This window comes from Prionailurus viverrinus, chromosome A2 (assembly GCF_022837055.1).
Source record: "Prionailurus viverrinus isolate Anna chromosome A2, UM_Priviv_1.0, whole genome shotgun sequence".
Taxonomy (NCBI): Eukaryota; Metazoa; Chordata; class Mammalia; order Carnivora; family Felidae; genus Prionailurus; species Prionailurus viverrinus.
The window spans coordinates 101577100-102153815 of NC_062562.1; the positions used below are offsets into that span (position 1 = coordinate 101577100).

At 38.0% G+C, this 576716-nt stretch overlaps 5 protein-coding genes, 2 long non-coding RNA genes, 1 other non-coding gene and 1 pseudogene across 30 annotated transcripts in view; 5 read left to right on the top strand and 4 right to left on the bottom strand.

The window, feature by feature from the left end:
- The first annotated feature begins 17068 nt into the window (after positions 1 to 17068).
- MIOS (meiosis regulator for oocyte development) lies at positions 17069 to 77914 on the top strand. 6 transcript variants are annotated; one of them, XR_007150187.1, is made up of 13 exons: positions 17070 to 17261; positions 23686 to 25027; positions 25350 to 25448; positions 50570 to 50824; positions 53023 to 53192; positions 56137 to 56202; positions 57039 to 57197; positions 61204 to 61356; positions 62335 to 62539; positions 68940 to 69069; positions 69809 to 70792; positions 72547 to 72648; positions 77611 to 77914. XR_007150187.1 is itself a non-coding variant. In XM_047849085.1 (11 exons), exons 2-11 carry the CDS (start codon positions 23734 to 23736, stop codon positions 69903 to 69905), a joined length of 2628 nt encoding a protein of 875 aa, XP_047705041.1. In that variant the 5' UTR covers positions 17070 to 17261; positions 23686 to 23733; the 3' UTR covers positions 69906 to 71853. The 6 variants fall into 6 exon arrangements, 4 of the variants coding, with proteins under 4 accessions (XP_047705044.1, XP_047705041.1, XP_047705042.1 ...); XR_007150186.1 differs by lacking the exon at positions 77611 to 77914 and having other exon boundaries at positions 72547 to 73096; XM_047849085.1 differs by lacking the exons at positions 72547 to 72648; positions 77611 to 77914 and having other exon boundaries at positions 69809 to 71853.
- A 13657-nt stretch (positions 77915 to 91571) lies between these two features.
- RPA3 (replication protein A3) lies at positions 91572 to 95626 on the bottom strand. Its single transcript, XM_047843257.1, has 4 exons — positions 95341 to 95626; positions 93957 to 94031; positions 92718 to 92826; positions 91572 to 91930 (listed from the first exon to the last, which is right to left on the bottom strand). Exons 1-4 carry the CDS (start codon positions 95437 to 95439, stop codon positions 91848 to 91850), a joined length of 366 nt encoding a protein of 121 aa, XP_047699213.1. The 5' UTR covers positions 95440 to 95626; the 3' UTR covers positions 91572 to 91847.
- Positions 95627 to 95703: 77 nt separating this feature from the next.
- On the top strand, positions 95704 to 316848 carry UMAD1 (UBAP1-MVB12-associated (UMA) domain containing 1). Its single transcript, XM_047843253.1, has 4 exons — positions 95704 to 95831; positions 118254 to 118344; positions 239380 to 239453; positions 314947 to 316848. The coding sequence occupies exons 2-4, from the start codon at positions 118263 to 118265 to the stop codon at positions 315202 to 315204; spliced, it is 414 nt and encodes a 137-aa protein (XP_047699209.1). The 5' UTR covers positions 95704 to 95831; positions 118254 to 118262; the 3' UTR covers positions 315205 to 316848.
- On the bottom strand, positions 172801 to 173585 carry LOC125161122 (5-azacytidine-induced protein 2-like; annotated as a pseudogene).
- Positions 198942 to 312198, bottom strand: LOC125157007 (uncharacterized). Its single transcript, XR_007148854.1, has 5 exons — positions 312128 to 312198; positions 257838 to 257926; positions 252577 to 252723; positions 203119 to 203172; positions 198942 to 198996 (listed from the first exon to the last, which is right to left on the bottom strand). It is a non-coding gene; the product is annotated as an uncharacterized LOC125157007 (long non-coding RNA).
- Positions 316849 to 325939: 9091 nt separating the features above from the next.
- LOC125161373 (U6 spliceosomal RNA) lies at positions 325940 to 326044 on the top strand. The gene has a single exon (XR_007150585.1). It is a non-coding gene; the product is annotated as a U6 spliceosomal RNA (small nuclear RNA).
- Positions 326045 to 391690: 65646 nt separating this feature from the next.
- Positions 391691 to 515015, top strand: GLCCI1 (glucocorticoid induced 1). Its single transcript, XM_047837007.1, has 9 exons — positions 391691 to 391730; positions 408177 to 409259; positions 442025 to 442176; positions 464116 to 464202; positions 485817 to 485933; positions 490840 to 490992; positions 496198 to 496408; positions 510825 to 510945; positions 512103 to 515015. The coding sequence occupies exons 1-9, from the start codon at positions 391691 to 391693 to the stop codon at positions 512443 to 512445; spliced, it is 2307 nt and encodes a 768-aa protein (XP_047692963.1). The 3' UTR covers positions 512446 to 515015.
- A 583-nt stretch (positions 515016 to 515598) lies between these two features.
- On the top strand, positions 515599 to 530650 carry LOC125156998 (uncharacterized). 2 transcript variants are annotated; one of them, XR_007148852.1, is made up of 7 exons: positions 515599 to 515844; positions 515953 to 516107; positions 518717 to 518821; positions 520352 to 520577; positions 525404 to 525443; positions 528707 to 528978; positions 529552 to 530650. It is a non-coding gene; the product is annotated as an uncharacterized LOC125156998 (long non-coding RNA). The 2 variants fall into 2 exon arrangements; XR_007148853.1 differs by lacking the exon at positions 518717 to 518821.
- Positions 530651 to 530757: 107 nt separating this feature from the next.
- Positions 530758 to 576716, bottom strand: part of ICA1 (islet cell autoantigen 1) — a 193181-nt gene continuing 147222 nt past the window's right edge. For 13 of the 17 annotated variants that reach the window (XM_047843141.1, XM_047843160.1, XM_047843176.1 and 10 more), the window contains 9 exons: positions 572243 to 572368; positions 571139 to 571237; positions 558715 to 558812; positions 556651 to 556703; positions 553344 to 553406; positions 553201 to 553233; positions 543088 to 543357; positions 533213 to 533302; positions 530758 to 531023 (listed from right to left, as the gene is read on the bottom strand). In XM_047843141.1, coding sequence (XP_047699097.1) covers positions 530899 to 531023; positions 533213 to 533302; positions 543088 to 543357; positions 553201 to 553233; positions 553344 to 553406; positions 556651 to 556703; positions 558715 to 558812; positions 571139 to 571237; positions 572243 to 572368 — 957 coding nt within the window. In that variant the 3' untranslated portion in view covers positions 530758 to 530898. Of the gene's footprint in view, positions 531024 to 533212; positions 533303 to 540511; positions 540558 to 543087; positions 543358 to 553200; positions 553234 to 553343; positions 553407 to 556650; positions 556704 to 558714; positions 558813 to 571138; positions 571238 to 572242; positions 572369 to 576716 lie in introns of all 17 variants that reach the window. The other 4 variants (XM_047843113.1, XM_047843235.1, XM_047843123.1 and 1 more) reach the window with 3 other exon arrangements.

The following is a 576716-nucleotide window of genomic DNA, read 5'->3' on the forward strand; positions in this document are numbered from 1 at the left end:
CTAGGTTTACAGTGGTCATATTCTGAGCTCTCTGTTCCAGAAAGGTAGTCACTGAAGTGGCTCCGTTCTCTTTTTTCCTGTTTTCTACCTTCTGGTTACAACCCATATTAAGATGTTTATCGGTGCAAAACATACTGCCACGAAGCCCCTTGACTCCTAGACAAGTAACAGACAGGCTTCTCAAGGAACTGTCTCACAGAGAGTAGCAAGATGATCAGAGATAGCAACACAAATCTTCACGTTATAATTATTTAAAAGTAGCCTTCTTAGGAAAGCATTTTGACATTTACAGATACACTTATTGTAACATAATAGCTTCTACTTCATGAACATTTTACCAGGTGTGAGGCACTGCGCTAAATGCTTCATTCACATTATGGCATTTAGCCCTCCCAAAGCATCACCACCGACGGTACAGTAAGTGTTGTAAGAATTCATTTTGCAGATGAGGATGTTGAGGCAGAGAAGAGTGTGGTAAGACTTTCTCACTGTCATACTAATGCTAGAGGATGCCAGAACAGGATCTTAACTCAGATGTATCTGAACCCTGAGCCTCACTTACAACAACTAACGCATTATTAAATTACGTGTCTGGGTAAACGTTCATGTTTTCATGGTTTCTGCACCACAAAGCAGTTTTTGAGGAACCGAGGAAATTTTGTGAGGCTTTGGTAATAGAAAAACAGTGGGTAACTGTGCAGAAGTACAAATGGAATTTCCCAGGAAGCAACCATGTATATACCTTAAATAACCTGTGGATGTTTGCCACACTTATCACTTTTGTGAGATGAGAATCGTGGGACAAGGAAGTGGCTTTTTTTCAGGTCAACTCCTTTTTTTCTGGGGTAAAGTACCAACTTGCGTAATAATAATAATACCTCTAAGAAGCAACCAGGCAACTCCTGGAGGGGAGAAATGGACTAAAGCCCTCCTGCTTCGGAACTGTTCTGACTGAAGTTGGTGACAGGTTGGAGTCCTGCCTGCTCATCGTTTTCCTTTCATCCCCCAAGGTCAAATAAGGTAACCCACACCCAGGGTTTGCCACCTTTCATTCCCAGGTGTGGCAATCAGCACTACATTGGTTGATTGGGTAGATGACTCTGAAGAAAATCTTCTGTCCATTTACATGAAAAGGCTAGTTACATAAGGCAATTGGTTTTACGTATGGAGAAACAAAATGTCGTGGGTGAAGAACGCATTCTTAATCCTAATGGGTGGTCTTCAATTAGTGTGCAATTGGACATACACAGTCCAAATAAGGGAACATGGAGAATGATGATGACTAGAAAAGACAACTTGGAGTCCATGACCTTCTGACAGTTGTTCTGTAGCAAAGACCTTTTATTTTTTAATTTTCATTATGCTTTTATTATTGCTTATAGGGGCGCTACCTCCTTTATACCCCCACTAGACAACATCTACCTTAATATCTCTAATTTTTCCATTACAGTGCACAGTGCTGGCTGTAGCAAAGTCTTCATAGAAGAAAGAAGCACACTATTTTTACTATTATTACTGTAATGGCCTAGAATAAGCACTCAAGAAATATTTATTGAGTGATTACTCAAACTAATTTTTTCGTATTTATCAATCACTTGAGAACTGTGATACAATAGCTTGTTCTCTTCCAGAAATTTACTAGACAAGGAATCTTTTTGCATCTTTTTCAAAAATGTTTAATACTCTACCACAGTAGAATCTATGTTGGCTTTATTTGTTTTGGTACCAGTGCCGAGATGTCCGTTTCAGTAATGATGGTATTTGGGGTCCTAGAAACATTTAAAAGGAATCAAAGTCTGGGATGACTTGTGTATATTGGAAGGTTTTATCTGCTTGAGGTTACAGAAATAATGAAAAGGCTAAGTAACATATCAGATCAAACTTGTATTGAAGTTATACATCTGGACCAAGACCAAGCTATAGCATAATGTGTCACAATCTTCTCCCAATTTCCCTGACCTTTCACAGTGCTGATCTAGAATAGAAAAGAACATTATCAACTGAGAATGGAGAAGCCAAAGACTTTTTTGCCCAATTTGGAGTTATCTGTAATTATCTGAGGTCCCCTTCTATTATTTTTCCGTATAAAATCTTGAGATAGTAGAGTTGGGTTTTTTTGGTTTTTGTTGTTGTTGTTGTTGTTGTTGTTTTGGGGTTTTTTTTTGTTTGTTTCTTTTTGCCCCAAAGCTCTGGAGTTTCTGGGATTCACCATCTTTCTTGGCTCTAAGGGTATGACTTGAACATTCTCTCATGTCATTCATCCGTAAATTAGAGGGACACCAAAATGGATTTGGTTCTGTTTATCAACTAAGGAAAGGATTAAAAATATTCAAAGACAACAAGGAAGTGAAAATTATCATTGGTAATAAAACATAGGCAATGTGTCATTGCTTCAGTATGGAGCAGTGTGACTACAGCGCACCTCCCCTCACCAAATGCTGATTGAGTTGACTCTTCTGCATTCTCTTTACTCACGGTTTGTATTGTTTGTTCCCTGATATATCTGGATTGTTTGTCATTTGGTCTTCAGCTTGAGTAATCGTGTCACAAATGTAACACACAGTGCCCTAGACCACCGTGACAGCATAAATTCCCACTGTCCCAATTTCAATTGCTAAAATCTTTCTTTAAAATTTTCCTTCAATATTTATATTTCCTCTTTGCATTTATTCTTTACTACGATCAAATTAATTCATGCCAAAAAACCAGAGTGCTCTCTGGAAAAATTTAAAATTTTCCTGTCTGATAAATGTCTCAAAGTGCTTAGGTCTTGTGGTACCATAGGTTTGAATGTTAAGGTTTTTTTTATTTTTGTTTGTTTTTTCAAAATTATTCCCTTCAGTTAGTGGATAGGGCAGTATTAACTTTTTCATGCAGAGTCCACTAAAAAAGAAAGATCAGATCTATTTAAGCCTTGCCCAAACTCTTGTTTTAATGGAGAAAATATTTTCTATTTTTCGTTTAGTTGATTTTACTTTCAGGTATTAGAAAATATTATACTAGGATGCCTGGGTGGCTTAGTCAGGTAAGTGTCTGACTTCGACTCAGGTCATGATCTCGTGGTTCATGAGTTCAAGCCCTGCGTCAGGCTCTGTGCTGACAGCTCAGAGCCTGGAACCTGCTTTGGATTCTGTCTCTCTCGCTCTCTCTCGCTCTCTCAAAAATAAATAAACATTAAAAATTTTTTTAACGTTGTACTGTATTGGGGTGAATTATTTAATTTCCCACTAGATGGTATTGGAGCTTTTCTTGTATGAGGGGCAAAAAAGAGCATCAAATATCAGAACTGAAAGGAAACTTAGACACAACTTCTATTTGATTTTTCCATTTCACAGATGATAAACTAGAGGTAGGTGTTGTGACCCACCCAAAGGTCCTAGCATGAGTCGGTGAGGGAATAGAGTTTAGATCTTTGTGTGGTAGCTGGCCATCTTTCTTTAATCCTGGAGCCCTCAGGATTGCTTGGCCTTTGTACCGTCCAGGTTTGTGCCACAGCAGGAGAAAAAGGATGCTGGTCTATGGCCAACAATATATGTTTGAAAAATATGGATTTGCTTTAGGGGCCAATGGCTCAGGACAAATTACCATGAGCTAAATTCCTGCATGTAATGAGTCTCACATCTCACTATGTATGCCTGGACTATCAAAGGCAATGAACACCAGTCCTTGAAGAACTGTCTCCTCTGGGTTTGGGTAGGTTCGCCTGAGAAGCTGGGGATTATTACAAAGATTTCAGTGACCAACTGTGCATATTATTGATACCTAATCAAAATACATCCAGAAATATAAGAAGACATCATCATCTGTATGTGTAAGTTTCAGAAACTCAACACCCATCTGGATGTTGTGGTCAGTCCTTTTGTGATTTAATAAGAATATCCCCCAAAAGGAAGTTTGTAAAATAATTCAAATTTCTGGAACTAAAATGCTTTAAGAACATTAAGTAACATTATGCCACATTATACCAACCCATGACAACTCTGGTTTACAGAACATTGTCCCTATTTGAAGTAATAGAGTCAACTGTTTGCATTACATCTAAATTATGTAGTTTCTCCTATATAGTTTCTGTCCTTTTAAATTCTGCAATAAGAATAGATTATTCATGGACAAAGTTTACAGCAAAAGAGACCTGAGGTGAGTTAATATTTTTACTATTTTAGGATATGAAAAATATTTTAATAAAATAACACTCTACACAAGTATAAGGTGTATATTATAGTCATTATTTATTATTTATATCCAGAACTATAGACTCTGAAATTACACATGTAAATTTTTTTAGGGAGAAAGCTTTTTTACTTAAAAAATTTAGAAGCCAGTACACTAAGTGTCAGGACTTAAATAATGAAGCGCTTTAAGTGTAAGGATTCTTTGATTTGAAGGTGTTCAGAGCAGATGGGCCAATGTGGAAAACAGATCACCAAGATTTGGGGATTTAGTGAGGCTTGAGAGGAATTTGCAGGGAGGGGAAAACTTAGTAACCAGAGAAGTGAGAAGAGAGTCTTTTGAGTAGATGAAGCACCATGATGAGCAATGGTAGGGAGATGGGGTTCCGCCCAGCAGGCCAAGGGATTGCTGTGGAAATTGGCAGCACACGTGTGTTCCTGGAGCAGCACAATTTCCAAGAACTGGCTACAGAGTGGGGACAAGCAGTCTGGAGAGCAGAAGCCAAGAAGGTGTTCCTGGCAAGTTGTCTAGCTGAGTGCTGCAAGTGTCAGCCCTGTTGAACCACCCTGGGAGGTTAGTACTATTTTATCATTCTCATTTTACAGATGGGGAAATTGAGGGACAAAGGCATCTTGCAACTAGCTCAAGATCACATATGCAATTTCTAGAGTCCAGAATTAAAAACCAGGTGTGAGAGTCCACACAGAAAATCACAATGCAATGCTTCCTCCTACTTCCACAATGTGGCCTCTTTTCTCCCTCTCCTTGTGCAGTTTGGTCTCTCAGACCTCAGGTCGATTTCTTGGCTGTTCAGAATAATTTGATAATTATCCATCTGTGTTCCAGGGATCAGGAAATCATAGGGTCCCCCTACTACTCTGCCATCTTAACTTCTCTCTTTATATAATTTTTAATGTAATTTTTACTTAATTATATATTTTCCATTATGTTAATTGACCAAATTCGGAAATGCCAAATACACAAATTAGAACTGACCCTGGGTCTTGAGGGACTATTGATTGAAAAAAGATATTTGGGCACCACCTTGTGGGGCTTTGTGGAAAGACACAGTGTGAGAGTCCGCTTGCCTACTATCATCAACAGATTAAAATTCTTAATTGCTTACGATGCTGAATGGGTAGAATGTAAATTGCTTTCTATAAAATTTTCTGGGTAAGGAAATAAGAGAGTAAGTCAAAGAGATGGCAAAATTACTTTTATGTATGAATCAAGAAACTAACATCTGATGAAATTCCAAACGTATTTATTTAACAAACATTAACTCACATACAGTTCCTAGTATATGTGAGGCATTGGGTAAAAAATAAATAAGACCTAGTCACTTCAGGTCAGTGAAAGAGATAAGGAAGTAAAAGGCAGTGGCAAATTTTACCAAAAAAATATTTTTTAAGTAATCGAAAGACAAATGCTAGTTAATGATACCATGTTGATGTGTTTGGAAGCAAAATACACTGTTACCCACAACTTAGTCTGAAATGCATCAGATAAAAAGAAGATGGATAAAGCCATGTGTATATGGATAGATATATGATGGAGCAAATATGTCCGTTATTGATCACATGTTAATCATGGAATCTATGATGGTGGGTAGTGAGTTTACTGTGTAATTCTGTCAACTTTTCTGTATGTTTGAAAATTTTCATTAAAAAATATTTAGTGAAAAAAAACAGGTAATGACAATACAGTACGATAATATCTATAAAAGAGACCTGAGAAGAAGGCACCCGGTCCACACTGTGACACAGAAGTTGGAAGTCCAGGGAGCAGAAGATAAATAGACATTTCTCTGGTGCCATGTTAAAGGGTTTAGACTTTATCTTGAAAGCAACAAGGAGCCACTGAATAGTTTTAAGCAGAGGAGAGACATGATCACATTTTCATTTTAGGAAAATCACTCTACTGGCTATGTGAAGAATTAATTGGAGGGAAGCAAACCTGGAGACTGAGAGACCTATAAGGAAACTTAGCAAAATACCAATGAAAGATAAGACTCTCAAATACCAGCAGCAGAGATGGAAAGAAGTGAACAATTCTGAGAAATACTTAGGAAACAGAACCAAAGAGCTTACTACCTAATTGGCTTAGGAAAGGAAAGGAAATGAAAAAGCACAGCATCCAGTAGTTTGCTGAAGAGGATTTAGCAACTGGCTCTCTGAAAAAAAGTGTGTATACATATGTACACAAGTTTATGTAAGCTTATTATAAATGTTACTGATATAAGGAGTATATAGTGTATTTATAGGTGTTATTTACAAATAATAACAAGATATACAAATTTCTGCATTATGAATTCCATATAGCAAATTGATTCTCATAGAATGCTTTCATTTATTTTTGCCAAATTCTTGTATCCTTAGTCAACCTCTGGTTGCAATTGATGCCTGACTATAGTTCTAACAGGGATGTTGACTGATATTTCCATTTTCTTTAGCAAATATTCCCCTTCTTTCATTTTTCTATGGTACTTATGTTAGTGTATAACTGTTGGTATCTCTTTCTCCCACTATTCACACCTCCCATAGGAGAAGGAGTTAGATTTATCCTGAATGATGGGCACGATAGTCTAACACACATTCGTCCAAGTTTCCTGTATCAACATCCATCATCACAATATAATGTTCTAATAGCCTGAGCATTTGCCTAATTTATACACCATGTGTGAATGCTTCTAATGATACATAGTCCATTCCTTTTACAGTATTACACATGTAATATAGAGGATCATACCCCATACTAGAAAAGTGTATTTTTCTCAAGACTTTTACTGCCCGACAACTGTCAGAATAACCACAATGCAAATGGCCCTTCTAGAGTCATGTAATGCATAACCTGCAGAACTATAGGTTTCAGCCCTGTGTAACAACACACTTTTCATGCAATTAATATTTTGGTATAAAAAGTATAAATTTGTTTGCAATTTATTATATATTTTTTTCAATTTTATTATTTTATTATTTATTTTTTTTTTTTTTGAGAGAGAGACAGACAGACAGACAGAGAGCACATGTGGATGAGTGGGGCGAGGGGCAGAGAGAGAGAATCTCAAGCAGGCTCCAAACTTAGAGCAGAGACCAATGCAGAGCTTGATCCTACAACCCTGGGATTATGACCTGAGCCAAAGTCATGAGTCAGATGCTCAACTGACTGAGCCACCCGGGTGCCCTTATTATATTTTATCATTTGTATTAACTTATTAAAAACTTGAAATTTTGGATGCATACTGTTTTTTTGCTCATTTGATTCCATTTGAGTATCATCAATCTGTTGAATATGCAGGACTCCATAGGATGCATTATAGAATAACTTTATTTTACTTCCCACCGTCCTTTTGTTTCTATTTTTGAGGCCAGGATATATATCGTATATATATCACATATATATATCATATATATATATATGTGATATATATACGATATATATATTTTTTTCCCTTTTTGCCACTTGGATCACAGGTTGGTGCCCTAAGTCTTTGGGTCAGTCTTTTATATAAAAATCATTTCTTTCACATTTAATTATAAACACTATCTTCTTTCCATAATTAAAATATCTATTCCCATATAGTAGTCCAAACTCTGAGCTTGAAGATTCTCCTCTCCTCAGCTGGGATTCACTTCAAGCTGGAAGCCTGCAATAGGAAAAGGGGCATAGTCAACTCTCCCACTTCCCCACTTTGTGTCTGTCTGTCTTTCACACACTCACGAAGACCAGGTAGACCAGCAGGAAAGAGCTACTTCACTGCCTTGCGGTGGTTTTGGAAGGTATTAAAGTGATCTCTTTCTCCACTGTGGAGTTCTCCCTCATTCTTTGGGAGACTGCGTCACTGGGGATCTCTCATCCCAAGTTATTTTAAAGCCAGCTAGGTCTCTTCTGTGGGGGTGGGGGTGGGGGTGGAACTCCCCCTCCTCTCACCCAGCCTATTCCCAAAGGAACACCTCCAGTGTCTCTCAGCTGAGGTCACCTTACTCCCACCAGAAAGCCCTCTTATTGACTGGGTTATGCTGCCTCTCTTGCCCTTGTGGCCCTCATCCTGTCCACAGGGTACACTCAGGCATCGTTTATCCTGAAAAACTCCAGGAATGAAAGTTCTTTCCAACAGTTGCTCCTCTCACCTCTCAGCCTTCAGAACAACCAAGCTGGCCTTTAGAGTTTTCAGGCATGGCTCAGACAACAGACCATCATGTTCTCTACCTGTGTCTCTGTTCCAGCTTGCACAGATCAATCCCTCCATGGACAACAGCACTCTCAGATCTCTCCTAGGGAATTAGGAGTAAGATTTTCTGGACATGAATTTCTTCAAAGAAATCTCTCTCAGATTCTTCAGTTTCAAGCCCCTTTCAGGAGGGCTTGGGGTCTTTAGTCTACAAAATCTATTCTAGCCCTGCACGGTGGTAGCATCTCACTTTGGAATGTGGGAGTAATCATCACCTATTATTCTGTCCCAGTCTAGCGGAGATTTAGCTAGTTACTAGAAATGACAAATTCATTTTTGACATCTTATTACTCAAACAAACTTGTTGTATGAGCATGGATAAATCCTGAAACAGAAACAGAGAAATGAAAACAGTTGTGCATGGTGGGAATATATGAATTTCAAGACATTTCCTTCAATACTGTTTTCACAATAATATTTTTAAATTTTTGAGTTGGAATGGAAGCATTCATATAGTTGTGTAACTTTTCATCATGCATTCCTTTCATCTCGATTTAATAAATAATGAGGGGAACAATGATGACTGTAACATATCCCACCCCCAAGGAATTCATAAACTATATAAATATATTGCAATATAATAGGTAATAGCATTATTACAGTATATAATTATGTGTGTGTGTGTGTGTGTGTGTGTGTGTGTGTGTGTGAAGAGTCAAAGGATCTAACCTAGGCACAGTAGACAAGGTGCTAAGGAGTTTGGGAAGATAGACATTACTTCCAGCTATGGGAGACTTCAAAGAGGAACTGAGTGATATATTTTGTGGGATGAATAGAATTTAATTTTTCTAATTCTTGGAGAAGGACATTCGAGAAAAAAAAGGAACAAAGGTGTATTCCTGGGCGGTGGATTGTGGAATTCCTCAGTTCTTGTCTTCTCAAAGAAAAGAATTCGGTGGAGAGACCCGATAGAGAGATAGAGAGTTAAAGTAGCAAAGGTCTTCTATGTAGCAGAAGTACACTCCAAAGACAGGAGAGGGCTGACCCAAAGGTAGGGGTGCAGCATGCTGAGTTTCTCATTGTGTTCTTTTATGGGGTTTATTTGGTCTCCTCCCTCTCATCTTATGATTATCACTCCATCTTGGGTCTGCCTTGGTTTCCTCCCCTCCAACCTTTCTGGTAAGTCTGTGTTAGTCATCTTCCCATGCGTGTAGGCGTAACCCATGTTGGGGGCCCAAACCGCATTGCACATGGTATTATAATGATATCATTACAGCCTCAGAATTACTAGTGCACATGGTCTTTCATAAGTGTGCATGCTCCAAAGTTGGGGAAGTCCCTGTAGCCAGTATCTTCTGCTTATCAGTCTGTGCTAGGCCAAAAAAGGGGTTGGTCTAAGGGAACTGGGGCAGCCTCTTGGCAGAGATGGGGTAGTCCCTGGCATTTGTCCCTCTGTTATCTTCCTTTCTCCCCTTCTGCTCATGTGTATCTAACTGCTTACGCTAGCAGGCATGTTACAGGAAAAGTGCTATATAAAAATAATTAGGCACAATTCAGTAGGGCTAGAGCTACTAGCTCTAAGAGATCAAATGGGAAAAACATATTGGGCCAGAATGGGGACAACTTCATGGTGATAACATTCCTTTTAATATCCCAGAAGCTTTCATGCATGTTACATGGAGAGGAGTAGCCACTATTACATGTAATTTGTTAACCTTTAAATCATTAGTACATATTTTACTTCATTTATACAACTAACATATTGAAAATACATGAATTTAATAAGCTATATTTCCTCAAACTCGTAAACATTGCAAACTGAATACTTCTTCTCAAGTATACAGTAGCAGATATTTCTTTAATGTTTTTCACAATAAGAAAAAATACACTCCACTCTTCAATGACTATAAAACTGACTGATAACAAAAGTTACAAAAGGGTTAGACCTTAGGAAGTAGATTTTTTTCATCATTTCTATCCTGATTCTAATTCTGATTCTCTTTATGCTTTTGGTTTCCTACCTCTTGTATTTCTTCCTGGAGTTGCAATTATACTTAATAAGAAAGTCAGGCTTAGCTTCTCAAATAAGCTGCTGATGGTCCAAGATTTTGAACATGAGAATCAAATTAATCATCCACTTAAATGTTTTATAGTCACTCATCATACATTACATCAGAAACATTCCCAATTATTGGCTTAGACCTATCAGATATGCTTTGGTTTTTCTGTGACCTGGTCTTTTGCTCAAAATTACACTGGTTCTGAATGCATCATCTTCATAATTAGATATATGTCTAACTTTCAGTGATGGTTCTGGGAATCTTTTTCTTATCTTACTACCAAGAGAAGTGTGCCTTTACGACTGCTTTGGGCTTTGTCTGGTTTAGGTAATTCTAAAATTAATTTGATCCATTTAAAACACAAATGTTCTTTCTCATCGACAGTTAAGACTTACAGTATTGATGTCTTAACTGTGGGCTGAGGAGTTTGGATGTTGGTCTGCAGGGAACATGAACCAATGAAGAGTTCCACATAAGAGTCACTTGAGATGTGCTTCAAGAAGATCAATCTAGCTACACAGAGGACAGGGTTTAAAGGAAAAAGGTAGGGACAGAGGCCAGTTGGGAGACTACTGTCTGGGTGAGCAGTAATTAAGACCAAAACTAGGGCAATGGCTGTGGGAGCAGAGAGACGAGCAGAATTTAGCCTAATCATCTGTTTCAAAAGCCCAAATGTGATTTTCTCAAATCCCATCCAAGGAGGGGAAGAGACCAGGCAGTGAGGTGGCCTGTGTTTCACTAGAATTAACAGTGCTGCTCTGATAGTATTTTGCTGGCTACTGCTTTCGTGCTTCCATGCTCATCAGAAGGGACAAGCCAAGTTTCTTGGCAGACAAGACAAGTTCTGTCTCCTGTAACAAATTACCATAGGTTGCATGGCTTACAAACAACAGAAATGTATTTCTCACAGTTCGGGAGGCTGGAAGTCTGAGATCAGAGTACCAGTGTGGTCAAGTTCTGATGAGGACCCTCTTCTAGATTTGAGTGCTGACTTCATTGTGTCCACACATGGCAGAAAAGGAGTGTGAGAGCTCTCTGGGGTCCCTTTTGTAAGGGCATTACTTCCATTCATGAGGGCTCCGCTCTCATGACCTTATCTCACAAAGGCCCCATCTCCTATTGTCACCACATAGGTGTTAGGATTCCACTATATCGACTTTAGGGGGGACACACACATTCATTCCTTAATACCAAGTTACCCACAAATGAAACAGAGACCCTGTGAAGAATCAGTTAGCCAAGCAGGAAATGTTAGCACCACTCATGTTGCAGTAAATGTCCTAGAATGGCTTCAGTTCCTGAAGCATTTAGTATGCTGCTTAAACTTTATTATTTCTGCCTTAATCCCATGGGTACAGGATTATGATGTATCTGCCTATCATTATGGAATTTAGCATCCTAATTCCTCCAACTACATTCTTTAAAATAATATTCATTGGGTGTTTTTCTCATTAAAAAATCTTTACATTTTTATTTCAGAAAATATAGAAAAGTATATAATAAAGAAAATAATGATCACTTTTAAGCCTATCACACAGAGAAATCTACCAATGAAATGTTGGCATAATTCCTTCCAGCCTTCAAAAAATAAGGTTAGAATTATTGTGTTTACTCCATTCGGTACTATTTTATTCCTATAATAGTACACCGTGAGTGTTTCCTCTGTCTTTAATGTTTTTCTAAAACAGGGTTTAACAGACTAATCCAAACTGCCACCTGTTTCTATAAATAATGTTTTCTTGTAACATAGCCACACCCCTTTGTTTATGTACTATCACAGCTATTTTTGCCCTGCAATGACAGAATGGAGTAGTTGTGATAGAGACAGAGTAACCTAAAAAGCTGAAAATATTTATTGTCTTGCCCTTTACAAAAAAAAAAAAATTGCCAAGTCCTGTTTTCAAAGATTATTTTAATAACACTTAGAATTAGGTTAAGTGGCTTTTCCATTTGATAAGTGCTTGGGCCAATAGTTAGAAGCACAATGCTGGGGCCAGCTTGTCCGGGTTCATATCCTCGAGGACTCCACCACTTAAGAGATATCTTGGGGCAATTTATTTAACATTTCCATGCCTCCATTGTCTCATTTGTAACAGGGAAAAAAATAACAGTATCATCCTCATTATGAGGAAGATGTGATAGAGTCCATGGTGCACCTCCTAGATGTCCTCCTTCAGTAATAAATGACTTAGTCCTTGGGCTGCTGGGAGAGTTGCCAGGAGATGTCCTTCAGCAGCCAGCTGTGTTTGGGGACTGTTTGCTGGAGAAAATTGCCTCATTCAAAGCCACACTTCCTTCAAGGGACAGGTCACATCAATGACATATCCACATCAGTGAGGTGGTATAAAGTCCTGAGTCCCTTGTCCCAATTCAAGACAACTCCTGAGGGCCAATCCAGTTTCAAAGTTTCTCATGGATTGGCTGAGGCTTTTGTTGGTATTGAATCACAGCTCAGCTTTTCCCTCTGCCCAGTCCTGCATCTTCTTTCTTCCTTCCATGGGTGCAGATCCCAACACTTCTTCACAAGTATCCTACGTCCTACTCCATCTTGAAATATGGTTCCAGAGCACCTAACCCGAGACAGTGGTAAATGAGCCTTGTGTTGTAGAGCATCTGGCACGTGGTATATGCCATATAGTTGTTTGTTATCAAAGAATTCTGGAAGAAAGTAAAAGGGAAGTACAAGATCAAGAAGTAAAAAATAGAATAATATAAAGTTTCCCACAATTAAAGAATAGCTTAGTCACAAAAATTTTAAATGAATGATTGTAAGAAACTCTAACATATTTAAATTTCATCAAATACATTTAAAGTGTGGTGTAACAATTTTATTTATAATTTAAGTATTAAAAATGTACTATAAATAATATCCTTGAAGCTATGTAAGTTTATTATGACATTGTTAGATATAACCCCCCAAAATATACAAATAAGTATACTGATTTACACACTGATTTGGGAGTATACTTGAATACTTTTTGAAGACCACTAGTTTAAGATCTCTCACATTGGGACACCTGGGTGGGTTTGTCGGTTGAGCCTCCGGCTCTTGATCAAGGCTCAAGTCATGATCTCACAGTTCAAGAGATGGAGGTGGCTGGGTGCTGACAGTACACAGCCTGCTTGAGGTCCTCTCAGGTACAGACTGATTTTGTGCATGTGCAAATAAAGGGAGCTGGGATTAGCCAGTCACAGACTCCACAGCATGTTCCAATAGTAACTGAATTCCTTCTAAGGGCAGCCGTAAATAAGAAGGAAATCTGAGGCACCTGGGTGGCTCACTCGGTTAAGCCTCCAACTTCGGCTCAGGTCTTGATCTCACAGGCCATGAGTTCAAGCCCCACATTGAGCTCTGTCCTGACAGCTCAGAGCCTGGAGCCTGCTTCAGATTTTGTGTCTCCTTCTCTCTCTGCCCCTCTCCCATTCATTCCCGTCTCTCTCTCTCTCTCTCTCAAAAATAAATAAATATTAAAAAAAAATTTTTTAAAAGAAGGAAATCAGCAGTTCTTCAGCTGTTGTCCTTTGTTGGTTTAAAACCACAACAAATCCTATCCTGGATCGCCACACCATATGTAAAGGAACTTAGAAGGATATCTTGTTAATGACACAGAAGTTCAAATTAAAAAAGAAAACAAAAAACCATGAGACTGAACTATAGCAACTCTGGCATCCATTACAAAATGCACGTTTGATAGAAACAACTAGTGTAACCTCAGAGCAGTCTGTTAAGTTCTCTGACACATTATAATCTTCAAAAAATACAATGCACTCTCCCACTCAGTAAATATTTTTGAACGCATATTATATAGCAGGAGCTATAGGAAATCCAAAGTTCTACACTACTCACAAGGAAATGTCATCTGCCATTTTCCAGATGGCAGGAAGGGAGAAGAGGAAGTGAATGGCAAGAAGCTTCTCTTCCAAGGGACTCAGTCCAGTTTTACTAACAAGGAACACCGTTTGGTGAAAAAGGAGAATTGACTTCCAAGTAGAATGCGAAAAGTGTCACTTATTCCTAATGGGATTTTAGAGTGCAAGAAACTGGTGGCAACACACTTTCACAAAAGCTTAGATGGAGAAGGAAGGAGAGAAAAATATATTAGCTGGAGGAGAGTGTAGAGAAAGGTATTGTTTTAGGATGTATTCAACAAATTTTTATTGAGCACATGCCCTATGTTTTAGGCTCTAGAGATTAAGTAGAAAATAAAATAGATAGTGTCCCTGGGTATCAGGAAATAGGCTAAGCCACTATAACAAAACAGGTCTAAACAAACAGTAATTTTTAAGAGAACACAGTTTATTTTCTCTTGTGTAATGGTCCAGAAATCTATGGTTGATCCAAGGGAGGGGGTACCTCTGCTTTCCGAGTTAGGCTGGAACCTAGAGGAAGGGGACAGTTTTGTCTTCCTTAATACATGGCCTCCATTTCTATAGCATGTTTATTTTTTCCTTTTTTCCAGACAGCTGGAAGGGAGAAAAGGAATGTAGATGTCAAGCAGCTTCTCTTTTAAGGGACATAATCCATTTCTACTTACATCGCTTTGGTCACAAATTTTTTTTTTTAGTGTTTATTATTCATTTTTGAGAGAGACAGAGTGTGAGGGGAGAGAGGGACACAGAATCCAAAGCACGCTCCAGGCTCCAAGCTGTCAGCACATGAGATCATGATCTGAGCTGAAGCTGGAGGACCAACCAACTGAGCCACCCAGGTGCCCCCACCATTTTTGATATAACCACACTTAGCTGAAAGGGAGGCCAAGGAATTCTTCTCTTTAATTAGGTCACCGAGTGCCTTGCTAACATTTGGCGGCGGGGGGGGGGGGGGGGGGGGGAGGTATAACAGAATGAAAACTGGTGATGTCGAGCATATATTCTGGAAGCAGAAGAGAACTATAGGCAAATAATGAGCAGTTTTGGTGGTGCGGTGACATGAAGGCCTGAGAGGAGTGAATTCAGGGGAAAACAGGAAAATATAGGATTAGAGAGAGCCAGTATGGCCTTCTCCTTTCAGTGAAAAATGGGAGTGACTTGAACACATGTTGAAAGTAAAAACAACAACAACAACAACAACAACAACAAAAACAGTAGAAATAGGGACACACAGAAAAGAAGAAAATTGTCCCAGAAGAGGAGAAACATCTAGTCCCTCCTCTTCCTTTGTGTCAACTAGAAGAAGGAAAGAATGGGAGTGAATGATGATGTTGGGGGAAGGAGAGAGAAAATAGTAGAAGGCTGTGGGAAATTCCTACCAAATACCTTAAATTCTGTTTCTGAAGTAGGAAGCAACATCATCTCCTGACCATGAGGGGAGATATTTTCCTTGGCTATGAATATGGTAGGAGTGGATAAGGAAGAGACTTGTATTGATCTGGTGTTTTGGGTCCAGGGCCTAAACCATTGAGAAGATTGGCAAGGTAGTGTTTGAGGTGATGAATCTTGTGGTATCTCCCCACAGCAGTACAGTACTTTCTCCAGCCTCCACTTCTCCAACAGCAGGAATGAAAAGGAGCCTCAGACCACTTCAGGCAATGCTCCTCCCAAACTCATCCTCTTGCCAAAACGATCTGCCTTGAAGATCATGGGGATGAAGCTCATTTTGCTATCTGTGCCAATCACTACAAGCCCCAAACCACCCATTTTTAAGCATGGTTGCCAGATATCTCAAGGAAGCCTGTGTCAGATTTGTGACACTTGTGGCTGCACCATTCACTCAGTTATGGGAACCAGAAACCTAGAACCCTCTCTGTCCCTCACTCATTTTAGTCAACCCTCAAGCTCTGTTCATTCCATCTTCTAAATATTCCCCACACTTCTCTCCATTCCCACTCTCCATATCACTGGTAGTATGGATTACCATAATCTCTCGTGGGGATACTTACCCTATCCTTTCCTTTTCTCCTGGAAAAACCATCATACCACTTGCCTAGTTAAAAACATTCAATACTGCATCATTGTCTTTAGGACAAACCCACTACCGTGGTTTCCAAATGCCTTTCTGACACAGCATCTTAATCTCTCCCCACTTCCTCTGCTCATCCATCCATACTTGACTGCTTCCCCATTGAGATGCCATCCCTCCTCAACTTTCACTCTTTTTCTGCCCTAAAAGGCTCTTCTCTTCCAACCCCCTCCTGTCCGTTCCCTTCCGCATCTAATTCCTCCAGTCTCACCCTAGGGGTCCTCAAGGAAGCTTTCCTGACCTCCCTACACTAAGGAGGCGCCCCTTCGATGGAGCACGGTATTAGCCTTACAAGGCATCCCTGTTTTCTTCCAGGACCACTTCTTTTTTGTTCACTTCGGTTCCCGAGCATTCCAGGACGGTGCTAGGTACACAAGGTCACTCAAGAGGTGTTTGTAGAATGAGTAAATTAATGAATAAATCGTGAACCAAACACCCTGGAGTTTCCACTACATGTATGGCCTGCATAAACTGTTAATGTAAATTTAACTGATCAAATGAGCTAAAGTGTGTGTAGTACTTGGGAAAATTCGTCTCGGAGAGTCGGTCCAGGTAAGCTTGCCCGCTTTACCTCTCGCAGGCCGCAGGGGCGGCACCTCCGGGGGCGCAGGGGAGCGCTCGAGCGGAAGGCGGGGCCTCCTGGGCAGTGGCCCCGCCCCAGGGCGGGGCTATTCCGGGGCGACGAAGGGCGGGGCTCACGGGCGGGGAACTATCCTTCCGAGGCCGAGGCACGTCCGCGTGTGCCGGCGGAACGGTGGTGGGGTCGTGGGTCCCAGCCGGGTGGCCTAGGTTACTGACCGCGCCGCCGCGGCCGCCATCTTGCCCGCGCCCGGACTCCCGCGGCGGGAGGGGCGGTGACCAAGCCGGAAGTGGCTGTGCGGTGGCCGCGCTGCCTCATCAGGTCAGTGAGCGCGGCTTGGGCCGCGCGTCTCAGCACCTCCGACGGAGGCCCGGGTAGTGGGCTCGGGAGTGCCGGGGCCGCCGCGAGGGGCCCGGGAAAGCCCGGTTGAAAGGCCCGGGCGGGGGCGGACCCGGGGGCCATCTCGGAGCCGAGGCTCAGGGCGTCGCGTTCCGCGCTGCGGGATAACCGCGCCGGGCGGCCGGCAGGGCCTAGCTGGGAGCCTCGGAGCTGCAGGAGGCCTCGGGGCGCGCTCGGACCTCGTCGGGGCCGCGCGGCAAGTTCTTGCGGAACCGCGTCCTCGCGTTGGACGGGCGGCTCAGCCAGGTGTCTAGAGCGTGGGAGTGGCCCTCAGATTCCTGATTTACCCGGAATAGCAAGAGCCTCGCTTTGGTTGTACTTTATTAAATACTTCCTAAAGGGCCTGTCACCCGGTTGGTTAGCTGTGTTCTGTGCTTGTATGAGTAGTGAAAATTCCGTAAGAGGATGAATAAAGCCTTTCACGTGTGCCACGAGCAGTGCTAAAATGATTTGCAGATGCCTGCATTACAGGCCTTTTGTATAACTATATTTGTTACGGTAAGAAAAGTAGAAGACAACAAAAGGATGTGAGAGGGTAGTTGGATACTTTGTACACTTTAGTATTGTGGATCTTCACTGTCCAGTAGCCACACAGAGTTGAGATGTGCTCTAAGTGTAAGATAAAATACCCATTGGATTTACAGGACTTGACACCCCCCTCCCAAACAGACAAAAAAAAATTGAATAGTTTTTTACTTTGATTGCATGTTGGAAAGGGATTTTTTTTTTTATATGTTGGGGAGAATAAAATATATTAATTTCATCTCTTTATACTTTTTCAGTGTGGCTACTAGAAACTTAAATCCTGTGGCTAACACTGTATTTCTGTCGGATAGTGCTGTTTACAGATGTTATGGTGAAGAATACAGGATCAGCATGGCTTTCCTGTGCTTCAAAACCATTGAGGGGAAGTGAACGCTTGTAAAACTTGAAGGTGAAGATGTTAACATAAGCTGTAATTATTGCAGATTTCACCCCTTCCACTCCCACTTTTCAGTGTTTCCAACACTTGAAAACATTAACTTCAGGGTTGTTGAAGAAAATCATAGTGATACTAACAGCTGTGTGATATGAAGAACTCAGTTTGTCACAACTTTGTGACATGAAGGTAGGGTGTATTCTATCTCTTACAGTCTTGGTGTATTAACAGACTTGTTAGTGTTTAGCCAGTGCGTGGCTGGAGGTCCCCTGACTCCAGGTTCAGTTTTCTTTGCTCTTCACCTTATTCCTAGTTATCTACATTCATGAGCCAGGATCCATCTATACCATGTGTTGGATTGTAAAAAAAACATATTTCTTAAAAGGGTGCTTATGGATATATCTCTAGGTTGTTAATACAACCTATGCAGTCACATATGACCCGTTGTTTAGAAGGGCTGGCACTTGGTTTAATGTTCTTTGTCACCACCTTGAAATTCTTAATAATTTTTCAGTGCGAGGGCCTTGTTATTTTCATTTTGCACTAGGCCCTGCACATGATGTAGTTGATTTTTTTCTTATACAGTAATCTGGGATGGCAGTTGGGAGGTTTTGGACAAGAACCAAAACGCCTGGTCTTCACTTTACTCCAGTGTGAAATGAAAGGGGTTTGCCAGTCTAACTCTCAAGTTTTGTACAAAAATTACTGTAATCAGATTTTTTGGATATGAAACATTTTATGAGTATAAACGTTGTACAGGCATACTTACATCAGAAGAAATGCTGATGGTCCTCCCTTGAGAGTCATGCAAATCAGAGTTTTTTAAATTATAGTAATGCTTTCTATTTTGTGTGTTTCTTTTAATTTTTTTTTTTTAATGTTTACTTATTTTTGAGAGAGACAGAGTGCGAGTGGGGGAGGGGCAGAGAGAGAGGGAGACACAGAATCCAAAGCAGGCTTCAGGCTCTGAGCTGTCAACATGGAGTCTGATGTGGGGCTGGAACTCATAAACTGCTAGTTCATGAACTGAGCCAAAGTTGGATGCTTAAGTAACTGAGCCACCCAGGCACCCTCTGTGTTTTTTAAGGTGGATTTTTCAGTTTGCCACCAAGTTTTCTTACAGCTCATCCATGTAAAGAATATGATTATGGGATGGAAGCCCAGATTGAAAGTGTGCTTAATAGAAGCACACTTTGAAAGTCCTATTGATAAGATAGGAAGATAGGCTAGATCCCCAGATACCTCCAGTTAAGAGGTTTCCTCTGTCCGTACAGGCATGAGTGTGAACCCTTACTTGGTAGTATCTGTTCCTGCTTTCTGTTGTCTTACCTACGTCCTACTGCAGCTACGTCCTACTACATCCTAACTTCAGCTCTAGAACGCAGGCATTGTTAGACCTTTATTAGTCTGCTTGGGCTGCCATAACAAAAGCCCCTAGACTAGATGGCTTAAACAACAGAAATTTATTTTCTTACAGTGCTCACAGGTTGGAGTCTGAAATCAGGGTGCCAGGTCTAGTTTTGGTGAGAGTTCTTTTCTTGGCTCACAGATAGCTGCCTTCTCACTGTGTCCTTCTTACTGTGTCCTCACTGTGTCTTCACATGGTAGGGAGAGAGCTCTATCGCTCTCTCTCTCTTCTTGTAAGGGCACCAGTTCTATCAGTTTAGCACTCTACCCTTATGACCTCATTTCACTCTGATCACCCCCCTTAAAGGCTCTCTCTAATACTATCATATTGGGGATTAGGGCTTCAGTATGAATTTGGGGGAGAGGGCACAATTTAGTCCATAGCAATCAGAGAGTTTATCTGTCCCTGTTTACTACCATGTTAGCATTTAAAACAGTGTCTAGCACATACACTATGCCCAATAAATATTTATAGAATAAATGAAAGGTATTAGAATGATCCTTTCTTAGGATCATTGTGGCTCACTGTGGGCTCTTGCCCATCATTGGAACCAGTTATGACAGTGGGCACTTTGCTCTTGCCTGGAGCCAGTCTCTACTAGGAAGAGTATAGGTAGAAACATGAGGAGATTGGTAAAACTTGGATATAACAGTATGGGAAATGTCAGATGGAGCATTTAACAAATGCATTCATTTAACAAATAATTGTTAAGTATCTACTAAGTGCCTGGCACTGGGCTGGGTATCAGAGGTACAAATAGAAAGCAAAAGGTACTTTTCCTGCTCTTATGGAGCTTATAATTTAGTAGGAGAGACAGGGTGATTTATTTAAAGGGAAGGAATACTATTCACTGAGAGTACATAACTAAGTAACCTGACAGGCTAGGGAGGGGATAGAGGATGTTTGATGTCAACCATGATGGTTGAGAGATGGTCAAGCAGGTGTTAACTTGACCAAGAAGGGAGGGAAGAATGTTCTAACAAGAGGGAACGGCATTTGCAAGAGTGGTGATGGGGGGGTGATGAGGGGAGGGGACAGAGGGAGGTTATAATCTAGGAACTGAAAAGAAGACCGTGTCGCCAGAACACAGCAAGGAGGAAAATGGTGTGCCTTGAGGCCAAAGCAGTAGGTAGAGGCCAAAAGATTTAGGACTTTATAGGTTATATTGAAGATTTTGGAACTCTGTACTGAGAACAATTGGAAACCATTAGAGGGTTTTAAGCAGAGATTGTATAACCTGGTTAAGTTTGCATTTTAGAAAGGTCCCTGTGATATTACATAAAGATGAATTTCATAAAGGCCTGAGTATACAGATAAGTAAAAGAATTGCAGAATCAGCACCATAGGCCAGACATGTTGTATACCTTAATTTCTGTGGAAACTGTCCTTAAGCTGTGAAACTTGGCAGCCTGAGTGGAGGAGAGAAGAATAAGGGTTGATCAAGGTTAGGAGAAGACAAGCCTAAAGTGGCAAGGAAATGAAGAAATTGAGGGTCTGTCTAGTAAGAATATAATTGAAATGATTGATATTGAGCTTCAGAACCCAAAGAAAGGAAATAAGCCAGTATAAGTATTCTTAGTGGATTTTCCATTTAAATTGTATGAGTCTGTTGAATTCTGGACTAATAGTTCCTGACTAAAAGTTTTACAAGATCAAAAAGTAAAGCCAAGTATGTTTGAGCTGAATTTATTTAGTTTATCTATATTAGGAGTCTGTGCCAGGTTCTCTATCTGGTATAGGGGATGAATGAACGAACCATAGCTTTACCTTTTAAGAACTGACACTATAGGGGCACCTGGGTGGCTCAGTTGGTTAAGCATTGGACTCTTGGTTTCAGCTCAGGTCATGATCTCATGGTTTGTGAGTTGGAACCCCAGAGCTCTGCGCTAACAGCACGAAGCTTGCTTGGGATTCTCTGTCTCCCTCTCTCTGCTCCTCCCCCTCCAAAAATAAGTAAAAGTTAAAAACAAAACAAAACAAAACCTATTAAAAAAAAACTGAGAACATGGTTGTGCAGATACCATTTGCCATAAAGGTACTAAATGTCTTTGTTCCTTTTTTTTTAATTTTTTTTTAATGTTTATTCATTTTTGAAAGAGACAGAGCACAAGCAGGGGTGGGGTGGACCCAGAATCTGAAGGGGGACACAGAATCTGAAGCAGGCTCCAGGCTCTGAGCTGTCAGCACAGAGCCCGATGCAGGGCTCGAACTCATGAACCGGGAGATCGTGACCTGAGCCAAAGTAGGATGCTCATCCGACTGAGCCACCCAGGTGCCCCATGTTCCTTTTTAATCCACACTATAGTCTCTAGCGAGAATTGGTTAAAAACAGACATTTACATTTTTGTTAAGTAGCTTTTGTTTTTATTTAAAAAAAAAATTTTTTTTTAACGTTTTTATTTATTTTTGGGACAGAGAGAGGCAGAGCATGAACGGGGGAGGGGCAGAGAGAGAGGGAGACACAGAATCGGAAGCAGGCTCCAGGCTCCGAGCCATCAGCCCAGAGCCTGATGCGGGGCTCGAACTCCCGGACCGTGAGATCGTGACCTGGCTGAAGTCGGACGCTTAACCGACTGCGCCACCCAGGCGCCCCAAGTAGCTTTTGTTTTTAAAATAACATTTTAACATAGTTATTTTTAGTTTGTGCTTACATGACTGTCATATTTATCTTTTCAAAATCCCAAGTCAATATTAATCAAAATGTGTAGAATTGAAATCTGAAAGAGCCTTTAATGATCACTTAATTCAGTTTTTCTCAAATGCAGTGTGTACTGCTGGTTGTAAACAGGATGATTTTAGGTAAAACATAAGCATTTTTAAAAAATTCCAGTATAGTTAACATATTAAGCATTTTAATAGTTATACATTTCAATGTATATTAGAAAAATACATTTAGCATACCATGCCCATGATCCATGGATTTTATGATAGGTTAAAATAGATTTTCTGATTTTAAAAATAGTCAATGTAAATAAAAATATTAAATAAAAATAGATGGTATGTGAATGAAATTTGGCAAACACTAAACCAACTCTTTGGTTGTATAGACGAAAAAACAAAAGAACCCCCAGTCACAAAGGCCTTTCCCAGGCGTATAGCTAATATACGTCAGGGGTGGGAATAAAAGTCAGCTCTGCTCAATACATGCTGCTATTTATTCTGCCATATAGAGCTGCTTGTTATTGTTGAACCTTGAGAAAGAGACCTCTGTCTTTGTAGTGGCATTGTATTTTAAATCTTCATTATCTATTATGCTGGCAACCTGTGGCTATTTATTAAAAATTAGTTAAAGGTAAATAAGATTTAAAAATTGTACTAGTCACATTTTTAGTGCTTGGTAGCCACATGTTGCTAGTAGCTACCCTATTGGACAGCAGTATAGCTAGAGAACATTTCTGTCACTGCGGAAAGTTCTGTTGGATAGTGTTGCTCTAAACTGTTGCTTAAGAACATGATTCATAATTCTTTAAAGTTTTACCCCCTTCAAAGGGATGATGCTTATTAATTTGCTCACCATGCTGAAGTTATATTAATTCTGAGGTTAATGACATTAGTAGTCACAGTGCAATTAAAATACTTGATCATGGGAAAAAGGCCAAAATGTAGTTTTCAGAATCTTACCACCTCATTTTATTGGGAGAAGTTTTTTTTCCTTATTTCTTCCTTCCTTCTTTCATCCCCTTCCCCTTCCCTTCAAGCAGGGGAGAAGGGCAGGGGGACAGAGAGAATCCCAAGCAGGCTCCACACCCAGCACGGAGCCCAACCTGGGGCTCAAGCCCACGATCCTGGGATCATGACCTGAGCCTAGATTAAGAGTCAGACATTCAACTGACTGAGTCACCCAGGCACCCTTCTTTTTCCCTCTTTAATTAATAAATATGGTCATGAATTCCTAGCAGTTGGAAGAAATATATTGAGAAACAGAGTACCTATATAGAGAATTTCCTGACTTTCCAAATAGCTTATTCATCTTAGATTTGTATTTTGTTAACATTTTAAAACTTTTTATTTTTAAACAGATTTTCAGTGAATGGACCTGACTGGACTACTTGAGCACATCACTAAACATGAGCGGTACCAAACCTGATATATTGTGGGCACCACACCAAGTTGATAGATTTGTTGTGTGTGACTCAGAACTGAGCCTATATCACGTGGAATCTACTGTGAATTCAGAACTCAAAGCTGGATCTTTACGTTTATCTGAAGACTCTGCAGCTACATTACTATCAATAAATTCAGATACACCATATATGAAATGTGTTGCCTGGTATCTCAATTATGATCCTGAATGCCTCCTAGCAGTTGGACAAGCAAATGGTCGAGTTGTACTTACAAGTCTTGGTCAGGATCATAACTCAAAATTCAAAGATTTGATAGGAAAAGAATTTGTCCCAAAACATGCCCGACAATGCAATACCCTTGCATGGAATCCATTGGATAGTAACTGGCTTGCTGCTGGGCTAGATAAACATAGAGCTGATTTTTCGGTGCTGATTTGGGATATTTGCAGCAAATATACACCTGACATAGTTCCCATGGAGAAAGTGAGACTTTCAGCAGGTGAAACTGAAACAACATTATTGGTAACAAAACCTCTTTATGAATTGGGACAGAATGATGCTTGTCTGTCTCTTTGTTGGCTTCCACGAGACCAGAAACTTCTCCTTGCTGGTATGCATCGTAACCTAGCCATATTTGATCTTCGGAATACGAGCCAAAAGATGTTTGTAAATACAAAAGCTGTTCAGGGGGTGACAGTAGACCCATACTTCCACGATCGTGTTGCTTCCTTCTATGAAGGTCAGGTTGCAATATGGGATCTAAGGAAATTTGAGAAGCCAGTTTTGACTTTGACTGAGCAGCCAAAGCCCTTAACAAAAGTAGCATGGTGTCCAACTAGGACTGGTCTGCTTGCTACTTTGACAAGGGATAGTAATATTATTAGATTATATGATATGCAGCACACACCCACTCCCATTGGAGATGAAACTGAGCCCACAATAATTGAAAGAAGTGTGCAACCTTGTGACAATTACATTGCTTCCTTTGCTTGGCATCCAACGAGTCAAAATCGAATGATAGTTGTAACTCCCAACCGAACAATGTCTGATTTCACTGTTTTTGAAAGGATATCTCTTGCCTGGAGCCCAATAACATCTTTAATGTGGGCTTGTGGCCGTCATTTGTATGAATGTGCAGAAGAAGAAAATGATAATTCTTTAGAAAAAGATATAGCAACGAAGATGCGCCTTCGGGCTTTATCCAGGTATGGACTTGATACAGAACAGGTGTGGAGAAACCATATTTTAGCTGGAAATGAAGATCCACAGCTCAAGTCACTCTGGTATACTCTGCACTATATCCTTTTCATTGTGAATTTCATGAGCTGAATCAGGTAGAAATGTTCTGAAAGTTTGCTGAAAAGTCAGCCTTTAAATTTTATTCTGAATGTTTTATATGCAAATAAGAGTTACATAATGCTAAAATTACAGAGTAAAATTATTTAAAACTTGAGCTTGAAATACTGCTTTATAGATTGTAGAGAAAGAAGAAAAGTATATCTACGATAAAGTAGAACTATCACTGATGCCTATTATGAATTGGCTCCGTATCAAAATAAATTCAGCTCTGACGTATTTTATTATACATCATCATTAGTATTTCCTATGCGTTTAAATACTTATGAAGCAGTATACAGAAGATATGGATCAGAAATCTCCAGGAAACAAAGGATCATTGGTTTATGCAGGAATTAAATCAATTGTAAAATCCTCTTTGGGTAAGAAAATTCAATTTTATTTTTTAAAGTTTTATAATTTTTGTACTCTATTTTCTACTTTTTCCTCATTAGTTACTTCAGAATAGTATGCATACATACTTTGTTTTTTATTTTTTGTTGGGGGGGGTTCTGATTAGATATTTTAGTTGAGTTAAATGCATAATTGTTTTTATATCCAGAATTCTTTTTGGAGGGAGTCTTATTTCTTTCAAGTGATACTGTCTTTCTAAATCTATTCATTTATCCCATGTTATTTTTTGAAGATCCTGAGAGGTATTACATCCGATGACTTACAGGGTCATGGTGGTTGGTTTGGATTTTATCACAGTATTTTACTTCTATAAAAACTAAATAAAAAGATGTATAATCGAAGGAGTTCCCTTTTAATTCCGCTGTCCAAACACTGTCTTAGCTATCTATGGCAAGATCTAAGTAACTATGTCAGGAAGTGTGGCCTTGCCTGAAGGAGCCTTACCTGAAAGAATCCTTGATAATTAAATTAATGTATGAATTAATACAGGGTTGAAATTGATCAGCTATTTAAGAATAAGATAAAGATGACAAAAGAGCCAAACTTATCTTTTCATTGAACCGTTGTTCTTTCTGTTTTTATTGGAATTGAATTGTGCATTTTACTATGATACTTCCCCCGACCTAGTATTCAGTATCTAGCTTTCGATGGCAGTCAAATTTGGGCCACAAAGTCAGGCTGCCCGAAAAGTAGTTTATATTATTAGTCAAAGAGTGGCAGTTCAAATAATAAGTTCAACTTGGTCTTTAATAGGGTTTTCATGGGGTGCCTGGGTGGCTCAGTCGGTTGGGCGTCCGACTTCAGCCAGGTCACGATCTCGCGGTCCGGGAGTTCGAGCCCCGCGTCAGGCTCTGGGCTGATGGCTCAGAGCCTGGAGCCAGTTTCCGATTCTGTGTCTCCCTCTCTCTCTGCCCCTCCCCCGTTCATGCTCTGTCTCTCTCTGTCGCAGAAATGAATAAACGTTGAAAAAAAAAATTAAAAAAAAAATAGGGTTTTCATAAATACTGTACAAATAATACCAAATAAAATATTATTTTTTAATAAGAATAGGTTAAGCATTTTAACTAAACTGTTATATTATTAAAAAGAAGCTTAAAGGACTTTCACGTTACTTTGTTCCACATTGCTGAACATGCAATAGACTATTATCTGATCAGTTCCGTTTTGGTATTTTCTTACTAGCTTTCCACCAAAAAACTAACTTTTTAAATTTCTTTTTTTATTTAAAAAAAAATTTTTTTTAAATGTTTATTTTTTGAGAGGGAGATTGACAGAGTGTGAGCAGGGGAGGGGCAAAGAGAGAAGGAGACACAGAATCAGAAGGAGGCTGCAGGCTCTGAGCTGTCAGCACAGAGCCTGACATGGGACTTGAACCCACAAAATGTGAGATCATGACCTGAGCCCAAGTTGGACGTTCAACCGACTGAGCCACCCATGCACCCCAAAAGTAACTTTTATTATAAATAAATTTATTACCAGGTGCCCCCAAAGTAACTTTTATTATAAATAAATTTATTACCAGGTGCCCCAAAAGTAACTTTTATTATAAATAAATTTATTATTGGGGTGCTGGGGTGGCTCAGTCAGTTGGGCATCTGACTTCAGCTCACTGGTCATGATCTCACAGTTCGTGGATTCGAGCCCTGTGTCAGGCTCTGTGCTGACAGCTCAGAGCCTGGAGCCTGCTTTCGATTCTGTGTCTCCTTCTCTCTCTGCCCCTCCCCACTTGTGCTCTGTCTCTCAAAAATAAATGTAAACAAATAAGTAAATTTATTATAAATAAAATGAGTCTACTTAGAAACTTCCATTTTTATTAATATAAATAAAAGGGCAGATAATACTATCATATCCCTGTACATGAACCTGCGTACCATGGTTCATGACTTTAGAACTGCTGCTGCAAAGACTTAAACACCGAGCTTATAGAATTTTTAGTATTTTTGGCATATGGTAGGTGAGGGCACATTGCATTCTTAGTTATTCTGAGGTTTATTATTGTTGTTGTTGTATTTTGACATATTTTAGGGAAAAAACTTACAAACTATCTCTGAGGAAAAGCAAGGGGAAAAATAGACCATCATTATATATTTCTGGTGAAGTAGAAACCGAATGTCTTGAATCAAAAATAGTCTTTACCCACATTAAAAAAACTATATGGGAGAGAGTTCCTCATTGTTAGACTTTTAGCTTTTTCTTTGTTTTGGTTTTGATATTTTTGTTTTTACAGCCCCAAAGTAAAAAGTAGAGAAATAACTGTCAAAGATGGCACTTGTGGACTTCAGTTTTTTTATCTGGCCGTACTCCTTTCTCTAATTGTATCCCTAATCATTCAACACATAGTAAGTCAACACACTGAACCTTCTTGCTCACAGTAATCTCATATACAAGTTTATTAGACCACACAGTGAAATTTTAACTTTGGTCACAAATAATAGATACTGAGTGCTCTATGAATTAGGCATCATGCTAACTGCTTTCCCCATGTTACTTTATGTCATTCTTACAATTACAGTATGAGGTAAATTTGTTTATTCAGCAAATGCTTATTATTTGCTTGTTATATGCCAAGAATTGTCCTTGGAATAATAAAGGCATAACTGTCAACAAGATAAGTCTCTTCCTTTGTAGAGACTGAACAAAGTAGATATTACCCCTATTCCTGGGAAGTTTACATTCTAATTCAGAATATGGACAAGTACATAGGCAATTTAACATAAGGAAGAACAAACAGTTATGTATAGAAGAATGCTAGCCTGGCTGTTAAGGATTGGAGAGGGTTCCCTGGAGGAGGTAACAGTGAAGACAAGGTCTAGACATGGAGCAGCATATGCAATTAACCCAGAGGAGAGGGACTGTAGCACATTTTAGTATTGCTGGAACAGAGTGTGAGAGAAAAAAAATGAGGAAAGAGTGCTGACTAGAAAGGTAAGCAGTGGGGCAGCTCAGGACTTAGAAATCATGGTAAGAATTTAGGGAGACTTACCCTGTAACAAGGGGAAGCAAGGAAAGATTTCAGAGTATTGACAAAATTAGATTTGTGTTTTAGAGCTGTCGCTATGTGTGGAATGAATTGGAAAGGATCAAACAGGAACCTCAGATAAAAGCTACAGTTATTAGGCAAGATATGAGGGTGTTCCTACCAAAATTAGTGGCAGAGGAGTGAGAGAAATGTGGGTAAATTAGAAAGTGACAAAATTTAATGATTGAGTAAAGGAGACGGACGGGAAGGAAAAATGAAAGCACACATATTTACCTTAGGAGACTAAGATAATACTGGTACTAGTTGATAGGAATAACCTAAGAGTGCATTTGAGAAGAAAAAGTTCATTTTAGAGAAAGTTGAATTTGAGATAGCTAGGTGGAGCTGTGCAGTGGGCAAGAAATTTAGGGTAGGTTGAAGAAGTAAAGTCATCCATTTTAAATAATTCTTCCAAGGAATTTGACCATATGAAGGAGGATAAAAAGGGATACAATAAAAGCACAGCAGGTGAATCCAGAGTCATAGGAAGGTTTTTGTGTTGCTTTGTTTTTAACGTGGGATTGATTTAAGCAAGTTTAAATGCTAATGTGAGGAAACCCATGCAAAGAAGTGATGATGCAGAGAGAAGGGAGTGAAGAGCAAAATTCCTAGGAATATGAAGGAATAGGATCCAGAGCACAGGTGAAAGATTAGCTTTAGACAGGATGTACACTTTCTCCATACTGCCAGAGGGAAAGGGAAAGGTATGTAGGTTGTATAAGGTTGAATGGCTGGAGGCTGATGAGTTTACCACGCAATGGCTCTCTTTTCTCAGTGTGGTAGGTTTGCTTGTTGAAAAGGAGCAGGAAGGTGGTAGAAGACCTGGAGAAAAGGAGCCAGGGTTGTTTTGAGAAACATGAGAGGATTGTGGGGCAATTGTTTTAATCAGAAGATAAAGGACAGTATGGTGAGAGAATTAAGGGTACTGGCAAGAGAATGATTCATTTGTTGGTTTTGGGGAGGGAAATGACAGGAGACTGGTAAGTAAAAATAAGAGGGGCCAAGAGATTGTAAGGTTGAAAAATTTAGAAGAGAGATTTCTGAAAGGCGATGAGGTTGTGGTAAGAAAGTGGCTCTTTTTTTTTTTTTTTTTTGTAACTTTCCTTTTAATGTTTATGAGAGAGAGAGAGAGAGAAAAAACGTGAGGGGGGGTGGGCAGAGAGAGAGGGAGACACAGAATCTGAAGCTGAAGCAGGTTCCGGGCTCTGAGCTGTCAGCATAGAGCCTGATGTGGAGCACGAACTCACAAACTATGAGATCATGACCTGAGCTGAAGTCAGACACTTAACTGACTGAGCCACCCTGGCGCCCAAGAAAGTGGCTCTTTTGAAGGAGGATCAGTTTGGATGTGTTCATTAAAGGAGTGGGTAAAATCTTGGAGGCGTGAACCACTGGATATAAGGAAGCAAAGAGACAGACTGATTTATTGGACAGACTGAGTGTTGAAGTCAACCAGGATGAGAAGGCATGCTCTAAGGGAATGTGTTGTAAGTCTTGTGGAGCAGTGTTCATAATATTAATTATAATTTCTTCCTTTTAAGATGGCAGAGAATTGTGTAATAAATACTGGTCAGCCTTCTATCCAATATGATGAAAATATTTTTCTTTTTTTTTTTCTTTTTTTTTTAATTTATTTTATTTTATTTTTATTTATTTATTTATTTTTTTTATGAAATTTATTGACAAATTGGTTTCCATACAACACCCAGTGCTCATCCCAAAAGGTGCCCTCCTCAATACCTATCACCCACCCTCTCCTCCCTGCCACCCCCCATCAACCCTCAGTTTGTTCTCAGTTTTTAACAGTCTCTTATGCTTTGGCTCTCTCCCATTCTAACCTCTTTTTTTTTTTTTTTCCTTCCCCTCCCCCATGGGTTCCTGTTAAGTTTCTCAGGATCCACACAAGAGTGAAACCATATGGTATCTGTCTTTCTCTGTATGGCTTATTTCACTTAGCATCACACTCTCCAGTTCCATCCACGTTGCTACAAAAGACCATATTTCATTTTTTCTCATTGCCACGTAATATTCCATTGTGTATATAAACCACAATTTCTTTATCCATTCATCAGTTGATGGACATTTAGGCTCTTTCCATAATTTGGCTATTGTTGAGAGTGCTGCTATGAACATTGGGGTACACGTGGCCCTATGCATCAGTGCTCCTGTATCCCTTGGATAAATTCCTAGCAGTGCTATTGCTGGGTCATAGGGTAGGTCTATTTTTAATTTTCTGAGGAACCTCCACACTGCTTTCCAGAGCGGCTGCACCAATTAGCATTCCCACCAACAGTGCAAGAGGGTTCCCGTTTCTCCACATCCTCTCCAGCATCTATAGTCTCCTGATTTGTTCATTTTGGCCACTCTGACTGGTGTGAGGTGATACCTGAGTGTGGTTTTGATTTGTATTTCCCTGATGAGGAGCGACGCTGAACATCTTTTCATGTGCCTGTTGGCCATCCGGGTGTCTTCTTTAGAGAAGTGTCTATTCATGTTTTCTGCCCATTTCTTCACTGGGTTATTTGTTTTTCGGGTGTGGAGTTTGGTGAGCTCTTTATAGATTTTGGATACTAGCCCTTTGTCCGATATGTCATTTGCGAATATCTTTTCCCATTCCGTTGGTTGCCTTTTAGTTTTGTTGGTTGTTTCCTTTGCTGTGCAGAAGCTTTTTATCTTCATAAGGTCCCAGTAATTCACTTTTGCTTTAAATTCCCTTGCCTTTGGGGATGTGTCGAGTAAGAGATTGCTACGGCTGAGCTCAGAGAGGTCTTTTCCTGCTTTCTCCTCTAAGGTTTTGATGGTTTCCTGTCTCACATTTAGGTCCTTTATCCATTTTGAGTTTATTTTTGTGAATGGTGTGAGAAAGTGGTCTAGTTTCAACCTTCTGCATGTTGCTGTCCAGTTCTCCCAGCACCATTTGTTAAAGAGGCTGTCTTTTTTCCATTGGATATTCTTTCCTGCTTTGTCAAAGATGAGTTGGCCATACGTTTGTGGGTCTAGTTCTGGGGTTTCTATTCTATTCCATTGGTCTATGTGTCTGTTTTTGTGCCAATACCATGCTGTCTTGATGATGACAGCTTTGTAGTAGAGGCTAAAGTCTGGGATTGTGATGCCTCCTGCTTTGGTCTTCTTCTTCAGAATTCCTTTGGCTATTCGGGGCCTTTTGTGGTTCCATATGAATTTTAGGATTGCTTGTTCTAGCTTCGAGAAGAATGCTGGTGCAATTTTGATTGGGATTGCATTGAATGTGTAGATAGCTTTGGGTAATATTGACATTTTGACAATATTTATTTTTCCAATCCATGAGCAGGGAATGTCTTTCCATTTCTTTAAATCTTCTTCAATTTCCTTCATAAGCTTTCTATAGTTTTCAGCATACAGATCCTTTACATCTTTGGTTAGATTTATTCCTAGGTATTTTATGCTTCTTGGTGCAATTGTGAATGGGATCAGTTTCTTTATTTGTCTTTCTGTTGCTTCATTGTTAGTGTATAAGAATGCAACTGATTTCTGTACATTGATTTTGTATCCTGCAACTTTGCTGAATTCATGTATCAGTTCTAGCAGACTTTTGGTGGAGTCTATCGGATTTTCCATGTATAATATCATGTCATCTGCAAAAAGCGAAAGCTTGACTTCATCTTTGCCAATTTTGATGCCTTTGATTTCCTTTTGTTGTCTGATTGCTGATGCTAGAACTTCCAGCACTATGTTAAACAGCAGCGGTGAGAGTGGGCATCCTTGTCGTGTTCCTGATCTCAGGGAAAAAGCTCTCAGTTTTTCCCTGTTGAGGATGATGTTAGCTGTGGGCTTTTCATAAATGGCTTTTATGATCTTTAAGTATGTTCCTTCTATCCCGACTTTCTCAAGGGTTTTTATTAAGAAAGGGTGCTGGATCTTGTCAAAGGCCTTTTCTGCATCGATTGACAGGATCATATGGTTCTTCTCCTTTTTTTTGTTAATGTGATGTATCACGTTGATTGATTTGCGAATGTTGAACCAGCCCTGCATCCCAGGAATGAATCCCACTTGATCATGGTGAATAATTCTTTTTATATGCCATTGAATTCGATTTGCTAGTATCTTGAGAATTTTTGCATCCATATTCATCAGGGATATTGGCCTGTAGTTCTCTTTTTTTACTGGGTCTCTGTCTGGTTTAGGAATCAAAGTAATACTGGCTTCATAGAATGAGTCTGGAAGTTTTCCTTCCCTTTCTATTTCTTGGAATAGCTTGAGAAGGATAGGTATTATCTCTGCTTTAAACGTCTGGTAGAACTCCCCTGGGAAGCCATCTGGTCCTGGACTCTTATTTGTTGGGAGATTTTTGATAACCGATTCAATTTCTTCGCTGGTTATGGGTCTGTTCAAGCTTTCTATTTCCTCCTGATTGAGTTTTGGAAGAGTGTGGGTGTTCAGGAATTTGTCCATTTCTTCCAGGTTGTCCAATTTGTTGGCATATAATTTTTCATAGTATTCCCTGATAATTGTTTGTATCTCTGAGGGATTGGTTGTAATAATTCCATTTTCATTCATGATTTTATCTATTTGGGTCATCTCCCTTTTCTTTTTGAGAAGCCTGGCTAGAGGTTTGTCAATTTTGTTTATTTTTTCAAAAAACCAACTCTTGGTTTCGTTGATCTGCTCTACAGTTTTTTTAGATTCTATATTGTTTATTTCTGCTCTGATCTTTATGATTTCTCTTCTTCTGCTGGGTTTAGGCTGCCTTTGCTGTTCTGCTTCTAGTTCCTTTAGGTGTGCTGTTAGATTTTGTATTTGGGATTTTTCTTGTTTCTTGAGATAGGCCTGGATTGCAATGTATTTTCCTCTCAGGACTGCCTTTGCTGCGTCCCAAAGTGTTTGGATTGTTGTATTTTCATTTTCGTTTGTTTCCATATATTTTTTAATTTCTTCTCTAATTGCCTGGTTGACCCACTTATTCGTTAGTAGGGTGTTCTTTAACCTCCATGCTTTTGGAGGTTTTCCAGACTTTTTTCTGTGGTTGATTTCAAGCTTCATAGCATTGTGGTCTGAAAGTAAGCATGGTATAATTTCAATTCTTGTAAACTTATGAAGGGCTGTTTTGTGACCCAGTATGTGATCTATCTTGGAGAATGTTCCATGTGCACTCGAGAAGAAAGTATATTCTGTTGCTTTGGGATGCAGAGTTCTAAATATATCTGTCAAGTCCATCTGATCCAATGTCTCATTCAGGGCCCTTGTTTCTTTATTGACCGTGTGTCTAGATGATCTATCCATTTCTGTAAGTGGGGTGTTAAAGTCCCCTGCAATTACCACATTCTTATCAATAAGGTTGCTTATGTTTATGAGTAATTGTTTTATATATTTGGGGGCTCCGGTATTCGGCGCATAGACATTTATAATTGTTAGCTCTTCCTGATGGATAGACCCTGTAACTATTATATAATGTCCTTCTTCATCTCTTGTTACAGCCTTTAATTTAAAGTCTAGTTTGTCTGATATAAGTATGGCTACTCCAGCTTTCTTTTGGCTTCCAGTCGCATGATAAATAGTTCTCCATCCCCTCACTCTCAATCTAAAGGTGTCCTCAGGTCTAAAATGAGTCTCTTGTAGACAGCAAATAGATGGGTCTTGTTTTTTTATCCATTCTGATACCCTATGTCTTTTGGTTGGCGCATTTAATCCATTTACATTCAGTGTTATTATAGAAAGATACGGGTTTAGAGTCATTGTGATGTCTGTATGTTTTATGCTTGTAGTGATGTCTCTGGGACTTTGTCTCACAGGGTCCCCCTTAGGACCTCTTGTAGGGCTGGTTTAGTGGTGACAAATTCCTTCAGTTTTTGTTTGTTTGGGAAGACCTTTATCTCTCCTTCTATTCTAAATGACAGACTTGCTGGATAAAGGATTCTTGGCTGCATATTTTTTCTGTCTAGCACCCTGAAAATCTCGTGCCAATTCTTTCTGGCCTACCAAGTTTCAAAAGAGAGATCAGTCACGAGTCTTATAGGTCTCCCTTTATATGTGAGGGCACGTTTACCCCTTGCTGCTTTCAGAATTTTCTCTTTATCCTTGTATTTTGCCAGTTTCACTATGATATGCCGTGCAGAAGATCGATTCAAGTTACGTCTGAAGGGAGTTCTCTGTGCCTCTTGGATTTCAATGCCTTTTTCCTTCCCCAGTTCAGGGAAGTTCTCAGCTATGATTTCTTCAAGTACCCCTTCAGCACCTTTCCCTCTCTCTTCCTCCTCTGGGATACCAATTATGCGTATATTATTTCTTTTTAGTGTATCACTTAGTTCTTTAATTTTCCCCTCATACTCCTGGATTTTTTTATCTCTCTTTTTCTCAGCTTCCTCTTTTTCCATAACTTTATCTTCTAGTTCACCTATTCTCTCCTCTGCCTCTTCAAGCCGAGCTGTGGTGGTTTCCATTTTGTTATGCATTTCGTTTAAAGCGTTTTTCAGCTCCTCGTGACTGTTCCTTAGTCCCTTGATCTCTGTAGCAAGAGATTCTCTGCTGTCCTGTATACTGTTTTCAAGCCCAGCGATTAATTTTATGACTATTATTCTAAATTCACTTTCTGTTATATTATTTAAGTCCTTTTTGATCAGCTCATTAGCTGTTGTTATTTCCTGGAGATTCTTCTGAGGGGAGTTCTTCCGCTTGGTCATTTTGGATAGTCCCTGGCGTGGTGAGGACCTGCAGGGCTCTTCCCCTGTGCTGTGGTGTATAACTGGAGTTGGTGGGCGGGGCCGCAGTCAGACCTGATGTCTGCCCCCAGCCCACCGCTGGGGCCACAGTCAGGCTGGTGTGTGCCTTCTCTTCCCCTCTCCTAGGGGCGGGATTCACTGTGGGGTGGTGTGGCTCGTCTGGGCTACTTGCACCCTGTCAGGCTTGTGATGCTGGGGATCTGGCGTATTAGCTGGGGTGGGTAGGCAAGGTGCACGGGGGCAGGAGGGGCAGGCTTAGATGGCTTCTCCTTAGGTGATCCACTTCAGGAGGGGCCCTGTGGCAGCGGGAGGGAGTCAGATCCGCTGCCGGAGGTTTGGCTCCGCAGAAGCGCAGAGTTGGGTGTTTGCGCGGAGCGAGCAAGTTCCCTGGCAGGAACTGGTTCACTTTGGGATTTTGGCTGGGGGATGGGCGGGGGAGATGGCGCTGGCGAGAGCCTTTGTTTCCCACCAAACTGAGCTCTGTTGTCAGGGGGCTCAGCAGCTCTCCCTCCCTTTGTCCTCCAGCCTTCCCGCTTTCCGAGCAGAGCTGTTAACTTATGACCTCCCAGACGCTAAGTCGCGCTTGTTGTGGGAACACAGTCCGTCAGGCCCCTCCGCTTTTGCAAGCCAGACTCGGGGGCTCTGCTTGGCCGGCGAGCCGCCCTCCGCCCCGGCTCCCTCCCGCCAGTCCGTGGAGCGCGCACCGCCTCGCCGCCCTTCCTACCCTCTTCCGTGGGCCTCTCGTCTGCGTTTGGTTCCGGTGACTCCGTTCTGCTAATCCTCTGGCGGTTTTCTGGGTTATTTAGGCAGGTGTAGATGGAATCTAAGTGATCAGCAGGACGTGCGGTGAGCCCAGCGTCCTCCTAAGCCGCCATCTTGCCTCTCTTTTCCGAAAATATTTTTCATACTTAAAGGGTAAATTCTGATCTATAGAACTTGTCTATTCAGAATTATTTTAACAGACAGAATAGCTAGGACTTAATGTTTTTAACAAAATGTTCTTATAAACACTTGATACTTTTACTGCTTTGTTATACAGATGTATAAATGCAACAAATTACTATCTGCAAATAGCATAGTGTCTGATTGCTTGGTGTAGTATTTGAAACCAATTTTTTAAAAGTGTTTTTTTTTCTTCCAAGATTTTATTTAAATTCAAGTTAGTTAACATAGTGTAATATTGGCTTCAGGAGTACAGTTTAGTGATTCATCACTTACATATAGCACCAAGTGACCTCCTTAATGCCTATCACCGATTTAGCCCATCCCCCCCACTCATCTCCCCTCTAGCAACCCCTAATTGTTTTCTATAGTTAAGAGTCTCTTATGGTTTGCTTCCCTCTTGTTTTTTTGTTTGCATTTTTTTGAGAGCAAGAGAGAGCATACGTGTGAGCAGTGTAAGGGCAAAAGGAGAGAGAGAGAGAGAGAGAGAGAGAGAGAGAGAGAATATCCCAAGCAGGCTCCACAGCCAGCATGGACCTCAATGCAAGGTTGGATCTCATGACCCTGAGACCATGACCTGAGCCAAAATTAACAGTCAGATGCTCAACTGACTGAGCTGTTCAGGTGCCCTCTCCCTCTCTGTGTTTATCTTATTTTATTCTCCCTTCTCTTCCCCATGTTGATCTGTTTTGTTTCTTAAATTCCACATATGAATGGAATCATACAGTATATGTGTGTGTGTGTGTGTGTGTGTGTGTGTGTGTGTGTGTGTGTGTGTGTGTGTGTGTTTTCCACGTCTTCTTTACCCATTCATCAGTCAAAGGACTTTGGGCTCTTTCTATAATTTGGCTTGCTGTTGATGGTACTGCTATGAACATTGGGGTGCTTGTGCCTCTTCAGATCAGTATTTTTGTATCCTTTGGATAAATACCTACTAGTGCAATTGCTGAGTTGTAGGGTAGCTCTATCTTTAACTTTCTGAGGAACCTTCACACTGTTTTTTAGAGTGGCCCCACCAGTTTGCATTCCCACCAACAGTGTAAGGTGAATCCTTGCCAACATCTCTTGTTTCCTGGGTTTTTATTTTAGCCATTCTGACAGGTGTGAGGTGGTATCTCATTGTGGTTTTGATATGTATTTCTCTGATGGTGAGTGATGGTGAGCATCTTTTCATGTGTCTGTTAGCCATTTGTATGTAGTCTTTAGAGAAACATCTCTTTGTGTCTTCTGCCCATTTCTGTTTTTTTTCTTAAATTTTTTTTTAATGTTTATTTTTGAGAGAGAGAGAGACAGAGCATGAGTGGGAGAAGGGCAGAGAGAGACGGAGACATAGAATCTGAACCAGGTTCCAGGCTCTGAGCTATTAGCACAGAGCCTGATGCAGGGCTTGAACCCATGAACTGTGAGATCATGACCTGAACTGAAGTCAGATGCTTACCCAACTGAGCCACCCAGGTGCCCCATCTTCTGCCTGTTTCTTAACTGTATTATTTATTTTTTGGATGTTGAGTTTGATACGTTCTTTATAGTTTGGATACTAACCCTTAATCAGATATGTTAGTTCAATATATCTTCTCCCATTCCATAGGCTGCCTTTCAGTTTTGTTGAATGTTTCCTTCACTGTGCAGGTTTTTTTCTTGACGAAATTCACATAAGTCATGTTTGCTTTTGTTAACCTTGCCTCCAGAGATGTGTCTAGTAAGAAGTGCTACGGCTGAGGTCAAAGAGGTTGCTGCCTGTGTTCTTCTCTAGGATTTTGATGGTTTCCTGTCTCACATTGAGGTCTTTCATACATTTTGAGTTTATTTTTGTATATGGTGTAAGAAAGTGGTCCAGGTTCATTCTTCTGCGTGTTGCTGTCTAGTTTTCCCAACACCATTTGTTGAAGAGACTGTCTTTTCTCGATTGGGTATTCTTTCTACTTTGTTGAAGATGAATTGACTATATAGTTGTGGGTCCATTTCTGGGTGCTCTATTTTCTCCCATTGACCTTTGTGTCTGTTTTTGTGCCAGTACCATACTGTCTTGATGATTACAGCTTTGTAATATAGCTTGAAGTCTGGAATTGTGAGGCGTCTCGCTTTGCTTTTCTTTTTCTACATTACTTTGGCTATTTGGGGTCTTTTCTGGTTCCATACAAATTTTAGAATTGTTTGTTCTAGCTCTGTGAAGAATGCTGGCATTGTTTTGATAGGGATTGCATTGAATGTATAGATTGCTTTGGGTAGTATAAACATATTAACAATATGTATGTATTTTATGTATAATTTATTGTCAAATTGGCTAATACACAGTGTGTAAAGTGTGCTCTTGGTTTTTGGGGTAGATTCCCATGGTTCATACAACACCCAGTGCTCATCCCAACAAGTGTCCTCCTCAATGCCCATCACCTATTTTCCCCTCTCCCCCACTCCCCTACTCCCCCATCAACTCTCAGATTGTTCTCTGTGTTTAAGAGTCTCTTATGGTTTGCCTCCCTTCCTATCTGTTTGTGACTACTTTTTTCCCCTTCCCTTCCCCCATGGTCTTCTGTTAAGTTTCTCAAGATCCACATATGAGTGAAAACATATGATAACTGTCTTTCTCTGACTTACTTCACTCAACATAACACCTTCCAGCTCTATCCACATTGCTGAAAGTGGCATGATTTCATTCTTTCTCGTTGCCAAGTAATATTCCACTGTATATATAAACCACATCTTCTTTATCCATTCATCAATTGATGGACATTAGGCTCTTTCTGTAATTTGACTGTTGTTGAAAGCACTGCTATAAACATTGGGGTACTTGTGCCCCTATCAGTGTGCACTCCTGTATCTTTGGATAAATTCCTAGTATTGCTATTGCTGAGTTGTAGGATAGTTCTGTTTTTATTTTTTTAAAAAAAATTTTTTTTTCAACGTTTTTTATTTATTTTTGGGACAGAGAGAGACAGAGCATGAACACGGGAGGGGCAGAGAGAGAGGGAGACACAGAATCGGAAGCAGGCTCCAGGCTCTGAGCCATCAGCCCAGAGCCCGACACGGGGCTAGAACTCACGGACCGCAAGATCGTGACCTGGCTGAAGTCGGACGCTTAACCGACTGCGCCACCCAGGCGCCCCGGTAGTTCTGTTTTTAATTTTTGAGGAACCTCACATTGTTTTCCATAGCGACTGCACTAGTTCTCATTCCCACCAACAGTGCAAGAGGGTTCCCGTTTTTCCACATCCTCACCAACATCTGTTGTTTCCTGAGTTGTTAATTTTAGCCACTCTGACAGGTATGAGATGGTTGTCAGTGTGGTTTTGATTTGTATTTCCCTGATGATGAGTGATATTGAGCATCTTGTCATGTGTCTGTTGGCCATCTGGATGTCTTTGGAAAAATGTCTGTTCATGTCTTCTGCCTATTTCTTCACTGGATTGTTTGTTTTTTGGGTGTTAAGTTCTTTATAGATTTTGGATACTAACCATTTATCCGATATGTCATTTGCAAATATCTGTTCTTCTAACCCATGAGCGTGTTTTTCTATTTCTTTGTATCATCTTCAATTTTTAAAAATATTGTTCTATAGTTTTTGGAGTACACATTTTTTACCTCTTTGGTTAGGTTTGTTCCCAGGTATCTTGTGGGTTTTAGTGCAATTATAAATGGGATTGATTCCTTGATTTCTCTTTCTGCTGCTTTATTATTGGTGTATAGAAAGGCAACTGATTTCTGTATGTTGATTTTATATCCTGTGACTTTGCTGAATTCATGGATCAGTTCTAGGAATTTTTTGGTGAAGTCTTTTGAGTTTTCTACATAGAGTATCAGGTTGTCTGTAAAGAGTGAAAGTTTGACTTCTTCCTTGCCAATTTGGATGCCTTTTATTTCTTGTTGCCTGATTGCTGAAGCTAGGACTTTCAGTACCAGTGGTGAGAGCAGACATCCCTGTTGTGTTCCTGACCTGAGGGGAAAAGCTCTCAGTTTTCCTCCATTGAGGATAATATTAGTTATGGGTCTTTCGTTTATGTCCTTTACGATGTTGAGGTATGTTCCTTCTATCCTTACTTTCTTGAGGGTTTTTAACAAAAAAGGATGTGCTTTTCCTGCATCTATTGAGGGAATCATATGGTTCTTATCCTTTCTTTTATTAATGTGGTATATCATGTTGATTGGTTTGTGGTTATTGAACCAGCCCTGCAGCACAGGAATAAATCCCACTTGATCATAGAAAATAATTCTTTTAATGTACTGTTGGATTTTATTTGCTAGTATCTTGTTGGAAATTTTTGCATCAGTGTTCATCATGGGTATTGGTCTGTAATTCTCATTTTTAGTGGGGTCTTTGTATGGTTTTTGAATCGAGGTAATGTTGGCTTCATAGAATCAGTTTGGAAGTTTTCCTTCCTTTTTGTTTTTTTTGAATAGGTTCAAAAGAATAGGTATTAACTCTTCTTTAAATGTTTGGTAGAATTCCCCTGGAAAGCCATCTAGCCCTGGACCCTGGATTCAGTTTCTTTACTGATTATGGGTTTGTTCAAATTTTCTATTTCTTCCTGTTTCAATTTTGGTAGTTTATAGGTTTCTAGGAATTTATCTGTTTCTTCCATATTGCCCACTTTGTTGGCATATAATTTTTCATAATATTCTCTTACAATTGTTTGTATTTTTGCAGTGTTGTTTGTGATACCTCTTCTTTCATTTGTGATTATATTTATTTGAGTCCTTTTTTTAATTAAAAATTTTTTTTAATGTTTTTATTTATTTTTGAGAGAGAGACAGAGACAGAGTGTGAGCTGGGGAGGGGCAGAGGGAGAAGGAGACACAGAATCTGAAGCAGGCTCCAGGCTCTGAGCTGTCAGCACAGAGCCCAATGCAAGGCTCAAACTTGTGAACCACAAGATCATGACCTGGGCCGAAGTCAGACACTCAACCAACTGAGCCACCCAGGTGCTCTCTTTTTGATAAGTCTGGGTAGAGGGTTATCAGTTTGGTTAATTCTTCCAAAGATCCAGCTCCTAGTTTCATTGATCTATTTTGTTGTTGTTGTTGTTGTTGTTGTTGTTGTTTCTGTATCATGTGTTTTTGCTCTAATCTTTATTATTTCCCTTCTGCTGGTTCTGGGCTTTATTTGCTGTTCTTTTTCCAACTTCTTTAGGTGTAAGGTTAGGTTTGTATTTGAGACCTCCTTCTTGAGGAAGGCCTGTATTGTATTCCCTCTTATGTCACCTTTGCTCCCTCCCAAAGGTTTTGGACTATTGTGTTTTTATTTTCATTGGCTTCCGTGTATTTTTTAATTTCTTCTTTAATTTCCTGCTTAATCCATTCATTATCTAGTAGGATGTTATTTAACCTTCATATATTTGTGGTCTTTTCAAATTTCTTCTTGTGGTTGACTTTAAGTTTCATAGTGTTGTGGTCTGAAAATATGCACGGTATGATCTCTGTCTTTTTGTACTGGCTGAGGCCTGATTTATGACCCAGTATGTGATCAATTCTGGAGAACGTTCCATGTGCATTTTGCTGCTTTAGGGTGAAATGCTCTGAACGTATCCGTTAAGCCCATCTGGTCTAGTGTGTCATTCAAAGCCATTGTTTCCTTGTTGATTTTCTGCTTAGATAATCTCTCATTTTGGTAAGAGGAGTATAAAAGTCCCCTACTATTATTGTATTATTATCAATGAGTTTCTTTATGTTTGTTATTAAATGATTTGTATATTTGGCTGCTTCCAGTTTGGGGACATAAATATTTAAAATTTTTAGATCTTCTTGTTGGATAGGCCCTGTTATTATGATATAGTTCTCTTTTTCATCTTTTATTATATAGTCTTTGGTTTAAAATATAGTTTATCTGATATATATATGGCTACTCCAGCTTACTTTTGATGTCCATTAGCATGATAGATGGTTCTTCACCCCCTCACTTTCAATCTGGAGGTGTCTTTGGGTCTAAAATGAAATCTCTTGTAAGCAGCATATAAATGGGTCTTTTATATGTATGTGTGTATGTGTGTGTGTATACATACATACATACATACACATTTTGGTACCCTATGTCTTTTGATTGGAGCATTTAGTCCATTTACATTCAGAAGTAATTATTTATAGATATGAATTTAGTGCCATTTGTATTACCTGTAAAGTCACTGTTCCTGTATATTGTTCCTTTATCTTTATTGTTTTTGGTCTCTCTTTCCTGCTCAAAGGGTCCTCTTTAACAGTTCTTGCATAGCTGGTTTAGTGTTCACAAACTCTTTTAGTTGTTGCTTGTTTTGGAAACTATTTCTCCTTTCTGACTGACACCCTTGCTGTATATTCTCAGTTGATGGGGCGGCTGAGTGGCTCATTTGGTTAAGCATCTGATTCTTGATTGGTTGAGATCCTGATCTCATGGTCGTGAGATTGAGCCCCATGTTAGGCTCAGTGCTGACAGCATGGAGCCTGCTTGGGATTGTCTCTCTCCATATCTCTCTCTCTCTCTCTCTCTCTCTCTCTCTCTCTCTCAAAATAAATAAACATTTCTGGAAAATGTGAAGTTAAAAAAAAAAAATTCTTGGCTGCATTTTTTTCCTGACTAGCATGTTGAACATATGCCACTCTGTTCTGGCCTGCCAAGTTTCTGTGGACAGGTCTCCTGGTACTCTTATGTGTCTACCCTTGTAGGTTAAGGACCTTTTGTCCCTAGTTGCTTTCAGAATTCTCTCTTTTTTTGCAAATTTCACTATGATATGTCTTGGTGTTGACCTGTTTTTTTGTTGTGTGTGTGTGTGTGTGTGTGTGTGTGTGTGTGTGTGTTTGACGGGAATTCAGCATGCCTCTTGGACTTGAATGCCTGTTTTCCTTCCCCAGATTAGGGAATTTCTCAGCTGTATTTATTCAGATAAACCTTCTGTCTTTTTTCCTACTCTTCTTCTGGGACTCCTATGATATGATATTATTGCACTTTATAGAATTGTTGCATTCCCTAGGTCTGTATTCATGATCTAATAGTTTTCTTTCCTCCTTTTCAGCTTCATTATTTTCCATAGTTTTATCTTCTATATCACCTATTTGGTCCTCTGTTTCATCCATCCTGATGATTATATCCAGTCAGTTTTGCGTCTCAGTTATAGCATTTTTTATTTCAGCCTGAGTAGTTTTTAGGTCTTTGATTTTTGTAGCAAGTGTTTCTCTGGTGTCTTCTATGCTTTTTTCAAGCCCAGCTAGTATTCTTATGACTCTTGTTCTAAATTCTTGTTCAGATAAATTACTTATATCTGTTTTGAGCAAATCCTGGCTGTGGTTTCTTCTTGATTTTTGTTTGGGGGACAATTCTTCCATCTTGTCATTTTGTCTAGGTTCCTGTCGTTTGCATGTTACGAAAGCTTGTTATATTTCCTGGTCCTGAGAGTAATGGGTATATCAAGAAGGGGTCATAAACTGTCCAGGGCCTGGCATTTCAGGAAGTGTTTCAGGTATATGCTGTATGTATGCACTGTGCTGTTGTGATATAGCTGCTTTTTCCCCCTGGTCAGTCCTTGGCAGAGTTCTTCCTTGCTTGTAGTGGGGAGTATTTGACCTTTAACTGGGTGTGCTTTGATCTATTAAAATAAGCCTACTGAAAAAAAAAAAGGCCTGATCAAAAAAAAGAGAAAAGAAATAAAACAAAAAACTATAAGCCTGATTTCAAAGGAATAGAAAACAAAAAAGAAGAAAAAGAAAGAGAAGCCTGATCCAAAAAACAAGAAAAGGAAACAAAAAACCAAAAGCAAACAAATGAACAAAAAACTAAGCCTGATTTAAAAAAAAAAAAAAAAAAAAAAAAAAAAAAGTCGGGTCCTGTTTCCACCAGAATTGAAGCTGATGCTTTGGAGCACTCTATGATCAGTGGACTTGTGCACTTGGGGGTGGGGGAGGGGGGAGCTGTGTTGGTCCTTGGGGAAGAGGCCCACTGCACTGGCTCACAATCAGACCTGCCCTTGTAAAGATGTCCCTGCAGGGTGTAGGGGGGCGGGGTTTGGTGTAAACAGCTTCTGCCTTGACTGGGGGAGCTGTGTTATTTGCTGAAGTCAGACCCTGTTGATGGGTGGGGGAAGATGGTGCCACCCTGCTCTCTCCTCTATTCCTGGGTAGGAGAGCTGGCGCCCACCTCTGTTATGGTAGTCCTCACAGACAAGTGAACAACTTCTCCTCCTGTGTCCCAGGCTTCTGTCAGATCCGTGCCCTCAACCCTTCTGTTCCCTGGGCCATAGACATGCTGGGCACCATAGCTTTCCAGTGTTATTGTTTGTTTGTTTTAATATTTCCCATTTATTTTTATATATTTTTTAAGTTTATTTATTTCTTTTGAGAGAGGAGAGAGAGGGAGAAGAGAGAGAGAGAGAGAGAGAATGTAAGTGAGGAGGGGCCGAGAGAGAGAGGGGAGAGAGAGAATCCCAAGCCAGCTCTGCACTGGCAGGCTGGAGCCCAGTGCAGGGCTCAAACCCACAAACCACAAGAGTATGACCTGGGCCAAAATCAAGAGTCAAACACTTAACCAACTGAGCAACCCAGGTGTCCCTTCAGTGTTTTCATCTTTGGTGCAGGACTGAGATTCAAAACTCTGAATCTTAAAGGGCTCACCACAATGTGGACCTGCTCCCCTCTGAAGGAGAGGCTCGCCGTGCTGTGCCTTCTGTCCCAGTAAAGCAATTGCAGGGCCGTACAGGTGCCTGGAGTTTATGATGATGCACAGTGAAAAGCTGTGACCACTTTACCCACCACAGTGCACACCTCTGTCTCCTATTGAACATTCAAAGGCGCCAGCCTCAGCTTTTGTCCTTGGAGAAGCAATATATCCTTGTCCAAATGCACTCCAGGAAAGGAACATTCTCTCCTAGTGCGACCCAGGGGATCCCCACATCGCACTGTCTATTCCGGGGTCTCCCCTCCATCTCCCTAGGAGCACCACCACCCTCTTGGATCTACTGCAGCAAATGGCACAGACTGTCAAAAACCCAGAATTTCAGCTCCACTGTTTGCAAAAAGTTGGGATAGTCCGTTCCTCAAGATTCCCCCATCAGTGGTTTTGGAGGAGTGCTTTTCTTGTGCGAACCCAACACACTTCTTTCTCTCCCCTTCTCTTTATCCTCTTCGCGAAAAAGGCTCCCACCCCTGTGCAGCACCATGGCTTTCCTGTCCCCCAGTTTGCCTCCCTGCACCAAGTACCTGCCACGTTCTATCAGATTATGCAGATTGTTCTCTTAATCCCCAGATCGATTTCCTGGGTGTTCGTATGATTTGATGTTGATCTGTGTTTAAGGGACGAGATCCCCAAGCCTGGGGTCCCCTTACTACTTACTCCACCATCTTAATTCCTCCCTCACAAACTAAAAATGTTTTTTAATGTTTAAGTGAACTTGTTTCTCTTGTGCCTGTCAATAAAACATCGATTCTATTTATATATATAGGTTAGTCTTAAATTTAAGGGATATAGTTTTGTTCTTTTAGTATTGAAAGACATGTGTAAATACATTTTAATTCTTTTTCAGAGATAAATTAAAATCATAAATTTTAAAATTTATATGTGTTAAAAAGAATGACTATATACTTAAAAATGCACAATAATATCACACTGCTTATTTGATAATCCTAATTACCAGTTGCATAGTTATCAAGCCATAAGAAGGCCAAAAGATCAGGCAAAATACATGACGCGGTATCCATGCACTTGACTTACAGGACATATTTCCACTTTGTAGTACTGAACTCTTTGGAGTTGTACGTATTCATCTTTATTTATTCCATGGCACAATTTCTGTAAAATAAAAACTCTAAGAAAAATATTATTAAACTGTGAGAATTTGTTTGAAAAATAAATTGCTGCTTTTTGTTCACCTGTTTAAAATAATCCTTTTTTGGGGGGTGCCTGGGTGGCTCAGTTCATTAAGTGTCTGACTTCGGCTCAAGGCATGATCTCACAGTTTGTGAGTTCAAGCCCACATTAGGCTCTGTGCTAACAGCTCAGAGCCTAGAGCCTGCCTGCCTCAAATTCTGAGTCTCCCTCTCTGTCTCTCTGCCTTTCCCCTGCTCACACTGTGTCTGTCTGTCTCTCTTTCTCTTTGTCAAAAATAAATAAACATTAAACAATTTTTAAATAGTCTTTTTTATGTTTGTTTATTTTTGAGAGAGAGAAGAGAGAGTGTGAGTTGGGGAGGGGCAGAGAGAGTGATGGAGACACAGAATCTGAAATAGGCACCTGGCTCTGAGCTGTCAGCACAAAGCCTGACTGGGCTCAAGCTTGGGAATGGTGAGATCATCACCTGAGGCAAAGTCAGATACTTAACCAACTCATGTGGTTGGTTACCCATGTGCCCCTAAAATAGTTTTTATTTATTTTTTTTTTAGAAAAAGTTTATTTTTATTTATTTTGAGAGAGACATAGCAAGCAAGGGAGGGGCAGAGAGAGAGGTAGACAAAATCCCAAGTAGGTTCTGCACTGTCTATGCAGAGCCTGATGCAGGGCTCGAACTCAGAAACCGTGAGATCATGACCTGAGCCGAAGTCAAGAGTTAGATGCGTAACCGACTGAGCCACCCAGGTGCCCCTGAAATAGTCATTTTTACCTTTTAATATCCTCAGCATTCAATCCAAAATTTACAGGAGAGATACAAAAATAAATACCAAATGGTACATCTACAGCTTATTCTTAAAATTTAATAGCTACATTTTATCTAAATGTAAATTTGTTATTCAGAAAAATGTTGTGTTTAGCTTTTTTTTAAGTTTTTATTTATTTATTTTGAGAGAGAGCATGGGAAGAGCAGAGGCAGAGGGAGGGAGAGAGAGAATCCCCAAGCAGGCTCCGCACCATCAGTGCAGAGTCTCACGTGTAGCTCAAATTCATGAACTGAGAGATCATGTCCCAAGCCAAACTCAAGAGTCGGATGCCTAAGTGACTGACCCACCCAGGTGTCCCTGTTGTATTTAATTTTTAACGTGTTTTAACCTTATTATTCAGAATTTTATAACAGTTCTTAAAAGTTCACTTTCATAAGCTAAAAGTGATTTTGTCATGACTAACTTTCTTCATGGTTGCAAATAGAGCAGCATGCTTCCTCTTTTCAATGGGCAGGTGGTTCTCTTAAGGGAAGAAAACTTTTCAGAAGTTTCCTCCTGACCCCTTGACTTAACGGCAACAGTTTTCAGCAGTAAGGTTAAAAATAAATAATTTCACGTGTAGATATTTAACTGTTTTTTTTAATTTCCAGATTTTACAAATAACTCATCTTGAAACTTTTTTATAAAGCAATGATATGTAGCTTAAAATATGTCCTACCATGAATAATATTATGAGCTTTTGCCACGGCCTAACATCATATAATGAAGGAAGTTATTTAAAAGTGTGAATTAGGGGCGCCTGGGTGGCGCAGTCGGTTAAGCGTCCGACTTCAGCCAGGTCACGATCTCCCGGTCCGGGAGTTCGAGCCCCGCGTCGGGCTCTGGCCTGATGGCTCAGAGCCTGGAGCCTGTTTCCGATTCTGTGTCTCCCTCTCTCTCTGCCCCTCCCCCATTCATGCTCTGTCTCTCTCTGTCCCAAAAATAAATAAACGTTGAAAAAAAAAAATTAAAAAAAATAAAAGTGTGAATTAGGTTTGGAGAGTTTAGACTTTTGCTGTTATACTAATTTTACTCTTTACTCATGTATTTAGACATTCACTATATACTAATTTTACTCTACCCATGTATTTAGATTAAATGGACTTTAAGAAATAATGCTTTGAATTATTTATATATGTATTTGATTTGCAAATGGCAATTGATTCAGTTTTTAATATTTTCCCAATTTTGCTTGTGTTCATTTCTTTAATTCTTTTCTCAGAAGAGTATAAAGTCAACTTTGGACAGTATATTAGTTTTTATATTATGCAAATATCATCATTTCCATGGTCTAAAGTCTTGGCATGGCTTCACTGGGTCCTCTGCTCTTGGTTTCACAAGGCTAAAATGAAGATGTTAGCCAGGCTTTTGTCGTTTCTGGAGGTTGGAGTATTGTTCCAAGCTCATATGGTTATTGACAGAATTGTTTCCTTGAACTTGTAGGGCGGAATTGTCCTTGCTGGCTGTCGCCAGGGGCTGTCTTCAGCTCCTAGAGGCTACCCACGCTTCCTTGCCACACAGCCTTCTCACAACAAAGCAGCTCTTACTTCTAGTATAGCTGGAGAACCTCTCTCATTTTCTCTGGACTCTTTTGAAGGTAGTATTAACGTGGTTAAGTCAGGCCCACACATGATAATTTCCCTTTCATTGACTCAGAGTCAACTAAGTAATGACCTTTTATTACATCTGCAAAATGCTTTCACTTGTACTATATTGTGTAATTGAGAAGCAAGTCACAGATTTCACCTGTACACAAGGGGAGGGGATTATACAAGGGTATACTAGGGGGCAAGAATCATGGAGCCCAATTTACAATTCTGCCTACCACAGACAAATGGAATTATTTCTTAAAACCTATTGATCTGGTTATTTACAAAGGTATAGTTATGTATTATATGTAAGTATAAACGTTATAATAAAAGATGTTTATAGTGTTAAACATTCTTGCTGCCTAACTCATAATTGAGTTTATTCTGAAAATCCTTTTTGTTAAAATAACAGATAATTCTATAATGACAATTTTGATGGTACAACTTTCTAGAACATTTAAGGATTTGATATGCAATAGGAGTCAGGTTTTATTTCTATTTGTTTCACCTTTATTTAGTGCCATTAGGATCATCTGCCTTGATTACAATCTAATACTCGAAGAATTAGATTCCTTCTGAAAAGAGAATGAGAATGTATAAAATCTTTTGATTTAGTGAAGGGGAAGAAACCTTCAGATAATTCCCATTCTGTTTTAGCTTTAGTATTTTTATTTATTTATTTATTTATTTATTTATTTATAATTTTTTTTTTCAACGTTTATTTATTTTTGGGACAGAGAGAGACAGAGCATGAACGGGGGAGGGGCAGGGAGAGAGGGAGACACAGAATCGGAAACAGGCTCCAGGCTCTGAGCCATCAGCCCAGAGCCTGACGCGGGGCTCGAACTCCCGGACCGCGAGATCGTGACCTGGCTGAAGTCGGACGCTTAACCGACTGCGCCACCCAGGCGCCCCTTAGCTTTAGTATTTACTTCAAACTTTCAGAGTACTTTGGTATTTACGATCTCATTTTTTCATATATATGTATATAATTTTTTTAATGTTTATTTTTGAGAGAGAGAGAGAGAGAGAGAGAGTCAGAGCATGAGTGGGGAAGGGACAGAGAGAGAGAGAGACACAGAATCTGAAACAGGCTCCAGGCTCTGAGCGGTCAGCACAGAGTCCAACGTGGGGCTCGAACCCACGAACCATGAAAATATGACCTGAGCCGAAGTCAGACACCTAACAACTGAGCCACCTAGGTGCCCTTGTATATATATATATACCTGTGTGTGTATATATATATATATATATATATATATATATACACACACACACACACACACATACATACATACATACATACATACATACAAAGAGAGAAAGTCGGAGAGGGAGAGTCAGTCTATTGGTTTCTAAGCACTGGAGATAATCTTTCAAGTAGAAACAAGACACCTGCCCTTTTGAAGCATATATTCTAGTAGGAGAAGAGATAAGACTGAAAACTAATAAAATATGGGAGCTTACATTAGGTCTAAGGGAAATCGAAGAAACAGTGTTACATTAGATAATAGCAGGTGACACTCTTAGATTAGGTGGTTAGGGAAGCTTCTCTGAAGCAGCAGCTCAGTCCATCAAGCATTAATTGTTCTTCCAGTAGCTCTTTTGGTATCTCAAGGAACTGTTGTAGTTAACAACATGTAATGTATGTTTTGTTTGTGGCATATTTCACATTTATGCTGTCATGAATTTGTGGTTAAGAAGTCAAATATCCAGGGGCACCTGGGTGGCTCATTTGTTAAGGGTTCCACTCTTGATTTCGGCTCAGGTCATGATCTCATGGTTCATGAGTTTGAGCCCTGTCAGGTTCTGCACTGACAGCACTGGAGCCTGCTTGGGATTCTCTCTCCCTCTCTTTCTGCTCCTTTCTGCGTTCGTGCTCTCTCTCTCTCTCTTTCTCTCAAAATAAGTTTAAAAAATACACTTAAAAAAGTCAAATATCCAGAGTGTAATATTGAAATATTTCTGTGTAAAATGGACTTTTTTTTTTTACTGTTTGTTTTTGAGAGAGAGAGACAGAGTGTGAGCAGGGGAGGGGCAGAGAGAGAGGGAGACACAGAATTCAAAGCAGGCTCCAGGCTCTGAGCTGTCAGCACAGAGCCTGATGTGGGATGCAAACTCACAAGCCATGAGATTAGGACCTGAACTGAAGTCGGATGCTTAACTGCCTGAGCCACCCAGGCATCCCCGGACTTACTTCCTAAATATATTTCAAAATATAGTAATAAAGCAACTAATATAAAAATACTTATCTTTTTTAGGAATGGTGGAAAGTAGCAGACATAATTGGAGCGGTTTGGATAAGCAAACTGATACTCAGAATTTAAATGAAGAGAGAATTTTAGCTTTACAGCTTTGCGGGTGGATAAAGAAAGGAACGGATGTAGATGTGGGGCCATTTTTGAACTCCCTTGTACAAGAAGGGGAATGGGAGAGAGCTGCTGCTGTGGCATTGTTCAACTTGGATATTCGACGAGCAATCCAAATCCTGAATGAAGGAGCATCTTCAGAAAAAGGTATTAGGTTATATTCTAAGATGACTGCAGTTCATAGAATCCTTTAAAGTAAAGATGCTTATAACTTTAAAATATTTAATCAGTATTTTTAGATAATTTTTTTTTGAAAGAGTAATGAGCACAGAACTGTATCTATGAAAGTAGATATCCCATCTCTTTTGTTTATGCTTTGGTTTATGTCTAAAAAAGAAAATGTGTCTTAAGTACCATTTTAATGATGTTACAGTAAATGCTCAAATGTGTCCCTTTTAATGTTTTTTTTTTCTTTTAAAGATGGTTCACATACATTTTTAAAAATGTATTGGAGATTGGGCTACTTCAGTTTGCAGGCATTCTTATGGCAAACATTTGCATTTTATACATCATTTTTCGGATGGTTATTGGTTGACTTTTAGGAAACTAAGTGACACTTTAGTTAGACTAATACAGATTCTTATAAAAATCATACTTTGATCTGCAAAAATGCTTCTACTGGAGTCTGGTGATTTAAACATAGTTTTATAGTAATAGTATAAATAGTATACTATTTATACTATACTATAGTATAAAAAGCATAAATAGTATAGTAAAAAATAGTAATATTTTTTAAAAGGAAGAAACAGTGAAATGTAAAGTTTTTACTCTGACATTTTGCAAGAGAATACGTGGGCAAATAAATTTCAGTCTAGACATGCAGTTTTTTCCTTATCAGGAATATTTCAGTTGAAAGTAACTAAGATTATATATAGCTTTTGATTTTTAATACACCTAGCAAATTATTTCTGAATATTCAGAATGTGTAATTCTTATTTGATGGTCCATTTTGAAAACATTACATTTCTGTTGTACCACAGAGAAAAACATGCAAATAATTGTAATGTATTTGCTTGCAGTAAAAAAAAGTTTGAAAAACTAATGTTTTGCCCAGATTGGCCTCTTTTCCTTCACTTTTGCTCCAGTGTAAGTCTTCCCCATTTGGGAGAGCAATAGAAGATAATGTGGAGATTAAAAAAAGAATCGATATTTAAGCCATTTGTAATTATAATTTTCGTATAACCTGAGAGCTTGATGCCTCCCTATCATGTGTGCCTGGAGAATTTGGTGTTAGATTTAAACACCCATACTATCAATAGGGAAAGTATATTTCCTGTGATTTTAATAACTTGGTTAAGGACTAAAGAAAAGATTTTCTGAGTCAAATACTCCTTTCCACTTGGAAATAAATTGTTTTAAGCAGGATTCACAAAGATATTCTTTGGTTGTGAGGGTGGTTGTTTTAATCTCAAAAGACTTTAAATCTAATTTAATAGAGTAGGCAGAGGAAGCAAGCACAAAGTAACTTGGGGAAAGTGTTCATAGGAATGAAGAGCAAGGCTATTTAAGAACATAAAGTGGGAAATGCTGTTTTATTTGGAAAAGAAAGAAAATGATCAGTCTCAAGGAACAGAATAAGAAAATTGCTATAATAAATGTAGAAAATATTCAAAAGTTAAAGGTGAATTTAGTTTTCTTTTCTGAAGCTGAACTTAGATGGCCAAGCAGTCATAGGGCTAACTGCCAGTTTAGCAGCTTATCCATGGCTGTATGAACTGCTAAAAACTGCAATTTAGAAGACTATTGGTAACAAATGCTTTGTTGCAAATGTGTCTAAATACAATGTTACTCTGTTAATTTTGATAGTTAATTTTGCCCTAGAAAAATTAAAAGTATAATACTATAATAAGAATGCTAAAATAATGGCTTTCAGAACATATACTTAAGTATGTGCATTCTGTATTTAGGAATAGGAAAACAACATTATTTTGAAAATTGTAGTCCTGAGGTACAGTAATGTTTATTATCAGTGTTCTGAAATATCTGTATGTAAATGAACATGATAAGGCTGGCAATGATTCTGGTAGTATGGCTTCACTTCTCTTCATTTAGACCCTACACAATAACACGGTATAGGAACCTGCCTGGAATGAGAACTTGAAAATTTAATGATGTGTTTGTCCTGCACAGGGTTAGTAATATTAGCAACAGTTTTATAAGAATAGAAATTTTTGCTCGTGGTCCTTGCCAAATTTTCCAGTCTGGACCAAAACCCCTATTCTAGTGGGCTTATTTTTCTGTAGGTAAATGTTGTCTTCCAGTCTATTGGTTTATGGTTTAAGAACTGGAAGAGGAGATATTAAGCTTTTGATTACTTTGATTAGCTGACTGTTTTTAACATGCAGGCGATCTGAATCTCAATGTGGTAGCAATGGCTTTATCGGGTTACACAGATGAGAAAAACTCCCTTTGGAGAGAAATGTGCAGCACTCTACGACTACAGTTAAATAACCCATATCTGTGTGTCATGTTTGCATTTCTGACAAGTGAAACAGGATCTTATGATGGAGTATTGGTAAGCTAATTTCTGTTTGACAAGGTTCCTTTTAAAATAAAAGTTTTTATCTAGCCTTGTTAAAATGTTCAAATGTCTGTTGCATGAAATATTGTTATATTTTGATGTATTTTGTATTAGTTAAAATAAGGTATCTTAAATATCTTTGGGCGGCTCTTGAATGTCATTCTACAGTTAAATACCTGATAACAAACTTGATTTTTTAAATAGTTTTAACAATATAATTTGCAGATATAGAGGGAATAGGATTTTATTCTTTAGCTTAAGAACAGCTCTAGAATTATACAACTATATATAAATATAAATTTCCTATTGAAGTGCATTTTTTAAAGTTTATTTATTTTGAGAGAGAGAGAGGGAGAAAATCTCAAGCAGGCTGTGCACTGTCAGCACGGAGCCCGGCACGGGCTCAAACCCATGAGCCATGAGATTATGACCTGAGCTGAAGTCAAGAGTTGGATGCTTAATGGACTGAACCGCCCAGGCACCCAAAAATGCAAATTTTTAAAAGTGTGTGTTTTTGTTTTTAGTTAAGTAAACAAACACATGATCAGTTATGATTAGAATAACCATGTAACTTATCTGAGTTAGTATTTGCATTCTCAGACATACAGACAGTTTGGAAGATCTATGATCACATTACTTATACTGAACTGTTTCATTTTTTTCATTATTTGGTCTTCTCTATCATTTTTTCTCCTGCTTTACCCACATATGTATCTAACCATATCACCAAATAAGTTCTTTACACAAAGTGGGGACAGAAGAGTGAAATGAGATGTACTTATCAGTTTCAGTTATAGTGTTTTAAGCTTCACATTAGTACTATAACTTTTTTTTGCATTGTTGGATACTTTTCTACCACTGAGAAGAGCTTTCTAACATGAAACTTATTTCTGTGTTTGCTATTATAGCACTTCATATAAAAGACACATTGCTTGGATGATTGATTAAAGGGTCAGGCCCTAAGAATTTAAAAAAACATGTATTTTATTGAGGTATCTTAATGAAAAATTTAATAAATGTTGTTAATGTCCACTTTGGCAATTCCTTAGTTTATGGATTTTGTCCATTAACTTCTAATAAAAGAACTACTGAACTTTTCTAACCTCTTCAAATTAATATCCAAGAGTGTTTTTTTTTTATTTGTTTTTACTGTAATTACTCTTTTTTGTTAAACAGAAGACTTTAAAATGTTGTATTTTGGAGAAATAATACTTTCAGGAAGTAGTAAAGTATGGTAAAGACAAGAAGAAGAAGTGGATTGTTCAATTTTATGTTTATTTTTGAGAGTGATAGAGACAGAGCATGAGTCGGGGAGGGGCAGAGAGAGGGAGACACAGAATCTGAAGCAGGCTCCCAGCTCTGAGCTGTCAGCGCAGAGCCCGATGTAGGGCTCAAACTCACCAACTGTGACATCGTGACCTGAGCCAAAGTTAGATGCTTAACTGACGGAGCCATCCAGGTGCCCCAGATTGTTCATATTTTAAATTGATAGAGAAGTATTGTTTAAATACTCAATTTCTGTATTTTAAATTAAGTGATCTATTACAAATACCCTTATTTTCTTATATCTAAATTTGGGTTATTAAGTAAGATATATCTTGCCTTAAGTAGAAACTTCATATTTCCAAACTCTTTTGAGAGTGTGCCTAATTATTCTTTATGTATTAATAATTATAATTAATGTGTCCTTTGTTAAAAATTGTTAAGTTGCAGTAATCTAATGAAAAGTGCTGAATTGGGAAATCGAACATAAAGTCCTTGCTCCAGCACAGTTACTTCAGCTAGTCAGTTTACTTTTGGGGTTTTCATTTTCTGAGCTGTAAAATGGGACAGATAATATTTATAATTCTTTTCCAATCAAAATTATACACATGCGCTGAATCTAAAGAGTTAAATCTAGTTTGCATGAGACATGTTCCATCTTAAATGCAGCACCGTATTTTATACTTGGAAGTGCATGTTAGGATAGGTATCAGTTGAAATGGTCTTATGTTTAAAGCAGGAAAACTATATCTCATAGGATGAAATCAATGGAAGTCACTTTTAAACTTTTATATTTAGCACAAAGTTAATTACCTTCCTACATTTATAGAAATTCAAAATAGTATTTTACAATATTGACAAGTCTACAAAAATTTAAGTATCACAGTACCCCTGAAATTTTTGCCACAAACCACCAATATAGCAGTATTTTACTATGGCCAAAAAAAAGTGTATCTATTTATTTATAAGGGTATGTTTAAAACTTTCTACTTTGTATTTAGAAACATGTATTGATAGTCTTTTTAAATTCTGTATTGGTATATTCACTGGTAATTCACAGATTTCCTAGACTTATTGATTAACTTAGCATCCCAGAAAAGATTTCCTCAGTTTCCCCCAGATGTATTTCTATAATGGAAGGATTACATGGCATCTTAAATTTGATAAACCATATTTTATTGCTTGCATTTTATGTTAGAATTATGTAAAACTGAACTGGAATATTTTTAACCTGAATTGGTCAGTATTTTAGACATAAATTTTTACTTTGCAAGAATAATAACCTTAGCATGGAGTTTCCTGAGGGCTACATGAAGAAAGACATCTTAGGGGCACCTGGGTGGCTCATTCAGATAAGTGTCTGACTCTTTACCTCAGCTCAGGTTATCATCTTATGGTTCGTGGGTTCGAACCCCGTGTTGGGCTTTGCGCTGATAGTGCAGAACTTGCTTGAGATTCTCTCTCTCTCCTCTCTCTCTGTTCACCCCCTCTGTCTTTCAAAATAAATAAATTAAAAAAAAAAAGGCATCTTAGGCAGTCAGTGGCTCTCCCAGTATATACTCAATAACTTACTAATACATTTGAAAATTAAATTGCATATTAGATATGTAAAATAGTTTGCAAAAATATAAAACTCATAGCACCTACAAGTAACTCCTTGCTCTTTCCTTTTCAGTATGAAAACAAAGTTGCTGTACGTGACAGAGTGGCATTTGCTTGTAAATTCCTTAGCGATAGTCAGGTAAAAACTGATACAATTCTATGTTTGAAGTTATTAATATTTACTCTTACTGCATTAGGAAATTAATCTTTTTGTATAGATATGTATATGTGACATTTATATATGAATTATTCTAAAAAAGTAAACTAATAATTCTTTGTTGGGTCAAGATATTGTAAACCTGTGTATCATAACCAAAATTGCTTGTGTAAGAATGCTGACTTAATATTTTAGTTTATTTCTGCTTTTGGCCTATAGATAAAGATGTTAAACTCACCCCTTAGGGATGTCATAAGAGAATTCCTTCATTTCCTAATACAGTAAACAAGTATTAAATGCATATGCTATGTGTATAGTGAGAGAGAAATGCACAGAAACAATGAGTAACATAATGTGCTAAGTGCTACAATAATGAGAAAGTGCTGAGGGAGAACGGAGGAATCTTGGCTACAGGTTGGGGTGGGATGAGGCCAGGGAACACCTTACCAAGAGATGTTATTTTTGATAATCTTAAAGTTCCCTTTCAACTCCAATTCTGTTACAGCAAGAATTTGGCAGAATAATGAGGACAGTTCTCTTTAAGTTTAAAATAGTAAATTCTGTAGTTCTTTTGTAGAATAATTATTAAAACAATAAATGTCTTGCTGTTTTGAAAAAGTGTTTTAAATGATCATGGATTCTGCATTGTAGTTTATGATAGATGCAGACTTCTTAGAGATCATATCTAGATTTTTGCAAGGGCTTTGGTTTTAAAATGTTTTTCATAAATATAGCACTATTTTAAAAGTACAAGTTTTGAAGGTACAAAGTATATAGTGAAACATATTAATTCAGAAAAATCACTTTGAATTTTCCAGTTAAATAGGTATATTGAAAAGTTGACCAACGAAATGAAAGAGGCTGGAAATTTGGAAGGAATACTGCTTACAGGCCTTACTAAAGATGGAGTGGACTTAATGGAGAGTTATGTCGATAGAACTGGAGATGTCCAAACAGCGAGTTACTGCATGTTACAGGTTAGTGCAGTGTGGTGGCAGCTTAAAGAAAAATAGTGCTTAACCACCTTCCTCAGTCATCGAATGGTTATGCCTTTTGCTTGCTTAGGATCTTTAGGAGGCATTTCACTTTAACCCAATCTCTTGATCTATAGAGGACTTCTTCGTGTCCCTCACCCTCCTGCTTTGGGTTATCCAGTTATTCCTTTCATTTTGGGAAGTTTCAGTGTTGAATTTATATAAAGTTCAAATGGAGCAGAGAAACCTCTCTCCAGTTTCTCCAGTTGACAGAATTATACCTTTTGTGAAAGAGATGGTCTTTCCCTGATCTGAACTGTAGTCTCCCTTGAAGTCCTGAAGGCAAGTTATATCACAACTCTCTTAACTCGTCATTTTCGCTCTTTGTTATCAGTGGGCATGATTTGGAGTAACAAGTTCATCACTTTACTTTCAGTTTTTACTGTTAGTAGTTTACTGTTAGCTGTTAAAAACAGATTTCTGGCAAAGGTTTCCTTCTGCTTTACTTTTGATAGACATACCATGAAAATTTAGAGCATTTCCCTGAGATTTCCTATAGCTCTCCAACTCTTCTTACCCTTTCATGGTGTCCTTTTTCCTGTCCCCATCCCTTCATACAATATGATAGCATGCTGTGTACTGGGCAAACGTAGTAGAATGCTCCCTTCCCCACCCCTACCATCTCAGGAACAAATACAGATACTGGCCCACAAACCACACTATGATATACTTACCAACATATCAGGCCACTGTCCATGGAAGAAAAGGTGTCTTTCTGTAACATAATGCATAATTTTGTCTGACTGAAATGAGATTACATCTGTTAAACTACACTGGAGAAGTATGACTACCAAGTACAAATGAGTTGATAGCTTCTTAACAAGATTTATAAAATATAGTTAATATGCAGACAGTGTATAAGAAAAGACAGTGGATCTTGCTTTTAGAAAATCCATTCTGATGTTTCCCCCATTTGTATTTATATGATCAAGGTTAAGTCTACCATCATGCTGTTTGTTCTCTATCTTATTTTTCCTTCTTCCTTTTGTTCTTCTGTCCCTTTCCTCCCTTCTTTTGATCTAATTGGAACATTTCATTGTTTCACTTCACCCACTGGGTTTTTAACTATTAACCTGTCGTTATCTTTTTTATTTATTTATTTATTTTGAAGTAGTTGTTCTTGGTCTAACAAAAATGCATCCCTACCTCATCAGTTAACATTTTTACCTCCTCATACTTCACATTTCACACCTAACACATCATGTTTCCTACTTTTTCTCTTTTATCTCACACCTGACATTTCCACTTTTTATCTTCATACTTCACACTTTTCAGATGTTACAACAGTGTAATTCCATTTACACATCTCCTTCCTTTGTCCTATTATTTTACTTCTATATACCTTATAAACTTCAACTAACAGTGTTACTGTATTTGTTTTGAACAGTCACTTGTCTTTTATGTAAATTATGTGAAAAATGAAAACATGGACTTTTACATTTATTTATTTATTTATCATTCTTGGGACTGTTTACTTCCTCCAATAGACACAATTTTCACGTTGTATTATTTCTCTTTGGTCTTTCTCTCTAGCATTTCTTGTAGTACAGTTTCATGGATGACAGATCCTCTCAGCTTAATTTTAACTGAAAATGTCTATTTCACTCTTGCTTTGGTTCAGCACTTTAAAGGTGTCGTTTCGTACTTTTCTGGCCTCCATTGTTTATGAAGAAAAGTCAACCATTATTATTAATGTCTCCCCTGTGTAATGTTTCATTTTTCCTTGGGCTGCTTTTGGTTTTCAGCAGTTTACCCTTGATGTTTAGTTGTAGTTCTTTTTGTCCTGCTTGTGGTTCACTGATCTGCAAGTCAGTGTTTCTCATTCGATTGTGAAGTTCTTCAAATTGTTTAAATGCTGTGATTTGTTCATTGACTCTTAACGTCACCTGAGGAGAAGATTTTCAGCTCTTGTACTGTTTAGTTCTAGAGCCTTAATTTTTATATAGTTTACATTTTTCAGTCAGATCCCTATCTGTACGCTGATTAAAACATTTTTCCTGGGGCTTCTGAGTGGCTCCATCAGTTAAGTGCCTGGCTCTTGATTTTGACTCAGGTTATGATCTCACGGTTCTGAGATTGAGCCCTGCATTGGGCTCTGTGTTGAGCGAGGAGCCTGGTTGGGATTCTCTATCTCCCTCTCTCTCTCTGCCCTTCCCCCACTCACGCACACGCATGTGCTCTCTCCTTCTCTCTCAAAATAAATAAACATTAAAAAAAAAAAAAAGAAAACACAAAAAACAAAAACTCTACTTTTCCTTTAAGTCTTTGAACATATATTTAATGGTTGCATTTATGATTTTTCCTGCTAACTCTCTTAATGTGGGGTATTTTAGATTTGGTTTTTGTTGACTGCCTTTTTCCTTGACTTTGAACTATACTTACCTGTTTATGTCTGGTGGTTTTTCATTTGAATACTGGATGTTGTGTATAGTACATTATAGAGATCTGGGTTCTTTTACCTTTTCCTGAAGAATGTTGGTTAATGCTTTTGGAAGTTCAGTTACTAGCTGCTCACTTTGGTCTTAGATTTTCTTACTATGGATTTTTGGAAAGCCCGGGGTATTTCTCAAGCCTTTCCAGTCATAATCTCTGAACTGTTTACATTGCACATTTTGTTGGAGATTAAATTTAGATTTTTGGGGGGAGATCTAGAGAAGACTTATCAAATATGAATTGACCAAATTGGGGAAGCGTGGGATATGAAGATTTATTTTTCTGTGAATTTTCTTTTTAAACTAGGGATTATACTCTACTTTAGCACTTAGTTTTGGCTAGTTGGTCATTATTAGGACTAGAGGAGATGTTTACTTTTTTAAGAAATGAAATTGTCAGCCAAGAGTTTTTCACATATTTTTTTGCTGAATTTAACCCTGAATTTAATTGAAATTAATACCTAATTAATAGGTGAAAGGGTGAAAGATAAGCTTCTTCTGTTTTGATAGAATGTTAAAAGATAGATTATCTATTAGCTGTTACAGGTTTCTTCCCTTTTTCCATTAGTAAGATGCTAAGTTCTCTCTAACATTTTACTTTTCTATCTGGCTCCCTAAAACTGGGAAACCTGGGCTTCATTACTGATGCCCATGGCGTCATTGGAGGCTGAGACTTTCTCTACTTTCTTCATCATGTGAACTTAAGGAAGATATCCTGGACAGGGCTAAAAGCATTCTGTGCAAACCCAAAATAAGCACAGGTGAAATGTGAAATGTCACAGCTGCCAGGGAGAATACAGCTTTAGGAAGAGCCTTACTGGCAAGAAATTGAAGTTCGTAATGAGAAGAAATCTAAGTTTAAGGTAAAGAAACTGTTGCTTTTCACTGTGGCCTAGGGGCAAAAGAATGAAGAACATTTTTGGTTTGGGTTTTTTTGGGTTTTTTTTTTTTATTTTGAAGGTAGTAAATGTATGTTTTGATTGAGGGCAAGAGAGAGAATAGACAGGTTTAACTTTCAGGTAAATAGGTATACAAAAAATAGCATCTGCATTCACAGTACACTGCTAGATCCAAAGGACAAGGCTCAGTATTATTTTATATGTGATGGAGCTATTTTGGTATGCTTTTAGATTAAACAGTAAACAGATTTTGTGAAGGCAGAGGTTTTAATTTTGGGGACAGAGTATTCACATCACTTTGTACTGTATTCAAAGTAGGAAAGTGAATTGTTTCCTCTTGGATCCTTCAACCTAAGTAAGAGATACAGAATTATACTTTCCTGGCCAGGTATAATGATAATATATATAGTACATATTTATGTCATTAGTAGAGGCCAGCTTAAAGTAAATTAAAGAAGCTTCCACCAATTATTTTGTCCGTATCCTCATTAGGAATCAGCTTTTGGCAAAAAGGGAGCCTATTTCATCTGTGCGACTCATACTCACATGTTACCTGCAATTTTCTGACTTAGCCAGGAAGTTTTTAAACAATTGTATTAATTCATGTTTTCATTTTAGGGTTCTCCTTTAGATGTTCTTAAAGATGAAAGAGTCCAGTACTGGATTGAGAATTATAGAAATTTATTAGATGCCTGGAGGTTTTGGCACAAACGAGCTGAGTTTGATATTCACAGGAGTAAGTTGGATCCCAGTTCTAAACCTTTAGCACAGGTAAGTACAGTATTTTGGAGAGAATCAAATTGTAACATGTACTTAATAACCCAGCCCAAAATAGAAGTGTTTACGGCATGTTATATTGGGTAAATTTAGAGTTCAATTTAATAAATTATTATTAGCTCACCCTTTTGCTTATATTAAGTTCCTATTGATATATGTGTAATAAGGCAGGATTTCCTTTTTTCTCTAACAGTATATACATATGTCTAATTAGACATGGACATTTTTTTCTTTTAGCATTAGTTTAAAAATCCTTAGCTCAGTTATCACAGAAAGCATATTCCATGAGATCACTGTATCTAAATTCAGACATTAGATATCAGGTATATCCTCAATGTGAGCACTGGATGGTGCTATTTTCTTATTTTAGAAAGTTGAGAAATTAGTGATTATATTAAAACAACCAAAGTGTTGTAAAATAACATTGCATGGTAATATTTGTTACTAAGCTGTGTCAGTGTTTAAGAGCTTAGGAATTTAACGTAATGGCAAAATGAACACTTTCTGTTGCTATTATTCTAAAATGCTAACTATTTGACATTTTAGGATCCTTAACTCCTTTTGTCTTAGGAAATGAGTGCTTTCTTTATAAGAAAATTTTGTTCAGGAGATCAAATCATTGAACTGTGGATCAGAAGTTAAAATGGGTTATTTTGTAATGTTCAAAGTGAATTCTAAAGTCTTTGTTATTTCTAAAATGTTATTATCTAATATTTCTAGGTTTTTCTACAGATACTAGTAGTATTAGGAGAAATATAACTAAATAGAGGTAACAGAAGAAGTATTCATATAACATAACTGCTAAGTGGAAATCTCAAATGGGAGCTGGTTAAACTTAGCAGATAACAAATTATTTTATAATATAAAATAAAGTTTAACAGTTATTTAAGAGTAATTTGTTAGGATCAAACTTTGAATTTATTTTATTTGTAAAATTTGCATGATATTTATCCCTCCTTTCGTTTTGTATAGGTGTTTGTGAGTTGCAATTTCTGTGGCAAGTCAATCTCCTACAGCTGTTCAACTGTGCCTCATCAGGGCAGAGGTTTTAGTCAGTACGGTGTCAGCGGTTCACCAACAAAATCTAAAGTCACAAGCTGCCCTGGCTGTCGAAAACCCCTTCCTCGATGTGCGCTTTGCCTCATTAATATGGGAACACCTGTTTCTAGCTGTCCTGGTATGACATAATTCTATAATTTTCTGAGCTGAAATTGTTCCTACGTAATTGATTTAATGTTGTAAATAGAAGACATACTAGATTGAGTTTATATTATTTCTAGGAGAAAGCCACTTTGCTGGCTTAAAGGTTTTGTATTTCCTGTAATTTATAAAGTCTATACATTAAAAGTAAAATCTGTATTCATGATATCACAAGTAATCTCACAAATGCTGGCCAATTTAAAGTTCATGAAAAGGGCTTAACTATTAAGTAGCCCTATAATTATACTATTTTTTTAATCACTTTTCTAAGAGGATTTCCCTCAAATTTTATATTTAAAAGTCAGTATGCCCTCATCTAGTAATAAGTACCTTGTATGCATAAAGAGCTTTTGATAGTCCCAAAGCACTTTTACATTCTATCTTACATAATCTTCAAAATCTACCTGTGAAATACATAGAGGAAGTGTTAGTCTAGAAGTCAGATCCCTTTACTTCCAGGTTTTGGTGCTGCTTCTGCTAGATTTGTCAGTTACCTAGTAAAAACATGTGTTTTTTAATGGTTAGAAGTATTAGGATTATTGTTTACTGCTTATAGTAAACATATAGAAAAACTTTTTGAGAACATTAGATAATTGAATATAATGTATCCAATGACTGGAAATATTCAAGCTGTTTATGTAACTTGAAAATTATACTATGGCAAAAACTTTAATTAAAAACATTTGAGTATTTAGCACGCTGGTATAATAAAGAACTGGATATGGTGACAGAATGCCTGTTTTATTCTCCCTCTGTGACAGTCTGACATTCAGTTGCTCTAGCCCTCTTTCATGTAAGGTGTTAGACAGAGATCCTTTCTAGTTAAGAAATTTTATAATTCAGCTGTGCAATTGGTTCATGTAAATAGTTCATTTGTTACATTAACATTTGTGAAAGAGATGTGCTGGTATCATTGGCTGAGTAATTATTTTTCAAGTTTGATACCTTTTTTTTAAGCAAATAAAGGCAATACATAATATTTTCAAATTTACATATTAGTTTTGATTGAAATTTCAAATTTTGATTTTCATTTTATACATTGCATGCTGACCATTTTTATGGTCCTGATACGGTAAATATAAAATAGTTTGGACTAAAAATCTACAGTGAAAGAACAAGGAGGCAAAATATTGCATAAAGAAGTTCTATATGAACTGGGATACATAAAAATAGTTAAATTTAGGGGTGCCTGTGTGGCTCAGCCGGTGAAGTATCCAACTTGGGCTCAGGTCATGATCTCCTGGTCCGTGAGTTCAAGCCCTATGTCGGGTTCTGTGCTGACAGCTCAGAGCCTGGAGCCTGCTTTGGATTCTGTGTTCCCTCTCTGCCCCTCCCCACTCTGCGCCTCACGCTCTCTCTGCCCCCTCACGCTCTCTCTCTGTCTCTCAAAAAATGAATAACATTAAAAAAAAATTTTTTTTAAGTAAATTTAATACATCTTTCACAACATAGCCTCAGGAAGCCATAATGGCCTGTTATTTTTTGCTAGATATTTGCTTTTCAATCTTTTTAATTTTTGAAATAGGTAAGAAAAGATAAAATCAATTTTCTAAAATTTGAAGGAAGCTCAAAACATTTCACCCTGTTATAGAGATTGTTAATTTAATGAATATTCTACACTCGGGTTTATAAAATCTTAACATTTTTCCATATTTGCGTCAGAATTTTTTTTTTTGTATTTTGCTTCAGTAATATTTTTTTTTTTATATAATATATATTTGAACAGTTGAAGGCTGTATATGCTGAGTTGAATCAAAGATCCTTGTGGAGCTTATAGTGTACAATGAGCATGGATAAAATAAGAAATGATATGTTTAAGAAAAGAAATACTGGTCCAGAATCCCTTATCTATCATTCCAGAATCTCTAAAAAGATCTGAAAATCCAAGTTTTGTAAATGAATTTACAGTAATCTCATGTAAACAAACCTGTTCAGAACTGGCAGAAGGCTGTTAAGGTCTTTGATTACAGGATGCTGCCTCTGACTTTCCTGGAGTTGTTATATAGTGTTTGCTCACTATTTTCCAAAAATCCCAAGCATTCTGTATTCTGAAACACATTAGGATTTCTGAGTTAGATAAGGAATATTGTATAAAGAAAGTGTTATACTTCTGTTTGAAGGACATCTGGAAATTTTCAGAAAGAAGATGCCATTTAAGGTGGTTGTTTAAAAAAGTTGGGGAGATTTAAATATGGGAAGATCTTAGAGAGGCCTTCCAGGTTGGAGACAAGTGTAAAAAGCATAAACAAGGGTAAAGAGATTAGTGATTGTTAGTACAGAGAGTGTATGGGAACTAGCAGTTGCATCTGTATGACAAGAGCCTCAGAAGTATATTAATAGGAAATAGTGTGGGGAACTTAGGGAAACCTGGTCTTTAAGTGATTGTTGTGCTAATTACAAAATACAGTTGACCTTTGAAAAACATGGGGGCAGGGGGTTAGTGGAACCAACCTCCAGACAGTCAAAAATCCAGGTATAACTTATGACTCCCCCAAAATTGAACAATTGGTAGCTTATATTGACTGGAAACCTCACAGATAAGCTAAACCATTGATTAACATACAGTGTATGCTTTGTGTATTATATACTGTATACTATATAATACTAGGGAAAATAAAATGTTAAGAAAATCATAAAGAAAATATATTTACCATACCGTAAAAAATCCACATGTAAGCAGATCCATATAGTTCAATCTCATGTTTTCCAAGGGTCAGCTATAATAAGCATATTCTTTTTTAGTATGTAAAATCAGAAGACTCTGAGTTCCAAAATAAGACAGGACCTAATAGAAATAAAATGCTAGCTCAAGGTAGTTTAAAGATTGAGGTGTACACATCCCTCTGTTGCTTTGCCTACAGTTAGAGATACCATCCATCCATCATGCTTTGTGATCAAGTGGCCAGGATTTCCATAAGCTTATTTAACGGAGGGTTGCATATCTTTACACTCAGTTGTGCTTTAAAGATTGGACTCTGTTGAAACTCAATAGAGTTTATAATTATAAACACAATTATTTATAAATGTTTATAATTTTATAACTATAATGTTTAATTATAAACATATTTAGCAGTATGAATTGTAACCGTTATTTAGTCAACAAATGTCTAATTAGCACTTATTCTTCTAAGTGCTGGGAATAGTACAGTGAACAAAACAGAAAAATCCCTGCCTTTATAGATGTTAATGTACAGATGTGATACCTTTTTTAAAATTAGGTTACATACTAGTTTCTCTCTTACTCTTCTTTTAGTAGTAGCAGTAGTAGTAGTAGTTAGTGACTATGTGAAACTCTAGTTTCCCTTGACTATTCTGTAGCACTTATCTTTGTACTTCACTATGAATATTATAAAAGTTACGACTATTTGATCTTTTTTTGAGTATAGTTGACACACAACATTACTTAAGTTTCAGGTAGGTGTACAGTTTAGTGATGTGACAAGTTTATATGTTATACTATGTTCACCACAAGTGTATCTACCTGTTACATCACTATTACAGTATCACTGACTGTATTCCTACATTCTTCCTCTTATTCTTGTAACTTAATCATTTCGTTACTGGGAGCCTGTATCTCCCTCCCCCCTTCCCATTTTGCCCAACCCTTCCCATCCCTCCCTCTGGCAACCATCAGGTTTATTCTCTGTATTTATATGTCTGATTCTGCCTTTTTTTCTAATTTTTTAAAAATTTATTTATTTTGAGAGCAGGGGAGGAACACACACACACACACACACACACACACACACACAGAGAGAGAGAGAGAGAGAGAGAGAGAGAGAGAGAGAGAGAGAGATATTGAGAATCCCAAGCAGGCTATACACGGTCAGCACAGAGCCTACATGGGGCTTGAACTCATGAAACTTGTGAGATCATGACCTGAGCTGAAATCCAGAGTCAGACACTTAACTGACTGGTCCACCCAGGTGCCCTGATTCTGCTTTTTGTTTGTTTATTCATGTTTTTTAGATTCCATTTACAAGTGGAGTTGTATGATATTTGTCTTTCTCAGTCTGACTTGTTTCACTTAGCCTGATACCCTCTAGGTCTATCCATGTTGTCTCAAGTGGCACAATTTCATCCTTTTTTATGGTTTTGTAATATTCCATTGTATATGTACACCACACTTTGCTTATCCATTTGTCTATTGATGGACACTTAGGTTGCTTCCATGTCTTGGCTATTGTAAATAATCCTGCAATAAACATAGGAGTGCATGTATCTTTTTGAGTTAGTGTTTTCATTTTCTATGGGTAAATGCCCAATACTGGAATTACTGGAATTACTGGATTTTTAATTTCTTGAGGAACCTCCATATTGCTTTCCACAGTGGCTGTTTCATTTGCATTCCCACCAACAGTGCATGAGAGTTCCCTTTTCTCTACATCCTCACCAGCACGTGTTATTTTTATATTTTTGTTGCTAGCCATTTTGAGAGGGGCCAGATTTCATTGTGGTTTTAACTTATATTTCCCTGATCTTTCCATGTGTCTGTGAGCCACCTGTATGTCTTCTTTGGAAAAACAACTGTTCAGGTTCTCTGCCTATTTTTTTAATAGGACTGTTTGTTTTCTGGCTCAGTTATAGAAGTTTCTTTTGTATTTTGGTTATTAACCCTTTATCAGCTATATCATTTGCTAAAGCTATTTGATCTTTCAAAAGCCTTTTCACATGGCATTGAGGTAGATCTTAATATTTTCAGCTTCATCAGAGGAACATAAGGAATAAACTGTTCTGGATTCAGTCTGTTTTCTGCATCTTAGAAGTTACAAAAATAAAGTGAAAATCACTAATGAGCTATTACACAATATAAAATGGTTATCTTTAAAAGGTCTATATTAAAAAAAATAAAGGTCTGTATTTTCCTTCTTTTTGCCTTCCTCTCCCCTTTCATTGTTAATCATTTTTATGAAGCTTTTAGGAAGAATTTCAGTGTATTTACATCCTAAATTCTTCAACCACCTGTACATCCTTTCACCTTTATATCATTAGCAAAAACAGATGGATATTTTAAAAAACTATTTGTAAGACTATCCCTTTGGTCATTAAAGTGTTACTAGCACAGCATCATATGTTAATAGCACAATTGCTCGATTAAACTTAATATTTTTACTTAATCATTTTTCCTATTGCCTCTAATCATATGCAATCTTAAAGTATTTTAATTTGATCTGTTTTAGAACAACAACAATAAAAATATTAAGGTGGCCAGGATTAATAGAATGAACATTTTTTGAGTACTAAAAGTTATGTAAATATGTGTGTGACGATATACATGTATAAACATGCATGTGTAATAAAACATTTTTCTTAAACTTTTTTGTGAACCGTAACAAAAAGCGAACATCCCCGAGACCTCTAGCCTGCTTAAGATAACATTGTCTATACCAGTGCCTTTGCTCATTATTCCCTGCCTAGTCCTACCTCTTTCCTCTTCCCCAGAAGTAACTACTGCCATAAACTGTGTGTTACTTGGTTTCTTGCTTATCTGTATGTTCTATCACATGTTTGCTTTTGTCTGTATTTTAAATTCCATATGAATGAATCTTCAGGAATATATCCTTTGACTTACCTTTTTTTGTTCAACACTTTTTTGGGGGGGGGGTTCTTTTTTTTTTTAGTTTTAATTGTGCTAATGAATATAGCTGTAGTTTATTCACATTTCGTTAATATTTGATATTCCATTCATGACTCTTAACACAGTTTTTCCATTCTATTATTGATGGATGCTTTGGTTGTTTCTAGATTTTTACTATTACAAACAATACTGTTACGAACATTACTGCATATGACTCCTTTGTGCATGTACATAAGTTTCTCTATGTACCTAGAAATAGAATTGCTAATTAGTACTGTTTGCTAATGTTTTCCTTTGGATTTTTATGTCTGTTCAGGAGAGAGATTGTCCTATAATCTTCCTTTCATACATTATCTTGGTCTGCTGCTTTTAGCAAAGTTATACCAGCATCAGGAAGTACATTGAGAAATTTTCTCTCTTTTCCTGTTCTTTGGAAGAGTTTGTATAGATGAAAATTACCTGTTCCTTCAGGGTTTAGTAGAACTCACTTGTAAACTGGGCTTGGTATTTTCTCTGTGGGAAGATTTTAAACTGATTGCTTTTCTGAGGTTAATTCAGATTGCTTCTTAGTGGGTTTGGTAATTTATATTTTTCCTTTTTTTTGGACTATTAAAAATGTAAGGAAACTTTTGTTATTCAGTAGTTTTTCAGTCTAAACTGGGTCGTAGCATTAAAATAGCTATTTCAATATGATGTATGATTTGTATTTTAGCATAGTTTTAGAAATAACTTTCAAGTTAAAGCTTTAAATAAAATTTTGTGATAATAGTTAATGAAGATGATTTTCTTTAACCCATAGGAGGATCCAAATCAGATGAAAAAGTAGACTTGAGCAAGGATAAAAAATTAGCTCAATTTAACAACTGGTTCACATGGTGTCACAATTGCAGGCATGGTGGACATGCTGGCCATATGCTTAGTTGGTTCAGGTAATCAGCACATTTCTTCTTTAATAGGCTTGGAGTTAGAGGTGATAGCGCAGATGGCCTTTTAAATAGTTCAGGTTTATGTAGCCGAAGGATAAATTTCTTTTTCGCTGTCATTGGAGTTAACAAAGGTGGTGTCAACATTTCTATCGTTAGATATCCTATGTAATTTTAAACTTTAAGATGAATACTTATATAAGAAATAGTTTAAATATTATGTATGGGTTAAATGTGTGAATTTACAGTTTTTACAGCTAACCTAATGTCCAATCTTAGTGTGTAACTGAAATTAGGAATTAAATGACAGAGTATATATATCAAACTACCGCATCAGTTATCTTCTAAATAAACTTGTTATATAGTAAGTATGCATTCGATGCACTGGAGACTCAAGCCATGTTTAACTTCTGCTTTGAATAGTGCCAGTGGCCTTTTGTCCTCATTGCTGTAACTTTTGTACCCAGTTTGTCACATTGGCTTTAATTACAACTCTGAGCACATCCCTGTCAACTTCATAACTATAAGTAAGGTGTCTATTGTATATTTAAAATGTAAAGCTATTCACTTTTTAGTAACTTTTCTTCCCAGTTCAGCTTGTCAGTCATTTTTTGTTTAATTCTTTGGGTTTTAATTCCTGTATTTTTTCAAATACCATTCTACATACAGATAGGTATATAGATAAATGTATGTATGTATATGCTTAATTTAGATTTTTAATTTTTACTTGGCCTATTTTTTTTAGGGACCATGCAGAGTGTCCCGTTTCTGCATGCACATGTAAATGTATGCAGTTGGATACAACAGGAAATCTGGTACCTGCAGAGACTGTCCAGCCATAAAATGTTACCATCTAAAGAGAAACCTTCAAGTGTGGAGCTTTCTAATCGATGTCCTTCATAGCTCAAAAACGTACCTCAGAACAAGTCACTCGTGACTTTCCTGTAATGGGAAAATAAATCATTCTATCAAATCAGCAATTTGATGTTTGAGTGATTTTGATGTGCTTCACAGAGACAAACGCTGCTCAAGTGAACAGAGTGTGGGCATGAATTCTGTACAGTAGGTTGAAAAAGTTCATTGTGGAAGAGTTTTATAGGGTTTGTCAAAATTATGAACACTTTGCAAGCAGAGTTTTTGGAATAACCAAGAACAGACTTTGAACCTGTATCTTCTATGCTGAGATTGGATCTGTATATCTTTTAAAATAGAATAAAGTGACCAATTTTTACCTGTAGAACTGGAGAGCCCTTACTCCACACTGGAGAATAAATTTCATCAAGGTATGGTTGGTATATATGTTTTAAAGAGTCCATTCCCTTGTACACTTTCATTTCAAGATAAGAAATCTTCTGGCTCAGATCATTATTGTCTTCCTAAGAAAAGCCAGAATTGAAAATGCATCTTACAACTTTTTCTCATCTGAAGAGAAAAATATGTACCATTTCAGGGGAACATGTTCTGAAATTTTCAGTTTTTCAGCCTTTTGTTTTCCAGTGTTCTCATTTGTCTTCAAAGATCCTCTCCATGTTAATTCATCATCTTATGCCCATGATCTGCAAACATTTTGCTGAACACAAAGTCTATGCAAGATTATTATATGTGACCAACCATTCAGCTTCACCTACTTCAGTATGTCCTACTGTCAAATCCCTCCTATTTTGGAATACCCGGTTTTTTCTAAGGTTGTGGAAAGCAGAGTCACTTTGGAGATGATTATACTTTAAATGTAAGTTTCTAAAAGTATATTTGGGCAAATTCAGGAGCTTTATTTAAAAATTTTATTCTTTCCCTTTTCATAGCTAGATAGTTGGGAGAGAAATAGCAAAGGGTTTGTAGCATGCTTCTCTGTTATCTGACTTATGCAGAGTATTGAACTGAATTTCGTAGTTGAAGTTGTATTCATAGATAAAATAAGCATAAATCTTAATTATTATATAGATTTTGTATAAAAATGTCTTAAGCTAAAGAATTTTCAGAGCTTTCATGCTAGCAGTTTTACTTGGTAGAATTAATATATTTATTTTGAGGTATGACCTAAATACTGAACAAAAGTGGATTCAATTTATTTTTTACTTTGAGATCTGATACAAAAGACCCTTTTTAGGGAAAATATTGTATATCTATTGCATATCTACTGTAAACATCTCACCTAGATGACAGTCTTCTTTTAAATTGAAAGAATATATATATATATTTTTTTTCAAAGATTTCTATAAAGGGGACTTTTTCCAGTCTTCTTTTAAGTAAATCTTCCTGACTTTATTTTACTTAAATATAACCTTTATCTTTACCTTTAAAATTGCTTCAGTTGAAGTGTTCCTTTCAAATTTACTATGCCAAATCAGCTTTAAGTAATGTCAAACTATCGTAATACATTTTCATTTCTCCTTAACTAAAGTTAAGATAGAATTACTGAATTTATATTTATAATAGGGTTATACCTAAAATATTTATAATTTTGGGAAGTACAGTATAATAAAACAAAATCTAGTATATAAATCTGCTTGTAATCATATAGGATGACATTTTTAAGATTCCTTATGCCTGTGTCAGTCTCCTGATATTTTCTCTGAAGCCCAAATATTCATATGTCTATTATATTTGTTTTGCATTTCAATGTATGTGGACCATGAAAATAGATTCAAATTATTTTTCCATTTTTATTCTTAGTCACTGGTGTTTGGGATTATAAACTCAAGGTATTTTACCTAAACATGTTCAATAGAAGTGTTTAATAAAAATGTTTTTATTACTTTTTAAAAAATTGAATAAATTTGGGTTGAAGTCAGCATGTCTGATCTAGAATTTATCTTTGACTCCTTTACACATAATCCAATAAAATAATATTCATACTTACTTTGATGGCAAACTTGATAACTAATCTTGGAAGTAACATTTCTTTAGGCTCTTTTTCAGTTTAGTATGCTTTCCAGGATTGTTATTCTGTAAAATGGTATATTTTAAAGGTACCTTTCCATTGTCAGTGGGAGGTATTAGAGTTAAAAGAAAAACGATTCTGAATGCAATTATATGGCCAAATTTAATTTCACCTATTCATTTGACTGCAAATATTGAAAAGGATGGGCTTTGAAACTTAGATTATAATCCTAGCCCCAGTATAGTGGCCAAATGACTTACCCTTTGTGAGCCTGAATTTCCTCCTATGTTAAAAAGTAAAGAAATACTTCATAGGGTGATTAGGAGTGTTAAGTGATGAAATAAACATGAAGTACTGTATCCCTGTCACATACTAAGTGCTCTGTAAAAGGTGATTAATACTTATTTTCATCTTTATTAGTTACTTGTCTTTTTAATTGAATATGGTATAATTTAAATGAGGTATAATTTTACTCTTAAGTAAAAATTTCCCAAGAGCTTATTTTCTGAAATCTGGATAAATTATGACTTTTTTTTTTTTGAGGTAGGACTTACCTACTTTTGTTTATACTGTATTTAGAATAATACTTTTTGCTTTTTGAGGAGAGGAAATCCTTCAAACAACCATCTAGGAGTTTGATGTAATACAGGAGTGAACCCAAGGATTGAAATTAAGTTTTCGGTACCTCTGGACACACCTGACTGGTAATTCTTGAAAACTTGAGGTTTTTGTATTCATATTCAACTCTTAAATCCCGGTCTTTATTTGTCTAGGAGAACATATTTCTGTGTAATCCTTCCTTTTCTGCTGTTTCATTACACTTAATACTCATTTCAGTTAAAATGTTGGGGTGGGTAGTATTAATAAAACAGAAGTATACTGTGAGGTTTTTTTCTCCCTTGGGATAAATGTAATTAAAACAAGTTGGGGGAACTAATTAGTTGTATATGTCAGACATCTGCTCAGAGGCATCACAGAGGTAGGAGAGACGTGTTAGGTGTTAGTTCAGCATCCTCACTGTGTCCTTGAGATCCACATGGCCATGGCAGAGATGGGGCTACCCAGACATCTGATCTCCTATCTGCTACTCCGACTCCTTCCATGACATCGTTTGCCTGTTTTCCCTCTTGCCTGAAAATTTTGTAGGTTATTTGGCTGATATACAAAGCAGCATTTTACAAAAATACTTCTGTAAACTGTTAATTTTTCCTGAGTATGGAGACCGAAGGAAGGCTTCCCAAATATTTTTAAAGCTAATGTAATCCAGAGATCAAATAACATGGATTGCCAAAACAAAGAACTGATTTCACTTAGGAATATAACATGATAAATTCATAATAAGTAAAGTGAACATCAAGTCCAACAGTGTATTAATAAGAATAATAGATACTGTTGGTACTTATTATGTGCCGTGTTCCATGCACGTTACCCTATTTGATCCACACAGTATCCCTATAAGGCAGGTGTACTATTACTGTTCCCATACTGTACATGAGGCAGTTGAGGTATAGGGACACGATGTCACTATGGTAGGTTACACAGCTAGTAAATAGCAGAGCCACGATTGAGGTAGCAGCAATCTGACTTCCTAGTCCTTTTAATTATTATTTTATACTTCTATGTACTACTTTATGAACTGAACAAGAAAGGTTTTATTTAATATTAGTACATCAAACCACACCAAAAAATGTCAATAGCTCATTCAGTGTAAAAGGCATTTGATAAAATTCAAAAATTTATTTCCAATTTGTTTTTTAGATTTAGTTATTATCATGCAAAGGAACTGTTTTTCCTCCCTTGTTTCCCTTCTATTTTGCTGTCTCAAACAGCTGGCCTCATGCCTAGTGGAGAACTACTGAAATCCTTCCCATAAAACAAGGATCCTAATGTTACCACCAGTTTTGTACATAGCAGCACAGAAGAGGAAAGCACAAGGAGGCACATCTTGTTTCTTTTCCAAGTCCTTAAAGTTTGGTGTGGCAAAAATGCCATAAATAGTTAAAAGGCAAGCAAACTGGTAAACTACAACATGCATGACAAATACCCTTAATTCATAAGGAGCATTCTCAAATTCATAAAAGACCCAACCAATAGATAATCTTGATCAAGAACTTGTATAGGCAAAATAAAATGGCCAGTAAATATACATAAATGTTGAATCAGAAACTAATACTAATTAAAACAATAGGATACTGCTCACCTGCCTGCATAGATTAAAAAGAATAATATGCATTTTCATGGATGTGGAAAAGGAATATTCTCAGATAACAGTTTGTGAGAGTATATATCAGTACAAGTGTTCTTGAGGACATTAGAGCAATATGAATCAAAAGCCTTAAGGTTCACACCCTTCGACATAGATATAGCGAATATATGGGAATATTTCTGAGGGATAGATAAGGGCACAAAGATGTATGTTTCTAGGAAGTGGTTCATAACAGTATTGTTTATAATAAAAAAAACAAAATAATAAAATTAAGAGTGAAGAAATTGTTATGTCCAGGGAATACTAACAAATTATTCAAATAGTATAGATACTGTTATTGACAAAGGAAGATTCATGAGGTATTAGCAAAGAGAAAGGCAAGTTACAGTATGTATAAGTATATTTGCATGGAACATGAATATTTACAAAAATTTTAACAGTGGTCATTACTCAAGAGTGGGATTTTAAGTGTCATTTTTTCTTCTTGCTTATCTGTCCTCTAGTTTTTCTATAATAATGATAAATGTACAAATGAATGAATGTGCATATCACACACTTTTATAAAAGTTACCCATGATATGGTATCTTACTATGATAATGAACAATCAAATATGGGGGATCATTCTGAGAATTATTCTGAGAATAACACCTTGCTGCAAGGTGTTATGAAAATTAGTATTGAAAGCATTTTTTTAGATTTCATATTTTATGGTAATATATAGGAATAAAATGAAGATGTGGATTTTTCTCTTAATCTTATCTCTCTTATCATATTTGGAAATAGTGCATTTTGCCCTCCATTTAGCACATTGGGAAATAGATCCACAAAATAATTCTGATTTCCCTGAGATTAGTGGTACGTAGTTAGTGACTTTCAGTATTTTCTCTTCTAGATCTTTCTCATGAGATTTCCTAACTCCTCTGTTTTGGCTGTAGGCCTGTGGCAGGAAACCAGTCCTTTATGCTTTTTGTGTGCCTCCGTGTACCGGACACTGTTAAAGGTTATGATTTCAAAGGGTTGATGGGCACCATGGGTTGCCTTGGAGGAGCTCTGTGTCTAATGGAAAATGGTAGACATAAGCATAATTTTCTACAGACTCAAATCTATTCAGGTTAATATTGTTGCTGTGAAGTATCATTTTAGCATCTTATCTCTTCCTACAGGCCAAAAAAAAAAAAAGGTCAATTTATTTTGTTTTCTAATTTGGACTTTCAAAAATGGTTTTCTAATTAGAAATAATTTAATGAAGTAGAGTTGGTCTATACCATTTTTCAAAAATGTAGTTTTCGTACTGATCTATTAACAGTCCAGTGTTTTGAAATGCTTTGCTAAAAACAACCTTAGGATTAAAGTTATAGACAAGAATAAAACAAGGATCCTGTTGTTGTGCTGATTCTGCACATAGCTGTGCAGAAGAGGAAAGTGGAAGGAACCACCCAAGTCCTTGAAGTTTGGTGATGTATGTAAGTTATGTAATGTCAGAAGTCACAGCAACAATAGTAATTCAGTATATGTGGACTTTCATCATTCAATTTATGAAAAGCATGTTGCCTTAACATAATTTCATAACTGGAAATTCAGATGTAGGAATCTAATTAGGTGGGCTCTTAAAATATAAAGTCATAAAGATAAGGTAGTCTGGAGCATTTGAAGAAATTAATGTCTCAGAAACTTGAAATAGGCACTTGTGTAAGAATTCATGCAAACTGTCAGTCTTACATTTTTTTATTTAGAGAATAGCTAAATTATTAGCTTTTATTTACATAGCTCCATTTATATATGCAAACATATGTGTGGGGGGCTGGTGGTGTGCATGGGTGTATTTGCAAGAAAGTCAAGTTTGAAATAGCAAATGTCAGAAATCAGGCTTAATTAGATTTATATCACATTGCAGCTACATATTTTGCTGATGATGGTTTAAGAAGTTGCACTATTAAACGTGGTGAAACTATCTTTTTAGTAGCAAGTAATTTGGTAACTATTTCATAGTAAACATTTGAATGGTGCAAAGTTCTTGTATTACATATAATTAGTTATGTCAAAAAATTATTTTCTTGGGATGCTTGGGTGGCTCAGTCGGTTAAGCGTCCGATTTCAGCTTAGGTCGTGATCTCACAGTTCGTGAGTTCAAACCTCGTGTGGGGGTCTGTGCTGATAGCTCAGAGCCTGGACCCTGCTTCGGATTCTCTGTCTCCCTCCCTTTCTGCCCCTCCCCTGCTTGTGCTCTGTCTCTCTCTCTTAAAAAATAAATAAACATTAAAAAAACTATTTTCTTTATCAAGGTGGAAATTTGTATTCTGTATTAAGCGGGCATACTTAATATTTGTTAGTTGAACAATGGGTATGTATCTTTATGATAAATAAAATGTTCCCAAAATAGATGAAGATGTATAATTAATGGAGCAAAACCTTCAGCAGCTTGATGTGAGAGAAGTATCTCTTGCAAAAGTAATACATTTTCTCATCTTAAATCTTACCTTTCCCTTCCATTCTTCAAAAACGGAATGTAAGATCAGTTGTGACTCTTAGAATAAATTGCCATTTTTTTTTAAATTTTTTTTCAACGTTTATTTATTTTTGGGACAGAGAGACACAGAGCATGAACGGGGGAGGGGCAGAGAGAGAGGGAGACACAGAATCGGAAGCAGGCTCCAGGCTCTGAGCCATCAGCCCAGAGCCTGACACGGGGCTCAAACTCACGGACCGCGAGATCGTGACCTGGCTGAAGTCGGACGCTTAACTGACTGTGCCACCCAGGCGCCCCGCCATTTTTTAAGATATATAGATTTCTGAAATACATGAAATTCCTTTTGGAAAAGTGAGTATGACTGAGAGACTGCTGGCTTCTAAAAAAGAATACTCCTCTAGGCAGGGAACATTATTTTCTACTGGAAGGATTAGACACAAATTGGAGATTTGTGGGGGGAGATCCTTGAGGTCATTTGCTACAACTGTTGTTTTGGTAACATCCTTCACCTAACTTAGTGAACAAATACTTTTTTAAGTCTATTTTATTGAATTCTGTTATCTCTGTTTCAGAAACTGTTCTGTCAGTTATCGAATATGTTCTTTCTGGGGTCCTGAGAAATTAAAATCATGTATCATCCTTGCTGATAAAACACATCCTATGGGAAAAAAGTAGCCAAGAAGTTACTCAGTACCTCTCCTGGTTTCCCTCTTGTAATTCTTTGTTCTTTTAGAGTTCATTCCCAATATGTGGAATTCTACAGATTTCTAAATAACTTCGAATATCTCATGCTAGATTTTGAGTGGTGTATATTTTCTTAAGCAGAGACATCTGAACGCAGTGAAAATGAATTCTCATAGAACAAAATTGCCAAGCATATGTGACAGAACTGTAGGGAAAAAGAGCATAACTTTAATCTTCAAAGAAGCTTAAAAATAGCTCCACTGTTATTATGCATGAGGCCTGACAATTGACATTTCTCATTTTGGCAGCATTCACCCACAGCCCCGTATCAGCAACTGAACACATTCATCTCTGGGATAAATGATTAATGAGCTGCCTATCATCTCCACTTCTTTTGTACCAAGTGGCAGAGGCTTCAGTTGATCATATTGCAGCCATCAGCATCATTATTGAAATTGATTCTGCCACTAGAAGGTTGTGCTTGGACAATCGATTAGCATTTAAGTAAAATAATTAAGTTACGGCATTAAAAATAACACAAAATCATCCCTTCTCAGTCACTCTGTCACACCTGGTAAGGTTGTTTTGTTTTGTTTTTGCTTGTAAGCTAGTATCATACAACTTTAGATTGAGGAAGGAAACATGGTAGGCATCAAAATTCAGTTCTTGTTTTGAGTCGAACCCACTAAGAGAATAAACCCATTCTCTTTATTAATCACTGTTGCATTGTGTGAAATGTAAACTTACAAAATTGTGTAACTTGTATGCAATGGTGAGCAATGATTTTGCCAAGTTACTGATGTTAGAGAAAAAGTAAAAGGGTAGAGTTAAGACATTTTTGAAAGGCCAGAATTAATCAGAAAGGAGAGAAGATGAAGGATATAGATTGACAAATGGTATTCTGATACAGTGAAATGAAACTTATTTTTCAGCAAGCAGATGTGAGAATGGGGAAAAAAAACATCATTTAGATGTTTTGGTGATGTGGTCTGCATGTCTAAAACAGATGGCAGAGAGTGATGGTCAGCACAGGCCTACAGAAAAGTGATGGACTGCAGTTTGGGTGAAGTGTGATACACCCAAGGGAAAGGACTTGACACTGTAGGAGCTCAGTAAATGTTAGTGGGGTTTTAGTTACTCCTCTTTCCTCCTCATTTCTAGTCTTAGGCAAGACAACTCAATCTGGCTGCTGGAGTGGGGACCTACCTGTGTATTTCAGTGATAGGGAAAAATACCATGTGATAAAGATAATTTGATTGTACATCATGGTGTCCAAAGCATAGTCTTTTTGTGCATGGAGTGATTTCTATGAAGATACATGGTTAGACTGCCATTAGGTACCTTCTGGAATCAATTATTAGTGCCATCAGAACTGTTCATCATACAAGGGAATCCCAAGACTCGTTTTGTATAATTGGAACATTATTCTCATGTAAAAACATCCTGAGGAGGGAGTTGAGTGGTGGTCAGATTGGTGGAGTGATGGATGTGAGGGTCTTCTGAATTTCATAAGACCAACTGTTTAATCTACCTCAAAATTAAGACAGCTACCTGAACTACATTATATGTGTCACCCAGTCAAAACACATGCACATTTTCTTCAGAGTTAGGACTTGTTATACAAAGAAACAGAGCCATCACAGCTCTTTCTCATTCCAGCTCCTTCTGCTCTATATTTAAGATTCCAGATTTTAGAAGTTAGGCTGTTGGTGATGGTATTGTGAGTTTCAGTCTTTTTCTGGTTTGTGTATATTTTAAGAAACTAGAAAAGGCTGCTTTGAGGACTAAGTAGAGGACATTTTTACCCAAAAATTGTTGGTGTAAATAACTGAGACCTGTATTTTGTTTTTTGTGTTGTTTTTTTTTTAATTCAAGTTTAATTAACATACAGTGTTGTATTAGTTTCAGGTGTACAATATCGTGATTCAACACTTCTATACATTACTCAGTGCTCATAAGTGTACTCTTAATGTCCTTTATCTATTTCCCCCATCCCCCTACCCACCTCCTCTCTGTCAACCACCAGTTTATTCTCTGTATTTAAGAGTCTTTGTTTTGTCTCTTTTTTCTTTTTTTTTTTCCTTAAATTCCACATATGACTGAAATCATATCCTATTTGTCTTTCTCTGCCTGACTTATTTCACTTATCATAATATCCTTTAGGTTCATCCATGTTGTGGAAAATGGCAAGATTTCATTTTTTTTATGACAATAATATTCTGGCATATGTGTGTGTGTGTGTGTGTGTGTGTGTACCACATCTTCTTTATGCATTCATCTATCAATAAACACTTGGGTTCTTTCCAGATCTTGGCTATTGTAAATAACGCTGCAGTAAACATAAGGGTGCACATCTTTTCAAATTACTGTTTTCATTTTCTTTAGGTAAATGCCTAGTGGTAGAATTACTAAAGCATATCGTAATTCTGTTTTTAATTTTTTGAGGAACCTGTTTTCCACAGTGGCTGCACCAATTTGCATTCCCACAAACAGTGTACAAGGGTTCCTTTTTCTCCACATCCTCGCTATTGTTATTTGTTGTGTTTCTTTATTTTAGTCATTCTGAAAGGTGCAAAGTGATATTGTTTTAATTTGCATTTCCCTGATGATTAGTGATGTTGAGCATCTTTTTATGTGTCTGTTCGCCATCTGTATGTGTCTTCTTTGGATAAATGTCTATTCAGGTCCTCTGCCCATTTTTAGTGTGATTTTTTTTTTTTTGGTGTTGTGTAAGTTCTTTATATATTTTGTATACTAACTCCTTATTGGATATATCATTTGCAAACATCTCCTATTCAGTAGGTTGCATTTTTGGTTTTTTGGTGATTTTCTTTGTGGTTCAAAAGCTTTTTATTTCAGTGTGGTCCCAATAGTTTAATTTTGCTTTTGTTTCCTTTGCCAGAAGAGACATATCTAGAAAACTGCTTTTAATGGCTGAAATCAAAGAAATTATTACTGATGTTTTCTTCTAAGACTTTTCTGGTTTCAGGTCTCACATTTAGGTCTTTAATCCACTTTGCGTTTAATCTTGTGTATGGTGTAAGAAAGTGGTCCAGTTTCATTCTTTTGCAAGTAGCTGTCCAGTTTTCCCAACACATTTGTTGAAGAAATCATCTTTTTCCCATTGTATATTCTTGCCTCCTTTGTTGTAGATTAATTGACCATAAAAGCATGGGTTTATTTCTGGACTTTCTATTCTGTTCCATTGATCCATGTGTCTGTTTTTTGTGTCAGTACCAAACTGTTTTGATTACTACAGCTTTGAAGTAACTCTTGAAATCTGGGATTGTGATACCTCTAGCTTTGTTCTTCTTTTCCAAGAGTGCTTTGGCTATTTGGGGTCTTTTGTGCTTCCATATAAATTTTAGGATTATCTATTATACTTCTGTGAAAAATATTTTTGGTATTTTGAGAGGGATTGTATTAAATGTGGATTGCTTTGGGTAGTATGGACCTTTTAACAATATTGGTTCTTCCAATACATGAGTATGGAATGTTTCTCCATTTTTTTGTGTCAACTTCAGTGTCTTCCATCAATGTTCTGAATTTATCTGTTAGTTCCATCTGGTCCAGTGTGTCATTCAAAGCCCTTGTTTCCTTGTTGATTTTCTGTCTGGATGATCTATCTGTTGATGTAAGTGTGTGTTAATGTCCCCTACTATTATTGTGTTGCTGTTAATTTTTTCCTTTATGTCTGTTAATAGTTGCTTTATGTGTTTGGGTGTTCCCATGTTGCATGCATTAATATTTACAATTGTTATAACTTCTTCTTGGATTGGTCCCCTTATTATGTAGTGTCCTTCTTTGTCTTTTGTTACAGACTTTGTTTTAAAGTCTGTTTTGTCTGGGGCGCCTGAGTGGCTCAGTTGGTTAAGCAGCCAACTTCAGCTCAGGTCATGTTCTCATGGTTTGTGAGTTCAAGCCCTGCATTGGGCTATGTGCTGACACCTTGGAGCCTGGAGCCTGCTTCAGATTCTGTGTCTCCCTGGCTCTCTGCCCCTCCCCTGCTTGTGCTCTGTCTCTGTCTCTCAAAAAGTGAATAAAAACGTTAAAAAAAATAGTCTATTTTGTCCAATTTGAATTGCTACCCTAACTTTCTTTTCACTTCCATCTGCATGGTAAATGTTTTCCTATCTCTTCATTCTCAGTCTGCATGTGTCTTTAAGTCTGAAGTGAGTCTCTTGTAGGCAGCACATAGATGGGATGAGACCTGTATTTTGGAAAGTGGGCAGAATATGGTTAAAGTAAGAGGAAGGACTGCAGTGATACGAAAAAAAAAAAAAAAAAAACAAAACACATGGAAACAAGAGTTCCATAAGTGGACCGTTAACAAACTTACTTTTTATGTTAAAATTCTTCATTGACAAATAATTCTCTTCACTCACCATGAGATGAGCAGGTTAGGCCAAGTTGTGCTTGATCTGCTGTGAGTGAACAACCCCACCCTTCTTTAAGACCCTTGACACAGATTGCTATCAATCACCTGCTTTTCCTCCAAACCTTTTCCAGCATAGTAATATTCAAGGCAGCAGCTATCAGCCGGTCAACATTCATGTTTCCCATTTTTTGCCTCACCATTGATTTGGAAAATTACTTATAAACCAAAATCATGAATGGTTAGAACGGGGAGAAAACTACAGGGTCATTCAGGGAGGTGCTGGAACTAGCTCTCAGATCTCTTGAGTGAAGTCTAGTGTTTTTCTGTTTCATAGATGAACTAGACCAGATGAACTGTTCCTTGTTAGTACAATGTATATTATATGAGCTTTCAGTGATTTTTTTTTAAAGCTAAGTTTTGTTACAAAAATAATGCAGGCTCATGAAAAAAAAATATCAAAAATTACAAAACGTACAATATGGAAGTAAATATCTCAGCCCTTTGCTCCATTATCCCTGTTATCTACATGCTGCCTTCCAAAATTCCAACTTTTACTTTCCAGAGGAAGCTGCTTTAAAGTTCATATACACGTATGGAAATGTTCTTTACATAGACTGTATCTCTCTGTGTCTGTGTCAGTCGTTGCCTCTCTTCATGTGGATAAAATCATGCTATGTAAATTTTCCTTCAAATTACTTTTTTTAACCTAAAAGTGTATTTTGCAGACTTTCCTTAGCCCATATATACCTACTTTTTTTTCTTTAGCTGAATGGTATGCAATTATATGGATATATCCTCCTTTCAATGGCAATTTGAGGTATTTCCAATTGCCGTTTTTACAAATAATGTTGCAGGGAACATCCGTGCTAGTATATCTTTGGGTATTTGTAGGTAAGCGTAACTGTCAGATACAATATAGAGCTTGAAATTATTGAGCCAAAAGTTATGTGCATTTTACATTTTGATAGCTATTATCAAATAGTTCTGTTATAAACCATTTTCCTCTAAATCATTGGTATAGAAAATGCTTATTTTCCCCCAACATCTTCAATAGCTGGCATTAAAAAAATTTCTAATTATGGCCATCTGGAAGGTAGAAATCTTAAAAATGTGTTAATTTATGTATGCTCCATTCTGAGTGAGGTAAGTACAGAGTTTGTCCACTGTTTATTTACAGTGCACTTATTGACATGCACTGCCTGCTCATTTCCATGCTCAAACTTATTGATCTTTACTTTTGAGAAAAAAATAATGTTGGAAAGCTCTGATTTCGATACAATTCTCTCCTTATTCATCTTTTCTAAAATTTCAAAATTACCTTTGATGCATTTCTCCATTTTCAGGATTTTAATATTTTTCCTCTACATTGGTCCACCCCGTCTGCCCCCTCACCCAAAAGGGGAAAATAATAACCTTCTCCTTCCTTTTATCTTCTTCAATTGAGAATGGTCCAGCATTGATCACATTAAAGCAGTTGTTTAAACTAAATCCCTTTATCAAGGGATGCAGTTAGTATGTAACCATAGAGATCATATTTTGAAGTCAAATAGAGGTGGTGGTTTTGACTATCATCTAGTAGCTATACAACCTTAGCCAAATTAGGAAATACCTCCTACCCCAAAGAAGGGGATGAGGCTTATATGTTAAATAAAAAGGGGTGGGACTTATATGTTAAAATAAAGGGCAAACACAGCTCACATACACACACACAAAAAAAAAACCTTCAAAAATGGTATCTATTGTTATTACTGTTAAGAAATTTGGAGAATATGTTTTGGGTAATTTACTTAGTTCAAAATAAGAAACAATATATCTAGAGTGTTAATTCATGTTTAAGTGTTTGGTTGCAGTTAGGGTGAGGAGGACTACCAGTACTGTCAAAAGTCTCTGATGCTCTGGGTTCAGAGATAATTTTTGTTATAATGTTGCTTAGTATATTGTACTCCATTGTCTTGTTGCCACCTAGTGTGGGTTCTTCCTATTCATCTTGTGTCTCAGTGGTACCCACTGTAGGTCAAGTCATGTGTTTAGGGATAGGGATATATATAACGGGCCAAAGTGACCAAACTTGGCTGATTTGTTTAGAATGAATCGTACTGAAAATTTTACCTCCTGTTTACCTGAGGGCTATTCAGGAACACATTTCTACTGTGAAGACTTTTTCACTTAATTTTTGAATGGGGAATTTATTCACATGATTGAGGTAGTTTATTTCACCCTCATCCACTATCTTTTGAGTTTTCTGCATCCTATTCCTACCCTTGTGGAGTTAGAAATATTTTAGAGAGGCAGACAAGAGATTGCAACAAAGTCTGACAGCACACTTAAGGTCTTCTCATTACTGGTGATTCTTGGTGGGGTTGTTGGGTTTTGGGAGGGAGGGCATTCCAGAATCCTGACTGAGAAGCTTCAGCCATGAAATTTTCATATATATCAGATTAAGACTTTAAAAGATTGACAAACAGTTAAAGGAATAAACTGCCATAGATGAAATAAAATGGTTCCTTGGTCTATTTATTGAAATCTCTATTGCAGTAATCACCCCTGTATGTGGCAGCCTCTAGAGGTTAGTTATATGAAAATGCTTCCTGAAGTAGTTTAAATTGGGTACTCTTGGCCTCTTCTTACCAAAATGCATGGGTGAAAACTAACATATGTGACACTTTCATCTGTGTACTTTAGCTAAGTAGAAATGAGCTATTTCCAGGTCGTAATAACATATTGTATAAAATGGTAATGTTATTACATTTATAATATATAAATGGAATTAATTGTATAATGTTATACCATATCATTGTGAAATGCATATTGTAATATGTTGTAATATATGCAAGCCCAGTATGAGTAAAACTCTTATTTGCATGCCTGCATTCTTATGAATATTATGGAAATGAGTAAGTTCGTTTCTTAGTAACAAGTTTCCATAGCTCACAATCACTTAAATATGTGTATCTAAAGTTTCTCATCAGTGCTTTAGAAGTTTTCCCCTAAACAAAGCAATCTGTCTTTTTATTTTTCATGAAATCGTTTTTCTATTTTAGCGTACATTCCTTTTTCATTTTTAAGTCTGTAATCTTCGTTATATAAACTGCGGGCTATCTGAGTGAGGTAATCTGCTCTCCCCTCTGCTGGAAGGGGGAATGTTTTCCTGTGCCACCATGTAATTTGCTTTGCAACAATTATTGCTATTTGTAACCAGATATAGTGATCACAGGACACATGTAGCTGAATTTAGAATCTGTTGAAAACAGGGAAGGCAGTATGACTGTTTCTAAATGTCATTGACTTAATGATTTTAATTCATTAAAAATTTTAAAGTTCAAATGCATCAATCCAAACCATTCATTTCTGAAATGTACTTCAGATAAATCCCTCCATGTTCTGATGTTGCAAATGGCTGTCAGTATATTATTTTATTTCCCCGAGTCCCTGCAGTTTCTTAGGCTCATTTCCAATGATATAGTTTATCAGATAACTTATCTTTAGTCCTATTTTTAAAACTACAGAAGCCAAATATAATGTATTCTAGGCAATTTAGGGAGTCATACCGACAGGTATATGGTACATATGGTGTCTTATAATCCTTTCCAGGCTTTCTATCAAGGAATCCTAGATGTGTATGTAACTGGTGTCTTTTACCAGTTGTACATGAAATTTACAAATGTTTCTTTGGCCTTCTTCTTTTTTTTCTTTTTGTCTTGTTCTTCCTTTAAATGCTCAAAGAATCAACTGTAAATCAGGTTAAACAGGAAGCATTATTTTTGTTTAAGCTTTATAGTTTTTGAGTTCATATATACTGATAATGTGTATACTTTGTATTGCTTAAAAATGTTATTAAATTTGTATACCAAATACATTTAGGTTATAAGATAGATGATAAAGGAAGAAAAGCAACATAGAACATATTTTATTCATTTTGGAATGTTATTTTTAAGTTTTCCTTAAGAAGGTCTAAAGCAGGATATTAGTGCCAGTTTTAGCAGATTAATGTTCCTGTGACAAATGACAGCAATCAATTGTCTGACTGTCTTATTCTATTTCCACTGGTAACTCAAGTTCACATTTGGGGAAGTCATATTGTATGAATTTATGATGGGGAAACAGGGAAAGGATAGAAACCTTTGCATCTGTCTTAAATTCTTTTTTTAGAAACAAGTGGGATAGAAATAAATATCATATCTCATCTTGAGTTGTTTTCATGACTTAATCATACTGCTGAGGGTGAAGGAAATTGCTCAGTGGGTCAATTCCTCCAGGTCACCAGCTTCCAAAAGAAAAAAGAAGTCTACAAATTCCCCTGATTTTGAGGCAATGGTTTCTAATTCCTAGTTCCTCCCTTGGTCCACAGTATGTTCATCTGGAAAACATTTAGTCATTTCTGAGGAGATTCCAAAAGGAGGGAGCCCCTGGTCCACTGTCTGCCTCTTATAAAAGGTCAAATACATGACTAAGGCATAACATTTCTGAGCCATATGAAAGAAATAACTGACTCAGTGGGACCCTGATCACTGAAAAAGAATAGTGTATGTCTTAAAAAGATGTATTCTCTCGTCAAGCCCAATGCTTGCATAATACTTAGTTTCTCAAAAGCTACACAAAATATTAAGATGTTTAAGTGAAATGAGACACTGATTTTGATTTTCTTAGGGTTATGCTAAATTTATTTGACACAATTTGGCTTTATATGATCATTGTGTATTAAGTGGAGTTAATGAAAATCAATACTAAGGTCTAAATAATATTTAGTTCTTAAATAAATACCTAAGCTAAGAATATTAAATGTCTTGCTTTTGAATTAGTAATTATTCAACAGAAGAATTTCTCTTTGTTGATTATACTTCAAGATTTAGAGTGACAAGATACCAAGATCTTTAAATGAAACCATTCATTTAAGCCTATTCTTACTAAATAAACTTTACCTTACCATAACATTTTATGGTAAGAGATTCTTAGCCAAAATTATTTTCCTGGGTAATATTTCAAACTCCTGTGAAAAATGAATAGAATCTTTAAAATGGAGGGTAATTAAGTCACAGTGTCATCTATGGTATTGCCAAAACTATTACACTTACAGTTCATATATTTTCTTTTCAACTTATGGCACTCACTGTTGGAGAACTGTCTCAAAATTTTCTCAACTTTGCATCTTCAATAATGCATTATATAAAGTCCACAGCTATGGTTGTCCTTTAACTCCCCATCTACAGAAATAATTATGTAGAAAAAAAAAATTTCTCATATGTGAAAGCCACTATTTTTTCAGTCCAAGTCTTTTTTTAAAAAAAAGATGAGGAAATGCAACAGAACATAGCACTTTGCTTCTGGCATTTTGTAATACACAAAGAAGAACCAATGGCATGCTAATGACAAATTTAATCCTTGCAGTGAAGATGAATGCATTACACTATAAATTGTTCATCGTCTACACCTCTGGTCTTAATTAGCCATCTCAAACCCTATGCTGTAGGTCAGATTGGGGTCATAAAGACCATAGGTGGCTTCCCTCAAACCAACATCGCAATTAAAAAGTAACTTAAAACATATGCTTTGTTATTACTCTGGATTTAGCATCATCTTTTTCAGATAACCTGTGGTATCAGATTATTAATCTTCTTTCAGCAGTAGATCAGAATCAAATTCCATGTGAATTATGTAAGGGAGGAAACTGAGTTGTAGTTTTACTAAATAGAACCTAAAGAATCATGGTGGATTTCTTTGAAACCTTAGACCAATTAAATATTAAATAGCTCTGAGTCAAGACACCGTTAGAGATTATGCTGTGCTGTTATAGATTGACATTTCAGAGGACAGGGACATTATTTATGTGTATCTCTAGCCCAGGACTTGACACAAAATGTTTATTGAGTAACAATATATATATTAAATGAATATCTTAAAAGACAATAATTCTATGAATTTAGTAATAATACTAGTTTATCACTCAAACCATTTAACTCACCCTATTAAGAGATGCTTTCTGAGTTGTTTTAATTTTGCCTTTCTCAAATGAGTAAAAAAAAGATCATTTGGAGAACATCTGTAAAATTATGACTGAAGACAATGATTTTATAGTTCATCACACTTCACATTAGATTATGTGTGATATATTCCTTTTAGAATTTTACGGAAAGGTTTGATTGTTCTAATGGATTTAAGGATATGAAAATTGTATGGCTTGTTGTTCCTTCCTTTTCTTAGGTTTCCTGCGCAGCTGGAGCTAAATTTAATGCCTACTTGTATTCCCTATTGAGTGCTTTCATACTTGTTATGTCCTTTTTTGATATTTTTCCCTTTTTACTTTCATAGCTTAAGTCTTCTTAGAAATAAGTGTGATACATGTTAGTGATGCCAGTGTTTTATCTTCAGTCCTTATCTTCACTTGTTCATTGAGCTTTGAACATTCTTGACGACTCTTTGAAGCTCTGCTTCCTTGCCTTTCATGGTATTCTTTCAGTGAGTAAATATTGAGTGCTAAGTGTCAGGCATTGTTGGGGCCTTTTTCTTGACCCAGTCACTCTCCCACTGCTGTTCTGTAAGTGCACAGTCCCCCCCAGGTTGTATCACTTGTTCTGTGGTTCTCTCAATTGGTGCGCTGTTCTTTGATTTAGAAACGATACCTTACTTGGAACTCCTGGGGCAGATTAACTCAATTTTTGGATTTTAGGTAAAGTCATAGGATGCATCTGCCATATGTTATGTAACACCCTCTCACCCCGAAGGCAGCACCCTCTAACCAAACATATTAATATTTCTGCAGCGAAGCATATGAGTATTTACAGTAAGTGGAATAAAGACTACGAGGAACCTGACTAATTTTCTTAATGGGTTTTATTGCCAAATGAGTTTTGTCCCAAAACAAGGGAAAAGATTTGGGGTTTCAAACCATGTTGGATTTTGAAATTTCAGGTAAGAGGTGGGAAGATCCCTTAAACTCAACTTTAAATATTTTAGACTGTCTCGCAAATCTCTGATCCTACATTTCCAAGTAATCTTCTGGACATCGTCACTAAAAGATCCTATCGGTCTCTTAATTTGTGTTAAACTTTTTGCCTGCTTGCCAACGGACCTCATCTGTGTTTCTTACTCTGTTTAATTCCTAGCATAATCACTGAGTCCTGCGGAATCCATTATAATATATTCTGAACTTCTTGTCTCTTGTCCTTTGTCACCTCACCTATTATGATTTCAGTCTTCATTGGCTGTCTCCTTGGCCTTGTTGACTCTCAGACCAGGCTGGATGGACTAATTTATTAATACACTATGTTAGGCATTAAAAAATACCAGTAAAACAGTTTTGTTTTGTTTTGTTTTGGTTTTTTTTCATCTATAAACACCTCTCCTTAGTGGGGAAGCCTAGAGCACTGGTTCAATAAATGAGGGAACACTTGGCACAATGGATATTTTGCAACCATTATTTTTAAAAAGGTTGAGATAGCTCTGTATGTCAATTGCCAAGACGTATTATAGGAGAAATGCATGTTGCAGAACAGTATATTGAGGCCCTATACAGACAGTTACATAGTCAAAATTCTGGAAAGCTATCAGTCCATAGCACTGTCTCTGGAGAGACACTAGGAACTTGACTTTCTGATTTTTGAAATGTTTAAATATATGTGCAGAAGTCCCTTCTTTATCCATGGCTTCACTTTTCTATAGTTTCAGTTACCTGCGGTCCAGAAGCAGATGACCCTCCTTCTGATATATCCTCAGGTCAATAGTAGCTCAAGGCTATGTCACAGTGTCTATGTTATTCACTTGATTTCGTCTCACCACATAAGCGTTTTATCATCTCACATCATCACAAGAAGGGTGAGTACAGTATAGTAGATATTTTGAGCGAGATGACATTCACATAACTTGTATTACAGTATATTCTAATTGTTCTAATTTATCATTAGCTATTATTAATCTCTTAATGTGCCTACTTTAGAAATTAAACTTTATCATAGGTATGTATGTATGTGTGTATAAGAAGGAACAGTAGAGTTAGGGATGATACTATCTGACACATCCACTGGAGGTCTTGGAAACATATTTCCCATGGATAAGATTGGGGAACTACTGTATGTGTACATGTATTTAATACATGTATTTACATTATATAAAATATATTAACAATTAAGCATCATATAAATTATATATTAAATATATTTTTATAATAGATAAGCATAATAAATTTATCTGAAAATTAAAAAGGTTATCCGCAAGTTAAGTGTGATAAGAGGTATAAAGAAAGAAATATAACATGAGTAACTAACTCTGCTTGTCTGTTAGGGAAGCGTAGAGAATGTTTTCCTTTCTAGACATTGCATTCAGAGTAGAGACCAAGTTCAGTGGCACCAGGTCTTAAAGGGTCTAATGTGTTCCAGGAACAGCATATCAGTGCTGGATGGACAGTAGTTTCAAGGGAGAGTAGGTTTCAGAACTCAGGTGAGTCGTGGTCAGATTGTGAAGGGCAGCTGTTAATTGGAAATGTGGACCTCGGGCCGTCAGTGGAGAGCCTCTGGAGACTGTTCATCTTTTTTTAAATATACGGTTTATTGTGGAGTAATTTTAGATTTACAGAGAAGTTGTGAGAGAGAGTTCTTGTCTAACACCTCACCCAGAGTCCTTCCCCCTTAGTGCTACCTTACATTACCATTGTACCTATGTCAAAACTAAGAAACCAACTGTGGTATATATTATATTAACTAAACTCCAGACTTTATTCAGATTTCACTGGTTTTTCCTTTGATGTCTTTTTCTGTTCCAGGAACCAATCCAGGCTTAGTCTTCTCTGCTGAGTTTCTCTTTTCTTGTTTATCATGACCTTGACAGTTTTGAAGGCTACTGATCAGTTTATAGAATGTTCTTCAATTTGGGTCTGATATTTTCTGAGGAATAGACTGGTGTTAAGGGTTTTTGAAAAAAATGCCAGAGTTGTGAAGTGCCTTTTTAATCACATTATAGAGGGCATGTGATTTCTGCCATGTCATTACTGGTGATGTCAATCTTGATCACTTCGCTAAGGTAACATTGGCCATATTTCTCCACTGTAAACTTCCCAGGAGGTTTTCCCTTTTCTAAACTTATCTGGTTTGTGAACTTTATAGTGATGATTATGACTGTGTTTAATGCAATTGGATTGGTTGGGAGACACAAAGAGCCAGGAAACTGGAAGGCCAGGTACACTTAGGGCTGTTGCAATAGTTCAAGTGAGAAATGACAATTGTCTGAACTTACAGGGGCAGTGGCAGTGAAAAGGACTGGAGATAAGTTCTGGGCAATGGAGTGGCTTACGGTAGTTTTAAAGATAACAGAGCAAATCAAAACCACAATAAGATACCACTTCACATCCATTAGGATGGCTATAATAAAAAAGTCAGATTATAGTAACTGTTGGGGAGGATGTGGGGAAATTAGAATTCTTAAACACTGCTGCTAGGAATATAAAATGCTACAGCTGCTTTGCAGAAATTTGGCAGTTCCTCAGAAATTTAAGTATATTTACCACTTGATGCAGTAATTCCACTTATAGGTATATACCCAAAAGAAATAAAAAATATGTATACACAGAAACTTATCCATGAATGCTCATGATAGCATTATTCATTATATTCAAATGGTAGAAACCACCCAAATTTCCAAATGATGAATGGATAAAAGGGGTATATCCATACAATAGTTTTGGTATATATTTTATTTGGTTCTGGTTCTCTGGAGAACCCAGATATAGGTACTCACAAATATAAAAGATGTAGGATTCTGATTGCCTTTAATAAATGAAAATCATTACACAGTTGGCCCAGAGTTTTACTTGGCAGTTTGAAGCCTGACCTTATAGCTATGAAATTCCAAGTTTGTGAATGAATACATGACTAAAAGAGTAAGAATGAAATGATCAACAGCATGTACCATTTCAGCTTTTATTAATAAAACAGAAAACTAAACTCAAGGCAACTGCATTTGACCTGACCACACATAACCAGAGAAGTGAGTCTTTACGAGGACTTAAAGGAGAACTGTCAATATACAGATAGGTTCCGTCAAAAGTCAGATATTGCAATATCTAAATACAGTTAGGTAAGTGAAATTAAAAAGAGAACAAATTAACTATTAAAAATCACAGAAATCTCATCCTCAGATATCAGGGGCTTCTTTTAACAGTCGTCAGTGTGTTCATCAAGATCAATCATACTCCACAACTCCCAAAGGAAAAAACTGAGGGAATTCCTGGGTAATTTTCACAGCTTCATTGTAAAGTCCAAGATCTAAAACAAAACGAAACAAAACCAAACAAAAACATTTTAGCAAACACAATCTACAATGGAAAGATGTAACATCATTTATTATCTAAAAGATTTCTACTCATTTCTCTTTTCTTTCCCTTTTAGAGGTCAACTTATTTTCACAATCTGTCTTCTTAAACAGATACAGATCGTCATATTTATTTACCTATGGCTCTAAAAAATAAGACACAGGGTATAGGCGACTATTCATCTTGATATCCAATGTACAGGCACAGTTCTTGCCTGGTTGTGTTTAAGGCATTATGCATTATTTAATGCTTTCAATCCATATGTTAAAACAAAAAGCCTGATGACGTTATTTTTGTTTGCCATGTTCTTTAAGTTTCTCTTCCCATAAATATTAATCTTTACTGAGTTTACTTAAGTATTGCTTAGTGGGGTTCCTGGGTGGCTCAGTCAGTTAAGCATCCAATTCTTGATTTTGGCTCAGGTCATAATCTCACGGTTCGTGGGTTCAAGCCCTGAATTGGGCTCTACACTGTCCTGCTTGGTATTCTCTCTCACCCTCTCTTTCTCTGCCCCTTCCTCACTCACTTGCATGTGCGTGTGTGCACTCTCAAAATAAATAAACTTAAAAAAAAAAAAAGTGTGCCAAAATGTTCTCCTATTTTCCTTTGGGATGAGAAAATTCTATAGAAATTGAAAGATGGCAGGATTGAGACTGAAGACCAAGACATCTCCAATTAAGAATAAAATTGTTTTCCTCCTAATTACATGAAATATCTAAATACTAGAATGCTTTATTTACCAAAAGGATGGTTATCTTCTTTAAACTGGACATAAGATGCACACAGAATGGTTGCTTTGGCTGTTACTCTTCCAACTACTTCCACAATTCCAGAGATTTCTTCATCAAGCTGACACAAAAGAACAAATTGTCAACTTGGGGTGTCAAGGTGATAACTTGGAAATAGTGCTACAGTTTACTCATCTTTCATTCTATGTAACATAATCATTTTAAAATTTACCAACATAAAAACTGAATTGTAATTTGTTAAAAATGTTTGAGTACTTAATGTCAGCATGTCATAATTCAATTACCTGTAGCAGTAGCTTCTGGTCCAAAGATCCAGTTAAATGTTCAAGTTGAAGACAAAATCACTTAAAGATACTGAGAATGTCCCGCTTTCTACAAGGAGTACTTGTTTAAAAGGACACATTGAAAGGAATTTTCTAGTTTCTATATCTTGTGCAGTGTGTCCTGTACACATTAACTAAACAGCACATGTATTTGTCTTCATAAAAAAACAAGAAAATTGAGTACAATAAACAAAACATAAAAACAGGGGTGCCTGGGTGGCACAGTGAGTAAAGCGACCACCTTCAGCTCAGGTCATGATATTGCGGTTCATGAGTTCTAGCCCCGCATCAGGCTCTGTGCTGACAGCTCAGAGCCTGGAGCCTGCTTTGGATTCTGTGTCTCCCTCTCTCTCTGCCCCTTCCCCACTCATGCCTTGTCTCTCTCTCTCTCCCCAAAATAAGTAAACATTTAAAAATTTTTTTTAAATGTAAGAACAGTAAGTGATAACTAAAAGTACATGTAAACAAAAATAGAAAATAGAATTTAAAAAATGTAAAACTCTTGAGAAAGGAAAAAATGACTTAAGAGATTTTTTTAATGTGATTTTATGGTCTTTGATAGGAATGGGAATTGTCACCTAGTTAAGGTGATACTTTAAAAATTAGAAAATCATGGAGCCCAAAGAATCATTGGTTAGAAACGTAAAGGTATCTATAATGTAAGAAGAGGACAAAAGTTTAACTTTAGAGCAGGGAGGTTTTATAAACTCATCAAGCTATTTTGTTTCAGATAAACAATACTTTTTAGTACAAATATACCCTGTATTTTTATCTGCTAAATCTGGTAACCCTGCACTAACAACAAATTAAATAGGGTCCATGCTTTATACATCCACTGCAAGACTCAGAAACATCAGCAAGATGAAGAATTAACTATAAGATACATAGAATTAATACTTAAACATACAGGCTCCATCAACTCAATGGTTCCATTTTTTCCTTCTCCATCTGAAAGAATAAACATTTTTCCAGTGGGATGAATCTAAAAAAGAAACACGAAATTAAAAAAAACAACAACAACCACATAAACAAAACCATTAAAATCTCATTAAAAATGTTAAAAGTTTGATAAAAGATCAGCAGATTGACCCAAACACTCTTGGAACGGTTTATTTGGTTCAAATTATAATCTTGTGTTACTGTATCTGGTGAAAGGACACATAAATTTGAATTTCAGATAATACTTTTTAGTACAAATATACCCTGTATTTTTATTTGCTAAATCTGGTAACCCTGCACTAACAACAAATTAAATAGGGTGCATACTGTCTAAAAGTGAGATCTACTAGCACCCATGATTTAAATAGTATGTATCCCACCGGAGGGTCTATTTTAAAAATTAAGCATGATGCCTGCGCCTGGCTGGCTCGGTCCGTAGAGAGTGGCCACTCTTGATCTCAGGGTTGTGAGTTCCAGACCTACCTTGGGTGTATAGATTACTTAAAATCTTAAACCAAAAAATTAAGCATGATTAAGTAAAGCGAGAACTGTTTGTTAGAAGTATTAGAACTACTGTTAGATGTAAAGAGTGAAGTCAGATCTGGTTTGAATGCCAGCTTTGCTACTTGCTGTGGCAGTGAGCGTTTTAACCATACATCACTCCTACCCAGTTTCCCTACCTGTGAAGTCGGAACACCACCTATTTCACGGAGAGGATGTGGGGCTGAAATGAACTACTAAGCCCTTCTAGCAGTTTTCTTTTCCTCAGCTTTCTCGGTTCACTGATTGGGAAGCTTTGGGTCTGCTTTTCATCAGTAGGATGAAAGCTCTGTATGTACTCTTAACACTGGAGTAAGAAAACATACTGATACAGGATCTGGAAGGGACATAGATGTGCTGTAAAACATTGGAAGAATGTTTTATGGCGACGTGACCTAAATGAGAAAACGAGGATTGAGAAGAGACGAAATTGCATGAGAAGGAAACTAGAAAAATAGAGAAGTCAAGACTAGCTAAATTAAGACGTCAGAAGGTAGATGTGTGAGTCAGGTCTATAATTTTCTTTATGTAAATACAAAAAGAACCAGAGTGGAGGAAGCTAGAATTAGAACGGAGCGCATACTAAAAGGTCGCGATCCCGCGCCATGAATGTGGCGCCAAAATGGGGCTGCAGTAGCTAAAAGCGTGCCAACAGTCGCCTTGTGCAAAATGAAGCAATCGGGAGCGCAGTAATGTTCTAAGGCCTGTCTTCCTTCACCCTCCCTCACCACCCAGAGGCTGCCACCCGGGCGGTCACGGGGTCCTTCCTCTCGGCTACCAAGCGGGGAGCCGAGGGCGGCGAGCGCGCGCACCTTTTCCAGCCTCCCTACGAAGCAGACCGGCTGGTCGATGAACCGAGCCAGCATGCTGGCGTTGATGCGCGACCTGGGCAACTCCATGACGTCCACCATGATTGCGGTGCGAGACCTACGGCCGGCGGGAAACAGACGACAGAAATTGTGAGCCCCGCGGCGTCTATGGGACGCCGGCACCAATCAGCGGAGACCAACACTCTCACTCCACCAATCAAACGTGCAGAAATCTCGATCAAACTCGAGCTGTACAGTAGAGGGACCCAGCACGGAAGGCTGCTTCCGGAAATGGGGATCGGCTGCTTAGTGACGCGCAGCGTCCCGGAAGTTGCCCGGGTCCTCCGCAGAGTGGGCAGTGGAGGCGGGGCTTGGGTGGGGAGGGGCTTGAGGCTCCCTACCGCGATCTCGGGCCTCCCTGCCGGATTTGACCCCGGAAGCAGGGTGTTGGGCTCCGGTGCGGTAGCGACGGGGGACTGCGGCGCTAGCCTCAGGTACCTCTTCTCGCGGGAGGCGCCGCAACCTTAGTGTTTCTCTTTCTCCCCTATCGACGGATGCAGATGAGAGAGGCGGGACTCGGTGCTTGCCCTGCCGCGGCGTTCTTGGTGCTGCGCACAGACAGTTCGCGTTTCCCCGCCTCCCCTCTTCCCGGTTCTGCGTGGGAAGCGCGGGATTCTTTGCTGAAATGGGGGGATCGGGTGTTTTTGACACCTGCCCTCCTGGAGACGGGAAGTGGGGTCTCCAGTGATCTTACATTGTTTTTGTCTGGCTCTTGCTGCTAGGTGCTGACGGTCGGTGATTTAACCGCTTAAGCTGCGTCACTTACCATTCGGTTTCCCACCTGTTAGAAGAAGGGCTGACCTGATACTCGACTCTTTCTAGCCCTTGCAACCTGGCCACACTAAGGAAGTGCGAGTTTTCTCGCCTCCTGCGTGTTAGCAACAAATTGATGCTTTTCAGAATGGGTGGGGGTAAGGATCACGGAGCTAGGAGAGGAGACGAATTTAAATGTTAGATCCTGAGCAGGTGCGCTTCTCCCTGAGACATAGTTTACTTATCACGAAGTGAAAGGGTTAGATAATATGAATGTTTTGCAAGATCCCAGCTAAGTTTTGTCCATGTGATTCACGGACTCAACTCCCCGGCAATCTTCCCCCCCCACATTGCCCTCTACGCACCAGGACGTTGGAGGCTTCGAAGATAAAATGTTTGTTTCAACGAGATTCGGGGGTGGGGGGTTTCTTAAAACTTTAGCTGGTTCATGTGAATGTTGATTTCAGAGCTTTATCTCCTGGGATTGGTACTGCCTTGCCAGGGATATTCTAGAATGAGCGCTCATAAAAATACCTGCCAACGCTACTGCGGAAATGGGGGGGGGGGGACAACAACTTTTTTCATTGGAGTATTATCACTTTTTGGAAACTGAGTCCATGAATTTGCTTGAAGATCCTGAGTTGTCACCATTCAAATTCAGGCACTAGACGGAGACTCCTAATTTAGTCTCCTAGTTGCCTTAAGCAAAGAAGATTCTTTTTGAGATTTCATGTGGCAGTTTAAGATAGATGTGCCATAATTAGATGATACCCTCCCTCAGTGTTTATTTAGCTGAATATATTTGTCTTTTAATTTAGCTGTCACGAAAACAAATTTAAAGGATTTCTTTAGCCAGATGCAGGGTGCATGTGAGTTAGTGTATACAAGAATGGTGGTTGTACTGGCTCAAGTGCATAAAGTTTATATTTTTGTGCAAAACCTTGACTTATTTTGCACACTGTTGTTTTGGGAAACAAGTTGATGTGCGTTATAAAGGGTAAGGTAGGCATGAATATCTTTAATAGCAGTTTTTATTTAAAAAAAATTTTTTTTAACGTTTATTTATTTTTGAGACAGAGAGAGACAGAGCATGAACGGGGGAGGGTCAGAGAGAGGGAGACACAGAATCTGAAACAGGCTCCAGGCTCTGAGCTGTCAGCACAGAGGACGACGCGGGGCTCGAACTCACGGACCGCGAGATCATGACCTGAGCCCAAGTCGGCCGCTCAACCGACTGAGCCACCCAGGCACCCCTAATAGCAGTTTTTTAAAAAAGCAGCCCTTAATGTACCAGATGCTAATATCATTGTTTTATTATAATTAAAAGACCACTTTCACATACCAATGGCCTTTAAAAAAACAACAGAAAGATGAACAAGAAAATAATTTAAAACATATTTTTGGATATTTTTGGAGTCATTTAAATGTATTGTGTAATACATAATGCACAGAGAAGAGTATATATGGCTGTTATGCATAGTTTCCAGAGAAATTAAATGAACTCATTAAGCTGAAGAAATGGAATTTAGCCAATTAGTAGTTTGTGCTTCCTCAGTTATATTCCCCTCTAGAGGAGCCACAAATAAACACTATCTTGAAATTTGTGTTCAGCACTCTAAGCTTTTCTATATAGTTTATCACACATGTTGGCATTCTTACATGGTATGTTTGATTTTGCTGGTTTTGACCTTTCTATAAATGGAATCATAGGATATATATCCTTTGACTTGTTTATTTTGGTTGTTTTTGAGATTAATCCATGTTGACATATGTAGGTGAGTTCATTCTTTTCATTCAGCTGTTTTGCTGTGTTACTGACATTTTGATTGCATACAGGGCTGCTATGCATGCATATTTTTGTACCTATTAGTTGGTATACTTGTGCAGAGGTATATCAGTAGAACTTAGGATGTGTGTCTCCAACTTTACTAGTAAAACCAAATACAGTTGACCCTTGAGCAACACAGGTTTGAATTGCATAGGTCCACTTGTTTCCAATTTTTTTTTATAAATATAGTACAGTACTGTAAATGTATTTATTCAAGATTTTCTTAATAATACTTTCTTTTTTAGGGGAGCCTGAGTGGCTCAGTCGGTTAAGCATCCAACTTTGACTCAGGTCATTATCTCATGGTTGGTGAGTTCCAGCCCCTCATCAGTCTCTGTGCTGACAGCTTAGAGCCTGGAACCTGCTTTGAATTCTGTGTCTCCCTCTCTCTCTGCCCCTGCCTAGCTTAAGCTCTGTCTCTCTCTCTCAAAAATAAACAAACACTAAAAATTAAAAAAAAAAAAAAAAAAAAAAAACCTTTCTTTTTTGGGGGATGCCTGGCTGGCTTAGTTGGGTAAGCATCCGACTTCAGCTCAGGTCATGATCTCATGGTGAGTTTGTGAGTTCCAGCCCTTCATGGGTCTCTATGCTCACAGCTTGGAGCCTGGAGCCAGCCTCGGATTCTGTGTCTCCCTCTTCTCTCTGCCTGTCTCCTGCTTGCACTCTCTCTCTCTCAAAAATAAATAAACATTAAAAAAGTTTTTTTAATTAATATTTTCTTTTTTGTAGTATATTGGAAGAATACCGTATATAATACATATAACATATAAAATATGTTTTAATCAGTTGTTTATGGCTTCTGGTAAGGCTTCCTGTCAATAGTAGACTATTAGTAGTTAAGTTTTGGAGGGAGTCAAAAATTATATTCATTTTTCCACCACTATAGGGGTGGGTAGGGTGTGCACCCCATCCCCACATTGTTCAAAGGTCAACTATACTGAACTCCAACTAGTCATACCAATTTATTGTTTTATCAGAAGTATAGGAGAATTTCAGTTGATGCACATTTTTGGCAACTCTGAAAGTTTTTTACCCCTAATCTGATGGAGATAAAATAGTTTCTTGTGGTCATAATTTGCTCTCCCTGATTACTAATAAGATTGAACAGCTTTTCAAATATTTTTTGGACATTTGTGTGTGTCAGTGTTTTGTTCTTTTATGCTGATTTTTAATTTTTTTTAGTGCTTATTTTTGAGACAGAGAAAGAGTGCGCACGCATGCACACATGAGCAGGGGAGAGGCTGAGAGAGAGAGGAAGACACAGAACCCCAAGCAGGCTCCAGGCTCTGAGCTGTCAGTGCAGAGCCCAGTGAAGGGTTTGAGTTGAGCCTTGAGATCAGGACCTGAGCCCAAGTCGGATGCTTAATGGACTGAACCACCCAGGTGCCCCATTCTTACTAATTTTGGGGAGCTTTCTGTATTAGTGTGGATAGCAATACTGCGTTTCCAAGTTTTTGACTTATCAATTTTTTTCTTTCTTTCCTTTTTTCCCCCTTTCTTTTATTGGAAGGAACTCTTTTAATATATTTAAAATGTTTCCCCCTTTTGTTTAATATAGTTGAAAAAGTCAATTAAAAATTCTCATTTAAGAATCTTTTCTTAAAACAAGCTCTTAAAGATATTATATATTTAAAAACATAGTTTGTCTTTCATATTTAAAAATAATCCATCATTTAGAATTGAGTTATGTATGTTGTCAGATAGGTATCCAATTTCTTTTGTTTTTGTATTTTTTTTCAGTAGGCTCCATGCCCAGTGTGGAGACCAATCCAGGGCTTGAACTCACTACCCTGAGATCAAGAATGGGATGCTTTGGGGAGCCTGGGTGGCTTAGTAGGTCAAGCATCCCACTCTTGTTTTCAGCACAGATCATGATCTCACAGGTTCATGAGTTTGAGCCCTATGTTGGGCCGTGTACTGGCAGTGCAGAGCCTGCTTGGGATTCTCTCTGCCTCTCCCCTGCTCATTTGTGTGCTCTCTCTCTCTTTCTCTCTAAATAGATTAAAAAAAGGTGGGGGGGGGGATGTTTAACCGACTGAGCTACCCATTGTTGTGAGTTTTTTGTTTTCATTTCAGTCCCAGCATCATTTATTGACTACATCACCATCAACAACAAACCTTCAGCATCACCTAGGTTTTCCTATATGTATGGGTCTGTTCCTGAGCTTTGGTTCTGTTCTGTTGGTCTGTTTCTCCCTGTACCAGCGGTACCAGGCTCCTCAATACTCTGGCCCTATATTAATTTTTGATGTCTGGGGGGCAAGTTTTTCTATCTTGTGTTATTCAGGAATGTCTTCATAATTCTCGCCTCTTTGTGGCTGTCTACGAATTTAGCTTGTTGAGTTCCATGAAAGATCATATTGAGATTTGATCACGATTGCATTGACTCTTTGGATTGATTTCAGGAGAAGTAACATATAAGGACAACTTTTACTTTTTTTGACCTACTTTGGTCTTATTAACATCTTTCCAAAAAGTTTCATCATTTTCTATAGAAAAGTTTTGATTTTTAGATTAGATTTATTTCTAGCTACCTTGTTTTGGTTGCTATCATGAATGGTATATATATTTTTACTTTTAATTTTAATTTATTTTGAGAGCTAGAATCCAAAGCCTGTAGCTGGAGGTTCAGTTTTCCTATCTTTTGTTCATTTACATTGATTGTGGTTATTGATATTTTTGGATTCATTTTTATAGTCATTTTGTGCATCCTGTGTTCTGCTTTTTTGTTGTTTATTTTTTCCCCTCTCTTGCCTTCTTTTGAATTGACCTTTCAAGTTTTTTTCCTTAATTTCATTTTATTCGTTTGTATTACTTAGCAGTTTGTTTGTTTTATTTTAATTAGGCTCTATGCCCAGTACAGAGCCCAACATGGCTCTGATGAACCATGATGAACTCATGATGCTGAGATCAAGATCTGAGCTGAGATCAAGAGTCAGATGCTTAACTGACTGAGCCACCCAGACACCCCTCCTGTCTATTAGTTTAAATGTTATGTATCGTTTTTACAATTTTTGTGATCACCCTTTAACATGCATATTGAACTTAAAGTCTAAAGTTACTGTACTCTGTGTCACGACAAGAACCTGTATCTCTATTTACCTTTCTCCCTATTTTTATGCTGCTGTCTAGAGTTTTAGTTCTTTTTTTTTAAAAAATTTTTTAACGTTTATTTATTGTTGAGAGACAGAGAGAGCATGAGCATGGGAAGGGCAGAGAGAGGAGGAGACAGAGAATCTGAAGCAGGCTCCAGGCTCTGAGCTGTCAGCACAGAGCCCAATGCGGGGCTCGAACTCACAAACCACAAGATCATGACCTGAGCCAAAGTTGGACACTTAACTAACTGAGCTACCCAGGCGCCCCTAGTTCTATCTTGATTTCTTGTAACCCCACAAATTTAGCATTATTATTGCTTTATGCAGTTGGTACCGACTTAGAATTATTTACTTATCATATTTACATCTCATATTTACATATTTACATATTTACATGTCAACCTTTTCTTTGGTATCATTTCCCCTCTTTTTGAGGTTCTTTTAGTGAGAATCTTTGATAATAAACTCCATGGGTATATATTTTTCTGAATATGTTTATTTTATCCTTGTTCTCAAAGGATGGGTTTACCCCTCTTTCTGTGGTGTAGAATTCTAAATGGACAAGTTCCTGTCTTTCAAAACTACCTTGATACTACTTTGCTCTTATAATACTTACTTTTCTTTGAAACTGTGATTATGTTGTAAGTTTTCATGTCTCTATCTGCTTGATCCTCAGTTTGTCTTTGGTGTTCTGCAGTTTTACTGTATAATATATCCTGATGTGGATTTCTCTCATTTAGTTTGCTGGAAGATACATTGTGCTTCGTGAATCTGATAATTCTTGTTTTATTAGCATCGGGACATTTTCAACCATCATCCCTTTGAATAGTGCCTCTCTCTTATTATCTAACTCCTTCTAGAACTCTGATTAGAAATAAGACGTTCTCGTGTGCTCTTGACCTCTGTCTTATAATTCATTGGTTTTGATTCTTTGAATTCTGGATAATTTCTTTCATATCTTCCAGTTTACTAATTCTTTATGAAGTTGTGACTTATTTGCTGTATCTCATTTCAGTACTATTTTTTATTTGCTTGTTTCTGGAAACCTTGTTGTTTTTTTTTTGTTTGTTTGTTTGTTTGTTTTTTTGTTTTTTTTATCAACTCCTAGATCTTAGGAGTTGATATTCTCTTGTCATAGTTTCTGGTCTCCTTTATTTCTTCAAATATTACAGGATATAAAGTATATCTGTTTATAACCTAGTTTTGACACCCGCAGTCCTAATGGGTCTCATTCTGTAGAGTTTTTTGATTCTGTTGACTTACCCTTGCTGTGGCTTGTTTGTTCATTTGTATAGTCATTTTTGATCATGAATTCATATTTCTTGGAAGTTTTGGGTGATTTCTTTGATATTTAGTCTGAGGGTGTGTTTCTTCAGAGAAGATTCGTGTTTCCTACCTCCCAAGGTGTTTGAGCCCCAGACTTTGTCTTTGTCCCTATGGGGCACAGATCATTAAAACCCAGACTTTTAGCCATTAGAACTCAGCAGTGGCCATAGGGAAAACATTAGCTTCAGTACTTGCATATACTCCTGCGGATTTGTAGACCCATGTCCTTTCTGGTTTCTAATGGGGTTTCTTTATTCTTTTGTTAGCTTGGGCGTACATAAAACCTATTTATATTTAAGACATTACCATAAATACTCTTCATCCTTTCACACGATCAGTCAGTCAAAAACAAATTTAAGCTGTTTTACAATGGTCATTCAGTGGCTAGGATTTCAGAAGATATAAAAGTGGCAGAGAGTATAGTAATGAATTCTGGCTCCATTGTCCTTCTTGGTCAGACCCCTGTGATTGTGCACTGATGGGAATTTGAGTCAGACTTTGACATATGGTTGACAGAGCTGTTGCCAGGTTTTGTATTCTTTATGTGCATTTTGATGAAAACTTGGGAAGGAGGTAAAACAGCCAGCTTTTTACCTCCTTGGGAGTCTGAAGCAAGTCTTCAGACAGATAGCAATACCTCTTGACTAGACTGTTAGCGACTTGTTAGCTACTTGCTGTGCTAGTGCTGTTTTTACCCAGGTCTCAGCACCATGCTTAGTACCCACCTGCACAGAGGAGGTGGTAGAGAAGCAGGCCAGAAGGCAGCAAATAGACTGGGGACTCCCTTGAATTTGGAGAAAGGGCCTTGTCTGGTTTTGTTTCTCTAGGGCATAACACTGTGCCTGGCTGGTATGTTGGTTGAATGAATTAAAAAGTGAACAAGTGAACAAATGACTAGATTTTAGCAGTTTATTTAGTTAGTTTTTTAAGTGGGCTTCATGCCCATCACAGGGCTTGAACTCATGAACCTGAGATCAAGAGTCTCATGCTCTACCGACTGAGCCAGGCAAGTAACCCCATAGCAGTGTGCTTTTATTTGGAGAGCAGGTAGAGACTTTTGATGATACATTTAGGTTGTTTTGAAAGTCAAATGACCCCTTCCACTATGTGAGGGGACAGGGGGAGGACAGCTGTGTATGGACCAGGCAGCAAGTTCTCACCAGACAGTGAATCTGCTGACATCTTGATCTTGAACTTCCAAGCCTCCAGAATTATATAAATCTGTTGTTTATGAGTTAAAAAAAAGAAAAGAAAAGAAAAGAAAAAAGTCAAATAATGGAGACTTTTATAGGCAATTTTGGGAGTGAGTCCTTTTGGAAGCTGAATGTGATGGTTCCTGTTATGTGTTAAATGTATTTAAGTGAGCAGCTAGAGCAATTTGAAGACTTGCACTGAATGTTTTATTATTCCTATTTCTATTCATTCTAGGTTTCTCTGTGCTGTAGAGAGTTGTAAAGAGGTGTGACCGTACATCATTCTCCCTTAGGACTGCATTCTCCCATAGAACATTGTTTAAATATGCCCCAAGATATTTGTTTTATGTGAACAGATGCTTTTTGATAGAGTTGTCTGGAGTCTTTTTCAGGATTTTTTTTTATTTCAGAGTAGCAACATTGAATGCAGTGGGTAGAAGTTAGTATTGTATTCGTTGGAATCTGTGTTATTTAAAGCAAAACTTAAATGGTTTTGGGATGCCTGGCTAGTTCAGTTGGTAGAGCATGTGACTCTTAACCTTGATGCTATGAGTTTGAACCCCACGTCAGGGGTAGAGTTTATTTAAAACAATTTTATTTTACTTAATAGAAAAAACTTAAATGGCTTTTTGATGGCATTTAGGTAGAATTATGTTTGTAGCTTTTTTTTTTTTAAATTTTTTTTTTCAACATTTATTTATTTTTGGGACAGAGAGAGACAGAGCATGAACGGGGGAGGGGCAGAGAGAGAGGGAGACACAGAATCGGAAACAGGCTCCAGGCTCTGAGCCATCAGCCCAGAGCCCGATGCGGGGCTCGAACTCACGGACCGCGAGATCGTGACCTGGCTGAAGTCGGACGCTTAACCGACTGCGCCACGCAGGCGCCCCTTCTCTTTCTTTTTTTTTTTTTTTCTTTTTAAATTTTTTTTTTTTTTTTTTTTGTAGCTTTTCTAAAACATAAAAACATATCATTGTATCATTACTTTACAGTCAGGGTGACATTAAAATTTGACTCTAAATTACCTTCTTGGTGAATGAATGAGACCCAAATGATATAAATCATAAGGAAAATTTGGTTGCAAGCTCTTAAAAGGCAACAGCTTTATCTTCTAAATTTCTATATCTCTTCACACTATTTAGCATCTTTCTTTATTTTTTTTTATTTTAATTTGTTTTATTTTTTATCTTTTTTTTTTAACTTACATCCAAATTAGCATATAGTGCAACAATGATTTCGGGAGTAGATTCCTTAGTGCCCTTACCCATTTAGCCCATCCCCCCTCCCAGGAACCCTCCTGTAACCCTCAGTTTGTTCTCCATATTTATGAGTCTCTTCTGTTTTGTCCCCCTCCCTGTTTTTATATTATTTTTGTTTCCCTTCCCTTATGTTCATCTGTTTTGTCTCTTAAAGTCCTTATATGAGTGAATTCATATGATCTTTGTCTTTCTCTGACTAATTTCACTTAGCATAATACCCTTGAGTTCCTTCCACGTATTTGTAAATGGCAAGATTTCATTCTTTTTAATTGCCGAGTAATACTCCATTGTATGTATATACCACATCCATTCATCCATCGATGGACATTTGGGCTCTTTCCATACTTTAGCTATTGTTGATAGTGCTGCTATAAACATGGGGGTGCATGTGTCCCTTCGAAACAGCACACCTGTATCCCTTGGATAAATGCCTAGTAGTGCAATTGCTGGGTCGCAGGGTAGTTCTATTTTTGGATTTTTGAGGAACCTCCATACTGTTTTCCAGAGTGGCTGCACCAGCTTGCATTCCCATAGCATCTTTCTTTAGAAAAAAAAAAAATCTATGGTTTTCACATGTACTGCATTAAAAAGGGATTTTTTTTTTTTTTTTTAAGAAGGTAAAACCTCTTGAAATTAAGATATCTGCTGACTGGAGTGCAACACATATTAGGTGATCGCACCCATCCCTAGAGGAACAATTTACAGGTTACAACGAGGAATTATCCCAATGCTTAGAGTGAAGAGATGGAGAAACCCTGGTTTAATGTAATGGGAGATTTTACCTTCCTAAATTAGTAGAATCAGGGGAGACATTACTATGCTGTTCTGTTTTTTTATTTTGTTTTATAAATAAGGGGCAGTAAAGGAAGAAAACAGTCAATTCTTACCACTTATCAGGATACCAGTCTTGATCCCGAAAATAAAAGGACAGCTAATTAAAAGGAAAACAAACCAACGAAAATCCCCGAATCCAACAACAACAACAACAAAACTACACAAAGCTTCCCTGATGATTCTAACAGAGACTTTGGGGGTCATATTTATTTACAAAGTAATGGAGGAGAGTAAAATTGCATCAGGTCCATTTTACCCTTGGTGAAACCATCTGTATGCAATGATGGAAAAAGGATCTGAGAAGAAAGGTTCTATCCTAAAATTTTCTTGGGCCAACTGTGACTTTCCAAGATGATTTTTATCATACGCTTGAAAAACAGTTCTGCTAGAGAAAATTCCAGAAAATTAGTAATTCCGGATTATATAATGCTTCCATGATAGCAGGATCTTATTATTATGGCAACAGCTCTGAGTGGTATGTGTCTTCCATATTCGTGAGAAGCTGGCAGTTGAGATTATCAGCTGCAGCCTCTGTGGCAAATAAAGCCAGCCGTTAAAAGTCATCAAGTTGTGGTGATCAACTGGAAACACCCCCCGACCCAGATCCAGGAAAAAAACTACAAAATGAAGAAAAAAAGTGCCAGCCTGGGCCCTGTTGGAATCTGCACTGTGAAGTCCTCTGGAGCTCCTTTCCACTCTTCCAGAATCCTGCCTTGCCCGATGCTATATAATTATCAATTCGTAGCTTGAGATCTTCCAACTTTATAAGTATTTTAGGTATTCTGTTTTGGTTAAAAATCATACCTGTTTAATTTATCAATTTGCTAAAAGCAACGATAGAATCATGTTAGGGAAGTGAGTTTTATTAAATCCTATACCTTCAATTTTTAACAGCTATTAGATAACGCACATGATGTCACTTTCCGGTTAGGTAACAAGTGAAAAGGTTCAAAGTGTTATATTAGAGGGCAGGCAGTCTTCACAGTGAGGTCACCACCACCACTCTGTATTCATCTGGGTACGTCGTAAAAGCTGCGCTGGTGCGTGCTGAGGGCATCTGTGAGCTACTCCAGACCAGCAGAAATGGAATGAAAATACTACTACAAGAAGAAAAAAAGAACAACGTAAAATTTCTTACTGTTCTAAAAGAGCTTGTTCACCTATTTTTTAAATGGTTGATGGTGGATATTAAAATGCTCTGGTTTTTAGATTTCATTGGATGTTTATTTTTTAAAAGTGTTTATTCATTTTGTGCACTCAAGAGAACACTCAGGGGAGGGGCATAGAGAGAGACAGAGAGAGAGAATCCCAAGCAGGCTCTGTGCTGACAGGGCTCTATCCCACGAACCATGAGATCATGACCTGAGCAGAAATCAAGAGTCAGATGCTCAACTGACTGAGCCACCCAGGTGCCCCCTCCATTGGATAAATTATTTATTTATTTATTATTTTTATTTTTAGTATTTTTTAACATTTATTTATTTTTGAGAGAGAGAGAGAGAGAGAGAGAGACAGAGTGTGATCAGGGGAGGGGCAGAGAGAGAGAGGGAGACACAGAATCCGAAGCAGGTTCCAGGCTCTGAGCTGTCAGCACAGAACCTGATGCAGGGCTCAAACTTAGGAACCATGAGATCATGACCTGAGCCGAAGTCAGATGCTTAACCACTGAGCCACCCAGGAGCCCCTCCATTGGATAAGTTTAAAAGAATGTTACAACATTTTTTTTTCAACATGTGGATATTTATAATGTGCTAGAAACTACATCCTTTATAATTTTCAATGGAAAATTTTAGATATTACCTTAAAAAATGCAGGGATGCATAATTTTTCACAATTCTTTTAGGGGGTATGTGAGCACTAAAGTATGATTAGTGGCTTTGAGACTCTTTCGCCTGTAACCTGAACTAAGAAATACATTTCATATCATGACCTAGCACATGCACCCAAAAGCAAAAGTTCGTAAAACATTTTTTACCATATATGATGCTCTCTTGATAATCTTTTTTGCTTCCTTTTCTTCTTTGTTTTTATTTTAGAGAAAAGAGAGAGCATGCAGGGGAGAGGGGCAGAGAAAGAGAGATGCAGGGGCACGCTCCACAATCAGCACAAAGCCTGACATGGGGCTCGATCCCACGATGCTGAGATCATGACCTGAGCTGAAATCAAGAGTCACGTGCTCTGTGTCACACAGGCACCTTTTTTTCTATTTCATTCTATTTAAAAATGTGGTCATGACCCACTAAATTGAGTTTTTTTCTACTGAAAGGTCGGGACCTGCAGTTTGAAACACAGCTATAGATCCAAGATTCAGTTCTTTGTTTTTTTCCTTTCCTGAGTGCTTTTTTTCTTTTTGGGGGGTGGAGCAGTTAAAAAATGTGAGAGTTGGAAATAAAATTTATGTTAATGCTTCAGTTTAATTAATTGGCTTTCACACTTCCGGGGAGCTCGTCTGTGACATCAGTTTCTTTCCTTGCTCCCCTCTTGCTTATCCTCCCAGATGTCTACACCTTTCCCCTATTATATCAGTGTCACAAACCTTCAACAATAAAACACCAATGTGGGATGGCTAAACAGAGGAGAATCTTTGGGTAATCCTAATTGGTAGTCCAGAGTTAATGGATAAATTTAAAAAGAGCTTAGAGTCCTCTTATACAGATACAAAATCTGCCAGAGACTTTACTGAGTCCATTAAGCAGGGAACTAGTAAGATATAACTACTGCAAAAGAGAACTCAAAGTATCACCGCACATTTATAGTCAAAGGGGGAATGTTGAATTTATAAATGGTGTAAAACTGGTCACTCCCACAAAGCCGTAATTGATGCCTTCTACCAGATACATTTCTGTGGACAGGAATTATTTGCATGACTATCCATTTTCTACAGGTTACCTCCTACAGAGTTGTAATATAACCTAGTCAAAGATAAACAAAGGTTACAATAACCCAGATGGATAAGCTAGCCAGAATATTCACTGAATTCCAAATCCTTTCACAATTTTTCTTTATACTGATCAGATGCAAGCTATTAAGCCCATTCCTGGCCTAGGTTTAAAATTTTGCACCTGAAGGCCACATCCAGTTTGTGGAAGATTTATTCAGTCTCTGGAGTATTTTTACATATTTTGAGTTTCTTGCTATCAGCTAAAGAGTAGATTTTTTTCCAAAATAATCTGATTTCTGCTTTCTCTTGAAATATCAGACTCGGTGATACTGGGCCCACATTCCTACATGGAACTGTGATTGGAAATGCCAAAGGTGCCTTCTGTTGTGGTTTTTTAAATTTTTTATTTATTTTTGAATGAAAGAGAGAGCCTGAGTGGGGGAAGGGGCAGAGAGAAAGGGAGACACAGAAGCCCAAACGGGCTCCAGGCTCTTGAGCTATCCGCACAAAGCCTGACGCGGGGCTCAAACCCACGAACCGCAAGATCATGACCCTGAGCCAAAGTGGATGCTCAACCAACTGAGCCACCCAGGCGCCCCATGTGTTTTATTTTGTTTTGTTTTTTAATAGAAAATAGAAAAATGCAATTACCACAAAAGAACTATAAAGTGAATATAAACTGGCCATGCATCCTGGTAGCAACAACGATTAGGTTTGGTATATATTTTTCGGTATTTTTGTTTTCTAAGAATAAACATGCCTGTCTCCTCTCTGCACACAAAATAGAAATTACTTTCATAATTAACAAGCCTGTTCTTTTTTTTTAAGAAACAAAACTACAGAAAGGATATAAGTAGTATAAAACAAATACAGTAAAGAGACATACTGTAAAGAATATACAAAAAAGATGCTAAAACAGATTATTAAAGAACTACAAGTAAATCGTATCAGCTAAAATGACATTAAAAAGCTGCTTGAGGTCTATTCAGCTAGAAGGTTCTCTAAGGACTGGGCCAGATGGAGCAGCAGTAGGTAACCCCAGCCTCCTGGGCCCATTCACAGGTGTTAACAGGGGCCCTTCAGACTGAGGTGGCTTTAGATCTTCAGGAGAGAGCTTTCTAGATGCTTTGAGATCCTCTCCATGGGGGAGAGATGAGCCAGCCACAGCTTCAGCCTGGTCCTGTGTTTGTTTGTAGTGGTTACTGTTGTTATTGTTGTTTTAGCCTTGCCCATAACAGCCAGTGCAAATTGGACTCCAGGCTTTCCTAGTTCAAAACCTTCAAAAGCTTTTTCCCCTGGTTCCTGACTCAAGCCCTCACAAGCCTTGTTTTGGTGAAGGGCTCCTCCTCGCGGCTCCCTGGGCATCTCTCCCCTTCCCTCCCTCCTTTTCTCAAGGCGCCTGTGGGAGCCCGGGCCCACGCTCTCTTCAAACTCCTTCTGTCTCACAGGAGGCTGGCTTCATGCGTACTTAGCTGCTTGGCATTTGAATTTACCACCCCCGGGTTGTGCTGAAGAGGTCAGTCATTTCTGCAGTTTTGAAACGTGAAACAATACAGTCGAGTTAACATCTAAGTCCTGATAAGACAGCCAAGTATGTTTTTGAAAATTTGAAGAAAAGGGAGGGTACACATCACTTTGGTGATAATTAAGGGGATGCGTTTTCATAGTATAATTTGAGATCTTACAGATCATGATCTTAGTCCCTGAACTTTTACATTTTTCTGTTTGTAATAACACTGATGTTCCTGATTTTAGCTACCACTTACATGCTTAAGTGCTACATGCTCCCTTTCTCTGGGGCACTAGGTCCTGTTTTCCCGACTGCATTTTACATATTTACATTTGTACCAGTCGCTGGTTCCCTACATCTGACTTGTCTGAAATGGAATTTCAGAAAACATTGTTTTCTTCTTTTAAAAGGAGCTTCCCTTTCCTACTTTTCTTATTCTATCACTTTTTTCAGTCTGTCAGGCTTGAACTTTCAGTCCCCTTGTATTAATTCCTTTCCTCTGTGTTTTGTAGAGTCCAGAGTCCCTAGGCCCTGCTCCATAGTTCTGCACATCCCTTCTTTTTCATTCAGATGTCTCCTGTCCTAATCCATTCCCTTCTTGCTACAACTTTCTAGCTTTTTAACTCCATGCTCTCAATCAGCCTCTTCAGCATATCATTTTAAACTTAATCTTTCTGAAACACTAATTTCCTCAAGATCCTAGACTGTAACAGTAACATTAAACAAACACTGATATGCCACTCCGGATAGTCTAACATTTTCTTAACTTTTCAGCCCTTTCAGTCATTTGTCTCTACCTTTCTTTTGCAGTCTTGATTTCTTGATGTCTTTTTTTTTTTTGCAGTCTTGATTTCTGCTGCTTTTCTACATGCCTCTGTTGAGGTCACTCCCTTTGCTGTCCTCTAAACACACTGTGCTCTTTGTTCATCATGACCCTTCTTACAGGAAAGGCCTTCCTTCTTGTTTGTGTCTGTATCGTACCCAGCAGGTAAAGTTGGGAGTCAAGGCTACCTATTTGTGAAGTCCAGCAGGGTTCTTGTAATTCTCACTGATCCTTTTGGAATCCTTCCGGAGCAAATATGAAGAAAAAACAGAGTGTGTGTGTGTGTGTGTGTGTGTGTGCGCGTGTGTGCGCGCGCGGGCTTCCATACAGGTATCCCCTGCGTTTTGAAAGTTCATATTATGCATGCTGCTGTTGCTCTTGCGAAAGACCTACCTTAGTACTCGTTTTCGCTAACTTGAAACAAATCTGAAGAGGATTTTTCACTTCTATGAGAAAAAGAGAAAAGTGAAAATATGTTCAGTGTTTGTTTACTATGGGCTATTCTAGAGGCAGTGTGCACTCTAAGCAGCGAGAGTGACCCTGCCGAGCTCCTTGCCTGGGCACTACACTCAGAATCTCAGCATCAAGCCCACCAGAGCTCTGAACTGAGTCCGTGAGCATCTGGGTTTCATCTGCATTTATTCTGTGTGTGCCTTAGCAAGATGTATCCTAAGGTATCCAAAAAAAGCCCAAGAGAGGTTATCTTAGGGTCTGGGAATGTGGAAAAAAATTTTCCATGTAAATTAATGGCACTGGCTTCTTCACTTTATGCCATTTTGGCTTATGAAAGGTTTCATAGAAACACTCTACTTTCAGATAGCAGGGGAAACTTGTATGTTATTATTATTACAGTTAAATGGCTGTTGTTGATCAGTCACAGATAGGAACTGTAGTCTATTTGATGTATTTACATTATTTAGAAGTCTGTTGAAATGGAAAGAAGATCATCAGATTGAGAAGACCATGTTGCCTTAATCTTTTGTCATGGGTAATATTACTTAAAAGGTAAGACTTAAAATAATAGGAAAAAATAAATACATTACCTACCCTGCCCTGTGCCCCTTCAGAACAATAGGGTCTGCCTTGCCTAGTGATCAGGCTAGCCCTTTTATATGCAGTCTCTGTATACCATTAGAAGTGAAGACACTGTCCTTTTATTTTTCAGTCCTGTGTGAATGCACAGAGAAAAGAAGCATTTTGCTTTTTACACAAAGCCTATCTGTAACACACACACACACACACACACACACACACACACACACAGTGGTTTAAGTGATTTGAGATGATTTTCCAAATCATTGTGAACTGAACGTTTATATGACATCTAGAATATTGTGCTAATAATGAATTTTTAAAATAGTATTATTGAGGTATTTTATAAACATACAATAAATTGCACATATTGAGAGTGTCCAGTGTGATGAGTTTTGAGTTCTGTTGGTACCCCTCAGACCATCCCTGTGATCACCATAATGGACATATTCATCACCCCCAGAGTTTCCTTATGCTTCTTTATAACCCCTCCTTCCTCTCCCCCTCCCCTGTATGTCCCCATTCCCCAGGAAATCACTGATCTGCTTTCCATCACTACACATTAGTTTGCACTTTCTAGAAGTTCATATAAATAGAATCATACAATATGAACTCTTTTTTTCTGGCTTATTTCACTCAGCTTATCATTATTATTATGATTATGTTGAGATTTATGCATGTTGGAGCATATCTTAGGACTTCATTCCATTTTATTGCTAAACAGTAATAGGGATATGCCACCATTCAGCCATTTATCTGGTTTTGGACATTTGTGTTGTTTCCAGGTTTGGGCTATTACTAAAAATGCTGTATGACTTTTGTGGACATGTGTGGACATATGTTTCCAGCTCTCTTAGGTAAATACCTGGAAGTAGAGAATCTGGGTCATATGCTAGGTGTGTGTTTATGTTAGCACGGCAAGCCTTTTAAAAAGTTTTAAATATTTGAATAGGTACATAGTGGTATTTCGCTGAGATTTTAACTTGCATTTGTCTAATGACTAAGGATGTTGAACATCTTTTCGTGTGATTGTGTGCCATCTTTGGTGAAGTGTCTGTTCATATCTTTTGCCCACTTTCTACTGAGTTGTTTTCTCGTCACTAAGTTTTAAGAATTCTATATGTTTTCCAGATGCACATTCTTTAACTGATATGTGACTTGCAAGTATTTTCTCCCAGTCTGTGACTTGGGCAAGTGAATTCTTTGTCCCCCATCTCTATCAAGTAGCTCCAGGGTTCCCCTGTTTGAGAACTAGGAGACATTCACTCTGGCGTGGATCCCAACTCAGCCAGGTAACAATGCTGCTGCTGGCTCCTGAGGGATTTTTAATTATAAATGTTGGTATTTTTCCTGTTTATGAGTGTAAAGTTCACTTATTATAGACAATTCTTAAAATATTCAAAATTGTAAGGAAGGAAATGAGACCAGAATATACTTGGGAAATCTGAGCAGAAGCCCAACTGTGAAGGCCACATCCATCAGAAGCATGAGTGCTTAGGGTTTACCATAAACTCCGCTTGGGGCAACAGGACCGTTATCAGCTTCCTCCGCTTGGGGATTAGGGCTCTTAAATTACTCTCATTTTTGCTGTGGATGGCCTCAGAAATGTGGTGCGCTGAGGCTGCAGTGTTTGTTCATCCGGGATAGAAGTTGAATGCTTGTGTCTGCAATGCTCAGTCAGTATCTGGCCTAAGCACTTAATAAATGTTTATAAAATAGAAAGTAAATGAAGTTCTTGAAGTTAGATGTTGTGGAACTAGTAAATGTCTTTTGAACCTAGAGCTGAGCAAGGCTTGGGAAAGAAGAGATGGATAAAGATAGAAATGGAATTAATGAAATGGATGTGACTAATATTGGGAGCCGTTATATTAAAGTCCAACACAAGCCTCCTAAGTGTGAAGGGCTTCTTGTCCGTGGGGCTTTGTTGATGAAAAACTTTTAAGTGTTGGTTCCGAGAGGACTTGGTTTAAAATTCTAGTTGTGCTGTTTAGCGGCCACATAAACTTGGACCAATGCTTAATCTACTTCAATTCTTCTGCTTACACGTTGTGAATACTTGGGTGTGCATGGCGAGATGTCTCTGAGTTATGGGATAGCATACGTAAGACATTCTGGTATAGTGACTGACACTGTAGGAGCTCAGTAAATGTTAGTAGGGTTTTAGTTACTCCTCTTTTCCTCCCTCGTTTCTAGTCTTAAGCAAGACAACTCAATCTGGCTGCTGGAGTGGGGACCTACCTGTGTATTTCAGTGATAGGAAAAAATATCATGTGATAAAGATAATTTGATTGTATATCATGGTGTCCAGGGGCATAGTCTTTTCGTGCATGGAGTGATTTCTGTAAAGATACATGGATGGACTGACTTTAGATACTTGTGGAATGAAGAATTATTAGTGCCAGCAGTACTATTCATCATAAAAGGGAATCCCAAGACTCGTATTGTAAAATTGGAACGTGATTTTCACGTGAAAACATCCTGAGGAGGGAGTTGAGTGGTGGTCACATTGGTGGAGTGATGGGTGTGAGGGTAATTGGTACTTTTGTAAGAATTTTAGAGCTGTTTCAGATGAATATTTGTAACAAACTATTCTTTGCTGCCATTCTGAGCTCTTTCATACTGTCTCTGCTTCCTTTTTCTTACTGATTCTTCTGTTTCTTCCCTGCCTGGAAGTTTCTTGACTCTTGGAACCTAAGTCATCCCTCCTTTTCTGATGTTTATAATGTTCTAAAAGAAGGGGGTATAATATTATGATCGCCAATCAGTCATACTAACAACAAACTGATGCAGCCTGTATATAGTTTAAATTCATTGTTTTGGGTCATGAAAAACTTAAATGCTTCACTTAAGTTGTAACGGCTGTACAAAATACTTTAATTAAAAAAAGATTCTTCGGGCTCCTGGGTGGCTCAGTCGGTTAAGCATTTGACTTCGGCTCAGGTCATGATCTCACGGTTTGTAAGTCCTGCATCGGGCTCTGTGCTGACAGCTCGGAGCCTAGACCCTGCTTCCGTGTCTCCCTCTCTCTCTGCCCCTCCCCTGCTTGCGCTCTCTCTCCCTCTGAAAAATAAATAAACATTAAAAAAACATTAAAAAAATAAAAGAGAGATTCTTGCACTACCGGAGTTTGGTCTGGGTTTTGTAATAAAATAGTTAAACTTTTGGGGGTTGAGACTGACTTACCAGAACCACTTTTGTAATTTCCATGTTCGTTCCATTTCTGTTTTGTGGCCAGACACGAAAAAGTGTTGGAAATTTGAGTCCTTCTGTTAGAAGGCTTATCTTTATATGTTAGAACAGGAACCACTTTTTAAAGGGCTTCTCTTTCTCTGTGTTCGCAAAGCTCCTTGCTGTAGCACCCCAGTGATGCAGTGAACTAAGCAAGCCACATGGCCATACCTACCTCCGAGGAGGGAAGTAAACTGTAGTCTTAGGGCTCCGTAAGGCAGAGAGCCAGTGAACAACCCTAATGATTCCGTGGTTCTCACTTGTGGTCATCACATATAACAGCTCTTCTCATTGTAGGCAAAATAACTCACCCCTCCCCAAGGGCAGTAACCCAAATTGCCCCATTCAGTCACAGCAGAGCTTGAAGTCCCTTATCGTCCCATCAGGCCCTCTTGTGCCATCTCTTGGTCTGGAGAATTCCTGAATTAAGAAGACCTGTCCCTTATGTCCCCTCCCACTCTGGTGGAACTGGGAAACACCCTGCCCAAACCACTCCCATTCAGAAAGGGGAGGAACTGGAGATACGCAACCGTCATGGAGTGGTAGCAATTCTGAAATCCCACTGAGCAGGCTTTGGGGGGGAACCCCACCTTGGTTTGGAGGATGTTCATTAATTATGCCCACATTCTGCTTCCCGGGAGAGGCTCCCAATCTGCTGTTCTCTTTTTTTTTTTTTTTTCCTTTTCCATTAACTTCCTTGGCTCCCACTCAAGTGGGCCCTAGAGAATAGGCTGTCTTTGGGGGTTGAGCAGTTTTCTCTGGCAGCTTCCTGTCTATAGGGTTGTCCTAAATATCCAGTAGTCATAGTCCTGTTTTAATCCAGACTAGTAGTAGTCATTTTGGCCACACAGCTCTCAAAAATTTTGTTGGCTTCCCAGCTTGATTCCAATCAGCTTCATGTGTCAATAGCCAGACCTACAATTTTTGCTAGAGATCTCTCAGATTTGCTACATTTCTCATCTTTTTCTCCCCACATGTGCCTCCTCCCTTTAATTATTTGAGGGTACCTTTTTTCTGCCAACCGTCAGCTGAAGACTTATCCTCTTCGTCTGTTTTTCCTGAAACATTTTATCCCAAGTGAAGGAATTTACTATGTGCCACATTGATCCACATTGAGGTTTAATATCAGGTGTAGCCGTTGTGTCCTCTGGATTTGATCCTGACCCAATGTTGAGTTTTAATCAGCTGTTCTTTCAGAGGCCTTCTCCGCTTCATTTTCAACTGCTTGGGGTTGGGAAGTCAGTTGCCTTTTCCAGTCTGTCAAGCTTTGAATCTGAGCTCTCTTTTCTTACATTCCTGCTTGTAAACCAACCAGTTCTCTTCTGATCCCGTTTCTTCCTCGCACAGGTTTGTCTTGATCTTACTCAGTTGTTCTTAGCATGTCACTCTGTCTTTTCATCTTCTGCATTTGCTTTGCATCTAACCTCGTTTTTTCACCAGTTCCACACGAGCTGTATCTCCTTGTCCTCTGCTGAGGGTGCCAAACTATCTCCAGACCTTTCTTTTGGACCCATCATTATATCCAGTAAGCATTTTCTTTGAGGATTTCAGAGGCTGTTCCTTTTCTTTTACTGAACTGTTTTCTTTATCACATGCCTTGTCTTTTACTTCTCCAGTTTTTTTTTAATTTTTATTTTTGTCCTTTTTAATTAAAAAAAATTCTTTTTAATCTTTATTTGTGAGAGAGTGAGAGAGAGAGACAGAATGAGGGCAGGGGAGGAACAGAGAGAGAGGGAGACACAGAATTCGAAGCAGGCTCCAGGCTCCAAGCTGTCAGCACAGAGCCCGACGCGGGGCTCGAACCCATGAACCGTGAGATCATGACCTGAGCCAAAGTCAGACGCTTAACCGACTGAGCCACCCAGGAACCCCTTTCTTCTCCAGTTTTTATTCCTGTAAGATTTTTTTTTATGTTTATTTTTGAGACAGAGAGAAACAGAGCATGAGTTGGCGCAGGGGCATAGTGAGAGGGAAACACAGAATCTCAAGCAGTCTCCAGGCTCTAAGCTGTCAGCACAGAGCCTGAAGCGGGGCTTGAACCCACCAACCGTGAGATCATGACCTGAGCCGAAGTCAGATGCTTAACCGACTGAGCCACCCAGGAGCCCCAGTTTTTATTTCTTTAAAAGTTAACTCAGCCAAATATGTTTTCTGTCAACAAATCGGCTCCTTTACCGTCCATCCAGGTCTGCAGCTAAGGGTGTGTCGACCTCCACAAACCCCAGTACACTTCTCAGTTTCTAGAAGGCCTTTGCTCAGATAGGATCTTTATTTGCCCTCCCTGCTTGATTTTCTGGAATGGGTGGAATATTTGAAAACTAAAGTGTGGAGCACTTACTGCCAGCAGGACTTCCTTTCTTTGCTGTTACGTTGCTTTGCTTATAGGGACTGTCCTCAGAATGTGATGTGTCCTCCTGTGTTCCCTTCAGCTTCTTTCCCAGTTGTTTTCTAGGAGTCGGTGTCCTCCTCCCTGAGTGTAAAGAGGAAAGACGAGCGCGCGCGCGTGTGTGTGTGTGTGTGTGTGTGTGTGTGTGTGTGTGTGTGTTGGGGGCAGCACACAGTCTTGCCAACACAAAGATCTGCATTGATGGGAACTTAAAGTTGGTTGCAGTGCATACAATCCTGAGTGTCTGAATCAAGTAACTAACTGTAGATGATGTTTGAAGTGCCTTCCTTTCTTTTTTTAGGTGGCCTCAGTTTTATGACCCTGGCATGACAAGAAGCCTGGACAAGTTTTTGTTTCGTTTACTTTTTCTTTTCCCATTCCAGTGTCTGATTTATAGTTAGTGAGATCGTTCCATATCCTAGGGTTACCTGTTGATTTTAGTTTTACGTATAATAATTTCTTGGGTTATTTCCTGCATGTTCAGAAATTGAGAGAGGTTGCATGATTCAAGGCACTTGTGGTTTGGAACTGGAAGTCTGTGCCCCTTAATTTCTCTTTTTGTCTTCTGACACCAAGAGAGGGCTTATGTTTTTAAGTCTGGTAATGGAATTCCTTAAAGTAATCATTGTGATATATTTATGTTTGGCATTTTACTAAGACTTTTACAGTTTGCTCTGAATCTGACATTGCGTGGTGTTTCTGTTTCAGATAGCAGCAATGTTTCACTTCTTCAGAAAGTCTCCGGAATCTAAAAAGCCCACAGTACCAGAGACAGAAGCCGATGGATTTGTCCTTTTAGGTGAGCCTTTTACAGAAACAAAATCATAATTGGATGACTTATTGTTCCTTTAAAAGTTTACTTTAAAATTATGTGATTGATTTTTAATTCTCACTAATACCTGAATTAATTTATGTATATGAAATCTATAAAAATAAAGCTCCCCAGTCACTTAGAATATTTTTGTCAAGTCACACTCTTCTTATATATTACTTTGGCTGCATCCTTCAAATTATATGTGTAAAAATCGTCTCTTTTTTTTCTATCTGATAAGCTGGTCAACCTTTTTAATTGCAAAAAACCAAAAGTCTTGAAGGATCCTTGATAAAGTCAAGTTCTGTTTTATAAATAGCAGCAAACCTCGCCTCTTAAATTAGCATCTGAAATTAAATTAGGCATCCAATAAATCATTTGCTGAATGAAGTATACTTTTTAAATCGAAATATGTTACATAGTGTCTCCTAAATGTTTGTTAACATTGGTTTATTTTCTATTATAAAATTGATACCTGCAGTTATTACTATTTTGGAGGCTTTAAAAAAATTTCTTTCAAACAAATACTATGCTCTTTCCAAGGCGAATTCTGAAAAATAACATTTCCTTCATGTGTCGTGTGTCTTTCCCCTGAGGAAGAGACTTGCAGTCTTTGTATAGTTCTTCCCAGAAGTTCTGTCCCCAGGGGTGATGAGCTAAAACCCAGTGTTCCCACGTAACTCACATCCTCTCCCACTCTGGACTTCCTGCCGCCAAATTCTGCCTTTTCCCTGAGAGGAGTTGCATGAACTCATAGGGTATTTGCTCCCTGGGATGTTTCTCAGGTATCTCTCTTTCCAGATTCTGGTAGCAAATATACCACCAGATTCTGGTTTCCTTCCTCTTAGGATCTCTATCTTGGCCCAGTCAGACCAGGGTCCCCTTGCATGGACAAATGCTTCACATGTCTTGAAAAGTGGAGATTGGTGCCTTGGATTTAAAGGTGATCTTGAATTTTCAGCTTCGGCCCCCTCAGAGCTGGGTTCATGCCATGACTCTTTCTCCACACTTTTACAAGTTTGGGTGGGTAGGTCTCTGCCTCTTCAGCCCTTCTCTTTAGGATCTGGTCTCTCACAGAAAGGACACGAGCATTTCACCCATCTGGCCCTCTCCCATTTCTAGGCCTTAATCTCTGGAAGACCAGATTACAGTTTTTCTTGCGGCTAAATGTTACCTGTGAATGTCCCATCTTTGACACAGTCAAGTTCTGTCAGGCCAGGATCTGCAGTGCTGGCAGATTCCCCTTCCCTTCTGGCAGTTTTTCTGAATCTGCTGCCTATGTACTAGGACAGGGGCAATAATTTGGGTGCTCAGCATTGTTTTCTCTCTGTCCACATCCCCTGTGCCTGAGGCAAAATAGTGAGGCATTGTTTGACCAGGGCCAGTGGTTTTTCTGGGGAACTTTCTGATGGGTACAAACTGGGGTGCCATGCACATGACCGCTCGTCTGGCCCTTCTTATCGCATCAAGAATTTATGCCTCAGCTTCCAGGTCCGAACTGGCTCCATCAGTCCCAACTTCTGTTCCTTGAAAGCTGCCAGTGTTGCTTCCCTCTTACCTCCTGAATTAACCTCACTAACTAAACCTCAGGGATGCCTCTGGTCTGCTTCTTTAAGCATTTCACACAAAACTCTTCTCTCAGAAATGTGCTTCAACAAAGCCTGGTTTTCCAAACTCTGTTCTGTGTTTCTCTGTAGTCTTAACACATGTGTAGAGAGCTTTGCTGTTTTCTCTTGTATCATGTTTAGAAATCAACATTACTCTTTTTGTAATCAAATAGTCATTTAAAGGATGTGAGTGTAGTACACAGACATCTTTGTGAGCAGGTGCAACTTTTAATGCTCTTCATATATCTTCTTCACCTGTCTGGTGAAGCACCTGAAATTGCTGTGTGGCCTGCGACATTGCAGCATTTCAGAGGTAAGTTTTAACCACAGCTGAAAACCCCCTGCTGCTGGTCCTTCTAAAATCTGCACTGTCTGGTAGCTCAAAGCATATGGATGCTTCAGCTGTAGCTAGCCCAACACGGGCCTAGTTTCCAGTGTCTTCTGCCTCAGCGGCTGAAGCTTATCTGCTGTGGACCTTTCCTCTTCTAGAAGAGATGCTGGTTTATGAAGTAGTTTTTAGCCGAGCCTTGGAAGACACAGAAACTTTCAGATTTGCTAATTCATGAGGGAATTTCCAGCATTTTATTACCCTCATCTGCTCTCATGTTCTAGCTGCTCCCTCTGATACACCTAAGCTCTGAGGGGGCACTTTTCCAAAAGCTGACATGCTGTGTTTGGAGGGTGCTTTCCCAGGACCATCTTGGACTGAGTTGGGTGGGTTTTGTCCCTGCACCGTACCTCACCTGTAACGTTAGTGTCCCTGGCAGTCATGGTGAGGAATCACTTCCGTCATCGTTCCAGGACAGTGATGTAATTTGAAGTCAGCTGGTGGTCACCGTCTTTCAAATGACCCAAGCCAGACGAGTCCCCTAGATGTCTGCTGAGGCTTTCTTCTCCTTCAGTGTCCATGAGTGCTGAGCCCGTCTCTAGGTGCAAAGCTCTACCCCTTCACCACCCTCCATGAAAAATCCCTGCGTGCCTACTATCTTGTGAGCTTAGTTACTCTCCTGAAGTTGTGAGGATGTCAGCCAGCATAAGCCTTGGCTCTCTCTTCCTGTGTCTTCTTTCTCTTCTCATTGATCACACCACCTCCCTTCTTTCTCAGGAACACCTCAGAGACACTGCAGTGAAGGGCAGATGAGATCCTGACTCGAGCCAGACTTGTTGGCTCTGTATCCTGGCTCTACAGTTTGCCAGAGTCTCCATTACAGGGGAGGCAGAAATTCTCCTCTCTCCTCTCAGGGTCTGCGCCTGAGTCTGAGACATAAATACACAAAGGGCAGATGAACAGGAGAGAAGCATACAGGCTTTTATGTGTACACAGGAGCCCCTCCCCTCCCCCCCCCCAAGAAAATGAAGACCTAAAGAAATGGCAAAACCCATGTGCTCATGTACCAGGTTGAACAAAGAGGCCACTGTGGAAAAGTAGCTTGTGTGGGGAGACTCAAGGAAGATAAGAGTTATTTTAACAGGGTCTGTTTGTACAGAGTTCTCTTGGCCTTGACTCTCCACCTCTGGTGATAAGAATGCTTCTTTCCCCCTGGCATCTTCTAGAGGGGGGCTTTATCTCCTGCTTTCGGGAAGGAAAGGAGAGGTCAGAGCGCCCTCCTTGCACCTGCTATTTTTCAAGTGCCTTTAGCTCAAAATAATCCTTATGCTCAAGCACCATATTTTGGGGTGGTATATTTGCTACCCTCCGCTGTTTGGGGCAAGTTATATAACTTCTGGAGGTGAGAGGGTATTGAGAAAATGAGCGTGATACCGGTATGAACCCCATAGGGTTATTGAGAGGATTAATGGGTTAATATGTATAAAATACTTAGAACAAGTCTCTGGATGAAATGATAGTATTATATCCACATACAGGTGAGGACTGAACTTTTCTGGGTTCTTCCAGCTAACGTAGAGCAGATCTGGGATTAGTCCAGGCAACCTTACTTTAGAACCTAATCCTCTTAACCACCAAGCTATCCGTCTTTTTTTTTTTTTTTTTATGTCATATTATCATTTTAAATTTTAAGACATTAATGACGTTTTAAGCTCTTTAAAAAATTTTTTACATTGTATTCCTTCGTGTTTCAAAGAGAAAGTGTTCTGTTTCTTTGTTTTTGCTTTTTTTTTTAATGTTTGTTTATTTTTGAGACAGAGAGACGGTGTGTGTGTGGGAGGAGCAGAGAGAGAGGGAGACACGGAATCTGAAGCAGACTCCAGGCTCCCAGCTGTGAGCCCAGAGCCTGACGTGGGGCTCGAAATTACCAACTACGAGATCACGACCCGAGTCAAAGTCGAACGCTTAACTGACTGAGCTAACCCGGTGCCCCATCTTTGTTTTTGCTTTTTAAGTAAAAGAGGGTTGGTATATCATAAAATTTGGCTAATTTTGCTACCCCAAACTTTTCACTTTAAACTATTTAAAATATTGCAGAAAACTGTAATCTCTTTAATGAGGTTGAGGTTGGAGGATGGTATACATTATGCAGTTAATAAAAAAATACATCAGCAGTTAGGGACCTAGTTGATTTGACTGGTAAAGGTTAGGACAGATTATTAGGAATACAGTAGGTTGTCTTTGCTAAAATTTTTTTTTATTATTTTTGAGAGAGAGAGAAAGCACATAAGTAGGGAAGGGGCAGAGGGAGAGAAGGAGATAGAGGGTCTGAAGCAGGCTCCATGCTGACAGCAGAGTGCGTGATGTGGGGCTTGAACTTACAGACCGTGAGATCATGACCTGGGCCAAAGCTGGACTCTTAACCAACTGAGCCACTCAGGTGCCCCTAGTAGGTTGTCTTTAAAAACAGAGTGGTGAGGGGCATCTGGGTGGTTCAGTTGGTTGAGCATCCGACTTCGGCTCAGGTCATGATCTCACAGTTTGTGGGTTCGAGCTCCACGTTTGGCTCTGTGCTGACAGCTCAGAGCTTGGAGCCTGCTTCAGATTCTGTGTCTCCTTCTCTCTCTGTCTCTCCTCTGCTCATGCTGTCTCTATCTCTCAAGAATAAATAAACATTAAAAAACAAAACAAAACAAAAAACACAGTGGTGAGGGGCACCTAGGTGGCTCAGTTGGGTAAGTGGGTTAAGCATCCAACTCTTGATTGGCTCAGGTCATGATCTCACAGTCACGACATTGGGTCCCCTTAATAGGCTCTGTGCTGGGCACAGGGCCTGCTTAAGATTCTTTCTCTCCCTCTTCCTTTGCCCCTACCTCATGCACTGGCTCTCTCTCAAAAAAAAAAAAAAGAGTGGTAACCTCTTTTTTTTTTTAAGCTGATTTGTTCCACTAAGTTGCACTTTTTTATCATGCGATTATACACTGACAAATGTAATACCTACTTTAGTTTCAGTGCATACTGTGTGAAATATTTTGGAAAACGTCAAATAGGTCAAATGGTAGATATGAAATTCTGTTATTAACATGTTTCAGATTTGGCACACATATATTTTGGTTATTTCTTGGTCCTCATGTGCAGTAGACACATTGCAGGAAAATAAATATATACGATGGGTTTTGTTGTATTTGGGAAGTGATAAGACTAAGTGAAGACTGAGAAACAGTTATATTTATGGCAACAACTTACCAATATGGAGTCTACAGAATTTTTTAGATTATCATTGTATGTAGTCTTTATACATTTTTCTAAAACGGTCAGAGTAAATTATGTTGTTAGAGGTGTCAATTATCTCTCTTTTCCCACTTGAGAGGACCTTTTACCCTGGGAAGGTCTTCCTGCTTAACACAAATAGGTTTCAGGTGACAATTACTAGATGGCATTGCTGAAGTCAGTACCCCATGACTTGAAATTTTGGGTCCAAGCAGAGCCTAGGCACTTTGTTGATAATAGGAATATCTGGGTTGTTCGTATACAATTAGCTCACTTTTGGACAGAAAGAAAGCTTTCTCCCTGTTAAGGTTTCCAAAGCGTTTAGCCTTTGTAAAATGTCGAGTGTGCTGAATAAGAAAAAGGGGAGAAAAAAGCCTCATAGAAAAACATCCTTTCCCTTGTAACCAGTTCCTATTCACATAAGAAGGTGATAGCTATTCGTTCATTCAGTGATGAAGTTGAAGTAATCCTCCAGGGTACTCATTTTACACAAAAACAAATTGCAGTTTTCATTTGCATCACTGGGTGGCGATTTTTCTTAGTTTTATACTACTGTTTAAAACCCTAGCAAGCGTGGTACTATTTGTAATTACCAGGGTTTTCTTGTGTTATGACATGTTTAATTGTAATTTTAAGACATTATCTTTAAGTTGATTACAAATTTACTACTGTAGTGTGCAACCTCATAGTTATTTTAAATTAAGGAAAAGGGTATCTGTTGCCTAGATGTTGGCATATAATTCCTTCTGAAACTAAGACAAAGGCATGAATTGGCTTATTATGTTATAGCAAAAAGAAGGAAAAAGAACAGCAATTAAAAAAAAACCCACGGAATCGGAGATGAAAAGGAATAATTTAGATTATTGTTGTTATGTTCACTGACATTGTTGACCAGTATTGAGTAGAACTTTGGAGCAGGCAGAATGAAACGGGGCAAATACTACCATAGAGATTGAAGAAACTGGGTTATAGTACAAGTGACATTCAGCATATGCAGGTGCTTCTGAAAGTAGGGCATAAGGACCTGTGGTCTCCTTTAAACTAATTATTTTGTAAAACTGAATTGAGAATCAGAGTTTAGTAATTTAGCAGCTTGGATTTCATCCTTTCAATTTTGATATTGCAATGTGTAACTGAGTCTCACCTAGTGTTTTCCAGTTGAAATGATAAATCAGAATTTGAAACATGTGGGTTATTTTTAAGATTGACCCCTACTGAATTCCTCGTTCTCAGAATCATTCAAACCATGCATACATGCTAAAGCTAAACTATTCCGTTTTTATATGGAATGTTTAGATGATCTCTTTGCTTCAATGTTCCTTCCTTTATTCAAAAGTGGAAATATAGCTGTGTATGATAAAAATTTACATTCCAAGGAATGAGGGACAGTAAGTCACTTTGCTTTGTCTAGGCCTGAAGGCTTTAATTAAAACAACAAAGACAAAAACTAAACAGATTTTTAGAGTGTGCTTCCTATTTTTATTCTCTGTTCTTCAAACAGAAGTATACCAAATCTTAAAAAAAAAGAGTGTTTATGGATTAAAAAAGCAACTGATCATATTAATACCTCTTTACCCATGTATCATGATATCCAGAAAAACTCAGATGACACACAACTCTGTGTGTCTAGTGGTAGAATTGACAGAATTGTCACATTCCCTGGTTCCTAATTCTGGTTCATCTGTTCATCTGGTGGCACTTGAGAGCTGAAAGTGTTCAGGCAAGGCTATCCTGTGTGGGGTGTACTGCCCCGCCTTGTCTCCTTGACTGTGCAGATTAGAAGGAACTTTTTAGGGCAACGGAGAGGAGTTGACCATACTGAGAAGCAGAACTGAGCCCTCTGTTTCATTACAATTAATTGAGAGAAAGTCATTCACATACTCGGGCTCAGCAATGTCAATTGGATGACCTGTCTCTCTAACTCCATGCTGACCCTCCTGTGCATCAGGGGGCACTTTGAAAATATACTGGTGCTGGGGCCTCCAGAATCCCTGCATTCTGGTTAGATAGGCCTGGGGTTTGGCCCAGACATGAGGTGTTTTTTTTTTTTTTTTTTTTAGAGTTTCCCAGACAGTTCCACCATACACACAGGGCTGAGAACCACCGCAGTTCACTCTCTGTAATTTAGTAATTGTATGCCATGAAACACTTTGAAAAAGACCTCATAAAAATATAGAGTTACAGCTTCTCTTCCACCGTACTTGAGCCATAAACAAACAAACAAAAAGCAAATAAAACCACAAAGTCTGGGTTAAACACACTTCCTTTCAAACATCAAATGATAAAGAAACAGAAAGCTTTGAGTTTCTTAAAGCAATATATCTGGAACCTTAATTTTTTTTTTTTTAATCAGTGAAACAATTGGGAAGCGTTTTATTAACTTAATTATACAAATGTCAATTCCAGGTGGCCTCTCTTTTTGTCTTCAGCCATAAGGTATATCTGTTTGACAGATTAACACCTATACACTCACCAGAGCAACTCCAAGGTACTTTTTCTTTGAACTAAACACTTCAGGTAGTCATATTTTTAGTATAGCTATTCGGGGGTCATTGCCTGCTTTACTATGGTGCTGTTTCCTGGAGGGCACTTACTTAGTACGATACCAGTAGGGAGAAAATGTAAGTGTGCACACCATATTCCATAAATGAGTTTCCTCTCGTGTTTCCTTCCAGGCTTTCCTAGTGCTATATCTTCCACATATGAGACTAACTGAAAAATTGTGATGAGTACTTTTATATTTTAACTTAAAAGTTTATTTTTATTTCATCCTGCTAAGGAAATAAAGTACAAGGATGAGAGTTGAAGTAGAATGTACGGTGTGAACATTGCACTTCATACTGGTAATAATTCAGATGGGGTTGGAAGACCTAAATATTGTCTTTCTGGTAATCTTAATAATAAGGCAGTATTCTTTTGTGTTTTAGTGGTTATCGTACTCAGCGTCAGTTTTTTCCCTTTGAATGTGACCAAAGCCTATTATGAAGGAGAGGGTTCTTACTTAGGATTATACATTAATCTTCATAAATGTGAATTTTTGAAAAATGTATCTTCTTCCTTTATTATATCATGACAGAATTATGGTGTTATCTCAGAATACCGTTATCAAATAAACTAAGCCAGAAGTGAAACATCTTAAATTTGTGTGATGGAGTCTTATTGTAGTGATCACTAAGTCAACATGCTTGAGGACTTTGTCTGTCGCAGGTGCTATGCTCTTTGTTTAAAATGCTACAGGGGCGCCTGGGTGGTGCAGTCGGTTAAGCGTCCGACTTCAGCCAGGTCACGATCTCACAGTCCGTGAGTTCGAGCCCCGCGTCGGGCTCTGGGCTGATGGCTCAGAGCCTGGAGCCTGTTTCTGATTCTGTGTCTCCCTCTCTCTCTGCCCCTCCTCCGTTCATGCTCTGTCTCTCTCTGTCCCAAAAATAAATAAACGTTAAAAAAAAAAATTAAAAAAAAATAAAATAAAATGCTACAGATTCCTGGGCCTGACCCATACTTAGTGAAACACAATCTTTGGAGCCATAGCCCAAGAATCCGCATTTAAAAAAGCAATGCACATGGCATTTCTATGACAAAAGAGACAAGAATATACAATGGGGGAAAAGACAAATGATGCTGGGAAAACTGGACAGCTACGTGCAAAAGAATGAAACTGAACTACTTTCTGACACCATACACAGAAATGAACTCAAAATAAATCAAAGACCTAAATGTGATACCTGAAACTATAAAACTTCTGGAAGAGAATATAGGAAGTAATTTCTCTGGCATCGGCTGTAGAAACATCTTTCTAGATGTCTCCTGAGGCAAGGGAAACAAAAGCGAAAATAAACTGTTAGGACTACACCAAAATAAAAAGGCAAACTAATGAATGGGAGAAAATGTTTCCAAATGAGATATCTGGTAAGGGGTTAATATTCAAAACATATAAAGAACTTATACAATTCAACACCAAAAAAACCCCAAATAATCCAATTAAAAAATGGACAGAGGACTTAAATAGACATTTTTTCCAAAGAAGACATACACATGGCCAACGGACACATAAAAAGATGCTCCTAAAAATAAGGGGTCAGAATGGCTAAAATAAAAAAGACAAGAAATAACAAGTGTTGGCAAGGATGTGGAAGAAAAGGAACCCTCATGCACCGGTGGTGGGAATGCAAACTGGTGCAGCCACTGTGGAAAACAATATGGAGGTTTTCCACAAAAAATCAAAAATAGAATTACCATTTGATCCAATAATTCCACCACTGGGTATTTATCCAGAGAGTATGAGAGCACTAATTCGAAGGGATATATATTCCCCTATGGTTACTGCAGCATTATTTACAATATGCAAATTATGGAGGCAGCCCAAGTATCCATTGACAAAGAAGGGAATGTGTATGCACACACACAATGGAATATTATTCAGCTGTAAAAACGAATCTTGCCATCTGCAACAGTGGATGGATGTAGAGAGTGTAATGCTAAGTGAAATAAGTCAGAGAAAGACAACTAACACTATATGATCTCATTCATGTGGAATTTAAGAAACAAAGCAAATTGGGGTACCTGAGTGGCACAGTTGGTTACAGCATCTGACTTTAGGTCATGATCTCACAGTTTGTGGGATTGAGCCCCATGATGAACCCCATGGTGACAGCATGGAACCTGCTTGGGATTCTCTCCCTCTCTCTCTGCTTCTTCTCCACTTGCACTGTCTCTTAAAATAAATAAACTTGAAAGAAAGAAAGAAAGAAAGAAAGAAAGAAAGAAAGAAAGAAAGAAAACTCCAACTCTTAATTGTAGAGGACAAACTGATGATTGCCAGAGGGAAGGTGGGTGGGGAGTTGGCTGAAGTACAGAAAGCGGATTAAGAGTACACTTGATGACCTGAGTAATATATGGAATTTTTTGAATCAGTATATTGTATACTTGAAACTAATACAGTACTGTATGTCAACTATACTGGAATTTTAAAAAATTTCTGCTACGCTGTGGTCATCAGTTAGGTTATAAACTGATCAATAGCTTACAATCGTTATTTTCATTAGAAAGTCATACTTTTATGATTAATTTTACATGTATTTTATATATACATACAAACACGTACATGCATTAATTGTATTTTTAGTGAGAAGTATTAAGTATACTAAAACCTTACGTTATAGTATTAGTGACTTAAAGGAGTCATTGTTCTGAAAATTTTCAGTATTCTAAGTCACATAACTCAGTTCTCAACTTATGGAATGATTTATTTTTATTTCTGGCATCTATTATTCCTGATGTACAAGGCGAAAATATGCTTGGCAGCACCAGAGGAAAACTGTAACCCTTAAAATAGTTTGTTGATGGATCGGTTGAAAGAGTTGATAACTGTGATAACCAGCCATTGTCTGTTGGTCTCACTATGTTAGGGGTTCTTAGCCATGATGACTTTAGGGGGCTGAGCGGAGTGGTCTGTAAACCTCCTGAACTTATAGGCAAAATTTTGTATTTACATTTTTCTGAGAAGGGTCTTTGCATTTCGTCAGAATCTCAAAGGTCTGTGACCCTTCAAAGGTTAAGAATCATCTTTGTAGATGTTGCTATGTATACCCATGTTTACAAGCCCCTTGGGTTGTGTGATCTTAGGGTATTTTTATTTTTATTTTCTTTCTTTAATGTTTATTTATTTTTGAGAGAGAGACACAGAGTGCAAGCAGGGGAGGGGCAGAGAGAGAAGGAGACACAGAATCCAAAGCAGGCTTCAGGCCCTGAGTTGTCAGCACAGAGCCCGATGCAGGTCTCGAGCCCACAAACCAGGAGATCAACCTGAACCGAAGTCTGACTCTTAACTGACTGAGACTTAGCCCAGACTCCCCAGGTTATTTTTATTTTAATGTCAGAAGTAGTATAGTCATTGTCAGAGATGCATCATATCTCATTGGCCACTTTTACTAGTTTGGCTTCAGAAAATAGAATGACTTTTGAGCTAAAAGAAAATCAGGGAATAATTACTGTAATGTAAGATACATAGTACATGGGATATCTGTAAGGAAGTTACAACCTAAGTGGCAAGACGTACAAAAATAAAAATTAAATAACATTACACACAATAATGTCAGACACCAGGTGTGTGGTAGAATGACTTGTACCATATGCATGGTCCCATACAGTTCATTAGTTTGTTGGTGTTTCTCTGTCTTGTCAGTCTGGTGTGAATAAATGTGTATACTTTTCCACTGATGCATTTGGGACATGATACTGCAATTAGTTTTTTTCATTCAAAAAACTAAAAGCAGGGAAATGATAATAGAGATGAACAGATCCTAAGTTGTGACTGGAGAACTGTTTCACTAGTTGTAGTAAACATCTAATTAGTGATTAGTAACGATAGTTTATTCTTGGTTTGCTTTTGCATGGAGCTCTCACTGTTCTAACTAGGATGTTTTCTGCTCCCAGGCCTGCAGGCCTGTATTTCCTTATGCAGAATGCCCAGCCTGTTTCACTTTGTATCCTGTTCAGTCTCCAGATCTCAGATGAAATTCTGTCTCGAGGTCTCTACTGTTTCTGGATAGCTTGTCCTTCATCTCATAGTACACCTTTTCTCATCATTTATTTGCTCCTTAATCACATAGTATCTTTTAGTACCTCCTATATCATTGTTTTGTAATGTTATTTAAACTTGCATTTTTCTGAATTTTACCACTTGTATTATAACCTCCTTACAGACATCTTGTCTGCCGTGTATCTTCCCTAAATAGCACAGTGACTTCTATAAAATTTATCTGCAATCTACATATTGTCAACAGGTTTTGGAATGACTTCTAGATCATTTAGTATTTGGTTAGAAAACTTGGTAATGTCTTCTATTAAGGTGTTTTTCCAGTGAAAATGCATCTTTGTTGAACTTATGTCACCTGTCACCTGGACTTAAATTATACTAATTTTAGTTATTAATGCAAACTGAATAAGCATTCAGAACAGGTTTGCCTATTCCAAATTTGTTCCCTTTTCTTCCACACTTCTGAGTATTCACTTCCTCTTTGTGGCCCTGTGTTTCAGGAGAGAATGCCTTCATTTTTAGCCCTGGGAGGTCAGTTCTAATGTGTGTAAGCGAGTAAGGGTGGCCCGATCAGCCTTGCCAGCAGTTAGTTTCAGAATGGAGACCTATGACATTTCTGCCTGATTGGATGTGAAGGAAAGCCGGCTGAGGGGCTCACAGGCAGTTACTGGAGAGATCTCCAGGCTCTTCCCCTGGCAGCGGTTTCATCTGGACGAAATGTCTGATGAGGTTGCATACATGGGTGCCACCTTTGCTGAGGGGAGGTAGCTCGGGACAGAGATAACATGTTGAAGATGGCAGAATAAAATGAGGAAGTAATTTGGTCCATGATGACATTTTTGAACTGATACATTTACTAGCCTGGGATCTGTCAACCTCTGGACTTCTTCCTAGGTGAGATAGTAGATTCCCTCATTAAAGTTTAAGCCACTTTTAGATACACTTCTATTATGTGCAGCTGAAAATGGCTAGACTGATGTTTGACAGGTATGTTTGTAGTGTCCAGACTTAATAGAGTTTATATATATATAATTTATATTTCTTCATTTGATGTGTATAAAGGAAAAGTTTGCATTTATGCCTTCCAAAACTCAATTTAACAAAACAGTGTATGGGAATAGCCTTGAATTACATTGCAAATGAAATGAATAGGTTGTCAGGGTCACATGTAAACATTTTGAAAGATGTCCCTAGTGGCATCAGAAAGGCTGTGTGCATCCTGGATGTTGCTGGTGCCCAGGGAGGGCTCTGTTGCTGCTACAAAGCAACTGATTGGTGAACAATCATATTAACCATTTGGTGATCAGGAAGCAAGTTTAACATACTAACATAATAGTTTGCTACTTATGTATAGGCAATTTACCATATCTTAGTTATATTTGAAGAAATTGGTTGGTAGGTTTATTTTTATTTTTTTAATAAGATTATCATTTTTTTTCAAGTTTTATTTATTTAAGTAATCTCTACACCCAATGTGGGGCTTGAACCTGTGACTCCCAGATCAAGAGTTGCATGCTCTTCTGATTGAGCCAGTCAGGTGTCCCTGGTTTGTAAGTTCAGATTGATGTGCAACACATTATAATTTTTCCCACCCAGAGTAATGGGAAATGGGATCCCTGATGCATTTTCTTACAAGTCCAATTCTCAGGAACGGATTACTGATATTAAGCAGGAGATACCTGTGCGAATCTGGACCAAGAATTTTACAAAGTCAGCAATCCTGCTAATGATATGTTCTTACACTTAATACAGTCTTAAAGCAGCTCACCTATGTGACTCACATATCTTCATGTGTTATATATTTAGAAACGTACCATTTCCAAAAATGCTGAAGGCGATAAATGAAATTGTCATCCTTTTTTTAAATGTGGAAATTTGGGGGAAAAATTGAAATGTATATGTTTCTTTTTATCATCCCAAATTTATAGTTTTAAAGTCACTATTTAAAGTTTAAAACCAATTATATGTTATATTTATACTTGAACTGCATGTCAATCATGCTCAGTGTGTCAAATTTTAAGGAAGAGTTTTTAAAGTTAATCTTATTTTTAAACATTTGCATTTTTTAATTATAAATCCAGCTACAGTTTATTACATTCTGCTGTTGAAGGGTGGGAATGATGCCATATATAATTACTAGCTGTTGAAGGAGATTTTAGGGATAATTCTCAACAGCCTCATATGTAAATATTTCCTGATTGAGAGTTATATATTCAAAGTACTTTATGTAAATTCTTTTGTTTGCTAAGGAGAGAAAGGAAGGTAAATATAGTATAGAAGCTATTTCAGATAAAATACCAAATTACTGTATGAGCCAATTAGAGTAAAAGGATTCCCTTCCTGGTGAGACAGAAATGCCTTTCCAGCCTGTGGGCATCTTTGTATTGCCAAAGGTGGTTTAAATTTACCACCACAAAAATTCAATTATGATTTCTACCTGTTACTAAAATATGCTAATGAATCTAAGTATATTTTAATATTCTCAGTTCAGATAGACTTAAATGTTTTCTATTCCCTGAAAGAATGCATTTTCTTTCAGCTTCTTTAGGTCTCCAAGTTTACAGGACCTTGAAGCGCATAGGGCTCAGTATGGTACAAACCCATATTTCTCAAGTTGTGTTCTGTGTGCAACTTCCTGGAACAGGGCAGGGATGTTACACAGACAAAATTGAATAATGGTGGTCTTTTTACAGTTTGTAGGAAAAAAATAACCTGATGGAATTTAAAGTTTTCATTCTGAAATTTTCCTTAACTTCTAGAGAAAACCAGCATTAATTTTACAAGCAGGTATTAGGCCATTAACATGTATGAATAGGAGCAAATGGTAATTAGAGGAATAACTTGCAAACAGACAATTATATTTACTTCTGTGACTGCTTTGCTGTTTGAACATTTGTTAGTCATAGTCATGGTTTTATGTTTTATTTGATAACCTATAAAATAAAATAAATTGAATATTAATAGCAATTTAAACTTCTAACTAAACGTAAAATTTTGTCTGAAACTGTAGTTTGTGTGATAGAATTTTAAGTATCAGTATTTCATAATGTTGTGCAAAGAGCATTTTTTAAACATATGTATTTATTTTAGAGTGAAAGTGTGAGTGGGGGAGAGGCAGAAAGAGAGAGAGAAAGAGAGAAAATCCCCAGCAGTCTCCATGCTGAGTCCCAACTTGGAGCTTGAACCATATGAGCCCAAATCAAGTCACTTAACTGACTGAGCCACCCAGGCGCCCCCGCAGGAGCATTTTGACTTTCAGAGGCTTCATGACATTAACTGTGGCAAGAGATTACATTTCAAAGCTTATTTATTTTTGAGACAGAGAGAGGCAGAGTGAGAGCAGGGGAGGGGCAGAGAGAGAGGGAGGCACAGAATCCAAAGCAGGCTCCAGGCTCTGAGCTGTCAGCACAGAGCCCGACGCGGGTCTTGAACTCGTGAACTGAGATATTATGACCTGAGCCGAAGTCTGATGCTTAACTGACTGAACCACCCAGGCACCCCGAGATTACATTTCAAAGAAAATGGCAGTTTTTATCTTACACAGTTCAGATCACTTTACTGGGACACAGATTCCTCATCTAGTAAATGAGAGAGGAAATTAGATTTTTATCTCCAAAGTTTTGGTTTGTTTTTAATAGCTTAACATTTCAGTAATACTTTTTTTGATTTATGTATTTAAAGAGATTCACAAATCCCTCAATTTATTCTTATCTTTGTTGGAATAAATCGATGGTAGTAAAGCATGTTCTGATACATTGAGCTCTTCTTCAAGAGGGCAAGAAATCAGTGTACCAACTGTGAAACAAAAGTCAGTATGAAGGTTTTTTAAAAATTTTATCTAGCTAGTAGACCCAGTGTATCCCTGACAAATCTTTTATTAAATATTTAGGGAAACATTTTATAACCATGCTAAAACCTAAGGGTGACAGGTAGCTTAATGGCAGAGTCTGGGCTACAGTCAGACTAGGAAGGAACCAACTAATCTGCACATGGTACAGTGTGTTGAGCCTTACCTCTCAAACACCTAGGATGTCACAGTTACCCCTCTCTACCACTGGGGTTCCATCCAGAGAAGGAAGCAGAGTACTCTGTTCCCTGTTCTTGTACTGCAGGCACACACATCACCATCTTTCTTCATTCTGGAAAACAGGTGGTCTGCAGATAGAGGAGGGACTGGTGGTAATGGAGGCAAATGGGGAGGCAGAGTTCCCATCAGCGAAACAACATAGGCAGCCACAGCGATAACTTTGGTGTTGGTAGCAGTGATGCTGGAAATTGAAAATGTTTAAAAAAATTTAATTATTTAGGGGAGAGTGCAAGTGGGGGAGGGGCAGTGATGGGGGAGGTAGAAGATCTGAAGAAGGCTTTGCGCTGACAGGCTGACAGCAGTGAACACGACGTGGGGCTCAAACTCAACGAACCACGAGATCCTGACCTGAGCCGAGGTTGGGCATTCAACGGACTGAACCACCCAGGCACCCCAGAAATTGAAATTTTTTAAATGTACTCCTGAGGTGGTAGCAACAGGAGCAAAAAGACTTCCCAGGAGAGAAGAGTTACTCTGGGTGAAAGTGTAAGAGAAACCAGCAAATGAATTGAGTGCTGTGTGTACCAGCCTGCCTCCAGCTGGTGGGAATTTATATTTACATACTCCTCCTGGGAGAAAAATTGACAGTGTGGATCAGAAGCTTTAAAGAAGTAGACCTTTTGCCTTAGAAATTCTACTTTTGGTAGTTTGTAATGAAAACATAAACAGATGCAGTTTATAGGATGGTATGTTTAGCACAAACCTTTAAGCTTTTATTCATTCTGGTGTAGTTAATATATAGTGTTATATTAGTTTCAGATATACAAAATCGTGATTTGACACTTCTATGCACCACCCAGTACTCGTTGCAACAAGTCCACTCCTTAGCCCCCATCACCTATTTTCCCCATCACCCCTCCCCCACCTCCCCTCTGGTAACCATCAGTTTGTTCTCTATACTTGTCTGTTTCTTGGCTTCTCTCTCTCTTTGCTCATTTGTTTCTTAAATCCCACGTATCATTGAAATCATACAGGTCTTTCTCTGACTTATTTTGCTTGGCTTATTCTCTTGAGCTCCATCCATGTCATTGCAAATGGCAAGATTTCATTCTTTTTTTATGGCTGAGTAATATCCCATTGTATAGCATGAACCTTTCTCTTATACATATTTTATATGCTAAAAATCTCTGGAAGGAAAAACATTTATTTACCTATGGACCTTATGAATTCAGGTGATTTAATTTTTTTCTCCTTTTTATTACTTATATGTACCCAATTTGATTAGTTCTATTTATTGTAATGAACATATAGTACTTATCTAAACCCAAAGTCTAAAGGATCCCCAAAGAGATAGGCCTCTGAATCCCGATTCTCCCATAGTTCTCCCAAAAGTAGATGTACATTTTACTTTACTACTGAAATTTCATTGTGCTTCCTGTTTTCAGGATATAATTCAGTTCACTGAACATTTATAGAGTAGATATAAATACTGTTAGCTTCTCTTAAAATATTTATATTAGTAATTATATATATTATTTTGGTAGATTTAAGGCTAGAGTTATAATAATACAAGAAAATCTCATCCTAAACTTTTCATTCATCTTGCAATAACTTAATAATTTATAGCATTTCTAGGAGGAAAATATATCTTGGGGAAAGAAGTTAAGGAACTTTTTATTTGAGTCTCTCTCATGTTTTCCAGGATGTTGATGATCCTTTTATTCTTGTGTGTATCAGGAACTTCTAGTGAATTAGGAGACATCCTTTAAACATTAAGGTCACTTTTAAGGTGAAATTTTATTTTATTTAAAACATTTTTATGTAAGCTGTATCATTTTTAATGGATTGCATAAACTTATAACCTATGTAGTTTATTATAGTCTACTCAGTAATTTTAGTAACATGAATATGAAGTTTTATGTCCTCTTATTAAATTATTTTGCACAATTGTTTCTCTGGAATTTTAAGTTTAAACTTTTAAATTCTAATTATACTGTGAATATATATATAATAATTTTTCCTCTGCATTGGTTTTTTGTATTGATTGTTTAGTTAATAAAGTTAAAAGCACGTGTTATTTTTACATGTTGGTTATTTAATAAAGGTCTCTCTGAGGACGGCGATCTCTCTTCACTGCCGTTATTGTCAGTTGATCTGGAATGTCTGTTAATGATGTCTTGGCTGAAGGCTGAGTTTTTATTTCAATCAAATCATTAGGCACATGTAGCAAATATATCAGAAAGTTTAATTTTAAAAGAAAACAAGCCTTTGGTTTTTTTTTCCACACTTACAGAAGAGCACTGTTAAGTAGTTGGGAGTTTATCTCTGGGTGACATTTAAACATTTTGAAGAAGGAACTTAGCATGTTCTCCAGGTAGAGAAGAGCACTATTGCTCCCAAGCAGGTAAGCGTTCAATCGTTTGTTTACTTGTCAACATTTTCCCCATCATAGTTGATCTCAGACAGAATTTTCAAGCTCAGCCAACTTTAGGATTGATTTATAGCAAAGAATGGTTATGTTCTATTAAGAAAGTATGTGCAGAGAAAAAAATCTGCTAACTTTGTCCTCCTAACTTTTTCTAGACCTAGTAAATTGATTTTTACTCTGATTCTGTCCATTTAATTTTTGTTACCTGCTCCTCAACCATGCTCTTTCCTTGTTACTTGTAGCCATAGAACTTCCTAAATATTTAGTCTCAGAGCAAGAACAGTCAGGCTTTTCATGTTCTTTGGCATTAGCAGCTGTAACACACTGAATTTCTGGCAGTGGAATTTTATGGACAGAATCTGACCCCTACCCCCACCCCCTTGTACCATGGCCCTGAATGAAGAAACCTTGCTTCTGAGCATGTGCACCTCGACATGGATATGTCCACTCTTGTTCTTAGTAGACTCAGCATCTTTTATATCTTTGTATGTTGCTAATTATCAGTCAGGTATCATCTTTAGGTTCTTTATTTTTCTACACCTGTCTTCTCACTTGATCATAAATGTTGATTATAAATTAAGCAGCATTATTCACATTATTACATTTTATGCACTCATAGTTGGGTTTAGTAATGCAAGGGTGTGGAAGAGAGATGGATTGTCAACCTTTCTTTATATGAGGTTCTTTTAACCTACTGTATCTCTGTGTGTTTCTGTTCATACTATTATCAGTGTGGTTTGTTTTCTTCTTGAGTTCATATGAAACTCTTTCAGAGTTGAAATTGCTAAGAATGATTAGATTTAAAAAATCGGGGCGCCTGGGTGGCGCAGTCGGTTAAGCGTCCGACTTCAGCCAGGTCACGATCTCGCGGTCCAGGAGTTCGAGCCCCGAGTCAGGCTCTGGGCTGATGCCTCAGAGCCTGGAGCCTGTTTCCGATTCTGTGTCTCCCTCTCTCTCTGCCCCTCCCCCATTCATGCTCTGTCTCTCTCTGTCCCAAAAATAAATAAACGTTGAAAAAAAAAAATTTAAAAAATCATAAAACCAAATATGGCCTGGTTTGTGAATTTTCATGATAAAGATAATTTGTAAAAATTGTATCATATATTAATAGATGTGTCTTAGCATAAAATAATAATTTTCTAGAAAAAAAACACTTCTTAGAAGACCTGAGTGTAGCCACTGGAATTGGCCATGAGGCCTGATTTGAGAATAGAATAATTTGTGGTATGAATTTGGTAAGTAAAGTTGGGGAAATTCAGATCCCATTTGATCGTGGAGAAGCATATTTTTCCCCAGCTATTAACTGATGTCAACTGCCTGAAATTTATCGATCTCAAGGCTCTTCCTTATTTGTTGCCAGTAACTCTCCCTTGTACAGGGAGAGTACAAATGACTCACAAGCTCAAGCTAAATAAAGTACTCTGTAAAGATTTTCTGCCTCTAGAACTGCTCAAAGTCAGATTTGATTAGCGGGCACTGATCCTTGCCAACTGGTTTGCCCTTAATAACTCCATGGGTAGGGCCTGTCAGACCAGACTCAGATGTAGACTCTCCCATTTTTGTTTTGTTTTGTTTTGTTTTGTTTTGTTTTGTTTTGTTGACTTTCCTTTTCAGACATCCCATCTGAAACCTGTTAAGAACAACATAAAACTGGTCCCAGATTTATTGATTTTTCCTGGGCATTTGACTATGTGAAATGGAACCAGCGATGACCTAAACTCGGCATGCTCAGTAGACACCTTCTCTCCTTGCTCCAAGTTCTATAGAACTTCAGTCTTAGTGTGTGTTCTAAGCAGACTCTAGGAATATTCTTGTGGCAGATCAGGTAATTTTCAGCAAGGGTAAATCAGGTTGTTTTGCACTTCTTTTTATTTTTCATTATTTTATTATTTTATTTTTATGTTTTGAGTAGACTTCAGGCCCAGCAAGGAGCCCAGTGTGGGGCTTGAACTCACGATGGTGAGATCAAGACCTGAGCTGAGATCAAGAGTTTGATGCTTAACTGACTGAGACACGCAGGTGCCCCTGCACTTTTTAATTTTTTTAAATTCTTATTTTTTTCACCTATTAAAATCTTGATGAGCACATACCACTTCTTGATGAACTGTGCACCTGACCCTTTGCTGGACTGAAGGGGGAGATTACAATCTTCTACAACGGTGCTGATTGTGTAGATTTTGTTTTTTCTTTTGGACACGTCCCTCACTGCCTGCTACTTCTGCTATCTAATTTTCATCCAAAAAAAAACTGCGTAGTATTTATTGCTCTAACATCAGAATCATCGTGTTTGCCAGACAAGTTGCAATATTCAATTTGCTTATCTCTAAAAGACCGATGAAACAGATAACTTACCCATTTCATCTTGAAGGGTTTCCTTGAATGTATCTGCTTTAAAACAGATAACATGTAGGTATCCTTCAGAGACTTTAAAAAATGGCTAATGTAAAATCCAATGTGAACAATTATTGTGTCTCTCTGTGGCAGTTCTGCTTGAACTTATCTTCCAAAGCACCCCAATGGTGAAGGAGCGTGAATATGCACCCCCTAAAGCCTTTGGGGTGGACACTTTGTCTGAAGGATTTTTTTCCCCCACAGAGCTGGTGTTATCTTCAACTCATGTGAAATTTGCACTCAGTGCATAATATAGCTGTGATTGTTTTAACATGAAATGCTTTTTTTCTGGGAGTGCCTGGGTGACATAGTCGATTAAACATCCGACTCTTGATCTCGGCTCTGGTCATGATCTCATTGTTTATGAGTTCAGGCCCCACATCAGGCACTGATGGTGTGGAGCCTGCTTGGGATTCTGTCTCTCCTTCTCTCTGTCCCTACCCCTCTTGTGTTCTTTCTCTCTCAAAGTGAATAAGTAAACTTAAAAAAAATTAAATGCTTTATTATTTTTTTAAGTTTATTTATTTGAGAGAGACAGAGACAGCATGAGTGGGGAATGGGCAGAGACAGAGGGAGAGAGAATCCCAAGCAGGCTCCATGCTGCCAGCACAGAGCCTGATGTGCTCAAACTCATGAAACCATCAGATCATGACCTGAGCCGAAACCAAGAGTCCCATGCTTAACCAACTGAGCCACCCAGGTGCCCCTTAACATAAAATGCTTTTATTTGTGTAACATCAAACAGTAAATGAGATGCTAAAAGATTTGCAGTGTTTTTCCTTTGTCATTGTGTATCTTCTCACATGCCACATATACTCCTGGAGGTATTCATCCTCCAGTTTGAGAAGCATAAATCAGAATTCCTTGGTTGCTTAAGTAACTGTGTTTAATGAGACCAGAAGTGTTTTGTAGGAAAATTTTGGTATTCCCTCAGCCCACTTCGTAAGGGCTGTTAAATGGCCTTGTCTTTGGGGGAGTTGCCGTTGCTTGGAGTGGATTCCTTATCAGTCTGACCCTCTACTTGTTTGATTGTCCAAGCATTTAGTTCTGCTTTTAATTAGAAATAGAGAATTTCTGGACTTCAGGTTCTACCCAGAAAGTGTGTTATCTGAATCTTTTGGTTGTCAAGTTCTTATCAGAATCTCAGTAGCAAGCAATATTAATAGTGGACTGCCTGAAAGATAAATAATTCATCCATTACTCAAAGTAAGCTGTATCCTTTTTTGGATATGGACTGTATGAGGATCTGTTGAAAAAATGCCCATGTACCCATGGGCCCAATATTTCACCTACAAGTTCACGAGACTCACAGAATCCTTGTAAACCATTCCTGAATTTCCAGTAAGTTAATCATTTATTCAATAAATATTTATCAAGTGCCTACTCAAATACTTATTGAGTGCCCATTGGCTAAACACTGTGCTGGTGAAGGGATTTTATTTATTGTGAATTGCTATAAGCTTCATCAAATCTTTTTTTTTTTTTTGATGAAATTAATGAAGATATAGATAGGTCAAATTTCTATGAGAAGGTTGCAATATGTAGCAATTCTCACTTTAAAAACTAACTATAGAAACTTATTCCTTTAGTGTTTTTTTTAATAAATATATGTGACTGCAATTTCCCCCTCCCTCTTTGCCATCAGTTTCAACCAAATTGGTAGAAGTTTCAAGTGAGAAATGTTTGTTGACTTTCAGTGTTTTTAGAACTTAGCCTTTTCCTTAGAAGTTGCTTCTCGAACCAGACCCATGTGACTTAACAAAGTCACATGTTTGAGATTGAATCATTGCAGCAGACGTTAGCCTGTCTGAATATTTTTCCTTTTTTTGTGGTAGATCATATAGTTGGAGATCCTGTTTGGGCAGTTCAGTCCAGGCTTTTGAACTGTCCGATAGCCAGGTTTTCCTGTGGGGACTACAGCTTTGCTTCTTGGGTTCTGTTTGTAGCTACCTCTTTCCCTCCTGGCCTCTTCAGCCCCTGTTATCGTGACCCACCTCTCTTCCTTAGCAAGTATTTAACTGTGAGGTGGATGAGAATCTTGTCTTAAAATGAACACCTCTCAAAGTGATTTGCATCCCCAAAAGTAGACCTTGAATTTTTCTGCAAAATATAAGTAATGAATTTTGTGGATGTTGGTTTCCCCTGACTGGATGGGGTGCTGATGTCACTGATTAGGGGGAATGTCAGACCTTTCTTAATTTTGTGCTTTTCCTTCTTTTTGGACTCATTTTTTTTTAAGGTAATATAGAATGAGTTTTTTAAGTCCCTTAGATTCTTTTTTTAACTGACGATTTGAAAGTTAAATATGTTTATGCTTTAACCAACCATTCATAAACTTGGGCCTGAAGTTGAGATTTTAATTTCCTTTGAATTTTATAAGAATTTATGAATTCAAAGTGCAGATTTGTTTTATTTTTACTTACATTAAAATAGGAAAATCTTAAACTGTTTAAAAATAGTGGCACCAGACTGACCTAAACCAGGAGCACTGGAAATTTTCACTTCAGAAACTCCCTGCATCCCTAGGGTGGTCTGTGGATGTGATGTTCCAATCTGGAAGGTCATCTTGGAAATAGATTTAGTTCTAAGTTTAGGACCAGAAAGACTATTTCCTTCCTCCAAGCTTTTCACATTTTCCCCTAAAGCTTCACTGACGAAGGGCAGATAGATTTTTCAGTTTCACAACTGCCAGGGAACCACAACTTGTGAGGGTCTACAATCTTAGTGCTCATATAATGCCATATAAATATTAGGTGTTCAGTAAATATTTGAGTTGAGTGAGAGAGAGTAGATGAATTTGTATTGTAAAACCTCTAAACTAGGCTCTGAGTAATAAATAATACTATTTATATAAGTGGAAATAAATTTCCTGCTTACTTCTAGTCAGATTATATCCAGAAAACTATATTTAAAGAGAGGGAAAGTTCTGAATTAAAGTCAAAGTAAAAATACTTTCTTCTCATGAAGGGTGGTGATGTTTTACCCACTTATAAGCCTTTCAAATATTTAGAGATGCTCACTGAAGGAAGTAATTCTTTGTGGGGGGAGGGGGGAGATCCTCTAAACCTAAACATTTATGGAAAGAAATAATCATATAATTGACACCTGGACCTCTGCAGAGATTTGGTTAATATTTCACTTGTGTGTCAGCGTTTAATTAGCATGTTCTGTTCCGCATAGAGAAAAATGTGTGAGGCAGAATGGAACCCATCTTACCTTTTAAATATATACATATAGCTTTAGAGGAGTGAACCATATAGTTTCCTCCCTCACTGTGGAGCCTAGGGCCCAGAAAATTCTTATAAGGACGAAGTTGTAGCCTATAACTTAAAACCTTAAGGGGAAACTAAGGTTGGGGGCCTTCAGTTGGAGCTGTGTCTGTGACAGTTTCCGCATTTGCTGAACGAAAGCAGTAAAGCGCACTAACGACAATTCACATGACACTTCACACCTTCAAAAAATGATACTGGAAGCTGTACTGCTTGGTTCTGCTTCCTATCCCTTGTTTGTTAAGAATGCTTCCAGATTTCTCTCTCTCTCCCAGGCTTGTAAATTTGTGTTGCTTTGTGGAGGATGAAATATTTATAAAGTAGCCTTTTTTTTCTGATCCCCTCACCTCCTTCACTTAAATGTTCTGCGTCTCTCTGCTTTTCTGATTGAGAGTTGACCTTACTCTCCTGCCTTGCAGGGTCCTGGCCTTAGACTAGTGTGATTAGGATGATTAACAGAACAGGTACAGGGGCTCGCCTGCCTGTTTATTAGCCTCCCCTTTGCATATCCAAGATCTTGCCGGTGTAGGTCCCACTGTGGTTAGTTCACGGGAGACGCTCCTTCTTACGTGTGCCTCCAATCCCTTGCTACTGAGGACACCCGGATGTCTTCACTTTCTGCCATTTTTCTTTATCTTTTCTAAGATTTCACTGTAACCATTTTTGCTATTTCTGTGCTCTCAGCTGTACTTCTCTCTTCTATTTCTGACCTCTCTTGTCTTCTTTTATGAATTTCCTCAACAAGAGGAGGTCATGATTAATAAAGAGTGGAGCTGAAATTCAGATTGAAACTCAGGCAGAAAAGGTATATGGAAATATATTCACATGTAGTTGAATTCTGCAGAAGGGATTCCCAAGGTAGAGAAGTGATCGCTACATAGATGTCTAATTATCTTGCTTTTCCATTACTTCCATTATTATGATTGAAAGCTAAGTTTTATGGGATAAATTATTTGTAGCTTGGCTTTAAAAAATATGGCATTTGAGAATATCGGTACAGAAATGACAGGCTATTTCACATTTTAGAACTCGAAATTTCTATTAACTCACTCTTTCACAAGTTGGTAATATAATTGATATTCTTGTTCAGGGCCTGGAGGTCCTGCACTTCTAAAGAAATACTTCAGTACAGTGTTAATGTTACATATTTTATTAAGTCTAATTTTTAAAATATGATATTTTATGAAGTAGGAGAATTCTGGTCTGGAAGGCAGGAAACCTGGGTTTCAGTCACACTCAAATTGCTTTTTCTTTTTTTTTTTAAGGTTATTTATTTATTATTTATTTTATTTTTTAAATTTTTTTTAATGTTTATTTTTGAGAGACAGAGAGACAGCATGAGTGGGGGAGGGGTAGAGAGAGACACACACAGAACATGAAGCAGGCTTCAGGCTCTGAGCTGTCAGCACAGAGCCCGACACGGGGCTTGAACTCACAAGCCATGAGATCATGACCTGAGCCGATGTCAGACGCCCAACCAACTGAGCCACCCAGGTGCTCCTATTTATTTATTTAAAAATTTTTTTTTAATGTTTATTTTTGAGAGAGTGAGCGAGAGAGAGACAGAGTAGGAGCAGGGGAAGGGCAGAGAGGGAGGGAGACACAGAATCCAAAGCAGGCTCCAGGCTCAGAGCTGTCAGCACAGAGCCCAGTGCAGGTCTCAAACCCATGAACCTGAGCTGAAGTTGGACACTTAAGTGACTGAGCCACCCAGGTGCCCCTTTTTAATCATTTCTTAAAATTTCCAAATGAACAGCCCTCAAGGAAGAAAATGAAAGGCACCTGTTTTCTTTTATTTGTTTGTTTGTTTATTTATTTATGTATTTTTTTTTACTGTTTATTTTTGAGAGAGAGAGAGACAGAGTGCAAATGGGAGAGGGGCAGAGAGAGAGGGAGACACAGAATTTGAAGCAGGGTCCAGGGTCTGAGCTGTTAGTACAGAGCCCAACGTGGAGCTTGAATCCATGAGCTGTGAGATCATGACCTGAGCTGAAGTCTGACAATCAACTGAGCCACCCAGGCTCCCTGAGAGGCACCTATTAATGCATTAGACAGATATTTTAAAAATAACCTGTAAAGTGATTTTCTTTAAATTGAATCTTATTTTTCCACTGACCTCTGTTATAATCTTTGAAATATATTACTGTGAGTAAAATTTGATCCTAATTCGAGCTGTGAGACTACCCACCCTACCTGACCATGAGTACCCCGTTTTCTTTTCTGTAAAAAATGCTCACAAAGCAAATAGTTTGTGTTGATGAACAGTTGCTATGCCCACCTGTACAACTTCCCTTTTCTAGATGCAGGGGAAAGGCACTTGGTTTTTGCTTATATTTATTCTTCAGTTCTGTTGGAATATAAATTTATTATGTGTTCTTTGAAGCCATAAGACTAGCCACAGCAGAATTTCAGGAGAATGCCATCAGCCAGTCTTCTGGTAGCACTACACTAAATTTACTGCCTGCTTTTGAAATTCTTCCTTGCCAAACTTTGAGTGAATGACTCTTCATATAATTGGGCACAGATGTAGTTTATTTTATTTGCCAAAAATAATTACTGTGGCTCACTAAAATGGCGATTAAAACCCACTCAGTGTTTGTAACTCTTTTTTTCTAAGAGTTTGAAAATGTGCCTAAAATGAGGGTTCTCCAGTAAGAATCATGTCAGTTCCTTGAATTACTGAATTACAAATTCCTGTTCTTATGTAAGGTTGCCGCTTAAACCAGTCTTTCATCAACATTTAGAATGAAGAACCAATTTCACTCCAATTTATTTCACCTGTAGAAATTGTAACTTTTTAAAAAGTGAAGCACCACTTTGTTAGGACTCTTAATTTTTCATTTATTAAATACAAAGAACAATAAACTTTGTCCATCGTATGGATGTAACCACATACGTGGCAAGAAATAGCCTATTAATTTAAAAAGCATCTTTTCTAACCTGCAGTGAATTCCAGAGGTCCTGACCCAGGTCTTTTTTTTTTTTTTTAATATTTATTTATTTTTGAGAGAGAGACACAGTGTGAGCGGGTGAGGGGCAGAGAGAGGGAGACAGAATTCTCGAAGCAGGCTCCAGGCTCTGAGCTGTCAGCACAGAGCCTGACGTGGGGCTCTAACCCACGAGATGTGAGATCATGACCTGAGCTGAAGTTGGTTGCTCAACTGACTGAGCCACCCAGGCCTTAAACCATCCCAGAGTACAGCTGCCTACAGTGCAGATGATTCCAAGAATTTGTCTTAACCAATTCAGAGGCGGAGGGTGAGCCCCTGAGAGATTGTTCTTTTTTTGTTTGTTTGTTTTTACTTATTTCTTGTTTGGCCAGTGAGATGTTTGATTATGTTTTAATATAATTACACACACCTACTTTAGAACGGCAGTTCTCAAGGAGATACTTCCATGGACTCCATGAAGCCTTCCTTCTTCCAAGTGCATTATCTGTGTGACCCTGGGTTTTAACATACTTCAGCCAAACAGTGGATCACAACAGCCTGAATGCAGAGGCAGATAGGAGAATCTAGCTGTCCACTCTTAAGCCAAAAATTAAAAAAGATTTTAGGGACCCCTGGGTGGCTCAGTCAGTTAAGCGTCTGACTTCAGCTCAGGTTGTGATCTCACAGCTTGTGAGTTTGAGCCCCGCGTTGGGTTCTGTGCCGACAGCTCAGAGCCTGGAGCCCGCTTCTGATTCTGTGTCTCCCTCTCTCCACCCCTCCCCTGCTCACACTCTATCTCTCTGTCTGTCTCCAAAATTAATAAACATTAAAAAAAGTTTAAAAACACCCAAAAATTAAAGATTTTCACAAATATAAGATGCCTGTCTTTCCACTACATTTGTGTATTTTAATATAGTCATTTTTCATAAAAACATGCTATTTATGTTAACATGCAAAATGTAATTTTAAGTGAATTAATAAATATATTTAAAATTTCTGTTTTGATTTCTAATATGATAAAATATCAATAGATATAGCTGACACAAATAAAAGCTCTTTGACGTCCTCAATATTTTTGAGAGCATAACACTGGTCTTGAGATCACAAAGTTTAAGAACTGATGCCTTGGTTGGGGGGTCGGGGTGGGGGTGGCGCCCCGGTGGCTCAGTGAGTTAAGTGTCTGACTCTTGGTTTTGGCACAGTTCGTGGGATTGAGCGCCGTGGCAGGCTCTGTGCTGACAGCATGGAGCCTGCTTGGGATTCTCTTTCTCCTCTCTCTGCCCTTCCCTACCCTCTCTCTCATAATAAATAAATATTAAATTTTTTTAAAATTAGTTAGTTAATTAAAAATAAATTTTAAAAAGTACCGTTGCCTTAGAGAATGCTTCTATACCAAAATGTCAGTTTAATTTACCGTTTTTAATCATAAAATGGTCATCAATTGAAAAAAATAGTGCTGTGTTTTATTTGGGTAGGAGTAAAATAGGGAAGATGAGACTGATCCTGAACAGTGTTCATTTTCTGGATGGAAAGAGAGTGTGGCCTGAGCCAGCATGCAGGTCCACATGCAGAAGAGAAATGATACCACAGGAGCCACATAACTCAGCACTGCTGACGTTCTCTCTGACCTTTTTATTATTCTGAATTGAAGGGAGCTCCTATTCTCACATCTTGCAAACCAGTCTTTCTTTTTATTTTTTTTTTTTTTTTTAAATTTTTTTTTTCAACGTTTATTTATTTTTGGGACAGAGAGAGACAGAGCATGAACGGGGGAGGGGCAGAGAGAGAGGGAGACACAGAATCAGAAACAGGCTCCAGGCTCTGAGCCATCAGCCCAGAGCCCGACGCGGGGCTCGAACTCACGGAGTGCAAGATCGTGACCTGGCTGAAGTCGGACGCTTAACCGACTGCGCCACCCAGGCGCCCCCAGTCTTTCTTTTTAAAACCTTTATGCAATGGTCAGAAGAGATCTCTGCTTAGACCAGCTCCAACCGAACTGCATAAAATAAGAAATGAGCATATAGGGCCGTCTGGGTGGCTCAGTCGGTTAAGCGTCTGACTTCGGCTCAGGTCATGATCTCCTGGTTCATGGGTTCGAGCCCCGCGTCTGGCTTTGTGCTGACAGCTCGGAGCCTGGAGCCTGCTTCAGATTCTGTGTGTGTGTGTGTGTGTGTGTGTGTGTGTGTGTGTGTGTCTCAAAATAAATAAAAAAAGGGAAAAAAAGAAATGAGCACATGCACTTTCAGGAGGATTGTAATGAAGTTTATATAAATGATGCACTACAATTTTTTTTTCAGGAAAATTAAGATTGTGTTTTGGAAACATAACTGGCTGATAAAAAGTAGGATCTTTGCAGTTTTTAATCATAATAACCACCTACATTATTAGAGTGCTTTGAAGTCCTCCAATGAATGAAATCAATAAAAGTAACTTCAAGTGTTCCAAGAAGGTACTCACTCAAGTTATGTTGTAAACATAATAAAATGTGTAGGGTAAAGTAAATATGATTGGATTGGGTCACATGCTTTGTGCAGTGTTCACGTTCAGTGTGTTCATCACAGAATGCTTAATAGGTGTTTTATATAATCATCTGACTCTAAGTACTGTACTTATCTAATGCATTACTTTGATAATCATTTGAGTATTTCCATTTTAAGGCAATGAATTAAAATTCAGGCTTAAACTGTTGAACATATTTAAAAACAAAAAGTATCTGTGCCCTGTAATCTATTATTAAAAATCTGTGTTGCTATTTTGCATGGAACAAAACTAGATGAAATCAGTGTTCCCTAGAATAAGCTGTGAAAGTCAGCATTCGAAGTTCTCATGGAGTCTAGGTGTTCAAAAGAGTAGACGATGCCCAGTAGTGTTTGCGTGTGGTGTGTGATTTTGGGAAGAGAGTGAGTAGGGATTAATAAAAATATGTAAAAGCCATGTTGAATCAGACCAAAAATCAGATGATCTTTTTGAAAAGAAAAAAAAATCATCAAAAAAGCCTACAAAATGAATGATTGATGTAGTGTTGAGGAAAGGCTAGAAGAGGTGGAGACAGTGGGGCCTGTCATGTTAGCACACTTGTCAGCATTGCTGGTTAGAGGCCATGCGATGGGAAGAGAGAAGGACAAGTTCAAGAAGTATCAGCAGAACATAGGAATTGCACAAGGTTTAGTGATTCTAATAAGAAAAATTAAAACTAATATAACAATGGTAACAGTATGTGTATGATTTTTTTTTTAAATAGTCTTCATGTCCAATGCAAAGCCCAATGCAGGGCTTGGTTGGACTCACAACACTGAGATCAAGACCGTGAGATCAGTACCTGAGCTGAGATCAAGAGTCGGATGCTTAAATGACTCAGCCACCCAGGCACACTGACTGTTTTTGGTCTTTTTAAGCACTTTCCGAAGCTTCAATTAAATTGTAGCTAAAAACATTAGGTATTGTTATTTTTTAGAGTTGGGGAAAATGAGGTACACGAAGCTTAAGTAACTCATCTAAAGACACACACTGAAAATAACCATGATGACACATGATATTAACTCATTTTATCTTCATAGCAGCTCTAAGAACTTAGTACTGTTATCCCCAACTCACAGATGGGGAAGCTAATTGTGAGAGAAGTTGAATAACTTGCCCAAGATTGCACAGTTAATAAGTGCCAGAGCTGGGATTCTAAACTAGATTGCCTGAGTCTGTGCTCTTAACCAGTATGTTCTCCATCCTGTGTGTTGTTTCTGTTATTTTTGGATAGACCATCTTAACTTAGATTTAAAAAATAATCCAATACAGTACAAACATTTGCAGTGGTGCCTAAGATCTTAGCAGTGGCCCAGGGAGATGACAGCAAATCGTTCTTATTGCCAGGCTTATGTTTTTGTCTCATTCTTATCTTTGAAGTTAAATCATTTTTAGTCGGTCCCTAGAAACTGTAACGTGACTGTGTCAGGGCACTTATTAATTAGTATTGAGGAGTTTTTTTCTCGTTAGAAATACGTAATGATAAATGCTAGCATTCTTTGGATAGGAGGATTATTATTTCTACACATATTTGAGGAGTTGGGATAAATAGGCAAAAATCAATTTTTGTGGCCCTTTGTGAATATCAGTCTGTACAGCAAAAAGTATATCCACCATGTTTGTTGGCCTGCCTATAAAATTAATATGGAATGGATTTGGTCATTAAATTATTGTTACTTAGAAGACGAGAAAATACCCTTCTGGGAATCAAATTAAATCTGTAACTATGGCACTTTTCACTTGCCTTGAATGACTTCCCTGGAAATCAGAAGCCTTGTGTTCCGCTTCTAGCACCATCATCAATGTTACCTTTGGTAAATCATTTAAACATGCTAAACGTATGTTCCATTTGGCACTGGGAATGCCATATGCTCTCATGTTGCCTAAATGCGATTTTACAAAAAGTGAAATTGATTTTAAAAGAGGAATATGCACAGCAATTCTATCACCTGTTAAGAAGAATGCATTGTGTGCTTCATAAATCTAATAAGAGAATAGATGATAGTTTGGAACTTAAAAAGAAAAAGACCTCTTTAGTTTTATAGGTTTCAGAATTCAGCTTAATTTTGCCTTAAAACTATTCTTACTGTTAACATCTAGTGCTTTTAAAAAATCAGCCAAGATATCTTTGGACATTTACATTCTTTTTCTGTTCACAAATGTCATTAACTTGAAATATAAAGATGCTTTCTAAGGAAACTGGTCTGCCTAGCCAGATCTTTTAATGTAGTTATTTTGCGATCTGAGCTGCAAAACCCAAACACGGAGGCTGCCTTCCACAATGCCTTGTTGCCCAGACAGTGATGTCATGTTTTAAGCATGTTTAGTTTGCAAAGGTCCTGCTTTTGATCCGTTAGTTGTCACTTTTTTTATGCAGCTCCTCCTGAATTACAAAGGTACTGAGAGTAATTTGCTTCATTAAGGTCTGTTGCTGACACTGTTGTATTTCATTCCTCATTCTTCTCCTCGCCTCCTTCATTAAGACCTTATTCAAATTTGGATCCTGGTTCTACTGCGACATCCACGCCATTATCATCTAAATAGCAATTACATATTCAAAAACAACAGCTTCTCCTTAACTGTCTGTAACTTAACATTTTACATAGATTCAAGTGGGAATTAAGAGTAAAATGAATCTTTTCTTCGTGATTTACAACCCTCCCTTTCACCCTTGATTTACTAGTTAATGTTGAATAAGCTGCTTGTAGACGAAGGAAGACAAAATTATTGATTGCTCAGCTTGAGTTTGTAGAGGTATATGTATTATAAATTGTTTCTATACTAAACAGGCACCCAAAGGACAGAGACCCTGATTTAATCACCCACATATTTGCTAGACAGCATTTACCATTTTGGATATAATGGGACCAGGTTTAATGCTCTATTAAGGAATTAATAGTTATCTTTTACAAACTGCATGCTTTATAACTTGAAACATTTAAAGGAAACCTTTTAAAATGAGTCAATATATTTGTCCTTTGTAGGATAGAACTCAAAAGTAGATGCAAATTCTACTACTAATATAACAATATGCTTTCCTATGTTTTGGCCGTCTTAAAATTTTATAGTCAGTACACGCTAAGCTGATTTGACTGAAATGAGTACCCATGGAGACAAAGTGTTTCAACAGATACAGTGGGCATAAATATTAGGATTTTTTTTTTTTTGCCATTAAATGTGGTTAAAAGAAAGAATGCAAAATACCAAATACACATGTGTATATTGTGTAATACAAATATAGGCAGTTATGGATCTCTTTTATGAATTTCTTAACCAGCAGAGAGAGAGACTGTGTGTGGGTTTGGGAGGGAGGGAGGGAGAGAGAAGTGAGGTGAAGGTAAGAGAAGGGGAGGAGAAACAGAGCCCTAACCTTAAAAATGCTAATTAACTTGGGGTGCCTGAGTGGCTCAGTTGGTTAAGCTTCCAACTTTGGCTCAGGTCATGACCTACAGTTTGTGAGTTGGAGCCTCGGGCCCTGGGCTGACAGCTCAGAGCCTGGGGCCGGCTTCAGATTCTGTGTCTCCCTCTGTCTGCCCTTCCGCTGCTTGCATGCTGTCTCTCACATTGTCTCAAAAATAAATAAACATTTAAAAAAAATGCTAATTAACTATTCAATACCCTGTCTTTTGGCACCTTGCATAATAATTCCTCACCTATTTTACAAATTTCTTATCAGTTAAGGAATGTTCTTTCCTATTTGTCTGAAATGAACCTCTATTTTTTTGTTTCTCTATCCATATTCTCAAATTTATCAGAATTATATATGTGTGAATACTGATATCATGCTTGAGGTTACTTGCAACGTAGATTTAAGTGATACTAACTTGTGTGGATGTGAACAGTGGAAACTGGCTCAGTTGTGGTCTTAACCAATGAGAGTCCGGAAGACTTACCCTTTGTTTACCTCACCATCTTTTGTGAAGATAAGCCCTGAGGGTAAGCTGGATTGGCCAGAGGTCAGTGTTCATTTCAAAAATCACCAACCAAGTTGGGTAGAATGCTGTAAAACAAAGCAGAAGAAGCTCTAGAGAGAAGGTGAATGAACCATTGGGAGACTTAGAGCTGACAGGTCAGGCACTGAGTCTGCAGGGACAAAGCTAGGTGTGTAGGTTAACTAGAGTTTGCTTAGAAATCGTTTGTCCCAAACAAGGGTCTGTTGATGTGTCCCTGTATTACATTTTGTAATGCTGTCTTGTGACCAGCTGGAGTTAAGGTCATTAAAGTGATAGATCTGACCAGATATTATTGTTGCCGCTTGCTTATGCTGTCTTAGTCCCTTTGGGCTGCTATCGCAAAAATACCATAAACCCGGCGGTCTGTTTTGAGTACTTTTTGTATAAAGTGTTAGACCTAAGTCAAGGTTCTTTCTTCTTTTCCTTTTTTTTTTTTTTGTTTTCTTTTTGTTTTCTTTTTGTTTTTGTTTTTTTGGGGGGGGGGGTGTTGGCTACAAATATCCAATAACAATGTTGCTTTTAATGGTAAAACAAAGTAAAGCACATGTTTATCATCAGAATAGATCTATAATCTGTGGTTTATTTGTACAATGCACTTTCATATAAAAACAAAGCAACTCAAGGTACATGCAGCAATATGGATAAATCCCAGATAAATAAATGATGTGGAATGAGAAATGCTAATTGCTAAAGAGTATTATATATACATTGTCATTGTGATTCCATTTATATGGTTCTGAAACACTAAACTAGGGATATAAACAAATATGGTAGCACTAGTAAAACAGAGAATAAGAAACACAGAATTTAGAGAGAATTTACCTCTGAAGTGGAGGGAAGGGAGAGTGAGATAGGGCGACTTCATGGTTCACCATAAATTCCATTTCTTAAATTGAGTGGTGGGTATGTGGGTGTTCACTTTGTTGTCATTCTGAAAATGTTTTCTTTTTAAAGATTGTATGTTCTGTTTGTTGCCAGTATAAAAACATGTAGATTTTTGTGGCAAACATGTTGATGAAAGTTTTAATTCTAATAATTTAGGTTCTTCTGGATTTTCTAAGTAGGTAATCATAAACATTAAATAATTTCAGAGTTTTGTTTCTTTCCAATCATTAAGGCTTTTATTTTTTATCTCATTGAGTTATTTAGGATCTCTGTCAAGTATGTTGAAATGTGAAAGCAAGCATCTTTTTTCCATTTTTGATTGTGAAGAGAATGCTTATAATGTTTACGGTGTTCAACTAGTAAATACAGTATATACTGTTTATCAGGTTACTCTTAATTTGTTTTTTTTTTATTATAAATTGGCAGTGTTATCAAATGCCTTTTTTTAGATCCCTTGATCAAGTAACTTTTTGCTTTAATCCTTAATGTATAAACAACTTTGCATTCCTCAAGTAAAGTCAAAGTATATTTTATTTTTGATATTTTTAAAAATGAATTATTGGATTCGCATAGCTTATATTTGGCTTGAGATTTTTGCAACACATTTTTATGAGTGAGATTTGTAATTTTCCATTCTTATGCTGTCTTTGAAAAGTTTGGTTAAGGGTTACATTAGACTCATTAAATGGAGTGGGAAGTGTTCCTTATTTCTAAACAATTTGTTGGAAAAATTTGTATAACATTTGATTTTATTAGAATTCACTTGCAAAATTTTCTGGGCCTGGTGTTTCCTTAGTGGGTAGCTTTTTATCTACTGAATGAATTTATTAATAATTATTGACTAGTCTACGGAGTCAATATGGTTAAGTTATAGTTTCAATGGAGATTGCTCATTTAAAAAAAAAATTCACAATTTATTGCCAGAGAGATTTTAAAATAACATCTTTTTTTTTTTAATCTCCGGGATTTTTGTTGTTATGTTGGATTTCTCTCCCGAATATTGTTTGCTTGCTCCTTTGCTATTTGCTTAGTCTTTTCAAAGATTGACTTTAGAATTTATCGTCCTCTTTATTGCATTGTTATATCCTATTTCATTGTTCTTTTGTTTCTAACTAAAATTTTTTTCATTTTCTTTGGGATTTATTTTGTTAGTCTCATTCTGACTTCTTAGGCTGGTTGCTTACTTTAGGCTCATCAATTTTTAGCTTTTTAATATTCTAATATATTCATTAAAATGCTCTGTATTTCCCTTCAAATGCAAATTAGCAGCCTCCAAATTTAATTTGTATTATTTCCATTAGTTTTCAGTTTTATATATTTTTCACTGTCTATACTTCATTGCTGAGTTGTTTAAAAATATTTTAAGATTTCCAAGTATATGAGATGTTTTGTTTTGGTTTTATTTTTGGTGAAGGTTTTTAATTTAATGCATTGTGGTCAGAGAATGTGGGCCAAATGATAATCTTTAAATGTGTTGAGATTTAATTCACAGCCTAGTACATGACATTTATAGAATATTTTGGGAGGAAAGGGATAATTTTTAACTTTTGTGAGGATAAATTCTATTTTGATGGATTTTATATTCCACTTACCTTTTTAGTACTTTAGAGTATGAAGAGCTTGGAAGAAATTTCTGTTGTTACAAAAGCTTTTTTTAACAGCTCAAGCTCGTAAGCCCTGGCCATAGCCTGTTTATTGTCCTCTATACTTCCATTTCAAGGTCAGAATTATTATTACTTAAAAGAAGAACAAGGAAATTCTCTATAATTTTTTGTCTCAACTTTATAACTTCCTGCTGATGTGACGGACCTTAAATGTTTGTTTTTGTGAAAAAACTATTGTTTTATTGTTATGAATGCTATTAATTTTGACATTTGATTTTTTATTTTTTATGCGTTATTACCTTCTTGCATTTATTTAATTGGATTTTAGATGACTTTATTGCTGTTTTTCTTTTTTTAATTAATTTATTTTAAGAGAGAGCATGTGTGAGTGCAAGAGCATGGGGCGGGGGGGGGGGGCAGAGAAAGAGGAAGAGAGAGCATCCCAAGCAGACTCCTCCCTATCAGTGCAGAGCCCATCAAAGGGCTCCATCCCTGAACCGTGAGATCATGACCTGAGCCAAAATCAAGAGTCAGATGCTTAACCAACTGAGCCATCCATGTGTCCCCTTTTTTTAATATAAATTTTTAAATGTTTACTTATTTTGAGAGAGCATGTGTGGACAGGAGAGGGGCAGAGAGAGAGGGAGACAGAGAAAGAATCTTTTTTTTTTTTTTTTTTTTTAAGAAAGAGAATGTGAGCAGGGGAGGGTGGGGGGAGAATTCTAAGCAGGCTCTGTGCTGTCAACACTGAGCCTGACTCGGGGCTCAGTCCCATGAATCGTGAGATCATGACCTGAATTGAAATCAAGAGTCAAGATGCTCAACTAACTGAGCCATTCAGGTGCCCTTATTGCTGGTTTTTCAACATGTAGTTTAATATAGATATATATTTCACATAGAATTAGTGGTGAAAACATGTCATGTATAACAGATGACAAAAGGTAAATTACCAATGTAAATTGATCTCAAATCTTTCATACTTGGACAGAGTAAGAGAAGAATTCATAATATTTGAGTTAAATTAGAAACATTAACATTTACTAGTTTTTTGGAATGTTAATAGTTGATGTAAAAAAGGAGTCTTGTGTGTAAATTAAGTTTGGGAAATTAGCTTAAAATGGTAAAAGATGTTTTGCAAGAACTTTTTAGTGTTTATTACTGTCCTGAAAATATCTTCTTGGGTTTATAGTGTTCAGCATTTCCATACTGGCCTAAAACTCCTTTTTTCATGGAAGATTTTATAAAACTGAATATCCTATTGAACCCACATTTATTAGAGGACTACTTAGAATCTAACTTTCAGAGAGTTATTAACTGTTGAAAATTTCAAAAGTCCTGAAATATAAATTTTGAGATCTTTATTCAAGAAGTTTTACATCATAATAAGTTTATTTTTGAGAGAGAGAGAGAGTGCGTATGAGCTCATGAGTGGGGAAGGGGCACAGAGAGAGAGAAAAGGAGAGAATTCCAAGCAGGCTCTGCATTGTCTGCGTGGAGCCCAGTGTGGGGCTAGTCTCACCAACTATGAGATCATGACCTGAGCTGAAACCAAGAGTCCGATGCTTAACTGACTGAGCCACCCAGACACCCTGAGTCAACTAATACATATTAATTAGTAAGAATGCCTAATATTTCCTAGTGCTTTAAACATTTCAGGGCACAATGACATATCTGATTTCATTTGGTCTTCCAAACAACTGTGTATTGTTGTGAGCTGGGCTTTTTGTTTTTTTCTGGAGTCATTAAAGCCTCAAGTTAAATGCGTTTATTCTGCAAATATTGTTAGAAATTCCATTCAGGAAATCTTTTTTTTTTTCCATGTTTATTTATTTTTGAGAGAGAGAGAGATGGAGCGTGAGCAGGGGAGGGGTAGAGAGAGAGGAAGACACAGGATCTGAAGCAGCTCCAGGCTCCGAGCTGTCAGCACAGAGCCCGTTGCGGGTCTCGAATCCATTGATGGTGAGATCATGACCTGATCTGAAGTCGGACGCTTAACCAACTGAGCCACCCAGCCACCCCTCCATTCAGGAATTCTTAATTTTTGTGGCTGAAATTCTTTCCGTCTTCATTGCTGATTCATTGAAGTAATTACATTAGAGGAAGCTTTGTGTTGTTGCCAAAGAGAGTAACCCAGTTAAATACAAATGGAAAATTTTTTATCTGTTCATGTTAGCATTTTTAGGTTCTTCTATGCTGCTCACAGCTTTGTGGATAGTCAGCATCAGCTATTTTAAGTTTGACTGGTAGAGTTCTGATTGTCAGATTTCATCATTAATTAAGATACAATATTGTCTGTATCAAGATGGAAATGTTGCTTTTTTTGTGTAATTTTTTGAAATAGGAGTTTTGTTTCACTACGTAAACATTTCTATTGAAAAATTCTGTGATTGACTTCTGTTATTTAATTATATATGCACCAATCCTCCCCACACAACCTTTATTTACAAATATAATAATAACAAGTGTATCTTTGACATAAGAATTGGAAGTATAGGACTGGCCCTTGACAAAGACTCGGGAAGTCAAATGTTATTTTTCTTTAATTTCTTCCAAAGTACCTTTGCTTCCATTTCAGGGCCTCTTTTGTCCATTACTTTGGAAAAGAGGGGTCCCATGTTTTCCCCAAAGAATAGTATAGAAGGGAAGTCTTAAATGACCTCCACTTAGGTGAGTTTGCAAAATGATCAGTGTTCACCTTTTCCGCGAAGCCCTGAATGTTGGCAGTGTACCGGCTCTTCTTTACTGAGCGGACATGCTTCTGCTCCTCCAGCAGACTGGTGATCTGTTCATATGTCACACTCTTTGCTCCTACACATGCGTGTTTGTTTCTGTAATTGCACAATGCAATTAAAAAATATGTAAGTATAACAAAGAAGTAATTATTTCTACAAAAACATAGTTAAGTGCTGTGGAAATAATCCATCATTTAATTGCTAAAATAAAAAAGAGCTGTCAGTTTAGGTGTGGCTGCGATAACTTATAAAACCATCAGACTGATTTGCAAATGTCTTTAAATTCTCATCTGCTTCAAAACAATCATAAGTTGTATACAACAAATTAGGTGGTGGGCTTACTAAGAAGAAAGGCTCAGAAATCTCATCAGGTGGCTCTTCTACAAATACAGCCCCTCCCCACAAATCTTTCCTATGTGAGAATGCTAAAGCAAGCAACAGATGGGTGGAAAGTTGGGGGAAAGTCAGATGTGGGGTGTTGGCCACTTGTAGGGAGAAATTGTCTTCTGAGCAACCCATTCAAAAACTTACAAAGAACTTGTCTTTTTATCTATAATGACAATTTTATTGCAGGCCAATTATGCCATGTAGTTGAAACTGTTCTCCAAATGTTGACATAGAAAAGCAGAGCATGTGGCAGCAAAACAAAAATTCAGAGAGACTAACTGTTGTCATAGGCAGCAATGCAACTCAAACTAACAAACTATAGTTTTTGCTATAGGCAAATTCACAAATCCTAGAACTCAAGAATAACATACTTTATATGGTTCTTCATGTTTTACCTAATGGACTTTCTAAATTATTTCTAGAGTTCTCTCCTATTCATATGTACCTTCAGCACAGAAACACTTGAAAATAAACTTAACTGAAATGACAGTGTTGTTCCCTGTACTTTAAGTTTCTTCCCATCCCTGCCCGTAGGATCTTCGAGAAAGTGACCTAAATGCCATAGATTGCCATTGAATGTAATGTCTTTGCTGTAACCTTCAAATCAGAAGATTTTGGAGTGTTTAAAGAGGAGATATGAAGAAAAGAGTTTTGAATTACAAAAAAACCTTTTTTTAACGTTTATTCATATTTGAAAGACAGAGACAGAGGGCAAGTGGGGTTCGAGCAGAGAGAGAGGGAGACACAGAATCCGAAGCAGGCTCCAGGCTCTGAGCTCTCAGCACAGAGCCCGACGCAGGGCTCAAACCCATGATCCGTGAGATGATGACCTGACCCGAAGTTGGATGCTTAACCAACTGAGCCACCCAGGTGCCTCAAGAGCTTTGAATTTTAATTTGGAAAAAACAGTATGAGACAAAACTGGCAGTCATATAAAATAGATAACATCAAACATTTTAAAAACAGTGGGTATAGTGAGAGCACATAGCAAAATCCACTGAAGCATTTACTAAACTTTGGTGAAAACTATGATGTAAGAACATTCCGAATTACAGGAGTTACTGAACAACATAGTTTGTTGTTGTTGTTGTTCCACCTCAAATGGAAGACTTCTGTCAATGAGTAAGAGCCTCAAGATGGTAAGCTAATAGTCACGGTTTTTTGTTTGTTTTAAATGCAATTATGGATGATGCAGAAACTGTACAGGCTGTGACAGAAAAGGATGGATCTAAATATGAAGAGAAGGAGAAGATAAGAGCAATCTAGCACCAAAAATTACTCACGTCATATAATATAGATGCCCTAGAAACATTTTTATGTTGTACGGAATAACGGCCTGAATCAGCGTTCAACAATATAATATGGGAAAAGACAATGCCAGGAAAAATTGTATTTCTTCTAAGGAACTTCAAAATATTTACTTTATTAAATGCATATAATCCACTTGTTTTGAATTAAAATGTAATGTTGACGGCATGCATTTGTAAATAATTTCCCACTTAACTGAATGTTTATTAAATAAAGAAGTAGTTACGGTCATATTGGAGAAGATGGCCTCTGCCTCATTGAATCCATCTATTTTGCCCTCTCTAGGGCATCAACAATATTGAGTGTTGTAAGACAACTTGTGTTAGATTTTGAACATATAAAACAAATATTAAATAACAGAGAAATTAATTTGTAACAGTATGGGTCAGGAACTGGGGTCAGGATGAGAGAGTCAGTTGAAATTTGACCTTCAGATTTTGTTTGAATCTCATCACTGCTGTTTACGTTTATAACTGGCCATAAATAATTGTCAGATTAACATATTCTGTCGTAGGAAAGTCTGTCTGGGCAAGTTGGCTATCAGCTAAGCTGGGTGTTTACTAGTTATTTAAAAATACTCAACAGAGTACCTGAAAGTACTGTAGATTCTATTTATCATTGTTGTGTAGCTTTTAGCCTTTAGGGAAATCCAGTTTTTAAGACTGACACAGTGATTCATTATTTTAGCAGTGTATCGAGTAACCTGTTACAGCAGAATGCTTAACTTCATATTTGTATATAATAAATTTTAAATTTTAGATCAGACGATAGAGTAAAACTGACATTATTCATTTGGTAAGGAGAGATATTGCAGAACTTGAGTGATTTTTTTTTTCAGATGTTTTCACTGTAACTTTAATGCGTTGTCTTTATCCCCAGGGGTATTCTGAACTATGTTGATGTGAATTTCTTATAATATACTTTATTTTACTCATAGAACTATCTTTAGTATATTAATTTTTTAATACCATACAGGATATGGTATGTGTGGCGAAGGCATGGATTGCCTATTCTTGTTTACCACTTAATGTGGCATGAATGCATTATTAAGAAACAAGAGAGTAGAAATGCATAAAGCTTAAAATGTATACTGTCAAAATCATAAGGAAATCATGTTATCTTCGAGAAAAAACTATAATGCATCCAGCAAATTGAAACAGATGCCTAAAAAATAATGACTATATGAAAATACGTGTTTTACCCCTCGCCTTTATTGTTCACACCCACAAATATCCTCTTGCAGCCTCTTCTCTGATTATCTTCTATGGATTTGTGGTGCTAGGATTTTATTTCTTTTTTTTTAAGAGTTCTAATTTACCCCACTTCCTTGTATAGACCTCATACCTGACACAAGGGCATTTATTACAAATAGGAATAGGCAACAAAGAGACCTGCCTGAGATAGGCAGAAACCTGTTCTTTCTTTCTTCCTTTCTTCCTTTTCTTTCTTTCTTTCTTTCTTTCTTTCTTTCTTTCTTTCTTTCTTTCTTTCTTTCTTTCTTCTCTTTCTTTCTTTCTTCCTTCCTTCCTTCCTTTTCTTTCTTTCTCTTTCTTTCTTTCTTTCTTTCTCAGAAGCAGTACCATCATAAACTTTATTTATAGGTTAATTTTAAAAGAAACCTCTAAATTATGACTCAGTAGGTCCTAGATAAAGCTAGGGAAATCTGTGGGTCTTTTTAAAAGCCTCTGGGGTGATTTTGATCATCATTCAAATTTAGAAACCACCGACTAAGATTAATTTCCTTAGGATTTGCTAGTATGTTGAATTCCAAGCAGGGAGAAAATGGAAATTCTTGTAAATAAATATTAAAAAGTAACTTTGGAGCTGACAAAACTTTTATTTCAAAAGTGGTTTTTTTAAGAACAGCTTTTCCTGCCTTTTTTGTTAATGAGATTCCATGATGGCTGAGGTAGGTAAAGACACCTTTGGGATGGATTCAGAAGACCCCAGTGGTACAGTGATGAAATAGGATTAGCAGGCTGTTGGGGAGGGTCACGAGTGTGTGAGTTTGAAGTCTCTTCTGTTTGAAACCAATTTTCAGAGTCTTGCATTCGATCCAGTATATAGTATGCTACAAGTGGAAAGATTAAACTGGAGCAGTATAATTAGGGTAAGCCACTGCATCTGCACTGGTATCGCAGCAACTGAATTTGAAACCAGCTGCAAACTGGTGACTAATCTCTCTGGCAAGCCCACATGAGAGCGTAGTACAATAAGGCAGCCTCAGCTTCATGAGCACATGTTTCTTCAACTTGCCTCTGAGCAGGTGATGGCGATGATGCAATCTGATTATACTTTTGAACGTATTCTAACCACAGTCAACAGTTGGGTCTCGCAAGGGATTTCACAAAAGACTTCAAACCAACTAAATAATTTTTCACATACTTTCAACTATAGAAACCCGTGGAAACCAATATATATATTTTTCGCCTTAGTGACAATAGTTCTTTGTGGTACTTGATAGCCTTAAATTTGAGAGGTTTTAATTAATTTTTACATGTGAAATGAAGATGAGAAAAATAGCATGGCAAGAAGAAAGTACTTGGCGCTCTTATGCCGAATTGTTCATGACTGCTTATACTGATCAATTAAGATAATTCCCCTGTTCAGACTGTGCAATTCTGTGCACGCAGAAGCTGGTGAATCAGGGGCCAGGGGAGTGTTTCAGTGCAACACTAACCTTCCATATTCAGAGAGTTACCTCCCTAGCAGTATAACCTCTCCTGATGAGGTGATATTTAACAGTGTCTTGAACATTAAAGGTGTTTAATAAATACTCAGTTTGAGTTGGGCTTGAACATTTATTTTTCATCTTTGAAGAGAATAATATTTTCTTGCAGCGTACTCCTGAATGGTGAGGATGAATAGAGCCATCTGTTTGAGAATGTATGTCATCTTTGGGAAAAAAATGCATTAGGACTTAAAATACAGTCACAGGTATTATTTCAAATGAGTATCTCAGAGGTAGAATGCTTAGAAACTGCCTATTAATGTTAAATTTAAATAGAAAAATGTATAGCTTTCAATAAAAGACATGAACTCCATAAGATCATTGAAATATAACTTGCAAACTACACACCCCTGAGAATAAAGGGTTGCAAAGGGGGTGAAAAAATTGTCAAACCGTCACCTGGTAGTACTCACACTTTGTGTACATCAGAATCACTTTGGATGCTTGTCAGAAGTTCATATGCTGGGGCGCCTGGGTGGCTCAGTCAATTAAGCGTCCAACTTTGGCTCAGGTCATGATCTCACAGTTCATGGGTTCAAGCCCTAAGTCGGGCTCTGTGCTGATAACTCAGAGCCTGGAGCCTGCTTTGGATTCTGGGTCTCCCTCTCTCTGCCCCTTCCTTGCTTGCGCGCTCTCTCTCTCTCTCTCTCTCAAAAATATATATATATATAAAAAAAAAGGAGTGCATATGTCTGGGCCTCATCCCCATTAATTCTGATTTTGTGGGTTAGGTGTGGGTCCTAGACACGCATTTTCATCATCTTCCTCCCTACCCTCCTACGCAGTGATTCTGATACAACCAAGACTACTATAGTATTATAGTATAGACGATTAAGTGTAAGTATACTACTATAGTGTAGACTACCAGGCGTAAGTATGCTACTATAGTATAAACTACCTAGCTTCCTAATTTGCAAAGAAAACTTTTCATTATCATCAGGACAGGTAAACTTTTCTTATGGTAATTATAAAAAGGCCTTTTGAAAAGACATAATGATTATTGTATTCAATTGTGCTTTTGTAGAAGAAACCAGCGTATTTTTTCACATGTTTTTATTTAAACTTTTTTAAAAAGGGCATTTTACTGAAGAACGCACTCATGAAGTGAATTGAATGCAGGTGTGCCACGTTCTGGTAATCTGAATTTGTAGAAAGGTAGCATTTGGACTACCTGGAGGAATGAGGGGTTAGCGTGTGTTGCAGTTTGACTTGAGTCTCCTGTGATGGTAACTGAACTTATTGTGGTAATCCTTTTGTGATATGGACATGTATCAAATCACTATGTTGTGTACCTTAAACTAATACAATTTTGTTGGTCGATTATATCTCAGTAAAACCGGGGAGTAGAGCAGGGAACAAAAAGGCTTGCAGGAGTTAAGCGGAAGGTGTGGAGGTAGAGATTTTTATATGCCTTAATTGTTAAGGATTTTTTCCCCCTTACATCCTATTAGCTGGCTAAATTTCCAATTGATTATAGTGATTTTCCTCAGAGATACAAGTGTTTATTTTTATTTTTTATTTCTTATTTTATTCTAGAATAGTTAACATGTTTATTTTTTTAATTATTATTATTTTTTAAGTTTATTTGTGCGTGAGAGAGACTGCTCAAGCGAGGGAGGGGCAGAGAGAGAGGAAGACACAAAATCCAAAGAGAGAACAGGGGAGCGGCAGAGAAAGGGAGAGAGGGAATCCCAAGCAGGCTCCATGCTGTCAGTGTAGAGCCCGATGCAGGGCTCGATCTCACAACCCTGAGATCGTGACCTGAGCCAAAATCAAGAGTAGACACTTAACTGACTGAGCCACCGATGGGCCCCAATGTTTATTTTTAATATATAAATTAATAAATTCTTAATAATAGTCTCATATTAGGATACTTTCTTTAGATCTTCCTGTGCTAATTAGGATTTTGTGCTTCTAAGCAAAAAATTGAATATTAACTAATGTAAAAAACAAATAAATGAAGGTATTCATTTACTCAAAAAAAAAAAAAAAGACCCACTAACCTCTAGTACCTATGAATGTAACCTTATCTGGAAATAAAGTCTTTGCAGTTGTAATCAGATTCAGATGAGGTCATATTCATTAGAGTGAATCTTTAATGACTGGTGTCTTTATAAGAAGAGTGACATTCGGACCCAGAGATACACACACATACACACACACGCACACGCACACACAAGGCCGTGTAGTGATGGAGGCAGAGACTGGAGTGAGGAAGCTACAAACCAAAGAACACCAAGGATTGCCAGCAACCTAGGCAATTCTTGGAAGAAGCAAGGAAGCATCCTCCCCTAGAGACTTCAGAGAGAACATGGCTCTGCTGACCCCTGCTTTCAGACTTCTAGGCTCCAGAATTGTGAGAGAATAAATTTCTATCATTTTAATCCACCAAGTTTGTGGTACTTAATATGGCAGCCCTAGGAAACTAATACAGCATGTGAATGTCTCTTATTTGGATTTTGACCAAAACTAGATTAAAAGAAAAACCGTGAAATTTCTTTCCTCACATACTCTATTTGTGTCTAAAGGTTCATGTGCTTTGGACCTGGCACCGTGGGCAAGTTGGAATTGTGTTTGCAATGTCAAGGAGCCAGTTTAGTACTGTTCCCAACCGAAAACCACTCTACTTCTGCGTGAGCACAAGCCATTGGGGTTCCTGCCATTAGAACCCGGTTTTGCTTTAAAAGAAGCTCAGGTATTTGAGTTAGTACTAAATGGGGATTTCAGAGTTTTGCCCCATAAAATATGGAAGAGCTTCCATATGAGCAGGAACTGGTTGCCCTTCCTGATGCTTCACTTGAATGAAAACTCCCTTCCATCTCAGGGAAGATCTCTGTGAGTCAGTGAGTCAACTTCTTATTCTGCCTCCTCCTCCTCTCTCTCATCGTTTGTGACTGCCCATGAGGATTTGGCTACCTGTCCTCTCAGTGATTTTTTTTTGAGCTCCCCACCCAATTGTATTCTCCACTGACCCAGTTTGCACCCTTGGGACCTCCATTCTATTGTAAAATATCATGGTGAAGAGTACCAGCTTGAAGCCAGGCACACTGATCCAAGTCCAGATATGTGTAAACATCTAGAGTTGCTGTTTTGCGCAATAATTTGGCTTTCACTGTAGGTACCCCTGTTGCCAGCTGTATATAGAGATAGAGTACCTCTACCTGGGAGAATCCTGGCTCGGGGGTGGGGGGGCGGGCGGTGACAGGCAAGTCATTTCATCTGAGCACCAATTCCCTTATTTATAAAATTGGGATGGTAAAACCTATTATAGAGGTTGATGTGTCGATTCAGTGAGTAGCCATATCTCACATATAGGAAGAAGTACTCGAGGAATGTTATCTCTTGCTGCTATGAGAATAGTATCAAGAATCCAGCTAGTGCCTTTTCACTGTTCATTTGCATATCCATTCATGTATTCATTCATTCAATAGCATTTGTGGTGGGTCTACCATATGCCATTCTACAGTCTGTGCCCTCCTGGAACTGACAGTCCAGTTGGAGAGACAGACTTTAATTATATGATCACCTAAACAAGTGTAAAACTACAGCATTGATAAGTGCTGTGAGAGCAGATGACCATGTGTGGAAGTTTGAGGAAGTCTTCCCTAAGTAAAATTTGAGCTGAGAGCAGAAGCATGTATAAGTTAACTGAATGGAGAGAGGAAGGAAGGGAGAGGGTTCCGGACTGAGGCAACAAGAAATCATAATGGCTTTTTGGTGGTTGGGCAAATGGCACTTTTGGTGAATCGGAATAAAGGCCTATAGGCTGATGTGCAGAGAGCCAGGAGGGAGTCAGGCAGACCTTCACACTAGACCTCATGGGCTCTGCTAATATGTTTATCTTTAAGTGGAAACTGCTGATGAACATGAAGCTGTGAGTGAGGGTGACATGAACAAATATGGTTTGAAAAGATGCTCCTCCATGGTCTTCCTTTGGTTGAGAGGATTCAGCCCTTTCAGATGGATGCTGCTCGTTCTCACACACTTAGGACTTGGCTTCTGAGATCAGTTGTCGTTCTGCTTCCACCCTGCCACCTCAGTCCATTTCTCTTCTACATCATTCATAAGGACACCATCTTCTCGCTCTAGGTTATGCTCCAGACTTCCCAGGCCCTTGGACTTGGCTGTCTCCCTTTCCCAGGTCCTGTAATCAGCCTGGGTATCTCTAACATCCATGATGGTGCCCCAGCTAGCACTGTAACCTCAATCCCTTGTTCTGCAAAGACTTTCCCAGCCAATGATTTTACCTTTTCTACTCTACCAGTTCTCTGCTGTGGCCTTGCTTTACATTATCTAATCACTTAGATTGGGGCCTCACCTGAAATCTTAAATCTTAAACCTTAAACCCAGAAATCCTCTTCTCTGAAGTCAAGATGTCCCTCTTGCATGCCACCGTTGGCTTATCTAATTGATAGTTGTCATTTGCTCAATCTCTCACCGCTTCCTGACTCCTTATCCAGTCTGGAGCCTGTGGTCAGTCACTGCAGTGCTGTGAGATGGGACCCCTCAGTTATTTTGATCCCTTTGGATCCATTTTGGATCCCCTTTGGATAAACCCAGCCTTTCCTTTTATCTGCCTCTGTTCCCAGGCTACTAAACATTCCCAGAAAATCATAACTGTGCTTGTGGACACTAGAATATATGGTTGCTCTCTAGTTATCTGTGCCATCAGCACTCTTCTTTGGTCCTTGTTCATCAGCTGTGTCTTTGAACAGAGTGAATGTCAGCCTTGACTGCATATTAGAATCACCTGAATGTGCTTGATTCCACCCCTGGAGACTTGATTCCACCCCTGGAGGTTCTGATGTAATAGGCCTGGAGCATATTCAAGGGTTCCACATCCCCAGATGATTCTAATGTGCAGCCAAGTTGAGAACTACTGTGCTAACCTGCCCACAGAGGTTGATGACGTGTTCACTTGAGCTTTCTGCTAGCCCTCACTTTAAGCAGATGATGGTGTCTCATCCAATGTCGCTTCCTTTTTCTAGTGTTAGACCTCCCTACTTTTAATTGCATCCATAGTTGCCTAGTTCATTCTTTTTTTAGAGGAAAAAAAAATATGCCCACATCCTCATGTTTAACTCCTTCAGAGGTGTACTGGGTATCACTTTCTCCTCCACTCCTGATTGAGCCAGATGATCCGAATGGTTAGGCTTAAGAAGTGGGTATATGATGATAAGAATGCATTTTCCATAAAAACAAAACTTGGGAGAACTCAAACTTGAGTTTTTAAAATCATAAGCAGGATATTGAAAAATGATGATTTTCAAAGCAAATAATACCTGATGAAATACAATGAGAAGTGATACCTGAAAGATGGCTGAGACTGGAGAGGGCAGCAGTGGGAGTGGGGGGTTTGCATTTCAAACTGGTGAACTTTGATTTTCAAATCAAACTTTGAAAGTTTTTTTTCTTCTGAATGGAAGGAGTAAAATAATCAAATATTTGTTTAAAAAACAGAACTATGGTAGCCGTATGGGCCATGGTCTGTAGAGGAAACAGGTCTGAGACACAGAAGACCTTTGGGAGCCATTTGTAATGGTCTAGGCAAGAAATGATGAAGCTCTGAACTAGTAGGGAAGTTCAATAAAGGGGAAAAATACCTTCCAGAGAGATTTTTAGAGGTAAAGATCAAGAGGATTGGGTCACTTTTCATTTTAGAGGATAATGTTCAAGACTCCCAGGTATTTGATTTGCTCATAGTAATTAAATAACCCAAAAGACTTTTTGCTAAATTGTCTATTTATAAGCTACCTGTCTTACTCTCCTTGGGTGCTGTAAGAAAATTTCCATCAACTAGGTGGCTTATAAACAACACAAATTTATTTCTTACAGTTTTGGAGACAAGGAAGTCCATGATCAAGGCACTGGTAGATTTGGTGTCTAGTGATGGACCACTTACTGGTTCAAAGATGGCTGACTTTTAGCCATGTCCTCACATGGTGGAAGGGGTAAGGGATCTGTCTGGGGTCGCTTTCATAAAGGCACTAAACCCATTCATGAAGCTCCACTGTCATGACCCAATCACCCCACCTCCCAAAGGTGGGACCCAAAAGCCCCACCTCCAAAACCATCCCCTTGGGGGTTAGGATTTTAACATATGAATTTGATGGGGTTTGGGGGCAGGGCACAAACATTTTTTTCTATAGCACTGGCCCAGTAAAAAAAGATATTTTAGAAAAAAATTTTTGAAATAATTTAAGTCTCTTTTTTGGAATGTAATTTTAGACCAAGTTTGAAATAAGCTATTTGATTAGTTGTTTGGAATGATTTTTTTAGTGGTCTATTAAAATGGATAAAAGATGCCTTAGGTATAAAAGTATAACCTGAAATGTAGTGAAAGGGCTCACATGGTGGATGCAAATTGGATTTGAAGCTTAGCTCCTACCCTAACTGACCTGGTGACCTTGGCAAGTTGCTTAACATTGCTAAGCTTCATTTTCCTGATCTATAAATGGAGAAAGTAAGAGGATCCACCTCATGGGACTGTGAGGGATATCTGATATAAATGTTAGCTATTATTCTTTGGGTTATATATATATTAACTTTATATAATTATATATCTTTATATAGAGATATATATAGATTTTTTTTTAGATAAACATTCTTATAGCTTCTGCTTGGAATTCTTGCTCCAGCCATTGAGATTCATGATAGTATTCTTGTTATTTAGTAAGCAAATGCAGTTGAGTATTTCTTGTCCCTTTTAAGAAAATATTCATTGACATTAGTGAACTGATAAGTTTTACTTTGGGTAAATATAAAAAAGTTGATTCTTCTGTTCCAGTTGAGTGTTTTTTTTTCTGAAATTTGCTTATCATCCTCAACTGCTATAATCAATAAATTCTGTGAGGAGAAATAAGTAGGCAGAAAAGAGAAAAGAGAAACAAATTTTTTTTTTCAGATCTTCTGTGTCAGACCTTCTGTTTCTGACACCTCCATGAATACATCTGGGCATAAACTTCCTTTTTGTTAATTGCCAGTGTCCCAGTTATCTTTTGCTGTTTAACAAGCTACCAAGACTTAGTGGCACAAAAATGGCAATTTGTTATTATCATAGTTCTGTGGGTTGACTGAATGTAGCTGGGCTGCTCTTAGTTGAGCTCTTTCATGTGGTTGTAATCAGGTGTTGGCTGGGGTTGCCATCATTAGAAAGCTGGACTGGGCTTGATAACCAGAGTGTCTTACTCATATGACTATCGGTAGATGCTAGGTCAAGCTAAGGCTGAGAAAAAGATTACCTGTACATAGCTTCTCCATATCACTTGGGTTTCTCATAAAATGGTGGCTGGGTTCTAAGAATCACTAATCCAGACACATAGTAAGTAGAAGCTAGCAGGCCGGCTAAGAGCTACCCCCAGAACTGATACAGCATCATTTCCACCATGTTGTTTTGGTCAAAGAGCCTCAAGGTGTTCCCAGATTCAAGGCATAGAGAAATAAATACCATCTCTTGATGGGAAAATCTTGCTAAGGAACACATGTGATGGGAGATGTTTTGGCCGACTTTGGAATATAAAATTTGTCCCAGTCAGTGATTATAGGTAAGGTAGAGAAAAAAGTAATTACGGAAGGTACCAATATTCTAATCACATTTAAAAAAATAATAAAATTTGGGGGTACCTGGGTGGCTCAGTCTGTTAAGCCTGTGACTCTTGATCTTGGCTCAGGTCATGATCTCATGGTTCATGCAATTGAGCCCTGCGTCTGGCTCTATGCTGACAGCTCAGAGCCTGCTTGGGATTCTCTCTCTCTGACCCTCCCCTACTCATGTGCATGTGCTCACTCTCTTGCTCTCTCTCTCTTTCTCAAAATAAATAAACTTTAAGAAAAAAAGCTAAAAATTTATTTTGGAATAATTTTAGGTTTATAGAAAAGTTGCACAGATACTATAGAGCATTTTGGAAATATATTTTTCGTCCACATCTTACACAGCCAAAGTAGATTTGTTAGAACAAAGAAATAAACATTAGTACAATAGTGTTAACTAAACCACAGAGTTTGTCTGGATTTTACCAGTTTCTCCATATATGTTTTGTTGCTGTTGTTGTTCTGGGATTAAATCCAGGGTACTACATCGCATTTAGCCATGTTCTCTTTTTACATGTGAATGAAACTCTCTCCTGCTGATTTTTGTCTTTTAACAACCCATTAGGAGATGGTTTACTTACAAATATGCATCTTTATAAATAGTAGAATTGTTTTAATGTGGTTTAAGTCAATTGGAGAATCAGTGATCTATAAAATATATGTTAGCCTTTTTAGGATACTGTAAAACATTTTCTAATGGGTTGCTTTTAGTCTTCTAACATGGGAAAATAATAAAATTTCTAACAGAAATTTATAACATCATGGCCATTTTGGGTGTTTTAAAAATTTCCATGTTAACTTTAAACCTTAATCTTTGTTGTATTTGTGACAGAAAAAAATTAAAAATGACTTAAATCAGTGTGAGTAAGACTTTAACATTGCAGTTTAAATTTATAGACTTCAACATAACCACCATTTTTTGGTGATCCAACATTCAGTCTGATTTTCCACCTCATTGAAAACATTCTCCAGCTGCTGCCGAGTGATTTCATAAATTGCATTCATGATCCTGGCTTGAAGTTCCTTTAAAGAATGTGGTCTGGATGAATACACAGCAGTTTTAACAGAGTCCCATAAAATATAGTTCAGTGGGATAGGTCAAGTTTAAAGTTGCACAAGGATTTCATAAACACCCTGAGTAGATGTGCACTAAAACTTCGAATGTGTTATATGGAAAAACCTTATAAAGGATGGCAGTGTTCCAAACGTAGATTGAGTTGGTCATCTATGAAACAATTCCTACTACTGATGGCTCTTAATAGTACCACCTGCTAGTTCTTTCATAGTAAATTGTGTGAAATAACACATTCTGTAAACTGATGAACTACTTATTTATTTAATAAATCCATCAATGAAAGAAACCTCTGTCATAAGAAATGGAGCTATTTATTAGACTCAAAAGGTCTTAAGCCAGAAATGTCAGACATTTTTGTCAACAAAGAGTGTTGCAATCTGGCATTGTTTTTTTAAAACAGCAGCAAGTAACGCACCAGACCCAGTTGGTATATTTGTCCTTTATCTGGCAGGAAACTCCAGAATCTCTGGGTCGTCGGATGGATGCCAAGTTAAACCTCAGAAAGACATCAGTGGTCTTGGCATATAGTTCTGAAGATATTACTAGGCTATAAGTGTGCACTGAAGGCTGACATTTTTGGGTCCTTCACTGATGCGTTTCCTTTGTTGATTATATTTATTGGTTTAGTGGGAATATCTTTTCCCCAGCCATATGATTATTATCCGAGAGAACAAAGCAAACCAGTATAAATTTCATATTCCTAAATTAGAATTGTGGTCCTCTTGTTAGAATAGACGTTGCTCATGTTTTGAAATTAATATGATTACATGACATGGATGGTACACAGAAAACATAGCAATTTGTGGTAATTATGTCTACACAGGCTAGTATGTTGGCCAGACACCGTGTAGAATTAATCCCAGGGCAGTGTTTCCTACTAGCCAGTCCCATGTCAATTGAAGTTAGGAATTTCAATATTCCTGTAAAAATATCTTATTAATTTTCAACTTGTCACTGAACCTTTCTTTAAATGTTTATGAAAACATATGGGTTATTTATACTTACCTATTTTATGTGCTTAACCTACTCTATTTGTATTAGTAACATGGAACTATCTTGAATCCAGCTACCACACACCAAGACAAATTTGCCCCTTGCTGATAAAATTTTTTATTTCTATAATACATAGTACTAGTATCTCTCTTTAGAGAAGAAAATATGAGTGCAATTTCTGGCTCTTTTAGATAATTCTGAATTTGTAATTTTCTTGTATCTTCAAATGATTGTGATCAACATTTTCTTTATTTTTTTGTGGTTATTGTTAAGAATTAGCAGTGTATGCCTTAGTTGCATAGTTTTTATCCTTCCCCACCTTATAAAAAAAAAACCTTTTGATCCACATTATTATGATCAAAGTTATTATGAAGTTAGGAGCACCTGGGTGGCTCAGTCAGTTAAGCATCCAACTTCCGCTCAGGTCAAGATCTCATGTTCATAAGTTTGAGCCCCATGTTGGGTTCCATGCTGTCAGTGCAGAGCGTGCTTGGGATTCTTGCCCTCTCCTCACTCTCTGCCCCTCCTCAGCTTGCGATTTCTCTCTCTCAGAATAGATAAACTTAAAAATAAAGTTATTATAAAGTTAGTGTAGAACTATAAGCTTAGTTAAAGCATTCCTTTTCAGATATTGTACCCAGTTCTGTAATCCTGGAGAGACTGCTGTTTGCCCATGGAGTCTCAGAGGTGACTCTACTGTAGAAAGCTAGGTGAAATTAAACCATTAGATTTACCCTGGTGTAGATGTGAATCCCATCAGTTCCCAGAAATTCTCTGGGTTCTGTACTTCGGTGTGGTAGCTAACTTTTACTTATTAAGACTTTTCATTTTAACTAAGGCTTTTACATTTGAACCCTTAAGTTCATGAATGTAGGATGCTTATGCTTTTGAAATTATCTGATCTATTTAATTTAGCTGTATTTTGGTGCTTTTACTTTTCAGAGTTAAATCTCTCTTCTTATTTTGGCTTTCACCGAAGTTAAATAGAAAGATTCATTATTCTCTATTTTATGGAAAAGTATGAAGAAACCATTACTATTTTCATCATAAGTACTTAAGATCTTGAGGAACATGGTTAAAAGGAAGCCATATACCACACCATAGTCAAAGTAAATGCCTAGCCTTCGAGAGGCTTTTGTGATCTTTCACTTTCCATTCATCCCCTTAAAATGAAATAGTTACCTATAATTTCCATTAATTTTCATTATCACCTTATATCTTTTTGTTTCTGAAGTGAAATGGTATGCCAACTAATTTTATTTTTCATTAAAAAAAACATTTTTAATCCCAAATGCATTAATTAAAAATGCTTTGCAATCTCCCACAATACTCACAAAATATCTAAGACCTAAAACTCTGATACTAAAAACATTTTCATTCAATTTGAATTGTATTATATAATAAATATAAGATTAGAAAGTGTTTTATTTATACTCCTTAAAGTATACTTAATGATCTATTGTGAACAGGGCGGTGTTATTTTAGTGGTTTCAACCATGGAACACTTGGGTTTCATAAAACCAATGGTGTAAAAAAATGTTCAGGAACACATCATATAAATTACTGTTTAATAGACAATGATTTGTCTGCGAAGAGTGATTATGCCTTAAATGAATATTGTTGCAAGGTCAGTCAAAGAGAAAAGTTGACGTTGGCTGATTGATAGCATAGCACTCTGGAGGGCACAGATATTATAGCTAGAAATAACCCATAATGGTATCAGATTTGAAGGAAAAATAGTATAATTTAAAGGTAATTTTTAAGGTATAAGAGTGTGGACTTTCCAAGTCCACTTTTAGTTTGTTACACACATTTCTTGGAGAAACACTGGGACAGATCTCACGTCTTCATCTTCAGAATTAATTTCTATAAAGTCAGTTTTGATTATGTGGATCCTAAAGTTTTAGCTTCCCCAAAGGCCACCTTACTCAGTTTTGGAGGATCTGGGAACACCCACGAGTTCCTTCCCATACAATTTTTGCAGTAGTAGTTGTGTTCCTGAAATCTTGTGCCACCATTAAGAATGGACCTTTCATTGTGTGCCCATTACTGGAGAATTGCTTTTTCGGATAAAATGTTTGTATCTCCTGATAAAGGAGAAGTGGTGATATTTATTACAAAGAGCTTTGCCATTTGGTATTGTCTTTTGAGAGATAGTATTGTCTTTTGAATATTCTGGTAAAATACATCAAATAGATTTCTCTGTTATCCTTCCCGATGACTTCAGTGCATTCTTTTGGGCTTTCCAGATTGCAGTTGGGGTTTTCAGTGTTATTAGTTCAGGCTGCACTTAAGTCACTGATATAAATTAGTCATTTCTCTCCTTGGTTCCCAGTACGAATGTTGCATAGTATGACTTGAGAAGCATAGTCTTTGGAGATGCCTGCTAGTCAGACCGTCTTCCTGAGAATGATCCCTTTTTTTAGTGTTTTAGATTTTTGTAGTTCAGTTTTGAGATCACTGCATTTCTTCCTCCTGAGTCCCAGCACTTGTGCTCAACCATTGGTCTTCAGGTACAGCTCCATTTTTCCACTCTCCAGTTTGATGAAGGTAGATGTATGTGCCTCTTTGCCTGTGAGTTTCTACTTCTGTCTTTATCTGGAAGAGTTCTGTTTATTTAGATTGTATCTGTTCACTCAATACTTTCAGGTTTAGTTGTCTTTATTCATTTTATTCTAATGTGCTCTTCAAATGATCTTATCCATGCAGGCCTTCTGATGTGCACAGAACCCTTATTTATTTGTTTTTTTTTTCACAGAACATATTTTTCTTCATCTAATCAAGTTCCTATAAATGTTTCTTCCAGAAGTCTTATTCTTTAAGAATCAGTTCTGTCTCTTTGAATCCTAAAGTTATTTCTTAATGTCTTCATATTAAATGACAGGGCAAAATAAGAAGTGACAGACTTGTTCCTCGGTGGGTTGAGATGAGAGTCACTGTGTCACTCAGAGCTTTTCCACAATTTGGAGGGCAGGTGTCATCCCCTAACAAGTAATCCAGCATGGCTGGAGCCTGGCTTCCAATGGCTGCCTAAAGAGATGGTCACTTCTCCTCCCCTTGTGTTAGAAAACAAACTGAAAACAACTGGGGTGGCCAGAGGTCACAGGGCCTCTGGTTTCCCCAAAGACCCCTCTGCTTCTCCTGAAGTGATGGCTGCCTTGCTCCGTGAGGGTGTGCCTTGTCTTGGCTTGGTCTGCACCCCTGCCCCACAGGTTCTGGAAACCTACATTTTGAGAGTCCTGGTGTCTTCTGGAGAAAAAGGAGTTAAGCTCACAAAAATGTATAATTTTTACATATTAATTTAGGAGAAACTCATTGTCTACTGAATCAGACATCTGGGTCTGAATCTCTGCTCTGCTGCTTGCCGGCTGGGACTTTGGTGAGTTAACTAACCTCTCTGGGCTTCAGTTTCCTCAGTTTTGAAAGGAGGATGATGACATGGTCTCAGTAGGGCTGCCGTGATGTTTATATCTGATAATTGATGTGAACTGTGCAGCCCACCGCAGGGCACAGAATGGGTGCTCACTCAACAGCAGTTTCTCCTCTGACCAGCAGAAAGCCGAGGTTTCTGCCTAAGCCTGTCTCCAGTTCTTAAGTTTGGGTTTTGTATGGTCCATTATTTAATCTCCAGAGCAGATCATCTAGGTCATGTTGGAGGATCAAAAGCCTGAACAAAGACTACCGCCACAGTAGAAGTAAAAAACAAAATTAGTAGGAAACACTCAGTATTACTTGATTTATTTAACCTATGACAGTTTTATTCGTCTTGATGACACATCAATGGTTGTACCATTATTTTGATGTATATACTGAGATTTACACAGTTTTAGTGACCCTTACACTTTCATCTAACAGAAAATGATTGTTTTTGCTTTGTTTATCTGCACATTTTTGCTAAATTGGTCTCCTTGAAGCTTGGCATATTATCTTTTTATGTATAGTAATAGAAGAAAGAGTGTCGAATGTGGGAAGGTTGCATAATTTTATAGTAGCCAGGTTTTATGATAAAATGTAGAAGCACCATAATATAAAGTTGGTGTATTCATTTCTTTTGAACTAATCCTGAGTATTTTCTTTTTCTTGAAGTGTGTTTCTTTCTTTGCCTCTCCTCTCTTTTGCATGTTCTCAATAAGCGTCTATAGATTTGACTTACAGAACTCATCCTGAGATTTAATTTAGGTTTTCCTTACTAAGTGGTCCTTCATCATTGGTAGGAAGCTAGCCTGAGTAATTCTCATGGCTTATTGGACCAAATCATTTCCTGCATGTTATCTGTATTGAATTACAGTAGGAGATTCCAGTGAGAGACCGTGTACCCTACTGTCCGGGGGCTCGGCTTCTGAAGCTCATTAGACCAGAGTTCAAATCTGGTATATCTAACATTAATTAGCCATTGGTCTTTGGGCAGGACACTTACTATCTTTTTGCCTCAGTTTCCACATGTTTAAAATGGAATAATAATGCCTAATTTATCAGATTGTTATAAAGATTAAATGAGGGGCACTTGGGTGGCTCAGTAGGTTGAGCGTCTGACTTCGGCTCAGGTCATGATCTCACGGTCTGTGAGTTCGAGCCCCGTGTCGGGCTCTGTGCTGACAGCTTGGAGCCTGGAGCCTGTTTCAGATTGTGTCTACCTCTCTCTCTGCCCCTCCCCCATTCATGCCCTGTCTCTCTCTCTCTGTCAGAAATAAATAAACATTAAAAAAATTTTTTTAAAAATTAGTTAAAAAAAAAAAAGATTAAATGAGATGATGTATACCAAAGGCTTAGCCCAGCATGTGTATACACTAAGTCCAAAGTAAACATTAGCCATTATTATGTAATGGAAGATACAGTGTTATTAAAACGTTGTTTTACTAATCACCTTAAACCAAGCAACAACATAATCCAATTTTTCACGTTATCAATTGAAAACATGGATTCTAAAATCCAAACTAATAGAAAGCCAAACTAATAGAAAAATGTCATTTTGATATGTATAGGATTATAATTATTTTGAATTGATAAAAGTGTCTACAGAATAGTAAACAGTAGTTAGCTATTAAAAGAATTAGTGCACTTTCTTAAAGATGTTCAGCATGTGACCAAGACATAGAGTAGGCATTGGAAGGATTTACTATACTTTATGAAATTTTTCCAGTATGGGATCTGACTCGCTGAACTTGAAAATGAAACAAACAAAACAGAAGCTTGTTCTCCCTGTGCCCATGGTGCCAGAAAATAAATCACTGCTGTATTCGTCAAGTCATAAAATTTAAATCATCTCTATTTGAGTTGGATACCTTAGGGTAGTATTTGATGCTAACCACTGGTTCAGGCAGGATCTGGTGACATTTAATGAACTATTGTTCAAGGTCAGTTGACACTAGGTCGTTGCCTCAATATTAAAGCATTACGAAATAATATGAATGTAAAAAAAAAACTTACATTAAGCACTGGATATAAATGAACTTTATATGTCCTTCTAACCAAATATACTATGGTTTATGGTTATGTGACAAATGCTATGCATTAAGAACATTTTCTTGCTTTAGCTTTACCAATAATTTGCTCCTTTTTTGAGGTCTCAAGGCTGTGGCTACTTAACAACAACACATGTAGGCATTTCTTTATGTGCTTCTCCTGCTTTTGTGTTTTTATAGGCCAGAAGCCCCAGCCTTCCTCTTCTGTGGAATGCTGCCGATTCTCGAAAGTGGTACTGTCTTTGCCCTGGACAGTACAGTGCCAGTGTTTCATTTTGTTTTTTGTTCTTTGTTTTTTTTTTTTTTTTACACCTGCCATATTCAGTTGCCTTGACACAGCTGCATTTAGAATTAGCTGGTAGCCTGAGTTTCAAGGTCAATGTTCACAGGTGAGATAGAGTTCCCAGGTGAGACAGAGAATGGGAAAAGGAAATAAAAAGGAGAGACGGGCTACGGAATGGAATCCTGTTGTTCGAATTCCTTAGCGAGCTGGCAGAAATTTTAGGAGAAAGGGTAAGAAACTAGTTTTACTTCTCGGCCCCATTATTCAGGCCTAATATCTGAATGAGTTATAAACTTTTAAAATGAAGTCTTTCAGATGTTGGTTAATTATTACACAAGTATACCTTAAGTAGCTTAGGCTATGTATTTTTAAACTAAGAGCTTAGCCTAGTTTGTGAAATTAACAACTTTTTAATTTGACAGAGCGCAGATGAGACCATACACATACTTAGTAATGAACTGTATCAGCAGGCATTCGAGGTCTCACCGAGCAGTTAGTCTCTGTCTCACTGTCATTATTTTGCTTGTCCTCTGTGAAATTCACCATATTTGCAGTAGGTTGCTGTAACGTCAGGTGAGATCTGGCATTTCTCCCCATTCCTAACATCTGCCCTTTCCATGTTGTGCTCAACAAACTAAAACAGTTCTTTGCAGCAAGCGTCAGTAGCTCAGCCAGTGTTTCTTTGAAATGATTATTTACTCTTGTGTAGTAAGGTTTAACCTCAGTATCTTTGCTGTCTAAAAACGGTCAGAAATATCAAAGCTTAAATTCTTCAAGATCCATTTTTCTCAAGGAAGCTGACTGGTGTTTCTAATGACACAGCAGGTTGAGCAAAACCTTCAGAAACTTGGGATATTTATATTAGAGTCAAAAGCAGTTGGTATTTCTTGAAATATATACATAAAAATGGAAACTAAGTTTATACTAATCAAGGTATTTCATGATCTTCTGAGAAATTATAGGATTTTCCAGTTGCCACTTTGGAAAGATGATGAATTTATGAACAGTAGAAGAAATGACCCCACTTGTCATTGATTGGTTCGAGAAACCTATAAAGATGTTCAGATTGTACGTCTTTGTACCAAGGGGAGCACAGGAAGGTTAGCCAGGGCTTGCCTGTAGAGAAATCTGAGTAAAGCTTTGCAGTTCCTGTGTCAATGGGGAAAATAGGAAGGCAGCTTAAACAAGTTAAGACTGCTAAGTATCTAATTACTATGTGGTGAGCCCCCTTTATTTCCCTCTAATAGGAGCATAATTTTTAAAAGTTCTTGAAACCCTGGAATCACTACTACTTTCAAGGCATGAGGCATATTTGAAATTCTGAACAGCAGGCTAAAACTTTCATTTGAAAACTGGTCAGTAGCAAATTTTAATACGAGGCAAAAGAGTTCCGTTATTTCGTCCAAACCTGTATATTTTTTACATCCACCTGAAAGATGTTGTGTGAGAATTCACGACTACCCTGTGTGTCACATATCAACTAAAAGTGTCCCGTTAATCCTCCTTCAAACTGTTGTAAATTTAGTTTTACACCAGTTCGTATAAGATTGATGTTTTCTCTTCACAGCTTAAGATAATACTTTATTTGACCTAAATTGTTTCAGATTTTAAGTTGGGATTGCCTTTGGTATAGAAATCTGAAGGATTTTGAAATTTGGTGAGCAAATTCAAGTAGGACATTCCTTGTGTAACCGTTCATAACACTGTCCACTCTTATAATCTGCCTTTTGTATTACTCTTCCCATTCTGAAGCTTCATAACCCTTTTTATAGCTTGCTACCTATAGCAATCAATAGATTTCGTAATCGTTTCTGTTTCTCTGGACTTCATCCAGAGTCCATTTATGTCTTGACATGTAGCTATGAGAATTAAAGACAGTTTGCGAGCAGAAATAAATTTAAAGTCTTCCTCAGCTGAATACTGAAATCAGGAATTCACTGTTTCTCTAAATCCTTGTTAAACCCTGATTTTTAGGCATGCTTTTTTTTTCCTGCACTCCATTCATTTGATGGAAACATTAATTAAGTTAATAGCATGGCAGCGTCTCCCACTGCCACTGTGAGTCCCTGAGCAGTAGTGCACGTTACATTAACTTCTTCAGGTTATAAAGCCCCCATTTTGCGTGGTGAAGCAATAATTTCAGGGAATAGTGCTTAATGAAGTTTCCCCAGGTGTTTAACTTATTAGAAGTTTGAATCCTTTTAAGTGCAAGGAAAAAAAAATAAAGAAGTAGTTTTTTTTAAACAATTTTTAATACAGTGAATGAAAACAATTACAATGATAGCTGAGATTCTCCCCGCTTATTAAACCAACATTAACTTGAATACACATGACACCACTGGCTTTCTGAGAAAGAACTGTGAACTTTTCAGTTAACTACAATTAATATGATAAGGACCGAGCACAACCTGCATTTCTTTTTCCTCGAATATGGGACTATTAAATCAACGGACTAAAAATCCAATACATTTATAAACTGACAAAATAAAGTGGGTGGCTCTGTGTCTCCCTCTCTCTGCCTCTCCCCTGCTCATGCTCATGCTCTTTCTCTCTCTCCCTCTCTTAAAAAAAAAATTAAACTTAAAAAATAACAAAATAAAGTTATTTTTCTACTGCTAACTAAAATATTTAATTTTTTTGATGTAATGAAACTAACCACTTTGTAATTAGAATTCTTTGGAAAAAGCTTTCTTACCAACTGACTCTTAAAACTTGCCATAGTGATAAAGCTGTTGGTTAATTAGTTACTGACGTGAGCCACCTGTCTTGTGTAGCATAGAGCCTAGTATGTAATAGATGCTCAGCAGAGGTTTGTTGACATGTTGACGATTCACATGGTAATGGCTTCTTTCTGTGTAACAGTTCCTTTTTATAGTCAACAGGTGTTTTTACTACATTTTAATTATCTAGGGTCTAGCACTATTTAATTATCTTTCTAAAAATTTTTATTAGATTTAAATGCAATGTGAACATTTGTACTAGGAAAACATACTAAAATAGGTTTATGTTTGAGCTCTTTCCCCTCTTTAAATTGCTAAAACGTAGTTGACATACAATATTACATTACTTTGAGATGTACAACACAGTGATCTGACAATTCTGTACATTACTCGGTGCTCACCACACTAAATGTAGTTCACCATCTGCTAACCATACAATTTTATTACAATGTTATTGACTATATTCCCTGTGCTGTACTATTCATCTCCATGGCCTATTTACTTTATAACTGGAAGTTTGTACCTCTTAATCCCCTTTACCTGTTTCACCCATCCTCCTCCCAACCTCCCCTCTGGTAACCTCCAGGTTTTTTTCTCTATGTTAGAGTGTGTTTTGTTTTGTTTTTTGGATTCCACATGTAAGTGAAATCATATGGCATTGGTCTTTCTCAGACTTAATTCACTTAGCATACTACCACCTAGGTCTATCCATGTTGTTGCAAATGGCAAGACTTCATTCTTTGTTATGGCTGAGTAATGTTCTATTGTGTGTGTGTGTGTGTGTGTGTGTGTGTGTGTGTGTGTGTATCATATCTTCTTTATCCATTCATCTGTCAGTGGACACGTGGCTTGCTTCCATATCTTGGCTATTGTGAATGCTTTCCCTTTTAAACATGTTTCCATATCTGGGAAGATAAAAAGGAAATTGTTACAATGGTTGCTTTCAGGGCCTGGGAATGGGGTGTTGGTAGAGAAGGGAACTCTTCACCAGTAATTCAGGAAATATTTATAAAGCACCCATTAGATGTCAGATACTTTGCAAAGTGTTCATTATGTTGGGAGTATCAAGATATAGTCCCTGTCATCATGAATTTTACAGTTTCATAGCCTGGTAGAAGAGCCAGGCATTTAACACACACACACACACACACACACACACACACACACACATACACACGTATGTGTGTATGCATATATATATATATCCAATATATATATATATCCAATATATATATCCAATATATATATCCAATATATATATATATCCTATATATATATTTTTATATATATATATATATATATATATATATATATTTGCAACAACATGGATAGACCTAGGTGGTAGTAGAGGAACCAGCATGTGCAAAAGCCCAGAGGCAGTGGGGATTCTGACTGCCTGAAAGAACTGAAAGAAGACCAGTAACACTGAGTATGGAGAGGGAAGCAAAGAACACTGAATGAAGATGGAGAAGAAACAGGTCACAGTATACAAGGCTTGGTAGTTTGAATTTTGTTCTAAAGTACAAGGGGATATTATTGAAAGGTTTTTAAGCAGAGGAGTAATGGTATCTGTTTTGTTTTGTTTTAATGTTTATTTACTTTTGAGAGAGAGACAGAGACAGAATGCGAGCCAGGGAGGGGCAGAGAGAAAGGGAGACAGAATCTGAAACGGGCTCCAGGCTCCGATCTATCAGCACAGAGCCCGATGCGGGGCTCAAACCCACGAACCGTGAGATCATGACCTGAGCCAGAGTCGAATGCTTAACTGACTGAGCCACCCAGGCACCCCTGTTTGTTTGTTTTAACTTGAAGACCTCACTCGTTGTTGTTAAAGAGAATGGATAGGAAGTGGCCTAAAGCAATAATAAATAGTCTAGGCGAGAGATGGTGATAACTTGGAGTAGGATGGTGACCATAGAAATGGAGAAAAGTGGATGCGTTGCATATGTATTTGGGGACTTGGTGATGGCTTAAATTTGGGGACAAGGAGGTACCCTAGAACGAATCTCCATGTCTGCTCTCATGAGCCGCAGGGTAGAGGTTACCGAAGTCCAGAGAAGGAGAAGGTTTGGGGGTGGGGGGGAAGATCAAGAGTTCAGTTCTTAGACAAAGTAACTTTTATGTAGTAATGGAGGTTTATAGCAGAGGTTTGGGCTTCTAGTGTAAATTTCAGGATTTACATCTCTGTGAATGGATGTGATTACATAGGGAAGGCATGTTGAGAAAGAGAGCTGGGGAACTCTAAAACTTAGAGCTTGAGTAGTGTAGGAAAAAACTCACAAGGGGCTGAGAAGGAACAGCTGGAATCAAGAGGAATATTGAAGAGAATGGGTTATGAAAGCCAGGGTGGAAGTGCTTTGGTAAGAATTAGGCCCATCCTTGTGTATAAATTTGTAGAATTGTAGTAAGTCTTATAATTTATGTGCATGTACGTACCTATGTTTTTCCTAGAAAATGCCTTTTTATTTATTGGTATCCAAAAAACAAACCACAGTGTAACTAAAAATGAAGTTAACCAATGAGATGATCTTGGGTAGACTCTATTTTAGACTACTTTTTCTGAATGTACAGTTACCAAAGACGTGTTCAAACACGTGTCCAAAATACAGAGTGGGGAATATACAACAATGCAGAATGCAAGTAGACAAGATTTTTATAAAACCTGCATCCTGTGTTCCATGTATTATCACTAACTTGTCTCTGCTGGTTGGATTCATAGAGCTTTAAGATACATAAGTGTTAAGGTTGAATTTAGTTTTGGTTCTTTCCTTGTTCGTTCTCATGTGCCAAAACTTGGCAAAGTAAGTAGGGATTGCCATGCATACGTGTTCAATTGCTCCTTCTTATCTGGGTAATATAGCTGAACCAATCAGACTCAGGAATGTGTCTGGTATTCCCTGAGCCCTTTTGTAGTTGCAGTAGCTGATGCTACTGAATTATCTTGCTAAATGATAGGCTGTTTGCTGCCGGAAGGAAGAATGGTCTAATGGAAAGACCATGGACTTGGCTCCAATCCCAGCTCTAATTCTTACTCCTGCAGATTTGCACAGGCTACTTAATCTCCTCATCCTCCGTTTTCTCATGTGTGAAATGCCTATTCATAATGAATACCTACCTCACAAAATTTTTGTGAGGGTTTACTTAATAAAGCTAAGTGTGTAAAATGCTGAAGAAAATATCTTTAACAAAGCGTGTACTTCATAAATGTACTGGTTTTTAAAGGATTTTATAAAAAATATAGTTTCTGGTGTCTCCTAGCCCTTGCATTTATGTTTGTCAGTAAATATTTCTCGAATTTAAAAAGATTACAGTTCTTTTTCATCACAGAAACTGAGATTTCACCATACACCATAGTGTCTACATGATCATAATTTGTTAAGACATAATTTATGCCTGTATTTGTTGCTCTGTTCCTCAAGGTGCCTCTTCCAAGTCACAGCTTCTTAGAAGGATTAATTCTTTTAATTCATGAACTTAATACAACCAAAATTTTCAGATAGTGATTTTCAAGATTGTCAGTTGAAAAGCAAATATATACGAATAATCAGAGATTTGAAATTCTGTGTTCATTCATTTAAAAGAAGCTTGATGGATGAGAAAGTTACTATTTGGCATTTAAATTTTTCTGGCTTCTGATGTTAATGCTTTATTTGGTCTAAAATGGCACTCTGATGGAATATTGATTCCTGTCTCTGTTACAGTAGACTTGCTGTATACTAAGCCCATCAAAGTGATAAACATGCAAGTATAATCATGTTAAATAATAATTCTCAGTATATTAGGGAAGACTTGCAGAGAAATATTTATGGTAAAGCACATAGGTTACGGAGTAGGTTGTTTTTGCTTGGTCTGTATGTGTATATGTACATTTACATTCCTGTTGAAACCTGAAAGAGGCACTACATTTTTAAATGTTATTTTTAGTTTTTCACATCAGTGTGCATTTCTGTTTAAGTATCTGTCTAGAATTGGTCCAGAAGCAACATAATCAGATTTAGTCTGGTGAGTCAAAATGAAATGTATACAAATTCACATTCTTAGAAATAAGTTGCTCTAAAATCAAAGCAAGAGAAAAAATGTGGTGTGAAATGTTACACAGAATCCACCACAGCATAATTGGCAAAGGATAGTAGAAATGCTATTTGTTAAAACTTGAATTACAACAGTTGGTTAATTTTCTCACAATAGGATATAGCAAAGCAGTTAAGAAACATCATCTGTCAAAAACAGCATTAAGGCAGGTTAAAGAACCACAAATACAAAGTATATAAATTATAAAATTGAAAACAGAATGTTCAGTAATAATTGATTTTTGATGTCCTTTATAGATTTTTTTCTTGTTACACTGATGGGTTTATTTGAATAAATTTTCCAAGATCATGTTAATATTTTTCCTCTGTACATGTATGGGCTTATAAAATCGTATAGATTTGGGATTTTCCTACCTTGGATAATATGAATGTACTAGAGAAGTACTTTACTAATAATTAAGTTGGATTTTTCTGTTTCGCACTGTTGGCAAAAAATTATTTTATTGTGGTAAAATATATATAACATAAAGTTTTCCACTTTAACCATTTTAGTGATACTAACGACATTTACAATAATGTGGTATCATCACCACTATTTCCAAAATTTTTCATCATTCGAAACAAACTGTATTTTTAAAAAAGAAATCTTTATTAAGATATAATTCACATACCATGACAATAACTTACTTAAAGTGTACAATTCAGTGGCTTTTCATACAATCATAGAGGTGTGCAGCCATCACCACAGTCAATTCTAGAACATTTTCATCATCCCCAAAGAAACTCTACCCTTGAGCAGTTATGCTTCATTTCTCCCCAGGTTTCTATCTGAATGGGTTTGCCTATTCTAGACATTTCATATTAATGAAATGATAGAATATCTGATTTTTTGTGACTGGCTTCTTTGAGTTGTGTATTTTCAGGGCTCCTCCACGTTGGAACATGTGTCAGTACTCCATTCTTTTTTATTGCTGAATACTATTTCATTGTGTGGCTCCACCACATTTTATTTGTTCCTTAGTTGATGGACATTTGGGTTGTTTCTACTTTTTGGACATGAAGAATGTTGCTGCTATGAAATTTGCATACAGGTTTTGTGTAGGCATGTTTTCATTTCTCGTGGTTTGTGCATAGGAGTGGAATTGCTAAATCAAATGGTAATTTTATGTTTAACCATTTGAGGAATTTCCAGCCTGTTTTTGCAAAGCGAGTGGCCCATTTTACTATCCTAGTAAAAGTGTGTGGGGGTTCCAGTTTCTCCACATCCTGGCCAGTCGCTACTGTCTTTTTGATGATAGTCATCCTAGTGATTGTGAAGTGATACCCACAGTGGTTTTGATTTACATTTACCTGGTGGCTTAATTATGTTGAGCATCTTTTCATGTGCTTATTGGCCATTGATATGTCTATTGAACAAATGTCTATTCAGATCTTTTGCTCGTTTTTTAAATTTTTTTAAATGTTTATTTTGTGTGTGTGTGTGTGCGCGCGCACGCACACGCGCACACACGCGTGTGTGGGAGTCGGCTGAGGAGCACAGAGAGAGGGAGACAGAGAATCTGAAGCAGGATCCCACAAATCAGTAGGCTCATGACCTGAGCCGAAGTCGGGCACTTAACTGACTCTCACCCAGGCACCCCTGCTCATTTTTTAAGTTGAGTATTTGTTTTTCAATTACTAAGTTGCAGAAGTTCTTTATATATTCTAGATACAGGTCTCTTACCAAATCTGACTTAGAATTTTTTTTTCCTATTCTGCAGGTTGTCTTTTTTGAGATTTGATGGTTTCTTCTCTCCTATTCCTAATGACATTTCTCTGGGCCAGCAAAGTCCTGTGTTCTGTGCTGTAGCATTTGGGAGGCATTTATTTTGGTACTTGCTACTGTGTTGGACACTGGGACCAAGTTCTGGGTGTAGGAGATGGAACTCACTCTCTGTAAGCTTACCATCTAGCGAAAAGGTCACAAAAAGTTATGTTGTCAGGAAAATCACTCTAGCTTTACAAACCAGGGAGGGTTTATTTGATTAGATTAATGACAGAAACTTGCAAGTAGCTGAAGGAGATCAGCTTGACTATCATTGAGTATATGTTACTTCGTGGTGTGTAAAAACTAACCTAGTACAGTGATTTCCAACAAATGGTCTGTTGCACCATGTTTTCCACTGCTCCTCATCAGAGCCCTGGGCCCTGGAAGCTCGTCACGTTGGGTCATTATTTTTGTCATTGACTAGGTGGTTTCTTCTCTCCATTTACTCAAGTCTTATCTGATTTCCAAGGCCTATCTTAAGATACCTCATGACAGGCATCTTTCTGATAAATGATGATCTTTTGTTTCCTCAGTGTGCTTTTGAACCTTAAATGTGTCTTTTTTTTTTTTTAACGTTTATTTATTTTTGAGACAGAGAGAGACAGAGCATGAACGGGGGAGGGTCAGAGAGAGGGAGACAGAATCTGAAACAGGCTCCAGGCTCTGAGCTGTCAGCACAGAGCCCGACGCGGGGCTCGAACTCACGGACCGCAAGATCATGACCCGAGCCGAAGTCGGCCGCTTAACCTACTGAGCCACCCAGGCGCCCCGAACCTTAAATGTGTCTTAACTAATAGCCTCCTATATGAATGTTTGGTTGTCCTCATAGCTTGCACATATTCCATTTCAGACCATTGACTTCTTTGGGACGCTACCCATGGGGCTGAATGGAAGAAACATGGTAAAACCAAGGGTTTCTGTTCTAATTTTGCAAAATCATTTGGAAAAGTGATAAAGGAAAACAAAATCTGGGAAAAATCAGATAGCAGTGGGTTAGCAGACGCTGACTTGATATACTTCATTAAAAAGCTATTATGTTGAGTTAATGGAAATTAAAATATACAAATTTAGATATTGTTTAGCCTGTTGAGCATGTCCCCTCCTTAAACCCCCATATTTTTCATGGGATATGCACTTTTAGTAGGCTGACATAGAACTCTCATATGTTTAAAGTTTTCCATTTCACACATGTTGTCTAAATATGTGCATGTAGTTTTTCCTTTAGCTACCGGCCTAATAAAAGCCTCTTGTGAATGCTTATCACCTTGTAAAGTAGTTACCAGAGCTACAGTAAAATTTGCCTGCAAGTGAAAAGGCTTTGACTTCCCTAGAGGGAGAATAAAAAACATATGAGACAAACAGCAGCAACCGAAATTATCTGGTGTAGAAAGTGGCAGGATGCCAGCCAAATGCTCTGTCCCTAAAATGGTTTAAACCTTTATCTCAACTCACTAAAAAGGCCACCTTGTTTAAGGAACTTCAAACACAAACTTGGAAATGTCTCATTATTTTGGTACAGTTTACACAAATGATCTCCCCTTTTATTGCTATCTTCAGGTATGAAGGCCCTAAAGGGTTAGAAGAATTTTTTAAACATTCCTATTTCTTTTTAAAAATGGTGTTGTATGGGGCGCCTGGGTGGCGCAGTCGGTTAAGCGTCCGACTTCAGCCAGGTCACGATCTTGCGGTCCGTGAGTTCGAGCCCCGTGTCAGGCTCTGGGCTGATGGCTCGGAGCCTGGAGCCTGTTTCCGATTCTGTGTCTCCCTCTCTCTCTGCCCCTCCCCCATTCATGCTCTGTCTCTCTCTGTCCCAAAAATAAATAAACGTTGAAAAAAAAATAAAATAAAAATGGTGTTGTATAGTTGTTACTGAAAGTTGTTGCAGTGTTTATTTTAGATACTTCAATATATCTAATTAGAAATGATGTCAGTTTGTTAAGTAGGCAAAGTGGACTTCAAGTGCAGGGTGAAAAATGAGTAATGAGAAGCCTTCATTAGCCATTAGGCTTAGGAGGACTTTTTTCTAAATAATAGAGATGGAAGGGGTTCATAAATCTTACTGTTTTGGAGTGACCAGGGGAGAACAGACCATGCTATGTAGAGATATTTTGATGTCTGTCCTAGGGCAGGGGACTACTCTAGCCTTGTTTTGCTCAGAAGTATTGGTACTTTTTCAAAGTTACTTTTTAGAAAGTTCACTCGGCTTTTTGCTTTATAAATTTTAAATTATTATTTTTTTAATGTTTACTTACTTTTGAGAGAGCACGAGAGGGGAAGGAGCAGAGAGGGAGGGAGACAGAAGATCTGAAGCAGTCTCTGTGCTGACAGCAGTGAGTCTGATGCGGGGGCTCGAACCTACAAGCTTTGAGATCATGACCTGAGCCAAAGTCAGATGCTTAATGGACTGAGCCACCCAGGTGCCCCCAATTCTTTAAATTCTTAAACCCAGAGAGTCCTAGTCTTAGAAAACCCGATTATAGTTAAATGCTCTATTTCCTGAGTACTCACTATGATTTTTTGCTGTAATTATTAATACCACTCCATTTGAACACTTTGTGTCTTACAGAGTGTTTCATACATGCTACTTAATTTTGATTCTTTGAGAAATCCTTGGAATAAGGCAAGACAAACACTTCTCTACGGTTTAGGGATGTGGGAAGCTGAGGTTGAAACACACCAAGTGACTTGGTAGGGGCCACAGGGTAGCAGAGGATGGTTTTCTCTCCACCACTCTACAGTGCCACCCACAAAGCTCCAAATCTTAGGGGTGCCTGGCTGGCTCAGTCAGTAGAGCACGTGGCTCTTGAGCTTGGGTTTGTGAGTTTGAGCCTCTCATTGGGTGTAGAGATTACTTAAAAATAAAATCCTTAAAAAAAAAAACAAGAAAGCTTGAAATCTTAGGTTATTGTGATACTTCACAGTTATGTAATATATTTTTGCCAAGAAATAATGAACCTTTGAACCAGTCAAAACTGCCAGATGGGCTGCTGCCATTGTAGTAACTCAAAAGCAGAGATGGATGTTTTGGGTTCTTTGACCTCTATGACTGAGCCCACTAGGTCAAGATTTCTGGAAATGGGTAGTCTTCATTGTTGTTTGCCAAATTACCCTATTTCTCTATACAACTGAAAATCTGGCCTTCATTATTTTCAATTTAACAGATAATTTTCCTAAAAAGGAAGAGTTTGCTTGTGTTCTTGGAAGAAAGTATAGTAATTAAATATAAACCATTAAGTTATCAGAGAATATGCTGTTTCTGGGCCGAAAAATAGGAAAACAAAATGTAATCACCTAACAAAGCATATGTTTAAAGCATATGTTGTATTGTATTCATTATATGTTATCTTTTATATACAAATATTTTATTATTGGTCATATATTTATGTAATAAAGTTACATGATATAATAATTCCTGAAACCAAATTCTGTTCCATCGATTAGAACATAGTATAATTCAGTACCAATTCATAAATAAATACTTATAAAACTATTATGGAACAATGATAATTTGAAATTGCTGCTATAAAACAAATGACCAATCCTGGAATTGGAATATAAATGAATCAATCAATCTTGTTAGAGCTGGCAGAATTTTTTAAATGTTTATTTCTTTGAGAGAGAGAGAGAGAGAGAATACATGTGCACTCAAGCAGGAAACGGGGAGAGAGAGAGGGGGAGAGAGAGAATCCCAAGCAGGCTCTGTGTGGTTAGCCCAGAGCCCAACATGGGGCTCCATCCCATGAATCATGAGATCATGACCTGAGCCACAATCAAGACCTGGCTTGATTGAGCCAACCAGGTGCCCCTAGAATTTTCATTTTTTAATTAATTAATTTATTTATTTAAAAAAAAATTTTTTTAACGTTTATTTATTTTTGAGACAGAGAGAGACAGAGCATGAACAGGGGAGGAGCAGAGAGAGAGGGAGACACAGAATCGGAACCAGGCTCCAGGCTCTGGGCCATCAGCCCAGAGCCCGACGCGGGGCTCGAACTCACGGACCGTGAGATCGTGACCTGGCTGAAGTCGGACGCTCAACCGACTGAGCCACCCAGGCGCCCCTTTAATTTTTTTATTTTTATGGGAGCTGGTAAGGTGAGCTTTATTTTTGCCTTGGACTTACATTTACAGTAAAGTAATCCACATTGTGCTGTGGTGGGGCATTGATAATATAATAATGCTGATTCAAACATTTACCAAATTTTATGTAATAGCTATTGCCTTTTTATACCTGTTTAAATGCTATGTATCATGTTTTCTTTTGAGAATAATAGTACATTTTAATATGTTTTCTATTTTTAGAAAACTTTGGGGAAAAAGAATATTTTTCACAATAATACTTTGGGATTAGCTCTGTCATTCTAGAACCAGTCATGGTTATCAATAAATCTAGAAACCACCAAGGTTCCCAGATTCCTAATACCTCTTTGCATCCCCTTTTATTGCTGTGCTACAGATCTCCCATCACACAAGATTTTCTTATACTCTGGACTTTGCTTAAATCGATGTGATTGCACTGATTTCTGTATTTGCTATTTGGATTTTTTCCCCTTTTTTTTTTTTTTCAAAACTTTTCCCTTGTTAGTGCTTTTAAAAGTTCTAGCCTGTAGCCTTTCCATTCTTGGTGTTGGTATTTTACAATAGATGTGAAGAAAAATTGTATGAGATTCCAAGGCAAATATTATCAGTTATTTTTTTAAGTTAAAATGAATGCTGTAACAATTCCATAGTATATACCATGAAATTTAATGTGCTAAATTAATTTAAACAGTTTTAACATTTATTCCTTGAAGGACTCTTTTCTGGGTTTTTATAATCTCTCTTAAGTGAGGATACAAGGTGGTTTAATTACTTTCCAGCAATGCACACTCTTAACAGCCAACATTCCAAGTTAAAGCTATGTGTCTTCTTGGGGTTTGAACTGTTTCCACCTAATCCAAGGAAAAATATTTGAGGGACATTAGTTAATGCATTTTCCAGGAATGGGAGTGGGTAAGTATTTTTTTCATAGCTTATAGAATATTTAGCAATTTGAGCCTCTAATATTTAATTTTATAGCGTTCTCAGTACTGGTGGCAAAGGCTTCCTCTAGAAATAGTGAGAAATTATGTGAATTCCCTTCTTGGTATGTTTAGGAGGGCAGGTCATAAATCTTAGTTTCATATTTTTCTAAAATGAAACCAGGCATTGATATTTGCTGTGATCTAATATGCAGATACAATGAAAAGATTCATAAAGTATAAAGATTTTTGAAAGTTGTCACAAAAGGTCACATAAACTGAAACTGTTGTGCAGAAAACATCTAAGATTTAATTACTCTTTTCTGTGATATTTAAGTTCTGTTAAAACTTTAATAACATTAAATACTAATGAAAGGACCTTATGTGTCTCATTTGCATTCATAAATATCCATGAAGGATCTCTTTCACCAGAGTTATTCAATCTTAGTCCAGGACGAGGTCAGACATTGATTATGTTTGACAGTCTTAACAAAAGTGAATGGGAAAGATAGATTTTCCTGTATTTTCCAGCTAGAATGGTGAGGGCACTGATCTTGAATATATAGTTTGATATATGGAGAGGAATATTAACACAATAGAATGATAACGGTCAAGTACAACCGTAATGATTACTAGTTATTGAGCATCTGGTAGATACACCAGGCCACATAACAACTCTTTATGTGTTTCATGTGAAGTAATTGAAGCAAACATCTCAAGTTCAGATGGTATTACACCCATTTGACCGAATATGGAAACTGAAGTTGCAAGAAATGAAAAGACATGTCTAAAGTTTCCCAGCTGGAGGCCATTTTGCATACATTGGACCTCCCTGAGCCAAGCTGCTTGTCCATGTTTGACTACCTTGTGTTCAGAGACAGAAAAGGTATTGATAATATGTAATTTATTTGGCTCAGAAATGTTTGTGCTTTTAAATTTGAATTAGCTGTCTTTTGGCAGTTTGCGATTTGTAACGTGATGGAAGATAGTAAAACTCCACTCAAATTAGTATGACTATTTTGATTTAATCTTCTCTGATCACTCTCCATTTCATACTACACATGGATGCCTATTTTTCTTATATTTAACAAACATGTATATAGCCCAGGTGTGCATCAGGTGCTGCCCTGAGTATTTATGAAAATGAATTCATTTAATGCTTGCAGTATCTCCATGAGGATGTAGGTATTAATTTATCCCCATTTTACAGATAAGATAACCGAGGCACAGAGACATTAAGTGACTTGCTCAATTACAGGTAGAAAGTGGCCAAGCTGGGATTTGAACCCAGTCACTTTGGCTTCAGAGTTTGTGCTCTTCACTGTCTGTTTTTCAGATTTTATAGAATATGGTGAAAGCAATAATTGTTTGAAACTTCTTGCTGGACTGAGAAGTGTAAAAGGGTAAATAGAGATAATAAATAATGTAACTAAAATATTTAGTAAGAATAATAACCCCCAATAAGACCTTGGAATTCTTTGTTAAAAATGGAAGAAGAGGGGCTCTTAGATGTCTCACTCTGTTAAGTGTCTGACTCTAGATTTCAGCTGAGGTCATGATCTCATGGTTCATGGGATGGAGCCCCACATAGGGCTCTGCACTCACAGCGTGGAGCCTGCTTGGGATTCTCTCTCTCCCTGTCTCTCTGCCCCTCCTCAGCTGGCATGCATGCTCTCTCTCAAAATAAATAAACTTTAAAAAAAATCGGAGATGAATTTTGAAAACAGCTATAATTGTGTTAAAATTCAGTTGAGCCTCCTACTTTGTAGGGTCTGTTTGATGTTGTACCAGCTTTTCTTTATGGATATAGCTGACCAGTGTGCACATAGTGTCATCATTGTTTCCTGTGTTGTACCGCTAGTTACGTTACTTCCACTAATGAACAAGTATTGAACTCTGTGACGACTATTTCATGTCATGTCCACTTACATGTATCATGGCCTTAGCGTGTTTGTTATAAATGAGAGACATTTCCTTTGGACATACGGGACAAATGAGGCTTTTAGAGTTGTTAGGTTAAAATAGGACTGATGTTTCTATAGCTTTAGAGAGAGAGAGGCTGGATGCATCAATTGAAACAATGGATTGGTAACACTACAACCGAAGAAGTTTCTGAAGAAGACTTAGAAGTTTTTGATTAATTAAGATTTCAACTTAGATGAATTTCAGTTTTGGCAAACACAAAGACTAAGCGATCCGAGCTGTGCAGTGTGGGAAAGTCCAGGAATGTAAATTAGACTTTGCTATGAGACATTCTAGAAGTGTACTCAGTCTAAAATTGAATATTTATGTGGGAGTGGAGTGACTGGTGGTCACTACCCCAGCTCCTCTGGGGGTGGATTAAGGACCTTTGGTTTAAGCTGGATCTTCTAACTACTCTGTTTACCTGTAATCAGTCAAGTTTAGCAGGAGCTAATTTATTGGATTTAGGTTTCAGGGCCCCTTCCTTACACCAGCCGCTTCCAAGGATTTGGGAGGGTCTCTGGTTCTGTGTTCACATGGCCATATTATTTTGCAAAATTTTCAAAAATTCTTCAGAATTTGAGGATATTTAAACCACACGGTTAAAACTGCTGTCTCTACCCCGACCCTCCTTCCATCACCTTGCTCACCTGCTGCATTGCTTTGGCATGATCACAGGCATTGTTGCAATCTGGCTAGAGGGAAGTTGAACTGGGAATAAATAGGTAACTTTAACTTCAGCTTGAAAGATGGTTTGGAATGTTTCTTTTTTTTTTATTTTTTTTTCAACGTTTATTTATTTTTGGGACAGAGAGAGACAGAGCATGAACGGGGGAGGGGCAGAGAGAGAGGGAGACACAGAATCAGAAACAGGCTCCAGGCTCTGAGCCATCAGCCCAGAGCCTGACACGGGGCTCGAACTCACGGACCGCGAGATCGTGACCTGGCTGAAGTCAGATGCTTAACCGACTGTGCCACCCAGGCGCCCCTGGAATGTTTCAATCAGACAACTGAGAAATCACAGATTCCTAATTTAGACAAATATGAAGAGTTACTTTATTTTTTACCTTAACCTTTATTTATTAAAGAACTGAGAACATTCAGATAATAGAACATAAAATTAAAGCAATAAAAGTGAATGATGAAATAGAAATTATTCTGATGGCAAAAAGTATATTATACCCCCCCAAAAAAATCAGATTCTCCCCAAAGCAGTAATTCAAAAAGAGCTAACTTTTGAACAGAAGTAGCAAGTAGGCTCGATGAATTGTCTGAAAATGCAGTTAATGAAGAAGAATGAATCCTATGAATCCCTTGGGGAAAGAGCTGTGTTGCTTGGCTGACTTGACCACAAAATACAAACACAGAAAAAGATAACATAAAACTTGATAATATGTGTCTATAATGAGCTTTATAAAAGTTCACCAATGTCTTCAATTCAAAGAGTATTTAGGAGTACTCCCCACATAAGAAACTTTGAAAGTTTGCAGTTTATATATGAAAAGAAATTGTATGGAAGTTTCTCCAAACTTGACAATGGTCCTAAAAATTTACCTGACAGGAGTTGTGAAGTTAGAAGCTTTCTTAAACATATATTTGTAAACAAGAAGATTTCTATACCCAAAGTAGAAGAAACCCCAAATTCTTCCTTTTATCGTGTGGAACGTTATATCACAAAATTGGTATTTGCCAAAATGTGCAGAGTCAGAAGTTTAAGGAAGGAAGTGTTAGAAAAGTGTGCCAGATGATTGATTAATAAAAAAGAGGATAGTATTCCTCTGGATTTTGTGAAGTTTGTGGTATTTTCAGTTGTTTACAATTTAACTTTTGGTCATTTTTCTTATTCTGCGTGTGTTACCATTTGTATCTAATTTTGTGTTCCTAACTTTGTATTCTTCATCTTTAAAAGGGCTCTAAAACTGTAAGCTTCAGACCCCACACCACCTGTCTGTAGTTGATAGTTTGTAATGTGAAAAAATATCATGCAGCACACGTATTCCCAAATGCCTAGCATGAGACGTAGAAGCTCCCTCCCCCACCCCCCATTTCTCAGCTCAGAAGAAAACCTGTAAGAAGGGTTTAACTTTTCCTGTGTATTTTCTTCAGATGTTTAGATCTGTTTTGTCCAATAAAGTAGACACTAGGCACACGTGGCTATGGAGCCCTTTAAGTGTGACTAAGGTACTGAAGTTTTAACTTAATTTAAATTCCATTTAATTTCATTAAAATTTAATTTAATGAATTTAAATTGAAATGTGAAACCACTACCCAATTCACTGATTAAAAATACTGCTAAATATGTTTAGAACAACTTGGGTATGTTAATTTACTTCAGCCATGAATTTTGTGAAATCTGTATGACACTGGTGTGCACCTTTATGTGTGTGCACGTGCACGTGCACGTGTGTGCACATGTGTGATGCGTATACACTTTTTTCCACAAAGGATAATACTCTGCATACACTATTCTACATCTTAGTTTTTTAACTTAATTATATGTTTTGCTCACTAACTTACAGATATCTCATTTATTAGCTGCATAATATTCTTTTCTATTTGTATGATCTTTTTTTCCCACATAGATGCTGGAGTGATTTTTTAAATAATTTTTCTAAGTTTACTTATTTATTTTGAGAGAGACAGAGAAGAGAGCTCGAGCAGGGGATGGTAAGAGAGAGAGAAGGAGAGAGGAATCCCAAGCAGGCTCTGTACAGAGCCCGATGTGGGGCTGGAACTCACAAAACTATGAGATCCTCACTTGAGCCAAACTCAAGAGTCAGATGCTTAAGCGACTGAGCCACCCAGGTGGCCCTGGAGTGATTTTTTTTTTTAATCTAAGTGAGATCATGTCACTCCTGTGTTTAAAACCCTTCCATGGCTTCAGATCACTCTCAAAATAAAATCCCAAGTCTTTAGTATGTCTCTAAGGCCTGACCTGCTGTGTCCTCTCTCTGTTCTTCTGCTAAGTTCAGGGTAGCATGTGCATCTGTTAATGTGTAGATGGGGATTAAACACAGGTACTTGAGTCTTTTTTTAAAAAACTCTGTCAGGAATGTCACCAGTAAAACAAAGTCTCTTTATTAATCAAATGTAAAGTCTTACTTAGTTCCTCACTTATCTGACCACCACCAGCTCCTCTTAAAGCAAAGAAATCCGGTGTTTTCCTCCCCAATAGCACTCACTGGAGGAAAAATAAACCTTGTTAACCAGAGTAAAAAATGTTGCAGGCACTCTGTAATCAAGAGCACATTTGAGGGAGGAAATGGTGTTATGGCAGATAGTTGAAGTACACTGTGTCTTAAGAACTTGGTGCTTCTTTATTGCTAGATTAAATTTCAGAATTGAGAGTCTAAATTTTCCTTTTCACATCTGGTGACACTTTTTTTAATCAGTGTGCAAAAGGAGAAAAATCTGTCTGCCTTCTCTCCATGCCTCTAACTGCCGTCCAGCCTATGCCAGACTTAAGGAAAAGCCTTTTACGTTGGCAAGCAAACTCCAAAATGGTTTCCAAGCCTATTAAAAGTAAAGGAAGAGTTTTGCAGAAAAACTTTAGGAAAAAAAATTTTTTTATTGGAGCGGTACAAAATAAGAAGCAACTTTTAAAATTAAACAATGAAAAATAAAAATGTGTTGGCTCACAGTGCGTGTAATGTTGCTGTTCTGGTGCCACCAGAGTAAGGCAGACTCCTGTGACCTATTAAAACTTAAAATTTAGGAATGTAGAATTTTGGAGGATTTATGATTATTGACAGCTAAAGGGATTATGGTGCAAGGTACGGTGATAGTTAGAAACACATGGACTGGAGCACATTTATCACTGAATGAATGTGCTGGATGAACAAATGAATAAACAAGGGAACCATGTTGCTTTCAGTAAGTAGCGTGTGTTAAGAGCATCGTGGGCTGGGAGCAGGGGACTGAAGAAATCAGGAATGAGTGAAGCAGAGAGAAAAGAATATGAAGTGATTGCAGAGAAGCAGTGAGCTCTAAACTGAGGGTGGTATGAAATAGGATGCCAAGGGGTGAAGACAATGATTGAAAAATGAAAAGATAGCCATTTATGTGTGAGTCTGGGCAAGTGGCCACTTCATTTTGAAGTTACTAGAACTTTTCAGACTCTGGTTTTAATGAAATCAGGAGTGAGGGCATGTGGAGGACTGACCGAAAACAAGCTCGTCAAGGTGTTCAGAGAAGTTGAGAATTAAAATGTAAGTAGGTCTGGTTGGAATGTGTTTAACACTGTTCATGAAGAAAGTGACAGAAAATCCAGCTGATCCTGGCTTAGCTGAAAAGGGGCATTCATTGTCTCTCATCAAACAGCCCATGGCTTGGGCTGACTTGAGGCTTGTCCTGATGCATGTTCTGACAATGGTCCTCGTTGTGGAGGGCTGATACTCCTCTGGCGGATGGATGGCTGTAGCTGTTACATAGTTCTTTGGTGTATGTGCTAGTCCCTATTGCGTCCCACACTATGGGAGTGTCTTGATCAACAAATTTTTAATTTTAATGTTGAATTATACATTTCCATATAGTGTTGAATTTTAACCTTTTGGTTAAGCATTTTGTGGGTCCTGTGCAAGTAATCCTTGCCAACCGAAGATGGAGAAAATATTCCCTTATTTATCTTAACTAAAGAAGACCCAGCTGTTGGACCAATGACATTTAGAGTTCTAGTCTGCTCAGAATTCCTTGTAGGTTTCTGGGTGATGCTGTGTAGTGCAAGTTGGGGACCACTGGCTTACATGCTGCTGAAAGTCTACCCAGGATTGCTGGGTACTGCCACATCGCGGGGTACCTGCTCACCCCAGAAGAAATGATGAGTTTGACTGAACACCTGCATATTGACAGGTTTTGTGGCAAAGTAATATGCATTAAAAGTTTTTGTTTTAAATGAGTAAAACTTTGCCTTTCTTTGAGAGAGGAGTTATTACTTGTATTAAGAGAGAATGATAAGAATGTATTAGTGGTTAGTTAAAAAAAAGGAAGTTAGGAAGAAAGGGAAGTAGAAAGGGAGGGAGGAAGGTAGGAAGGAAGGTAGATAGGAAGGTAAGTAGGAAGGAAGGAAGGGAAGTGGGAAGGAAGGTGGGAAGGTAGGAAGGTAGGAAAGAAGGTAGGAAGGAAGGTAGGAAGGAAGGTAGGAAGGATGGTAGGAAGGAAGGTAGGAAGGAAGGTAGGAAGGAAGGTAGGAAGGAAGGAAGGAAGGAAGGAAGGTAGGAAGGAAGGTAGGAAGGAAGGTAGGAAGGAAGGTAGGAAGGAAGGTAGGAAGGAAGGTAGGAAGGATGGTAGGAAGGATGGTAGGAAGGAAGGTAGGAAGGATGGTAGGAAGGAAGGTAGGAAGGAAGGTAGGAAGGTAGGAAGGAAGGTAGGAAGGAAGGTAGGAAGGAAGGTAGGAAGGAAGGTAGGAAGGATGGTAGGAAGGATGGTAGGAAGGATGGTAGGAAGGATGGTAGGAAGGAAGGTAGGAAGGAAGGTAGGAAGGAAGGTAGGAAGGAAGGTAGGAAGGAAGGTAGGAAGGAAGGTAGGAAGGAAGGTAGGAAGGAAGGAAGGAAGGTAGGAAGGAAGGTAGGAAGGAAGGTAGGAAGGATGGTAGGAAGGATGGTAGGAAGGAAGGTAGGAAGGATGGTAGGAAGGATGGTAGGAAGGAAGGTAGGAAGGAAGGTAGGAAGGAAGGTAGGAAGGAAGGTAGGAAGGATGGTAGGAAGGAAGGTAGGAAGGAAGGTAGGAAGGAAGGTAGGAAGGATGGTAGGAAGGAAGGTAGGAAGGAAGGAAGGCAAGAAGGTAGGAAGGAAACTCCAGAGAGGTGTCTCTTCATAAGCAATGATCAATTATATTGGGTAGTCAAGGTGTCTTCTTAGATTCTGAGATTTTGAAACTCCTTAACTTCAGGACTCTTGATCCTTTATTTTTGACATTGTTGCACACTATGAGGTATCCAAGATGTGAGAAAATAAAATTATTCCAGATGGTGCCTCTTTTTCATTTTTTAGAATGTTTCCATTTAATCCTCTCCCACAAAAGAAAAATTCCCCTTGGAATTGCTTCTGTTATTATTTGTATTCGTTTTTAACCTTGACAACCATGTGGACATAGTACAGGTGGTTTTGTAGGAGAGCGATCTATAAAGTTCTTTGTGCTGTGCTGCAGAAGGGGAAATACTTCAATCACCACAGCAAAGCTGCTTTAAAGTAATTGAACATGTTTTGCAGCCAGATGTAAATGAAGTAACTTTTTTTGAAGATGGGTTAATTTACAGATATCTGATCATTATACTTTTGGGTAGACAGAAAGGCAGAGTAACACTGATTACGTGTCGGGGTCTGGCTAGGTTCCCAGCTCCACCACTTGCTAGCTGTGTGGCCTTGGCAAGCCCTTTCGCCTCTCTGAAATGAACATGATAGGAGTCCCCACCTTGTAGGGGCGTTCTGCGGATTGAAAAGAGAATGCGGAGAATGCAGATAGCTCCAGGCTATCCGTGCCTGCTACACAGTACGTTCTCCTTGAATCCTAGTTATGTTGTTGATTCTGCTGCTGCCATCATCCCAGGAGGTGCAGCAGGGTCTTGGTGGTGTTTGATCTTACCTCCTTTTGGTCCATCCAGAGTGAAGGCTTTGGGGTTGTGAGGCACTCTTAGAAATTAACATGCGGGGTGCCTGGGTGGCTTCATTGGTTAAGCATCGACTTTGGCTCAGGTCATGATCTCACCGCTCTTGAGTTGGAGCCTGACATGGGGCTCTTTGCTGACAGCTCAGAGCCTGGAGCCCTCTTCGGATTCTGTGTCTCCCTCTCTCTGCCCCTCCCCTGCTCATGCTCTGTCTCTGAAAAATAAAGAAACATTAAAATTTTTTTTTAAAAATTAACATGCAAAAATTGAGGGAAGGGGCTGGAGTGTGATTTATTTAAAATTGTTTTAAAAATGTGTTTGCTTATGTGGGTTTTTTGTTTGTTTTTGTTATGTTATTTTGAGAACCAGAAACTTCTTTGCTTCCTGTCTCTCATATCATAGCCTATCCCAGTGGTTTTGAACCCCTCAGCTGTGGGGTTGACTTTACAACTGTTATTTCTCTGTTTTATGCAGAATTTTTATAGTGACTATCTCAAAAGACAAAAGTGGAAGAGAAGTATTTATGGGTCTCTTGCTCTTTTTTTTTTTACCTTGTAATATTCTTTTGTTTAAAAAAATTTTTTTTTTACATTAATTTTATTTTTGAGAGACAGAGACGGAGCACAAGCGGGGCAGGGGCAGAGAGAGAGAGAGGGAGACACAGAAACAAGCAGGCTCCAGGCTCTGAGCGGTCAGCACAGAGCCCGATGCGGGGCTCGAACTCAAGAATGGTGAGATCATGATCTAGGCTGAAGTTGGATGCTTAACCAACTAAGCCACCCAGGTGCCTTACCTTGGAATATTCTTATAAGATAATAAAGCTTTACAGTTATAAAGTAGAATACAACATACATCCATGTCCCCGCCACTAGGTTCAGGAACAGCATTATGGATGGATACCACAGAAGCTGCTTGTATACACCTTCAACCCCTAGAGAGGTAGCCACTCATCCACATGCCATTTTCTTATACCGCATACTATGTATAATTCCAAACTGTATATAGTATTGTTTTCCTAATTTTAAAAGTTTATATAAGTGCTGTCATTTTTGTTGCCTTCTGCTGCAATTTGCTTTCTTTACATAGTGTTGTGTTTGTCAAATTCCTCTATGTTGATGGTAACTCTCAGTCATTTAAGCTGTTGTAAGGTATTTCTGTGCATGAAGATAGCATAGTTTATTTATCCCTTCTCGTGGCAGTAGACATTTACACACTCTGTCTCTTACAGACCATGTTGCCATCAGTGTTTCTATACATGTTTTACTTCACAGATCTATGTAGCTTAGGTTTTGTTTTGTTTGTTTTTCTACAGGGAGTGAATTCTTTTTAGTCTGGTCACATTTTGTGGGCCTCATTATTTTCTTCATCAAAATAAGTCTGAACTACATCTTTTCTGTCTTTTCTAGCTCAAAATTACACTTTTTATATGGGTTATTTAAACTGGATAGTTTGAATCATTGGATTTTAATTAGTATAATTTCCCAGTCCCATTAGTGTGTCTCTGCAGTATTTTCTGTAGGATATAAATTTTACTGATGGAAGGGAAAGTTCCATTTTTAACATTCTTGAGGACAAAATATATGCAGTATTAGAAATTATCATTAAGCATGATGACACAAGACACTCAATTTTTCTGCCCAGTTTTGTTTCTTTCCTGGAATCCAGAGTAATTACAAAAGCTAATAATTTAGAGTAAACATGACTCTACACATATGTAAAATATGTTGTCTACACGTAGATCAGTCCCTGTACTTGATTCCTCCAGAGTTCGAGTCACATTGAATATTTTGTTTCCTCTTTAAACTTGAATGAGAATTCATATGGCCAAATCATTCTACTATTCCCTTGGCCTTTTTCTCTCTTCTTCTTACATAAATGAAAACCTAGTGTAAGGTGACGAATAGGCAAAGTCCTATAACAAAGAAAAGGGTACTAGAGAATCTGAAGCAATGAGAGATTAAACCTGACTCAAGGGTGTGGAAAGGATTCTTGGGAGAAGGGGAATTTCAGCTGGGCCCTAAAGAATGAAGACCTTGTAGGTCTGTGACAAGCAGGAGAAGTGGGGACCCTCCAGATAGCCCATCTGCCAGCTGACTACCAATATCTGAGAGACTATTCGCACTACTACAGAGAACAGAAGTGCTCAGCTCTTTCCAAATTTCAGGCCCACAGATTTGTGAGGTCTGATAAAAATTGTCCTTGTTTTAAGAGCTAAGTTTGGAGTAGTTTGTTATGTACCAATACTTCACAGGAATACCTGCAAAAACCGAGGAGGGGAATACTTTCTTTTTTGCTTTTGTTTGGTTTGTTTTGATGCTTGCTGAAGACAGTATTTAGTCATCCAAAACCTCTTCCCAAAATATACTACTGAATGTAATTTAGAACTTCTAGCAGGAAGACAGGGTTTGGAGAAAATTCCAGGCAGAGGAAATGGCATGGACAAAGATAGCAAAATAGGAAAGGACAGGATATATGGAAGGCAGACAGTAATTAGTTGTGACTGGGAGTAGGGTGTCTCTTGGTTAGTAGTGAATGACTAGACTGGAAAGGAAGATTAAGGACATAGTATGAAGGGCCTTGAGCGTGAGGTTGAAGAGACTATGACATAGAGCCACTGAAGGCTTCTGGGAAAGTAACGTTATACTAGTGGAACTTTTCTTTGGGAAACTTTTCAGATACTTATGGGACAGACTCAGGTGTGGAGAAATTAAGGGATCAGGGTGGAAGCCGTTGAAAGATGTCATAGGAGTCGGATCTGTCATGGCTGGAGCCAGAATGAATACTAGAATACAGGTGGGAAGCATTGTGAACAGAGCTACCACTGACCCGCTCAGTGCATTCTGGGAATTAAAAAGATGCCCTGTCTTTAAGACATTTTACTTCCATCTGTTAGAAAATTGTTGTAATATATTTACTTAATTACAATAAGACACTTGACTGCCATCTACTGGAAAATTAAACCTATGCATCTATAATGTGAACACTCCTCCCTGTAGATGTGGCACTCTTGTGCAGTACACAACCTATACTACCATATCTGCAACCATAATCATGTGGGTATGAGTGATAGGACGTGGTAACTGGTCACATTAGTTATCAGAGGGAAAAGGAAGAAATTTCAAGTCTGAATGGTAGGGAAATTGGTAGTAACATTAGTATAACTGGAACTTATTCTTGGGGAATAGGTTCATAAAACAATTATTCTAAACATGGAAGATTCCACAAGTTCTTCATTTTGTTCATTGATCCCAGTATTTTGCATTTGCACAGAATTCTGTCTTTTCTTCTGGAGTCTCAGCTTTCCACCCTTTGTGACATCTGAGAATGCTTACCAATCACCTCGCTCTTTTGGGTTCCGTTCACCCCCTCTCTCCCCTGTATCTTTTCCTTCTTTCCTGATCATTGCTTCTCAGTCTCCTTTGCAGGCCCTTTTTTCCCTCAGATTTTCATTCTTACTGCCTTTGCATACAGTGGATGCACAATAAATGTTTGTTGAATTACATTGCCTTTGAAAGATTAGTTTCAGGTTTACTGAGAGACTGACTCTTTGGTGCTAGGGACTAAGGGTGTGCCAGAATTCAGAAAGTAGGAACATACACTAAATACAGTTCCTTGTTTTAGGATCTGTTTTCTACACAATGCGTCACTCTTTGTTGGGGAATTCCGGTACTGTTGACTATTCATCATTGTTCAGTAGTGGCAACACCGGGAGAACAAATTCTTAATATTGGCTGTGTCATATGGGCATGTATAATTCAGAAAATACTTTCAAACCAAATAATGAAGCTTCCCTGTCTTCTAATTTGGGAAGGATGAAAACTTACCTTTCTTTTTTCTTTTTTTTTTTTTTAAATCTCGACTTTTGTACAAGTAGATTAGTGATGAGTTAATAAGCAAGATCACATTTAAATATTTTCATTTGAGGTTGCTTATTAACATTCTTAACCCTACCACCTGCACCTGCCCCCCAACCCATTCACCTAGGTTACTTTTGCTTTCATTTTTCATGGGGCTTGTATGTCAAGGGAGATCCAAGAACTTTGCTCTTCTGACACAGCTTTGCAAACATGTGTTGTGTGTCTGCTTTGTGCAAAGTGCTGTGGGAGGCTTCACTGAAGATACAAAGGTTTCAGATTGCTTCTGCCCTTCAGGAGAGACTGGCTTAATGGGAGAAGTAGACACATATGTAACTGCTCCAGGGCAGGCGATGACAAGGGTCATAATATAGTGCAGACAGAGCCAGGACCCCCTGTGTAAACATCACTCTAAGACTGAGCCACATACGTGACTTGCCATATTTCTTTTCTGAATTGTACACGTTTAACTCGTAACTTACCTGAGTTGGATTAGAATGTGTTTCCTTGAAAGATTCTGAAGTCAGAAACATACTCTGAAAATTAAGATTTAACAGAATTTAACTAAAAATACATTGAATAACATCGACTTGATTCTTAGAAATTTTATTTGATTAAGTTGCTTTTAAGTTGGTACTATCCAAAGAAATTAGAGAAAACTAGAGTGATATTAAATAAGCAAGGATATAAAACCGGTCTTATGTTTATGTGAGCCCAGTATTTAGGAAATAAATACCCTGAAATTCCCTAGCCAAATTATATTTTAAAATATGTTTTGAGTATAGGCAAAAGAAAATTACAAACAGCACAGTAGGAAAAAATGTAACTCTCATAAATACAGTGAGGTAGAATGTAAAATACTTGAATGGGTTATTGCTGTTTAGTTAAGGTGCCTTACAGTTAAGTAAAACCAATGACAGTTTTACAATTACTGGAGAACCAAAGCCATGTGAATTTAAAAATGTTAAATGTACTTAAGGTTTGAAATTTAAACAAAAAGTTACTTTTGCTTTTTAAAAAGAGTCCTTTCTTCTACATTAACTCAATCCCGCAGAAAAGAATGAGTGAAAATGAACCAAGTATACATATTAAATGAAATACAAGCCGCTGAAGAATCATTTTAACTTTTGTTTAAAGCTAGTCACAAAACGGAGCGTACGATTTGTGTCCTAAGTAAACAGTGCAGCTTTACTGGCAACGTGATGGCTTGCAACTTTTATTTAAATTCGTTCTTCTGACGATGAAAAATGTAGCTTCATGGAGGCATATCCCCTAGTTTTCCTTGGCATCTTCCTTAAAAACCTAAAATCGGAAACGAACAGTATGCCCACCAGTTTTATAGGTGATAGTAAATTGGGAAGTATCTCAAATAGTGAAATAAGAGAAGTACCTCAAAGATGCTTAAAAAGATTTGAAAGTATCACAGGAAACAGTAAGATAATACATCTAAGGGCAAGTAATCTGAAAGAGATATTCAATGGGAGAAAATGCTTAGTAATGCTGAAAGGGAGCCAACGTGCTATCAGACAGCAAAGCAGGTATAAGGTTGCAATGGGATATGGCAGGCACAAAGACCTGTTGCCACTTGGGGAGCCATCTTGCAAACTCATTACAGTAAAAAGAAAGGAAGCAGAAATCTCTTACAAACTGACAGTGTCAAGAACACATTTGTCCTATATTAACCTCCAAACTTCCAGAAACAGTAGCCACTGATGTTGTGAGTCATTTGGAAAACAGAAATTACAGTGTTTGGAATAGGGAAGAATTGACCTCAAAAAAAAAAAAAAGGTTTTAAAAATAAAAGGTCTTACCTTTTGTTTAAGTAATAAAACAATATGAAGTTACATGATGGATATAAGCAACTTGTTGAAAGACAAAATTGTTGAGATTAAATTGAGACCATAGAAGCTGGGATTAGCGTGAACACTTTTATAGGCAATTCTCAACATCTAGGCCAATTGTGTAGATTACAAAAGAGCATCATAGGGCAGTGATGGGAGCTGGGTCTCTTGAAGTAAGTTTGGAGTTCATGAAGAACTTCACTAAGTAACAGTGCCAGAATGGTTTAGAAACAGCATGTTCTAGCAATGAGGTAGTATTTCTACTGTTGTCTATACTGGTCAGATTACTCTGCCTAATTGTTTACAATCTTTGGTTCAGTGTTTATAGTCTAGGACCATTTAGATGTCTTTGCCAGGGTACCCTGCCCTTTCTCTTAGCACCTTTTTTGATCTTGGCTTCTAGAATTTCTTTGACTGGCTTAACTTCTTACCTCTGCAATTGGCCCTCTGCTTTCAGAGCACTTCCTTCCCTGTATACACCTGCTATTTTGTCTCCACACTGATATTTGTCTCCACCTGTCACTGTTTGCTAGTGCTGACCCATCTTTGCTGTAATTCTTATTATCACTACTTTTCTTAAGGACACGTCAAATCAGATGTTTCATTGGCTTCTTAAATTTAAATACTCAATTTATTGAGGCTCTGTTCTCAGTCTTCCCATTCCCAATCTAACCAATCCACAGCCTTCCACCTATGCTGGTGAGGACAGCATCTCACTGATCAAAAGGCTGAACTCCTAACCGTCACTATATCCTATCTTTCACCACTTTGCCTTTTATGTCCCTTCTTTTCTGTCCCTTTCTTCTGGTAGCCAAATTCTTAATCTGGTCTTGAGATCTTTCTCTCAAAATATTCCTTCTGTTTCTTGCAACAGTGCTTGATTATGATGATGATGATATTTAATAAAGCAATACCATTGTCTCAAACTACTAGTGACTTACGAAACTTCTAACTTAGATTAAAATGGTTTTGATATTTTCTTTTTTAAGCTCAAAAACAGAAATTAGATACATTAAGCAAATTTAATAATATTTTTAGCTTAATATTAAAGCCCTAAAAGTTACTTTTTAAAATAAAAAATTGTTTAGGTCAATGAATTGTTATCTTTTATTGAACTATCAGTCATTTCTTGAGTTCCATCTCTATGCCAGGGGTAGAGCCAGGCCTGCACCAAGTATTAGGTAGTCTCTGGCCTTGAAAGTTTACGTTCTGGTTATGGGCAATAATTTTGGCTGAGCAACCGAGAAATCTTTCATACATTCAATAAATATTCCCTGAGCTTCCGGCTCTACACTAGGCACTGTGCCAGGGAGTGGGGATACACTACGGTAAGCAAGACACGTAAGATCATTGGCCACATGACTTTCAATCAGCCAGGGAGAGCGATCATTAAACAGTTAATAAAGTGGCAGGTCCAGAGGTGTTGTTTACTTAGGGGCACTTACCCTAGTAGATGAGCAAGCAGGAACTGTAGGAGGAGGGAAGATGGGGCTGACCTTGGTGTTGTGTACTGAGAGCCCAGTGTGCTTGTAGAACTGAAAGAAGGTTGATAGGAATTTACTGTAGATTCAGTTGGGGAATGGTGACTTGAACTATTCAAGACAGGAGGGAGGAGGGCTGGTAGCTGGAGGGAGACCTGGGGTTCTTACAGGCTCATTTAATAGGCATAGATATCTATCTCAAGTTTTAGAAATAAAATATGGTCCTAGCCAAAATCTTGGAAGTAATTCTCTTGCCCCGATTTAGTGTCTTTGGGATATTTTTCTGAACACTTATTAAATTTGTAGCCAAGAAAGTATTGTGTGTGTGTGTGTGTGTATACACATAAAAGTATTATATATAAATGGTAGAACAGTTCTTCTCAGTCACAACTCATTTTTGTAGTGAAATAATAGTTTTAATCAGAATTGCCCTTCTGGTCATTTGTTTGGCACAGGCTCTTTTGTTAGGATCCAAACATGGCACTTAGAACTGAACTGTAGCAATTTTCTCATCTTAATAAAATTGTGATTGTGCCATGGCATCAGATTATTCTAGAGCAACCTTGCCAAGAAGCAGCAAAATTTACTTGTCTTTTTTTTTTCTTCCCGGGTATATATGTAGTTAAACTCAATTTTTAAAAATATATTTTACTACAAGTTCTTGCTTATTGCAGGCAAACCCAGTGACCTATTATTTGTTACTTGTATCTGCAGGCCAACAATTTATATTAGGAAGTAAAACTTTTACTGAATAGCATTAAAGTTCATCTGATGAATAAACTGATACTGCCTCAGGTTTCAAACGTTGTTGTGAGTAAAATAAGTCCTCATGCAGTTTAGAAGTAGTACAGCAGCTGCAGACCCAGAAGAACGCGTGCTGTTACTCACATAATAAAGGAACCCCCAAAGCCTTATAATTTATAGATTCATAACCACTTCTCGTTGAATTTATTCTTCTAAATGGTGCAGGTGCTACTTTGGTGTAAAAACATACAACCCTCTTTAGACAATCTAGAAGAACTCCAAGGTGCTTAATTTTTCTTTCCCCCCTTCCTTCCATTGTGAGCTGGTTAGCGTTAAGGATAAACTCGGCACTCCTTTAAAGCTCAAAGGTGCGATTGTTTAAAAACTTACCTAAAACTCCTTTTAATCATTTAAATATATATGTAATTTCCTACAGATGTGTAATGGATCATTTATTTAAGATTTGGACAGTTCATTTGAAGCCCTATTGTTCACTTATTAGAAAATATTATGATCTTGCCATGTTCTGTACGGGTCTAGATGTTGCTGGTATGTTGATGAGGGCCACAGAAGTCCCTGCCCTCATGGAAACTCAGAGTCTGGTGCAGTTTATATTTTGGTGGATTTTGTAAGCGCTCTTGCCTATTCGGCTTTCATGGAACCTCTTGTCTGATGAAATCTAGGCGGCTCTTTCAAGTTCTGTCTTTTAAAGTCTGCTCCCTTTAAAATGATGGCATGAGTGTATTGCTTCAGAGATGGCGGTGACTATTTATCGTGAAAAGCGAGCATTCCAAGAAATTAAGCTGGTAACCAAAAGTAGGATTAAATAGTGTGCATTGTTAAGCACGTTTATTTTAGATTTCAACTTCAGGGTATTAGTAGCTGGCATTATTTCATTAATAAAGCAGCATTTTCACCAAGTTTTGTAAGAGGATAAACAATTTTCCAGGAGATCATCAGGGGCTAATATGAATTCTACAGTAAAGTACTCTGCTCCAGATCATAATAACAATTACCCCCCCCCCCCCAATAATAACAGTTTATACTTCGGTGCCAAGTACTATTTTAAGAGCTTTACATAAATTGACTAGTCTAATCCTCAAATAATGCTTTGAGGTAGATACTATTATTATACCTCTGTATTACATACATGGAGCTCAGAGTAAGTAACTTGCCTAAGGTTACAAAGCTAGCAGGAGGCAAGGCTGAGATGAGATCCCAGGCAGTCTGGTTCTCCGCCTCTGTGCTCTACACTTCTCAGACTTAAATATATGCTTTCTCATTACCCTTCTTGCTTTTTTGTGTCCTAGTAATTTGCTTTCTCTCAGATAGGTAAATATTGACTGTGTAACATACACACCTTACTCTGAAAGTGAACCTACTGGCTTTTTAATTAGGGTTTTTTTCCATGTTCATAACTCTCTTATCTTACAAAGGCTTTTTTCAAATTCTAAGTCCAGCAGGTAGTAATTTGGAAGTTCATTTGTTTTGGTTCTTTATGGTTTTGCTTGCTTATTTGTTATTTAATGTGTTTTTTTTTATACCTAGTACCCTGGCAGATTTATCACATTTTAAAATGAAAATTTAGTCAAATTCATTGCACACAAAATTTTATTTCTCTGTGCCTCTGGAGAGCAGTGGAGATAGAAAAGCAGTCCTTGTTTTCCCATAAAGAGGAGCACAGTTTTGCTGACCTCATGTTCAGCCCACTGCAATATTTTGGGTTACTTTTCATCCCTTTGGGTTTCCTGCTGGAGCAAGTATTTCTGCTGTTGTGACTCTACACCGTATTGAACGCGCCTGTGTTGTTTGGCTCCTGGCCTCCTCTCCTGCCTAGTGTTTCCGCTCCTCCTCCCAGGTCAGCTGATGGCAGCTTCTGTGACAGGGCCTGTGCCCTCCTCCCAGTCTTGAGGATTTGCTGCCTTCAGTGCATCTGCTTGACTTTGCTGTGTTGTTAACTAATTACACTCCTTGAGACCAAGGTTGTGTGTGTGTGTGTGTGTGTGTGTGTGTGTGTGTGTGTTTCTTGTTGGTTACACTGCTCAATCCTGAGGCTTAAGATCCTGCCAGATATATACTAGGGGTTTGATATTTGCTGAATGAAGACACATCTATATTATAACACTCACTTTATTGTATTTAATAGTTGGTACATGAATTTGTCCTTCCCCTTCTTCTCTCACTCATGTTTGCATTTTCCCTGCTGTCTATAATGCATTAGGTAGGTCGGTAAATATTTACTGAATTAGTGAATGAGCGAGTAAATAATACTCGTCCATCTCTGTGGCACTAGATAGGGATGATTAAAGGGAGGAGAGATAATGGATAGAAATGAAAGGGCCAGTGAATTAGAAATTTTAGAACTCTGAATTTAGAAAAGAGCAGAAGCACCAAGACCAGATGTCCCCTTTTGTTCATCTGTCCAGAAATTTAGCTTTTGCATGTCTGCAGTTTGCACAAATACTCATTTGTCTTTGAGGGTAACATGGTAAGGGAGTAGTTCTAGAGATAGGACCCTCAGTGAAAACTGCATAAATCTTCTTCTGTCAATTAGGGAGACTTCAATGGCGTTAACTTACGCAAAAAAAAAAAAATCTCAAAAAAAAAAAAATAAGGTGTCTGCTTATTAAGATATAGTGAACTTTATCATATTTTAAGTTCTAAATTGAATCATCAAAACAAGAACCTCAGAAATAATATACAAGTTTATTCCGTACTGTGGGAGGCCAGAGGACTCGAAGATACTTACTCTCTTCTCTTCACATGCCTCAGAAAACCTGTCTCACTCACCGGCCGGTTTTCCCTACAAATCACATGATGTCTTCACTCATCAAATGCTTGCAGAGTGTGTACTCTGTACCCAGGTAGTTGTCTTGGTGGCCTGCTGACCTTGGGCAATCAAATTTATTTTGGACCATTCTTTTTTGTTTCCATAAAGAATGGAGGGAGGTGGAGAGGGACAGAGGGAAACACATATATATGGAAGAAGCAGCATGTCCTAAGACAGAGTTCTGACAGCACAGCATGTTCTAGAAATGGTACAGCATGGTCATGGTGGTCAGAACACAGGGTCCAGGAGAAAAGAGGAAAGAAGTCGCCACAGGCCTTGGGGAAACAGAGCTACATGGATGAAAGTGGGTATTGAGAGCTGTTGGGGACTTGAAACCCATCAGCACAGTAAACATACTTTCCCCTGGTCTCCTGCCCACCGCCTTTTCAACCAGCGTTCCTCTTACTGTGCTGGTTGACTCTGGTACAGATTTTCGATTTCTACCCTTAGCTCAGAGCTCAGGAGGACTCTCTTCTCTTTAAAAAAAAAATTTTTTTTCTTAAAATCTATTCATTTTTGAGAGACAGAGAGGATGAGCGGGGGAGGGACAAAGAGAGAAAGGGAGACACAGAATCGGGAGCCAGCTCCAAGCTCTGAGCTGTCAGCACAGAGCCCAACACAGGGCTCCAATCCATGAACCGTGAGATCATGACCTGAGCCAAAGGCAAGCACTTAACTGACTGAGCCACCTGGGCGCCCCTCTTCTCTTTTTTAAAAAAAGTTTTTCCAACCTGTTTCTAATGAGCTGCATTTTTTAATTACCATAGTGAGTATTCTAAACTGCAGCAACTTTTCTCAGGAACCTCAGCTCTCATGACCCCTCCCCCCCCTTTTAAAATAATGACTAATTGCCCTTGTCATTTTTCTGAGGAAATGGGTAGGATCTGGCATGTGCTGCCTCAGTCTGCCTCCCCTCCACATCCAGACTTTCCTTTGCCTCCCGCCATCCTTACAGTCTTTCTGCCTCAGAGGGAAGTATGTGTTCACTTTTTTCAGCACTGACTCCTCCTCCAGTGCTCTTGAGCTTGCTTTGGGCTGTGGGACCTTCCTGTGTTGATCATCTGTGCTCTTATTTCTTCCTTATTACAGGCTCTTTCCTTTTAGCTCCTTAACCTTCTCAGATCTCTCCTAGCCTTGAAACTGCATTCTTTGACTTTTCTTTTTTTCTCAAGAAGTCCTGTGTTTCTTCTTACTTAAGCAAGGAAGGTGGTCTGAGGATTTAGAAAGATTACCTGGCCATGAGGTGGAGAAGGAAGTGAAGGAAAGCAGAAATTTGAGGGAAAGATCAGCTACGAGGGTGTTGAAGATAAAATGGTGACTGTGGGGAGGAGCTGACAAATCTGAGAGGTATACAGGAGGTAGAACTGATCAGACTTCAAATGGATAGGAGATTAGAAGGAGATGGAGAAATCCCTGATGACCCCCAGAATTGAGGGAGCGAATACAGAAGGAGGAGCAAGTTTTAGGGAGAAGACAGTGTGTTCCCTTTTGGAAGTGTTGGGGTGAACTGCCCTTAGGGCATCCAGTTGGAGAAATTGAGTAGGCAATTGGAAGTATGATCTGTAGCTCAAGAAAAATGTTGGTTCTTTAGAAACAACATTGGTAGTCAAAAGACACTGGTATATCTTGAGGTATAGTGTTGGGTGAGATCTCCAAGTGATGGAGTAAGAAGAAAATGGCCTTGGGGAATAACAGAGGAGGTAGAATAAGAGGAACCTATGAAGGAAACAGAGAACAAATAGCCAGAGAGAAAGAAGGATAAAGAGTGGGGTGTATGTGTGTGTGTGTGTGTGTGTGTGTGTGCACGCGCGCGCATGCCCACATGCATGCATGGGTGCCTTGTGTAATTTTTGTTAGATTTGTTTTAGCTCCTTGAAGAAAAGGCTGATATGTATTTCCTTATTAAAATTGTGTAGACTCAATCAATATCTAATATATGCCATTATTGATAGAACCCGCTGAAAACAGAGTCAACCCTTGGGAAGAAGTTCCTTTGCCTGAAATCACATGTTGCTAGGGTTTCTGGAAAGAATGCATTTGTTAATCAGATAGTTTGGGATGTCAATAGGAGACACATGGAAAAGTTGGGTGACTAGTGTGCTCAGGGAACAATCACTGCAGCAGCCACAGGATTTTATTTTCAATAGCAACTTGTTTATTGATGTAGGCGATCTTGATGGCTGACTTGTTAGAGAGAAATCGTTGGTAGCTTCATGCCAGCGGTTTTGCCACCATAGTGGAAGTTCGCAAATCTGAACATTTTGTTTTTATCTCCATGATGTTTGGTCACATTTACATTCCACTGCAACACTCCAGTCGTGAGTCAAAATTAAACACTGTTATAAACTAGATTATATCCTTATGTTTGTGCAAAAAATCTTTTTCGGGGTAGGGGTAGAAATTTATAGCAATCCAAGAATTCATCCAAAAGCCACTAACAACTTAAGTTGGCCTCATATTAGCCGGATCCCACTTTGGGCCTCCATGGGAGGTGGTAGGAGGTGGGCAGTGCCTCAGGAGCTGTGCAGGAGGGCCCCCTGGAGGTGTGCAAAGAAAGCCATAAAACTTCCATTTACAAATTATTTCTATCTCACCCTAAGAAAAAACTGAGGCTCCTGGGTGGTTCAGCCGGTTAAGTGTCGAACTTCGGTTCAGGTCATGATCTCACAGTTAAGTGAGTTTGAGCTCCCCCATCGTCCTCAGTGCTGACAGCTCAGAGCCTAGAGCCTGCTTCAGATTCTGTTGATTGTGTGTCTCCATTTCTCTCTCAGCCCCTCCCCTGTTTGTGTGCTCTCTCGCTCCCTCTCTCTCTGAAATAATAAATGAATAAACGTAAAAAAAAAAACAAAACCTGCCAATTTGTGTGTGTTTTCGAACATTCATTAGAGATCAATTCAGTGCTCCATGTTTACAAATAAGTCAATTATATATTGATATAAATATAGAGGAGGCATGCTCAACTATTTTTAATTTGGTGTTTGTTCGGGAATAGACTCTGGAGACCTCAACTTTAAATGTTTGAATGCTGTGGGTAAGTCAGGAACATTTAGAAGTTTCTTAACAAAACTCTGTCAATAATTTTAGCTATTATCAGAGTCCAAGTGTTCTACTTGCAAATGCAGATGTGTGTGACCTGACCTTAATTCCACAGGATGGATTTTGACGGAGAGCATCAAAAGGCAAGTTCAAACCCATTTGCTGCCCTTTCTGTAAGCATGCCGCAGTTTCTCATGAACTACCTAGTGTCCCTCTGCACACGGTGTGTTCTTTACAGCCATGCTTTAGTCACAGGCAGTTTAAACTGTTCAATAGTATCTCGCTTTAAAAGGTAGGCTGATGGCGTTTCTATCTTCTGGTACATCTGGTAAGTTAATATATACAGTCTCTGTGAGTATCCTGCAGGGACCTGTTTTTACATGCATACAGGGACGTTTATGCAGAAATCAAAGGCCATGAATCAGAAGAACACAACTCTTGTTTCCAGTGTACTGGAGGCTTAAAAAAAATTGGCTTTGAAAAATTGAAAGTAGTGTGGTTTGTTTTTATTGTGGAACCGATCAGGAAGAACAATTTACAGTCATTGCCATTCTTCACAGCTGAATGGAGTAGAGGTGCCCGCCTCGTGAAATGGAGCAGCTGTGCCCGTTTTCTCTGGGCTCACAAAAACATTTGCTTTTTAATCGAGAACTTTGGATGGTGGGGTACAGTTTGTTTTCATGATGGCAGTGGTCAGTTGTGCCTTACCAGACAGCTGTAGTGTAATTAAGAAAAACTGTGTGAAAGTGGATTAAATATAACAGAAGAAGCCTTGAAAAAGGGGGAGCATTCACCTTAAATTTATTCATTTTTCTTTAATCCTTAAAAAGCAGAAATATCACTACAATTCTGATCTACAAGATTTTACTATTTCACAGTATCACTTAGCTCTAACAGATATAAGAGACCCTACGACAGAAAAATTGTTTGCTTTTGTGACAGTTTCAAACTAAAAAGTAGGGGTTTTAAGATGATTTGGCTTGTGAGAGATCTGCTTTCCAAATAACGTTTAAAATCAGGAACTGCACAATTATGTTTATGTTGACTTTAGTGCATTATGGAAGTTAGTGATCTACTTTTGTAGAGAAAGTGTCTTGAGGCTGCTTTTAAGATTCACTTTGTATACAAATTGAACATGAGAATTAACTGTTTTTGATGATGAGAAACTATGAGATGAAAATCACAGTTTTCTTGATAAATTTTTAACTGAATTAGTGAAATGAGAATGAAGTAATCTGGTGAAGTGTTGATTTGTTGTAGTTAAATGTGGAACATTAGGCTGTCAATTGGCTTTGAAAAGCATATACTTATTTTATGCAGCAGACTTTGAAATAAGAATAGAAATGCCTTAATTTGCATCATAGTCTACAGTAGCAAAATAACTGTTACAAGGTCAGAGGAAGCTGAATTAAAAAAAAAAAACCAAAAACTATTGTGCTCATAAATAACCAAGATTCGTACTAGATGTTCATTGATCATAAGTTTTTATATGGATTGCTCAACACATTAAAAAACAAAATTTTCACCCTAGGCAAAATAAAAGTTTCAGGTTTGCTCTAAGAGTTTATCGTGTAGTAATGACTGTGTATGGAAGACTCGGGTTTTATGTCTGAGAGGATTCTGGAAAGCCATAGGAAGGGAGCGGAGTGGGCAGGGAGTTCCAGCCCATAAGTTGTAAGCTGTTTCCAGTCTTCAAGCCCTTATCCTGGCAATTCTCAGAGGAGGACTCTACACTGGCTGTTTTGAGAAGAATCCCAACTGTCCCTTCCCTACTCTTTGGTGGCCATTCTCGCTTGATTCCTTATGTCTTTCCTCACCAGAAGCCCTAAGAAAACTCAGAGTCAGACCTGAGTTTATTCTAAATGTCAAACCGTGGCTGCAGCTTGATAGTTGGCTTTTCTGTTTGTAAATCGAGCCCTCACGTGGACCAAACTCTTCTTCAGACTCCTGCATCTACAGAGCCTGGGCAAAGTTGAGTTCAGGAAGGTGAATCAAGAAGAGTGTGGGGTGGATTGGGAAAGTAGAATAACAATAAAGAAATTCTCTGAGGCCAAGTTTTAAAGTAAGAATGGCAACGGAGAGCATTGAAGGGAGCAGTGTGTTGCAATGAAGAAATTACTGGAAATTCTGATCACTGGAATTAAAATCAAAAGATCTGAATTTAAGTCCCAGCTAGCCGAGCGTTTTGGGGAAGTCCTTTCCAGCCTCTGTTTCTCCATGTATAAGGTGGAAATGCAGTATGTGCTCTACATACCAAACAGGTTATGAGTCTTAGGAAAGAAAGAAGGGGAGAGAGAGAGAAAGACAGTTGTGGGGCAGTAAAGTCCTATGGTGTAGTTATGGAACCAGTTGGCCCATCTGTATCTTTTTTGGAGGGGTGGGAATGGGGAGGAACTCTTGGCAGCAAGGAGAGAATGCAGCAGACATTAAATTTGACAAACATTGAGTGTTATTAGAGCTCTTAAGAATGGCATTATTTATCTCTGTTGGACCCCCGACACACCACTTCCCCCACAACACCAATTCCAAACCCTTTCACCCTCCTCAAGTCCCTGCCCAGCCCCCACTTTTCAGTGTGCACAGAAAAATACCTCCCCTACTTTGCCAGGAGGGCTAAGCAAGGCCCTTGAGCTTCCCTGGCCTACCATCTTGAAGTATCCCTGTCTTTATCCATTTCCTTCTCTCCTTCTGTCGCCTCCATGCAAAAGGTAGACTGTGTTCTTGACACATTCACATCTTACTTCATCCCAAACTTTGCTTCACCGATGATCTCCTTTCTCTTGTTCTTTTCACCTGGTTCTCCTTCATAGTCAAGAGACTCTGCGTTCAGTGTCCTATGTGTTGTTGTTTTTTTTTTTTTATTTGCATGAATGAAATTTTTAGGAGTGATTTGAATACTTCTATCTTTGCCATCCATGCTTTATTTTGGTCCCATTTAGTCTGGCTTCTGTCTGTTTCATATTGAAACTTGTGTCTCAAAGGCAGCTGGTGATCTCATGCTGAAGTCCCGTGACCATTACTCTGTGTTTGCTTCCACTGGTCTCCATGTGAAGTTCCATGCCCACCTTCACAGCCTCACCTCTCCTAATTACATCCCTCACCCTTTGGCTTCTCTGTGTCAGTACATTCCTTGTTCTCTTTACTGACTGCTTTTCTCTCTTCCTCAGCCTCTAAGGGTAGGTGTTCCCTAAAACACTGTACAAAGCTCACACAATTTAGAAAAATTAATTCAAATTGGGTAGCAGACCTAAATATAAGATAAAAATCTATAAAACTGGTAACAACATAGGTGGAAATCTTTGTGACATTTGCATAAATATTTTTCAGATATAACACAAAAAATGTGATCCAGAAAAGAGAAAATATTGATGAATTAGACTTCTTCAAAGTAAATATTCTTTTAGAGAGGCATTGTCAAGAAGATGAAAAAAGCCTCAGATTGGGAAACAATATTTAAACTTATCTCGTAAAAGACTTGTATCCAGAATACAAAGAACTTTCAAAACTGCATAATAAGAAGCAAACAGCCTCATTTTTAAAAATGGGCAAAAGATTTGAATAGATCTATTAATGGTAAATAAGCCCATGAAAAGATGTTTAACATCATCAGTTCTTAGGGAAATGTAAATTAACCACAGTGAGCTACCACTACACCCACTGGAATGGCTAAGATCACAATTACTGACCCTACCAAATGTTGGGAGGTTGTGGAGGAATGGGAACTTGCATATATTATTGCTGGTAGGAAGGTGAAATGGTACAGTCATTTTGGATGTTCGACAGGTTTTTAAAAAGCTAAAGAGAGACCTACCGTGTGACCCAGCCATTCCACGCCAAGGTTTTTACTGCATGCTGTATGAGTCCCGTTGTATAAAAATCTAGAAAATCCAGTGATGGAAAGCAGAGTTGTTGCTTGTGAATGGGAATATGGTGTAGGACGAATGGATTGCAAAGGAGCATGGGGAAATTTTTGGGAGTGATGGATATATTCATTAGGTTGATTGTGATGATGCTTTCACAAATGTATACACATGTCAAAACTGATCAAGTTTGACACTTGAAAATGTGCAGTCTGTTATACATTAATTATACCACAATAAAACTGTAAAAAAATTCATAGAACTACACACTGAAAAGGATGAATATTACAGAATGTAAATTATCCCTCAACAACTCTGGCTTTAAAAAAAGCATATAGGAAAATGAAATATGGGGATTGAGATTGTTAAAATAATTAAAAGCGAATCTGAAAAGATTACATACCATATGATTCCACTTTTACAATATTCTCCAATGACAAAGTTATAGAGATGGAGAACAGATTAGTGGTTGGTTGCCAGGTGTTAGGGATAGTAACAATGGGGGGGGGGGAAGTGAGGTGAAGGATAAATGGAAATTTTCAATACTATTTATGCAACTATGTAATGCATAACTAATGAATCTATAATTATCTCAAAATAAAAAGTTGCTCTTTTAAAAAAGGTCTGGATATTTTTGTCTTCTCTGATGGGAAACCATCAATTTTTTATATGTTAAATCTATAATGTTTACCATACAAACACTAGAAATGGGTTTCATTGAGATGATTACAACTTAATGTTGCATTGTTGTATACAGAAACCATAGCTAGAATCATCTTCCAATTTCTGGTTCCCCATCTAAACATGGAATACCTTAATTTTTTTTTTCTCAGACAGTCTTAGTTAAATTGTTCTGACTAGATAATACATACAAATGGTTCAAAACACATAAAGAGAGATGCAGTGAAAAGTCTACTGCAAAATCTGTCTTATATTATACAATTCATATAATTCCCCAATAGTAAACAACTATTAACTTCTTGTGTTTTCTTCCAGAATTTATATGTATACAAGCAAATGCAAACATATTTTTTTACTCTCCTCCCTGCTTTTACCCAAAAGATAGTTTACTATATTGAATATTTTACATTTTTCACTTAACAATGTATCTTAAATTTATAAGGCGATAGAGAGCCTCTTAATTCTTTTTCTTTTGACAGTTGCATAATATTCCATTATGTATTTAAATGTATGTCTTCCATACATATATATACAGAGGCAGTTGTGTAATATTATATACATATTACATAGATTATATATATAATGCACACACATCTATACATAATATGTAGATACTAGGTTATTTCCAGACTCCCACTTTTGTAAACAGTATTGCAGGGAATATCCTTATACATACGACATTTCCTACTTGAACAAATATATGTGAATACATGAAATTGCCCATACTGACTTTTTAATCTAGAAAAAAATTTACATGGTTCAACCTAGTATCTATAGAATGCATTTTCAGATGTGTAATTATTGGAGACAAAGTCTTTAGTGTCCTTTGGATTTTCTGCTCAACTATCAGACGTGCATGATAATTTAGATGCCTAAAAAGGGTGTGGAGATGCATTGTGTAAATGTTCTATTCAGTATAGCTAAGGGGAAAAATGCCCATGCACACACAGGGATATTTCTCAAAGTCCTTTGCCAGTGACTTTATTCAGTGACATGTCTAACTCTTAGCCTGGTCCAGCTCTGTCAGGCTTCTTTGCCTGTTTATGAAAGTCTTTGCTTTCTCCATATTGACAGACCTAAGACTAGAGCTCTGAGCCCTTTGTCTTTCCAAAGGGGAGTTGTCCAAAATATCTTCTTACCTACTCTCAGTGCATAATCCTCCATTGGTTCTCCCAATTATTGCAGCTTTAGTATTAATTAGGTCTTATGTGATAAATTAGATTCTCTGAAAAAGGCTGACATTTTTTGTACACAAGACAGATAGATGGGGCATGCCCTTCTACATAACAAGCCAACCAATTGAAGTCTTGGCTTCTGCAATACTGGTTGTATATGTGTGTTTGTATGAGAGAGAGAGAGAAAGTAAATACAGGAAAATTTAACAATTGGTTAATATAGGTGAAGGGGAATAATATAGGATGTTTATTGTACTATTCTTTCAAATTTTCTATGGATTTAACATTTTTTTAAATAAAAATTTGACAGAAAGCATATTCTTTGCTGAAATTATTTGCTGTGAATTAGGGGCAGCTTCATTACCTACTTATGTTCTTGGTTTTTGTTTTGCTGTTTCTAAATTTGAAGACATCTTAGAAACTTTGCCCCCAGATTAAAAAAAATAAGTGATGGTAACAATTCATAATTGTTGAGGGTTTCTTCTCTGCCCCATGTTGGGCTCAGCATTTTATGTGGATGATCTCATTTAAGCCTCTTATCAACCTATTATTGTCTTCATCATTTTTCAGATGTAGCCACTCAGACACAGCAAGGTTAAGTAACTTGCCTCAAATCACAGAGCTAACAGGTGGTAGAAATGCTACTTGCTGCCAGATCTGCTGTCATTATACTTGACCTGGTCTTTATTTTGGCCTGAAGTCTTCTGAAGTGAGAGATATTATCATTTGGCTAAAACTCTTATAACAATTTCCTAATCTGGATAATATGATGATCTGAAGTCTTCATGAAAGAATACAAGTGGAGTACACAGGAAAACTGTCAAGTTTCTTGACATGTTAATAATTTGCAAAGCTCTGTGAAAAAGAACTGTTGTGTGTACCTATCGCAGTCAAGCCCTTTTTACCCCTTTTCTGAGTTTGCTTCCTATGTATAAAATTACCAGCCTGCAAAGAGGCCTTAATTGGCTCTTTTTCAGTGTATTTCTTGTACCTTTCCCTCTCTATTGACTCTTTTCCATCAGAATTTAAGCAAGTTCTCCCTTTATTCCACACAGCCTCTGGCCATCACCATCTCTTGTCCAAGCCAAGCTTTCCTAATAAATGACTCTTATAAAGATACCATAGGGCTCTTTTCCTGTTTTGTACCAGCTCCTCTGATCCTCCGCAACCCCATCTTATGCCCCCAACTGCCGGTTTCCTTCGGGCAATTTTTCTATGCTGTTCTTTTATTCACGCAACTGAGACTCTGTTTCATGTACAGTTTTGTAGCCTCATTTTCTTCTTACTTTTAATATTGGGGAAATTTTTTCATGTCATTAATTTTGAGACCCTTTTTATTGATGAATAGCATGCATACAGAAATGTACACGTTTTAATTTCAATGATTTCTCATACAATGTCATTAGCCTCTAGATTATGAAATAGAAATTACAGAATCCTAGAATCTCCCCCCAAAGCCCCCTTCAGCTACTTTATCCAGCCCCCCAAAGCTACCCTGAATTCTTAAAGCGGAGATTGTTTTTGTGTATGAAATGCATATTAAATACACTCATATTTGTATACTTTTTGTGTCTTGCTCTTCCACTAAAAAATATTATGTTTGTGAGATTCACTCACATTATATGTGGGTGTAGTTGATTATTTTCATTGTTATATATTATTCTGTTGTGTGAACATATATTAATATGTCTTTAAACATAATGGCTATATATTATCCCATTGTACAGATATACCATAATTCATTTATTAATTCTCCTATTATTTTTGCCAGGTTTTTACTTTTGCAAACATCTTTGCTTACTTAAACTAATGCCTGACCACTCCTCAGAATATGTTCTAGAAATGCATTTACAGACTAAAAGGATATAAACTCTTTAAAAATTCTTAATACACATTGCCATGTTGCTTTCTGGAAAGATAATACCAGTTGACTTTTCTGTTGACACAGTACCCGACACCTAGGTATTCAGTAAAATTTCATTGACGTGAACTGAATGTACTAAAGTCTTCTATATCCTAGGATCCATTTCTGAATTTTCTGTGTCACTGATCTGTCTTCTTTCTAGTTCATTAGTTTTTTAATCAATTTAGATTTTTGCAAGTGTAATAGTGTATAGAGCACAAATTCTTTTTCTGAATCTCTTAAAAAAACTATCTGATTGTTCTTGTGTTTTAAATTTTTGCAAGTATAGTCTTAAAATATATAGACTTATATAGATTTATATATATATATATATTAAATATATATATTATTAAATATATATATATTAAATATATAGACTTATATAGATTATATATAGATTTCTTCAGGCAGAAAAAATGAGGATTTCATTGGAATTACCTTACTGGTATTTCTAAAATTTATGTAATAGGAATTGACATATTTCTATGTATATAATCCTATCCAGGGATGATTCTCCATTTATTCAAGTATTTTTATTAAGCACTCCTTAGTAAAGTTTTATAAGTTTTTCACAAGGGACCTAGCTTTCAAAATTTTTTTTATTTCCACACATATTTTGTGGCTCTTGGGAATTGGATAATTTCTTTCCATTTGATAACTAGTTATTGGAAATCTACAGAGTTTTATATATTTATTTTGTATTTATTCTCCTTATTGAGCTTTTATTAATGCTAACAGTTTTTGGTTTCAGTTTGCTACCATTTATGCTTTGGGGTTTGTGACCATTTAGTTTCTAAATTCAGAAAGAGAGAAATTGATATCTGGGATAAAGATAGAGAAAAACAGTAACCTGGAAAACTGTTTTAAAAATAGAATTGTAGAATTTTGATCATTTGTAAACTCCATTTTTTCATGCATTGCAGTGCTGTCTCAGCCAAATCCAAACCATTTTCTCTAGACTTATATTTTGAATTAAGAAGCAAGTCACAGAGTTAAACATAAAATTAATGAAATGTTTAAATGTGAAAATAGTCTATCACATTAGGTAAATCGCTCCTACAAAGAAAACCATGTCACTTACCATTTGTGTTGCTCTAAATGTACTTTTTTCGTTCTCTCATTTTTTAAACTTCTCTTTTCTTACTTGTTGTCTATTTTGCTTCTCCGTTTCTTTTTAGGAATACAGTAATTTGGGAAGAAATTTTTTTAAATACTAATGGAAAACAAACTTCAGAGTAAATAAGGGAAAAAATGAAAATCTTTCAGTTTTGATCTCTAAATTTTCCCCCTACATTCTCCTATATCTTTCTGTTCTTCTGGATATTTCCCATAATTCTCTGTCTCCTTAGATACCATTTATTTATTTGAAAGCTTTACACATATGCACATGTGAGATATACATGTTGGTGTCACATTTTTTGTATCACCTTCTCAGAGGTAAGAAAATATGTCTAGGTCATATATATACATGTTGCTGCATATATAATAAAAATAATTTTTTCTTAGTTTTAATAGTTTACTTCTGATTTTTTAAACATTTAAATTTGTTGCCTTATGACTTTTATTCATTTTAAATTGTAGGGTTTTTTTATTGCTTAATCTTAAGAATAGTTTTAAATACCTAGAAAGTTGAAGCATAAATGTAATCAGAAAATAATACTTTAATCCTGGTTAATCCACATTATTGACCTTCTGTGCCTACATCAGCAACAATAGCAGAATGTCTGGTACATAATCTCTTGTGTGGACACCCATATCCACTGGCCAAGTCTGATCTAGAAATGAGATCCTCTTTTGGGATGATGGTTTTGCTGATTTTTAGGAAAATAACAACTAGGATCTCATTTAATCCTCATAAGAGACAGGATGGTTGCACTGTCTTATCTAATTTGTAAAGTGAAACTAGGTCAGATCAACTACAGATAGTTGTAACTTGCCCTATGTGGTCTGTAAGCCAAGGCTGGTGTTAGTAAAATATATATGTACTTTGTCAAAATAAAAAGAATTCACTATCTCTATAATGGCAGTAGAATTAGAGTATGAGACCATAAGAATCCTATCTTTTGTAGAATAGAAATTATATTTTTAAAAAGGCAAAGGCTGTAGCGAGTGTTTCTGTGGATGTTTGTTACGCTGGGAGGAGAGAACTAGAATGAGCAACGAGGCCACCTTGTTCCCGATATCGCTTGTAAAGTGGATTCATGAGCAAGGATGGAGGGCAGCAGTCAAGATTAGCTCAAAGGTTGCTTCCGAGTCTTAGCTCCCAATGAACTATTGGAAACTGTAGAGGTAAAGTGATGTGCTTTCATTAGAGAGATGTAAAACTGGTTCCAAATCCTTAAGAGAAAATAGAAATGAAACATAAGAGCCAGAAATGATTACACCACCAGCGTAGTTAAAAACCAACAACAAAACTGCTTCAACAGGCACCTTGTTCCACGTGGTATTTGTTTTGTTTTTGCACAGTTGTTTTCTTTTTTTTAATTTTGATAAATTTGTTTATTTTGGAGAGAAAGAGCATGCATGCAAGCAAGGGAGGGGCAGGGAGGGAGGGAGATAGAGGATCTGAAGCAGGCTCTGTGCGGAACCCGATGCGGGGCTCAAACTCAGGAACTGTGAGAGCGTGACCTGAGCCAAAGTTGGATGCTTAACTGACTGAGCCACCCAGGCACCCCTTGCACAATGTTATAAAAGTACATGGTGAGTGTACTTCTGGTTAAGTGAAATAAAACCAGAAATAAGACACTGTGCTCAGTCTACTCTAATTCAATACGTTCACAAAAAGGCAAAATGAAGAGGAAAATGAAGACAATACATGGATGCAGTTTGTGCATGACAGTATGCCATTCTGAAGGCAGATATTATTCATGGAGAGAATTCAGAGTAAATGGTTTCCTTTTATAATTATGTTAGAAAGAACATGGGCCTTAAACCCAGACAGAGTTTAATTTGAATACCGACTCTACCACTTAGGCATTTTGTGATGCTGGGAACTTTAAATCTCTTTTTCAGTATTTTCTTTACCTGTTAAATAAGCAAAAGTATTCCTTCTTAATGTTGTTGTGAAGAGATTATCCCCTTTCATGAAGTTGTCACAATTTCCTTAGAAAGTAGGGGAAAAAAATGCTTAAAATCTCTTAAAGACGAGTGCTGGGGGCGCCTGGGTGGCGCAGTCGGTTAAGCGTCTGACTTCAGCCAGGTCACGATCTCGCGGTCCGTGAGTTCGAGCCCCGCGTCGGGCTCTGGGCTGATGGCTCAGAGTCTGGAGCCTGTTTCCGATTCTGTGTCTCCCTCTCTCTCTGCCCCTCCCTCATTCATGCTCTGTCTCTCTCTGTCCCAAAAATAAATAAACATTGAAAAAAAAAATTTCCAGCTTAATTAAAAAAAAAACAAAAGACGAGTGCTGTATAAGAAAATAAACAAGACTAGCCTGGTTACAGGTTATTGTATAATCTGATTCTATTGTTGAGTTAGTTTCTGCCTCTCCTTAGAAAGAGGTTGCTCAATGGTCTGACCTATGTTAGAGTTTTTGTTGTCTATGAAACATACCTGAGTGGTTGTGCATACTACTTTTCTGTGGAGTCATTTACGAGTGAAAATGGTAAAAAGGTGGAAAGAGTAAAGGATTACTTCTGTTTGAGTTGGTGAGTTAATGGGTTAATGGAGCCATTGAGATCCTTATCTCCACCTCCACCTATATTTCTGTCTGGTATCTATCTTTGTATCATATCTATGCATTCTAACCATCCTAATTACTCTTCTCATTTATTTTCTGTTTATTTTGAAATAATTTTTGAACTGACAGAAAAGTTGCAAAAAACAAAGAGCTTTTTGTTTTACCATTTGAGAGTAAATTAGTAAGATGACCTGTCATTACTTCCAAAGAGTTTAGTATGTAGTTGGTAAAAGCAGACCTATCTCCTACATCAGTCATCAAAATCAGGAAATTAACCATCGAAGCCATAGACCACCATTTAGGTTTTGTTCAAATGATGTACTTCATAGCAAAAGGATCCTCTTCATACTCATATGTTGCACTGCGTTGTCCTGTCCCTTTAGTCTCCTTCAGTCTGGATCGGTTCTTCAGTCTCTCCTTGACTTTTCAATCCCTAGATACTTTTGAAGATTGCAAACTATTTATTTTACTAAACATCCTTTGGTTTGGGTTTATCTGATCCATCCTCAAAATTGGATTTAGGTGATGCATTTCTGTTAGGAATATCATGGAATCATTTGTTCTTCTCACTGCATCCTATAAGGGAGTGCACAATTCCTATTTGTTACATTCCATGATCACTTACTTAGTTATGTCTACCAGATTTCTCTATTGTAAAATTACTCATTCTCTCTTTATGATCTGTATGTGGGGAGTGGTGCTTTCAGACTGTGTAATATCCTGTTTCTTATCAACCTCCCACCCACTAGTTTTAGCATCTATCTAGGCTTCTTGGCTGAATTAATTATTACTGTGACAGTTGCCAAATGGTGATCTTCTAATTCCTTCATTCCTTCTGCATTCATCAGTTGGCATTCCACTGCAAGGAATAGCTTCCTTCACTTCTTTTTTTATTAATTCTTTTATTTATATGAGCATGGGTACATGGATTTTGAAAATTATTTTCTGATTTATGGATATATTTTCTCATTTATTTATTTTGAGAGAGAGAGAGAGAGAGAGAGAGGAGGGACAAAGAAAAGAGGAAGAGAGAGAATGCCAAGCAGGCTCTGTGCTGTCAGCATAGAGCCCAATGTGGGGCTCCATCTCATGACATGGGAGATCATGACCTGAGCTGAAACCAAGAGTCAAATGCTTAAACGACTGAGCCACCCAGGCAACCCTGGATATTTTTAATGGATTATAGTCTTTTGTTGTCATTACTTATTTTGATGCTTAAAATGTCCCAGACTTGGCCAATGGGAGCCCCTTCAAATTGTCCTCCTCATTGTTTGAGCCCTTTATGGCAGAGATGTTCTAGATCCATCTTCACCCTGCTTGGACTCCAGCAGTCTGAACCACACCATTGCTGCCACAGTCTCCCCAACATCCTCCTCTCCTCACCTGGGCTCTGAAATCCTGCCACTGCCTACCTGCTGGGACTTGATTCTTCAGGAAGGGAGAGAAGGAGCAAGAGTGACCTGGATGGATGGATGGATGGACAGATGGATAGACACATAGGCTGACTGACTTTCAAAAAAATGTTCTTCCCATAAAAATTGGGAAGTAAAAGACTATCTCACCAATCTTACAGGGAAACAGATATTTGGATAATCAGAAATGATGGATATGCCCCACATAATTTACTTATTTTAATTTTGGAATGTGTCTTAGTCCATTTGAACTGCTATAACAAAATGTCAGAGACTAGGTAGTTTATAAACAATGGAAATTAATTTTTCACAATACAGAAGGCTGGAGAGTCCAAGATCAAGGCACCAGCACGGTTGCTTTCTGGTGAGGGCTCTCCTCATGGTTCAGAGCAGGTATCTGCTCCCCATGTCCTCACCAGGTAAGAGGGGCTAGGGAGCTCTGTGGGGTCTCTTATATAAGGCACTAATCCTATTCATGAAACCTCTATCATCATGACTTATGTACCTCCCAAAGGCCCCACCTCCTAATACCATCATCTTTGGGGGGTTAGGATTGCAACATGAATTTTGAGAGGACACATTGAGACCATAGTAGAATGATTCTGTTGTCTACTCATGTTTGAAAATGGGTCCACTTACTATTTTGAGAACTCAGGGCCTAAACCAACCTAAATTCTCCAGTTCTTTTAATCCCACTTCTGTTATATGGTCTCCCAGTCTGAGAAACGTCTTCCTAAGTCCACTATTTGGTATAATTTTAGAGTCAGGCTTAACAAGAAACCATATTCTTTATGCTTTTCCTGCCAGCGTCTTCTGTCCTATGATGTGTAAGTAGATGCATGGTCTATAGATCATCTGGCCCTATACAGAGAAGTAAGTTTATAGTAGTTTCCTCCTCAGGAAGCCTTGTTGGGAGAGCTGGGGTTTTTTTGTTTTTTGTTTTTTGCTTTTTTTTTTTTTTTTTTTTTTTTGCTTTTTTTCTTTGATTGTTAGGCTCTCCCTATTGCCTTGTTCTCACTGGGGCTGATGTGCCTTCCGGTAAGGTGAGGAGAGAGAATCTTGATAGCAACAGGTAGGAGGTTTGCTTTATTAAGTGTGGAGGTGGGTGAGGTAGGGAAGTTCAGAAGACAAGGAATCAGATTGAGACAGGTTGATTGGAATGAGGCAGCTCCTCTGAGACGACTTTGCATAACAGAGCTGGTTGGTTAATATGTTTGTCTTTCTGTCCTAGTCTTTTAAGCCTTAAAAAAAAAAAAAGGAGCTGCTTGAGATTGGAACTTTTTTTTAATGTGTTGCAATTAGGCACATGTCCAAATGAATCCTAGTTTCACTAAGCCTGCCCGTAGAAACTACTGAGTTTATTTGAAATCACTGAGTCATGAAGGTATAAATATATAGTGAGGGTTTACTAAACAAACCCTGATTTCAAGAATATCAAATTTATGAAACTGAGCAATACTGTGGAATTAGGAAGTAATAAATTAGAAATATAAGTTTAAAGCACATAAACCATCTTCAATTTTCCTAACTTTAAGATGGCAAATAGTTATACTGTTTAACCAGTCATGAAATGAGCGAATCCTTCTTTACAAACTGAAAGAATTGTAGATTCTTTTGAACATTACAACTATTTTTAGAGACATTTTGTATCACAAATATATTAGTATATATTCTAATGTGGTACTATGTTTTTTTAAAGAAGATATTGTAAAATTTATTAAATACACACCAGTGAACTTACAAATACAGCAATGAATACCATAAGATAAATAAAAATATTTTATCAGAAGTCCTTTGGAATCCCAACTACCATTCCTATTTCATGCCATTATCTTAAACTCACTGTAACTACATAGAACCCAGTAAAAATCTCTTCTCTGATTTCAAAGTCACTATTGACTCTTTGTCCTTTTGGTTCTACCCTTAACAAACTGCTCAGAAGTGTTTCCAAGTATTTTACAGCTGGTCTACCTCTTGCTTCCTTGTTACAGAAATCTTGTCCAAACTTGACATCAGAGCTGTGCTTATTGATCTCTCCTTAAGCCTTTTGTTCAACCTCTTTCACCCAGTCCTAAGCGCTATGAATAAATTTATTTCCTTTGACCAATCATGGTGCATCCTCTTCAGCTTCCTTTACAATGTCCTTTTGACAATGCCACGTTTGCAGTAATGCATCAGTCAGAAAATAGCTATTTCCTAAGGGCCTACCATGTCCATTCTTGGTACCGGTCACCATACTAAATGCTGGGAGTATTGTGACAAATAAAATAAACACATCACTGCCTTGGTGGAACTGTCAGTCTAGTGGGAACAACAGCTAATTAAACAAGCGAGTGTGTACAGTTAAATGATTGCAAATGTGTGAGGTGCTTTGGAGAGGAACAAGAACATACGGGAGTGTGGAAAGGGGGCATGGGTTAGGGAGGTGGAAGCTGAGATGTGAAGACTGAATAAATATTAGCTGATTGAGGTGTGGGTTGAGAAACATTTCAGGCAAGTAATGGTCTTTGCCCTTTTCATCATCACTTTTCACCCTCTAATGAAGCAAATTCTCTTACTGTTATCCATGCCACTCATGGTCATGAATGCTTCTTCCTTCTTAATAGGCTTTTCCTTTTCACCTTTCTGGTTTTGTGCTATTAGCCTGTTTTGGAGCTCCTGAGGTCCTAGTCTCGGGCTTTTAAAGTCTCATTTGCCCATTGCCTCCTCCCCTGTTACTCTCTTTTTTCCTTCCATTAACTCCGTTAATCTCATAGGTGGGATTTCTGTGGGAAAGCACAAGCCAGCAGTGAGCACCTTAGAAGTGATTTGTTAAAAAAAATTTTTTTTTAAATAATTTAAAGGGGCGCCTGGGTGGCTCAGTCGGTCAAGTGTCTGACTTCAGCTCAGGTCACGATCTCGCGGTCCGTGAGTTCGAGCCCCACATCGGGCTCTGGGCTGATGGCTCAGAGCCTGGAGCCTGCTTCCAATTCTGTGTCTCCCTCTCTCTCTGCCCCTCTCCTGTTCATGCTCTGTCTCTCTCTGTCTCAAAAATAAATAAACGTTAAAAAAAATTAAAAAAGAAAAGAAGTGATTTGTTGACATTGAACCCCTTCCCCTGAACACCTGGATTTCATTGTCTACAACCTCCCCTCCTCATCCTAGTGACATCAGAGCTTAAGGTGATGGAAAAATGTCTGTTCCCTAAAGGAAGTTTCGGGCTTTTTGTTTTGTTTTGTTTTGTTTTTGCTTTAGAGCATTAAAGGGTATGCACGTTAACTGTGAGGTTGTATAATCTATAATTGTGTTCTATCTCTATATCTGGTACTTTATATTTTAGGTTTCTTGATTCAAGTTACTCAGAAGTTTCTATTTTTATAACCAGCAGTTGAGATGTTTAAGGACAGCATATTGGTATTCCCCATCACTAACACTGTGTTGTTTACTGTGAGGACAGATAAGCTTGCAGGTACATGTCGACAGAAACAACTTCGTTGTACTAGTGCAGAGAGGCCAAAATGTGCTCTCCTGACATTGGTTCTTAGTTTTTACTGCAGTGCATTGGAATTGGACAGCTACTCAAACTGTTGCTTACAGCCAGGCCCTTTATTGAGCCATAACCAATTCTGTGGCAGAGAGACAGAAAACACAACTTCCTTCACTTGATTTTCCTTTTTTCTTTAAATGTGTGAATTTATTAAAATAAAAAGAATATGGAATAAAGATTAATATATATGAGAACACTTATTAAAATGAAACTAGAATAAATTATAAAATAGAGTATTAACCGGTAGTAGACATATCTTTAACTTCTATCACTTTATCGTTCTAAGAGGATAATCTATCTTATTTTTAAAATGTTTTATATTTAGGGGCACGTGGGTGGCTCAGTCAGTGAAGCGTCTTGATTTCGGCTCAGGTCATGATATCATTGTTTGTGGGATCGAGCCCCGTGTCGGACTGTGCGCTGGGCTGGACTCTGTGCTGAGCTCAGCGTGGAGCCTGCTTGCAATTCTCTCTCTGCCCCTTTCCTGCTTGCAGGTGCGCGTGCGCTCGCTCTCTCTCTCTCAAAATAAACATTTTTTTAAGTGCCTTATATTTAATTGTGGTAAAATACACATAATTTTACCATCTTAACCATTTTTAAACATACAGTTCAGTAAAGTACATTCAGAGTGTTGTTACTCTTTCTTTGCAAAACTCATACTCTCGTGCCTATTAAAACATCTTTCCATTCCTCCCTCCCTCCTGCCCTAACAACCACCATTCTACTTTCTGCCTCTATGAATTTGACTATTCTAGGCACCTCATATAAATGCAATCATACAGTATTTGTCTTTTTATGACTGATTTATTTCACTTAGCATAATGTCTTGAAGGTTCATTCATGTTGCAGCATGTGTCAGAATTTCCTTCCTTCTGAGGCTCGATAATGTTCCATTGTGTGCATGTATCATATTTTGTTTATCCATTCATCTGTTGATGGATGCTTGGGCTACGTCCACCTTTTGGCTCCAGTGAATGCTGCTGTTCTCAACATGAGTGTACAGATACTTCTTCAAGACCCTGCTTTCAGTTCTTTTGAGAACTTACCTTATTGAGCCCCAACCTTAACACAGAGACACGTACTCTCTACATATTCAAACAATGTGGGAAGGAAGGAGAGGAGGAGGGAGGGGACAGTCATTCCAAAAATTAGGCAGATGGTAATCTGTCAGCCATCTAAGGTTATCTAAGTCTGTTTCAGTGTTTCTCCAAGTGTTATTCATGAACTACCTGCATTAGAATCTTCTGGAACGCTTGCTAAAACTTTTGACTCTTAAGTAAGTGTTTCACCAGAGTTCACAAGTCTAAATGTCTTGTGAGACTCAGGAATTTGCACCCCTGGTGATCCTTACACACACTGAAATGTGAGACGTACTGCCCCACTGGGAGGGAGATGTCTCAGAATTTACCTGTGTTAATGCACGTCAAGGCTCTGCTCTCTGCCTGACTGTGGGGCACATTCATCCCCGGCTATCCCATGATGCACTTTCTTTTCCACTCTGTTTATATATTTAAATAAATAAATGCACTTTCTTTTCCAATATATATATATATATATATATATATATATATATATATATATACATATACACACACATATACACACACACACACACACTATATAAGTTTCATAAATATAGCAAAAGGATGGCCAGGCCTGAGCTGGCAACCCTGAACTTTGATCTGGGCCCTTTTTCATTCAAGGCCCTTCTTCTTCAGGATGCTAAGTGGTGATTCACTGTGGCTGTCTGCCTGCTTCAGTAAGGGGCCAGTAAACAGGTTAGGACTTCCTCAGGCCTTGTGGTGTCTAGGTTTACCTGTTTCTTAAAGGGACCACTTCTTTTTTTTTCTTATGTGAATATTTTAAAGATAACACAGTGTATTGTGATCCTCAGGATAGTGATTTCACACATTTATGTTGTATAACCAAATGACAAGTGTGACATCTTCAATAAAACCAACCAGGTTCTTCTGCATTTTGAAATCAAACTCTTGGTCTTTATCCAGTTACCACATCATGCCACCTCATCCTATCTGCCATGTATAGCTTTGCTTCTAATTGTGATCTGTGATTTGCAAGTGATTCTTTTAATACCAGCTTTTCTTCAAATAATGTTGATGTATTTTCAGAAATATTGTCTTCAGACTTTTGTGTGATATAAGACCATGTTTAATATTTGACTTCCATTAAAAGTAATGATACTGATGGATATATACATATACACACACATATATGTATATATACATATATATGTGTGTGTGTGCATATGTATGTATATGTGTGTGTATATATATGTATATATATATGTATATATGTATATATATATATATACATATATATACACACACATATATATATAATGAAAGGCACGGTCACTGTAGTGGGGGCAAAGCCCTATTAATGAAATTTGGTTTTGTTACAGCTGGCCACCTTTTTCACAGGGTGCTCCATAAAACTTTCTATTCCTTAACAACTGGGGACTCCCATAATTTTTAGTTTTTGGCTTGTTTCTACAGCCAGTTTTTGTGATTTGCATTTGCTGGAGTTGTAATCCCTTCCAGAATGTAAATGCTGTGAGCCTGGGGACAGGACTGCACTAGTTCACATGGTGGCCAGCATGATATATGTACACAGCACGTGTTTAACAAATATTTCTTGATTGAATGAAACTTGAAGCTGATTAGATTTCATATACCGCTCTTATTGTTTCTGCTAGGTAGTTTCTTTGCAGTTTTCTATTAGACTAAAACCCTTCTATCAGTCTGAGAACTCCATTTCAAGAGATTGAAAAGCTTACCAATCTAATATCTCTGATTGGGCCAATTGATGCTACGTTTGAAACATACATTGGATCTCATGGGATCACTTATTTTTCTATGTTGAAAACGGACTGTAGAGAACCCCTGACACCCACCAGTAATTTCACAAATTTATTCTGTTGGTTGGTAAGGAGACTGAACACTCTGACTGTGAGTGACATGATGTCAATACGTCTCCTACCTAGGGTGCATTATTAGTGATAGATCAATGCCATCATTTTACCTACAACAGGCATCGCATTTGAGTCTGTGTCTCAGGATACCAGATAACCTAGTAGAGTGAGCCTACCCTTTTCTATTTACAAATTTTGGCCTCAGGCCATACACACTGAAAATCCTTTTTGTGTCAGTCCTGTTTGTTTTCACAGAGCCTATAGAACCTGTTGTCAGTGGAAGGCTCAGAGCAGCCCTTTGTAGAGCTTTCTTTCAACAACATTTTGCCATCCAGAGTCAGGAATGGTCAACCGAACTTACTCTTGTAGTATATAAGTATATTCACATTGAGGAAAGAGAGTAATAAAAATCCTTTGAAGGCAGATTTGTACAGCATAATGCAATACTGTACAAAATTAATTGGGGGTGGGATGGGGTGGGGCTTTTGCATCTCTAGTCTTCGAGTCCAAAAGTAAGAATACATGGGTTTAACTGTTGAACATAGTGTTACAGCTTAATTGATGTTTCTGGTTGTTTTGAGATCTTCCAGAAAAATTATTACCCATAGCTACAACGTAACAAGACTCAGACCTAAAGATATCTGTGAAATCCCAGGAAAAGTTAATTAAGAGCAGGCCAGTAGGACTGATCAGTGGGTCCAACCTCAGATTTGCTGATATTTTTACTTCCCTGAGTAAATGTATTTCAGTACTCAGTGTGACCTTAAGTTCTTAAAGTAGTAAGCAAGATTTTAGCTGTGTGATTTTAATGGCAGCCAGAAGATTAAAATCTAACATGATGCCTAAAAGTAGTGTACAAATATATATTAAGATCCACACTAATGTTGTGAAAAGTAGATTGTTCTGTTGAACCCTTAATTTTTTTTCATATTTTAACAAGCATTCGGGGGTGCCTGGGTGGCTGAGTCAGTTAAGCATCTGACTTCAGCCCAGTCATGATCTCACAGTTGGTGGGTTCGAGCCCTGCTTAGGGTCCTGTGCTGACAGCTCTGAGCCTGAAGCCTGCTTTGGATTCTGTGTCTCCCTGTCCCTCCCTTGCTCATGCTCTGTCTGTCTCTCCCAAATAAATAAACATTTTTTAAAAATTTAAGTATTTTAACAAGCATTTAGAATTCATTCTTTTTATCAGCCATTACTGTGTGTGTAGAACTGTCTTTCTTATCTGTTCCCCTCACCAAACCCTCCACAGTCAAATAAACAGATGTTTATTGACTTCTGTTATCAGAATGATGACACTGTATCAGTTGTATCCTGTCCTTAGTGAATTTGGGGCATAATAATTTTGGTAAGATGTTCTTGGTGTCCTCTTAATTTGCTCTTCTTTAATTTCTAGTCAGCTTGAACCCTTTGCCATTTTGGTTTGCTAACTTCGTTCTTCCTTCTGTGGCTTAGCCGATTGCTCTTCTTGATTCTTCCCCCCCCCCCCCCCCCACCTTGGGGTTAGAACAGTTGTCATCAGAATCCTGACCTAACAGCAGTGGGCTCCTGGGCAGGGCATGTCTTGAGCAATTAGTACTTGTGCTTTCATCCATTCTTCATTATAGTGGAAAATAAGGAGCAAAAGGATAGTGTTGGAAAACATGGAAGGGAAAACTAATCCAAACTGGAGGAGACTCCAGTGTGAAGTGTATTAGGCAGAGTTGGAGAACTCAAGTTTTGATAAGTAATGGGAGGCAGCGTGAGATTATGTAATGATCTGGCATTGTCAGCGGACTTGGATTCCAACACTGGGCCTGCCATTCTTACGTGGATATAATAAAGCCTACCTCACAACACTGCCAAGAGCACTAAATGAGATTACACATGAGGCTTCTCCTATCCTCTCTCCTCTGGGGCGGGTAACGACAACAGCTATGTGACAAGGGCAGAAGCACAGAGGACTATGCTTAAGATGAAACCTTTATCTTCCCCAACTCTACTCCCCGCCCCGGCTTCTTTGCAGTTAGCATTTAACATGTTCTCTCGTTTTCATCTTTGTAGCAGCCTTATTATGTATCATTCCCATTTTTCTGATGAGGAAATTGAGGCTCTGAGAAGTTAAGTACCTTGCACAAGGTCATGGATTTGGTAAAGGATTAGGGTCGAGTTCTGTCAGATTCCAAAGCCATTCCCTTGACACACCGGGCTGCCTTGTATAATGAGTGTGTGACTGAAGAATGAAAAGGAGCTAATGGAGTGGCCATTCCACTGTTCTTTCCACTACTTCACTTGGTGAATGACTAATAAGCAAACACTCCCAGAGGGTATTTGCATTTTAAAAGAGGAGCTCATTAACCCTAATGAATCTCTAATTGGCGGAATATGTGGGGGAGATATTTCTGATCACTGGGGCTTTCTCCTGTGTCTTCAAGGTGCCTGGCTCTCCTGTTCTCCTCTATGGATTATCAACTCTTCTGGAATCAGAAGTATGTAGTAGAATGCAGACACGTCCTGCTAGTCCGCCCCAAATGCCATTGGATAAACTGACAAGGGGGTTGTGAAAAGATAGCGAAAAGAAAATAAGTGTAGGTTAGCACTGTGGAAAATGACTCTTTGAAAGCTGAATAACAAGTTTGGCAATTTTGAGTCTACTGAAGAGTCAGGTAAGAATGATATATTCCCTAACCAATTTTAACTTTAGAAATGTTCTATCAGCATTTCCCATGGTGTGTTCATAGACCCCTGTGAAATGTTTAATAGGTATCAGTGAATACAATGCTCCATAGTCAAATACATTGTGAAAAAAAGTTGTAAAGTTCTTTACTGAAGAATTTCTCACAGGCTTTAATATGTTAAAGTGCATTGGAAATCAACTGGAAGGGAACGCATTCTGCAGATTTTTCTCATACTTTTGACCATAGAAATATTTCTTCCATGTGAACCCCTCGAAACTAGTGTTTTGTAGACTGCATTCTCAGATAAGCAGTTCTAGATAATTCTTTTCTGGTTAAAAGAAAGAAAATAGTTTTCTGTATTCACAGCTTTTCATATTTAGGTAGGCTCCAGCCCTGTCCTCATCAGCCCATTCCCAGTCCTGTTAGACCCTAGGGTCTTCCAGCAGGTACACCTCTCTTCTTCAGATAAGATCTTACCAATTGAGGGGGGCAAACCCCAACAAGTAGAGACCAAATTCTCACTTTTATTGCCTACTGAGCTGATGTTAAAGATCTGTCAAGGACCAGATAGGTTTCTGAACCCCAAAATTAGCTTGAGCCCATCTAGTTGCAGGAAATGCTGGGCTGGAGCAGGCTTCCCCAGGTGGGAGGAGGTCCCTGTGGAGGGTCAGAGCAGACAGAACCACATGCTGCCTGGATTCCTCTCATTCTCAACAGAAGGGGAAGAGGAATGGGCAGAATCACATGCACAAGGTCCCCAAATTACCAAGCAATGGATGGGATGGTGGAGGGAGGCCTGGGGTTAATGTTACTAGATTTTCTTCCACATTCAAGGAGGCCTAAGAGTAAGGATACTCCCCCACCCCCTGTCCTGCCAAAACAAGTGTCCTCTGGGTAACCCAAATAGGCATTGGGGTTCCCCTTCCGTCACTGGGGATTTCTCTCCTTTTATCCTGCTCTTTATACCTAGTGCTCACTCTTGACCACCATTTCTCGTCTCCTTTGACCCAATTCACCCAGTAGAATAGGAACATGATGATACCCTAATGACCATCCCCTGTCTCCTCCTATAACTAAAACCTAATTCAGCCTTTTATCCTAGAAAAGGTAGAATACATATAGTCTCTAAAATAGGGATCTGGAGGGACACCTGGCTGACTCAGTTGGTAGAGCCTGCGACTCTTGAGCTCAGGGTCATGAGTTCGAGCCCCATGTTGGGCATTGAGATTATTTAATTAAAAAATAAATAAAAATAATAAATCCCCAGAGATTAGGAAACTACAGCTTGAAACTTGTTTTTGTAAATAAAATTTTATTGGAACATAGCCACATTTGTTACTTGATATATTGTCTCTGACAGTTCTCAGCCACAAGGGTAGAGTTGAGAATTTTGTGACAGAAACAGTAGGGCCCACAAAGTCTAAAATGTTTGCTGTCTAGGACTTTAAGTGGAAAAACTTGCCAATATCTAATCTAAAATATGAATGATTTTCACTTCAGCCCTTTGAGTTCCAAAAGGGCTTCCTTAGTGTGTATATTTAGGCTTTATTATTTATTCTAAATAACAACTACATTTTAAACCAAGAAAATTGCACGGTTGTAGTATAAGAGGGATTTTGCCTTTTGTGAAAGTGTTTCCAGCCTTAGAAACTTCTGGAAAAACATCAGGGGGACTGTGTTTGCTTTGAAGGATGGGAAGGAAGGAGAGAGGCATCATCAATGGAAAGGGAAGAGAACAGATAATCTATGGGGCTTATGGAAGAAGAAAAGAGTAGAGAGAAGTGTTTAGGGGCCCAGCGGGTTAGACCAGCACAAGATCCTGTGTTCAAAGCTCCCTTTCACATCCTTGGGCTCTTCTCTTCACTGTTCTCTAACTCAGATTTGATTCCTCCCACCTTGGCCCACATTCATTAGAACCTTCCACCAGACCACAGAAACCCTAGAGGTGTCAGAAGGATTCTAGGTCCAACTGTGACTGCCTTCTACTTGGGAGACTTTGGGCAAGTCACTGAGTGCCTCTGCCCCTTAGGGTTCATTCTCCCTAAACTGGGGAGACAGAGGGTAGATGGGGAGGATGTCTTACCTCACCATAGTGAGAATCAAATGTGGTGCTGTAAAAAAACAAAACAAAACAAAACAAAAAAAAACTTGGAAATGTAAAGTTCTGTGAACATGTTGGTTGTTTGTTCTTTTTAAACAGCTGACTCGCAAATGAAAACTTGTAATCTATCCAGTGTATAAATTAGAGTTAACTGACAATTTGAAAACTAAAATACCTTATATCCCATTTGTCACATGCATCTTTATTTATTGTTGAAGTATCTAACTTTCATGTAGGTTATAAAAAATTAGAGAAAATAACTGAATTTTTCTCATGATAAAATAATTCTTCAATGAGAAGAAAAAAACCTTCAAAAATCATATTTCATTGTGACCTGTTCTTTTCCATTTGTTTGTGTAGTTTTCATTCTGTGCCTTTGTTTATAGAGAATAATCTCGCAGATGGCATTTTTCCTTGTAATCAGTTATTGTCCTATCTGAGTCATCGCCAGACATGGCATTTCAGTAAATAGTGATTCTACAATCGCTTCCAGGCAGATGTGTTGTGTGATGTCAGGAACACTGACTGATAACCTTTCTGGTTATTCAAGCAGTAGGGAGAAATGGAGAAAGCTTTGTGCAGATACCCAGCTTGAAGTCAGAAAATGGCAAAGGAAGTACAGACTTTGTGTCAAATGATTTTAGCCAAAAAGTGTTTGTGTGGCTATGGGATAGAGCAGTAATCATTTTAAAAGGGAAAAACTCTTGCATAAATGACCTTTAATATTGGACGATGCATATAATAAGCATCAGGCATGTGAGTTATTAAACATACTTTGACCTCAATGTGCAGACCTTTGCATTACCTTTGCTGCTTCACGCCGCTAGCCAAGGAAATGAAACTCCCCATGCATTGGTTTTGCCACCTGTAAACTGGAGGTTGATTATCTTGTCCCTAACTTTCAGAGAGAAGATAGATTTCTGAAAAAAAAAGCTCTTCGAGATAAATGGTCAGTTTAAACAATCACTTGAAAAATCAATCAAAATGGTTTGATATGCTAGGTCACAAAAGTAGGTTGATGTAATTGGTCACTTAATAGCTATTATCTTTATTATCCAATAGATTCAACCCAAAAGTTCCTAATGCTTTGGTTTCAGTAGTATTTTTTATTTATAAATCGTTGTTTTTAAAATCTAATAAGTTATACCACAATTATAGATCCCTAGAAGCAATACACTGTAGTGGTATTTAATACAGTTGTCTTTGAGGTGAGCATCTGACTCCCAATTTTGGCTCCAGTCATGATCTCACAGTTGAGGAGATCAAGCCCCACATCAGGCTCTGTGCTGACAGGGTGGAGCCTGCTTGGGATTCTCTCTCTCCCTCTCTGTCTGCCTCCCCAGCTCTGCTCAAGTGCTTGGGATCTGTCTCTCAAAATACATAAACTTTTTAAAAAATGTTTAAAAAAATACAGTTGCCTTTTAAGTTTCACAAATATGTGTAGAAGGACCTTAACTGTATGCTCAAATATAGCTTTTATCACATGCCACCTAATATTTTATCTCAGTTTTATGGACTAGAAACTATAAGGAGAAGTTCACTAATTTATTCAGCTAGTATTTATTGAATACCTATTATGTGCTAGGTCTTGCCCAATGATAATGTTGCACATAGCTGAGAACGGAGCTTATAAACTGGAATATGCATCGATATGCTTGCATTTTAAACATTTGGTGGGGAGGACAGTTACTTTATCTTAAGTAAATAAAATACCAATTTAATGCTTCACAATGTTAGAATTTGACAGGCTAATTCTTTAAAATTTCAGTGAGGCTCTTCCCTGATTATCGCCATTGGTATGCTAAACTTTTGTGTTTCATAAAAAAAAAAAAAAAAAAAAAAAAAAAAAAAACTTAAGCTCAGCCAGGACTTGCATACTTTGTTATCTCCAATCAAGACTTGTGACCTTCCTTGTTAACAAATTCTTAACCTTTAATGTTGGCCACATCATCATCTATGAATCTTACAATCTTCCTTGTTGTGGGCATTCCTGAGCTGGCTTAATTTTACAGGAAGAGCAGTTTACAAATTACTAAACCAACCTCTCACTTTGCATTAAATAAGTAGGCTAATTGTTTCTTTCCCTACCATATTTTAATCATAGATCATTAGATATAGTTAATATATTAAAATAAGTCATTAATAAATTAAATTATGCTTATACTTAACCTATGTTTGTGTCTGTCCTATGTCCTTGGAGCCAGCCTATTACCAACTTCATTTTGTAATAGAAGCCACCCAGGCATCAGCCTTAGGAATCAAAGTATTAACTGAAGGCTAATTTATGAATTCGTTCATTGTTCTTTCCTTCTGTGAAGATTGTGTGACATTTGGTTAATTGTTACATGCAAACATCCATATCTACTTGGAGGCAAATCTACAGACACACAAGTAAACACTTATAAATAGTTAACCTTATTAAAAAAAAATAATATGGAGGACAGTTCCTATTATAGAGACTTTTAATTTGAAAGTAACTTGCCTTATTTTCCTTAAGTCATAAACTCTCCTCACTTATTTGAAATATGACTTGATTTACAAAATACGAATTCACTTGATTTTTCCAGAGTAAACCTATATCAAAGCAGGATACATCTCTGGATCTCTGGTTTACATTGTTTATATATATATATATGTGTGTGTATATGTATATATATATATACATATACACACACATATATATATATATATATGGATGGATGATTTCTGAAACCTCTATAAAATTACTGTGCTTAAAAATTAAATTACTTTGAAACAAAGGAAACAGTGGTTGCTTCCATAGTGTGAAACATATGGCAACAAAAGATATTTTAAATAAATTGAAGACACTTGGCCTCAATGGTATGGTAAAGGTGTTTTGTTTTTTTTCTTTTTTTCTTTTCACTTCATAGGAGATACGGCACATGAGCAAAGAATGGCAGCAAGAGGTAAAACTTCAGAAGAAGAAGGCAACCAACCTTTGGAGGTAAGTGAAACTCAGTAAGCCCTTTTGGGGCAAAACTCAACAAGTCACTATGATTATATATTCCTCTGAGGATAAATAGTAACTTCTACTCTTGCTACATAGGTGCCAAGTACAAAGAAGACAGGTGATTTCACCAGTGCTAAGCTTTTCCTAGTGCTGGATATGGAATCTTTCAGTTGAAAAAAGAGGAAGAGAGCACTTAAGTTAGAACATTTGAACTATTTTTGAGTGATTATTTTCTAATACATTCGAATGAATAGGTAATACCTGAACCTATACAGGTTTGCAAATAACCTATTTAGAATTTTTTTTTTTTTTAACATTTTTAATTTATTTTTGGGACAGAGAGAGACAGAGCATGAACGGGGGAGGGGCAGAGAGAGAGGGAGACACAGAATCGGAAACAGGCTCCAGGCTCTGAGCCATCAGCCCAGAGCCTGACGCGGGGCTCGAACTCACGGACCGCGAGATCGTGACCTGGCTGAAGTCGGACGCTTAACCAACTGCGCCACCCAGGCGCCCCACAAATAACCTATTTAGAACTGTACTACATTACCATTTCCAGCATCAAAGTATATTCCTTGACAGTGTTCAGTAAAAAGACTAGGGTATTGGTTCTTTTCCACATGAGAAAATTATTTTTTCCTTGTGGGTACTTCAAAATGTAATTCAGATCCTTTTCTTTTTTTTTTTTTTTAATTTTTTTTCAACGTTTTTTATTTTATTTTTGGGACAGAGAGAGACAGAGCATGAACGGGGGAGGGGCAGAGAGAGAGGGAGACACAGAATCGGAAACAGGCTCCAGGCTCTGAGCCATCAGCCCAGAGCCCGACGCGGGGCTCGAACTCCCGGACCGCGAGATCGTGACCTGGCTGAAGTCGGACGCTTAACCGACTGCGCCACCCAGGCGCCCCTCAGATCCTTTTCATATACTGTGTAGAAACATCCTAACATTCTTTAATCACTAACATAATCATTTTTAAGATTTAGGGGGAATGTTAATTATTCGGGTAGAAGATATAACCATGAATTTTGGAACTTTCTACATGGTGACATACCCCTACTTAATTCTTCCTGTGGTACAGGAGGGTGTTGCTGCATACAGCTGGAGGGAGGTCGGGGACCTGGCCTGTTTGGTTCATCACCGTAGTCCCAAAGCCTAGCACAGGATAGGTAGTCAAAAAGATTTGTTAAATGAATGCATGAATAAAATCTTGATCAGTCAACATGAATCTTACCCAGTCTCGTGGTTTTAACTTACGTGAAGAGACTGATGACTCCCCAAGTAAATCTCCATGATACCTCTCCCATGAGCTCCAGACTATATCCAACTGCCTATGTACCATTTCACTTACAAGTTTCTAGACAGTTCAGGCTTTACGTGACCAAAGAAGAAATACTGATTCCTGATGTGGGTTCAAGCCCTGCATCAAGCTCTATGGTGACAGCTCAGAACCTGGGCCTGCTTTGGATTCCGTGTCTCCCTCTCTCTGTGCCCCTCCCCAGCTCCTGCTCTCTGTCTCTCAAAAAATAAACGTTAAAAAACATTACAATCAAAGCCCCTAATGTACCCCTGCCTCTCTTCCTCACGCTCCACATGCAGCCCATCAATAAGCCTGGTCATCTCTCCCTCTACCTGTGGAATCTGACTCCTTCTCAGCACCGACACCGTTAGAACTCGGGTGTGAGTCACCACTCTCACCAGGACTCTCCTTAAGTCCATTCTCCACACAGCAGATGGAAATATGAATGAGATCACATCACTCTTTGGCTTAAAACCTGCTGTGTGCCCACTGTAACTAGAACACATGCTGCATATTATGGCGGGCTACCAGGAGCAACACGTGCTCTCTCATCCCCATTCTCTCCACACCCCCAAACACCAACCCCACCTACCAGCTGCTGTTCTGTCTCCTGGTCATGTTAAGCTCCTTCCCACCTCAGCCTCTGCAATTTGCTATCCCTTTGTTAAGGTCATTCAGGTCTTAGTTCCAGTGTCATTTTTCAGGACTACCTCAGCTAAAGTATCTTTTTCCCTCCATCACTGTCACATAGCCCCATCTTATTTCCTGCACAAACTTTATTAATTCTCAGATTATTCATTTATTTACTGTCTGCCTCCTCTGACTAGGATGAAAACAGACTCTCTGGGCCTAGAATAGTGTCTGGTACATGGAAGGTGCTCAGTAAATACCTGTTAATTGTAATCTAGATTTCCTGTAATGTCATCATCTGCCTGCCAAGTTAAAGGCCTAAAAATGTCATCTTGACTCACTGTCGCCAACATTCTTATCAAGTCTATCAATTCTTACTGATTCTACCTCACAAATACCCTTCCAAGTCTGGTTCCTCACTCTTCAGCTAGGCCTTTGTCTGTTCACTAGACTGTTATTAGATGAGCAGTGTCTTTTCCAAATCCCTTTCTGAAAAAAACAGCAGGTTTTATTACTTCAGGCCCCCCAAATGCCCTGAAACCTGCTAAATAAAGCTTAAGAACAAAACGCTGTTCATACGGCACCTCCTTTGTGAACTCTCCCTACATTCCCAGCCAGAGATGGCCTCAGTGTCCTTGTACTGCTTGTGCTGTCTTTTATGACTTCACTATCATGCCAGTTCCTGGACGATGGAGCCTATACCTTTAGTTAACCAGCTTTAAAGCTTCAGCCACTAACCTAGTGTCAAACACATGTGGTGTGACAGAGAAGCCCTGTCATTGATTCTGGGGTGGATAAATGAACAAATCAGTTAACAAAGGGAAAAAAGACAGCAAATGCTGTCTTGTGAGTCTCTTCATTAAATCCTGTTTTTCTCCTTACACTATAAACACATGGGCTATATTTTTTTTTCATCACTGTAAAGTTTTCTTATTTCTTATAAGTTACCCATAAAAATCTATTAATTTACACTATTGACACTCTTACTACATTAGAAAGGAAAAGTATGATTTCAGTTAAAAAAAAAAAAAAAAAGGCCCCTGGGTGGCTCAGTCAGTTGAGTGTCCAACTTTGGCGCGAGTCATGATCTCACAGTTTGAGTTCAAGCCCTACATCAGACTCTGTGCTGACAGCTCAGAGCCTGGAGCCTGCTTCAGATTCTGTGTCTCCCTCTCTCTCTGCCCCTCCCTGCTCATGCTGTCTCTCTCTCAAAAATAAATAAGCATTAAAAAAAAAAGATAAACGTCTGATTAAGAAATTGTTACTATTGTACCTTCACAGGAAGGATTCTCATTATTTTAATTTTTAGTTTTTAATGGCTATATAAGAAATGTTGAAATATTATTTATAACGAGAATGTTTGGTAAATTAGTATGGGTTCCATAATGTCTAAAAATAAGACTTATAGTTGCCAAAATAGAACTCCCTTTCCTAAGGACCTTTTGGAGAGGGTGGCTTTTAGTATATCAAAATAGGTTTTCTGGTGAGTTCAGATAAACATCGAGATTGCCTGCTATTCTCAAGGAATTGTTGGGCCTGGGGTGGAGAGACTATAAAGATAAATACAACTATGACTCTCAGCTATAGAAGCAGAAATTCTCAATCTATTCATGGAAAATTAGAAAACCCCAACAATTACTATAATATAAAATGGAATAAATAAATTTCATAAATTCTGTAACTACAAAGGTAAGTGAGATTTCAGTGAAGGAAGAAATATTAGGGAGGCCTAATGCACTAGATGAGCATTGAACCATGAACTAATTTTTCTTACTATTTATACAGTTAATTCCTATATGATAAATTCCTGTGATATTCCTTGATAAAATCCTTCATTAAGAACATTTTAGTAAAAACTTGAAAAAAAAAAAGTCTCAGAAATCTAGAAGCAAACATAGTATGAAATGACTTTCTACACAGGCATTTCAATGATAGATGATAAAGGGTTAAAAAAGAATGTAACTTGGCCTACGCTGTACTGTAGCTTTAATGGTAGTTAAAATATTTTGTTAAGTAGTGTGTGCTATTTTTCCTTACACTTCATAGCCCAAGTATACTTAAAAAATGTGTTCCCTCTCCAAATACAGCTCTCTCCCGACATCAGGACTCTAGCATCTAGGCGGAATATAATTTGCAAAAAGGGGGTGTGGTTTGGACATCAATAAGTGAATTTTTACAGATTTGGATTATGAGCTATGTTGATACATTTACACAAAAGACTATGAAAGGCAGCATATTTATTTGCATTAGTTAGTGGGACTTTTTACTTTGTGAACTGAAAATAATAAGGCATTCATTTCAGAAAAACATTAATTTCTCAGTATACTTGTCTTATTCAGTCCCCTTCCCTTAATATTTTAGGTTCCTTTTACTGATGACTTTAGTTACTACTGTTTCTACCTTGGCATACTCTCTATATGATCCCAAAGTATCATCACCTAAAATAGCGTAACTTAAAGAGATATCAAACCATGTAGTCACCAAACGTGGTTACTCTCAAGTTGTGCTTTAGTCTCTGTTTTTAAGAACCACTGGTAACTTTTAACAGAATTCATCATGTTTTTGGTGTGTAGAGCTTGAGCTCCTATAAACCCAGGTTTGGGTTCATTAAAATTAAAGTAATTAGACTCTAGCACTTGGGGAAAGAGTTATAATTTGGAACTAATTATCCAATTGGAGGATTATCCACCTCCTTCTGTTCCTTTTTTTTTTTTTTTTTTTTTTTCCTTTTTTTTATCTTGTTGCCTTTCTGGGTAAAATTTGGTTACGAGTTGTAATGATATTATGGCTACTTATTACCTTCTGCCAGTCTAGGAGCCTATTACTTACAGCTCAGGGGTATAAATCCACAGATTCATGGAGGGAGGGGGTGCTGTTTTGAGTTTTTGTCATTCTGATCTTTTCAGGGAATAAACATTACAAGTAAGGAAGTAATTAGTCATTATTTTCTCATCTTCAGTCATGGAAAGTGTTCTGTGTTGTGAAAACTGGAACCATATTAGCTACTTATTTTTCTAGTGGGCCTATTCTTTTTTGGTTTTGTAGGTATATTTTGAGAGCTATGAGTATGTAAGTTTCAGTTTCTTTAATCATCTCCAGTTTTGGTGACTCTTAATTTCAACCTAGTTTTAATAGATTCTTTTAGATTAAGTGTGTATTGAACTTAAATTTATTTGTACTGTAAAAATTATTTTAAAATTTGAATTTAGTTTTGGTTTCCAAGACTGAGGAATATGTTTATTTAGTGCACTGGCCTAAAGATAACAAAACACAAAAACAAGCCGATAAAAATCTCCCCACAAAACCGCAATTCTATTTATATATTTGTCTTGAGTGACAACTAATTCACATATGCATATGGAAACACATATAAAATAATAACTAACAGATGGCATAGCTGCAAAGTAGGATTTATAAAGATTATTATCAGCTGGTGGTACTGAGATACTACTGTGGTTATGCTGACAGAAGACACAAAAATTATTTATTATAATAAACTGTGACACTAATATCCCCCCAACTTCTGTTTAACCGAAGTAGCTTATTGCATATTTAATATAAATTTCTTAATGACGACCTAAAACAATCTTACAGCCAATTTGTGCTAGGAAATTTAATAGGCAGCACTTGCAAAACAGTAATTGAGGTAGCAACAACAAAATGCTTGCTAAAATTGTTGAGTGCATAATACTAGAATCCCTGGAAAGTAAAGATTTGGGGTACTTTGTTCAGCCCATTTCCACTGTAGTACAGTAGATTTGTGTTTTGTTTTTTTTTAATTTGTGTATTTGAAAATAGTTGAGTTACATCTGGAATTCACCGTTCAGTAATTTAGGAAACATAAGTTTTGTTGTTGTTGAAATAGGCATGGAATGCACATATTAATGAAACATGTCCACTTTTCTTCTGATGTGTTTTTGTGCTTCCCTTAAGTCTTTTAACAGAACTGGAGGAGCCTTCTGATTCTATAGGGACTAATTTTCTTGTTTTTTATTTCAGATAGTCATTAAAATGAATGAAAATAGCCTTGAGCTTTGTAGATTCCATATGATGTAGACTTTGGCTATCATTTCTTAAAAGGGGAGTAAGATTATCCCATTGAAAACTGGATTCTGTGTAGAAAAGAATCGGGGTCGTGTGGTACAGGAAAATGGAGACAGACTGGGGCGAGTGATTCTCAAAAAGAGTTTTACATACTTTTCTCTACCAGATGTCAGCATTTCAGCCTTAAGAATTTTCTAGTATAACATAGTATCTAACTTTATTAATTTAAAGTACTGGGGTTATAAAGATGATTATGAAAGTGTTTATTCTTGCAAGACATACATAGTCCAAATACGGATATAATGAGTATTGATATTGAAGGCAGTTTAAACTGGTACAACCATTTTTGGAAAGCATTTTGGCAATAAGTATCTAGAGCCATAAAGACATTAATATCCTTTGACAGTAATTCCACTTCCAGGATTCTATTCTAAGAAAATAGTCATTTTAATCCACAAGAAGGTCTATGTGTAAAAAAAGATGGCAATTCATTCAATGGACTATTTTTCAGTTTTCATACATGCAATTGATGGTTATTCTTCAATAAAAAATAGAGACTCTTGGTTTCATTATTTCAGTTAAATATATGAAGTACAAAATTGTATATACAGTATTATTGCTGCTATGTAAAAGCTGTGCAGAAAAAGATGATGTGGGACATAAAAGCATTAAGAGGAGTTGCCTTTGGGATGACAGATACAGGAGATAAATCATTCTTTCCAATGTTCTTATTTTCCAATTGTCTATAATGAGTGTATCTTCTGTTTTAAATGATAGTGAGGTCGGTGATGAGGAAACAATGTATTTACTCAAGGGCAGTTTTTGCTTAATAGAAGAACTATTCTATACGGCAATAAAAACAATGGAGTAGGCTACTGAGGATGATCTTCAGGAGATATGTTGGTACTTTTCTGCCTTGGCTCATTTAGGTTTAAGATCCCTTAATTAGTTGATCACAGAGCACCACATCTGATCACGATTTGTCAAAACATCTGTCCTCTCACTCAGGGGCCTTTCCAGCAGGGAGAAAAGTGAGGTGACTTGGAGGTTATTCTTCACATCTCATTGGAAGTCACACGACCCCAACTTTTCTCATTGATCAACCTGTCAGTGTCATTGTATTGGTTATAAAGTCGTATTTCCCCCTAAAACATGTTGCGGGCTCTTCATTTAAAGATGTATTTGTCTAAAAACCTTGTTTCTTTGTTTCTATGATGTCAACACTCTTAGTCGAAGATTTTAATTTCTCCCTTTATAATAGTTTTTGAGAATATAATTTTATCAGATGAGTGCAAGGATCTTTGTTTTTCGTTTCCCCTAATATAAAACCCTTCCAAATATCTGATTGACGGGGAAGGGAAGCACAGTTGGATTACCAGTCACTTAACTGGTAAAATTAATTCTTCAGTGTGTTCATCCCCCATGTGTTCATCCCCCTATACAGAACATCTTTTGGGAAGAAGATTTTGTAGAGTGAATTTTTCTCTTTATTTTCATTTGAATTACTGTATTGCAATAATATAGTAGAAAGTACATTTTGGGGAGCCTCTTCTGCTCACCAAATGTCTGATCGAGGACAAGTTAAGGTTCTATTCAACTTCAGTTCTTAGTCAATGAAGTAGGTGAATTAGATATGGTATGTGAGGTTCCCACCCCTCCCCCCCGCCCCCGGAAGTCCTGGCTCTTGACCTCTTTGGAAAGTGAATTGGAATTTTGCCACCAAATGCCAATCTTTGTATTACTGCTATGATGATGGTGTGTGGGTGTGTGGACGGGAAGGTAGGGATCTGCTGCATTATGAAGATTTTAGGCATTGATTGATTAAGCTTTTATACTTGTTAGAAAGGAATAGTCCAATAGTCCTTGTTGGTAAATTATCAAACTGAAAAACGACTTCCAAAATCCTTGCTCTTGCTTCTAAGATCTGTTTTGGGGCACTGGTAAAGAACAATTGAAGCCCTGTATTATTTCTTAAAATCTATAAACTTTTTATATTAGATGATCAGATTAGCATAGGTTGTTGACTGCCCAGAACACTGGCAAGATGAATTAACTTGAGGCATGTTTATCAGAGTTTGTAAAGATCTTTTCCAGAACCTCAAATTTGTATATTTTTTTCCCACTACCTCTTTGTCCTAATTTCAGTTTCACTGGAAAAAATTATAACTGAAAGGTCTCAATTCTGATGTTTTCTGGTTTCCATTGGGGTTAACTAACACACTGCAACATAATGTTCATTCATCCTAGTCAGTAAGGCCAAACTATGTGAGGTGTATGAGAGCTGCCCCTGTTTCCATCCAAAATGCACATATGGTGTGGGTAAGCCAGTAATGGGAGTTTTACGCAATGTTTCTGCTCATGTACACAGTGTGTTGCTCAGCACCAATTATTCCTTGCCAGAAACCCGCTAACCTGCTGCTTTTGTAGCTCTGCTTGATGAGGCTAGGTAGCTTAAAGTGACCACAATGGTATTATTTAACTTCACCGATCTTAGTTTGTTAAAGTTGTAGAACTTTAACCGCCTGCCTCCTCTGCTGATTTATTGCAATTGATTGCAATTAGAATCAGAGAACTGGAACCTTGTCATTGCATTGCATGGAGCCACGTCCGATCCAATGTATGTTTATTAGATATGTGGAGGAGGAAGAGGCAAAATGTGGAAATACTTCTTTGCTTAGCGAATCTAGTTGTTCATCTCCAAATTAGAAAATATTATTTTTAAAAAGCAGATAAGATATTCTGTTGATATTTTGGTAGTTATTTTGTTGTCATTTTTCCAGTTTTCCCACTTTTATAGTTTTAAAAACCACAAAATCAGCAGGGTGAGAGGTCCATGTTGGGAGAACAACTGTTCCCTATTTCCCATAGCCATCTTTTTTCTAATCCCCTGTTTTTTAATTAGGAACAAATGGTCCTTATTTTTTCCTCCTTCGGTTCATGTTACAGTTGTAACTTCTTGTGACTATATAGGGAGTTTAAATTAAAGCCCAGCCATATTTATGTGGTCTTTACACAACCAGAGATTCTTTTTTGAAAGACAAATTTCATCTGGCTCTTTTGCATTGGAAAAGGAGCATGCAGATACGTATTTGGTCTAGTTGGCATTTTCTGAATATTCTCCTTTGTACCTTACTGAGGATTCTTGTAAATACACTTAACTGAGGACGGACCAATATGAAGACACAGAAAAAATTTACACTTTAGTGAAGCTCAGCTAAGTTTATGTCAATTTTTACATTTCTTTCCAGACCTAGCAGGCACTGCTCCTTACATGTCTTTTTTTTCTTTTCTTTTCTTTTTTTTTTTTTTTAATGAATTTCTGTGTTCTTCTACCCTGGTCAATAATTAACATGAATTTCCACCCATTCAAGGACTGTTTAATGTCCACTTTGGGGATGTCATATCCTTAGGAACATACCTTTTACACATTGCTTTTAAATTAAGAAATCATTATGGGTGTGAATTCATAAATTTTCTCTAACACCAGTTATATAATAGAAAGTCTATGTACTAGAAACTCCTAATGTAAAAGCCAAAAGCCATAATTTTTTTTTTTTAATAAAAACAACCCACATTTTCTCTGCCTTGTTATGCCACTTGGAGAAGGAGAGAAGACTGGCATAAACTATACCTGAGAGCACAGTGATAATGGACTGAAGTGCCCACTCCATAGTAATAAAAAGCCTATGAAAACTTTCTCAGACCTTTTGAACTGAAAAGAGTGTGCAAACTGTTGCATAATCCTACTTATTAAGCTGGTTTTGGTTGGAGACTAATTGTGAGAACATGCTATTTGTTCATCTAGCTATTCTGGGTCTATCATCACTAGATCCAGCCGGTCCATCAGAGTATATTTCTATCTCATTGCCTTAGTCCTGCAAAGATTGCCTTCCCTGAATGGTTTTACAGCTTGACTGAATAACTCTGTGAGAAACTTGAGTGGAATACACTATAACATTTATTATGAAGGAATTACTAAGACATTGTCCACTACGTCACATAGTCTCCCCTGCGTCAAGCCCCACTTAGGTTTTCTGGTTTCTTACTGCTTTTATATCCGTAGAAAATATTTTGCTTTTCCTGAGGTGGTAATATTCCCTTTTCTCAGGGCCATTGTGAAGTCTGTACCTCATCATTTTTTTCTGTTTTTCTTTGGCAGGGGGAAGCTCAGACCTAAATTTACAGCTTAGTTTTAGTAATTATTTAGGACCCTAGAGGATATGATCTGCATACTTTATTTTCCTCTTCTCTAGGCTCCTGTATTTTTCCTGGACATGATCTTTGAATTTATTTTGAATCTTTTTGGCTGTTTCAGATTCCTTGGGTGGAGAAAAGGGTTAAAATTTGCACACATATATTTATGCAACACTTATATAAGTCTGTCTCTTCTGCGTGGTTTTTATTTTTCTAGGTTATAAGAGATATATATGCACACATACACAATTTCAATTTTCTTTTAAAAAAATTTTTTTTCAACGTTTATTTATTTTTGGGACAGAGAGAGACAGAGCATGAGCAGTGAGGGGCAGAGAGAGAGGGAGACACAGAATCAGAAACAGGCTCCAGGCTCTGAGCCATCAGTCCAGAGCCTGACGCGGGGCTCGAACTCACGGACCGTGAGATCGTGACCTGGCTGAAGTCGGACGCTTAACCGACTGCGCCACCCAGGCGCCCCTCAATTTTCTTTTTATTCTTTTTTAAAATATGTGATAAAATTATACATGAGCTTTTTACTGTGAGGATATATGGACACAGGGCACTTATTTAACGTCTCTTCCATGCCTCGGGCTCACACACTGATCTCCAGTCAGTGTGATTTCTTCAGGATTGTTGTTGACTGGAGGATAAAGGTAAAAAGAGCCTCCTTGCCAGATCAGTAACTTTGTCCAGCTGCTTCCAGGCAGAGGGTACCTTAGGCACCTGCAACCTGCTTGCCCCATCAACCACTCTATGGCCTCCTTCTACACACACTTTTTCTTCATGCTCTAGACATACTTTTTAGATGGTTTACCAGATTTTAGATAAAAGTATGGAAGACCTAGGAAGAGTGACTACCTGACTTAGAGATCTTGTCTTTGGGGTCATTCTTACAGTAGCAGATTCACAGGACCCCTGCAGTAGCATGGAGAGCTGCCAGAACATGAGCTGTATCACCAGACCTCGAGCTTAGATCTTGGCTTTGCCATATACCAGTACCTTTGATAATACTTAGCCTCTTTGATCTTCATGTCCCTTTGCTGTAAAATGGGAGTGGAGACACTTACCTTGCAGGGTTTTGTAAGAATTAGATGAGTCAATATGTAATTTTTATTTATATGTCTATATGCACCGTGTCTGACATATACTGGGCCCTCTAAATGTTTCAATTGGAAGGAAATTATGGCTAATGCCTTGAAAATCATGCCAAAGTAAGGTTAAAGGGATTAAATCAGGAATTGTGCCCAGATGAAAGTTACAGACACCTAAAAGGCAGCAGCTTAAATTTAGGGCTTTATTTGTCCCATGTAATGACAAGGCTCTTGGAAGGTGGTGGAGGCACTGTTTTAGGAACTCAAGCATATCAAGGCCAATGTCCTATGAATCTTGATCTTTTTCTCATGGTTTGCAAGATAGCTATCGCAGCTCCATCCATTATATCCAGTTTCCAGGAAGTTGGGGAAAGGAAGGATGGTGAAGGGAGAATAAAAGTGCCTGTGGCTCAATCAGTTAAGCATCCACTCTTGATTTCGGTCTAGTTCATGATTTTGGTCTAGTTCCTGATTTCATGGTGCTTGAGATGGAGCCCTGAGTTGGACTCCCCACTGACAGTGTGGAGCCTATTTGGGATCCTCATTCATTCTCATTCTCATTCTCATTCTCTCTCTCTCTCTCTCTCTCTCAAAAAAGTGAAAAAATAAATAAACATTAAGAAAAAAAGTGCCTGTGACCAGAAACTTTCCAAAACCTCTCTAGCAAGATTTATTGGCCCTAATGTGTCACATGGCTACCCCTAATGGCAATGGAGCCTGGAACATGTTTTTAGCTTGGTACTTTGCTATCCCCAGCAAAATCAGCACTCATTAATGAGGAGGAAAGGAAAGGTGAATATTGGATGGACTGCAACACTCTCTGATATAGATATCATCCTATTTTGCTTTTAGTAGCTTCATTTTTCTAACAATAGACATCGGTGCAGATGGGAGTGAGGGAGGTAGAGAGAAATACCCATTGGTGATAACTAGACTCTATTGGAGGCTAGAGGTCTTTGAGTAGTCAAAGGGGATGGGAAATAAAGAAGGATATTTACTTTATTATTACCTTTTGAACCTATGATAAGTTACGCATTGGTGCTGGTAGGAATTTTACATATATATCTCATTAATTGTTACAGATGAGGTGGGCTATATTATCTATATATTTTACTGAGGAGGCAATCAAGTGTCAAGGATATCAGTTTCCCAAGGTCACACAACCAGTGACACTAATGGAGCCAGAAGTCAGACTTGCACCTGACTAACCACAAAATCTTTGCTTTGTACTGCATGGCTTTCCTGTATAACTCTCAAGAAACCTGCTCTTGCACTTGGCTTTTATTTTCCATAGTGCCTTGTACTACTGGGGTCCAAAATAACTACATTTGACCTAATTATTTGTGTACAGAATTAAACTGAACATCATGTAAAGAACTGCTGGTTGCTGAAGGTTATATAGATGAGGCTGGTGCTTCCCTCTCATCATCACCACTCAGCTGGTGGTTGCTGCCTCTGTGTTTCTGCCTCTAGAGTCAGTAGCCCCTAGGGACATTCCTTAGGACAAAGGGAATATGGCAAAGCCCCAGTGACCATTCTCAGGAAGCCAGAATTCAAAATTGGAAGCTGATAGGATGATGTGACATGGAGACAGGTATCTTCTCAAGTCAGTAGCCAGGGAATTATCCTTGACTTTTTCTACCTCTCCCTCTACTCTAAACCCAGTTGGTCACCAAGTCATTTTGTTTCTACCTCACCTGCCATTTCCACTACCTCCCCACCATAGCTGCAGTCATTCAGACTTGATTATCTCCCACACAGACTGCAGAGAAGAGTTTCTGAAATGGCCTCCTTATCTTCAGATTTTGCCATCATTCAGTCCATTTGCCCACAGATCTGACCACGGAGCTGCCTTACCTGATGACATCAGGGGCTCTTCAGCTGCTCACAGAACCAAATCCAATGACTTTGAGGCACGTGTCCGATCATTACCTGGCCTTGCCCCGTTGTGGTTTACAGTTTCTTCCCATGCTGGGCAGAAATCACACTTGTGCAGAAGGGCCACTGAAGCAGATAAGAAAGAGGTGTACCATTTTTAGCTGGATAAATTTCCATGGGTGTTACTTTTTTTTGTTTTTTAAACCTTCACCTCATGCCTGTCGACACTGAGAACCAAAACCAGTATTGTGTGCTTTCAACTTAGTTGCAGTTTTGCTCTGAAAGAAAAATGGGTTCAGATTCTAGCCTAAGGTTATTTAGTCACCAAAACATCCTATTAGTAACTTGGGATTGGTATCTTTATCATTGCCTAAATAAAACCTGATTAGGCTGGTTAATAAGTTATAATTCCCTAGCTTCTTACCAAAGAGCATATTTGAAATATCAGACCATTTCATTTATTTCAATAAATACTTCATGAACACCTATTTTGAACAAAACTCTGTTAAACATTGCTCTCCATGTCTGAAAATTTCTGGATAATTACTATGTTGAAGATTTGTGGTTAAAAAAAATCATATTGCACTTCTAAAAGCTCATCGTTGCAAAATCATGTAAGACAGTTGACCATAACTGAAGCCCAGGATTAGAGGCTATAACTGTTTTCAGCGGTAATTGTCACTCAAGCCAATTTTAGGACCAACCATCAATTAACCAAATGAATCAGTTAACCACTGCTTTCCTTAACAAGTTAAGTGTTAAGGAGTTTTACTAATGCAGAAAGGTGGTACCCCAGGAGAGTATGAGATTGGAAAATGATTTATTATGAGAAGTATAAGGTTAAATTACATATAAATTACAGATGAAAGCATAATGTGAGAATGTTTTCTTTTTCTGAGGTATTACTTAATCTCATAAGTGATTTAAAGGTGTATTCTGTGTGCATCTCATTTTTTTAAGGTGTTGATTATGAAATTTATAATTCTATTAACCTTTGGGTTTTGGTTCCTAATATATTGCCTGCAATTGTCAGTCAAATCAAAACCCAAACTTGAAATTAAAATTGTCTAACAACAAATGAGAGACCAAAAAAAAACTCAACTGGCATTTAAAAAAAATATTACACCTTGTAAATTTTGAATGTTCAGATTTGAGGATTAAATACTGGCACCTCTCTGTCACTTATTTTTCTACTAATGATCATCCCTGCCTCAGCTTTTTAAAATGGTCTGTTGGGTTTCAGTTTAGCATGCAAGCCCTTAAGCTGTCTTTTGTAGTTTCATAAGGGCCAAGAGCTTGTTAGCCTGGAATTTAGTGTATTTTGATAGTCATTTGTTTTTAGTTATTCTTTTCTTGATTTTTTGGAACTCTTTTCATGAGGAAACTCCATGATTCTTACCAATTAGTCATAACCAGTTCGGATTTAGAAATTACATAATTTACTACTTTGGAACACTACTTTGTTCAAAGACCAAATGGTAAAGATGTGGATATTTCACTGAATATAGGGTGATGTGGCTAATAATTAGATCCTCAGAGAAAAAAATAAAACTCCTGAAATTTGTGGCAGGATCAGAAATGCGGCCAGGGAAAACAAGTAGTTTAATAAATAAATACTTGTTATTAGTGAAAATTGAGCATGACCTTCTTAGGATTCAATCCTTGTTTTTAGTGGTATAGTTTGTGTTTTCACTGTGTTCATTAACACAAAGAACAAGTAACTTCTCTAGTGGCTTGAGATTGGACTCACAGGAAAACATTAGGTAGTAATTAAGAGCAAGGCTTTTTTTTTTTCCTTAGTTTGTGAAATTTTAAGTATACTTCCTAATGCGGTCACTACTTGCCACATGTAGCTATTGGGCACTTGCAATGTGACTATTCTGAATTCTAATGTGCTAGAAGTGTAAAGTATATACTGGGTTTCAAAGGCTTGGCATGAAAAAAAGATCGCAAGTATCTCAATAATATTTTATGTTGAGCACATGTTGCTATGATAATCTGGATATACTGGGCTGAAAAAAGAATATTAAAATTAATTTCACATTTTTCTTTTAACTTTCTTACTATGGTTACCAAAAAACTGAAAATCACATATATGGTTCACCTTAAATTTGACTGGACTATGCTCATCTACTAGGCTAAAAAAAAAATCTTTAATATGTATAGTTAATATTGGTTATTAGCAACATATTTGATTCAGATTTTTAACATCTTGAAGAGACCATTTTGGGGGCAGTTTGGGAAGCCCATTTATTCTTTTGCTCCGTGCAAGGGTTGCAGGTTGAAGCAGCTGTTCTTTGGAATTGCCAACCCTGTTCAGTTGACTGATAGCAATCGATAGATAGTTATGGAAGGAATAAATGCCTCTTTGTTGTCACACAGCCTAAGTGAATGAACTGCACCTACTGTTTCTCTCCTTTCCACCTTTCTTCCCCTGAGGGCTTTGACGTCATTAATAATTGGTTGATATTTATAGTAACATAAATCTAAACGCAGGTTTTCAAAGACCCAATTCATATATTACCATATACTATAAATGATGGTATGTCATAAGTTATCATGGCTTATCATCTTATTTACAACCCTTGGCTAATATTCTGTCACTTATTATATCATTACATATTATTACTGATGATAATATCTATAACCAAAAATGAATTTTTCATACTGTGCTTTTATAAGAAACCAGCCGAAGCAGAGTCTGCATGTAGTAAGAGCTGAGACACAGGCACTTATTAATAATCAGCCTCTTTTCCAGTGAGATTTAACTATTTCCTTTGTGGGGGAAAAAATCATAGAAGAGCTGTGTGTATTTTATTTTAAAATCTTTAATTTATGAACTGTTTGACACCACCCTAAAACGTTTTGGAGCACTGAGATTAGTAGAATGAGGTCACATTATGTTAGGCAGAGAGGCCATTGAATAGGCGTTGATAATAATAAAACTTATAAAGGTCATTCTGTGAAGATAAATGTAATATTTGAATTAGTCAGTCATTTGATTTCTCTAAAAACGTAGTAAGTTAATCTTGTTCCAAAAAAAAAAAAAAAACCCTCCAATACTGGTAGTTTTCTTTTTAATGCCTTTCCTCTTAGGCAATCTTTTGTACATCATGCAAAGGACCATACAATTAGCATGAAATGAGAGAGTGCTTTTTAAATTTGATGAATAAAGGCTCTTTTTTCTCCAGCTGATATGCATGCAAGGTGGAGGTCTGTATCTCACCAGCAGACTATTTGGTATCTATCCTATAAGTAGCTCCCAGTTTATATGTATGCCTTAATGAGGACAGAGGTGTGGAAGTAATAAAAAAAAGAGCTGAAAGTGCATAAAAAATAGCTCAACGCTTTAGTGTAAATGCTGCAAGATTCCCAGATTTGGACAGCTGGGCTTTCCACCTTGCCCTGGATTCCAAAGATGGCCGTGTCATCCTTTTTTTTTTTTTTTTTTTGGCAGTCAATTGAGGACATATTAGTAAGACCTCCGTGAGCATGAAAAACTGTTTTTGGTGCTGGTGGGGTTGTCTTTTCTGTCATTTATCACGAAAAGTATTATTTGTTAATTTTTTTTTCTAAGTGTTACTCCTTTAGAAAAGTTTTTATGCCTCTATATTATTATGGGCTGTTGGCTCTACAGAAATACTTGTCTTTGAAGTTGGAGTATTTGCAATATGTTAATGAACGTTATTCTTTTTTTTTTAATGTTAATATACTGTTTCATTAGGTAGGAGTGGATGCTCTGCTCCTTGCTGTTTTAAATGGCACAGTGTTTAAGAGATTCCTGGTATTGCTGGGAAAGTTTTTATAACTTACCAGTCATTTTTGTTTTGGGCTTCATTATTCCCTCATATGTAGCTAAAGCATTTCCAATTGCATAAAAGAAGGCAAAATGCCACAAATCAGATAAATCGGTCATTAATTGAGCCAACTCTTTCCTCTTAAGGTACTACCATAACTAGGACTTCCAGATGTAGCAAATAAAAAACAAAAAAAAAACAAGATGCCCAGTTAAGTTTGAATTTCAGATATACAACAGATTTTTTTTTAGCATAAGTTTGTCCCGTGCAATATTTGGGTCATACTTAGACTACAAAAGTCATCTATATTTGATCTGGCAACCATAACCATAGTTCAGCTTTCTTATTAATTCAGAGAACTCCAGAGCTATGTTAATTCTATGCTTGGATGTTCTGCACAATGCTGATTGCTGACCATCCCACCACAACCCAGTTCTTAGGGATATCATAATATAGTTACAATTCTTGGAAGCTCAAAGTGCTTCCAGTATGTTTTCTCATTTATCCACACATTGGAGGAAGATAGAAAAGGGCACACTCTATTCTCATCTTGCCTGCTTTTCATTTTAATAAAAAGGAGAAAGTAGTCTCTTACAAAGTGATAAGGCTTATTCTGAAAGCTAAGAGACCACCTATAGCAGAATTTGGATTATCCTCTTTACCCGTGTTTTTGGTTCATTTAGTAGGAACTCTCTAGCAGATTTTTAAAACTTCAAAACAAGTGAATTCAGAGAGAAAATGCATATTCAGTGTATTTTATAAATGAGGAGGGCAGGTGAAAAGTGACTTTTCCAAAGTGAAAGATTTTAAACTTCCCTATGCTCTCCCTTCTCCTCCTACCTTGCCCTCCACATAACAGATGCTGAGAAGAGCCACTCAAAATGCACGTCCTCATCCCTTGTCATCTGCATTATTACTGAGGTTTCCTAGGTGATATTTCTTCCTCCATCCTCACTCCCTACCAAACTGACAGCTAACAGCAATTTTTCTAAAACATAAATCTCACCACACCACAATCTTACACAGTCTGTTTCAGTGACTACTTATCAGAGAAAGTCCATGCTGCTTAGCATGGCATTCAGTGCCCTTCCTGATCTGGGCTCTACTCAATTCCCTTTCTTTTACTTCTTCCTCAGCACTTGATGCTACAGAAATAGCAAAATATTTGAAATGCTTCAAACATGCCACTTTATTATCTCCAGCTTCTTCATTATCTCCAGCTTTTTGTGCATTGTTCCCTCTGACCGGAATGTATATCTCCTTGTATCTTCCTAGAAAAATCCTGTTCATCTTTGAAAACACCATATAGGCATCATTTGCTCTGGGAGGCTTTCCCTGATCACACTTCCCGTATCCTTACAGTGAATTCTGTTCTCCTACTTCAACTTTTGCATACACTTGTGGTATCACATACACCACAGTGTATTGCAGTGGTTTACTCACATGCCTTTGTGCTGTAGAAGTTTGCTAAGTTTTCTGAGGACAAGACATTATCATCATCATTGCCAAATCTCTGGTTTCTAGCGCAGAGCCTGGAAAACAACAAGCATTTGGAGATGTGTTTGAGTTCCTGAAATGATCGGTTGTCCACTAGATCAAACTTTAGGTAAATCCAGTCCCCTTGAACTGGTCCCATGCTTTAGCTGCTCCCTGACACAAGTTTTGTCCTTTCTTTCACACACAGCAGTTGGTAGATAGAGAAGTGACTCAATTATCAGCTGAATGACTAATTTACCAGTGCTGTTTATTAGTTAACTGTGGAGTTTTTTATAGGGTAAAGTACTCACATACAGAGGGGTGGTTGTGGCAGCCTTACATAATAGAGTAATAGAAGTTTGCCTTCAGGTTCTGTATCTCCTTTTGTTTCTTGTGCTTTCTACCTCTAAGGCTGCCCATCAGTCTTTTTGGGGTGGGAACTGTGTCATGGGATGGAGGTCAGGAGGTGGGGGGCAGGGCACTAGATAAGGGAGTAGTGATTCTTACTATAGTAGCCTGACATTGCTCCTTTTCTGGACTAGTCTTCAAACTTATCTGTCTTTATGTTCCATCCCCTTGGCACCTACCCAATCATGGAAATTAATTAATAAATTAATTCACAACAAGATATTCAATTATATTGAGAGCTTAAAGTGTAACTCCTCTCAGATAACACTTGCATTTTAACAAATGCTTTTAATCCCTATTTCCAAAGAATGAATACTGGCATGATACACTTTATAGTAAATATATACTTCATAATACCAAGGAAAAAAGTGTGTTTGAAAAAACTGGGGATCTTTTCATCTCCCCTCAAATAGTATTACCTAGGTGCTATCTGTAAAGTGTATATACATGGATGAATCAGGAATTGCATTTGACTGCCTATAATGGACAATCATAAACTGGTGGTTTCAACGAATCAGGGTTTGTTTGTTTTTTCCATTGAAAAATGTCCTGGGTTCAGCAATTGAGGGCCAGTATAATGGCTCATGATACCATCAATGTACTAGACTTCTGTCTTTCTGCCCCACCACCCTTAACGTGTGGCTTTAAAACACCAGTTGCCTCCTGATTACCAGATGGCTGCTGCATCTCCAGCCATTAAAGGAGGAGATTGAAGCAAAAGCAAGCCCCCTTTAAATAGCTTTTCCAAAAGCCCAATTCAATAGGTTTCACTTGGCTGTCTTTACTAGTAGGGATGGTTGGGAAATGTTGTTAGCTACGTATATTGCCGAGATACTTACCTATAACTAAGAAGGAAGGGAAACAGCCCACTGATAGACAACTAATAATCTTACAACCAAATTAGGGCAAATAATGTGTTATCTTGTCTTTATGGGATCAATTCAAATAAAAAATGCTTAGAAAAAACAGCTTATTGTAGTTAATATTATAATAGATTTTCCTATAAGATGCAGTTTTTAAAATTTTTTTATTTAAAAAAATTTATTTTACAAATTTTTTAAAGTAGGCCCCACACCCAACCCTAACATCGAGAGTCACATGCTGTGCCTACTGAACCAGCCAGGCAGCCCAAGGCACTCAGCTACTATGTGACTCAAACTTGAATTCGGATATATCAGACTCAACCCAAACACTTACTGCCAAGTCAGTGAATCAGAATTGGGAGCTCCAGTTCTGCCACAGGCTTGCAGAGCCCCTAGTTCTGAAGTAACTGCAGCTAGGTCAGTCCTCAGGGACACCATCCCAGCCAGCCTCTGTCTGTGTGCACACTGTCATGCTTGCACGTGCCAGGGCTTAGCTGCTACCAAAGCCTGGGATTTGGAAAAGAAAGGAGATAACCCCAACCTATCTTGCCCCCTACTCTGCCTGCCTTATTGCCCATGAAGTCCTCCTGAAACCCAGCTTCCCAATGACCCTTCTCCTCAGCATCTACATAACCGGTGGTACAAACCCTCACTCTTCAGGAATCACTGACCAAGTTAGAGGGAAGTACGTTTCAAAGTCAGTTGACCCAGATCATCAAGGCCTTTAAAGGCCAGATCTCAAAGTTCGACTTGTATTTTGTATGTGATTAGCAGGTCACTCGCTAACAAGAAGTAGACGAAAGAATCAGTGGTTTTCCATCAAAACACAAAGAAGGAACATTATTATAAGGTAAAATTTCTATATATAATGACCGTATAGTCATGTCACTTTTGAAGGAAACGTTGTAAGTGCATTGCAATATCTACCAAATATTTTCTTGTTCTATCTATGGCAATTCTTAGCACTAATGCTAATAAGGACTTGGCTTTGGATATAGCAGCTAGCAATTTTTTAGAAAACCAAATTTGGTGAGGAGGGTAAATTATATAGGAAATAGATTTTGGATGAAAATTTTAAATTGTCATATAATGAACAGTAGCAATGACATACCTACATTTAACAGGCAGTCTAATTCTATCAGTAAAAGCTGGTTACAGGTTTGGGGAACAGGTGATTTCTATTTGACTTCAAATTTTAAATATAGTCATTCAGCAAATGATTTTTAAGCATCAGCATTGATCGTACTTCTGCATTATCCATGGCAATGTGGGAGAGGTATACAAATACACTCAGTGAGTGCAGGTCATTTGACTCTCTGGATAAAAAATTAAAGCTCATTTTACTTTTTATAAATGTAAATGAACAGAAAAAAAAGGCTGAAGCCTGAGCTAGAAATAAAACCATAGTGCTTTAGGTCCATATCATGGGTCTCGCTGAAATAGCACATTTCATTTTTATTCTAAAGAAAGATACAGTTAATAATCTGATATCCTTTTGAAAATCAATTCCCTATACTTCATATCAGTGATGAAAAATATTTACGATGTAAAGGTATATGTTAATTTTACACCAGTCCTAATAAAAGCTAAGAAAAAGATGCAGTATCAGCCTTCTGGATGTCCTTGGTCAGGTAGAATTTAAGGGCTTGAGTCATGGACGACTCATCCTTTTTCCTTGCATTTAATTATTTACTAAGTCCTGTCAGAGAGTGTCTTGTTTGTCCTTTCCTTTACCTCTCCTATGCCAGGACCAGAGATCAGACCCTATCATCCCTCATCTGATTTATTACAGAGCCTCCTGACAGATCTTTCTCATGGCTTTTGCCTTTCTGGTATATTCTTTACATGGTGTCAGAATTTTGTACTTAAGTTAAAAAAGGAAAAAGAAAGAAAAAAGTTGTATTCCCACCTCCCCCCATCCCCTGTCAAACATCTAGTGTCACCTGTTACTTAACAGAACCATATAAAACTGAGCTTGGCATTTACCAGTGGGTCTGCAGCTCCTGCCAGGCCCCTCCAGGGCTGCGTTCTATTACTTCCACTTCCCAGACATGCCTCCTGCTTGCATAGCTCTTTGCCTTGCTTGCTGGGCACTTGGTGGAATACCCTTTCTGCAGTAGCTACAGTGGAGGTCAGCCCTGACCTTCAAGCCTAGCCCAGAATGTAACTGTTTTCCATGGTCCCCCCATCAGAAGCCAGGTCTCTGTTTTAGGCACTCCCACACTAAGTTGGTCTTTACTTCTATAAGGCATTTAAAAAATTTTGTTCTGTGTCCTAGTGTCTTTGTCCCTTTGTGTGTGTGTCTCTCTCCTTCTCCCTCCTTCCACCCCCTTTCTTCTTCCCTCCCTCCCGACACCACACCCTCTGTCTCTACTCTCCCTAGTCCTTCCTTTCTCTCTCTCTCTCTCTCTCTCTCTTTTTTTTTTTTTTTTTTTTTTGCTCTGGGTACCCAGTAACTTTGGACCAACTTTGAAATATAGAAAAACAGTCATACTGATTCTTCCTTTTAGCATGTTTTCTACTTTTCCTTGTCCCTATATACTTCAGTATTTTCTTTAATCTTCTATCAGGTATTGCCTCAAAACCTTTGTAGGAAGGGCTATACTAACGCTTGAGTAAATATAAACAAATGCATAGACCATGTGTCTGTGGAATCAGGAACTGTGTCTTGCTCATCTTTGTATCTTCTAGCACTGTCTCCACCAGATAAGTGAATTGAATTGGAGCATATTTCCATCCCTACATCTTTATATAAGTATCTGCATACAGAATTTCTCATCAATTTTCTGAAGTGGCTACAAGAATTTTTCTTAATTATAAAAAATAAACCGGGGGCACCTCGGTGACTCAGTCAGTTAAGTGTCCCCCTCTTGATTTCGGCTCAGGTCATGATCTCATGATCTGTGAGATCGAGCCCCAGGTTGGGCTCTGCACGATCAGTGGGGATTCTCTCTCTCCTTTCTCTCTGCCCCTCTCCCTCTCATACATGTGTGCACATGCTCTCTGAAAAATAAACAGTTCTTAAAATGTATATTTTGTTGTTAAAAATGAACCCTCCTATATCTCTCATTCTTAGATAAAATATTAAGATTATATAAATAATGATACACTTATTCATTTATAAGGAAATTTATTTGTATTGTTTGTATTAAGTTAGATATTCTGGGCTTGTGTAAATTGAGTGCTCATGACTAGTAATCTGATGTAAATTCAGAACAGTTAGAATTAAGGTACCATTACTTTTACTGGTTTAGCCCCTCACCTCCTATCTTTATGCCCACCATGTCCTCAACTCACAGCTGCCACAGCCAGACTTTATCTTGCAGAAATTTATTCCTCTTACATGTTTTTTAGATGTTTACTTGTTAAGAGAGAGAGAGAGAGAGAGGAGGGGAGGGTCAGAGGAAGAGGGGGACAGAGAATCCGAAGCAGGCTCTGCTGTCAGCCCAGAGCCCAATGCAGGACTTGAACCCACAAACCGTGAGATCATGACCTGAGCTGAAATCAAGAGTCAGATGTTTAACTGACTGAGCCACCCAGGTGCCCCGTCCCTTTACATATTTTTCAAAGTTCCATTCATTGGGGGTACATTATATGATTCTATATACTTTTTTTTTTATTATCTGTCATATTTGATCATAAAATCAAACCCAGGAACAAAAAGTTCTACTTGTTAGTTCCATTCATTTTTTTTTATTTGAAGTATAGTTGTCACATGTTACATTAGTTTCAGGGGTACAACATAGTAATTCAACAAGGTTATATGTGATACTATGCAAACCATAAGAGCAACTACCATCTGTCACCACACAGGGCTATTGGAATACAATTCACTACTTCCCGTATGGTGTACCTTTTATTCTTGTGACTTATTCATTCTATAACTAGAAGCCTGTATTTCTCCCTCCTTCTGGCAACTGTCAGTTTGTTCTCTGTAGTTTTGGATCAGTTTCTGCCTTTTGTTTATTTATTTTCTATATGTAAGTGTAATTATACAGTATTTGTCTTTCTCGAACTTATTTCACTTAGCATAATACCCTCTAGGTCCATCTATGTTGTCACAGATAGCAAGATCTCATTCTTTTTGATGATGGCTGAGTAATATTCCATTGTGTGTATGTATGTGTGTATATATGTATACATATGTATGTATACATACATGTATACATACATATGTACATACATATATGTACATATGTATACATACATTTTTACACACATACCACATCTTCTTTATTCATCCCTTTATCAGTGGACACTTGGGTTGCTTCCATGTCTTGACTATTGTAAGTAATGCTACAATAAACATAGAGGTACATATATCTTTTCAAATCAGTGTTTTTGTTTTCTTTGGGGAAATACCCAGTAGTGGAATTACTAGATCGTACGGTACTTCCATTTTTAATTTTTTGAGCCCCTCCCCCGCCCCACCAATGCTGTTTTCCAGTGGTTGCAGCAGTTAGCATTCCCACCAGTGGTACAAGAAATTTTGTTTTTCTCCACATCCTTGCCAACACCTGTTATTTCTTGTCTTTTTGATTCTAGCCATTCTACAGGGGTCAGGCGATAGCTTATTGAGGTTTTGACTTGCATTTCCCTGATGATGAGTGATGTTGTACATCTTTCCATGTGTCTCTGGGCCATCTGTAGGTCTTCTTTGGAAAAATGGCCATTCAGAGCCTCTGCCGGGTTTTTTTTTCCCAAGTAATCTTAAGCCCAATGTGGGGCTCGAACTCATGACCCTGAGATCAAGAGTCATGTGCTCTGCTGACTGGACCAGCCAGATGCCCCTTTTTGTCCATTTTTTAATCAGAGTATTTTTGGGGTGTTGAGTTGGATAAGTTACTCATATATTTTGGCTATTAACCCCTTATTGGATATGTCTTTTATAAATACCTGCTTCTCTTTAGTAGGTTGTCTTTTTGTTTTGTTGGTTTCCTTCACCGTGTAGAAGCTTCTTATATTGATGCAGTCCCAATAGTTTCTTTTTGCTTTTGTTTCCCTTTCCTAAGGATACATAGCTGTAGTTGATGTCAGAGAAATTATTGCCTCTGTTTTCCTCTAGGAATTCTATGGTTTAGGTATTTAGGTTTTTAATCCATTTTGAGTTTATTTTTGTGTATGGTGTAAGAAAGTCGTCCAGGTTTCTTCTTCCTCATGTAACTGTCCAGCTTCCCCAGCACCATTTATTGAAAAGACTGTCTTTTCCTCGTTGTATATTCTTACCTTTCTTTGTCCATACAAGCATGGATTTATCTCCGGGCTCTTTGTTCTGTTGATCTATGTGTCTATTTTTGTGCCAGTATTTGATCACTACAGCTTTGTACTATTACTTGAAATCTGATATTCTGATACCTCCAGCTTTGTTCTTCTCTCTCAAGACTGCTTTGGCTATTCGAGGTCCTTTTGTGGTTCCATACAAATTTTAGGATTATTTGTTCTAGTTGTATTACAAATGCTATTGGTATTTTGATAGCAATTGCACTGAATCTGTAGACTGCTTTGGGTCTGAGATATTTTCATATTTTTCCATTTGTTGGTGTTCACTTTGATTTCCTTCATCAGTGTTTTATAGTTTTCAGTGTCTAAGTCTTCCACCTCCTTGGCAGGTTATTGTTTTGGTGCAACTGGAAATGAAATTGTCTACTTAATTTCTCTTTTTACCACTTCATTATTATCATGTAAAACACAACCAACTTCTGTGTATCAATTTTGTATCCTGCACCTTGACTCAATACTGAAATTTAATGAATTTATTATTTGTCATAGTTTTTTTGGTTTTTTTGGTGGGGTTTTTAGGATTTTCTATGTATGGTATCATGTCATCTGGAAGTAGTGAAAGTTTAACTTCACTTTACTGATATGGATGCCTTTTAGTAGCTCCATTCTGGATAGTTTGTGTTCTTTTGAGTAAAAGAAGTCAAAATAGTCTCCAAATCAGAGGTCAGTTTTCACTGTTCTGAAGTTTGATTACTTAGTTTTGCACTGGGTTTAGCCTCATTTTTACTGATTATCTGAACCAGACTCCCCATTGAACCTCCCTGGTGACCTGGTCCTGTGTTCAGAGCCAGGGGCTAGGAACTCCAATTCCCTTTGTGGCTTTTTGACAATTACCTAACTTTCCTGTATTTCCTCATTGACACCATTGGGATAATTGTCTTTTCATACCTCATAGGAGTATTGTAGGATTAATTAATGTTTGTAAAGTGTTTTCAGGATCATGATGAAAGGTATTAATTTGTAAGCATGTGGTATTATTATAATTATTAGTAGTAATAGGGATGGTTGTTTAATGCAAATTTTCATCTAAGTGTAGTGTCATATTTTCAAAGGACAGCCTCTTTCTTTGTGGCCAGATGTGGATACAATTAACCCTTTACCCTTTATTTTGAAGATACAATTAGCCAATTGTGTGTGCAATTAGACGTGTATGCAGTTTTTGCCAGAACAACTAATTACAGCCTTGGTAAAAGTCCTTTGAAAATGCTGGCCCTTTGAATCTTAACTGTCCCTATCTGTGTAATATGCAATTTGTGCTACGCATATTTTGAGGCTGCGGAGGCTCCTGAATGTTGAAGAGTTGCTCTTGCAGTTACTGGAGAAAGATTTTATTTTCTTGAAGCCCTAGCATTGTATTTTGCCATCAAGCCTAAAAACCCTTTCACGTAGTTCTGGTTTCAAAAGTTTTATTGATTTTTCTTAATCTTGACATTCAGCTGAAAGATTTTCCACAGGCTGCATTTTGTGAAACAGGTTTTTCTTTTGTAATTTTTTTCTCCCTTGAAAACTCCATTTCTTTTCTGTCTCTAATCCAAACATATCATCTCTTATTAACCTTACTCACTAAATAGCAAGTGAGAAACAGATTAGTACTGATCCTCTCTTCCCAGATGTGGCTTTGTGACACCGTTTTACACGGGATTTTTAATCACTATAATGTAAATTCTATATATACAGAAGAGTAGAAAGAATACTGAAGAGACCAGGAAGGTACTGTTGTACCCACTGCTCTCCTGTTATTGAGGGAAGGGGGGATGTTCATGGCTTTTAATGAGAAGTTTAAAACAGACTCTTTTAAGATATTTACACTTTGACACTTCTCACTGATCATCCTTGAACTTGACTTTGTGCAGAACACTATCCTACACCATGGGAGATTCAGAGCTGAGTAAAGCACACTTGTCACCTTCTAGGAGCTTAGTATCAAGAGTTGACGATGAGAAAGGTGTTCAGGTCTGCACACTCCAGTAAGTGTTGTACAAACAAAGTGCTGGGGTAGGGTGTTTGGTAGAAATGGGGATTACACTGATCCAGGGACATGAGCAGAAGCTTCTCTGAAGCTGCATTTGAGATAGGACCTGAAGGACAGGTCAACATTTTGGTAGACAAAATGGAAAGTTTGATAGAGAAGAGGGAACGTTTTTGGGTGAGTGAAGGCAGCAAGATACTAAAATGGGGGCAGGTTCAGGGAAGGGTGGTTGGTTTTGCTAGAGTTGTAGTGACCTTGTGAAGGAAGTGGTAGGAGGTAGAAAGGCAGCCTGGGACCACACTGTGGAGAGCCTTCAAGGGAGGGAGCAAAATTCATACTTATCTCAGCTGTCAGATTGAAGCAATGATAGGGGTTTTGATAGAACGATATGACCAGTGCCAGGCCTAAAAGGGAAGCAGGCTCGCTGCATCCCGGATGAAGTGCAGTGTGATGGAGTAGAAGAGGAGAGGTGCCTTTGGAGATGGTGCCAGAATGAAGACCAGTCATCTCTGTGGACTGTTAGCATTGAGAGTGAAAAGGGAGTCGTCAGACACACAAGGCATGCTGAGGACTTAGTATTTCTTGATATTGGCAACTCTCCTGACGTGGAGGTGAAGGACAGGAAGGAGCTAGGTCAAGATGCCTGGGAAGAAAGAGGAGAAGTACCTTTCACTGAAATAGAGATGTCAGGAGGGGGGCAGATTTAATAGCACTAACTCTTGGGAATTACCACACTGTGGCATGTTTATACAAACAGACAACGATAGCAGGATAGAAGAAGATTAATTCTAGATAGCAAATGTAATGTTTCCAATAAGAATGGTAGAAGGGAAGTATATTTTATCTCAACAACAGCAAAATCAGCTGGTATTGCTGGGGAGCCTTGTTAACATGACAAATGAGAGCATATAAACAGAAAGCTTGAAGAAATTAAATACATTTCTTAGAGCCTATTAACCTTTATACTATGAAAAACTAATTGGAGTGCTTTTATATATATGCTAAGTGTCCAAAACACAACTCTGTGTGTGCTTTAAAAACATTTTTTTTAGTCACTGAAAAGTAGCTACAATATTGGTGGTTACTTTTAAAAGTTTCTTTTTAAAATAATTGAAATAAAGAAGCCAGAGCAAAATAGTACTCTCATGTCTAATCTTAGGAAAGTCTGTTCCCCATCTCATTCTGTCAAACACTGGTTTGTAAGGAGGTTCTATGGGTAATTTATCATGCCAGCAGCCCCAAGAATGTGGAGATCTACCCAGGTATCCCTAAAACCCCCAGATAACCTCATATAATTCTGTCATCCATAAATTTCCTAGCCTCTTTCCAGCCTTTTTACATTTTCATGCTTCACCGTGTCACTAAACAATAAATCTCATGATTCAGGGACTTATTACCAATTATTGAGGAAAAAAGAAGTCTTCTCAACCATCACTGGTAAAATGAAAAGTCCATAATCCATATGGTAGATGCTCTGTACACATAATTTCTGTCACCTTTTTCTTAAGTAATGGGGCATTGTGGAAAGACTATGAGCTTTGGAATATATCTAGTTACCTTCTCTATAAAGTGCAAATAATGAAACATTATCCTTCTGGTTGCTCAGGCTGAATCTTTGGCGTTCTGCTGACTCCTCCTATCTCTCATACGTACAGCCAATGTACCAGCAAATTCTATCAGCTATACCTTCAGCTACTTCCAGATCCATCACTTCTTGCCCCCTTCACTGCCACCTCAGTTCAAGCAAATATTATCTACTGTCTGGATTATTATAGTAGCTTCTTAACTCCTTTCTTCCACCTTTGTTGTTCAGCAGTCTATTCTCAACTACAGAAAGGACACAGTGATTCTTTTCAAACACAAGGCAGTTGACTTTCAAGTACAAGCCAAAGTCTTTGACTGCAACCTCAAGGCCCTATACAATCTGGTTTCCTAGTGGCTTCTTCTCCTACTGCCATTTCCTTTATTTATGCTCTTCCAGTCTCACTGCCTCCTGGTTGTTCAAATTCCTGCTTAGAGCCCTTGCATTGGTTGTTCTGGCCTGGAACACCCTTCTTGCATCTCCTACAAGTGTTTTTTCAGTTACCCTCTGATAAAATGGTAACTCCCCACTCCATCATGCTCCATGCCTCCTTTCTGCTTTATTTTTCTTCATAGTACCTGTCACCATCTACTATTACACAATGTATTTCGCCTAATTGTATTATATGTCCTTCCCAGGGCTTGTAACAATACAAACTTTTTGGCAATGATTATACATCAGAACAACACATATCATTCCTGAAGGCATAGCACATAGAAGTACACACAGCATCCTGATATCAAATTCAACATCATTTTTGTGCAGAAAATTGATCATTTAACTGTTGAACGATATTGCCTTCAAAAAGCATTCTTCCATTGTTCTGTTCACTCATTCGTGCTTATGAGATCTTCCTGTGATTTGTCTGATATTGTGTTCCTTAAAAGGTACAGATAAATCTGACATTTACAAAAATGTTAGGTCAGTCTTAGTAATGGTTTCCAGATACTTAGATGTAAATTTTTTTCTCATCTAGATAAATTTATGTCTATTCAAAATTTTTATTTCAGTTCCATGAATAATTTTTCTAGTAGCTTTGGGGGAATAAAGTTTGTCAAGCTCCCCCCCTCCCCAGTGGAATCTAGTAAGAACTTTTTCGTAATGACTGAGTCAACAATATATGTCTACTTAGAAAATACTCCGTTGAGTACCAAGTAATTTATATACATATACAGAACAAATATACACATCAAAAAGGTAAATTATTCAAATATTCTGTTCTTATTAGATTATTAGAAGTGTGTTAGCTGCTCATCATCGTTGTAATTCTAGGTCTGTCTGTATTTCTGTTTTTGTTTTCTTTTCTATATGTTGGTCCTGTTTTTGGATGGAATAGTATTTGTGACTCTTAAATTATGGATTCTGTCCTTATCAACAACAAAATATGGTCTATATGTTTTTAAAAGCATTTTCCTGTTACTTTTTACATGACATTTTATTCTAATCCTGGTTTTTGGTTTGCCTTTTTTATTTTTAATCTTGGTTATTTCTAGTCATTCATTCATTTGCTGATTAGTACAACACATTTATTGAGGTTCTAGCCATACAGGCATGAAGGAGACAGCCATATTCCTCTCTTATGAGGTTTATATTCTAGTGCAGAGAATTGGGCAATAAACAAAACAATTCTAAGAGTAGCATGTTCTATGAAGAAAATAAAATAGAATTGTGTGCCAGCATGACAGGCAGCACAATAAGATGAAAGTTTTAAGTAACAAAAGGAGATTATTTGTCCTTTATTGAAGGGCTTTAAAACACATTTCTTGAAATAACTGATTTAAGATCACACATCTCAGCTATCTTATTTTAGGTTTTCTGGTGTTTCTTTGTTTCCTTTTATTCTTTTCATTCCTCTGGATAATATCTTTTTTTTTTTCTCCAGTGATATGGAAGATGTTAACACTTTTGTTTACATAAGTGGCTCTTTTTACTTTCTCTAAAAACACTCTCTGATCTAAATTTTGACTGTCAAATCTGAGAATTACATCTTTTGTTTGCCCCTTTGTAACATATAAAATATAATTTCCATACTCCTTACTTATAGTCTTTATTAATGTAATCCTAAGTGTCAGATTTAATCAATTGTATTAAGTACCTATTCATAATTGGGTTTCATATCCACAATTAAATTGATTTACCTCTATATTTAACTTTTAATGGTTACCATCAGTCTTTATAATTTTATCTTCCTGAATTTCCTAATTTTGATGCTAAACTTTATATAATTACTTTTAAAATGGCTTGAATAATTATCTTAAGCTCTTATATATTTAAAACTTGTTTTTTGTTTTCTTTACAAATGGACAGTTTTACTGGCTATAAAATTCTCATGTTACAATCTTTGGTTGCCCCCAAATTATACATATTACTTCATTGTCTTATAAGTAGGTAGCTTGTTTTGTCTTTTCTGTTACATTCTATAGTTTATCTTTGAAATTTACAAATTTACCATATATAGCAAATTATGTGGGACTCAAGTTTGGTTTCTTCCTCAAAATATTCATTAGTAGCTTAGATCTCACTTGTTTTCCTTCTGTTCTCTATTTGTCATTTTATCTTTTTAAATTTTGCTATTACATTTTTCAGTTACTTGGTGATACGTTTTAAAGGTTCAAAGAAACCTGAAGTCAAGAACTTAAATTTGTCTGGATTGATAGCTTCCCCAGTTTCTGGCAGATGCAAACTTAAATCCCTCTAGATGAACTCCTTTTAATCAGACCTAAAATATTTTCACAGAATTCAAAGCAATATTGATTCTTCAGTAAAAACTTACAAAATCCATAAATAAATAGGGTTGTACACATGCTAAATTAATAGACACAGCAGAATCAAATCTGCATATTGCTCAGATATTGGTTAGTATGTCTCATATAATACAAGATAAGTGTGCTTGTTATATTTAAAGGATTAAAAACAAACTTGAAATATGTTAAGGATTACGAGACTTTTAAAAAATATCAAGCATATGTGGAAAAGGACAAAACAGAACATTAGGAATTAAAAGTAGTAATTCAATGCATAGGTTGACATTTAGCATATTAGACATAGATGAAGAGAGATTTTATGGGCTAGAAGACTGATCTTAAGGAGCTACTTAGAATGTAACAAATAAACAGAAATGCAAAATCATAGCATGGAGAGTGCTAATTTTATATATTGCATTATAATAAAATAATGGTTAATAGAATAGCTAATATTATAATGTAATATATAATAATGAATGAGGAGGTCTAAAGTGCATCTTAACGGAATCCCAGAAGCAGAAAGGTCCAACTCAGAGAATGGGGCAGAGACAGTATTTTAAAAGGTAGGAGCTAATAACTTTCCAAAACTGGTGAAAGATATCAATCTTAAGATTTAGGAAGCCCAAAAAATTAAAACACACACACACACACACACACACACACACACACCCCAGAAATCCACATTAGACATATGATACTGAAGCTACACAACACCAAAGACAAATAAAATATCTTAAAAGATTATCTCCAAGAAATAAGAGACTTACAGCTGACTTGCCAAAAACAATGGAACCTGAAGGCAATGAATTAGTATCTTCAAAATGATGAGAAAGTATTATTGTAAACCGAGAATTCCACATTCAGCATCATTTTAAAGAATAAGGGCAAATAAACTTCTTTTTAGATATATAAAACCTGGGAGAATTTGCACCAACAGACCTTCTTCTAAAGGAAATTCTAAATGATACACTTCAAGCGGAAGAAAAATGATCCCAGATGGAGCACCTAAACTGTATAAAGGAATGATAAACTAAGAAAGTGACCCATATGAAACAAATATCAGCTAAAATCAATTTAGAAAACAAAAACAGTAATGGATTATAGCAAATAACCTAAGAGAGAAGTAGTTGAAATTAAAGCATTTTAAAGTCTTTGTTTTACGTAGGAGGATGATAAAATCATGAACTTATTTGCTCGTTAAGTGTGCATCCTAATATTTCTAGGGTAATTACTAAAATAAAGGAAATAATACAACTTTGAAATTAGTGGATATTTCAGGGGCGCCTGGGTGGTTCAGTCAATTAAACATCCAGCGTCAGCTCAGGTCATGATCTCATGGTTTGTGGGTTCGGGCCCTGTGTTGGGCTCTGTGCTGAGAGCTCAGACCTGGAGCCTGCTTCTGATTCCGTGTCTCCCTCTCTCTCTCTGCCCCTCTCCCACTCTGCTCTCTCTCTCCCCAAAAAAATAAACATTAAAAAAGTGTTTAATTAGTGAATATTTACAAAGACAAGCATTCAGTCAACCTAAAAGAAAGTAAAAAAGGAGAAAACGGGAGACAAAAAGTACACATAGGATGATAGAATAAATGCAAACGTATCAGTCATTATAATATCAGTAAATTAACAAAAGCCTCTGTTAAAAAAGCAAAATTTATTAGATTGATTGGAAAACATTAGATTAAAAGAAATCTAAATACAGTATTGTAATTTACACAAAATCCATGTAAATCCTAAGGGTAGAGAAAGGATGAAGAAAAAAGGATGACATAACTAAAAATAAAGTCAGAGTGGCCTTGAAAGCAAAGGTATTACTAGAGACAGAAGGTCACTAGATCTTAGTAAAAGGTTCATTTCACCAGGACAACATAACAATTCCAAAGCTGTATGCCCCAGTAACATGGACTAAAATTATATAAAGTAAAAATGGACAAAAACACAAGGATAAAAGGAAAAATCTAACACCAGAGTTGGAGACTGGACTATGCCTCTCTTAGTGATTGATTTATCAAATAGCTGAGGGATCAGCAAACTTTTTCTGAGCCCTATAGTAAATGCTAGGCTTTGTAGGACGTATATGGTCTCTGTCACATACTTCTTTTTGCACCATTTTTAGCAACAGGCTACAGGCCAGATTTGGCCCAGTGTGCTGACCACTGAGATATACAGTAATCAGGAAGGATGTGAATGATTTGAACATCAGACATAACAAGGTTGATATGACCACATACCTATACAGAATAAACATTATTTTCAGGGATGCATGGAACATTTATAAAAATAAGTCACATACTGGGCCATGGAGCAAACATAAAAAACAATTCTTTAAATTGTTATCTTATAATCAACCAACCTCCAATCAACTAATAAAATTTGTAAAACCACTTTTAACAATAATTTGGTAATTTGGCATTTTTCATAAATTGAATATGTGATTCCTTAATGACCAAGCAGTTCCACTCCTAGATATATATCCTAGAAGAACTCTTGCACACCAATGGATGTGCATAAGAATGATCACTGTAGCACTATTAATGATAGTAGCAACTGGAAACAATACAAATATTCATCATCCATAGAATAATAAATAATACTTATTCACAAATGAATAATGAAATGAATTCATGTCTGAGGATGTGTATATGGATTTAGAACTACTTCACCTGACAGTATGAATGAATCTTAAAAAAGTGATAAGAGAATAAAGCAACCACAGAAGGATAAATACACTGATAAGAAGTTCAAAACATTTAAAACTAAACTATTGTTTAGAACTATAAATATTTGTTATGCAGCTATTAAAAAAAAAAAAGCAAAGACCTACACAGAATTCAAAATAGCATTATGTAGAAAACCCTAAAGACTGCACCAAAGAAAACTATTAGCAGTAAGAACCAAATTCAGTGAAGTTGCTGGATACAAAATCAACATACAGAAATCATTTGTGTTTCCATACACTAACAAAAAAATTTCATTCTCACTTATAATAGCATCAAACAATAACATACTTAGGAAAAATTTAACCAAGCAGATGGAAGTTCTGTACACTGAAAACAATAAGACATTGATGAAAGAAATGGAAGAAGACATAAGTTAATGGAAAGGTATACCCTGTCCATGGATTAGGAAGACTTAATGTTGTTAAAATGTCTATACTATCCAAATCTATCTATAGAGTTAATGCAGTCTCTCTCTAAATTTCAATTACATTTTTCACAGAAATAGAATAAACAATCCTAAAATTTGTATGGAACCCAAAAGACCCCAAATAGCCAAAGCACTGTTGAGAAAGATAAAGCTGAAGGTATCACACTCCCTAACTTCAAACTATATTATGAAGTTATAGTAATCAAAACAGTATAGTACTGGCGTAAAACAGACACATAGACTAGTGTAACAGAATTGATAACTCAGAAGTGAACTCACACTAATATCTGACAACTAATATTTGACAAGGGAGCTAAGAATAGTGAATGAGGAAAGGTCTCTTCAATAAACAGTGTTGAGAAAACTGGATATTCACATGCAAAGAAAGAATGAAATTGTACCTTATCTTATAGTACTTACAAAGATTAAATCCAAGACTTAAATGTAAGACCTGAAACAAAACAACTAGAAGTAAACATGTGGTAAGCTCCTTGGCATCAGTATTGGCAATGATTTTTTTCTTATACCGTCAGAAGCACAAGCAACAAAAACAAGTGGGACTACATCAAACTTTAAAAAGCTTATGAACAACAAAAGAAACCATCAACAAAATGAAAAAGTAACCTATAGAGTGGGAGAAAATATTTGCAAATCATACATCTGATAAGGGGTTAATGTCCAAAATATATAAAGAAATCATACAAGTTGGTAGCAAAGAATAAAAAAAAAATAATAAACCAATTAAAATATGGGCAAAGGACTTGAGCAGACATTTTTCCAAAGAAGACAAACCAAGTGCCAACAGGTACTGGAAAAGGGGAATCAGCATCACTAATGATCAGGGAAGTGCAGATCAAAACCACAATGAGATATCACCTGATTTCTAGAATCTGAGAAAGGAGATAACGAGCATTGGTGACGATAGGGAAAAAAGGGAACTCTTGTGCCCTCTTGGTAGGAATGTAAATTGGTACAGCCACTATGGAAAACAGTTTGGAAGTTCCTTAAAAAACTAAAAATAGAACTCCCATATGATCCAGCAATTCCATTTCTGGGTATATGCTTGAAGGAAATGAAATGTTCTCTTCGATATCTGCACACAAATATTATCGCAACATTAGTTATAATAGCCAAGATTTGGAAACCTCCTAAGTGGTTCTACTGACAGAAGAATGGAGAAAGAAAATGTGGTATATATAGATTGACTTATCTATAGAGAGATATCTAGGTATATCTGTATATAGATCTGTATATCCACCTGTATATATTAGTTGACCTTATATCTGTATATATCAATAGATTTATCTATATAGATACAAATCAATAGATAGGCCTATCTATCTATCTATCTATCTATAAAGGAATATTAGCCATAAAAAGGAAGGAAATCCTGCCACTTGTGGCAACAGTAAACAACCTTGAGGGCATTAGTGTTAAATGAAATAAGTCAAAGTAAGACAAATAACGTATGATCTCACTTATAGGTGGAATCTAAAAGACTAAACTCAGAAACAGAGCAGATTGGTGGTTGCTAGAGGCGAGAAAATGGGGAGACTCTGGCCAATGGCACAAATGTCCAGTTAGAAAATGATTAAGTTCTGGGGAACTAATGTATAGAATGGTGACTAAAGTTAATAATACTATATTAAATACTTGAAAGTTGCAAAGAGAGTAGATCTTAAATACTCTTACTACACACACACAAAAGGTTACCATGTGAGGTTGACTGCGGTGTAACTTTCCTGTGCTAATTATTTCACTTTATATATGTATACGAAATCATCCCATTCGACACCTTAAACTTACACAATGTTACATGTTTGGGACAACACCGTATACATACATATATGTATATATATGTACCAAATCATCCCACTGTACACCTTGAACTTATACAATGTTGTATGTCAATTACATTTCAATAAAGCTGAGGGAAAGAAAAGAATAGCATTTACTTTCTAGTCAAGGAGGCAAAGGAATAGATGGGGATGGAAGGACACAGAGTAAACTTCACAGTTTCTCATAATGTTCTATTCCTTAAACTGAGTGGTAAAGTACCAGTGTTTGTCGTATTTTATTCTTTATACCTTAGACATATTTTAAGATATTTATGTCCCCATTGTTTAAGAAATAAAGGAAAATACATGGTGCACACGGGGTAAGGAAGTGTGGAAACAGCAAAGATGGACACCTTTTTGTTGGAGGTATTTTATACAGAAGAACAGAGTGATAGAGCACTAGGAGGGAGATAGGAATACTAAGATTTTTTTTAATAGTAGATGTTCTACTATATTGGATGCTAATGTAAGTGATCTCATAGAGGAGTGGAAAGTCAGAATTACCAGTTTCAAGAACAAAGTTCTCAAGAAGCGATGCAGTGCACAAATAAATGGTTTGGCCTTAAGGACAATTCAACCAATTTAATGGAGATTGGAGGAGTGCCATAGGTTGGTAGATTTTTTGGTGGGAAGTTGAAGATGATCTCTAGAGGTTTGGGGCCATAAATTTGAAATGAAAGGAGTCATCAGGACTCTGTGCTTTCCTCCAACCCACATCCAGCTGTTCAAGTGCATGCAGGTTTGCATTGACATAAAATTGGGTTTAGCTGGGGTTGACATTTTACCAGATGAAAACCATGTGCGAACAAACATGGCAATGGAATTGAAGGTATATGCAGTGAGACAGTTACAGTGATGAAACACACAATCCAAGCTGGATGAAGAAGGAAAAGACATGAGGACATTCTGGACCAAAAAAAAAAAAAAAAAAAAAAAAAAAGGATTTGCCATTTTTGTGGGGTCACTGAGTTACCAGAGTATGACGTCTAGAGTGTGTGAGACAGACTGTTAGGTGATGGTGGGAAAACAGAGTGCTGGGGCTAGGATTTTTATTACTAATCTCAAAGTCTAAGTTGACCCTGGAAGTACATGGCTGTTGTAGGCTGAACAGAAACAAGTCTGGAGTACATGGATCTGTAAGGAAGGAGTGTTGGATGGGTTGTATATTCATGGTTTTCAACCCTAGCTGTGCATAACCTGAGGAGCTTTCAAAGAACATCAATGCTGACCCTGCCCCAAACCAATTAAATCAGGATCTCTGTGTGTGGTTTCTGGGGAATTGCTATTTTGAAGAGCTCCCCATGTAATTATGATGTTCATTCTGGATGGGGAACCATGAGTCTACGTGAACATGGGCACTGTTGAGAATGGTCATAAGAGACATGGTAGAGAAAAGTATGGTGAGCTGGAGGAGTATGGAAGGAAGAAGGGATGATTCATAGGATCAGTGTCTCCTTGAAAGACACTTAAGTTGCTACAGTGTGTGCACTCAATAAATAGTAGCTTTTATTTTGTGTTACCATCATTATTATTGACAGTGGCATTATCCGTCAGAAGAGAGTCCAATTCTTTTATTAAATTCTCAAAGCGGCCTTACAAGAGGTTAAAACCCACTAATTTTAGATGACCACTAAGGAAGGTTCCTAATGGAAATTTGGAGGGGGGAAAAACCCTAGAAATTCTTCCTTGACCTTCCAGAGAAATACTAAAACAAGGAGGAGCTTCAGGCCATCATTGCCTCACATGGCAGTCTGCAAGCATCAATGGTCAGCTGGTCAGGAGTTGGATGCCACTCCCTTTCCTTGAGAGCCAAACAGTCACCCATTAGACCCATTTTCTCTGGTCTAACCTGAAGGCTAGGCAACTGCTGGGTGTTTCCCTACCATAAAGCGTCTAAAAGCCTTTTAATTGTGTTTCAGCATTCCCATGGCAGGATTGAGAATGGGGAGCAAAATCAGACATCAAACATATAACACTCTAATATTTTATATTTTCCAGTTACCTTGTATCTTTCACATTCTTGCCCCTCCCCTACAAAAAGAACTGTATTAATCAGGATCAACAGTACTATTTAAAGCTAATGTGTAGTTACAGGCATTACAGTGACTTCTCAAGACATGGTCTCACTAAAGAATGCAAGAAATTCTAGGTACAAACTGCAAATGTAACAATCTTATTTTTGTGTAATTGCATACAAAAGCATGTTTTCATACAGATTCACTGGATCACTGAGAAAGCTGGCAGGCACATCTTAGAAAAGATAATGTCAAAGAGATAATTGGAAAATATTCCCATCTGGAACATTCCAGATTAGTTCTATTTTAGTTTGAAGAAGAATGAGATACATCTTTCTCTTTATATCCAACCAAATTTTAGTTTGCTATAAAGAGACCTAACCTCCTATGCTTTTCCCCAATCCTATCTGTCCTCTATAATAGTTCTCATCAGCTTGTATTAAATGAATAGAAGAGCTAATTTAAAAACCGATCATCTGATATAGGAAGGCATATACTTTTCTCCTACCCGACAAAAATAGTGATGACAAGGCTGAAAAATGATCCTTTACAGTATAGAGTGTGATTTCTGTAGTGTCTCTGTTAAGTAAGCAGAGGCAATAAACTAAAGTTTGTTTTATAAACCAGTCATCTTTTATATACCTTCAGCTGTGTTTCTGTCCTTATTTCACACTTGAAATTTCCCAACTATTCACTTACTCTGTGCATGACATGGAGTGATTTTAGCTCTGTGTACTCCACTTCTGCCTTTGCAATGTGAGGGTATCTCTCCCTCTTCCCCCCACCTCCACTGCCACCATCTTTACAGGTGTGTTATTAAAAGCAAAGGAGGTTATAGATGTGGAGACACTTTGTAAACTAGAAATTGCTACATGTAATGGTTTTTGTTGCCATTTTCATTCATTTTGTTGTTGTCATCATAGCTATATTTCTGATTTAAAAGGTGGATTTTAACTCATTTTGGTAAATATCACCAAGACTAGACAGGTTTAACACTTGATTTGGTTGGGGGGCACCTACGTGTCTCAGTCGGTTAGGCGTCTAACTCTTGCTTTAGACTCAGGTCATGATCTCACAGTTGTAAGATGGAGCCCCATGTTGGGCTCCAGATTCCAGGTGTGGAATCTGCTTAAGATCTCTCTCTCTCTCTCTCTCTCTCTCTCTCTCTCTCTCTCTCACTCACTCTGCCCCTCCCCCACTTATGTGTACAGGCGCTCTCTCTTTCTCTCTCTCTCTCTCTCTCTCTCTCTCTCCAAAAGAAATAGATAAAAATAAATAAATAAATAGGTAAAACTTGATTTGGTATTGCCAATACGAGCATAGGAACTTAGGACATTTAAAACGTTTTACCGTGGGGGCACTTGGGTGGCTCAGTCGGTTAAGGGTCCAAATTAGGCTCAGGTCATGATCTTGTGGTTCGTGGGTTTGAGCCCACGCTGGGCTCTGTGCTGACAGCTCGGAGCCTGGAACCTACTTTGGATTCTGTGTCTCCCTCTCTCCCTCTCTCTCTTTGTCCCTCCCCTGCTCTGTCTCTCCCTCTAAAAAATAAGCAAACATTAAAAAAACCTTCTAGGGGCTCCTGGGTGGCGCAGTCGGTTAAGCGTCCGACTTCAGCCAGGTCACGATCTCGCGGTCCGTGAGTTCAAGCCCCGCGTCGGGCTCTGGGCTGATGGCTCAGAGCCTGGAGCCTGTTTCCGATTCTGTGTCTCCCTCTCTCTCTGCCGCTCCCCCGTTCATGCTCTGTCTCTCTCTGTCCCAAAAATAAATAAACGTTGAAAAAAAAAAATTAAAAAAAAAAAAAACCTTCTAAACATTTTACTGTGATCAAAAATGTAGGATACTTTATTGAGGTCTAAAAGAAAAACAGCATTATATTTTCTGATAATCTGTGGGCATTTCCCTGTGATGGTGTTGAGTAGAATACAGCAAGGTAAATGAAGTTATTAACCTTTTTTATTTTATGGACTGCTGTGTGTGACTGTTTCACTGAGAATAAGTTCACTAGCTGAAGACAGCTATTATTACCCTAGGGAAAAAATCAAGAGCACATCTCTTATTCAATATCTATCTTTCAGAAATCTTGGTAGCTGGAGGTCCATTTTCTTTCAGCGCTTCCTCAGAAAATTCTTTTCTTTTACCATTCAACAAATATTTCCTATGCATCTGTTCTATGCCAGGCATGCTTCTCAGGAATGGAGATAGAGTATAATTATGAACAAGATAGACATGGTCTGTGCCTTCCCAGAGTTTTCAGTCTGTGGGGGAATAGTTATAAAAACCTTAAACACCCTGTCCTGTGTCCATGAAGAGGGGTACCATGGACCATAATCTGCCAAGTAGAGAATCTTGCATTTCTTAAATATAATTCTGTTTAAGATGGTCCATCCCATACAGCCAGCCCTTCAAACAGCAGTCTGGATGCACAGATTTTAAAATCTATTATGTGAATCTAGTTGGCATAAACTAAAGTCTCCTTGCCACTTTAAGAAACATACAGAATACTGTTTTTGCCCCCTGTTTTTTTTTTAAGTTTATTTATTTATTTTTTTGAGAAAGAGAAAGACAGCATGAGCAGGGGAGGAGCAGAGAGAGAGAGGGAGAGAGAGAATCCCAAGCAGGCTCTGCCCTGTTGGTATGGAGCCGGATGCAGGGCTGAAACCCAAGAACCATGAGATCATGACCTGAGCTGAAACCAAGAGTCAGATGCTTAACTGACTGAACCACCCAGGTACCCCAAGCCTCCTGTTTTTATTTTTTATTTTTTTTGAATTTAATTTCGATTTGCACATATTCTGGTTAACACAATCTACCTTCTGCTTTCTGATGAGGAAGGAAAAGTTTTTTATTTTATTTTATTTTTTATTTTTTAAAATTTACATCCAAATTAGTTAAGATATAGTGCAACAATGATTTCAGGAGTAGATTCCTTAATACCCCTTACCCATTTAGCCCATCCCCCCTCCCACAACCCCTCCAGCAACCCTCAGTTTGTTCTCCATATTTAATAGTCTCTTCTCTTTTGTCCCCCTCCCTGTTTTTATATTATTTTTGTTTCCCTTCCCTTATGTTCATCTGTTTTGTCTCTTAAAGTCCTCATATGAGTGAAGTCATAGGATACTTGTCTTTCTCTGACAGACTAATTTCACTTAGCATACCCTCCAGTTCCATCCACGTAGTTGCAAATGGCAAGATTTCATTCTTTTTGATTGCTGAGTAATACTGCATTGTGTGTGTATGTATATATATATATGTATATATATATATATATACATATATATATATACACATATATATATGTGTGTGTGTGTATATATATATATATATATATATATATATATGTATATATACACATACATACACACGTACACCATACCTTCTTTATCCATTTATCCATCGATGGACATTTGGGCTCTTTCCATACTTTGGCTATTGTTGATGGTGTTGCTATAAACATTGGGGTGCATGTGCCCCTTCAAAACAGCACACCTGTATCCCGTGGCTAAATGCCTAGTAGTGCAATTGCTGAGTTGTAGGGTAGTTCTATTTTTAGTTTTTTGAGGAACCTCCATACTGTTTTCCAGAGTGGCTGCACCAGGTTGCATTCCCACCAAGCCTCCTGTTTTTAAAGTTGAGCACTTGAGTACAAAGTTTGTGAAAGGCCATTTGCTTTGGCCTGCAGATGTCTCTGTCATGGCCCCCACTTGTATATTCTCCAGATTCACTGCCAAAACGAAACTCTTTCTTGGCCCCATCAATTGCTCCTTGGGTGGTTCTAGTACTAAAATGATTATTAAAGACTTGCAAATTATTTAATGAGGAATGGTAAACCTAATTTTAAAATGAAAGATCTTCAGAACTTAGCGTACTTTTCTTCTGATTACTTCTAGAGCTTTATGTAAACCTGCATTTCTTTTAATCAGCCTCTGCAGGGATTGGCAGAGAAGAATACTATTCTTATTTTTACACACAGAAAGTAAATGAAGATCAAGTGTACTGCCTATAGTTATGGCATTTAATATCATCTAAAATTTTATTGAGCTCTGTGTTTGAAGTGAATTCAAACTTGTTCATATTACACAAATAGTAGGCTGGAGATAACCTGAAGAACCCATAGAAAAGAAGACTTAGTAAAAGGGTTACCGTATTTTCTGTAATGGGGAATCCTTACCGCTGCATGATTCGCAGGTAACATTCTTTTCATCCAGGAAAAAAAAAGTTCTGGCTCTGGAGCCAGATGATCTACTTTACAATTCCACCACTTACAGAATTTCCTGAATTGACATTACTTGTTCCAGGGCCAGTAATGTCAATTGTGTAACCCCCAAACCTTTCAAAAGGTTTGACTCGCCCAACTCAAAAACGATCAGGAAGAGCACGCGCGCACGCCCGCGCGCGCGCGCGCGCACACACACACACACACACACACACACACACGTTATCTAAAATTGAGGTTTGCTTATAAAAATAAACTGAGCAAGATACTAAATTCTTGGTTTATGACACAGTGGTCCTTTCTGGCTCGCCAATGGGAAGGAACACTTCCTAAATTCATCCATCTGATGGTAAAAATTCACAGCTAATGTTGCTTTGGTGACACTCTGGTTCCCTTTCCTCCTTCCTCTTAATAAGAGGCTGGCACAGCCTTCCCACATGCCATTATGTAGTCACCTGCAGGTACAATTACTGCAGAACTTTCATCTGAATCTCAAAGTGAGAACTGGTTGATAAGAGGGCACAAATTATGCACAGTCCATGCCATACTCTTAGCCATTTCTCTTCTCAAGGTGCTGCTCAAGGTTTGAATTTCATTTATCATTTAGGTTGTTATAAAGTAGCTTGTCTGACTGTGCTTCTTCTACTTACATACTATGTTAATACTCCTCAGAGGAGCTTGGGGTGCATTATACAACAGTGATGCTGGTGTTAATTCCTTCCCAACATTGCTGTGTCACTGTTGCCATTAATCAATGTGCAGGTCAAAAGGACAGCCCTTCTTTTGGCATGACTTCACCTAGCATGTGATTAGCTGGATTTTTTTTTCCTTTCTTCCCATTTTACTTAGACTTTAAGAATAAAAGGCTGAATCATAAGCGGGTAATCTTTTTCTTCTGTCTACTTTCCATAGGCTTCATCCCTACTTTCCCTAAGTCATGGGAGATGCTAGTGATCCAAGTAATAGGATAAACTCAAACACGTACACATCATGTGTTAAGGACCCTTTACTATTTACAGCCCATATGCTTCTAAAAAGATTTTCACTTTGCACTAAGAGCTTCATTTGTCAATATGTTATCTTCTGCAATCTATATTGTATAATAATTGTATATTATATTGAAAAACATGGATGACTTCTGTTTTCTGTAAAAGAAATGCCCATCAAAGGTGAATATTCAGACTTCTGCAGTTGGGGACCTTCACAGTGCTGCTATTAAACCACACTGTGTGAACAGCCACTTTTATTAAGCCTAACTTCTGCTGGTGTGCCTTACTTTTATAATGGAGTATTCCTGAAACATTTTATATAAATTATTGGAGAACAGACTGTACTGTCCATAGACTTCTTTTTATTTTTTTAATTTTTTAAATGTTTATTTATTGTGAGACAGAGACAGACAGAGAGACAGAGCAGGAGCAGGAGAGGGGCAGAGAGAGAGGGAGACACAGAATCCGAAGCAGGCTTCAGGCTGTGAGCTGTCAGCACAGAGCCCGACACGGGGCTTGAACTCACAAACTGTGAGATCATGACCTGAGACGAAGTCAGATGCCTAACCAACTGAGCCACCCAGGCACCCCTGCACTGTCCATAGACTTCTAAAACTATACTCAGGTGGCTACTGGGCACTTGAATATGGGTAGTCTGAATTGAAATGTGCTGAATTGAAATGTGCGTATAAAATACACACTGGATTTCAAAACCTAGTATGAAAAAAATTTAAAATGTCTATTTTTTATATCGATTATTCGTTGGACTGAGATCTTAGATATGTTGGGTTAAGTAAAATATATTGTTAAAAATTAATTCCAGCTGTTTCCTTTTCTTTTTACTGTGGCTAGTGAAAAATTTTAAATTATGTACGTGGCTCTTATTAATTTCTATTTAACAGAACTGACCTGTAGAGTTAAAGATCTTCTAATCCAACCTCTTCATTTTATGGATGAATAAAAACAAAGAGAATTCAGAAAAATTAAGTGACTTGCTTTATACCACATAGCATCTTAGTAAAGTTTGAGAGTAGAAATTCCACTCAAATATTAAGACCAATGCCCTTTTCAGTAACACCAGCTTTTTGTGACTCTGATACTTTTATTATAAGATGAAATGTCTCCCCTTAAGAATTGTTCACTCAGTCCTTTAGTCAGAGCAAAGATTCTTTCTGTAGTGAGTATAAAATTTTTAGTTTGTTTTATAAGTTTGAAATTTTAGTTATTAGCTATTCTTAATATGGAGGTAATTTTCCTTATGAAAACCTTAAAACTGGACACTGTGGCATTGGAAATATTTTTTAAACAGATCTAGTGAATACTGCACTAAAGTTGCAATCTCATTGTACTCTTACAATATATCATAAATTTCAAATTTTTATTGTGTATGCTCAAGTCACACTATCATTACAGTGTGTAACCTGGAAATGATGCTAGTAAAAAGTAAGGCCTCCTGGCTATAGATTTCCTTGGTGAATTGCTAGGCAACTGGTTATTTTCTCTTGCTAAGCTTTAACACTCTCAGTGTTGGTATTGTGAGAACAGCCTTTATTTGAGCTAAAGAATTACCCATGTGTAGAAAAGTCATTCAGAGTTCAGTTCTTAAGAGCAATATAGTGTTCTGGGGTGTACAGACTGTGACCTGGGACCAATTATTTAATATCTGTGTCTCATTTTCCTTGTCTGTAAATTAGGGATAATACCACTTATCTGTAGGGTGGCTGTGCAGATTTGAATGACACCTATGTAAAGCGTATAGAGATGGCATAATAGTCCATGATACCTCATAGTACCAATTTTATCTTGGTAAAGAAAAAATAAAAGAGCAAGTGTTGGCCCTTATCTTTAAAATACTTTTCGCCTCTTTATTCCCCCTCTTTCCCAGAAATCCTCTATCATTGAAGTAAAAGTTCTTGGTCCTATCTGGTTATGAGGATACCGTGTTTTCCATAAAGAGATAAAAATTCTTAATAACTATCTGAGAGCTATCACAATCCTTACCGTACTTATAGCTGGATATACTCTCATTGCAAACATAATATCCATAAAATATCGCATTTATAAAACAAAATACAAATAGATGAGACTGTGTTAAAAAGCTCATCTAGGGGCGCCTGGGTGGCTCAGTCAGTTAAGCGTCCGACTTCAGCTCAGGTCATGATCTCACAGTCCGTGAGTTCGAGCCCCGCGTCAGGCTCTGGGCTGATGGCTCGGAGCCTGGAGCCTGCTTCCGATTCTGTGTCTCCCTCTCTCTCTGCCCCTCCCCCGTTCATGCTCTGTCTCTCTCTGTCTCAAAAATAAACATTAAAAAAAAAATAAAATGCTCATCTAAAAACTAGTATTATTTTTCCAATTGCACTAAAAAGAATAAAATACCCAGGAATAAACTTAACCAAGAAAGCATTCTGTTCCCTGATTTCAAACTATACTGTAAAGCTACAGTAGTCAAAATAGTTTGTTATTGCAATTAAAACAGATACATAGCTCAATGGAACAGAATACACAGCCCAATACACAGCCCAGAAGTAAACTCACACATATATGGTCAATTAATTTATGACAAAAGAGCTAAAGTGTACAATGGGGAAAGGACAGTCTTCAGTAGGTGGCACTGGGAAGATTGGACAGCCACATGCAAAAGAATGAAGCTGGACCACTATCTTACATTATACACAAAAATCAATTCAAAATGGATAAAGGACTTGAATGTAAGACCTTCAACCATAAAACTACTAAAAACACAAGTGGTAAGCTCCTTGACATTGGTTTTTGGCAACAAGTTTTTGGATATGACACGAAAAGCACAAGTGACAAAAGCAAAAATAAACAAGTGGGTCTATATCAAACAAGCTTCTGCACAGTAAAGAAAAGAAGCAACAAAATTAAAAGGCAACTTATGGCATAGGAGAAGATATTTTCAAATCCTATACCTGATCATGGGTTAATATCCAAAATACAGACAGAACTCATACAACCCAATAGCAACCCCCCTCCAAAAAATTCAGTTAACAAATAGGCAGAAAGAGTATTTTTTTAATTAAATGTAGGCAGAAGATCTGAATTGACATTCTTCCAGGAAGACCTACAGATTGCCAACAGGTGCTTGAAAAAGTGCTCATTGTCACTAATCAAGAGAATGCACATTAAAATATGAGATAAACCTTCACACTGAGATAAACCTTCACACTAGTCAGAATGGCTATTATCAAAAAAGATGAGAAATAGCAAGTGTTGGCAAGGATGTGGGGAAAAGGGAACTCTTGTGCATTGTTCGTGGGGATGTAAATTGGTACAGCCACTGTGGAAAACAATATGGAGGCTCCTCAGAAAATTAAAAATAAAATTACCATATGATCCGGCAATTCTATTTCTGGGTATTTATCTGACAAAAAGAAAACACAAACTGGAAAAGGTATATGCACCCCCATGTTTATTGCAGCATTTTTTGCATTAGCCAAAGAAATGGGTGCAACCTATATGTCCATCAGTGGATGATGCATAAGGAAAATGTTTTGTGTGTGTGTGTGTGCATGTGTATAATTCAGCCATAAAAAAGAATGAAATCTTGTCATTTGTAACAACATGGATGGACCTAGAGGACATTATGCTAAGTGAAATAATTCAGAGAATGACAAATATCATATGATCTCACTTATATGTGGAATCTAAAAAAGAAAAAATAAGGCTCAAATTTCACTTGGGTTTTCTAACTCATGGTAGAATAGTGATGATCTTTGGTTATGCTTTGGTTATTGTACCAGATACTGTTAAAACAGAATTAGATTTTAAAACTTGATGTGCATTGAGAATTAGATTATTGATGGGGTGCCTGGGTGGCACAGTCGGTTAAGCGTCCGACTTCAGTCAGGTCACGATCTTGCAGTCCGTGAGTTTGAGCCCCGCGTCAGGCTCTGGGCTGATGGCTCGGAGCCTGGAGCCTGTTTCCGATTCTGTGTCTCCCTCTCTCTCTGCCCCTCCCCCGTTCATGCTCTGTCTCTCTCTGTCTCAAAAATAAATAAAAACGTTGAAAAAAAATTAAAAAAAAAGAATTAGATTATTGAAACAAACAATTTTCAATAATAATTGTTCCCAGATTTCAAATATTTTAAGTATGGCAGTTGAGTCCCATAAGTATACTTTTAAAGGGTTTTCACCTTTAAAAAGAAATTACTTGATCATATGTGCAAATCAGAATTGATTTCTTTTTGCCTACCCACCCGATTTCTTCTTATTGCTTGCTGTTCCTTACTTATAACACTTCCCAGTTGTTTTCCTTGAGTTTTGTCAAATTTTTCCTCTGTGCTAGAATCCTGACCAAAGTAGCACCATGACAGTTTATTTCCCACTCTGCCCACTGCCAAGCATTGTGCCAGACACATTATAGGGACTCAAATATTTTTTGAAAAGATGAATGCAGTTGACCTTCTGATTCCTAATTCATTTCTCTCCTCTATATTATACTGCCTTAGCCATTTTTTATAATTAGGATGCACATTTTTTAACTGTAGAACGAAGGTCATTATTTATATCTGTTTGGCTGAATTTCTTAAAGCCATTTGGTTTCTTTACATGTACTTACAAAATTCTTAAAATATTTTTAGTAGACAATCATCTCTTGATGTATTCAAGCCAATATGAATTAAGCCCATGAGGAATTTTTTAACTTATTACTAAATGAGGAAAGGAATTCTTGAAAGTTTCAGATACCAGTGGAAGTGAACCACTGATACATTATCTGGCATATCATTTTTTAAATGATAATTTTTAACATTTGTTAATATTAATTGGCTAAATTGTTGAGGCCTCTTTCAACTAGTCATTTATTTTTCTATAGTAACTTTAAATTTAACAGAATCTGTTATGCTACTAAATATATCAAAATGCACCTTATGGTCAATCTGCATTTTGTTTGCCATCTCAATATAAAATGACATACAATTAATGTTTTCCAAAAGAGATGACATTTTAGCAATTTTTAATGCATTCCGGTGCATTTGGTAATGGGCGTGAAGTTACACAAATGTGTGGTTTCACTGCAGGAAGTCTCCAGTTCCTAACATCAACAGTTGCTCTGGTGTCTGAAATGTTCACAGTTTGGTTAAAATTATGCTCAGTACCAAATGTATCACTTCCACCAAGAAAGGTGGAGTCAAATGACACTTCTGGTGGCCTCAAAAATGACAGCAGAGGATATGCTGAAGCCAGCTTCCTGTTACTGAAATGCTTGTTAGAAGAAGTAATTTCTCTGAACGTTGTTAAAAGAGAAAGGGAGAAATTTATAAAATCTTGACTGGATTACTGCCTGGATCCATATCACTTGGGTTTGGAAGCCAGGAAATCATCGTAAAAATTGTAATTGGCCCTTTTATTATTCAGTCATCAAACTTAACAGAAAAGACAACTAGAAAGTCAAGTCTACTTTTAGAATTATTAGGTCAATTATCAGTATTTCTGAAGGAAAGATCTTTTTAAAGCTATATATACTCTGTCAATTCTGTCATATTTTACTGCCAGCTTTATTAAAACTACTTTCTCAATTTACAAAGATAATGATTTTTCTTGTTCTTTGAAAAACTCCCTATGCCAAATTTGTACAGTGATGGTAGTCTGCCTGTTATTTAAGATATAATGATTAGTTTTTTATTACTTGAATTTCTTAGAATAAAATATTTCCCTTAGGTAGAAATTTAGGATAATACTGAATATGGTAGACTTAACTGACAGTTTCAGATTTCGTGATAGTGCTCTTGTTCTTTGAAAAACTCTATATGCCAAATTTTTACAGTGCTGTTAGTCTATCTGTTATTTAAGATTTGATTAACTTTTATATTACTTTAATTCCTTAGAATAAATTATTTCCTTTAAGTAGAAATTTAGGATAATACTGAATATGGTAGACTTGACTGACAGTTTCAGATTTCATGATAGCTGGCAAGAAAAAATAACAAGCATTTACTGAGTAACTTACTGTGTTCCAGGAACTGTATTAAGGAGCTTTACCGGTGTTGTTTCAGTCATTCATCACAACCTCTTACAAGTAGGTTCACTTATTCCCATTTTACAGATGAGGAAACAGGGGCATATGAGGATTAAGTAACCAAGGTACAGAAAACTAAGGTAACTGTTCCAAGAGAGCATAGCTGGGGAGCCCTCAACCAGTGTTGTCATATTATCATTTCTGTAATTCAACATAGTTCACTGCAAAAGCATCCGTGGGGGTAAACACATATAAACTCATCTAGAATAAAATAAAGAAGTGTGGCCAAGAGGAAGAAAACAAGCCAGGGACTGTGTAATCCCAGTGGATTACCAGATGTCTTCTGATGGAAGGGTAGAGTTACCACCACTGCCTTACTTAGGCCTGTAACATTCATTCATTCAGCAGTATTTATTGTGTCTTGTGGGACAGGTGCTCTGCTGCTACATGCACAATTAAGTGGTCAGGACCTTGCCTCGGGAAGCTTACATTTTAGTAGGAGCAACAGACCAAAAACTAATCTAAAATAAAAATAGGCAAACAGGTAAAATTATGTCAGGCCATGGTAAATACAGTGAATGGTATAACGAGTGGAAGGAAATAGAGAACAATTTGGGGGAGATCCACTTTAAGACGGGATGGACAGAGCAGACTTCTGCATGGAAATGGTATTTAAGATGTGACTTAAAAGAGTTAGCTGGAGTGAAGCATAGAGAGCAAAGGCAAATTACAATACAGCACTTTTTCACATTGGGATTGGAAAAGATTAAAAAGGCTGACAAACACCAAGCTCTGGTGGGGTTGTGGGGAAAGAAAATGCTCACACCCTCTATAAGCCTAAACAACTACTCTGGAGAGCAAATTGGTAATATATAGTAAATGTGAAAACAATTTCGTACATATATGCAGTTGTTCTTAAAGGAAGTCTTCAAAACAAGATGTCATAAAAGCTTTCTATCATAACTGTAATTGTTGCAAAGGATGGAATTTCCCACACATTGTAAATATTGACATTTAAATATAAAATGATTACATCATTCTTTCAAATATATCCAGTGAAATTGAAATCCCCTAGCAATTTGGTACATGACATCACCCATTTAAAAAATACATGAACAAGCTCTTTAACAATCAGAAATTTCACATCATTCCTTTTTCTACCTGAACTCAGATTTCCATCCACTTCCCCCAAAGAATTTTATCCTTTATCTTGAAAGTCTTTTATTGATCACTGTACCATATTTCCTGGCAACAAAAAATACTGGTATAAATTATTTTTAAAAAATATATTTACTGTGATCATAAGTCCAGGTCTTAGAGAATTTCTTCTGAATTATTTTATTAGTATACAGTCAAAACAATATATATGTTACAAAGTTTATAATAGACTTTAAAATATAATTTTTTTAGAAGCACATCCCTTGGTGAGATGGAACCGCTTGTTTTCTTTTTCTTTAATTATTTCATGCATCTGAGGATGACTGTTACTAGATTGAAACTAACTGTAAAATGAAGAGAAGATATTGGGCCACTAGAAATTACAAGGCCGGATGAGGGCTTACAAAGGTGGATTCGTGTTTTTTAAGTGTATTATATCAAGCAGAATCTATAATATTCAAGTTCATCTAAATAATATAGCTAGGTTAAATGAAATTTAAAAATGAATATAGATTTATGATATTTAAAAATAAATTGACAAAAGAATGAAAATGTTTCTTTTAGAGGCTGAGAAAATAAAAAACTATAACTGATCCATATTCCTTTTACTTGAAGATGTAGCTTCAGTCTCTTGGAAGTAATGTTGAAATTTTCACCACTAATCTACTTTCTGTCTCAATAGATTTGCCTATTCTGAATATTTTATATAAATAGAATAATACGTGTTTTTTTGTGACTGGCTTCTTTCACTTAGGGTCATCTGTGTTGAGGCACATAGTACTTCATTCCTTTTTACTCCTTTAATTGTTGAATAATATTCCATTAATTGAATATACCACATTTTGTTCATCTGTTCATCAGTTGATGGACATTTGGGTTGTTTCTACCTTTTGGCTCTTGTGAATAATGCTGCTATAAACATTCATGTACAAGAGTTTATTTGAATACCTGTTAATTTTTCTGAGTATAACCCTAGAAGTGGAGTTGCTGGGTGTTAGGATAACTCTCTAACTGTTTGAGAAACTGCCTGGCTATTTCCAAAAGTGGCTGCATCATCTTACATTCCCACGAGCACTGTGTGATGAATCCAGTTTCTCCACATCCAAGCCAGCAGTTGTTGTTACCTGATTTTTTTTAATTATACCCATCCTAATGGCAGCAAAGAATCTTACTGTGGGTATCTTATGGTTTTGATTTGCATTTTCTTTATAACTAATGACATCAAGCACCTCTTCATATGCCCACTAGCCATTCATATATCTGCTTTGAAGAAATGTCTGTTCACATCCTTTGCTTATTCTTTAAATGGGTTTCCCTTTATTGTTGAGTTATAAGAGTTTTTTTTTTTTAATGTTTATTTTTGAGAGAGAGAGAGAGTGTGTGAGGAGGGGAGGGCAGAGAGAGATGGAGACACAGAATCCAAAGCAGGCTCTAGGCTCTGCACTGTCAGCGCAGAGCCCGACACGGGGATCAAGCCCATGAACTGTGAGATCATGACCTGAGTTGAAGTTGGACTCTTAAGTGACTGAGCCACCCAGATACCCTGAGTTTTTTATATATATTCCAGATGCAAGTCCCTTATCAGATATTTGATTTGCAAATATCTTCTCCCATTCTGATTACCTTTTCATGTTCTGCATAGTGTCTGTTGAAACACAGAAGTTTGTAATTCTGATAAAGTCGAACATATCTATGTTTTTTATTTTATTACTTTGGGGCTTTGGTGTCATATCTAAGAAACTATTGCCAAATCAGAGGCCATCTAGATTTACCCCTATATTTTCTTTTAAGATGTTTATAGTTGACCTCATTTCAGACTTTGATCCTTTTTAAATTCATTTTGTACATAGTGTCATATAAGGGTCCAGTTGCCTTTTGTATGTGATTAGCCAGTTGTCCTAGCACCATTTGCTGAAAAGATTGTTCTTCCCCTTTGAATGGTCTTGGTACTTCGTCAAAAATCAGTTGACCATAGAGGGGTAGGAAGATGGTGGAGTAGCAGGATCCTGAGCTCACCTCATTCCACAGATACACCAAAAAAAAAAAAAAAAAAAAAAGAAAGAAAGAAAAGAAAAGAAAAGAAAAGAAAAGAAACTACATCTGTACAACTGATTCTGAAAATGATCTGAAGATTGGCAGAATAGACTTTGCACAGCTCATCATAGAGAAAAGATAACCTCAGTAAGACTAGGGGGGCAGAGACCTGGTTGGGAGAATTGGACATTAATACAATAACAGTAGAAAACTGTAACACCCCATTTACATCAACAGATACAGCATCTGGAGAGAAAATAAGGAAACAGTGTCTTTGAATGACACATAAAATCAGATGGACCTAACAGATATGTACAGAACATTCCCTCCCAAAACAACAGAATACACATTCTTCTCAAGTACACATGGTACATTATCCAGGATAGACCACATGTCAGTGCACAAAACAAGTCTAAGTTTAAAAAGGCTGAAACCCTATCAAGCATTCTTCCAACCACAATAGTATGAAACTAGAAATCTATTACAAGAAAACCAGAAATAAACAAACACACGCAGGCTAAATAGCATACTACTAAACAACCAATGGGTCAATGAAGAAATCAAGGACGAAATCAAGAAATATGTGGAGACAAAAATGAAAACACAAAGGCCCAAAATCTTTGGGACACAGCAGCTGTGTCCCTCAAAAGCAGTTCTAAGAGGGAACTTTTGAGCTTTCCCTCAAAAGCAGTTCTAAGAGGGAAGTTTATAGCAATACAGGTCTATCTCAAGAAATAAGAAAAATCTCAAGTGTACAACCTAACCTTACAACTAAAGGAACTAAAAAAAGAACAAAGCCCAAAGCTAGCAAAATAAATAATAAATATTAGCATGCAAATAAATGAAATAGAGACTTAAAAAGCAATAGAAAAAAAGATCAGTGAAACCAAGAGCTGTTTCTTTGAATAGGTCAACAAAATTGATAAACCTTTAGCCAGACTCCTCAAGAAAAGAAGAGAGAAGACTCCAAAAAATAAAATCAGAAATGAAGGAGAATAACAATTGACACCACAAAATACAAAGGATTATGAGAGAATGTTATGAAAAATTATATGGTAACAAATTGGACAACCTAGAAGAAATGGATAAATTTCTAGGAACACCCAATCTTCCAAAACCAAATCAGGAAAAAATAGAAAATCTGAACAGACTGATACTAGTAATGAATTTGAATCAGTAACCCAAAATTCCCAACAAACAAAAATCCAAGACCAGATAACTTCACAGGTGAAGTTTTCCAAACATCTAAAGAGTTAATACCTACCTTCTCAAATTATTCCAAAAAATAGGAAAGAAGGCTTCCAAATTCATTCTGTGAGGCCAGCATTATCCTGATACCAAATAAGACAAAACTATTAACAACAACAACAACAAAACCTACAGGCCACTATCTCTGATGAATATAGATTTGAAAATCCTCAACAAAATATTAGCAAAAGAAATTTAACAATATATTAAAAGGATCATTCACCACAATCAAGTGGTATTTATTCCAGGGATGCAAGCATGTTTCAATATTTGCAAAGCAATCATTATGACACATCACATTAACAAGAGGAAGGATAAAAACCATATCATCATTTCAGTAGATGCAGAAAAAGCATTTGACAAAATACAACATCCACTGATAATTAAAAACTCCCAACAAAATGAGTTTATAGTAAACATACCTCAACATAAGAAAGGTTATTTATGACAGACCCACAGCTAATATCATACTTAATGGCAAAAACTGAGAGCTTTTCCTCTAAGAGCAGGAACAAAGTAAGGATGTCCACTCTCACCACTTTTATTCAACATAGTACTCTAAGTTCTAACCACAGCAGTCAGACAAGAAAAAAAAAAAGGCATCCAAATTGGTAAGGAAGAAGATGACATGATACCATATATAGAAAACCCTACAGGCTCCACCAAAACACTATTAAAACTGATAACTGAATGCAGTAAAGTTACACATTACAAAAATTAATATTCAGAAATCAGTTGAATTTCTATACAGTAATAATAAAGGAGCAGAAAGAGAAATGATGAAAACAACCATATTTACAATTGCACCAAAAAGAATAAAATACCTAGGAATAAGTTTAACCAAGGAGGTGAAAGACCTATACTCAGAAAACTAGAAGACATTCATGAAAGAAACTGAAAATGACAGACATATATGAAAGGTATACCATGGTCATGAATTGGAGAATTATTATTGTTAAAATGTCCATATTATTCAAAGCAATCTACAGATTCAGTGCAATCCCTATTAAAAAACCAGTAGCATTTTTCATAGAACTAGAACAAATAATTCTAAAATTTGTATGGAACTACCAAAGACCCCCCAATAGCCAAAGCAGCCTTGAGAAAGAAGAACAAAACTGAGCTATCATAATTCCAGATTTCAGATACACTACAAAGCTATTATAATCAAAATAGTGTAGTTAATACTGGCACAACAATAGACCCATAGATCAATGGAACAGAATAGAGAGCCCAGAAAGAAACCAATGTATATATGGTCAATTAATCTACAACAAAGGAGGCAAGAATATACAATGGAGAAAAAACAGTTTCTTCAATAAATGTTGGTAGGAAAACTAGACAGCTACATGCAAAGGAATGAAACTGAACCACTTTCTTACACCATACATTAAAAAAAAAAAATGTATTAAAGATCTAACTGTGAGACCTGAAACCATAAAACTCCTAAGAGAAAACATAGGTAGTAATCTCTTAGACATCAGCCTGGATAACATATTTATGGATAGGCCTCCCCAGGCTATGGAAACAAAGGCAAAAGTAAACTATCAGAACTATACCAAAGTAAAAAGCTTTTGCACAGCAAAGGAAACATCAACAAAACAAAAAGGCAACCTAGTGGATGGGGGAAGATATTTGCAAATGATATATCTGACAAAGGGTTAAAACCAAACTATATAAAGAACTTAAATAACTCAACACCAAAACAAACAAACCCCCCCAACAAACAAACAAACAACAACAAAAAAAGCATGCTGATTAAAAAATGTGCAGAGGACAAGAATAGACATTTTTCCACAGAAGACCTACAGATGGCCCACAAGCACATGAAAATATGTACAACATCACTAATCATCAGGGAAATGCAAATCAAAACCACAATGGGACTATCACCTTCAGAATAGCTAGTATTAAAAAGAAAAGAATTTGCAACAATGTGGATGAAACTAGAATGTATTATGCTAAATGAAATAAGTGAATCAGAAAAAGATAAATATCATATGAATTTACTCAATTTAAGAAAGCAAACAGATGAACATAGGGAAGGGAAGGAAAAATAAAATAAGATAGAGAGGAAAGCAAACTATAAGAGTCTCTTAAATATAGAGAACAAACTGAGGGTTACTGGAGGGGAGTTGGGTAGGGGGATGGGCTAACTGGGTGATGGCATTAAAGAGGGCACTTGATAGGATGAACACCGGTGTTATATATAAGTGATGAATCACTAAATTCTATTCCTGAAACCATCACTACACTATATGTTACCTAACATGGATTAAAAAAAAAAAAAGGGCCAATAACAAGTGTTAGTGAGGATGTGGGAAAAAAGGAACTCTTGTGTACTGTTGGTGGGAATGTAAATTGGCGCAACCATTATGGAAAACAGTGTGGAGTTTCTTCAAAAAATTAATAATAGAATTACCATATGACTGTAATTGCACTATTGGATATTTACCCAAATGAAATGGAAACACTAGTTTGAAAAAATCTATGCGCTCCTATGTTTATGGCAGCATTATTTACAATAGCCAAGATATGGATATGGACGCAACCTAAGTGTCCATCTATAGATGAATGGATAAAGGTGTGTGTATATATATATGTACAATGAAATATTACTCAGCAATAAAAAAAATGAAATTTTGCCATTTGCAACAACCTGGACAAACCTAGAGGGTATTATGCTAAATGAAATGAGTCAGAACACAGAAAAACAAATACCACATGATTTCCCTTATATGTGGAATCTAAACCAAACAAATAAAAACAGACTTTTTTTTTTGCCTTGAATTGTTTTTTTTTAAAATTGGTTTTCATTTACAGTGTATTTATCACATTGCTAAGAATTTGTTACATTAATTCCAGTTAGTTAACATACTGTTATATTTAAAGTGTAGGATATAGTGATTCAGCAATTCCACACAATATCCAGTGCTCATCAGGACAAGTGCCCACCTTAATTAATCTCCATCACCTGTCTCACCCATTTCTCCTAACCCCTTCCCCTCTGTTAACCATCAGTTCCTTTTCTATAGCTAAGAGTCTGTTTCTTGCTCTCTCTCTCTCTCTCTCTCTCTCCCTCTCCCTCCTTTTGCTCCTCTCCTCCTCCCTCCCTCCTTCCCTCCCTCTCTCTGTCCCTTGCTCAAAAACAAACAGATTCTTAAGTACAGAGAACACACTGGTGGTTGCCTGAGGGGAAGTGGGGATGGAGGAGGGCAAAACAGATGGTGATTAAGATGTGAAAATTTCCAGTCATAAAATAAACAAGTCACAGAGATGGAAAGTATACCATAGGGAATATAGTCAATAATATTGTAATAACAACAACATGACAGATGGTGACTACACTTACCATGGAGAGCACTAAATAATGCCTAGAATTGTTGAATCAATATGTTGTACTCCTGAAACTAATATAACACTGTATATTAATTATACTTTAATAATAAAAATAAAAGCTAGGCAGCTATAAAAGTAGTTTATCATAGGTTTATTTCTGGACTTTTAATTCTATTTGATTGATACATGTCTATCCTTATGCCAGTACCACACTGTCTTAATTACTGTTGCTATGTAAAAAGTTTTGAAATCAGAAAATACAAGTCCTCCAATGTTGTTCTGTAATATTGTTTAAAGATTATCTCACAGTTCTGGGTACTTGAGAATTTCATGTGAATTTTAGGATCAGCTTGTCCATTTCTACAAAGAAACCAGCTGGGATTCTGATAGAAATTGCCTTTGAAGAGTATTGCCATCTTGATAATATTGTATTCTGATCCATGAACATGGGATGTTTTTCCATTTAGAGTTTCTAAAATCTCAATAATGATTTGTAGTTTTCATAGTATAATTTTTTTACTTCTTTTGTTAAATTTATTCCTAAATATTTTATTGTTTGATGCTACTGTAAATGGAATTGGTTTCTTAATTTCATTTTTGGATTGTTTATTGCACATGTATAGAAATACAACTTATTTTTATACATTGATCTTGTATCCTCCAACCTTGCTGAACTTACTATTTCTTATAGTATTTTAATGAATTTCTTAGATTTTCCTACATACAAGATCATATGTCACTTACATATAGAAATAGTTTTACTTCCTTTCTAATCTGGATGCTATCTATCTACCAGTTATTTCTTTTAAAATCTGTTACTGATAAATTGCCTAATTGCTCTGGGTATAACATCTAATAACATGTTGAGTAGAAGTGGCAAAAGTGGACATCCTTGCCTTGTTCCTACTCTTAGGGGCAAAGCATCTAGTCTTTCATTGTTAAGTATGATGTTTGCTTGGATTTTCTGGAGAAACCCTTTAATCAGGTTGAGAAAGTTTCTTTGAGTTCCTAGTTGAGTGAGTGTTTTCATTGTGAAAGTGTATTTGATTTAAAAAAAAATTTTTTTTCTGGGGCACCTTGGTGGCTCAGTCGGTTGAGCATCCGACTTCGGCTCAGGTCATGATCTCACAGTTCATGAGTTCAAGCCCCACATCGGGCTCTGTGCCGACAGCTCAGAGCCTGGAGCCTGCTTACGATTCTGTGTCTCCCTCTCTCTCTCTGCCCCTCCCCTACTCATGCTCTCTCTCTCTGTCTCAAAAATAAATTTAAAAAAAACATTAAAAAAATTTTTCTGAGCCCATTTAGATGATCATTTAGTTTTAATTATTTAATTGATAAGGTTTATTCATTAATTGATTTTCCTTAAATTCATGTAAACCATGATAGTACAAAGCTCATGCTACCAAAAAAGCATAATACTTTACATATATTGTTTGTATAGGTCTCTTCTCAAAGACAAATTAGTTTTTTGGGTTGTGAAAAAGGAAACTGAAGGAATAGCACAAATTGAGTAAATGTATGTGCAAGTGAACGTGTTTTGTGTTTTCTTCTCAGTGATTATCTGCTCAGAATTTTTAAATTGTTTTTAAACTTGTGATTTGCTTTACTTTTTGTAGTTGGTGATCCAGATATTTTTTAAAGTATCTTTTCAAGCAATCACCATGAAATTTCTATTTTGAACTACATCACTTTAATCAATTTTTGTGTTTAGGTTGTAGTTCAAAGCAATTAAATTAACACGAAGTAAAAAACACACAAGACCTTTAAAAAATTAACTGTATGCTTTGAGCATGAAAACACTGCTTTCATTTGTGCTACTCTGGGCATAAGTAGGGATGATGTACTTCCCCTTTTTTTCTACATTTAAGGGTCCACCCAGAAATTTGCAACTACTTTGAGTCCCGGAAATGTTCTCATTCTCTTTTTTTTTTTTTTTTAATTTTTTTTTCAACGTTTATTTATTTTTTGGGACAGAGAGAGACAGAGCATGAATGAGGGAGGGGCAGAGAGAGAGGGAGACACAGAATCGGAAACAGGCTCCAGGCTCTGAGCCATCAGCCCAGAGCCTGACGCGGGGCTCGAACTCACGGACCGCGAGATCATGACCTGGCTGAAGTCAGACGCTTAACCGACTGCGCCACCCAGGCGCCCCATCTCATTCTCTTTTCTTGCCTGTGATATAATCTCTTAATATAGTTGGTTCAAGAATCATGTTAAGTAGACCCAGATCACATATGTGAGCCTCCTAAGGGCAAGGGAACTTCTCTGTTTGCTGAGAACAGATTGCAACCTGGGTCCCAGCACCTGGTACCTTCTTGTCATTGCTCAGAGGTGCCGTAGGCTAGAGAATGTGGGCAGTTGAATCCAGTCCATTCCTGTCACTGGACAGTGGCCACAGAAGTCTTGTCTCAGGAAGTGTCATCAGTGTGTGATTTACTTTCTTAAATATAACTGGAATGTATTTTGTTAAGGTAAAAAGGTTACTTTAAAAATATGTTATTCAGGCATCACAACACTGCTTTTTAGGGATTAAACTTATCTAAATAGTCTGTAATTTCAGGGTTTCCATGATCCACATAGAATTAGCATATCCAGCTGGATATAAAAATGACAATACAACATGCAGTGGTTTTCCCTTGTTTTTTTTTTTTCTTCAAAAGAATTGGATTCTTCCACATTATATATGCTTTTCTTTGTTTTGTTTTGGGAGAAAAAGGAAGTATGATCTTTGGAAAAGTATTCCATACCTTTCTGAAAAAATACTCCCTGATAAAATACTTTTGAAACAATTTGAAAAAGTCTTTAGAAACGGCACATTTAAAAGACATGAAGCGAAGATTCTTTGGACTGTGTCGGGTTTGGGAGGCAGCATAGACTAGTGGCTAAAAGTGCAATTCCAGAGTTAGACTAAATTATTTGGGTTTCAGTATTCCCCATCTGTTCAATGGAGGTGAAAATAGTATGTACATCATAAACAAAACATTCAATGAGATAACACAGGTAAAGAGCATAGAACAGTGACTGGCAATAAAGTACTCGTTAAATGTTATCCGATGTCTGTAGCAGTGGAGGTACACTATTAGAACCTTAAAACAGACTCAAAGTCAATAAAATTAGAATTAGTAATACTAATAGAATTTACTTATTAGTGTACATCAAAACTCAAATCTAAATCCTTATTTCCACCGTCACAGGGAGACCATAAATTAGTGTCTTTAATGAATTTCCATCAACGTACCTGCAAAGTAGGCATGGGAGGGAAAACAGAAACTCTGCTGGACTCTGAGTGTAGATTCTATACATTTAAGAATACTCTTAGAAATTACAGGTGTTTGTTTTTAAGACACTTTAGCAGTTGAAGCCATAGCAATTATTTCTAGAAGACTAAAAGAAAATCTGTACTAGGTTCTGAAAATCAACTACCCAGAAATACCAGACCTTTGAAAACTAGTCCTCAAGGGCACCTGGGTGGCTCAGTCAAACATCTGACTTTGGCTCAGGGTCATGATCTCATGGTTTGTGAGTTTGAGCCCTGCATCAGACTCTCTGCTGTCAGCACAGAGCCTGCTTTGGATCCTCTGCCCACCCCCCACCCACCCCGCCTTCCGTCCCCTGCTACTCCTCCCCTATTTGTTCTCTCTCTCAAAATAAATAAGTAAACTTAAAGGAGGGAAAAAGAAAGCTAGTGCTCATGTAACCAATAGCCACCGTGGAAACGGTGGCTTCTAGAGAGTTAACTGCTGTTGCTGCTTCCGTCCGCCGCCGCTCATGAGGCCTTTCTGTCCCTCATTCAGTCATCATGATCACCCAGCTGACCCATGGTGAAGTCATTAGGTGGCCAGAAGGGAACTATGTGAGGCTCTTCCCTCTCCTATCCTATCTTCCATTTCTATCAGGTTAATTATGTTCACCCTTTGACTTCTGATAACCAGTCACTGCCACTTCCAGTGAACCATTGCTTTTTTTGTCATACACATGCATCTTTCTGAATCCCTTTCTTTTTACTAGATTTTACCACTTAATCTCAGGAAAATTCTACTTTGTCACCTTGCTCTTCATAAGATTAAAACAAAAACTGTTAAACACAACTCTCCAGATTTCCTAGACCTATTTCTAATGAAAATAATCTGACAATACAACAATCTTAAAAGTACACCAAAGTACCTTCCAGATTCCTTACCAAAGTTCAGTTCCTACAACTAAATTTGCTTTTTTCAGTAGAGACAATGGTCATTGGGACTTAAATCTAATCCTCTTCCTAAGTCTTGCAGATTAATTTTCAACTTGAAGTACAAGAAACAGTATATATTCTGATAATTACCACTTTCTCCCTAAAAACTTAGGAATCCTGAAAAAGGATGTCCCTAAGAATTGGTTATATATTAAGCAGTTTTTCTGCTATTGATCTGAAAGCATTTTTCAACCATTCTGTGTATTTTCCTTTGGTTACTCTATTGAGGCATTTAAAAATTTTTAATTAAGATTTTAAATTAAATTTTAAAAATTGAGCTATGTGAATTTTAAATTTTCCTCTAAATTTGGGCACAATTGTGGCTTCTCATTTTTAATCATTTCTTAGCATTATTCACTCTCTATTTTGTTGGGTAGACTTTCTCTCAGAGGAGGTAATGACATCTCATACCCTTAAAATAACACACAAAAGAATTACAGCACGGAGTTCCAGAGTGGGTAGAAAGTCTTAGAGATAATGGTGCTGCTTCAAACAAGATTGAAATACCATCAATTATACTCAGATTTCAATCTATAAAATATTAAGCTGGCAAGGCTTACTTTAATTATGATTTTAAAACTAAGCAAAGCATATATTATAAAAAGGTGCATACAAATTTATTATACCTTAAAAATCACAATTCAAAATAAGCAGGGAACATTTTCCATTTTCCCTAGCTTCAGGCTCTTGCTAACGTGGCTCTACATATCATAAATACTCTGTATTCCTATATTCACTGAAACCTGAGAGTCCTTTTTGAATTATTTCCTAAGTCTCTATCTCGTTAATTTTACTGTAGTTTAAAAATACTGTAGAAACAACCCAAATCTCTATTAACGGATAAGTGGATAAACTTAAACTTAAAACTTAAACTAAACTTAAAAATATGGTATGTACATACAATGGATTATTATTTAGCCTTAAAAAGGAATGAAATTCTGATACACAAAACAACATACATGGTCTCTAAAAACATGCTAAGTGAAATAACCCAGTCACTACTGGATGAGCATTGTACAATTAGAGGTACCTAGATAGGCAAACTGATGGAAAGTATAATGCATAGAGGTTACCAGGGACTGGGGGAAGGGAAAAATGTTAAATAGGTACAGAGTTTCTGCTTGGGATGATGGAAAAGTTCTAGAGATAGACGGTGGTAATAGTTGCACAATATTGTGAATGTACTTCATTCTACCAAATTATACACTTAAAAATGGTTAAGATGAAATTTTATGTTGCATATATTTTACCACAATAAAAAAAAATATTATCCTGAGTTAGCCATAAAATAATAGCACTCTCCTTGGGGCTCTGAGCATACACCACGAAGGGACCCAGCCTCTTGCCATTCTGAGTAGCCCCTTCATTCTCACATGGGGGTGGAGAAAACACAGCTGTATTTACTTTTCCAACCCCATCTTCTATTTTGAAATACAACCTTTTTTGCAAATGAGAGCCAAGGTCAAGTGACACAGCACTCCTCTCACCATTTCGGTTTGCCAAACATTGTTTTTCTAGCAGAGTGCTGGGTTAGGTGCAGCGAGTGTGGGTAATGCTACCACTCACATGCCCTCTGAGTGGAATTTAATTAGCCTACCTTCATAATTTCTGTACTCCATTGTATATTCACCAACGATAGTATTTCCAAGTGTGTGGCCTATTCCACACACAAATTCAAATTACAAAGAAAATAAGGCTTTTCCTGTCCCATATTTTTCTATTTCTTAAAGATTTTTCTGTTTCTTCAGTTTAGAAAGATGTTTAAGGTGAACATGAGGTCCTACTGATCATTGTCTTCGAATTTCAGCTATGGACATGACAATTCTATGTACATACTAGCATGTATTTATGTCTTCACATAATGATAATATAAACAATGACAAAATATAAACTTTTCGGAGTAAACTATGAGCAGAACAGATTAGCTTTCTATCTTCAAACAACAACCTTAACATGCTATAATCATATGTTTATTTTTTTAACAACATCTAAATGGTTGTTCTTAAAAAATATATTATTCTTAGGTTATGAATTTTTAAATGTTCATTACATCAAAGCATATACCAAAAAAGCCCAGCATGTAGCTATTACTTAATATCTTTAGATTTACTTTCTTTTTGTATTTCCTACTACTATCGTATGCTATTTATTTCCACTCAATCAAGATGATACAAGTATGCCTACGTATCTAATTACCTCAAAAATGTGTATATAAAGTATTTATGTTTTCTTACCATCTCTAAAAAAGGAAGCATTCCATTTCCCTTCTTGTTGTATATGCAGATGGCTGAGGTGCTTTGTTGTTTTACAAAACGAAAATCAAGCATTTCAGTGAAACTAATATTTAGTCTGCTGCGATCTCAAAGATCATTTTTCATTGTTTTTCTTTGAAATTATCTGGAAAAAATATGACCTTGTTGCATTGTGCTCTGAAGAAGTTGAACAGATACTTAAAATAAAACTATATAAATGGGAAGTTAAGTGGAATCCAGTGTGACTAATAAGGGATATCAAATTCTTTAGACCTGTGGTGTACATAATAAGCTTAAAGAGGTTGTGTACAAAAGGCTAAGCCATTGTGTAGCCGTGGCTATGATCAGTTGCTATAGTTTTCTAAGCCATTACGTATTGGATCCTGCTTACTAGATTTAACCTAGTAACAAGATGCTTAGTTGTTCTGTTACTTTAAGCTCTACTTCTATTGTGTCACAGTCTGTACTTTTGGACCATCATTCTCTACTCCGGATGACACGTGGCTATAGAGAAATTCCTAAGTCCTTAAAACAAACAAAAAAACAGGCAAGTTAACTTTAATACCCTTGATGAAGGCCTTTACATTGAAGAGGGAGCATCGGTTGTAAATCAGGAGAGCCAGAGTACGCATCTCTGCCAATTAGTAGTGATGTGACCTTAGATAGTCCTTAAACTTTGAGCCTTAGAAGATGAGAATTGAAACAGTAGCTAACCTATCAAATTTAACGGGATGTGAGGCTCAAATGAAATAACGTGTGTGAAACTACTTTCAAAACTGTATGAAGCAATAAACAAATGCCATTTTTCCAAGATTCTGATTAGAACTTGTCTTATCCCACAGATTTAACTGAATTTTGAAATTGATAAAACCATACCAATAAGTTGTTTCATAGAATATAATAGCACATGTGAGTTTTAAAAACCATTAGTTTGTTATATTTTTTATTTCCAGATCATTTAACATCTGCACAACTCTATTTTTGTTTGTTTGGTGTGGTTAATAGGCCTCTCTTTTTTTGGTGTAAATGAAGATGCATGGGAGTTAGAAATTGGTGGGGTCCTAATGTCCTATTAAGGGTGCTCCTTTTCCTCCTCTGCCTCCTGGGCCAATGGAGAAATAGGATCAAAGAGCCAGCAAACAGAGTAACAAAATGTCCCCCTTTTGACTAAAATAGCCTAGGCTGGAGGAGACAGCTTAATGCAGTAGCTAAAACGAACTTCCACACTCCCGATAACTCATGTCTAGACCTGTGGGGAAAGTGTAAGTCAGCACAAAAGACACTCTTACTCCGGCAACCTGTCTCCCCTGGTCCAAGTAAAGAGAGAAGAAAGAGACTTTCTCCAGGCCTCAGGACCTTTGATGGTTTAGTGTCCATTATCTAGAAACATGGACCTATGGCTGTCATCCACCAACTGGGTAGTTCAGCCTACCTCCTTGGGGAGGGATAGGGGGTAGGGCAGACAGCCATAGAGGTTAGAGAAAAATCCCTCTTTATGGAAACCAGAAGAGTAAGACAGAAGCTTTTCTCTTTAACAGGGGGTGAACAGAAATTAAATTAAATAAATGATTCCATAATCTCTAAGACTTCCACCCATCCTCTCTCCTAATCAGCCCTCATCTCTGAGGCTTTCCTCCTCTTACAGTGCTTACCAGTCCTACCACCCTGCTGCTGGTCCTGTTCCCCACACCCCTGCCCTCAAGCATAGGCTCCACTGTAGCCCTTTTAGACTCTAACCAGAAATACTGGTTCCTGGGAGAGAAGAGCCATGTAAGGCCGCTTGATGCCCTAAATTGAATGTGTCCCCCCAAAATTCATATGTTGAAACCTAATCCTCAATTATGAGGGTATTAGGAGGTGGGACCTTTGGGAGGTGATTAGGTCATGAGGGTAGAGCCCTCATGGATGGCATTAGTGCCATTATAAAAGAGGTCCCAGAGAAAGCCTTTGCCTTTTCTGCCATGTGATGTTTTAGGGAAAAGAGAGCACTCTACAAACCAAGAAGCAGGCCCTCACCAGACACTGAATCTGCCAGGACCTTGATCTTAGACTTTCTAGCCTTCAGAGCTGTGAGAAATAGATTTTGTTGTTTATATGCCACCCAGCACATAATATTTTGTTATAGCAGCCAGAATGGACTGAGACAGTTGATTAGGGGGAATTTGGAGTAGACCGGCCTAGTTTCTTCCTCTCTCTCAGTGAAAGGTGGATCTGTGGTAAAAACAGCTGCCATGGCCTCATCTACACTGTAGCAGCACTTCATTGAACTTCCTTTGGGAGACACATTTGTGAAGTAGTTTGTTTGCCAAGTCAAGAACAATCCACCTCATTCTTTAGGAAATAGATGTAGCTGGAGCCTCAAACTAGTTTTAAGTTCTATCTGTATTTAATACTACCCATGGTTCACCATGTGGATGATAATGTGAAAAACAGCAAAATCTTGTTAGAGAAAAAAAAAAAAAACAAACAGATGTGGAAATCCAGCTTAACATAATAATTCCCGGCTTAGTTTGAATAAATCTGAATATAAATTTCACAAAGAAACTTACTTAGTCATTCAGTAAACAGGTATTGATCACCAATTATGAGCCAGGCATTGCTCTGATTGCCAGACAAATGTAGATGAAGGCTATTGTCCCTGGCTTTGAGCGGCCCATAGTTTTATGAGAGTGACAGAGAACTCTAGTCTAGTATGATTTGTGCTGTGAGAGAAGTACATACAAGCTGTTGTGGGAATACATGAGCAGGCACTTGGCCCAGGTTTGAGGAGTTACTTGGGGAGATCTTTCTAGAAGAGTCCTGATGTGCCTCCTGAAGGGCAAGTTGAAATAGGCAAGATGAAGAGAGTAGAAGAAGAGACAAAGATGTCCTAATTAAGGCAGCAGTAATCGAATGAGCCAAAGCTCAGAGCGAAAGGGGGAGCTTGGCATGTTCGGATAATAGCAGGTAGCTTGGTATGGATGAAAATGTTAGGGAATGGTAATAAAAGAAAATAGAGGGATAAGCAAATCCAGATCATACCTATGTACTACAATATGCAGTTTGTTCTCTTGTCCAAAGGCATTGAGGAGTGTTAAGCAAGGAAGAGCATGTGTGTGAAATAGCACCAACGAGAAGGAGCATATAGTGCAGGGTGAGCAAGGCCAGATGCAGGACACTCTGGGAGCATCCATCACACGAGACTGCAGTGGCTTGCAGTAAGAGAATTGACAGTGGGGCCAATGGGAAATGAAACTTGGGGAGACATTAAAACCCTCAAAATCTCCAGCCATTTACTGGATGGAGAAAGTGACAGGGAGGGAAAAGTAAAAGACAATTCAGGCTTCTGTGTTTGGTACTCATTATACAAAAAAAAAAAAAAAAAAAAGAAGAGCATTAGGCTGGGGTAGAGCTGGGAAGGGCTTGAGAGTCAGGTTCAGAACATGTTGAGTTTAATGTGCCACAAGAAAAGGTATAATAAGGAGTTGAACACATGAGTCAGGGTGGTTTCAGGATGGGTGTGGACATATGTGCATGTGTGTGGATCTACTTTGGGGCAGTGGAGGAGTAGGGCAGAAGGACCCATGGATAGGGATAAGCTCCTCCAAGAGTGTGTGGAGACTAAGAAGAATAAAGGAACAGAAATGAGACCCTGGGAGAATACCTTCTTTTCAGAAATAGGCAAAAGAACAATGAGCTAGACAGATAGAGGCAACACTAAGAAGTGGCCCAGAAGCCAGAAAATAAAAACTCTGAGAGTGACCCATCTTAAGTGCTACAAAGAGGTCATATAAAGTTAAGCACTTGAGAACATCTTCTGAGTTTAGCACAGTGTGAGTATTAGTAACCTTGGACGAAGTAGTGTCAGTACCAGGGCAGATGGCAGTGGGTGAGGAGTGAAGCAGACAGCAAGCGTCAACAATCGGCTCAGCCTGGCTGTGAAAAAAAAGAAGTATAGTGTGGGTGTTCAGTGGGTAAGATGCCAGTGGGTGCGAAAGACCTTAGGAGAATTTCCTGTAAATGGTGAATTGACTATATAAAAGATTCGCAGTTGGGAGCCACCTCCTAATGGATGAAGCCATGTCCTTGAAGACTAGGGACAGGATTGGGTGTGGAACACCCGGAAGGGATTAGCTTTGGGTAGGAAGAGGGCAACATGCCCCTGGTGGCAGGGGAGAAGCATGGAGGGGTACAGATGCAGATACATTTTTGGGGAGCCATAAGTAGAAGAGATCCTCACGTGATGGTTCCTCTTTCTTCTGTAGAGTGGGATGCTAGCCCACCGGCTGGCAGCGAGGAGACAGGTGGTGATGTAGGGCCAGGGGAGAGGAGAGCAGGGGTGAAAGTGTGCTGGCAAGAATGAGAGGGAAGGCCTACAGCACAATATGAGATTTTCTGGATAGCCTAAGGTCAGAGATTATGAACTTATATAAATTAACTTCCTAAAAATGTTTTTTTTTAAATCACTGGAATAGCCTTTTTTATTTCCCAAACCAGAACTAAACAGGATCCCATGCTGAACATACTGTTTCTTGCTGGTTCCTTTCCTAAAATGCTTCTCTTTCCTCTTTCCACTGCTCCCCCCCCAGAGTTGGCTGTACAGAAGATTTTCCGGCTTCAGTGAAGCCACTTTTCCAAGAAAGCATGGAACAGATCACAGAAGCAAGTGCCAGCTTGCCTACTTCCCCCTCTTCACTTGCATACATTCAGCTGGAGTTCTGAAAAGAGGAAGTCAGGAGACTTTTTTTTTTTTCTTTAAGAAAGATAGAAGAAGCAGGAAGCACAGGCAGGTGGAAATACTGGGGGGAGAAGAGGGGGGAGAAAGAGGAAAGGGAACAAACATTGCAAAAAAAAAAAATCATGAGCCAAAATGTAAATTGAAATGATGTCAGAGATCAGAAAGGAAAGGGAAGGGAGCAAAGAAAAGATCTATCTACTTTCTGACCTGGCCTTTCTGTTCAAATATGTGGCAGCCTCAAACTGGGAACCCCGGCCCCATGGGAAGCAGGTTTTCAGTGAGTTCAGCTTTCTCTCCTGCCTAATTTATCTGTATCGGTGGTCAGGTGTTCTGGGCTTTTGTTTGTTTCTTTGGCCTAATCCCACAATTTAAAAGTCAAGTGCCTAGAATATCTCAGAAATAAGGGGACCAGATTCAGTGCCATTCAAGGGTCACAAGTGAGCCCTCATGATATGCAGGCATTACTGTTCTGGGTATGGAGGATTTGCAGAAAAATGGCAAACAGTCTCTACTTTTGCAATATCATTTCTCCCTAGTGAAAGGAGACTGTGGCTTCGGACTTATGTAGGTGTAAGAGACCAGTCCTCTGGCTTTTATCAGCCAGCCAGACATTTATTAGCAACCAGCTTCTTAGAGAAAAATAAGGAGCTTGAGTACGGCCTTAACTGTGCCATTGCTTGTATCACCTTCTAACCTCTTGTCCCCTGATGCTTCTGACTCAGATTTGCCCCCCAACCCACCCCCATCAAGACGCTGATGTAATGCAAGCAGATACCAGCTGAAGCCAGAATAGAATGGATAGTTATCTGGGGAGATAAAGTGACAGTGTTGCCTGTTCAAGCTATTGTTCAAAGGAACATGTCCTTTATTTATAGTTGTTAGAATTTAAAGGCATAGACAGCGAGAGCTTGACATTCCCTCTTCTTACTATAACTCGTTTCCTAGAAATAGGCTTTAGCAAATAGCTACCTTCTTTGTATGTAAATTGAATATGTTAGATAGGTGTTTTATACCTGGTTTCATATTCTTCTAATAGGTTCTATTACTGTTTTGGTTAAGGTTGGTTTCTAAATTTTAATGCATCAATATTTTGCTTTTATACGACACTATTTTAGCTTTGCTTATCTGAGGCACAGGTTGCCTCAAGAAAGCAGGAGGTTTAAAAAAAATGCCAAATATAGGTGACGTTCCTATTAATAACATTTTCATACTTTAGTCGGGTATGGCTCCGTAAATTAAGTCTCCAAATTGTTAGCGGGTTTGCAAATTGGCACTCCTTAATAGATTCCATGGTGGTTTGGGGGACTTCTGTGCCATGAGGTTCCCAGGATGCCACGAACCTTCTGTCGCTCCAGGGAAGTGACTTCATTTCTCTAAGCCTTTACTGAGAAGTGTTATGTGCCTTGTATTCTTGGACTGTTTTTTCTGAAGCTCTGAGATTTTACAGATTGAACCTCGTGAATCTTTACCACCCCTCTGCAAGAAAGGGAGGAATAGTGCCTCTAAACCTTTTTGAATTACTTGAAACGAAGATAATAGAGTGTGAGGAATACAAGATAAACTTGGCCGGCCCATTTTTTTTAGCAGGTTTGCTGATGAACAAGAAATAATTATTTTTATACAAACACGAAAATAGCTTATTATTTGTAAACTTCATTTGTTGTAATGATACAGATAAAGAAATTTACTTTCTCCCCAAGATTAAAAAAATCTGACACGGTATGCTCCTATTTAAACACTAATTTGAAAAAAGTATTAAAGCTAGATTATATGAAGGAACTTCTGCTCAAGAACATTGTCATAGCAGCCTTTCTGTGAACAGGATTAATCACAAAAATAACGAATATGCCTTATGAACATAATATTCGAAGTAATTTTCAAAAATTTGGCTATTAACTATAAGGTTAATTGATTCTTTTCTTCTCGCTCCATTGTGGTTAACATACTCATTCTTCCCTTTAAAGACCCATTTTATTATGCAAATGAAAAAAATTGAAAGACTTTGTGTCTAAGAGAGAGGGCTGCTTTTTTGCCGGGGAACTCATGCACCTGTTTCAGCCCTCAGCCCCCACCTCTGCTTCCACTGGCTGCCAAGCTAGACTCAGAGATCAGAGTAGCGGGTGTGGGGTCCTTGAATTTTGACTCACATTTTCTTTGTGACTTACTCTCGTTTTGCCTTATAGTTTCTCCCCTCCCAGCTCTCAGCATGCCAACAGCAGCTGCACCATGGCCCTCACACTGCTGCCAAAGGGCAGGCAGCCTCCTTGGAGACTGTAATGTTGCACTCTAGCCAACTGTTAAGAGATAGATGTTGGAGTCATACATACAGCACAGCTGAAATTCAGATCTTTCTAGGAGGCATTTGGTGAAACACTTTTTCCATGGTAATTTTTAATTAATTTTTAAGTTTTGGAGACTTTTCTATTTTGGACAGTTTTCAAACATGTGCAAAGGTAGGAACACTACCAAAGCACATTCCCACGTAGCTTCTAGCTCTCCATTTTGACAGTAATCAACTTATTGACAATCTTGTTTCACTGTCCCTGTTTCCCTGTGGTTCATCCAGACGACTGCTAGACTTATTTCCAGGGATAAATACCTCCTAAATTACAGTTGCTTTTCTGTCCTCCTTCAGTCTAAGATCTGTCACCTTGATGATTTTTTCAGTCCTTTCCAAAGGTAAAAGATATGAGAGTCTCCTTTCCTTCTAAATTAAGCTAAGATATGCTATGTTGGCACCTGTCATATTTTCTAATACCATCCCCGAAATTTTCAAGGCTTTGTGCATTCAGCTAGCCAGTCTATCCAGAGTACGTCTGAGGTGTGCAGGGTCTTAGAATGTGGAGCATTAAAGGTCACTGAGTTGGATTCTCCATGTCACCACAGAGTAGCTATGTAACCTGGGACAACTTCCTTCACCTTTGTGTGCTTCTGTGTCCTCTTATTTTTACTGTGGGGTCAATAGTATTACACCACCCCCCCCACCACTACCCCCAAAGGTGTGGTAGGGCTTAAATGAGAGAGTACATTTATACAGCTCAGATGGAGCTGGCTCAAAGGTTATGTCCAGTATATGCAGCTTGCTTCCATCTTTCTCCTCCTCATTCTTCATCCCTCACTGCTCATTTTACAGAAGAGAGAAGTGAGGTCCAGGTGGATGAAGCATATGCCACTTTTATCAGGAGAACTTGAACAAGGAATCACATGTCTCAATTCCTTTATTATCCAAGATGCAGTTTGCCATAGTCTTGTCCTTAAGGAATTGTGCTCTGACACATAGGAATGATTTGTAAAGGAAAGGAAGGGGGATTAATCAAAGCCTGCACAAAGAAATAAATATTGCTGCCAGAGAGTTAAACCTGAGAAGGGATGTATTTAGAAAGCAAAGTAGTGGGGCACCCGGGTGGCTCAGTCGGTTAAGCGTCCGACTTCAGCTCGGGTCATGAGCTCAAGCCCTGCATGGGGCTCTGTGCTGACAGCTCGGAGCCTGGAGCCTGTTTCGGATTCTGTGTCTCCCTCTCTCTCTCTGCCCCTCCCCTGCTCACACTCTGTCTCTCTGTCTCTGAGAAATGAATAAACCTAAAAAAAAAAAAAGCAAGCAAAGTGGTACAAGTAATGTACCTCCTCATTGGAGAGAGTGAGATTTCAAAAATGTTTTTGTTTAAGAAAGGAGATGATTTGGCTAATGAAACTGGAGAACATTCTGTACACAAGGAAGAAAGAGAAGAAAGTTCAAGCATGGGATGCTACTAATAGATCCAACAAACATTTGCATGTGAGATTAAGAGGGAAGGCAAGATATAAGAGCGGAGGGTAAGGTAAGATGATTTGAGCCACCAGTGGATGTCAGCAACAAAAGAGATGGATGGATCCCAGACCTTATCTAAAGCCAAGTGGCATCTGCCATTCCTAAAGTTTTTATTTATTTGCTTACTTTAACATGTGCTAAGCATTATTGTACTTACCTGGGAACATCATCACTTCATTAATCCTCACAGCAATCCTATGAAATAGGTACTATTACTGATCTTGAAATACAGCCAAGGAAACTGAGCACATGGAAGTTAAAGAACTTGCCCATGGCATAAGCAGGAGACCTTGGATTTGCACCCAGGCAGTGTCTCTCTACAATCTGTGCTCTCAACACTCGGCTGTGCTGCTCCAGGGTAAGCCCCTGTGCGTAGGTCATCTTGAAGAAACCAGTGATAGATAGGTGATACTTTCTAAAGAGGCTAGAATTGTGGCATCGTTACTCACTGACACCTGTGCTCTCATCTGACCCAGGGATCCTTTAAGCCTCAGTCAGGTTTCAGGAGGCAGGTTCTGGCCACTGCATACATGGACCTTTCTAATAAGCTTTGTCATAGCAGGGCACACTTGCCTTGTTCTAGCTGCAATCCTAAGAAAGTGCTCTGGTGTTTTATTTATGATGTCATAAGACAACTCTTGCTAGGGATGTGTTTGGTTAATTCAAAGTCATTTACTAACAGATTTCTTGAGGGTCTCTGTTCTGTGTCGGGCATGCCTTGTGAAGAGAGTAGTTCCTCTCTTACAGAATCTCCATGGAGTTTTCCTTTCTAGAGCTTCTCATTAGCATATCACTACCATCATTTCTCTCAATTCATAAAGCAAAAGAAAAATTGGGAGAAGCCTCTCTTGACCCCACATCCCCTTCCAGCAACCGGCACATATCTCTTTTCCCATTTGCAGTATAATGTCTAGAAATGCTGTCTGTTCTATTTGTCCTCACTTGCCTTCCTCCTGTTGTCTTTTAAACACAACACCAAGCAGACTTTCTTCTCAAGATCTCCTCCAGCTCCAGACTCCTATGAGATCCCTGTACCTACTAACAGCTCCACCTGGATGTCTGTTAGGCACGTGGAACATCCAGAACAACTCCTGATCTTCCTGCCTTGCCTGCTCCCTCATGACACCCTTTCCCATCCCTGTAAATGGAGACTCCATCCTTATTGCTCAAGCCACGAACATTGGCTTTATCCTTGATCCTGCTCTTGCTCTCATATCCCACATCCATTCCATCAGCAAATCCTACTGGCTTTCTCCTTGGTCTATCCACATTCCAGCCATTCTGTCTCACCCTTAGTATCACCACCAGACCCACAAGCCCAGCTGGTCTTCCTGCTTCCTTCCCTGGCCACAGTACCCCCCACACCCACCATTAGCTATAGTCAACACAGCAACCAAAGCAATTCTTTTGACATGAGTAAGAATACATCTCTTCTGCAACAATATGTTCTTCTAAATTTTTGTAACGCCTACATGCCACAATATGGATGGATTTCATACATAAAATATTAAGTGAAAGAAGCCAGAAACAAGAGTTCATACTATATGGTGACTTCATGTAAAATACAGGTAATACCAACCTGTGCTATTAGAAATCAGGATGGTGACTGAGGGGCAGGGAGTTGGTTGTGACCTCGAGGGCCTCTGGAGAAGCTGGTCATTTCTGTTTATTGCTTTGGGTGCTGGTTGCTCACAGGTATTTGGTTGGTTAAAATTGACCAAGCTCAACACTTATGATGCACCCTTTTCTGTATGTCTTTTCCACTTCAATAACAAGTTTCACAAAACTGTTATTTCTTACACAGAAAACCATCCTCCTCTACTCAGAAGGAATTTATCAGCACTTGCAACTATTATGATATAAGCCTCACACAGGCAAAAATCTTGTCTGCTTTCATCCACTCAACAAATACTGAGCACTGCGCACTGATCTGGGCACTGGGGATACAGCAGTGAACATGGGAAATAAAAACTCCCTAAGCTTCTAAGGGGTGATACTAGAATAAATTATACACCATGCAACAAGGTACTGAGGGCTAAGGAGAGGAAAAAGCAGGAGAGGGAGATGGAATGCTGGAGTGGGGGGAGTGAGGGCCAGGAGACAGTTAAAATAAGGTGGGCAGGAAAGGCCTCCCTGAGAAGGACATGGGAGAAGGAGCCCCGGTGGGTCTGGGAGAAGCATCTTCGGGGCAGAGGGATTGGAGAAGAGGGAGCCAGGACAGACTAGCTGGAGAAACTGTCAGAGAGGTACTGGGGCCAGATCAGGAAGGGCCTTGTAGGCCTTTGTAAAGACTGGAGTTTTATCCCCCAGGTGGGGACTGACTGGAGCAGGTGGTGAGTAAAGTTTTTCCTGACCTGGTTTAAGCTAGGTTTTAGCCACTTGGAGCAGCAGGCCATTCGTTCTCATTTTCGTAAACATACTTACAACTTTTTACTCAATCTCCTGTGGATAGATACTTAGGTAGTTTCCAGTACGGTGCTTGCGTAGAGTGCTATGAACACCCTAGTGCACATCTTTTGGTAAAGTGCTATATGCAAGGTCTACCAATCTTAAATTGAACAAGATACATCAGCCTGTGTAACATAACATGCTAGTTCCAGCGAAAGTCGGGCAATCAATCAATACTTGGGGTACACAGGGGAGGTAAATGCTCAAGTTTATCTTAGGGAATAGAAGGTGGAGGATACATGCATCCATACAGAGTATGCAAGGTAACATATGCTAGGTGAAGAATACAAAGAAATGTCAAATAGATAGCTTGCTCTCAAGTACCCTAGAGTCTAGTTGGAGATAAGACATATGCATAGGAAATAGCCACTAGCAAGAACACAAACATGAAATGCCAAATAATATCCTAGTCAGTTTGCCCCATATTCTCTCTGAAGCAGGCAGGGCCACTTTGGACTATGTTCATCTACGATTTCACAGGGAACCTGGGAGTTCTGTAAAGCCTGGAAGCTTACATCAGATTTGTGAGCCAGACTTTGTAGACCTTATCTGGGCTAGGGAAATAGCAAGAATGCAGGCTTGTATTTAGGGGGCCCTGAGTGGTCAGCCTGAGTCAGAGAAGGGTTTAGGATTCATTTTAAAGCCTAGTAGAGATTTAGGTGGATGTATTTCTCAAGTAAGTAAATAGCAGCATTCCAACCTGGGAATATTTCTATATTCCACATTTCTCAATCATTTTGATATATTAATGCCACATTTACCATTTCTAAACCTCAAAGTCCACAAGGTCTAAATGACTTAAATATATATGTATTTTTAGACTGGCAAAGAAAACTCATCCAGTGTGACTGTAGCAGGCCCTGAGGTGGAAAATAAGGCAGGCCAGACTTTGGAAAACAACTCATTAATGGCTGAACTCCTCAACGACGTACCCTTCACCTTGGCCCCACACGTGCTGGCTGTGCAGGGCACCATCAGTGACCTTCCAGACCACTTACTCTCCTATGATGTCAGCGAAAATTTATCACGGTTTTGGTATGATTTCACTCTTGAAAATTCAGTGCTCTGTGATTTGTAATCTTTATGTCTATTTGCACCTTAACAGCTTTCAACAAAGCTTTGCCTATTTTATTTAACCCGTTTGATGTTCTTTGCCATTTCACTGCTTAACCGTCCCCAGAAACGCAAGGATCATAAAGCAAAGAAAATGTCATTGTGTTCATTACTCTGTTTTTTAGAATAAAGGATATTTGTATAAGAGTGGGACTAAAGTTCTACCTCCTTTCCCCCCAGATAATAAATTTAAAACTTAGGCTATCAAGGTTCTATGAAAGGATCAGACTTCAACCAGTCTCTCAAAATAGAACACCTTAGGTTTGTCTTAGAAGAGCTGGCACTTTTCTTAGTTACCACAACTCTGAAGTCTGTGCTTCGAATGGAGTGTGACTTGTCTGCTTTGGAGGAAGTTTGAGTTAATGGTACTCCCTTTATTCTTCCACAGTGTTTATGAATGAATTCAGAAAAAAAAAAAAAAATGTTGCCAGTTAGCTTAATCTCTTCAGTCCAGATTTAGACACTGGGGTGGAAATGTAAAACTTTTCCTACAAAGCAGTGGTAGTTTGCTGACACACAAATGTGGTACCTGCTCTGGATGCTGTCTCTTTTGAGTGATACATATCAGTTTCCTCCAACCCACGGCAGTCCTTACCACCTTGAATGGTTCCTGGGTTCCTGCCTTTGTTTTCTGCCTCGTTGCAACTTCAGAGTATGTGCTCTCACCAGCTTTCCAGAGAGCTTCCCCTGTTTCTGCTTCAGCTGGCATTTGCTCTCCTTACCACATATGTTCCCAGTTTATGAAGAGATCCACGTTTCCTTTCAACCTCTCTGCCTCCTAAAGAAAAACATCTCATGACGATGCATATTATTGCTGATAACACCCTTATTTAGAAATTTGTTGGCCACAATACAGATGGGAATGTTTTACTGCTAGAAAAAATAAAATCGACTCATTTCCAATTAGAGTGTAGGCAAAACACCTAACTAGGACTTTCAGTTCTTGGCTATCCCTTATTTATCCTAACCAAAACAGTACAGAACTGCCATTGGTCAATAAACTGTAAAGGGGAGAGGTAAACTGTGACAGAGTATTTTCCATGCCATGGAAAATTTAAATCACATTTGTTTTGATTAGAAGCAATACAATTTATTGATTCTGTGCCAAATTTTAAGTATATTTTTCACAAAGATAGAGTGCCATAGCAAAACTAAACACTGTGCAAAAAGGTACGTGAATCATTCAAGTTTTAATGTGTTATGCATGTTTGTTTAATAAATGTCTTGATAAAAATTGCATATTATTTAAAAGTTAAAAGAACATTTCTATTGACAAAAATAGGCTTCATTTACAAAAAACATTACCCCATGGGAGGTGATTGATTACATTCAATCTTTACATAGTTTTCATAAAACATCAGTCTAGGAAATGTGACATGTTACTAACACAAATGTGAACATTTTATAGCAGTTTCTGTGAAAACAGCCTTTTCAATATCCATGTTAATGTACCTTGAGGCTAAATGTTAAGTATGTCATCAATTGGTCTAATATGTGTTAAATTTTATCTAAAATACTTATACATTTCATTTATATTTATGTCTACCATGTTATAAATATGCTTGTAAGTATTTTCATTTGTCTAAAATAATTGTTATATTTAAATAAATGTGAATTAAAATAAACTGATATTTTGATTATTCTCAGATCCAGAGAAAAATGGTTTTCTTTATATTATTCATACCTGAATGCAAGTTATTAAATCTTTTGTGAGGCAAAGATTTAAGTTTATAGTTTGTGCAGTGCAGCCAAAGTATGAAATTTCCACTTACCTATAAATTTTAAGAAGTAACACTGAAAATGGTAAGATCGCTAGGACTAGAGTGATTTGGAAGAAATCACATGAATACCTTGCTCTAGACAGATCCTCATCATCCCAAAATTGAGTAAGGGCTAGTGTTCATGACCTCTTTTGTTTTTTAACAAAAACATTTTAGTTTTCTTAAGCCTGTCTATAAGTCAATCTTACTATTTTAAAGCTGGAAGAAGCATTAGAGATCAGCCAGCTGACTTCATTTACCCAAGAGAAACTTGAAGCCTAGAGGGGTTAAATGACCTAACTCACCTGGTTAGTGATAGACATTTATTTTAATAGTGTTCGTAATTATCAATTATAACAAAGCCGTATGCTCTGGTGGAAAGAGTTCGGGCATGTGAGGCAACCAGATGGAGTTTGTAATGGCTCCCTTACTTACAAGCTGTGGGACCTTGGTCACTTACCTAACTTCTGGTGCTCTTCGTTCTCTTGCTTGTTAAATAGTAATTGTATGCACCTTGCAGGATTGTGTAGTTTTAGACGGTGTTTGTCAGATACTTGGCAGCATAAAGCTTGAGACGCCATAGGTGTTCTGAGAAAGAGTGCTGCTATAATTCTCATTAGTAACCACACATGCACACTAGTCTAACAAAATGCAAAATACGAATGAACCGAACTGCTTAAAAAGTAATATAAAAAATAGCTACCTACATTTACTGTAGGTCCCTCTTGCCCTATTATTTTTTTCCATATTAAATACATAACTATAAAACAATTCTAAAATATGTTGGTTGACTCACTGCAGTTCCTTAGTTAAGAATTCCTTAAGGAACATTTTTTCTTCCTCTTATTATTAAGCATCATGGTCATTGTCATTAATATAAGTCATCAGTGGAAAGTACAGTAGATAGAGAATATACGAGTGATTTGACTGAATCTTATTTTTAGCCCTAAAATATATTCAGGAAGTTGCATGTATTTTTTCCCCAGCTTTCTTTAAAGTCGTTTGCATCTTTTTCTAAAAGCAAAATTAGATAATTCTGACCAACTTAATATGGTTAAATTTTTATCAACTGAACTTTAAAATTATTTTCTAATGTTTGTTTATTTTTGAGAGGGAGCGCGCACGTGTAAGCGGCGGAGGGGCAGAGAGAGAGGGAAACAGAATGGAAGCAGGCTCCAGGCTCCGAGCTGTCAGCACAGAATCCGATGTGGGGCTGGAACTCAAGAACCCTGAGATCATGATCTGAGCTAAAGATGGGCACTTAACTGACTGAGCCACCCAGGCGACCTTCACCTGAAGTTTTAATATCGTACCATTGGTGCACCTGGATGGCTCAGTTGGTTAAGCGTCTGACTTTGGCTTAGGTCAAGATCTTGCAGTTCGTGCGATCCCACAGTTTGTGTGATCTCACAGTTCGTGAGTTCGAGCCCCAAGTCGGGCTCTGTGCTGACAGCTTGGAGCCTGGATCCTGCCTCCGATTCTGGATTCTTTGTCTCCCTCTCTCTTTGCCCCTCCCCCATTCATGCTCTGACTCTCTCTCTCTCTCTCTCTCAAAAATAAATAAACATTACAAAAAATTTAAGTTGTACCATTAAGTGTTAACAAAGGCACATCTCTTTTTTTTCAACGTTTATTTATTTTTGGGACAGAGACAGACAGAGCATGAACGGGGGAGGGGCAGAGAGAGAGGGAGACACAGAATCGGAAGCAGGCTCCAGGCTCTGAGCCGTCAGCCCAGAGCCTGATGCGGGGCTCGAACTCACGGACCGCGAGATCGTGACCTGGCTGAAGTCGGACGCTTAACCGACTGCGCCACCCAGGTGCCCCAACAAAGGCACATCTCTTGTTAACAGTTCTGGAAATCCGCAATAAGGTTTAAGTAAACATTCATTGACACCAACACCTTTTTTCCGTTTCTCAAAGCAAAATGATAAATTAGAAATATTCCCATAGTCCTGAAATCTTATAATTCTAACGGACAAATATGGAATACCAAAGAAATAATCTCATCCATGTTCTAAAACAGTGATATATCACATCTTACTCCCTTACCTATCATGATAACAAATGATCAATAAATGAACATTGCCCTCAGTTACCTAGCAAAAAATGTTAATTTCAGAGACGATACATTGTCTCATTAATTATGTCCTTAATAACATTCCCATGAAATGTAAGTATATTGGATAGGTGGCTGAAGGATGTTGCATCTTTTAAAGCCACTGAGAAATACGGATTTGTGGATATTATCTTTTGAGCATTTGTGTCCTACTACTAAGGGCGTGACCTAAATATTATTGAAAAATCTGAAACTCTCAAAATAAGTCTTATTCCACTGATATTACATTGGCCTGAAAGATAAAGTATTATGTGCCAGGAAAATGACTATGCCATATGATTTGGTGGATAGGTGTGTGTGAAAAAGAGAAAGAGAGGTACTGATTGATGTGTGGGAGCTCTGTCACAGTCAAAATAGCAGTATGTTAAACATCATTAAATAAAGTTTTTATTTTAGGGTACCCGTTAGGTTTATAGAAAAGTTACAAAAATAGTGAAGTGTTCTTACGTGCCTTCCACTTAGTGTCTCCCAATGTTAACATCTTACATTACGGCAGTGCATGTGCTACAGCTAATGAACCAATTTGGTACTTACTTTTAACTCAAGTCCACACTCTATTCTGATTTCACAGTTTCCCCATCACGTTCTTCCATTCATTCTAGCATTTCATTTAACACATTACATTTAGTCATCATGTCTCCTTAGGCTACTGTTGGCTGTGACAGTTTCTCAGACTTTTCTTGTTTTTGATGACCATGACATTTTTGTGGAATTCTGTAGACATTTTGTAGAATGTCCTTCAGTTGGGGTTTATCTGATGATCTAGTTACACTTTTATAAAAGTTAATAAAAGAAATTTTGGAACATTTCACACGCACACAAATACCATTTGTTGTTGGACAAAATATATTCTGTAATTTCCTCAGAATTCATCTTCCAGCAAGCAGATCTATTTCTTCCTAACTTTTGCCATGACTATAACTGTATGCACAATAGACTTTCCCGGAGTGTTACCAGTGTTGCATTGTAAGTGGAGCCCTCCTCAGGAGTTGGCCTTTCCTAGCTCATTCCCATAATGATTGCATCTTACACATAATGTCATTCTTGAGCAAGTGGTGTAGAGGCAGGAGTACAGTGTAATCGTTTTCCTCTCTAAAGAACCAAGATAATTCATGATACAAAGAGCTCTTCTCTACAATAGATGACTTTTTTTTTTTAGTAATTGCAAAAACAAATTTGCAGCTCCATAAGTTTCTAAAGAAAGAAATATTTCATTTTCAACCTTTAACAAGTAGTTTTAAGAAGCAATAGAAGGAAACTCAGTCATCATTTGAAGGGGAGGTGCCCAAGAAACTCTTATTTTTACTTCTGATCACCCAGAACTGTGTGCTAAAACATAAAGTTGATCTCATCCAATTTCAGTTGGGGGAAAAAAAAAATCAAAGCAAAAAGCATCTTATTTTTTCCTTGGAAGAAATCTAAATACAGTTCTTTGTCAAGAATTTGCCCAGTACCAGATTTAACCCATACCAAGGAAATAAATTCCTTACAATCAAAGGTAAGGCAAAGGATAATTGCATCCAGAACAACCCATCAGTACTCTAACTCTGAACCAGCCCCCCAGACAGCTTTTCAGTTACTACCCAGCCCCAAGAGAGAGTCAGACAATAGACTGTTTCAGAGGTCAGTTAAGGAGACAGCCTCCCACTTAGGACTGCTGCCAGGGACGTCCAATCCAGTGTCTGACATCTGGGTTCTGCAGCTGCCAAGTCTGCCCCTTGTGTGGCCACAGGTGTTGGCTAGAACTCTGAGACACGTGGGGAAGAAAGAACAGGGCAATGTCAGTTTCATTGTATATATGCGTGCTTATGTGTACAGTTTTAATTTTGTTTTTCAAAAGGTACATGATTTATTTTGTTTCAAAATTAATGTATTTCTGCATAATGGCAAGGAACATTTGGAAGGCTAACAAAAAAGCAGCTTTTCTTCAAGAACAAGGACACGACAAAGCCCAAGTTCTTACACCTATGGGGCACGCTGTTCACTAAAATGCCATGTGTGGTATTGCCAGCTTAGTCATTTGAATAGGCCTTCTCAGGACCAAAGAGAAATAAATGGATGCCAAAAAGCAAACAGGCAGTTGGTCTAAGATAAAACCTAAATACTTATCCTCTTCCTACAGTTTCCCCCCTCATCTCTGTTTTGGGTGTTCACAAGAATTTGTGTTTATCAATATGTGTTTTTGAGCCTGGAACAGACTATATCTAGTTTTCTATTTCACACTACACCAGCTGCAACCATCAGTGAACACAGCTTAAAAACAGTAACACCAAGCTCTCTTCTTCCCCTTATAGGAGACTTAGCTCCTATGTGTGGGGCAAATCTAGAAATTTCTACCTCAGGTAAGTATCTGAGATTCCTGACCCTAACGAAATGGGCAGCAGTAGAAATGAAGATGATTAAGAGAAGGGGATGACATTGGTGAGAACTATAAAGAGCCAACAGTCAACATCATTTAAAAATATAGACATATCGGGGCGCCTGGGTGGCGCAGTCGGTTAAGCGTCCGACTTCAGCCAGGTCACGATCTCGCGGTCAGTGAGTTCGAGCCCCGCGTCAGGCTCTGGGCTGATGGCTCAGAGCCTGGAGCCTGTTTCCGATTCTGTGTCTCCCTCTCTCTCTGTTCCTCCCCCGTTCATGCTCTGTCTCTCTCTGTCCCAAAAATAAATAAACGTTGAAAAAAAAAATTAAAAATATAGACATGTCTATACCTCCATAATAAAATATATGCTTCTTCCTCGTTTCACCTACTTCAGAGTCTGTAATTGAATTTAATGGAGGAAGAAGGAATCTTCAGGTTTCATCTTCTTATCGAATCGCTTTCTAAGGAGAAATGCTTACAATTTTTCCCACCCTGTTTGCTATGTATTTTACCAGCTAGTAGCATTTTTGGCAGGTTCTACTTTGTATTTTCTATTACAAAAACAATAGGTAAGCAGAATATACTTTTCCACGGTACAGCCACCACCCCATTTCCCATAAGAATCTATGCTATCTTACTGATGTTCTATCGGACTTAATGATTAGCACAGAAATTCTTGATCAGGCTTTGTTGAATGGATGAGTGAACCAATGAAATATCATTAAATTATCTATAAATGAGACTTCCCAAGCAAAGGAACCAAATTTCAAAACTTTTGTAGTTTTTCAGGCCCCAGGAAGTTCCCCAAATTATCATGCTGTGTTTATGCAGCTGAAAATAATGCTTAGTTTACCAAGCCTCTACAAATTGTGCCTTTGTCTGTTTTGGGTATTCTCTGTGTTTTTCAGGTTGTGTTTTCCTCTGCCCATAATGACTATGTATGTTCTCATGATGAGTAAGAACTGATTCTAGACAATACAGTATATTTTGGTGCTGTGGATTAACTCATTTGAGGTTTTCTCTAGCTGCCAAGTTTCTCTTGTGTGTTCTTGATTGTGTTTGCATGTATTTCTGCCCCAGAATTTATTAATCCTATATGACCTGCCCTTGAAAAATATCTTCATCTTTCATATGCCTTCCCAAGCACATTTGAGTATTTCAAATGACCTTGGTTTAAAGACATTTTTCTAGGAGCAGTAGCACACCTTTCCATTAAAACTCAACCAATTCTCTTCCCTCGTCATATGAGCATGCTTAGATCTTTTCCCTCTAACTCCAGCTATAAACTCTTTTTCCATCTATTTGGAGTCAAGTTTCTTGAGCGGTCTATATTTGTATCTCCACTTCCTTACTTTCTGTTTACTCACTAACCCTCTCTAACCTGGTTTCCGAGCCCTAGTTAGAAACTCCACTGAATTGCTTCTTACACAGTTATCTCCAACCTGCCCACTGCCTTACGTCTATTTCTTTCAGGCAGTTATTACTGTTGGTTAGTTCTTCTGTTCTGAATTGTCTTCACCCTTGATTGCTGTGACACTTGCTTTTCTGGTTTTTCTTCCATCTCTTCCACTCCACCTTATACTGTTGGGGACTTCTTTTCTTCATTCCACCCCTAAAATGTTGGCTGTCTTCTGGCTCTGGTATCCTGCACAGTCATATGCATGACTATCTGCTACTGCTGACACCCAAACTGATCTCTAACCCAGAACTCTCTCAAGTTCTCTCTATATACACAGTTTGTAATCATTCATCTCTCGACTCTTACTCTCAACTTCTATCACAGACCATTTGCTCTCCACTCTTTTGCACCTCTCCCCCCTTGCTCCTGTTTGCTGTGGGGAATTCCTTCTTCACTCCACACGGTTATGATGGGAAATAGCATACTTGTTACCACTCCTGGACCCCAAAGGGACAGACACACACCCTGACCTGGTTCAGTCAAGATCCCTCTTACCAACTGATAACAAACGGAAGCAGAAAGCTGCACCTCTTTTGCTGGAGTCCTGACAGCCACCCCTCCCTTTGTGTTTCCAAGTCCTGACATATCATGTGAGGCCCCGGACTACCCAAGCAGTAAATCTAGGAGTCTATCCATTCTTCCTTCTTACTCTGCTCCACACTCAAATGATGATAAACTTGTGTGAATTATATAACGTAAAGCCCTGACTCTTCAATGTGTCTCTGCTCCATACCTACCACTCCCATTTCAGTCTATGTCTTCATCATTTGTCTTAACTGATCTTCCTGCATCCTGTACATTATATAAGCCAGAAAGAACTTACTAAAAAGTAGATTTAAGGGCATCTAGGTGGCTCCGTCGCTTAAATATCTGACCCTTGATTTCAACTCAGGTCGTGATCTCACAGTTCATGAGTTCAGGCCCCACATTGGGTTCTGTGCTGACAGCATGGACCCTGCTTGGGATTCTCTCCCTCTCTCTCTCTCTCTCTCTCTCTCTCTCTCTCTCTCTGTGCTTCCCTCCTACACTCTCTCGAAATTAACTTAATTAACATAATTGATTAAAGATAGATTAAAACCCTCAGTAGCTCTCTGGTATCCTCTATAGAAATGAAGCAACTTAAAGCAAATAAGGGCCCCCAATTCCCTCTTTAGACTCATCTCATGATATTCCTACTCACATCCTGCGTGCTCTTCCCTGGTGAGAACATGCCATACCTCCTTCACCATCCTTACATTCTGTTCTTTGTGCTTGGAATGTCCTGACATTCCCTTCTTTTTCGTTTTGCTGTTTGTTTGTTTTCCTGGTCATAAATAATTAATTAAGATATACTTTAGGGAATATAGTGAATATAAAATTTAGGATAATGATATGAAGTAATTTCAATCCTCTGACAAGTAACCCCAGCCCTCAATGCTCTGCAGATGTAAAACCACTGGTGAGACTCACTAACAGAAGTTTGACTACTCCAGAAGAGGCTTTTCATGAACATTTACAACGAGAGCATCTGAATACCTCTTTTAAGTGCAAAACCACACCACACTTATGCAGCAGCAATGCGTTCATATTGTTCTCATTAGTCATTAGTAGTCAACTTGCATAAATCACCAGGAAAAAGCACAACGGACCTCAGAAAATAGGCTTAAAAATGAACCTGTCCTTACAAAACACACACTGCAATGAAAGAGACATTCAAAAAAGTACTATGGGTACTGCAGGAATTGTGTCCATTCCAACAATCTCCAGTGAACCAGTCTACGGCTAAATTATCTTACAAAATTTACTTCAAGTATCACCTCCTCTGGGAAACCTTTCCTTATTCCTCCTAAGCTGTACTGGATGTCCTTCCACATGCCTTTACTATCCTGTTTTCTCCTCTGTCAACGTTCGAAACCCACAGTGCTGTAACTGTTTGTCTACTTTGTGACGCTGAATTGATGCTAACCTGTACTTTCATGCTTAACATGATGCCAGACACCACGGGCAAATGATTGAATCACCACTGGTTTGAGGGAATGTATGAGATTCTTATTCCATCTACATTAGAATTTGCCTTTGAGTCTCTGTTGGAAACCTTTAGGTAACCTTCTAGATGTCCATATTAGAATATGCTATATTTCCTTAATGTTCCCAAATTTGTGCCCTAAATAATTTAGCTTCTTAAATTTTTGGAAGGTAGAAATGTACCTTTTGTTTGGTTATCTGTATCAGTAACAATACAATGAAACTGTTTTATGTTTATCATAACCTTTCAGACAGTGTTAAGTCTTTAAATTTGGGGGTGTAAGTGACTATGACTCTATTGTAACTTGGGTTTTATTTTTTTGTTTTCTTTAATGTACACACAGAGGGAACTTCCTTCTGCCTTCTATTAAATCAACATTGATTAATGCTAATTAAATTACATGGCTCTTTTTAAATCATGGATTTGTGTAGAATTAAACATATAACATAAAAACTGAATACCTGCTATTTTAATGGGCTGTGCCACTTTTTCATGTAACCTAACCTTACTGAAGGATTTGGAAATATCAACCCTTTTGATAGTGGTCCATTCTTGAGGAATAGCTCATTTTACTTTTGAGGAAAAACAAACAAATAATTATCTGGAGAAGGAAGACTATCATGTTGATTTTTCATGTAGCCAAAGCAGGTTCTAAAATATTCTTTAACTGGCCCATTCATTTGGTAGACCATTTACTACATAAATTAAACTTTTTAAGTTCTGTAATAAGTTATGATATTGTACATTAGTTGAATTTCTAACCAGTTTGGTCACTAAACTTCCCCATAGATACAAAGATGCAGATATACCTCATTTTCAAAAAATGGGGAAAGCAATAGTCAGTCTATTAAAATGTTCAATTAGTCTATAGAAAGAAAAATAAATCCCTGTTATACTGGTTAACAAAATTCTGCATTTCTGTTGTCTAAATAACAACTCATCAAGAATAAAATACTTACTGAGACAAGCTTCTTAGCAAAACTAGTCTCCAGAGTGTTCCCTTTGCTGGCACATATACTAAAATTGGAATGATATGGAGAAGACGAGCCTTGCCCTGCTCAAGGATGACACACAAAAATAGTCTCCAGAACTAAACTCAAAAAGGAGGTTCGTAATCTTTATTACCTTCCTATTCTCACTTTGTTAAATGAGTATCAAGGGCCAATAGTTTCTTCCCCCACCCCAACTGTAAACTATCTGCTGAAACTATCTCTACTCATTTTAGGTTCACCACCCTATAATTTTACATGACCCTGAGTTTCTACATTTGGCACTATACATCTATCAGAAAGGGCCTGTAGGAATGAAGCCCTTGGTAAGCAAAGCAGTTGTCTCCTGGGTGTGGGCTATTTCCATTCAGGCTTTTCTAGTGTTCCTGGAGATACACTTGAGGCATTATTTCTTTTTTTCATGTTGATTGTGATAAGAGCCTCATTTCCCAGTGCAACCTATCACTACCCTGCAGGTCGGAGACCACTGGGCTTGTTGCTTTTATTGTGCCGAGGACAGCAGATGCGATATCCTTAGGCTTGGGTGTGCTTTGTTACGCTTGTTAAGTACAAAATGCCAGAAATGTATCCAGTGCTCGACAAAATACAAAATACAAAAGACAAGGGCTCTGTTCTTACCACCTCTGATTCCAGAGTATAAAATAGCAAGTAGCAGTAACAGTATCAGTTGATCACCAAAGACAGGCTTGACTATCCTAAAATGCCAGGTGAGTGAACCAATTTAAATGAAAATCTTGTTAAGAGGTGACTGGGAGGGCCTGTGGTGGTTATTCAGAGGAACCCAAGAAAATTTTTTACAGAGCTATTTTTTTTTTTTTTGAAAACTTAATACAAATTCACCTTGCCTAGAGCATGTGCTCTGAAACACAAGAAATTAAAAGAATGGGCGGGGAGAGGTGGAACAGAATGAGAACCTATAGCACCTAGAAATGGAGCCATATTCTCCTGTGACCAGCCTGGAAATAATGAGCTACTTAGTAGTTGTGTCATTCCTGGCACCACTCTTGCTATTAAACCTTATTTCCCATGAGCATCCAGTCAGGCCAACCTCTCTAGTGCCTGCTCAGCCTTCTGCCTCCTTTCTAGTGCCATGACACTCCTCTACTGATGCTATTTCTCTTTCTTTCACTTTTCTGTTCTGCCTACACACGTTCTATCCACTTCTCAGTACAGCTAAATTTCTAGCTCTCTCATGAATATTTCCCAAGTGTGGCGTTCATATACCATCTCAGAACCCCAGAACCCCCATGGTATTGTGATTTTCTCATGGGTTCCTCCACTTGTTTTCTGAAGAGACTGTGGGTAGATTGGTGAACTTTGACTTGCCAAAATTGTAAGATGTATCAGGGTAAGCTGATAATTATTTATCATAAAACACATTCCACACAGCAGGTGCTCCATAAATACCTGACTTCCAAACATGATTCCCGTTGTTGATCTTAAATGAATGACCATCCACACTTGTCTCAAAGATCTTCAACATCAGAGTAAGATATGCTGTCACCACAGTCACCGGCGATTTATTACCCTTTCCTCCTCTTTCCTACTCCCTGTTTTAATGTGTTCTTCAGTATACACACCTTCCCCACACCAGATCTTCTCCAAAATATGTCTCCCACCAGCTAAAAAGTTGACCTGCTGTACTCCTCTGCTGTGGAAGACCTTTTACCTCTATACTTATCCCTGTTACTTGGAAGGAGGAGTTTGTTTTTCCTACTTAGAAAATGACACTTTTCCTGGTACTGCCATGACAGTTACTCGATGGAGCTTCTGTTTTGTACCTTTGTGAATAAAACCTGAGGTGCAAAGGATGAAACTCAATGGTATTTATGAATCGGTTTTAAAAGTACTTATCAGGATGGGGATTTCATAAGGCATGTATCTGGTTCACTGGTAACACAGCCTAGTCCTAGAGAAATTTTTGAAGCTTATGATTGATTGCAGAACTATTTCATAATCGTCAGAAACATTTATTAAGCACCTCCTTTTTTTCTTTGTTATTTGCAACAATTTAATCATGTGTTACTTCAGCCTAGGTTTGAAATATATTATTTCTCCCACTTGAGGTGCTTAACATAATCTGAATTATGGAAGGATGGCTATGGGTGGAAGGATGGATGGATAAGTGAAAATTCCCATCATACTTGCAGACAATCACAGACCAATGAGAGTGCTGTTTGCTATGAATTGTAAATAGGTCCTGATCATAGTTTTATACCAGTGCATCCACATGCTGCTACTACACTCCTCCTTGCAACAAAAGACAGTTGACAGGGTGAATGTGGTGAGGTGATATTTAATGTTAGCAGTAATCATTTTAACTTACATTTGCTGAATTGGTCTTAAATACTAAGCACTTTTCTGAGTACCTCACTCACTCACCTTATTTTACCTTTTAAAACTCTACTGTTGCCAAGAGGTAGAAACAACTCAAACGCCCATCAACAGATGAATGGATAAACAACATATACATACAATGGAATATTATTTAGCCCTAAAAAGGAGTCAAGTTCTGAGACATGCTGCAGTGTAGATGAACCTTGAAAACATTATACTAAGTGAAATTAGCCAGACACAAAAGGATAAATATTATTATTATTCTGCTTGTATGGAATATCTACAATAGGCAAATTCATAGAGGCAGCAAGTACCTTAGAAGTTACCATGGACATTGGAGGGCTGGAGGAAAAGGATGTCAGTTAGTGCTTAATGAGTGTAGTATTTCCATTTGGGGTAATAAAAACTTTTGGAAATAATAGTAGTAGTTGCACAGCATTGTGAATGTAATTGATGCTACTGAATTGCATACTTACAAGATTGTTAAAATGGCAAATTTTACATTATTTATAAATATTTTTCCATAATACAAAATTGTGGAAATACCCTATTATTATAAAATCCAATTTGAAATTTGAGTATATCAAGAATGTTTAAACAAATAGGAGTTATATATTCTAATATAAAAAGAAGTACAGGAATGCTTATATGGCATTGATTTGTCGTCTCGGCAATATGCAGGCCATCCTTTCTTTGAATCTCTTGGCTTTCCCTAATGATAACAACATGGCTTCTGGAACTCTACATATTGCTTTCATGTTCAAGGTAGAAAGAAGAAGAAAGGGGTGAAAGAGTCTAATCTTTTTCTTATATCAGTGGAAAAACAAAGGCTTTTCTCATGCCCCCAATAAATTTCCACCTATATCTTACTGTGCTTTAGGCTATCTCTAGCAACAAGACACAGTAGTATTTACCTTTTCCAGGCTCTACCAGGGAGGCAGAAAGGAGATGGGTTGGAAATATCTGTTAAGGAATGAACGCTGTCTGGTACAATGACAAAAATGAACGGAAAGGTTAAATCAGTTTCTCAACCTGGCAGCTGACATTTTCGACTGGATAATTTTTTGTTGTGGGGGGCTTTCCTGTGCACTATAGGATATTTAGCAGCACTGGTGGCTTCTACCAACTAGATGCCAGTAGTCTTCCCATCCCCCACCCCCAGTTATGATAATCAGAAATGTCTCTAGACAGTGTCAATATTTGGGGGGAGGGAGCACAAAATTGCCACCAGTTGAGAACTTCTGGGTTATATGACTGGCCAGAGTCTCATTGCTGATAGGTGGTGGAGATGAGGTTTGCACCCAGGACATCTGACTTTAGAACCTTACCTCTTGGCCATTCTTCTGACCAGCCTGTACAGTTGAGCGAACGGCCTTGTAGTTCACAGGACCAATGGATCATCTGAACTAACTTGCCAAAGACTGAGTTAATGAGACACCAATGAATTGCTCTGCTGCCTGTCCACATGCTTTTCCTGAGCACTTGTTATTTAGCCACAACCTTCTACAGTTTGGAAGTAATAGCAGGTATATCATGGAAAAGCAGGCATCGAATCGCTATCCCAGACATTCTCAATAGGGCAAAATGGTTCCTAGGAAAGCAAAAATGTCTTTGATAATTAAATGGTTTGTGGCCCCCTAAAATTCTGCCCCCCCAACAATAGATCTTATCTCAGTATTTAATTTCTCTGTATTTAATTTTTTTTCTCTTTGATGCAGCATAATGGAAATACACGTAACGATACACTGCTGTAGCATGAGGAACTAGGTTGAGCAAAGACTATGTTTCAGAAAAGGTGAGAAATACTATTACCTAAAATGGGATGATGTGTATGTCTAGAATGTGAATGTTGAGTGAATATTAGGAATCCCCCTGGGTGTTTTCATTAGATGTATCCCTTTAGCTATTGTTCCAGTCACTAGGCATCCCAATTAATTCACTTTCATGTCTATTCGTGAATGTAATAAACTTTTATATTTGTCTCTTTTTACCATCACATTAGTTTCACTGGGATATTTCCAACAAGTGAATTCCCTCCTCTTCTTCATGTCTTTATTATTCAAATAGGCAGCTCTCTGTTGTTTTTTTTTTAAGTTTATTTATTTATTTCGAGAGAGAGAAAATGCAAGTGTGTGAGTAGGGGAGGGGCAGAGAGAGAGAGAGAGAGAGAGAGAGAGAGAGAGAGAGAGAGAGAATCCCAAGAAGGCTCCATGCTATCAGCTTGGAGGTCGATACGGGGCTCAAACTCACCTACCGTGAGTCATCACCTGAGCAGAAACTAAGAGTCGGATACTTAACCAACTGAGCCACTCAGGCACCCCTCTAGTGTTTTCTTTAAAGAATAAAAGTGTCTAGGGGTGCCTGGGTGGCTCAGTCGGTTAAGCTTCCAACTTTGGTTCATGAGGTCATGATCTCATGGTTGGTGAGTTCGAGCCCCACATCAGGATCTCTGCTGTCAGCATGAGCCCACTTCGGATCCTCTGTCCCCCACTCTCTCTCCCCCTCCCCCGTTCACACATACTCTCTCTCTCTCTCTCAAAAATAAATATATATATTTTTAAAAGGAATAAACATGTCTAGAAATACACTCATGGTATTAAAATCTCTTTGGATCATCAGCTGATTATTCACATCATAGGATAATAGGTAAATATAGTGAGGCAAACAAGCTTAAAAGCCATAAAATTCAATAGATTTAGGTCTGATTTCCTCGACTTTGGATAAATTATAATCTCAGTGAGTCTTCATTTTTTATCTGTGAAATGGGCATAATGTCTGCTTTATGTAAGCATTGAGATGAGAATTAGAGGAGGTACTACATATCAACTACTTGGCAGAGAGCCTAGAGCATAAGTGGCCAGTATATGGTAACTACTCCAGTAGCGTCTGTAAATAACACTTAGTAAATCTTTTTTTTTTTTTTTTTTTTTTTTTTTTCTGGGAGAAGAAAAGGATAGCAGTATGAGAAAGGACTGGCTCAAATCAAAGTGATATAAAAGACACCTCTTCAATCAGTGTTTGGCTCAGGACAGTAAGCCAGGCCTGACTGTACATGTTCTGAACCAAACCATGGTTCTGGTCTAGCACAAAGACAAGATGCCTGAAGTTCATCTAGGAGAAAAGGCAATACTGAGCTCTCTCTCTGATATTCCTTCCTAGAGCTGATGCTGCCCAACACTTAGAGCACATCACTTAACCATCCATTTATCAACACCCTCTTTTCACAAATTAGGAGGATGGTACCTGCCTCTGTCTTCTTAAGAGATGGTGAAGACCAAATCACTTCATTCATTTATATCTATGCCACACAAGGCAGAATAAAGCACAGTCCCTACCCACACAGAGTTTACATTTGACCCAATTCCATAAGATCTTTCTTATTTATTTCAAACCCTTTGCTTAGTAAACACTTGAGAAATAACAGTGGCTCATTTGTTGTTTTGTTATTCTTCAAAATATATACATTTAAACATGCACAATAGCAATTTAATGCTGACTGGTGACCTTGGGAAAGTGGGTGCTCATTGTTGCTAGGGTATCTGAACTGAAGTGAGTGGTTTGTATGAACTAGCTATGCTCCTGGATACACAATTTGATTGTCTATTGATCTGGGATAATCAAGTGTTCAGAGAATACTTGCTTTTTATAATGGATCAGATAGAAGTAGAAACTAGATGACTTTGAAAGTAAATGTTGTTTCTACTTTTTAAATCTCTTATCTCTGAAAATAACTTTATTATTTAGCTGAAATTTCTTCCTTGAATACTAAAGCTGTAGATGGGGTTTTGGAGAAGGGATGTGTAATTATTTCTGAATCTTATTTTTGACACCTTTTCCAAGCAGTTAAAATATATGTGAGATATTAACATTAAGGAGCTACAAAAAAAATAACCCAGAGCTTTATTTTATATTTATGACTTCATCTGGCTGTAAAGCAAACGGCTCACGAAATATTGTAACAGTCACTTTTATACCGAGAGCACTAGTTTAAACTCACTATAACAGGTACTAACAATGATTTTATTTGCTAGAAAGGCACATATTCTAGACTAAATTTTGGCCTAGGGAACTTCTATTAATTCCAATACATGAAGAGTCACAGGATAATCTTACAAAATATTCACAGCTAAACATTGGACTCTGGTACAGTGTCACAGAAGACACTGCACCAGAGTCCATAAACAATTCTTTCTCACTTAGAAATGGCAGTTTACTTGAAATTGTTCCTAGTCCCAACTATCTGACTTGGAGATTTTACTACCTTTTAGCCATTATCTCATAAAACAAAAATTAAATATATATATTCGTCTCTTCTGAAACATCATTTTCCTTCAAATCAACCTAATTCCCCTCTTCTCCCATCTCCTCATAATATTAATTTTATCATATAGGAACTCTTTTTTTTTTTTTTTTTTAACTGCAGGAACGGAATTGTCTACCTATAACGTTTTAAGGCACACAAGTCATGAAATCCTAGGGCGAAAGTTCTCCCAACACCAGTAAATCTTCCTCATGGCCCTTTCTGCATCCTCCAGTGCTCATTTCATAGCCCACCTAGACATCCTCCATCCTTTATAGGAAAACATTAATTTTCGGTTTCCTGGCTTTGACATGATTATGGTCCAGTGTTTCTCTTACTTTGGAATTTCTGGTTCATTTCTTTTTCTTCCTACTTATCCCCTTTATTCTAAGGCAGGGTGGGTTTGGAGATGATTTATATTGAAGAAGAAAAATATACAGGCCCAAACTGAAATTCCAAAGGATTTGAGGTAGGTTTCTTTAGATCCAGGGATGATACTGTTTGTCTAGATTTACCCATCCCTTTTGATTTCTTGGATATGGTAAGGAATTCTCTTATCTCTGCTACTAGACTTTGAGATCCAGTAGAATGAACGAAGATGCTCAGAAAAGGTCTCTTAAATGAATATAATAATAAATATTCCTTAAAGTGTGTGTTTTATTCCCATATCTTACATCATTTGATACACCATACTGTTTGAGTTCTGACTGGTGGATGCCAGTGCCTGGGCACTGTGGTATCATTCTGGTTACAGCTTCCAGTAGGCATGGTATAAACCAAGCCAAAGAGTAATTATTTTCTCCTATAAAATAGAACTTTATTGTATCACATAAGTACAAATATAAAAGGAACATTCTACTGAATTAAAAATTACATAATAAAATCTACACTCTACATTTTAAACACACATTTGAAAAAAAAAAAGCCACATAGAGAACTAAGGCTAAACAAATACAGTTGACCCTTGAACAACCCAAGTTTGAACTGCGCAGATCCACCTAATGCATGGAAATTTTTTATAACTACAGTACAGCACTGTATATATATTCTCTCTTCCTCATGATTTTCCTATTAAAATTTTCTTTACCTTACTTTCTTATAAGGATAACAGTATATAATACATGTAACATATGTGTTAATTGAATATTTATGTTATCAATAAGGCTTCTAGTCAACAGTAGGCTATTAGTTCCATTTTGGGGGGAGTCAGAAGTTATACATGGATTTTTCAGCTGTGTGGGGTTGGGCACTCTTAAGCCCTGCAGTTGTTCAAAAGTCAACTGTACATGCATCTAGGTACAGTTAAATACCTCGCTAACATTTAGCTATTCAGTCACTGTGATGTAAACTCCATGTTTCCCCGGACTTAAGTAGATCCCAACTTAAACCTTCCAAGGCTTCTCCATGTGATGCTCATTGAGGAGATTTGTAGAAAGCCTTACACCTCTCCCTAGAAACAATGATCTTCACCTGCTGGTTCTCAATTTAAAAGGGAGAAGAATTTTAATTGCCATTCCAAGAATAAAAGTCTATTTGCTTTCCTAAACTGCTACTTTCTTCTGTAACCTAAAACACACAGAAAGTTAAAAAAAAAAAAAAAGTGATATCAGGGCACCTGGGTGACTCAGTCAGTTGAGCGTCTGACTTTGACCCAAGTCGTGATCTCACAGTTGGTGAGTTTGAGCCCCACATTGGGCTTACTGTTGTCAGTACAGAGCCCGCATTGATTCCTCTGTCCCCACCCTCTGTCTGCACTTACCCCACTTGGGCTCTCTCTCTCTTAAAAAAAAGAAAAAAAAAAAAAAAAAAAAAAGGTGATATCACTAAATCTAATCAAAAAGAAATTTTACTGGCACTTCTCAAATCTCCACAACTTGCCTGTTATCTACTCTGGCTTCAGTCTGCCATATTTTTAAGATGGATCTCTTTCCTCAGAACCCCTTTAAAGAAAAAAAAAACTCACTTATATACAACATTACATAGTATTAAAGTAGAAATAGGAGATTGTTTTCCATCCTTCACCATCATGTTTAAAGTGCATTTTATCTACCAAAGTTATTTAATAACTTACTAAACTTATCTTAAACATAGCTCCTTGGAAGGACATTAAGAACCTATCCTGGAAGCCCCTTCTAAAGAAAGGACAGCAAAATGCCCCCAAAATGCTGCCTGCTTGGAAAGTCATCTAAAAGTTTAGTGCTGAGGAAGTGACATTGAGTGGCAGCTTGGACATGTGCAGAGCTGGCAGAAGGGGACTTGGACAGGCATCAGAAGCTCCTCCAGCCACTCAGAACTGGAGGACTTGATGGGCAGGGGAGCGGTGAGAAGAGGGGACAGGGGCTGTGGTGGATTTCATGCTTCTGTGGCTTGCCTCTGTCTCTAAGCATAGCCCAGAGATGTTCTGGCAGGAGTGGGAGCAGCTGGATAGATCAAGAAAGGCTTTTGTCCTTGCCACTCACTAATAGACCAGATTTGGGGTAAGAGATGCAAAATAAACAGGACTTCAGGCAGGTTTGGAATGATCTTAATACTCTGAAGCTTAATCTTGATTAGCATGCTTGAGGTTTGAATTGTGTGGAATTTTTTAGACAGAAGTAGGTGGATTTGCATTCATCCTAGGGATGTGTTGAGGAAACCTTAACCCCCTTCTCACAATACAACACTTAGCTTTCATTTCAATATGTAACACTAAACACTTTTTTTTTTCCTTTAAGGAAAGATCATTAAGAATGTCTACAAGGAAATCATGGGAAATAACAAAATCTCTCAAAATCTGTTTTTATGTGCTGTTAGAAATAATCATTTGAAGGGTTTTGTTTTGTTTGTTTTTTTCTCTTGATCATTCTGGAAAAAATTTGTGGGCGAGGACGATGTGGAAAACTTCAGCATTAAAAATAATATCCTAAGTAATCCAAAAGGGAAATTAATTTTCGCTTCAAAGGTGTTCAATAGCACAAACATTAAAATAATGAGTGAACTGGCTCTCCTGAGAAAATGCCAACTGTTGCTGCTTCCCACTGGGTTCTACGTGTAACAAGCTTCTCTCGCTGCCTTAACTTCTGACTCTGTCAGGAGACTTAAGAGGGACATCTCTTCCAGCAATTAGAAACGATCTACTGTGTTACTACACACCAACTTCTCCCATTGTTCAGTCTCTAAGAATGAGTTGGTTTCCTTAACAAATGAAACTGTCATTGTTTTTGAAAAATATTAATAGTAATACGAGGCAACTCAGACGCAAAGCGTGTCTGAATTGATGGCATCTCCCTTTCAGCCCTGTAGGAACAGCAAGTATGATGGAGTACCCATTCAGACCCAGATACAGAGAACAGACCCTTAGGGGACGGCGTTGTTGGAAATTTCAAGGCAATGATTTCCCTGTTAAGCTTTGTAGCAGACATGAAATGTGGGTAGTGTAAATAATTTAAGTTCATCTTCTATAATGTTTCATGTTATTATATAAAAGGTAGAAGTTGAAAAAGAGAAACAAAGGACTTAAGCAATCCATTAGGTGAATAATCATTTATTGAAAAATTAGAAACTGACTCTGGGAAAGCCAGTTGCAGAGCTGGCTTGTTGAAATACCTTCTTCCATGTGACCTTCCCTCAAAGTTGCCTGATTCTAGTGTCTCCTACCATTTAAAGGGTGATACAGGTGCTGCCACTCTAAGCTCACACCTCAACTCTCACCCGTAAAATTCACAAATACCTTCATCTGTTAGTGTTTTTTTTAATTTTTTTTTAACATTTATTTATTTTTGAGACAGAGAGAGAGCATGAACAGGGGAGGGTCAGAGAAAGAGGGAGACCGAGAATCTGAAACAGGCTCCAGGCTCTGAGCTGTCAGCACCGAGCCCGACGAGGGGCTCGAACCCACGGACCGTGAGATCATGACCTGAGCCGAAGTCAGACGCTCAACCGACTGAGCCACCCAGGCGCCCCTGTTAGTGTTTTTCAAGAGTAGTAGCAGATGTGGACTATGCTGTGAACAATCTTAACTATATAGATTTTTAAAAGGTTCACAGCTCCCACCCCCCACACACAAATATTCCTCATTCATAACTATATTCAAATGAGTGTCCCATTTGACTAAAATAATACCTGCTTTTGATAAGGGGAGCTACATGCCAGAGGTTTTCTGGGGGTGGAGATTGGGAGGGTGGACAGTCAAAATCTGGGAGAGAAAGGAGAAAAGAAAATCTTCTAAGTACATTAGTTTCCCTTATAATATTAACATGGAAATAAAAATTAAAGACACTAAAATGCCCCAGGGGAAAAGTCTATGAAAACTTTAAAAAAGGGATATAGGGGTGCCTGGGTGGCCCAGTAAGTTCAGTGACTTCAGCTCAGGTCACGATCTCACAGTCTATGAGTTCAAGCCCCACATTGGGCTCTGTGCTGACAGCTTAAAGCCTGGAGCCTACTTCAGATTGTGTCCCCCCTCTCTCTGTTCCTCTTCAGCTTGTGCTCTGTTTCAAAAATAAATAAACATTGGGGCGCCTGGGTGGCGCAGTCGGTTAAGCGTCCGACTTCAGCCAGGTCACAATCTCGCGGTCCGTGAGTTGGAGCCCCGCGTCGGGCTCTGGGCTGATGGCTCAGAGCCTGGAGACTGTTTCCGATTCTGTGTCTCCCTCTCTCTCTGCCCCTCCCCCGTTCATGCTCTGTCTCTCTCTGTCCCAAAAATAAATAAACGTTGAAAAAAAAATTTTTAATAAAAAAAAATAAACACTAAAAAGAATTTTAAAAATAAAAAAGGGATATATAATGATTTCTATAACCAAGTTATCTCAAAAGAACTTAAACATCTCTATCCCCAACCTTCAAAATATCTAAAATGAATTTTAGGACATTAATCCAATTGTTTTGGGTTTTTTTTAATGTTTATTTATTTTTGAGAGAGAGGGGGAGAGTGCAAGTGGGGAAGGGACAGAGAGAGAAAAAGACAGAGTATCTGAAATGGGCTACAGCAGACAGCCAGATGTGGGGCTCCAACTCCTAAACCCAGAGACTACGACCCTGAGCCTAAGTCAGACACTTAACCAACTTAGCCACCCAGGTGTCCAACCCAATTGTTTTATCTTTAAAAATACTCCTAAACAAAACTAATAAAATAGCAATTATCAGATAGGACTGCAGAAATCCCCAGGTTGCCTCTAGCAACTATTTCTAACTTTGTTGGAATGTTGGTGTATCAGAGGGTGTGTTTCTATCTTTTTCTCTCAGGTACTCTGGTAATAGGCTCCCCTAAATTGAAATGCCTGCTTTAGTGATTGTCTCTGGTTTTCCCCCTTGCTTTCCCTGGACTATTATTATTAATTCTGTCTATGCTAGGGACTATTTATGTTGAAAGATTTCCTGAGGACTGTTATCAGCACTGCCCACAAGGAATCCCACTTTTTCTCTTGATGTATTCATGTAATTTATAATTTGAACCTATGAGAGGGCTCAATGGAGAGATTATTTAGAAGGCTACTTGAGGCATAGTACAATATGGATTACCATAGCTAATCCAGGTCATTATAATCTTTACCAGAAATTATTTGCTCTTGTGTATAAGTGAAACTAAATGTACAATGACTTTATCTTAAAGACCATGCTTATTAGAGAAAGACAAGATTCTGTAGTTCCCAGGGTGCCCGGGTGACCCAGTTGGTTGAGTGTCCAACTCTTGATTTCAGCTCAAGTCTTGATCTTGGGGTCATGGGATCAAGCCCTGCATCAGGCTCTGTGCTGAGCTTGGAGCCTGGTTGGGATTTTCTCTCTCTTCTCTCTCTCTTTCTCTGTCCCTCCCCCCTGCTCACTCTCTCTCTCTCTTAAAAAAAAAAAAAAAAAAAAGATTCTGTAGTTCCCTTTAAAGCTCCCAAGTTATCTTCCTTATAGTCATATTTGTCTATATATTAAATTGTATTTATAGTACTTTCTATATAGGCTTGGATTTATTGATGTATATATGTGATTATACATGGATGTATGTATCTAGACTTGGTTATGCATAGATGTAAAAATAAAATTACAGATCTTATTATAACATAAACAATACATGTAGAATTTAACGTTAAGATGTCTTTGAAAATTGGACCTAAGAGTGGGGTGGCTGGATGGCTTAGTCGGTTAAGCGTCTGACTTCGGCTCAGGTCATGATCTCACCATTCTTGAGTTCAAGCCCCACATCAGGCTCTGAGCCTGGAGCCTGCTTCAGATTCTGTGTCTCCCTTTCTCTCCTCCCGTCCCCTGCTCATGCTCTGACTGTCTCTCAAAATTAAACATTAAAAAATTTTAAAAATATAAAATTGGACCTAAAGAGTATTGGAAGGATTTATTAAAAAGTCTACTGGATTAGACATTAAACATGATTTCTAGTGTCTCCCTTCCATCCCACCTTACCACAAATTGAGTAAGCCATTTAGCCTTTTGGAGCCCTAACTTCCTTATTTGTGATTGAAAATAAAAAATTATTATAGATACTTGCCCCTTTAAATCATAATAGGGCACCTTGTGCTGGGAAAACTGAGACAGAATGGTCGGCACATGTGATTTACTGAACTTCACAGCTTAACAATAGGATTTCCACTTCCAGCAGCAATGGTAGACAAGACACTGTTTTCTGGAAACCAATTAGACCCTAAATAAAACATTTTGGTTTGTTGCTGGACTCCCTGAAAGTAGGTAAAATAATCTCCAAGTCTGATCTTCCTCTCCCCCAACCCCTAAATAAAAGGAAGAGCTAAGTCAATACTGGAGCTGGGAGCAGTGAGCTGACAAATGTTCTTAGCAAGAAGCCAAGGAGAGAACTGTGTTATCCTGAGGGATACTATAAATTGCAATTTAGATACTGAACTTACAGTGGACAGCAAGGGAGGGGAGCTGAACCTGAGATTCTGCATTAAGCCAGGACTCTCAAAGAGAGCTAATGTGGCCTAGGTTGATCATCTTCCCACCTCCTAGCAGAAAGCAAACCAGATCTCCATCAGAAAACATTCTATGGTATATCCCATGAGATTCCCACAATTTATGATCAGGCAACTGTTAGTTCATGATCAAAGACCACTAACCTCACAAAGAGGTAAGCCACCTATATTAGATATATTTCAGGTATAGACTAGCTGCTTATGAAGTACTTAAAGTAATGTACAATCAAAAGCATAAGCAGGCAGGGCACCTGGGTGTCTCAGTGGCTTAAGCATCCAGCTCTTGGGTTCAGCTCAGGTCTTGATCTCACAGTTTGTGGGTTTGAGCCTCACATCAGGCTCTGCACTGACAGTGCAGAGCCTGCTTGGGATTCATTCATTCATTCATTCATTCTCTCTCTCTCTCTCTCTCTCTCTTTTTCTCTCTGCTCCTCCCCTGTGCTCACTTGCTCTTGCCCACACACACTCTCTCTCTCCCTTTCTCTTAAAATAAATATTTTTAAAAATTAAAAAAAAATTATAAGCAACAGAAAACCATTAAGAATGATCAGGCAGTCATGGGGCGCCTGGGTGGCTTGGTTGGTTGAGCGTCCGACTTCGGCTCAGGTCATGATCTCACAGTCCGTGAGTTTGAGCCCCACATCGGGCTCTGTGCTGACAGCTCAGAGACTGGAGCCTGCTTCAGATTCTGTGTCTCCCTCTCTCTCTGCCCCTCCCCTGTTTGTGCTCTGTCTCTCTCTGTCTCAAAAATAAATAAACGTTAAAAAAAAAATTAAAAAAAAAAGAATGATCAGGCAGTTCTGAAAAATACTAAATGGAACATCTAAATATAAAATATGTAAATGTTCAAAGAAAAAAATGAAACATATTAAAAAGCAGATTAGCCACAGCTGAAAATGCATTAATGAACTCGAACATAGAAATGAACAAATTAACCAGAATATAATCCTGAAAGAAAAAGGACTGGAAAATATGAAAATAGTATAAAGTGTTGAGGATAAAATGAGACAGTCTAATATATGTCAAATCAGAGTCACAGAAGAAGAGAATAAAGCTAATCTAGGAGTAATAGGCAAGAAATTTCCAGAAATGCTGAAAGCTATTAATCTACAATTTCAGAAAGCACAATATTCCCAAAAAGGATGAATAAAAAGAAAATCAATGCCGAGATATCACAAAGTAGTGACTCTAGAGCAGCAAAGACAAAAGTTCTTAAAGCAACTAGAGAGGAATTACATCACAAAAAGATGATCATTTCATGGACAACAGACTGATCAACAGTAATAACAGAAAACAGGAGGCAATGGAATAATATATTTGCTGCTGAGAGGAAAGACTTATGAAGCATTAAATGTTTTAGAGTGAAATCAAGACACAAACTAAAACAGAGAGTATATCAACAGACTCACACTAAAGGAACTTTGAATCTCAAGTTGACTTTAGAAAGATCATATTCTCTGATGACAATTCAATTAATACAGAAGTCAATAGCAAAAAGGTATTTTCCAAGTCCCCACATACTTGAAAAGAGACTGCTTAATCATTCATTTATCAATAAATCATAATGAATTTCAAATACTTAAAGCTAAATTATAATGAAAATACAACATGTCAAAACTATTATTTTTGAAAGAAATTTGTCACCTATAATTAGGAAAGGGAGAAGTCTGAAAAATGAAGTAAGCACCCACCTTAAGTATTTAGAAAAGAACAAGAGAATAAACTCAAAGAAAATAAAAGGAAAGAAATAATAATAAGAGAATTCCATGAAATCAAAAAGTACAACAGAAAGATAAAGATGAAAGTCAGCTTTTTGGAAAGACTTAAAAAACAATCCATTGGCAAGACTGAGGATAAAGGAGAGTACAAATAATACACCAACTAAAAAGGGCTTGTAAATATAGATACAGCAGAGATAAAAAAGACAACACAAATTTATTGGCAATTTTGTGCCAATAAGTTTGAAAACCTAGGTAAATTTTGATAATTCTTAGAAAATATAACTTACTAAGACTGACTTAAGGATTACAAAATCTGAGTAGTCCTAAAGCTACTAAAGCAACTAAATCAATAGTCTAAAATCTTCCTCCAAGGAAAGACTAGGCCCATTTAATTTTATAGGTGAAATTACTAAATATCAATGTTGATTTCTATGTTTTACAGACTTAGCAGCAAATAGAAAAATAACAAATACTCCCGAAATCATTTCGCATAACCTGGGCACAAAAGATAGCAAGTACAATTCAAGAATAGAAATTATAGGTCAATCTCAGTCAAGCTCATTCACTTGGCTTGTGAAAAGTATTATCACATCTGGTGGAGTTAAACAAAAAGTTTATCATGACCTTGTTGGGTTTATTCCAGGAGTGCTAGAGAAGTTTAACATTAGAAAATCTAGAATTGTGACCCAATATAATAGATTAAAAGGGAGAACCCATATATAATCTCAGTAGAAGAAGAAAAAGTATGGGATAAAGTTGACCACAGATTCAACATAAAAAGTTTTATCAAACTTTGAGGAGAAGATAATTTTCTTTATGTGAATTAAGGTATCTATCAAACCTTTAGTAAACATCATTCTTAATGATGAAGTTAAAAGCATCCCACTGGAAATCAGAAACTAAAAACAACTTATTAGTAATAATAAGAGACTTTGACAAAGTGGCTGGCTCTAAGACCACTCAATTGCCTTTCTAAACAATGGTCATAAACATTTAAAAATGTAAAAGGAGCTCCTGGGTGGCTCAGGCGGTTAAACATCTGACTCTTGATTTCAGCTCAGGTCATGATCCCATGGTTCATGGGACTGAGCCCCAATTTGGGCTCTGTGCCGACAGCTTGGAACCTGCTTGGTATTCTCTGTCTCCCTCCTCTGCTCATGTGCACTCTCTCTCTCTCAAAAATAAATAAATTTTTTAAAAAATGCAACATAAAAAAGGTGCAATTTATAATTGCAGTAAAAACATAAGGTATCTGGGAATACACCTAACAAAAGGCATACAAGATTTGTATAGAAAAAATATAAAACTTGATAGAAAGTCATTAGAGTCTTAAATGAAAAGATGTACCATGTTTATGGACAGCAATTGTAATATTGTAAAGATGTATATTATATCAAACTGACCTATAGATTTAAGATTCCAGCAGGATTTTTCATGGAATGGGCAAGCTAATTATAAAATGCACATGAAAAAGCAAAGGGCTAAGAGAAACTAAGACTCTTAAAGAATTGAGTGTAGGGGCGCCTGGGTGGCTCAGTCGGTTGAGTGTCCCACTTCGGCTCAGGTCATGATCTTGTGGTTTGTGGGTTTGTGCCCCACATTGGGCTCTATGCTGACAGCATAGAGCCTGGAGCCTGCTTCAAATTCTGTGTCTCCCTCTCTGCTCCTCCCCAGCATGGGGAGCATGTCTCTCTCTCTCTCTCCTTCAAAAATAAATTTAAAAACATTAAAAAAAAAAAAAAAAAAGAATTGAGTGTGACAGGAGTACCTATGTGACTCAGTTGGTTAAGTGTCTGACTCTTGATTTCAGCTCAGGTCATGATCTCACAGCTTTGAGATCAAGCCCCCCATTGGGCTCTGAGCTGACAGCATGAACCTGCTTGGGATTCTCTCTCTCCCTCTCTCTTGCCCCACCCCTATCATGCATGTGCTCTTTCTCTCTCTCTCAAAATAAATAAACTTTAAAAACAAAAACAAAAAAAAAAGAAGTGAGTATAACAACTTGTACCAAGTATAAAGGCTTTCTATAAAGCTACAATAATTAAAAGTTTAATCTTGGCAGATTATTAAAAAAGCAGACAAATGGAGAGTGACCAAATGGAACAGAAAATAGGCCCAAACATACAGAGACACTTAATATTTAATAGAGGTGAGATCGTAGATCACTGGTGGTGAGACAGGCTATGAAGGATCAGGGAGAAGGGAATTGGGAGGAACTGTTGATAGGTATAAAGTTTCTTTTGGGGGTGGGAGATGATATGAATAATCTCAAATTAGAAGATGGTCATGGTCACACAACTTTGTAAATATACTGAAAGCTGTTGAACTATTTACTTTAAAAAGTGAAATTTATGGCATGTAAATTGTATACCAGTAATTCTATTTTAAAAAATAGTACTGTTTAGTAACACAAAACAATGGGGATGAATCTTTAAAAACATTAATTTGAATGAAAAAGAGTTCCAAAAAATTATAGATAGTATGATATCATTTTTACATAACTCGAAAATGAGCAAAATGAAATAATATATTACTTGTGGATATATAGATATGTCATAAAAATATTTGGAATATGGCAAAGGAAGGATAAGCATACACGGGAGTTATTCCCTCAGGGGAAAGTCAGGGAAATAGAACAAGGGAGGAACCCATGGTAGATGGTGATCCTTTTAGTTCTTGAGTTGAGTGAGTAAAGTTTTCATTTCAATTATGTATATTTTACATATTTTATATTTGATTTTTTGAGAGTTTCAACTATAATATTTACAAGGTAATAAAAGAATAATGCCTTTTAAATTATAATACTATGGGTATACCAGCGAAAAGCAAATCACTTATAAAGGAGGAAGTCAGATTGACCCTAGACTTTCCCATATCACGCTCAAAACCAGGGATAGTGCCGCAATGTCTATAAAGTTCTGAAGAAAAGAATGCATGACTTGAAAAATTTAAACCCAATTAAATTATCCCGCTAGGATAAATACAACAGATAGATCATAACCATGAAAGGATGTAAAGAAATCAAAATCCACAAACTTTTCTTGAAATAAAAAATAAGATAACTGGACCCCTGGGTGGCTCGGCTGGTCGACCATACAACTCTTGATTTTGGCTCAAGTCACAATCCCAGGGCCGTGGAATGGAGCTCCGCATCAGGCTCCTTGCTGAGCATAGAGCCTGCCTAAGATCCTCTTTCTCCCTCTAGCCTTCTCCCCAACTCGCACACACCCTCTCAATCTCTCTCTAAAAAAAAAAAAAAAAAATTAAAAACTAAAATTAAAAAATTAAGTTAGTTAAAAACTACCATGTGACAAAATCTAAGCAACCAAGTAAATGAATCAAAGTAAAGGGTGCAGAAATGAAGAAGCCATGACATGAAAAGGTCTGGTATTGAGTACTAAATCATCTATTTTAAATGATGAAAATAAATAATAAATTAGAAATAGACACTTCTCTAAAGAAGACATCCAGGTGGCCAACAAGCACATGAAAAGATGCTCAATGTCACTCCTCATCAGGGAAATACAAATCAAAACTACACTCAGATACTACCTCACACCAGTCAGAGTGGCTAAAATGAACAAATCAGGAGACTGTAGATGCTGGAGAGGATGTGGAGAAACAGGAACCCTCTTGCACTATTGGTGGGAATGCAAATTGGTGCAGCCACTCTGGAAAACAGTGTGGAGGTTCCTCAAAAAATTAAAAATAGACCTACCCTATGACCCAGCAATAGCACTGCTAGGAATTTACCCAAGGGCTACAGGAGTACTGATGCACAGGGGCACTTACACCCCAATGTTTATGGCAGCACTCTCAACAATAGCCAAATTATGGAAAGAGCCTAAATGTCCACCAACTGATGAATGGATAAAGAAATTGTGGTTTATATACACAATGGAATACTACGTGGCAATGAGAAAGAATGAAATATGGCCATGCCCTTTGTAGCAACATGGATGGAACTGGAGAGTGTGATGCTAAGTGAAATAAGCCATACAGAGAAAGACAGATACCATATGGTTTCACTCTTATGTGGATCCTGAGAAACTTAACAGAAACCCATGGGGGAGGGGAAGGAAAAAAAAAAAAAAGAGGTTAAAGTGGGAGAGAGCCAAAGCATAAGAGACTGTTAAAAACTGAGAACAAACTGAGGGTTGATGGGGGGTGGGAGGGTGACGGGTATTGAGGAGGGCACCTTTTGGGATGAGCACTGGGTGTTGTATGGAAACCAATTTGACAATAAATTTCATATCTCATGAATAGTGAGATCATGACCTAAGCCAAAGTCAGACCCTTAACCGACTGAGCCACCCAGGCGCCCTGAAACATATATTTTTTCAATATATTGACTCTACCTCAATCTTTGTCACTGAGGGAACTATTGACATTCGGGGTGGACATATCTTTGATATCAGGACTTCCCTCTGCATTATAAGATGTTTGGCATCTCTGGAGCCCAGCCTCCAGAATGCCAGGATCACCTCAGCTATTATGACCTTGAGAAACAGTTCATGCATTTCAAATGCAACGTAAGCAATTGGCACTGCCTTGGGTTAAGAAGCACTGTTCTAACCTCTTAAAGTCTTTCATAGCATTTGTTTTAAGTAGGCTCCGTGCCCAGCATGGAGTCCAACACAAGGCTTGAACTCCCAACCCTGAGATCAAGAATGGAAGGTTTAACTGACGGAGGCACCCACGCACTCCTTTTTTAGTTTTTTCCCCTAAATTTAGAGCTATGCCACAGAATTAAAATCTCTTGATTTAAAATTACAAAAGGGATTTTTTACCTAATATTCATTCAATTTCATATTGGTTTCCCTTTCTTCTAGTAAATTAGAGTAAAAATAAATACAGAATAAGCCTTTGTATCCAACACAACCATTTAGAAGTTAACAAAAAATAATTGTTAAAACAAGGAATCTGAAAAAATACACATACTTACTTTGCATATTTTATTTTTGTTGCTGTGATAAAATACAGATAACAAAATTTATCATTGTAGCCATTTTTAAGTGTACAGTCCTATGACTGCGACATTAATATATTCACATTGTTGTACAGTTATCACTACTTTCCATCTCTAGAACTTTTTCATCTTCCCTAACTGCATATTTAAACATAAACCACATATACAATCATTTGCCAATCTTTTGATTTGGGGCCAAGATCTTTCCTTTGAAAGTGGTCCTCTGATTGGAATTCCCCTTGGCCATCTTTTCTGTATGAATTACACCAATAATCCACTTGCCAGGATTTCCGGTTTCAATTTTCTTTAAAATGAAACGAGCTGAAAGATACTTCGGAAGGAATCTGAGTGCAGAATCCTCCTCTATTCCCCTTGACCTCCCAATATTTTACCATTGTGATGCTCACACCTAACCAGAAAGCAAATTTTGCATTACTTTACATCTTCACAAATTTCCTAACACACTCCACCTAGTCTTTATGGAAATAACAATTCATTCTTTTTGCATCAGCATTGTATCAGTTTTCAAAAAAATTTAAGTTATATGATTTTAAAAGTTACAATTCAAACAGAAACTTGTGGAAAGTATTCAACTGAACTGATGGGGACAGGAGTAAATATAAGGACACCTAGAAAGCTGTCTGCTTACTGTGAGCACTTTAAATGAAGGATGTCACTTATAAAATGATCTGGCAAGTTGGATATTGTATTAAATTTGAAATACTATGTATACTTGTGATGGTTAATTTTGTGTGTCAATTTGATTGGGCCACAGGATGCCTGGATGTTTGGTCTTGTGTTCTTCTGGGTATGTCCCTTGAGGGTATTTCTCGGTGAAATTAACATTTGAATGGGTAGACTGATAAAAACAGATTGCTCTCCCTGATGTGGGTGGGCCTCATCCAATCAATTGAAGACAGAAATAGAACAAAGAGGCTGAGAAAAGGGGATCTCCTGTTGCTGGCTGCTTTGAGCTGGGACATCGGTTTTTTTCCACTCTTTAAACCTGAACAGAAAGATCAACTCTTTTTGGGTTTTCCAGCCTGCCAGCTTTCAGGGTGAAACTATACATCGTCACCCTTGGGGCTTAGCTTGCTGACTGTAGATCTTGGGAATTCTCAGCATCCATGACCACGTGAGCTAATTCCTTATAATAAGCCTCTTTATCTTTCTATATATATTATATGTTTTTATGTATATAATATACACATACATATTATATATATATACACACACACATATTTTATATATATATATACACACACACACACACACACACACACACACACACACACACACACATATCCTATTGGTTCTACCACTCTGGAGAATCCTAATACCCGACAACCAAATGCAGTGTGGATCTTGGAACAGAAAGAGGACATTAGTGGAAAAACTGGTGAAATACACATAAAGTCTTGGATTTAGTTAATAGTAATGTACTAATGTTGGTTTCTTAGCTGTGCTAAATGTACCATGATAATATAAGATTGAGCAGAAGAAGCTGGGTAAGGGGCTTTTGAGAATACTGTGTACTGTCTTTGCAGTGTTTCTGTAAATCTAAAATTATTCCAAAATAAAAACTCTGTTTTCAAAAATAGCATGTACTATATTAGCCCCCTTCCTGAAACTATTTCTAATTACCTACTCTCTATTTGTTTTGTTCACCAAATCTTAATAATCTTTACTTCAGGAAATTATTTGCTTCTTTCTTTGTACCTTTCTGTAATGCTGGAAATTTTTTACAACAATACATATTATTTGACTGGACATACATATTATTTGACTAAAATGATAAAGTCATTCTTTAAAACATTTTAGTCTGTTTGGCAAGGTGACTTCTAGAAATCATCCAAATTCTGAAAGCACTGTTATGTTTGATTTAGTGTTAGTTTTTAATAACATGGTTTCATCTTTAACACTCTTCTGGTGGACGCAAAGATAATTTTAAGATGAGGCTCCAGAATTAATACAATGTCACAGAACTAGACAGATAATTAGGTGATGTAGTATGAGACTATGTTGTTTCTGACCTATACATAGATTATTGGCTTATGTCTCTGAGTTACTTTCGCTTTTTGCCAACTGTAAGCCTCATAAGGGAAGGGAAGGCTTTTGGTTACAGTTCTGTGGTTTTGTTCAACAAGGCAGTGAGGGAATAAAGAACTCAGGGGTCCATATCTCCAAATCAAAGTAATTGGAGGGATTAAAAGCACATTCCTAAATGTTCTAATACCAATTAAACTGTTTCATGCTCACTCTCTGTATCCCCTTATTTACCCTTTTGCTTTCCTGTCGTCCAGCCTCTCCCTTTTGATTTTGACTATTAGGTACTCATTGTAGATTCTCAAGGGAGCCATTTCTTTTTCTTTTTTCACTTCAAAACTATGAATTCTTTGTAGACAGAGAGAGCATCTTCATTTCCATGTCCCCATCCCCTAAGCACAGTGTTTACCTGTCAATCATGGTGAGGGCTGTTGAGTGAATGACTTTGAGACAGGAGGTAGTGGTGATGTGTATGAGCTTAGCCACCACTGCAAATGGAACCTCTGAGGTTTTCTAGTTCTACCTACTCACCAAAATTCTGTCTTTCTCCTTCCCTGTGGTTTTCCTTTTTCAGCTCCCTTCTTCTTGTAATATAGCTAGAGACGTAGTGCCTTTACTCTGCACCTTCTGCATGTGCAAACTCTAGGGTCATCTGCTCTTTGTATGAGGCCAGGTCTTCCATTTAATTTGTTTATAGAAAGTATTAATGCATACAGTGATTCTCAAACTTCATCAGGCATCAGAATCACTTGGAGGGCTTATTAAAACAGACTGTGGGGCTCCACGCCAAGAGGTTCTCATTCAGTAAATCTGGGGTAGGAATTGGAGGATTTGCATTTCTAGGTTCCTAGGTGATTCTGATGCTGGTAGTCCAGAGACCCTATTTTGAGAATCATTGGTCTATACACAACAGAAGTACCAGCCAGTTGTCTACTCCCCTCTGCCAGGGGGAAAAAAAAGAGCCAGAGGCATTCATTGTCTAGAACTTCAGCATGATATAAAAATAACAGAAAGAATATGCATGTTTTGTTTTAAAACCAAGGTATAAAGGGCTTTTTCTCTCTTATAATCGTAATTCTTTAATTCAAATCATTCCATTGACTATATAAGTAAAGTTAAAACTGCTAACATAGAGAGAAGACTATTGATATTTCTATCAGAGTATATAAAAAGGTTAATTATGGTGTGCACATCTTAAAGATCTCCTTGCCGTGTGAGCCATCTCCAGAAATACTTGCCATAGAACTGAAATAGAAATGATTATATGAGTAAATTATCACCCACACTCCTTGCATGCATCATTTCATACCGCAAGCCTTTTCTCTTTTCAAGGAATAATGGTTTTACATTTTACTTTGTGATGGCACTCTAATTGCTAAATATAATAGGGGCATTATGCTACAAAGTTAAAAGATTCCAAGAGAAAAGATAAGTCAAATATAGTAATCTCATCCAGCCAATGATTCTTTAAAGTGTGCTCCTCTTTTTCTCCAGCTATCTCCCAACTCTGAACTCTCACACAATGATTGAAACTGAATACATGGCAGAAAAAAAAAAAAAATTAAAAGGGATCCTAGAATTCATCTAGCCCAGGCGCCTGCAACTATGACCCACTGGCCAAGTCTGACCCACTGACTGTTTTTGTAAATAAAAAATTTATTAGAGAACAGGCATGGCTGTTTTTCTACACACTTGAATATGGGTCCTTTCACACTACAATCACAGAGTTAAATAGTTGCAACACAGACCACGTGGTCCAAAACCAAAAATATTTGCTTTCTCACCCTTTACCAAAAACATTTGCTGACTCCTGCTGTAGTCCAACCTACTCATTTGGCAGGTGAAAACATTTATCCTGAGAGAGAGAAAAGTAGCTCAGGATTACACTGCTCAAACAGAAACAGTATTGGAAAATGCCAGGCATGGCCCTCAGCAGCTCCTATAAGAGCTTTGGTTCCCTCAAGAGTCAAAGCTGTCCTTCATGATGAGTAGAGAAGGGGATATCGGGGTAAGCTTGCATCTCATTACAATTTTCAAAGAGCCCTCCATATGACAAACCCAGAAAGAACAGTGTGACATAAGTGTGCTTTGATGTTAGTCCAAAATGTATAAATGGCATGAATTTTTTCACCCATGTACAAAACACATTAGCAGCTAACATTTAGGGCCTGTTTCTAATAATGAAACGTCCTTTTTCATTGATGAGAGCATCATTAGGATCGTCTTGCCTTTCAGAAAATATACTAACATTCTATCATGTAATATTCTCCACAGTGTCCACAACTTTCAGGAGAATGTGCCTGATAGTGTGAATTCTTATTTTCTCAATTAGGTTCACCAAATCAGCAAAAGCACATGGGTCAGTGTGTGTGTGTGTGTGCGCGCGCGCTCACACGTTCCCCTAGCTATTTTTACATAATTTATACATCTCTAAAATAATGTAATAATACTTAGTGACAGTGCTCTCCAATTTGCGTTACGGAAAATATGCCTATTCTGTAAATAAATCCAAATTCTATGGGTTTTGATAGCTGCACAGAGTTGTACGATGTTTTGAAGTGTTTTCAGCAAAAGGATGATTATTTTGTTCATTCATCAGTGCTTCACTAGGTATCTCCTCTGTGCCAGTAACCCAGGGTGCTGAGACTGATACACAGAATAGAGCACCTGACTGATGGGGGAGGTCATCTTCTAGAGACAAGTAGTACAATAGGTCTGTAAGCTGTATATGGAGAGACCACTGCATGAGACATTTGAGCAGAGCCCTGAAAGATAAGTGGGAGCTTGCCATGAAGACATGCACATTCCAGGGAAATGAAAACTCAATTTTAGTGTTGTTACCGCCTTGAGAGACTTTGACTCCTTAGTCTTATTTAAATATCCCTCTTCTGGGGCGCCTGGGTGGCGCAGTCGGTTAAGCGTCCGACTTCAGCCAGGTCACGATCTCGCGGTCCGTGAGTTCGAGCCCCGCGTCGGGCTCTGGGCTGATGGCTCGGAGCCTGGAGCCTGTTTCCAATTCTGTGTCTCCCTCTCTCTCTGCCCCTCCCCCGTTCATGCTCTGTCTCTCTCTGTCCCAAAACTAAATAAACATTGAAAAAAAAAAAATTAAAAAAAAAAAAAAAAATATCCCTCTTCTGTGTTCCTATAGCATACATCTATTGTAGAACTGTCCTCTCTGCCTGGTCTTCATTAAGTATTCAGTAAATGAATGAATGATGACTGAAAGAATGGATGACTGAGTTAATGAACATACAAAAGGCACGGAAGTGTAACCCAGTCTGGGCTGTTCAGGGAATTGCTTATGTGGCTACAAGATAGGACCCAGAGAAGTGGGGACAAGCCTACTGTAAAAAGGATGGAGAGATAGGTCAGGGTAAAATAACAGAGGACATTGTATACCACCCTAGGAATGTGGACGCTATTATTTTAGCAACTTCTTGTTGGCACATACTACATACCAATCCTGTGTTAGGTTCTAGAGGTATGAGATATGGCCCCTGCCTTTGTGGAGATTACTAGTTCACTAAAACAGTATTAGTCATGGATACCCATGGGCTCTAGATGCAGACTACCTAGGTTCCAGTTTTAATTTACCCTTCACTAACTATGTGGCTTCAATTTCTCAGCACTTCAGTTTCCTTTTCTGTAAAACTAGAGTAATAATAGAACCTACTTCAAGATTGTTGTGATGGTTAAAATGACATTATACACACACACACACACACATATATAAGTTTCTGCCACACAGAAATTACTCAGTAAATATCAGGCACTCTTATTGGGAAAACAGCCATTGAACAAAAAATTTAAAGTGTGTTGGAAAGCTACAGAAGGTGAGGCCCAGAATGCAATGAGAATGTAATGGTGGTGGATGGGATGGGGCATAGGGGAAGCTGACATGATCTGGAGATTCAAGGAGGGCCTGTCTAGGGAAAGAGTGGATGGAAAGATGTCCCAGGGTGAGGAGGTCCTTGTGAAAAGGGAAGGGACCATTGAGAGAGTGAAGAAAGAACACCAGTCTGGCTACAGCTTATGGATTGGAACGAGTGAGGAGAGAAGAGTTTCTGGGATTGGTGCTGGAGAGGCAGGCACAGGCCAGTTTATGGAGGGTCTTATTAGTCATGGTAAGATCTGGGGCTCTGTCCTAAGTTAGTGGGAGACACTGAAAGAATTAAGCATGGGAGTGACAAAACCAGAAATGTTTTTAAAAGGTGGAGAGAAGTGGACAGATATTCAAGAGAATATAGCAATTGAATTAATTGCTTATTGACTGGATATAATATGTGAGAGCAACAAAGGTATAAGAGGTCTCCTAGATTTCTGGATGGATAGTTTATCATTTACTCAGGAACAGGAGATGAAGAAAGGACTTTCAAGGTCAAAGATGAGAGCAGTTGCATGGATGGTGATGGAACTCAGAGGGATATAGGGGAGCACAGGAACCTGGGCGTGGATGAGATTGCAAGGAAAGTAGATTAAGTAAAAAGACAATCAAGGTGGAATTTTGGAGAAAAATCCAGAGGAGCCTGAACATAAGTGGCCAAAGAGGCTGGTTAAAAACTAGGAGATGCTGACATCATAGAAACTGAGAGAAGAAAAAGGAAGAAAAAAAATGGCAGATATGGTTAACACTATCAAATGTGGTTTCAGTTTTTTAATAAGGACTGAAAGTGGTTAACTGGATTTGGCAATTAGGATATCTCTGAAAAGGACCATCTAAAACTCTACTAAACTCTGAATATGCTATTTTGTAGATCTTACCCCATATTATAGTAAACATTAAAATGTACTAAGTTCTACATTAAATGTATATATAGGGGCGCCTGGGTGGCTCAGCTGGTTAAGCATCTGACTTCAGCTCAGGTCATGATCTCACAATTCTTGAGTTCAAGCCCCACATTGGGCTCTCTACAGTCAGCACACAGAGCCTGCTTCAGATCTCCTGTCCCCTTCTCTTTCTCTGTCTCTCTCTCTCAAAAAAAATTTTTTTAATGTATATGTAAATTTAGGTATACAATGTTTTTCCTTATGAAATCATCACTAATTAAAATTTTCTAGTTTTCCTTTTGTATTTGAGCCAGTTTTTCCTGTAGATCTCACTTTGTAGATTCTTGAAAATCACAAGGACCTAGGCCCCTATCAATGATGACCACAATCAGAGTAAGCTATGGTGGGTTATGGAATGAGTGATGAAGCAAATATCATAAGTATGGACTTCTCTTTCACAAGATTAACTGGGAAAAAAAGAAAGAGAAGCAAAGAAGAGCATAAAGTCCAGGGAAGCTCTAATTTATTTAAGATTAGAGCTTTTCACACAGTTGAGAAGAAAAAAAAGCAACCAGACAATTATTTTCTAGAAAAGGGTTAATGATGAAAGAGACAGTAGGAATATTTGGTCAAAACACTACTTTAAGAGATAGCAGATAGGAAGCAATCTAGAAGTAGGATTCACCGTCTTAAAAAGCCCTCTTTCTCTGAGTCCAGATGGAAGGAGAGCAGGCCAAGTGGGTGGACAGATAGATGTTCACATTCTATAGCTATTGTTAATAATGAAATGTATGAATCAAGACTATCAAGTAACTCCAATACCACCATTCAGTGTTGTTCTTCTAAAGATCAGCAAATAGAGGAGTGGCATGGGAAGCTTATGGCAGTTAACAACTCTGTGTTTCATAAATAATCCCAAAGTACTGTGATGTAGAGTGCTGTGTAGATGTCTGTTGGGGTTTGGCTCTTATTCTTTTATGAGCCAAGAAGAGGCAAGTACAGTCTAGGAGTAAAATGCCCACCTGTGTCAAGCAAATTGACTTGTCAAAGGCACCATCTGATAGATTAGTTGATTTACACAGAGAAAGCAGGAGGTATATGGAAAATGCATCAACTCTTTGGGGCCACTGGGGCAACATTAGTATATCATTGCTACAGTCCTAAATGGTTCCCCTAATGGTCCCAAAGAGTAAATGCATCCCCCAAAGAGTCTCAGATGGTCCCAGGTGGTCATTCGTCCTCTGAGACTGGAGTGATTACAAATACTTTTCAAGAGCTGGGTTAGTGTCCCGATTCCTAGGTAAGGAAACAGAATGTTCTTCTAGGTTACTTGACCAGTTACTGACAGAGCTTAGATTAGATATTAGCTAGCTAAAGTGGCTAGCTAATAATTAGCACTGCTGCTCTGATACCAGTAGGTATTCCAGTCACCATCAACATAGTAAATATTTGTCATTCAAAATGTAATTGTTCACAGTGAAATACTGTGCATTTATTTCTATGGGGTAGGGAAGTGGTTCCAATAAGATGGGATTGAATGATCTTTGGAAAAATGTTTCTTTTGGTTGTGGCTTTTTGTTGTCAGATGGTTGTAGGTTGTAAAACTCAAGCTAATAAAAGAGGTGGAAGTTTTTCATAATTAATATTGGGAGTTGCCACCCAAGTTTTGTGAGTTTATCAGGCACATGCATCAAATAAATTATATTATTTTGGGAGGTGTTGCTCAAAGAGTCACCAGTGTTTCAGAGCTGACAGAACCTTTGAAATCCTCAACTCAAGGGTGCTTATTTTATAAATGAAAAAACTGACCCTAGAGTAGCCCAGCTAGACTTTTGCCTTAAGCTTATGAAGTGAGAATGCCCAGTTACCTGAAGGCAAGAGAGAAAGAAAGCCACAGGACTTCAAGGCTAGATGCCACTTCCAGAGTGGTGGTGAAGATAGCATTGCATATGGTCATTATTAGAACCTGGGTTTATTATTAAAAAAGGCCACCAATTCTTCACAACACATACATTTAGTTACCAGGCCTTCTCCACCTTTAAAAGAAATGATGATGTAGAAAATAAAAAAGAAAGTTTACAGAAGATAAGCATATAAAATTTGAGTCAACAAAGTTCCATTCCAAGGCTTATCTACCTCTATACCTCAAAAGCTTACTTGCATGGCCAAGGGCTTCTAGAAATTTCATGACCAGATGTCCAAGTGTGAATCTTCTAAAAAGAGAAAAATAAAAGCTGCAATAATAAATTATGCTCTGTGAGCACAATTAAATTTTTATTATTTTTGATGATGTTTCCTAGTGTATTATGAGTGTGCTATTATAAAGCTTACTTAGAATAGCAGTGGTCTGTATAATCTTTTGTCAGTAGACCAAGAATAAAGGCAGCTCAGGGTTCTGGGATTACACAGAATAAGACATTAGTTTTTTGTGGGGTTTTTTTTGGTTTGTATTTGGTGATTAGTTTAGGGCCTAAGTCCCAAAATAGCCCATTTTAATCAAGAGTAGAACTTCCTTGTTGATGTCCTGAGTTCAGTGAGATTTACAAACACAGAAAAAGCAGACTTGAATACAGGGAGAAGGGTGGCTTGAAAAGGAAATTCAGCTTCCTTGCTTAAATAAGAGATACATATGACTAGTAATCAAAGTAAATATAAGGATCAAATAATTATAATTGTATTAATCTCTTTGGGGATTTGGGACCTTTCTACTATCTATAAATTAAGAATCACTGTTAGTGAATTTAATTAATAATCTCTTATAATACATATCATCTTACACATTATAAACTGCTTTCACCTATTATGATTTTGTTTGATGTTCACAACAAATGTGACATGAGCAGGGTAAATGTTATTCTCCTCATTTAACAGATGAGTAAGTTAAATCTGCAAAGGGTTCAAAGGTGCTTCCATATACAACACTGCCTCTATAGGTGCGATTAGCAATCTCTTCGTGATGAATAATAAATTCTTTACTCTTGTAAGGGCTGAACCTTCAAGCAAGACTGTCTTTAATATAAATGTTAACTGAAGATGTGCCCATCCTTCCCTGGAAACATACGAATTGTGCCACAAACATGTCTTCATGAAATTCAAGCAGGCTACCTCTTTCTAGCAATAAAGACTGAAATAAAGAGAGTGTAGATTAAACATGTTTTCAGTTGATGGTAGAAATGTAAAGAGGATCCTAATCAATGAATTTATTAATAACTCTCCCCACTTTGCTGGATGCCCAGTTATCAAAGCCCATGAGTTTTGGACTTTGGCCATAGCATTGACCTATTTCTCCAAAAGCCATTTTAATTCATACCCAAGTTAAGATTACCAAAGTTGCACAGTGCACTTTTGCCAGCCTGGTGGAGGTTATGAATGCCTCCAGACTGATGCTGCCTACAATATTCTTTGCATGCCAGCTGTTGTGCTCCTCTGATCCCCCAATTTGCATATGGTACATTACTCAACAAGAGAGTTTTTCTTTCTGTTTCACCAAATGCAGGTGTGCGGTCATTCTGTGAGAGCTCTCATACTCAGTCATGTAAATTACCCCCGAGGTCCAGGGTCTGAAAAAATCAGTTTTTATAAAAACAATGAAAAAACATATTTGTACTTATTTTTTTTCTGTCCTCTGAAAGTCTTCTTCCTGTTCACAGCAACCTCATACATGGAGCCAGTCATTGTAGGAAGGGTGTTTTTTTTTTTTTTTTTTTTTTTGGTTTTTTGTTTGTTTGCTTGTTTTAGCTGGTGTAGGTTTGTAGAAAATTTTCCTTCCCAAACCATAAATAACTAATGAAATATATCTGTTCACTTTGCTTTCTGAAAAACCCACCAAATTTCTTTTCTTGTTTTTACTTCTAAAATCTTCCCAGATACTTAAGAATTCTTGGACTCTATATCTTTTCAAGTATTACTGTTTTCTTCTGCAGCCACTTCCTATAAAATATACTTTTTTCACACCAAGAACTCCAAACTGAAGTACTCAGGTGAAAAAAAATCTGTCTTCTTCCTCAATTACATTTATGTGCACAGATGCTAACTGGAGTAAAATAAAGGGACTATGAACCTTTAACCATTATAGAAAACCTTCAGTCTTAATTCAGTATTACTATAATCAGAAGCTCTAAGGATATATAAAAAACAAATATTTATCCTATGCACAAATCAGACCCACTAATGCTATTTTATCTTGTTCTTTTAAAATGTTAAAAATTATATCCCATATAATGTGTGATTTTCATGCAAAGAATTTCATTAGTAATTCAGATTTCATTCACTATCAAATATGATTTTTAACGTACTGTTTCTCAATAAATATAAAATAAATTAAACTTTTTTTTAGCATAAATTATTGCTCGGCTCCAAATTTTCAAAATCATTACATAAAAAATACAGAGAAGGAACACAAACATTTTCCCCAAATAACTCTTTTAGTTCTTAAGCTTTGTTCAAAGTTTGGGCCATTCTATGTATGAAAGACCAAAAACAAACAAAAAATCCAAAAAAAAAAAACTTTGCTTTTCATTTAAGCAGTTTCCCAATTTTCAAATTTTATAATTATAATTATAATCACTGAACTTTTAAATGTTTACATTTTATAAAAAGAAATAAAGAGTAGAAATAAGTAGGTATCTTTTACACTCCAAGTAAGTCTTAGTAGAGCCTTAAATTGCTTTGAATAATTAAATTAGAAGGAAATGCATCCTTTTATATCATATAGTATTCTGTTGGCTAAACTTAAGAGTACCAGCCTCTTGCTGCCCAGTTCAACTAACTGGATGCATCTCTTCTTTGTATGTTACAGAAGGAGACCTGTCTAGTAGAGTGAAGAAAGAACCCTGAAACAAGTGAACCCATATACCAAGTTGAGGGTCAGACAGACTTGAGAGGATTCTAGTCCTATAGAGCTTTCAGAAAAAAAAAAAAGAAAGAAAATATATATATATATATATATATTTGTGCCATAAACGTGGGCAGTTTGTTAAATTTCTTCATCTTAAATATGCCTTCTAGTCAACTTTCTTTAGTTTCCATTGATCAGGCCATTGGGAAAAATAAAAGGGGTTTTGCAAAATATTTGTCCTTACGGAAGACTGCATTCTGGGTATGGCTATATGTAACTCCCATACCCTCTCCTAAGAGCCTACCAAGTCATCTTCCCTCACTCATCCTTGCTTGGAGTTCAAGTCCCATGCTCCTTTTATGGAGCTGCTTTCTTATCCACTCTAGATTGTGCCAACTTGCTTTCTTCAGCACATTGTTGGTGCTAAATAAATAGTGTGATTTGTGGTAATAATGGTGATGATAATGAATCTTAAAACACCTAACTAATCCCAGTGAACTCTCTGTGATGTTAAGGCTGTGGAACACATGGTTGACTAACAGTGATAATGACTGAAAATGAGGTGATAAATTACTATGCAGATTGCTGATGGCCTATAATTGTCTCAAAAGGAGGACATTTCATAACAGACCAATCCCATTTAAGTAAACATAGGTGTAGTATTATAGACATATACAACTGCATCTGTACAATTTTTGCAATAACCTTCTCCATAAAATACAGGGACACCAAACAGCTTGGACAAACACTCCTGAGGTCAAGGGACATAGGAGGTAAGAATTAAGACTGTGTTTGCTCTTTCTTGAATGTTGTATTGTTCCTGGATCTGTAAGCATAACTTTAGAGACTCCACCAATATAAACACAAAACTACCTAGTTATGAGCCTATGTTTACACAGTCCAGATCAAAAGGATAGACACTCAGGTTCATTTGCATTTGCTGCCAAAAATTTCCTGATTCTTCTTTTGAATAGTAGCAGTAATTCATATTTTGATGCCATTTAGCCTCACGATTAATTTATGTATACAAATCTTATAAAAGGGCTCATATTCTTTACTATGTTGCCAGTACTTTCTTTTCTTTCAAGGAGCATTGTTCTTTTCTAAGGAACTGATTATGTGGCAGATCGTAGGATCACTGCAGACAGCACAGATGAAAAGCCTGTTATTCCAAAGGATTAAATTACAATTCTTAGCGAACCATTGCCAAGCTATTTTTTTTTCCCAAACCCAGGGAGGATTGGAAATAGGAAATGTTATGCCTTGAAAACGAGTGGGAGCAGTTGAGTGGATGAGGGAGAATAAACATCCTAGTAAGTGTTATTAAATTCTCTTCAAGTAAACTCATGAAACAAATAAAAGATGATAAAATCTTTAAAATGTCCAAATGATCAAGAAAAATAAACAACCAAGTTTCTAAGAAGTAATAATTATCATGGGGATGGATATTTATTGAATTATAAAGAGGAAGCAAAAGAATCCAATAGATGTAGCATTTACATGCGAATACATGAAAACAATTAAGATCCCAACTTTGAGTATTTTGGGGGGCGCAAGGAACATGAGGGCAGAGGATCTAAGATTTGCAAATCCTTCATAGTTTGCATATGAGCTCTCTAGGGAAGGATTATAAAATATAGTGGGGAAACAAAATGAAAGGGAGTCTCCAGTGAAGGTACTTGGAACAGGATAAGCAAACATTTTCCCCCAAAATCTGACTAAAACCAGGAGGAGAAATCAGTTCTATTTGTGATTCTAAACACCAGGGAGGTATCATATAACCTGGGAGGGGATGGGGTAAATAAATTCGGGGAAGAAAACATCATAAAGAAGAATTGTTTTGAAATTCAATTCTGAAACATATGTTAATGCATTTGGAGGAAGATAAAGGATCTAGGTGCCCAATGGTAGGGAGAGACTGAAGTGAGGAGAAAAGAAACTGATAATTAGCTGTGTGCTGTCATTGCAACAGGGAATCTACAGGATGCCATTGTAGTTTCGGCTAATGTATCATCTTAAGAATCAGAAAGAAACTCCACATGAAATGCTGTAATAAAAAGTTAAAAAATATGCACTGAGGGTTTCCCACATTTCAGACACATATCAAGTAGGTGCTTGGGACCAAAAAAAAATGGATAAGATACAATCTCTGCTCATTAAGAGTTCACAGTATTTTGGAGAAAAGGGAGACACACATATGATTCAACAACAACAACAACAACAGGAACAGATACTATAATGATATGTAATAGTACAAAGGAAGCTAAAGAGCTAGCTGCCTGGAGAAATCCAGATATGCTTTGGAAAGGGAGTCACGTTTGGATTGGATCTTGAAGGATGAGTAAGAAATCTCCAGTAGAAAAAAACAAAACAGATGGAGAGAAAAAGGCCCATGCAGTGTGACAGGCTGGGGTGCATGAGTTGTAGGAACCAGAAGAGGAGGTTGGAGGATGGTGGGGTCAGACTTTGAGCTGAGGGGTTTTGGCCTTAACCCGGTGAATGAAAGAGAGCATTGCCAGCTTTAAAACAGAAGAATGACCTAAACAAATATGTGTCTCAGGGTAGAAGATCTGACTGAATAAGGTCAGGCTGAAGTCTGCAAGAAGCAGTAAGGAGACCACCACAATGGTGACAGAGAGTGGATTCCATAGATATTTTGGAGATGGTATGAACAGACCTTCATAAGCTATTAAATGTTAAGGATAAAGGAGAGGGAAAAGTTGAGGGAACCACAGCTCCTAAGATGGTGATGCCATTAATTGAGAGAATATTACAAGAGGAATACACCATTTATGCTAAAGCAACAGGGTGAAATGGGGATGGGGGGAGGGGACAGGGAAGGTTGGCAAACCTATTGTTAAAATCCTAGTATATATAATGGAGGAGACGGCAATTCAGAGAATCAGCCAGAAAAATATCCTCACTCTGCCCCACCCTACTGTGTCTTGAGAAGATTCAAGGGGACAGAAGACATTCCACTGGAATTTTACTTAATTTTTAATTATTACAAAACTATATTTTCTAAAACAAGCACATTCAAACATGTCACATACTAAATGCTATTACAATAGAGACCCACAACATGCTTACTTGCCTCATCAGGTAAACTCTCTTGGTTCAGCCTTCAGAACAAATCAAAGTCCTTCTCATTACTCATAAGTGGAATTGTATCCTGAGATTATAAGGCAGCTTTTTAATAATAATTTTTAAAAAACTGTATTTTTACCATATCCAACAATGTAACTCTGTAATCAAGACAATCTCTGATACTATGCAACTAGTATTTATTGCAGAAATAAATTGGCTGTGGAGGCTCATTTAAGATGATAATTGTCATCTAAACTCCTAATTTAACTTTATTTCATTTATTTATCAGTTTATTTATGTTTATTTTTATTTAGAGATGGGGGGAGAGAGAGAGCCCACAGCAGGGGAGGAGGAGAAGAAGGAGGAGGAGGAGGAGGAAGAAGAGGAAGAGGAGGAGAGGGAATCCCAAGCAGGCTCCACGCTGTCCGTGCAGAGCCTGACACAGGGTTCGATCCCACGAACCATGAAATCATGACCTAAGCTAATATCAAGAGTCAGAGGCTCAACTGACTGAGCCACCCAGGTGCCCCTAAACCCCTAGTTTTAATTCTTGGTATTCATTAAAACAGCCTTGTTTTTCAAAGAATTTAAATCAATGAAATGTTTACTAAAAATATTATTTCATGTATTTTATAAATATGTGACTCTTCATAAGATTTCTTTTGAAAAGGGGTTCTAGCTCTAAAAAAGTTTCTTTAAAAACTGAATATGAAGTATATACTTTAGTGGAGTATATACTGCATCTATTTCTAATGACTTTTATTTCTGAGATTGTTAAGGAAGTCTTCAATATATTGGACTCATTGAAAATTCTAAGACCGTCCTTTCACTGTCAAGACACAATACCCATATTTTTCTCCCTGCTCTGTACTTCTCCCTCAGAGCTTGGTATCTGTGTAACACAAGGACAGGAACAATCCGATTTGCCAGGATAATAATCAACCAAAATGTATCTCCTCTGTTGTTCATTTTGCTTGATTACAGTATCAAAATGCAAGAATGGATGAACTATGTTGAAGTCTGGGTTTTGAAAACACCTGTTTACTGATGTGGCTATGTGTGAATTTTCATATTTAAAACACTAATAGCAGCTTACTCTGTCATTTTTACACTTTGATTGCAAAAGCAGTGGCCTGCACATATCTTGGCAAAATATGTTCAAAGATTATGGTAGGAGCTAAAATTTTCATGGAAGAATAAAAATGTACATTAATACAATTTATACATATTATGTTAGTTTATACAATCTTATATAAGCAACAATAAACTCCTCTGTCATACATAACTTTTTAATGTGCTATAAGAACTTCATCAACACCTTCTTGATTGGGTCTTGAGCACTAATCAGGTCCCTCAGTACTACGGGAGGCTTAAATATCTTGCATCTATCATGAAAAGTAAGTAGGATCATAATGACTAATCACATTAGCATAATTTAAAAATGCAGAACATGAATAGCTTTTTTTCCCCAAAGATTTGTAGTAAAAACTTACAATAAGAGCACAATGATTCATTACGCCATTGGCTTATTTATATTATAACATATTTATGTGCCCAGCAGAATGAAACCATAAAACCACCATTAACGAGTAGAGAAAAGAGGTTTTCAATTGAGTTGCATGAATTCAGGAGGAACATATTAAAACACACACACACACACACACACACACACACACACACACACACACACACACTTCAAGGAAGAGAAACTGCTATCCTCTTATGTCCTCTTAGGACATTACAATCTAATCTCACTGTAGATCTTTTTTAGTAATATACATTTTGCACTTCCCACTATGAACCAATTTCTGTCCATGAAGCCAGACAGTTAGTTGCAGGTGAAGTCACTTCACATCACAGACATACAGTACTAAGGGAAAATTTATTCTTAGGGGAAAAAGACAACAACAAAAATAAACCCATCTTTTGGAGAAGCTAGCCCACTTATAAATAGAATATTGCCACCCAAGTGGATATAAATTCACTGACTCCCTCTCAAGACTTCGGGGTGCATGCTTTTTAAGGACTGAATTGGTCTGCTAACTATGAGCTACTGAGTGCCAGGCACTGAGCACAGTGCTTTGAATACAACTATGAAAAAATGACAACACAGTCTTTGCCTTTGTAGGGCTTACCATCTGCTGGAAATCAAAAAAGGAAACAGATTTTCAAATTATAGTATCACGAGTTCAGTCTCAGAGGAATTAATAGCAGGGCAGCCTGGAGGGTGTAATAACAGTGTTAATACCTGGAAGGAGTTCACCAGGTGAAAGGACACAGGGGTGCAGACAGAAGTATCCAGGCAGAAAGGAGCTGTTTATGAAGAATGTTCAAGGAACTGAGAACAGTTCATTACCAAATATTTATTGAATATTTGTGGATTGAATACAGCTAAACCATGGATTACAAGAGAGAAAGTGGTGAAGGATGAAGCCGAAGGGATTCAGGGTCAGATTTATTCACTTCACAGATATTCAGGGGCAAGAGATCAGTGTATGAGACAGTCATGGCATCTGCCTTCAGGAAGCATATAGTTTAGTGGAAGAAACCGATTAAAAAAGAATGAAATGGGGGCGCCTGGGTGGCGCAGTCGGTTAAGCGTCCGACTTCAGCCAGGTCACGATCTCACGCTCCGTGAGTTCGAGCCCCACGTCGGGCTCTGGGCTGATGGCTCGGAGCCTGGAGCCTGTTTCTGATTCTGTGTCTCCCTCTCTCTCTGCCCCTCCCCCGTTCATGCTCTGTCTCTCTCTGTCCCAAAAATAAATAAAAAACGTTGAAAAAAAAAATTTGAAGAAAAAAAGAATGAAATGAAGAATGTCCTATTATGATCAATATAATGAAGCAAACAGAGTACCACGAGAACATAATGGGAAGAACCAACTTGATATGGAACTGAAGCACCGTCTCTGAGGAGGTGAGATTTGAAGAATGAGAAGGGGGTCAGATCTGGAGGGGGTTGGGGTGTTATCTAGACAGTTAACCACGTTGAAAGATTTTCAGTGGGAAGGTGATGCAATCAACTTGCATTTTAGACAAATCTTCTGGCTCCTGCACAGAATCTGGAGATGAGTGAGATAAAGGGGTAGGGAGATCAGTCAGGTGGCTTTTCCAGTAATCTGGGTGAGAGATCATTTCCTACTGCTAGAATATCTTAGTAACAGTGCTATTAGGCAGGGATAACATTAAAATATCTAACGATCAGTTTGGCATGAGCATGGGCTCATCAGAATGGGTGATGACCTCAGCAATAAGCAGGGTCTGCAGGCCTATCTCTTTGGGGCCCCAGCTGGATGGGCAGGCGGATGTCAGAGGTGGGGCCAGCCCAACTGCAGGGTGGACCCCGCAGGCCTGCCTCCCTTTACAGCCGGTATGGAAGTATTTCAATATTTTAGCAACAGATTTAGTTGTAGCAGCCTAAGAATTAGGTATAGGGAGGCAGGGAAAGTTTCAGGAGACGGTTAGGAAAGAGAAGGCTTATATTTGGGTAATGCATAAGTGAGCAGTGAGCAAAAGGGAGGAGTTAGGGATTAGGCTTTGGTTTCTGCGTGGGCAACCAGGTAAACTCATTTATTTTTTCAATTGTATTTATTCAGCACTTTACGTTGAAGACACCTGGGTGACTTGAAATGTCAAGTGGGCAATTGGATATGTGAGGAAGGAACTGGGGAAAGATCTGGGCTGAAGAAACAAGTTTGGGAGTTTTCAGCATCAAGACGTCGTCATCTAAAGCTACAGAACGGATGAGGTCCCCAGGGAAAGATTAGTGAGAGAAGCAACAGAAGCCTGGATGGAGCCCTGAGCAGCTCCAGCAGGTAGAGTTTGTGAAGAGGAGAGAAGACTGATTCCTGAGCAGCAGCTGCTGCTGTAGGGGGAAAAAAAACAATTGTGTGAGGTTTCAGGAGCTGAGAGTGTTTCCAGGAGGAGGGAGTGGTTAGCTGTGTTGAAAGCTGTGGAGAGATTAAGACAAGACTAGAGTGTCTACTGGATTTAGCAACATGGAGACCGTTGGTGACCTTGATAAGGACAATTTCGGTGGGTGGTGAGTGCAGAGGTCGTATTACCTAGTACTGAAGGTAGATGAGGGGTGGGAAACTGGATGTGGGAAGGACAACTTCTTACAGTGATATGGGGCTTCTTTGATTTTATTTATTTAGTTAGTTAGTTAGTTAGTTATGGGAAAACCTTGAGCAAGTTTAATTGCCAGTAGGGGAGCCAGTAATACATTTTGATATATTCCAGGGGTCAGCAAACTAGGGCTCCTGCCTGTTTGCAAATAAAATTGTGTTGGGACACAACCACTACTATTCATTTATATTGCCTATGACTATTTTTCTGCTATGACAGCTTAGTTTAGTAGCTGTAACAGAGGCCCTATGGCCCACAAAACCCAAAATATTTACTCTCTGACCCCTTATAGAAAAAGTTTGTCAGCCCCTAGATTAAGTATGACATGCTTTAGCCCATTTCATTTCCTCAGGAACCCAAATAACTACATACATGTATAAATACATACATAAATACACACGCCAACAAATTCCCAAGTCAAAAGCACTATAGAACTGAATAATGTATAGAATTGTAAATTCTTCCTGGTCAGTTTAACAATTTATCAACAGCAAAAAAAAAAAAAAAAAAAAAAAAAAAAACAAGAGACTTCGCTTTTGCTCCTCTGCTAATACACATTTGTTATTGATCATATACACATATTTTAATTTACTACTACATACCTAGTACCGGGTGCTGAGCCTGACACAAGGTAGGCAATCCATAAATAATGGTTGAAGCAAGGAAGGTTGGTTGAACCAATAAATATTGGTGTTGTACAAAAGAGTTGCCTGGGATAAGGGGTGGAGGCCCTTTTGTAGATTCAGGTAGTTAGCAGAGGATTCCCTAAGTAAATGATCTTTGGTGGAACCATCCCAGTGAGCTTTCCGGAGGCTGCAAAGAATTACATTCCTCTAGAATTGATCTGGGAAGTGAGGGTGGATGGGTTGGGGAGATCTGGGTTAAAGCTGAAGAGTATCCTTGATGTGAAAATAAAATCACAAAGTGGCACTTTGTAATGTGGCAGCAGGGCAGTCTTGACAGTTCTTTATTTCCTGTGATGAAACAGAAGGAAAGATGAGCTGAATTTACGTAAAGTCCAAGCCAACTTATCCCTCAGGAGCAGGACGAGGAGTTGGAACGTTAAAAGTAGGTTAAAGCAACAAATCAAAAAACAGTTATTTTCTACAAACATTTTGTTTAACTGAGAATAAGTATGTATCAATGGGCCAACCTTTAGACACAGGGAGAAAGCCTTTTTTTTTTTTTTTTTTTTTTGAGCCCAGGACATCGTTCTTGAATAAAGGATACTTATCGCCTATTAACTGAGATTTAAAGTAGGGATGTCTTTAAAGGATAGCGAAAACTTACAGATAAATGAGAAGCGATCTGAGTATAGAATCCTTCTAGATTCTTCCCCACAGTTTTTCACAGCTTTACGTATCATTCACACTTTATGAAGTTTTCAGCTTGTTTTCATAGAAACAGCTCTCTTCTTTGTCTTCATATTTTACCTCTTTAGGTAATATTTAATGAAATTGCGTCATTATGATAACAAAAGACAACTGTCACAAACAGATGTAGGAAATAACTGCTTCTCAGGAAACATACAGTTTATATCTGAGTAATCCGCTAACTTTGTTTAGTGTGTGGGAGCATTAGGATACAAAGGGAATAGTGATTCTGGTGAGCCCAGGAAAGGGAGGAAAGTTAAGAGTGTTTCTCTGTGAGGGTGTTGCAAGCATGTTATAGGGCCCCAGCTGGTGCTCCTTGAGTCACTGACAAGCTGCCAGCATGGCTGGGTCCCCTGAATATTGACTCAAGGCAGCTGTCCCAAGTCATCACACTCTAGGGATCATAGAGTATTGTGTGTTGGAAAGCACACATTAAACACTTGCTTTAGCTTCTTCTGGAATGTATGCAGAATAATAGAGGACTCCTCCCAACAGTGCAACTTCCAGAGGGTTACAACTGATGAGAAACTGGCCTTATATATCCCATGGCAGATTTAGCTTTGTAAGGCAGATTTAAAATTCTCAATATGCTGAATCTAGACAGAGACAGTAAAATCTCAGTAAGCATATTCTGGCAGCATGTCACCTGGTAACTAACAAAGAACACCCAGAGATCACTGAACAAGATAAAGGTTAAGAATCAAAGCAGCGCTTAATATACTACTGTGAATTGAGATTGGGGAGCCTTCTATTCTTCAGCAAATGCCTACCCAGCTTTATAACTTATTTTATGCTAAATTGGATGGAGAAAAAAATTAGCCTATTCTCTACTGTCAATACTTTGAAACATATTTCCAATAGTTTGGAAATGTGGAAAATAAGACTGCCCAATTAGAGTTAACTGTGAAATCAAGAATATCATTGGTCAAATATAGAAATGCAGTTTCTCAAGAAAAAGGACAGACTCTCTCTAACACAAAATCTTTTATAATACTAAATTTTCTATAAAGACAATTAATTGTAGAACTTGAAGAGGCCTACAAGGTCCAAATGCCTTTTTGACAGATATAAAGACTCAGAAAGGTTACATGATTTGTTCAAGGACCTAAGGCCAGTTATGAGCTAATGCAGCCTACAACTCAGGTCTCCTAGGTCCTAGACTATTGTTTTTCTCATTATAACACCCTTCTTCTAGATGGGATTTTCTGATTAATTGAAGTCACTCTATCCTTAGTGATCTGGTTACTATAGCTGGTAACAAATCGTCCTGTAACTCAATGATGTAAAACAACCATCTGTGATGCTCACTGAGTCTGTGGAGCACAGATTCAGACAGGGCACCGTGGGGATGGCTTGGGACCACAATCATCTGGAGACTCACTCACTCACATGTCTGCTGATCAATGGTAGCTATCCCTGGGTCCTCAACTGGGGCTGTGGGCCAGAACACCAAAAGCAACCTCTCCATATAGCCTGAGCCTCCTCACAACACAGTGACTGGCTTCCAAAGATGGACATCTTGAGACAGAGAGAACCAGGTAGAGGCCATATTGCCATTGATGACTCAGCTTACAAGTCACACAAATAGACTTCACCTCTTGATGAGAAGTGGCAAAGTCCTGGAACAGCGTGTAGGACCAGAGACATTGCTGTGGCCCCTTCCGGAAATTACAATCTGCTACAATTAGAATTAAAGGCATTCTTTACCAGAAGAAAACTTGAGGGAGGAAAGAAGCTGCAGAAGAACAACTAACAAATCACACCTGAAGGCTGAATGTGCCCGCTCCCATTTCTCTCCCTCTGGGGAACTTTGCAATCTGTGCTTACTGCAAATTGCACAGGAATAAAGCATTTTAACTCAACATGATTGAAGCTTTTATTTCACTTAAATGTCTAGTTAGGTATGTTGGAAAGTCTGTTTATAGGATGTGTCCCTAGCGTAAAAGCCTTCAGAATGAGGAAAAGGGGAGAAATTGTTTTAATTGAAGAAATTATTTTTTAAAAATAGATCATGTGCTAGACTATAAAGAAAACACCAATAAATCTCCTAGAGTGCCATGAGCACAGACATATTCTCTGACCACAGAACAATAAAACTACAAATTAGGACCAAACATTTAAGCAAAAATTTCCCACCCACTTGGAAATTGAAAAATACTCTTCTATAGATCTCTTGGGCATAAAAGGGGAAATGTGATTGCAATTATAGAATATTTAGAAAATAAGAGTAATGAAAATACCACAAATAAAAACTCATGGGATAAGGCTAAAAAGCTCTATTTAAGAGGCATACACATCTGTAAGGAATGGATAATGGCACCAGCGTTAGAAGCAATGACTGGGGCTTCACGTGTGAGGCACTGTTCTAGGAGTGTTCCATGTATCAACTCATTTAATTCACACAACAAAATATAGGTAGATACTATTATTTTCGTTCTCATTTCACAGAGGAAGAAATCAAAACACAGAAGGGATTGGCGATGTGAGCATGATCATGCGACCAGCTCCTATCATATCCTAGGATATGGGGTTTCAGGCACTGGGATTACAACAGTGATGTAGATAGGCAAGGTCAATGCTCTCTTACAGGTCCTCAATACTGCTGAGCAGGAGTGGGAGTTCTGGCTCCCCAGAGGGCCTCCACTCACACCTCTGTGGCTAGAAGGGGCAGAAGTGCCCCATTACTGCTGGGTGGTGGTGAAAGCCCTGATGTTCTATGAGGTCTTCTCTGACGGCACCCTGTGAGGGAGGGAAAGAAGGCTTTGCTAATGCCAGGTAGGGATGGAAGTCCAGGCCCCCCATGTGGTCCCTGCTGGCCCTGGGGGAGGAGAGAGAGGGGGAAGTGTGGGGATGAAATCCCAGCTCTCTATTTATTCTTCTCTGATGCCCCCTTGGCAGATGTTGAGGTGCCTTGGTACAGCCTTGTTGAGGACTAAAGTCTAGGTTTCCCACTAGGACTTTACTGGCATGAGTAGGATTGGGGCCACAGTTTTTTCTGTGGGTTTCGGCTGGGGTAGAGCACTTCAGATAATTTAAAAGTTTCCTATTTTGCTAGGCTGACACTTTTCCTGGTTCTTCAGCTAAACAGAACAGGCTTTTGTTGGGGCTTTTTCCATATGCCTGCTGGTGTTTGTGGGCTGCCAGCTTCTTCAGCCCTAAGTCTGGGATGTGTGAGGTAGGCAAGCAAACATAGGGAACTAACCACTGTGTCCCAGAGAGCTTAGCTGGCCTGTTTTCCTCTCATTAATTTTCAGTATTTTTCTTACACATACACATAATGTCCAAGGGTTTTAGTTTTACTTAGATGGAGGAATAAGGAAGAGTATATCAACTTCATCTTCTGAGAAGAGGAAGGCTCCTGTTTTAAGAAAAAAAACAAAACATAACAAAGAAACCTGACAGCATGGGCCCATTCTTAGAGCAGGAAGAAAAGCAGAATGACAGGGAATCATTGATAGTGTTGGGCAGAGGGCAGAAGAAGAGGCAGAATCCCTTCCACATGTGCACAGGTGGCCTTAGATATGAACATGGATAGTTCATCCAGTCACAAGAGGGAAAGCTCAGAATATGTTACAAGTGTAGGAAGTTTGGTGGGTTTGTCAGTAGATGGATGAGGAGGCTCTCTGGTGTGTTAGATTCCATTACTTCAATGAAATAAGAAGGGAAGCCATCGACAGAGAAGGAGGTGGGGTCAGGGAAGTCTAGGGTCTGCAGGGAAGTTGCTTTGAAGGGTGATAGAGTGAGCTGACTAGAGAAATACAGTAGAATTGCTAAGCACACTGAAGCCACATAAATTTGGAAGGAAACCACTTGGCATAGTTACTTGTTTTCCTCCAGAACTAGGTACAGAGTAGGAACACAGATGTTGGTTTAATCAATAACTGTTGCCATATCAGATGTTAGAAGGGGAAAAAAACAAGGACGTGGACAGTGTGTATAAGGGAGTAATTATGATGAGGGACCATGACATGGCACAACTCTGGAGGACACCATTTACACTGTATTTTGCAACACAGGGACCCTGCATAGATTCTAATCTGAATGAGGATGAACCCAAGAAAATGGACAGAAAACATTTGGTGGTGAATGGATTGATTTCTAATGGGGTTGAATAATTGTTCATGTGGGATGGATAAATTAGAGGCACTCAAAGACCAGAGATGTTGGCCATAGAGAAGATATTTGAAACTGAGATTGAGGAAGTGAAACAGATATTATAAGTGAAAAAGATCTAGGGTATGTAAGAATATAGCTGAAGTGGGGTGGATGGAAGGCTACTGGCAAACTAGATGTCCTTAACAACCTTCCTATTGACAATAGATAAAAACGATAATGAATAAAATGTAGAAATATATTTTTAAATGCATTAATGACAGTAACAAGATACGGCCAACATGAATTCAAAGCAAGGCCCTAGTAAGATGATTCAGGCACTGATGCTTGCTTTTGCATTAAGGAATTTTGACAGATCAGGGGTTCTTGAGTTCCAGTGTTCACAGCCTTGCAAGATATGGATGATGGGTGACAAAGTCCATGTCCAGCCAAAAGAAGGCAATCTCAAAGACAGACATCCTACATAAAGCTCAAAAGGGTACACTAGAAATAAAATTGCCCCCATTCCAAACAACAAGGACATTTGCTCATCCTAAAATTTTGCCCTGGGTAAAGGGGAAGGAAAATCTTACCTAAACGTTCATTAGTAAAAGCTAGCTTTTATTGTGAGTTTTGATGTCTGAGTTGCACTACCTGGGTGGTCTGGAAAAACTTAAGGCTGAGAATTTAGTTTAAAATGGTCCTCCTTCAGTAGCATTGGGAGATAGGTACCAGGATATTCATAGTAGCATACTTGAAACAGCAAAAACTGGAAATAATCAAACTAGGCACGAACAGTAGGATGGATTAAAAATTATGATATATTCATAAATTGAATACTATGCAGCAATAAAAAATGAATAAAATTGTAGTTATTTGCAACAACATGAGTGAATCTCAGGAACATGTTATTGAGTTGAAAAAGCAAGTCACAAATATCCATACAGTAAAATTCCAATTTTATGAAAGTTAAAGAAAAACATACAAAATTGCATATTATATGTTCATTTACATATGTACATGTGTAAAACAGAAATTAAAATAAAGGGAATGATGAGGAAGGATGGGGTTGGAGAGGGACACATAGGGGCCTAAATGTTCTAGGTCTTAAACAGAACATGGCGCATACAAGTAAGTGATCATGGTATTGTTACTTTTTTATCCTTAAACGTGTATTTGACAAATCTCCTTTGCATATATTCAATATTTAATAAAAATAAAATTTCAAGGCTCTGTGGAATTGAGGAGGTAAAAGAGGTGTATCACAGCATGATTTCACGCTGGAAAGTTTGAAACAGCAAAGGTCCCCAATCAGAGTCTGGTTAAATAAATTAAATTAAGGTACATCTATATAAAAGAAAAGAATGAAGCAATGAAGAATAAGTTAGAAGTGCACATACTAATAAAAGAAGATGTTCTTTGTGTAGCAGGTGAAAGAAGTTACTAAACAATATAGTATTTCATTTGAATAAGAAACATAAAAATACTCATGCATAAAAATATAAGGACTGTTTAGTCAGTGCACCAAAAAGTTATTAGTGTTGGGATCTGGGTGTTGGCTGTTAGGATTGTGTAGGAGGGTTTTTTTTTATTATTATTATTGTTATTATTATTTTCTTGATTTCTCTTATATTTTCTACCAGAAGTACATGTTATTCTCATACCAAAAAACATTTTTTTTAAAAGTCAGAGAAAGAATAACAAAGCATATCTAAGAAACATCAGAAAGAAGAATGTAAATATGTAATACAGTATTTGGAAATGACCTTCACAAAATACACGTTATTTAAAGACAATGACTATACTTGTCTTAGAGTTAAAAAATTAGATTTGAAGATGAATGGATTTATCTATCTATCAAGTTTCTGGCTATAAGACTATAAGATTTAAATTCTTCCCAACTGATGTTTATAGGATTAAAGCAATCCCCAACAGTTCTTATCACACACACACACACACACACACACACACACACACACACACACACATTTTTTGTAACTAGATATGGTGACAGAAGTTACTTAGATTTATTGTGATGGTCATTTCATGGTATGTACCAATCTCGAATCATTATGTTGTATACCTGAAACTAATAACATTATAGGTCAATTATAAGTCAATAAGAAAATAAATTTTAAAAATCCCAAACAGGGTCGCCTGGGTGGCTCTGTCAGTTAAGCGTCCGACTTTGGCTCAGATCATGATCTCATGGTTCGTGGGTTTGCCCCACGTCCGGCTCTGCACTGACAGCTCAGAGCCTGGAGTCTGCTTCAGATTCTTTGTCTTCCTCTCTCTCTGCCCCTCCCCCACTTGTAGTCTCTCTTTCTCTCCTCTCTCTCTCCCTCAAAAATATATAAATATTAAAAAAAATTAATAAAAAAATAAAAATCCCAAACAAAAATCTCAATGACATTTTTAAATTAATAAAATGGTTCTAAGTTCATCTAGAAGAGTAAAAAGTTCTATTGATAGAATTCTGGAAATTAAGAATTATAGGGTTAGGCTTGTTCTAATGGATGCTAAAATAAATGATGAAGTGACAGCCATTGAACCAATACAAATGCAAAAAGGAAATTCTTAAACATCTAGTAGAAGGTGCTCAAACATCTCTTCATGCTTTTAAAAACAGTGTATGATGAAGGAAATAACGGTTAGAGAAAGTGACGAACTATTTAATAAATGGTGCTGGAATAATGGCTAAGGGAGGGTAGTTGATTTTTCATCTTAAAATGTATTCTAGGGGCGCCTGGGTGGCGCAGTCGGTTGAGCGTCCGACTTCAGCCAGGTCACGATCTCACGGTCTGTGAGTTCGAGCCCCACGTCGGGCTCTGGGCTGATGGCTCAGAGCCTGGAGCCTCTTTCCGATTCTGTGTCTCCCTCTCTCTCTGCCCCTCCCCCGTTCATGCTCTGTCTCTCTGTCCCAAAAATAAATAAACGTTAAAAAAAAAAAAAAAATTAAAAAAAAAAAATGTATTCTAAAATAAATTTGACCATATTTTTATATATCTAAAATAAATTCTAGATAAGTTAATGTAAAACACTTAAAGAATTGTGAAGAAGGGAACACAGAAAATATGTAACACATTCACAACAGTGTCAGTCACTAAATCCAGTGACTTTGCAGGACCAATTGATAGCCTTGACTACCATCCGTCTTTTCCTTTCCTCTGTTTCCTTTGGCTTCCATGCATACATTGCCCTGATTTTTCTCCTACCACTTTGACCACTACTTCTCCAATTCCTTTGCAGGATTAGCCTCCTCTGGAGACCATTGTATGTTTGAGTTCTTCAGGGCCCATTCCTTCTCTACCGTCTCCTGAGGTATTTGCACTCATACCCATGGCTCCAATTACAACCTCTACCCAGGCAACTCAAATTTACCTCTAGTCCAACCATTTCTTACTTATTAGTCAGGATTCCTGAAAGAAAAAGGTGGCACACTCAAAATAGGTATTTAAGGAGATTTCAGTTAAAAGATTATTTATAAAAAATTTGGGGAAAGCAACAGAGGACAGTGGTACAGTATCTCAGGAAGCTATTATTGCCTTAAGCCTAAAGAAACAAGGAGGTAGAAATTATTACCTGATGAGAGAGAGGAGGGAGGGAGAGAGGGGGGAGGGAGAGAGAGAGAAGAGGAAAAAATGGGAGGAAGAAGGGCAGGAGAAGGAGGTGGCAAGGAGAAGGAGGTGGTTTCCTTTCCTGTTGAAGGAAACAGGGTAGAAGGGGGGGGGAGGAAAGGGGGCAGGAGAGGTAGAGAGAATGCAGGATGTAGATAATAAGGAATAAATATTCAGCTTTCACTCTCTTCCTTCAGTCTTCTGCCTGTACCTCCTATTTGCTGAACCCATGTAGAAGCTGGAGATCCTGGGAGCCAGGTACTGGGGATATATGAAATTGTGATATATTCCATACAGCTCAGTCTCTTTGGACAGAGAATAGAGAAGGGTAGAGAGTGGCTCTAAATGGACAAACAGAAGACACCTACCTAAATATTCACCTCCCATTTAGCTTCTTCTCTAGGACATCCCAAGGGTATTTCAAATTCAACACGTCCAAAATTGAACACATAAACTGCTTGTGCACACACTCACCTCTCAGACACCAAACTAAAAACAACAACAACAGCAACAACAACTGGTCCTCTTTCAGTGTTTTCTATGTTATCAAGTCGTATCAAGGTCAGATCTATAGTTTCATAGCTGTGTAGGAATGAATTGGAGTGGGGCAAGGGTGGGTGCAAACAGATCACTGATGTGGCTGTTTCATTAGTCTAGGCAGAAGTGATGATAAAACGGGCTAAGAAAGTGTTGGTAATGATGGAGGCAAGTGCATGGATTAAAGTGAACAGACTGAAGAGATATTTAGAAGACAAAATTCATAGGACTTGGTATTGGATTAGATGTTGGAAGTAAGGGGAATGTGATTGTCATAGATGACATCTTCAATGATTTCCTACAGATTTTAGGAAGAAGGAACAACTACTTAACATGGACTTATTGGCCCTGCATGGTCAGGATCCCCCACCCCTCACTCTCTGACCCCCATTCTTCATCTTCTCCCAGGCCCCTCTCAAGACGTAGGCTCTACCACATTCTTTCAATCCTTCATATTTTTTGTGCTTGCTGCTGAGCAGGACTTTTGCATCTGCTATTTCCACTGCCTATAATGTTCTTACCTAACTACCCAACTTCTCTACCATTTATAGCTCAATCACCACTTCCCCCAGGGAAGCTTCCACTGGCTTCCCCAAATAGATCTAATCTTTCTATTAAAGTTCTCTTATATTTTGTCTTTCCCTTTGTAGGGTCTACCTATTAACAATTTATACTCATATGTGTGGCTTTTCAGTTAATGTCTAACCTACTTTTAATGCCCTACTAGGATATAAATTCCATAAGGGGGTGCCTCGGTGGCTCAGTTGGCTGAGCATCCATCTCTTAATTTTGGGTCTGGTTGTGATCCCAGGTCATGGGATTGAGGCCTGCATCAGCCTCCACACTAAGTGTGGAGCCTGCTTGGGATCCCCCCCCCCCACTCTTTCTCTCTCACTATCTCTCCTTCTGCCCCTCTCCAATGCTCATGCTCTTTCTCTCTCAAAAATAAAAACAAAAAAACAACTCCATAAGGATAGAGACTGTCTTTATTGGCTCCTTTATATAGTCTTATTGTCTCTCATTGTGTCTGACATCTTGTAGTTTTCACATATACATTCTTGAATGAATGAATGAATGAATAAATGTGAAAACAATGGAATACATCACAAAGAAATACACTGATGGATTTAATAAATTTAAATTATAATATTCCCTACATTAAATAAGAACAAATGATAAGTGAGAAATGAGACATGTTAATGATATAAAGATTATAACCTCAGTAGAGTTCTTGCCACAACAAAAATAAAAGTACAATAGGAACTGACAAAAACAAAACAAAATTTAAAAATGCCATGGAATAAAAAAGGATTATGACAACTTCTTACTGGAAAAATCAGAACACCAAATCATACTGACCTAAATAACAGAGAAATGTATTATTTCATGTAACTAGAAGGACAGGATGGCTTCTCTCAGGATCGTGAGATGGTACCTAGCAACTCCTGGGGGCAACATGCTTTCTTGTTCACATCTATCAGAAAAGCAATGGAGCTGCTTTTCTAGCAATGAAATCCAAGCCCTTCTCTTCAGCCTTATTGAGTCAATTTAGGACCACGCTGAATCAACTCTGCTGTCAGAGGAATGCCACGTTCTAATTTTGAGCCATTCACTAACTAGCAAGAGAAATTGGATTACCATGCTTGGTTTATTTTAATCAGGACCCATTCCTGGCACTGGGGTCCATTCCAGAAACCACACTGTTGTTGAGTCAAAGAAAATGTCCACTAATATTGGCCACAATCATAGGAGAGAAATGGTCAACCTGAGTAAGGAAGATACAAGTAAATAAAGATAGCAGCAAGGCATCATTGTTCAACTCTAAAATTTTAAGTTTGCTTGCTTTTTAAAAGTTATATTAGTCATTAAAAATGGGTTATAAATTGATTTAACCTTTCTGGAGGGCAATATGGCAATCTACAAAAAACATTTAAAACAACAAATTTGGGAATGTATATGTGTATGGAGACATAAAGAAACACAGAAATGCTCTTGTGGTTGTCACTGGCTGGTAAATTTATGGGTGATTTTTATTTTCTTTTAAACACTTTCCAAGTATTATTTAACAAGCCTAATTTCATTTGTTTAAACACAAAGAACAAGAAGTAACCTGTTATTTTAGGACATGGCTAACTTTCGATCAGAAAAATTCTCTGGGAGCTTAAGTACTAGTAGAAAAAGTAGTTTCAGGGATTCATTTGCTTTCTTAAAATGATGAAAAGAAAGTAGCAATCTGTCTGAATCAAAGATTCTGAGTTATGGGATCCTCCACTTTTGGAGTTCTAACTTAGTCTAATTGGCCTACAATCCAAGGGGGAAAAAGGTAAGGAATAAAATCCTGCAGAAAGATATGTAGTTACAACTGAACATTTAGCATAAAGCTTGTCCTTCTAATTCATCCTCTAACTCAACTCTGCAGGCCCTTGCCTATTGGCTCTAGTGAGTAAACAGTTGAGGCCACATGACCAGACTTAGCTTGATTTAATGTCACTTTTTTTTTTTTTTAATTTTTTTTTAACGTTTATTTATTTTTGAGACAGGGAGACAGAGCATGAACGGGGGAGGGTCAGAGAGAGGGAGACACAGAATCTGAAACAGGCTCCAGGCTCTGAGCTGTCAGCACAGAGCCCAACGCGGGGCTCGAACTCACGGACCGTGAGATCATGACCTGAGCCGAAGTCGGCCGCTCAACTGACTGAGCCACCCAGGCGCCCCTAATGTCACTTTCAATGAGGAGAATAGGCTGGACGTTTTTTTAAAATAGGAGTTTAAGAAAACATCTGAACTCACTTTTAAGAGTCTGAACACCTAGGATAAAGGAATATGTATATTACTGAACTGGGATTTCCAACAGATATTTAACCCAAGGTAAGGATATTAATTACATCAGTTTTATTCTGTGATGATGCTTTTTCCATATTTAATCTGATAATTTCCCCCATTTATTCTCTGACCACTTCCTTAATTTTCTTCCTGCCTCTACCACCACCTCTCCAAGTAACCTTGGACAAGTCATTTAACCTTTGCCATAGCTTTTCTGAAACAGGCCTCTGTGTTGGATCTCCCTCTGTCTAAACATCTCTATAGCTACACTAAGCAAAAGATCAGCATAATCTCTCTATGAATTTAGGATTGCCCTTAAACTAATGAGAGAGTATTGTATTTTACACAGGGAAAGGGAATATGCCAGCAACATATTCTACCCCAGCAGTCCCCCAGGAGTTATGGTGAGCCAGTAGCTCAGCCTCTGCCTAAATTGGCCATGAACAGACAAGCAAGGACAGCAGAAAGGCAGGAAATGGGGTTAGGTTGATTTCCATCTATGAGCAGCAGCTTAAACTGGCGTGCTGGGCAGCTCTGTCTCCCATTGGCTACAGCTGCTAAGAGCAGCAGGATGAGGGTTGACCTATATCTGTCGGGTGTAAGTCAAACCCTGAATCTGTAGCAAACTTCAGTGTTCCAGAACGCCAAGTTTCACTTACGCCCAACCACATACAATATTTTTATCAGGAACTGTGATACACTCCACCTGCGAAGAACTTACAGCTGTGGGTCCCCCTCCCGCCCCCGCAAAGATTCTTTCGCTTTGTTTCTCACTGCCTCGCCCTCCTGTCATCCTCTTACCATTTTTGTCCTTCTGTGTCATCCTCTGGCTGAGAGGGGTTGTTATGGTCACAGCTGTACTCCTTCTAGCAATCACAGTGATACCAGCCCTTCTCTGCCTGCCCCAGTTTCCATCTGACCAACCTGTGCCCATACCTTGCCATTGCAGTTGTCGCCCCAGACTGCCACTGCTTCAAGCCCACATTTACCCTCTGGGCCACCAAGAGTTTCAGAATGTGTCAGTTGCTAATATAACTGCAGCTGTGGCCAGAAATATAGCATAAACAACATTCAGAACATGGGTCCTCAAGTTCCTACACAGTAAATATTTCTTACTAGTTTTTGAAGGCCAAATCACTTTTTTTTTTGACAGAGTTTAATTATTTGGACATTTATTTTCCTAGTTTAGGGAATAAACTACTTGAACTTTTCATTTACGCAACTACCATCCAAATGTAGCAAAGCTCCTTTCCTTTCGTCTTGTGTCTCAGTAGGTGTACACAGTTTTGGGGCTCAATCCATATGTGTATGTATTTACGTGCACTGACATCACGACCCGGAACCACCTAATCAGTTCTGCCTTCACACTAAAGCATCAGTACACTGTGGGCTTCGATTTAGAATGCAGAAACTGCTCTCTGTTGCCTATTATTTCTTCACTCAGGCCCTGTAGTAACAGAAAAGAAGCCCAGGTGATGGAAAATTATTCTAGCAACTCAGGTCCCCAAGCACATAAGCCACATCGTAGTAATTTGAGATGGAAAAGACCTATTAGGTCATCCCACTGATCCTCCGAGGGCATGTGGTGGTTTTTTCCCTCCAATATGCTGATCTACTTTTTAGTGCCTTTTCCAATTGTAAATGGCAAAAGTGATGGGGCTTCCACACTTCCCAGGGGACAGGGCAGCACAGTCTCTAATAGATCTCTCCATTAAGGCATGAGACTTGCTCAGCAGCCTAAATCATCTTTGTTTTGACTTTCATTTCCATCATTTTTCCTCCTGTCCCCTTGGACCACACTAAATAATTTCTCTCCATGCCTGCTATTTACACTCTCCAAGTACTTGGGGCTGATGAGCCAGTCCCTGTTAGTTAGAGCTGGTGGTTATGCTGGAGACTGGTCTCTTTCATCTTCCTCTGAAGGCAGTCCCTTCAGGCTTATAAATCATATTTGTTGCTCTTCGATGAATGCCCCTCAGTTTCTCAATAATTTGCCTCATTTCTTTCCCACTCACACTGGTCAGGAAAATCCCCTTTGTATGTCTCTGTTGCCACAAAAGAAGATGATGGAGGTAGGATCTGTTTACAGAAAACCTAACAGATCTCTTCAGCCACCAGACATCTGCCTACCCCCAGGATACTGAAGTCATCTAGTTCTTATCATCAACTCTCTTACTTTACTTGGGGTGCGGGACTATTGTGTTCATGTGACAGAGGTGTGTATATAGAGACAGGAAGAGTTGATCTGTATTCCATCCAGCCAGCTTTCTATGTGATGTATTTAGTTAATGCCCATTAGCTGTTTAAATCCTAGCTCTTTGCCCATCTCAATTCCCAGTTGGAAGAGCTTTCCTGAGTGTCTTCAAGATAATGTTAACCTCCTCCTTTCCATGAATACCTCCACATTTACTGATATTAAAGTGCATGACATCAGCAACATCAGACACCTTTACTGGAGGGGAGTCCCTTTGCTATGAGAGAGGCAGAATAGACCCTTAAACAAGTGTGAATGCCACTGAAAACCAGGAAGTTTTGGAAGTGGCATTTGTAATGCTACGGTCAACAGTGTTCAGCCTGTCCCCTCTCTACCTCTCCAGTTAAGGGTTACCGTGAGTGCTACAGCACCAAATTTAATAAGGTCTTTCCTAATGTGCTCAATGCTCATATTTATGCAATCTTAATATCCACCATAGTGCTTTACAAACTTAAAAAAAATTATTTATTCATTTTGAGAGAAAGAGCAGGAGAGTGGCAGAGAGAGAGAGGGAGAGAGAGACTCCCAGCCAGGCTCCTCACTGTCAGCACAGAGCCAGATTCAGGGTTAGAACCCACAAACCATAAGATCCTGACCTGATCCAAAATCAAGACTTGGTCGCTCAACCTACAGAGCCACCCAGGTGCCCCACAACCTATTTTCCTATAACTACACCAACCTTTTAAATAGTCACAACCACCTTTCGAGGAAGGAATTCTCTTGTTTTTACCAGGGAGGAAACGGGCTTAGAGAGGTTCCATTGCCCAGTTTCACAAATATTTCATCAAATCTCCTTTCCACTCCCTTTTGGTCCTCCCTCTGAAATCATTACAAAGAATGCTCTGTGGGCAATATGTGAAGAGGTGCTAACTCTGTGCAGATTCCTAAAGTCACCAAAATACTGCCCATTGCATAATGTTTTCCTGTGTGCTTAGTTGGCAAAAATAGAGTAACCAGACATCATCCAGTTTGATGGAGTCCCATAATTTATCAGTAGGATAATTCACTCATTCTTTGATGACAGAAAGAGTATATTAAAATTTATAAGACATAGTCTGCTATCTCTTTCTAAAGAATAATGTAATGTTATTAGGCATGAACTAAAAGTGAGTTTATCTCTTCAAATACCAGTTCAGACCTTAGGAGTATCTGTTTTTCTTGCAAAGCTGATAAAACATACACCTAAGATAAAGGAGAAAAGAACTACATGTCAACAAAATGTTAATAACACAATTTGAGAAAACAAAGGACCTGAACCATACTGTTTTTGAGTAATATAAAAAGCAGAGATGTAATTTTCTACTCAATATGTGGTAAAAGGGGCACAGCATCCTATAATTGTGCTAACAGCTAATTGAAAAAGGATATTTTATTTATTGCATCATTTCTTTTCAAACAGTGATTATCAATACATTTAATTTGGCACAAATGTGGTTACAGTAGGATAAAGACCTCTACTGAAGGGATTTTATGCATTAAAGTTGCTTCCAAATAAAACTATTCAGAGCCAGCATTTTAAAAAATCGAGATCAAGAAATTTATCTTTTTTAAAAATATAATTTATTGTCAAGTTAGCTAACATACAGTGTATACAGTGTGTTCTTGGTTTTGGGGGTAGATTCCTATGATTCATCGTTTACATACAACACCCAGTGCTCATCCCAACAAGTGCCCTCCTCAATGCCCATCACCCATTTTCCCCTCTCTCCTGCCTCCCCTATCAACCCTCAGCTTGTTCTGTGTATTTAAGAGTCTCTAATGATTTTGCCTCCCTCTCTGTTTGAAACTATTTTTTCCCCTTCCCTTTCCCCCATAGTCTTCTGTTAAGCTTCTCAAGTTCCACATATGAGTGAAAACATATGATAGCTTTCTCTGACTGACTTATTTCACTTAGCATAACATTCTCCAGTTCCATCCATGTTATTGGAAATGGCAGGATTTCATTCTTTCTCTTTGCCAAGTAGTATTCCATTGTATATATAAACCGCATCTTCTTTATCCCCAAATGTCCATCAACTGATGAATGGATAAAGAAATTTATCTTTTTAGTGAACTTCCCCCTCTGTGGCCCCATCAGAGAAAGCAAGTTGTACATGTACACATATATTGTCAGTGCACAAAAATAGGAAGAAGTCACCATCTCTCAAGATACAGGGCAGAATTATTCCTTTTACATCAGTTTGTGGGCCCTCACTGTCTATTGTAGGACTGTATATATTAATTTTTTATTTAAAAAACAAAATAAAAAAAAATTCACCCATCTCTCCCACCTCCCAGCCCCTGCCTCTTGCTGACACCAATCTGTTCTCTTTATCTATGAAGTTGGTTTCTTTTGCTTTGTTTTAGATTCCACATTTGTGAGAGATCATACAGTATGTGTCTTTCTTATTTTACTTACCACAATTCCCTCAAGATCCATCCATGTTGTTGCAAATGGCAAGATTTCATTCTTTTTCATGGCTGAGTAATATTCCATAGTGTATATACAACACAATTTCTTTATCCATCTATCAGTGGACCCTTTGATTGTTTCCATATCTTGGCTACTGTACATACTGTTGCAGTGAACATGGAAGTGTATATATCTCTTCAAATTAGTAGTGCTGTTTTCTTTTTTAAAAAATACTCAGAAGCAGAACTGCTAATCATGTGATAGTTCTATTTTTAATTTTTTGAGGAACCTCCATACTGCTTTCCATTGTGGCTGCACCAATTTTCATTCCCACCAACAGTGCACAAGGATTCCTTTTTCTCCACATTCTGACACTTGTTATTTCTTAAGTTTTTGCTTTTTTTTTTTTTTTTTTTTTTGCTAATAGTCCTAACAGGTGCAAGGTGATAGCTCATTGTGGTTTTGATTTGCATTTTTCTGATGATTAGTGATGTTGAGCATCTTTTCATGTACCTATTATCTGTAGGTGTTCTCTGGAAACAAAAAAACGTCTATTCAGACCTTCTGCCCATTTTTAATTGCATTGTTTTTTTACTGTTGAATTATATGAGTTCTTTGTATATTTTGTATATTAGGCCCTTATCAGGTTTATAATTTGCAAATATTTTTTCCTGTTCAGTAAGTTGCCTTTTCATTTTTTTTTATGGTTTCCTTTGCAATGCAGAAGCTTTTTAGTTTGATATAGTCCCACTTATTTATTTTTGCTTTTGTTGCTTTTGCTTTTTCGTGTCAAATACAAAAAAATTATCACTAAGATCTTTATTAAGGAACTCACCACCCATATTTTCTTGTAGGAGTATTATGGCTTCAAGTCTTATGTTCAAATCTTTAATCCATTTTGAGTTAATTTTTGTGTGTGGTGTAAGATAGTTGTCCAGTTTCATTCTTTTGCATGTGGCTGTCCAGTTCTCCCAACATCATTTATTAGATTATATTTTCCTATTATAAATTTTCCTTTTCCTATTATATTTTGGCTCCTTTGTCATGAATTGACTATATATACATGGGTTTATTTCCAGGCAATCTATTCTGTTCCATCAAGTGATGTGTCTATTTTCATGCCAATACCATACTGTTTGAATAATCCAGCTTTGTTCTTCTTTGATTGTTTTAGCTCTTTGAGGTCTTTTGTAGTTCTATACAAATTTTAGAATTATTTGCTGTATTTCTGTGAAAAATGACATTGGAATTTTGATAGAGACTGCAATGAGTCTGTAGATTGCTTTGGGTAGTATGAACATATTAACAATGTTAATCCTTCCGAAACATGAGCATGGTAGATCTTTCCATTTATTTGTGTTTTCCTCTATTTCTTTAGTCAATGTCTTATACGGCTTTCAGCATACAGCTCTTTCATCTCCTTGGTTAAATTTATTCCTCGGTATTTTATTTTTCTGATGCAGTTGTTAACAGGATTGTTTCCTTAAGTTCTCTTTCTGATAGTTCATTATTAGCGTGAAGAAACACAACAGGCTTGTGTGTGTTGATTTTTGTATCCTGAAACTTCACTGAATTTGTTTATTCCAACAGTGTTTTGATAGACTTTTTAGGTGTTTTTTAATTTATTTTTGAAAGAGACAGAGAGAGAGAGAGAGAGAGAGAGAGAGAGAGAGAGAAAGAATGGGGGAGGAGCAAGAGGGAGACACAGAATCTGAAGCAGGCTCCAGACTCTGAGCTGTCAGCACAGAGCCCAATGCGGGGCTTGAACCCACAAGCTGTGAGATCATGACCTGAGCTGAAGTCAGTTGCTTAACCAACTGAGCCACCCAGGCGCCCCAGACTTTTTAGGTTTCTGTATATAGTATCATGATATCTGTAATTAGTGACCATTTTACTTCTTCCTTTGCAATTTGGATGCCTGTTACTTCTTTTTCTTGCCATTTAATGTTCTGGCTAGGACTTCCAATACTATGCTAAATAAAAGTGGTGACGATGGACATCTGTGTCTTATTTCTAATCTTAGAGGAAAACCTTTCAGCTTTTTGCCATTGAGTATGGTATTAGCTGTGGGCTTGTCATATATGGCCTTTTTCATGTTGAGGTATATTTCCTCTATACTTGTTTTGTTAAAAGTTTTTTATCAAAAAAATGTTGAATATGGTCAAATGCTTTTTTTTTTTAGCATCTAATGAGATGTTCATACACTTTTTATCCTTCACTTTGTTAATGTGGCTTATCACACTGATTTACAGATGTTGAACCATCCTTGCATCCCTGGAATAAATCCCATTTCATCGTGGTGTTCGATCCTTTTAATGTATTGTTGAATTCAGTTTGCTAATATTTTTTGAGGATTTTCACATCAATGTTCATCAAAGTCCAGTTTGTTGGCATAAAATTATTCATAGTCTCTTACGGTCCTTTGTCTTTCCATGGCAATAATTGCAGCATCCCCTTTTTCATTTTTCTGATTGTGTTTGAGTTCCCTTTGTTTGTTTTCTTTATTGGTGAATGACTAATTTGGAATTTGTGGCTAGACTGGATGATGTAACTTTTTTGGATGAAATTATTAAGCAAATGTATCCTTGAAAAAGCACCCTTGAAGATTCCAGCTGCACTTTATAGTACCCATTGTCTAATTATAAAAAAGAAAAACCCTTATTGTTTTTTTAAAAAAAATTACTACAAATGCAATACTGTATTTTATAAAAATTAATTTTTATAAAAAAATTACTACAAATGCAATACTGTATTTTGCTACAGATTTACTGTAGCAAAGTTTAAAGATATTGATAAGGGAGAAAAAAAGCAGTTTTCATTCAAAAGTAACCACTCATGACACACCCTTCCACAGCCTTATCTACATCTATATATGAATATATATTCATCTTAAAATAAGTTGTTGGCTCTAATCTTCAATAATGCTTCTTTGCTACTTTGTTCCCTTAGTATCTCTGAAGCCCTCGTGGAAGACTAATGCTATTTTAAGATGATCTAAATAGGGTGACAAAAATGTTTTACTTAAAAGGTTTTAAAAATACATTTACTTCCTCTGAGTCTTATGAGGTTCAAATTCTTAAAAATACAAGATACCTTCCATAGTCAAATGTTGAATATAATACCCAGAAAGTGTATCATATGTCTATAGTGCTGAAAATTAGGGTGTATGAATCTTTTTCATGGATTCCAGTGTATCAGAGATCTTCAACATAATGCGAAGTGATGGAAACTGACTAGACCAGTTGTAGGAGCTTAGGAAAGAAGCAGAAGAGGCCTAGAGGAGTTTAATACCTAAATCACTAATCTTTTCATTAGTCTCATTTTCTTTGCCCGCTAAATTCCTCTTGACCATGCATATCATCTCGGCTCCCAGGCACAAGCCTTCTCATGAACATTTCTTCAGCATTATCCGGCTACTCTTAAAATAACTCGCAAATACTAAAACATATTTGGGATCCTTAGGACACTACACAGAGTTTTGATTTTTAAACTGTATTGAATTCTATACTTCAACAAACATAAGCTAAGATTCACTGTAAGTTGTATCACTACCTGAAGTGCTGCCTAGGAGAAAGATGTTGGCAATTGAACAAGCCATTAATTTCAAATTTTACGCAGAGTTCAAAGAAAAGGTAGTTTATAATAAACTATTTACTTTATAGTAATAGTTTATAATAGTATACTTTATATATATATATACTATATATATATACTTTATATATATATATATATACTATACTTTATAGTAATAGTTTATAATAAACTATTTACTTTATATGGCATTTACTTAACACCTACACATTGCACAGACACTATTCAGTCACCTAGCATGAATAGATTTGTAGCACATGTTACATGTTAGGTTGTGTGTGGAGAAATTGAAATTAGAATAGACGTTTTTGATATTTAACTCATTTACTTATTTTTGGGTTCAAATCAAAGCAAAACGTTCATATTTTAGCATTTGTGTTTCTATAGACAATATTCCTTTTTCACTGACTTCACAGTGTCCGAGTGGGAGCAGAGGCTATTCAGGTGATGCAGAGTCTCCTTAGTTCTCTATAATTGGTCCTCAGAGACCAGAGTTTTAAGGTAGACCACTTTTTTTTTTTTAAACAGATAAACTTTTAAAAAAAATTTTTTTTTCAACGTTTATTTATTTTTGGGACAGAGAGAGACAGAGCATGAAAGGGGGAGGGGCAGAGAGAGAGGGAGACACAGAATCGGAAACAGGCTCCAGGCTCTGAGCCATCAGCCCAGAGCCTGATGCGGGGCTCGAACTCACGGACCGCGAGATCGTGACCTGGCTGAAGTCGGACACTTAACTGACTGCGCCACCCAGGCGCCCCGGTAGACCACTCTTTAAGAGCCATGCCTGAGTTGGTTCTTCTTCAAGATTTCAGTCGTCACTTAATTCACTCTTTAAAAATTCACTAGGCTTGGAAAATGCAGATTTATTTCAATTTATGTTTATGACATCTTCTGTTTGACCAGTTTATACCAGATTTTACAGCTGAAAAAAGGAAGACTCAGGCCACTTCACTGATTTATCCCTCAGCATTTAGGTGGGTTCTTTCCTGTGTGGAGAAGCCTGTCCAACACAAAGTATAGTATCTTTCACACTTTAATTTTACTGACCCAGATATGTTCTTTCAGTTGCCTGAGACATCTATTCTCTTCTTCTGAAATTCCTATTTCCATCACCTTTTAAACTATTCTGCCCCATGTTGGTAGGTGCTGCCTAGTATCCAAATCTAGGAATATAGTTTCCCCTTGAGGAGAGAAAGACACACGCCCTGTTTGTCCACAAGAATAATGTGCTATCCAGAATATAAATGTAGAACACCTACTCAGTCAAATGTGAGTTAGCTCTGAGTGGGATAGAGTAAGGGAACAACTAACTATTCATAGGCTCCCATTCTTTTTCCCCTTTGAATTTTACCTGTATTCTCATTTTCTTGCTTTAAAATAGATTGTCTTTAAAGCACATGATAGGAACAGAAACATAAAAATGTTTAAAATGTGAAACGTTGATGAAGTTAAAAAAATCACACTGACCATATACAAGGAAATACAGAAATCTGCGGTCTTGGGCAGAAATAGTTTATCCTGCTTTGTACTGAATAGTGATGGTATTTCTTGCTTCCATTTTCTTGCCTCCTGGGGCCAAAACTGAACCTGTTAACTGGAAAATAATCTAGAGGAGACTGGACAAGGGTTGAAAGTATCACCTAGGACAAACTTTTTCCTCTAAAAGCAGAAAAAGCCTCAATAGCTGTAGGGAAAGGAGACCCCAGAAGGCATTAATTAACCATAGTCCTGGAGGTAATCATACATGGGGCTTCTGAGAACACAGAGAAGGACAGCTGACGTAGTCCTTACCTGCATTTTGGAAATGGTTGCATTTGGCAAGACGTGCATATTCTCCAAATAACATTTGCATACAAGTCATCTGGATTTTTTGCTCTCTAAATAAATACTTCTGGTGGTATTTACAAATAAATACTTCAATCAGTGTGGGAGACAAGTCTAATTGTTTAAAATCCCACTTATATTTCTCTACCACTTTATAGCAGTTATAATTGTAGCATCTTTCACTTAATAGGTGACTGAAGTTTTTATTCTTGGTCTTGAAATGTGATGCCAGAGCAAGCCGTATTATTTTGAAATCATTGGGTTAATCTCTCTCTAGAAATTTGATTTCTACTAAAATGATGTCCCTTAAACAATGTGGGACATTTAACCATTCCAATTTTGCCTAAGGTAGATGATTAAAGCACAGTTAAACAAATGTGGGTCTCTGCTATAGAATCAATCTGTTCCCTCAAAATTCATATATTTGAAATCCTAACCTCCAATGTATTATTATTAAGAAGCAAGGCCTTTGGAGGTGATTAGGTCATGAGGGTGGACTTCTCATGAGTGCAGTTAGTACCCTTATGAAGGGGACCCCAGAGAGCATTCTTGCCCCTTCCACCACGTGAAGACACAGTGAGAAGATAGCCATGTATGAACAAGGAAGCACATCCTAACCTCTTAGACTTCTCAGGCTTCAGAACTGTAAGAAATTAGGAGACAATAATAAATGGAATCTATGGTATTTTTGTTATGATAGTCTGAACTAGGACTGTCTCCAAATGGATGATGGTGTTTTCAAAGAAAATTTTTACATGTACTTTTTGTTTCTATTATATAGTATAGGACACATCTAAATTCAAAGCTATTTTTAATCACAAATAATTTTAAATGCAGGCAAATAAAAATGTAGTTGTAAAGTGGTAGTATTTTCTTAGTATTTCAATCATTTTTAGTAATATAAGCAAAACAATGAAAGAAAAATTGAGTTATATCATAGCTTCATTTCCCGTTTTCATTACTCATTAAAACTTGATAAGTATGGTAAATGAAATGTACTACATAATTACAATGTGCCACAGATTCCTCTGGACACCACCTACATTAATTGTAAGGCTATTTGAAAATGAAGTATGTGTGCCAGGTGGCTGATATGAACGTCTAAGATCAACCACCATCGTCCTCTGTAAAATTATTCTGTTCTTTAGCTTATCAGTAAAAATGTAACTACCAAGATCGCTAACATTTATTAAATGCTTACTATGTACTGGGCAGTTCGCCAGGAGCTTTAGAAGTATTTTAATCTTTGAGATCCCTGTGAGCCAGGTGTGATTATTTTCTCCATTTTATACAGATAGTACCATGTGCTTAGCTGTGTATTTTCTGTATAGAGGGTTTTAGGCAGGGGCTAAAAGAACTCTGGCAGTTATATATAATAATTTCAGAGTAAGAAATCACATGAAGGGCTAATTTTATTTCCAATGGTGGGTACACTGACAGTTTGCTGTCACCAATGGGCTCAATGCTATTTAATAAATTTCCCTTAACCTACACATAGTTGCATTCATAATATGTTATTCCCCTTCTTTTTTTAAAACTTGTTTAGAAAATTGTGGAGCGTATGGTGTATAAACCATTTTTTCTATATATTCTAAAAAATGTGGAGACCCAGAGATGAAAAAAGTCACTTCTTATCCCATTTCCCACAGGAAACCACTGTTAGTATTTTATATATATTCTCCCATTTGTTTTTATCCATGCATATGTAAATACATATTTAAATTCAATTGGAAAAGCTTTAAAGCTTGGTTTGGTTTTTCTGATCTCTAAAATTTGGTAATATATCAAAACCCTTTCTTATATCATTAAAATTTCTTCCACATAATTCTAGCCGTAATACAGAATTCTGCTATATGGTTGGTTATGTTCTAATCATTGGATCGATTCCCTATTGTCAGACATTTAAACAGGTGGAGAAAACTTCAAACACTTAAAGTCTTACTCATGCGGGACACCTGGGTGGCTCAGTTGGTTGAGCATCCAACTTTGGCTCAGGTCATGATCTCATAGTTTGTGATTTCAAGCCCCACATCGGGCTCTCTGCTGTTAGTGCAGAGCCTGCTTCAGATCCTCTGTCCCCCTCTCTCTGCCCCTCCTCTACTTATACTCTCTTTCTCAAAAATAAATAAAAACATTAAAAAAACACTCTAACGTCTTACTCATGCTTTAGGCCTCAGATCTTTAATGATTAAAAAATAATAACATGCCCAGTAAAAGCCTTGAGCTAGATCTCTATTGATCTGAATTTTAATCTAAAACTACAGAGTTGAAGGCACCCTCAGAGGAATTTAGTCCATTTTCCAACTTCTAGATAGGAATATATCACTATCCCAGATACAGATCTCTAGAAACTATTCTTGAATTTAATGAGGGATGAAAATTCCATAACCCCTCCCAATGTATTATTACAGAGAATTGGTGTCAGGAGCATAGGCTGTGGAGATAAACAGACCCTAGGACCAAATATCAGATTAAGAACTTTGATCTTTGACTTTATTACTTGCTCTCATTTTAGTTTCTATGAGATTCTGTTGAAGGGTTTCTGTGAAGATTCCATGAGATAAAAGAGTGCCCGGCAAAGCATAGGTGTTGAACATATGTCAGTTCTTTTTATTTACTGTTTTTCTCAAATCTCTAACATTCCCTTGCATTCTTTCTATAGTGAAAAAATACCCACCCAGCAATATTTATGGCACTAAATACACCTGAAGACTAAACCCTATGAACTCCAAACCAAATAAAACTAATTCCTTTGACTTTTTCTAAAGTCTACTTTCATAATTCTTTAAACATTCAGACTCCTAAATTTTGAGACCCCAAATTAGGATATATCACCATTGGTCTGGCCAGTAATGCAGATGGTAAGAAAATTCCACTGTATTTTATGTATTATAACATTGCTGCCACTCTAACAAGAACTTGCTGAATTCTTAAGTTATGATGTGATTAACTCAGGTTCCACTTACAGGCCACCATGACAACTGCTTCTCTGTGCTAGTCTTACTTCTCAACACTGATTCTTCATCTTGTTTAGAAGCAGTTCCTTCATCATTTCAAGTAGGTTTCATTGATTTGGATAGGTTTTCCAGCATCAGACTATTTGCTTTGAATCAAATGGTCATCTACATGTCTACTTTAGTCTATTTTTAAGTTACTGGTGAAATTTAGAGGCAAATGAGTTAATACATATCCCATAGATCAACAAGAAACCATTACACATGTATGCAGCTGAGTATAGCAATGACACAGAAATAATGGCTACCTCTTTTGTAAGCAGATTTCTGTTAATGTGAGTCCAGTAGCACTGAAATTCTCTCCAGTCTTACACATTGACGTAGATTTTAGTATGTCATGTGTGGATTATGCATTTGTAGGCTTTGGCTCTGAAAGCTGTAATTACCAACATTTGAAAGACATCTGTGAGGGTGAGGATATGAAGAAGATAAACCAGAAGCAAGACCTATAATTACCCCACCCCATCTTCCTATTGGGAACTTTGGATGTTTAAAGCACATCAGGACCTTTAGACAGGCCCTTCTCCTTCAGGGTACATCATCAGGTTGCTCTGAATATACATCATCAATCTCTCAGGCAGTCAGTGTCCTCTACTGCACACTATTAGCTCATAGGTCCTTCAAAGACCAAGGGTGGACAAGAAGTATACTTCTTTATACTGAGTGATCATATCCCTGACACTGGCTATAAAGGCATTTTTTATAGTGAGGGGAAAAACACTGGGCCTGGAGTCAGAAGACCTGATTTCCAGTTATGAATCCCTCATGTACTGTGAGCCTAGTGAAAGCTTTCCTCGGTTTCAAGGACAATTTCCCCATCTGTAAAATGGAAACAATCACAGAATTACTGCATACAAAAAGGTCATAGATGTGAATATGCTTTAAAAATACTATGAGATTTCTATAAAACACATGATGTAGGAAGGGAAAAATTATGTAGAGTCACACCATTTCATTGGAAATTTGGACATTTGTTTCTATTTTCATCTATGGCTAAATACTGAACATATATGTTTAATATTTCTCAGTATGCTGAATACATAGCTAGACTATGAGTAGCTAGGACTTGGAAGTGTTGAGAGAAATAACAAGATTCCTTATCATTGATAATAATTAATGACGATGACAATAATGGATAACAAAGCAACTAATCCTTTCAAAGGTAAAGGTAGCTTAGACCTGACTCATAGTATTTATGTTCCACCTGATTTTCTTAGATTTTTCTTTAAAGACAACTTCTTAACAGTTTTCTAAGAACAACTGAAGTGAGACTGTTCCTTGAGTAAGAAAAATGGGCAGCTAAAGCTTTCTTCAGTGACACACTTGAGCTCCTTGTTTATTTCTGTGTCATTAAGTGACACTTACATAAATACCTTGTTGAGTAATGGTGCTGGGGCAAAACTGAAGTCTATTTAGGACACTGTTCTCCCCAAGGTGAGCAATTAAACCATGTATGTAAACTAACTCCCCTTTGGCCTACCCACTCAACTCCGTAAGTAGCACTAGAAATGCAAAACCATGTGGGGCATAAGACATGGCTGGAGGGGAAAATGGGAAGAGTAGGAGAAGTCTCCCTGGAAAAATGAATAAAATATAAAGGGGGCAGGAAAACTAATAACTGAAAATTGATTCTGACTATAGATATCAGTATATCAAGTTAATGCAAATTAAGGTGGCATGAGATTAGGGGGAAAAAAAAGCCTTTTCCCTGTACAGTATAATAACCATCTTACTTTAAATGTAGCCAGGAAGGGCTGTGTTTGCTCATGTGATCTGGTTTCCGCACTTCCCACACCTGGGGAAGTATCAGCTAATATTGATTTAGCACTAATTTATACCTGATGGTCAGGGCCAACTAGAAAAGAAGAAAACTGGTACAAATTAGTGGGGCCCAATGGTCCCAGAAAGCAGCCTGGGGCCTGACTGTTGTATATCAATACAAATCACCCTTTCTGTGATATTTTTAAATATTTTAAAGGGACCTGAACTGGTGCGCTTAAGATCCTCTTTAAGAATGATAAGAATGGATAAAAATCAAGTCACATTCTTAGATTCTATTATGTTTAGTTCATTAATCTGGGACGCAAGCAAACTAGAAGCAGAACAGGTTTTAAAATACCTGACTCATGGGGCTCCTGGGTGGCTCAGTTGGTTAAGCATCTGACTCTGGGTTTCGGCTCATGTCATGAACTCTTGGTTTGTGAGTTCGAGCCCTGCATCGGGCTCTGTGCTGATACTGTGGAGCCTGCTTGGAATTGTCTCTCCCCCTCTCCCTCTGCTTCTGCCCCTCCCCTGCTTACTCTGTCTCTCAAAATAAATAAACTTAAAAAATTTAAAAATTATATGACTCATTATATTATAAACAATATCAGCAAGTCAGTTCCATTTACTTTTTCCTTAATAAAATTCCCTATAATAAAAATATCTCTAGTCTTCTATTTTAAGTATCAGTGTATTTTTTCTTGAATCAGAGAACTAGATCCTACTTCTTTGAAAACTGTTTTCTTTGGGTAATTTCCATTAAATGATGTCCATTATCACCTATCAACATTTCTTGGAATTTGGCTGAAGAATGAGAAAATATTTGTGTCCTATAATTAAGTTCAATGAACTTTTATTCATTTCTAATCCACTGTTTTCCAGATTTGCCTGATCATAATGATCACCTGGGGAACTTGTTAAAAATTATACAGTCCTACCCTACCCATTCCCAAACATGCAAAATTAGATTTTCCAGGAAGGAAGGCTGAAATCTGTATTTTTAGCATGGGACTCCAGCTATTCCTCATGATTTACACATTTGGAAAACACAATTCTGTGCCCTTGTCCTATTCCTCATGATGTCAGAGCTCTTTAAACTCCCACATTTCCTTCTAACTGCCCTTTTCCTCAGTGACTGCAGGAGTTTTCCTATTCCATCCCACCTGAGAAATAAGGTGCATTCCCATCAACTAGTGCAGCCTTCAGCAGCAGTGAGTCTCTGCTACAGTGGCAGTAGACAGCATCTACAATCTTGGGTAGGGAGGTGATAGAGAGATGGAAGTGTGTTTCAGAAAAGCCTTTCTAGAGACTCTGACCCTCCCCTTAATGACCAGTTGTAGATGACTTTGCTGCCTCCTGAGGTGACCACACTTAACCTCCCTTTGTGCTACATACATTTTTTCTTTACCTCCACGCTCTTATCTTCCCTTCTTCCCATAATGGGGGGGGAGGGCGGGAAACATGGTCCCTTTTTGTCAAACTTGCGCTCTTGATCAAATTCTCTATTGCCTCATGGAAGCTATATCTATGAATCCTCCTCCCCATTCAAAGCTTGCTTTTTCATTTTTTTCTCCTTTGGCTTCTTTGGCTTATAGGCAATAAACATTTCTTCTGTATTCTTGTTAAACCAACCCAACATATACTTTCTTGGTCTCTGTTGAACCCCAGGATCCCATTTTAATTCATGCCTTAGTTTTACTGTCAAATTTCTCAAAAGAACATTCTACGATGGCTACATCTACCTTCTTAATCTTCTCATGACCCCACTGTAACCTGGCTTCCATGGAGCCACATTTTATAGTGTTGGCTTGAAGATTACCAGTGTTGAGAATGATTTTTTGTGTAGCTTTAACCCTCTTGCCCTTTCAGTAGCATTTGAAATTGCTGGTAACCCCATCTTTTCCAAACTTTATCAATTAGTGATCATTCAATTATAAGAACAGAAATCTATTCAAGTAATTTAAACAATACTTTTACTATAAGACTTTAATTTTAATATAAAGAATATATAGAATATAAAATAATATAATCTTAATATAAAGATTTTAACGTAAGACTACAGGAAGCTTTCCCACAGAACGTTTAATAGGGTCATGCAAGGTTTGAAATCAGGAAATGGGAAGCTATCAGTATCCAATAAAGTTTGTTTGTTTGTTTATTTTAGTTTTAGAGAGACAGCGCAAGCTGGGGAGAGGGGCAGATGGAGAGAGGGAGAATCCCAAGCAGGCTTCATGCTCAGCATGGAGCCAGACACAGGGCTTGATCCCACAACCCTGAGATCATGACCAGAGCAAAAATCAAGAGCCAGATGCTCAATAAACCAAGCTACTCAGGCACCAATAAAGGTTTAACAAATAATTATTGATCACCTGTTATATTCTAGGCACTGGCTAGGCGTTAAGTGATCAAGTACTGAGACAAGGCCCTTGCCCTTAGAGATTTTACAATCTAGTGGGGGAGGCTTACCACATAAGCAAGTAAACAAATGTGTATTTGCAACTTGTAATGAGCATTACAGATGAAACAGACTTGCTTAATGATAGATTATTACAGGTTATTAGCCATAGGTGAGGACTCAAAGGATATGCTGGAGACATTTAGGCTGAGCCATGATGAATGTGAGGGAGCCACTAAGGGAAGCTGGGGAGGGTGAGGGATGTAGAAGGAGTGTTTCAGCCTGAAGATAAGCTGTGTGAAGACCCTGAAGTAGAGTTTCAGAGTAATTGCAAGGAGGTTACTACAACTGGAACTTAAAAGATGAGGCAGAGAACAGCAAGATTAAGCTAGGGAAGGAGGCTGAAGCCAGAACAGGGTAGGCCTTTTAAGCTCATTTAATTTGACTGCAAAGTAATTGGAAGACATTGAACTGATTTAAGCAGCAAACAACATGGTCCAATATATTTCCAGGTTTACCCTGACTGGTAAGCAAAAAATCGATTAAGGAAGGCAAGAGTAGAGTGGAAAGACCACCTAGCAGCTATAGCAGTAGCTTAGGTAAGAGATGATGGTAATTTGGACTGATGCAGTAGCAGAGGACATGGAGAGAAGGGGATAGATTAGACATCTATTTATGAGAAGTAAATGAAAGGACAAGCTGATGGGTTGGAACTGGGGAAGGAAGGAGAGTGAGAAATCAAGAATATTGCCCAGGTCATCTTATTTACAATAACTAGGTGGATGTTGATACCATTTACTAAAGTGGGGGAACAACATACAGAATACAGATAGAACTTCTTTTTAAGTGGGGGGGGGGAGGAGGGGTGTTGGGGGTCAGTAATATAGAAATTAAGACTTCAGTTCTAGTTCAGATACATTACTTTCAGATGTTCATGGAGACTTCATATGTCAGATAGGCAACTGAATACCAAATTTTAAGGAAATGTCTGGGCTGGAGAGATTAATTTAAGTTGCCAGCATTTTAGAGTATTTAATACCATGGAAATGCTTGAGATAACCAAGAAGAGAACAGAGAATATAGCCCAGTTTTTAGAGGGCACTGGAGGAAGTAAAACCCCTGAAGGTCAGTGAACAAGAGTGATTAGTAGAGTAGGAGACAGAAACACATACTCATCAATAATTACTTGGAAGGTAAATGGACTTAACGCTATGATCAAAAGACATAGGGTGATGGAATGGATTTAAAAAACAAGATCCATCTATATGCTGCCTATAAGACAATCATTTCAGATCTAAAGATACATGCATATTGAAAGTGAAAGGATAAAGAAATATTTATCATGCAAATGGATGTAAGAAGAAAGCTGGGTAGCAATATTTACATTAGACAAAATAGTCTTTAAAACAAAGATTATAACAAGAGACAAAGAAGGACACTATGTAATAATAAAGGGGACAATCCAACAAAAAGATACAACAATGTAAATATTTATGCATCCAATATGAGAACACCCAAATACATAAAACAGCTAATAACAAACATAAAGGAACTAATTGATAATATTACAGTATTAGCAGCAGACTTTAACACCCCATTTACATCAATAGATCATCCAAACAGAAAATCAATGAGGAAACAGTGACTTCGAATGACACCCTAGACCAGATGGATTTAATAGATATATTCAGAACTGGGGCACCTGGGTGGCTCAGTCAGTTGAACATCTGACTTCGGCTCAGGTCATGGTCTCACAGTCTGTGAGTTCAAGCCCCATGTCGGGATCTGTGCTGACAGCTCAGAGCCTGGAGCCTGCTTTGGATTCTGTGTCGCCCTCTCTCTCTACTCCTCCCCCACTCATGCTTTGTCTCTCTGTCAAAAATAAACATTTAAAAAATAGATATATTCAGAACATTCCATCCTAAGACAGCAGAATACACATTCTTTTCAAGTGCATGGAGAACCGTCTCCGGAATAGATCACATATTAAGCCACAGAACAAGTGTCAATAAATTCAAAAAGACTCAAGACATACCATGCATCTTTTCTGACCATAATACTATGAAACTAGAGGTCAACCACAAGAAGAAATCTGGAAAGACCATAAATACATAGAGGTTAAATAACATGCTACTAAACAATGAATGGGTCAACCAAAAAAATCAAAGAGGAAATCAAAAAGGAAATCAAAAAACACATGGAAAAAAAATGAAAATTAAAAACCAAAACCAAAATCTTTGGGATACATCAATAGTGGCTTTAAGAGGAAGTTTATAGCAACACAGGCCTACCTTAAGAAGAAAAAAAAAATCAAGTAAACAACCTGATCTTCTACCTAAAGGAGCTAGAAAAAGAACAATAAGCAAAACCCTAAACCAGTAGAAGGAAGGAAATAAGATTAGAGGAGAAATAAGTGATTTAATAAATAAATGATTTAGTTTCTATTGTAGAAACTAAAACCAAAACAAAACAAAAACAATGGAACAAATCAATGACACCAGAGCTGGTTCTTTGAGAAGATCAACAAAATAGATAAACCTGTAGCCAGACTCACCAACAAAACAGAACAAAAACAAATAAGAGGGAGGATGCAAATAAAATCACAAACACAAAAGGAGAAATAATAATGGACAGCCCAGAAATACAAAGGATTGTAAGATTATTATGAAAAATTATATACCAACAAATTGGTCAACCTAGAACAAATGGATAAATTCCTAGAAACATGGAACATACTAAAACTAAAGTAGAAAGAAGTAGAAAACATGAACAGACTGATTTCTAGCAATGAAATTTTATCTGTAATCAAAAAACTCCCAAAAAGCAAAGTCTAGGACCAGAGGGATTCACAGGGTGAATTCTACCAAACATTTAAAGATTTAATACCTGTTTTTTTCAAACTATTCCAAAAAAACAGAAGAGGAAGAAAAACTTCCAAATTCATTCTGTGAAGCCAGCACTATTCTGATACCAAAACCAGATAAGGACATCACAAAAAAGAGAACTACAGGCCAATATCTCTGATGAACATAGATGCAAAAATCCTCAAAATGAACATAGATGCAAAAATCCGCAAAAATCCTTGGCAAACTGAATCCCACAATACATTAAAAAAATCATTCACCACAATCAAGTGGGATTTATTCCCAGGATGCAAGGGTGGTTCAGTATTTGAAAATTAATCAACATGATACATCACATCAAGGAGAGAAGGGATAAAAACCATATGATCATTTCAATAGATGCAGGAAAAGCACTTGACAAAGTACAACATCCATTCATGATAAAAAAAAACCTTCAACAAAGTAGGTGTAGAGGGAACATGCCTCAACATATTAAAGGCCTTACATGAAAAACCCACTGCTAGCTAACATCATACTCCTTGGGGAAAAAACAGTTTTTCCCCCAAGGTCAAGAACAAGAAAAGAATGTCCACTCTCACCACTTTTATTCAACATAATACTGGAAGTCCTAGCCATAGCAATCAGACAAGAAAAAGGAATAAAAGGTATCCAAATTGGAAGAAGTGAAACTTTCACTACTTGCAGAGGACATGATACTATGAATAGAAAATCCTAAAGACTCCACCAAAAAATGACTAGAACTGATAAATGAATATAATAAAGTCATAGAATACAAAATCAATGTACAGAAATCTGTAGCATTTCTATATGTTAATAGTGAAGCAGCAAGAGAAATTAATGAAATCAATCCTATTTACAATTGCACCAAAAATAATAAAATAACTAGAAACAAACTTGACCAAAGAGGTGAAAGACCTATACTCTGAAAACTATAAAACATTGATGAAAGAAATTAAAGATGACATAAAAAAATGAAAAGAAATTTCATGCTCATGAATTGGAAGAATATGGTTGAAATGTCTATACTACCAAAAGCAATCCAAAGATTTAATTCAATCCCTATCAAAATATCAACATTTCTCACAGAATGAGAACAACCAACCTTCAAATTTGTATGAAATCAAAGAAGACCCAAAATAGACAAAGCTTTTATTTCTTGAAATATAAAAGCAAAGCTGGAGGAATCATAATTCCAGACTTCAAGTTACATTACAAAGCTGTAGTAATCAAAACAATATGGCACTGGCACAAAAATAGGCAGATATTAATAGAACAGAATAGAAAGCCCAGAAGCAACCCCACAATTATATGGTCAATTAATATTCAACAAAAACGGCAAGAATATGCAATGGGAAGACAGACATTTCAACAAATGGTGTTGGGAAAACTGGACATCAACATGCAAAAGAATGAAACTGGATCACTTTCTTACATCATACACAAAAGTAAACTCAAAATGGATAAAGGACCTAAATGAGAAACCTGAAACCATACAAATCATACAAAAGAGGACAGGCCACAGTATTTCTGACATTGGCTATAGCAACATCTTACCAGATAAGTCTCCCAAAACAAGGGAAACAAAAACAAAAATAAACTATTGGAACTATATCAAAATAAAAAAAAAAAAACTCTTGCACAACAAAGGAAACAATCAACTTAACTAAAAGACAATCTTTGGAATGGGAGGAGATATTGGCAAATGACATATGCCATAAAGGGTTATATCCAAAATCTATAAAGAACTTATAAAACTCAACACCCAAAAAACAAATAATCCAATTTAAAAAATGGCAGAAGACATGAACAAACATTGCTCCAAAGAAAGCACACAGATGGCCAGCAGACACATGAGATTCTCAACATCACTCATCATCAGGGAAATGCTAATAAAAGCTACAGTGAGCTATCATCTCACGCCTGTCAGAATGGCTAAAATCAAAAACTCAAGAAACAAGTGTTGACAATGATGTAGGGGAAAAGGAACGCTTGTGCATTATTGGTGGGAATGCAAATTTGTGCTGCCACTATGAGAGACAGTATGGAGATTCCTCAAAAAATTAGAAATAGAACTACCCTATGATCCAGTAATCACACTACTGGGTATTTACCCAAATAATATGAAAACACTAATTTGAAGGGATATATGCACTCCTATGTTTACTGCAGCATTATTTACAATAGGGAAACTATGGAAGCTGCCCAAGTGTCCATTGATAAAGAAATGGATAAAGAAGTTGTGGCATACAGACACACACACACACACACACACACACACACACACACACACACTGGATTATTATTCAGCCATAACAAAGAACGAAATCTTGCCATGTGCAACATGGACGGAGCTAGAGAGTATAATGCTGAGCTAAATAATTCAATCAGAGAAAGACAAATACCATATGACCTCACACATACGTGGAATTTAAGAAATAAAACAGTGAACAAAGGGGGGAGAAAAAGAACCCAAAAAACAGATTTTTCACTACAGAGAACAAACAGATGGTTACCAGAGTGGGGAGGTGGATAGGGGGATGGGTAAAATACATGAAGGGGATTAAGAGTACACTTATCATAATGAACACTGAGTAATGTATAGAATTGTTGAATCACTATATTGTATACCTGAAACTAATATAACACTATATGGTAGCTATACTGGAATTAAAATAAAAAATAAATAAGTAGGTGTGGAAAAAAAGAGAGAAAAAAGTAAGAAAAGTAGCAGGCAGACCAGGCAATTGCAGTTAGACTCCACCAGATCTTTTGTCAAGAAGTTGAGCCTGACCTAGTATGTTGAAAACTGCTAAAATTTGTATTAGGATGAGGTCCAAGGAATATTGATTGGGCCTGGCAATATGGAGGCTGTTGACAACACTGAGTAGCTGTTTTCAGTGGTATGATGAGGGTGGAAGCCAGATTAAAGTACACTGAACAGAAAATCAGTTAACTTGTAGACAACTCTCTCAAGAAGCGTTGCTGTGAAGGGATCAGGGAATTAGAGCTGCAGATGGAAAGGGATAAAACAAGAATCTTTGTTTTGCTTTTTAAAAATCTTCTGATGGAGCTTGTTCGTACATATTTGGGAATAATCAAGCATTTGATGATGAACAAGAGGGAGGGTAAGAAGAGAAGAATTTAAATCACAAGTAGAGGAAAATGGCTTTCGGTAGGAGAGCAGAAAATGTATTACTTGTAATCGAGAAATTGAGCCAAATGCCAAAAGATTTGCAGATCTGATGGTAGGGATATACTGGAGTTGTACCAGGGTAAGCAGGTGTGGGGATGGTTTTCGACGACTGGAAAAAAAAAAGAGTAAGAAATAAAATAGTCATCATGGGGAACTGAACATATGGTCAGGCTCCCCTCTCTGTCTTTCCTCCCCCTGCTACCAAACTTATCTTCAAAAACACCAAACACTCTCCATTTTATTAAGGAGTGCTTCCTTTCTGCCTTCTTTTCTAGCTTTGTTTTGTTTAACTCTTTTCTCCCCCACTAATGTATAAATTCTCAAAATTTTGCCCTTGATCTTCTGTCCTTTATTTCTACACTTTTCTCCCTTACCAACTTCATTTATACCCCTGGCTTCAAATACTTTATCTATGTGGATACCCCCAAATCCTTATCTCTGCTGTTCTCAACTTCACTATCATTTAAAAACTACCTTCAAACATTTTTTTTCTTCTTTCTTCTTATATCTATACTAGATGGTTGGTGTTAAAACTGAACTTATTGTGGTAATCATTTTGAAATACAAATACATAAATCCAATCTTTATGCTGTATACCTTAAATTTATACCATGCTGTGTGTCAGTTATAGCTTAGTAAGACAAAGAGGGGCACCTGGGTGGCCCAGTCAGTTAAACATCTGACTCTTGATTTCAGCTCAGGTCATGATCTGGCAGTTTGTGAGTTTGAGCCCTGCATTGGGCTCTGTGCTGACAACATGGAACCTGCTTGGGATTCACTCTCTCTGCCTCTTCGCCCGCCCCCCGCCCCCCACCATGATATCTCTCTCTCTCTTTCTATGAGAATAAACTTAAAAATAAAGCAAAAAAAAAAAAAAACTGACTCCATCTTAATATCCTCTGGATCTTTTATTTATAGCTGAATTCATAATTATCTTCTCACCAAACCTGCTTGTTTTCCTGGCTATGCTTTTCAAGCCACTACTATCCTGCCAGCATTCCAATCCTGAAGTTTCAGAGTTGTCTGACCTCCTACTTTCAAGGTCCGTCAGCTGAGAAGGCCCATCACTTTCCTCCTCTCCACATCCTCTGCCATTCCCCTCTCATGAACTAAACTCACATGGATTATTGTCCAAGTCTGCTAAATCATCTTCCAGTATTCAGTCTCTAATCTGTGTTGAAAACTGTCCTTGCATTAACTTTCAAGAAACACAGCTGCACTCAGTTTCTCCCCACCCACTCAAGAATCTTTGGCAGCTCCTCACTGCGTACTCAATCAAGAACAAGCCTTACCTACCAACCTCCATGACCTGTCATCAATTGATCCAGATTTATCTTTCATTAACCATCAATCAAGGTAGACGGTCCAATTATCTCCTAATATATCCTGTGTCTTCCTGATGACGAGACTTCTTCATGTTCTTCTTCCTGATGCCTTTCCTCAAAAGTGATCTTTCCCTCCCATCACTTCCATTAGTATTTTATTTATGGTTCTCCTCTTGAGGACCTGTGTTTAGACACGATTTTTCCTCTATTTGTCGGCAGAGCTTTTTGCCTCTGAGAGACTACAATTTACCAAAGTGTGAGAACAGATGTGCCCTACAGAGCATACAGTGGTTTCTGACACTCCCAAGACATTTGATAAGTAACTTGGTGAGGAGTTACTAAGGCCTGCGACCAGTAATGTGCTATTAAACCTTCATATAGACCTATTAGATGTATTGGTGTGGGCCTTTTCAATAAGATGCTGAGTAGGACACTGAAAATTGTGTGCTACAAAAAGCTTAAAATAATAAGAAACTTCTCTAGTCAAGCACTGCTGATGAATTGAATGCGCCTTAACAACAGTCCCTCAACTCACTCATGTGGTAAAAAGTAAAATTCAGACACATAAGGAGGAAATTAATCCGGGGCACATTCTGATCACTCTAAAGTGATCTTTAAAAAATTAATACTACAATTATCAAGTATACTCTTTTCACAGGACTACTATTGGTCTCATGTATTGTTGACACCATGTTTGGAACTAAAACAAATGGAATGCCGCACCATGTAAAGAGAATATTTGCAGTTCTTTCGTCCCCACATCATTAGACTCTGAATGTCCTGGCTTTGTACAATATAGTCTTCTAGTTAAATGATAAAAGTCAACTTATATATCAGCTTAGGGAATGTGCCCCTGGCCTCATAGTTGGCAATAGAAATTGCTGTGGAAATGAAAGCTGAAAAACTGGTGGTCCTCATCACGGTTTTCTATCATTGTAGGAAGAATTATATACTCACTCTTTTGATATTTACTATTTACAAATAAAATATCCCCCATTTCAGTTGCTTCTCTTGAATTTATTTTAGAAACAAAGCATAGGGGAAAAGCTTCTTGACACTGGTCTCAGCAATGATTTTCTGGATACAATGCCCAAAGCACAAACAATGAAAGCAAAAACAAACAAGTGGAACTACATTAAACTAAAAAGCCTTCTGCACAGACAGCAAAGGAAATGGTCAAAGGACCTACATAGACACTTTCTCCAAAGAAGATATTCAGATAGTCAACAGGTACATGAAAACATTCTTCACAGCATTCATCATCCGGGAAATGCAAATCAAAAGTACAATGAGATGTCACCTCATACTTGTTAGAATTTCTTTTCCAGAAAATACAAGAGATAACAAGTGCCAGTCAGGATGTGGAGAAAAGGTACCTCTTGGGCACTCCTGGTAAAAATGTAAATTGGTACAGCCATCCCGGAAAACAGGATGGAGATTCCTCCCACAATTAGAGGTGGAACTGCCATATAATGTAGCAATCCCACATGTGGTATATATCCAAAGAAAATGAGTATCTCAAAGAGGTATTTGTAATCCCCATGTTCATTGTAGCATTATTTACAATAGTCAAGACATGGAAACATATATAAATAAATATAAAATATACATAATGCAATAATATTCAGTCATAGAAAAGAAAAAAAAATCCTGCTATTTGTGATTACATGGATGAAACTTGAGGGCATTATGCTAAGCAAAATAAGTCAGATGGAGAAAGACAAACACCAAAAGATGTCACTTATATGCAGAACCTAAAAAACCCCAAACTCATCAGAGAACATATGGGAGGTTATCAGGGGTAGACCATGGGCAGTGAGGGAAATGAGTGAAGGTGGTCAAAAGATACAGATTTCCAATTATAAAATGAATAAATTCTGGAGATATAATGTACAACAAGGTCACTGTTGTTAATACTATATTGTATATTTGAAAGTTGCTAAAAGAATACATTTTAAAAGTTCTCACCACACACACACACACACACACACGTAACTATGTGAGGTAATAGATGTGTTAGCTAGACTTACTTTGTTAATCATTTTACACTTTAGACCTATATAGTGCAAAATAATTACATTAAACTAACACAATCTCATTTCATTATATCTCAATATAATCTCATGTCATTATATCTCAATAAAACTAGGGAAAAAGAAACAGCAAAATTTTTATTACTTACATGAAATGTTCCTTTCTATTTAAATACATTTTTTTTCAGTTCCTTTATACAGGCCTCTTGAGAATAACTGTTCCTAACAGTGAGACAGAACTACCTACAAATCAGCAGATGTCATTCCCTAACTGTCCTCAACTGTGCTTCTCTGTCAATTTCACTTGGTTATTTTTTTTTTCTGCAAATTTCAACTGCCTGTTTCTCCATCACCAATTTCACTGTCCATTTCCAACCTCTGATGAGCCTCCAAGATACACTAGGGCTAATATTTTTCACTTTGCCCGTATAAGGACCAGAATACAAGATATGCTTTCTGTTTGAATGCCAGATCTAATGCAAATATCTGTATGGTTTATAGTAGCCATATGGAACGTTTTTCTACTCTGTGGCTATGTCTTTTCAGCAGATATACCTATGATTATAGGTATGTTTTCTAATAAAAGCCACAGTTCTGGTTCATGGGACAAACACTGGTTAAAATTTGCTACTCTTTCAACGATACTGAGCAAATAATGATTGTCTACCATGTACCAAGCACTACTGCGAAGATTCAGCAGTTATAAAACACAAAGTCTTGCTTTCATGGCTCTTATATTCTAGGCAGACAGAACAAAAAATAATTATATAATAAGTTGGATTGTGATAAGTTTTCTGAAAAAAAAAAGTAGGACAGAGAATAGGTAATGCCTAGGGGGTGCTTGCAATTTTAACAAGGGTTTTCAGAACACTGGAACCACTGTGACGGTGGTGACATCTGAGTAAATAGCTGGTGGAAATGAGGGAGAAAGCCATGTGAATATCTGGGGCAAGAACTTTTCAGGCAGAGGGAACACCTAGTGCAAAGGTGCACATAGGCTGTCACAAGCAGTAAGGAGTATTACTGTAAGCATCTGCCAGGGACTAAAATTCAGGCAAGGCTTTTTTTGTTGTTGTTGTTGCTATAAGGAATCCACCTACAAGAGAGTTTAATCAGCTTAAGATGAGCATCAGTGCAGATCTGTTTAGTGTTCTCTCTCAGCCATGACCTCATTGCTAATACTGACAGTCTGGACTGCCTCTTAGATTTGGATGAACCTTGGATGTGCAGCCTGGCAAACTTGGATGAAACCAGAAAAGAGAGGTTTTGGTAGCTCCGTAGGCCTGTTGGTTCTTTACCTCATTTTTCTCTCCACATGGGGCTGCATATTAATCACATGTAGCCAGTGATTCCAAGTTTTAATTTAATCTAAAATACATCCATTACCATATATGATCTAAGAAGTAAATATAATAGAATTCTGCCTCAAGTGAGCTAATGGTGGACAGCCAATACATAAGGCTACGAACAAAGGTGGAAATGCCACCAAACTGTTGTTCAATGTCTTTACTTCTAGTCAGGGCAACATAGTAAAGAGGTCATTACTAATGTTAAGTCTTAAATTAATTTCCAGAGATTGTCACGCTTACATTCAACAAATAGAAATAATCTGCACTGGTCCTTTCTCTCCCATAACTAGCAAAGTAGTATAACAGTGCTCTGCTAGTCAAGCAATCTGCCCCTCCTTCTAAGGGTTTTCCAATTTACGGAGAATATTTTCCTAAAGCTTCTGTTATGCCCTGGGAGCCCACTCTCATCCTTGATAAGAATAAACATTATTAGGAACTCAACAAATGGAGATTTGAAAGCAGGGTTTAGTTTATTTTAGCCTACCTTTGATTTGTCTGGAGACTGAATTCCTCACACATGAAGATCAGTACTTATTTCACAAGAGTAAAGTTTTAAGAGAGGACCAAGATTTCTTTAGCAAAGAGAAGCTGGTTGAACATCCAAATAGGTAATAATGACTTACAAATAACTGAAAACAGGATTTTAAGATGATAGTTGTCTGTGTAGGTTATTTAGATTTGCTTTAGATGTCTGATGTAATTGGCTATGGTAAATTTGAACAGACACAGAAAACCTTTAAAATATGGCTACGTATGTGGTTTTAGATCCAAATCAAGTATTGATCATTATGACTGTGGCTAGGTCTAAATTTAGAATTATTGTAATCTAATGTGTTGAGGTTGTTCCATACTTATATTTAGGAGTGGCCAGAGAGGACATTTCTATAATGAAGCTATGCTGTAATCAAATCAACAACTTAGAAATTTACTGGCCTTTTAACTTCACATATTTAATCTGTTAAAGTTTTTGTTCTTGATATTCTGAAAAAGTCACTGGAAAGAAGCTACTTATTGTTTTTCCTCATAAAAGAATGCAATTTCCTAATCAATGAAGAATCTAGATGGAAAAACTAACACAATAGATCAATTACACCAAATTTGCAAGAGTAAGGTTTTTACTTTATTTAAATTAAAATAGGTCATTCTGGAAAGAAAAAAAATACACAATGGGCTGCCTTCACTTGTAAAATTTCTTTTGAACTAATGAGAACTTATCTCACATAAGAGATTTGTGGACTGTTGTAAATACTCCACCAATCATGTATTCTACAGCTTTAAGCTGTGATGTGCTAGAACAGAGGGCTTACTCACAGACTCATGTTAGTTTACCTAGGTCAGGCTCTTTGCTCCCAACTTACTAGCTGAGTAATCTCAGGTAAGACATTTAACTTTTTTGTGACTTAGCTGAATACATAGTGGGAATAATAGTATCTACCTTTTGCATTTTTGGAGGGCTAAATGAGTTAACACATAAAACGTTCTTATACCAGTGGTTGGCACATGATGAATGCTCATTAAATGTTAGCTAGTTACTAGAATTATTCTAGTGTATGATAAAGTGAGGAACTACCACCAATCTTAATGGGAAGTACTGGATGCAATTCTTGTATTTTTATTGGGTTTCATTTACTTTACAGAAACTAGTAGGCTTTTTGGTCTTAGAGTACAAGGAAGCAGAGAGGGATCGCTCCTCTAAGCGAAACTAACCCCTGCATAGAGTGCCTGAAATCACAGGAAGCTTGTCAGTGTGGGCAGACACCAAGAGCAGACCAATCTAATAACCCACTTCTCTCTCTCTCTCTTTTTTTTATCTCATGGAAAGTAATGGAGAGTATCTGATGTAGACCATTAAATTAATTGTTCCTGTATAAGGTTTAAAACCTTGGTTTACCATAGGGTAAACTTAGGCTTTTGTTGGTCATCCAAATTCTCTGTATCTCTTCAGTTTCACTGCAGAATTAAAACCAAATTTACCACAGTGGATTGTTACAGCGAGCCTGGCATTTATTTCTCCCAAGAGGCCATCTGCTTCTGGGGAAGGGCAACAGGGTGCCCTCCATTAATATATCTAACTGATGGTGTAATGATGCACAATTCCTGGTTAACCCTTGCAATTCACAGTTATTGTCTTGGAACATAAGATGGTATTCTCTTTTCACTGCGTAACTACAAATGTTAGGATAGACTTTTATAAAAGTATTGGCCTACTCTTGAATCCTTCTAGACTTTGCTTTTGATGCCCTTAAGTTCTTTTAACTAGTCTACTAGCCACAAAAGCTCCGATTACTAAAGTTAGAGGGGAAGGGATATTCTTCTGGTTCCAACTTCTAAAACGTCCCGCCAGAACAGGTGTACTTGCAAAGTAAAATTAGCCTTAAGGGTCCTCTGTCTCAGGTTGTACAACTGGCCCAGGAGGGTGGAGCCCTCGAGCCCTGTTTACCGGCGTGTGTGTGTATCTGTGGGTGTCGCGGCACGCGCAAGGACACACACGGACCCACTTTCTTAGGTCAGCCCAGTCAAACCCTCCGTCTTATCCCAAGGGCTGTCAACTCTCACGCCTCTTTCTGCGCCCTCAGCCAGCACCCCCCTTCACTCTTCCACTCCCTCACGCCCCGCCTCCAAAGTAGGACGTCCCACTCTAACTGGCAAGTGCTCCTCTCACTCCTACTCTGCAACCAATCACTCGAGTTCTGGTGGAGAGCGGCAGAGCCAATAGAAATGCTCGTTGCGGCAGCTGCCGGGTCCAAGCGCCGGTAGGCGGTGCCGGGGGCGGGGTGCGGGTGGGGAATCAGTTGCCATTTGGAGTGAGGAGCAGGCGGAGGCGGCGGCGGCGTTTGCGGTGGCGCGGAATCCGCGGAGAGCCAGACACCTCGAGGCCCTTTCCTCCTGCCCAGATCCCCAGAAACAGGGGTCCGGGCCCTCCCTGCAGTTGCCAGGCGATCCCGCGCGTGCAGCCCTGCGAGGCAGCGAGCGGCCCCCGAGGCTGCGTGATCCGGACTGTTGCCCCTCTCCCCTGTCAGCGTGATGCCCGGGGCGGCGGCGGCTCTGGGCTCCTCGCGGCCCCGGCCGTGACCGCCACACCGAGCCCGGCCCGGCGGTTGGGGCCGTTGGGCGTTTGTTTTCGCAGCCTTCCCCTCCCCCCTCGCCGAGGCCGCGGGGGTGCGCGTTGGGAAGGGGGAGCCAAGAGACTCCTCCTCCTCCCCGATACCCCCGCCCCTCCCCCTTACACACTCGCACGCACTATCGCGCCGGCTCCCACACGCTCGCGCGCCGCCCGCTCCGCGCCTCGGTGTCGACCGGCGTCGTCCCGGGCCCGCGGAGCCACCATGTCCACTGCCTCCTCCTCCAGTTCCTCTCAGACCCCTCATCCCCCGCCGCAGAGGATGCGGCGCAGCGCCGCGGGCTCCCCGCCCGCCGCCCCCTCCGCCGGTAGCGGGAACGGAGCGGGCGGCGGCAGCGTGGGTTGCGCCCCGGCTGCGGGAGCCGGCCGGCTGCTGCAGCCCATCCGCGCCACGGTGCCCTACCAGCTCCTGCGGGGCAGCCAGCACAGTCCCACGCGCCCACCCGCCGCCGCCGCCGCCAACTCGCTGGGTAACCTCCCGGGGCCCGGCGCGGCCCGCGGCCCCAGTCCGCCCAGCCCGACGCTGCAGCCGGCCGCGGCCCCGACCGAGCCGACGCCGCGGGCCAAGGGCCGCCCGAGACGGTCCCCCGAGAACCACCGGAGGAGCAACTCACCTGAGAGACGGAGCCCCGGCTCGCCCGTATGCAGAGGTAGCGAGCCCAACCCTTCCGTCCTCCCGGGCTGCGTCTTCCCCGACGGTTCCCTCCGTGGAAACTTCAGCCTCTCCGGGCTTCTCTTTGCTAGTGCATTATCGAAGGTGTGAAAGTGGCTTTGGGAATCTCACCTCCCTGCGGTCGCTGCGGGGCTTGGAGGAGCGAACTGCAAAACAACTTTTATTTGACCCACATGCCGCCCCTCAGATTTTATCTTACATCACTCGCCTGCATCGAAAGGTTTTTCAGTTTAAGAGCTGATTAGCTCACTCATGTGTTTGCTGTTGGTAGCGGGGAAGGAGGAGCTGGGCGAAACACTTAAAAATACACGCACACAAACTCTGGCAGCCGATAAGGTGGTGGTTGTAATCTACAAGCTCTTTGTGCTTTCCTACAAAGTTCCTAACGTGTCTGTGATTACTGGCATATATATATTTTTTCTTTTTTGGAAGGGTGGTGGCATTAGTTATGATGTAAGGATTATCTGTTAGATGTGTAGAGGAGACAGTTTTGGGTATGCAATTGAAGTGTATAGTGTTTTTTCCTTTTTTTTTTTTTTTTCCCGTCTCCCTTTTTTCTCTACTTAATATAGTCATATGCATCAGAGCAGTACTTCACTGGAAATAGTCAATGCCCAACTCAAGATTTTCATGGTAATTTTCTAAAGACCTGTTTGTGGAGTGTGCTCACTTTTTCCTTCCATTTTTAAGTACACTTAACAGTTCAGTTTAGCTGTTAAAGCATCTCAAGTTTCTTTTTTGTTAGGTGTCAAAGGTAGTGGTGAGCTAGTGGATGCTCTAGGCTTCCCTTAATGTTTTCTGTTTTGGTTTGGTTTTGTTTATGTCTGGGGACACAGTGCATGATCTAGTTGAGTCCTGGGGGAGAAAAGGAAGATTAGCCAAAACAGGGACTTAAAGCTCATAAGGGAGAGTGGAGTAGCTAACATAATTAGATACCAGGCTAGAGCTACAGATGCTGCTCCTGCTGCAGTATTGTGGAGACAACTGATCATACCGAGTGGAAAACTCTCTGCGTGGAAGGGAAACACTGTGGAGCTCGTACGGTTATGTGGTATGTGGAATCTTTTTTTAATGGAGTTTTTTTTTTTTAAATGAATGTCTTAGACTTGGAGAAAGTGATTATGTTGTGATAGATTGCAGTTTTAGTGTTGTGTTTTTTTGTTTGTTTGTTTGTTTGTTTTTTTACATTTCTGGCCGGTAATTAGCATGTTGCTAAGGCACTTGTTTTCAGACCACTTGATGGTATGGCAGAGTAGGATGTAGTGCAGTGGTATGTGTACATGAGCACCAAGAAATATCTCCTGTAATCTGTATGCACCAGGAGGAATTTGCTCCCCCACTCCTCCCCCAGGTCAAGCCAGCTGCTGCAGAAACTGACATCCTCCAGCAAATCCTGAATGAATGAATGAAAACAACGTGATCGCCCTAATAATGACCACAACTGAACACACATCTTTGGCTGTATTTTATAGAAAAGGCCACCATTTTCTAACAGATTAATGCCATATGCAGCTCCCTTACACATTTTCTGGAGCTATATGAAATGAGTGGTAAAAGAACGAATAGAAGGCAGCAGTTAGAGAAATTTTTGAGTGATTTAGCTTCAACAGTGCATAGATTGAGTTTTGGGATTTTCTTTTAGGGGCTAATGTAACAGCCATAAAATAACCATTTCAGACTGATTGTGTACAGAGGGTTTTGTGGGCAGAGTAAGAGTAGTTGCTGTAACAATATAATGGCTATGTAGTGCCTCCTCCCCTTTTGTTGATAAACACTAACATCTTACAACACATCATAGTACAACTTGTTTTTCTGCATCTTTCAAAAGTCTTAATTGCTTAAGAATTACATGGTCCCTAATAAAGTAGTTTTAATGAAATTTGTGATCAGGCTTAAACTGTCCTCTTTGTTGTAGTGTGGTACATCCGAGTTTAATTCAGTTTTAATGTAATAATGATGAAAACACTTTTCTGAGTCTGGTTGTGCAGCAGACAGATTTGCATCACCAGAGAGCTTATATTGGGAAGAGAAGAGGCTTTTCTGCTGTTTTTAACACCAGGTGGTTTTGTCAGCTCCTTAGATTTAAGGGATTTTGAATGCAGGCTCTTCAGCCCTCAGTTCCCTGATTATATTACCTTTATGTTACTTCACATCCTGCCTTACCCCTCTCTACCCAAATTAAAACTGTGCAACTAATCTATTCTGTTTAGTTAGCCGTTTAAAATCCATACTATGAACACTTGAACAATTTTTCAAACAGTATCTACTCAGTTTCTTTTGAATTCTGCGAGGTTCTGACTTCAGTGGATTTTAGCCTCTACAGGTCAAGGCTCCTGCTGCCGCCGCCGCCGCCGCCGCTGCTGCTGCTGCTGCTGCTGCAGACACTGACATCACTATACTGCATGAATGAAAAACAACAACGTGCTCCATTTCTTGCTCTCCACCTCCTTCCTTTTTTGCACACTCCTCTGTGTGTGTGTGTGTGTGTGTGTGTGTGTATTTACGATGGTGTTATGCTGCATATGAAACTACATTTAAAAATGTTAAATTAAGTAGATGGTGGCTCAAGGGATATGTATTTAGTACAGAGGCATATTGTTTACAGAAAGCTTCAAGTGCTATGAGCATTTGGACTGGAGGTGACATAACTGAGCATTCGTTTTTTTTTTTTTTTTCCCCTGGACCAGTGGTGATGGAAGAAAATACAGAAGCTTCAAATACTTTTCTTTGTAATTGTTTTACCAAGAAGAAATTATGAAACAACATAATTTCTAAACATGTCAGATCATTATTATTTCCCTCTTAAACATTCTTAATATGCATATTTAGGGTTAGGCTATAATAATAAATGATACTCAGGTTATTTCATAAAGCTGAGGAAAAGCTGAATTCTGTAATTGGTGCAATCAGTTTTAATATATTAATTTATAAAATTAAACGAGATGGCAATTTTCTTTATTTTTGTAGCACAGTTTTAGATAATTTGAAATGGTATCATAAGATACGTAAGTTTTTTTAATAACCTTGCTCTATATAGAGGATATGGACTTTTACAAATAAAAACTATCTCGTTTATACATGTGAATCATATTTTTGTATTTTTAAAATTTCTATTGTATTTTTAAAACTTCAAGGTTTGTTATTTATATTCATTTCTCTACTTCTGCCATTTAGCAAAATGTCACCCTCCCCCTTGTTTGGTTCTGAAGGGTCTTGAAGTGGTGAATGACAAGCTGCTGAATGCATCCTCAGGCTCCCTGTGATGTGTTTGTAATAGATGTAAAATCATAAAGTATTATGCAAATAGTTATTTTTTTGTAATGGTAATACATAAAGTCTACCTTTGAGATAAATAGAACAACTCAAATGGGAATATAGCAGGATGTTAGTGTTAAAGTTAATCATCTGTAAGCTAAAATCATGAGTAATAACCAAAAGAAAATAAAGTTGCTTCTTTCTGAAACCTCAGAGCAAAACCTGTGGATTTAGAAACAGAACAAATACTCACAATTTTACTGTGCAAGATAAGATAGTAAGTAGCAATTGCAAATCCTTTTGTGTGTGTGTGTTTTTTTTTTTTTTAAGATTGAGCACTAGGATGAATTATAAATTCTAAAAGATATAAAAGGAGTTGCATTAGAGAACTCTGAATGGAGAATACTGCTTATTTTTAAGTGTACTAAATCTAGTTGAAAAAGCATGGAAGAGCTTGTAATTTATATGGCTCCTGTTATGGAGAATAGCATGCATTGATCCCTGATTTAACAGAACATTTATTTAGGCCTACTATGCTAACAGATTACAAACTCCAGAGTGAAATTTGATTAGAATTTTTTATGGTTATCTTGAGAGCTTTATTGTTTTATGCTAAGTTGTGATTACATTTTAAAAGAAAATACAAAGCCAGTTAGCATGTAATATTGAATGACTTCATACAATGTGTGTATGTCTTTGTGTTTTAATCAAATTAATTTGCTTTCAGTGTTTCAATCTTTTCATTAAATTTTCCTTTTTGAGTCTTTTTTTACACTATGCTCAGTTTGTGGAATGAAACATTTTAATTACTTTTTCCCCCTTTTTAGAGATGCTCAGACATTCTCTTTGTATAAAGTTACTTCTCAGGCTGATATTCTTAGAAATCAGGCCCTCCTCATGGCCCTCTCTTTTAAAATGAGTTTTCTTAGAGTGCTTAGAGGAACTTGTTGCAAAGTTTTCCTATACTTGAGTAAAAATAGTTAAAAGTGTCTTTGTTTTGTTTTTTCTAAAATGACAGGTTTCAAATACTGATTTTTGGGGAAGGTTTTAGGCCTTTGAGAACTTACACTAAGGATCGGCATTAATGATTTAGTTTTTGCCATCGCTTATGGTGCATGAGATTTGCAGGTCAGGGAGTGAATAGCAAAATAGATAAGTGAATTTATGGAAGTTAGTTGTTCTTAAACTACTGTCTTATGTTCAAAGGTGATATTCCTCTCCCTTAACTTACTCTTAGCATATTGAATATCATACACCTAAGTTTTATAAAAGTATCTTGGTCAGTTTAACTATGTGTGTAGCTTTGTGTGTGTATATTGAGTGTATATACACACTCATTTTATATCTTTAGTGTATACTGAGCTAAAAATTATTTCATTATTTACAGTACTTTTTATAAAAGGATATGTCATTCACTGCAGGATACATTTCTTCAAGGATTTAATGCAAATTAGGAGTTAGGCATTGGTAAATGGTGAAAGGTAATGGCATCCTTGTGGTTTTTATTGGTGATAATGCAGACTAAATGTGAATAAGAAAACAAAGAAATAATTGGGCTCTATGGCAATGAATAACAATGGAAATAAATGGCAATGTTCAATAAATGACTCATAAGAGAAGATTTTTTTAAGTCTGAAATTTAAACAAGTTTCTAAAAACCTGTTTCATCAAAACTTTCGCATGTAGCTAATATTCTGCCAAGTAGTACATACTAACGACCACGATAGTCCTGATTTTAGTTCATTCTTTTTTCCAGAGCTTAAGATTCCTGAACACCACCACCACCAAGATAGGCTTTTCCACAGCACCTGTGCCAGGCACTGTTGTCTTTTGCCTTAATATATAATTTTGTTATTAAATGATAAATTTCTGATGCTGTTTCTGTTCTTTATACTTTGTATTTTAACAAGAGGTTGAATTTGAGACTGATAGTCTCTTAGTAGAATTTGCCAAAAGTGGAGGAAAGAGAGAACAGTACTCACTTATTGGTATGGAAAGCCTAAGGAACTGATGGAAGAGCCAGAAGTTACTTCCCTTTCTTTCTCTCTATCCCTTATTTGGACCCCATAAACTGACCATGATCCAGCCTATCACCCAGCTAATTCTAAAAGAATAAGATTTGTGTTTATTCTGCAAAACAAATTGTAATAGGTTAGCGGTAATTCTGAAGAAAGTAAGGACTTACATTATGAACAATTACAGAGAAAAATATTGTTCTAGTATTTAAATGTAGTAGGAACAACCATGGCAGATACCTTTAAGCAGTGTTGTTTACTTCAAAAGAATGCTATTGAGGCAAATAACAGGAGGAGATAGGTTTAGGAATACCTCAGTAACTTCCCCTATATTATGCTGTGCCTCTAGCTGTAGGTAGAAAGGAGGAAAGCATTTTAGTGCTTATTATATACTATGCAATGTATATGTTCATTTATCAAGAAAGTGGATTCGAAGTGCAAATCATCTGATTCCAGATACAGTGTTTATTCCACAAAACTATCTTGTTGCTCCTAATTCAAAAAGACTCTGATGTTGGTGATCACCCGTGATTTCTGAGCTAATAGAATTACTAAAGAATAGGGTTTCTGTTTTTTCAACAGCACTGTTACGCTGTGCCAGGATATGCTTTGACATTTTCAGAATATTTAAACATGTAGGATACAGGATGGTGAATGTAACCAGAATAGAATATATATGAATTGGTCATATTTCTTCATTTGTTCTTACAGAACAATGTAAGTGTATGTGAGAGAGGGAGAGAGAGCGAGCAAGTGAGAGAGAGAAATCCTTGCTGAGGACTCAAGGATATGAACTTGATTGTGTCTGGCCCTCTTCTCCTCTAGAATCTGTGCTGTCCTTGAATCATAGTGGGAGGTACTTTTCTCAATGAATATTAAAAATTAATTACACATAGTGATAAAGTAATGAATGCTTCAGGAATCAGTAAGCAGAGACTGGTCTCGATTGTCTCAGCAACTAGTGCTAGTTTAATTCAGTCCTCCCAAGAGCTAACAAGTTATCACTGCAATTTGTGGGTTTGCACTGTGGATGTTTGTAACTTAATGAAGTGCCACCATGGTGCACCTTAATGATGGCTCACCAAAAATAAGGATGAGTTAAAGAAACTAGTGAAACCTATTATTGTGTGGCAAGGTCAGTGTCCAAAATTTTCTTCCAAGCCATGAGAATTAAATATCTGAATATTTCATAAGCTGATACAGCTTGCTGCCTAGTGTCACTAAAGATCAAATACCTACCACCTACTGACAGTAATAACTCCTTATTTATCCAGTTAACCACAAAGAACTTTTGTGAGTAGTCCCCATCGTTAATTTTAACTTTCACGTTACTAAAAAATTAAATATTTGATGAAGCATTTTCTAAAGACATTTTACAATTGTTTCCTTAAGCAGAACAAAGAAGACATAAATGAGCTCTTTGTGGCTTATTTATTTTTATTGATACTTATGTACCTAACAAAGTGATTACTACAAGTAGCATTAATATAAGATTGAGCATTGACTGACAACTAGAGTTGCCCTATAACTGATTCTATAAAGTTGCTTTTGGGATTGTCTTTTTTCTGATGAAGGTGGAATGAAGCAATGTGTGGTTACATTATTCCTTGCTAGAATAACCTAGTTCTTTTCTCCAGCATTATCACATTTAAAGGTCAAATTATTTTCCAAATGGTACCATAAAGGAGTTTTAGAAACAGAAAGGTATACTGGAAAGTAATTGGAGTTAAGAGACTTGGGTTCTATTTCCAGTTTTAACATTTGACTTATAGCAAGTCACTAATTCTTGGCATCTTAGTTTCTTTATCTTTAAAATGAGAACCGGGATTTTTAGAGTTTTGGTTAGAGAAAAAAATTCTGAGAGGAAAAGTAAGTTTATTAAACTAGATAATTCCTTTTTTTAATATTTTCCCCTAGCTTTGTTGAGGTATAATTGACAAATAAAAATTGTATATATTTGAGGTGTACAGTGTGATGATTTGATATATGTATACACTGTGAAATGATTACCACAGTCAAGCTAATTAAAACATCTATTGCTTCACATAGTTACTGCCTTTGTTTGGTGTGTGATAAGAACATTTAAGATCTACTCCTAGCAAATTTCAAATATACGGTACAGTATTATTAACTAGAGTCCCCATGCTCTACATTATTCATCATCATTCTCCCAGAACTTGGTCATCTTACAGTTAAAAGTTTGTACCCTTTGACCTATATCTACCCATTTCTCTCACCTGCAAGCCCTTGGAAACTACCACTGTACTCTCTGCTTCTATAAATGTGACTTTTTTAGTTTCTCGATGTAAGTGAGATCATACAGTATTTGTTTTTCTGTGTCTGGCTTATTTAGTACAGTGTTCTCCAAGTTCATCTATGTTGTCAATGGCAGGATTTCCATCTTTTTTATTTTTTTTAAGACTGTATAATATTCGTGATTGTGTGTGAGTCAGTGAGTGAGTCATACTTTTTTTTATCCATTCCTCTGTCATTGGACATTTATGTTATTTCCATATCTTGGCTATTGTGAGTAATGGAATGAATGTGGGAGGGCAGATAGCTGTTTAAGATACTGATTTCATTTCTTTGGATGTATATACCTAGAAGTGGGATTGCTGGGTTGTATGATAGTTCTATTTTTAATTTGCTGAGGAACCTCTGTACTGTTTCCTATTCTCACCAATTTCCATTCCCATCAATAGTATGTGTTACCTTCTCTTCACATCTTTGCCAGTGCTTTTTATCTGTTGTCTTTTGATAATAGCCATTTGAGCAGGTGTGAGGTCGTATCTCATTATGGTTTTAATTTGCATTTCCCTGATGATTAGTTATGTTGAGCACTTTTTCATGTACCTGTTGGTCATTTTTATGTCTGTGGAAAAATGTTCAACTCATTTGCCCATTTTTTAATTGGGTTGATTTCTTTTTGCTATTGTATGACTTCTTTATATATTTTAGATAGTAACCCTTTGTCAAATGGGTAATTTACAGGTATTGTCTCCCATTCCATAGCTTGTCTTTTAATTTGTTGATTGTTTTCTTTGCTGTACAGAAGCTTTTTAATTTGATATAGTACCACTTGTTTTTGTTGCTTGTGATTTTGATGTCATATCCAAAATGTCAGTCGCCAAGACCAATGTCAAGGAGATTTTCCATTATATTTTCTCCTAGGAGTTTTATAGCTTTGGACCTTATTTTTAAGTCTTTAATCCATTTGAGTTAATTTTGTATATGGTGTAAGAAGGTGGTCCAGTTTTATCCTTCCTCATGTGGATATCCATTTTTCCAACACCCATTTATTGAAGAGATTATCCTTTTACCATTGTGTGTACTTGGCACCCTTGTGAAAGATTAGTTGACCATGTATCTGTGAGTTTATTTTTGGGCTCTCTGTTCTGTTCCTTTGGTCTGTGTGTCTATCTTTATGCTAGTACCATATTTTCATTATGATAGTATAGACTAGATAATTCTTAATAATATGATCATTTATTGAGCCTTTATGTCAGCCACTAGCCTTCACTGGAACCTAGTGTAGAGTACTTTTATAACCTCTCTTCACAGATGAGTAAATGACATCTTGAGAAGTTGAGTAATTTGCCCACCATCAGACAGCACACACATAGGGCCAGAGGGCCCATATAACTCTCTATTAAGCCCCGACTTCAGGTTAGCTGAGACTTGCTTTTGGAACCCAGTTCATTATGGGACAGGAAAGCATGCACAATGGGTTATCCCATCGCTTACACTTAAGTCATAGAAAGGTCAAAAATAGCATTGGAGGGTTGGGTGAAGAGAAAGCTAAATGGGACTGGACTCTAGGGTCCACAGAACTTAGAATAGTTGCAAGTATTCCCAATGATTCAGGCCTCAGGTATGCATGTAAGGATATCGTAGCATTTCAAAACTTTATGCCATCAGTAAGCCTTTCCTTTGGTCCTTAAAGGTTCTACCACTTTGTTAAAGAAGAATTTAATTTTTTAAAACTGCTTTTCGTGTGAAATCTCAAAGTCGGGATAGAATAAGGTCTTTTGTATTTTCTTATTTGACAGTTTAAACTTTACATTTCTAATAAAGCATCATAAGGCTCCATTCATCTCTAACATGATTCTTGACTCTTGCGATCCTTTGATATTTTATCAGCATTCGAAAGAGCACCTTTTTATATATCACTGTCATGGCATAGCAACAAGGTACACTCTCTTCTCAACTTAGAGAAGTTTGGGCTCTTTCACTTTTTCTAGGCTTGCTAGTGTGATGTAGAAAAGATATTCTGAGCTTCATTTTAATAATTTCTTCCATGGTGTTTTGGCATTTTTTTTCAATGTCAGTTGTGCTTACTGTAAGCTCTCTTTAATAGTCAGTGTGGAACATGAGCCCTTTCATAAGTAACATTAGAAAGGGTATTGTTAGGATATTTAAAGTGTTGTGTAGGGGCGCCTGGGTGGCTCAGTCAAGTTCAGTGCTGGACTTTGCCTCAGAAGAGCCCCACATTGGGCTCTGTGCTGACAGCTTGGAGCCTGAGGCCTGTTTCAGAATCTGTGTCCCCCTCTCTATTTGCCTTGCCTGCCTCTCTCTCTCTCTCTCTCTCTCTCTCTCTCTCTCTCTCTCTCTCTGTCAAAAATTAATAAACATTCCCCCCAAAATTTTAAAAAAAACGTGTTGTATAGAGTCTGATGGATGAAGTTTCTCATGACATTTCTTCTGTAATTAAATTTTCGAGTTAAATACATCAATTTATGAGTTGAGTTAGTGAAGTAATATTTCTTTATTAGAAGATAATAAAAACCGGGAGGGCTCAATTACTCAGGGTTACATCAGGTCTAGCTATAAAAAACTGCTATTCTCATGTACACCTGTGAAGTGATGATCTTTCCATGAAGGTACAAAAAAATCATAGTAAAATATAGGTTTGTTTATATCTGAGCTGGTAGTCTATAAACAAAATATGTTTACAGTATCTTTGAGAGTTCTGTGGCAATGTCATTGTCTTTTTTCTAAAGTATTTTTGGAGGAAATCTGATCTGTAGCTGTGAAAAGAAGAACAACTGTAAGTTAGGTTATTTAATGTAAGTGTCTAGCATCTACTAAACAGAGGTTAGCAAATATTGCTAAATACATATCCATTAGTATTGTAAAAGTAAGGAGTTGGACTGTGCTCAGAGATAAGGTTTTTTGAAAAAAACTACAATATTCTGCAATATTTTGATCAGATAGCTTAAAAAACATATTAAAATCCTATTCTTTACATGCCAGAGTGACCCATTATTTGAAAACAAAACAAAACAAAACCTTAGTCACTTGAATTTGCTTACTTTTTGGCTTTTTGGTTAACATGGCCAAAGATTAGTATAGCTGTGATGTAATTTCTGTTGTAACTGTTCATTCATTCAAGAAATGTTTGTTTTAGTTATTGACTAGTTGTTGGCAATATGGTGGTGAGTAAAATGAATAGATTCTCTCCTTCTTTTGCACAATAGATATTTGTTGAATCCCTCCTATATCTGAGGAACTTAGTTTGACCCTTACAGAATACATAGTCTAGGTGCAGTTGATGCTCTCACGAGATTCATACTTCTTATCAAAGTCCATTTATTTAAAATCTGGCAAGAATTTGACCCACTGTTTTCTCTGAGCTTTGGGCATCACATAAGAATTATCATGTTCCTTTGCTTGCTTACCTAAGTTAAGGTGAGCTTTTTGGTATTTGTTGGATACCAAATATTCTAGTTATGTGTTTTTCTTTCATTAGATGAAGCCTAGGAGAGCTTCATTCAGTGGCTTCCATAATATATCTAGGTCGAAGTTCTTTTCCTGCCTGACCTAGGATGATGTTATTGACACTTTCTGTGCACACACACAGATACCCTCTTGGTATTCTGAACTTTATTACTGGATGTGGCTTCTCATGTAAAAATGTAGTAGTATGTAGTAATAATGTATAGTGATACCTGGACGTGGTGTCACATGAGACTGTTGAGATGAGTGCAACTTGGTTTTGGCTAAATATTTGCTATTATGAAGCTAAAATAGTATAGAAAATAGGCTTTTCATATGTTGCATTACCATTACTTGATATCTTTGTTGAATACACAATGACATTTATTTCTACTATACTCACAATGTAGTTTTCAATTTTTACCTATTCATAGTTTTTACCTTAAAGGATTATTAAGATTAAAGTCTTTAGTATTACTAGTTGGTTTATGTTCATCTTTAAGACAATTGTCCTGTTCTACTTTGTACTAAGCCATGTGATCAAAAAATAACATCTTTATATAGATAGTCCCATTTAATGGAATAAGTATTACACTTAATCTCATGGTAAAATAGAGGTTAGATGAAGTGCATATTCTGGGTTGGGGTTTTATTTTGTTGTTGTTGTTGCCTATGGGACACTGAAGAAACAGTTATAATCTTGGAATATAACCATGTAATAAACGATGTAAAATTGCATATGGGAGTTCTAGGAAATAGGAAGGCATAGGAAAAATAATGAAATAAATTATTGTTAATAATTGCTGTGTCATTTAAAAATATTATTCTGTTCTTGAATTAAGTGCCTCAAAATGTAAAAGAAAGTAAATGGTATGATAGCCGAATATTTGGTTAGATTCACTGTATTATTCCCATTGTTAATATAGCAATTCTCAAGGCTTTATTTTTTTTTTATTTTTTTTAACGTTTATTTTATTTTTGAGACAGAGAGAGACAGAGCATGAACGGGGGAGGGGCAGAGAGAGAGGGAGACACAGAATCGGAAGCAGGCTCCAGGCTCCAGGCTCCAGCCCAGAGCCCGACGCGGGGCTCGAACTCACAGACCATGAGATCCTGACCTGAGCTGAAGTCGGATGCTTAACCGACTGAGCCACCCAGGCGCCCCATAATTCTCAAGGCTTTAACAGTTTATATATGATTTTTCATCTGTCTTAACTCACCTTAATGTTTCTGTAATTTTGGTGGATGCTCGTGCTTCACCAAATAGCACCTTGTCCTTTATAGTGTTTCAGCATCCACCATGGTGTCTGGTGCCTAGAAGGCCCTGCAGCAAACACTTGTTAAATCTTTACATAGGACTTATAAGAGATTTGTTTTAGCTATATAAGTAGCTGGGTTCAAATCACTGGACAGTGATTATTACTATGACATGCAGTCTTATAAATATCCGACAAAGATGAAAATTAATAGATTACACTTGTGTTGCCATTTTCTAAAATGCCGAAATGTTTAGGTAACTGATGGTTTTTATCTTCATTTAGGACCTATCATTCAGTGGTAGTATATCAGGTTGGAAAAGCACTGATTTATTAAATCTTGATATGAAATTTCAAGAGCTGGGTGCTCTTGCTGGTAGAAATCGGTGGGACAGGGATGAGTGATGTCAGGACAGTCCATATTTTCAAAGATGCAAGATACACTTCTACGAAGTGAGTTTCTAAGTTACATTTAGAGTTCTTTTAAGTGAATTTTGGCCTATTTAGTCTCCATGGAATCAGCTTTTAAAGCTGTTAGAGAAATTTAAGTCATCATGTCCCAAATTTGATGGGCTTTTTCAATTAAAATTCCAAATGTTTTTATAGTTTTTTCATAAAGATCATGGTTATCCTAAGTTCCAAGTAAGGAGAATGTCAATTACATATGAATTTGTGCTTCGTTGTAATGTAAAAAAAATTTTTTTTGTAATGTAAACAATTTTGAACTGTAGAGCAGATTTGGGGGTGTTTATTTGCTTTAGAGAATGTCTAGCTTATGTGCAAGTAAAATTATTCAACTTACCAAAGTGTTATTTACACAAACTTTTTAGGAAGTCAGTTACACAAGGTTGAGGTTCATCTGAGGTTGTAAAAACATATTACTGAATAGTGTAATTTCTCATTGCTGCATAAAATGTTCTACTGACATTTAGCAGAATTAACTAATATCCTAAGAAGTTGTCATAATTGAGCATGAATACATATTTTCCATTCCTTTTCTAGTCTGAATTTAAAGATTCTAAGAAATTTGGTATTCAACTAACCCCTAAAAGGGAAGGAACTCATATGTACTAATGATTTTATTTCTCACATTTCTCTGTGGAAAGATATGCTTTTTATTTTTTTTATTTTTACTTTTTATTTCAGGAATAGAATTTAGTGATTCTTCACTTACATATAACACCCAATGCTTATCCCAGTAAGTGTCCTCCATAATGCCCTTTGACCATTTAGCCCATTCCCCCACACAACACCCCTCCAGTAACCCTCAGTTTGTTCTCCGCATTTAAGAGTCTCTCACGGTTTGTCTACCTCTCTCTTTTTATCTTATTTTCATTTCCCTTGCCCTATGTTTATCTGTTTTGTTTCTTAAATTCCACATGTAAGTGAAGTCATATGATATTTGTCTTTCTCTGACTCATTTATTTTGCTTAGCATAATACATTCTGGTTCCGTCCACATTGTCGCAAATGGCAAGATTTCATTCTTTTTTGATCACCAAGTAATATTCCATTGTGTGTATATGTGTGTGTGTATATATACATATATGTATATATATATACATATACACACACATATACATATACATACACATGCCACATACACAGACACACACATATACATACACACACATATATATACACACCACATCTTCTTTATGCATTCATCAGTCAATGGATATTTGGGCTCTTTCCATACTCAGGCTATTGTCAATAGCACTGCTATAAACATTGGGGTGCATGTGCCGCTTTGAAACAGCACTTCTGTATCCTTTGGATAAATATCTAGTAGGGCAATTGCTGGGTCGTAGGGTAGTTCAATTTTTAATTTTTTGAGAGACCTCCGTACTGTTTTCCAGAGTGGCTGCACCAGTTTGCATTCCCACCAGCAGTGCAAAAGGGTTCCTCTTTCTCTATCCTTGCTAACATCTGTCATTGCCTGAGTTGTTAATTTTAGCCATTCTGGCAGGTGTGAGGTGGTATCTCATTGTGGTTTTGATTTGTATTTCCCTGATGATGAGTGATGTTGAGCACTTTTTCATGTGTCTGTTAGCCATCTCTGGATGTCTTCTTTGGAAAAGTGTCTATTCATGTCTTTTGACTCACTTCTTCACTGGATTATTTGTGGTTTTTTTCTTGAGTGTTGATTTTAATAAATTGAAAGATATGCTTTTAAATTAGATAAGTATTACAAAGCTTTTTCTGAAATATTTTGTCCTTATAAAAGGAAGTTACTGGTTCAGTTGTAATTTCCTAGCAAACTGTTTCCAACCAGCTTCATGGAGGAAATATTTCTTCCTGCATGAAAAAAACTTTAACAAAACCTTCTACCATTATTAATGTCAGGAGGACAATAAGTAAGCACAATTAGACTAGAAATATGATTAGTGCTGTGGATTATGATTTTATTTATAATTGTGTATTACTACAGGATGATTTTAGCTTAAAGTTTCTTTATCTACTTAAGGACTAGGAAATTAATTGGCCAACTAATATGTTCATTCGTAAGGTCTATACCATGTGGATGTGGTGGTATGGGTATGTAAAAGAGAGAAGACTCTAGAGTTCACATCCTTTTCTCAGCAACTACTAGGTAATCATTAGTTCCTGACACTTTCTCCATACAGAGATTCATGGTCATCTTTTCATAATACTTCAAGTAATTTCAATATACTGGGTGGTAGTGACAAAGAAACTGTGCTTAGCTCACATAAGATGAAATCAGCAGATATCTAACCACATCTTCTTTGTGATTATGGGGAAGCTTACTGTTTATTATATTACAATTATATTTCCTTCCTGGAGGCATGTCTTGAATGCTGACCTCTTTGACTAAACTGTTTACTTCAGAATTATTTGGTATAAAATTAGTTTGTTGGTTGGTTTAGAGATATAAATTGATGTCTAAATATAAATTTCCTTTTCTAAATCATCTAACACAATTTAGAATGTCAACTCAGTTGTATGCATTTTAATTTTATTAACAAATGTATGATAATTTTTTTCTGCTGAAGTTGGCTTTGTGATTTTTGAGTAGAAGATTATGTTGGTATTTAAATTCAAAGTTTTATGAGGGACTGAAAGGTGTAATTGCATTTCTGCAGACAGGAGAGGGTATTCTTCTTGGTGGTACCTGTGTACAGCAAATTAAAACAGACATTCTCCTTACATTCTGTAAGTTGACATACCAAATATTTTAAATATCACTGTAACTATCTGTGGATGTTTTGCTTATGCTCTTTACCTTCTTGCTGATCTTTTTACCATCTGTATGAAAAGTTTTAAAGGGCATTCAACCTATGTTTCACAGGGTAGAATATATCATATTTTCTAAGTTAACAGCTTCGAAAAAGTGGCCTATTTTTCTGTGTACGGAGACAAAAAACAATAATTTATTAATAAATTATAAATGAATTTGATTTAATTCCAGATTTGGGTAATGTACCCTAATTATCAATGTGTAATAAGATGCGATTAGGAGTATAATTATCAAGGGTAAAGAGTATCAAATGATTTAGTTCTGTACCAACTTAGAGACTTGGTACAGAATGGAGTTGAATGGTTTCTTTTATTTGCTTACTGGCACTATGGAACACAACCTTAAGACTTTCAGACCTAGGGCATCATTGGGTTGAATTCTAACTTCCTGTCGGCCTAATCATTGACTTCTTCCTCCCTCATTTCTCCCATCCTGCTCATCACTGTATCTTGTCCCATCTCCTCTGAATTGTGTCCTGAATCTGGTGGCTTCTTTGCATTCTTTATCCTTTCCATTTCTTAATTATTGTTGCTCATACAGTTGTGGTTTCCCCCTGCTAAAGTGTCCCATCTATAATTTAGCCATCATACTACTATAAGCACATTCTTTCTTTAAAAAAAAAAAAATCCTGTCCTTAACTTGACATAAAGGACTTACCTCGGCACCCTCGGCACCCTCTGGTACCTCGTGTTCTTTGCAAACTGAACTCATTTTTTCACTGAAAATGCTGTTATCCTCACATAGCTCCATACTTTGAATACATGTTCCTTGTAAGGTAAGATAGATGACCTTAAATTAGTTTAAGTTAGATTATCCTGTCTGTGGTAACAATTTATGATAGTAATTAGTGAGATTCTAAAATGTGATCTCAGCTATCTACAAGGATAATTGTAGATGTTAGTGTTACCAAGTTTACTGCATCTCAGAGCATAAAGAAAGGTGGTCCACCAGCTGTTACTACTAGAACTACTTCAAAAATTCACCTTGGAAGGCCTACTCTCCACATCTGATTCAACACATTGGCAAGTGGGGTTCATCATTACCAGTACTTCTGTCAATATGCAAGAGATACTGTGTCAAGTTTGATTGTGTGATCTTGGTGGAATGTTTATTTATATAATTTGCTATGTATTCTCACTAATGATTCCATAACTACTCTTTGATTACAATTTTAAAAGATCATATTCAAAAGAAGTTCAGGGATGTTTTCAGCAATGGTTGTTTCAGTGACTAAAAATAAGTACATGGTCTCCCAGCATGCTTGGCAGGCCAAGAAGTTTAGTGTATTTGTTAAACATGTTTTTTGAATATACACTGTATGAAGAGTTTTGTATTGAATGAACCTATTTTAATGACCTGTTTGTGAAATATCTGAGCATAGAAATTACAATCTTTTATATAAATGTGGAAAATAGGATGACAGTAGGACCTGAATTCGAGTTACTTTTGTCACTGTCTTGTACTTTATTCACAATGATTTTAGATGAGCCTCACGTACAGAATATTAAAAAGAGATAAGGAGCTGTCCTATTTGAGGCTCTTCTAAAAAGTCTTCAGTAAAGAGGTCTGGGATAAATACCAGGTGATTTCTAGTTTTTTAATATTTATTTCATAAAGACTAGGAGAGGATGGGCAAATGATATCCACAAGTTCAACAAATGTTTCTTGAATAGTTGTGCTAGGTGTTAGAGAAACAGGGGGAAAAAAAAAAAAAAGAGTGAGAGACCAAAACCTTTGGGTGGGAAGGAGTCAACCTCTGGTAGATCAGTCCTATGCTGCAAAAGTAAAATAGCTAAAAGATAGGAAAGAGAGAAAGATAAGTGAGGGATTTGACATCTGCATGAAAAATAAGTTAACTGCATTATTCATAATTTTTAAACCTATGTTGTTCAGTACTTGTTCTATCTTAAAACTACATAGGAAGAATTAAAAAAATTCTAACCAGAAGTAAAGAGGGAAAGAATAGAGAGAAAGGGGAAATGTAAATCCAGTTCACCCAGCTTTTTTGTGGTGTGGTTTGGTTTTCCCCCAAATTGAGATGAGTCTTTCCAGTATATCTAGAGATGTTGTTAGTGTTTTTATTCTAAATGCCTCAGCTATTCTAGGTATTGTTAAGTGATTCAACCTGTATCCAAAACTGTAGCCTGATAATTGGTTCACATAGTTGTTGGGCACTCAGGTTGAACATTGTTCTTTCATCGTTTAAGGAGGGGAAAATTAATTCAGATCTAATATAAACTCTGGAACTTTGTGACTTTATTCCATTTATAGATCCTGGTCAGTGCCATTTTGACTGAAGTACAGTTCAATCAATAGACTATTTTTGACTAAGATTATAATGGGCAGTTCTATGGCTATTTTAGAGGAATAAAATATGCTATTTTAAAATATTTTATGACACTTTTCCTGTGCACTTAGTCATGCCACTAGTAGTTTTATTTTATTTTTTCTTAAGTTGCTCTCAGTCCTTGGCAGCATTTCCTGGCAACCTTTAATGCACAATATTTGTAGAATTGTTGAGGTGGAAGGTGTTCTGTGTATGCAAACACAGAACTGGCTTTTACCATGTTCTTTTTTACTCCATAGCCTCCACAAAGGTGTCATTTGTATAAGACATTTTCCTTCAGGATGTTTCCTGCAGCTTTTGGCCATTTCCAGCTTTAATGAAGCATCCAATTTTGGATAAACTACTGCTTCACAGCTACGTATTTGATTCTTTGGTGTCAATATTTAGGAAAGTAAATGCTAGAATAAACATCTGTGTTTCCCTATTTCTGAAGTCTTCATTCTGTTGAGCCTATTGGTTCTGGGTTTATAGAGAAGTGTAGTTAGTTGTGTATTTCTTAGTCCATCGCTGGATCTGGGGACACAATCGGGGAAAATACAGCTTGCAGACTAAATTTAATTTATTAGATTCTTTTTCATTAAGCAGGTCAGTGGTATCCAAATATATTCCAGTAGAGATTAACCATTTTTTGTTTCCCTGCCATCAATAAATTTGCTTGATTGGCAGTCATATTTTGTTGCAATTAAGCAGTCAACTCTCTTTCTAGGCCTTTACTCCTAATTTCTGCATTTAACCATAGAGTTACCTACTTATTCTATTATTATGCTATTATGAGCTAACCTATAGTTATTATTACCTAAACAAAGTATTTATAGCTAAACTTAAGTGCTTAAGTCTTAACTTTGTTTATAGATTTTATGTACACGTATCTTTGGATTTTGAATTCTTACAAATTTTCAGTGTAGATAGCATGAGAAGAAATATTTACTGATCTAGGAAACTGGTGCTCTCTGTGCTATATCAGTTCATTCTTCATTCACATAAGGGGTAAGAATGCTGATAATTTTTTTTTTTTTCAGATTCTTTTTCAGAATCAGAGGAGCTACAGTTCCTACAGATTCCTACAGAATCAGAGGAGTCATACAGATTTCTAAAGATCTCATTTTATGTGATATGATCAGTGCTTTTTTAGTAGTGAATAAGAGCTTGATCCTATAATGTTAGTGGTCATAATCAATGCTTTCTTGGCCTTTAGAATTATTTTAAGACTTTTTGTTTTTTATTGGCATACCCAGTAGATGGTGGAATGGTATGCAAAGAGCCTGGTTATTTGTGTCCCTTCTAGATTTAGCCCCTTGCAAGGAGAAAGTCCTCTTCTCCACATGACTCTCTTCGAATCCCTCTGTCCATTGCCCTGCCATTTCTCATGGTAAACTCCACCTTTTCCCATAAAAGGAACTCCTATCCTTTGATTCCTTCCTGGTTCTTGCTGCAGGCTTCCATAAGATGCACTTTGAAACTTTCCTCTGCGATTGCTAGCTCTGGTGGGGGAGGGGGGGGCGGTGGGCAGAAATTCTGTTAATGCAGTGACTATGGATGCTCCATTCCAGCTATTTTCTCCTCTGGACTAGGCAGGAGTTCATCTCTTTACTAGGTTAAGTAGGAAGAAAGTGTACTCTCTAAGGCTAGCATTAATTTTTCTGAGTCAACACAATCAAAATACTAGAGAAATATCAAAAATTTTTAAATGTATTTATCTGGTTCTAGAGGGAATTTAATAACTCACATTTGGTTTGCAGCTATTCTGTAAATTTATAGTCTAAGATTCAAATGTGCTAAGAGAATGACTATGTAAATTTCAGATCTTTTTCTGGCCATTATTTCATGTAGTGATACAAGACTTGCCTTAGCAATATTGGGCAATCTGCTGCTCCTTTGTCCTTTCAAAGTTACTAACTGAATTCCTTGCACCTCCTAGCAGTTTTTATGTTAATTCCTTTGCCAGCTGTTCATTGTATGAAGCTTAGTCTCTGGTAGATTCTTCAGGAGAAACTCATGGGACTGATACTCTTTGAGTTCTCCATACTTTATGTAACAAGAATTCAGCTATAGTTTTTATCTGTGCCTTTAAAGGTCACTTTAGCTTTATTAAAATGTGTTTGATGTAGGCTGTTCTGGACAATTTTCTCTGGATATATGTATGTACTTTTAATATATAGTTTCAAGTTACCTTTCGTTTTAGAGTTTTTTTAGTATTTTTTGTTTTGTTGTTTTGGTCTCCTTCAAAGATTCCTGTTAAACATATGTTGAACCTCATCTTGCTTATGGTGCATATTAATCATTTTCTCTTGATATCTTTTGATCTCTTCCTTTTTTTAAAAATTATAAAATGTGTTCTATGTTTCATGTAATTTCTGTTAAGGCATTGCCCATTGTATTTGTTGTAATTTAGTCTTCATTCCTGAAATAAGTTTTTCTTATGTTTCTAAGTCTTTCCTGAGTTTGGTCACTTTTCTTTTCATATCTTCCTTGCCCTCAAACACATCACTTACGAATTTTTCTAATCCTGAGGTTTTTCATTGCTTCTATCATTTAAAAAAGACTTTTAGCTTGTTTTGAGCTATTAGGTTGCAGTTTTCATCCTACGTGGTCATGTGTTTCTTTCTTGCTTTCATTATCGTAGGTCAATATTTATTGTTTGTGCCCTATTTTCCCTCATAGTGTAATTGTGTGGGTTTGGGGTGCCTGAGTGGTTCAGTCAGTTAAGTGTCCGACTCTGAGCGTTTCGGCTCAGGTCGTGATCTCAGTTTCATGGGTTCTAGTCCCTCATAGGGCTCTGTGCTGACAGTGTGGAGCCTGTTTGAGATTCTCTCTCTCTGCCCCTCCCCCACTCATGCTCTCTCTGTCTCTTCCAAAAATAACTTAAAAAATAATTATGTGGGATTTATTTGCTCTTCTCTTGCTCACATTTTAGGTGAAATGAATTTTACTGTGTTTTTAGAAGGGGGACATCATTCAGGTAGAGCTTTTCTAGCTTAAGAACTCTAGTATTCTCACTTCTTTTGTTTTTATAAAATGACTTAAAACGTCTTGCTTTTGTTATCATTCTCCTTGACTACCTTCCCCAACTTACCTGAACTTTCTGTTTGCTTTGCTTGTATTGTCCCTGCTATGTTCAGTTTTTATTGGACTCCCAGTAATTTCTGTTGGACTCTGTATTGGAAGCAGTTTTGTTAAGTTTGAGGCTAGCCATATAGTTCTACTACTTCAGACTTTATTCACTTGGTGTCCTCTTGCACTCCTGTAGAACCCCCTTCCAATTTTGGCTACTGTTCTCAGATTTGTCCTTTCCATTTACCCAATAGTGATTGGTTTTCTTTTGTTCTCAGGATTGTCAGAAGCCCACATACTTTCCTTCTGCTGCCTCTCAGACAGATGTTCAAAACATGATGGTCTTAATTTCTGAATCTTTGTCCCTATTCACTTAGATTTGAAGTTTTTGTGGGGCCGTTTTGTGACATTGTTATGTTGCAGGTGCTTTCCCTCGGTCTTTGGTTTGACTAGTTTCTTTGCTCTCTTGTCACAGGGAGTTGTAAAATCTTTTCCTACTTCTGCAGTTTTTTGATAAAAGATTTCTTTTCTTTTTTTTTTTTTAAGTTTCTTTATTTTGAGAGACAGAACACGAGTGGGGGTGGGACAGAGAGAGAGGGAGAGAGAGAATCCCAAACAGTCTCCACACTGTGAGCGTGGAGCCAGACGCAGGGCTCAAACTCAAGAACTGTGAGATCTAACCTGAGCTGAAACCAAGAGTCAGATACTAAACCGATTGAGCCACCCAGGTGCCCCTTGACAAAACTTTTATATGAAGAACTGTCTTGAATATTGATTTATTGCTCTACTTAATAGACACAAAATGCTACATATATTAGAAACCTGCCATAGTGCTAAAATAAAAAATAAGAGGTTAGTATTATGAAGTGAAACTGTACTCTGGAGGGTAACAGAGAGGGCATGTGTGTGTGTGTGTGAGAGAGAGAGAGAGAGGGGGAGGGAGAGAGAATTACTATATGTATGGACATATATTCCAAACAAAAATAGCTGAAAAAAATGTTAGTATCCTTTTCTAGATGGGTGAATTTTTTTTTTCTATTTTTTCCTCATTAAAAGGTAAATTTTGAGGAAAAATGCTATATATCACAATTTGGGTGAAGTTGTTTCCTACTTTAAAAATCAGTGAGTACATCAGTAAAACTGGTTGTCACACTGTAGTCAAGATATGACCCATTCTGTAGCCTTTTTGTTTTTCTTTTTTTTTCCACATTATAAAATCTATTTTACTTTTTCTTTTTTTCCCCAAGTTTTAATTTAAATTCCAGGTAAACAATGTCATATTAATTTCAGGTGTATAATTTACTGATTCATCACTTACAACACTCAGTGCTCATCCAAAAAAAAAAAAAAGGGGGGTGGGGGGAGAGAGACAGAGACAGAGAGACAGAGACATATAGACAGATGGACAAACCAGGAAACAGACCCTTAACTACAGAGAACAAAACTAAGGGTTTCTGGAGGGGGTGTGGGTGAGAGGGTGGGTTAAGCAGGTGATAGGTATTGAAGAGGGCACTTGTTTGTTTTTCTTTTTAAATTGGGATATAATAGTGAATCTACCTCATTTGGTTAAAAATTTTCCAAGTTCTACCAATGCTTTAACTGGAAGTTAGCTCTTTAAAACAAATTATTGTGGAATATTCTGTCTCCTGATTAGAGAATACTTACTTTCTTTTCTTTTTAAAAAAAATTTTTTTTCAACGTTTATTTATTTTTTGGGGGACAGAGAGAGACAGAGCATGAATGGGGGAGGGGCAGAGAGAGAGGGAGACACAGAATCGGAAACAGGCTCCAGGCTCTGAGCCATCAGCCCAGAGCCCGACGCGGGGCTCGAACTCATGGACCGCGAGATCGTGACCTGGCTGAAGTCGGACGCTTAACCGACTGCGCCACCCAGGCGCCCCACTTACTTTCTTTTCAATTACAATATTACTTTCATCTTTGACCATCTTATTTTGGTTCTTTTATAGTTGCTAATACTTGGTGATTATTTCTTTAATGTCTCAGCCCATTAGTCATAATGGATTTAGATGTTTGGAATCTCTGTGAATTGAATTCATTGGAAGTTCATAAAGCTTATGAACCTTCTACTAATTATGACTTCACCAAGGTTCTTTAAAGGACTATTATTTTGCTACCAGAAAAAAAAATGCATAAAAATTTTTTTAGCATCTTCTCTACCACATATGTAATTTCTTTGTAGATGTATTCCAAATGTCAAGAGCCCCATCTTACTTTGTTGCGTGTTCTTCCACTGCATGTCACCGGGCTTTATGGCTATCTTAGTGAAATTTTCTTTAAAACAGAAGATACATAAAGATCTTCTCTTGGGCTTTCTTTGAAAACAAGCTTGAAGGCTTTCCTTATCTCATCTTAGATGCCATTTCACACAAATTTGAGTGAGCTGTAACCCATAAGATCATTCCTAAATGGCTGCATGACTGCATTTTTTTAAATTGTTTTCTTGACAAATCTCAGGTTACAGGCTGTGTCAGGCTTAGTTTGGTTGGAAGCATGTTTGTTTCTCTTGTCAACTTCTTGATTGGTTCCTTTCCAGATTTCTGCAGGGCTGCCATATGGTCATTTCTGCATGTTTTCTAGATTGCCTCTGTGGCACGATTCCAGGTATGCTTGATTAGTGTTTCAGAATCTACTCACACTAAGAGGGCTTCAGTTTTTGCCCTTTAGTTTGATTTCAGCTAACATGTTCAGATCTAGTGTCCTTCCTGTCTCTTATCTGAAGTTAATTTTATTTTGATGATTTTGTTTTATATGGCCTATGTGTTTTTGTGTTCTTAGATGTCAAGGAAGAAAGACCTATAAAGGCCATTAGTAAAGTGCCTGGACTATGTTGACTTTGGAGAACCGAATCTAGTAATAATTCTACTAGGTGACCAATATTAACGTACTTTAGATTGGCTAGAAAAGTATACCAGTCTCCCTTTACATTTGTTAATTCTTGTTTATACACTTGAAAAAAAACTTTGGCAATTTATTTTGGAAATCATTCTTTATACTTGTCAGGTAAGGAGACTCTTAATGTTGCTGGTGATGTTAAAGAAAAAATTATGAGACTTGTTAAAGAAAGGTAAGACAAACTTTATTCAGGGAGACTGTCGTAATATGTGTAGGGACCACTGCAATGGAGTTTTGGAGTGAGGAAGAGAGATTGGGCTCAAACTCTGAATACAGCAAAGAATAGTGGGGATTTCTAGCCAAGGAGCAGGGTGAGTGTTAGTGGATGGAAAATTACTAAGAAGGAAACATTGGGATAAGGGAGGATTCTGGCTAAACAGACATCACAGGGTTATTGTCGAAGGCAGTCTAGGGTGATCAGATATCACATGGGGGTGGTGGAGGATGAGGAACTTGATCAGATATCAAGAGTGATCAAATATTGAGGGTAGGGATTCTTGCTAAAATTGGACAGTGCAGAGACAAACATGGAAGCCCAAAAGTTAGGGCCTAGTTGAGAAGAGTTCAGAGGAGCCTGACTAAAGTTTGGCCAAGGAGAAAATCTTTGTCAGTGATAATAATTTAAAACTACGGCTCTCGAGGAAGAGCTCTCACTACAGAAATACTGAAGCAAATCCCTGATAACAAATAGGCCTTTAGCAAAATTATTTTTAACCTGAGTGAGCCAGTGGGGTGAATATTTCCAACCTGTATTTATTTATAGTGGTTCTTGATCTCCACTAGATTAGGAATTGTATCATTTCAAGTTGAAGTTGAAGAAAGATAATTTAATGTCTTCAATCTTGGCTTAGTGAACTTGTTTTGATTTTCAATGATGAAGATTGAAATTATAATATGAATGAATTAAGTTAGACGTCATGAAAAGCTCATTGATTTTCTGTAAAGATAAAGGTTGGTTAATAAACTCAGTCTTAAATGCTGTAGTCAAATTAATTATTAAAATTTAAATTTCACTTTACCTATATATTTGATTTAATTTTGCTCTGGCACTTTCATTTTATAAGGGAACCTACTTAATCTATTTTTTTCAGACTTCCTCATGTGTTTGAGGAAGTAAATTTTTTTGTACTTCACTTTTATTTGCATGCACAATACCCTGTTTGGACAGGAAGATCTCTGTCCAAAGGAAGCTATATTGAACTTTGTTATCTCATCTTTCTGGTGTGCCTAAGCATTCTGCCTAGAGTTTTCTGTATTAAAATGTGAATTTTCCTATGTCATGGCTGGCCTCAAATTAGAAAGTAACCTTTTAAAGGAGATGATGAGTATTAAATTTATTAAATTCTAGAAGTTTAGCTGCTAGGAGCAGATTTCAAAGAGTTGGTTGACTTTGCAGCAGGATATTTCCTTAGGTATATGTAGTCAAACTTTCAGTGCCTTTAAATGGGAGTAAATTATTGTCATAGCAGGTTTTTATTTTTGAGTATCTACAGTTCCAAAGGATCTGGTCCCAGTCCTTCAGACACAGGTTCTTAAGCTTTTAATAGCATTAAGAGTCACCTGGGATGTTTACTAAAAATTCAGATTTCTTGATCCCTCTCCTCTACCAAAGAGTCTCACATGGTTGATAAGAAAACAGGCACACAAGTGAGCATATTTAACAAAAGTCTTAGACTTTGAGAAACACTGCTTTAGGACCTCAGTGTTTTCCAAACCTTATGAAGCATCTGAACCAGTCTGGTTTGGTTTAAAAATGTGTTGATACCTGGTTCCCCTGTATAATTTCTGAATTAGAATCTCTTGGAGTCTGGCCTGGTAACTTGCATCCTTGTAAGAAAGCCACACAGGATCCCATCCTTGAGTTCCATTGCTTAGTCCACCATTGAATTGCCTGAGAGCCTTGTGTCTTTCTGTTCTAGGATTGCCTAAGATCTCATTTCTAAGTGAAATACTAGAAAGCTGTTTCTTTTACTTCTCAGACATGCCCAGGTGTTAACACTGTAGTGGCAAAAAAAGCATTCTCAATTTTTTTTTTTTTTAAAGCATTCTTTAACGTTCTAATCAGTACTAGGTAATTTAAGGCATACACAGACACACACCAACACATTGTGGGACTTAATGGCTGTTTTCATTTCTAATGTTAGCAAAGTTAAATGATAAACATGATTATTTTTACTACAACTGTGGTAGGATAAAATGTTTTTACATACTTCAGGAGCTTAAATTCAAGACAAAATATTATATATGTTTGTTTTGGTACCATTGGCTCACATTGTAATGTGACATTTTGAAAACTAGTTATGAGTTCTGTGATAGAAAGAACTGGAAAAGTGGTATTAGTACTTAGTTGTCTTAAGCATTTTGCTCAATTGAATGGCTGGAAGATGCTTTACAATGGTAATCAGTGATGGATTTTGAATAAAGAAGCAGTTCATTCTGGTGGCGTTATAATGGCTAAGTTTCATGGAATTTTAGGCATTACACAATAGTTGAAGGAGTAATAGCTCTTTTTCAAGAAGTTTTAAATAAATTGTTAAATGCTTTCTTTAAGTTTGGATGTGCTTCATGTAATCATGAAGTGTAGATGGAAAGCTTTGGCTAATAATCATTAATTGAGAGCTAAACACAGAGAACTGACAATTTTTATTTGCTTTTGTAGTAGGGTGAACATAGTATGAAATAGGTTGGAGTGTGTTAATGGTCCAAGAAAAAATATGAGTACTTTTTTATTTGTGTTGGTTTCCATTCTGTATGGCTACATTATGGCACTCAAAAATACTGTATCATCTTTGTCACCTGGTAAGGTTAGTTTGGAAGATGTGGTTGGTGGCTTGTTTCATATTATTCTGGAGCTATAGTTCTTTAAGTTGCCAATATTCAGTAACTTTTTTTTTTCTTTTTTAGCTTGCAGAAGTTGTATTTAACTTTATTTTTCACTGCCACTGAAGTAAACATTGTTGGGAACAAATTAATTAATTTAACATCATACTACACTGCTCTGGCAGTTAGATATCAGGCATGTTTTAACTGTTTTGAACAGTGCTAGTTTGCTATTCAAATTCAGGGTTATCTAATCCGTAGCTTCATGCATTTAAGCCTATTTTATTATTATTACTCTAAAGTTGAATTTCCAGTTGGTTGTTAGAGAGCAAGAAGTATTTTGTATAGTTCTCAGTAGGTACTCAGGAGACCCAGGCCTACCAACTGCTGTTGCCATGTGGCTTCCTATTCAATGAGGTGAAGAGGGGCAGGAAAGAACAACTTTTAGATGAATGTAATGAGGACGACTTGTTATAGACTGTTGCTGTCAACAGTCATTTTCTGATTCTAATAGAATGATAGTACTGGAAATAGGTGTGATTTTTTTTTTTTCTAACCATCGTATTTTTTTGCTGAAGTTAGTTGTGTTTTACCCTCAACTATTTAAGTAAGGGTATTAGCAGCAGGACTGGTGAAGTAGCATGGCAAAGACTCTTACTACTCCTTTTGTGTAGTTGGAGAGCAGCATTCTTGGTATCTGCTGCCTAATTTTTTTTTTTTTTTTTTTTTTTGCTTTCTTTCCCTTCCTCTCCTTTGGTGTGCTTTTGCCATACATATACTACTTTATATTATAGTTTAATTGTATGTATCATGTCTACCCCTAACCAGGATATAAACTCCTTGAAGAGAATCTGAAACTTGTTTTGCAATTTCCCTTGGTACATGTAACATAACAGTGCTTTCCATATGGCAGACATTTAGCAAGTTTTATTTAGTAATAATGATTACCTGGTTTCACCACTTATGAAGGTACTGTTTTCCTGATGTCTGTTTTCCTTAAGTAATGATACTAAGTATTTATTTAATTGATTTTCTTTCATACCTTACATAAATATAATTGAATATTTATTTTAGCAATTCTATTAAGTTAAACTCTTATAAATTAATTCAAAGACTGACTCTACTAATGTATGTTTCTAGCTCATAGGGTGTCCTCTTGATCTACTTGAATTGAGGTAATTTTGTAATAATTAGAGAAATAATTGTGATCACTCAATTCAAAACTACATATTCTAATCACAGCTGTAACCATGACATAGACAATTTATTGTATTGAATATGTAAGTAATGCAAAGCCAGTGTTGATTTTCCGTATTGCACTGGATTGTAAAACCTGAGTTGAGGGGCGCCTGGGTGGCGCAGTCGGTTAAGCGTCCGACTTCAGCCAGGTCGCGATCTCACTGTCCGTGAGTTCGAGCCCCGCGTCAGGCTCTGGGCTGATGGCTTGGAGCCTGGAGCCTGTTTCCGATGCTGTGTCTCCCTCTCTCTCTGCCCCTCCCCCGTTCATGCTCTGTTTCTCTCCGCCCCAAAAATAAATTAAAAAACGTTGAAAAAAAAAATTAAAAAAAAAAAAAGAAGAAAAAAAAAAAACCCTGAGTTGATAGGAGATAACACCATGAATTAAATAAATAAAAACTGGTGAGCATCGAGGCTTAGATGTTGAGGCAGTTAAAAACTAATTCATTTCCAGGGCACTTGGGTGGCTCAGTCATTTAAGCATCCAGCTCTTGATTTTGGCTCAGGTCATCATCTCATGGTTTGTGGGATTGAGCCCCATGTTGGGCTCTGGGCTGACTGTGCAGAACCTGCTTGGGATTCTCTCTCTCCCTCTCTCTCTCCCTCTCCCTCCCTCTCTGTGTGCTTGTGTGAGCTTTCTCTCTCTCTCTGTCCTCTCTCAGATAAATTTGAAAATTTATATATATATATATATATATATATATAAATTTGAAAATTTATATATATATATATATAAATTTGAAAATTTATATATATATATATAAATTTGAAAATTTATATATATATATATATATATATATATATATATATAAAAGCTAATTGCCATGATAATTTGGATAATGGTAACAAGTCATCTTGTTGAAATAGAATTACATTGGGGCGCCTGGGTGGCTCAGTCGGTTGAGTGGCCAACTTCGGCTCAGGTCATGATCTCACGGTCCGTGAGTTCAAGCCCCGCGTCAGGCTCTATGCTGACAGCTCAGAGCCTGGAGCCTGTTTCAGATTCTGTGTCTCCCTCTCTCTCTGACCCTCCCCCGTTCATGCTCTGTCTCTCTCTGTCTCAAAAATAAACGTTAAAAAAAAAATTAAAAAAAAAAAAAGAAATAGAATTACATTGTTTTTGACAAACCTTTTGTTAAGTCTAGGGCTTTAGTAATATTTGATAGATTCAGTTATTATGGCTAATCATATCCTGGAAGAGTACTGTCCTTGCCAATTTTCAAACCTAATCTGATTTTTACACTTGAAATAATTTGGAAATTAACTCCCTATCTTTTAAATTTTCCTGGTTGTGAGCACTGGTGAGAATCTTTATTTTAAAGAGTGTTCGGGAGTACCTGGGTGGCTCAGTCATTTGAGCACCCAACTCTTGATTTTGGCTCAGGTCATGATCTCACGGTTTGTGAGATCTCTGTGCTGACAGCACAGAGACTACTTGGGATCCTCTCTCTTCCTCTCTCTCTTTCCCTCCCCGCCCCCCCCATAAATAAACAAACATAAAAAAATAAAGAATATGTTTGTAATAGGACCTATCAAGAATATATGCCTCATATACTTTAATTTTTTTTTAAATGATGATTGGTAGAATGAATTTTGTAACAAGATATAGACACTGCATTGTCCTAACTTGTTTTCTCTTTTTAAGGCAGATCTTTTTGTTTGTTTTGGTGGTGGTAATGTCTGGTGCTTGTCTACACATTCTGAACATCATTAAGCAGTAGGATAATCTTGTAAAATTAGAGCTAAGTGGCCAATCTGTACATTGAGACTAGCACCCAGTTTCAGGTCCATTAAAATAAATAAGGCCATCTTTTGAGATACAGGAAAACATCATAACTTCTGTTTTTTTTCCACACGTGTATTTTTATTTTTCCTCATATCATGTGTTTTATCAGTTTTATAATGCTTAACGTATTAGTAATACAGTACATATCTCATTTATAAATGAATAACTGCAGATGTTGTTCCATGCTTACGTATAAGAGTATTTAGTCAAAATAGCTTGAAGACCACAGTTCTGACAAAGTGACTAATCTAGAGAATGGAAATTACGTGGAGAACATGTGATCTTTTGAGAGTGATAGGCAAAGGTCCAGTGATAAAATATATAGCAAGAGTTATTTGATATAGATTGAAATATATAGATCAAGAAGCTCATTTATATTGCTTCTTCATTATAAGACATAAAAATGGTCCCTATGGTTTATTTTCCAAGTTAGGAGGAGTTTTAATAGTTGTAAGTAGCGTATGTATGACAATTTAATAGTTCGGAGCAGTGTAAGTTTAGGCACAAGTTTTCCACATGTAGTGGTTCTTCATTTTCTGGCTACAGCTGACCTTTATGCAGGACTTTTTGTATTTAGTGGTGGACTGCTATAAATGTTGGTTCTTTTTTAAGACAATCTTTTTTGTCTCTTGTGTCTTCCTGGTGGAGGGAATATAAAGTAACTTTTAAAATTTTTAAACAAATTGTTATAGATTATGAGAGACATATTTTCTCCTTTTCCCAAAGTTGTTAAAATTTGTGGGTATTGCTTTTATAGCCAGAAAAAAAATACTTAAAGGAATTAATATAAATAACTTCTACTAGTACCAAAAACAGTCTACATAGGTATTAGTTGTGATGGGGGAGGAGGTAAGAGAGAAGAAAAAAAAAAAACAAAACAGTGAAACAGGACAAGTAGCAAGAAAGCATTACAAATAGGAAGAAGAAAGTTACATGACAAGTTAAATTTACTATAGCAATAATGTAAATGGGATAAAATTATCTTCTACAAGAAGGCTTACTGCAAAGCTTTTTTCCCCAAAAAGCTTAGTTATATACTGAGTATAGGACACATGCGTAAACAGAATGATTGAAAGAAATTGAAAATTCAAGAGTAGGGATATCAGGCAAATTATAATAGAGAGCAAAAGGGGTCACAATGTTAATGTTTAATTTGACAGAGTTTAAAACATGATATATGGAACAGATCATAATGGTGAAGTATGTAAGCCATAGAACTGATATCATGGATCAGTATGTGTCAGGTTACACAGAACTAAAATGTAAATGATAAAAAATGGCAATAAAGAGAATTATTAGATCTCAAAAGAACTTTAGAAATTTTAGAGTTCTTCTCTAAATTTGTGACAGATCCAGATGATAATTATATTATTCCTATATTCTGTATTTTTATTTCAGTTGAGGTACAAGACTAATAAAGACCTATATTCTGAAAACAGAAAATATATCTTCTTCATGACTCATGAGATATTTATAAAAATTGGCCATGTTTTTGGTCACAAAGAAAATTTCAGATAATTCCAAAGAGTAGATAGAAATAGTAGGTATCCTAGATTCTCTGCCCATGGTGAAATGAAATTAGAGCTAAGTAATAAAGATGAGGAAATTTGGTAATTTTCTTATCTTTTGTAACACTCTCGGGTTAAAGAAAAAAATCAAAACTGCAGTTTTAAGATATGTAAATAATATGATAACACCAAAGTATACAGTGTTTTGTTTTCTGATAAAAAAAACAAAGCAACAAAAAAAACCCTGTATAGTCTGGCTTCAGGAAGATAGTGGAAGGACAGTATTCAAAACAAATGTTCCTTAATTGTTGTTAATGTGCAAGGCATTTTAGTTCCATGTGAGCTGTAACCCTGGATGAGACTCTGAGCTTTGGAGCTTGTAATTGGATGGATTTTATTATAGAAAGCACGTCGGTGGTAAATTATTGGGGATGTGTATATGGAAAGACTATAATTTCTTTGTTAAGAAACTGTAGAGTTCATTATGATCATTTTAATTTTGAAAAGCAGTACTTACAGTACCCAAATGGAAGGAAGTAGGTTGTTAGAGTAGATTGACTAAACTGTGTAGAATGTCTGGAGATCTTGCTTCCTTTTTACCTCTGGCTCCTGTTGGCAGTTCTCTTTCATTGGACAATTCTGTTTTATCCCTCTGGGCCAGATTCTTCATACATAAATGAGGAAATTGAATTACAATACGAGGTTCTTTATACATGTTATTTTTGTGTAGCTATGAATAAGTTGATTTAAGTAGTATTGAGCATTGATTCCTTTTCAGTCTGTAGAGACTAAACTTAAGTCCTGGTGGGGGAGAAAGACAAACTTACAGTTCCATGCAAGCAGAGGGGGTCACATATATCTGAAACCAAGGGTAGAGATGGAGAAAGAAAAGCCTTGGGGAAGGTTTCACAGAGTTGGTGTGACACCTGAGCTGCTCTTGGAGATAAGAGTTTGTCAGGGAAACACAAAAGGAGAGGGTTGTCTGCTCAGGAAGTAGTAGAATGTATAGGGGCAGAGAAGGGAGTGTTGTACATTTGGGAAACTGCAGTTAGTTCATTTGGCACTTCGTAGTTAGCATGGATTTATAGTGGAGTAGCAAGCCATTAAGCACCGAGGTATATGGGAGCCAAATTGTAAAAAATACAGGCTTTAACTTTAAGATGGTAATTAACCATGGAAGTGTTTGTTTGTTTGTTTGTTTGTTTGTTTGTTTTAGTGGTGTTGGGATATAGCCCAATTGAGATAGATGCAGAGATAGCAGTGAAGAAACTGGCAGTCCAGGGGAGACATGATAGAGTCTTAATTAAAGTAATGGCAGTGAAGATGATGGGTAGATTTTAGAATAGGTCTCTGAATGGGTGAACAAGCATCTGACAGCCCTGGAAATATATGCAAGATTTAATATGTGAATGTATTTTCCTTTGGAGAGGGTCTGCAAACTTCATCAGGTCATATATGAAAGAGCTGTTAGGGTAAATATGTATCATAAGGAAACTTGGCAGGGTGACATTCTACAGACTATGAAGTTTAAATTTTACATAATTTATCAGTGACTAATCTAATTTTTTTTCACTTTTTATAGTGGACAGGCCAAAAGCTCAGCAAGTTCGAACCTCTAGTACAATAAGGCGAACCTCTTCTTTGGATACGATAACAGGACCTTATCTCACAGGACAGTGGCCACGGGATCCTCATGTTCATTACCCTTCATGCATGAAAGATAAAGCTACTCAGGTAAAATGAGCAAATCAAAATCAGTTTTATTACCCTGCAGTTCTGTTTTGATCACAATAAAGAAAATGTAATTTCATCAAATTTTTCCAAATTTGAAATATATTCAACCAAAGAAGGAAGCCATTTCTTTTAATAAGCTTTAGACTAATGGTTTATTGTCATTTCGGTTTTAAAAGTTTTAAAATTATTTAAAATTTAATAAAGAGCACATCAGCTTATATTACACGGTTTTTGAGACTTAGAGTTTTAAGAATTGCTTAACAGAAATTAACATAACTAGTAAGTATATTAGAAAATATAAATAATTTTTGAAGAAAAGTTTACACAATTTTTGGAAGTAATTTATAAAGTACTAGCACATGGCTAAGGAAATTCATGTTATAGGATTTTGTTTAATTTTTTTTTAATGTTTGCTTATTTTTGAGAGAGAGACAGAGCATGAGCAGGGGAGGGGAAAAGAGAGAGAGGGAGACACAGAATCCAAAGCAGGCTCCAAGCTGTGATCTGTCAGCACAGAGCCCGACACGGGCCTCGAACCCACAAATTAGGAGATCATGACCTGAGCTGAAATCCGATGCTCGACCAACTGAGCCACCCAGGTGTCCCTGTTTGTTTGTTTATAACGGAAGACTAGAAACCTTGATATCTAAATAGAACGTTTACTGTTTGTCACACTTTTTCTGCTTATGGAAGGTTCCCCAAGCTTTTGATTTAAGAAGCTTTTCCTTCCAAGTCAGGGAAAAATATGAAAACATCTTACTTTATGATTTCTGAGTTCTTGACCATTTCTTCATAATAGTCGTCAATCAGCATTTTGAAGAATATTAAAAGTATAAGAGACGGTTGCTGGCCTTAAAGAACTTACAGCATAGTTAGGAAGATAAGATGTAAATTCATGAAAATCAGTAATAGAAGATAGTATATAATTAGATGTTTGATGAATGGAGCATTTAAATGTTAGAGGATTCAAAGGAATGAGAAGATTTGAAGCTTTCTAGGTTAGGGAAATGGAAGTATTTGAGTTTCATGTCTGAAGAAGAAGGGAGGAAATTTGGACATGATCTGTGAGAATCTTCTCAGTGCTTATAATTTTCTCAGAGAAGCTTGAAACCATGAAATTAGCTTCTTTATTATCCATTTTATCAGTTTTGTCTTCGCAATATTTTATGCTATCCATAGTCTTTTGCTTTCCATTCTTTGCTTTATGAGGAAAAGGATCAGTTTGATGTGGTAGACAATGGGCTTCTCAAGTAGAAATAACTAGCAGAACTCAGAGATGTGGGTCTGGACACTTAGAATTGGACTCAGATAATTCAAGACCATCTTTTTGGAAGAGTAGGGTTCACAAGTGTGATAAAGTGTAGACATGGTATATAAAGAAAGAAGATCAAGAGACCAAGGACTTCATCTTTGGAAAAGCACACAGGGAAAGAGAAAAATGCACACTAATATATTTACCTGGAAGCAACAAGAAGAGGAGGGGATTAACATTTACTGACTGTAGATCACGTGCTGCATTTCTTACATCCCGAGTTTCGTTTAGTTCTCACAAGAACAATGTAAGATGACACAGATGGGGAAGCAGGGACTCTGAGAAGCTAAGGGACTTACTCAGGATCATAAAGGTAGGAAGTGTTGGAGCCAGGCGTCAAATATAGATTAATTTGTCAATCATTCTGAGCTTCAGTTTTATGGTGCTGTTAGAATAAATGGAATAGTGTGCTTGTGTGTTTCACCTAGTGGAGTAACTGGCATGGTATTTAAAGATGGCAGCTTTTCTTTTTAGGTTTTAAAAAATCCTACTTTTTATTGAGTATATGCTTTATGCAGATGGTATCCGGAAACAGAGGAGCCAGGTAAAGAGCAAAAGCTAAGAGAAGAATTGCAGTAGTCTAGCCTTAGGAGCCAAAGGGAAAGATGTTCTAAGGAAGAATTGTTAACACCATCAGGTGCCAAAGAGAGAGGTCATGGAGAATAAGGACTAAAGGATTAGGGGCACATTATCTTGGAGAGTTTAGAATTGAAGTTACAGAGGAGGAAACTCCGATATTCCAGAATTAAGAAGAAAACTAGATGGAGATAGAAAAGAGGGCTCTGGGTATGCTTCTTAAGCTTGTCTGTTTCTTTATATGTGTGACAAGGTTAGTGAAACCTAACTCATGATAATGTTATGTAACTATACATGACAATATATGAAAGTGAATGTCAGTACCCATGGTAGGTTATTGGTAGTGGATACAGATAGGCCCATTTGCAACATTTGCATGGTTTGGAGCAAATATAAATGAAGACCCACATACCATATGTGTATAACAAACTGTTATATAAGATATATTTTGTCCTTCCACTTTGGCAAATAAACCTTCACATGGACCTTGAACGTCAAGTTGGAACTAAGAAATCCTGGATTCTTCAGACCTACATGCCAGGATGTGTCTGCATGCTCTGATCCCACCCCGTCTTCTGAGCCTAAACCTGTATCTCTTCCTACCCTACACACCATTCTATTCTCTGAGAGGGGGCTTCACACATATGTTTCAATGCCCCAGTTCTCACATCCATGCTTTGTTCGTACTCCTTCAGGAAGTGAGACCCAGGGAATAGGTTCTTTCACAACTTAGAAGCCAGGCTGCTCTGTTTAGGCAAGGAATTCCTGGGTCTAGGTTACCCAGAGCTTAGTCCGTGGTAGAAGTGTGGGCTCATGGTGTGTATGTCCTTTTGGACCCATGATCTCTTCACCTTTGGGGAGGGGTGTGGGTAGAAGAGGGCCAGAGTAGTTCCTCCTAAAACTCGAGGTCCAGGACAGAGGTCTGACTGGGTCTCTATGTAGGTCATTTATTTGAGAAACAACATTGAAAGGAAGGTATAACATAGGCCTCACTTTACAGATGAGATACTGAGGCATGGGGAAGTTAAGTAATTTGTACTTGGTTATATAGCTAATAAAAATAAAGAAATTTGAACTCAGATTTGGCTGATTCCAAAGCTTTTGCTTTTTCTTCAGTTCTCCACTGTTTCTCATAGTAACCCCTGAAGCATATAGACTTAACCCAGTGTTTACTTTAGAAGCATAAGAAATGGTCTTGCCCCCAAGCCTCTGTTGGTTTAATTGAAGGTACAAGAGATGAACATGTGAGATGTTTTTTGTTTTTATTTTTTTATTGTCACATCCATTCTTTCTGGATTAACTCTTGAACTCTGAGTGATGCAAATAGAAGATTTTGTTTATTTAGGGTAAGTTAGTGGAGAGAAGGTGGTACAGTCGCTTGCTACAGATATTGCTATCTAGGCTGTCTGGTTTTGGTGGAGGGTGTCTCTAGGATTTTTTTCTTTCACATTTCCATATTTCAACTACCTTAATTATTGAGGGTTAGGAATAAAATTCTCAATATTTAATATACTTACACATTGGGCCTTTTCAGAAGTGTAGCATAGTGTTGTGAAAATCACTGTGGACTTGGGAGATGCATCATGAGTTCAAATTAAGGCCCAGTATGAGAGAACCTTGTGGGATGATGGAAGATTTGTATATCTTGATAGAGGTTTTGGTTATATGAGTGAATGCATTTTCAGAACTTACACAAGTATACATTTGTGTGTTTTACTATAGAACTTTAAAAATATAGAGCCTAAACAAATATTGAACTCTAATCAGATGTTCAGGAGTGAAATGTACTGCTGTTTGCAGCTTACTTTGAAATGAATCAAAAATAAGATCAGTTGATGGATAGGTAGATATATGAAGCAAATATAGCAAAATGTTACATAGAGAATCTAAATGTTGGCTTTTTTAGTGCTCATGAGGCAGTTATTTTCAGTAAACTTTAAGGTTGAGTATTTCAAAATGTTGGGAGAATAATCATGGCCACTGAATTAACTGTTGTGTGGTCCAAACTTCAGTTTCCTCTATAAATTGAAATAGCAGACCAAATTTGCAGAATCACATATTTACACTGAGGACTGAAAGAGACCACTTCACATATTTAAGGCTAATGAGAAAATGGATCATTGCCAGCTTATTAGAATAGTCTGTGTAGCTTAATAGAAATAAAAACTAAAAACCTTTTGTGGAATTTAATATTACTTTAATATATCAGCCTTGCAGATAAAACCCTTTTTTAAACAAAAATTTATTACCAACTCCCAAAATTGAACCTACAGTTAAAGTTACAGTAATCAGTAGTATATTCTCAGTTTTTACCATGTTATCTAAAGCTTCATCTCAGACGGATTTACAATTCTGAGTGTGAGCATGTTTTTAAATGAGAAAGTAGTACATACACTTTCCATAAAGGGTTCAAACAATAAAAACAGTATAGAGCAATAATAAAGCATGTTTCTTCTGAGTTCCCAAGTATGGTAGCAAATATACACATTCTCTTCACAAATATACACATTTTCTCTCCATGGCACATTGTAGGATTTTACTTCTCTGCCCACTTAACGTTAAGTTTGGCCATGAAACTTATTATAGGAAGAGGCTGGAAGAGACCTGGCGTACTAAAACCAGACAAGGTCACCACAAAAAAAGAAAATTATAAGCTCGTATCCCTGATTAATTTAGATGCAAAACACCTCAACAAAATATTAACAAACTAATTCAATAGTACATTAAAAGGATCATACACCATGATCAGTGGGATTTATTCCAGGAAGCAAGGTTGGTTCAACATTTGCAAAATTGTTCAGTGTGATACATCACATTAACAAAATGAAGGATAAAAATGATATGATCATCTCAATAGATGCAGAAAAAGCATTGGTCAGAATTCAGCGTTCATCTGTGAAAAAAACTTTCAACTAAGCGAGTATAGAGAGAATGTATCTCTACATAATAAAGGCCATGTGTGACAAGCCCATAACTAACATCATACTCAGTGGTGAAAAACTGAAAGCTTTTTCTCTAACATCAGGAACAAGATAAAGATGCCCACTCTCACTTTTATTCAACATATATTGGACATCTTAGCCACAGCAGTAAGGCAATAAGAAAGAAAATAGAGAAATAAAAAAGAAATAAAAGGCTTCCACATTGGAGAGGAAGGAGTAAAACTGTCACTATTTGCAGATGACATGATGCTCTATACAGAAGACACTGAAAACTTGGTCAGAAGGCTGATAGAACTAATGAATTCAGTATGAAGTTGCATGATACAAGATCAACATACAGAAATCTGTTGTGTTTCTTTACACTAATGTATCAGAAAGAGATACTAAGAAAGTCCCATTTAAAATTGCATTTAAAATGGCGTCTGGGTGGCTCAGTCAGTTAAGTGTCCAACTTCGGCTCAGGTCATGATCTTGGGGTCCGTGAGTGTGAGCCCCATGTTGGGCTCTGTGCTGACAGCCCAGAGCCTGGAGCGTGCTCCAGATTCTGTGTCTCTCTCTCTCTGCCCCTCCCCAGCTTACACTGTGTGTGTGTGTGTGTGTGTGTGTGTGTGTGTGTGTGTGTGTGTCACAAAAATAAACATTAAAATTGCATCAAAAAGAATAAAATACCTAGGAAATAATTTAACCAAGGAGGTAAAAAACTGGCACATGAAAACTATATAAGACATTGACTAAAGAAACTGAAGAAGATACAAACAAATAGAAATATATTCCATGCTCATGTATTGGAAGAATTAATATTGTTAAAATGTTCATGCTACCCCAAGTAATCTACAGATTCAGTATAATCCCTGTCAAAATTCCAATGACATTTTTTACAGAAACAAAACAAATAATCCTAAAATTTGTATTGAGCCACAAAAGACCCTGAATAGCCAAAGCATCTTGATAACAAGAAAGCTTGAGACATCATACTCTGATTTAAAACTATATTACAAAGCTATAGTAATCAAAACAATATGGTATTGGTATAAAAACAAACACATAGGTCAATGGAACAGAATAGAGAGCCAAGAAATAAACCCATGCATATATGGTCAATTAGTTTATCACAAAGGAGCAAGGAATATACAGTTGAGAAGGGACAAGTCTTTTCAATAAATGATGCTGAGAAAACAGGACCACTATCATACACCATACACAAAATTTAATTCAAAATAGATCAGTGACTTGAATGTAAGACCTGAAACCATAAAAATTCTAGAAGAAAACCTAGGTGGTAAGCTCCTTTATGTGGGTCTTGGTGATGATTTTTTGTATTTGACATTAAAAGCAAAGGCAACAAAAGAAAAAGTAAATAAGTAGGGCTACATCAGACTAAAAAACTTGTGCACAGCAAAGGAAATAATAAAATGAAAAGGGCTCCTACTAAACAGGAGAAAATATTTGCAAATTATATCCAGAATATCAAAGAAGTGCTATAGCTCAATAGCAAAAGAACAAACAATCCAATTAAAAAATGGACAGAAGATCTGAATCCACATGTTTCCAGAGAAGATATTTAGATGGCCAGAAGGAAAATGAAAAGATGCTCAGCATCACTAATGATCAGGGAAATGTAATCAAAACCACAGTGAGATAGCACCTCATATTTATACGAATAACTGTTATCAAAAAACCAGAGTTAGCCAGGATGGGGAAAAAGGTAAATAATTGTGCATTGCTGGTGAGAAAGTAGATTGTTGCAGCCACCATGGAAGACGGTATGGAGTTTCTTCAAAAAATTAAAAATAGAATTACCACATGATCCAGTAATTCCACTTCTGGGTATTTATCCAAAGAAGACAAAAACACTAACCCCAAAAGATACTTGTACCCCCATGTTCATTAGAGCATTATTTACAATAACTGAGGTATGAAAGCAGCCTAAGTGTTCACCAACAGATGAGTAGATAAAGAAGTTATGGTATGTGTATGCAATGGAATATTATTCAGCTATAAAAAAAGCATGAAATCCAGCCATTTACAGCAACATAAATGGACCTTGAAGACATTTTACTTCAGTGAAATAAATCAAAGACAAATATGATCAAATAAGATCTCACTTACATGTGGAATCTTAAGAAAAATAAGCTCATAGGTGCAAAGAATAGATTGATGGTTGCTGGGAGTTAGGGGGTGGGCTAAATGGGTGAAGGGAGTCAAAAGGTACAAACTTCTAATTATAAAATAAATAATTTGTCTAGGGATGTAATGTACAGCATGGCAACTGTAGCTAATAATCTTGTATCGCGTATTTAAAATTTGCCAAGAGGGGTGTCTGGGTGGCTCAGTCAAACATCTGACTTTGGCTTTGGTCATGATCTCACGGTTTGTGAGTTCTAGCCTTGGTTGGGCTCTGTACTGACAGCTCAGAGCCTAGAACCTGCTTTGGAATCTGTGCCCCATCTCCTTTGCCCCTCCCCTGCGTGTGCATTTAGTCTCTCTCAAAAATGAATAAACATTAAAAAAAAGTTGCCAAGAAAGAAAATCTTAAAAGTTCTTATTACAAGAAAAAATTTCCATAATTATGAGTGGTAACAATGTTATCTAGATTTATTGTGGTGATCATTTCACAGTGTATACAAGTACTGAATTATTAGGTTGTACACCTTAAGCTAATATAATACTATATGTCAGATCTCAATAAACTTAAAAACAGAGCTGGTGCTTTTCACTCTGACAAGAGCAGCATCAAGCATAGTTATTTTACTAATTGTTTTTCTTTTTAAATCAGAAGTGATTTTTCAGATGTGAAATACCATTTCATCATTGAAATGAATATGTTGTTTTGACTCAACCTATAATATAGTGAATTTCTTTAATAGATTACTTAATAATTGGTCATGATTACATTTCTGGAATAAATGCTATGTATGGAATTCTCTTTTAAAAATAATACAGTGGCAAATAAAGCATTTGTTAATATTATATTTGTTTCAAAATTCAGAAATGGGGTCTGAAATTTTTTTCTTTTTCATAATGTAATCCTTAGTGTTATACTTGCTTAATGAAAAGATTTTGTAAGATTTCCTTCCTTTGTGCTTTGGAACAATGGTGAAAATATCATCCCAATTACCTGTTACTTGGGTCTGAAAAAATTTTACCTATGAAGCTAACTAGACTAGTATGTTTTTAGATGGTAACTCTTTTAGTAAAATCTTAATTTTTTTCCAGTGGTTCTTGGTTTTAGTTTCTATTTCTTTTGTTTGGTATTTTCATTTGAATATAATCCATTTCATCCCACTTTTCAAGTGTATTTGCATAGTTGCACAAAATATTCTTGTATAATTCTTTTAATTTCTTGTAAATCTGTAGTTTTCTTTTCTCACTTATAATACTGCATATCTGTGTTTTGAGTGATTAAATTTATTAGGTTATATAGCACAAAAAAGATGTTAAGGTGTTGAATTTGTTTTTCTTTTTTCTAGTTCATTGCCCTCTGACTTTACTCGATCATTGCACTTTTTTCTGCCTTCCTGGAGTGTATTTTTTCCCCTAGATTCTAGAGATAAATGCTTAATTTTTGTATTTGTGGTATTATTTCTTATTCAGTAATACAAGTGATTTTTATGTCAAGATTTATCCTCTGAGCTCAGCTTTGGTTAGTATATAATGTTTCCATTATTTATATTTTGCGAGATAACTATGTAGTTTCAGTTTTGATATCCTGTTTAGTATATGAGAGCTTTTTGTTTTTAATTTCTAAATGGTTAAAGTTGCTTTTCCTAGTAAAAATATAATTTCTAGTTTTATTACATTTAGAGTATAGCATTATACGTCTTTGAAAACTTGGGTGAAATTTTCTTTGTGGCCTAATGTTAAGATCGTGTTTGTTTCTTTTAATGCTCTGTGAGTATTTGAAAATGAAGTATAGTCTTTACTTTTAGATACAGAATTCATTACATATTCAGTGTTATTATATTATTCAGCTTCCGTATAGCCCCTTTGATTTATGTCTGTTTGTTCCATCATAAGCTGGCAGTTACTGAATTAAAATTTCTGTCAATGTATGTTTCCAGTGGTTATTGCTTATATATCTTAAGAATATAGATGTATAAAGATTTATGTCCATTGTATCTTCCTTTTGGTTAGTATTGATTATTATTATGGGATACTCTGTCTTGATTAATATTTTTCCTCTGAATTTAGTCTTTTTATGATATAAATTAATATTGAAAACTCTGTTTTATTTTTGTTTTCCATTGGTCAGGAACTCTGGTTCTGGAATCAAGACTGGTTTTGAATCTTCACTCTAGCATTATCCAACTTTCTAATTCTGGGCAAATTACTTTACCTCTATGTCTGGGTTTTCTCATTTGTTAATGGAACAGTATACTTCATAGGATTATCATAAGGGTTAAATTGAGTTAATGCATTTGAAATGCTAAGAATAGTGACCAATACATTAAGTGTCAATAAATACTTGCTATTATTATTTACATTAACTAGCAGAGAGAGAGAAAGGTGAATGTTTGGATACTTGCCATGGTACTGTGGATTCACTGCTGGAAAGGGAAACTTCAAAAGGAAATTTCTTCCTCTTTTCTTTCACCTCTTTCCCATGGTTTTTATTTCTTAGTTTGTTTTTGTCTTTTGTCTTTCTGTTCTGGTAAATCTTGCTTATTGCTGGAAATGATTAGCTTTGTGCTATTTACTTATTTATCTATCCATTCATTTATTTTGGAGTCATCCATCCCATCACTTGTTCCCTATTAGGGAAAAATGGTGTGGTGAGCTTGGCAGTTTTTAAAAATTTGATGGGCAATTGAGGTGAAAATAGCTTTTCTGTATGTAAATCTTTCCACTTTGACTACCTATCTACCCCCCCCCCAATTCATTTTCCCTCCAAATTTAGTATCGGAGGCAACTTTAGAATTGCTCTTACTTTTTACATTCTTTGAGGGGTAGTACGTGGGATGGTTAGATCTTAAGTGAAATTCTGCATACTCTGCTTTTATTTTTCAGATGATGTTTTTCTTTGGCATTTTATTGTTTAAAATTAATTTTCAGGGGCACCTGGGTGGCTGAGTCATTTAAGCGGTCAACTCTTGATTTCAGCTCAGGTCATGATCTCATGGTTCATCGGTCTGTGTTGAGCTTCTCACTGACAGCGTGGAGCCTGCTTGGGATTCTTCCACGTGCTGTCTTTCTCTCTCAAAAATAAGTAAACATTAAAATAATAAAATTAATTTTAAAATTTGGAGGATGAAACGTTTGAACATGCCGGGAAGTAAATAAAATAGCATTTTTATTTATTTTTCTTAATTTCATTAAGTTTGAGTGTATGGTTTATGATCCTACCTCTATGCCAGCATCTTTCTCTAGAAATTTATTTATTTTTAAGAAACTGTTCAGGAATAAGTACTTAGCATTTGGCTTTAGCTACATTTGATAAAGTCAACAATTCTGAACTCAAATACATAAATTTTTTGCTATTTAAATGACATTTTAAAAAATCGATCCTTTTCCTCCCTTTGTGAACAGAGCTTGACTGAGGAGGACTTTAATCAAAGGAGTGGATATTATACCTCAAATAGTAATAGATCTGAAAGAGAACTTTCAGTTTTATACTCTGATCAAAAACTCATTTCCTGACCAAAAGTCATGCTTACTAACAGCTGTTTGGGTTTCCTGTGCCCTTATTAAGCAAGTTTGTTTAAGAAGCAGCAGTTGATGGAACAATTTTGGAGAGTGAGAGGCTTTTCTGGAAATGGAAACAAGTCTGAAGACTTGGCCATCTTGGCCTCTTACATTGCATTCCAGGGACCTACATTGTTTCTTTTATTGAGCCGGTCCCTAACTGGCTGTTGAGTAAATGTATAAAGATTCCTTCCTGTTGAGGATCACCTTTACTTTCTCTTTCAGCTATTAGCAAATTCAGAGAGAGATCGTATAATCCTGGAGTTCAACAGTCCACATGAAAGTAGTCATGTTCCTAATTTAGAGAGTAATATTTTTGGTTGCCAAAGGAATATACTCAGCTGTACTGATGAAAAAGTTAAACCCGTGGCTAAGATATTTAATATTTTATTCATAAAGTTCAAATACTATCACTAAAATTACCAGAAACTCAAAATTGTACTTACTAATTTTTAATAAGTAATACATTCATTTGATTCAAAAGTAAAAGAATTTAGTAAAGAGCCTTCCCCATACCCCTGTACTTGGGTTTCCTCCCATTACCAGAAACATTTAACAGGTAGCAAAATACCTGCTTTCCTTAGTCTTTTCCCCCCATGCCTTTACTCCTAATTTAGCTCTAGGTAAAATTGTGAAGTAGTTTGTATTTATTTGGAACAGCCCTCTTCTTCTCTCATCTTGGCTTTTGTTGTCTGTACATTGGTTCTCATCCTTTTATATTTTTTAACCCATCAATTTTCTGTTAAAAATGCTGTAACAGTAATAAACAATTACCATTTACTTGGACATCTGTTAGTTATATTAAGCTTTAAGAATTTAAGAATTAAATCATAGTTAAGTGCATAGTATGAGAAAGTAATATGCCTGTCCACTTATTAATAACTACTTTGTATAAATGAATTATTGGAATAAGATATATGACATTGATAGGAAACATGAGTATAAACCAAGTGAAAACAGTTCCCATTGCTGTTGGAATTCTCATAGCTTTGGGGGGATAACTATTTTTGGGAGATAACTGTTGCAATGAGGATTACATAACATAATCCATGTTAAGCTTGCTAGCACAGCATCCAGGACGTGGTGGATATTTGTAAATGTTAGTTGCCTTTGGTTTAGAATCTATAATATTTTACTATCATCAGGCTTAAATACAATGATACTAAATTAAGTGGACAGAGAAAGTCACTAACATCAACAGTTGATTATGCGATTATGGGCATTAAGTCTGAGTTGGTAGGAAATGGAGTAGAAATTATACAGATAACTCCACAGCATGGTAGGGGCCTGAAACTCAGTAAATAATTCCTGGTAATTCAGTCCTAAGTAGCTGTCGTTGCCTACTGTGCAGTCTTACAAGTAAGAAATGGCACTTCACATGTGTGGGTCCAAGTATGGGAAAGGGGAGAAACTCCTCCATTCCTCATCACTTAGGTGTCTTATGCTACCAGTTGAGCACTGTTAGTTTTTTAATGACTTTGGAATCGTGTGGAAATATTTTTGGAAGATATCTCCTCATCACCTATATTGCTGATTTTCTCTCAGGTATGAGAGATTTTTTAAAATGCTATCAAGAAACAACAAAGGTAATTTAAAAATGCTATCAAGAAACAACAAAGGTAATTTATCTCTTGGATAATTCAGAGGCAGTTATATTCCAGTGTGATTGTTAAAAAGGGTTTGGAAATACTCTTTTTAAAAAAGTAAATTGCTTTCACTTTTTTACATGTGGAATTAATTTTTTGAAACCCAGCAACCAAGGTAAATTGTAACTTAAAAGATGGTAATACCATAGAATACATTCTAATAATGTCTAAAAACTGAAAATTAGATCTCCTCATTTGATTTTAAATCTATTCCAATAGTATGATAGAACTTGTCAGAAAGGGTATTATTAAGTGTACATTCCAAGTAATAAATTGAATATTGTTCATACTTTTAATTCCTCACATAACTATCTCAAGCTGGTTATATGTCAGTAGCCTATTAGTAACTGTTTCTCTAAAAAGCCAGAGAATAGTACATCTTTTAAAGTTTTTATTTTATTTATTTTGAGAGAGAGAGAAAGCGGGTGCGCATGGGTTGGGGAGGGGCAGCGAGGGGAGAGAGAGAATCCCAAACAGGCTCCGTTCTTCCTACTGAACATGACATGGAGCGCAGTCTCATGACTGTGGGATCATAACCTGAGCTGAAATCAAGAGTAGGATGCTTAACTGACAGAGCTACCCAGGTGCCCCGAGAATAACATTTTTAATGTATACTTTATTTTACATTGCATCTTTAATTTTTGTGTTACATGTTCTCCACGTGACTTAAGAAACCTAGCTGGATGGGTTATTAATGTGCAGTGCCTCCTGGCCTCTTCTACTGTATTACTTGACTAGTGCCTCTATGTGACTTGAAACTTGTCAAGAAAAGCATGACAGAAAATACCAGTTATTTTCAAGAAGGTGCAAACAATCCTTGAGACTTTCAGGTTCAGCAGTACATGGCTTTTTTAAATTGAAAAATGATTGATTTATAATTGCCTCATTTATCTAAAAATTTTTAGTAACAGTTTTATTGAGATATATACCGTATGGTTCATATATTTAAAAGTGTACAGTTCAGTGGTTCTTCATATATTGAGCGTTGTGCAACCGTTGCTGTAATCAAGTTTACAATATTTTCAGCACTCCAAAAAGAAAGTGCTGTACTCGTTAGCAGTTACTGTTTGTCCCCAGTCCTCTTTCTCTCAGTGGTAGGCACCCATGAATCTACTCTCTGCCTCTGTAGATTTGTATGTTCTGAACAGTTCAAATAAATGGACTCATGCAATTTGTGGCCTTTTGTGTCTGGCTATTACTTAGTATGGTATTTGTAAGGTTCATTGATCTTGTAACATGTATCAGTACTTCATTCTTTTTTATTGCTAACTAATATTCTAGGGTATAGACTCGAATTTATTTATACATTCATGAGTTGATGTACTGCTGTGACAATTTGTGCGCAAGATTTTGTGTGGACACATACTTTGATTTCTCTGAGAGTTGCTGGATCATATGGTAGCTCTGTGTTTATCAGGAGAACATTTTTAGATACTTCTGCCTTCACATAATTAAAGTGTACCATGAAAGGCATACCTGAACTGAATTATAACTTCCTATCAGTATTCTCATCAATAACTTCCCACTAGTATTTCTCAGTGTTTGACATTTCAATGACCTTCAGTTTTCAGTTACTCTAAACACTTAAATGTTCCTGCTTTTCTAAAATCTCCAACTCCAGGGGCACCTGGGTGGCTTAGTAGTTGAAGTGTCTGACTCTTGATTTTGGCTCAGGTCATGATCTCACTGTTCTTGAGTTTGAGCCCCACACCAGGCTCTGTGCTGACCGTGTGTCTCCCCTCGCTTTCTGCCCCTACTCTGCTTGTGCTTTCTCTCTCAAAATAAATAAACTTAAAAAAGAAATGTAAAATCACCAACTCCATTTCCATAGCCAGTAGTTGGTGATCTATATGTAGTCCGGAGTCTGGGTCCCTTATAGTCTGGAGAAAACCCTAACCCTCCTAGTCAAAAGAAACCTGAAAAATATTTTATGTAATGTATACTAACATTCTTTTTTTTTTATGAAGTTAATTTTTTTTTAATGTTTTTATTTATTTTTGACAGAGAGACAGAGCCTGAGCAGGGGAGGGGCAGAGAGAGAGGGAGACACAGAATCTGAAGCAGACTCTAGGCTCTGAGCTGTCAGCCCAGAGCCTGATGTGGGGCTCGAACCCACAGACTGCGAGATCATGACCTGAGCTGAAGTCGGACGCTCAACTGACTGAGCCACCCAGGCGCCCCTACTAACATTCTAACTTAATGTAATGTGTAGTCTGTCTCCCAAAATAGATTTGACATTTGTGTCTGAAGTTAGGAGGGCTTCCTTAGTGTAGGTGTGTGCACACTTACCAGTCATATAGCAGAGCTGTCTTAGTATTATTTTTTTAAAAATCCTGTTGTAAATTTTGAAAATAGTCATCATTGTAGAAAATTTAGGAAATACCAAAAAACCACTTAATTAGCTGCCTATATGCCTAACATCCAGACATAGCCATTTCTTAACATTTTGATATGTATCTTTCCATATTTTTATTATTTACATTTAAAAAATAAGTAAAAATAAAGGCTTTTAAAAATAGAATTCACATAGGTAGTATTTTGTAACCTTTTTAATAAGTCATAGCATTTTCCCATTCCATTCAATGTTCCTAAACATGATTTTAAGTCTTTTTTTTCCCCTGATTTTTATTCTCATTCAGCTGAAAAAAATTGTGGATTTACAATAGCATAATCTAGAATCCTCACTATTTATAGTTTGAAATATCTCTTTCTAGCGCTTTTCTGTTTGTGTGTATTTGCTTACTGAAGTGGGATTGTCATCCATGTGCAGTGGTTTTCACATTGTGAGAATATACCACAATTTTTCATTTCCCTACTAATAGACATTTATTTCCATTGCATCTCTGGGGGTACATCTCAGGTTAATTCTTAGAAATAGAATTACTGTGAATATTGTTAAGGTTGTCGGCACACTTATGATTGCTTTTTCTCAAATTAGCATTTCTTACAGAGTATGGCAGATTATTTCATTTTATCATGTGTAGCACACCTGCAATAATTAATTTCTGTGGTATTTCCTGTTTTCAGAAATTGCACTTGGCTAACACTCTCCCTCCCCCTCACCGTAACCTTAAGAAATATAGCTTCTTAACTATTCTGAATAAGTTCCCTGTTTACTAATCTGGAAAATCACAAACCATTACTTCACAGATTTTCATTCAATTGTGTATTGAGCACACTGCGGCCTAATTAGATATAGATTTTGTACACTTTGCTTAAATACGCTGGCACGTTAATCCTTTGCTAGGGACTATTGCTTAATGTTCCTCAGTAAAGAAAAATTTCTCCCTTTCAATATAACTTTCTACATGGCTCCAAATGATATTTACATTAGTGTATGGTAATTTCCAAAGATGTAATTATATGCAAATTGATATTATACTTGTTAATGGATATTAGCCTACAAGGAAAATGAGTGGATATATGGTCAGCAGGCACCTTGAGTGTAAAATCTATTATTCATTTTTATTTCCTTAGTCTAATAGTGGTTTTCAAACTTCAGTTTGCATCAGAATCATCTGGAGAGCTTGTTAAAACGTAGATTGCTGAACTGTATCTAAGAATTCCAGATTTAGTAATTCTGGGATTGACCCTGAGAATCTGCATCTCTAATATTATCCCAGATGAGGCAGGTGCGTGCTGCTTCCACGCTTTGAAACTGGTCTAACCTGATGAACACATAACTTGCTATATAGTTGAAGTGTGATAAAAAAAAAAAAAAATTGAGCATGTAACTGCTGCAATCACTGAGTTCCTAAAGCTTTTTCAGCAGAACTCTTTTCTATGGTATTTGTTAGCAAGTGAAACAACTATATATATTTGTGTCTAGTTATGAAACTGTTTATACCTGTATACTATTATCAGAAGAACAAAGGGATAACAATAGTAGAATCATAATCTTTTTTTTGCTCATTTTAATTTTTATTTTATTGTTTTAAAGGCATTTTTTTTAGTCTTTATTTACTTTGTGAGAGAGAGAATGAGAAAGGCATGTGCACTCAAGAGTCAGGGGCACCCAGGTGACTCAGTCAGTTAAGCATCCTACTCTTGATCTCTGCTCAGGTCATGATCTCATGGTTCATGAGTTTGAGCTCCATGTTGGGCTCTGCCCTGGCAACATGGAGCCTCTTGGGATTCTGTCTCTCCCTCTCTCTGCCCCTTTTTCTGCTCATGTGTGCGAGCTCTCTCTCTCTCTCTCTCTCTCTCTCTCTCAATAAATACATAAATACATAATCAAGAGTTAGACACTTAACCAACTGAGCCACCCGGGCACCCCTGTGCTCCTTTTTAATGCTTCATAACTCTTTATTTCAGCTCAGGTCATGATCCCAAGATTGTGGGATTGAGCCCTGCCTTGGGCTCTGTGTTGAGCCTGGAGCCTTGTTAAGATATTCTCTCTTTCTTCCCCTCCTGGCTCCTTCTCCTTTTGCCCCCCCCCCCCCAGCCCCCCACTCATGCTCGCTCGCTCTCTCTGTCCAAAAATAAAAATAAATCATAAAAAAAAATTTTTTTAATAAAAGCTTTTTAGAAGCTTAAACATTTTTTTTTTATTAGTGGTTATATTTATAAATAATGAAGGGTTTGTAAATTGTCTTTTAAAACTTTTTATAACTTAAAATCGATCTGTAATCACAACAATGACTAGTGTAATTGATTCATGTAATTCCATTTCATGTCTTGCCATCTTGATCTGTACTTTAATACTAAGAATCATCTCTTTAAGTGTTGTAAAATAGTTAGCAGTCAGTAATCATATTTCCAATATTGATTATAAACTACATTAAATTCCAAGATCAAAGATTTAACTGTATAAAACATAGATTTTTAACTTTTGCATAAGAGGTGCCTGTCTGGCTTAGTTGGTGGAACATGAAACTCTTGATATTGGGGTCATGAGTTCAAGCCCCACACTGGGTGAAGAGCTTACTTTAAAAAAAAAAGTTTTGGGGCGCCTGGGTGGCGCAGTCGGTTAAGCCTCCGACTTCAGCCAGGTCACGATCTCGCGGTCCGTGAGTTCGAGCCCCGCGTCAGGCTCTGGGCTGATGGCTCAGAGCCTGGAGCCTGTTTCTGATTCTGTGTCTCCCTCTCTCTCTGCCCCTCCCCCGTTCATGCTCTGTCTCTCTCTGTCCCAAAAATAAATAAATGTTGGGAAAAAAAAATTAAAAAAAAAAAAGTTTTACTTAAGTTTTAAATAAGATCATGAGAATTTTATCAAGTACTTAGGTTTTTTGTTTTTTGTTTTTTGGGTTTTTTTTTTGGTTTTGTGGGTTGTTGTGGAAGTAGCTTTGGGCTCTTGCATATTGAAAAAAGTACTTTCTTGCTAGGAGCTAATTTGCCCTTGCTAGTTTGTGAATAAAGCCTATTATAAAATTCTCCAGTGTTCACATCTATAAGGGACCATTACCCAGAATATACAAAGAACTTTTAAAGCTCAACAACAAGAAAACAAACAACCTGATTAAAAAATGGGCCAGAGACCTTAATAGGTACTTCACCAAGAAAGATGGCAAACAAGCATATGAAAAGATGGCTTCGCATCATTTGTCATCAGAGAAATGCAAATTAAAACACACCTATTAGAATGGCCAAAATCCAGGACACTGATAATACCAGATGCTGGCCGGGATGCAGAGCAATGGGAACTTCCATTCATTGCTGGTGGGAATGTGATACACTACAGCTGCTTTGGAAGACAGTTCGGCAGTTTCTTACAAAACTGAATGTAGCTTTTTCACACCGTCCAGCATTTGTGCTCCTTGGTATGTACCCAAAGGAGTTGCAAACTTTTGTCCATACAAAAACCTGGACACAGATAACATCTATAAAGCTTTATTCATAATTCCCAAAACTTGGAAGCAGCCAAGGTGTCCTTCCGTAGGTGAATGAGTAAGTGTGGTGCATCCAGACAACTGTATTACTGAGCACTAAGAAGAAATGTGCCATAAAGCTGTGAAAAGACATGGACGAACCTTAAATATACATTACTGAGTGAAAGAAGCCACTCTGAAAATGTGACCCTACCATACGATCCCAACGATACGACATTCTGGAAAAGGCCAAAAAGGAGAAAGTAAAAAGATCAGTGGTTGCCAGGGTTTAGGGGATAAGGAGAGGAATGAAGAGGTAGAACACAGAGGATTTTTAGGACAGTGAAAATACCCAGCATGATAGTATAATGGTGGCATACGTGTCACACATTTGTCCACATCCATACAATGTACACTGCCAAGAGTGAACTCAAATGTAAACTGTGGACTCTGGGTGATAATGATGGATCGATGTAGGTTAATCAGTTGTGACAAATGTACCACTCTGGTGGGGGATGGCTGTGCGTGTGTGGGGCATGAGGGGTATATGGGAAATCTCTGCAACTTTCTCTCAGTTTTGCTGTGAACCTAAAAATGCTCTTAAACGAGTGTGCAGTCCCATGCATTAGAACTGTTTTCTGTATAATTCACTCATAGAAGAAGAGGTCCTCACACAGGAAACCAAGAGGTAGGTGGATGGACCTGAGGGTTAGAGAGGAAGCTTCATGGGCTGGATTTTGGATAATTCCAAGAGGTGAAGATAAAAAATGAAAATGGCCTTGATATCCTTGTCACTCCAAGGGAATTTTTTTTAGCCAGTAGTCTTAGAGATAGGCTTTAGTTCTGCATTGTTCAAGTATAGAAAAGGTTTACTTTCTCTTCCTTGGTAGTGTAAGTGGAGGCAACTAGAAAGGAAGAATCCCCTAAAGTGGCTGGCTGAAGAGCAAGCAATTAAATACAGTCCACATTATTGAGGGGATTATATTCCTTTCCAAGTGTTAATAAGTCTACTTGTAAAATAAGTGTTCTGGGGTCATATGGAGTAAAAGAAAGAAAGTAAAGCAGGTTTTTAAAAAGTGTGTATTTGAGTTTTTGAAATGCTAATTGTATTGTACATGAGGTATGGGGAAGTGTGAAATACAGTATTTCCCAAATTAATTTGGCCATAGAACAGTTTTATCTTTATTCTTATCAGCATCCAATAGCGATGTTATAAGTAGCACAGTTCATAAAATTCTACTCTAGATTAATGGACAATCTAGTTGGAAGGAATTTCTTGCTGATATGAAAGGAAAGAATTTTTGCTGCTTTGTATTGTTGGTTATTGAAATTAAATAGTAAAGCATTTCTCAAATGCTCAGATTTAATAAATTAGATACAAATTAGTTCATCTTTTGTGACTTCACAAGCATGAACTTTACATAGATTTAATAAACCAAGTAGCCATCTTTTGGTTTTGCTTTGACTACAGTAACTTGTTAAAAATCTGCGATTAAATGTATAAAACACTGCTCCCAGTAGAACTTTCTGCAGCAATGGAAATGTTCCACATCTGTGCTGTCTTGTATAGCAGCCAGTAGCCACTAGCCACATGTGGTTACTGAGCATTTGAAATGTGCTAGTGTGACTAAGGAACTGAATTTTTAGTTTTATTTCATTTTCATTAATTTAAATTGTTGCATGTGGCTAGTAGCTGTCTTACTGGACAATGTGGTCTATAGAATATATTTACAGACTCGAACATTTTCTATTTATTTAAAATTGATGTGATTAAAATGAAATTACTTTCTGGGGAGTATTTTTTGGAAAAGTTGGTACTATGATGAATGTATTTAAACAATTTATATGCATGTAATTCTGCAGCCACATGTCAGAGTACTCTTCTAATAGTTTTGCACTCTTAAAAACCTACATGTTTTACTAGCTGGATTTCAGGAATATAAATAATCCTTTGTAGTTGGTTTTTATTTCTTTTGTATAACTAACACTGCATTCTGAAATAAGCATATAGGTTTTCACATTCAGTTTTAAGAAAAGAATGATAGTATGAAGAAAGAAGATCTTTTGTGAGATAAGAGACCTCAGATGTAGCTCCATTTGCCACTGGTGTGCCTGGCAGTAGTAAGGCAATTGCAAAAGTTTTGTGGCTATTGATTTAACTCCCAGTTGGAGATACCTATACAGTTTATGTAATAAATGTCCTTTGAAAAAATTGGAGTTGTACCAAATGAAAATAATTCCTGTTAGAAATGTAATTATTAAATAATTATGGAACATACCAGAAATTTGACTCCTTTTCTGTGAAGTACTTTTGAGTTTTAAGCATTGTGATCATTTGAGTTTTGACAAGACTAATGCTTACGCTTGGTAGAAAAGTAAAAGTATTGAGCATATAAATTCTCAAAATGAAAGTTTGATGAAAATAAACTGTTTTACTCTCAGTTATCACTGAACAGCTTCACTTTGGTACTTGAACTGGTTGGTTAAGCAGCTTGTTTGTGTTTTTATTCACCTACCATTTAATTAATTGTTGGTTTCATTTTGGAGCATTATTACTCTTAAGAGGTAATTACTTAAAAAGTTGTTCACAAGCATTTTGAATTGTATAGAGTAGAACTGAGGCCTTTTTCATAAGAAGTTATATAGCATCAACCTCAACATAAGGATTGATTTTTTTTTCAGTCTATCATAAACAATAATTTTTAAATCTATATGTGTTGATTGTGCTAATCGTTATCCTTTGTCTAGCTGTAGTGCTTTTTACTTTCCCTGGTTTGCATTCCACTAAGAGTCTTCTCATATCTTAAGGATGATATTTTAATATTTTGACTTTTTTATACAACTACTAAATGGTCTCACTATTTGGCATTTAGCGTTGTGTGTTATGTTTGGGTATAGTGTCTGCTACTGGTTGAATTATTGAAAATGAGGTTTAAGGTAAAAACTCTTTTCTGACATGTAGCTCAAGTTTTGTTTTTTTTTTAATGTATTGTTTCAGATCATAGTAAGTTCATTCAGATTTAATGTTTTTCTTTGTCATTTTAATAATTTTATATTTTTATTTAAAGATGCTTGATGTTTTTCAAAAGAGGATACTATTTTTTTTTTAATTTTTTTTTTCAACGTTTATTTATTTTTGGGACAGAGAAAGACAGAGCATGAACGGGGGAGGGGCAGAGAGAGGGAGACACAGAATCAGAAACAGGCTCCAGGCTCTGAGCCATCAGCCCAGAGCCTGACGCGGGGCTCGAACTCCCGGACCGCGAGATCGCGACCTGGCTGAAGTCGGACGCTTAACCGACTGCGCCACCCAGGCGCCCCTTTTTATTTTTTTTTTTTTAATTTTTTTTTTCAACGTTTATTTATTTTTGGGACAGAGAGAGACAGAGCATGAACGGGGGAGGGGCAGAGAGAGGGAGACACAGAATCGGAAACAGGCTCCAGGCTCTGAGCCATCCAAAAGAGGATACTATTGCTAATACTCTCTTTCCTGAGTGTAGGAAGAATAGTACAATCTACTCTTTAGCTAGATATTTGACTTGTAGGTCATCTGTAATCCCACTGCTTCTGAGCTAGTTCTGTTAATCTCATTTCCATCTCTTTTACTTAGGACAAATGCCATTTTATATTTAGTTTGGCGATTCTCTTTAAAAGCTCAAAGATGTGTATCTTCATAATTCTCTTTGATTTGATAACTTTTAAGTTATTAATGTTGTAAAAAAAAACAAATATTTTGAATGACACTACTCAGAGACGTCGTAGATTGGTAATGTCTAATTCAGAATATGACAGAATGTTTTAAACATTTCACGGGTCATGAAAAATCTTAGCACTTAAGGGATTTTAGTATTTAGTATAACTTAACTGGTATGTGCTAAGATTTTGAAATATGTTTGAAATGCTGCGAGATTAAGAAGTAGAGACAAAATTCCTTATTTTATTATTTGTATTATCATTTTTTTTTTTTATTAAAGACACCTAGTTGTTGGGCAGAAGAGGGTGCCGAAAAGAGGTCACATCAGCGTTCTGCATCATGGGGGAGTGCTGATCAACTAAAGGAGGTAAGTTATTTGTTTTCAGTCTATAACCTGTTTTAATCCTAGCAAATTATGTTTCCTGAATATAATGATACCTCTGTTATTTGTCCTAACCATACCTCCTTCAGAGTTTGAATGGTTGCCTTCTAGGTTTGGGTGAACAAATCTGAGTTTACCTTATTTGTGCCCTTACTGTCCTTTATAAATATTTGTAATGCACCCACTCAGCTTGTACCTTTTCAGAGTGAAGTCTGGTTTTATGTAACAATCTCTATATCTTTTTTCTTTTAGTTATCTTCTGTTCCCACTTCAGCCTTCTTGATTTTAAGAAGTTATAGCAACCAGAATTCTAGATCATTGCTTTGTACAATGGTAGAATAGTATATTCTGCTTCTCATAGGTTTTTTGTAATATCCAACGTATTGTAGGCCTTTAACGTATTGTAGGCCAAGAGTGCAGTGGAATACATGTCTTTTAGGAATAGTTTTTATAACTCATTCCTTTATTATCAAAACATAAATTATAATCATCTTGATGTATATTTTGGATGGTTTTTCATGATAGCGTTATCTTTTATCCATCTAAATTCTTATATAATTGTTTTTATAAAATTACAAAAACTTAGGGTTGAAAGGTCTTCTAGTTCATCTCCTAAATAAACACTCCTTAAAAATGTGGTCATCTAGTCTGTTAGGATCATTCTCAGTGAGAGAAGCTCATCGCTTTGCAAAAGAGCAAAATGAGTCCATTTGTTTTAGCTTAAGTTGTTAAATAGTTTATTTTGCATAATGAACTCAAAATTATACCCCTAAGTTTGACTCTGCCTGATGTATCAATACTGAGTAAGTCTACTTTAAATATTTGACAGGATAGCATCATGTCATTTTTTTTTTCAGAGTAAATATTGACATTACTCTCACTATTTTTCATGTGTCATAGTTTCTATACCTCTTAATGTTACTTTCATCTATTGTGGGTTGTCACTATCGCACAAATACTATGGTGTCTAGACTGAATAGATCTAGTCTGTTAGCATGATTTTGCCTGTGACTGTATTACATTTTTAGTAGCTTCTGTATTATAGTGCTGTAGGGAAATCCTTAACTTTTCTATATACCCTGTACACAGCACACATGCACAAAATGAGTTTTTCCCAGCAGGAACAAAAAAGAAGGGAAGCTGAGTCTAATATGTCTAGTCTAAAATAGCTACATATCTGTGCATAGAATATGAATAACAAAAAAGTGAACTTGCATTTTGATCTCAGAGATAAATACAAACTCAAAATTATAGCCAAGAGACCCCCAAGTGGCTCAGTCGTTAAGCATCTGACTCTGGCTAAGGTCGTGAACTCATGGTTCAGGAGTTTGAGCCCTGTGCCAGGCTCTGTGCTGACAGCTCAGAGTCTGGAGCCTACTTTGGATTCTATGTCTCCCTCTTTCTCTGCCTTCCCCCGCTTGCTCTCTGTATCTCTCTCTAAGATAGATAAACAATTAAAAAAAATTTCAAAGTTTTAGCCAAGATTTGGTATAGTAAAATTTTGGACTGCAGCAGCACATGATATATATGTATATACACACTATTAAAAAAGGAATATCTGAGATGACTGAATGAGAGGTTTGATCACTCTCTCCACAAAGCAAACATAAAGCTGGACAAAGCTGTCAAAACAACTAATTCAGTGCTCTAGAAATCAACTAAACAAATTGAGAAACTTCATGAAAATCACTGAACTCAGTGACAGACTTGTGGTGTTATCTGTGCTACTCCTCATCCTCTCTTCCTTATGCCCAGCTTTGTTGGTATGGCATTTCAACCAGGATGGGGCAAGCCTTGAAGATTGGAAGTTTTGTAGCCCCAGCTGGAGAAAGGGCACTCTCTCACAGTGTTGTAGGTTAAAATAGTAAACTTAGTTGCAGACAAACAGGGAAGACCAATGCCTTAGCCAGTCTAAGGCTTTGCTAGTCTAGTCCAATTTATGGCAAATTAAAGACTCATGAAATAGCAGGATTTTATAGAGAGTTCTAGGAGACAAGATAGTCATGGGGGATTGATAAGTTCACACATCCCAGGTTGACTGGAGGCTGTAGATATGCACAGCAGAATATGAAGTGGGCCTAAGCCACCTATGCATCATTGGTCTTTGGAGCCTAGGAATATGTGAAGAGGAGAGCCAAATGGGCCTAGTGGTAGTAAAACCTGTGGCCATCTTGTGAAAGGCTCAGACTTTGAATGCACTCCTCATTCCACACACAAATCTCATCCTTGGAATGGAAGCCTTATTAGATTGAGATAATTAAATAAAATCTCTAATCAGTCTTTAGCCAAACACCAAGGTGAACACTGGAGACCAGCTTGAAAAGGTCTTAAAAAGCCAGCCTTAAAAATAAAAATGGGATGGGGCACCTTTGTGGCTCAGTTGGTTAAGTGTCCAACTTCACCTCCTGTCATGATCTCATGGTCTGTGAGTTTGAGTCCCACATCAGGCTCTGTGCTGACAGCTCAGAGCCTGGAGCCTGCTTCGAATTCTGTGTCTCCCTCTCTCTCTGCTCCTCCCCTGCTCACACTCTATCTCTCTCTCTCTGTCTCAAAAATAAACATTAAAAAATTTTTTTTTTTAAAAAATGGGGTTGGAGAGAATGGAGTAGAGACCTCAGTGGCCACACAATGAAGGGGAAACAGACTTTTAGTTCATCAAGATGCTAAAACACAAACAGATAAGACAACAACAACCCTCAAGGAAAATCAGAAGCTAGAGTTGCTGCAGTGTATCATTTAAAATATCCAATATTCAACAAAAAGTTTAGAGATCTGCAAAGAAACAAGGAAGCGTGACTCATACTTAAGAAAATCACTAGAAATTGTATATAAGTGTCTCCATATGTTGGATTTAGCAGAGAAAAACATTAAAGCAGTGATTATAAGTATGTTCAAAAAAACCCAGAGAAAACCGTATTTAAAGTATTAAAGGGGAAGTAGGGTGACAGTGACTCAATGAATAAAGAATTTATTAAAAAGGTAATTATTATAAAAGAGAAACAGAAGCTCTAGAGTTAAAAAGTATAGTAACTAAAAGCAAAAGTTCACTAGATGAAGTCAGTAGCAGATTTTAGATGGCAAAAAAAAAAAAATCAGTGAATTTGCATATATCAGTAGAATTTATATACCCTGAAGAATAGAGAAAGATTGAAGAAAAGTCCACAGAGCCTCAGAGGTTTGTGAGAAAACGTTAAGTAGATACACATACACGTAATGGGGGACCCAGGAGAGAAGAAAGAGAGAGGACTTAAAAATGTATGAAGAAATAATGGCAGAAAACTTTCCAGATTTAATGAAAAGCAGTCTATAGATTCAAGAATCTCCATAAACCCCAAGTTGGAAAACATAAAGAGAACCCACACGGACACATCATACTTGAACTATTAAAAACCAAAGGAAAAAAGAAAATCTTGAAAGCTAGATGAAAAAAATGAATCATTACACATAGGGAACTAATAATACATTTAATGGCTGACTTTTCCATCCATCTGAAGCAGTAGGGACCATAAAGCCTGACATATTGAAAATGTTGAAAGAAAAAAAACGATCAACCAAGTATTCTGTATCCAGAAAACCTAGTCTTCTACAATAAAGGTGAATTATTCTCAGGTAAACAAAGATTGAGAGAATTTCCTGCTAAGTAGACCATCTTGTGAGAAATACTAAAGGAAATTCTTAAGGCTGAAAAGAAATCACTCCAGATGTTAATTCATATCTGTGCAAAGAACTCAAGAGTCTTGAGTATGGTAATGTTTGGGTAAATATAAAAGAGTCTGTAGATATATTTTTCTCATTTTTCCACATTTGAAACATGTAAAATCATATAAAGCAATAAGTCTACTGTGTCAGATAAGCTTTCTTATCATAAGGCCTGCTGAGCACCAGAGGCACTGCTGTGTAGGGGTGGGGTGCCTGCATGGGCACTCAGGTTAGTGGCTGCACAGCCCAGGGCTGGAGAACTTGTCACCCCCACTGCCACCAGGGAGATGCTGCGAGCCCATGCCCATCTGCCAGCCCGCCTTGGAGCTTCTCCTTTCTTGGCCCCCACCTCCCCTCCCCCACCTCCCTCTGTGGCTGCTAGGTGCGCTCCCCCTACCAAGCTGTCTCTTTTCTCTTTCTCTACCTACCACCCCCCGCCCCAACCCCACTGCTTCTGCAGCCAGTGGGAGGGACTGGGACTGGGACTTCCTGAGGTCCCAGGGATGGGACTGGGGCTGGGGCCCATTGGCTGCAACCAGCCCAGGCCTCTGAGAGAGGAAGGGGCTCTGGCTCTGTCCCAGTATTGGCCTGGGGGAGGGGATCACCACCTGGGTAGGGAGGGGGCTATCTAGAGAGAGGTCCAGGCTGTGGGGGTAACATCTACACAGAGGGGATGAGCTCTTGGTATCTTTCTTTTTCCACATCCTGTGGGCCTCTTGCCTGGCTTCATTTGTCCCCATTTCCTAGCAAACTTTACTCCCTACTGCCTAGTTTCGTTTGGTCCCCACAGCCTGTGTTCTTTAGGGCTCTGTCATCTGGTTTCCCTCGACCTTGCTGCCTGATTTCTTTTTGTTCCCACTGTCTACTTTCCTGAAGTCCCTGTCACCTGGGCTTGTGTTTATGACCTATATATGTGAAATATACATATGGCAAAGTATAAAAGAGGGGGAAAAAATGGGCATGTGCTGGAGTATACTTTCTGTTTTACTGGAATTATTTTTTTGAAGTAGTGTGATAAATTAAGATGCATATTATAATCCCTAGAACAGTTGCTAAGAAAATAACTCTGAAAAAATAAAAAGTAAAAAATATAGAGGAATTAAAATGCTACACTAAAAGTATTTATCACAAAAGAAAGCAGTAAGGGAGGAACAGAGGAATAAAAAAAAAAGGTGTGACACAAGTAGAAAATAATTAACAAAATGGCAAAAGTAAATCTAATCATATAATTACATTAAATATGAATGGACTGAACATTCTCCTCAAAAGGCAGAGATTGTCAAACTGGATAAAAACACAATAGCCAGCTATATGCTATTTGTAAGAAGCATGTTTTATGATAAGAAAGCTTATCTGACACAGTGGACTTTAAGAAGTATTATTGAAGACAGATAAAGGAATTTCATAATGATAAAAAGGTCAATAGATCAGGAAGATCTAGTAATCATAAATTGTATCTACATCTAACAGTGGCTTACAAATGCCTGAAGTGAAACAGTGAAAGGAGAAATAAAGTGTCTACAATAATAATTGGGGATTCCAACACCCCATTCTTAATACTTGATAGAAAAACTAAGTAGACACAAAATAAGAGGATAAAAGATTCTGGCATTACCAATCAACTTGACCTAAATGACATATATGGAAGACTCCACCCAGTGATTGTATTCTTTTCAAACATATTTGAAATATTCTCTAGGTTAGACAATATGCTTGGCCATAAAACAAGTCTCATTGAGGGCAAAAGATGAAATCATGTAACAGAAATCTTTGAAAGCCCCAAATATTTGTCAGTTAAAAGCATTTTAAAATATTTTAAAATGTTTAATGAATGAAAACAGAAAGACACCTTAGACTTTATATGTGCTGATAAAGCAGTGCTTCAGGGAAAATGTATACCTTTAAATGCGTATCTAGGAAAAAGGAAGTTCCTAAATCAGTGCCTAAGCTTCTAAGCTTAAGAAACTAGTAGAAAAAGAGCAACGCAGACCAAAAGCAAGCAGAGGAAGGAAGGGAGGAGTTAATAAAGAATATAGCAGAAACCAACAGAACATAAAATATTAGAGAAAAATTAGTGAAACTAGAAGTTAATTCTTTGAAAAGAAGAACCAAGTAGATAAACCTTTAGCTAGACCAGAAAAAGAAGATAATGATTAGCAGCAAAGTCAGCAGTGAAAGAGGTGAAATTACTACCAACTTCACACAACTTGAAAGTATTATAAAGGAATATTATGAATGAATTTGATGTCATCAGTGTGGAAACTAAAGTAAAATGGATGAACTCTTAGATACAAGTTACTAGAAAGAGACGAATTGCAAAGACTGATTTAAGACTACAAAACATGCATACACTTCTAAAAAAGTAAAGGAATGGAATGAGGATTAAAAATCTTCCCACAAAGAAAATCCCAAGATCAGATTTGATGAATTCTATCAAATATTTGAAGAAATAATGTTAATTCTTCACAAACTCTTTCAGAAAATAGAGAAGACAACACCCCCCAGTTTATTTTGTCAGGCCAATTTAACTGACTTCAAAGCCAGGCCAAAGACATCTCAAGAAAATAAAATGGCAGATCAGTATCTCTCTCGAACATAGATGCAAAAATCCTTAAAATATTAGCAAATCAAATTCAGCCACATATGAGGTGGATTATATACCATGAGCAAAGGGAATTTGTCCCAGAAATTCAAAGATGGTTTAAGATCCAAAATTCAATTAATGTAATACACTACATTAATAAAATAAAGAATAAAACCATATAATCATCTCAGTAGAGTTAGAGAAAGCATTTACCAAACTGTCAACACCCATTCATAAAAAAAAAAAATAATCTCAACAAGACAGGGGAAAAAAATAATAATAATAATAAATAAAGGGCTTTTGTTAAAAACAAAAAAAAAACAACAACAAAAAAAACCCCTATAGATCATATTCACATATTTTCTCTTTCAAGTAGTCTCCAGGGGCACCTGGGTGGCTCAGTCGGTTGAGCGTCGGACTTTAGCTCTGGTCATGATCTCTCAGTTCATGAGTTCAAGCCCCGTGTCGGGCTCTGTGCTGACAGCTCAGAGTCTGGAGCCTGCTTTGGATTCTGTGTCTCCCTCTCTCTCTCTGCCCCTTCCCGCTCATGCTCTGTCTCTCTCTGTCTCTCAAAAATGAATAAACATTAAAAAAAACAAAAACAAAAACATTTTAAAGCAGTCTCCACACCCAACATGGGACTTGAACTCATAACACTGATATCGAGAGTTGCATGCTCTACTGACTGAGCCAGCCAGGCACTCTATCATATTCATATTCATTCATTTTAGTGGTGAAAAGCCAGAATGTTTTCTTCTAAGATCAGGAGGAAGGCAGTGTCATTCACTGTCTCCTTGTCAACCACTTTTATTCGGTATTGCATAGGAGGTTCTAGACAGTGCAGTCAGGCAAGAAAAATAAAGACATCCAGATTGTAAAGGAAGTGGTAAAACTGCCTTTATTCACAGATAAAATGTAAAAACTATATTTAGAAACTCCTAGGAAATATACAAATACAGTACTAGAAGTAGTAAACATGTTCAGCAAGGAAGGTTGCAGGATATAAGATCAACATATAGAAATCAGTTCTATGTCTAGATACTATATAAGAACAGTCCAAAAAATAATAAAACAATTTGTTGCAGTTGTATTAAAAAGATGAAAATATTTAGGAATAAATTTAACAAAAGCAGTGCAAAATTTGTACACTAAAAACAACAAAACATTGGTGGACAAAATTAAAGCTTTAAATAAATAGACTTACTTTGTTCAGTGGATTGATCGGAAGACTTAATATTAAGGTGATAATTATTGCCAAATTGAATCAATGTAATCCCTATTAAAATTCCATGTTTTTTATTTTTGGTAGAAATTGACAGACTAATCCTAAGATACATGTAGATATGCAAAGGACCTGGAATGGCCAAAATATTTTTGAAAACAGGAAATTTGGAATATTACCATTACACAATTTCAGTACTTCTTATAAACTCATATTGATGAAGTTAGCAAAAAGAAAGACACATAGATAAATGGATAAACTTTTGAATCCAGAAATAAACCTTTATGAACTTCATTAAATTGAATAATTACACTTCAAAGGACACCACTAAGAGATTGAAAAGCCAAGTTTCAGACTGGAAGAAATATTAGACAATCATATATCTGACAAAGCTTATATCCAGAATATATAAAGAACTCCTACAAATCAATAATAGGAAAACAACCCAAATTATCAATGGATAAGACAGTTGAATAGAAGTGTTTCACCAAAGATAAAAGGGTGAATGACAAATGACCACATGAAAAAGTGTTCAGCATCATTAGTCATTAGGCAAATGCAAATTTAAACCATAAAATCCACCTATGTAGTCAATACAATTATTATAATTTGAAATCTTTTTTAATTCTTTTTTTTAAGTTTATTTATTTTGAGAGAGCAGGAGAGTGAGTGCACATAATGGGAGAGGCAGAGAGAGAGAGAATCCCAAGCAGGCTTAGCACTTAGTGCAGAGCCTGACTCTGGGCTCAAACTCCTAGAACTGTGAGATCATAACCTGAGCCGAAACCAGTAGTTGAACACTTAACCAACTGAGCCACCCAGGCACCCTACAATGATTATAATTTAAAAGACAGGCAATACCAAGTATTGGCAAGGATAAAGAGAATCTGGAACCCTCAAATGTTCTTGGGAACATAAAATGGGACAGTCACTTTGGAAAACAGTTTGTCAGTTTCTTTTATTTTTTTTTTAATTTTTTAAAAAAATTTTTTTTCAACGTTTATTTATTTTTGGGACAGAGAGAGACAGAGCATGAACGGGGGAGGGGCAAAGAGAGAGGGAGACACAGAATCGGAAACAGGCTCCAGGCTCTGAGCCATCAGCCCAGAGCCTGACGCGGGGCTCGAACTCACGGACCGCGAGATCGTGACCTGGCTGAAGTTGGACGCTTAACCGACTGCGCCACCCAGGCGCCCCTGTCAGTTTCTTTTAAAGTTAATCAGAAACTTAGCATATAACCCAGCAATTCAGTTCCTAGGAATCTGTAAGAAAAGTGAGAACACACGTCTAAATTGAGACATGTATACAAAATGTTTATAGCAGAGTTATTCGTAACAACTAAAAACTAGAAAATGTCCACATATCCATCAGTTGGTAAGTAGATAGACAAAATGTGGTTTTTCATGCAATAACTTACTATTCAGCAATAAAAAAGGAATAATGTACTGACTATTGATACATACTACAATGTGAATGAACCTCAAAAATATTTTACTAAGTCAAGTCAGCAAATTTTTTCTGTAAAAGGCCGGATAGTAAATACTTTGGGGTTTATGGGCCATATAATCTTTGTTGCAACTAATCACCTCTCCTCTTATAGTGTGAAAGCAGCCATGGACAATATAGAATGAACCTGGTTATGTTCCAATAAGTTCTGTTTACAAAAATACATGGCAGACTAGATTTGGCCTACAGATTATGGCTTCCCAATCCCTGCTAAGTGAAAGAGGCAAGATGATTAAGACTACATATTATATGGTTCCATTTATGATTGAAATGCCAGAAAAGGCATATTTAAAGAAGAGGGAGAAAATCCTTTTGTGGTTGCATGTGGCTGAGAGTGGGGCTGGAGGAGTGGTGATTGGCTACAAATAAGACTCAAGGCACAATTGGGGGGTGATGAAAAAGTTACAAAACTGCATTGTGATTATTTTTGTACAGCTCTACATAGTGATTGAAACTTACTGAGTTTTACCCTTACAGTGAATAAAGTTAAGACAATGTAAATTATACCTCAGTAGAGATGAAAAAAACAAAAAGGAATAGATACAAAAGGCTGGTGGGTTTTCCATGGTGTATCAGGAAGATATTAAGTGCTATATGGTATATAACTGAGGCTAGCAAATGATAAGAATACGTTGGTAAAGACAAAAAGTGAAAATAAGAATAGTTATAATATGTGACAGAATTGGAATTTGAGAAAATTTTGAAAAGCCAAAACTATTATTGAAAGTAGTATTTTTTAAAGTTACATGCTACTAAAATTATGTTTTTAAAAAATAGCTTTTGACCTGCTTTCTTGAATTAGGATCAAAGTCAAATGTAGCACACATCCTTTCTTCCTGAGTCACATCATACTCTCCCCCTCACACAATTTGCAACAGGATTGCAGATTAAAATGTCAGTGAAAGCACCTGTATAATCTGCCTCCTCTTTGCTTTAAATTTATGAGAATTCAATGTGAAAAACTTTCAGAGAAATAAGTAACTGTATTCTAGTTATATTTGAGACAAAGAAAACCCCTGCAGACTATGAATAGACAGGAAACCCTTAGTAATGAGTGGATGTTGATGCTGTCTGGCTCTCAGAAACCTGGGTCATGTGGGCCAGAGCTTAAAAAGTGGGTGTTTAAGCCAAATTTAAGAGAGTATAGATTGCTAGTCATTTTAAGAATGCCAAATGTGTCTTGCAAATGGTAGGAGATTGGAACTGGGCTGTCTGCATAAACCAGGGAGGTGGGACCATGTTTCTAGGCCATAAAAGTAGACCTGAAATAACTCCACCTGACACTGTTGGTGTTTTCCTGTGGGCCAAAGAGGCAGCTATGCACAAATGGAAATAGTAACCATATGTTCTGTGTGGATGTGGCATCTGGAATAGAGCTCTACCCATGTGGAACCAAAGCCCCAATCTTTCTAATTTAAGACCTACTCTGGAGCTATGCAACTCCAGGGGGATAGTCTGAGCAAGCATGAAACAACATGGCAGGAAAGAGCTCACAATGAATAAAACTTCCACGTAAGGTGTGGTTGCAAACAAGTATTTTAGGACATGTAAGGAAATCTGTTGCCACAAGGGACAGCAGACATACTTAATAGGATGATTGACATCCGAAGAAAGAGAATACATTCTCAAAAAAAGCACTTAAAAATGAGAATGTTTAAGAATTTCAAATGAAATGGTAACTTACAATAAGAAAAGGAGTAAACAAGAACAAGCAGAATGATAAAGGACCAATTGCAAATTCTGTAAATAACAAAAGTTGGTGAAATTAAAAATAAAAAACTCTTTGGTAGATTAAATTGACATAACAGAAGAGAGAATTAGTGAATCAAAACTCTCAACTGAAAATTGCCAGTCTGGTAGAGCAGATATAGAACAAAAAGATAAAGAGATTGAAAACATGAAAGAGAAGTTAAGAAACATGGAAAATAGACTGAGTTAGGAGTTCAGGAAGTAAGAATATCCTGTAAGCATCAGGGAAGAGAAATTCTTTAAAGATTGAAAGTCTGCTATATTTGGACAGCAATTGAAAAAGCCCACCAGTTCCAAGGAGGTTAACCAGGACAAAAAAAAAATTTCCACCTTTAGGTATAGTATAATCGAATTGTAGATTAAGGACACACACACACACACACACACACACACACACACACACACACACACATTCTTGCAATTAGGAAAGAAGAGCCCATTACCTACAATAGAAAGGGCAATCAGTTTCAATACATCTATCAGAAATTACAACTGATACAAGTATACAGTAATGTATTATGTTCATGTTAAGGAAATGAATCCAAGTGAGGCATTTCTTTCATGAAAAGACGACTTTTCCTCCTTTGAGTTATGTTTGCTGGAGGGTTGTCAACCCAACCTTTATTTAGATTTTACAAACTAAGCAAGTGTACAAATGTACTTTTCCACTTGTTAGAAATGTGGTTTCCTGCTTATAAAACACGGTTTAAAAATTAATTTATAAAGCATAACTAGAATTCAAGAAGTCTGTTAACTAAATGATAAGGATATAATTAGCATTGCTTTTTACAATACTTCATTTATATACATTTAGTAGAGTAAAAGAGAAGAGAGGTAAATCTTTCAGATATGTTTCACCATACATCCTCAGTGTTTAGTGGCAATGCATTTGTTGATGGAATAACATCATAGGAATAAGATTGTATGCCCAATAGTGTGTAAGGGATATAGAAATCCAAAAGAAATAATTACACATTAGAAAACCAACTAAGACTTTTAAGGGCTAATCAAAAAAAGACTTTATGTTAATTCCCACTCTCCTTATTGAGTGGGAGAAGTTCATCTCCTGCTCGTGGTGCAAAACTGGAATCTGATCACTGTTACAGTCCTGTGGTCCCTTTGAATGAGCATGCTTTCTAACTTATTAAAATAGTCAAAGCTTCCGGCTGCTTTTATGGTTCTAGCTACTTTCTCCTAGCTCCTCTGGAATTGGAGCTTGGGAGAGAGGGAAAGGTAAGGGGAATAAGATGTCTTTACATTTCTTGGGCTTGACAGATTCTTAAAACTGACTTTGTTTTGTAGAGTAATTTCATGGGGTCCCTTGTTGCTATACATCTCTTATCTACTGTTCTGCATTTGTGGGCTTGTGAATCTTTTACTGTGTTCTTAGCCTCTAGAATCGTAGAAATAACATTCACTGTCTCAGCTGCTGACTCGGTTCACCTTTCTAAGTAGGTGGGCCCCCTCTTAAAACCAAAGACAACTCTGCACGATGACTCTTGGCACTCAGATTTTCCTAAGTGGTTCCTGGTAAACTCTCATACGTTTTTTTGGCGGGGGAGGGGGGGGTAGTTCTGGTTAATGTTTAGGAGTTTAGGCTGATTCTAATGCAACAGTAAATCACTATCATCCTAGCCCAACATTTTCAGTATTTAGAATAAGAGTCAGATATCAATGTCCATTGTGCCCTCTTATCTGTGGGGAACATAAATTGATCTTTCCAAGTTGTTCCATTAAAATTTCTTTCTCTTTATTTGAGGCAAAGGAGGAAGTATTCCCTCTCAGGTCTTGGATTTTGTTTTTTTCCTACTTAGAGTGTAATAAATTAGCCTTTTACTATTTTGGGGATGCTGGCAGAAGGCATGAGATGCCTGGATTAGAGACAGTGGCCTTCGTTATTCCCAGCACAGCAAGTATCAAGACCATCAAGTTTACCGTATTTCCCCTGAACACTAAGTCCCATGTGATGGGGAGAGCCCAAATGTATTCCTACACATACAGTAGATCACATTACAGGGGAGGAACACAGAGTTTGGGGAATCCACTATTTTTATAGTAAGCAGTTAGCAAATCTGCCCTTTATCCCAATACCAAATGGTGACATTCCAAGAAAGAAATAATACTGTTGTACTGTTGTTTTGATTTTAATTTTACTATTTGTGAATTTGATAAATTGAAACATATAGGATAGGGCATGTAGGTGGCTCAGTTGGTTAAGCATCTGAGTCTTAATCTCAGCTCAGGTTTTGAACTCTGGGTCCTTGAGTTCAAACCCTGTGGGGCTCTGTGCTGGGTGTGGAGCCACTTAAAAATAATAATAATAATAATAATAATAATACATTAAAAAAATAAATTAAAAAAAAGGTGGGTTTGCTGTTCTTAAGTTCTTCAGTAGAGATAAGGAAAAAGAATGGGTTGCTTCCTGATCTCACCAATAACCTTTTCTCATTAGTCGGATAGTTTTTCTTAGATGGAGCCATCTGAAGCAGTAAATGAAATGATTAGGGATATTTCTCACATCTGTTCAAACAGTGATAAATAGATATTATTGATGTGGTCTTCCTTTTTTTAAAAGTTTTTTTAATGTTTATTTTTGAGAGAAAGAGAGAAAGAGAGACAGAGTGTGAGTGGGGGCGGGGCAGAGAGAGAGGGAGGCACAGAATCCAAAGCAGATTCCAGGCTCTGAGCTGTCAGCACAGAGCCTGACACTGGGCTCGAAATCACCAACCATGAGATCATAACCAGAGCCGAAGTCAGACGCTTAACTGACTGAGCCACCCCTTAAGTAAGGAAAATAAAAGTTTCTTTATATGCCTTCTGCCCTAACATTTTCTTAATTTTTGGTATTAGTTTTTTTTTATCATATACTAGGGGGAAATAATTGCAATAATATTTTCTCTGGACCTAAAAGATAATAGTCTGAAGAATTTTGATTATCCCTTTGAACTCAAAGGAATTATGTGATAAACTTTTTAAAAATAAAAATATTTATCTAATAAAGTCTGTCTAAATCCATATAAAATTGAATTATAAGGATGTTTTGTAATCTTTTCATTACTTAAAATTGACTCCAATAGGAAGAATTTTTAAGGTCATACAAACTGCCAAAAAAAAAATAGAACACTGATCAGTAGGTTAGTATGTTAGTAGCTTCTTCAAATTTTTGTCCATCTTTACTTCAGTCTCATATCTTGCAATATCTTCAACATTAAGAAAGGAAGTTACTTTACAAAGCAGTTGAGGTTATAAACCAATACATAGTGACTGGTAGTTACTTGCGGTTGAACATTAACATAGAATTACTTTCAGCCACGTTGGTAGGTAATAGAGGTTATAATTAAAGGCTAAAGGACTGGGTCTGCCATTTATTAGCTGTATTACATGGGGAAAGGTATTTTATTTTTTTTAATGTTCATTTATTTATTTTTGAGAGAGACAGAGACAGAGAATACCAATGCAAGGGGCTCGATCCCATGTAGAGTGAGATGGTCACCTGAGCCGAAATCAAGAGTTGGATGGTTAACCAACTCAGCCACCCCAGGCACTCTGGTACTTTATTTTTGAGAATGTGTCCTCATCTATAAAATAGATACAATAAATTTATGGGATCCAAGTGGGTTTGTGAACTAAATGTTTTTTTAAATGTTAGTCTGGTATTGCTATTAACATGCCTCTGTTAACAAATATGCCTTAGTGGTAGCTGTAAATATAATTCTGTATTACAGATTATTAGCATAAAAGTCCCAAAGCTAGCTGTATCTCTGGGGATGAAGCTGAGTGTGGGAGTATCTCTGTTCCTGGGTTAGTGGGTTTGTGTGAGTCTGAATGTGGGCAAGCATGTCTGTCTTGTGGGCATGCAAGGCTTGATGTACGTGCAGGTGACATCTCCCTATGCTTGTGGACGTGTTTGCATATATGTGAGTTCTTTATGTATGTATGTGTGTGCATGCATATGCCTGTGTTCATTTCATGGGGCTGAATGAATAGCAATTAGCTCATTAGGGTTTGCCTCTTGGCAATTAAAAACATAGGAAAATAACTGTAATTATTAATATTTATGGAAAGGTTAAAAGAAATTCCAAATTTTTATTTTTGTGTTAGATTAGATACTGTTGCATGTTTAATTCCTTTGAACACTGACAAAGGAGTAATATGTAAAATTTGTTTTTAGACTGTAGAACCTTTGAGACACTTGATGTTTGTAAACAACTTAAGTTTGTCACATACTCCTTTTTTTTTTTTTTCATATAAAAGGTAATGACAGCTTGAAGTTCTTAACTTTCCACATTATATTTTCAGAAAAATCTGCTGGGTTAATATCTTTAGTAATTTTTTTGTGGTTTCTCTTGGTGTAGCTGTTGTTAATTTTTTGTAAGATTCTCTTGTCTTCCTGTAAGTTATTAACTTGTGTCTTTAGGCAGTGTAGAATAGTGGTTAAAAGAGAAGACTCTGGAATTCTACTTCCTAAGTTCAAGTATTTCTTTCACCCCTTAAATGTGTGACTTTTAGCAAGCTTTTTAACCTTCTGCTTCAGTTTCCTTACCTATAATATGGGACAGTGATAGTACCTATTTTGTATGCTTTTATTAAAAAAATGAATGACATAATTTATATAAAAGCAAGCAGCAGAACACCTTTTTCCTGGTTTTATACTTTTCTTCTCATTTTTTCCCTACTCTTCCCAAAGCCCTCAGATCCTGCTTCCTTTCCTACTGGTTAAGATTTCTCATTTCCCTGCCCTATGGTAGAGTAGAATTCATCATGAGAAATATTTCTCTCCCTTTCAGTATCTGAGGTGAAGGTACTCAACAAGTCTCCTGAGGCTGAGTTTTGTTTTATTTTGTTTTTAAATGTTAACAATAGTAGGGGAAACTAACCAGACAAAAATAGCAAATGAGTAGGTAGGGATGACGTTAATTAGGTTTCCAGAAATTTACAATAAAATGTATTCTTCTCAGATTTTAAGTAAGGCCGTTCTCTGATTTGTCTTCATCTAGTTTCACAAAAGTCATTTTTTTGTGAGTATTTATGCTAATTCTTCTCTCTACACTTAGTTCTTTAAAAAAAATTTTTTTTTTGTTTAATGTTTATTCACTTTTGAAAGACAGAGAAAGGCATAGCATTAGTGGGGGAGGGGCAGAGAGAGAGAGAGGGGGACAACAGAATCCGAAGCAGGATCCAGGCTCCGAGCTGTCAGCACAGAGCCCGATGCGGGGTTGAACCCATGAAGCATGAGATCATGACCTGAGCCGAAGCCGGACACTCAACCGACTGAGCTACCCGAGCGCCCCTACGCTTATAATTTCTTCTTTGTGACTCAGGGTCATTATTCCCTAGCTTTTTTAAACTTTGGAGCTCATATGCTTGAAACCCCTTTTATGTGTAAAGAGACTCCTCTCGCCTCAAATTTTTTTCTTTCAGCTTTATTGAGTTATAATTGACACATGATATTGTGTAGGTTTAACGTATGCAGTGTACTGATTTGATATATGGATATATTGCAAAATGATTACCACCATACGCTTAGTTAACCCATCCATCACCTCACATAATTATAGTTGTTTCGTGTGTAGTGAGAACTTTTAAGGTCTGTTCCCCTAGCAACTTTGAGATTTCAGTACAGTATTGTTAACTGTAGTCACCAATGCTATACACTACATCCCAGAACTTACTTACCTTGTAACTGGAAGTTTGTACCCTTTGACTTACCTTCACCCATTTTCTGTACCCCATCCTGTATTTGGTAACCACCAGTCTGCTCTTTGTTTGTATGAATTTTTTTAAGATTCTACATATAAGTGAGATGAAAAAGTATTTTTCTTTGGCTGATTTATTTTGCTTAGCATAATACCCTCAAGGCCCATTCTTAATTTCTTTCATAAGGCCACAGCATAGCTAATGAATATTTAGAAACACAAAATCAGATATATCTATAGTTCAAATCTAGTCAGTAAGGGGAGTCTAGTCAGTAAGGGTCAGCTGGTTAAGCGTCTGACTTCTTGATTTCAACTCAGGTCATGATCTTACAGTTGTGAAATTCAGCCCCATGTTGGGATCTGACCGGGCATGGAGCCTGTTTAAGATTCTCTCTCTCCCTCTCTCTCTGCCCTTTTCCACTGTGTGTGTGTGTGCGTGCTCTCTCTCTTAAAAAAAAAAAAAAATCCAGTCAGTACAATTTACTGCCCTTTTTGTAAATGAAGGTTGGTAGGCATTTCATCACAGTGACTGGGGTGGGCGAGTTCATCAAAGTGAGGACCAGGAGCTTCTGTGCAATTGATGGAATGTAGGCCTTGAGAGGCTGTCTTGGGCAGAGCTTCAGAGCTATGGATGAGGTGGGATGTGTGTGCGTTTGTGTGTGGGGAGAGGGGATTGCACTTTCCTTCTGCCCCTTCCTCATGGACACGACTTTGTGTCTACTCTTCCCTGGTTCTAATGTCTACTCTCTACTGGCTACAAATGGCCATGGGCTCTTGAGCATCAAAGGAAAAGGAGAGGGAAATTCTAAGCCCGACTATGGAAGGTGAGAGTGTTTATAGTTGTGACACAGGTCTGCCCCTCTACTGAATGTAGCTGTAAACAACACAGGAACCGCCTTACTCTGAAGCGAAGGAGGACTTGACAGCATCTTGCTTTCATTTTACATAGGTCTTGACTAAAATTTGTAATCTGAGTATATATATTTAGGAAGATGAGCATGTATATATATGAGTATATATATTTAGGAAGATTACCCTAATCTCTACGGAATTGTAAACAAGAGCATAGCTATATAATATCCTGAGATGAACAGTATTGTGTGAAAGCTGTAAGGTTACACAGTTTAACTGGGTGTTCCAGGCAAAGTAAGATAGGTAACCATGATGGATGCTCTTTGTTTTCAGGGGTTTGTTAAGGCTGTTGAGAACAAAATTTTTTCTGGCTTATGTTGATATCTCAAGGCCTTTAAAATAGAGTGATTTAGGACTAATCAATTTTCAGATTGCTTTTGTTTGTTTATTTTTAAAGATTATTTTAAAAATGAAAAAGTACAAATTGCCTTGATTAATCTCTAGGCATTATGGGCTCTTCTATACAAGCTCTTGCTTGTTTTGAAACAGCACTGAAACATCATTAATATTCAGAAAACACTTAATTTTCTACCTCTTTCCTAATTAAGTGACTTGTACAATTTGAAATCCTTTTTATTTTTTATCATAGAAAATAATCTTTTCTGATTTATAATGATTACCTACTAATTTTGATTCGTTTTCTTGTGAAAATTAATGTTCTCTAGAAGAAAATCATGTCATTTCAACAGAGAGCAGGGAACTCAAACGTTAACATAGACCATCTTGCTTGTATATCTTTGCAAGATCGTTGTGTGAGAGGTCTACAAGCTACAGAGAGCTTTAAAAACTGAAGGAATTTGGGGCGCCTGGGTGGATCGGTCGGTTAAGCATCCGACTTCGGCTCAGGTCATGATCTCACGGTCTGTGAGTTCGAGCCTCGCGTCGGGCTCTGTGCTGACAGCTCAGAGCCTGGAGCCTGTTTCAGATTCTGTGTCTCCCTCTCTCTCTGTCCCTCCCCTGTTCATGCTCTGTCTCTCTCTGTCTCAAAAATAAATAAACGTTAAAAAAAAATTAAAAAAAAACTAAAGGAATTTAAGGATATGAATATAAAAGAAAGGATATAAACTATTCCTTTGTCTAGGTGCTTTATTTGCTTCCATGCTATTTCTCTTCTATTTGCCATAGGTAAAAATAAGTTTTTCTAGCAACCTATATATACTTTTCCCTTTGAGTGGTATAGGCTTTAATAGCAACTGTCTGTTTTGCTTTTTATTGCCATGGTTATTCAAGGAAAGCATTTAGCTAATATTAAAATACATTGTATTTTTGCTTTATGTCCTTGAGGAAATCAATATATTCTGCAGACTTTACTTTTGTATTTACACTTTGCTTAAGTAGGTAACATAAAACTGGGCTTGCTTCTAGGTGTTTAAGGAATAACTGTTAGTTGATTGATGTCATCTTTTCTACAAAGAAAATAATACCAGTATTATAACTTCCCCCAAATTGCTAATTATTCCCTTTAAAATGCTTAGGAATATTTTATTCCTGGTCTGGCATATTTGAAGCAGATTATATGTTATCTAAAATATATTAGGTATTTTGAGTTCTGTCCAGGTTGTTGTTTAATATAAATTGTTTTCTGTTTGAAATTTACCTCCTGGTAATACTTATGTCTCAGTTTTTGAGATTATGTTTAATTTCGAGGAAATTTATTCTGCCACAGTAAATTCTAAGGACAATGTTTTGCAGTGCTAGGCTGGCATGATAGAATCTGCTGTTAAATATTGGCAGGATGAGCTGCATGCAGTTAGAGATGGGTCTGGTGGCTGCATTTTTGTAACTTCAAATACTCTGGAACAAGGGCTCCTAAATGCTGACACATAGAAACTATACAGAACCACAAAAATTGATCTGGGACAGGCACAGGAATGAATCTGTGTTGGTCAGGATTTTGTGAGTTTGGGTTTTTTTGGTTTTTTGGTTTTTAGTTTCCCAGATGATTCCAAGGAACTTTGTGTGGGGCCATCGCTGCAAACCAGAAATGGGCACAGGTTTCAATCCTGCAGAACCTTATCACATGCCAGGCACTGCACCGTTTGATTGCAAATGTGGTCTTATCTTTTAAAAATCATTTTACTATTTTTTTCATATTGATAAATGTACTCTTTAATTTCCATCCCCTATTTTCCCCATCCCTACCTCCTCTCTGGTAACCATCGGTTTTTGTTCTTTATAGTAAGAGTCTATGTCTTGGTTTGTGTCTCTCTTTTTTCCATTACTTGTTTTGTTTATTAAATTCCACATGAGTGAGATTATATGGTATTTGTCTTTCTTTGACCTATTCCGCTCAGCTTTATACACTCTAACTCCATTCATTTTGTTGCAAATGGCCAGATTTCATTCTTTTTTATGGTTGAATAATATTCAAGTGTGTGTGTGTGTGTGTGTGTGTGTGTGTGTGTGTGTACCACATCTTTATCCATTCATCTACCAACACTTGGGCTGCTTCCATAGTTTTGCTGCTATGAAAGTAGGGATGCATGTATCCCTTTGACTTAGTGTTTTTATATTTTTTTTGGGTAAATACCAGTAGTTTAATGAATTCCAAGCCATATGGTAATAATGACTTTTCTCTTAAGCCTGGGAATGTTACCATTCCACTTAGGAGAATACAGTCTAAGTTACATTTGTTTTTAAAAAGTTTTCTGACTATAGCCAGTGTCCACCAACAAATGAATGGATAAAGAACATGTAGTATGAGAGAGTGTGTGTGTGTGTATGTGTGTGTGTGTGTATCTCCACTGTAATATTATTCAGCCATGAGAAAGAAAGATACCCTGCCATTTGTAACATCCTGGATCAACCTTGAAGGCATTATGCTAAGTGAAATAAGTGAGGCAGACAAAGACAAATATTATGTGATATGACTTGTATGCGGGTTCTGTAAAGATTGAACTCACAGAAACAGTAGAATGGTAGTTACCAGGAGCTGAAGGGTATAGGAAATTGGGGTTGGTCAAAAGGTACAGACTTCCAGTTATAAGATGAATAAGTTCTGGGGATCTAATGTGTAGCATTTTGATTATACTTAATAATATTGTATTGTATATTTAAAAGCTGTTAAGGGAGTAAATCTCAACTGTTCTCACCCAAAAAAAGATGTAGTAATTTTGTGATAGGATAGACGTGTTAACTGATGCTACGGTGGCATCATTTTGCAATATATAAATGTATCAAATTAACATGTTCTGTACCTTAAACTTAGACAACATCATATGTCAATTATATCTCAATTGAGCTGGAAAATTAAAGTTGAGTGACTAAAGAGTAATGTATAGTAAGATATTCAGTACTAGGAAGTTACTAATACTAAATGCTTGGATTTTCCTCACCATGAAAAGATTGAAAATTTTAAAGTGTTTTAAACCAGGAGTGTTTTGTTTATGTAAGATGGAAACTTAGAAACTAATGTGGTCTCCATGTTAATATATGGGCTTTGACTTTAATTAGCATGTGAAACACTAGTTTTTTGCCTTATAAAAAGTGTTTAGGGGCGCCTGGGTGGCGCAGTCGGTTAAGCGTCCGACTTCAGCCAGGTCACGATCTCGCGGTCCGTGAGTTCGAGCCCCGCGTCAGGCTCTGGGCTGATGGCTCAGAGCCTGGAGCCTGTTTCTGATTCTGTGTCTCCCTCTCTCTCTGCCCCTCCCCCGTTCATGCTCTGTCTCTCTCTGTCCCAAAAATAAATAAAAACGTTGAAAAAAAAATTAAAAAAAAAAAAGTGTTTAAAGAGGTAGATACTTGGTGTACAAAGATACTTGGTGTAAAATCTGAAATAATCTGGAAAAATTTAGTCTGCATGTTTACCAAAACACTATTTCAATTGAGCAAGTGAAGCATTCGTAGCATACATTTTATTGAAGTGTAGTTAACATGTTAGTTTCCGTTGTACAACAGTGATTCAACATTTTTATACATTATGAAATGATTACCACGAAAAGTCTAGTTACTTTCTGTCACCAAACATAATGATTTCAATATTAGTGACTGTATTCCCCGTGCTGTACTTTATATCCCTGTGACTTACTTATTGTATAAGTGGAAGTTTGTACCTCTTATTTTCAATAGTTTTAATCTTAAAAATGTAGAAGAATAAATCTTTGCAGTGAAATATTATCTCTTCTTGAAAACTTTGAGGAAAAAATTACCAGCATCCAAAAATTAAAATAAGAAGTACTTAAAAACTGGTATTCACTGTTGTTCTCATCTTATTTCTCCCCCCTCCCCAAAGCAGATTGCCAAACTGAGGCAGCAGCTACAACGTAGTAAACAGAGCAGTCGGCACAGTAAAGAGAAAGAGCGTCAGTCACCTCTTCCTGGCAACCATGTAACCATCAATCACACTCAGGTAGGCTAATTTCTTGTCCAGATTTGAAGAATTCCTTTGAAAGGGTTCATTATAAAGGGAGAATCCATTATTGTTGGGTTGCAGAATTAAAAATCTAAATCCCTGGCTCTACTAAATTGTTACTGCTTGTTAAATTGTTGCAAGAAGTTTTATTTTTCCTCCATATATGTAATTTTCTTTTAATAATAGATGTAACAGAATGTAGTCATCTCCAGAATGATTGATGCTGGCCTGGCTAAATCCTAGCTCATTTACTGGTTAAGCAACTATGGGCATTATCTCATTTAATCTTCCTACCGGTACCTTAAGCCATCTATATCTCTTTATATCTATTTATACCTATTTTACATTAGAAGAAATTGAGGATTGGGTTTTTGTTGTGGTTCTCCTGCCTCCCTAGGAACATGTACTTCCCATGGAATATAGTTTGGGAGATGCTTTTCTAGACCAAATTCACCTAAAATATTGATATAAATTTTAGGGGCACCTGGGTGGCTCAGTTGGTTGAGCGTCCAACTTTGGCTCAGGTCATGATCTCATGGTTCAGTTTGTGAGTTCAAGCCCTGTGTCGGGCTCTGTGCTAACAGCTCAGAGCCTGGAACCTGCTTCTATTCTGTGTCTCCCTCTCTCTTCCCCTGCCCCCCCCCCCGCCCCCCCCCCGCCCCTTGCACTCTGTGTCTCTCTGTCTCTCTTCCTTCTCAAAAATAAATAAATATTAAAAAAATATTGATGTAAATTTTAGTAAATCAAATGTAGAAGTATAGAAGAAGAAACCCAAGTAGTGAATCAAAACAAATCTAATCAGAGATGTTTCACAAACATAAGGATGATTTCGCATTAAGAAATGTATTAGTTTAGTTCATTGCATATGAAGATCACAGTAGATGCTGAATAACACCTGATAAAAACTCAGTTATCTATACGTGGTAAAAACCGGCTTTACTAAAAATATGACGTTTCCTAATGTGACTAAAATGCAAATGTGGTGAGATCCTAACAGTAAAATATTGGAAACATTTGTTAAAATAAAAATCAAGTAGTAGATGCCCACAGTTATTGATATTATTTGCTAGTAGTTTAGAGGCTCTAGACAGAGCAGTAAGAAAAAAAAATAGTTATTGTTATCTGTATGTAATATAATCTATTTAGAAAATGAAAGTCAATGAACTAAACCATTAAAACTGACAGAATAGCCTATACCAAGTGTTGGTGAGGATTTGGATCAACTAGAACAGACACACATTGCTGATGGGAAGACCGAATGGTACCACCACTGTGAAAAACAGTTTGGCATTTTCTTAAAAAGTTACACACTGACCATAGAGCCCCCAAATTTCACTCGTTGATATCTAGCCACGAAAAATAAAAATGTATGTCCACACTAAGACTCGTACATCAGTGTTCATGGAGGCATTATTTATAATAGTCAAAAAATGGAAACAAATATCCATCAACTGATGAATAGATAAAACAACATTTTGTAACACCCATGCAATACTTTTCAGCAGGAAAAAGGAAGGAACTCCTGATACTTACAAAAACATGGTTGATTCTCAAAAATACCATGTTAAGTGAATGAAGTCAGAAGCAAAAGGCTACATAGTGTATGATTCATTATATTAAATTCTTGAAAAGGCAAAATTATAGAGACAAAGTACAATTTTTTCTTCTTAATCTGGTAGAAATAGTGTGTTATTCTTTACTCTGTTTATTTTAAGCACGTTTTCTGTAAGAGCCCAATAGATTTATAGAAGACCTATTGACTTGCTGACAACAAAAAAGACTTTGGCACATGTTCCTAATTTACATTGAATTTTTGGCATCGTGGTTATGTGTAAAAATAATTATCTGTTATACATACTGAAATACTTGTAGGTGAAGTATGAAGTCTGGAATGTGCTTTCAAATAATCTAAGAACAGAAGAAAAATAGATGTTTAGATGAAACAAGATTGGCAGATGTTGGTAATTTTGAAGCTGGATGATGTGTACTGAAGTTCATTGTGGTATAGTGTTTAATTATGTTTATGATTATAATTTTTCACAACAAAAAGAAACTGTTAATGAGAAGATAAGAAAATATAAGCCTATAAAAATCAGTAGTTTTATACTAATGAAAGCAAACCACTGTACCCTCTACTTACAGTGCCTCTAACACCAAACGTGTGGGAGGTTTTCCCACACCAACCAACTTGCCAATTCCAAACACTAAGTATCCTGCAATTCAGTTATAACTAATTATTCGGAGTTGGCACAGACCCCACAATTTAAGGGCTCTGTCCCATAAGACTACCCACCCCTGTTAAGATGTCAGTCACAGGTCCCAGGTTGTCATCTGTACTTCTGACCATCTGACTATAAAGAAGGAATTCCTAACCACCCTTCTTCAGGTTCAGTAATTTGCTATAACAGGTCAGAGAACTCAGGGAAACACTTAGGTCTACCACTTTATTATAAGAGATATAATAAAGGATGCAGATGAACAGTTAGATGAAGAGGTAGGTACACAGGGCTTATGGATATGTATTCACCAATTTAGAAGTTCTCTAAAACCAAAGTTTAGAGATTTTTATGAAGGCTTTATCACATAGGCATTATCCATTATTAACTCACTCTCCAGCCCCTCTGCCATCTCCAGAGGATGTGTGGGGCTGAAAGTTCCAAGCTTGTAATCATGGCTTCATCTTCCTGTTGACTAGCCCTCATCCTGAACCTACCCAGGAGCCTGTCAAGAGTCACCTCATTAGGGGCACCTGGGTGGCTCATTCGGTTAAGCATCTGACTCTTGATTTCAGCTCCAGTCATGATCTCAGTTCATGGGATAGAGCCCCTTGTCGGGCTGTGCACTGACAGCATGAAACCTACTCAGGATTCTCTCTCTATCCCCCTCTCTTTCCCTCCCCTGCTTGCACTCTGTCTCTCTCTCTCTCTCCCCCTCTCTCAAAATAAATGAATAAACTTTTAAAAAAGTTAAAAGAAAAAAAAAAGTCCCCTCATTAGAAGACTCTTCTATCACCCAGGAAATTCCAAGGAATTTAGGAACCTCTGTGTCAGGTTCCATGGTCAGAAACCAAATATTAGAACAAAAGATGCTGCTAGCATATCTATCAGTCAGGAAATTATAAGAGTTGTAGGAAATGTGTGTCAAGAACCAGGGAAGATTCCAAATACATGTTTCTTGTTATGTTACAATTAGCAATGACATGTTAGTATATTCAAAAATATATATAAAATGCCAAGAATTAGACTTAAGAGAAATATGCAAACTGTAAGACTTTATTGAGAATATGAGGTAGAAAACCAAGACCTTAATGGGAAATCTCAACACATACATGCATGAGAAGGGAAGACTCATTATTTTTCAAATAGCCATTTACCTGAAATTAATTGAATTCCAGAAAATTGAAATTTTCAAATTGAATTCCAGTGGAAATTTAAAAGTAATGGTTTTGTTTCTTGAAAAGTTGTCTTCAAAAGTCACATGAAAAATTAATGCCAATTAATAGAAAAGAAAATTTGAAAAGACTTTTCCTATACCAACATGTACTATAAATATCAGCAATTAAAGTGAAACTTTGTATAGGGATTATCAGTTAAGAAAATCAAATCAAATATAGAAATCATAAGGAAATCAAATATAGAATCATAAAGAAATCTTGGCAGTTTGATTACTGTGTGGCAAAAAAAAAAAAAATACTGCCTCACACCATACACAAAAATAAATCATGATAGGTTAAATATTTAAAATGAAAAACCATAAAAGTACTGAAAGAAAGGTATTTGATCTAAAGTAAACAGCAAATGTATGACAAAGAATTACAACTTTCATATGAAAAAAAAAAACCAAAAACGTGTGCATCATAACAAAGGGCATTAGCAGGCAGCCACTCACAGATGGCAGAAACACAGCCCTGAGTAGAGGAAATAATTGTTCATGTGTTAATCAATGATTAGCAGTCTACCTCAATATGAATCCTATGTATCAACTTTAATCATTCAGAGTAAGAGAGAGATCATGTATCATTTTTACTTTTGCCTTGTTCATCTTTATTTTCCTCATTTCCAATCTGGTATTAGTTCCTTGAGCATCAAAAAAAGCTCGTCTTACTCTTAACTATAGAGAACACACTGATGGTCACCAGAGGGGAAGTGGTGGGGGGATGGGTAAAGGGGATTAACAGTACACTTATTATGATGAGCACCAAGAAATATATAGAATTGTTGAAGCACAATATTGTACACCTGAAAGTAATATAACACTATGTTAACTATACTGGATTTAAAAAAAAAAAAAAGTCTTTAAGGTACCTTCTATGACAGCTGTGAGAGGTGGTTAATTTTTGAGAACTCCTCCAAAGGACTTTTGAAAAACAACCTTAAGGATATCAATTGTGTTACTGAACTTAGCATGATACATTGTTGCCACATTACTTAATAATCCAGAAGGTTTTCTCAAATGGTTGACAAATGGAAATGAAAAATACTGGAAGGTAGTTTTAACAGTGAGGGAAATAAATCTTTTAAACACACACAGAGGTGTCTGGTAAAGCCACATGATACATTTAACTGACATGATTTCAACTATGTTTTTTTAGTAAAAACAACAAAAGGGAAAAAATTAAACTGTGCAGAAGGTTCTGTCTGCCATCCTACCAAAAAAATGTATGCATTATACTATTAAAACTTGACACTTACATAAAGGGTTATTTTGGCTCTGGACCTTCCTTACTTTAGAACCTACATTTCTGTGGGTGTATCTGGATATATAGTGTATTTGTAATATTGAAAAATCTCTGTTCATTGAGTTTTCCATTTTCAGATTCACCATGCTCTTGAATTCTTGATTTCTTGATTTTTGTTTTTTTGACCACAAATAATTTGACCCCACCTTGTCTTATATTTTGTAGGCTACTGGATCAAGATCAGTCCCTATGCCACTGTCAAATATATCAGTGCCAAAATCATCAGTTTCACGTGTGCCCTGCAATGTAGAAGGAATAAGTCCTGAATTAGAAAAGGTATTCATTAAAGAAAATAATGGAAAGGAGGAAGTGTCCAAGGTAAGGTTACATGGCATGTTCGAATCTTTTTTCTTCTTTAGCATTCAGAACTGTCTCAGTAGTCCTTTTTCTTAGCATTCAGAACTGTCTCAGTAGTCTTTTTTTTTTTTTTTTTTTTTGGTAACAGCTTGATTAGCTATAATTCACATACCATACAATTTACCAATGTAATGTGTGCAGCTCAGTGGGTTTTTTTTTTTTTAAGCATATTCACAGTTGTGCAACCATCACCACAGTCAATTTTACAGCCTTTTCATCACCCTGGGAAGAAACTCTATGTCCTTCAGTAACCATCCCTCATTTCCTTCCAGTGTCCCCAGCAGTAGGCAACCACTAATCTACTTTATCTGTCTGCAGATTTGCCTGTTCTAGACATTTCTTGTAAATGGAATCATACAACACGTGGCCTTTTGTGGCTGTTTTTTTTTCATTCAGCATAATGTTTTTAAGGTTCACCCAAGTGGTAACATTTATCTGTATTTCATTCCTTTTTATTGCCAAATACCCAATTGTATGAATTTTATTCAGCTAGTCATCAGTTGATGAACATTGTCTTGTTTCTACTTTTTAGCTATTAGGAATAATGTTGCTATGAAATTCATGTATGAGATTTCATATGAACATGTTTTCATTTCTCTTGGGCATATACCTAGTTGTGGAATTGCTGGTATGGTAGCTCTTTGTTTAACCTTTTGAGAAACTGCCAGACTGTTTTGCCAAAGTGGCTGCACTTTTACATTCTGCACTACATGATTTACTTGTATGGAGGTTCCAATTTCTCCATCTTTACCTATACCTGTAATTCTGTCTTTTTTTATTACACCCATCCTAGTAGATGTGAAATGGTATCTCATGGTGTTGCTGTGCATTTTCTGAATCTAATGATATTAAAGACATTAAGCGTCTTTTCGTGTGCTGTTGGCCATTTGTGTGTCTTCTTTGGAAAATTGTTTAGAACATTTATAATCATAAAACTGGATTATTTTGCCTTTTTTCTATTGAATTATAGAAATTCTTTATAAAGTGTTTTTTTTTTATTTTCTAGATACAATTTCTTATTAGATGTAGGACTTGAAAATACCCATCCTTTGGTTGTCTGTTAACTTTTTATTTTCTTGATGATGTCCTTTAAAGGACATTTTCAATTTTGATAAAGTTTGATTTATTGTTTTTCTTTTGTTTACTTGGTGTCATATTTGTATACTTGGTGTCATACTTAAGAAACCATTACCTAAATATAAGGCCACAATAATACTTGTGTTTTCTTCTAGGAGTTTTTTAATTTTAGGTTTCTCTTGTGGTTAGGTCTTTGAACCATTTTAAATTCACCAAAAATGCTTTATAAATTACCTCTGTCCCAGAAAAGTAATCTGGGCACTACTGCATGTGAACGTATATTTGGCCACATTACAAATACATACTCAACAAAAGAAAGCATAGAATAACCTTTGACTTAATTATCTCTGTGATTTTTTTTTTGAACCAAAATAATGATTTAATTTATGTCAAATGTGTATCTGATTCCTTTAAATAATGTGCAGGTTTTAAAAGTTAATTAATTTCAAAAGTCACAGAGTCCAATCTTACATTTGTAAAATTAAGATGTAAAACTTTCTTTCAATTCTCAGTATTGCTTATTAGCAGATACGAGCATTATGCATAATTTCTTGTGATCCTTCTTGACGTGTGTATGTGGGTGAACGTAGTGAATCATTGTATGAATGCGCCATAATTTAGAAGTTCCATGTTGATGGACATTTACATTATTTTCAGTTTTTGTCATCTCAAGCAGTGCTTTAAGAAACATTGTGTACTCCTGCAAACAATTTCTAGCAGTGAAATTGCTGGGTCAAAATATTTGTATCTTTAAATTTTGATGACTATTGCTAAAATTGTCCTCCCAAAAGGTTGTGCAATTTTTTTCTTCCTAGATGTTTTATTTAAATTTTTAATGTATATTTATCATGCTATAAAGACATTTTTGGAAATTATGTCATCTCTTAGCACATCATCATTAAAATGTTTCCTTTATACGTTAAGTAACGTTTAAAAGCATTAATGTAAGGAAGTGAAATTGGTTTAATTCTTTGAAGATGAAAGAATCAGTCACATATTTGCTGATCCTTAAGAACATCAAAACAAACTGTACTAGAATATAAAACTTAATAACATAATCTCAAGAAAACAAAAACACTAATTCAAAAAGATGGGTGCATGCCTTTGCTTTCTGCAGCATTATTTAGAATAGCCTGGCTATGGAAGCAACCTAAGTGTCCATTGACAGATGAAGAAGATGTGGTGTGCGTGTGTGTGTTTAATATATATATATATAATTAATCTATAAAATATATGAAAGTACATATGAATATAAATAAAACACGCACAATGGAATGTTACTCAGCCATAAAAAAGAATGAGATCTTGCCATTTGTGACGATGTGAATGGACCTAGAGAGTATTATGCTATGTGAAATAACTCAGAGAAAGACAAATACCATATAATTTCACCTGTCTAAAAACAAAACAAATGAACACACAGGCCCATAAATATAAACTGGTGGTTGCCAGCGGGGAGAGGGTGGGAGGATGAGCAAAAAAGGGGAAGGGGAGTGGGAGGTATATGCTTCCAGTTACAGAATAAATAAATCACAGGGATGAAAGGTACAGTGGTTATAGTAATAGCGTTGTGTGGTGACGGGGTAAGCTACATTAGTGGTGAGCATCGCATAATGTATGGACGTGTCCATTCACTGTGTTGTACAGCTGAAACTAATGTGCATTGTATGTCAGCTATACTTAAACAGGTAAAATTTTTATACAGTTCTGCTCTTAAATAAGTTATATTCTAATTTCACAGTAGCCATTTCAGAATTACTCTAGGGTAACCTACACACTTACAGCTACAATACTAATTTTTAGAATTTTTTCGATTGATGATTAAGTGTGCCTCAAAGTTTTAATAAACAAAATGTTACCATTAGTGAGCCTGCCAATAACTAAAGAAAACTGTCCTGTTAAGTATATCAGTCTTCTAAGCTTTTATATTTTCCCATTGTTATTTTGTGTAAACAGTAAATTTTTAAAATCTGTTTTGTTCTTATAATTCTTGTACTCTCTCGTAACAAAACAAAGTTGGTGAAGGAGATTGGTATATATTACCCAGTTATAGATTAAGGAATGGGAATACAGAAAGACTGTGTTTATCAAATAGGACATGAATGAAAGATAACTCAAATTCTTAATTTTTTTAATTATAGATTTATGCATCATATTTTTTTACTGCTTACCAATACTGACACTTTTATTAAAATAACATTTTCCTTGACAGATCTCTAAATTTTAAGAAATAATTCTGTCATGAAGCCCTCAAATACAATTTTGAAAATGACCTTTCCTTATGGGTTACCCCGAGAACTTCACACATCTTATATTGCGATACAATTTTGTCCAAAAACACCTGCGCCAATGGTTTATTCTTTGTTCATTCTAACATTTAGTGTAGAATTGTAATTAAAATCTAAATTTATTTAAATGAAAGAAAAAATTTTAAAGTAACATTTTCTTAGCTTTTGACCAACGAAGTTAATATTCCTTTGGGAATATTTCTTTCTTTAATTGGAAAGTTTTACTTTCTTATTTGTTTACAAAATGAACTAATATTTGCATAATTGTATATTCTTTTTATAGTAGGGTAGTCATTATCAGGATGCTATAGTTCTGGTTTAACAGCATTGTATAGATAAATGAAGTTTTTATTTCAGTAGTTAATGGTTTCAGCCTTGACTTAACTTGGTTGTGCGTTATAGAAAAATTGACACGTTTTGAATCTTGTCTAATTTTATCGTACTCCATTATCCCTCTGACAGTGTTTCTAAAAACTCTGAAATGACAAAGCTCAGAGTAAAAGCAGTACATGGTAAAAATAAGTTGTAAATACACTAAGTGTGTATTTGTTCTTTTTCTTAGCATTGCAGTCTTGCCTCTATAATAACAAAATACTTTTAAGTGATTAATGCATAGAATTTTACTTGTTGAGTTTACTTCGTTAGCACACAGATTAGGAAAATGGAGTAAGATTTCCTTTACAGCAGAAGCAGAGTATGGGGTGCCTGGGTGGCTCAGTCCGTTAAGCGTCCGACTTGGGCTCGGGTCGTGATCTCACGGTTCGTGAGTTCGAGCCCCGCGTCGGGCTCTGTGCTGACAGCTCAGAGCCTGGAGCCTGCCTCAGATTCCGTGTCTCCCTTTTTCTCTGCCGCTCTCTCTCTCTCTCTCTCGCTCTCTTGCTCTCGCTCTTGCTCTCGCTCTCGAAAAAAAAAAAAGAGTAGAGAGCCCACTGTGACAGAGGCTCCCATGCCATTTAATTAGTGTGACATCAGAAGCACTAAGTTATAGGTTCTTTATTTGTAAAGACTCTGGAATAATGAACTCTAAGGTCTTTTCAGGTCTAAAACGTGTGTTTTTGTGATTTTAGTTTCATTTCTATTTAGTTTCATTTCTGTTTCATTTCTATTCTTGTTTTTGCCACTCAAAACAATGCATTGGAACCAAGCAAACTTATGAATAGTGCTAGTTAGAGGGATACCAAAACAGTAGAATTGTTTTGCGTTATGTTAACGTCCTTTGTTTAATAGTAATAGAATAAATCACTTTATGAGAAATTTGGGTAATTTGTAAAGGAAATGGAAGACAGTTCTGTTCCTGATCTCTAAAAAGTTGAAATTAAGAATGGACCAATAGAAATATCTACCCCTCTGAATATGAGATTTTACTTTTCTTACTAGCAAGTCAGAGTAATTTCTTGCACAGTTTGATAACGTCATTTGACAAATGTTTGTTGGTTGTCTGCTATGTGCCAGACACCGTGGTGGGCACTAGGGATACCATGTTTAAACAAAGCCCCTACCCTTGAGGAGGATTCTGGGAAGTGCTAACCTACGAATACATACAGAGGGCTATGGAATTTGTAAAGCAATTTATCCTTAGTATTTGAGACCGAACTCCATCAGGATTTGAAATAAATTTTTCATTCGGTCAAAGCAATGTGCAGAAATCAACCTCAGATACAAGACTGGTATCTTACTCTCTGAAGAAGCAATTATGGTGAGTTAGCAGTGGAATGTGAAAACAAGGACAGCGCCGTGTGCTTCTGCATGAATCAAGGGTGTGCGCTGTCGCTCACGCGTGTGACGTTGGTTTCTCTTCTAGCCTTTGGAGATCCCAGACGGCCGAAGGGCCCCGCTCCCCGCTCACTACCGGAGCAGCAGCACCCGAAGCATCGACACGCAGACCCCCTCCGTGCAGGAGCGCAGCAGTAGCTGCAGCAGCCATTCTCCGTGTGTGTCTCCCTTCTGTCCCCCAGAATCCCAGGATGGGAGCCCTTGCTCCACAGAAGATTTACTCTATGATCGTGATAAAGGTGAGAATGAAATCACCCACTTAGAGGGTTTGTCGTAGGGCCTTGCTCATTCTACTTTCTTTGTCTTAGACCATTGCATCACTTTTTGTTTTCTTTTGTGGGATGGGGGGATTGTAAAGGATTGGCTGATCTAGGTTTGTTCATTGGTTTCCCGTACCCCCTTCTCTGTGACTCGCACAAACATCTTCCATAAATGTGTCAGAGAAGCACAGCGCATGGTTCTGACAGTTAACGAAACCTGTAAGCTCTAAGATGGAGTGCGCACAGCTTTACATCATGTAACATGCAGGTCTTTTCTTGGTGTTGTCCAGAGCTATTGATGGTTATGGTAGAGTTTATGTTTCTCATGCCTACAGTTCGATTTTTGTAATCAGATTGACTCAGGAGGAAGTTATTCTAGATATTCTTTTGGAAGGATGGGTGTATTTTGAACCAAGTAGATAAAGTTAAATAAGTACCTACAGTATATCAGGGGTTGTCGTGGTATATAGATGAATTACTAACGAACACTGGGAGGGCAGAACCTCTGGGATTTCTTGTTACTTGTCAGGGCTCAGCTGTTTCCCCATGTCTCCTGTACTTGTGTCAGGCACTTGGCCACCACTGACTCTTGCCTTGTGGTTTCTGGCCCCCTCAGACCTAGACACAGAAGGCAACAAAGATTGCCCAGGCTCCACCTTCCTAGTTACTTTCAAAGAAACACTGAACTTATTTTATGACACATGTATTGCTTCTCACCGTAGAGAAATACACCATAGGTGGCAAAATTTTTAAAACCTAAAAAGGCAAAGTTTACAGTATCCTATAGGATTTCTGTGGTCCTTGCCCTGATTTGATTGCTAGTCCCCTTAATTTGTTTTATTTTGAGGTATTCTTACATTTAAATGGCCAGATTTGAAGTGCTCAGCCCAATGAATTTTTACATATGTATGTGCTCACGAAACTACTACCTAGATCAAGATACAGAACATTTTTTAGCATCCCAGAAGGCTCCCTCAGGCCCCCTTCCCCTCTCCATCTGGAGGTAACCACTGTTGTGACTTCCATCGCCATAATTTAGTTTTTCTGTGTTAACGTATTTTACAGAAATGGAATGGTACATGTGTATTCATTCTCGTGTCTGGCTTCTTTCACTCATCATTATGCCTGACTCTCTGCTGAGATGTTAAGTAGAAGTTACTTTGGACTTTGTCTTCTGCTTTTATTTCTGTGAGTGGATCTCAGCAGTTCTCCACTTTCTTTTCACCCTTCCATTTTTGAAAAGCCTTGTGAACTCCCTTCCTCCATTAAAGGTGTATTGAAGACAGTACTTTAGGCATCTCTTTGCTTCAAGTGGGAAGTCTCCCATTTCGTAGAATGTCAGACTAGGAAACTTATTTCACTGAGGCATCCTACTGGAGCAAACACCTTTAGTCACATCCTCACAATATTTACTATGGATGTTTCACAGTACAACAAAGAAGAAAACACCTTGCTTTTGGTGGGAGGATTTGTTTTGAAGGCAACTGGAAATTTTAAAGAATAGTAATTTGTTTGAGGCTACCCAGGTGGTAAATGGATAAAAGGGTCGGTCCGATTGATTCCAAAACCTGCGATCTGTGTTCTTTCAGTAGAAAGGATAAGTGTGGTTCAGGTTGACTACTGTTGCTGTTTATTAGCACCTGTAGTTGGGTTAAAATGAAAAGTAAAAACACCAGTAATAATAAAGCTAGGAAATTAATTCTAGAGTTCTAAATTCTAAGTTTAATATTGTGGATAATTGAGAGACACTGAACCGAAAAGGAAATATATTAGGAAGATGATAAGTGAGTTCCATTTTGGTTAACTGTTTGTGAGATTGCCTTTTAGGGCCTCTAAATGACAGGATGCAATGAGGCAGATAAATAGATGGTTTCTGCAGTTCAGAAGAGGTACTCACTTAGATCCTAAGTTTAAAATATACACTGTTTTTACATATAACATAGAACATATGTAAGTTTAAGGTACACAGTGTAATGATTTGATACATGTGTATGTTTGCAAAATGTTTACCACATAAGGTTAGTTAAAGTATCCTTGACCTCACATAACTACTTTTGTTGTTGTTGTTGTTGTTGTTGTTGTTATGGTGAGAACATTAAAGATTTACTCTCATGGCAACTTTGAAGTATACAGTACAGTATTATTAACTGTAATCACCATGCTGTACCTTAGATCCCCAGAACTTATTCATCTTATAACTGAAAGTTTGTGATCTTCGCATGTCTTCCTCCCCTAGCAACCACTGTCCTACTCTCTGTTTCCGTAAGTTTGATGTTTTTAAGATTCTACATATAAGTGAGATTGTACACTATTTTTCTCTGACTTATTTCACTTACCATAATGCCCTTAAGGTCCATTCATGCTGTTGCAAATGGTAAGATTTCCTTTTTCATGGCTGAATAACATTTCCTGTGTGTGTGTGTGTGTGTGTGTGTGTGTGTGTGTGTGTGCATTTTCTTTATCCATTTATGGCCACTTAGGTTATTTTCATGTTTGGGCTATTACAAATAATGCTACAGTGAACATGGGAATGCAGGTGTCTCTTCAAGATACTATAATAGTCTGAATTCTGACCATTTCTTAGATAAGTTAGTCCTTTTTTCTACGACTTTTCCTTTTTTTTTTTTTGGTATATTTTCTTCTATGTATTTTTATTCTAACACAAATGTTTTTTTGTTTTGTTTTGTTTTTTGTGTTCCTCTTGGTGGCTTTGTTTGTTTGTTTGTTTGTTTGTTTTAAAGTAAAATGAGAACACTGGTCCGGATCATCTCTAAGGCCAACAATTTTTTTCCTAATAATTAAAAAAATATTTCTTAGTAAAACAGGGTAATAATACATACCTCTTATCATTATTTGGGTTATTAAGATATTATAATAAAGTGCTTAGCACAACCGTTGGTCCATAGTAAACAATAAATTGTGCTGGGTATGGCTAATAGTGACTTTAAAAAAAAAATCTCTGTAGAAATTATGGAATCATTTTAGACATTTTTTGTTTTCTACAAGACTATTTCAGCTTGGGAATTAAGATACTAGTTTATCAACATATTACCATAATTAGCTTTGAGCACTACTTTGTGATTAAGATCAAGCTGATGTTAGTGTTCCATGAAAAAATTAGGTGACCTTCTATTATAATGCGAAGTTTCTAGTTCTCAAATCAACTCCCCTCTTTGTGAAGAAAAAATTAAAATAACATCTGTCTCTTTTATATATGCATGTATATACATATACACACACACGCATGTATTTCAGGATTGAGGATGGGGGTTTATGTATTCAACTGAGTTTATACTTCTAGTTTAAGAAACATTTATTGAACATGGATGTATGTCAGATGCTCCGCTAGGGAGTAGAGAAATAGAGTTGAATAGGATGTGATAATCTGTTTTTAAGAAACCTATAGTGTAATATGGGATAATAGTAATGTAAACAAATAATACACTAGTATACAAGAACATTCAGAATACTGAAGATACAAAAGAGGGAGTTGTTAGTTTTACAGTTTCTGATGTCAATTAAACTATAGAGTAGTCTCTGACTCATTACTTCTTTGTGTACAGTCCAAATTTTGTTTAAGATACTGATTCTATCTTATAATATGCATTTTCTGCAATAAAGCATAAATTAGTCTTTGATTTCCAGTAAAGAAAAAAAAATGGAAGCTATAGATTTTGAATAGGTTTGTATTATTAACTATGAAAACAGAATTGGTACTGTAATTTTGTAGTCAACTAGAATATATTGGGAGTACCTACATATTCTGCACTTACTGTAGAGAATTCGTTCTGTGATAGAATAGTTAGTTCAGACATTGTTAGGCACCTGGAAAGGCATACTCAAGAAAGGAGAGGGAGAGCCATTGTGAATACATGGGCTCATGAGAGATGTGCTGGTGAGCTGATTATTTTTCTAAGACTCATCTGTGGCATACTTATCCTTTTCCTGATTTTGCTAACATTGTTTCTTCCTATTCCTAACATATGTTCTTTTCTATGAGCCATGTATCATTTGAGACCTATAAAATAATTTTAGTGGATTATTAGTATATTCGGTTTTTCTTTGGCTATTTCGACTGCAGTGCCATGACAAAAACACTCTATTGAGAAAGGTCCAGCCATTAAGAAACTATTTTCAGGTTTGAGGTGGGGTTTTTTGTTTGTTTGTTTTTTTCTTTTTTTTGCTAGGTTTTTCCAGTGACCTGAAGACTGAACGCAGCCTGGTCACATGTCTAAAGTTGTCAGGCTAATTAGCCTAATAACCGCCATGGTTCCTACTGTGTGGAGAATGTCTCATCTTGACATCCTCAGAACATACCCGAAGAGTTAGGCTAAGTTCTTTTACATTATCATGCCCAAAATGCAAGGGAGATAAATAGTGATTTATATAATACAGATGGCAGCATCAAAACACGCTGTTAGCAGCTCTGCCTGCATTCTTTGCTGTTAGCCAAACCGGTGCTGGGCAAGCCACAGAATCGAGACTTCAGTCTGCCACTTACAGTTGATCTTTGGCACAATTCGCGTAGGCAGTTGTTATAAAATTCTGCAATTTTGCAAGATATTGTGGAAACATTGATTATTCTAATCATAAAGTCAACTGAACCATTCTCCTCGGGCCAAGTACGGAGAGTTCAATTCCAAGAGTCCACAAATTGGCTACTTGGAACTTAAACTGTACTTTCCCACAAGAACAACGTATGTTATGTGGATGGAGTTTCCCAAGGCCAATGCATAGAAGCCTATTTACCTCTTACTGTGGTTAACTCATAAATATTAATAATCCTGAACTTTGGGGGTTAGGACTGAGCAGGCCTTAGTTGTAGGAGAGAAAAAAATAAAGTATTATCTTGTCTTTTCCGGGTTCAGACCTGACACTAGTCAGACTTTTGAAAGAGACTCTTTTTGACATCATCTTATTCCTTCCTACACACATTTTAATTCTATTTGCGTTTATGTCTAGGGCTGTATTGCTTAACCTTCTTCAACCTTTGCCCTTAACATACTTACATGCTCTATCTTCTAGAGAGCTTAATCAGCTGAGATTTTGTGGTACATTTCTTTTCATGTTTTGTATTGTTAAAATAAATAGGTTGGATATACGGCTTTTAGCGACTGCATCTTAAAATCACTGCTTCTGATCCTGAGTCTGTTTCTCTATCAAAAGATTATCTCCACATAGTTCTAGGATCCCTTGTTACCCTAGAAGAACCTCTTTTGGTAAAATGACCAGGAGTATAGAGCTGCAACACAAGAATTATTCCATAGGCTAACACTGACCTGTTCTAGAATCCTGTCCCTAATGTCATCTTCCCTGTTTCTCTTTTTCAAGGTAACATGTAAAATCGTATATATTCCCATTGACAGCACATAAGCAGCATCTAGTAAATGCCTTTTTCCCCTCTTTAGGAAAATGTTCACAATCATACTGATGGCAGATGCTGTGCTAGCCCTCTGTGGATGAGTTACTATTTATAGTTGAAAACTAAGTAATAAGTATACATCTCCATTCTAGCAGTTACAACCCAGAGTCTAGAATAGAAGCAAACCAAAATTTATTAACAAACGTGCATATATGTTTCACTTAATCTCCTGTTATCTATTTACCAGAATATAAGCTCCAGCAGGAGCAGATAACTTTATTTTACTCATTGCTTTATCCTCAGCATAGAGTAGTGCCTATCAGAGAGTAGTGCTTAGTGGAGACTTCTTCAGGTATTCCTTTAAGGCCTGTCTTTATGGTATGTCCATTTTTTAAGGATATATTTTTTAGCTGTGTTGAACATCAGTATCTTTTTTTTAGGCTGTTAAATTATATGTATGAGGCCTTTGAATGTTTGGGAAGAGTGTGATAATGTTCCCCTCCCCGATCACCACCAAAAAAAAAAGACAGTACAGAGAACTAAACAACTAAGATTATGCTAATTTAGTGATAAGGCCTTTGGTGGGGAAGAAACCATAAAGTCCAAATTCCCTTTTGAAATTCAGGGAAAGGAAGTAACTGCTAAAATCCATATCATCTTCCATTCTGATCATGACTGGGCAGAAAGTAGGGTATGAACTAGGCCTGTTGATACCCCCAAAAGGGGATCTGTTAAATTTTTTCTCCCTGTTATCTTCTGTGTTCCTCTAGGAAAAATACCAACACATAGAGGCCATTGCTTACACTGGGTCTCTTGTGACACTAACAAAAGTCAGGCCCAATAAAGCTTTCAGATTTTAATTAGAATTCAGATTACCTGAGCTTTCAGACTTTAATTAGAAGCATGGGATGTTAGATTGGAAGGAACTTGATCATCATCTTGTCTCCTCCTCCTGTCTCCAGCAAGGACACTACAGTTGAGACAGATCAAAACCTAGCAAGACAGGGAGCCTAACGGTAATGAGCTCTGACTCTGGTGCAGCCTGGTCTGAATCCCTGGGTGAATCCCAGCCTGGTCTGAATCACCTGGGTGAATCCCAGCTCTACCACTTAGTAATTATGTGTCCTTGGGCAAGCTACTCAACCTCTCTAGTATCTCAATTTCTTAATCTATTAATTACAGATAATGATGGTACCTGCCTCCTAGGATTGTTAATAGTGATTAAATGTGCTCAGGTGATTTTACCTTTGTCATCTCCTATAATGTTACCACAATCCTGTGAGTAGGGAGGAACATTATTATTTTAAGAAAGGGGAAGCTGAGGCTTAGAAAATAAAGTAACTTTCCTAAATTCTTTGTAGTCCAGATGACAACAAAGATCTTCTTTACAAACCTCATACTACTACTTGCTGCCTCTTTTGCAGGAGGAATAGCCTTATATGGGCAATCAGCTGTGAAAGGGCCTGGTGTGTGGAGAACAGTAAGAAACTGTGTGGCTAGAGCACAGAGGTGAATGGTGGCGAGCAGAAGCAGTGAGAGTAGAGAGGTAGAAAGGCCGGCATTTCATAAGGGGCCTTGTAGGCCTTGCTCAGAGAAATGAAGGACCAGGTAAAGATCTTTGTCAGCTAAAGGACACGACCAGATTTATCTTTAAGGGCTACAGCACAGGTGGAAGTACAGAAGTGGAGAGAGAGCAGGAGGACCAGATAAGGTAATTTTTGGCAGTCTAGTCCCGTGGTCTCCAAATTTGATTTCTCACATGTCCTTTGCAGCAATTTTTGATCTATACCATTAATATAAGTTCATATATTTCTAAGTTATGTATGTACTTAATTCGATCCACAAACTAAATATGTATTAGTAAAGCATACTTTCTTATTTTTAAGGGTAAAAAGTGTGTGTAAATGTTCTAAAAATCTTGCATGTCAGCACATTGTTTTATGCCTCTCAGTTGGGAAACTACAGGGGCAGGGGAGAGAGATTGAGGGGGTGCAGAGATGTTGGAGGAGAGGGACTAAAGAGGAGTCTGCAGCATCTGGTGGCTGATAGATGGATGAGGTCAGGGAGGATAAAGGCCAAGTTCTATCAGAGTTCTAATTTGGGAGATGGAGAAAGTAGATTATTACCATTAGTAATTAGCCAGTGAGTATCATAGAAGGAACAAGCTTTAAGGTGGAAACAGTGATAAGTTTAAGATTCCATGTTGGTTAGTGCCTAAAGACACTATAATACCATTTTTCTTTAGCAAGAATTGGGGGTAGAAAGTAAATACCAAGATTTCCCTAATACGTTAAGACAGCATTTGTAGCATTTTTCTTTGCCACCTTCTATTTTGCACATAGTTAAGTGCTCAGCAAATATTTAAGTGAGCATTTAAAATTACGGTGAAACTTTGGGGTGCCTGGGTGGCTCAGTTGGTTAAGCATCTGATTTCGGCTCAGGGCATGATCTCACAGTTCGTGAGTTCGAGCCCCATGTCAGGCTCTGTGCTGACAGCTTGGAGCCTGGAGCCTGCTTCAGATTCTGCCCTCTCTCTCTCTCTCTCTCTGCCCTCCCCTGTTCATGTGCTCGCTTTCTCTCAAAGATAAGTAAACATTAAAATTTTTTTTTTAATTACAGTGAAACTTTTATTAGAAGTGTTTATTTTTCCTCATTAGGATACTTCAGGAGTAGTTTAATATGAATAGTGTGTTTTAAAATGTTTTTTGAAAACTGATGTCCCTGGAAATATTTCTATTTAAAAAGCTCAAGAATATAAAATCTAAGATGGGGAACACCTGGGTGGCTCAGTCAGTTAAGCATCCAACTCTTGATCTCAGCTCAGGTCTTGATTGCCGGGTCAGGAGTTTAAGCCCCGTGTTGGACTCTGAGCTGGGTGTGAAGTCTACTTTAAGAAAATAAACAAAAAAGATTGTATCAGAATGATTTTCCTGAGATCCTTAATTACATTACTTTTCAAGATATAAAATATTCTCTGTAAACTGAAATTTTTCTGTGTGACCATTGTGATGTATATGTATAAGAGGCTGGATTTTAGTCTATAAACTGGTTTGAAGACTGTCTTCAGTAAAGTGATTTGCTTTCATTTTGAACTGCAAGGTCAGATAGTCAAATTCCGAGTGACTAGTTAGCATATCAATGACTCCAAGTCACATTAGGAGATAATAATAAAGTGTGCCATTCTGCATATCAAGATTATGTTTGTGGAAGAAGAATTGTACTTGTTGTGAGTACACAAAAATAAAGGAACAGCTATGATTGTTTACTTAATTTTTAAATTGATATCAATTCAATGAATACTTAGGGAACGATGTGATTAGAACACTTGCCCACATATGACAAATATTTGATTAATGGACCAAACATTTGGAATGTAAGTTAAGCCCATTATTCAAAACACAATCTTAATTTGAAATAAAGTTCAAAAATATAAGTAGCAAAGGTTCTGATGGTCATTATTCCTCCTTACCCTTTGTTGAATGCCAGTCTGAGGAAGATCTTAGCTGTGGTTGATGACTTGTTTTATTAAAATTCTGTAACCTTCTCATAAAAGGTTGACTTTGAAGTTTTAGGGGAACCTTACAGACTGTTTGTAAAAGCCAAAATTTCTCCTTGTCCCCAGTTTGGTCTTGGAGTTAACTGAACTCCTTTTCAATACAATCAGTAATCACAAACAACTGGTTCCAAATTGTTTGTTGCCAAGAAAGGCTATATAGTTTTGTGTTTCTCCCAGTTTCATTAGGCCATCAAACCACACTACAGCTGATAATTTCATTTCCTGAAGCAAAAGAAGTAATTTTAATGCTAGAGTAGTAATTGTTTAGGTCCTGTTTAGTCAATCATATTTATAACCTAACTCATCATTGGCTTTTAATTACACTCCTCATATGTCATTGAGTATAGTTTTGGTTGAACTCACTTACCCAGCCTCTTACCTCCGCTGTGAAGACAGAATTACATTCTACTGGTTAGGTCTTTGTAGAGGAATCTGTAGAATCTATGCTTTAGCCATTGATTTTAATTTCAGGATGATAGATTATATGCCAAAGGATGACTTTATGAACTGGCAGGGTTTATGCTAGGCAGTCTAAACTGGGGAATCTGGTACTCCAAATATCACCCTGCCTTGCTCCCAAACACAAAAATCTCCTCTTTTTAAGTACCTGAATAGAAATAGAATGTGCAGATCTATTAAAAATTATTTTCTGTTCCCCTCTTCTGCCAAGAGAAAGTTAAAATAGGCACTTAATTTCTGAATGGTTCACCTTCTTACATTTGCAAACAGGGAAGGGTGTGTTCTTTCTGCTATTATGGTCATATTCAGACCATATGATTCAGGCACTGTCCTAATTCTTTTCACACACATTTTTCATAGCTATCCTATCAGTAATTAGTCCCATTTTGCAGATCAAAAAAGGGATCAAATTTTTCCTAGGTCATGGTGTTAGGCCTGATAGAAGTCAGGCAGCCTGACTCCAGACCAGTGCTTTGACCTTTTCATGATTGGGTCTCAAATTTGGCTCTGCTGTAAAAATATTTGGGGGCTTTCCAAAAAAATGAAAGAAAGAAAGAAAGGAAGGAAGGAAGGAAGGAACCAACGAAGCAACGAAGCAACGAGGCAGCACGTGCTGGGGAAGAGCCCCAGACTAAATCAGAATATCTTAGGGATGAGGTCTGGACAGTGGTATTTATTGATATTTTTGAAACATCTGATGAGTCTAATGTGAAACCAAAGTTAAGGACTACTTACTGTGCTATTACATTACTTGTTTTAGTACTAATTTCTCTTGATAGTGATCTGATAGTAAGAGATAAAGCACATCTAAAGACTTAAGACTAATAAGAACCATGGCAAAGATTTTACATACCTACCCACAGAATGTCTTAATTGTATAATATCATTTTTTATACTGGAATTGTGGGCCATACTTAATATACCAGAAATAATGAGGGCCATATATAAGGAGAGATTCAGAAAACTCTTAAACAATAAAAGTACATGTAGTTTTTTTTTTTTTTTTTTACATTTATTTATTTTTGAGACAGAGACAGAGCATGAGCAGGGGAGGGTCAGAGAGAGGGAAACACAGAATCCGAAACAGGCTCCAGGCTGTGAGCTGTCAGCACACAGCCTGATTCGGGGCTCGAACTCATGGACCGGGAGATCATGACCTGAGCCGAAGTCGGATGCCTAACCAACCGAGCCACCCAGGCGCCCCAAAGTACATGTAGTTTTAAAAATATTGTTTTTGTATGTAAAAGCCAATTTTATCCTTCTCCCCAAATATTAAAAATATTTGACAACCTACTTATATTTTAATGGTAAATATGGTACACATGTATAAGTTTTCCCAAACCAGTAAAAGGTTTCCATACTACTAATTTCCAGAGTTGGGTGATTCTTTATAAAGATAGATGAGACTGTTAAAATACAGACAAATATGTAAATGATCATATTTTTACATTTAGTTTTATTAATTGACATTGGCTATAAGAATATAAAGTTACACTTAATGAGAACTACAGGTCTAGTTATTTCTTACTGAGGGATGACAGAATGTGAAAATTTATCATGCTTGTGAACAAAAGTGATTGAATTAAGATTACCATGAAACTCTCATCTTGAATCTCCTGAGCAAGTGTGTTTACCTCACATTTGTAATGTTCTGTTACTGAAATGTGTTTATTAAATTTGGCACAGAGTCCTAAACGAATCAGCTAGACCCCAAGTCTGGAATGGGTAGAATAGGTTGTTCATGTGGGTTGGTTTTAAATCATGCCATTTTGTGAAGCAAAAAAATACTTGTTAGAACCATTAAGAAAGTCACAGAATTTTCAAGTTAGGAGTGATAATTTCTTTAGTTATATAGAAACTCAGAAAGGCAGTTGTGTTTAAGGTTTCACAACTAGTGACAGAACTGAGACCTCAGACTACGGGTCTCCATTTCCTGTTCCTCTTTGCTGTCTACCAGATCATATACTCACCTGAGGGGAAAAAAAAAAACAAAACTCCAGATTGAACAAATCTGTTAATAGTTTCAATTTTGGGGAGTGCCTGAGTGGTTCAGTCAGTTAAGTGTCCAACTTTAGCTCAGGTCCTGATCTCACAGCTTGTGAGTTTGAGCCCCACGTCAGGCTCTGTGCTGATAGCTTGAAGCCTGGAGCCTGCTTGGGATTCTGTGTCTCCCTCTGTCTCTGCCCCTCCCCCCAGCCCCTCCCCCCCACTCACTCTGTCTCTCTCTGTGTCTCAAAAATGCATAAACATTACAAAAAATTTTTTTCAGGGCGCCTGGGTGGCGCAGTCGGTTAAGCGTCCGACTTCAGCCAGGTCACGATCTCGCGGTCCGTGAGTTCGAGCCCCGCATCAGGCTCTGGGCTGATGGCTCAGAGCCTGGAGCCTGTTTCCGATTCTGTGTCTCCCTCTTTCTCTGCCCCTCCCCCGTTCATGCTCTGTCTCTCTCTGTCCCAAAAGTAAATAAACGTTGAAAAAAAAATTAAAAAAAAAAATTTTTTTTCTAAATAGTTTTAATTCTCCTTTCAAGCTTTATTTTTCCAGACCACCAAAAATTCAAATAAATGTTATATATATAGTTCAACAGCAACAACAAAAAAACCTCAACTTTTTAATTGAAAAGGCAAGGAGATATAATAGTACCAAATACGATCTATTCTAAGATAGCAATATATTTATTTATTTTTTGTTTAACATTAACCACCCCTTCTCCCCTAAACTAGAACAAGAATGTTTAAGTGGGGCACCTGGGTGGCTCAGTCAGTTAAGTGTCCCACTCTTGGTTTCGGCTCAGGTCATGAACTCACGCTTCATAAGTTCAAGCTCTGTGTAAGGCTCTGTGCTGCCAGTGCAGAGCCTGCTTGGGATTCTCTCTCTCTCTGTCCCTCCCTCCCTCTCTCTCTCTCAAAATAAATGAATAAACTTTAAAAAAACTATTTTAAAAAAAGAATGTTTAAGTAGGTAAAACTAAAACTATAAGCTTCTGAAATTTAAAAAAAAATTAGGAATAAAACTATTTAATTTATTGTAAATTGTTAATAGGAAGATAATCAGTTTTATACATTGTCCAGCTCCTGTCTAGCTTTCAATTCTGGGAATGTCCCTTGAAGTCATTAATAAAGTCATGAGAGAAACCAAGCAGCAGACCTGGTGACGTAGTAAGCAGTAGAGCCCAAAAGACTGTAGCAGTGGCCGAGGTGACTTTTCTTACATGCTGATGGGGTGAGTCCTTGACTGCTGACATGGCCACACTCCCGCTGACAGCAAGAAAAAGTCTTCTCACAACCATTGGAGCCCAGGGTTTCAGGCCATTTGTGCCCTCCTTGGAGAATACCATCACCAGCAAGAACCTCCACGGAGACATCACATACCATCTCCACAGGGCTGCTTGCTGCCTGGATAATAAAGCAGGGTCAGGCTGTGTTTTTGTATTACACCAAGCTCAAGGTCTCGTTCTCACCACTTTTTGATTGTAGACCAATCTTTCTGGTCTTGCCCAGCTCAAGTAGAGGGCAGCAAACTCAGACTCTAGCCAGGTTAATGAGGTTTTGCATTCACCTAAGAAAGAAAATTATATCCTTCCTCCTGCCTTCCATTTGTTTAAATACTATAAGATGAGTATCGACTCTGAGAAAATCTTTAAATCTGAATGACATGTGAAGAAACGGAACTTAATTCTAAGACCTAATTCCTTCCAACAGACAGTGTGTAATCTGCAGGAACATATGTAACAGTAGTGATGGAGAAGGGGTGGTTTTCTAAGGTTTCCCAATTGTGTGGCCTTTTTATTTTGTAGGCAATGATTTCCCAGCCCGAGATACAGCCATATGCAAATATAAGCACACATCTCCATTCCCAAGACTAACCTAGGTGCTCTTTGACTCACTTACCAAATACAACTAAGTGTGCCTCAAGAGTCTACTAAGCATGTATTATAGTTCATTAATGATGATGAAAACATCCCTGTTACTCAGATTCTGAATGTGGTGCTGTGTTCTGTAGCCTAATCCAAAGCAACTTATCAAAATTGTGACAACCTTAATTATGACACCAAAGCCATCTTTCAAAATATACATGAAAATAATACATCTCAATAGATCATGTGCTTCATATTTTAGCAGTGAGAATTGGTTTGCATTAAGTCAGAATTTGTTTAAATGGGACTATTGTATTTATACAGGTACATTACTGACTTTACAACTTGGCATCTTACAAAGATAATGACACATTTTGGTGGATTTGATTTTCCAAAATCCTTTGCCAGGTAGGAAAGGGAGAAATTACATATAGGTTTTATGACTTTTCATGAATAGACCATTTCTTTTTTTGGTCAAAAATATGAAGAAAACATATTAGGTCGAGATGCTTTTAGATTCCTCATGCTTCTAATAGCAAAAATACAAACTGCTGGAAAAACTATTTTATGTAGACATTTTCAAGGCAAATTTCTGAGTAAATTCCATTTTTCATGATGGGCTGAGGGAAAAAGATATTATGTGTTACAAACCTGTTTTTTCCCCCTGTATACATCTGTTCATGGTGTAATGAAAGTAAAAGTAATATTTCTGCTAAGAAACTTTGTAATGAAGATTATTCCACATGCTAAAATTTTTAATTAAACCGGTTGGACAGTGAGAAAACCTAGAGAACCCTGTGTTATAACCTCATATTTCTTTTGCATGATTTATATATATTGCCCCATTCATCTACATTTTGAAATACATACTGCTGTAATTGTTTTCAAGATGATAGTGCTGCTTTATTCAAAATGCAGTTTCTGGACCGAAATATCCTCCTTTTATTTTCTGTGGTATGGCAGATAACTGTTGCATCGCATCTTTTATTTCTAAGAAATGTACTACACAAGGGTGTTAGTAATAGCTCTGCAAAAAAGGAAGATCTGTGGTGGAAGCAGAGGGGCCATAGTGGATAAACTGTGCAAAAGGCTGCTTGTTTGGAAATCAAATTTAATTTAAAAGAGCTTTCAATCACTAGTTAATATAACTGCTTTAAATTTACAGACAGTGGGAGTAGCTCACCGTTACCCAAGTACGCTTCATCTCCCAAACCAAACAACAGCTACATGTTCAAACGGGAGCCCCCAGAGGGATGTGAGCGAGTGAAGGTCTTTGAGGAAATGGCGTAAGTAATGTCTTTTCTATCAGCTGGGATCTGCAAAGCTGTAAAGCTTTTTTTACTGAGACCAGTTGATTACAGATGAATCAACTACTCCATCCAGCTGATAACGTGTCTCAAAACCAAATTATAAAAAGAAAATTGAATAAGCAGAAGGGATCTTAGTGTAGCATTGGAGTCTGTATGCTGGAAATACATAAACTTAATACAGAAACTTGGAAATTCATTCTTACTACCTAAAATATCTATTTTTGATCACTAAGAATTTTCCTCTCAAAACCTCTGTTGATTTAGATGGCTAACAAGGAGTTTAGTGGCAAATATCCATGTGTGGCTGGCCTTAGGATAGTGATGCCCCAAACCAGAAGGAAACTAACATGTCTCCCTGTAGACGCTATCTAGCATGTGTATTCATTTAATGGAGACAGATTTTTTTTTCTTTTTGAATTTTCAGTACGCATTAAATTAGAAATTAAAGAAGAGGTTCATGCTGTGAATACTTGGCAGAGTAACTCAAAAAAAAAAAAAGAAAAAAAAAAGACTCTGTGGCTCTTAGACTCACTCATCCCTTTGTCCCAGTGCAAGTGCCTGGGGAAGGCTGCTGTACTCTTGCAACCTGGAAGGGGACAGAGACTGGTCTTGCAGGAGTTGATGGCTAAGTTCTGGGAATGGGAGGGGAGGAAAGGCTTCAGGACCCTGCTCCGCTGGGCTGTGACCGGCTCTTTGAGAAATTTTCTTATCTGTTGGTAGAAGTATAGCAATGCAGAAAAAGGAGGAAATGCTTAAAACCAAATATAGGATTAGGTCATCCCTCTCCCATTGCACTTTTTCTTAACAGAAAAGGTCATTCTAACCTTGCATAATAATCTTCAGCTATAACATAGGAGGTTTTTCCATCTTCCTAAATGATTGAAAGCAAACTAATGATCTTAGAAAAAATTTGCCCAGTCCTTTTGAAGATCCTTTGGTGTCAAAATTCACTCAGTGCTGTGCACATCCGTAGTCTGCCAGCTGACTTGTGCTATGGAAGATGTTTACCCCTCTGTGTACACTTAACTCATTCCCTGCCATTCGCATTGTAGCTGTTGTAGAGAACTCCAGCTAAGTGAGAAAGTTTGGAAGTTGTTAGTGATTATAAATGTCATTTTGTCTTACGGTTTTAGGTCTCGTCAGCCTATCTCAGCCCCTCTCTTTTCATGTCCTGACAAAAACAAGGTTAATTTCATCCCAACCGGATCAGCTTTCTGTCCTGTAAAACTTCTAGGCCCTCTCTTACCTGCCTCCGACCTGATGCTCAAGAACTCTCCTAACTCTGGCCAGAGCTCGGCTCTGGCCACTCTGACCGTCGAGCAGCTCTCCTCCCGGGTTTCCTTTACATCCCTTACTGACGACACCAGCTCCGTGGGCGCCACGGAGGCCTCCGTCCAACAGCCGTCCCAGCAGCAGCTCCTGCAGGAACTGCAGGGTGAGGAACACATCTCTGCTCAGAACTATGTGATCATCTAAAGTGAAGGGGGAGCTGGCCTCTACCCTACCTTCATGGATTAGGAACTAGACCTCAGACATCTTATCTGCATGGAGTGACAAACTTTTTGAACACCACCACCACCAACAGAATACTTATCAGCATCATAAAGTATCTCTTGACACTGATCTTGGCAGGGACGGAACTCCTATTCAGCAGTTTTTGTGGAAAGCAGTAATGCTTGCAAAATGTGTGTGTCATTCAGCATTTTAAGTGGAGACTATGCATTTCATAGTATGTTTGACAGAGTAGTAGTGTGTCCTGTGTTTTGTTCCAAATTCTTCAGTATAAATAAGCTCTATATCAAAAAGTTGCCTGTCTAAATAGAAAAATGTCTTGCTGTGTTTTGTCCTATGGAAAATACTGTACTTCAGGATTATGTTTACAATTGATCCAGGTGTTTGTTTCTAACTTCTGTAATACATACAATGCAAAAAAATAAATAAATAAATGGCCACAACAGTTGCACAGTGCCCACCCTATGGCCTAGCTTCAGGTACTTCAGTTGAAGTCTAAACTCAGGTAACTTGGAATGTATATCATATTGGGATATTAAATATTTCACAGCTAAAAAGCTAAAGAGGGAACATCACTCTTTTGCCTTTCCTTATTTTCTGCATTTCCCTTTCCTCATTACATTCCACATTCTTAGAATAAGAAGTGCATTCAACCCTAGGAGAACAATAATCCTGGACATGGGTGAACATGAGGAGAACCAGCAAATCTGTGGTGTCTGACATCACTTTTGTCATGCGGTTACAAGTAACACAACTGTTGAATCCACTGTTTCAACATGTGTAGATGTGGCTTTTTTTTTTTTTTAAACAAGTTCAGGTGTTGCTCAGTTAATGACTGTTCTAATGTTGCAAATAAAGCGTCTGATACCAGGCTGTATGTAAACATTCCAATTGTGTGTAATGGGATTTAAAAACAAGAAAGTCTGGGTTTGATTTCCAAACAAGTGAACTTTCCCAGGGGATGGTGGAGATTTCTTGTTTATGTTGCCCATCAGGGTCATGAAATGCCATTGTTTTAGCTAAAGGCATATTAGTGTTCAGTTTCACTTTTGGAAATGCTTTAATTTGCAGGTTGAAAAATGACAGGCTTTTGGTTAATTGTTTTCCTCAAGCACTTGAGGTGCGCGAGTCGCATTTGTGTGGAGAGAGAGTATGCGGGTCTCAGATGCTGTGCACATTAGGAAGCAGGTTCTTTGGTGACTTACATGGTGGTCGCTCACAGCTGCCTCATTGCGTCTCTCCTCACAATATCATGGATAGTTCTGGTAGTATTTTGGATTTGCAAAGTAAAGCCTATACCCAAGTAAGCAGTCTTGAACTCACAGACTTGACCCGAATTCTCAACAGTGTGAAGAGAGCCCTAGATACTCTTGAGTGGTCAGTGGAAGAGCCCAGCTCTCAGACTTTGTTTTCTGTGGCACAAAGAGAGTATCCTAAAGCAGAGGGAGGTTTTTGTATTTTTATTCCATTGCTTCAGTTCAGTAAAACACAGAGTTGTTTCATCTGTACCTACTACAGTATATGGCACAGTTTTCTTAACAGTTAGGGGAATAGGTGCCTACAGTTATAGGAACGTTTCAGTTCCTTTCAGTCATTCCTCGGGATTTCTTTGTTTTATTTCCTAAGGAGGGTGAAGAAAGAAGAAGTGATAAAGAAGAAAGCAACACCATTGATTTTTTTTTTTTTTAGAAATGGTATATATATATATATGTATATGTTTGTGTGTGTATGTATTTTGTGTATTATTTTTTCATGATTCCAATTATCTTCTTTCCACCAAAGTTTGCAGTAATATTCTCTCCTGAAGGTGCATTCTGGCTCCTTTAAATTAGTCAGTGTTATATTGTAGGAGACTGTCATGGAAAAGGACTCAGTTTACTTTTGCCATTTTCACAGGGGAACCTTTTAAAACAATCTCTTCAGCAGCAGACACCTTTAACCCTAATAATCTCAGGCCTTGATGAAAATACTATATTTTGTAGATTATGGTTAAAGGGAGAAAATTATTCTGTAAGATAAATATGAGCTCCATTAACTTCTGATATCTGGTTTAGCATTACATAATGTATTGATCTTATGCTCTGCTTTTGTCCAAATAAGATGCAATAGTATCAATATCAATTTCTGAAAGATGGACTGAATGCTTTTTTGGTGATGAAATCTGATGTACGATATTTATAGTGACATGTGCTTTTATTTTCTCATGAGAAACTAAATATTAATTGTGTTGTACATTTGTTCTTAGCATATATTAAAGTTCCGAACCAAATGTGTTAAAGCTTATGCTTTGCCATGTAAATTTCCCAGAAGTTGTTGAGCTCAAATGTATCCTACATCCAGCTGTAGAAATTTGTCAGAAATTGTTTAAATTTTGTACATAGTTGTACTGTTTAATTCTAGCCACTGCGCTGAACAGTATTCGAGTTACCATACAATATGGCTTTACACAAGGAAATGTGTGGCTTTTGTTTTGTATTTTTTCAGTATAGAAGTTCCTGTGTCTTATTTAAATAAAGTTATTAGTAAAACCAGAATAGTTCACCTATGTTTTTTGGAAAGATTTGTTCATAAGCACCTTGCCCAACAGAGATACACTTAGGTCAGGGTGATGGCAGTATCTGGTGCTCACTGAATTCCTGACCTGTATCTCTGGTGCTGGAGGGACTCTGACCGGATCAGATTTCCACAGCCTGGTTTCCTCTTGACATGTCATTTACACACTTTCCATCACACAGTAAGAAGCTGGATGTCTAAAGTTCCAAGTCTTTGTACCGCTCCCAACTGTGTGAGCACCTCAAATAGAGAAAACACTGCCCTTACATTTTTATTCTATACCTAAGAATTTTTTATGGAAGTAATTCTTTTTATTGTTTTTTATTTTTTTAATGTTTATTTATTTTGAGAGATAACAAGTGGGGGAAGGGCAGAGAGGGAGGGAGACAAAGAATCTGAAGCAGGTTCCAGGCTCTGAGCTGGCAGCACAGAGCCCGATGCGGGGCTTGAACTCACAGACCACGAGATCATGACCTGAGCTGAAGTTAGACAGTTAACCAACTGAGCCACCCGGGTACCCCAAAGTCATTTTTTTTTTAAGTCCACTGACATCACCTCAAAGGAAGTTGTGTGTTTCTTACAAAGAAAACTGCAGCAAAAAATTTTAAATTGTTTACTCTTTTTATTTAGGTTTAGATTTGGGATAAGAGGGAGAAAACCTTAACAGAACAAAGGAGTTGTTGATGTTATGCCCAGTTATCCAGATAGGGTCATGATAGGCCTCATGGTGGCCTGAGAGCAAAACAGACTACTTTGAGAAATAATTTGCCAGCAGTCTTCTTCATTTCTGAAGCATATCTCCTCAAAGAGGTTGGTAAGATTTTACCTTTAAATTTAGCTTAAAAATGTGTAATTAGCTATGTTTTGGGCTGAAGAAAAAGTAAAATATAACTTTTCAATGGTGATGTTTATCAACAGTTTTCTTGAAGATGATACATAACTTGGGCAGGAAACGATCTATCCGAGGTTAAAAGTCACACTGCAGGTGACTGTGAAGGAGAAAGTGGAATCCTCAGCTCCGTCTCTGCTTGACTTGATCATATAAGCTTAATATAAACAGCCCTGAGAAACAGGTCAGTATTGCAAATTAAAAAAAAAAACAAGGGGCGCCTGGGTGGCGCAGTCGGTTAAGCGTCCGACTTCAGCCAGGTCACGATCTCGCGGTCCGTGAGTTCGAGCCCCGCGTCGGGCTCTGGGCTGATGGCTCAGAGCCTGGAGCCTGTTTCCGATTCTGTGTCTCCCTCTTTCTCTGCCCCTCCGCCGTTCATGCTCTGTCTCTCTCTGTCCCCAAAATAAATAAACGTTGAAAAAAAAATTAAAAAAAAAAAACAAAACCCAAACCTAAGGAACAAGGAGAGAGGGGAATTAGGTCTAGATCTAAGTTTTAGCCTTATGCTAGCTAAAAATAATCACTTGAAGTTTATTCATGAATATTTCAAAATAAATGTTTGCTCCCACCCCTTCCATCTCTGAAGTTCCATTATCCCTACATGTTCCCAGCAGCTCCTACCTTCTACCCCCGCTTGAAACTCACAAGTCTTTTTTCCCCTCTCTACATACCTTTGGTAAACTCAGGGCCTTTTGGAACTCAGGAGCTTTGTATGGGTCCCTTAATTCACACCTGGAGTCACAACCTAGCATTACAGTTCCAGTTGTCTTGGGGGCATCTCCTCTCAGACTTACTGTCTTATCTCAGCTTCACAGATTGAATGGAATGAAGAAGTCTTGTCCCGTGTTGTACTAAATCAGAATACATCCCAATTCTTCCTTTTTCCCTGAAGACAACTGCAGTTCTGTGTTCTGAAGTTTTCTCCACCTACCTCTCTCACATTTGCCTCTCTGTCTTCCTATTTATCTCCCTAAATTTCAAGCTGCAGATCAGACCGTATGTCTTGTGGATGAATTTCTTTTGAAATGGGATTCTGATGGCAGGGAAGCAAGATCATTTAGTATGCTAGATTTCCAGTAACCCCTATAGCTGTAGACCAGGGGTCGGCCAGCTAGTGCCTATAGCCAGATGTGCTGCAGGCCTATTTTTGTGAATAAAATTTACGAAACAAAGCCACACTCATTTGTTTATGTATTGCCTATGGCTATTTTGCAGGACAGTGGCAGAGTTAAGTCGTTGCAATGGAGACAGTCTGGCCCACAATGTCTAAGATATTTTACTGTCTGGTCCTTTACAGAAAAAAATGTACCAACATTTGACATAGGCCAGAGAGCAAACTGGGTTTGGGTAACTTGTATCATACACGTGGTTGTTTTAAAAATACGTCCATAAATCTTTTGATACTCCTCTTTGAGAGGTAGAGCTTCATTTTCCTCCCCTTGAAGTTTGGGCTGGACTTGCTTAGAAATGGAATCCAGCAGTGATGGGCTGTCACTTCTTAGATTAGGCTGTAAAAGGACAGGCTTCTGTCTTGGGTGTGCACTCTCCTGGATCACTTGCTATGGGAGAAGCTCTATTGTGAGGAGACCGAGGCAGTCTTTGCTGAGAGAGACCCACATGGCAAGTAGCTATGGCTGGCAGCTAACGCTGAGGCTCCCCAGCCCACAGCCATGTGGGTGAGCTTGGAAGCAGATCCTTCAGCCCCAGTGGAGCCTTGGGATCACTGCAGCCCCAGCCAACAGCTTGTCTGCTGCCTCATTAGAGACTTTGAACCGGACCTGCTAAATCCTAGGTTCCTCACACTCAGAAACCGTGTGGGACAAGCTGTTTGCTGTTCTAAGGTGCTGAGTTTAGTGGTAATTTGTTACATAGGATTATACAGCTAATACAATAAAGAGCTGCCCTGCCTGCCTCTCCCCCACCCCCCAACACATACCAATTACTGCCAGCAAGATCACCCAGGGTCTTGTGCCATCCTGCCCCCACCCCGGGTCCAGAAAATGAGGCTTGCCTTTTTGGAATGAACACTTCTTGAAGAAAGCTCTGTGGGACTAGGTCGAACACAAAGCTTTCTCATACAGAATTTTGTTACCTGAACCACCCACAGGGTAAGTCTACAGTATGTGCCTAAAAGTTATCTTGTCCAGTATTAAACCATCTTACCTACGACAACTAATTGGGGGGAGAAATTAGACTCTCGCAGAAAAGTGTTTGCTGTGGAAAATGATGCAAAAAGAGGCGGGATAGGTGATCAGTTTTCAAAGCTGGAAAAAAAAAAAACCAAAATCTCAAGAAAATGAGAAATATTTCTACCTCAAATGTCTTAGTTTCTATCCTTAACAGGAGGCTGGTGACCCGTTGGTTCTAAAACGGCCTATTCCATTTCACAGGCATTTGTGTCTTTCAAAAAAAGAGGAAATTTTTTTCAAAGGTTCCAGATCAGTTTGGTGACAGCCCCTCCCATTTAAAACAGCCATTTTCTTAACACTAAGAATTTGAATAATTAGATCACTTTTCCTACAAAAGATTTTCTGATAACAAGGAATGGGTCCCCTTTCACACTATAAATTCTACTCAACTCTTGGCATCAGCTTTAAGCATGACTTTGATGACATTCCTTTAGCCAGAATTGGGTAAGGTCCCGTAGGCAATGGATGTTATTTCAAACCACTGTCTGGAAGCAAGCGGGATAAAAGGTGGATGTAGGGCTCCATAAGGACCTGCCAAATGGGGAGAAGGGTTCATGCAGAAAGGGCAAACCATTTCTCAGGTTTTCTATTCCACTTTGTAAAGGAAAAGGGTTATACTCCAGGGACAGAAGTTAACAAAGGACACCGCTCATGTGCTGCAGTAAACAGCCTACCATTTTTCATATGGACTGAAATCAAGGCAAACAAGGTAATCTTAACTCACTCTAAATCTGACTGTTTGATTATAGTCAAAAACCTGGTGTGGTCTCTCCTGCTTCCCTTTCCTGTGACCACCCTGGGAGCTATTGTATGGAGAACCCTGACCCTTTCTCCTGATAGCTCCTCTAAGTCCATGACCATTGCAGCAGGTCCTGCTGGAAGACAGTCAAGGGGTAGGAAGGACAGAAGATGGTTACACCTGGGAAATGGGGCCTGTGGGGAAGTGGGGAAGAGTGCTGAGGCGAGCTTTCACAACATTCATAGGTCCTTTTGAAATATCTGATTTTTTTTTTCTGACAATGATTATGCATTCCTTTTGTAATGTTTCATAAAAGAAGTCAAGGAAGCAACTTAATCTTCTTTCTGCAGTTGTTGGCATTCCTCTTCCTTCTGCTCATGCCGCCTTCTCACCAACCATCCATCATCCAGTATGTGGCAGAAAGCAGATATGACTGAACTGACTGCTTTTCATATTCCCCAACAGAAAGACAAGGTGAAAGTCAAAGAGAAGTGGTCAACATGAAAATAAATGTTTAACCTCACAAGTAATCAAAGCGTGCAAATTAAAACAACAATTGGTTGCCTTCAAATTGGCAAAGATGAAAAAGAAGGGTGATATTCGGTGCTAAGGGGGTGGTGGGGATATGGTCACTCTCATATCTGGTCTTAGAAGAGTAAGTTAGTATACCTTTTTGAGCAAGAACCTGGCAGCACTTACACCAAGTGGCAAAAAGCAGGTCACAAACCAGAGTGATCTCTTGGTTTTGTAAAAATACATATATATATATATATATATATATATATACACATATATATATATATATATGAGTTAAAAAAAAACATGAAGAGTGTACAAAAATTAATAGTGGTTATGCTTGGGTTGTGGATATTTGTCTTTAACATTTGCATTTATGTTTTTCTAAGTTTTCTTAGAAACGTTATAATTTGAGAGAAAATGCATGTTAATTTCCAGTTATCAAGGGAGGGGGAAAATGTAGGGAGGAAAGAAGGATATGGCAGGAAAAGATTTAGTTTTAGCAGAAATGAGCAGACCTCTTAAAATCAAGGTGGCTTGAGAAGAGGCTTGGTAGAGCAAACTCTGCTTCAGTGGAATTATCCAAATGTACGTACAGTTTCATGCCCTTTTCACTTTCCCATTAAAAAAAAAAAAAAAGGTCCCAACACCATCATACTCAGGTACATAAGATAAAATTATTTAAGCCTAGAATGGCATTTAGGGAAGTCTGGAGTTGTGGTTCAGAGGACAGAGCATTCCTTGGAGTGTGGCCCATACTAAGAGCCCTATACTCAGTTGAGATGGATTTATGAAGTGGGCACCAGAAAGCCCAGAAATCTGTCCTGTCATTTACACTTCTTGAAAATTGAAGCCTCACTTAGAAAATTGAAAAGGACCTTCTGCCCCACGCAAACTATAGAAATCTGAAAGTGGTGAAGAGAATGTTCTTGAATGTGATTCCCATTTCTCAGTACACTCTTTATTGAGGCATATTTAATCTAGTTTTACAGAGCTTGACTGAAGTGGGTGCATGTGATGGATGTTGACCAGAACTTGGATTAGAGAAGACTGGGGATCAAAGCCCTGGACAAGCTGCAGTGGATACCTTGGCTTGAGGATCACCAGCGCAGAATTTGACTCCTGTTCGTCTTTGAATTTGTAGCTGGCATAATCCAGTGGGGCAGGAAGCAACTTGGGGATTCAGACATTTGCTTATTTCTCCTTCTTGGTAAGTGTCTCCCCCATGCACCAAACTGAGCCTCAGCCCTTTGCCATTTGTCATTTCTGTCAGCTGGCAGGCCACACCTGGTAGAACCATGTCCCTCCCGCATGTCAGAAGACAGAGGCAGTGTGGCATAAGGGACTATGGTCCAGGTCTGGCCATCAGACAACTCTGTGACAACTCTGTGAATCTGGGAGTCTTTCTTTGTAAAATAGCGATAATGATTATTCTTCTGCTTTTGCCATAACAAAAGAACCTAGGCTGAAGGGCCTAAATGATAGAAATGTATTTCTCACAGTTCCTGGAGGCTCAAAGTCCTAGATCAAGGTCTAGCAATATTTGGGTTTCTAGGAAGGACTTTTCTGGTTTGGAGACAGCCGCTTTGTCATGGCCTTTGACATGGTTTTTCCTCTGTCTCTTCTTCTGACACTATCCTATCGGATGAGGCCGCATGCACCCTTAGGACCTCATTTTACCTTAATTACCTCCCAAAGCCCTACATGCCCCAAATCACTGGGTCATATACCTTAAAAGGATAAATGTTATGGTATATGAATTGTAATGCAAAAAATAAACTCAACATGCCAAAAAATCCTACTCTGTAGGATAATTAAGAGGGTGAAAGGGACCTGTGTGCACATAGCACAGTGCCTGGCATAGAGCACCCCATGGATAAAATAGTCCATGTAGGGTCAGAAAATGTGAAGGTTGTAAAGCCATAAACCTGGTTCCACAAGCCTCGAATCCTGTCTCCAACATCCTCAAGGATGTTCACTGCATGGCTCTACTTCTTCCTCTGCTGTTCACAATCTGCCGTCTGCATCTTTCCTCGCCTTTGGCAGGTGGGTCAGGCAGGCACCCACCACCCTGGCTACCATGTAAGCACCCCGCGTGTATGCCTCTGACCTTGTTCTCCCACAGACCTCCATGCCTTTCCTGTTCCCTGTGCTGCCGTGTGCCCAGCTCTCCCCGCCTGCCCACATCCAGAAGGCAAGGCCAGAAGGACATGACACTTCAGGCTTCAGCCCGGGCCCACTCCCATCTTTTCCAGGTGCTTTGTCTTTAATCACGGGCCTGGTTTATAGGGCAGAAAAACCAGCCTGTTTGGCTCTGGGCTTCCCTCACCACAGGCTGGCCACTGAAGCCCAGGATGAAGAAGCAAGGCTTTCCCTGGGGCTGGTTGTGAGGGCAGGTAACAGATGGGTAGCAGAATGCAGGTAGCAAGAGCTCGGGGCAGTGTGCTGTCCGGATTTGTTCTCTCCCTGCTAGCTTCTTCCTTTCCAGCTGGAGTCAAAGTTGCAGCTCACCCGGGATGGCAGCTCCTATTGGCAGGATAAAAATACCCCTCAGTTTGACTGCTGAGGCCCATGCATGGCCAACTCAGCCATTAAGGGCAAGGAGAGAGGAAAGAGTACGGAATGCTGGTGACTTCCCTGCAGGGAAAGGTGGCCGTTGGAGCCTCCCGCCCACTTACACGTGGATGATGCAGGCTTCTAGTGCTCAGAGGAAGTTCCAGTCACACCAGTGCCCTCTCCATCAGCATGAAACCTCTTATTAGCATGTTTCTGACTTTTATTGTGCATCGACCCCTTTGAGAATTTATGGAAGCTCTGGACCATTTCCTCAGGAAAAGAAATCCACAGAGGTGCATTTTCACACACACAAAACTACACAGCTCAGAGGATGTACAGAACTCTTGAAGCTAAGAGGTCCATAAATCCCTGGGCCAGAATAGAGTTTATAATAGGGATGAAAGAGTTTATAACACAGCCATCAGAATAGCAATGAACTATAGGGAGATAGTGGAAGCAAGGCTGTTGATATGTCAAGTGCTGTGTCCTGAGAATGCCTTCTGTTTGTGCGGGGGACAGGGGGCCAGCAGACGATGCTCTAAATGTGGTACAGACCCTTGGGGCATCACAGGTCAGGTCCAGAAATACCAGCAAGGAGACACCTCAGACCAAAATCAATAAAAGAGCTCCCTGGGAAGTGGCTGAAAAAGGAAGCTCCAGAGAAGCCCGGCCTCTACTGATGAGGCATTTCTAAAATCAATTGCCTCCTCCTCGGGTGGCAGAAGGGTCAGGATACAGGCCCCTGTCGGGGTTGAGGGGTTTCCTGAGCACTTTTGACCAGCTCTCTGTTAGGGCAAATTATAAAAACGTTGCTCGCCCTGCTGTGAAGGCCCGTAGTTCCACCACTGAGATTGTTGCTGGGGGTATGTCCCAGAAGTGGGAAAAGGGCGTCTCACTGCACCCGGACAGACTCCTGAAGTGCTACAGGAGTGTCCGGCAATAGGAGTAGAGGGGAAAAGGAAGAGATGGATCAAGAGCCTGTGGAGCCTCAGAATTCAACTGAAGTCAGTCGTGTCTTCCAGGGAAGCACTGGTTCAGTGAGTATGGTCAGATGCTTGTGAACTCTACATCTTGGCATGTTGAGAACAGTGGGGCCCTCAGTCCGTTTCCTACTAGTTAATTATCAGAAGCCAGGACATAGGTATTATATTAAGGCCATAAGTTCTATTTTCAGTACAAAGAGGTGCAATTGATTAAAGTCCAGATGAGTATCAGCAGCATCAGAGCAGGGATGCTCACAGCTGGCTAAGCAACCTGGACTGCTGCAGGGGTCTGGCTTCTAGCAGCAACCCCCTCCTTCACTGCGTCCTCATCTGTACTTTGTCCCTGTGGCCACCACTTGGTTCCTCAGTACTCAGGAGGCTCCCATCACTTTATAAGTAACTGTGTATTGGTCCTGTTAATTTCAGTATCTATACTTTTGTAATAGACAAATCATTTCGTATCATCCCTAGTTCAGAATCAAAGGAGGGAGAAGCCCATAAACTCTGCTCCTCTCTGGATGAAAAGTTATTCTGCCAGGCCTACCACATGGGTTTCCTGAGCTAGTCAGTTGCAACCAGGTGGTCCTGGGGCTTACAGTGTGACTTACTAGCTAAGACCATGTCCCTCCTTGCAGAATGGGAGCTGGGACTGCTTGGCAGGGGGATATGAGTGTGACTGACAGTTTGAAGATTGCTCTCTTGTCAGTACATTCACGTGGGACTGTTCTCATGTCTCATAAGGCAGAACTGCCAATAGTACAAGACCTTAGTCTACCAAAAAGAAAACAAAATACACACACACACACACACACACACACACACACACACACACAAAACCCTCTTTAATACACATATATTGTTTTTTTTTTCTTTTGAACAAATTAGATTGTATTGTCCAGTTTCCAAAGTCACCTTTAAAGACCAAGAGCCTTTTTAAGGCAGAAGTAGTGGTGCTCATGAAATATTCTGTCCATACTGTGCCATCTCCTAGGCCCTTGCAGTGAGGTACGTGGCTATTTCTAGCCACTGGGTTTTGGAAGGAAGAGAAGTGTGTTTTTCTTTGGATGAAGTGTAGCATAGCCAGTGTGTGACAATGCTCCATTTCTACCTTTCCTCGCTATAGTGACCAAGAGGCTCACACACTGCATGTGATCAGCTGTATGCTGGTGACGCTGCATCAGCATAAGTCCCTGGGGGTTTGTGGAGCAGAGCCCCACTGACCCACATTAGAAACAGAGCATGAGTGAGGAAGGAAGAAAACTTCCTGGCTATAAGCCACTGAGATTTCTTGGTGATTGTTGCCAAAGCATAGCCTGGCCTGTCCTGACTTACAGACAGATCTGGGAGACATCACAGGAGGACACCACTGTGAATAGAGTTGATCTTCTGTGGACCTTCCAGCTGATCAGACTTCCAACTCTGCAAACCTAATGAGTCTCTCTGCTTCCCTGGTTATTTTAGGGGCTCTCCTACCACATGGAAAGTACAGCATCCCTTTGTGCAAGATCCAGATTCCAATTTCTTCTTTCTCTTCTTGAACAATCATACTTATTGAGGCTTAATTTACATATGTAAAATTCATCCTGTTTAGTGTAGGGTTCCGTGGGATTCGGGTAAGTGCATATGGTAGTGTAGCCACCAATACAATTTGTAGGAGAGCTCCAACCAGTATCCACCCCCGCCCACCTCCAATTTCCTTGTGCCTCTTTGGAGTCCAGCCCTCCCCCAACCACAGCCCTTGGCAACTACTGATCTAAGGCCCATCCTTTTAGGTTTGTGTTTTCCAAAATGGCATACAAATGGAACCACACAGTATGTAGCCTTTAAAGCAGAAAACCTTTTTATTTTGGAGTACTTACAGATTGACAGAAAAGTTGCAAAGATAGTACAAAGTTCCTCACCCAGCTTCTGCTAATGTTAACATCTTACATAGCTAGAGTATTTTGACATAGTAGTCAAAATTAGGAAATTAACATTAGCACAATACTATCAACGAAACTATAGACTTTTTTTGGATTTCATCCACTTTCCCACTAATAGTCTTTTTCTGTTCCATGATCCCAAATGGCATTTGGTCGTCATGTCTCCTTAATTTCCTCCCATCTGTGGTGGTTTCTTGGTCTTGTTTTTCATGACCTTGACACTTGTGAGCTACACTGGTCAGGCATTTTGTAGAATGTCACTCAATTTGAGTTTGTTTGATATTTTTCTTATGACTAGACCAGGTTATGAGTTTTGGAAAGAATACTACAGAGATGAAGTTCCCTGTCCATTGCATCATATCCGGGGTACATGATAGCAACATGAATCATCCTGTTGTATGGGTCAAGAGTTGCCTCCTGTTCACAGCTAAAGAATATCTCACTGGATGCATGTACCACAGTTCTTCATTCTCCAGGAGAAGGATATTTAAGTTCCTAGTTTTTGAAGATTATGAGTAAAGCTGCTAATATTCACATAGAGGTTTTTGTGTGAACATGTATCTTTTCTTCTCTAGGGTGAATTCCTAAGCGTGGCATCGCCAGGTTGTATGATAGGTAAGTGTGTATTTAACCTGATGTTAAACTACCAAACTTTTCCAAAGTGGTCCCACTCTGCTTTCCCCTCAACAGTGCGTAAGAGTTCTAGTTGCTCCGCATCCCAATTTCTTGGGATGGTGGTCAGTGCTCTAGGTAATGGTTCATTTAAAAAATACCATTAAGTTTGACAAGTTTTGCAGCATGTCCTTTCTGACTGGCAGGAGAACCCACTTCATTTCTCCTGGTCTCCGCACAGAATTCTATCCAAGTTTATGGAAAAATCAGGGGCAACTTATTCATTAGACTTTCTAGTCCCTTCCTACCTAACACCTTCCTCCATTCCCGTGATACTTAGGAGCAAATTAGTAAGTGATGGGAACAGAAGATGGGGCTTGGAGAGTCTCATGGAAGGTCATGGGGAGAGAGCAGCTTCCCGCTCCTACTTCAGCATCCTATACCAAGCGAGTGAATTTCCGTGACATAGTGGCTACCCTGTGTGCTGCAGTGTGCAAGTGCAGGGCTACATTTTGGGGGCATCACCTCAGTCCTTGTAATGACTCCACGAGGCAGGTGATGCTACTACAGAAGATGATGAAACAAGTGCAGAGGGTTTGTAGTTACAGCTGGTGAAGCCTCAACTTGGGAGGCTTGGCCACAGATTTCTCCAGCTTCAGAACCCAAACTCTTAACATCTGCCCTACACTACTGTCTGGAAGTGCATCTCCCAAAGATATCAAATAATTGGCCAAAAAAAGGGGGGGAGAGACAGAGAGACAGAAAGAGTTGGGAGGAGAGAAAAGATAGGGGTTCTTAAAGGAATTCTGTGTCTTTGAATTCCTTTCTTTAGCTCTAAGTTTCTAGCAAGCACCTTGAAGAAAAAGAAGCATTGGCCCAGCAGTTAGACAATGTGGGTTCTAATCCCGGTTTCTCACTAAATTATAGTTTTTCTTATATGTCCCTTGGTTTTCTCATCTGGATATCAGCAGGTTGGATGCAGAGAGCTCTGTGGTCCCTTCTGACTTCCTGGAAGTCAGCTATAGGAGAGCCACACATAGGCATCCTCACTGGGCTGCCTAGAACACCAAGCCTTCTAGTCCCAGGGCTGGCAGTGGCCTCAAAACGGACTTCTGGAAAACATTCCAGTTCTTTCAGCCACCTTGCTCCATACCCCCTGTGTCCTCAAGGTCATTCAGATGGAATCTGGAGTGGATCACCCCCGCATTTTCCTGCCCAGGATCTACTCCCTATTCCTCTGGTATTAGCAGCACAGCCTTCCCTTGAGGAACCATCCTTTCTCCATCCCCAGTCCTTAAGAGTCAGGCTCCAGGGACAGGCACATGAGAAGCTGGGGATATAGCCTATTTCCCATCCCCACCCACCTTGATCCCAGTGGCTGACTGGAGACTGGGCATAGGATCCAAAGCAGGCTCAATTCCAAGACTTTGGCTGGAGATACTGGTGGCCATGTTTCCTCCTTATGAGAAGTCTGTTAGGATGAAGCAACACAGAGAGAATCAAAGCTGGGAGCTAAAGACAGGGGAATTGCCGAGAACACTACCTGACCTCTAGATCCAGCTGTGCCTGAAGCATGTGCCTGGACCTTTCAGTTACCTGAGCAAATAAATTCACCCTCATTTTTTTTGTTGTTGTTTAAATAAGTCTGAGATGAATTAGATTAGGGTTCAGTAATTATGTGGGGTTTTTTTTGAGATTTCTGCTTTTCTCATCCATATATGCCCCTTTCTAGGAGTTCCAGAATCTTTGTTTTTTGTTTTGTTTTTTTAATTTGAAGAGGAGGCGGAGGAGGAGGAGAGTAGTAGTAAGTAGTCGTCGTCTTGTCTTCGTCAATTCCAAAAGCCCCATGAAAGACATGGTCTAATGCAGTGTTGGGAAACACACAGCACTGTTGCCACCACCCCTGCCCCATACTTATCACAAACATCACTCATCAGAATTCTTCTCAGTGCAGAATTCTTGGCAGCCAATGCCAATCACTGGAGTTGGCTCCAAGATGAAGTCTATTTTCCAACAAAGCTGAAGAGACCTGCATCACTGCACTGTGTGTGGTGCCAATCAGAGGACTAGATATGGTCTGAATCAAAGGATTAACTGCCATGGCCTGTCTGGAGGACACCAGTTGATCACAAAGACAGATGCACTTTGACATACTGGGAAAATCAATAGTGCCAATTGTTAGCCACTGCCAGGGTCGGCCCCTGAGGAGGGGTCTCTCTCGGCAGTGGTAGCTGAGAAAGGGAAGCATGGAGCTCAGCTGGTGGGCTCCTGGAGGCAAAGCATGGGCAGAAAGCATCTTGACCCAAATGGCCAGGCAGCCTCACATGGCCCCTCGGGGGCCTCAGCCCTGGCCCCACACCCAATGGAAACACCTGCCACAGCATGATGGTGAGCCCGTCTACATGCCCACTGGCAACTCACGCCTCCTGGGGATGCCAACTTTGAGCAGACCACGTTTTCTTGGGCATAAGCCTCCAACAAAAAGTTCTAAGTTGGTGCCTTTCTAATTCTGAAGCTGACGGATGCTTTTCTCACTCTCACACAGCTCAAAATCAACCTGACATTTCTAAAATTACATTTTGAAGGCAAGGAATCTATAAAGTGCACCAAAGCCCATGCCAGCTGGGAGAAAAAGAAAAGAGGAAAGAGAAATGTTTCTGGCTCCCTCCCTTACATTTGAATATTCTTTATATATTGGCTGGGGCAGCTCGAGAAGGGAAGGGGCACTTGCAGACCACCTAAAACTGCAGGAAAGTTTTCAAGGAGCAGGTGCTTTCTGAATTTCCCTGAGGGTTCCAGTGCAATTGTGGTTCAGACTGGCCTGGAGACAAGGAATGAAAATGAGGGAGAAGTGAGACAGGGCGTGAAGGGGGTGGGGCACCTTTGTCTTCTTCACGCCAGAGACAGTCCTTCCACAGGCGGCTGGCGAGGGGCCTCGAGGTGGGCCCCCAAGGAAGCCCCCTGGCTGGGCGGCACACAGGCCGCTTAAAAGAGAATAAGCGAGCAGCTGCTTCTCCTTAAACTAGAGAGGTGGCCGAGGGGGCTTTGTGCGAGCCAGGATCAAAACACGCCTATCAAGAGGGATCAAGGGCCTGGCCAAGTGGATTGCAGATGGGAATGGGAATTGAATCTTTTTTTTTTTTTTTTTTTTTAACAAAAATGTAAAGAAAATTCAGAGAGAAAATGCCTCCATGTGCAATTCTGTCCTTTCACTTGTAGCGAAGCCTGTTCAACTACCACAATCATCCTCTGCCCTTTACCCACAGATCAACTTTAAAATGCAACTAAAATGATCCATTCAACTGAGAAGAACCCCACACCCCTTCACCCCCACCCAGTACCCAGCAAGCTAGTTCCCTGAGCCTCCAGCCTGGATGGAGCAAGTCTACCCTCCTGCTTCTCTGCTTCGTCTCCTTACTGCGGTTGCTGTGGGGCTCTCACGGCTGCGAACACACGTGACCCAGGAGGAAACGAGTCCTTAATCTACGTTCCACACAGGGCAGCTCCACTCAGGAATCATTAATCCCGTGCTCACAAGGTGACTCCAGGGTGCTTATTACTAGGGAGACACAGAAGATTTGGGGAAACAGGAACCCCCTTCTCTGGGTTGCAACACCTTGGGCCAGAGGGAGATGCCTACGAATAGGCCTCAGGGGCCAAGCAGAGCACCAAGGGTGTGCTTATCATGAAACGGGGGAAGGGCAGGTAGGAGATGGGGGGTGGTTCCTCCTAGGAAAACTGTGGGCTATGCTTGAAGGAAGTGCGATCTGAGGGGTGGGTAGGGGTGTGATGGCAGCCAGGGGTAAGGGGACGGGGCATCCCAGGGGGAGTGTGCAGCAAATGCACAGGCCCAGCATGGAGAGGGAGGGCTTCTGGTGCAGCAAGCTTTTCTGTGTATGTGTGGGATGAGGCGGGGAGGCTGTGTGGAGTGGAGAGGGGAGGGCCTAGGGCTGTATCCCTGTATCCTCAAAGACCATGCATGCCAGGCTGAAAAGTCACCAAATGAGATTCTTACAAATGAGACTCTGTGGACAGTTTATGCCGGCAAAGACATGAGCAGAGCTGCTCCAGCCACAGAACATGCTGAGTCCCAGCCCCCTTTCGCCTTCAGGTCTCTTCTTGAGCAGTGGAGGAGGAGGAGGAGGAGGATGCCTTCCAGTCCCCCAGGGCCATCTTGCAGAGGACAGTGGCTACTGCTGGACCAGGTCCTTCCCTGAGGGCACACTGCAGAGCCAAGAAGCCGCATTCCTGTGTTGGGGGAAGTGGCCAAAGGAGACCCTTCCAAAGCCAGAGACTGAGGCTACAAGAATGCAGCAGAGGCCAGCTGGGCAGAGAGGACCAATTCCAGGATAATCATCAATGCTACTCCTCTCAGGGCCACTGGCTCACTGACAGGGGTGTGTGGCCTCTCAGCATACCACAGGTGACACAAGGAGGGGAGGAGAGGTGCCAGCCCTGGGGACTCAACACCTGTGAAGTGTCTGAACCACTTACATGCCCACATGCAAAACTTGTTCCTATCTCTCCCCAAGCCAACAAAAGTCCATGCCTTCCTCTCCTGCACTGTATGTGGGATGCATGGGATCTCGTCAGTAGTTTCATGCAGTTGGGGCTCGTCTTTGTTCTCCTCATCTGTCCCTCTCCAGCCTCAACGTCCATGGTACCTCCCCACTGAGTCCCCACAACAGACTCTCTTAACGTGCTTTTGCATGTCAAATATCTCTGCCATTTAATTAAAAAACAAAAAACAAAAAACAAAAACAGTTAATATCACAAAGGACTCCAGAAATACATGCTTTTGAATTCCAGCCACAGAGAAGACAAGAGGAGACACTGGCATCTGCAGATATGGCTGCTTTCCATAAGAAAGGTTCGTGCAGTGAGACCAGCCCAGCTCCTCAGCCCATGTGAGAACACATACCCCACCACACAAGGGCTGAGGGACAGTGTCTTTGGTTGGCTGGGGCTTCATCCAGAGCTCATTGGAAGGTGGCGTGGCAAGAAGGGGAAGTCTTCCTGCAGCCCCCTTACGAGGGCGACAAAGGCAGGGAGTACATGAGGAGGCATTTAAGCTTTGCTAGCCTCCCGCCGCCTCTTAGGCTACAGGACTCGTTACTGCAACCTAATACAGAATAGGTTGATGATTTGAACTTGGATCTCACAGTAGCCCAGTGACACATCAGCAGCCATAATGCGGACGTCAGCAGGAGAGCGGCCAGCCGGAAAATTGCTCCTAGACAATCGTGTATTGTTAGATCCACATAGAGAATACATTCAAACCCTTTATACCAAATAAGAGTAAATAATTATACCAATATAAACGGGGCCTCTGACCCTTTCATTTTATTAAAATGGCACGTAAATATGAAAACAGCATACTGATCACTTCATACGTCTGCGTGTCCCCAGGTGTGTGGCCGAGGAGTGGCACGAGGGCTCCCTCCGAGAGGCTGTAGAATCATGCATTGAGCAATTCATGTTCTTTATCGGTTTTCCCAACAGCATCAGGATTTGACAGTGGGTCGAGGTCAGCAAAGAGGCTGAACCAGGCAGTCAGGTCCGAGGAGGCAGCCTTGGCAGGTTCTGGGGAGAGAACAGGCAACATGAATACACGTACCTTCCAAAGCCCCACCTCTGCCATGCTGCATACAGGTGGGTCCAGGCTCGTCTGGAAAAGGGAGGATACTACTCAGACGAATTCTATTACACTCTGTCTCTAAAACTAGCTAGGGGATTCCACATCTCCCTGTTGGCTATGGGAGAAACATTTCTAAACCATGGCCTGAAGCTCAGTGAAGAACAAGCCCAGTGTTAATCCACACCTGCACCCCCATCCCAGCGGATGGCACGGCCCAACAAGTTGCCTAAAACCTCAGATGGTGCTGCTTCAACGCAAGTAGGAAATATCACTGTGATTTCAGAAATCGAATGATGGCTGAGGATGCATGGTGCCTTCCAGTGTCCACTGGAGGAATCTTTTCGAATCTGCTGGGTCAAGGGAAGTATGATGGTCACTCTTTTCAGGCTTAGGGCATCAGGCTGAGAGGAGGGTTTCTCCTTTCTCAGGGTCACTGCCCTCATCCACCATCTCCTGTTAGAGGGAGGAGGCCTTTGACATGCCTCCCTTCCTCCCCCCTCACACCCCTCCCACTTCACCATCTATGGATGCTCCCTTCAGCTGTTCTTTAACTGAATCACCCGCCCTAACTTCCCGAATGCCACAATTACAGAGCCAAATTATTTTCCAGATGAGGAGAGTATTTTCAAAAGAGTGCCTCATGCAAGTGATTTCTACACAAGTTGGGGCCTCTTTATATAAATCATTCCACATGAGGATCGAAGTTCATTGGCTTGGACGACCCAGGCTTTTTTCCCCTTCCCCAACAGGTGGGAGTATCAAAAGCACGAAGAAAACGTCTGACAGGTTATCCTTCTAGCTGAGAGCAACAAGGAATGTGCTTGCCATCTGGCTGAAAGAGTCTCGGAAAATACTGGTGGGACAGGCTGCTACAAGGTTATGCCAGAGGAACAGGACAGTGGTTATGGGCTTATCCTACAGCAACAAGGCCTTTGGTCTTTTCACGAAAATGGCACTGAAATGTTAAGATAAGGTGCCAATCATGGTATAGTTCTGATTCCTGTCTTTTGTTTTTCCCCATAATCTCTCATAGGTATATTACTTTATCATGAGATAATCAACACATCCGTTACAGAGATAAAATGACTACAAGCAATGCTCACTGGCAAGAGGCAAGTTATTGTGTAACATTAATCGATCTCCATGTACAATCAACCTGCAGAACACTTGGCTTAGTTTGATACGATAAACTGAGACCCAAGAGATCTCAATATAGGTTGGCTGGGGAGTGGAGTGGGGAATAATTTTTAAAAAGGGAGTAACCAACCCAACGTTTAGTCATGTAGGAGTCCACACAGCAAACCGTATGGGGCAAGACTGATTTAAAGAGGATTAGCCATCTCGATTCTTGATAGGGAATATCAAGATCTCTTAAAGAGATCTCAAGCAAAAATACACTACATCACTACATCCACTTCTCTTTTCCTCCTAACCTCCCAAAGGTGTAGGGCGGCCTCAGAGGGTAGCTGTGGCCTTGCTAGGAGGAGTCAGGTGACTGTACTTTGGTGCAGCCCTCACCTTCCCTAGACCTCTACTGCCAGAGTTTGGGAAACCAGGTGCAACTGTTTGCACAATACCTACAAGAACATCCTGGGAATGCTTCTGGATGATAAAGACACTCCCTGCAACTTCCTGTGGTTAACACGGAAAGTGGGTGATGACCAAAGGAAGAGAGAGCTGCAAATACAGAGATCTTCAGTCAAGCACAGGTTCTCTTTGGGGACCTGTCTCAGAAAAGAACAGTCCCACAAGCTTGAAAGGCCCTCCTCTGACAGCTAAGTAAACCTGGCTCTTTGTTAGGTGGAGGCAATGGTAGTTTCAGTAAAAGACAGCAAACTTCACTGGCCTTTCCTACCTTGCTGGAACCATTCAACCTTGGGCAGCACACAATCACAAGGGGAGAGGTTATTTGGTTCCTCCTCCTTTGGTTTAATAAGGGGAATTATTAGTTGGGACACTGGGCCAGAATAAAAGAACATAATTCCTAGGATCATGCAAAACTCTCCACCCTTGTAGCCCATGCTTTATACCCTAGGTGCTCAAATAGAAATTAGTAAAGAAAAGACAGAAAATAGTGTTAGGGTAGTTGAAAGGAAGGCAATTGTCATTTCCAGGGAATAAAACACTATATTACCTTTCATTGCAGGGCTGTTGTCATTTGGACTGCTTGCCTGTGGTGCTGGCCATGGAATAGGAGGAGGATTGACATTGTTCTCTGACCAGCCTAATATTCAAAACCAGAGGTTGTTAGGTCGAGGGAAGAACAGGCACACTGCCCTACCAGGCACTGGGCACACACACGGTCTCACCCATAGTGGCCTCCAAAGAAAGGGAAAAGGGTGACAAGACCCTTCTGCCATGTTCTTCATACCTGGGGTATATTTTGTGGGACAGTAGGTATGTGTGTGTGTGTGTGTATATATACACACACACACACACATATATATATAATCATACCTAATTCATAAGTATGGAAAATTAGGGAAAAAATTGGATTTTGAAAAAAAAATTGTGAAATTGTTAACGTTGAAACATTTTTTTTTTTTTTTAGCTCTATGCCCATTTTTCTTCTCAAGTAACATCATTTCATGGTCACACCAAAGATTATCCATAGCATTCCAAGGAAATCAAGTGCCTTGTTTTTCTGTCATAAATGGAGAAAGCTTAAAAAAAAAGTGAACAATAGTAAATATAGTGATATAACTAATAAACTGTGGGTCTTCTCCACTTCATTATGATCCAGCTGATTTATTTTGTATCCAGCTAATCTGAGAAGTTTAGTTAATACAGATAAATAAATGGTAGTCTAGTCCAAGTTTATGAGGGGAAAGAAAGCCCCCTCCCCCAACTTGCTGCCATGTCCTTACAATGGCACTTGGCTTGTGTAACCCAACATTGTAATGCCCCCTGTGCTCTTCCTGCTTCTAATGTGAACTTAACATCCGGCAGTCCTGCTTGGGGAGAGGCACACCTAGTTTCCCTAGATGTTTTGCCATGGCTCACATTTAATTTAGAACTTTACCATATACTCCTTGGCACATCTGCTTTAATTCTTGGTATGTTTAAGTCCTGTCTTCTTAGTGAGAGAAGAAACTCCTTCTTCAATGTGCTCCAAAATACCTAATGCAGCATAGGAAGGTGTTTGTGGACTAAGTCCATTCTTGATTCTCACCATGAAACACAGACCATCAGATGATGTATCACTGTCGGGTCCATCATTGTTAAAATTGTATCCTTTTACTGGGATGCTCTGCTTACAGTGTTTTCTCTGGAAAAGGTTTTGTCTCCTATAAGGCCCTCATAAGACAACATGTTTGGATGGCACAGTTCAGCTGGGGCAGTGAAACAAATTTCTGGAGCAAAAATGATAGCATTTAATGCTGCTTGTTTCCCCTGCCACTAGTCTAAGATGTGTAATAGGAGATGTCATTAGCAACTCTTACTCTGTTTATTAGTTTGCATTTTTGTGTCACCTCCTAGAGTTGTGAGCCTCTTGGAGATAGGACCATGTATTAATCATCTTTACATCCTGTACTGTGCTGCCTGGCACACAATGGCTGTTGAATTAGGATAAACTATTAGAGAATAGTCTTAAACCATAAGAAGTACACTTATAAAGCATTATTTTAAGATACAGCAAAGCAATGCTTGGCATAGTAGATGCTATAATACTCACTGGCTGAATTATTTCATTTTAGGCAAGTGGCATACAGACTTCTCTGAGAAGACTAACCAATGACAAATGAAACAGGAGGCTTTTGACCTATTTATTGGTTCTAAAACAATGCAAACATATAGAGGGTTTTTAAAAGTATTATTATTCATTGGAAAGGTACTTGAATATGTAGTTAACATAATTCATAAGCCATCAAAAGCACCAGATTTTGAGGGAGCTTTCTAGGATAATGGAAATGTTCTAACACTGGACTATAGTGTTAATTGCACAATATAAATTTACCAGAAATCCTTGAACCATTCTTTTACAATGGCTGGTTTTTATGGTATGTAAATTACAGTTCAAAAAAAGCAGTTTTAAAAAATGACCAGTATTCAGTGTAATCCAGGAGTAACACAACCTCCCTAGTTCCTAGATAACTGGCCCATGAGCATTCCTTTTAAACGCAAATCACATAAAACAGTGGCAAATGTGGAAAGTTAAAATCGTGATTCCATAAGTATACCAAATAAAGCTGAAAGAAGTAGAATGTAACTGGGTGACTTTTCCCCTTTTCCCCTACAATCCTCTCCCCAACACCAAATGTACTCAAGACCCACCTGTGCTCAGCAGAGCCCACGGACCCTTCCCAGCAGCCCAGCAAGCCTGGCCTTAACCTCTTAGAGTAGTGGTTCTCAAAGTGTGGTGCCCACACCAGCAGCATGGGTATCACCTGTAAGCTGGCTAGAAATGCAAGTTCCCAGGGCCAACCCTGACCCAGTGAATCAGAATCCCTAGGGGTAGAGCCCAGGAAACTGTTTTAACAACTCCCCAGTGATTCTAAGTGCAAGTTTGGGAAGCACTGTTATAGGCGGTCTCCAAGGAGGCTGCACAAGGGTCACTGTCTCCATCAGGATCAGGTCATCTTGGTTGAGGCCAGAGCCAGACAAAGGGAGAGGCTCTCCTAGGAAACAGAGGGGTCTGTCTCAGAACCCTACTTCCTCAGGTCCTGCAGCTTTAAGCTCTTCAGTTCTGTCAAGCTCTCTGAGTTCAAGGAGATCCACACATTCAGAGAGAACCTGAACCGACCCAGAGCAAAGCCAAATCAGAGGTACAGAAGTCAACCCTCCCTGGTCTCTATATGCTATTCGATACAGTGGGAACTCAATGAGATAATTTTTCGCATTTCAAAAATATGCACGAAAGTCATTTTTTTTAAATGGCTGCAGAGAACACTCAAAAAGAGAGGCAGGTTGGAAGCATTGTATTTTTTAGAGTATAAAATGGAACACATTCCTAAAGGAGGCAGAAATAAATCTACATGTCAAAACCGAGCTCCCCTCACTTTATGTAATGGGCATGTTCCCGAAAAGTTATAAATAAATAAAATGTCTGTATATCAAATCATATTTTAAAAGTACCAGAAATATAAATCATTTTTCAAGCCTATTGGATTATAATGGCATATTCCTTTATAAAGACAATACATGTCTGTTAATTGGATTCATTTGTAACTGTGGGTTTTGGAATATTGCTCACCTAAACACTCATGATCATACAGGCAACATCTAGAATCTATGGATTTGGGGGCTTCTCTGGAGCAGAGGAAACGAAGGACGATGAGTCTGATGACATCCCCTCATTGGAGTCTAAGATGATGGGGACAACATACCTCAGAGTTTTCACAAAGACACAGGCTGTCCCTATTCTCTTGTCCCACAGTGTGGAGCAGAAGCAACAGCCAGTCTGCCAAGTCATATTGTTCCCTCAGAACAGCTATTAAGCAGAAGTCTAACGCACTTATGTGCATGAGGGGGAGAAAATAGTATGGCTGGGACACTGGCTAAAACAGAAAGAAAAGAAAATATAAACTCAGTTGCAATGTCACCCTCACTCATATCACTTTGGGAATTATTTAGGGGAGGGGTGCAATGAGGGTAATTATGGATGGAATGCCAAGCCAGATTTCAAATGTCTTGGCTTCTGTCAGGAAAAAAAAATGCTATTTAAAGAGAACTTCGTGTAGCTAATATTCCTGTAATTGCCATCAACTCTTCTCTAGTTGGTGTTAGCTGGCTGAGGCGTTTTTAACATGAAGGTGTGGCTAGAAAGATGTCTCCCCATCTCAGAGTAATTGTGTCAGGAGAGGGTGGTGAAGGGTGGGGGCCGCAGAGCAAGAGCTGAGAGCTCTGTGAGCAAAATGATTATCCTAGCTCACAGTTCCTTTGATATGTCAACTGTGCTACCCATTTGCAGGAAACACGTATAAAATTTTATTGGAGCAATCCTGCCCCCTTTACTTACATAAGGGAAAATATAAATCAGCCAGAAATAACACTGGCCAGCTAGAGCAGCAAGTGAAGCCAAAATAACACCATCCAGAGGAGCACTTTACCATGAATGTAATTTCACTAGCTGGGAGAGCAGAAGCCCAGGCTGGGTTGATGATCATAGCGTGGGGGGCTCTGGGGTGGGGTTGGCAGGGAAAGGGAAAGTGGGAACACCACAGCCATGGTGGCCAAGCACCACCCAGCCATCCATATTTCCCGTACTGAGCCCCAGTTTCCATCTCTGCAAAGGGTGGGTAAAAATACCTGCCTCATAGGTGGTTGTTGTTGAATAAGATAGGATCTTGTAGGTGAAACGAGAGAGTAGAGAGGCTAGAGAGCAGGCCATCAATAAATCTAAGCTGAATCTGAATTTTAGTCCAGCTCAGCAAGCACGAGGAACAACCCCTGAGATTAGCTGAGGGTTGTTTTCTTTTAATCTAGTGATTCAATGTCTGCTGCTCTCTCCCTCCCTTCTTGTCATCCCTCCATCCACCCAGTCTTTTTTGAACATGTACTGTATTCCAGGCACTCAGCCATGTTCTGGAAATATGATGGTGAGCAACACAAACATGGGCCCTGCCCATAACAACCAAAAGCAAGAGACAGAAAATTAGACCAATCTTAAAATGACATGAGAGAATGGGAATGAGTGAGTATACCGGGTGCAAAGGGAATGGAGGCAGAAACATCTAACCTGGACTGCTGGGAGGAAGAGGAAGTCATGGAAGGCTCTGTGTATGAAATGACATTGAAGCTGAGAACCAGAAGGATGAGAACTTAACCAGCGAAAGCAAGCATCATGGGTGTGTAGGTGGGTGACATGCTCTAAGGAGGAGCGAGAATGCGTACCAGAGCCCAGTGGTGGGTAGAGCCAGGCTCACTCAAGTTCGATATGGCTGGAGTCCAGCTTACTGACATAATACATGTTTCTCCAACAAAACAATGTTGTTAAGTTATGCTAAGTAAAGGTGTGGGAAGTGTAGGCAGCAGTGGGACTGGGGTCAGGTCCTAAAGGACCTTGTAAGCCAACCTGAGGAGTTGAGAAATTATATAAATGATGGATATAAAACTCCAGCAACTTGGCAAGTCACAAGACCTGTGTGGGAATCCCTGATTTCCTCATATACTAAATGGGGGTGGAATAGATGGTCATCAAGGCCCCTTCCATGGATTAAAGGAGGCACTTAAATTCTGCACCTATCCAAGACCTACAGATGCTCCTCAACAAGCTGCTTCTTTGATGGAACAAAAATTCCACTGGCTCATGTTGAAAGTACCCACATTGCATTAAACTCTAACTGCACGCCACGGTCTTCTCCTTCATATCCTTTGAGCCCCAGAAATACGTTATCTGGAACCAGGCTAAGCCAGGAATGGCAAGAGGCGAGCTCAGTTTGAGGAAAGGTGAATTTGAGATAATGCAAAGCTTGGCATTACATTAGCCTTAAATAGAAACCCACCCAGATGGCAATAGCACCTAGGCATGGTATAAAACAAAAGACTATCCAGAAGGAACACAGGGCTGTACATTTGTGAGAATGTGGAACAAAACTCCTAACTTTGGTTTGCAGAATCCTAAATCACAAGATGTCCTGGTGCATTTATTTTGAGCAGATGGTAGTCTTTTCAGTATCAGTGTCTATTTCTAAATTAAATTTGGGATATTGGTGGAGAATGGAGAAGAATGTCAAATGAGGCTTATCAGCCTCACCTCATCTCTACCTTGGGCAACCCCCTCTGGCTAGCTCTCTTTCTACTCACTTTAAGAGGCCTTAGGAAGGCACTATTTTCTCCTCCCTGTATGACACAGGAAATTCCAGCCCCTATTATGCTGGTAACTTCAGAAACTCTTAGAAATCCTACATAAAATTAACTCCTCTTTCAAATGTTCAGCCCAACTTAATCCTAAATGTAAGTTGCTTTGTTTGGCTCTCCCAGAGCTTGAAGTTGAAGTGGGGAGCAGAGGAAAATGCAATTGTTATCTTACTAAATCCCCCTTCCTTTCTGCTCCCCAGAGCACAGGGGAATGGATGAGGAAAGAGGACAAAGAAAGGAGGGAGGGAGGCAGAGGAAGATGGGGAGATAAGGAGGGGAGAAGACAGAAGAGGTGAAGGAGAAGGGAGGAGGGGAGAGTGGGAGGGAAATGCAGCCTGTGGAAGAGCAGAGTTTGCTGCCCCCCAAGCCTGGAGCATTCCTGAAGTTCTCATGACACTCTGACCCTGAGGATGCAGCCCCACTTGGACCTCACAGAGAACCAGGACAGCGGTGGTTGAGACTGAGCAGGAATGCGCTTCAGGGAAGATGTGGGTGGCTGCTAGCACAGGCGAAGATTCTATAGACAATCTCGATTTCAAATATTCTATTCTGGAACATCATCTGATTTTTGTGGTTGACAGGGACCCTGCCTCCCCACATGCACATTCCTCCTTCATGGCAACCACCTGCCCTTGGTCTGTGTGTGTGTCCAGGAAACCCAGGGCCAGGCTAATCATATTATAAGTCCTGCTCCTCTGGAAGCATCCACAGAGAGGCCTGAAGGAACCCACTGAGGAGTCACATTTGCCATCAAAGACTTGGTACAGAGAGGCAGCCAGAAGGGAAAGGTGAAAGGCACAGACTCTGGAGGCAGATGGCTCAGGTTCACTATCTCTCTCTCTCCTATCAGATGTATGATCTCAGGCAAATTACGTAGCTGCTCTGTTCCTCAGTTTCCTGGGCTCTATGATGGAGATGATGATAGTACCTGACTAGGAAGGGTGTGGTGAGGATTAGGTTACCTCAACTCTCTACCACTGCTTCTTTCACTAAGCCAACATGCCAATGGGCCTTTGTACTCCATGTTGTGTTTGACTTTTCAGTTGTTTATTTAATTTGGGTTTTGAGATGATCTGGATAATCAGGGGAAGCAGTTCCAATACGAGGTGTCAGAAGTTTAACAGTTACTTAGATGCTTTTGCAATTCATGTATATAGATGCATTTTCTAGACGATGGACGTAATAAAAAAAAACCTACAGCCAATATTCATCTTTTCCTCTTTTTTAGGGTGAAAGTCCTCATAAAAGCATAGACTGTGGTTGTAACTGGATTACATGATCAATCATCAAAGCAGGGGGGCTGTTCTTTATTTGTACCACATCTGTTTTGAAGGTTCCTTGAATTCAGGCAGCACCAGTGGTGGAATTCTGGGAGTACCTGCTGGGAGTCCATAGGTGTGAGAGAGGCTGAATGAGCTTCCTCTTTCAAACACTTAGGTTCCACTTTTTTTTTTTTTCTGTCATTTTAAGTTCTGTAGACATTCAATTGATGGCTGTTGGCATGCAAAGGCAACAGGATAACTCAGAGGTTACAAAACAACTCCTTTAACATTGGTCTTCATAGAACACCAGCAGAGAAAAGGAAACTTTTAGCAGCCAGGATGATCCCTTTAAATGGTAAATCAGATCATACCCATTGTTGGTCCAAGATGCTGTGATGGTTCCCAATTTCACTTGGGCTAAAAAAAAAAAAGGCCCAGGTTGTTCCAAAGGCTAGGACGCCCTTTGTGGCCTAGCTTCTGCCTCCCTGCCTCACTCAGACCACAGTGCTCTTCCTGCAGACCCTTGGGCATGCCAGGGGTGTCCTCCCTTGGGCAATGGCACATGGGTTCCCTCTGTCTGCATCTCCACATGGCCGATTGTCTCATCTCCTGCAAATCTGCTCAGATCTCATCTTAATAAGAATCCTATTTAGTTCTACAGCCTGACCTACCCTGCTCTCCACCTAACAGTCTCTATCCCCTGGTTCTAGGTTTCCTTTTCCTCATCATACCAATCACTTTCTAACCCACTATGTGATTTTTCTTTATTATGTTTATTGTTCATTACCTCTTCTTCATTAGAATGTTAGTTCCAGGAAGGCAGAAGCCTTGTCTGTTATGTTTTCAGATGAATCCCCAGTGCCTGGCACCCAGAAGGACCCAATCAATCTCTGTTGAATGAGAAACTTGCTAAGAAGCTAGTAGGGTGGCAACATCAAGTTAGATTTTGCTTGCTTGAGAAATAATGGCCTGCCTTGGTAGTAGTACCTCTCTACCAGTATAAGAAGACCTCTTTCCAAAATGAGCTTGCATTTTTCACTGTCAGAACACCTCCCTCCTTTTTTTTAATTTAATTTTTTGAGAGAAACAGAGACAGTGTGAGTGGGGGAATGGCAGAGAGAGGGAGAAAGACACTCCCAAGCAGGCTCCACGCTGCCAGGGCAGAGTCCAACACGGGGCTCGATCCCACAAAACTGTGAGATCATGACCCGAGACAAAACCAAGAGTCAGACACTCAAATGACTGAGCCATGCAGGTGCCCCAGAACACCTCCCTTCTTAGACCCAAGTGTGCTTTTGTGCTGTTTCCTTGGACTTGGGACAAGGCTAAAGTGCCAAGTCCATGGCCACTGCTCTGGTCGTAGCTCTCAGGCATAGTTCCAGGGCTGTGGCCCCTGAGCTGAGATCTTCTCACTCTGCCTACTCAGGAAAAAGGCATGGAGCTCTGACTTCTCAGCTGTCATTGGGGGCCACTCACAAGTGAATGACACTCAGCCACCCCAGCTAAGTGAGAGCACTGCCACCACCATTCCTCTGGGCATCAGGGGCCCTAGTGTCTCCACAGCTGGGGGCCCGAATCGGGTTCATCCTGCAGCACAGCTGGAGAGTCTCCAGAAGCCCCAAGATCTGAGAGGTAGATCCTGGCTCTGGGCTTCCAGCTCTCCCACAGCTTGTTGGCACCTCCCCCGCAGGTGGGTGGGGGTGAAACTCAAGTCACTGGTGCTCATCTGGGGCTCCAGCAAAAGAGATGGCGAAACCCAGAGGTGAAACTCAGGGTGTAGTATTTTTGGATTCCATGTATCTCTCCTATCTCTAACTCTGTTACTGAAAAAAAAAAAAAAAAAAAAAAATGACATGGCTACAAAATGAGACTCCCAGAAGAAGATAAAAGGAATCATGTATTTCATTTAAAAAAAAAAAAAAAAAAAGAGGGAACACCTTTTTTTGGTCTTGCCCACCAACTCTTGCTGTGTCCATGATCTCATCTCCAAAGACCTGAGGTTTTTTTTAATAGCTCATAATTACTTAATCATTCCAGTTCTGCTGTTTGTTCTCAGCTTTAAATGCCAGATAAACACTTATTAAGGAGATAGCCTAAATTCATGGAAAAACCAAAACAACTTGAGAACTTCTTAATAGTGATTCCTGTCTTACAATTAAAGCGACTTGAAAGGAGGAAAACGGTGTCGAAATACTAGAAAATAGTCTCCTTCCCAAGGTCTGTTTAGAAACTCAAACTTTAAAATTTCAATTTCAATCTGAATTTAATTTTGCCCTCTAAATCAACGCGCTCCTCATGCTGGCAGTTCTCAACCAGTGTGCTGCCCTGCACCCTGACCAATGTTGCCAGCCACAGATGATCAGTGTGGAAACTGTATTTTGTCTGTGGCCAAGGCACATGGGGCTGCTGAGCCCCATGGTTTAGGCAGAACAGGAGCAGCTGAACTGACAGCATCCTCAGCGTTGCAGTGAGCCAGGATGGAAAGACAGCAAGAAGCAAGATAAAATTCAATGTGCAAAGAGTTAAGAAGCCCAGCGTGGTGTTACTGGGCACCTAGAAAGACGACATGTCTATAGAAATGTGGAGAACTGGCTAGGCAGAATTGGCCAAAGCCAATAGGGTCACAACCGGGAAGATTCTCTAAGGTATGCCCTGCAAAAATCTAAAATGAGAGCAAGACTGTAAGATTGAGAGCCACCTCTCTAACCTGTCATTAAAAGGAAACATGAACATGACGAGAAAATTATGAAAAGCAAGAAAATTATGAGAAGCAACTTATCTTAAAGCTGGGATAGGACTCTGAGATTTCAACTAAAAAGACACTGGATATAAAATAAAACCCAGAAAACATGAAAAAAAGACAAAGAAGGTAGAAAGAGGCTTGTGGATTAAAAATAAAGAACGAGCACACAACAACAAACCCTGTTTCAATCCCCGTGGTACGTACCTTGGAGTGAGGCCTGTAAGTCTTTCATGTTTTGGTCTAAAAGCTGTGAAGGAAGGAATCCTGAGCCTGCCTGGGGTCTGGGGTCTGGCTCTCCGGCGGCCACAGTGGGCACTGGCTCCTTCGGCCGGCCGTCTCCAAACACGGCAGCCCACTCTTTGCTGAACTCACCCTCGTCCAGGGAGGAAGCATTGAAGATCTCACTCAACAGAAGCAGGTCATCTTTGTCAGCACCCTCGGGTTCTAGGGTCCCCGCCACTGGGCCCAGGCAAGCTGATCAAAGTAACAGAGCACAAAACACATCACCACCCAGGGCCCAAGCTTTTGGGAGCAAATACAGGGGGTGGCTGGGATGGAGCACACTGGGTGATGGCTACATTTAAGAAAAAGTTTATCAAACCATAAATGATTTTCATCATAGTCTCTCTTAAATTCCAGAATTCAATTTCTAGTCCCACTGTCACTCATACCCTTTCCTCCAAAGCAAGTCCAGTTTCTGGGCATCAGTAGGATTTCCATTAAAAACTCTAGGGTTTTGTTCTTTTCTTAATATAAAAGCAAATTTACCACCAAAACATTTCTCAGACAGGAAACAAAGCCAGGATTGAAGGCATGTGGGAGGTTTTCATTCCTTGTTTGTATAGCTTCCCAAATCTTTTCACACAACAAGCCCACAGCCACCACACCCTGCAGGAGTCTGCCCTGTCATCCACAATGGGGAGAGGACACTTGCCACGCCTTGGGCAGGAACAGAGGATGTCAGGAAGTCCAACAATGACCAAGGAAGGCCTCTTGCTTCCTTTCTCCTTTGCTGCAACTAAATGCAACCCACCTCGAGGCTTTGCCAGAGCAGAGGAAAGGTGGGTCTGGTTTGCCTGAGGGCAGCAGTGAAAGAATGACAGGAAAAAGGCAAATTATGGAACCACCTAGAGAAGTCCAGAGACACAGTCCCTGGAGGGTTGGAATGAGAACCAGACCAGAGGGTAAGCCCCAAGGCCATTCTTTACTTGCTGTGTGATTACAGCAAGACCCTTAGCTCTTCTGGGTCTCTTGTTTTTTTCACCTGTAAAATGATAATATTAATAATGCCCACCTCAAAGCATTATCAGGAAGATGAAAGGAAATATACCTTTAAATCTCATTGCTTGTCCACAAGGGAGACTTTAAAGAAGAGATTCATTCTCATAATATGAACACTGACAAAACACTTAACAGGGAATACAAATAGAACGGGGGCATCACTAGCCAGAAATCCTAGACCTTTCACTGGGTTTTCTACATATTTTGAACACCAAAGACTGATGGTCTTACTAACTGTGGCTTTGCTGTGGTACCTAGTTGCCACATGGGAACTGGAAACGTAAGTCACGAAGAGAAGGAATAATCGTGATTTGTATTTTCTGAGCTATACTGCAATTCTGATACTGTCATATTAAGTAAGATTAACAGGTTTTCCTCAAATATATGAGACAATTAGCAAGTGAAGGCTTTTAAAAAAAATACATAAAGCTTATCTGTCAGCTTAACTGGATCTACTTTCAACCACACTTTATATAAAGGTGTTCTGACTGAGAGGACTTCTGATGTGCTAAGCAGACTGGCTATAAATCCAGGAAGGGAGGAGTCCAGTCACTCTCTTATCACTGTGGTTTAAAAATAGTAGCAAAATATGGCTTTAATTGGACAACTGTCTAAGTATTCTTATTGTTTGTGTTACCACAGAAATTTGCACAGGACGTAGCTTGTAGGTGGGTGGTGAGAAGACAAGGGAAATGGCATTTTAGTAAATAGGCTTGCGAGACAGTTCTTTAGAAGGAGGGTGGGCAGCCAGGACCCACCTTGACCTGTGCATGGTGGAAAGGCAGGTGGGTAGGGTAGGACAGCCCATATTTGTGAATGCAGGCAGAAAGCATGGCTGTGTCCATTAACATACACCTCGCTAGGCATCCTCCCTCCTTTCGGCTCTCAATCTCGCTTCATGTCAACTCTTTTTACATATATTAACTTCACAAATCTCCATACATTCTACTTTCATTTGGGACTGGAATATCCAAACCTTTTCTCCTGGTTTACTTTCTGGCCTGACTGAAACCAGCTGATTGCGGAACCAAATCTGTTTTACTAGAACCAATTCAAATCAAAGAGTAGACTCTAGAGGAAGGGATGACTTTAGACAAGCACTGCAAGTTATGCGTATTCTTCCTGAAGTCACTTTACAGCCCTCTGCTAAGTCAAACCCTGACTACTCTTTGATTTGAATTAACATCATCAATTTATTTGAATTGACATTTGATTTGACATCATCAAGATGTCAACCCAGGGAAGATCATGACTAACATTAGCAACAATAAATAATAAATGTTAAGCCTTCCAAAAAATAACCAGAAACTGGGGAAGCTTCATCTTTAACTATTTAGGTTGTGTGTGACAGTTTTGAGTGGACTTCTGTGGGTTTTGTTAACTTGGCATCCCTTCCCTCTTCCTCTTCAGTTTTCCCTTTCTGGAAACACCTTCTCCACCAGATCCTGGTGAATACTACATAAAGTGCCTCACCACCCCTCATCTAGACCGGCCAGAGTCCTTCATTTCTCAGGCCATGGAGACTGGCTCAGGGATGAGCACATGCCAGAGGCTTCGCTGAGTTTGGTGTATGGAAGGGGGAAGGAGGAGGGTGTCTTTCTCAGACTCCACGTTCTAAAGATACAGTTTTGAGGCTCCCAGGAATGAGAGAGCCGGACATAGAACAACACAATATCAAGAGTTGAAAACAGAATATTGACAACACTGTCTAAGCTCTGCATCCAGTCTCACTTGAGGCCAGTCCACCACTGTATGTCCTCAGTTACATGGACCAATACCCAATATGTTCTTTTCTTTTTAATTTTAAAGTTAAACTACTTAGAGAAGGGCTTCTATTACTTCCAACCAAAAGATTCCTCACCAATATTGTATCCTGTCAAATTCAACTTCACTGACAATAATGAGAAAAGGACCCATGGCAAGGATGATATTGTCTAGAGCTATTTCTTAGCAGAAATTTACTTGGAGATCTACCACTGAATTTGGGCTATTAGTGTCCTGGTTATTTAACAGTTAAAGTGGGCTGCACAATGGACATTTCTCTAAGAGAACTTATTACTTCACTAAAAGCAATGAAACTGGCACTGACTTGAACCAGAAAACAGGGAAACCCAATTACTGCCCTGATAATTAAGATGCTTGAAATTACTATACATAACTCATAAGAAAAACTTAATTACAAGTAGAAAAGGACAGGCTTAGGTCTGTAACCAGACAAGTCAAGACTTGAAAAATAACACTAGCTCTTAAGAATCAAGCTATCATTTTCCTTGGAAATAATTCAGCTCAACTGTGAGAAAATGGGGACACACACAGAGAGATGACAAGCGCTTTGAGAGAAACCCTGGTAAGGGCTGTACAGGCAGAGTCAGGGCTTCCACCCAGGTAGCTGAGCAAGTATCATGCCTGGGTCATGGCACCCATCCTGCTTTTGTCTTCAAGGGTGAACCAAAGTTCTGGAGCTCTCAAGTGCCAACCTCCAGATACAGATACCATTCCAAATCCCCGTCATGCTCTTGTAGGCTCCCGAGTCTCCATGTTCACTCTCACATCCAATAACCCAACCCCAGATGTTACTATAAAAATAGAAGCCAATAGACACAATGAACTCTAGTTCTCACCTCTAGGCCTTCAGCTCTATAATCCTTTATGAATTCCCTTTTTTTTTTTTAAACGTTTATTTTTGAGAGAGAGAGAGAGAGAGAGAGAGAGAGAGAGAGAGAGAGAGAGGCAGAGAGAAAGAGAGAGACACAGAATCCCAAGCAGGCTCTTGGCTCTGAGCTGTCAGCACAGAGCCTGACACGGGGCTCAAACTCATGAATGGTGAAATCATGACCTGAGCTGAAGTGAACGCTTAACTGACTGAGCCACCCAGACGCCCCTCCCTCTTCCTTTTTTTTTTTTTTAACGTTTATTTATTTTTGGGACAGAGAGAGACAGAGCATGAACGGGGGAGGGGCAGAGAGAGAGGGAGACACAGAATCGGAAACAGGCTCCAGGCTCTGAGCCATCATCCCAGAGCCTGACGCGGGGCTCGAACTCACGGACCGCGAGATTGTGACCTGGCTGAAGTCGGACGCTTAACCGACTGCACCACCCAGGCACCCCTCCCTCTTCCTTTTTAACATCAGCCCTAGGTACACTCTCCCCTCCTGCTGGGAGCCTGCTCTGCCCCCACTGGGATTCAGCTCCAGCATCTCTATTCTTTCTCTCTCCTAACCTCAGAAGACATGTGCACATCCCAGCAACAGCCAGTCTCGCGACTGCTGTCTCCTTGGGCACCCCGTCCCATCCCCAATGTTGCTGCTCTGGTTTCTTCTCCCTTCTACCGCCACACACTGTACTTTGTCACTGCTCTTATTTCCGCTACCTGTAGTCAAGTTCCTGCCCCTGCTCCAAACAGCAGTGGCCCTCCTGAAGGTTACCAGTGAGATCTTCATGGCCGATTCAAATCCGTTTCTCTGGCCTCACCCTCTGTGGGACTTTGTCCTGTTGTACAAGCTGGAAATGCTGTCATCTCCTGGGTCTCCATGAAGTGGCTCTCTCAGATGTCCTCCTATCTCCTCAACAATACTATCCCTGCTGCCTCTTCCTATTCTGGTTGCCCTACAGTTTCTTCCTGAGCCATATCTGCCTTCCCTACATTATCTACAGAACATCTTATCTATTCTCATGGTTTCAATCTCACCTGGGAAGACTTTCAAATCTCCATCCACAATTCCAAGTTTTCTTGAACTCTGATGACAAACTCCTGACTCAAGGGTCCCTTGGGGTTTACTACTGGCAAGCCTGCTGACACTCCATAAGAGGCACCCTCCTCGCTGTATACCTTTGTTCAGTGCAGCTGTGAGAGTTTCATTTTCTTATTTTAAAACCTTCAATGGCTCCCTCTGACTCCCGAAGAAAGGAACACTCCTTACAGTGGTATTCAGGACCTCTGCAGTCCAGCTCTAAGGCAGCCCTTCTGGCAACTCATGAGGCCTTCAGAGAAACCTATGCTTTGGCAAAACTCCCTCACATTTGCCATTCCTCAAACATGCTTTCCTGCCTTCCTGTCTGGAAACCTGTTTTCTCCCAGTGAGATGCCTAGAGAGAAGAATCATACTGAACTTAAAGGAACCTTGGAGATTATCCCCATTTAACTCACTTTACAGATGAGGAAAAAGATACCCAGGTCAGATGACCTGCTCAAGGTCATATAATTTATTAGTTACAGATTATCTGTGTGGGGACCCCTGGCTCACAGATCAAGATGTTTTCTCAGTGCAGCACACCGCTTTTCCCTCAGAGCCTGTTAATGATGTCATATATAAATGAATATTCAAGCTTTTGTCAAGTGTTGAGGGTTTCTAAGGTCAGATGGCTCCACCAGCAGCCAGGCAAAGCTCTTGGCTGTAAGCAGCATGGCAGAATGGCAGACCCACGCAGCATGTTTGCCTTGTACTGGCCAGGGGTTCAAAAATAAAATTCCTAGGCCCCTGGGAAAATATTCCCTAGGAAAACTGATTCTGAGCCAATGAGCTCTAACTGATTCTGACCTAGCGAGTTTTCAGAGTGAAAACTGACATACAGAGGAAGCTCTCTTAAGTTCAGATGGAGGGTGGGTGACAGAAAGTAGATGTGGGACACTGGTGACAGCCCACTCAGGTTATATTTTTGAAATCATACTGAGTTTCATGACCTCAGCATGAATTAGGAACCCAGGAGATGGAAATGGAGCTACATAGACCAAAAATGAGAGCACAGCAAAACAAAGAGATAAATGTCACAACAGTTACCTTCATCTGTGTGTGAAACAGGAAGACTCTGCTTCTCTGTTTTTCTCCCTGGTCCCCACTCTCAGCATTATGACTAATGTAAAGGCCGCACATTTGCAATACATATGAAAAACCCCAGCAACCAACACAATCCTCACATCACCTGACAGAGAGTAAGGCGGGGGGAAGTGGGGTGGGAAACCACCGTACAAAAAGTCTAACGAGAAAAGTATTCGTCCTTATAAAAGGCTCCGGTAACAAATTGTACTTGTTTGGAATCCAAGAATACTACTTCTAAAAACTCCCTTGTGGTGAAAAAAGACACAGCTAATAATAATAATAACAGATGGGGAAAAATCCATCTCTACCCACTCTCTGGAATACACGCACACCCCAAACAAAAACAAAAACAAAAACCCCAATCGTGCTAGACCCTGAGTAAGCACTCAAAAAAAGACTTCTTGATGATCCCCAGTCCTGGTCCTCCATTTTAACATTAGATCTTAACAAGCAAGTAATCTTACTGAAAAACTTGACACCCGGGGCAGGAGGAAATCTATACAGAACACTACTGACTACAGGGTGATCAAGTAAGAACAGGAGAGTGTTTGGTTTTAAAAGTGCACCATTATTTTATGAAAGGACCAATGTCAGCTGTTCATCCTAGGATGCTGAGGGAGACAGGGAGAAGAAAAAGTTTATGAAAAAAGATAACAAGCTTAGTCTTTGCCACACTGAGTGTGAGGAAGCAATCAGGTTCCTAGTCAGCTCTATACAGAGAACAAAAGAGATAGTCCTGAACATCTGGGGAGAAACCAGGCATGGGGCCATAAGCCTGTATTATTGTTACAGGCCAAAGGTCTGCACCCGGACTAAAGGGAGCTACTGAATAAGCTTCTTTGTCGTTCTGATGGTTGGCCAGAATTTAGAGTCACAAGTCTGAAAGTAGTAACCAAGGAAATGGCAGAAGACAAACGTTTTAGTTGCAATGTGTACAATTATAATTTTTTAAAATTTCAGTTAGTCTTGTCCTAGAGAAGGATCTTTTGGATAAATCCAAGTAATGAGATTTAGGTGGGCTAAATTCATCTAGCTATATAGCTAGCTTTATAGCTTCACTTCCTGTTCAGTTATCTGATAGTTCTTTTTCTCAGCCAACTTTGAGGAATACAAACACTCCTGCATGTTACAACTAACTCATGAATTGAGGCTGGGATTGTCACATGTGCTCACAAGGTGATTTCAGAGCCACTTTAAAGTTATTGCAAAATGTCACTCAGTTTTTTTTCACTTAAAAATTTGTATAAACTGGCCAAGTATTGGTTTGCTATTTACATTATCTATTTAGTTGGAGAAAACACATTTCATTACGACACTGAATCGGAGTGATTTTTGGGGGCAACGGCTCCTGGAGAACTGTCTCCTTGTTGTTGTCATAAGTGGTCTGCTTTTTGATAACACTGTACCATGGCGTGGCCATTACTTGTCTAACAGAATTACCACTGGGAGTGAACTGGCCCCCAAGCAGCAGGGCGCTAGAGCTTATAGCCCCCAAGTCCTATAAAGGCAGCCATCCCTGGATTAAGCTCTTTTTATTTCTTGATTGCTTAATGTCTTGCATATTATTATCAGTGTTTTAATTCAGGATCTGGGCCTTCTGGCGGTTTTCTGAAGGGCACACATTTTGAAGTCAACTAATTATCCTGTGTTCTTTTCTTCATTCACCACAAGTTCTGTGCACTGACAGAGTATTTCTAGACTTGTGGTCATGTTAATCTTTAAGCTGATGCTGCCCTAGGGGTTGCCAATGCAGAAGAGTCAGATAGTGACAGAGCATGGCTCACGCCTCGTGAAGGGCTTTATGGCCTGGCAGTGATAAAGGGAAAGGAGAGATTATGTGACATTGCATTTAACTGAGACAATCTGTAAATCAACTTTTCTGCCTGAAAACAAATACACATTTTGGGAAAGAATACAGTCACCTCCCTATCATTAGAATTAAGTGAGTGATCAGAAAAAGGGTATGAGCTGCTATTCTATGAAACAAAGACTGTTAACTGTAAACCAATGAGCTATAAAAGTTGTTTTAAATAAGGGGAAATATAACAATCTTATTCCAGTGTATCTGTGACAGGCTCTGGATGAAGCTTATGAAAGTAAGCATCTATCTCAGGTAGTAGCATTTCTGATTTAATTCTGTGAAGAAATACATGGGTACTGGGTTAATTTTTGTTTTGCCATTACTACCAAGTTGAAAAAGTCAAAATCCAAAAGCAAGAACCCTTTTTTGTAAGAAGGGGGGAAACACAAGAATATGGACTTCTACCTGCTTGTGTGTATGTAAAGAAATAGGGATGAGAATATGGAATAGAGAGGAGTGGCAAGCAGAAATGGGAGTCAGAATTTTCCACTGTCTACATTTTCACTGTCATTATCACGTACCAATGCGAATATACATATTCAAAACTTATGTTTATTAAAACAGTGAAATTAAATAGATAATAAAAGAGCAAATTACATGAACAAGAGGTTGGCAACAGGAGAAATACCAGTCTTCCTTTCAAAACAAGTTGAAAGGTACAGCTAATTATAAATAACTTGTGAAATGTTAAGATTTGGTAAAACTACGTGGTGGGTACCTATTGTGTGTTAGATTATTGTCTTTATCTCACCTTTGCAAGCCTGCAATATTTCTCCCTCCAAAAAAGTTTGTGAGAAAAGCCCTTTATTTCATAAAAGTAATCTATCCTTATGCCAAGTGGGAAATGTTTTTATGAAAATGGAGGCCAGGTAATGGCAGTCTGCTTTAATTATTTGCTTTGTACTCTCATAACCCGAGGTGATTTCAATATTTACAAATAAGTATGATTCTGACAAAAAAACATGTGGACATTGATGAAATATTGCCAAGTGTGTTGCCTGGAATGAGAAATTGGTAAAGAAAGCAGGTTTCTTCCAAGTTTATAATCCTAAGCCCTGGAAACTTAATGTAAGAGTTCTACTTACTGCCTTTCCATTTTTGAAAAAGCTTTAATCAATGCCTTCTGTTCCCCAGACTTCCTCTCACACTTCAGGAATTAAACCCAAATCAGGCTCAAACTGAGTAGAGGAAATTGTCGGCCCTAGTTAAATGGGGTCCATAGGATCATCTTGCCCCATTTCCAGTCCTAGGAGAAACTTGTTCCATCAGGGTGGACTATGGACCAGCAGTCCAGGACAAAGGGTGCTCTAGAGTTTGTCTCAGAATCTCAGTGGAATTTTGGACTTGTGATAAATCATCAGAAGCAAACCCTTGGTGGGATGGAAAACAAAGGCTATACCAGGCTGAACAGTCAATTTCCTGGGGTCATTTAAGACTATGCTTATCTCAATCAAATCCATGCTTTTGGATTCTCTTTTTGGGAGTTATTTAGTAAATTATTTTAGGCGGTGAACTTGGGTGGGTGACCTAGCCAGGCAAGCTCTTCCTCTGCATTTAACTAAGGTTCCATAGGGGCGCCTGGGTGGCTCAGTCGGTTAAGCGTCCGACTTTAGCTCAGGTCACGATCTCGTGGTCCTTGAGTTCGAGCCCCGCGTCGGGCTCTGGGCTGATGGCTCGGAGCTTGGAGCCTGCTTCCAATTCTGTGTCTCCCTCTCTCTCTGCCCCTCCCCCATTCATGCTCTGTCTCTCTCTGTCTCAAAAATAAATAAACATTAAAAAAATTAAAAAAAAATAACTAAGGTTCAGTGGAGGTGCAGCACAGTATACCACCGGGACAATGTTTCTAATGCCACTGTCTCAACTGCTTACCATCTGAAGAGTGTTCCTGTGTCAGAGGTCATGAGAGACCCTGTATATACATGATCTCCAATTCTGACAACAGCCCAGGAAGACTGTTGCTATTGGTTCCATTTTACAAATGGAGCAACTGAGGCTGAAAGAGTTAAAGTGTGAAGCAAATTACCTAAGGCCATACAGATAGTTTATGGCACAACCAGTACTCAAATCTAGGTCTGGTTCTGAAAGCCATGTTTTTTCTACTATAGCATACAACCTGTGACATAACTTTTAGCTTTAGTAGTCTGAGTATTATGTAATTAAGCTAAAGATGTCAAATCCCACATGTACTAATTTGTACTTGGGCACATTTAAAGTCATTTATAAAGACAAATGACAGTTACTTAAAAACAATTTGCTTGGGAATGCAAAGTATCAAAAAAATAAACATTACATTTTCCTGCATGTAAAAACAGTATTAAAAAATTAAATTATAACCCCAAAGAAATATATGAATCTTACCACCTTCCTCGGGTTTCATGCCTAATAGTTCATCTGTAGGTCCATTAAAGGAAACAAAGAAAACAAAATTATGAGTCAGTTTCGTTTTGTAAGGAGTTTGTCAAATTTATTAAAATTGAGTCATTTTCCTTAATCTAGATTACCTGAGCATGCATTATGTGTAGAGCTTTTGTCTAAGGCAGTTAAAATGCTTTTTCCATCTTCAGCTGTAAACAGAACACATGCACTTGGTTATCACGAATTCAGAATGGTGTGTGGGTTTGTATACTATTTCAGTGTAAGGTAAACACACAGCTCATCACATAGAAGCAGGGGTCCTCTGATTACATTTTCTCAAGCTGTTGGCTCTCCATGAATTCTGAGCTGACAGCCTTGAATCTTTGCTTTGTTTGGTGGAAAACTATATGACACTGACTTCACACTTCTTTCATGGACAAATGCATGACTTAAGTAATTGACTACTGATGGTGCTGTGAACGTTAGGCATTTGGGTCTGGCTAAAATAAAAGGGCACATTACTGAGTGAAAGAAGTCAGTCTGTAACATAATTCTATACATACAACATAATTACAACTGTAGAGAATTCTGGAAAAGGCAAAACTATGAAAAGAGTAAAAAGATAAGTGTTTGTGGTGAGGATGTGGAGAAGCGGGAACCCTCTTGCACTGTTGGTGGGAATGCAAACTTGTGCAGCCACTCTGGAAAACAGTGTGGAGGTTCCTCAAAAAATTAAAAATAGACCTACCCTATGACCCAGCAATAGCACTGCTAGGAATTTACCCAAGGGATACAGGAGTGCTGATGCATAGGGGCACTTGCACCCCACTGTTTATAGTGGCACTTTCAACAATAGCCAAATTAAGGAAAGAGCCTAAATGTCCACCAACTGACGAATGAAGAAAGAAGATGTGGTTTATATATACAATGGAATACTACTTGGCAATGAGAAAGAATGAAATCTGGCCATTTGTAGCAATGTGGATGGAACTGGAGAGTATTATGCTAAGTGAAATAAGTCAGGCAGAGAAAGACGGGTACCATATGTTTTCACCTATGTGGATCCTACGTGGATCCTATATATATGTGTGTGTGTGTGTGTGTGTGTGTGTGTGTGTGTGTGTTTATATAAAAGATAAGTGTTTGGGGGAGGGGAGAGATGAACAAGGTGCAGACACAGGGGAGATTTAGGATAGTGAAACTATTCTGTATGATACTCTAATGGTGAACATATGTCATTACACATTTGTCCAAACCCATAAAATGTATAACACCAAGAGTAAACCCTAATGTAAACTATGAGTGATAATGATGTGTCAGTGTTGGTTCATTGATTATAACAAATGTACTGCCCTGGTGAGGGATATTGATAATGCATGTGTGTGGGAACAGGGGATATATGGAAATTTTGTACCTGCTTTCCAATTTTCTGTAAACTAAAAACTGCTCTAAATAATAAAGTGTGTGTGTGTGTGTGTGTGTGTGTGTGTGTGTGTCTGTGTATGTGTGTGTATGTGTGTGTGTGTACAACACAACATCCTTAAAACTTAGTTTGCTCATGTGTACATTAGACTTTTTGCAGGTCACAAAATAAAGACAGGTGACACTTCATTATGGTGGATTCTTCTATTTGTACACAAAACAAGGTGATCAGCATTTGCAATCTCAAAACATTACACAAATACCACAAGTGAACACACTACACAAAGAGAAAATTTGATCCTCTATATTATCATATATTACATAAACATATGATTTATATTGATATGTAACTTGAATACAAATATAATGAACTGGAGTTTACATTTTCCCTCAAAACTAAAATGTTTCTATTTGCTTACCTAGATTCCCACAACATAATTCATGCTGTTGGCTCCCAAGGGATACTGAGGCTGGAGGTCTGGATCAATATAGTCAGAGACCTCTTAGGTGGCCAACAACATCAGGCTGGCCTGCATCTCTGTCTTCTGCCATCTGCTCCCACCCTCATGCTCTAGAACATTGTCCCTCTGACCTCCTGGTCCTTCCTGGCTCATAGTCTTTGCCCAGGATGCTTGTTTTACTCTGACAGCTTTTGCAACTAGCTGTGTGATCCCCTCAAATAGGTGAGTTCTCTCTCTCACACACCAAGAATCCTTGCCATTCTTACCAAAGTTGGAGCTATCCAATTACTTGTGCAATTGTTAGATTATCACCTGCTTCCCCTTTTGACCATGAGCCCCATCCTGGGAAGGGTCTGGATCTGTCTGTGTACTACTGTGTGCCCAGAGCCTAGTGCCATGCCTGCCTGCCACACAGACAGCGCCCAATAAATATCTGTTGAAAACATGAATGAGTATGTAAGTGAAGGTGTGAACACATGAAAGGATGACATGAAGCTGAGTTAGAAAGGCAGAAAGGTGAGAGGGTTTTGTTTTGTTTTGTTTTGTTTTCTGCTGAAAGGCAGGTGTGAGAAAAGCAAATGAACCAGTAACGTGGGAGGAGAATAAATAAAGCAGGTGAAGCAAAAGGTTGGAAAAGAAGGAGGAAAGACAGAAGCAAGGTCAAGGGTAAAGGAAAGGCAGAGAAAGGAAGTTTCAGGGTCTGCTTGCCCCTCCTATCTCCCGGAAGGGCTGCCAGAACGAAGGGTGGAGTGAGCAGAGGTGGATATGCCCCCCAAGAGGGCCAGGCTGAACACAGGGTTAGGGTAAGTTCAGTTCTCTCCATATCACCTGTAAAGCTTTCCCCTGCATCTCAGAGGATTCTAGTACCAGTGAAAAGCTCAGCGTTATATCACCTTAGTCCCATCACATTTTACTGGACCCTCCACTCCTTTATGAGAAGAACCAGTGAAAACTGGCAGTAATGGCAGGAGACGGGAATAGCTGACAAACCTTTCATAGCACATTGCATCATCTACCAACGCTCTGATCACTTTTCCAACTATCTGAGGGTCGGTATACCCGAGGGAGCTGGGGTTACTCATGACAGAACAGACCCAGGAATCACCTGGAAAAACCATGTCTGAGCTCTCCCCATCTGTTCCCAACAAAGACCAACCCACCCCACAACACAATGAAAACCAACTCACCCAATCTGATCATGTAATCTTATTAAAACTATCTTTACAGCCCAAATGGCAGTTAGAATGAGTAATGGCAAAGCAGAAATGTTATCATCTGTTGTCAGAGAAATAGCTGCTAATTCTCAATTTTGGATGCTCCTCTGACAGGCTTTTGCTGAAGTGCCTAATGATGCTATTTTCTGGTTCACAATATAAAACCTTTCTCAATAATGCTATATGGTCGGCATCACTGATATTTGAAAATTTAAAACTGAAATGATAAAAAGAAAATTAAAATACAATTTTCTCAATTGGAAAAGAAGAAAGGAAGAGTCTGCCAAAAAAGGAAATGAACTGGTTGCTGAGCAGTACTATTTCAGAAGCAATTCTAAATAAAAATCAAAACTTACTCTTAAAACTAGAGGATTCCTTGCGTTGGTTTTCATCCTCTAATGAAATTAACCTTAAAATTAAAAAAGAAAGAGTTTAGCAATCTAGTCCTGAAAATTTTATATTTATGATACAGCCAGTTTTTCTGTACAATATTACTACACTTATAACATACAGATATGTGCATGCGCACATGAAAGGTGAATGTATAGTCATTTATATGCTATTCATTTTTTTAAGAAGAAATAAATTTGCTGGATTTTTCCTGTCCTAAGGCTGGTTCATAGCATCTGAATAGTTGAATCTGGTTTCATCATAAGTCATATGTCCTGTAAATATCTAGGTGGGTAGTTGGTAGGTACAGCTAAGATATTTCACATTTATCGCTCTTAAAAAATAGTTAAAAAACTTATGGCCAACCAGCGGTTTCTTCTGACTCCTGGTTACAGGAGAGGATACCTCAGGAGGTTAGCTTAAATTATCTAAGGCTGAAAGCAAGATCATTCTCCAGAAGACTGTCACTACTCAACTCTTACTGTACATGGGGAAGATCACAGCTGAGATGTATCACCAACTTGAGATTCAGCTGGTGCTTCTGAACCTCCCTTTAAAGCACATTTACCTCTATTATAGTTACTGGATTATACTTTTTGGCTTTTAAAAATGAAGTACTAAAATAATGGAGAAATCTGAAGTTAACAAAAACTAATCAAGACAATCGTGGGTAGTTCCTTTCTGAGTAAAGGCTAATGCTTCATTTTGATCGTGGTAACATATATGGTGAAAAAAAGGTAACCAGAACACATTCCAGGCCTTTCCTCTTACTACACCACAGGCTGTGGGCAGTCTCTTAACTTCTTTTGAGCCTTGCTTCCACCATTTACACAACAGGGAAATGCCGGCATTGATAACACCAAGGGTTGGCATGAGAATGGGTAGAGATAACATAAATAAAGCACCTGGCATTGTGATTCGTACATAGTAGGTATTCACTAAAGGGTATTTAGCATTACTATTATTACCAGGAATAGGTTAAACTGCTCCCTGCAATAGTCAATTGTACTAGATTCAGATCATATTCTACAGTGAAAAGTTGTCTTTGCTCTATACCATAGGAATTTTCTAGTTTTTGCTTTAAAATTAAAAAGGCTAATATTGGCAGCAAATACCTCTGTGTGACAAAAATATATACTTTAAAGTTTATTTAGAAACACAGTAAAAACATAAGCGAGTTTTATCACACAATTATCATCTAAATTTTTTGTGTGTGGAAAAAGAATCACAAATAGAGGTAAGATAATCTACTTCTCTTTCCTAGGTCAGCCAGTTTAGGATTAACCCTGTCCTTGCGTGCTCTGGCACCTGAATAGGAAAGGACACAGATTCACACTGAAACCTCCTTGCTGAGTGAGATTAGGACACATCATGCTCCAGGTAAGTGGAAAAGTTTGTCTCAGTATGTAAAATAACCAGAGGTGTCTTCTTTGCAAAGTGGCAAGAACTGAAGATGCAGCACTCACTTCCTGCACTCAAAGCTGCTCTCTGCTTCACAGAGGAAAAAAGCAGAAGTTCTGAACCTTAGAAAACAAAATGTCAGAACCCGGTGCTTCTGTAGGGTAACACTTTAGTACTAGATGTCTTATGAGACAATTTCATAGGTTATTTCCTTCTATGAGAGAAAAGCCAGGGGATTTCCTATCTGGGACAGGATTTTGTAAATGATGGTAACAAAAGGACCAGATTGGGTCCAGAAGCCTGAGAGAGCAGGAAGCTGAGGCTGAGGCTGAGGCCCCCAGAGAGCCAGAGAGCACTGGAAATGTGTGCCTTTGCTTGTCCCAGTCAAATCCTCACAAGTGTGCTCCTTCTAAGACCCCAGAAGTGAGTCTCTTATTGGGAAGAGTCCTGGTCTAGTGGGAATATGTGCAGGACAAGTTTGGCCTTCATTCTAATACATCAACTCAGAGAAAGGAGGAAGTAAAGCAATTGCCCTGTGTTTGAGACCCCAGCAGACTTGGCCAGCAAGGCCTGTACTGCCCTTGCCTGTGGGAAGAAAGATTCTGCCAAGAGAAGTAGCCATAACTTACTGACTCGGCTCCTCCACCGTGGCCTCTGAACTTTCCTGCTGGGTGACCTTCTTCCTTTCTTCTTTCTCAATCAGCTTTTTCATAGGGTCTTGTAAGCTCTTGAACACGATAATGAAAAGGAAAAAAGAAGACAGAGAGAGAGAGGGAGGGAGGGAGGGAGGGAGGGAGGGAGGGAGAGAGAGAGAGAGAGAGAGAGAGAGAGAGAGAGAGAGAGAAAGATCAATAAAAAACTCAACAACCTCTGGTCCAGAAAGCAAACCTTGAATTCAAGGTTTGGGGGGTTACCCTGAACCTACCCAGTAGACAGACATGAAATTTTATATGTTCTCAAACCCATCCACAAAATACTAGCCTATAATAGAGAGTTGTTTCGCCACTAGATTTATGCTTTCCCTTTCACGATAAGTTATTCAAGAGAAAGCCTTTTGGCTATTGCTAACTTTATTTTCCATCTTTAACATGCAGCAAAGATAAACATTCTGTTCTGCTAGCAGCCCACACACTGACAGAGTAGAAGCTTTTCTCCCCCAAAGATGAGAAAATTTCATTTTATTTTTAATTTTGTTTGCAATTTTGTGATCTAAAAACAGCTTTTAAAAATAAGAGAAAACAAAACCTTTTTTTAAGAAAAAAAATTAGCAGCTTAACATATTCCAACAAGTTTACTCCCACAAGTGGACAGAGCAAGTGCATCCAAATCTTTGTAGATTAAAAGATGGGTGGGGATCTTCTGATGGCACACTATTTCTTGGAGTTATTGTTCTCAAGTCTCATTAAATGTATAAGGAAACACTTTCAAAAAAATCCAGTGTCTAGAAACTGTACACCAGAAAAAGCAAAACACTCCCATAACAACTGAATAATGAGTTATACAAAAAGATCTCTACTTGTGGCCCTAATTAAACCACAAACCTATAAATACACATGAAACATCTCAAGATACTTACTAATCCTGCTTATATTCTTAGAACTTTTAAAACCTGTCCTTTGGGGCTTCCTGTCTCCTCCTCTTTCCCCTTCCCACCTTTCTCTTCTCTAGTGTGACCCACACACAGAAGGCGGCAAGCGTGTTTCCTACACCAGCTCTGATGGAGTCATGGTCTCTGACTGCAGGCTGGATGGAGATGGTGTGGAGGCAGTCTCTGCAAAGCCCAGCTGTGATGGATGGTGGTGCCTGCTGTGGGCGCCAGGTGAACACGGGTGTTCCACTCCTAACTGCCAGCACTCTCACTCCCTATATGGAAAATTTTCCCTAAAATACCTAGGCAGTCAGGTTACTGTTTTTCTCAAGTACCCACAGTAGTTCCCCACTTGTTTCCACTTCTAGTCTAAACCTCTCTGCCTGATTTTAAAGATCTTCTGAAATGTGATTTTATCTTACTCTCCCACATTGCTTCCCAGGGGCTCCCAAATGGGAGCTTTCCATTCACCTAGGTCTTTCTCATCGCCTCGTATGTACTAATTGCTCCCTTCCTATCTTTGTTCATTCTGTTGCTTTACCCAAAAAAATCTCTCTCTACCTATTTGTCTACACTCAAGAGTCCTATAAGTTTTTGCAAAGCCCAGATCAATTACTGCCTTTTCTGTAAAACTTCATTCACTAAGCAAGTCAAATTCAAGAAAGTCCTTCCATCTTCAAGGTGCATTTATAGTCTTATTCATATTTGATTATATCTATTCTGTATTATGTTTTCTCTTAAAAAATATTTTTTAAGTTAGAAAAATAATAGAAACACATGTAGAATGCTTGGAGAATTAAAAAAAGACAAGTTACTCATAATTCCATTCTCCTCCCCAAAATAGTTAATATTTTCATATATTTCCTTTCTGGTTTTTCATACTCATACTACTTTTATAATCAGAATCATGTATATAGATGTATTCTTAAGCAATATAATATGTGTAGGTATTTCATAATGAGAAACATTCTTCATTAGAGAATATAAAAAAGATTTTATATATCCTAAACATTCAATATTAAATTATATATAAATATACATTCATTCACCATTTTTCTAACATAGGGCCAAGGTTTTCTAATTGAATATATGTCCTATGCTTAGAGTTCTGAAACATCTTCTTGCACAAAGGACAGCCTTAAGGCATTACCATCATTTTTTTTAACATTTATTTATTTTTGAGACAGAGAGAGACAGAGCATGAACAGGGGAGGGTCAGAGAGAGGGAGACACAGAATCTGAAACAGGCTCCAGGCTCTGAGCTGTCAGCACAGAGCCCGACGCGGGGCTTGAACTCATGGACGCTTAACCGACTGAGCCACCCAGGCGCCCCAACCATCATTTTTAATGACTATTTCTGGACACTTAGATTAGTATACTCAGTCAACAAATAGTTTCAGAGTATTTACCATGACCAGGTGCTGTTTTGGGTGCAGGGGATATACTGGTGAAGAAGACAGACAGAATTATCAGTTAGTGATGAGTCTAGGCAGGGAATTAAAAAGGGGGATAAAAAGTGATTGGATCACTACCTCAGCTAGTAAGAATGGTCTCTTGCGGAAGTGACATTTTAGCTGAGAGTCAAATGACATGAAGGAGCCATCCTTGCATAACTCAAGAAGGAGAGGCTTGAATGCAAAGGCCTAAGGTAGTAATAGCTTGGCTGGTTGGAGGAACCAAAAGAATCCACTGGGATTGTAATGTAGTGGGCAAGAGGACAGGTCTTATGAGATCAAGATAAAGAGGTCAGCAGGGGTCACACAGGGAGAACATTCCTTTACCCACATTCATCAATATTTAACACTATGCCCCATTAATTTCATCATATTCTTTTGCCCTCTATGTTTCTCCAATGTATGACAACTAAATGGAATCCATGATTATCAGTTAGAGGGGGAAATGCTATAAGGTACATTATTGGAACATATGAGGTAATTGTAATATGGACTATAGTGTAGGTCTTCTTCTTTTTTTAATCACATACCCCAAAGCATCTGGTAAAAGCTAGGCACATGTGTGCATGTGTGTGTATATTTCAGAAATGTACAACCACAAGGAGGAGTTCAACAGATGTCAAAGACTCACTCTTTTCAAAAGATCTGCCAATCACAGCATTTTATTCACACACACACACACACACACACACACACACACACCCTTCCAGCAGTTTTATTCCCCAAAGAGTAGTCCAATCCTGGTCAACATGAAGCCAGGAGTATTTTCAGCTAAGCTTCTGATGGCCCCAAAATGCACTTTTCAATTCTGTGAGGCTTGTCCAGGCCTCCTGGTTTGCTCAATTATCTTCTCATTGCATTTCCTTTTTCTCAATCAGCACTAGGCAGGGCCAGGACTTGTCTGCTCTCAGCCAGCTGCGTCTAGCTGCCACAGCGCTTGCCTAAGCCCCTGAGATGCCCTTGACAGCTCCATGGTTATCATCCTTTCTGTCTCTAGACCGACCTCCCCTCATAACCACACTTGGGCAGTTCTAAGACAATCCCTTTGTAATGTAAACCACTCCTTCCTTCTTTTCAACCCCTTCCCTGTTGGGCCATTAGCAGGGACTCAATTGTTGGCTCCCTGTCACCACAATCACAGTTAAGTCACTATTGTGCTTCACCAACAGAATGGCTACAGTTCCAATTGCTACTTTATTATTAATAATTCCTGTTATAATTGCTCATCTCTTCCTGCTATTACCATTGTCCCTATAAGGATTTGGCTGTTGCCACTCAAGAGAGGTGCTAAATATGTACTTGTTGTTTGATAAATTCATGTACATAAGGTTAAACTGAAAAAATTAGAGCTCTTAAAGCCTCAGGGGAATAATTAGAAAAAGGTTTATGAAACCACAAGCAAAATTAATACCAAGCACCTGGGTTTATTTATTAAATATTAGCATTTTGAGCTAAGGGGAATCTTGTGTGGGGAATCTATCAGCTTTATTGAGATATAATTCATGTACCATAGAATTTACCCACGTAGAGTGTATACTTCAATGGTTTTCAGTATAGACAAAGAGTTGTGCAACCATCACCACAGTCAATTTTAGGACGTCTTCAAGGGGCATCTTTTGAAGCAAGAGAGTTTTAGATTAAACTGAGCTAAACACTCCTCTATACAGCCAGGAAAAAAACCACAACAGGTATGGAACTTGTTTCTTACAAAGATGGTAAACAATGAAGACAATCAAGAAACTCAGAGGAACTCTGAAACAACATGGAGGACAAATCACGTCCTCTTCCTCTCTCAACATTAGTTCCTGGGTGTGACTGTCAGATATAGGATATTCTACTTGGAGAACCACTGCTTTCACCAAAGTTTGATGAAAAGGTCCAAGTGGGGGCTGGGGTGGAGGGGATTCTTTATGGTATTTTAAAGTCTGCAACTCAGCTGAAAACACTTAACCTTGTAGCATCTGTAAAAGTCAGAGGTGACAGCATTTTCTGTGTGACATGAACACCTGCTCAGCCAAGAGGCCTCGGTTGACTGTAGAGACAAGGCAGCCATCAGATGGAACTATTTTGAATCAGCGGCTGATGGAAGCCACATTCAAATCCATGTCCAGAAATGAAACGTCAAAGCATTCTGTTTCTAGACCCCAAACCCACTAGGTTCTTCATTAAAATTGTTCATGAAGATCACTTTGTATTAGCAGCAAAACAGCATCATACAAGACTGAAAGGTTTCGTACAGAAGAAAAAATGTTTTTGTACTAGTAACCTTTCTCTGTTTAAAAGGCTGCACTGACATGCTAATAGTTTCCATCAATGCTTAAATGGTTTCAGGAAGCACACACACACAATATATAAGATCAGCGTGACAGAGGAAATGCGCAGACCGAGCTTGCAAAAGTGTCTTAGAAAGGAAACAGCTTAATATAATAATGGGAGTTACTACTTCCTGTATTAGGAAAATAAAAGCAACAGCAACATTCATCTGAATGAAAGCAAAACTACTCAGCAAAACAAATTTCACAGACAAAAGGCTAGCAGCCAACCCTAATATAATGACCTAAGTTTAAGTTTAGCCTTGACAACTGAGTAACATTTCTCTAATCTTTAATTATGACATTTAATTTTCTTAGGCTACTTCCCATTAATTATACTGTATGCATATGAAGGTGCCAAATAATTGTCTATAAAAGGAACTAAAAGTGCTGAAAATAGGGAGGCATGGTTAAAAGATGGTGAACTCGGTTGTGTGTATGCTTGTGTTTATATAATTGGTACCACATGAGGAATAAAAAGCAGAGGCATGATGATGTGTATAGCCACACAATTCATGGATTTTAGCACATGTGGCCCCCCACTCATGCAGTTATAAATCTATAAAGATACTATGTAAGGAGCACTATTAATCTAGGATCAGAAGGTACTCTTGAATTGTAGTGTAGAATAAAAAGTAAAGTTAGAGAAAAACAAACATAATCATAAATAAGATATATAAACTTGTTCTTTAAACTTTTTTTTTAAAGAGAGTCTCTCTCTCTCCTTCTCTCTAAAGAGAGTGGGGAAGATGGGCTGAGGAAAAGAGAGAGAGAGAGACTCCTAAGCAGGCTCCACACTCAGTGCAGAGCTCCACGTGAGGCTTGATCCCATGATCATGGGATCATTACCTGAGCCAAAATCAAGAGTCAGAAACTCAACCAACTAAGCCACCCAGGTGCCCCTCTTATCAACAGTTTTTAAAGGTTTTAAAGGAATTAGATGTCTTAAAGGTTCATCTTATGTTAGGTATTGCAGTCCATGTTTTACACATCTCACAAAACCCAGAAAAACACACTGTATTCTGGTTTCCTGATATGGAAATGGAGACTCATACTTAAGACCATTCAACCATTAACAGGTAGGAACAATATTTGAATCCAGGTCTTCAAAATTCTACAACTAGTCAAGAAATGGTACCGAATAGCCAAGTCAAGAACATTTGCTGAACTCCTTCATATGTAGCACCAAGTAGATCAAGAACACTTCCTTCCAAACTCTAAAGCAAGTGTCCTAAATTCCTAGGTATCTGAGGGATTGACTGATATAGATGATGTTTTTCACCAATGTGCAAACATTTCAAAGGGCTACTTTAAAAAAAATTTTTAATGTTTATTTATTTTTGAGAGACAGAGCACGAGTTGGGGAGGGGCAGAGAGGGAGACACAGAATCCCAAGCAGGCTCCAGGCTCTGAGCTGTTGGCACAGAGCCCAATGGAGGGCTTGAACTCATGAGCTGTGAGATGGAGACCTGAGCTGAAGACAGACTCTTAACGGACTGAGCCACCCAGGCACCCCTCAAAGTGTTACTTTTAACAGAAAGTTTACAACTATAGTTTTTAAAGGTGGCACTTGTGCTTTCTCTTGCCCTCCTGCCTCAGGGCCCCAAGTACCACCTGGAAGAAATGACTTACAGCAGAGTGGGAAAAGCATGAGCATCCCTGTTTCCACAGCTACTGCATATGGAGCATGTAGCCTTGGGCAGATGACTAGACCTTTCTGAACTTCAGTTTCCTCATTTGAAACACGGGGGAAAAAACAAGTAGACCCAACTACTCAAGGTTATTTTGAGGATTAACTAAAATATATGCCCTTTCTATATGTCAGTGCCGAACTTAATTGTATTATTAATTATGATACCCAACCTCGGCACATTAGAGTCACGCATAGCATGACAAATTCTCTGAGATGCTACTTCACCTCACATTTAGCAGAGTTCCTGGCATTAAGTAACTGCCCACACAATGATAATATTTTTCGTTTCCCCTCGAAGAAAAGTAATGGAATGAGACGAAGCAGGGGATGGAGAGGAACCTGTTATGAGGAGAGCCTAAGCTACCAGCTGCCTGGAGGAACAAACGCCAGTCATCACAAGGGATGGATGAACTGATGATCAGCCACCTGTCGGTTTGTCCACCTCAAACTTCAGTGGTGCCATGGTCAGCCCCCTAACCCCTCTTCTCCCATGGACTTGGATGCTTCTCAGTTTTGCAATGATCTGGCCTGGAGCAGCTTGGGGGAAAAAAATCACTCTGCTAAAGGCTGTGTAAAGTAATGACACCGAGAGAAAACTTGAAAGTCTACAAGGATATTCTGGATGCTCGCCATGAATAATTGCCATGTTGGGACTGGCAACTAAAATAGCATTGCAGAGATATTTACCCAATTTTCATAAAAACTATTATGGCTTTATTTTCAAAGCAAGTAACTACAGAGCCGTGTGGCTTGTCGGTAAATGTTCAAGTGATTAACTGAGAAATGTGGAGGTGGGTGGAAGAAGGCTGTTAGGCATACGAATTTGAGAAAAACAAAATTTAGAGAAGGATGTTTTTTGAATTGTGAAAGCTAAAAACATTTTAGTCTCCAGAATGACGTTCCATATAACAGTGCTAAGTCCTAGACCCCAGGAGAGAAAAGAGGGAACATTGGCACATCTGTTTCAATGGTTATTTTTGAACATGCCCAGAGTTAGGTTTTCAAATTCGGGTTTCCTTAAAATCCTGGCACAGGGCAAAAGCCAGTTGCAAAGCCAAATTGCATTTTTTCAGAATTAGCCTTGTTGCAGGGTGGGAAACCTCCCTGCCTTCCTTGCTTGTAGGCCTGCCCTGCCCTCTTGTATCCCTTTGGGAGTTCTATAAGCCCAGACCAGGGTCTGCAGGCCTGAAGCACAGGTTTGGGAATGGAACTGCCAGAGCCATCTGTGGGAGTCAGGGAGGGTTATCTTGGGTGAGGTCTGTGAGACCTATCCCACGACCCTTCACAGCCTCGCCTTCGAAACTCACTGCAAAACTAATCATCTAGGGTGCAAACAGTAAGAAAGGAACTTAAGCTAGGCTATAGAGCCTGGCAAGCTCAACAAACCCCTGTGTATCGATACTGCCAATGGCTGTCTTCTGGATCCATGAGAGAATTCTCGATAAATCCATCCCCGTTACCCCACCATGGCTGCCACCCTCACCGCCCACCAGCAGCACCCCCAAAACAGCCAGAAGGTGACAGAGCCCAAGTTAAAGTCAGGTCTGGCTGGCACAGGGCCTGTGATCTTACATAATCATGCATCCGGAGTAAAAAATCTGGCTTTCCTGACAAAAGCACTAGAATGGGGGACATGATAGGAATATGTTTAGTACTGGCCATTTTCATTAAATATAGGCACTCTGATCTCTTTTAAAATACAAATGCAGAAGGTCATGCCTTCCCCTCAACCAGCTCCCAATGGTGTGTGTCTACTTCAAAGGGTCTCCAGTGCTCACTTCTCTGTAAAAACATCTGACTCAACCCACATGATAGTGAGGGAAGAAGAGACCACTGAGTTTTAGAGTTTCCAGGAAAAAGCCACGTGACTCCTGAGGGGTTTTGTTTGTTTGTTTGTTTTTGTTTTGTTTTTGTTTTGTTTTCTCTGAAGATCTATGCGGCAATGTGTAACTAAAGGACATCCTGGAAGAATAAAGTAAACATGACCATTTCTGAGGGGTGGTAATTTAAGACTGGTCACTGTTTTCCGATAGAGAGCATTTCATTTACCTTAAAAAAATGCTTTAAACTCATAGTCTAAATTACTTTCTCTAAAAAAGTGACAGTGCTTTTGAGATGTGGCTAGAAATATTCCATTCTTATCTCCACAACTTGATAATTTCTACCATGTGAAAGACATTCTCAGACAATTTGGAATCAGTATACAATTAACATATTAGGGGCACCTGGGTGGCTCAGTTGGTTACGCTTTAGACTCTCGATTTTGACTCAGGTCATGATCTCTTGGTTCCTGAGATAGAGCCCTGTGTCAGGCTTGGAGCTGGGTATGGAGCCTGCTTGAGATTCTCTCTTTCCCTCCGCCCTTCCCCAATGCACACACTTTCTCTCTCTAAAAAAATTAACATATTAATAACCCATACAAAATACCTATGTGTAGTAGCATTTTAATGAAACAGTAAGTATGTATTGTTTAAAAATACAAGATTAGTGCATTGCTTCTTTTACTGGAAACCACTTAAAAGATGTTCTCTCCACTTTAAATTTGAGCCTTGTTGCAATTAGATTAAAAAAATTTGTAACATAAAAATTTTTTTGTAACATTAAATTTCAATCTTAAATCCTCCATAAAGTTAAAATGTTGCAAAAATCTATTAATCATAAAATGAATGATGAAGGATTATGTCAATAAAAGTAGAATTAATAGAACCATATCAGGCCTGAATAAAAAAGCAATAGTTGACACATAAAACATTACCACAAAATATTCACGAAATGTCAAAATAGTCACTGGGATATGAGGTGGAGATTCAATTCATTTTTATAATAAAATTATATTGGGAAAGAAATATACATATTTTCTAGAGAAAGCTTCATTAGAAATAAACTTCTGGGGCATGAGTTATATCACTGTAATTCTGCAGCAAAAGACTCTTCCCTCCAAACAGGATGCATCGAGTGTTTAACACATTAATTATCATCCTTCATCAAGCATAAAACTAACAGTCAGGAAATACAGCTGCAGTGGCACAATTACCAACACTCAGAATACACCCTGCAGCAAAGAAAACAAATGGGTTGCTTTTCATTAACAGAGCTTGGCAAACCTCTCCAAAGACAATGTTTTCCTTCCAGCCAGAGTCCCAAAAGGCATTTCAGGGCTATTTGCTTAGGTAAATCCAGAGAACAAATAAAACATGAAAATATTTATTTAAATTCCAAAATAATCCATTATCAATATAGTGTCATTCAGAAGAAAATTACATACATTGAAAATGACTTAATCAAATCAAAATTATTTATTTATTCATTTAGCTATTTATTTTTATAATTTTTTTAATGTTTATTTATTTTGAGAAAGAGAGAAAGAGAGTGCATGACAAGGAGGGGAGGGACAGGGAGAATGAGAAGGAGAGAGAGAAAGAATCCCAAGCAGGTTCTGCACCGGCAGAGCCCAACACAGGGCTTGAACTTAGGAACTGTCAGATCATGACCTGAGCCAAAATCAAGAGTCAGATGCTTAACCAACTGAGCCACCAGGTGTCCACCCTTTTTATTAATTTTTTATAATTTTTATTTTTTTGAGAGAGAGAGAGACAGCATGAACGGGAGGGGTAGAGATAGAGGGAGAGAAAGAAAGAATCTATTTTTTTTATTTGAGAGAGAGAGAGAGAGAGCGAGCGAGCACGGGCAGAGGAGAAGGGCAGAGGAGAAGAGAGAGAGAACTTAAGCAGGCTGCACGCTGAGTGCTGAGCTCAATCCCAGGACCCTAGGATCATGACCTGAGCCTAAATCAAGAGTCAGATACTCAACTTACTGAGCCATCCAGGTGCCCCCCCCCCCAACCCCCGCAAATCTTTTAAATACAAGGCATGTTTTTAAAAATATATATGAGTGCAAGAGGGTTGGTAAGTCATGTAATATCTTCATGCTTGATGGTAATACATACGCTATTAGTGGTTTTCATTTTCATGTTCTGTGACATACAATATGATAGGTAACATGCCTCTGTGTATGCAATAATGAGCTGTGTGACAACAGGATTCTATTACATAGGTTTGAGTCCATATAAATGAAATAATTAGCAACTAGCTTGGGATTCTAATATAGCATCTCTGAAAAGCCTAGATGAATGCATTCTAGAAAAATAGTAAGAGCCTAGTTTATTTGGTTGATTGCTGGACACTTAACATTCTTAATATTACTATAATTATATTATACCTTAACAGATACATTATTTCTACTGAGTTTATATTCTAATTAAACCATAAACTGCTACTTAAACCATAATTTAAGGATGACTCTAGGGATGTAAAAGGCAATGGATAGTCATGTGCCCAAAATATTTGTAATTATGTCCTGAACCACCGCCATCAAACTTCCGCTAAATTCCCTGCCCAGAAATCCTCTAACATAATCAGCTTGATCCTCTCTGCAGGATAAATATCACGGCAACAATTAAAGAGTAATCTTCTCCTCAGCACAGGAGGCCAGAAAGGAATCCTCCATGTTTGTGGCATCAGTTTCATATTGTACTTTATATGCAATTAACTCAAACCTGAACTTCTTTTAAATCGCATTTGGGATAGGCATCATTCCATCTTCCACCTAGCTGATTTGTGCACAACTGTCTTACAAAGACAAACTTATTATGAAATAAAATCTGATGCACATACATACCCTAAAGCCTGAAAGTCTCTCTGCCTTACTAAAGAAGAAACTGTAGGATTCTGTTCAGGCCTCTATAAGAAATGTGAAGAGTGTGAGTTGTAATAATTTTAATCGATCTGGCTCAGTCAGGACAGCGGCTTTCTAAGGTGCTGAATGTGGTAGTAAATGGTGGGGCAGGAATGCAGCAATGGTAACATCGCCAATGTGCTAAGAAAGGCTTCGGGTTCATTGGACGCACAACATTTAGCTAGACAAAGGAGGTTATGGGAGGAATGAAATGTCCCTCCCCTCAAGGGCTTAGAGTCCACCTGACAGAATAAAAATGGGCACATTCTGAATCTGGTTACCATGCAGCATGTCACCAAGTACCAATAAATGAACAAATGACCAGCTGACAGGAGTATTGTGAAGAAACTTCATTGGCCAGGTGTCCTGTCTGGAGTCAGGCCAGGTGCCTCTCAAGGTGAGTTGACTGTCTTGGGTTCCTCTTGGCAACCTTCATTTAAAGGGCCATGGTCTTAAAGGTTTCTGTCTTAATACTTTTGTAGATGCAGTGACATTATAAACATTTCAGAATCAAAGCAAAAAAAAAAAGCTTTTTAATGTTTTCTTAAGCAAGATGATAAGGCATTTACAAATTGCCTGAAAAATTAACAGGAAGGTAATTTCAAGGTGAACTTTAACTAGTTCTTTCCTGGTCTTTTCCTTTCAAAGATATGACCTGGCAACAAAGAATCTGGTGTTTTCTCCTTCTTAAAATCCTTTTGGAACCCAAATCACTTCCTTCTTGACATGCATTCTCTCTCATCAACCAAAATGATCCCACACTCAGCTGTAATACTGAGAATCAGACATTTTGCATATATCCCTTTTGAGTTGAGAAATCACTGAGTTTAATATTGCTTTTGCGAATGGAAAATATTCCTGTAAGTCTTATGGGAAAATTTAATTCTGTACTGAATGGTACTCACAGAATAAAATGACATTTGTCAGAAGTAAGAGAGGAAAGAAAAATACTTTGCAAGGGAACATCTTTGAATAATTAAAAAGTAATGGAGTATACTAGACCTGTACAATCTTTCCTTTAACAGCACCAAACAAGTCATTTAAAGCAGTCCCCACAATTCATCTCCCAGTAACATGTACCCCTAGGTTCAAGCTGTGTTTTTGTACTGTTGTGACTTATTGATGCAGTAAAGGACTATACTACGGGGCACAGTTATCTCTTGGACATTGGGAGTCTGTTGGAATAATGATGATTGCTGTCAATGGTCACACACTGTGATGTAAACATTACTTTTGCTAAGTTTTTCTAACAGCCTCTCTTAGCTTTCATACCTTTAATGTAGTGAATTCATATGGTTGGTAACCTTTGAAGCTCTCATGGATGGCTGCCATAGTGTGAGAAGTTTTCTCCCAAAAATGAAGCAGAGTGGTCTGTAAAGAAAGACAGTACAGCTATTAACGTTCTGAATGCGCAGTTTTAGCCACAGAGGCCCCAGAGAAGTGTGCCCATCTCTGGCTTTCAAGACCCTCCAAAATATGATTCCAACTCATCTCTGCAGCCTTGTTTCCATTATGCCCCTCTTTAAATCTTGTATTTCAGCCAAACTAAATGCTTCCCAGTACCCCCAAATACTGCTGCCATGACTAGTGGTGCTCCACTATTTGGGACATTAGCCTCTCCATTCTCTGTACTTGTCCCATGTGATCTATCCTCCAAAACCCAGGGCTAATTGTCAACAATCTACTTTTGTGATCCTTCCACTGATTCAATTTGTCCCTCTTCAAACCCTCATTGGATCTTGTTGAACTTATTTCACTTAGAACTTCCTGTTCTCTCCTTGAAGTACAAAAAATATTGTCACACTATACGTACTATCTTTGATTTCCTTTTGAAACTTCAAGTTCCTTGAGGACAGGGAATTTGATCTTATTAATTTTTATATTCCCTACAACACCTAGAGTTTGGCCTCCCACACTCAGCTGGTGTCTAATACCACTGTTGTTGGATACAAGTACTATGCTCAAGGAACTCAGAAGCTAGGAGGAGACAAAAATAAGTCCATTAAATTATGACAACCTGATGAGTCAGTGACCATGCCAGGAGAACTCTAGGCAACAACACGGAGTGACATAAGAGGAGGTACATTACACAGAGTGGAATATGGAAAGGTACAAATGGGCAGAAAGGCACTCAGGCGGTAGGAACCATCTATGTAAAATCAGGGAAGTGGGAAATGGTGTATGTACAGGAAACAGCTAATATTTATTTTGATTACACTGTAGTCCACTAGAAGGGACAGGTGTGGAAAGTAAATTATGAGCAAGACATTTAGAACTTCATAATGCCCAAAGCATACTTTTAGCTCAGACACCATTTTTCTGTCCCCTAAGCCTCATAGCATTCTTGGTTCATTGTAACTAACACCACTTCATTACCTGGTATGTTGCTAGCATATGAGACAACAGATTGCATCTGCTTGCTCCAAGAAGATCCACTTTTTGACACACATCCATCTTCAATTTGTCAAAGCTTTTTTTGGCAAGGCGTACTTGTGTTTGTACCTAGAAAGTAAAAGGGAACCTTTGAGCCACTCAGACTCTTAAGTAGTTAAACTTTGCCAGTGAGGAAAGCCAAGAGTGGGCTTATCTCTTTCACGTAAGAAAACACCTTTGGAAGTTCCAAGCAGGAGAGAAGATCCTACAGCATCCATTCTTTACCTGCAAAGGATCTCAACAACAGCACTGCATATGATGATTTTACAGCAGATTTACCATCCTAGTTATATTTTTCTCAGTCAAAATTTAAACTCCTCTCCTCTCAAAGCATTCACAAAGTGACTGTGGTGGAGAGACGTCTGGAAACATGCAGTGGGGTAAGGGGACAACCTTTGCCACATTACCATTTTCCTATAGGTCTTTGAAGCTCACTTCCCCAAATATTTTTCACTCACCTTCCCTAATGTTAACATCTTACATAACACAGTACATTTGTTAAAAATAAGAAATCAACATGGACACGATCCTACTAAACAACAGATGTTATTCAGATCTAACTAGCTTTTCCATCAATGTCCTTTTTTTTTTTGTTCCAAGATCCAACCTAGGATACCACATAAGGGGATTGTAACATAATCTAAAAAAATGATAAGCTTTCAAGTTTTTATTACTGAGTATGTATGTAAGCAATTTTCCCTCTGTCCCTGAGCCATATGGTATTTCAAAATGGGAATGAGGTCAGGGAAAGATTTGGAAATGTTTATTCTACACATAATTTGATAATAAAATAGAAGGTTTTTAAAAATAATACAGCTACTTTACGAATGGTGAGGTCAAAATTTCTCCTACCTCCAACCTGAAGGAGGAAGGTTATATTTTAACCAGGGAAAGCTTGCCAAATATCACTTTATCTCAGGTAATTCATGCAGTTGTAGACACCAGATAGGTAACTGCATTATGGGAGTAATGCTGACTCATTAGTGATAGTTCTTCCATCACAGGATACCAGGAAGCAAGGATGATGTCTGACTTGATCACCATTACATGACTGGTACCTGGTGACCTGGCCCAAAGCAGGTGCCGAATACATATTTGGTGACTGAATGAAGAAATTTTCTAGGCTATTTAAAAGGTAAAGTACTTAAGTTATTATTTTAAAGTATAACCTTTAAGGTTGTTATTTTAGAAATGATTTTATTTTTTAACAAAAATAACCATAAAGATTATTTGATATAAAACATTAATTTTTACCACTGATAATTCTACTTATAATCATAGTTTATAAGATTATAGGGCATTATATAATAATAGCAACAATCAATACAATTGTTACCATTTGTAACAATTTGACCATTGAGGCAATTTAACAATAGCTACAATTCACAATTAATACAATTCACTCACCACATGCCAGCTATTCTCTCTTAGCCTCTGTTATTACCCTTTCTGACTGCTAAGGATTAAGAGGATTCATCTGGGGAAGTAACTAATGAGCAAGGCTGCCGTTCTAGATTAGCCTGCCTGACTCCAAAGCCATGCTATTCTGCCTCTCAAGCAACTTACACTAGTCACTGGAAAATCAAGAAGCTCAAAATTTGACTAGGAAAAACCCTAGTTTTCCCTGTAGATTATATGGAATTGGAAAACAATGAGGCAATACATTTAACAACATATTGACAGAATTAATATCCTATGTGAATAGGGTCTTCTGTTCTATATAGCTGTATAAAACTTTCCCTAAGAATTCCTCTGTATTTTTGGACTACAGGGTTGGAAAACCAGAGAATAGAAGAAGCCAGCTAGCTCCTCTCAAAGTGACCACACCATGAGCTTAAACAAATCCTGGAGCTCAGTCATTCCCCACTATAGAGTGGAGAAACTCTAGGCAAAGGTACTTGGGAGCACTGACTATAAAATAAAGTTAGAATTAGTTCAAAGTAGTGATTTCCTGCCTTCCTTTGAGAGGAATAAGGAGACTGCAAAAGGAACACCCAAGTTCTACAGGGAAGGTATGAGAAAGTATGAAGAGAAAGATGTTTCACAGTAGCTGACGTGCTCACTGCAAGCCCCCCCACTGGTTCACCAGCTGCTCTGGCAGGCAAGCCCTCCTCAACTGGGATCCTGGGAGGCATCTGTCTTCACCCTTTTCTTCTGACAGGGAAGGAGATTAATATGGGTATGAGCTTTCACATCTGCATTCATTCCACACATATTTGGTGAGTACCCATTATGTGTCAGGACCAGTGCTAGGCACTGGGGCACCTGTAAAGGAGGAAGATTCATGGCAATGAGTGAATAAATACTTACAAATGAATGCACTTAGGCAAAAGGACCCTCTAGTTTTTTTAGAGAAGACAAATTAACAATTATATTATAATACAATGGGGGGGGCGCCTGGGGGGCTCAGTCGGTTAAGTGTCCGACTTCGGCTCAGGTCATGATCTCACTGTCTGTGAGTTCGAGCCCTGCGTCGGGCTCTGTGCTGACAGCTCAGAGCCTGGAGCCTGCTTCAGATTCTGTGTCTTCCTCTCTCTCTGACCCTCCCCCATTCATGCTCTGTCTCTCTCTGTCTCAAAAATAAATAAACGTTAAAAAAATTTAAAAAAAAATAATACAATGGGAAAAGTCAAAGGTAGAAGAAGAGTACAACACAGAGGTAGTACAGATAAGGGAATGATTAATGCTGAGGGTGGTGGGGAGCAGGAGAGTAGGTTGATGTCAAAAAGCCATATTGGGGGTGCCTTGGTGGCTCAGTCAGTTAAGTGTTCAATTCTTGGCTTCAGCTCTGGTCATAATCTCATGAGTTTTGAGCCCCACATCGTACTTTACATTGACAGGGCAGAACCTGCTTGAAATTCTATCTCCCTCTCTCTCTGCCCCCCACCCCTGCCTCTCTCTCTCAAAATAAATAAACTTAAAAAAAAAAAAAGAAAAAAAGAAGCCCCAAATACTGGTCCCCCGGTATCCCCACCCTTTGCCCTTTAACAACAAAGTCATAGTGAGCTGCTCCCACTCTGACTCGGGGCTTGGCACGTGACTTGCTTTGCCCAGTGAGATGTTAACAAATGTGATGAAACTGGAAGCTTGGAAAAAAAAAGTGCTGGCATGTTTCCACCTTTTTGCTTCTCTGAGATGGCCTTGAGAATATACCCAGGCCAACCTGAGAACATGCCTAGGCTAGCCAGCTGGAGGGATGTGAGAGCCTTGTGCATGCAAGAGACACAGGAGGACAGTCCAGTTGTCCCAGCAGATAAGCCTTTGGCCAGCTAACCTGCAGACAGGAGAAGGAGGTCAGCCATCATCAGCAGAAGCCCTCCCTACCCCACAGCTAACCACAGACTCAGGAGTGAGATTAGCAGAGACCAGAACTGCCCTAATCCACAGATTTGTGAACAATAAGAAAAGCTTATTGTCTTAAGACACTGAATGATAGCATTGCTTATTTCACTGCATTATTGTGGCCACAGATAACTGACATAAATGATAAGCAGGCAGACAATAAAGGCTTCTGAGATAGGGGGAGATATCTGACATTGGTCTTAAAGCATACATAGGAGTAAACAGTAAATACAAGGTATCCACAAGACTGGCCTGCTAATGGAGAGGTTCTACATCTTCTAATGAAATTCAAATTAATTTTTTGTGAGGCTGTGGATTTTGCTTTTTCCTTCATGTAGATATTTTTTTTAACCTAAGAGAAAACTTCAGCTGCTTTTAACACAAAGCTCATGAATTAATATGCTCTGAAAATGTTCCCTAATTTATTTTGTTTAAATTTTGTAAAGTAATTTTAGAAACCTAGAAGAAGACTTCAACACTTGACCCAGTGAGTTCTGAAAGGCCATATGCTTTGTGTGTCAACAATGATTATTAAAATACTTAATGCACTGCTGAGTTTCCAAATGTTGAGTCCTTTCCCTGCCAAACAAGGAGGATGTTACCCTGTTGGGCATTCTGAAGATGGTAAAGTTCATTTAATATTTTGTGCTCCATGCCTACTCTCTAAAACACATTTCCAGTCTGCTGCAGCCCGAGGACAAAGCACTGAGGACACACTCCAAGCAGAGGCCACTATCAAGAGTCTAATTTCATATGCCTCCAGACGCACTTAAGTGAAAAATGTTTTGATTATTATTCCTTTCAATCCCAGATAAATTATATTCAATTACATAAACATCTTGAGGAGCTCGGGTGCTTTTCAAGGTTTTTAAAAAAATAGGTCTTCAGTCATATAAATGTACCCTTTGTTTATTTCTTAACTTTATTGCTATTGCCCCACCTTTCTCCTCTTATTCTCTAAGCTCTAGGAAATGATCATGCATATTAAACTCCCTTCAGTGTGAGTCCTGCCCTCCCCAGGCTGCAGAGATTCAGTTTACCAGAGAAAGGAGCAATGTCTTGGAGTGCCAAAACT

Coding starts and splice junctions, on each gene's coding strand:
- UMAD1 (XM_047843253.1), top strand. CDS start 118,263: ATGTTTCACTTCTTCAGAAAGTCTCCGGAATCTAAAAAGCCCACAGTA. Junction 118,345..239,379: donor CGATGGATTTGTCCTTTTAG/GTGAGCCTTTTA, acceptor TTCACTTCATAG/GAGATACGGCACATGAGCAA. Junction 239,454..314,946: donor AAGGCAACCAACCTTTGGAG/GTAAGTGAAACT, acceptor ATGTATTTTTAG/ACTGGCAAAGAAAACTCATC.
- MIOS (XM_047849085.1), top strand. CDS start 23,734: ATGAGCGGTACCAAACCTGATATATTGTGGGCACCACACCAAGTTGAT. Junction 25,028..25,349: donor ACTCTGGTATACTCTGCACT/ATATCCTTTTCA, acceptor GCGTTTAAATAC/TTATGAAGCAGTATACAGAA. Junction 53,193..56,136: donor GATCTTATGATGGAGTATTG/GTAAGCTAATTT, acceptor TTTCCTTTTCAG/TATGAAAACAAAGTTGCTGT.
- GLCCI1 (XM_047837007.1), top strand. CDS start 391,691: ATGACAATAATGGATAACAAAGCAACTAATCCTTTCAAAG. Junction 464,203..485,816: donor GTGCTGATCAACTAAAGGAG/GTAAGTTATTTG, acceptor CCCTCCCCAAAG/CAGATTGCCAAACTGAGGCA. Junction 496,409..510,824: donor ACTCTATGATCGTGATAAAG/GTGAGAATGAAA, acceptor TTAAATTTACAG/ACAGTGGGAGTAGCTCACCG.
- RPA3 (XM_047843257.1), bottom strand. CDS start 95,439: ATGGTGGACGTCATGGAGTTGCCCAGGTCGCGCATCAACGCCAGCATG. Junction 92,827..93,956: donor CCATTGAGTTGATGGAGCCT/GTATGTTTAAGT, acceptor CTTTTGTGTCAG/CTTGATGAAGAAATCTCTGG. Junction 91,931..92,717: donor AGAAGATAACCATCCTTTTG/GTAAATAAAGCA, acceptor GTTTTGTTTTAG/ATCTTGGACTTTACAATGAA.